This window comes from Phyllobates terribilis, unplaced genomic scaffold (genome assembly GCF_046119375.1).
Source record: "Phyllobates terribilis strain yellow unplaced genomic scaffold, ASM4611937v1 Scaffold_5__5_contigs__length_657084704, whole genome shotgun sequence".
NCBI lineage: Eukaryota > Metazoa > Chordata > Amphibia > Anura > Dendrobatidae > Phyllobates > Phyllobates terribilis.
This window is the reverse complement of record NW_027362765.1, coordinates 227,335,338-227,912,053: the sequence shown is the minus strand read 5'-3', so window position 1 is coordinate 227,912,053 and position 576,716 is coordinate 227,335,338. Positions and strand designations below refer to the sequence as shown.

The 576,716-nt window shown below is 45.7% G+C and overlaps 3 protein-coding genes across 4 annotated transcripts; 2 read left to right on the top strand and 1 right to left on the bottom strand.

The window, feature by feature from the left end:
* Nucleotides 1-102,537: 102,537 nt before the first annotated feature.
* LOC141271071 (bactericidal permeability-increasing protein-like) lies at nt 102,538-307,952 on the bottom strand. Of its 2 annotated transcripts, XM_073681172.1 has the most exons (16): nt 307,795-307,952; nt 286,898-287,002; nt 286,710-286,818; nt 286,498-286,626; nt 283,289-283,444; nt 282,937-283,000; nt 280,475-280,535; nt 199,428-199,519; nt 180,269-180,445; nt 166,865-166,918; nt 143,529-143,696; nt 139,326-139,396; nt 124,203-124,245; nt 113,113-113,176; nt 112,938-113,014; nt 102,538-102,645 (listed from the first exon to the last, which is right to left on the bottom strand). In XM_073681172.1, exons 2-16 carry the CDS (start codon nt 286,995-286,997, stop codon nt 102,550-102,552), a joined length of 1,461 nt encoding a protein of 486 aa, XP_073537273.1. In that variant the 5' UTR covers nt 286,998-287,002; nt 307,795-307,952; the 3' UTR covers nt 102,538-102,549. The 2 variants fall into 2 exon arrangements, with proteins under 2 accessions (XP_073537273.1, XP_073537274.1); XM_073681173.1 differs by lacking the exon at nt 180,269-180,445.
* Nucleotides 307,953-335,382: 27,430 nt separating this feature from the next.
* LOC141272792 (BPI fold-containing family C protein-like) lies at nt 335,383-376,924 on the top strand. The gene is made up of 16 exons (XM_073683859.1): nt 335,383-335,522; nt 339,516-339,637; nt 342,400-342,511; nt 343,802-343,930; nt 344,015-344,170; nt 350,250-350,313; nt 351,679-351,739; nt 352,503-352,594; nt 357,783-357,962; nt 358,056-358,103; nt 362,226-362,396; nt 362,485-362,570; nt 363,475-363,517; nt 374,066-374,129; nt 374,226-374,293; nt 375,484-376,924. Exons 2-16 carry the CDS (start codon nt 339,529-339,531, stop codon nt 375,514-375,516), a joined length of 1,416 nt encoding a protein of 471 aa, XP_073539960.1. The 5' UTR covers nt 335,383-335,522; nt 339,516-339,528; the 3' UTR covers nt 375,517-376,924.
* Nucleotides 376,925-383,053: 6,129 nt separating this feature from the next.
* On the top strand, nt 383,054-410,268 carry CDK5RAP1 (CDK5RAP1 mitochondrial tRNA methylthiotransferase). Its single transcript, XM_073683858.1, has 14 exons — nt 383,054-383,174; nt 387,371-387,644; nt 388,623-388,726; nt 390,286-390,320; nt 392,778-392,878; nt 392,982-393,192; nt 394,779-394,899; nt 396,366-396,596; nt 399,346-399,443; nt 399,839-399,894; nt 408,277-408,407; nt 408,489-408,638; nt 409,683-409,823; nt 410,081-410,268. Exons 2-14 carry the CDS (start codon nt 387,389-387,391, stop codon nt 410,165-410,167), a joined length of 1,722 nt encoding a protein of 573 aa, XP_073539959.1. The 5' UTR covers nt 383,054-383,174; nt 387,371-387,388; the 3' UTR covers nt 410,168-410,268.
* Nucleotides 410,269-576,716: the final 166,448 nt, after the last annotated feature.

The window sequence follows — 576,716 nt, the reverse complement described above, 5'->3', positions numbered from 1 at the left end:
GATGGACTTCAGGGCGATTGACATCTTTGCCCTGATCCATCCTTTTGGTACCTCTATCTTTGACATCAGTTTTGTTCGGCCAGAGGGCTTAGAGCTTTTCTGGTCAAATTTTGAGCTGGTGAAGGGGGAGCCCGGCTGGCGAGACATAGCCATGCATGCGGTGTCTCGCCAAAATGGCGTAAAGAAGGTGACCGTTCTGACAAGTAACGGGTCACTCTCTGGGATCAATATCATGACGTGGCTTTCTCGCTATGGGGAAGTCACGGAGGTCCCAAAAAAGAACAGGGATGAGTTCGGCATTTGGTCAGGGGGCTGGACCTTCATGATGAAATTGAAGGTTTCAGGTGGTACTGTCACCCACATCCCCTCCTCGGCATTCCTGGGGAGGGACAGGATCCTGATCTTTTACCAGGGGCAACGAAAGGTCTGCCACAGGTGCGGTGACCCACGCCACTTCAGCGCGGGCTGCAAGTTGCAGAAATATGCCTTGTGTGGCGGGTTAAGTCATCTGGCAGCGGCCTGTGGTGACATTAGGTGTCACCTGTGTGATGATCTAGGTCACCCCTATAGCCGCTGCCCACGTTCCTTTTCCAACACTATCTCTGGTCAGGCGGAGGACAGGGGGCAGGATAAGCCTCAGGCGACTGGGGTGATGACTGTGTGGTGCCCCTGAGGGTTCGACCGCCACAGGGATGCTGCACTTCTCTAATGGAGTGTAGTGTTCCTCCTCTGAGGTAAGAACAGTGTGATGGTCAGGACCCCACCTCCACATCCAACACCACACTTCTCCCACCAGAGGGGGCTAGAATGCACTAGGTGCTGCCCCTCCTGGTACTCGGGAGACTGGGGAACCAAGAGATAGGAGAACCATTTAGAGGGTGAGGGTGGAGGACTCACATTTTAGTGACACTTTAAATTTCATATTTAATACACAGCCATCTTGGTTCATGGTCCTTCGGTCTTTCTGTCTGTCTTTTGATGGCTCATTGACTGTTCTTCGATCGTGACCTCCCTCCCTGAGCGTGGATCCTGTGTGGACCTGCAGAGGAGGGAGACACGACCCTCGTACCCCGGCCTTGGGTCGAGGGGCAGGCTGCAGATCAGGAGAGTCTCAGCCCGGTCAAGGACCATGACCAAGAAGGCCCGGAGCTTAGGAGTGTAGCTCCATCGCAAATAGATCCCAGGGAGGATGCAGACGGAGAGGTGTACGCCACCTGTCCTCGCCAACCTGATATATTCAGAGGGATTCTGGCTGCAAGAGGGGTACTGGCCCCCGACACCTGACCTTGCTACTCCACGTCCTGGTCAGGAAAGCCCGGTAGGCCCTGAGGATCCCACCGGGTATCGGAAGGAGCGGAGCTGCCACCCGTACCCTTTTTCTGAGTGAAGTTCAGAGGGAGACCCGGCCTATATACACACACACAGACAGGAAAGGACCCGGTCTGAAGTCTAGGAACACTCTGGTACGGGGTCCTGATTGAACGCTGGACTTACTTGCTGGTTGTCGGACCCCCCCATCTCTGGTGACGGCAGAACTCCGCGAGGAGCAGGGAGAAGCCTTGCAGCTGTACTCTACAACGTGAGTAAAAACCCTGGAAGTTAACCCCTATAGCCTCCGGACTCTTTATTCTGCACTACACCGTGCTACGCAGCACCAGATCCTCCTAGACTACTACCCCCTCCATCCTGTCCCTCTGCCCTGAGGCCCTGCTCCGCCTGTGGGGAGTAGTAACAACGACGGCTGCCATAACACCATGCCTCAGCGGACTGCAGCAGCGCTGGTGGCCTTCACCAGGTGCCACAGGTGGCGAAGTCGAGATCAGCCACTCAACCCTGGATAAGCCCGTACCATCTCTTTTGTTTTAGTGTGATGACCCCGGGCACAGGTCGGGTCCGGGCCACGGCTGCACCCCATCTCTACATCACAGGACCCGACTCCGAGTCTCCCATCTCCTAGGGTAGGGCTTACAGAGGACGCGCGTGAGTAACACAAACTTGGCGTAGTCGGCAGGATCGCGTGCCCACAGCAAAGGAAGGAATTACCCATTGCTCCCGGGTACTGTGTGCCTTACACCTTGGACTGTCGTTTTCACTTAAAATGGCGCCCGCCCAAGAAGAACAGGCGCCATAGTGCTGTGGAAAGATGGCCTTCCCGCATGGCGCCAAAAGTGCAGACCGCCCCTTCCATCAGAGACTGTCCGCGGGGTAATGCCCGTCAAACCGGATGGGCTGAAAGAAGGCAGGCCTGTCAGCATACCGCCCAGGAACCGCCCCGAAAGAGGAGGAAGAAGAAAAACAACAAGGTGCGGCCATTGCAGTTGGAGTTTGGCGACCTTCGGGAGCGGACATGGACGCTGCTGGAGCGCAACAAACGGAGCCTTCCGAACCCGGTCCAGGTCCTTCCCCCGGCAGGGAGCGAAGCTGCACCAGACTTACAGCGGGAGATATAGCATTTCTCCACCAGGAAGCCCCGGGTCTTGCACGGAGACTGGATGAGGCCCATAAGGCGGCGACTGCTGAATGGTGGGAAGACATGCTGCTGCGCATCCGGACCCACCGCCAAGGAGCTAGAGCTCAAGGAGAAGCGGTGACAGAGGTCGTGAGCGGCACTGAGGCGGGTGAGTGTACTACCCCTGCCCCGGCTGCTGAACCTACCGTACCAATACTGGACTTCATGGCCGAATATCTCCTGCCCGACGCGGTCACCTGGGAGCAGGTCTTTGCCCCGGAGCTGCATGCTTCAGCTATAGGCGGAGACCTGCACTGCCGCCCAACTCCCGAATCGGAAGTGCCTGAGGCTGCTGGGGTGTCCACCGACCCCAACCCGGACTGGTCCGCACTTGCAGAGGACCCGCAGCAACCCCTTATGACACCGCTACCCGCACCGACAGTCACCTGGCCGGAGGCTGAAAAGTGGGCCTGGGACAACCAGGGGGGGACCTGATGGGCTTCCCCCAGGAGACTCAGGCTGAAGCGCAGAGGAAGAGCGAGCGGTGCCGTGAGCAGATTCTCAAACTCACAAGGGAGCAACGCCAGAGGGAGATCCGCTGCGAGCGCCTCGAGGTGCAGGCCAAGGCTGCAAAGTCCCGGGCCCGACAGGGAGAGGCAACCCGTCCAAGTCCCCGTGTGGAAGGGCAAGTTGTCCGCTTCCACCATGAGGCGGGGTCTGGGTTCATAAGGAGTCCCCATTATCAGGACGATGTCTTCGTCAGCAGGCGGGACGTCGAGCCGCGTCTGAAAAAGGGACACCCTGGCCGGAACCTCTTCCCAGGTGGCGTAGTTACATACATCCGCCACCATGGGATGGGGGGTGGTACGCCCTGGATGTCCACAAGGTGTCCGGGAGCGATGCCCCCTCGTGCTCAGCCTCAGAGGACCGGTCAGCCTCCGTCAGGAGGAACGAGCCTTTTCCCAGGAGGGAACCCGAGATTTAAGCAGCCACGGCGGCTGTAACCTGTTCAAAGTTATTATGTTGACGTTTATGTTTTGATTTGCTTACCCCGGTTTCTAGAGACATTGGTCCCTGCGGACTTGCAGCAGACAGACTCTTACCCTGTAAATAGTTTGCATCTCTTTAGGTGCTCCTTATTGGATTTATGCAAAACCGCGGATATTTCTACCTCAGACCTCAGAAGAAAAACCTGTCAGGGTGGCTCTCCTGGAGGTCCAACTCGGGATCTTCATGCCCTGCAGCCACCCCAGGGCCCACGTTGGGGGTTTGGGACAGGTCCCTCGCGCTTCTGAACTGACTCTTCGTCCTTGCACTTTAACCTGTCTGTCTGTGCATAAATGTCTCTGGATAATGCTAGCACTTTTATAATTTTATACTTTTATACCTTTGTACTTTAGTACTATATATTCTGTTTGAAACGTTTAAGAAGAAGTGCCTCCCAAAAAGGGAAGATGGTTTATTGTTATAGAAATAGAAACTTTCCTAGGTATTACTCTTTTGCAGCCGGCGGACATGCTGTGTTTCACCAGGGGTGAATGTGGCGCCCCTGAGGGTTTGACCGCCACAGGGATGCTGCACTTCCCTAATAGAGTGTAGTGTTCCTACTCTGAGGTAAGAACAGTGTGATGGTCAGGACCCCACCTCCACATCCAACACCACACTTCTCCCACCAGAGGGGGCTAGAATGCACTAGGTGCTGCCCCTCCTGGTACTCGGGAGACTGGGGAACCAAGAGATAGGGGAACCATTTAGAGGGTGAGGGTGGAGGACTCACATTTTAGTGACACTTTAAATTTCATATTTAATACACAGCCATCTTGGTTCAGGGTCCTTCGGTCTTTCTGTCTGTCTTTTGATGGCTCATTGACTGTTCTTCGATCGTGACTTCCCTCCCTGAGCGTGGATCCTGTGTGGACCTGCAGAGGATGGAGACACAACCCTCGTATCCCGGCCTTGGGTCGAGGGGCAGGCTGCAGATCAGGAGAGTCTCAGCCCGGTCAAGGACCATGACCAAGAAGGCCCGGAGCTTAGGAGTGTAGCTCCATCGCAAATGGATCCCAGGGAGGATGCAGACGGAGAGGTGTACGCCACCTGTCCTCGCCAACCGGATATATTCAGAGGGATTCCGGCTGCAAGAGGGTTACCGGCCCCCGACACCTGACCTTGCTACTCCACGTCCTGGTCAGGAAAGCCCGATAGGCCCTGAGGATCCCACCGGGTATCGGAAGGAGCGGAGCTGCCACCCGTACCCTTTTTCTGAGAGAAGTTCAGAGGGAGACCCAACCTATCTACACACACACAGACAGGAAAGGACCCGGTCTGAAGTCTAGGAACACTCTGGTGCGGGGTCCTGATTGAACGCTGGACTTACTCGGAGGTTGTCGGATCCCCCCGTCTCTGGTGACCGCAGAACTCCGCGAGGAGCAGGGTGAACCCTGGAAGTTAACCCCTATGGCCTCCGGACTCTTTATTCTGCACTACACCGCGCTATGCAGCACCAGATCCTCCTAGACTACTACCCCCTCCACCCTGTCACTCTGCCCTGAGGCCCTGCTCCGCCTGTGGGGAGTAGTAACAATGACGGCTGCCATAACACCATGCCTCAGCGGACTGCAGCAGCGCTGGTGGCCTTCACCAGGTGCCACAGGTGGCGTAGTCGAGTTCAGCCACTCAACCCTGGATAAGCCCGTACCATCTCTTTTGTTTTAGTGTGACGACCCTGGGCCCGGGTCGGGTCCAGGCCACGGCTGCACCCCATCTCTACATCACAGGACCCAACTCCGAGTCCCCCATCTCCCAGAGTAGGGCTTACAGAGGACACGCGTGAGTCACACAACTGTCCCCTCCCCGGAGGCTGCAGTGAAGCCTCTGAGGCCTTGGGGGAGAAAGCGGTGAGCGAGGAGATCAGGAGGATGGAGAGGGAGGAGGCGGCTGCTTCCAATAACTCCTCCCAGTATGAAAGTCTGGATGAGGAGGTGGTGGAGCAGCCAAAAAAAATGGGTGACAAGAGTACCAGTAGTCGGAGGAAAAAGAACAGGAAGAGGGTAAAAAAATCTAGAGCCCCCCCCTGACTGCTATGGTGCCTACGGAAGGGCTTACCGGCTCCCCTCTGATCCACCTCTCCAACCGGTTCCAAGCCCTCGATGACTCTGCTGTGTCGGAGGTCGGGGGTGAGGAGCCGGTGGTAACATCTGGGGTGCCTTCGGGGAGCGGCGGGGTCCGTCCTCAGGGGGACTCAGATTCTCCTGGGGGGGACTGCCCCGGGGTCCAGAGGTGAGAAATCTTGTCCTAGGAAGGAGGTGTCCGATGCAGGAGGGGGGAGCATGGACACCTCAGTGTCGCTGAAGAGGAGGGGTGACTCGGGCTCCTCCTCAGTTGGCGAGAGGAAAAAGGGGGTACGGTGAAGAAGAAGGCCATCTAACTCAATCACCCATGATGGCGGAGCCTACCCCGTTGACTCTGGCATCGATTATTGTGGCCAGCATAAAGTGAGATGCGGCCAGACTTACGGCCTTTGATTTTTTCACCCGAGTTGAGGCTGACATTTTATTTTTGCAGGAGACCAGACTAACGGACATGGGGGCCATTTATAAAGCAAAAAGGGAGTGGAGGAGTTGGCCCTCATACTGGTCTCTTTCGGCCCAGCCATATAGCGGGGTAGCAGTCCTTTTTAAGGCCACTTCGGTGGAATTCAGATGGGTGATTGAGGTAGAAATGGGGAGGTGCTTTGTTCTTGACATCTTCATGAGGGGACAAGAGCTCCGGCTCATTAATATCTATGGCCCGCAGTCTAAGTGGGACTGTAAATGTCTCTTCCTGAAGGTCAAGCCCTATCTTTATACAAGCCGGCAGGTGGTCTTCGGTGGGGATTTTAATACTATAACTAGATCCCGTGATAGGGGAGGCCTCGCAGACTGGCTGGCTTATGATAGTAATACTCTTAATAGCATAGCAAGCAAAGCTCGCCTGGTGGATGTCCACATCCGCTTCACCTTTCATAGGGGTAGCAGTAGGTCTAGGATAGATAGATTTTTTTTAAAGGAGGAAGCAGTCTCTTCTGCAGTGTCCGCTGTTGAGGTGGAATTCTCCGACCACTGTTTTGTTTTATTTTCCTTGAATGTTACAGAGACCCCCCGGATGGGGAGAGGCCTATGGAAGCTGAATTCATCCCTGTTGGAAGAAGCGGATGTAAGACAATCCTTTGAGGAATTTCTTCAGAGCCAGGTACCTCTCTTGGGTCTCTGTAGCACTAAGTCTGAGTGGTGGGAGATCTTCAAAAGAAGGGTTGCAAGGTTCTTCCGTCAGCTCTCGAGCCTCAGGGGCCTGAACAGGTACCACCTGTATCGGGATCTGGGGAGGAAACTCGAGCAGCTCGTCTCGACTGGAGGGGACCGTGAGGAAATCTCCAGTGAGAAGACCTTGCTCAAGGGGTGTCAGTATGATAGGCACACATCCTTGGCTTTTGAGAGGGATTTCGGGAGGTACCGCTCGCCCGACCCTTACAGGAACTGCAGGATGTCAGTGAGTTGTGAGGTGGTAACAGGACTGATCGACAGTACGGGGTCCCTGAACAGATCCAAATCAGGGATCCTGGAGGTGGTCAGATCCTTCTACTCACACCTCTTGGGGAGGAGGGGACCTGATCGGGAAGAGATGTCGGCTTTCCTGGCTGAAACCATCCCTGAGCCAGGGGATGACGCCTCTCTTCATGTTTTGGCAGAAGCAATCAGGGAAGAGGAAGTGAGATGGGCGATTGATGGGCTTGGGCCCAAAAAAATCGCCTGGTCCGGATGGCTTAACATCTGAGTTTTACAAGACTTTTAGGGACTCCTTGGTCCCCCTCTTGACTGAGGTGTTTAATGAGTGTCTCTCCTCGGACGCTCTCCCTAGCTCAATGAGGAAGTCAGCCTTGATTATTCTGTCAAAGGGTAAAGACTCATCCGGTATTGAGAATTGGTGTCCCATAGCGCTTCTCAATACGGACCGAAAGGTTCTGGCAAAGGTGCTTTTTAATCGGTTGGTGAAATTTGCACCCCGGCTCCTTTCGGGGGGCCAGCACTGCTCTGTTCCTGGCCGCAGTAAATTTAGTGCTGTGCTCGGTGTCCAAGAGGCAGTGGAGAAGAGCAGGGCAGGTCACTGGAAGGGGTACTTGCTGTCCTTAGACCAGGCGAAAGCCTTTGACCGGGTTAACCATGAGTACCTCTGGTCTGTCTTTCTGAGGTACGGTCTGCCCGGGAGGTTTGTTGATTGGTTGAGAGTGTTATACAATGGAGCAGAGACTTTTCCGCTCGTGAACGGTTGGGTCGGACACCCTTTTGAGGTGAAGTCTGGCGTCCGCCAGGGCTGTACTTTGAGCCCACTGTTATACGTGTTCGCGATCGACCCCCTTCTAAGAAGGGTGGAGCGTGGACCGTTGGTGGGAGTCGGGATGGACCGGGTGGAGGTGGAGCCAGAGGCCACCTTGAGGGTAGTGGCGTACGCCGATGACGTTTCCCTTTTTGTATCCTCGAGAGGGGAGGCAGATTGGGTCATGTCTGAGGTGGAGCGCTACTCGGTGGCATCCGGGTCCATGATCAACCGGGATAAGTGTGAGAGTCTCTGGCTGGGAGGGGGAGATCCAAGTTTTGATCTCCCAGACACCCTTCCAGGGCCTCAGGCCACAGCAAAAATTTTAGGCATCAGTGTCGGCCCGGGGGACTATCCCCAGCAAAATTGGGAGGGCAGACTTAAGATCGCCGCCCAGAAGGTGGACCAGTGGAAGGGTTGGTCCTTGACCCTGAGGGAAAGGGTTAGCCTGGCCAAAGGTTATTTGCTCCCTTTGTTAATATACCTGGGCAGCGTCTGCATCTTGCCAGGGCCTCTTGGGACACGGGTCTACAGCCTGTTCTTCCAACTATTATGGGGGAATAGGCTGAACCTAATCAAGAGGGAGGTCATGTACCGCACGAGGAGACTAGGAGGGTTGGGTATGGTCAACCCAGTGGTGTTCCTTATAAACACCTTTCTTAAGGCAAACATCTCCAACCTCTGGTTAGAGAGGGCTCCTCCATGGCTATTCTCCTGTAGGGGGTGGTTTCAGCCTTTCTTCCAGGAATGGGAGACAGGAGGGCAGGTGAAGGACCTTCGAAGGCCGCATGGGCATCTTCCGGCTTATGCTACCCCCGTTCTGAAGGTGATCCGCCAGTGGGGTCTGGGAGTGTGGGAGATCAGGACCTTGTCAAGGAGGTTACTTGACAATAGGGTCCTGTTGACCCACTTTCAGAAGCCCCTGGCGCTCAAGGATTGCCCAAGCCGGGATCTGGAGGTAGGGCTTGGGTTATTGAACTCTAAACGGATCCCCTTGAAATTTTGGGGCTTGGCTTGGCGCTGCTTCCATGGGAGACTGTATGTGAGGGACAACCTGAAGTACAGGAACTCTGATGACCGGGATTGTCCCTGCGAGGAGTCTTGAAAGCATGGAGCACTTCCTGCTTCGGTGTCTCTTTAATACAGAGGTCTAAAGTATGGTGGGTGCTTCCATTGGCTAGCCCAGGCTGGCAGGCCTTTCCTATGCGGAGTGGGCCTATGGGGCATTCAGGTCCCTTGGTGGCCGAGATCGGGGCACTGTTTTCTTAGTTAACTTAGTAACTAGGTTCTACACGTGGAACGCACGGTGTTTAGTGTCCACCCAGCAGAAAGCCTTCCCACGGGAAGAGGTGATTAGGAACATCCTGGGTGACCTGGAAAAAGTGCGCTTGCTGGAGTATGAGAGGCTGGGTGCAGGGAGGGATTCCCTTCTATGGAGGGGGTTCTCATTTAATGTGCCCTAGGGAGAGTTAGGTTACGTGTGTCTGTGATAGGGTGAGTTTTGTCTCTATATTTTATATTTGTTTGTAGGGTCAGATAGTTGTGTAGGGTCAGGGAGGGACAGGCAGGGACAGTCTTCAGGGATAGGTAGTTAGTATTAGGTTGGTAGTGAGGATCAGTGAGGGACAGGTAGGGGTAGGTAGGGAAAGATTGGTAGGGCGGTAGGGACAGGTTTTTTCTTTAATAGGGAGGGACAGGGTGTTGTGTGTTAGATTAGGGTGAGAGCCTCGGTAGTCTCCAGTTTCCTGGTGGTGGGCTGCTCCCCTCACATTGTAGTTTTTTGTTTTACGGTATCGGAAACCTGAATATAGGGCTTGCAAGCACTGAACTTGGGTCTGATTTTCGGTTCATGGTTGATTCTTTATGGTTAGTTGTTATGTTGTTGTTATGGTTAGTTGTTATATTGTCGTAATATTGTTATATTGTTACAATACACAACATAACAATGTATGTATATGTGTATTTTATGTATATGTATGTGTATTGCGCATGGGGGGGATTTAGTTTTAGGTTGGGTGGGGGTTTTCAGGGGGGGGTGTTTGGTAAAATGGACGTCCTGCGGGATGCGGGAAAAAGGACCTTTTTTTTTTTGCGTGAAATATATGGCCACAAACTTTCGTGGGACCTTGTTGTGTTAAGGCCACAGACTCTCGTGGGACCTTGAGTGTTTAAAAATGGTTGTGGGAAAAAAAAAAAAAGGTTTTCGTGTGCATAAGTATTAAGTTTTGGCCAGGTGGCCTATGTCTTATTTTGGGCGATGGGCCAGGTTTTTAGTTTTCCTTTTATTAGGGGGTTAGGTGTGAATGTGCAGGTATGAATGTGGCATATGGTTGGGGTCTTTGTGGAGTAAGAGGCATGTTAAGGTCTTCCCTTGCTGGGGGGTCTCCTGGAGAGCGAGGACTTTTCTGTGCCACGTGCTATTTTAATTGAACTCTGGAAATTTCAGATTTGGGCTATGTCTTGCTGGGGTTTTTTGTTTTCTTGTATAATGTTTGTATTCGTGGTTGTATTTGTGTTTTGTATGTGTTTTGTACCTTTTCTAATAAAAAAGAGTTCCAGTTCTGCTGGTGCTTTTACAGATATTTCTAGAAATAGCCCCAGGTATCAGGGGCCAGGAATAATAATTTTTGGATCTTAATCCTGATTATTTGCTTAAAAAGCAATCCAGAGAACCCAGTTTTTCTGCTCCATTTGCATGTTAGCACTGCAGAATACAGCCAGATCCTTTCCATATTACAGCGCTAAAAATCCATCTATTTCAACCTGTGGTTTGTCCATCACACTGATCACATATAAGTGCACTGAAAATTCTGCCATTTCTAGCCTCCATTGAAATTTTGTTGCAGTGTGTCAGCGAAGTTATTAATACGAGGTCGCTGTTAAAAATAGTTACCTACAGGCCAGCTATTTAAAACTGTGGTTTGTTCGTCACACGGATCACATATAAGTGCGCTGAAAATTCTGCCATTTCTGGCCTCCATGTAAATTTTGTTGCAGTGTGTCAGCGAAGTTATTGATATGAGGTCGCTGTTAAAAATAGATAAATACAGGCCAGCTATTTAAAACTGTGGTTTGTCCGTCACACGGATCACATATAAGTGTGCTGAAAATTCTGCCATTTCTGGCCTCCATTGAAATTTTGTTGCAGTGTGTCAGCGAAGTTATTGACACCAGTTCGCTGTTAAAAATAGTTACCAACAGGCCAGCTATTTAAAACTTTGGTTTGTCCGTCACACGGATCACATATAAGTGTGTTGAAAATTCTGCCATTTCTAGCCTCCATTGAAATTTTGTTGCAGTATGTCAGCGAAGTTATTGACATGAGGTCGCTTGTTAAAGATATTTACCCACAGGCCAACTATTTAAAACTGTGGTTTTCCGTCACACGTATCACATATCACTGCGGTTCAAATCCAGCCATTTGTACTGAACGTGGAAAATATTGTCCTCCATTTAAAATGGGCAAGGGACAGGGAAGTGGACGTGATGGTGATGATGGTGCATGCAGAGGACGAGGCGGAGGCCGTGGGCTAGCTGAAATTGTGCCACAATAAACATGCACATCTTCTCGCTCGACCTTCCTGTCCCAATTAATAGGGGACCGCAGCACACCACTATTGAACACAGAGCAGTGTGAAAAGATTATTGGTTATATAGCAGATAATGCTTCCAGTCACTTAGCCACCACCAACAGCTCCCTGTCTCCCACACGGCCAAGTCTCAGTAGCCGTGAGTCTGGACCGCATATTCCTCACTCTGATCCTCCTTCCCCCCAGCATGTCGAGTGCCCGGAGACAACTGATCGCACACTTGGACACTCCGAAGAGCTGTTTACTTTTCCATTTACAGATTCGGGCCTCTTGCCCAGTCCACTTGAAGCGGGGGAACAGGAGATCGCATGTAATGATGCCCAAATATTTGAGCAGCCACGGTCACACGAAGGTGACGGTGGGAAACTGTCACAAGAGGTGGACGATGATGAGACACAATTGCCAGAAAGTCAAGAGGAGGACCAAAGTGGGGAAGTGGAAGGCGAGGTGGTGGATGATATAGTAACTGACCAAACCTGGCAGAGGACATACAGAGCGAGGACAGCAGCACACAGGGCGTAGCACCACAATAGGCAGGAAGAAGCAGTGTGGTGGCTGCAGACACAAGGCGGGCAACCGTTCCCCGTAACATCAACATGACGGAAGTTGCCAGTACAACTGTTAGGTCTTCCCAAGTCTGGTTGTTTTTTAAAGACTCTGCCGATAACCCCAAAAAGGCTATTTGCACCACCTGCCAGGCCAGCATCAACAGGGGTAGCAAAACTACCAGCCTGACCACCACCAGCATGATCAGGCACATGGCAGCAAAGCACCCGACTAAGTGGGCCAAACCCCAGGGTCCAGCAACAGTGTCTGCGGGTGTCACTACGGCTTCTTCCTCTGTTGTACGTGTAAGCCAATCCTCTGTCCATAGCACATGCGAAGATGCCTCCTGCCCTGCACCTGTCATTGCACACTCTCAACTAGCACCATCAGCAAGCATGTCCACGTCCTTGTCTCAGCGCAGCGTTCAGTTGTCCCTACCCCAGTCCTTGGTACGCAAACGCAAATATGCAGCCAACGCCCCACAGGCCTCACTACTAAATTTACACATTTCGCGAATGCTTGCGCTCGAAATGTTGCCTTTTAGGCTCGTGGAGACGGAAACTTTCATCAACCTGATGGCAGAGGCCGTCCCTCGGTACTCGGTCCACAGCCGCCACTATTTCTCCCGGTGTGCCATTCCGGCATTACACGAGCACGTGTCCCACAACATTAGCCGTGCCCACAACATTAGCCGTGCCCTCAACAACGCAGTTACTGTGAAAGTCCACCTAACGACGGACATGTGGACAAGTGCTTGTGGGCAGGGACGGTACATCTCGCTGATGGGGCGGCACACTGGGTTAATATAGTGGAAGTCGGGACCCAGACGGACCTTGGGACGGAACACGTCCTCCGAACGCCGAGGATTGCGGGCCCTGGATCAATCAGGGTTGTCCCCATATTCTACAGCTCCTTCACCTCCTCCTCCTTCTCTTCAGCATCCATCTCCAAAATGACCACATCAGTCGCAAGCTGGAAGCACTGCAGCACTGCCTCGGCCAAGTGGCAACAGGCCGCTTGGCGGGCTCACACACGTACCATGCCTGGCCCATTTACTTAACCTCGTGGTTCAGCGGTTTCTCAAAACTTACCCGGAACTGCCGGATCTGCTTTTCAAAGTACACCGCCTGTGTGCCCATTTGAGAAAGTCACCTACAGCTTCCACCGCTCTTGCCGTGTTTCAGCAGCGTTTGCAGCTTCCGGCTCACAGACTGGTGTGTGATCTCCCCACCCATTGGAACTCTACATTGAAGATGTTGTTAAGGATTTGTGAGCAGAAGAGGGCAGTTGAATACTGATGGCATCAACAAGGCCATCGGTATTCAGTTCGGACTCCACACATAAGACGTCAGGAGTGGACATGGATGTCAAACATAATTAGCATCACCATCCCGCTTCTCTGTCTTCTGAAACGCTCTCTGCTCACAATCAAAGAGGATGCATTGCAGGCGGAGCATTATGAGATGGAGCAAGGAACCATACAAGGTGACAGGGCCGGCGTCAGCACCCGGCGCACCCGGGCAAGTGCCGGGGCCCTGAGCAGGCAGGGGGGCCCACTGGCCGTCGCGCACCCCGCTGGGCTATGGGCGGAGGAGAGCGGTGTCAGAGCCCGCCCTTCTCCGCCGCTTGCTCAGGGCCCCTGCAGCCGGATACTTACCTCTCCCCGTGCCTCCGCAGATCCGCTGTCTTCCTGCTCTGCGCTCCCTGTGACGTCTCAGGTCAGAGGGCGCGGTGACGTCTTTCCACCGCGCGCAGAGCGGGACGACGCCGGCAACGCTGGAGTCCGGACCCGAGCAGCGGGCAGCAGGTAGCAGGTGAGAAGGAGGGAGTTGAGTATTTGATTTTTTTTTTGTTTTAATGTATGGAGGCATGCGGCATAATATGGGGGGGGTGACATCCTGCATGGGGCATAATATGGGGGGGTGACATCTTGCATGGGGCATTATAAAGAGAGAGGGGGGTGACATCCTGCATGGGGCATTATAAAGAGAGGGGGGGTGACATCCTGCATGGGGCATTATAAAGAGAGGGGGGGTGACATCCTGCATGGGGCATTATAAAGAGAGGGGGGGGGTGACATCCTGCATGGGGCATTATAGAGAGAGGGGGTGACATCCTGCATGAGGCCTTATAAAGAGGGGGGGTACATCCTGCATGGGGCATTATAAAGAGGGGGGGTGACATCCTGCATGGGGCATTATAAAGAGAGGGGGGGTGACATCCTGCATGGGGCATTATAGAGAGAGGGGGTGACATCCTGCATGGGGCCTTATAAAGAGGGGGGGTACATCCTGCATGGGGCATTATAAAGAGGGGGGTACATCCTGCATGGGGCATTATAAATAGAGGAGGGTGTGACATCCTGCATGGGGCATTATAAAGAGAGGGGTGGTGACATCCTGCATTGAGCATTATAAAGAGAGGGGGTAACATCCTGCATGGGGCATTATAAAGAGGGGTAGTGACATCTCGCATGGGGCCTTATAAAGAGGGGGGGTACATCCTGCATGGTGCATTATAAAGAGGAGGGGTGACAGCCTGCATGGGGCATTATAAGGTGGGGAACAGCCTGCATGGGGCATTATAAGGGGGGGACAGCCTGTATGGGACATTATGTGGGGGGTAACAGCCTGCATGCAGCATTATATGGGGTCCAATATCATGTATGGAGCATTATAAGGGGACCAGTATCCTGTATGGAGCGTTATATGGGGGCCAGTATCCTGTATGGAGCTTTATAAGGGGACCAGTATCCTGTATGGAGCGTTATATGGGGGGCCAGTATTCTGTATGGAGCCTTATATGGGGGCCAGTATTCCGTATGGAGCCTTATATGGAGGCCAGTATTCTGTATGGAGCCTTATATGGGGGCCAAGTATTCTGTATGGAGCCTTATATAGGGGCCAAGTATTCCGTATGGAGCCTTATATGGGGGCCAAGTATTCCGTATGGAGCCTTATATGGGGGCCAGTATTCCGTATGGGGCCTTATATGGGGGCCAGTATTCCATATGAGGCCTTATATGGGGGCCAGTATTCCATATGGGGCCTTATATGGGGGCCAGTATTCCGTATGGGGCCTTATATGGGGGCCAGTATTCTGTGTGGAGCGATTCGCTGGTTTCTGAGCTATTGGGGAATTTACAATAGATATCGCTCATGTAATGTAAGAAGTGAAATCTTTGCATTGTACTATATATATACAGTACAGACCAAAAGTTTGGACACACCTCATTTAAAGATTTTTCTGTATTTTCATGACTTTGAAAATTGTACATTCACACTGAAGGCATCAAAACTATGAATTAACACATGTGGAATTATATACTTAACAAAAAAAGTGTGAAACAACTGAAAATATGTCTTATATTCTAGGTTCTTCAAAGTAGCCACCTTTAGCTTTGATGACTGCTTTGCACACTCTTGGCATTCTCTTGATGAGCTTCAAGAGGTAGTCACCGGAAATGGTTTTCACTTCACAGGTGATCCCTGTCAGGTTTAATAAGTGGGATTTCTTGCCTTATAAATGGGGTTGGGACCATCAGTTGTGTTGTGCAGAAGTCTGGTGGATACACAGCTGATAGTCCGACTGAATAGACTGTTAGAATTTGTATTATGGCAAGAAAAAAGCAGCTAAGTAAAGAAAAACGAGTGGCCATCATTGGACATGACCTCGGCTCATCTGGATGCCGTCACAGCCAGACACTGAGGAGTGGAAGTATGCCTGCGCTTCTCAGTGTCTGCGGGATGACAGGATGGATGGCAGCGTTCTGCTGCGGTCCAGCCTGTCATCTCGATGTAGCAGAGCTGAAGCTGTCGTGGGAGCCATGGAAAGGTAAGGATGATGTTGCTTTATTATTTTACTTTTATTGCAGGAGATCGTTGGCTTCAGCTGGAATGGGCGTGATGGTAAGTATGGTTTAATTTAGAACAATAAAGAATTGTGTGTTTATTTCAATTAAAGGACTTTTTTCTGGGTGTTGTGTTTTTTTAAATACTTTACTAGAAATTCATGGTGGTCATGTCTAATATTGGCGTGACCCCATGAATTTCGGGCTTAGGGCCAGCTGATAATGCCAAGCTGGCCTTAACCCCTTTATTACCCAGTGAGCCAACGCACCAGGGCCCTGGATGAGTTGGGTACAGCGCCAGAAGATGGCGCTTCTATGAACGCGCCATTTTCTGGGGCGGCTGCGGACTGCAATTTGCAGCGGGGGTGGCCCAGAAAGCTTGGGCCTCCCTGCGCTGCGGATTCCAGCCCCCAGCTGCCTAGTTGTATCTGGCTGGGCACAAAAATAGGGCGAAGCCCCATGCATTTTTTTTTTAAATTATTTCATGAAATTCATGGAATAATTAAGAAAAAAAGGGCTTCCCTATATTGTTGTGTCCAACCAGGTACAAATAGGCAGCTGGTGGTTGGGGGCAGCCCATTCCTGCCTGCTGTACCTGGCTGGACACAAATATAGTGCGAAGCCCCACGTCAATTTTTTTTAAATTATTTCATGAAATAATTTTTTTAAAAAAGGGCTTCCCTATATTGTTGTGTCCGGCCAGGTACAAATAGGCAGCTGGTGGTTGGGGGCAGCCTGTTCCTGCCTGCTGTACCTGGCTGGACACAAATATAGGGCGAAGCCCCACGTCAATTTTTTTTAAAATAAATCCTTTATTTTAACACTAAATGACATTTGAGGAGTTAATAAAGATGCAGTCCCTAAATTATTATTTATTTTTTAATTAATTTTTCCCAAAACTTTTGACGTGGGCTTCGCCATATTTTTGTATGCCAGCCAGGTACAGCATCCAGCTTCTATGAACGCGCCATTTTCCGGGGTGGCTGCGGACTGCAATTTTCAGCGGGGGGGGGAGGGGCAGAAAGCTTGGGCCTCCCTGCGCTGCAGATTCCATCCCCCTGCTGCCTAGTTGTACCTGGCTGGACACAAAAATAGGGAGAAGCTTCAAGTATTTTTTTTTTTTAATTATTTCATGAAATTCATGAAATAATTAAGAAAAAAAGGGCTTCCCTATATTGTTGTGTCCAACCAGGTACAAATAGGCAGCTGGTGGTTGGGGGCAGCCCGTTCCTGCCTGCTGTACCTGACTGGACACAAATATAGTGCGAAGCCCCACGTCAATTTTTTTTAAATCATTTCAGGAAATTCATGAAATAATTAAAAAAAATTGATGTGGGGCTTCGCCCTATATTTGTGTCCAGTCAGGTACAGCAGGCAGGAACGGGCTGCCCCCAACCACCAGCTGCCTATTTGTACCTAGCCGGACACAACAATATAGGGAAGCCCTTTTTTTCTTAATTATTCCATGAATTTCATGAATTTAAAAAAAAAAACGTGGAGCTTCGCCCTATTTTTGTGTCCAGCCAGGTACAACTAGGCAGCTGGGGGCTGGAATCTGCAGCGCAGGGAGGCCCAAGCTTTCTGGGCCCCACCCGCTGCAAATTGCAGTCCGCAGCCGCCCCGGAAAATGGCGCGTTCATAGAAGCGCCATCTTCTGGCGCTGTACCCAACTCATCCAGGGCCCTGGTGCGGTGGCTCACTGGGTAATAAAGGGGTTAAGGCCAGCTTGGCATTATCAGCTGGCCCTAAGCCCGAAATTCATGGGGTCACGCCAATATTAGACATGACCACCATGAATTTCTAGTAAAGTATTTAAAAAAAACACAAACACCCAGAAAAAAGTCCTTTAATTGAAATAAACACACAATTCTTTATTGTTCTAAATTAAACCATACTTACCATCACGCCCATTCCAGCTGAAGCCAACGATCTCCTGCAATAAAAGAAAAATAATAAACCAACCTCATCCTTACCTTTCCATGGCTCCCACGACGGCTCCAGCTCTGCTACATCGAGATGACAGGCTGGACCGCAGCAGAACGCTGCCATCCAGCCTGTCATCCCGCAGACACTGAGAAGCGCAGGCATACTTCCACTCCTCAGTGTCTGGCTGTGACGGCATCCAGATGAGCCGACAATGAACTCGGCTCACCTCATGTACGTCACTGACAGCGTGGGAGAATTCTCCTGCACTCAGCGCTTCAGCGTGAGAATTTTCCCACGCTGTCAGTGACGTGCATGAGGTGAGGTCATGTCCAATGAACTCGGCGCACCTCATGCACGTCACTGACAGCGTGGGAAAATTCTCACGCTGAAGCGCTGAGTGCAGGAGAATTTTCCTACGCTGTCAGTGACGTGCATGAGGTGAGCTGAGTTCATTGGACATGACCTCCGCTCATCTGGATGCCGTCACAGCGAGACACTGAGGAGCGCAAGCATGCCTGCGCTTCTCAGTGTCTGCGGGATGACAGGCTGGATGGCAGCGTTCTGCTGCGGTCCAGCCTGTCATCTCGATGTAGCAGAGCTGAAGCTGTCCTGGGAACCATGGAAAGGTAAGGATGAGGTTGCTTTATTATTTTACTTTTATTGCAGGAGATCGTTGGCTTCAGCTGGAATGGGCGTGACTGTAAGTATGGTTTAATTTAGAACAATAAAGAATTGTGTCTTTATTTCAATTAAAGGACTTTTTTCTGGGTGTTTGTGTTTTTTCTAAATACTTTACTAGAAATTCATGGTGGTTATGTCTAATATTGGCGTGACCCCATGAATTTCGGGCTTAGGGCCAGCTGATAATGCCAAGCTGGCCTTAACCCCTTTATTACCCAGTGAGCCACCGCACCAGGGCCCTGGATGAGTTGGGTACAGCGCCAGAAGATGGCGCTTCTATGAACGCGCCATTTTCCGGGGCGGCTGCGGACTGCAATTTGCAGCGGGTGGGGCCCAGAAAGCTTGGGCCTCCCTGCGCTGCGGATTCCAGCCCCCAGCTGCCTTGTTGTACCTGGCTGGACACAAAAATAGGGCGAAGCCCCACGTATTTTTTTTTTTAATTATTTCATGAAATTCATGGAATAATTAAGAAAAAAAGGGCTTCCCTATATTGTTGTGTCCGGCTAGGTACAAATAGGCAGCTGGTGGTTGGGGGCAGCCCGTTCCTGCCTGCTGTACCTGACTGGACACAAATATAGGGCGAAGCCCCACATCAATTTTTTTTTAATTATTTCATGAATTTCCTGAAATAATTAAAAAAAAATTGACGTGGGGCTTTGCACTATATTTGTGTCCAGCCAGGTACAGCAGGCAGGAACGGGCTGCCCCCAACCACCAGCTGCCTATTTGTACCTGGTTGGACACAACAATATAGGGAAGCCCTTTTTTTCTTAATTATTCCATGAATTTCATGAAATAATTAAAAAAAAAAAAACGTGGAGCTTCTCCCTATTTTTGTGTCCAGCCAGGTACAACTAGGCAGCTGGGGGATGGAATCTGCAGCGCAGGGAGGCCCAAGCTTTCTGCCCCCCGCTGAAAATTGCAGTCCGCAGCCGCCCCGGAAAATGGCGCGTTCATAGAAGCTGGATGCTGTACCTGGCTGGCATACAAAAATATGGCGAAGCCCACGTCAAAAGTTTGGGGAAAAATTAATTAAAAAATAAATAATAATTTAGGGACTGCATCTTTATTAACTCCTCAAATGTCATTTAGTGTTAAAATAATGGATTTATTTTAAAAAAAAATGGCGTGGGATCCCCCATAATTTTAGTCTCTAGTGGAGGTTAAGCAGACGGCTGGGGCAGATGTTTGAAGCCTGGGAAGGGGGTAAAACCCACGGAGCTTCCCAGGCTACTAATATCAGCCCCCAGCTGAATACCTAGCCTTTACTAGCTATTAAAATGGGGGACCCCCCCAAAAAAAATGACGTGGGGTCCCCCCTATTTTAATAGCTAGCAAAGGCTAGGCAGACAGCTGGGGGCTGATATTAATAGCCCAGGAAGGGTGCCATGAATATTGGCCCCCTCCCAGGCTAGAAACACCAGTCGTCAGCCGCCCCAGAAATGGCGCATCCATAGGATGCGCCAACTTGGCACTTAGCCTCGCTCTTCCACGCTGCCCTGGTGCGGTGGCAGGGGGTAATAGTGGTGGGGTTCATGTCAGCGCCAGCTGCCATGAAGCCCAGGTTAGTAATGATGGGCGTCTATAAGACACCCCCATTACTAACCTACAAAGTGTTAAAAAGAAAAAACACACACTACACCCAGAAAAAAATAATTTATTTGAAATAAAACACACAATTTTATTTAATTCTTAGTTTACTAAAAATAATAGTTACCTGTCCACGTTCCTGCGCTGATCTCCCATGCACAGCTGTCACATCTGGAGATGGTGACAGCTGTGCATGGCTGCTGTAAGCTCACGCTGCCGGGAACACGTCCGCTCCCGGCAGCGGGAGCCACTGACTGAGGTCACCGGAGTGCATTCAGTCAGCGCAGCTCCGGAGACCTCCTTTACGGCACTGCTGTACCGTGGGAATTTCTCACTATACAGCAGGGCCGTAAAGCAGCTAACCGGAGCAGCGCTGCCTGAACTCCGGTGAACCCGCTTATGCTGTCATTCTAGCGGCGGCAGCGGTTCAGAGCGGTCACATTCTATGTGGCTGCTCTGAACTGGAGATCTTCGTGGGACACTCGTGGACTACTACGGAGGGGTAAGGATAAGGTTGTGGTTTATTATTTTATATTTTATTACAGGAGATCGATGGCTTCGGGGAATTAGGTGTCTTGGTGAGTATAGGTGTAGTTTTTTATTTTTTACTTTATTTTAGGTGGCGATCGGCGGGGACAGGTAATGTATGAACTAATTTCTTTTAGGTAACCACTGGCCACCAATGACATGTATTTAACATTTATTGGGGACACAGTAGGGCAATTTAAATAGCAGGATCAGTCTGATGGGAACTACTGCTCCCATCGAGCTGATCCTGCTGGCAGGAGTGGACGGGGGACAGACATAGGCCGATGGGAGTAGTAGTGTCACATCGGCCTATGTCTGCCTGCACGCACACACCCCGCACACACACCCCGCACACATCGCACAGACACCGCGCACACCCGCACAAACATCGCGCACACACCCCGCACACACACCCCGCACACACACTAATCATGACGGGTCTGGGAGGTGAGGCTGACCTGTGCGGCCGTGGGAAAGTTCATGTGAGTTCATGCAGTCAAGCATGAACTCACATGAACCCTCTGAGGGCAACGCGGCGACTTCAAATGAACAGCTGATCGGCATCACCTGATACCTCAGCTGTTCATTTGAAATAACCGGCGGGAAAGCGCAGCACAGAATGGGAAAGCCGGCGGTGGTCTTTTCACTGCCGGCTTCCCCGCCCGGGTCCTTCACTCCCCGCTCCTTGGAGCTGCGCTCCCCGCCCGGTCCTAACTTACGATCGGGATGGGAGGTGGCGAGGGGAGCGGAGGATCGGGGTGGGAGGCTGCGGGGAAGCAGTATGGGGCTGTGTGATTGTTTAAAAGCCGGCGGCTTTATACCGCCCGCCGGCTTTTAAACAATCAGGAGAATTCTCCCCGCTGGGATGGCATTCTGATGACAGGCTGGATCGCGCTGCCATCCAACTTGTCATCCTTCACAGACACTACAGAGCGCAGGCATTATGGGAACTTCCGATTCCGGTATCCGATATTGTAAAAGTATCGGAATTAAGTATCGGAATTCCGATACCGCGAATATCGGCCGATACCCGATATTACAGTATCGGAATGCTCAACACTACTGTTCATGTCTTTGTCAGTGGGCAAACTTTACAAAAACAGCAAGGGATCAAATACTTATTTCTCCCCACTGTATATTTGCCTGCGGTCAGTGAAAATACCCCTGCTCAGCAACTCACTGTTCTGTAAAATACAATCACTGCCTCTCTATGTCGCTGGTACTGAACCCTCCCGGGCAATGACAGCTTTTGCCCTTCCTGTCACTCATATCCAATGATCCTCCCCCTACTTGGCAGCTCTTGCTCTGCCCGGAAGTGCGACAGTCTTTTCCATGTCCAGTTAGAGCAGATGTCGCCCTGCTCAGTAATCACAGCATCTCTTCCAAGCTTACAGGACCCGCAGCTCCTCCATTAATGCTGGTCACTCTTGGACAGCTCTTACACGGGCCTTCTCTGCTAGATCACTCTCCAGAAGCTCTCCCTTTTATACATGAATGTGTTATGCTCCTACTCAGAGGCATATCTGGGGGGGATGGAGCAGCTGGGGCATGTGCCCTGGGCTCAGCCGGCAGGTGGGCGCAGTCGGGCCGTATAATGTGGCTGCGTTCTGCCGCCCCCCCGGACTGAGAGTTGGCAGTTCTCTGAGCAGGGTGTCAAGCTGACACCCAGCATTGAAGCACCTCAGGGTCAGAGCGACACCAGCTGTGTGATCAGGTCATGTGATCACGCTGCTCACGTCACTCATCGGCGCTGCAGTTCCAGAGTTGCATATTGGTGGAAAGTGCTTTGTGCTTCAGAGCTGAAGACACCGAAGATGAAATGGAGGTGAAGATTCATTGTGGGGGTTGATTTACTATGGGGGGGTGTGATTTACTATGGGGGGGGTGATTTATTGTATGGCTGGGGGTGATTTATTGTATGGCTGGGGGGTGATTTATGATGGTGGGTGATTTATAGTATTACTGGGGGTGATTTTGATTTATGGTATGGCTGGGGGGTGATTTACTATGGGGATGATTTATGGTATGGCTGGGGGGTGATTTACTATGGGGATGATTTATGGTATGGCTGGGGGGTGATTTACGATGGGGGGTGATTTATAGTATGGCTGGAGGGTGATTTACTATGGGGGGTGATTATGGTATGGCTGGGGGGAGATTTACTATGGAGGGTAATTTACGATAGGGGGAGATTTATTGTATTTATGGGGGGAGATTTATTGTATGGCTGGGAGTGATTTACTATGGGGGAGATTTATTGTGTGGCAGGAAAGATTTACTATGGGGGGAGATTTATGGTATGGCTGGGGAAGATGTATTATATTCCTGGGGGGAGATTTATTGTATGGCTGAGGGAAGATTCGATGTGGGGGGGAGATTTATTGTATGGGTGGGGGAGATTTTATGTGTGGGTGATTGGTGAGAACACAGAATGTGGAGAAGGGATATGTACGCAATATGGGGAGCGAAGGAGGGGAATATATGTGGACACAGTATGGGGAGCGAGGGTGATGGGATGTGATGTGTGCAGACACAGTATGGGGAATTGGGAGGGATGTGTCAGGGTAAATATATGAGGAGACAGTATGGTTAGCAGGGGGATGTGGGAGAAAACAGTATGAGGAGCATGGGGGGAGGGGGAAAATGGGGGAAGAAAAGTGTGAGTGGGCACAGAATAGAGATTGAGTAGTGTTGGGGGTGTAGTATGGGGGGACAGTGCAAGGGCACAGCCAGGAGGGGACAGTTGGCCAATGAGGCGGAGTCTGATGAGGGAGCACAGTATAGAGAATGGGTTCTATAAGTGGGACACAGTGTGAGAGGACAGTATGAAGAGGGGGCCCAGTATGATAAGGAGAGGGCAGTGTGGACAGAATGTACCATAAGAGGGACAGTGTGGGAGTCATATTTTGTGCAGGGAATATAGCGAGGGGCAATTATATATTCATGGGCTCAACGTAGGGCAGATATTTTATTCAGGAGCATAATAATGACACCGCTATCTTTAACCCCTTTAAAGCCCATGACGTACTAATACGCGTCTGTGCCCTGGGACTTAAGAGCCTGACCTGTATTAGTACGTCATATCTTTAATGCGGCACCGCGACTTAAGTCGCGGTGATCGCATTAAAGTTCCGGGGCCATCTTACCTCTAGGTAGATGGCGCCATCATCCCGGGGGGTGTCAACGCCCCCCTGCACCAGCGATCACTGTGATTGGCTGTTCAAATCAGAACAGCCAATCACAGCATTTCTCACTGTTTCCGGCAATGTGATTGCTGGAAACAGTGGTCTGCAGCCTAGGATCGGTGCTCCAAAGAGCACCGATCCTAGGCTGTTGCTAGGACACCCCAGCGCTGGCCCCAGACTGCCATGATCGGTGCGATCGCCGATCGCACCGATGGTAGCGCGACCGCGCGGTGACAGGGCGGTCATGGGGCGGTGACCGTCTTGTGATCTGCCTGTCACCGCCCCATGACCCCCTGTAATGTAATCAAAGCCCCCAGACTGCTGTGATTGGAGCGATCGATGATGACATCGATCGCTCCAATCAGAGTTCCTGAATACAGGTGACTAGGCGGTCACAGGGAGGTGTCACATCTATGTGACCCCCTGTGGTGCATGTGTGGCGCCCCTGAGGGTTCGACCGCCACAGGGATGCTGCACTTCTCTAATGGAGTGTAGTGTTCCTCCTCTGAGGTAAGACCAGTGTGATAGTCGTGACCCAAACCTTGCATCCAACACCACACTTCTCCACCAGAGGGAGCTAGTATGCACTAGGTGCTGCTCCCCTGGTTACAGGGAGACTGGGGACCCAAGAGTTATGGGAACCAGTTAGTGGGTGAGGGTGGAGGACCTACAAGTTAGTTACACTTTAAATTTCATATTTAATAGAAAGCCATCTTGGCTCTTGACTGTATCCTGACTAGTGTTGAGCTACCCCCGTAGTGTTCGAGTTCGGTTCGGTTCGTCGAACACCCGTGTGTTCGCTGAACTGTTCGTCGAACTGTTCATCGAACACCTTCGAACACCGTTAAAACCAATGGCAGGCAAACAAAAACACATAGAAACACATAGAAAACACCTTCAAAGGTGTCCAAAAGCTGACAAACTGCTCAGAAGACACAGCTAGCACATGGAAAAGTGACAAGTACATATACTCATGCGAAAAGAAAAGAGGTGGAGGAGTAAAAGGAGGGGGAGACACAGATATAGGCATGTCATGCCCTTCTAAAATCCAAAAAGTGAGAAGCCGACACGTTCATTCCGCTCCTGCCCGTGCCACCTCCGTGTCGCCGGGTTTGTGCCAGAGCCGCGGTGAACCCTGACGGCCAGCCCCTCTCCCAATACTGGTGCCTGTCCGCTGGTGGGTCGAGCGAGCCCCCCTGTGGTGGAGGCAGCTCTAAGCTTTTTAATTTAAATTGTTTCTCTAATTTGAATGAATACACTTTAAATCCATTTACAAGGATCTATTGGAGGGCAAGTCTCATGCCAGCAGCCGCGTAATTCCAGCTCCAGTAGCGTCCACTAAAGCTGCTGCAGTTAAAAAGCTTTTATAAGGATCGAGCTCGGCTGTCCACCGCAAGGCATCCTACTGCCAGTCCCAGCCCCTATGCCTTGGGGTGCCTCCTGATGCTCTTCACTGAGTATCCCGTGGTCCCGAAGCATTTCCTTTGAAAAATTAAGTGTCCAAACTACAGGTGGTGTAGCTTGCTTAACAGCCGGGATAATCCGCTGACTAGCAGACACTGCTACTAGGCATAAAGTATTTCCTGGGCTAGATGCAGTTGAAAATTTGTAATTAGATACTCTCGTTGGATGCTGAGAAAGCATTCCATAGAGTCTCCTGGCACGCCATATATGATTCTCTTAAAAAGCTTGGGGTAGGGGTCTAGGGGACCCTTTTATAGCCAAAATCACGGCCCTGTATCACAATACGTCACCTAGGCTGAAGATAAATGGAACTGTAGCACCCTGAGGGCTCGGTTGCTACAGAGGTATTGCACCTCACCCAGAGGTGTGATATCTCATTCTCAGGTAAGGATGGAGTGTGGATCAGGACCCGACACCTGCATGCATTACACCACATTGCCGTGGGGCAGGGCGACCAATATGCCTCTGAGATGGGCACGACAGTCCCTGTCCCTGGCTGGAGTGGGGGGAGGGAACACTGAGGAAGGGGAACCCTGTAGTGCAGGAGCAGGGAGGAAGCAGTTCCTGGGTGCATTGAGAAGGGAGTATAAAAGGTGGGCACCATCTTAGTTCAGTGCAGAGAAGTCTGAGCAGAAGTGGCAGGGAGCAGAGGCTCTGCATGAGCTCTGCTCCGGAGGCGGGCCTAGTAACAGAGGCCCAGGCCTGGAAGAGGGAGAAGGAAGGAAGAGGAGCGGAGAAGGCTCCAGGAACGAGGAATGAAGGGATCCCAGGGGTGCGGATGGGCGAGTCGCCACCGCACGCCCGAATCCACCTGCGTGGAGGGGTCAGGCCAAAGGGGGAGACCGGTCCCCGAAACTAGTGGAGGCAGGAAACGACCCTCAGCTAGAAACCGGAGGCTGTGACATTTTATGTGGCGCAGCCCCTCGCTACACCCGCTAGGAAGGCACCACATAGGGTCAGGGAAACTGGCGCCAAGTTTACCAAGAGGAGGCCGGAGGCAGCCAGACAGAAGGGTTGGTAAGAAAGGCCAGACAAAGGACACACAAAGGGGGTCCTGTGAAGCGCTCCAAAGTTATCTGGGAGTTGTCTGAGCCCCTCACCTGGTGAGCACAGTACGACGTGGGCAGCCGTTACCTGCAGACGTGGTCTGGATAATAAGAACTGTGAGTAAAGGCCCTGGACTGCATCACTGACTCCGTGTCGTTACTGCTGCTGCCCTGCACCATCACCCCCATCCTCCGCATACACTGCCCTGAGGCTATACTCCTCCCGTGGGGAGTTATGCTACGCTCTGCTGCACCCACAACACCAGCCTCAGCGGTCTGCCCTGCAGCGGCGGTTCACTCTGACCGCAATCCACGGGTGGCGTAGTCGGACATTTAAACATCAAAACCACATAAATAGTTCCGCCACTGGTTTGACCACCCTGAGCCACGGAACCGGGTCGCCGCCACGAAGACTACAACCACCAGCATCCACCAAAAAGGGTCCGGCTCCGGGTGTCCCAAGGCCCAGGGGGTGCATCAGAACATTTTCATCACCTTTCACAATCACCAATGGGACAAGGCAGGGATGTCCTCTGTCCCCTCTCTTATACATCCTAGTGACGGAGCACCTGCTCTCATCAATTCGCCATAACCCCAATATTAGGTGGATTGAGGTGGGAGGCACCGAGTACAAGTGCTCTCTATTTGCTGATGATGTCCTAGTATATATCACTCAATCACATATATCCATCCATGCTGTTATGGCTGAAATAGATCACTTTGTTACATGGTCAAATTTTAAAATCAATTCAGCGAAGTCTGAGGCCCTCGATGTCTCCCTCCCCAAATCCATATAGGATTCCATCCAGTCCAACTTTCCCTTTGCCTGGCCCTCACAGGGTATCAAATACTTAGGAATTCCTATTCATAGAGACCTCTCCCATCTATGTTATCTTAATTTTGGGCCCTTTATTGAACAACTCCATACAGACCACGGTTGGCAAGTTAGAACTGTAAGATTCACTACGTGAACCACTGGTGTTTTGTGGAAAAGCACATGTACACTGTGTTCCAAATTATTATGCAAAAAGTGTTTAGGAGTGATAAGGGAAGAATTTGTTTGTTTGTCAGTTAAACTCATTGATGGTGGTGTGTGTCAGGGTTCTTTATATCACTGTAAGCAATTGCAGACACCTGTGCTAATTAGTTTGGCAGGTGTGTCCAATGAAAGGCAAGACTACTTAAGAAGGCTGTCTCACATTATTAAGCAGCCTACATTTTCTGCCAAAATGGGAAAGAAAAAGGATGTGTCGGCTGCTGAGAAGCAACAAATTGTGGAGTGTTTAGGTCAAGGCATGACTACAATCAACATTGTGCGATGATCAGGATGAAGTGTCTTGGCAATCAAGAAGTATGTAGCTGATTCACAGTACACACGTGTGCGTGCTGATAAGGGCAAATTGAGGACTCTTTCCTACAGGCAATTACGTCAGGATAAAAGAGCAGCGGCAAAAAAGCCTTGTCATAGCAGCAGACAAGTTTTTGAAGCTGCTGGTGCCTCCAACGTCCCCCGAACAACAAGATGCAGGGTCCTTCAGAGGTTTGCAGCTGTGCATACGCCATCCTGTCGACCTCCTCTATCCACTTCACACAAGCAGAACCGGCTCCAGTGGGCCAAACATTACATGAAGACTGATTTCAAAACTGTTTTGTTCACGGATGAGTGCCGTGCAGCGCTCGATGGTCCAGATGGATGGAGTGGAGGATGGCTGGTTGATGGACACCCCACGCAAACACGGCTACAGCGCCAACAAGGAGGAGGTGGAGTAATGTTTTGGGCTGGAATCATGGGGAGAGAGATTGTCGGCCCCTTTAGGATCCCTGAAGGCGCTAAAGATGAACTCCATAATGTATGTGGATTTTCTCAAACAGCACTTCCTGCCATGGTTCAAGAAGAAGAACCGTGTATTTCACAGCAAGATCATTTTTTTGCATGATAATGCACCATCTCATGCTGCACATAAAACATCTGCATCTCTGGCTGATATGGGCATAAAAGGGGACAAACTTATGGTGTGACCCCCATGCTCCCCTGACCTCTACCCCATTCAGAACCTCTGGAGCATCATCAAAAGGAGTGTATATGATGGCGGGAGGCAGTTCACATCTAAGCAACAGCTCTGGGAGGGTATTCTGTCCTCATGCAAAACAATTGAAGCAGAAACCATCCAAAACCTGACAAATTCAATGGACGAGAGAGTTCAGAAGCTCCTTTCGAACAAGGGGTCCTATGTGAAAATGTAACATCACCTAGAATAAAGTTTTGAGTTGAAAACTGTTTGATTTCAGTTTCTAATAACCTGCTAATGCTTATCATTTCAAAAATGACCATTTTTTTGGTCTTTATTAAAATGAAAAGGTTGATCGAAAAGTTTGGGGGATCTAAGAGTGTGGCAACCCAGTAGTCATGATTACTTCGAATTCTGACAATATGAGGGTCATGTTGCAGGTAGTGCAGCAAGAAGGCACTTATGTGTCTTGCACATCTCGGAGCCCCAAAATTATTTTCCGGGCTAGATGCAGCTAAAAATTATTATTAATTTGAAATCTGGTGGAGCTTAGTATAGATGGCCTAATAGGATCAGTGCTGCACACTGCTACAAAGCCCAAATTATTTTCCAGTCAAGATACAGATAAACATGATTAGTCATTTTAAATCTGGTGGAGCTTATTATAGATGGCCTAATAGAATCAGTGCTGCACACTGCTACAAAGCCCAAATTATTTTCCAGCCAAGATACAGATAAACATGATTAGTAATTTGAAAGCTTAAAACGGTTGGTAGGGTGATTTTAACCAATCATCAAGCTTTTACTCTCCCCAGGATGACACAGGGGTAGAAAAGTCATTTCAGATCCATGATTTGTTCATCTTTATGAACGTGAGTCTGTCTACATTATCAGTGGAGAGCCGCGTGCGCTTATCTGTCAGCACACCACCAGCAGCGCTGAACACACGTTCAGACAGAACGCTGGCTGCGGGGCATGACAAGATCTCCAAGGCGTAAGTGGCTAGCTCCGGCCATTTATCCAGATTGGAAGCCCAAAAAGAGCAAGGGTCCAGTGACACAGTCATGGCTTCAATGTTTACTTGGAGATACTCCTGTACCATCGTCTCTAGGCGTTGACTATGTGTCAGACTTCTTGTCTCCTGTGGCCTTGCAAAGGATGGGCTAAAAAAGTGGTGAAATGATTCCTCAAAATTGATGTTACCAGCAGATACTGTGGTTCTGTTACGGTTTGAGTGCTGAACACTTGACGGTCCCACGGTTGGCAAGTTGGAACTGTGAGATTCACTACGTGCACCACTGGTGTTTTGTGGAAAAGCACATGTAAGATTCTGCAACAGTCTCTGCTGATACTCCTGCATGCGTGCATCCCTTTCTATGGCAGGAATAATTTCTGCAAATTTACTTTTGTACCGGGGATCTAACAGTGTGGCAGCCCAGTAGTCAGGATTATTTCTAATACTCACAATTCGAGGGTCATGTTGCAGGTAGTGCAGCAAGAAGGCACTCATGTGTGTTGCGCATCCAGGCGCACCAAGTCCCTGTTGTGTTGGTGGCGAGGTAACAATCATGCTTCCTTCCTCTGTCCTCTCCCCCCAACCTCGCACAACAGAAATGTGATCAAGGTCTCCCTCATCTGATGAGTCTTCCATCAGTTCGTCCTCCACTTCTTCCTGGGCTCCTGCACCTTCCTCACTAGTTTGGCTGCTACCATGCGCCCTGGTAAAACCATCTCCCCCACCCTCACATGCCTGCCGCCTTGGTGCTGCCGACCGTCTGGACCTTGCAGATGTTAGCCCTTCCGCATACAACTCCTCCTCCTCTACTTCCTCCATCTCCTCTTGTGCCACCACCTGACTCCGAATTCTGTTTAACATGTGCTCCAGCATGTAAATCACCGGAATAGTCATGCTGATAATGGCATCGTCAGCACTAAACATCTTCGTCGCCATTTCAAAACTGTGCAGAAGGGTGCATAGATCCCTGATCTGAGACCACTCCTCCAGCGTGATTTGCCCCACCTCTGGATCTCGTTGGCCCAGGCTATATGTCAGAACGTATTGCACCAGGGCTTGTCGGTGCTGCCACAGTCGCTGCAACATGTGCAGAGTTGAATTCCACCGGGTAGGCACATCGCATTTTAGCCGGTGAAGTGGCAGGCCCAACGACTTCTGTAGAGATGTAAGTCGCTGAGCTGCGGGATGCGAACGGCGGAAGTGAGCACACAGCGACCGTGCCCTCTGCAGAAGGCCATCTAGTCTGGGATAGTGGGCTAAAAATTGCTGGACAACCAGGTTCAACACGTGAGCCATACAAGGCACGTGTGTGACATTGCCCCGGCGAAGGGCCGCACCCAGGTTTGCAGCATTGTCGCACACGGCTTTCCCTGCTTTCAGGTCCAGTGGAGACAACCATTCATGAAATTGGTTCTCCAGAGCTGGCCACAACTCCTCAGCTGTGTGACTCACATTTCCCAGACATTTCAAAGTAAAAACCGCCTGATAACGTTGAGCCCTACTGCCAGCATAGTAAGGAGGTGTGCAGGATCCCTTCTGTGCAGTTAGAAAGCTTGTGGCATGACCAGACAGGCTTTGGGTGCAGGTGGAAGACCGAGAGGAGGTTGAGGAGGCAGAAGCAGTGGAGGAACTTTGACATAAAGAGGATTGACGCACAACTCGTGGGGACGGCAAGACTTGGACAGCAGCCCCTTGTCCTGCTGTCACCATAGTTACCCAGTGCCCAGTCAGCGACATGTAACGCCCCTGTCCATGCCTACTCGTCCAAGTGTCTGTGGTGAAATGCACCCTGTCACACACAGAGTTTCTCAAAGAAGCGGTGATGTTGTGTGCGACATGCTGGTGGAGCGCAGGCACACCTTTCTTTGAGAAGTAGTGCCGACTGGGCATCTGGTACTGGGGCACTGCGACGGACATAAGGTCTCGAAAATCCTCTGTGTCCACCAGGCAGAAAGGCAGCATTTCTGTAGCCAAGAGCTTGCAGATGGTGAAATTCAACCTCTTAGCTTTCTCATGGCTAGGAGGAAATGGTCTTTTACTTGTCCACATCTGAGGGACCGAGGGCTGGCTATTGTGCTTAGACGGGGTTGATAAGGGTGTCCCCGGCAAACTGCCGGTCTGTGAGGAAGATGCAGGCGGACATGTTAGGTTGCCTTGATCCAAAGGTGGTGCTATCGATGTCGGACAGCGCTCAACACCAGCTGGTGTTACCACCTCCAAAGAAAATGATGACCTGCCAATCACGCTGGCTGTTGCGGGTAAAGAGGTGGCAGGTCTGCGCCCCAAAACAGGTGTGACTGCTGTCCCCCCAGTCACAGAGGATGAAGAGGCCGCGGATGCACAAGATATGGCAGACGGTGGTTGGCCCGGCCGGCTAGACCGCATTGTAGCACACTGAGCTTCCCACTGCAACTTATGCTTCATGTCCATCTGCCGGTTCATGCATGAAGTACTCAAACTATGTATTTTTTGGCCTCTACTTAGCTTTTGCTGACAAATGTTACAGATAACACGAGTTGGGTCATCTTTAAAAATGCCCAGGCTATGCAAGGCTTAGCACCCATGCGACCTGAAGAGCCACCACGACTTGTGGTGAGAGGCAGAGTTGTGTTTGAGGATGCAGTTGTTGACGTGCTTCCAGTACTACGTCTCTGTCCAGGAAGGCGCAACCTGACCTCGTCGTCACTAGCATCTTCCTCCACCTCCTCTGCTGACCTCATCTCTTGGCTGACTGTGGGTTGACAGTAAGTGGGATCTCCAACCTCATCATCATCACCCTGTGCGTTATCACACCCGTCGTCCTCAGAGCCAACCTGTTCCTGCCCTGACAAAAAACTAAAGTTGTCGCTCCAATCAGGTATTTGAGTCTCATCATCGTCTTCCTCATTGTCTCCACCAACAGGAGTTACAGTTTGGGAATGAGGGTCTACATTATGGTCAGAACCTTCTGCGTCTGGTCCTGGATCCGACTCATAAAGATTCTGGGCATCAGTGCAGATCATTTCCTCGTCTGGATTCACAGAAGCGCTGGAGTCGACCTCTGATTCCCAGGCTATAGTATGAGTAAACAGCTCTGCAGACTCAACCATCTGTTCTACCTCATACTCAGACGGGCAGCTGGAGATTTGGGAGCTGTGAGGAAGCAAGTGCGATTGGGGTGACACCTTTGAGGACTGGAGTATTTGTGATGTTGAAGTTGATGTGGAGGAGAGCCCACTTAAAGGAGCACTTGATATCCGTTGAAGCACCTGCTGTTTTTGTGCCTCATCTGGAATTTGTAGCGATTGGCGTGGCCGTAAGAAAGGGATCTTATCACATTGTCCGCTAAAAGAAGTAGATATTTTAGTTTGGCTGGAAGATGGTCTTTCTTCTGCAGATGTTACTGTTGCTTTAACACCTACCCCACGGACACAACCTTTTTTCCCCTTCCCAACACGCCTATTCCCCTTTCCACCAGCAGCAGGCCTTTTTCCACTCATTTTGGTGGTTAACTAATTCACAACTCTGGAGTTGTTTGCACAAAAAAACAATGGATGGGAACCGAGCAGAGCTGAGTGGCCAAACTGTGGTATTAGGCCAAAACTATTGGCTGGGTTAGATGCAGAAAAAAATTATATTCAATTTGCAACCTGATGGAGGTCAGTATAGATGGACTAATAGAACAAGTCCCACACACAGCTAGAAGCCCAAATATTTTTTCAGAGGTAGATGCAGAAAAAAATTGTATTCAGTTTGCAACCTGATGGAGGTCAGTATAGATGGACTAATAGAACAAGTCCTACACACAGCTAGAAGCCCAAACATTTTTTCAGAGGTAGATGCAGAAAAAAAATATATTCAGTTTGCAACCTGATGGAGGTCAGTATAGATGGACTAATAGAGAAAGTCCCACACACTGCTAGAAGGCCAAATATTTTTTCAGAGCTAGATACAGACAAAAAATTATTTTTAATTTGCAACCTGATGGAGGTCAGTATAGATGGACTAATAGAGAAAGTCCCACACACTGCTAGAAAGCCAAATATTTTTTCAGAGCTAGATGCAGATATAAATTATTTTTAATTTGCAACCTGATGGAGGTCAGTATAGATAGACTAATAGAGAAAGTCCCACACACTGCTAGAAGGCCAAATATTTTTTCAGAGGTAGATGCAGAAAAAAATTATATTCAGTTTGCAACCTGATGGAGGTCAGTATAGATGGACTAATAGAACAAGTCCCACACACAGCTAGAAGGCCAAATATTTTTTCAGATGTAGATGCAGATAAAAATTATTTTTAATTTGCAGCCTGATGGAGGTCAGTATAGATGGACTAATAGAGAAAGTCCCACACACTGCTAGAAGGCCAAATATTTTTTCAGAGCTAGATGCAGACAAAAAATTATTTTGAATTTGCAACCTGATGGAGGTCAGTATACATGGACTAATAGAGAAAGTCCCACACAATGCTAGAAGGCCAAATATTTTTTCAGAGCTAGATGCAGACAAAAAATTATTTTTAATTTGCAACCTGATGGAGGTCAGTATAGATGGACTAATAGAGAAAGTCCCACACACTGCTAGAAGGCCAAATATTATTTCAGAGCTAGATGCAGATAAAAATTATTTTTAATTTGCAACCTGATGGAGGTCAGTATAGATGGACTAATAGAGAAAGTCCCACACACTGCTAGAAGGCCAAATATTTTTTCAGAGCTAGATGCAGAAAAAAATTATATTCAGTTTGCAACCTGATGGAGGTCAGTATAGATGGACTAATAGAACAAGTCCCACACACAGCTAGAAGCCCAAATATTTTTTCAGAGGTAGATGCAGAAAAAAATTATATTCAGTTTGCAACCTGATGGAGGTCAGTATAGATGGACTAATAGAGAAAGTCCCACACACTGCTAGAAGGCCAAATATTTTTTCAGAGCTAGATGCAGAAAAAAATTATATTCAGTTTGCAACCTGATGGAGGTCAGTATAGATGGACTAATAGAACAAGTCCCACACACAGCTAGAAGCCCGAATATTTTTTCAGAGGTAGATGCAGAAAAAAATTATATTCAGTTTGCAACCTGATGGAGGTCTGTATAGATGGATTAATAGAACAAGTCCCACACACAGCTAGAAGCCCAAATATTTTTTCAGAGGTAGATGCAGAAAAAAAATATATTCAGTTTGCAACCTGATGGAGGTCTGTATAGATGGATTAATAGAACAAGTCCCACACACAGCTAGAAGCCCAATATTTTTTCAGAGGTAGATGCAGAAAAAAAATATATTCAGTTTGCAACCTGATGGAGGTCAGTATAGATGGACTAATAGAGAAAGTCCCACACACTGCTAGAAGGCCAAATATTTTTTCAGAGCTAGATGCAGACAAAAAATTATTTTTAATTTGCAACCTGATGGAGGTCAGTATAGATGAACTAATAAAGTCCCACACACTGCTAGAAGGCCAAATATTTTTTCAGAGCTAGATGCAGACAAAAAATTATTTTTAATTTGCAACCTGATGGAGGTCAGTATAGATGGACTAATAGAGAAAGTCCCACACACTGCTAGAAGGCCAAATATTTTTTCAGAGCTAGATGCAGATAAAAATTATTTTTAATTTGCAACCTGATGTTGGTCAGTATAGATGGACTAATAGAGAAAGTCCCACACACTGCTAGAAGGCCAAATATTTTTTCAGAGCTAGATGCAGAAAAAAATTATATTCAGTTTGCAACCTGATGGAGGTCAGTATAGATGGACTAATAGAACAAGTCCCACACACAGCTAGAAGCCCAAATATTTTTTCAGAGGTAGATGCAGATAAAAATTATTTTTAATTTGCAACCTGATGGAGGTCAGTATAGATGGACTAATAGAGAAAGTCCCACACACTGCTAGAAGGCCAAATATTTTTTCAGAGCTAGATGCAGACAAAAAATTATTTTGAATTTGCAGCGTGATGGAGGTCAGTATAGATGGACTAATAGAACAAGTCCCACACACTGCTAGAAGGCCAAATATTTTTTCAGAGCTAGATGCAGAAAAAAATTATATTCAGTTTGCAACCTGATGGAGGTCTGTATAGATGGATTAATAGAACAAGTCCCACACACAGCTAGAAGCCCAAATATTTTTTCAGAGGTAGATGCAGAAAAAAAATATATTCAGTTTGCAACCTGATGGAGGTCAGTATAGATGGACTAATAGAGAAAGTCCCACACACTGCTAGAAGGCCAAATATTTTTTCAGAGCTAGATACAGACAAAAAATTATTTTTAATTTGCAACCTGATGGAGGTCAGTATAGATGGACTAATAGAGAAAGTCCCACACACTGCTAGAAAGCCAAATATTTTTTCAGAGCTAGATGCAGATATAAATTATTTTTAATTTGCAACCTGATGGAGGTCAGTATAGATAGACTAATAGAGAAAGTCCCACACACTGCTAGAAGGCCAAATATTTTTTCAGAGGTAGATGCAGAAAAAAATTATATTCAGTTTGCAACCTGATGGAGGTCAGTATAGATGGACTAATAGAACAAGTCCCACACACAGCTAGAAGGCCAAATATTTTTTCAGATGTAGATGCAGATAAAAATTATTTTTAATTTGCAGCCTGATGGAGGTCAGTATAGATGGACTAATAGAGAAAGTCCCACACACTGCTAGAAGGCCAAATATTTTTTCAGAGCTAGATGCAGACAAAAAATTATTTTGAATTTGCAACCTGATGGAGGTCAGTATACATGGACTAATAGAGAAAGTCCCACACAATGCTAGAAGGCCAAATATTTTTTCAGAGCTAGATGCAGACAAAAAATTATTTTTAATTTGCAACCTGATGGAGGTCAGTATAGATGGACTAATAGAGAAAGTCCCACACACTGCTAGAAGGCCAAATATTATTTCAGAGCTAGATGCAGATAAAAATTATTTTTAATTTGCAACCTGATGGAGGTCAGTATAGATGGACTAATAGAGAAAGTCCCACACACTGCTAGAAGGCCAAATATTTTTTCAGAGCTAGATGCAGAAAAAAATTATATTCAGTTTGCAACCTGATGGAGGTCAGTATAGATGGACTAATAGAACAAGTCCCACACACAGCTAGAAGCCCAAATATTTTTTCAGAGGTAGATGCAGAAAAAAATTATATTCAGTTTGCAACCTGATGGAGGTCAGTATAGATGGACTAATAGAGAAAGTCCCACACACTGCTAGAAGGCCAAATATTTTTTCAGAGCTAGATGCAGAAAAAAATTATATTCAGTTTGCAACCTGATGGAGGTCAGTATAGATGGACTAATAGAACAAGTCCCACACACAGCTAGAAGCCCGAATATTTTTTCAGAGGTAGATGCAGAAAAAAATTATATTCAGTTTGCAACCTGATGGAGGTCTGTATAGATGGATTAATAGAACAAGTCCCACACACAGCTAGAAGCCCAAATATTTTTTCAGAGGTAGATGCAGAAAAAAAATATATTCAGTTTGCAACCTGATGGAGGTCTGTATAGATGGATTAATAGAACAAGTCCCACACACAGCTAGAAGCCCAATATTTTTTCAGAGGTAGATGCAGAAAAAAAATATATTCAGTTTGCAACCTGATGGAGGTCAGTATAGATGGACTAATAGAGAAAGTCCCACACACTGCTAGAAGGCCAAATATTTTTTCAGAGCTAGATGCAGACAAAAAATTATTTTTAATTTGCAACCTGATGGAGGTCAGTATAGATGAACTAATAAAGTCCCACACACTGCTAGAAGGCCAAATATTTTTTCAGAGCTAGATGCAGACAAAAAATTATTTTTAATTTGCAACCTGATGGAGGTCAGTATAGATGGACTAATAGAGAAAGTCCCACACACTGCTAGAAGGCCAAATATTTTTTCAGAGCTAGATGCAGATAAAAATTATTTTTAATTTGCAACCTGATGTTGGTCAGTATAGATGGACTAATAGAGAAAGTCCCACACACTGCTAGAAGGCCAAATATTTTTTCAGAGCTAGATGCAGAAAAAAATTATATTCAGTTTGCAACCTGATGGAGGTCAGTATAGATGGACTAATAGAACAAGTCCCACACACAGCTAGAAGCCCAAATATTTTTTCAGAGGTAGATGCAGATAAAAATTATTTTTAATTTGCAACCTGATGGAGGTCAGTATAGATGGACTAATAGAGAAAGTCCCACACACTGCTAGAAGGCCAAATATTTTTTCAGAGCTAGATGCAGACAAAAAATTATTTTGAATTTGCAGCGTGATGGAGGTCAGTATAGATGGACTAATAGAACAAGTCCCACACACTGCTAGAAGGCCAAATATTTTTTCAGAGCTAGATGCAGAAAAAAATTATATTCAGTTTGCAACCTGATGGAGGTCTGTATAGATGGATTAATAGAACAAGTCCCACACACAGCTAGAAGCCCAAATATTTTTTCAGAGGTAGATGCAGAAAAAAAATATATTCAGTTTGCAACCTGATGGAGGTCTGTATAGATGGATTAATAGAACAAGTCCCACACACAGCTAGAAGCCCAATATTTTTTCAGAGGTAGATGCAGAAAAAAAATATATTCAGTTTGCAACCTGATGGAGGTCAGTATAGATGGACTAATAGAGAAAGTCCCACACACTGCTAGAAGGCCAAATATTTTTTCAGAGCTAGATGCAGACAAAAAATTATTTTTAATTTGCAACCTGATGGAGGTCAGTATAGATGAACTAATAAAGTCCCACACACTGCTAGAAGGCCAAATATTTTTTCAGAGCTAGATGCAGACAAAAAATTATTTTTAATTTGCAACCTGATGGAGGTCAGTATAGATGGACTAATAGAGAAAGTCCCACACACTGCTAGAAGGCCAAATATTTTTTCAGAGCTAGATGCAGATAAAAATTATTTTTAATTTGCAACCTGATGTTGGTCAGTATAGATGGACTAATAGAGAAAGTCCCACACACTGCTAGAAGGCCAAATATTTTTTCAGAGCTAGATGCAGAAAAAAATTATATTCAGTTTGCAACCTGATGGAGGTCAGTATAGATGGACTAATAGAACAAGTCCCACACACAGCTAGAAGCCCAAATATTTTTTCAGAGGTAGATGCAGATAAAAATTATTTTTAATTTGCAACCAGATGGAGGTCAGTATAGATGGACTAATAGAGAAAGTCCCACACACTGCTAGAAGGCCAAATATTTTTTCAGAGCTAGATGCAGACAAAAAATTATTTTGAATTTGCAGCGTGATGGAGGTCAGTATAGATGGACTAATAGAACAAGTCCCACACACTGCTAGAAGGCCAAATATTTTTTCAGAGCTAGATGCAGAAAAAAATTATATTCAGTTTGCAACCTGATGGAGGTCAGTATAGATGGACTAATAGAACAAGTCCCACACACTGCTAGAAGCCCAAATATTTTTTCAGAGCTAGATGCAGAAAAAAATTATATTCAGTTTGCAACCTGATGGAGGTCAGTATAGATGGACTAATAGAATGATGCTATGCCCAAAAGATTTTACTTCACTAGGTGCAGTAAAAAAATTGGTATTCTATACACAGTTGGTATATCTTGCAACACAGATAGGCTACTCCACTGACTAACACACTCTGCAATAGGCCAAAAAGGATTAGCTTTGCTAGATTCAGCCAAATGCTGTGAAAAATACTTGCACAGCACTGGCACAGACCTGCCTGGCAAAAACTGATAGGAACTGATGTAACCTAGTCCTGAAAAGGACTGCAATTACAATTAGTCTTTACTCCCACAATCTATCTATTTAAGAGCACAGACCCAGACCTGCCTGATAAAAGTCGTAGGAAATGCTGTAACCTAGTCCTTAAAAGGACTGCAATCACAACTATTCCCTACTCCCAAGCTATCTGTAGATTTGTGCGAAAATTGGCTTGAAATTAACAAGGTATAGCGCACACAGCAACAGCGGTGCCGTCTAACACGTAGCTGCAGCAGTGAGAAAATGGTGGCGACGGGGAAAATGGCTTGGTCTTATAGGGCAAGGACATGTGACATACACTGCCAATGACACATGCCCTTGCTTGTGTGAAAAAAAGCACTTCGCTCCGTGTGTGCGCTGCCGATAGGCTGACAGATTGCACCTCCCCACTGTAAATGCGGGAAAGAGAAAAAAAAATGGAGATCTTCATTATTCCTGCAGAGATCCATCCCCTGCCCCTCCCCCCACCCCGCTGTACACTCAAACTGCGTATTAACATTAATTTTCATCATTACTGAGAAAAAATCCAGTTATGATTTTGGTGCACGAACAGTTATCGAACATAACCTCGAACAGCCGAATTTTTCTCAAATCGTTCGTGTTCGCCGAACGGCTCGAACACCGCCCAAAACAGCTCGAATTTGAGATTGGCGAACAGTTCGAGTCGAACAACGCTCATCTCTAATCCTGACAGTACTCGGCTGTACTATGGCTGTACCCTGACTGGTGTCAGAACGTGATCTCCTACCCTGAAAGTGGATCCTGTGTGGGCCTGTAGGGGATAGAGACACGGCCCTAGTCCCTAGACCTTGGGATGATGGGCAGGCAGGAGATAAGGAATATCTCAGCCCGGTCGAGGACCATGAGCAAGAAGGCCCGGAGCTCTAGAGTGTGGCTCCACAGCAAATGGATCCCGAGGAGGATGCAGACAGAGCTGTGTACGCCACCTGTCCTCGCCTACCTGATCTATCCAGAGGGATTCCGGCTGTAAGAGGGGTACCGGCCCCCGACACCCGACTTTGCCACTCTATGTCCTGGTTGGGAAAGCCCGGTAGGCCCAGAGGATCCCACCGGGTATCGGACGGAGCGGAGCTGCCACCCGTGCCCTTGTTCTGAGAGGAGTTCAGAGGGAGACCAAGCCTATTTGCACACACACGGACAGGAAAGGATTCGGTCTGTAGTTCAGGAACACTCTGCTGTAGGGTCCCGACTGAATGCTGGAATTACTCGGAGGTTGTCGGACCCCCGTCTCTGGTGAGCGCAGGACTCCGCGGGGAGCAGGGAGTCGCCTTCCTTTGCCAGCTATATGAGTAAAGCTTTGGAAGTTCACCCCTATGGCCTCCGGACAGTTATTTCTGCGCCGCACCGCGGGACGCGGCGCCCATCTCCCTCTACTACTACCCCCATCCTCCTTTCCCTCTGCCCTGAGGCCTTGCTCTTCCTGTAGGGAGTAGTAAGAACTTTGCCCGCCATAACACCATGCCTCAGCGGACTGCAGCGGCGCTTCTGGCCCCTCACCAGGCACCGCAGGTGGCGTAGTCGTTAATTAGCCACTCAACCCGGATAAGCCCTCACCATCTCCTTTTATCGTGACGGCCCTGAGCACGGGTCGGGTCCGGGCCACGGCTGCATCCCATCTCTCCATCAAAGGGCCCGACACCGAGTCCCCCAACACCCAGGGTAAACTAAAAGGGCTTACACCGGAGAGGACGTCACACATGCTCTGCTCCAGCCATGTCTGATTGGTGCAATCAATGTCACCAATCAGATGGCTGGGGCACAGCATGTATTCAGGTACTCTGATTGGAGCAATCAATGTCATCAATGATTGCTCCAATCAGATTACCTGACCGGGAGGTGACCTCCACTTGTCACCACCCTATCATCACCCTGTGACCGCCCTGCAGACCCTCACACTTGGTGAGGATTTCTACAGAGCGGACACAGCTGATGCGTCTGTGCTGGGCCTTGTAGTGCCACAGAATATTCTGTGACACCACAAGACCATCTTCTCACCTGTTCAAGTCACTGCTGCTGCTGCTCCTGGATCTTCTGCTCCAGCGTCCTGGATCTTCTGCTCCAGCATCCTGGATCTTCTGCTCCTGACCTGCTGTGGTTCCTGCTCCAGAGCCTTCTGCTGATCCTACTGCTGATTCCGCAGAGAAGACTTTGGTAAGTCTCTTCTCCCCTCATCCACCCCAATCCCCCCTCCCCCCTCTTTTTACCCCCCTTTACCACCATTTTTTTTTTCTGCGTCCTGCAGCGGTCTCCAGCTCCGGTCCCGGTCTCCAGCTCCGGTCCGAGTCTCCAGCGCCGGGCTCCTGCTCCGGGCTCCCGGTCACCCGCAACGAGCTCTCGCTCCGGGCTCCCAGTCACCAGTGCCGGGCTCTCGCTCCGGGTTCCCGGTCACCAGCGCCGGGCTCTCACTCCGGGCTCCCGGTCACCAGCGCCGGGCTCCCAGTCACCAGCACCAGGCTCCCGGTCCCCAGCGCTGTGCTCTCGCTCCGGGTCTCCTGCTCCGGGCTCCCGGTTACCAGCGCCGGTCTCCTGCTCCGGGCTCCATCTCCTGTTCCGGTCCTGCTGCTGATCCCTTGGTAAGTCCATCTCTGATCTCCCCTGATCCACCCCAATCCCCCTCTCCCCACTCCCCCATCTTTTTACCCCCCTTCCCACCCCAATCCCCCTCACTTCAGGGTCCCTGTTAATTCTCTCAGTTCTGGTCTCCAGCTCCAGTACCGGTCTCTGGCTCAGGGCTCCCGGTCTCCTGCTCTGGGCTCCCAGTCTCCAGCGTCGCTCCCGGTCTCCTGCTCTGGGTCTTCTGTTCCAGTCCTGCTGACCCTTTAGTAAGTCCATCTCTGATCTCCCCTCATCCACCCCAATCCCCCTCTCCTGACTCCCCTGTCTTTTTACCCCCCTTCCGACCCCAATCCGCCTCACCCCAGTGTCCCTATTAATTCTTTCGGTTCTGATCTCCAGCTCCAGTACCGGTCTCCTGCTCCGGGCTCCTGGTCTCCTGCTCCGGGCTCCCGGTCACCAGCGCCGGGCTCCTGCTCCAGGCTCTCGGTCACCAGCACCGGGCTCCTGCTCCGGGTTCCCGGTCACCAGCGCCAGGCTCCAGGTCCTGAAAGAAGAGCAGAGAGGACTTTGGTAAGTCATCTCTGATCTCCCCTCATCCATCCCAAATCCCCTCTTCCCACTCCCCACACATCCGTACGCACATCCAGCAGCCGCCGAGTATTGATCGGTGACACAGTTCACCAATCCACACTCGTGCTCGCTGTTTGCACCACATACAGTATTTCCTTTTTCCACACGCTCTAAATAAAGTACTGACACACACACACTCTAAATAAAGAATTGACACACACGCACCACATACATAACAAACAATATCCCGCTCATCCCAAACTCGCTATTCAGCGGAGGAGGCATACGCTATTCTTGCCTCCGACACTGACAGCGAAGGCGAGGAGCCCACATTTCTTTGTTTTTCCGACTCCTCGTCATCTTCCTCCTCCTCTTCTTCCTCAGGTTCTGCTGGACCGCCCCGCCGTCGTCGCACGGGAGATGATGATCCAGCGCTCCCCACTACTGATCCCATATGGACCTCGCCCCCCGGAGGCCAGTTAGAAAATGATGAAGTTTTGGGGCCTGGTCCTTCTTATGAGGATCCTGAAGAAGCCCGAGCTTCGGCAATACTGGAGTGTTGACGTTTTGTATAACACTCCAGTGTTCCGAATGGTCATGATCCGGAGACACTTCCAGGCCATCCACAAGTTCTTGCATTACCAAGATAATGCAAGGTGTCCTGCACGCGATGACCCGAACTTTGATCGTCTTTTCAAAGTTCGGCCGGTCATCAAACACTTCAACAACAAGTTTGCTGAAGTGTACGTGCCCCAAAGGGACATCTGTGTGGATGAGTCTTTAATCGCTTTTAAGGGGTGGCTTGGATTCCGGCAGTACCTGCCCAGTAAGAGGGCAAGGTACGGGATCAAGCTGTATAAACTTTGTGAGAGTACCTCAGGGTACACTCACAAGTTTAGAGTTTATGAAGGGAAGGACTCCCGGATTGAACCCCCTGAATGCCCCCCTGTTCTGGGAGTGAGTGGGAAAATTGTGTGGGACTCTGTGCACCCACTACAGGATAAAGGTTATCATCTCTACGTGGATAACTTTTAAACAAGTATCCCGCTCTTCAAGTCCCTCTCAGCGCGACGTACCGCAGCCTGCGGTACTGTCCGCAAAAATCAGAAAGGCCTCCCAAAGACGCTATTGGGCAGCTGCTCAGAAGGGGTGAGAGCAGAGCCCAATGTAGCGACCACTTGCTGATGGTCAAGTACAAGGACAAAAGGGATGTCCTTTTCTTGACCACCATACATGGTGATGGCAGCACCCTCAGCACTGTACGAGGTTCCACTACACAGGTCGCCAAACCAGACTGTGTAGTGGGGTACAACAAGTACATGGGGGGAGTTGATCTCTCTGATCAAGTCCTCCAGCCGTATAGTGCTTTGAGAAAGGCCAAGGTATGGTATAAGAAGCTGGCCGTGCACATTGTACAGATGGCAATGCACAACGCTTTCCTTCTGTCACAATGTGCAGGCCAGACTTCTACGTCATATCTTCACTTCCAGGAGACAGTTATCAAGGCCCTGATATTTGGCAGCGGTGACGGAGCAGGCCCCAGTACTTCCGGAATTGAAGGACCGAGAATTGTACAAGGCCAGCATTTCCCAGGGCAGATCCCTCACAGCGGAAAAAAAGGAAAGTCACAAAAGAGGTGCCGAGTGTGTTATAAAAGTGGAATACGCAAGGACACCATTTATCAATGTGACACCTGCCCTGACAAACCTGGCCTGTGTATGAAAGACTGCTTCAAAAGGTACCATACTTCCATGGACTATTAAATTAATTTCTGACGTATGACAACCTGACGAACACTACACAGCTGACGTAGTGTTTGTCAGGTTGTCATACGTCAGTTGTGTAGTGTTCGTCAGGTTGTCCTACACAACTGATGTATAACACTACATTAAACAATTCCAAAATCAACTACCACTACCAAAAAGGGGGCACTTGTTGGGCATTTCCATTGTTTAGGCACATCAGGGGCTCTGAGAACATGACATGACGCCCGCAGACCATTCCATCAAAGTCTGCATTCAAAAGCATCACTCCTTTCCTTCCGAGCCCTGACATGCGCCCAAATAGTAGTTTTCTCCAACACATGGGGTATCTGCGTACTCAGGAGAAATCGCACAACAACTTATGGGGTGCAATTTCTCCTGGTACCCTTGTGAAAATATTTTTTTTTGCATTTTTGTGGAAAAAATGTTTGTTTTTCTATTTTCACAAGTCAACATTATAATTTTCTGTGAAGCACCTGGGGGTTCAATGGGCTCACCACACATCTAGATAAATTCATTGGTGGTCTAATTTCAAAAAAGGGGACACTTGTTGGGCATTTCCACTGTTTAGGCACATCAGGGGTTCTGAGAACGTGACATGACGCCCGCAGACCATTCCATCAAAGTCTGCGTTCAAAAGCGTCACTCCTTCCCTTCCGAGCCCTGACATGCACCCAAACAGTAGTTTTCTCCAACACATGGGGTATCTGCGTACTCAGGAGAAATTGCACAACAACTTTTGATGTCCAATTTCTCATAGTACCCTCATGAAAATGAAAATATTGCGGCTAAAAATCATTTTTGTGGAAAAAAAAATGTTTTGTTTTTTTTCACGGCTCTACGTCATAAACCTTTACAAAACACTTGGGGGTTCAAAGTGCTGACCACACATCTACATAAGTTCCCTGAGGGGTCTAGTTTCCAAAATGGGGTCACTTGTGGGGGGTTTCCACTGTTTAGGCACATCAGGGGCTTTCCAAACCCAACATGGGGTCCGCTGTCAATTCCAGCGAGTTTTGCATTGAAAACGTCAAATGGCGCTCCTTCCCTTCCGAGCCCTGCCGTGCACCCAAACAATGGCTTTCACCCACAAATGAGGTATCAGCATACTCAGGAGAAATTGGAGAATAACTTTTGGTGTCCAATTTCTCCTAGTGCCCTTGTGAAAATAAAAATATTGTGGCTAAAAGATCGTTTTTGTGGGAAAAAAATGATTTTGGCTCTACGTCATAAACTTTTGCAAAACACTTGGGGGTTTCAAAGTGCTCACCACTCATCTAAATAAGTTCCTTAAGGGGTCTAGTTTCCAAAATCGGGTCACTTGTGGGGGGTTTCCACTGTTTAGGCACATCAGGGGCTCTCCAAACGCGACATGAGGTCCGCTGTCAATTTCAGCAAGTTTTACATTGAAAAAGTCAATTGGCGCTCCTTCCCTTCCGAGCCCTGCCGTGCGCCCAAACAATGGTTTACCCCTACATATGAGGTATCGGCATACTCAGTGGAAATTGCACAACAACTTTTGTAGTCCAATTTCTCCTAGTACCCTCGTGAAAATAAAAATTTGCTTTTTTTTCATGGCTCTACGTCATAACCCTTTACAAAACACTTGGGGGTTCAAAGTGCTCACCACACATCTAAATAAGTTCCCTGGAAAATTTTCAACATTTTCGCCTAATTTCCATTTTTTTCACAAACAAACACAAGTGATATCGAAGAAATTTTACCACAGTCATGAAGTACAATATGTCATGAAAAAATAATCTCAGAATCAGGGGGATCCATTGAAGCGTTCCAGAGTAATTACCTCATAAAGTGACAGTGGTCAGAATTGTCAAAATTGGCCTGGTCATTAACGTGCAAACCACCTTGGGTTATAAGGGGTTAAGGGCATCGTGTGGGGATGTGTTGCAGAAGACTGGAGAAGATGGAAGTCTGCAGAGATGAACTGTGGATGAGAAAACTCATTATGGCATCTGGACAAGATGAAGAAGAAAGAGAACGACTCCAGAGACACCGTCATCTATCAGGTACGTGGATGTAAATGTTTTTTGTGATACTAATTCTCATATTTTTATTCATGTTAGGAGCATTAAAGGGGTTGTCCAAGTTTGTGATGAGTCTGTAGTCATTCTATGTGACTGCAGACTTCTGACTTCTCACAGTGCGCACTGCACGCTGTCAGGATTCTCTGATGCCGACGATTTGTATACTTGCGGTCACATGCTGACTAGACATGTGTGGCCTCACTCAATGACAATGAATTGAGTGAGGCCAGACGCGTCTAGTCGGAATGTGGCCAGAAGTATACAAATTGCATACTTGTGAAAGGGAGAATCTTAAAAGTGTGCAGTGCATGTGCTGTGAAAATTCAGGAGCCTGTAGTCACAGAGTGACTGCAGACTTTCATTTCAAACCTGGCCGAACCCTTTAATTATAAAATGAAGCCCTGTAGCCAATCCTAACAGCGTGTAATATACTCACTGTCAGGATTTAGCTCTGCTTGCAGGTTCAAGCAGTCATTACATATACAGGATAGTTCACTCATATGCGATTTTCATACTTACGTTCACGTGACAACGAGCTTCTCTTTCTGCTTCTCTCAATTTTTCACTGAACATTGATAGAACTAGGCAGAGCACCTTATCGGCACGTGACTAAGTGTGCAAATCGCATATGTGCTGAGGGGGCGCCAAACTGAACTCTTGTCCCAGTTGCCAGAAAGTCTAGATACACCTCTGCTCCTACTATCCAGGAACCTCACTCCAGACACTACGATGCACAGTGTGTCACTTAAAGTGATACTGCTAAAATATATTAAATTTGATACATAAATTAAATCATTTACTTCATGCAATGAAAGGTGCTATAAATAACAGCCAATGTGTTATGACTTACATAGTGTGAACAGATATGTGTGTAAATCAGTTAAAGGGAATCTGTCACCAGGTTATCGCTACCTCATCTGAAAGCGGCATGATGTAGGAAAAGAGACCCTGATTCCAAGGATGTATCACTTAGTTTACTGGGTGTGGCAGTTGTAACACAATCAGATTTTTTAGAAGTAACATGTAGCAGAGCTCAGAAAGTTAACCCCATCCACACCACAGCTATCTACAGTGCTGGCCAAAAGTATTGGCACCCCTGCAATTCTGTCAGATAATACTCAGTTTCTTCTTGAAAATGATTGCAATCACAAATTCTTTGGTATTATTCTCTTCATTTAATTTGCTTGCAAGGAAAAAACACAAAAGAGAATGAAGCAAAAATCAAATCATTGATCATTTCACACAAAACTCCAAAAAAGGGCCAGACAAAAGTATTGGCACCCTCAGCCTAATACTTGGTTGCACAACCTTTAGCCAAAATAACTGCGAACAACCGCTTCCGGTAACCATCAATGAGTTTCTTACAATGCTCTGCTGCAATTGTAGACCATTCTTCTTTGGCAAACTGCTCCAGGTCCCTGATATTTGAAGGGTGCCTTCTCCAAACTGCCATTTTGAGATCTCTCCACAGGTGTTCTATGGAATTCAGGTCTGGACTCATTGCTGGCCACCTTAGAAGTCTCCAGTGCTTTCTCTAAAACCCTTTTATAGTGCTTTTGGAAGTGTGTTTTGGGGCATTGTCCTGCTGGAAGACCCAGGACCTCTGAGGGAGACCCAGCTTTCTCACACTGGGCCCTACATTATGCTGCAAAATTTGTTGGTAGTCTTCAGACTTCATAATGCCATGCACACGGTCAAGCAGTCCAGTGCCAGAGGCAGCAAAGCAACCCCAAAACATCAGGGAACCTCCGCCATGTTTGACTGTAGGGACCGTGTTCTTTTCTTTGAATGCCTCTTTTTTTTTCCTGTACACTCTATGTTGATGCTTTTTCCCAAAAAGCTCTACTTTTGTCTCATCTGACCAGAGAACATTCTTCCAAAACGTTTTAGGCTTTCTCAGGTAAGTTTTGGCAAACTCCAGCCTGGCTTTTTTATGTCTCGGGGTAAGAAGTGGGGTCTTCCTGGGTATCCTACCATACAGTCCCTTTTCATTCAGACGCCGACGGATAGTACGGGTTGACACTGTTGTACCCTCGGACTGCAGGGCAGCTTTAACTTGTTTGGATGTTAGTCGAGGTTCTTTATCCACCATCCGCACAATCTTGTGTTGAAATCTCTTGTCAATTTTTATTTTCCGTCCACATCTAGGGAGGTTAGCCACAGTGCCATGGGCTTTAAACTTCTTGATGACACTGCGCACGGAAGACACAGGAACATTCAGGTCTTTGGAGATGGACTTGTAGCCTTGAGATTGCTCATGCTTCCTCACAATTTGGTTTCTCAAGTCCTCAGACAGTTCTTTGGTCTTCTTTCTTTTCTCCATGCTCAATGTGGTACACACAAGGACACAGGACTGAGGTTGAGTCAACTTTAATCCAAGTTAACTGACTGCAAGTGTGATTTAGTTATTGCCAACACCTGTTAGGTGCCACAGGTAAGTTACAGGTGCTGTTAATTACACGAATTAGAGAAGCATCACACGATTTTTTAAAGGGTGCCAATACTTTTATCCACCCCCTTTTTTAGGTTTGCTGTGGAATTATATCCAATTTGACTTTAGGATAATTCTTTTTGTGTTTTTTTCATTGAAGACAAATTAAATGAAGAGAATAATACCAAAGAATTTGTGATTGCAATCATTTTCAGGAAGAAACTGAGTATTATCCGACAGAATTGCAGGGGTGCCAATACTTTTGGCCAGCACTGTATGTACATTGTCTATTGACAGTGAGCTGCTTATCAGAAGGGGAGGCATGGTTGGACTAGGGCTCCTGTGCACTGTGGTCTGGTCAGTGATAAACTCCTGGTGATAAAACCTTCATTGTGTGGAAACAACAGCACACAGCCTAATAAATGAAATATCGCTTAAATCTTTGTCAGCTGATACATTATGCTGTCCTCATATTTCCATAGCAAAACTCTGCTGACAGATTCCCTTTAACTCTTTGATTAAGGAACTTTAATAGTTGTGAATACTTAGTGCAGACCATGTAACAATTCTAATGCTAAATGTTCTGTAATAGTGTTCTTTGTAGTGTATAATATTATAAGCACACCAATGTACTCAGAAAAATGGACCTTTGGAACGGTTTGTTAACTCCTGTGCAATAATACCTGCACTCAATCTAATCTAGCTCTACTAAAATGACTAAAATGTTGTTTTGCCCTGGGGTCATTTCACAGTGACCTGTAGTTTATAGCTCTACAATTGTTAAAAAAAGGTATGCAAGACATTTAAGAAGAGATGGTTCTACAACAGGCTCAAATCATTAGAAATTGTGTAAATGCAAGTAATACATTGTGCCTATCTGAAGCTGCTGTAAGGCGGCGGTGTTCACACCGTGCAGTAACTGAGGCAGTGACCCAAGACAGTACAACATAAGCAGCTTTTATTCAGCAGAACTTACAGGTAAACAGAAAGTCCTCCGGTTCGCAGCCGGATTAACACAAGTCCATAACAACGGTTGCTGGGGGCAATGGCCGCGCCCGGCCGCTCAGAGCCTGACACGTGCAGAGCCTTCCCAGGCGTGGGTTCAGCTACTCACAGGCCCGCCAAGCTTTCCTGCAGTGCTCCTAGCAGGTCCCAACACTGAACAGCACTAATCCTTAATGCAGGGTTTTTAAAGGACCTGTGGCAAGAGCCACTGGAAAACCCGGGATGGAGGGAGGAGGCCGCCCCACTGCCTTCCTGTAGCTTCCCCCAAGAAATGAAGGCCCTGCCGGGTTTTACTAATCTGCCTTAGCCAGATAGCCTGACCAGGTGATTGCTCACCTTCATTCCTGCATTGCAGGCGCAGGTGAGTTTGTGACTGCAATGCACTCCAATGGGTTTAATAGGTCTCTGTAGACATTCTGGGGGATATATACCGTTTCTCATATACGATCCCAGTCACAACCTCACACTGCCCATAACAAGTAGCCATTACTAAAGATTTATACTATTGAACTTATGAAATAATTAAATTTACCTGTTAATATATCAGTAATTACTATTAATTTGTCATTTTAGTAATAAAAAGAAAAGTTATTAGGAACCTCAGACTAAAGAAAAAAAAAACACCCATCTGATTCAGCATCCGATTTTCTGTCTGCGAACTTAATGAGGTAATAATGCCATTGTTCAAGCTGTCTGATTTGGGTGTGACGCATTGATACATTCCTCCACTGCTTCTGCTATGATCAAACTGCTTGTTAAATAATGCAGTCAGAATTCCATGCGTGTAAAAGGTGCTGGCTACTGAACCTGAAAACAGGAGTGCTAACTTTATTATTACGTGTATGCCATAATGAGTAAATGCCTCACTACCACGCTTGACACATCTTTAACAAGCCAATGCCAATGTCATAGATGTTAGGGAACCCAGCCTTGCAAAGTCTCTGGGGTGGGGGTGTGAATCATATTTAATTCACAAGTTTGACGTACGGTCAGTACAGCCTGAGATATGATATAATTGTCTGAACACAAATCTGTCTATTAAGAGGTAACAATATATAGAAAAGATTATTTATCCAGGAAAACTTTAAAGAGCTTTTCTCATAGATTAGTTTCCATTGTTAAACCGATGCGCCTTTACAACGTTGAAAGGGGTTGTCATTATCACCCAGCGCAATATTGGTGTAAAAAGAGAGGCTGCTGTGACTAATGTGTGTTGGTTGTTATGACCACTGTGGAAATATGTGGGTTGGCTGCTCCTTCTATTGGGTAAGTGTCAGGTGGAGCTGCTGTAATTATTGGAAAAGTCAGAGGGTAGTGCTACAATGATTATCAAGAAAGTTATGGGGCATGCTCTGACTACGGGAGCAGTAAATTAGGAGGTCTGCCATGCTAACTGAGGACATGAGGGACTGCTTTAATTGCTCTAGAATTGTAGGGGAGAGAGAATATTTTACTAGTAGAGACTGGTGGAGACACAACTTTTATTGCTAGTGGTAACGAGGGGAAGGAAGCACTACTGTAAGCATGTACTTGCCAACATTCCTGATTTTGCCAGGATAACTCTTCAAACCTAAAAAGGGCAAGGTTTAGAAAAACTGTGCCTAAATTTGGGGCATTTACAGGGATTTCTAGGGGTTAGATTTAATGTCCTGAATTTGGTGTTTAAAATGTTGGTAGGTATGTAACTACCAAGGAGACCTCTATTTTAACAAGCACCTCAATAACAGCCAGGGTTACACAATCATGATTAAAGTTTAGACTTGTCTCTACAGAATGTTCTTTCTGACCAGTAACTTTTGGAGCTGGCTTCTAGACCTGGCTAAGATTTACCTAGGCTTTGGTCAAGTGAGCTTGGCGGCATTCTGAGGGAGATTTACATTCACTCTTATAACTTGATGTTATAGTGTGTAATGTAGTATAATGAGTATTGCAGAAATTATTTTATAACCTTGGCCAGATCTGTGCCTTGCCACAATTCTGTCTCTGAGCTCCTTGGGCAGTTCCTTTAAGCTCATGATTCTCATTTGGTCTGACATGCACTGTGAGCTGTGAGGTCTTATATAGACAGGTGTGTGCCTTTCCAAATCAAGTCCTATCAGTTTAATTAAACACTTTGTAGCTGGACTCCAATGAAGGAGTAGAACTATCTCAAGGAGGATCACAAGGAAATGGACAGCATGTGACTTAAATAGGAGTGTCTGAGCAAAGGGTCTGAATACTTATGACCATGTGATATTTCAGCTTTTCTTTTTTAATAAATTTGCAAACATTTCTACATTTCTGTTTCTTTTCAGTCAAGATGGGGTGCAGAGTGTACTTTAATGAAAAAAAAAATGAACGTTTTAGAATTTACCAAATGGCTGCAATGAAACAAAGAGTGAAAAATTTAAAGGAGTCTGAATACTTTCCGTACCCACTGTATATTCTTTATAGTGCACCTATCTTCTGTTTCTTTTTAGGAAGTAGGTGATATATTTTCTTACAGCACATTTATTTTGTATTTCATGGTTTGTTTTATTCATTATTCAATATTTTACTATTTCAGCACACATTCCCTTCTGTAGGTAATTAAAACTCTGCTCTGCCCTCCAGTTCTTTAAGAGGAACGAGTTGCGCTCAACAGTCTTTCAGGCAGCATAAGTCAGAGTTGCTATATTCTAGTCTGTGGTAAGGGCTATCTCAGCTCACGCATAAACCACTAGGGACTGTGGGGTCAGGATCGCTAGTCTGTACAGGAACTGGCAGGGTCAGTTGCAGTTTTTAGTGTATTACCTATTTTGCCGAGTGAGTTGCTACACTTTCATAACAGGATGGCTGAGCTGTTTAATCACAATACTGACAACTCAGCATGCCCCTGCCCCAGATTGGACAGCTGAGCTGCCACTCACCACACTGAGAGGAGAAACCGTGACAGTATCCCCTCTTCTAGGAGGGGCCACCGGATCCCCAGGTTTCCCAGGAAACCTAGAATGCAAAGCCCTAACAAGGCTATCGGCCTTCACATCTCGGGCTAGAACCCAGGATCTCTCCTCTGGTCCATATCCCTTCCAGCGATTGAGATACTGAAGAGAATTACGGATCTTCCAAGAATTCACAATTTTTTGTAGCTCATATTCTAAACTGTCATTGACAAAAATGGGAGGAGGTGGGTATGAGGGAGACAAAATCGAAGGGAAAATCTCCTTTAACAGGTATTTATGGAAGACATTAGGGATGAGAAGGGATAGCGGAAGTTTCAACCTAAAAGCCACTGGATTGACCACTTCCAGAAACTCATAGAAACTGATGAACTACAGACCCAACTTTGCCGACTGTACTTTAAGTTTGATATTTTTGGATGACTACCTACTTTAAATAAAGAACCTACCAAAAGTTTTCTATCAGCCTTTCGTTTTTGGCAAATGTGAGTGGCCCCCATATTATTTTGAACCTCCCTCTAGGCATCCCCAAGTTTCTGCATGGTGACCTCCATCTCCTGACATTCAGAGCTTATCCTAGAAAACTCATAAAAATGGGGTTGAAAGCCATAATTACAAAAAAAATGGCGATGTCCCAGTCGACTGTTAAAGGCAAACTCAGTGAGAGGTAAGAATGAGGACCAATCCTCCTGCTAAGCCGCAACAAAATACCTTAAAATTTGTTCCAAAAATTGATTTGTCCTTTCTGTCTGACTGTTGGTTTCAGGGTGGTAGGCAGAGGAAAATGACAAGTTAATCTCCAGTTTCTTACAAAAACCTCTTCAAAATTTGGAGACAAATTGCACTTCCTATCAGACACAATATTAAGAGGAATCCCATGCAATCTCACAACATGGCAAATAAACAACCTGGAGAGTGTCTCAGCATTAGGTAACCCAAATAAAGGCACAAAATTATCATGTTTACTGAATCGGTCAACCACCACTCAAATAACAGTTTTTCCACTAGACAGAGGAAAATCTGTGATGAAAACCATGGACATATGAGTCCACAGTCTTTTTGGAATTGACAATGGAACCAATTGCCAGGCGGGTTATGAAAAGCTTTTGGTCGTGCGCAAACTTCACAAGCGGATACAAAATCTTTAATATCATTATTTATAGATGGCCACCAAAAAAGCCTAGTAATAGCTTTCTGCGTAGCTGTGACCCCAGGCTGACCACTCAAGACTGAATCATGAAACTCCTGCAAAAGATGCAATCTTAGGTACACAGGTACAAATAATTTGGACCCTGGAGTGGCGGAAAGGGCCAACAACTTTAATGATCTCAGCCTCCAACTCCGAGGATACTACAGAAACCACCATTCCCTTAGGGAGAATGGAGGATGGTGGTTCTGGAGGAGAAACTGAACTAAGAATGCGTGACAATGGGTCAGCCTTCACATTTTTGTACCCCAGCCTGAACATGATACAGAAATAAACCTAAAGGAAAAATAAGGACCACCTGACCTGTCTTGGAGTTACTGTTTAGCTCATTCAATTTACGCTAAAATCTCATGGTCAGTGACCACAGTGACTTGATGAGCTGCCCCCTTCAAAAAAGGTCTCCACTCCTCAAAGACTAATTTAACAGTGAGTAACGAACGATTCCCAGCATCATAATTTCATTCAGCAGAAGAAAATTTTCTTGAGAAAAACGCACATGGCCACAAAACATAGAAAACGTTGCAACGCTTTCTGGTAACTAGGTAAGACCCAATCTATTATGGCTTGCACCTTCCCAGGATCCATCTTAAACCCATCAGCCAATAAAATGAACCCCAGGAATTATATTTCTTGAACAGAAAAAATACATTTCCCAATTTTAGCAAACAATTCTCCCTCATTCTTTGTAATACTACACGGACATGTTAGAATCCTAATCAGGTGAAAAAATTAAAATATCATCAAGGTAAATCTCAATAAATCTCCCAATGCAATCAGAAAAAAAATCCATAAGTAATGATGGGCGAGCGTGCTTGGCACTTGTCGGTACTTGACTGAGCATCTTGGTGCTCGAAACACTCGGTACTCGATCAAGTATCCGGGTACCAAGCTCGATTCCTCACCCCGCATGTTTCACAGCTGATTTTCAGCCACTAAATATGCCAAGATTGCCTGCCAATCACAGTAATGCCGTAGCCATTTTGGCTACTGGCATTACTGTAATTGGATTGCCACAAAGAGTCATTAGGTCTATATAAGACCCGTTCACACCTTGTTGGGTTCATTGTACCCAGAAATAGTGTAGGGAGAATTTCAGCTGCAGAAGGGACAGTGTGTTATATAGTGTTACAGTACCTGCTGGTGCAACATTAAACCGACTGTCCTTTTCAGGGCTAATTCAGATGGATTCTATTCTCCAATAATACCGCTCTTAGCTACAATTAGTGTAAGATTAGCTACTGGAGTAGAGATAGTGTATTAGAGGCATTTAGGCAGGGTTCATTGCGTTACAGCCTTTGGTGCTGCTACATTAAGCCAACAGTCCTTTTCGGGGCTAATTCAAATAGATTCTCTTCTCCAATAATATCTCTCTCAGCTACAATTCATGTAGGGTTAGCTGGCGGAGTAGAGATTGTGTACTAGAGGCATTTAAGCAGGGTTCATTGTGACGCGCCCCCTGGGCCTGTGCTGCTGCTGCTGTGCAGGGGGAATACCCGGAGCCGGATCGCTGGGGGTTGTAGTTCTCCGTGGCGGTGACCCGGTCCGTGCCCAGGGCGGTCAAACCAGTGGCAGTCTAAATGTTGTAATAAGTGTCCGACTACGCCACCCATGGATTGCGGTCAGTGGGGACCGCCGCTGCGCTGCCGACCGCTGAGGCTGATGTTGGTTGCGCAGCCGAGTATGGGATAACTCCCCACGGGAGGAGTATTGCCTCAGGGCAGCTAATGTGGATGATGGGAGTGATGGTGTGAGGGTCCCAGTGCTGACGGTGCTGGCGCGACAAGGAATCACAGAGACGTGTGGTGCAGTTCAGGGTCTTTACTGATGGTACAAGGCAGACCCTCCCGGGAGTACTGGCTAGTATAAGGGGCCTGGTCAGTCTGCGAGCAAGCAGGAGTTCCCCTGGCCAGGTGGAGTTGTAGGCCTCCCCGTTAATCTGCACTCTTCCTGGCTACCTTGCTGTCAGCGGTTACAAGTAGCCCACGTCCCTGAGTATACCGTGTGGTGCTCACCCGTATGGCTGGTGACTTGGGGCCTTCTGTTAGCCTCCGCTCCTGGATGGCGGCGCTGGTCCCTTCTCTGTGACTGAGCCTCCGGGCTTCTATGGCCAGAGGACCTGGAATCCCCTGCCGGCTGGTTTCTGCTGCTGGGTGTAGATCAGTCCCCACAGCCTCGGACTCCTGTGTCCGGTCTTAGTGTCCTCGTCCAGGGCGAGCTTTGCTCAGCTCCAGCCCCTGGACTTCTGCTACTGCTCCTACAGAGCTCCTAGTTCTTCCTTTCCCTGTTCAGACTCTGACTGCTCTAATCCCGCCCCAGACCCAGTTTTATAAGGGCAGATTCCTCCCCTCCCAGGTCTGGGTGGGCCGTGTTGCATGTTTAGGGATCCTGACCAAAGAAACCTCCCACTTGTTCTCTGACATAATATCTCTATTACTGCGGCAACCAGACCCCTGGGGTGTCGCATTCCCCCCTAGTAAATTTTAGTACTCCGGGACTAAACACATTTTTTAAAGAAACATAACAACAGGGTATAAACAATAATAAGACAATATATTTACAAGAAGCTTTAGTTTGTAGAGGTCACGGCGTTTCCGTGACCGGGTGTCCATATCACCCAAGATGAGGTTTATGAAACAAAGGGGGGTGTCCATGTCACCCAAGGTGGAACTTTAAGCGAAGTAGGGGACCTGTCCAAAGCAAACCCCTTGCATTGTCCTTGGGCGTGGCTGCAAGGCTGGAGCTAACTACTTTGGGCCGCAAGTAGGCCACGCCAGACAGGTTTTCTCTTCCGCGGCCGTCTTCGCAAGAGGCACCGAGGTGCAACTATCTACAAAACTGTTCCGGTTATCCAGTGTCCATAACCTGTTAGTCCAAATAAATCTGCAGGGTAACTGAGAAACATAATTAGTAACAGGCAACAAACATAAACCATAAACATTTTTCAATAAACAGTCAACTTTACAGTGCATTAGCTTAGATTCTCCAGCGAGCGGGCATCTGACCTCTAGTGACTCTAGTGGATCTACGGAGCTCACTAACTGGGTCTGCACTACAGGGTGTAGGAGGTGTTATGGGCAAGCTGGGCAGCTGTCTGCGCACTCTTTGGCTCACTAGGGGCACGGCAGGCTCACTACTAGCAGAGGGTTGATCCTCCTGGACTGCTGGTGGGGACTCTTCTGCCTCTTGGGCCGGCTGCTCTTCCAGCTCTACCGCTTCCTCTGTAGGAACTTGCGGGGCTGGCTGGAGAAAGGTGAGGACGGGTACTACGACAGCGCCGTTTACTTGTGTCCAAGACCGGGGGAAGTCTCCGAGTACGGTACTGATCATTTCTTCCCTTTCCTCTGCGGGTTGAGGGTTTTCTTGATCTTCTTCAGGGCTTTGCAGCTGCTCGGGACACTTCTTCAGGTGGTCTCTGGAGACAATGGCTGTGGTTTCTCCTCCATCCTTACTGATTATGCAGATTTTTGGGTTCTCATGGCTTGATGGCAGTACGGTGTACGGGTCCTTCTCCCACTGGTCGTCCAACTTGTGGAGCCACCTCTTCCTCTTCAAGACCTGCTCTCCAGGTACCAGGGGAACATCGGGAGCATACTGGTTATAAGCCTTCTCTTGCCTTTCTCTAGCTTGAGACAGACTTTGCTCGACGCTCTCCTGCACTTTCCGACACTGCTGCTGCCGTTCTGTATCCCAGTCTGCCTCTGGCGAGGTGTCCTCAGGCGTCAGGACTCCCATATCCAGGTCGATAGGCAGCTTACCAGGTCTTGCTCTCATTAGGTAAGCCGGGGTACAGTTGGTGGAACCTACAGGGATGTGGTTATACAGGTCCACCAGATCGGGCAGTTTCTCAGGCCACAGACTGCGTTCTTCCAGGGGCAATGTTTTTAGCAGATCTATCACCACCGGGTTCATCTTCTCGCAGAGTCCATTGGTTTGAGGGTGATAGGGCGTTGTTCTTATCTTCTTGCAGCCATACAGGTTGCAGAACTCCTGGAAGACCTCCGCTTCAAAGGCTGGTCCTTGGTCTGTCAGCACTTGGTCCGGGTACCCGTGTGGACGGCAGAAGTGCTGCTGGAAGGCTCTAGCTGCTGTTTGAGCCGTTAAGTCCTTGACCGGGACCACCACTAGGAACCGGGAGTAATGATCTACGATTGTGAGGGCGTAGACATACCCAGATCTGCTTGGAGCCAGTTTCACATGGTCCAGGGCTACCAGTTCCATTGGCTGTCTGGTGATGATGGGCTGCAAGGGAGTCTTCTGGCTGGCACGGTCCTTTCTTCTCAGGTGGCACGGGCCACAGTCTCTGCACCACCTCTTGATGGCTCCTCTCATGCCTACCCAGTAGAACCGTTCACGCAACAAGAACTCCAGCTTCTTCCATCCGAAATGCCCTGCACCGTTGTGGTATGCCTCCAGAATCATAGCCGCGTCTCGTCTTGGGACCACTACCTGCCAGGTCAACTCATGTGTTCGAGAGTTAACCGTTCTCTGGCACAGCTTCTCCCTGTAGAGGAACAGCTTACTTTTCTCCTTCCACAGTTGCTTGGTCTCCTCCGGAGCGTCTGGGTCAAGACTGACATCGGCTTGAGTCAGCATTTCCTTCACTAGACGGACTGCGGGATCACTGTCTTGCATTTCCGCCCAGTTGTAGTGGGGCAAGGGATTGAACGTCACGGAGCGTTTGTCCTTCACACGGTGGGAATACAGGGTAATCCCATGACGGTGGGACGCAGGGAGCTCAACTTCTTCCAGATCTTCTGGATCTTCCCCTACATTCGGTAAGTTCGGCATTCTAGACAGGGCATCCGCGTTGGCATTTGAGCGTCCTGCCCGGTATTTGATGGTGAATTCAAAGTTGGACAGGCGGCCCATCCACCTCTGTTCCAGGGCACCGAGCCTTGCAGTGTCCAGGTGTGTCAACGGGTTGTTATCCGTGTACACGGTGAATTTGGAGGAGGCAAGGTAATGCTTGAAACGTTCGGTCACTGCCCACACTACTGCCAGGAACTCCAGCTTGAATGAGCTATAATTCTCAGGGTTCCTCTCCGTGGGCCGTAGCTTTCAGCTGGCGTAAGCGATTACCCGTTCTTTCCCCTGCTGGATCTGAGACAGTACGGCTCCTAGCCCGATGTTGCTTGTGTCCGTGTGGAGGATAAAGGGCTGGCTGTAGTCTGGATATGCCAGGATTTCATCCCCCGTGAGGGCCATCTTCAGCTGGCAGAAGGACTCCTCTTCCAGCTTTTCCCACCTGAAGGGCGGCTTCTGGTTTCTGGCTTTCCGAGATTGACCTATCAGGAGGTCCTGCATAGGGGCTGCCATTTTGGTGAAACCGGGAATGAATCTTCGGTAGTAGCCTACCAACCCGAGGAACTGCCGCACTTCCTTTATGCTGGAGGGTCTTGGCCAGTCCTTAATCACGGTGATCTTATCAGGGTCGGGAGCCACTCCGTCAGCACCCACCACGTGTCCCAGGTACTGCACCTTTGGTTTCAGGAGGTGACACTTGGAGGGTTTCACCTTTAGGCCGTAGTTTGCCAGAGCTTCAAACACTTCTGCCAGGTGTTTCAGGTGGTCCTCGTAGGTCTTGGAATAGAGGATGACATCGTCCAGGTACAACAGGACCGTCTCGAAGTTCCGGTGTCCCAGACAGCATTCCATCAACCGTTGGAAGGTTCCTGGTGCGTTGCAGAGCCAGAACGGCATACAGTTAAATTCACTGAGACCCATCGGGGTGGTGAATGCGGTCTTCTCCCGGTCCGCCTCTGCTACAGGAACCTGCCAGTACCCGCTAATGAGATGCAAAGTAGAGAAGAAGTTAGCAGATTTTAATGCACCTAAGGACTCTTCTATCCTTGGTAACGGGTACGCATCTTTGTGTGTGATACGGTTGACCTTCCTGTAGTCTACACACATCCTCATAGTGTTGTCTTTCTTTTTCACTAAGACTAGTGGAGCTGCCCAGGGGCTACAGCTGTCCCTGATTACCCCAGCCTCCTTCATGTCTCTAAGCATCCCCTTGGCGTGTTGGTAGTGTGCAGGGGGTACGGGTCGGTATCTCTCCTTTATGGGAGGATGGTCTCCCGTGGGGATGTGGTGTTCTACCCCCTTTACTCGCCCGAAGTCTAACGGGTGTTTACTAAACACTCTCTCGTACTCTTGAACCACCCGATAGACTCCCTGTTTCTGGTGTGAGGGAGTGGAGTCAGTACCCAAATGTAGTTGCTGACACCAGTCCTCCATTGGTTTCTTAGAGCCGTTACCTTCCTCTGGTTGAGATGGAGGCAAGGGTTCCACGGCCTGTACAGAATTCTGGTTTATGGTGAACAATTTGGCTAGCGTGGCATACCGGGGCAGGTGTACTTCTCTCTCCCCGATATTTATGATGCGAACGGGCACCCTCCCATGGCGTACATCGACCACCCCCCGTGCTGTCAAAATGGTGGGCCTACTGTCTGAGTAGACGGGTTCTACCATTGCTTGGTAGTCTCTACCTCTTAGACCAATAGCTGCCCGACACCAAATCATCATCTCACTTTTTGGGGGCATGGCAATAGGGAACGGGTCACACATTCTCACGCTACCTATCTCACCACCAGATAGTTCCACCTGTTGCCGCTTCATCAGTGCCCGGATCTCTTTTTGGAGCACACGCTGCTGGCCGGAACTGGCGTTCTTGGCAACCTGCTGTAAAATGAGAATCACCTCTGCAAGACAATTTTCAATCACATTAGTTCCCAAGGTTATTCTAGGGTGACTCTCATGACGGTCTATGTCCACTATAATCAGTCCCTGTGCCGCCAGTTCGACTTTACTGATCTTAATGGTCACCTCCTTGAATCCCACCTGCGGCACGGGCTGACCATTGCTGGCGATGATACTCAGGTCGTCATCTGGGTAGCGGGTTATGTCCGAGTCATTCCAGTACTGCTTGAAGTGCACGTTCGGGATGGTGGTGACCTGTGACCCGGTGTCTAGTAGGGCACTCATAGGAATGCCATCCAGTACCACAGGCAAGATTGGACGTCCCCCTACGTATTTATCACGCCAGTTTGATGGGCCTGTTGGTCTTGTGCCTGGGGGTTGGCCCTCTACCCCAGGTTGTGCCCGTTTAGATGACAGTACCTTGCCACATGTCCGGGTTGATTGCAGCGGCGGCAGATGGGTCGTCCATCCTCGTTGTATCTGTCGCTGGGTCTTCCTCTGGCCGGTGGGGTCCTCCTCAGTCGGCGCCACGGGACGTCCTCCGGTCCGGATGCCAGCTGGATCTTTCCTGGAGAAGAGACCTGTAAAGACTGCACAGTTCTGGTTAGCGCGGCAACACTCTTAGTCAGCTCTTGGACCTGATGGTGCAGGTCTGTTGCCGGGTCATTGTTCAAAGCCTGAGCATCAGCCCCCACAGGCCCTGCAGACAAGGGCGCCGTCTCCTGGTGATAAGTGATAGCAGGGCGCCTGTGGGTCACAGCGCCACCTGGTGCTGGTTCTCGGAGCACCCGGATGGCTCTGTCCTTGAACTGTGCAAAGTCCAGGTCAGGGTCCTGTAAGGCCATTGCCCGCAACTGGGTTCGGTGGGCATTGCATAGTAGAACCTCAATAAATTGTTCAGTCAACAGCTTATCTATTTCCCACGCTGTCAGGGTCTGCTTGCTTAATGGCTCTCAGGGCCTCTTGTAAGTTTAAAGCATAGTCTCTTATACTCTCATGTGCTCGCTGTTTGCACCCGTAAAATCTGAGCTTTATTTCGGCTGAGGTGCGGGTGTCAAATGTGTCTTTCAGCCGGGCTAGTATCTCTCTGACAGTCCCCTTCCTCCCAAGTGGCCAGGACTTTACCTCCCTTTGGGCTGCCCCGATTAATTGGGCCACCAGGATGCTAACTTTTTGCTCTTCTGTGAGGGGGTACACCTGGAAGAGGCTATCCAGTCTTTCTCTAAAGTCATTTAGGGTATGTGACTCCCCTGAGTACTGGGGTAGCCAGGCTGCCCCCGGGATATAGGGCATGGTGAAGGGCATGACCGCAGCAGCGGTTGCGCTGGCGGTGGCTGTGGCAGTGGAGCTCCCCTCGGTGTCCGACATCCTCCTCCCCCCTAGTGGACCGTGGCCTACCTTGCGATGCTCTTCTTCCGTAGGCCGCGGCTCCGCAGTCGATCGTCGGGGTTGAGGACCTGGCGTCGCACTCCGATGACGTCAGCGTCGCTCTTCCTTCCTTCCAGGACCTTGCGCAGCGTCAGCGTGGGGCGGAGCTTCGGATCTCGCGCGCTTTCGGCGTCCACGCCCCTCTTCTTCCTGTGCGGCGTCCCGAAGATGGCGTCCGAAGGCGGGAAGCGGCTGCGGATGGCGGGAAGAAGGCAGAAGACAGCGGGAAACGGTCCAAGATGGCGTCTGATGGCGGGAATTGGCTCCGGACGGCGGGAAACGACTCCGGACGGCGGGAAACTTCACCACAGTCTTTTTCAGGCACGCAGTACCCGGTGGTTGCGGGCACGAAATCCTGCCGACTACGCCAAAGTTGACGCGCCCCCTGGGCCTGTGCTGCTGCTGCTGTGCAGGGGGAATACCCGGAGCCGGATCGCTGGGGGTTGTAGTTCTCCGTGGCGGTGACCCGGTCCGTGCCCAGGGCGGTCAAACCAGTGGCAGTCTAAATGTTGTAATAAGTGTCCGACTACGCCACCCGTGGATTGCGGTCAGTGGGGACCGCCGCTGCGCTGCCGACCGCTGAGGCTGATGTTGGTTGCGCAGCCGAGTATGGGATAACTCCCCACGGGAGGAGTATTGCCTCAGGGCAGCTAATGTGGATGATGGGAGTGATGGTGTGAGGGTCCCAGTGCTGACGGTGCTGGCGCGACAAGGAATTACAGAGACGTGTGGTGCAGTTCAGGGTCTTTACTGATGGTACAAGGCAGACCCTCCCGGGAGTACTGGCTAGTATAAGGGGCCTGGTCAGTCTGCGAGCAAGCAGGAGTTCCCCTGGCCAGGTGGAGTTGTAGGCCTCCCCGTTAATCTGCACTCTTCCTGGCTACCTTGCTGTCAGCGGTTACAAGTAGCCCACGTCCCTGAGTATACCGTGTGGTGCTCACCCGTATGGCTGGTGACTTGGGGCCTTCTGTTAGCCTCCACTCCTGGATGGTGGCGCTGGTCCCTTCTCTGTGACTGAGCCTCCGGGCTTCTATGGCCAGAGGACCTGGAATCCCCTGCCGGCTGGTTTCTGCTGCTGGGTGTAGATCAGTCCCCACAGCCTCGGACTCCTGTGTCCGGTCTTAGTGTCCTCGTCCAGGGCGAGCTTTGCTCAGCTCCAGCCCCTGGACTTCTGCTACTGCTCCTACAGAGCTCCTAGTTCTTCCTTTCCCTGTCCAGACTCTGACTGCTCTAATCCCGCCCCAGACCCAGTTTTATAAGGGCAGATTCCTCCCCTCCCAGGTCTGGGTGGGCCGTGTTGCATGTTTAGGGATCCTGACCAGAGAAACCTCCCACTTGCTCTCAGACATAATATCTCTATTACTGCGGCAACCAGACCCCTGGGGTGTCGCAAATGCGCTATAGTCCTTGGTGCTACCACGTACAACCAAAAGTCCTTTCAGGGACAATTTAAATGGATTCTATTCTCTAATAATAACGCTCTTAGCTGCAATTAGTGTAGGGTTTGCTGCTGGAGTAGGCATAGCGTATTAGAGTCATCTAGTAAGGGATTAGTGCCTCACAGTCCTTCCTGATGCAACCTAAAACCAATAGTCCTTATCAGTCTTACATCTATTCTATTCCCTATTGATACCGCTGTTAGCTGCATTTAGCGTAGGTATAGGTGCTGGAGGAGGAATACTTTTGGATTAGAGGAGGAGGACAAGAAAAATAAGAAACCATGAACCATATACCCTTTTTTGGGTGGGAAGGGGCGCATGGAAATACACCAGAAAAAAAGGAACATTTGAATTGTTTCGCCGGTAGGGTTGAAAAGTCTGGACCAATCCAGGCTTTATTAATTTTTATAACAGTCAGCCTGTAAGCATTTTCAGTTGACAGGCAGATGTGAATATCAGTTATTATGCTCATGGCGTCACTGAAAACCCGCTCTGACAAAACACTAGAGGCAAAACAGGTCAGCAACTCCAAGGCGTAGAGAGACAGTTCATGCAACATGTCCAGCTTGGATATCCAATACTTGTATGACACAAAGGAAACACGGAGGACGCTGGTAAGGTCAGCTAGGTACTTATTCACTATCTTCAAAAACTTGTCCCTCCTTGTCAGACTACCCAGGGCATTAAGGTATGGCTCCTGGGAAGGTCTAATGAAAGTGTCCCAGACCTTTGATAGTGCTCCCCTGCCTCTGTTGGACTTGGTATGTGTCTCTTTCATCTCTCCTCCTTGGTTGCCCAAGGATCTATGACCTCTGCCGCCAGCGTTGTCAAATGGGAATTTTTGCATTAATTGTTCGACTAGGGCCTTCTGGTATTGTACTATTTTACTAGCCCTCTCCACTGCAGGAAAGAGAGATGGAAAGTTCTCCTTGCAGGGTAGGTTGAGATGGGTTAGCAACCAGTAATCCTTGTTTGCCAAAATGCGTATAACGCGAGGGTCACAGGAAAGGCAGCGGGACATAAAGTCAGCCATGTGTGCCAGACTGCCAATAGGCAAGACTTCCCTGTCCCCACCAGGGGGATGAAACTCCATCTCCTCCTCCCTCTCCTCCTCCTTCTACTATTCTTCAGTCCATCCACACTGAATATACAGGATGAAGCTGGTGTGGGTAGTACCCTCTATAGCGGAGGCAACCACCTCCTGTTCCTCCTCCTCTTCAGCCTCCTTCTCCTCCTCATTATCACCCAATCTACACTGAGAAGATGAGATAAGGTTGGGCTAGGTAGTGTACTTTCTTCCTCCATCTCCACCTAGTTCACATGCAATGCTTACTCTTTAATTGTGAACAGCAAGCATTTCAGTACACAGAGGCGGGGTAGTTATGCCCAGGTGTTATCGCCGCTCACCATCTTGGTTGATTCCACAAAGTTTTAGAGAACTTCACAGATGTCAGACATCCATGACCACTCATCAGTTGTGTGTGGAGGCTGACCGGAGCATGTTGTATCTGGTAGTGATGAGCGAGCACTAAATTGCTCGGGTACTCGTTGCTCGGGTTGAGCACCCGAGTATTCCAATGTGCTCGACCCGAGCAATGAGTACCCGAGCAATTTAGTGCTTGCTCATCTCTACCAAATACAACATGCTCGTTGGTATTCTGGTATACCCGAGCAATGAGCCCAATGTAAGTCTATGGGAAACTCGAGCATTTTTCAGGCAGCTCCCCCTGGCGGTCAGCAGAAGGCCTAAAAATTGCCCAAATCGATGGGAACAGTGCTCAAATGACATGGGGAAGACCCCTGGAAGAATTTCTGACCCCCAGGTCACTGCTGTCAACAACGTTGTCAGAGTATAACGCCAATTTTACGGACTCACAATAAAACATACAAAAACAAAACCAAAATGGATTTTCTAGGGTAATGACTTGTATATAAGGCAAAATAAATAACCAAAACCAAAAATACTCCTCCACACCTTGGGCTATGTTCACACGTAGCGTTTTTGATGCGTTTTTGCACTTTTGCATTGCTTTCAACAAAGACAAATGTATTCACAGAGAAATGTCATTTTAACATTTTACAATATTATCTGGCCACGTGGTGTGTGATGCATCATCAGACACATGCATACTGTAGCATCGGCGTCTCTTCCCCCTGACAGACAGAGACGCCGTCCCCCTTACCGTCGCGCTCCTGGCCCGGCGTCTTTCGGCGCTGCTGCTGCCGGCGCGTGCAGCTTCCCGAGCACTGTGCTTAGAGAGAGCGCTCCCCTCCCTCTTAAAGGGGCCACGCACGCCGTCCTAAGGAGTCCCCCCAAAAATATTCCTCCACACCTTGGGCTATGTTCATACGTAGCGTTTTTGATGCGTTTTTGCACTTTTGCATTGCTTTCAACAAAGACAAATGCATTCACTGGGAAATGTCATTTTAACATTTTACAATATTATCTGGCCATGTGGTGTGTGATGCATCATCAGACAAATGCATACTGTAGCATCGGCGTCTCTTCCCCCTGACAGGCAGAGACGCCGTCCCCCTTACCGTCGCGCTCCTGGCCCGGCGTCTTCCGGCCCTCCTCCTGCTGCTGCCAGCGCGCGAAGCTTCCCGAGCACTGTGCTTAGGCCGCGCTCATGCTCCCTCCCTCTTAAAGGGGCTGCGCGCGCCATCCTAAGGAGTCCCCGTCCAATGGCCGGAGGACCTCTCATATAAATGGTGCCTCCTCCAAAATGGAGGTGCCCGTGCAAGGTTGCAGCTCTGTGTTCTAAACTCTGCTTCAGCTCTGACTACCAGTCCAGTCCGCCACCCTGACTACCTGTCTTGTCTGCCAGCCAAGTACACTCTCCAGCCCGACGGTCTGCCTATGGTCCAAACCCGCCAGTCTGTCTATGGGCCAGGCTTGCCTGCCTACCCGGAGAACGTACCAGTTACCTGCCGTGCCTACCAGCCAGCCTACCTGGAGGCTCCTGCCTGTTACCCGTGGTGTCTGCCAGTCCGTCTTCCCGGATCACCTGTCAGCCTGCCTGCCGTGCTCATCTGCTGTACTGATCAGTCCCTGCCTTCTGACCGGTGGGGTCACCTGCTCTCATACAAGGACTGGTCCAGAGTAGCACCTGGTCACTCGGCTCAGTCCTTCCCTGGTTCACGGAGCCGATTGAGTTGCCGTGGGACCTTGGTCAGTCCGAGTTGATACCTAGTTATGCCCCTCTGGTCCCTCCTTGCACCGCAGCACAGAGGTTCCACCACCCAGCTCCGCAACACATACAGTGCTGAAAAGACATGGGAACAGCATGGGGAAGACCTCTAGAAGCATTTCTGACTCCCAGGTCACTGACTAAAAGTGTGCCCATCATAAGTGATCTTTGGCGCATGCGAAGATGCCTCCCGCCATGCACCTGTCATTGCAGACTTGCAACAATCACTGTCCACGTCCTTGTCCCAGTGCAGCGTTCACTTGTCCCTACCCAATTCCTTGGAATGCAAGCGCAAGTATGCAACCAGCCAGCCACCCACCCACAGGCTGCAATACTATACTGCCAATTTTTTGACAGCTGCTTGCACTTGAAATGTGGCCTTTTAGGCTTGTGGAGGCAGAAGCTTTTCATAACCTCATGTTTGCGGCGGCCGGGTGTCCATACTCGGTCCCCAGCTGCCACTGTTTCTCCCGGTGTCGTCTCCGCCTTCCACAAGCACGGGTCCCACAACATTACCCGTGCCCTCCCCAGTGCACTTACTGGGAAGGACCGCCTAGCCACAAACACTTGGACAGGTGAATGTGGCAAGTGACGGTACGGAGCCAGTCCACAGCTTTTCTTGCGGAGTTGTATTTCACCACAACCATATTCTTTAGCTTGGTGAAAGGACTTGGGAAACCATATCTACCCAGCTGTCATTTCTCCCAGGTAGTCCTCTAAAGCTGCTTTCACTTGAAATGTGGCCTTTTAGGCTCGTGGACAGGTGAATGTGGCCAGGGACGGTACGGAGCCAGTCCACAGCTTTTTTTGATGAGAGTTGTATTTAGCTTCGTGAAAGGACTGGAATAGAGAGAAACCGTATCTACTCTGGGTGTCATTCCTCCGTCACCAGGTTCCGCCCATTGTCACACACGACCATGCCTGGCTGTATGTTCAGCGGTGAGAGCCACAGATCAGGCTGCTGTGTTACAGCTTTCAACAACTCTGCAGCGCTAGGCGGTTTGTCAATTAAGCATGTTATCTTCAGCACAGCCTGTTGCCGCTTGGCCAAGGCAGTGCTGCAGTGCTGTCAGGTTGTGACTGATGTGGTCATTTCGGAGATGGAGGAGGAGGTACAGGAGCTGAGCAATGAGATTACATTGAGGTTATATTTGTGACGCTGTTTTTTATACTAAAGAAAGATCCTATTGTTTTGGTTTTTTTACGTTATTTTTTAAGACAAATGTATTCACCGGGAAATGTCATTTTAACATTTTACAACCTTATCTGGTAATGTGGTGTGTGACACATCATCAGACACATCCTGTTTTATTTATGATGGAGGGACTCTGAAAGCCATAAAGCCTATTTTTATATGGCCATCAGACGGCCCTTACTATTCTTAAAAGGCCAGCAGTTGGCCCTCGCTATTGTTAGAGAGCCATCAGCCGGCAATGCTTTGTTGTTCCATTAACAAGTGGGTCTCCTATACGGTTATTGCGTATCCAGTAACTGCAAGAGCGGCCAAAAATTTGGATGCAACCCAATACCCCTTTGAAGAGACAGGGGGTCTCAGTAAAAAAAAATGTTCCCATTATAAAGGAGTGGGTCTCCGATAGTGGTAATGCCCATGCTGTGACTGTAATGCCCATGCTATGACTGCAAGGGCCGCCAAAATTTGGAGAAAAAAACACTAAGAATTTAAAGACACATAGAGCAGGGCCACAGTAACGACATGTTCCCATTAGAAAGGAGAGAGTCTACTATACAGTTATAGGGTATGCAGTGAGTCCAACGGCTGACCAATTTTAGGAAAAACCCCACTAATAATTTAAAGACACATAGAGCAGGGCCACAGTAACAAGGTACGACATGTTCCCATTAGAAAGGAGAGAGTCTGCTATACAGTTATAGGGTGTGCAGTGAGTCCAACGGCTGACCAAATTTAGGAAAAACCCTACTAAAAATTTAAAGACACACAGAGCAGTGCCAAAGTAACGACAAATTCCCATTAGAAAGGAGAGAGTCTGCTATACAGTTATAGGGTATACAGTGAGTCCAACGGTTGACCAATTTTAGGAAAAACCCCACTAAGAATTTAAAGACACATAGCGCAGGACCACAGTAACGACAAATTCCCATTAGAAAGGAGAGAGTCTCCCCTAGTGTTGGCCTATGCAGTGAATGAAAGGGCTGCCAAAAATTTGGAGGCTTGGAAGAGCCTTGGAAGAGTCGTGGAGGAGGGCCTCATAAAAAATGTTTCCATTAGAAAGGAGCGGGCCTCCTATACTTGTAATGCCCATGCACAAGTGGTGGAGGATGAGGAGAAGGAGGAGGACAAGAGCAAATAGCCAAAATCAGGAATCGTATACCCATGTGTGGGTGTGAAAAGGTGCATGGGAATAAACCTCCCAAGAAAAGTCACTGGATTTGAGTTTATGTTACGCTGATCTCATTCGGTGGAGTTGAGAAGTCTGGCCCAATCCAGCCCTTGTTCAGCCTGTCAGCATTTTCAGTTGACAGGCGGATGCGCTTATCAGTTATAATTCCACCAGTGGCACTAAAAGCCCGCTCTGATAAAACGCTGGCGGCAGGGCAGGCCAGGACCTTCAAGGCATAGAGAGCCAGTTCATTCCACGTATCCAGCTTGGATACCCAATAATTAGACTGTGTTCCAAATTATTATGCAAATAATATTTTCTCAGATTTTCCCAAATTACCTATATGAATTGCAGTCATTGTAATTTTCCAGTCAAATAATTATTAGAGTACAATTGAAAGTTTTTTGTACAAACTGCCTATGATAACAGTATATTTTTAAAAAAATAAAATACTCAAACTGCACTCAAAATGCATGTTCCAAATTATTATGCACAGCAGAGTTTTCAACCTTTTCATTTTAATAAAGAACAAAAAAATGGTCATTTTTGCAATTATAAGCATTAGCAGGTTATTACAAACTGAAATCAAACAGTTTTCACCTCAAAACTTTATTGTAGGTGATGTTACATTTGCACATAGGACCCCTTGTTCGAAAGGAGCTTCTGAACTCTCTCGTCCATTGAATTTGTCAGGTTTTGGATGGTTTCTGCTTCAGTTGTTTTGCATGAGGACAGAATACCTTCCCAGAGCAGCTGTTTAGATGTGAACTGCCTCCCGCCATCATAGACACTCCTTTTGATGATGCTCTAGAGGTTCTGAATGGAGTAGAGGTCAGGGGAGCATGGGGGTCACACCATAAGTTTGTCCCCTTTTATGCCCATATCAGCCAGAGATGCAGATGTGTTATGTGCAGCATGAGACGGTGCATTATCATGCATAAAAATGATCTTGCTGCGGAATACATGGTTCTTCTTCTTGAACCATGGCAGGAAGTGCTGTTTGAGAAACTCCACATACATTATGGAGTTCATCTTTACCACTTCAGGGATCCTAAAGGGGCCGACAATCTCTCTCCCCATGATTCCAGCCCAGAACATTACTCTACCTCCTCCTTGTTGGCGCTGTAGCCGTGTTTGCGTGGGGTGTCCATCAACCAGCCATCCTCCACTCCATCCATCCGGACCATCGAGCGTTGCACGGCACTCATCCGTGAACAAAACAGTTTTGAAATCAGTCTTCATGTAATGTTTCGCCCACTGGAGCCGTTTCTGCTTGTGTGAAGTGGATAGAGGAGGTCAACAGGATGGCGTACGCACAACTGCAAACCTCTGAAGGACCCTGCATCTTGTTGTTCGGGGGTCGTTTGGAGGCACCAGCAGCTTCAAAAACTTGTCTGCTGCTATAACAAGGCTTTTTTGCCGCAGCTCTTTTAACCTGACTTAATTGCCTGTAGGAAAGAGTCCTCAATTTGCCCTTATCAGCACGCACACGTGTGTACTGTGAATCAGCTACATACTTCATGATTGCCAAGACACTTCATCCTGATCATCGCACAATGTTGATTGTAGTCATGCCTTGACCTAAACACTCCACAATTTGTTGCTTCTCAGCAGCCGACACATCCTTTTTCTTTCCCATTTTGGCAGAAAATGTAGGCTGCTTAATAATGTGAGACAGCCTTCTTAAGTAGTCTTGCCTTTCATTGGACACACCTGCCAAACTAATTAGCACAGGTGTCTGCAATTGCTTACAGTGATATAAAGAGCCCTGACACACATCACCATCAATGAGTTTAACTGACAAACAATCAAATTCTTCCCTTATCACTCCTAAACACTTTTTGCATAATAATTTGAAACACAGTGTACATGTGCTTTTCCACAAAACACCAGTGGTTCACGTAGTGAATCTTACAGTTCTAACTTGCCAACCGTGGTCTGTATGGAGTTGTTCAATAAAGGGCCCAAAATTAAGATAACATAGATGGGAGAGGTCTCTATGAATAGGAATTCCTAAGTATTTGATACCCTGTGAGGGCCAGGCAAAGGGAATGTTGGACTGGATGGAATCCTGTATGGATTTGGGGAGGGAGACATCGAGGGCCTCAGACTTCGCTGCATTGATTTTAAAATTTGACCATGTAACAAAGTGATCTATTTCAGCCATAACAGCAGGGATGGATATATGTGATTGAGTGATATATACTAGGACATCATCAGCAAATAGAGAGCACTTGTACTCGGTGCCTCCCACCTCAATCCACCTAATATTGGGGTTATGGCGAATTGATGAGAGCAGGTGCTCCGTCCCTAGGATGTATAAGAGAGGGGACAGAGGACATCCCTGCCTTGTCCCATTGGTGATTATGAAAGGTGATGAAAATGTTCTGACGCGCCCCCTGGGCCTTGGGACACCCGGAGCCGGACCCTTTTTGGTGGAAGCTGGTGGTTGTAGTCTCCGTGGCGGCGACATGGTTCCGTGACTCAGGGCAGTCAAACCAGTGGCGGAACTATTTATGTGGTTTTGATGTTTAAATGTCCGACTACGCCACCCATGGATTGCGGTCAGAGTGAACCACCGCTGCAGAGCAGACCGCTGAGGCTGGTGTTGTGGGTGCAGCAGAGCGTAGCATAACTCCCCACGGGAGGAGTATAGCCTCAGGGCAGTGTATGCGGAGGATGGGGGTGATGGTGCAGGGCAGCAGCAGTAACGACACGGAATCAGTAATGCAGTCCAGGGCCTTTACTCACAGTTCTTATTATCCAGACCACTTCTGCAGGTAACGGCTGCCCACGTCATACTGTGCTCACCAGGTGAGGGGCTCAGACAACTCCCAGATAACTTTGGAGCGCTTCACAGGAGCCCCTTTGTGTGTCCTTTGTCTGGCCTTTCTTACCAACCCTTCTGTCCGGCTGCCTCGGGCCTCCTCTTGGTAAACTTGGCGCCAGTTTCCCTGACCCTATGTGGTGCCTTCCTAGCGGGTGTAGCGAGGGGCTGCGCCACATAAAATGTCACAGCCTCCGGTTTCTAGCTGAGGGTCGTTTCCCGCCTCCACTAGTTTTGGGGACCGGTCTCCCCCTTTGCCCTGACCCCTCCACGCAGGTGGATTCGGGCGTGCGGTGGCGACTCGCCCGTCCGCACCCCTGGGATCTCTCCGTTCCTCGTTCCTGGAGCCTTCTCCACTCCTCTTCCTTCCTTCTCCCTCTTCCAGGCCTGGGCCTCTGTTACTAGGCCCGCCTCCGGAGCAGAGCTCATGCAGAGCCCCTGCTCCCTGTCACTTCTGCTCAGACTTCTCTGCACTGAACTAAGATGGTGCCCACCTTTTATACTCCCTTCTCAATGCACCCAGGAAATGCTTCCTCCCTGCTCCTGCACTACAGGGTTCCCCTTCCTCAGTGTTCCCTCCCCCCACTCCAGCCAGGGACATGGACTTTCGTGCCCATCTCAGGGGCATATTGGTCGCCCTGCCCCACGGCAATGTGGTGTAATGCATGCAGGTGTCGGGTCCTGATCCACACTCCATCCTTACCTGAGAGTGAGATATCACACCTCTGGGTGAGGTGCAATACCTCTGTAGCAACCGAGCCCTCAGGGTGCTACAGTTCCATTTATCTTCAGCCTAGGTGACGTATTGCGATACAGGCCCTGATTTTGGCTATAAAAGGGTCCCCTAGACCCCTACCCCAAGCTTTTTAAGAGAATAATATATGGCGTGCCAGGAGACTCTATGGAATGCTTTCCCAGCATCCAACGAGAGTATCTAATTACAAATTTTTAACTGCATCTAGCCCAGGAAATACTTTGTGCCTTGTAGCAGTGTCTGCTAGTCAGCGGATTATCCTGGCTGTTAAGCAAGTTACACCACCTGTAGTTTGGACACTTAATTTTTTCACAGGAAATGCTTCGGGACCACGGGATACTCAGTGAAGAGCATCAGGAGGCACCCCAAAGCATAGGGGCTGGGACTGGTGGTAGGACGTCTAGCGGTGGACAGCCGAGCTCGATCCTTATAAAAGCTTTTTAACTGCAGCAGCTTTAGTGGACGCTACTGGAGCTGGAATTACGCGGCTGCTCGCATGAGACTTGCCCTCCAATAGATCCTTGTAAAAGGATTTAAAGTGTATTCATTCAAATTAGAGAGACAATTTAAATTAAAAGCTTAGAGCTGCCTCCACCACAGGGGGGCTCGCTCGACCCACCAGCCGACAGGCACCAGTATTGGGAGAGGGGGGCTGGCCGTCAGGGTCCACCGCGGCTCTGGCACAAACCCGGCGACACGGAGGTGGCACGGGCAGGAACGGACTGGCCGTCTCGGCTTCTCACTTTTTGGATTTTAGAAGGGCATGACATGCCTATATCTGTGTCTCCCCCTCCTTTTACTCCTCCACCTCTTTTCTTTTCGCATGACTATATGTACTTGTCACTTTTCCATGTGTTAGTTATGTCTTCTGAGCAGTTTGTCAGCTTTTGGACACCTTTGAAGGTGTTTTCTATGTGTTTCTATGTGTATTTGTTTGCCTGCCATTGGTTTTAACGGTGTTCGAAGGTGTTCGACGAACCGAACCGAACTCGAACACTACGGGGGTGGCTCAACACTAGTCCTAAGTTTGTGGGTCCATTTAAAGTGCTTCAGGTTGTTAACCCATCTGCTGTTAGGTTGGATGTCCCTACTTCCTGGAAGATTAATCCTGTGTTTGATGTTTCCTTGTTGAAAAGGCTGATGTATCTAATAGGGACGCCACTGTCACAGCTCCCCCTGTGGTGGAAGAGGGCGAATTTGAAATTTCGCGTATCTTGAATTCTAGATGGCATAGAGGGAGATTACAGTATTTTGTCTCCTGGAAGGGTTTCGGTCCCGAAGACAACTCCTGGGTAAGGACGGATGATGTCTCTGCTCCTAGGCTTGTTAAAGCTTTCCACAGGAGGTTTCCGGATAGGCCTGGACCTGGAGGATCCTCAAAAGAGGGGGTACTGTTAGAACCCTCCTGTTAGTTTTTTCTATCTTGTGTTTTGCGGTCACATGACCATCTGACTATATATTCCAGCTCCACCCTTCTGGCTTTGCTGGACTTCGGTGTTGTTTGACTGTCTCTCTAGCCAGGTGCTTCGGTGCCTATCTCTCTCTAGTTCGTTTGGTCCTCTGGGACCTCTAGTACTTTTTGTCAGTTTGTCTTTTGTGTTCTGCAGCAACTTCTGTTAGGAGGTGTCCCTTTTTTGTCCCAGTCCTTAGTACTTTTAGGGACCCCTCCCTTATTTCTATAGGTCTCCGTTCAGACTAGCCGAGGACAAAGGCAGGTCTGTTCACAAGGAAAAGGCAGCCCCCTACATCTTAGGGATTCAGCTTAGTCTTATTTTTGTTAGAACCCTCCTGTTAGTTTTTTTTCTATTTTGTTGGTCACATGACTTTCTGCCTATTTAATCCAGCTCTGCCCTTCTGGCTTTGCTGGATTTCAGTGTTACATTTACTCTTAAGCTAGCCAGGTGCCTTGTACCTAACTCTGTAGTTTGCTTGGTCCTTGGACCACTAGTACTTTTTGTTTGTTTGTCTTTGCTCTGCTACAATTTCTGCTAGGAGGTGTCCAACTTTATCCCAGTCCTTAGTTCTTGTAGGGACCCCTCCCTTATATCTATAGGTCTGCGTTCAGACTAGCCGAGGACTTAGGCGGGTCTGTTCACAAGGAACAGGTCCCCCGCTGCATCATAGGGAATCAGCTTAGTCCTATTGTAGGGACAGTCTTCCTATCTTTCCTTAGTGCTTGTAGCAGTTCATAACAGTAAGTCCAGGCAAAATAAAACACTCTAAGGAAAGAAATCCAGATATCAGCATGGTGTCGGTTCAGGAGTTGGCTCAACGCCTGCAGGGACTGTCTTTGGAGGTGGCCGAGCTCCAGCAACATCTGAGTAGCTGCCCTGGAGCGCATTTTGTGGAGCCGAAGGTAGGACTGCCAGATTTTTTTTATGGTAAACAGCAAGATTTTTTTTCCTTTAAAAACGCTTGTTTATTATATTTTCGTTTAAGACCCAGATCCTCTGGGAATGAATCACAGCGCATTGGGTTTATAATGTCACTTTTGCGCAAAGAACCACAGGGATGGGCCTTTTCTCTCCAACCTAATGATCCGTGTTTTAGATCAATGGAAGATTTTTTTTCTGCTATGGGGTTGTTGTATGATGATGCTGATCGAGTCTCATCTGCTGAAACTGAATTAAGACGTTTGAAGCAGGGATCAGGTGATGTGGAAAATTATTGCACATACTTCAGAAGATGGTTGGCTGAAGTGGAATGGTATGACTCAGCATTAAAATGTCTATTTCTTGCTGGTCTAGGTGAAAGGGTTAAGGATCTGCTGATTGCCTTCCCAACACCTGGAACCTTGCAGGAGGCAATGCAATTAGCTATACGTGTGGACAGGAGACTGTGTGCTAGGATTAAGGAAGAGAAATCTACTGCAATGGCAGCTCCTAGTTTTCAGAAGGTCTGCTCGGAAGGTGGAGAACCGATGGAGATTGGGGCGATGTCACCCCACTCTCAGGAAAAAGACCGCAGGTTTGCTAAGGGATTATGTTTTTATTGCGGTAAATCTGACCACTTTATTAAGAACTGTGTGCTTCGTTTGAACAAAGAAAAATAAAAAGGTCAGTTACGCCCGTATAGCTTGTTTAACCTCAAAGGGAGTATTTCTTTCTGGGAGGACCTCATTCCAGGAGGAATTGATTGAATTTCGGGTATTTGTGGATTGTGGTTCTACACTCAATGTGATTGATAAGGGATTTTTGGAAAAATTTAAATTAGAATCCAAACTTTTGTCATCTCCTATTTCTGTGGTTGCTGTTGATGGCTCTCCCTTGAAATGTATTACTCACAAGGTTTTTGAATTTCCGCTCACCATTAATGGTATTCACCAAGAGAATTTGGATTTGGCGGTTTTAAATAATTTGCCTTCTCCAGTGGTTTTGGGGTTACCTTGATTAAAATTGCACAATCCTGTACTGGACTGGTCTACAAATGAAATTAAGTCTTGGAGTCATAAGTGTTATGATAAATGTTGTAACGGTCGCATTGCTGCTGTGGAAAAAGGGGAATTACCTGTACCTATTCAGGATTTTTGGAAGTTTTTTTCTGAGGAGTCGCAAGTTTTGCCCCCTCATAGGGACTATGATTGCACCATTGAGTTTGCCCCTGGAGCTACTCTTCCCAAGAGTCACTTATTTAATCTGACCATCCCTGAGAGAAAGGCCTTGGAGGAATACATACAGACAAGCTTGGCCGCCGGTCACATTAGACCTTCTAAGTCACCTGTGGCTGTTGGGTTTTTTTTTTGTAAAAAAAAAAGGACGGCGGTTTACGTCCATGTCTGGACTTTCGTGAAATTAATAAAATTACCGTACGCAATTCCTACCCACTGCCATTAATTTCTGACTTGTTCAACCAGTTAGTGGGGGCCAAGTAGTTCTCTAAAATTGATCTCCGGGGGGCATACAATTTGTTACGAATGAAGATAGGTGATGAATGGAAAACTGCTTTTAACACTCCGGTGGGTCATTTTGAGAATCTGGTTATGCCTTTTGGTCTTACCAATGCACCAGCGTTTTTTCAGAACCTTATTAATGACATCCTAAGACCATTGATCGGTAAGAATGTGGTGGTGTATTTGGATGACATTTTGATTTATTCGCCGGATCTGGAGTCTCATTGGCAGAGCGTACGTGAGGTATTGCAGTTGTTAAGGGACAATTCACTTTTTGCTAAGCTGGAGAAATGTGAGTTCGCTATACAGAGAATTAGTTTTTTGGGCTACATTATCTCCAGCGAGGGCTTTAAGATGGACCCCTTGAAGGTTCAGGCGGTGCAGGAATGGCCTATTGGTTTGAAATCGATACAGATATTTTTGGGTTTCGCCAATTATTACAGAAAATTCATTAAGAATTTTTCTATAATTGTTAAGCCGCTGACCGATCTCACCAGGAAAGGTGCGAATACGGTTCAGTGGACTACTGAGGCCATTGAAGCTTTTGTGTATCTCAAGGAGAGGTTCAGTTCTGCCCCCATCCTTATGCAGCCTGATGAGACCAAGCCTTTTTTGGTCGAGGTTGATGCTTCTTCGGTGGGGGTCGGTGCTGTTTTGTCTCAGGAAAACAAGGATGGAGTACATCCCTGTGCTTTTTTTTCAAAAAAATTTTCTGAGACCGAACTTAATTACGATGTTGGTAATCGGGAATTGCTGGCTATTAAACTCGCATTTGAACATTGGCGTCATCTCTTGTAAGGTGATAAATTTCCCATTCAGGTTTTCACTGATCATAAGAATCTGATCTATCTTGATGCTGCCAAGCGCTTGAATGCCTGTCAGGCTAGGTGGGCACTTTATTTTTCGCGGTTTAATTTTTCTGTTACTTACATCCGGGGTACCAAGAATGTAAAAGCTGATGCTTTATCTCGCAGCTTTTCTCCCATGGCTGGTACCGAGGAGGAGGAGAGTATTTTACAGGAAGGTGTTGTGATAGCAGCATTGGACTCCGTTTTGGAAGATGGGATTCTGAAAGCCCAGGAGGATGCCCCATCTAACACTCCCCATGGGAGGTTGTTTGTGCCTAGGAACTTTAGGAGAGATTTGTTTGTGGAGTGTCATGAGTCTCGGTTGGCAGGTCATCCAGGAATTTCTGAGACTAAAAGACTTGTAGGTCGCAGTTTTTGGTGGCCTGGATGGCAGAAGGAAGTCATTAAGTGGGTGCGTCAATGTACTGTGTGTGCTAGATCTAAGTCTTCACATGCTCCTGCTGCGGGGTTGCTTTGCCCTCTGGAGGTTCCTAGTGCACCTTGGACGCATCTTGCTATGGATTTTATTACTGACCTTCCTGCCTCTGAGGGTTTCACTGTCATCTGGGTGGTCGTGGACCATTTTAGCAAGATGTGTCACTTGGTTCCTTTCATCAAACTGCCCTGCGCTAAGACACTCACTAAGGCTTTTGTTAAGGAAATTGTCAGACTCCATGGCGTTCCTACCGACATGGTTTCCGATAGGGGACCTCAGTTCGTGGCTCATTTTTGGCGTGCCTTTTGTGACAGGTTGGGAGTTCATTTGTCATTTTCATCTGGATATCATCCTGAGTCTAATGGACAGACAGAAAGAAAGAACCAGGATGTTGAACAGTTCTTGCGTTGTTTTGTGGCAGACAATCAAGAGGTGTGGTCTGAGTTTCTGCCTCTCGCAGAATTTGCTTTTAACAACCATACATCCTCTTCTTCTGGGTGTTCTCCTTTTTTTGTTGTACTGGGAGACATCCGTCATTTGGGTCATTCTCCAAATTGGTATCGGCTGTGCCGGAGGAGGAGAATTTTTCCGATGATTTGGAGAGAGTTTGGACTGATGTACGTTGTAACCTTCAAGAGGCTAACAAAAAATCCAAGAGGTACTTTGACAGGAAACGTCAAGAGGTTTTGTTTACGATTGGTGACATGGTTTGGTTGTCCTCGAAGAATCTGCGGTTGAGGATTCCTTTTAAGAAATTGGGCCCGAAGTTTGTAGGGCCGTTTAAGGTGCTTCAGGTAGTTAACCAATCGGCTGTTAGGTTGGAAGTTCCTACCTCCTAGAAGATTAATCCAGTGTTTCATGATTCCTTATTGAAAAAAGCTGAGGTTTCTGATAGGGACGCCACTGTCTCTGTTCCTCCGGTGGTGGTAGACGGTGAATATGAAATTTCTCGCATTCTTAATTCTAGATGGCGTAGAGGGAGATTGCAGTATCTCGTCGCTTGGAAAGGTTTCGGTCCCGAGGATAACTCCTGGGTAAGGGCGGATGATGTCTCTGCTCCTAGACTTGTCGGAGCATTTTACAGGAGGTTTCCTGATAGACCTGGGCCTGGAGGATCTGGAGGATCCTCATAGAAGAGGGGGTACTGTTAGAACCCTCCTGTTAGTCTTTTTTCTATTTTGTTGGTCACATGACTTTCTGCCTATTTAATCCAGCTCCGCCCTTCTGGCTTTGCTGGACTTCAGTGTTACATTTACTCTTTAGCTAGCCAGGTGCCTTGTACCTAACTCGGTAGTTTGCTTGGTCCTTGGACCACTAGTACTTTTTGTTTGTTTGTCTTTGCTCTGCTACAATTTCTGCTAGGAGGTGTCCAACTTTATCCCAGTCCTTAGTTCTTGTAGGGACCCCTCCCTTATATCTATAGGTCTGCGTTCAGACTAGCCGAGGACTTAGGCGGGTCTGTTCACAAGGAACAGGTCCCCCGCTGCATCGTAGGGAATCAGCTTAGTCCTATTGTAGGGACAGTCTTCCTATCTTTCCTTAGTGCTCGTAGCAGTTCATAACAATTTTAGGGACTGCTTTCCCCTATCTTTCTTTAGTTCTTGTTGCAGATCATAAGAATAGTCCTACTGAATAGACTGTTAGAATTTGTATTATGGCAAGAAAAAAGCAGCTAAGTAAAGAAAAATGAGTGGCCATCATTACTTTTTAGAAATGAAGGTCAGTCAGTCCAAAAAATTGGGCAAACTTTGAAAGTGTCCCCAAGTGCAGTTGCAAAAACCATCAAGCGCTACAAAGAAACTGGCTCACATGAGGACCGCCCCAGGAAAGGAAGACCAAGAGTCACCTCTGTTTCTGAGGATAAGTTTATCCGAGTCACCAGCCTCAGAAATCGCAGGTTAAAAGCAGCTCAGATTAGAGACCAGGTCAATGCCACACAGAGTTCTAGCAGCAGACACTTCTCTACAACAACTGTTAAGAGGAGACTTTGTGCAGCAGGCCTTCATGGTAAAATAGTTGCTAAGGACAGGCAACAAGCAGAAGAGACATGTTTGGGCTAAAGAACACAAGGCATGGACATTAGACCAGTGGAAATCTGTGCTTTGGTCTGAGGAGTCCAAATTTGAGATCTTTGGTTCCACCCACCATGTCTTTGTGCGACGCAGAAAAGGTGAACGGATGGACTCTACATGCCTGGTTCCCACCGTGAAGCATGGAGGAGGAGGTGTGATGGTGTGGGGGTGCTTTGCTGGTGACACTGTTGGGGATTTATTCAAAATTGAAGGCATACTGAACCAGCATGGCTACCACAGCATCTTGCAGCGGCATGCTATTCCATCGGGTTTGCGTTTAGTTGGACCATCATTTATTTTTCAACTGGACAATGACCCCAAACACACCTCTAAGCTGTGTAAGGGCTATTTGACCAAGAAGGAGAGTGAATGGGTGCCATGCCAGATGACCTGGCCTCCACAGTCACCAGACCTGAACCCAATCGAGATGGTTTGGGGTGAGCTGGACCGCAGAGTGAAGGCAAAAGGGCCAACAAGTGCTAAGCATCTCTGGGATCTCCTTCAAGATTGTTGGAAGACCATTTCCGGTGACTACCTCTTGAAGCTCATCAAGAGAATGCCAAGAGTGTGCAAAGCAGTCATCAAAGCAAAAGGTGGCTACTTTGAAGAACCTAGAAAATAAGATATTTTCAGTTGTTTCACACTTGTTTGTTAAGTATATAATTCCACATGTGTTAATTCATAGTTTTCATGCCTTCAGTGTGAATGTACAATTTTCATAGTCATGAAAATACAGAAAAATCTTTAAATGAGATGTGTCCAAACTTTTGGTCTGTACTGTAACATATATATATATATACGAATACTTATACTAACTATGAAGAAGCAAATCTCTCCCTGACGCAGCAGCAGCTCTCCCTACTCAGGCTGGTTCCGGAGTAGACTGTGATGAGCATTGCGGCACCCGGTATTATATACACCTGATGATGCTGTGCTGCCAGCCAATCACTGTAATGCCCACAACCAACATGGATACGGCATTACAGTGCATGGCAGGCAATCCCTGCATGTTCATTGGCTCTCTAAAGAGCACCAAACATGCAGGGAGGGGACCCGAGTTCCCGCCCAAGCAACCCGGAAATACTCGCCGAGCGCCGAACTCGTTGCGCACAGCGATGGTCGGGCGAGTACCAAACAGTGGCGAGCATGTTCACTCATCACTAGTGTCCATCCCTAATTTGATGTGTTTTGGCAGCTTTTGGGCCCGTTTGAAGGTGTTGTATATGTGTTTTTCTTTGCCCCACATTGAATTCTATGGCATAATGTTCGGCAAATGTACAATGAATAAATCGCCGAATATTGCAGATTCCATGATCATAATCTGAACAGAATATTGAAACATTCGCTCATCCCTAGTATTCATGTTCTGTAGGTGGTTCTGGTGCTATATTCCTTTACTGATGGTGGTACTGGAGCCACACTCCGTGGTTCTGATCTTCTACACATGTAGCAATCTATAACATGCTTCATGGCTATGCTAAAACTTGATCTGAAATCTCTAAGTTTTGATTATTTTTTTGAAGAGGATTTGGTGAGAACATTTACATTCACTCTTGTAATTGAGCGACTAGTATTTATCAGCCACTTAGCTATGGAAGGTTTAGAGGTATTCTGCATTTTGTTTAAACCACATGTTAGCACATATAGATGATTTATATTCTGGAAACTCTCAATTCAGGATATGTAGATGTTCAGATACCTCCACTCATTCAGTTTCACTAATCCATTTCCTTCTCTCTCGGGCAGAAGGCTGGCAGGATCTTCTCCCAATTGATATTGAAAAAGCATGGACTACTGTATTATACCTCAATAAAGGCAAAGTTTCCAAGATTCATTAATCTGATTGGCTGTGGTGTTTGCTGTCAAGAAAGCAACAGTCTCTTATAAGAAAAGCAAGTTTGCCTTTTGTAGAGGTTCAAAGTGATGTTCTCATAACATTCTTAAGATCAGAGGCAAATCTTACTTTGGAAACAGGCATGACTCTAGTTAATTCAACTTTTTGATTGGCCAGCAGGTGCCACTTTATGAAAGCAAACCTGTCAGTAGGATTTTGCTAAGTAAACTACAGGTATTGTCATGTTGGGGCTGCTGCACTGATTAATATGATAATCTGAGGTGAAGAAATCCATCTTGTGGTTCTTGTGTAATCAGTGTTTGCAGTTTTGAGTTAATGATATGCCCGTGCTCTGGGGAGGGACTGTAGGCAGGGTCTTTCCTTGGTGCTCTAGGCTAGATCAGCAAGAAAAGACATGCCCACTGGCCTGCCCCTATCTGTCTCTCTGTGTCTGGCTGTCTCTATTATGAGGAACATAATTGTGCTTCGGGGCGGCCTGTGGGCAGATTTTATCTTGCTGATCTGGCCTATAGCACCAAGGAAAGACCCTGCCTACAGTCCTGCCCCGGAGCACGGACATATCATTAATAGTGATGAGCGAGCACTAAAATGCTCGGGTGCTCGTTGCTCAGGTCAAGGAATTTGGAATGCTTGGGTGCTCGACCCGATCAATGAGCCAAATGTTAGTCTATGAAGGACTCAAGCATTTTTATTGAAGAACTGTGTTCAGCGGCCGGTTCAGCAAAAGATGAGAGGGAGCCGAGCACCGCACTGAAGCCAGGTATATACAGCTATGCCAATCTATTAGAGAAGCATAGCTGTATATACCTTGGTTCAGTGCTGTGATCTCTGGGTTTGGGTGCTTCCTGCACTGTCATCTGTGTGACAGCGCAGGAAACACAGACTCTGATTGGCGGTAATAGCGTTACCACTATCAGAGCACTGTGGGATCATGCTGACAAATGTCGGCGTGATCCCACAGATGTGACAGTGACCCGCGGTGAAAAGCTTACAGTGGGTCATAGGCGCCGACTGATGGTACTACTACCACCATCAGCCGGCGCCTGCTGCCATAGGAAATAGCTATCACAGGCGCCGCTGGATGGGAGCAGTAGTCTCTCATCCGCCGGTGCATGTGCTGAAAGTGAAAAAAAAATGTTAAAATTAATTAAAAAATATTCAAATAAAAAAAACACATTATACTCACCTACACCTTGTCCCCGATGTTCTCCTCCCCTGAAAAAATAAAAAACACCATATACTCACCTTACACCTAGTCCCTGAAGCCATCGTCCCCTGTAATAAAGGTAAAATAAACCAACCTCATCCTCACCTGTCCGCTGTAGTCCAAATAGCGAGGGTCTCATGTCGATCTCATGAATAGATCTCAGAAAATGTGACCGCTCTATTCAGCAGCCGCGGTACACTGACAGGAGCACGATCGCTCCAGTCAGTGTACAGGCTATGCTGCGGGGAGTGAGGTCAGATGAGCTCCTCATGAACTCGTGTGACCTCACTTACAGTGCGTGGGAATTTTGGCAGTAGTGCTGTAAGTGAGGTCACATCAGTTCATCAGCTGATGAACCCATGTGAACTCTCTGCCAGTAGCTCAGCCTGTACACTGACACAGGAGTGATTACACTCCTGTATCAGTGTATAACATGCTGTCCTCTAGAACAGTCACAATCTGGAGTGTCATTGCGTCGGACAGGTGAGGGATATGTTTTTTTTATTTTATTTTTGTTAATCAAGAATCAAATAAAATTGTGTGTGCTTTTTATTTCAAATAAAGGACTTTTTTCTGGCCGTGTATTTATTTCTCCAATTTTACTATAAAATTTGTAATGCGGGCATCTTATAAACGCTGTTCCATTACTAAAAATACAGAAAAATCTTTAAATGAGAAGGTGTGTCTAAACTTTTGGTCTGTACTGTATATGGATAGATGGATAAACACAAACATAGATAATAGATATATAGATAAATAGACTAATAGATAATGAGATAGGTAGATAAATAATAGATAAATAGATATATGGATGGATAGATAAAAGATAGATGTTGGATAGATACTGTATATTGATAGATACAGTGGGTACGGAAAGTATTCAGACCCCTTTAAATTTTTCACTCTGTTTCATTGCAGCCATTTGGTAAATTCTAAACAGTTCATTTTTTTTCTCATTAATGTATACTCTGCACCCCATCTTGACTGAAAAAAAACAGAAATGTAGAAATTTTTGCAAATTTATTAAAAAAGAAAAACTGAAATATCACATGGTCATAAGTATTGAGACCCTTTGCTCAGACACTCATATTTAAGTCACATGCTGTTCATTTCCTTGTGATCCTCCTTGAGATGGTTCTACTCCTTCATTGGAGTTGAGCTGTGTTTAATTAAACTGATAGGACTTGATTTGGAAAGGCACACACCTGTCTATATAAGACCTCACAGCTCACAGTACATGTCAGACCAAATGAGAATCATGAGCTCAAAGGAACTGCCCAAGGAGCTCAGAGACAGAACTGTGGCAAGGCACAGATCTAGCCAAGGTTACAAAAGAATTTATGCAGTACTCAAGGTTCCTAAGAGCACAGTGGCCTCCATAATCCTTAAATGGAAGAAGTTTGAGACCACCAGAAGTCTTCCTAGACCTGGCTGTCCAGCCAAACTGAGCAATACTAGAAGAAGAGCCTTTGGTGAGAGAGGTAAAGAACAACCCCAAGATCACTGTGGCTGAGCTCCAGAGATGCTGTAGGGAGATGGGAGAAAGTTCAACAAAGTCAACTATCACTGCAGCCCTCCACCAGTCAGACCTTTATGGCAGAGTGGCCCAACGGTAGTCTCTCCTCAGTGCAAGACATATGAAAGCCCGCATTGAATTTGCTCAAAACCACATGAAGGACTCCCAGACTATGAGAAATAACATTCTCTGGTCTGATGAGATGAAGATAGGACTTTTTGGTGATAATTCTAAGCGTTATGTGTGGAGAAAACCAGGCACTGCTCATCACCTGCCCAATAAAAGCCCTACAGTGAAACATGGTGGTGGCATCATCATGCTATGGGGGTGTTTTTCAGCTGCAGGGACAGGACGACTGGTTGCAATTGAAGGAAACATGAATGCGACCAAGTACAGAGATATCCTGGATGAAAACCGCTTCCAGTTTGTTCTAGAACTCAGACTTGGCTCACCTTCCAACAAGACAATGACCCTAAGCACACAGCTAAAATAACAAATGAGTGGCTTCAGAACAACTCTGTGACCATTCTTGACTGGCTTAGCCAGAGCCCTGACCTAAACCCAATTGAGCATCTCTGGAGAGACCTGAAAATGGCTGTCCACCAACGTTCACCATCCAATTTGACGGAACTGGAGAGGATCTGCAAGGAAGAATGGCAGAGGATCCCCAAATCCAGGTGTGAAAAACTTGTTGCATCATTCCCAAGAAGACTCATGGCTGTACTAGCTCAAAAGGATGCTTCTACTCAATACTGAGAAAAGGGTCTGAATATTTATGACCATGTGATATTTCAGTTTTTCTTTTTTAATAAAGTTGCAAAAATGTCTACATTTCTGTTTTTTTTTCAGTCAAGATGGGGTGCAGAGATAAAAATGAGAAAAACAATGAAATTTTTAGAATTTACCAAATGGCTACAATGAAACAAAGAGTGAAAAATTTAAAGGGGTCTGAATACTTTCCGTACCAACTGTAGATAATAGATATGTGGATAGACAGATAATAGATAATAAACAGATAGATAGATATATGGAGAGATAAATAGATATACAGATATGCAAAAAGAGGGTTTAAAGAACAGCACTATTTGATTACTCACAATGGGTGCCAGGCCTCCTTACAAGAGTCCAAATTTTTCATAATATAGATAAAGTGAGGAAAGGCCGCACTCAAACAAGAAGGTTTCTATTGAAAAAAATGGACCTTTATTTAGCTCATACTATAACAGCAATGTTTCGGTTCAGAGAACCTTTTTCAAGCACTAGATAAACAGATAGATAGATACTGTAGATATACAGATAGATCTAAATATGTGAGATATATAATCAGTGCTTTTCACGTGTACCTTACTGGTCATGTAATTTATTAATAAATGACTAAATTTCTGAAAAAAAATGGCGTGGGGTCCCCCGTAATTTTATTAACCAGCAGAGGGAAAGCCGACAGCTGGGGCTAATGTTTTTAGGCTGGGAAGGGGGTAATACCCATGGAGCTTCCCAGGATACTAATATCAGCCCCCAGCTGTATACTTAGCCTTTACTGGTTATTAAAATGGGGGACCCCCCCAAAAAATTTACATGGGGTCCCCCTATTTTATCAGCTAGCAAAGGCTAGGCAGACAGCTGGGGGGCTGATATTAATAGCCTAGTAAGGGGCCATAAATATTGGCCCTCTCCCAGACTACAAACACCAGCCCTCAGCTGCCGCGTAGCGGTTGCGAGTGGGGTTACAGGACTGGGGTTGATGTCCGCTTAAACGTGGAAACTTCTGTCGCAAGTAACAAAATGCTTCCACTTGCTTGTTCAGTCCCTAACAAACTTCTTCATTAGCCTGAGATTTATGTGTAAAGAAAGAAATATCTTTGACGCATCTACAAAGTTTCATATTTTTTTGCCCAGGAACCAGTTTTGCATGTAGTGGCAAGTTCTTTCTGACAAAGTGTTGATCTCTCGTGCGACTGTCCAATTCACAGAGAAAGCAGCAGTACTTGGTATAGCCAAGCAGCATTCCAAGGAGAATTGACACTACCTTCAAATCTCCGCATATATTCCAGTTATAATTGCAGTAATGAATGTGGTTCAACAGTAACTGCATGTTTTCATAAGTCTCATTCATATGCACAGCATATCCGACTTGTATAGAAGGATATATATTGCCGTTGTGTAATAAAACTGCCTTCAGACTTCTGATGGGCGAGTCAATAAACAGTCGCCATTCTGTTGGGTCATGTTCACATCCTAGCTCACTAAACAAACTCGTGATGTCATGGCAAAAAGCTAAATCATCAATCTGACTGAAGAATTTTCTTAGATCTTCTTCATGACTAAAAAATACAGAAATTTTCATTCCTTGTGACAACAGATTCCATCCTTGATTGATCCCAGTAATTCTGCGTAGCTCTTTGATAAGTTCAAATCCCTCATCAGGTCATTCAGATCAGCTTGACATAGAAGATGTGGCTCATTGGATATTGATGGCTCGAAGTCCGGATCAGCAGAAGTCTCCTTTTCTGTTGACACCTCTATTGTTGCTTTGTCGTCATCTTCCTCAAGCGACCTCTCTTCGGGTGGCTTTGGGACTGGGAGACTATCATCTTGAGGTACTGGTCGCATGGCATATGGAATGTTGGGATAGTCTATGAATGTCTTAGTCTTTGCTGAAAACCCAGACACATTTGTAATACAGAAGTAACAATCACTAACGTGATCCCTCTGCTCCCTCCATATCATTGGGACAACAAACAGCATTGAAGATCGCAATCCCGTTATCCAGAGTCTTAGATTGGCAGAGCAAGAAGTGCAACATATATGAGGTGCTCAAGTCTTATCTTGGTCCCCATTTGCACAACCAAAATATAGTTCATATACTTTCTTGATGAATGAACTTCTGTTTCTTCTCTGACTTTTCAAAGTGTGCTCACCGCAAATGTAACAGAAAGTGTCACGGCTATTACGACACTGACGAGACATTTTAGAGTCAATTTATTACAAAATACTAGAGATATATATTGAGTAATTGCAATGAGGATTGATCACGGAAACAGTATATCATATATAATGATCTCGTATCTATGGCAACATGCCACGATTATAGACAGGTCTGGGCATGTCTGTTACATGTCCAGACAAGATTTCTTTTTCTTTATTGAATTTGTACTATATACACATGTATATTACATATTCCATTTGGAATTATACCCTTTTACATTGCATGAACAAAAGAAACAGTCGTCACTATGGTTCTTTTGCTCTCACCATACCATAGGAATCCCATAACAGAAAGCTTTTTACTTACCCTTGAACCAATTTCGGAGGTCCTCAACACACCATTTGCATACTGAGGCGCCCAAACTTTATCTTGATCTCCAAGTTTTAGTCTGAAGTATGCGAAGTATACTTTTTTCACAAAGTCTGTAACATTCAGCCATTGATTCAACGCTGTATATTCACCACAAATGAAACAGAAACGGTCAGGCGAATTAATAAACTTCCCCCAAGCCATAACGCTAATTTAGGAAACACTGTTGATGAATGAAATTCCAATGCAAGTTTCTTGAAAGCATAATGACCTTTCATTATATCACTAACCACCTCACTGCCACCAGCCAATCAGGCAGTTCCTATTCATGTTAATGGGGAAAGAAAATAAGCTGCCTGCCGATGATTCACACCAGAGTTTGCAGAAGAACCTATAGGTTTGTGGCAAGTCTTGATGTTTAGGATTTTTTTCAATATTTTTTTCGTTATCAAAAACACCTAAATACATGGAAATTATATGAAAATAATCAAACAGCCTTTTAGTCGCAGACCTGTGTTACACAAGAACCACAAGACGGATTACTTCACCTCAGGTATCATATTAATCAGTGTAGCAACCCCAATATGACACTGTCTGTAGTTTACTTAGCTCTTTTGACAAAGACAGCGAAAGGCCATAAGAAAGAAAACCTCTATTCTCATTGTTCTGGGGCTTAGGCCCCTTTCAAATCCTTCAGAAAATAGAGGACATCTTTGAAAGATGGTTCCTTTGTTAGTAGCCTTCTTTGATCACACCATCTCCTAAAGGTGGACGACATATGAACAAGCTTTATTCATTACCATTCCTCACAAAATCTACAGGATGAAGTCTACAGGGATCGCAGTCAAACAGCTGAAGAGTTGTGGACAGCTCTCCAGGCCGAGTTTGAGCAATGGCTGTCTCCACTGAACCTGAAGCAAGGGAAGGCCGTGTGCAATAATGATGCAAGCCCGGTGGCGGCCCTATGCTGGGGCAACCTCAGACAAGTGCCTTGCATGGCTCGCATCCTCAACCAGATAGTACAGTAATTTCTTCACCACTATCCCGGCCTGGAAGTGCTGCTGCAGAAACCACGGTCTCTGCATGCTCACTTAAAACTATAAAAATGAGCAGGATCTTTAGTATAAAAGCCAGACTACTTGACAAAGAGAAAACTCCTTCATGATGATAGAGGCCACCATCTCCTTAGCTTGCTGGTACTTTTCTGTGGGAATGAGCTTGTCTCTAACCATCCAAGAATATTCAGTAAATGGCACGCCACGTATAGAAACTATACATTTATATGGAGTTATACATTATCGGAGAACTTGGCAAAGACCTGTTTCCGCTGTGCAGCAGTTAAATATTCACAAGCCTCCAGTATATTAGCTACAAGTCTGTTGGATGGTTTTGGCCTTAATACATATTCTTCTATTCATGCCAGTGACCAACTCCATTCCAGAAGCAAAGCCATCCACAATTTCCGTACCTTCGGTACCTCAGGAAATTTATTTGGTAGACTGGCTGAGTAATCATTAGTTTCTCACAAAGGAGCTGAAGACACTGAGTGGCAGAAAGTGCAAGTCTCTCCAGCATGACCTGTTTGTTATTGTTAGATATCAGAGGGAAGACATAAATGAGCTTTGCCAAGGTGCCATACTGCATCGTAAGTCTTATAGACCCTGCACTTGAGGCCTTAAATTCTACAGGATGGTGGGGAAGGAGACAGTAGGTTGTGGAGTTGCATTAGCTCCAGTGGTGTTGAGGTGGCAGCGAGGCAATGGCAGGCTGTAGGCTGTCTTGAAGAGATGGGTTTTCAGGTTGTGTCTGAAGGATCCGAATGTGGTGGCTAATCGGACGTGTTGAGGCACAGAATTCCACAGGATGGGGGATATTTGGTAGAAGTATTGGAGGCAATTGGGTGAGGAACAAATAAGAGTGTAGAGAAGGATGTCTTGGGAGGACCGGAGATTATGTAAGGGAATATATCGGGAGATTATTTCAGTGATGTATGGAGAAGAAAGGTTATAGATGGCTTTGTAAGTCAGTGTTAGTAGTTTGAACTGGATATGCTACGCAATTGGGAGCCAGTGAAGGGATCTTACAGATTGCAATCTTATGGATTGCTGGACCCAGTCCACAGTAAAAAAGCAGCCACAGAGTGTCTGGGAACCTGCACACAGATTTTTCTTAGCCAGGGCTGCCTCTCAGCAGGGTTGGACGGGCCTACCAGAGAAGCGGAGAATTCTCCGGTGGGCCCTGGCTTCTCCATCAGAAGAGTTCATAGTGCAAACCTTGCAGGTTGTGATGATGATGAGGTCATCCATCTCCTTAGTTTTCTGTTACTTGGAATGCAAGTGCAAGTATACAGCCAGCCAACAGGCCGCATGTTCTCCTCCTCATCCTCCTCCTCATTATCACCCAATCCGCATTGAGATGAGATGAAGCTGGGCTGCATAGTTCCTTGCTCTAACTGCAATGCCTCCTCTTTAACTGTGAGCACTGAGCATTTCAGTAGACAGAGAAGCGGGATGGTGATGCTCTTTATGGCGTCATCGCCGCTCATCATTTTGGTGGAGTCCTCAAAGTTTTGGAGGAGAGCACAGATGTCAGACATCCATGCCCACTCATCAGCTCTTATGTGCGGAGGCTGACCTGAATGCCGATGGGTGTGTTGAAGCTGGTACTCAACAACTGCCCTCACTGCTCACAAATCCTTCCCAACATCTGCAATGTTGATTTCCAAAATGTGGTGACATCGTACAACAGTCGGTAAGCTGGAAGCTGCAAACGCTGCTGAAGCACTGCTAGGGTGGCAAAAGCTATAGCTGACTTTCTGAAATGGGCACACACACATTGTATATTCACAAGCAGCTCTGGCAGATCTTGGTAGGTTTTGAGAAACCACATTTACAAAAATTAGCGGCAGACACCAGCGAAGTGGCATCAATTTCACTACAGTAGAAATAGTGTAATTAGGACTGACAACTCTTCCAGTACAGCCAACCCAGTAGATGGAGACTCAATCAGAAGTGTTTACATTTCCCTAAATTAGGGCCTAACACAAACAAAGGAGCATCAATTTCACCAGAGTAGAAGTAGTTTAATGGAGACAGAAACCTCTTCCACTACAGCCAAACCCAATAAATGGAGACCCAATCAGGATTCTCCACATTTCCAAAAATTTGTGACAGACACCAGCAAAGTGGCATCAATTTCACTACAGTAGAAATTGTAGAATTAGGAACCAAAACCTCTTCCACTACAGCCAACCCAGCAGATGGAGACTCAATCAGGAGTGCACCATCCTCTCCAGTCGTTCACCACGTGTCAGAGTTGTATTATGTTATGCAGGTGCACAAGCAGGTCTAAAAAATGTGTGAAAGGATTCACAGAAATTGCTTCTGCCACTTACACTACTGCTGCTAATATTTTGGAGTTGACGAGTTGACGTGCCGGAGGTTGGAAGTGTAGAGCTGCAATGAACTCTGTGTGCTTCACTGCTGGCTTGGGGAAAACCTATGTTAAGGTTGTGTAAAAGCGTGTTTTGATACTCCATCATTCGCCGGTCCCTTTCCAGGGCGGGAAGCATCTGGCAAAATTGACTCTTATAACATGGATCTAACAGAGTGGCAACCCAGTAGTCAGCACTATTTCGAATCATAACTATACAGTGATCATGTTGCAGATAGTGCAGCAAGAATGCACATCTATGTAGGTCTCTTTCCTGAGGTTCAAGCCCATGCTGTGCTGATGGCTGGGTAATTCTGATGCTTATTTCCTCTGTCCCCTTCCACCAAACACGAACAGAGAGGGGATGCTTATCCTCTTCATGTTCTGACTGCTGCTTGCCCATCACCTCTTCCTCTTCTATTTGTTCCTCACCTTCACTAACAACTTCACTGACAGTTTTTATGGAATCGTCAACCCCCCTCGATCGCAGTGAACCACCCTCCCATGGCACACTGAGATGTCCCCTAGCGTATGACGTTAGTAACAAAAGAAAGTATTTTTTTAGTGTGGATGAGGCCTGTATAACATAGGAGATATGCTACGAACAATTTCAAACTGAGATGTCCCCTACTGTATCACATTAGTAACAGAAGAAAATATTTTTTTTATTATGGATGAGGCCTGTATAACGCATAGAATATATGCTCAAAGATATTTCAAACTCAGATCTAGCCTGCGGTATCACGTTAGTCACAGTAAAAAATAGATTTTTTTTACTCTGCATGAGTTCTGCATACAGCTGAATTTCACCGCCACTAAGATAGTAAATGGCTTTTAGCAAAGTATCACGTTTGCGACACAAAAAAATCTTTTGTGGACTTTTCAAAGTAAAAAAATTTAATTGATTTTTTTTGTCTTGCTAGGCAAACAGCTGGAGTTCACAGTCACTAAAATAGTAGGTGGCTTTTAGCAGACTGTATCACGTTTGCGACACAAAAAATCTTTTGAGAACTCTGCCGAGCAAGAGAAAAAAAATATTTTTTTACTCTGAAAACAGCTGAGGTTCACCACCACTAAAATAGTAAGTGGCTTTTAGCAGAGTGTATTACGGCACAAAATAAACTTTTGTGGACTTTGCTGGCCAACAGAAAAAATATATTTGTTTTACTATACATAGAGCTGAAGTTCACAAACTGGGCTAACACAGCTTGCACTATCGCAAATAAAAAAAATAATTTTTTTGTGCTCTGCACTGACAATCTCTGCTGAATTTCAACCCCACAAAATCAAAAAGTGGCCTACAAGGGCTTGCTTGCTTTATCACATTAGCAAGTGCAAAAATTGATTGAAGGTATACTCCGGCATGGAGCACAATACAACTGGTGCACAACACTGTTCTATGCCATAGGCCCTGCTCTTTCTGTCAGAATCTCAGTAATTGCACAAGAAAAAAAATGTGCTGCAAGGTAGATTGAACAGGTACAAGGCACAGGACTTATCTACACTATCTGACTTCCAAACAAGCGCCCATATATCTAGCTAATATCTCTCAGTACACGGGCGCACCCTGAGCAGCGTCTGTCTCCAGCAGTGACATGGATAAAATGGCGCTGAAGGAACATGGCTGCTTTTTATATAGAGAGGACATGTAATTTCAGCAGCCAATTGCAGAAGCCCATGTGTCTGGACAGTGTGGATGCTCCCTGTGCTCTGATTGGCTAGCCATGCTTTCCTGACTTAAAGTTACCGCCTACAGGAAGAAAAAAAATTACAAGCGCGCCGCTGATCTGACCTGTTCTGAGCTATCACTAGCCCCCCCACTCATCTACTACGTCCCCCCGCTCATCATACACAAGCACTATGCTAGCCAAACTGTTCAAAATGCTGTAGTTGCCCCGCAATCACGTTCTCGCATTTATTCACCGAACGTTGCCTATTTTTCCCGCATTTAAGATCACGAATCCGAATATGCCATATTCGTGTCGAATTTAAGTTGTAAGTTCGGATTTCGAACAAATTCGCTCATCCCTACCAGTGACACAGGAGAATCACTCACTTCTTTCTTACCTCAGGCAGGGAAATATGTTACCTCAGGCCAGAAAAAGTGTTGCCTCAGAAAGCAGCAGCTGTGAGCTTCTGCTGTTTTGTCTGAATACACATATCCTAATTCACTTATGCTCCCACCTGGCCAAGAGATGTGGTTTGTGCTGACCATGAACTTTAAATAGCAGGGGCACATTTAAAGAATATCTCAGCACAGGAACGTTATTTTAAACACATCCAATTCTGGAACTTATTATTCCAAGATTAATTTATTAAAATGAACTTTGTTTGTGAAACAACCTCTTTAAAGTGGTTTTCCCATGAACAAAGTACATTGTAATTAATAGATCTTGGAATAAAAATAAGTTCTACAATTGAATGTGTGAAAAAAATGTTCCTGTGCTGAGATAATCTTATAAATGTGTCCCTGCTGTGTACTGAGTAATGACTGTGTCAAACCAAGCAGGAAAATGGTCTGAACATACCACAGACAGAACAGCAGGGGATCAAAGCTGATTCTTTTTGAGAGGCAAAACATTTCACTACCTGTTTTTAAGCAATGTTTACCTCAAAGAAAGAATCAGTTGTAATCCCATGCTGTCCTGTCTGTATATTCTTTTGCTTCCTCCCCTGCCCAAGAGATGTGGTATGATCAGACCATGTTCATGCATGGTGAGACACATCCAATATAAAGTACATGTACATGTGGTGTGATCAGACCATGTTTCAGAAAGGTCAGACGCAGCCATTACACAGCACATGGCAGGGGCACATTTCTAAGATTATCTCAGCACAGGAACTTTTTTTTTTTTAATTACATTGTGTAACTTATTATTATTCAAAGAATTATTGATTAAAATGTTGATTAAAATTAACTTTGTTCATGGGAAGACTCCTTTAAGTACACTTACCAAATTTCAGGTAATGGTTACATTTTTTCATACAACTAATATCAATTAAAAGTTTTTATAAAGTAGGTAAAGGAGTGGCAGAAAGAACCTAAGGCTATGTGCACACATTCAGGATTTGAATGAAGAAAATTCCTTAAGGTTTCTGCCTTTCTTGGCAGGAAAAATGCTGCAGAAAAACACACGTTTTGCCACGATATTGATGCGTTTATGATTAGTTTTATGATGCGTTTTGGTACATCAATGAATGCTTTTTGAAACTAAATAAAGATATTTGAAAAAAGAAACGTGGGACATCACTTTAACCCTTGGATTACCGTCAAACCTGGGGTGACTATATTGGTTAATTTAAATGATTAAAGAATGTGTCTGTTGAATTTCAAATAAACAAAGTTTATTTGAAATACAGTTTACTGTATGTGTGTGTGTGTGTGTGTGTGTGTGTGTGTGTCTATTTAACCTAGGAAGATGCATTAGGCAAACATGTTCCCTGGCAATTAATAACAGAGCACAGCTTCTTCCTTAGCCGCTATGTCTCCACGATCAGCAACCAGAAGTGTTTTGGACGCAGCGTATTTTCGCTGCATCCAAAACACTGTGTTCTAATGCTGCACATTTGTTGTCAATACATGCGGATCCACCGCATATTATGACATTATAGAGTAGAGTGTCCGCTACAGAAATTGACATGCTGCGGGTGACTTTGGGTACATGCCCATGATCAGGAGCTGCTACGAGTTTGACGCTGCGTGTTTATGCAGTGTCAAACCCGCAGTGGTCAGATGTTACAACATAGTGGATGGGATTTCTAGCAATGCCATGTCCACTATGCGTGTATCTGTGGCTGCGGATCACCCGTGGACACAGACATACGGCACGTCTTTCAGGACCGCAGCATGTCAAATTCTCTTGCAGAGTCGCTAGTCGCTGCTGAAATTTGACCACTAGAATGTATTGAATGCGGTAAATTAACATGGTTCAGTGAACACATGTGGATCCACCTGCATTCAATAGAACACGTTTTAGACGCAGCAAAAATATGCTGTGTCCAAAGCGCGGCTACATCCAGATCGTGGGCACATAACCTAAAATTTAAAAAAAAATTGTGGGCTCTCGCAACATTTTCATAACCAGTAGAAGGAAAGCCGACCGCTGGGAGCTGATATTAGTAGCCGGGGAAGGGGCCAAAAATGTTCCCTGGCTATTAATAACAGCCCACAGCGGTTTTCTTAGCCTTTATTGGCTAGATTACAGGGGGACTCCAGAAAAAAATTGACGTAGGGTCCCCCTATAAAATCTTATCAGAAAAGGCTAAACAGATAGCTGCAGACTGATATTAGTAGGGAGGGACGGGGCTATGGATACGTACCCCCTCTGTAGCTAATAATATCAGCTCTCAACCACCCCAGAAATGGCGCATCATAAGATGCGCCAAATCTGGCGCTTAGCCTCCGCTCTTCCCACTGCGGTGTAGTGGTGGTAAGTGGGTTAATAAGGTTGGGGTTCATGTCAGCCTTGTATTGGTGGCTGACATGAAGCCCAGGTTAGTAATGGAGGGCATCTATAAGGCGCACCAATTACTAACCCCATAGTAAGGTTTTTGACAGTTGTTCAAATAAATACACGGCCAAAATAAAGTCTTTTATTTAAATAAAATTCCACATGGTTTTAATAATTTATTTAAAAAATAAAAAACACTGTATACTCACCTAACGCACAATCCCCGAAGCACTCGTCTCCTGTAAAAAAAATTAAAAAACAACCATATCCCTCGTCTGTCGTCATGACGTAATCCCAGTGTCCCACAACAATCCGGGTCACTTCTACAGCAGCCACATCAATCACTGATGTGACTGATGTAGAAGACAGCAATGTATATTCTGACAGGAGTGTAATCACTCCTGTCAGTGTACATTGCTGCGCTGCTGGGGCCGAGTTCACCTGAGTTCATCAGCTGAACATCAGTTGATAAGCCCCAGAGCCCTCATTTACTGCATCAGTGTTGCGTGGGAAAATTTCCACGCAACACTGGTGCCGTAAATGAGGTCAGGAAGCTCTCAGCTGATCTTCAGCTGATGAACTCAGATGAGCTCTGTCCCAGCAGCGCAGTGATGTAAACTGCCGGGAGCGATCGCGCTTCCGTCAGTGTATTGCCAGCTGCCAAGTGATAGGGTCGCCATGGGACATTGGGAGGACAGCGGACAGGTGAGAATGAAAGGTGTTATTTTAATATAGATTTTTACTTGTTTTTTTTTTTTTTTTTAAAACAACGCGCACAGACGCATGCTGAGGAGACTACTTCTCCCCTCAGCTGCGCCTGCTCCCACTATTGTCAACAGAAGAGGTCTTCTTCTCTGGCCCAGGTACCATTCTTTGTGCATTTTTGCAGCGTTTTCGACTCATTGAGCATCTTTGGTGCATTTCCGTGCAGAAAAAAAGCTGCAAAAATGCATAACAAATGCACATAGCTTAACTTTGTTTTCACAAATCAGGATTCTTAAGAAGATTCACTTAAAGAGGACCTTTCACTAAATGTTTCATGTTGATTTGGACACATTGGGCAGCACAGTGGCACAGTGGTTAGCACTGCATCCTTGCAGCGCTGGGGTCCTGGGTTCAAATCCCACCGAAGGGCAATATCTGCAAGGCGTTTGTATGTTCTCCCCGTGTTTGTGTGGGTTTCTTCCAGGTTCTCGGTTTCCTCCCACACTCCAAATATATATTGGTAGGGAATTTAGATTGTGAGCCCCGATGGGGACAGTGATGATAATGTATGTAAAGTGCTGCGGAATATGTTAGCGCTATATAAAAAAATAAAGATAATGTAATAATGGCAAATGAAAAAAAGAACAACCAATCTTTGCAGGAAATATTACATCATGTGTCTAGCTCAATGTGAAATATGCTTTTTAACAAAGTCTGTCTCATCAAGATCAAGGTGATACACACAATGCACTTCTTACTTGACTAGAAGCTTGGAGTGCATTGTTTTATTTCTTTTATTTCCTTTTCCTCTACAAAAACAAGATATAAAATGTTTGTTAAAATATTAAAATATGGATACATGGAATATCTTACAATGCACACTGCTTAAAGAACATATTCATGGTTCAAGACTGGTAAATCTAATTTTCGTTCATCTGCCTAGATGTATTAAAATTAGTGTTGAGCGAGCACTAAAATGCTCGGGTGCTCGAAGCTCGGGCCGAGCTCACAGTGATACTCGGGGGCTCGACCCGAGCAACGAGCCCAATGTTAGTCTATGGGAGACCCGAGCATTTTTGCGGCGGCACCCCCGGCAGTCTGTAGAAAGCCTAAAAAGTGCCCAAAACAATAGTGACAGTGCTCAAATGACATGGGGACAGCATGGGGATCGCCCCAGGAAGCATTTCTGATCCCCAGGACACTGCTGTCAACAACGTGGTCAGAGGTATTTATTAAGCCACTTTTACGGGCTCACAATAAAGCGTTCAAAAACTAAACTGAAACTGTTTTCCTGTGAAAACAGACTTGTGTATAAGGTAAAATAAATAACCAAAAACAAAAATACTCCTCCACACCTTGGGCTATGTTCACAAGTAGCATTTTTTATGAGTTTTTGCACTTTTGTATTGCTTTCAACCGTGACAAATGCATTCACCGGGAAATGTCATTTTAGCATTTTACAACCTTATCTGGCCATGTGCTGTGTGACACATGCATACAGTGCTGAAAAGACATGGGAACAGCATGGGGAAGACCCCTGGAAACATCTCTGACACCCAGGTCACTGCCTAAAAGCAGTTATTCCACTGTAACCTCCACCACCAATGCCCCGTGGAAGAGTGGTGGAGGTTACAGTGGAATAAAAAGACAATATCAATGCCCCGTGGAAGAAACGTGGAGGTCACAGTAGCTTAACAAGACGGTTTTAATGCCTCTTGGAAGAGTGGTGGAGTTCGCAGTGGAATAAAAAGACAATATCAATGACCCTTGGAAGAGACATGGAGGTCACAGTAGCTTAACAAGAAGATTTTAATGCCCCTTACAAGAGCCATGCAGTACAGAATATTAAAAACATTATTCCCATTATTGGGGAGTGGTCTCCCATAGACTTTGCCTATGCCTTCCAAGCAAAAGCTGCCAAATATTAGGACGGAGGAACTTGCAAAGCCCCTTACAAGAGCCATGCAGTACAGCATATTAAAAACATTATTCCCATTATTGGGGAGTGGGTCTCCCATAGTCTTTGTCTATGCCTTCCAAGCAAAAGCTTCCAAAAATTAGGACGGAGGAACTTGCAATTCTGGCAACACGGACCACGAACTAGTGGTGGTGGAGGCTGAGGATAAGAAGAAGAGCAAAAAACAGCCAAAATGAGGAAGCGTATACCCATGTGTGGGTGTGAAGCGGTGCATGGGAATACACCTCCCGAAATAACACAGTGGATTTGACTTTATGTTACTCTGCTGTCATTTCGTGGTGATGAGAAGTCTGACCCAATCCAGCTCTTGTTCAATTTGATAAGGGTCAGCTTGTCAGCATTGTCAGTTGACAGACGAGTGCGCTTATCAGTTATAATTCCCCCAGCGGCACTAAAAATGCGCTCCGATAACACGCTAGCGGCAGGGCAGGCCAGGACCTCCAAGGTGTACAGAGTGAGTTCATTCCAAGTGTCCATCTTAGATACCCAATAATTAAAAGGCACAGAGGAATCACGGAGGACGCTGGTACGGTCGGAAAGGTACTCCTCACCATTTTTTGAACCTTTCCACTCCTTGTGAGAGTACCCCGCGCCTCAGGGCCTGTAAGCTGGGTGGGTCTCAGAAAACTGTCCCAGAACATTGACAGTGTTCCCCTGCCTCTGCTGGATTGGAGTTGTGTCTCTTGGTATGTCTTGGTTGAGCAACAAACTGTGACCTCTGCCGCTAGCTTGTTCAGATGGGAATTTTTTTTATATTTTATTTATTTTTTTTTAACAGTTCTGCAGCAAGTGCCTTCTGGTACCGCCCCACTTTTGTAGACCTCTTCACCTCAGGAATAAGAGAGTGAAAGTTCTCCTTGCAGCGGGGGGTCTAAAAGGGTCACCAACCAGTAATGATTGTCACCCAACATTTTGACAATGCGAGGGTCACGGTTAAGGCAGCGTAACAAAGTCAGCCATGCGTGCCAGACTGGTAACGGGCAAGACTTCTGTGTCCTCACCAAGATAACGACTGACCATGCTCTCCTCCTCCTCCTCCTCCCCCTGTCCTCAGGCCACCCACGCTGAACCGACGGTATGACAGTTGTACAGGTACTACCATCTACAGCGCATGATACCAGCTCCTGTTCTTCCTCCTTCTCCTCTCCCTCATTGTCCCCCAATGTACATTGGGATGAGATGAGGCTGGGCTGTGTGTAATCGCCCGCTACGGCTTCTTGATCCATCTCATCATACTCTGGATGCAATGCCTCCTCTTTAATTCTCTGCAGAGAGCATTGCAAAAGACAGACAAGTGGGATGCTGACGCTAATGATGGCATAATCGCCACTCACATTCTTGGTGGACTCCTCAAAGTTTGTCAGGATGGTACATATGTCAGACATCCAGGTCCACTCCAGAGGTCTTATGTGTGGAGTCTGACCTTCAAATCGACAGCCTAGTTGCAGCTGGTACTCCACAACTGCTCTCTTCTGCTCACAAATCCTTTGCAAAATGTGGAGGGTAGAGTTCCAATGTATGGGGACATCACACACCAGTCGGTGTGCTGGAAGCTGCAAACACTGCTGCAACACAGCAAGGGCGGCGGAAGCTGTAGCCGACTTCCGAAAATGAGCTGACAGGCAGCATACTTTGACGAGCAGATCTGGCAACTCAGGGTACGATTTAAGAAACTGCTGAACCACAAGGGTAGCACATGAGCCAGGCATGGTACATGTGTGATCTCACCTCGCCTCAGAGCCGCCACCAGGTTCCGGCCATTGTCACACACAACCATGCCTGGATGTAGGTTCAGCGGTCTCAGCCACAGATCTGCCTGCTCTTTCACAGCTGCCGATAACTCACAAGCAGTGTGAGGTTTATCACCTAAGCTTATGAGTTTCAGCACAGCCTGTTGCTGCTTGGCTGAGGCAGTACTGCAGTGCTTCCAGCTTGTAACTGATGTGGTGATATCTGAGATGGAGGCTGAACATGAAGAGGAGGAGGAGGATGATGCGCAGGAGCTGTACACTGTGGGGGCAACTCTGACTGACATAGGGCCCGCAATCCTTGGTGTGGGGAGGATGTGCTCCGTCCCAAGGTCAAACTGGGTCCGGGCTTCCACTATGTTTACCCAGTGTGCCGTCAGGGAGATGTACCGTCCCTGGCCACAAGCACTTGTCCACGTGGCCATTGTCAGGTGGACTCTCCCAGTAACTGCGTTGTTGAGGGCACGGCAGATGTTTTGGGACACATGCTTGTGTAGTGCGGGGATGGCACACCGGGCAAAATAGTGTCGGCTGGGGACCGAGTACCGAGGGATGGCCACCGCCATAAGGTTGCGGAAGGATTCCGTCTCCACCAGCCTAAAAGGCAGCATTTCCAACGCAAGCAGCCATGAAATGTGCGAATTTAGGACTGTGGCCTGTGGGGCGTTGGCTGCGAATTTGCGCTTTCATTCAAAGCTCTGTGATATGGACAATTGAACGCTGCGGTGGGACGTGGACGTTGATGCTGTTTCTTGAGAAACTGCCATAACAAGTGAAGACTGAGAGGATGGGGCATCTTTGCATGCAGTATGGACAATTGCCTTGCACGCACAACAGGGGGTTCTCTTACATGCACAACAGTGGAAGAAGTAGTGGTGACACCCGCTGACACTGGTCGTGGACCCTGGGGTTCGCCCCACAAAGTCGGGTGCTTTGCTGACATGTGACTGATCATGCTGGTGGTGGTCAGGCTGGTAGTTGTGTTGCCCCTGCTGATGCTGGCCTGGCAGGTGGTACAAATGGCCTTTTTGGGGTTATCAGCAGAGTCTTTAAAAAAATTCCAGACTCTGGAAGACCTACCGGTTGTACTGGCAAGGTCCCTCGTGTTGGTGATACAGGGAACGGTTGCCCGCCTTCTGCCTGCGGCCACCACACTGCTTCTTCCTGCCTGTTGGAGTACTCTGCCTCCCTCCACCTGTGTGCTGCTGGCCTCGCTCTGCCACAGTGTCCTCCTGCCACGTTGAGTCAGTTACTAGATCATCCACCATCTCCTCCTCCTCTTCCACTTCTGCACCACGGTCCTCCTCCTCACTTCCTGGCAAATGTGTCTCGTCATCGTCCACCTCTTGTGACAAATTGCCAGCGTCACCTTCCTGTGGCCGTGGCTGTTCAAATATTTGGCCATCGCTACATGGGATCTCCTCTTCCACCACTTCAAGCAAAGCAGGTGAGGGGCCCAAATATGGAAATGGACCAGTGAACAGCTCTTCAGAGTGTCCAACTGTGGGATCAGTTGCTGTCTGACGACACGCGGCATGGTGGGAGGAAGGAGCATCAGGGTGAGGAGGAGTATGCGGTCGAGACTCACGGATACTAAGACTTGACCGTGTGGAAGACAGATCGGAGGTGGTGGTGCCCAGGTGACTGGAAGTATTATCTGCTATCCAATTAATAACCTGTTCACACTGATCAGTTTGCAATAGTGGTGTTGTTGTGTGCTTCCCTAGTAATTCGGTCAAGAACTGGGAGCGAGAAGATGTGGCTGTTGGTTGTGGCACATTTTCACCTTGGCCACGGTCCCGTCCTCTGCACGCACCATCACCAGAATGTCCAGTTCCACGTCCCTTGCCACGCGCCTTGCCCATTGTAAATGAAGTAAAATAGCTTACACTCGCACTATCAATAGCAAAAGGGTGATAAAAAGGAGATTAGAACCGTGGAAGAGGAAAACCACAGTTCTAGTTCTCTGGCCTACACCAGAATCACCAAATATATTTGTCTCTTAACAGTCAGCGAGACACTCAAACTGTTTTTTTTATGGAAAAAAGGCAAATAAGTGGATAATACAGAAATGTTAACTGTGGAACTGCAAAACCACTGTTCTAGTTATCTGGCCGAAACCAGACTCTTTCAAACAGATATATTTGTGTCTGAACACTCGCAGACACACTCAATTTTTTTATTTATTTTTTTTGGGGGGGGGGGGGGGGGAGATACCAAAAGGTTAATAAGATGGGTATTTGTACAGTCTGACTGAGCGGAAAAAAAAGAGGATTTAGATGGAAAAAAGAAAGGATTTTTCCCTGATGCCTAGAGCTAAGTCTAGCAATTTGAGCAGCAGCAGCACACAGTACTGTAATGCAGTGTTTGTTGGTATAACCGCTGCGTCTCCTATACAGCGTGCCTGATATCTGGGATGGATATTAGTCCTCAGAAGGACTGTTTGTTTGATTTTGCAGGCTTTGGATAACCTATACTACCTATTTTGCAGTATAAATCTCTCCCTAGCTCAGCAGCACTCTCCCTACAGTGTCTGATCTGAAGCGACTGTGTCCAAGATGGCAGCGCCCAGTTTTAAATACTCGAGGTGACGCTGTGCGGCCAGCCAATCACTGTAATGCCCACAACCAACATGGCTGCGGCATTACTAGGACTGGCTGGTAATCCCTGCATGTTCATTGGCTCTGTAAAGAGCGCCAAACATGCAGGGCCAAGACCCGAGCTCACGCCGGAGTAACCCGAAAATGCTCGGTGCTCGCCGAAGATACCGAGTAGTGAGATGCTCGGTTGAATACCGAGCAGTGTCGAGCATGCTCGCTCAACACTAATTAAAATATGTTTCTCCAATAAAGTCACATGTTGCGCTATAAAAGAAATGAATTTGCTTTCATTGAGAAGTTTTTAATAAAATGACAAACAATATTATATAAAGAAAGAGTTATGTGTTAGTGTGGAACATATGATGACCCATGCTCAGGCAGAATAACCACCAGTTCTTTCCAAGGAATGTAGTACACATCCACTGACATCAATAGGCAGCCCTGAAATGAAAGAACAGTGACAATGCATTTGTACCCTTGAAAAACTTGAGACTGCCTTCTAACCAATATGTATAATGTAGCCATATATTTTTTTACTTCTTTCACTCTTTGCTGTTATGGTTAGGCTTAGGTTTTTTCAAAACTTACAATATATATATATATATATATATATATATATATATATATATATATATATATATATATATATATATATATATATATATATATATATATATATATATATATATATATATATATATGACTCGCCCCCTGGGCCGTGGGGCACGCGGATCTGGGCAATAGGGAGACGTTGGGGGTAGTAGTGGCGGCCCGGTCCCGCGGCTCAGGGTGGTCAGACCAATGGTAGTCTGCTACGCGCTTCAGTTAATGTCCGACTACGCCACCCGTGGATTGCGGTTATTAGGAACCGCCGCTGCCAGGCAGTCCGCTGGGGCTGATGATGGGTGCAGCTGAGGTGATGAGACTCCCCACGGGAAGAGTGCGGCCCCAGGGCAGTGCAGTGGATGGTCGGAGTGATGGTAGTGCGAGTCCCGGTGCTAATAGTGCTGGAGGCGCGAAGGAGCACACAGACAACAAATTACAGTCCAGGGTCTTTACTCACAGTTAGTTTCCAAGTCACTTCAGCTGGCAATGACTGCCCGAGCCGTGCTGCGTCCACCAGGTGTGGGGCTCGGTCAACTCCCAGGCAGTTCAGGAATATGGCACAGGACCCCCTTCTTTCCTTTCTCTGGCCTGCCTCACCAGTGACCCACTTTTATCCAGCTGCCGCGAACCTGTGCGGTTAAACGTGGGCCCCGTTCTCCGCTGTCCTATATGGTGCCTTCCTAGCAGGTTTGATGAGGTGTCGCACCAATATATGATCACGACGACCGGTCTTTGGCTGAGGGTAGTTTCTCCTCCACCAACTTGGGATCCGGTACCCTTAATCTGCCTGACCCTTCACCCTGTATTCTCGTGGGTTCTTAGGGTCCCTTCTGCCTTCTTGTTCCTGAGCCCCTCTGTTTCTCTGTCTCTCCTCCGTCTTTCATGTTCTTTCTTCTCCTCCCTTTCTCGTGGAGCTGGGCTCAGGTGGCACCACAGCTCCCCTTCACCTCCTCCTCAGCCTCTCACTAGGCCCTCCTGGAGTAGAGCTCCTACAGAGCCTCTACTCCCTGTCTTCTCCCCTCTGGACTCGACCTAGATCTAAAATGGTACCCACCTTTTATTCCTCCCTCTAGCCATGAGCCCAGGTGACCAGCAACCAATAGGCTCCTACCTACGCTCAGGAACCGCCCCCTACCTGCCCCTACTGCACTGGGTGTTCCATCCCCCTCCCCACTCCAGGCAGGGACATAGTCGGTCGTGCCTGCACTTCTGTCTAGTGGGAGCACCGTTGAGCTGTCCCTCGGAAATGGGGTGTGTGTGCTGCATGCAGCTAACTGAGCCCTGATCCATACTCCATCCTTACCTGGGAGTGGAATATCACACCTCTGGTCTGAGGTGCAATACCCCCTGTAGCGGCCGAACCCTCGGGGCGCTACATATACACACACACACATATATATATATATATATATATATATATATATATATATATATATATATATATATATATATATATATATATATAATAAAAATAATGAAATTAAAAAAAATAGTGTTACATTAGGTTCAGGTTTTTTTAGTTAAGTAGGCATAAAATAAAACAATGGGCCTCAGAACATTTACCGCAGAGCAAGCGTACACCCTGCTTTGCTCCAGTATTTCCAGGGGTGAAACAGAATCTGCCTCTGAAGCAGAACAGTTTTCAGACAGTGACGACTCCTCCTCCTCCACAGGATTCCACAGATCAATGGTAGTGGAGTCAGTCATCACTGCTGAAGCTTCAGAGGCAGGGCCAAGTTCCGCATTCCCCTCTTCACTGTGGTATCCTAACAATTCCTTTTCCCTGCAAATTCCCTCTGTTTTAGCAACCCCTGGTATAAAAGTTGATGCAACTAATTTTAACATTGGATATATTATGGATTTGGCCACTGCTGCAGGATAGAGACCCCAAAAATTAGATAGAAACCAGTGCATGCACAGAACAAAATTGATTCTTCTGCCCACAAAAAGAAAAAGACACTGTGCATGTGCTGGTTCCCTATGAATGGCATAGGGGGCATAATCTACATCAATCAACACAATAGGGGTCGACTTGCTGAGATTTAGCTGGACACCTCGAAGGTCCGGATGTGCCCGATAGACACTTTAGTGCTAATTAGTATATGATGCAGGAATTTTAAACATATCTTTTAACCCCTTTACCCCCGAGGGTGGTTTGCACCAGGGGCGGACACAGACTGTAGTGGGCCCCTGTGCAAGAAATTTTTGGGGGCCCCCCCCTGCCCTTCATAAGGCAACAAAGTTATGTAAACATAACCCCCCCATGTGCAGCCCTCATCCCCCCCATATGCAGCTCTCATCCCATGTGCAGCTCACCCCCCCGTGCATCTCTCATCCCCCCCCCCGTGCATCTCTCATCCCCCCCTGCATCTCTCATCGCCCCCCGTGCATCTCTCATCGCCCCCCGTGCATCTCTCATCCCCCCCGTGCATCTCTCATCCCCCCCCGTGCATCTCTCACCCCCCCGTGCATCTCTCACCCCCCCGTGCATCTCTCACCCCCCCGTGCATCTCTCACCCCCCCGTGCATCTCTCACCCCCCCGTGCATCTCTCACCCCCCCGTGCATCTCTCATCCCCCCCGTGCATCTCTCATCCCCCCCGTGCATCTCTCATCCCCCCCCGTGCATCTCTCATCCCCCCCGTGCATCTCTCATCCCCCCCGTGCATCTCTCATCCCCCCCGTGCATCTCTCATCCCCCCCGTGCATCTCTCATCCCCCCCGTGCATCTCTCATCCCCCCCGTGCATCTCTCATCCCCCCCCGTGCATCTCTCATCCCCCCCCGTGCATCTCTTGCCCCCCCCCGTGCATCTCTTGCCCCCCCCGTGTGCATCTCTCATCCCCCCCGTGTGCATCTCTCATCCCCCCCGTGTGCATCTCTCACCCCCCCCGTGTGCATCTCTCACCCCCCCATGTGCATCTCTCATCCCCCCCCCATGTGCATCTCTCATCCCCCCCCATGTGCATCTCTCATCTCCCCCCTATGTGCATCTCTCATCCCCCCCCATGTGCATCTCTCACCCCCCCCCATGTGCATCTCTGATTCCCCCCACTCCTGATTAATTAATTGTATTTAAAAAAAATAAAACTTGTTATACTTACCCCCATGCGATCCCTGCAGAATCCTGGCGCTCGTCCACGTCGCTGCCACCAGGTTCTCCTGACGTTCGGCCATGTGACGGCGCCACATACATAGCCATCCGCTTTTGTTTTGGCCAAAAGATTTTTAAAGCCGCCACCACGATAAGGTAGACTCTTCTGGCCGGGCCCTACTCTAAGCTATTAAAATTTTCTTAAAATATCCAATACTCTTTTTAGATATATGTTTATTTAGTTTTCTTTAAGGGAATGTGTCATATACATTTTTTTTTTAAATGACCAATAATACCACATACAGGGAATACCGCCACACCATGACCAGACCACATATTACCACAACATAGTGGCCGAATAATACCACACAGAAGGGAGAAAAACTGCCACACCATGACCAGACCACATATTACCACCACATTACTAATATTACCACCACATTACTAATATTACCATAAGTGTCATTATACACGGGAGCTCTATACATGGTATGTATAATGTAAGTGTCCAGGTAATCTAGTGATCACCAGTGACATTATACACAGGAGCTCTGTATATAGTGTCAGTGTACAGGTAATACAGTGATCACCAGTGACATTATACACAGGAGCTCTGTATATAGTGTATACTATACAGAATACAGTGATCACCAGTGACATTATACACAGGAGCTCTGTATATAGTGTCAGTGTACAGGTAATACAGTGATCACCAGTGACATTATACACAGGAGCTCTGTATATAGTGTACAGGTAATACAGTGATCACCAGTGACATTATACACAGGAGCCCGGTACATAGTATATAGTGTAAGTGTACATGTAATACACTGACTCACTGGTGACGTCTCTAGGTGAAGTCCTTCAGCTACGCTTTTCTTCTTCATTCAGCACAGACCGCCATCACGTCTTCCAGCCAGGACTTGTCTCTGCATAAAATAACAGTTATCTAGAGCACATTCCCCAACTTCTACATTACGCAGCTGAATACAGACGTGCATCCACCATCAATATATGGTTAGTTATTATGCCACCTACCATTCCAAATATAAATTGTAATCCACCACGGTGCCCCCATTAACTGTAAATAGGCACTTAATATATAATTTAATTAGAACCTCTACTCTTTCCGCCAATTTGTTACCAGTTACACTCCTGCATCCGCAACGCCCCCTACTCTATGCTTCCTGCTCCCCGCATTCATTATTTACATGCACCCCCTGCCCCAATTCATTATATCATGTCCGTGCTCTCCCCACCCCATCATCATTTACTCTCCCCCACCCCACATTCATTATGTGCAGCTCATTATCCCCCTACTCCCAATTCCCCCATGTGCAGCTTTCAACCCCCCCCCCCATGTGCAGCTTTCAAACCCCCCCATGTGCAGCTCTCTCACCACCCCCCCATGTGCACATCTCTCACCCCCGCCCATGTGCACATCTCTCACCCCCCCCATGTGCACATCTCTCACCACCCCCCCATGTGCACATCTCTCATCCCCCTCCCCCACATGTGCATCTCTCATCCCCCCACATGTGCATCTCTCACCACCCCCCCATGTGCACCTCTCACCCCCCCATGTGCACATCTCTCACCCCCACATGTGCACCTCTCTCATCCCCCTCCCCCACATGTGCATCTCTCATCTCCCCCCCCCCACATGTGCATCTCCCATTCCCCCCCCCACATGTGCATCTCCCATTCCCCCCCCACATGTGCATCTCCCATTCCCCCCCCACATGTGCATCTCCCATTCCCCCCCCCACCCCCCACATGTGCATCTCCCATTCCCCCCCCCACCCCCCACATGTGCATCTCCCATTCCCCCCCCCACCCCCCCACATGTGCATCTCCCATTCCCCCCCCCACCCCCCCACATGTGCATCTCCCATTCCCCCCCCACCCCCCCACATGTGCATCTCCCACCCCCCCCCCACCCCCCCACATGTGCATCTCCCATCCCCCCCCCCACATGTGCATCTCCCATCCCCCCCCCACCCCCCCACATGTGCATCTCCCATCCCCCCCCCACCCCCCCACATGTGCATCTCCCATTCCCCCCACTCCTAGTTAATTGTATTTTAAAAAAAATAAAACTTGTTATACTTACCCCCATGCAATCCCTGCAGAATCCTGGCACTCGTCCAAATCGCTGACACCAGGTTCTCCTGACTTCCGGCCATGTGACGGCGCCGTCACATGACCGGAAGTCAGGGGAATCATGAAGGCGCTGCCACGGCAGCGCAGCGCAGCGCTGAGATGTCCCGGACCCGGCTCTTAGCATGGGGCCGGAGGCCCCATGAGGCGAGAGATGCACAAGAGGGGGGCCCCCAACGGGGCTCCGAGGGGGCCCCTACCGGCCGGGCACCATACTGGAGTCAGAGCAGTCATGCCCTGATGGCGGCCGTGCTGGAGGCTGGAGGGGCCCCCTCTCCCTCGGGGCCCCCGTTCAATGAACCGGCTGCACGGGCGGTAGTTCCGCCCCTGGTTTGCACGTTAATGACCAGGTCAATTTTTACAATTCTGACCACTGTCACTTTATGAGGTAATTACTCAGGAACGCTTCAACAGATCCCCCTGATTCTGAGACTGTTTTTTCGAGACATATTGTACTTCATGACTATGGTAAAATTTTTTCGATATCACTTGCGTTTATTTGCAAAAAAAACGGAAATTTGGTGAAAATTTTGAAAATTTTGCGATTTTCAAAATTTGAATTTTTATGCCCTTAAATCAGAGAGATAGGTTACACAATAGTTAATAAATAACATTTCCCACATATCTACTTTACATCAGCACAATTTTGGAACCAAAGTTTTTTTTGTTAGGGAGCTATAAGGGTTAAAAGTTGACCAGCGATTTCTAATTTTTCCAACAAAATTTACAAAGCCATTTTTTTAGGGACCACATCACATTTGAAGTCACTTTGAGGGGTCTTTATGACAGAAAATACCCAAAAGTGACACCATTCTAAAAACTGCACCCCTCAAGGTGCTGAAAACCACATTCAAGAACTTTATTAACCCTTCAGGTGCTTCACAGGAATTTTTGGAATGTGGAAGAAAAAAATGAACATTTAACTTTTTTCACAAAAATGTTACTTTAGACCCAATTTTTTTTTATTTTCACAGTGGTAACAGTAAAAAATGGACCCCAAAATTTGTTGTGCAATTTCCCCTGGGCACGCATATACCCCATGTGTGGGGAAAAACCACTGTTTGGGCGCACGGCAGGGCTCGGAAGGGAAGGAGCGCCATTTGACTTTTTGATTGTAAAATTTGCTTGAAAAATTAGCGGACACCATGTTGAGTTTGGAGAGCCCCTGTGTGCCTAAACATTGGAGCTCCCCCATAAGTGACCCCATTTTGGAAACTAGACCACCCAAGGCACCTATCTAGATGCATAGTGAGCATTTGAAACCCCTAGGTGCTTCACAAATTGATTCGTAAAAATGAAAAAGTATTTTTTTTCCCACTTTTTCATTTTTACGAATCAATTTGTGAAGCACCTGGGGGTTCCAAGTGTTCATTACGCATCTAGATAGGTGCCTTGGGGGGTCTAGTTTCCAAAATGGGGTCACTTATGGGGGAGCTCCAATGTTTAGGCACACAGGGGCTCTCCAAATGCAACATGGTGTCCGCTAACAATTTGCGCCGATTTTCCATTCAATTTTCTTAGCGGACACCATGTTGCGTTTGAAGAGCCCCTGTGTGCCTAAACATTGGAGCTCCCCCACAAGTGACCCCATTTTGGAAATTAGACCACCCAAGGCACCTATCTAGATGCATAGTGAGCACTTGGAACCCCCAGGTGCTTCACAAATTGATTCGTAAAAATGAAAATAAAAAACACTTTTTCATTTTTACGAATCAATTTGTGAAGCACCTGGGGGTTCCAAGTGCTCATTATACATCTAGATAGGTGCCTTGGGTGGTCTAGTTTCCAAACTGGGGTCACTTGTGAGGAAGCTCCAATGTTTAGGCACACAGGGGCTCTCCAAATGCAACATGGCGTCCGCTAACAATTTGAGCCGATTTTCCATTCAATTTGTTAGCGGACACCATGTCGCGTTTGGAGAGCCCCTGATGTGCCTAAACAGTGGAGCTCTCGCACAAGTGACCCCATTTTGGAAACTATACCCCTCAAGGATTTTATTAAGGGGTATAGTGAACATTTTGAACCCAGAGGTACGACACACAATTTGATAACATTAGGTCATCATATTGAATAAGTTGTCATTAGTCTTGAGCGCAAGTGCTCGCTACTTGAGTTTGCATCGGGTACTCAGGTATGTACCATGTACTGCATGTGCTCGAGTGACATGCTCGAGTCCCTGACCCGCATGTTTCACGGTTATTAGACACCCAAAAAAAAACATGCGGGGATCGCTCGTGCATGGCAGGCAATCCCCGCAAAGTTTTTTTGGCCGCGAAGCATATGGGGCGGAGACTAGAGCATGTCACTCAAGTACCCACGATACTCAATGCATACCAGAGCACCCGATGCAAACTCAAGTAGCGAGCACTTGCGCTCAACACTAGTCGCCATATCATCATCTTTTTTTCTTACTTTTGAAAAAAATCACAACCCCATCACAACCCTAACCCCAAACCTAACCCCATCCCCAGCCATAACCCTAGCTCAACCCTATCCCTAGAACAAACCTAACCCGAGAGTTTATTTTTTACGCCGTTCCTCGTGCGGTATAAGTGATTAGACGGCCTTATTCTTCGGGTCGGTGCGACTACAGCGATACCAGAATCATATGGGGTTTTTATGATTGACAGCTGTCACACACTAAAAGACGCATTTTTTGTAAAATCTACTTTTTGCATCGCCATATTTTGAGAGCTATAATTTTTCCAGATTTTGGCAGACAGTCATGTGATGGCTTGTTTTTTGCGGGATGAGTTGATATTTTTATTGGTGCCATTTTCAGGCACGTGACGTTTTTTGATCGCTTTCTATTCCGATTTTTGGGAGGCAGAATAAACAAAAAACAACAATTCAGGAATTGTTTTTTTTGTGTTTTTTTTTATGCCGTTCCGCGTGTGGTAAAATTGATAAGGCAGCTTTATTCTTTGGGTCAGTACGTTTACAGCGGTACCACATTTATATCGTTTTTCTATGTTTGGCACTTTTACATAATAAAAGCAATTTTATAGAAAAAAATATTTTTTAGCATCGCTTTACTCTGAGAGCTATAACTTTTATTTTTCGGCTGATGGAGCTGTATGGCAGCTTCTTTATTGCGGGACAAGATGGCATTTTCAGCAGTACCATTTTAATTTATATTAGTCTTTTTGATCGCGTGTTATTCCATTTTTTGTTTGGCGGTATGTTGATAAAGCATTGTTTTTTGCTTCGTTTTTTATATTTTATTTTTACCGTGTTCACTGAAGGGGTTAACTAGTGGGACAGTTTTATAGGTCAGGTCGTTCCGGACGTGGTGATACCAAATATGTGTACTTTTATTGGTTTTTTTTTTTTTTTATAATAATAATATTTATTGATGGGTACATTATATTTTTATTTTTGGTGGATTATTTTTTTTTAATATTTTTACAATTTTTTTTTATTTTTTTTTTCACTTTATGACACTTTTTACACTTTTTTACTTTGTCCCACTATGGGACTTTCACTTTTTTTTCTCTGATCGCCTGCATGGCACAGGAGTGCAGCACCATCCCTGTGCCATGCAGGCTGTCAGCGCTGGACAGGGAGAAGATAGTTTGGAGATGCACTGCGCATGTCCAAAAAATCTTCCTGCTGTCTGGTGACCCGGATGTTGTCATGACGACATCGGGTCGTCATGGCAACATCCTGGAAGCCGCGGCAGACATCGCTGGAGGCCAGAAGAGGAGGTGAGTATCAGCAATCACCTCCCCTTGCTACCGCAATGCTGCGATCGACTTTGATTGCAGCATTGCGGGGGTTAATGTGCTGGGAGCGGTGCGGGACCGCTCCCTGCACATAACCCTGGGTGTCAGCTGTGACAATCAGCTGACACCCGGCGGCGATCGCCAGGGCATACTAATACGTATCAGGTCCATAAGGCCCAGGGCACAGATACGTACTAATACGCCCTAGGTCGTAAAGGGGTTAACGTATGTAGCACTAGTCAATAGCTTTATGTTTAGATAAGTATTTGCAAGAGATGAGCAAAAATATTTGCACTATTATAGGTCCAGCTTTTACTTTGGTACTCCATGGTAGCTGAACCAGGGCAATGAATTGGCATTCTAATGCTGCCATTCTGAGAACCTTTTAAGACTAAATCTCATGTGTCTTGATGTTGCAAGAGCCTTGTAATTGCAAGAGGTGCCCAGAAAGTTGACTTTCAAGTGCCGACTGAGGAAGTTTGTACTGCCCTGGTCCAGATGCGATGGAGTACTAAAATGGAAATGCAAATTGCCACGGTTCCACCTCTCACTGTGTCTGGTATGCAGTTACTGACAGCTCAGACATCCAATCTCTACAGGGGCGTGCGGGAGCTGTCAGTACCTTGATTGACAGGTCGGTCATCCAATCTGGTACAGGGGCGTGCTGAAGCTGTCAGCATGTTGATTGACAGCTCGGCTGTCCAATCTGAGACTGGGAGGCACTGGCTATCTCCAGGTGTTCAGTATCCCAGGTGACTGCCAGGCTACTTAACTGAGCTGTTTCTCCCAGACCTCTGTACATTCAGCTAGTGTGAGGTTTGTTTCTCTGTGCCTAAGTGTTCTGTGTTTTGATCTTCTGTTGCCTGACTTTGGACCTAGTTCTGACCCTCCGTCTGTTTAACACCTTCTGCTCTGATCCGCTATCCTCCTGGTATTCTGACCACGGGAACGTTACGTGACTACGCCTTTGCCTCTTCCCTCGGTTTATGACGTACCCTCCTGGCTTTTGACTTCGGACTCCTTGACTATTCCGTCTTATGGCTTGGCCGTGAAAAGTGACTCAGCGTCACACAAATATTTTTATCTCTAGTATTTGCACGTCATGTAGCATGCCGTTTCTATACATTGACAATAGCAAATGTTATTTTACCGGAGTAACTGATATCACTGATTCCTGTACAGTTATATTAGCAAATGAAGGCATTGGGATACCGCCGCTCAATCCACCTGGAAGGGAAAATTAGCATATAAGGTTATTACCATCTGACCGAAGGCCCCCCAAAGTGTAAAGTGTAAAGAAACTGGGACAGGTAAGTATGACTTACTATTGATAGCTTGAACTACAGATTCTTGTAGCATGTGTCCCAGTGACTGCTCTAATTCTGCAACCTGGAACAAAGTAATAGCATAGTAAGGATAGGTCTACACATATTGGTAGAGTGCCACACTGTCAATATTAGATGGTAAAACATCCTCCTTTTTACTGTGGATTGCCACAGTTTTGCAATGTGGTTATAAATGGACACATCTTTCAAAGCTAAAACACGTTAAAGAAACACACTTTCCACTTAAAACTGAGGCTAAGAGCGGCAATGCACATCTGTGACAATTTGTGGTAAAATGTGTGTGGTATTCTACTGCTACATCTGGATGCATTGGTCATTAACACATCTAATATGCATTATTGGGTATAACAAAACCTCCGCACAGCATACATAGGCTGTTAAGAATTATTCAAACAAGGCAAAAAGCAAATATGTATGTTGCACAATATATTGCAATTGTGAATTAATGGCCGGTTTAAAATGGGGTTGTGTAGTGTAAAGCTTACCTTTCGCCACATTTTACATGTTAATCTAGGCACCTAGTCATAAAGTTGAAGATTTGAATAAAACATATTTTTTCATTTTTTAATTCTCTTCTCAGTTGTGGAAATATTAGCTTGTAAAGTTTATATATTACTTTACCCTTCAATCAAGGGATCATTGTCAGAGATTCTTTTCTGGGGTCGGTCACTTTTTCCCCTGTATGATGTTCCTCAATCATAAGTAGAAGTCGTTATGCAGGAAAAAAAAATAAAATGTCAGAACTGCCTATCTCTGTGTGATCTTGGGAGACTCCTGTCTAACCAGATCACACAGATCTCACATAGTGATTGCTGTGCATGGAGAGGAGGGCAGAGCTGTGTGTAATTACAAACACCGCTCTAATGCTTTGGTCCCTGTAATTATTTGTCACAAGTGCTGATTGAAAACTACACTTTTCATTTTACAACATGACAGCGCCGGCAGATGAAAGCTGTAGTGTGCGATAGCTCCGATCATATACAGCGCTCTTCATCTATCCCAGAAAACAGCGCTCTGCTTGCAAGTTTACAATTTTTGTGGAAATAAAGGAGACACAAAAGGTAAATGGTAAAATAGTGCTTGTCATGTATATTGCAGCCACCAATAAATATTGTATTCAAATAATTCTATATGAACTGGTCACCAGCCAGTATGTGTACAAGTCAAGGTAAAGAGTGACATTAAGTGCATGCTGGGTGTGTGAACAGATGATACAAGGGACCAGATTCAGAGCAGAATGTTGGAAGGGCAAAAAGGGAAAAGTTAGATAAGTGAGACAAAGTGATAGGCCAGTCTAAAGAAATGCATTTTAGGGCATGTTTAAAACTGTAGGTATTGGGAATTAATCGAATTGTCCTGGGAAGTGAATTGGTGCAGCACGCAAGAAGTCTTGGAGATGGAAGTGAGCAGTTTGGATTATGGAGTATGTTATAGTAGAAGATATTCACTACACACTCAATTGATGCAAAAAGCCTTAGTTACTTACCGGTAACGGGATTTTTCGGAGCCCATGACAGCACCACGTGAGAGAGAGGATCCGCCCATCAAGGACAGGAAACCTACAGGTTAAAAAGGGCGGCCCTCTCTTCCCGCCTCAGCTTAGTTAACAGAGCATGAGAGTACCGCCAAGGTTAGTTATAACAAAACATAATCACATTAAGTACATTACTTTTCATCAATTTCCCACAAGGGTGCACAAAAAGAAATCAAATCTACAGGAGTGCACAACACCAGTGAAGGGAGGGAATATAAAGGTGCTGTCATGGGCTCCGAAAAATCCCATTACCGGTAAGTAACTAAGGCTTTATTCGGTCGTCCATGACAGCACCACGTGAGAGAATTACAGAGACGACGGAAAGTAGGGAGGGACCACAGCTTGAAGCACCCTTCTCCCGAAAGTGAGATCTGCAGAGCCACCCAGATCCAATCTATAGTGCCTATAGAAAGTAGAGGGAGAAGACCAAGTGGCAGCCTTACAAATCTCCTCAATGGAAAGCCCTGTCTTCTCCGCCCAGGAGGTTGACACCGCTCTGGTAGAATGCGCCCTCAATCCCTCCGGTATCTCTTTATCCCCTGAGGAGTATGCGAGGGAAATTGCCTCCTTGATCCATCTAGCGATTGTAGCCTTTGAGGCCTTACAACCCTTCCTAGCCCCCTGATAGCAAATAAATATGGACTTATCCTTTCTAAAGCCATGTGATACTTCTAAGTACCTTAGTACGCACCTCCTAACGTCTAAAGTGTGAAGTCTCTCCTCTTTTTGATTTTTGGGCGGAAAGCAAAAAGTTGGGAGAACTATTTCCTGGGTTCTATGGAATCGAGTGGCCACTTTAGGAAGAAAGGATTATATTAAAACCTGATCCAGCCTATCGTCCAGAATTTGCGTGAATGGAGGGCATATTGAAAGGGCCTGTAGGTCACTGACTCTCCTGGCTGAAGTTAGGGCTACTAACAGGACCGTCTTTAGGAAAATAATTTTGGGGGAGACTAAATCTAGTGGCTCAAAAGGAGGACTGGTCAAGGCATCTAAGACAAAATTCAAATCCCAGGGAGACATCTTTGCTTTGGTAATGGGTCTACACCTAAAGGAAGATTTTATAAAAAGGCCTATCCAATAGTTATCTGCAATATTGGAAGAAAATAAAGCTCCCAACGCCGACACCTGTACTTTCAAGGTACTGGTAGTGAGACCTAATTCTAAGCCTCGCTGCAGAAATTCCAGAATTTTCCCAATAGGGAGCCCCTCCTCCACCTTAACTTCTGCAAAGGACAGAAACTTCCTCCAGGTCCTGGCATAAATACGGGTGGTAACAGGTTTTCTGCTAGCCAGGAGAGTATTCACTACATTTGCGGGGAATCCTTTGTTGGTCAATAACACCCTCTCAAATTCCACGCCGTCAAATGTAAACTCGGGGTTGGAGGATGGGAAAGTGGCCCTTGAGTGAGGAGGTCCGGAATCTCCGGAAGAACCCAGGGATATGGACATCTTCCGGAGACAAGGGAACCATGGTCTTTTGGGCCAAAAGGGACATACGAGTATCACTCTGGCCCGGTCTGCCCTGATCTTTCTTATCACCGCTGGGAGCAGGATCATGGGAGGGAAGGCATATGCCAGAGGAAATCTCCAGGGAACCATAAAGTCGTCCATTGCCAGGGGTCCTTCTCTGGGGTCTAAGGAACAAAAATTTTCCACTTTCCGATTGGCTCTTGTTGCGAATAAGTCCACAGTCGGAAGGCCCCACATTTCTACGATTCTGGAGAATATTTGTGTATTTAGGGACCACTCTCCTTCTTTTACAGAAGTACGGCTGAGGAAATCCGCTGTGATGTTTTCCTTGCCTTTTAGATGAGTAGCCAAAAGAGAGAGACAGTGATCTTCGGCTTTCAGCAGAAGTGCGTTCGCTACCCTCATCAAGTTTCTTGAGCGGGTTCCCCCTTGGTGGTTTATGTAAGCTAAAGTGACTTGATTGTCCGAGAGTACACGGACATGCTGGTCCTGAAAATATATAAGGAACTCGTTGAACGCATGCTGCACCGCCAGAAGCTCCTTAACATTTGATGACAACTGTTGCTCACTGCTTGACCAGGTTCCCTGCACTAATTTCCCGTCAAAGTGAGCTCCCCAACCTGTAGCACTTGCATCAGTGGACAAGACTGCAGTTGGACTACATTCCCAGGGAACCCCTTTAGCAAGATTGTCTTGACGTAACCACCAACGAAGGGACCATATGGCACAAGGACCTAGCGTAAACTTACGGTCTAGATGCCCCTCTAAAGCTGCGTTATTGTACAACACATCCCACTGAAAGGCTCTTGAATGCAATTGTGACCAACGAACCGCAGGAAAAGTGGAGGTGAAGGTTCCCAATAGTGACATGGCCTTACGGAGTGACATAGAAGGTTTACGTATACATTGTTCTACCAACTCCTGGATTCTATCAATTTTATCATCTGGAAGACAACATAGCTGTTTCCTGGAATCTAATATGACCCCCAGATATTGTTGTACCTTGAGTGGAGATAGTCTAGACTTTTCTAAATTTAGAAACCACCCCAAACTCTTTAAGACCGACATGGTCTCCTGCAGGTGGGTCTCGCATTGAACCAACGAATTCCCCACTATCAGGAGATCATCCAGGTAAGGGATAATTAGAATGTCCCTTTCTCTTAAATGGGCCATAACTTCCGCCATTACTTTAGTAAAAACCCATGGGGCTATAGCTAAACCAAAGGGGAGTGCAGTGTATTGGAAGTGTTTAACCACCCCGTCTATTTCAATGGCCAGCCTCAAGTATTTCTGGTAATCACTATGAATTGGGATATGGTAATACACATCTTTGAGATCGAACGCTACCATGTAGCAGTGGGGAAAAAGTAACTTTATTACGGATTTTAAAGACTCCATTTTAAAGGTGTGTATTTTAAGGAAATTATTCAGGGATTTCAGATTTATAATTGTCCTGAAACTTCCATCTGGTTTCGGAATCAAGAAGAGTGGGGAGTAGAAACCAAGACCCTTTTCAGCTTCCGGAACCTCAATCAGGACGTGCTTTCTTATTAGGGTTTGTACTTCCGAAACGAGGGCAGCCTGGCGTTCTGGGGAAGAACTGGAGGGAACAACCAACCATGAACCTTTTGTGAGGCAATGCTTTAAATTGAAACTTAAGACCATACTTAATCAGGCTCAAAATCCAATTACTATGAGAAATCTGTTCCCAAGCTGGGACAAAAAATGACAATCTCCCTCCCACCTGGGCTGATTGTGTATCCCCTGGCTTCTGCTCAATTTTTGGAGACGGACCAAAGAGTAGACCTCTACCTTTTCGACCTCTTTCATCAGACTTGTCTTGCTTTCTGAAATATCTCTTCCGGAAAAATTTCCTCTTCCGGAACGATCTCTTAAAGGAGGGTAGAGGTACTGATGGAAACCCCTTCTTAGGGTCCCCCGCTTTCTCCAATAAGTTGTCCATGGTCTGACCAAAGAGGTATTCCCCTTCACACGGGATTGTACACAGTCTGGACTTAGTCTGTAAATCCCCTGGCCAGCTTTTAATCCACAAGGTTCGCCGAGCCGCATTTGACAGTGCTGCTGACTTTGCTGCCAACCTCACCGAGTCCACAGATGCATCAGCAAGAAAAGCTGCCGCCCCCTGAACCATTGGAAGGGAAGAAATGTCTTTCCTAGAAGTCCCATCCTTCAACTGACTGTCTAGCTGTTCAAGCCACACCATCAGGGCTCTGGACGTACAGGTAGCTGCTACTGTTGGTCTCAGTGCTCCCGCAGCTGTCTCCCATGCCCCTTTCAGGAAAGTATCAGCCCGTCTGTCTAGGGGATCTCTCAATGCACCCATATCATCGAACGGGAGGGAAGTTCTTTTCGCTGCTTTAGTAACAGCAACATCCAGCTTGGGTGCTTTTAACCAGGAGGAACACATAGCATCCTCAAACGGATATTTCCTTTTAAAGGATGGAGGAACACTACCCTTCTTGTCAGGCTTTCACCACTCCTTATCAATGAGGTCTTTCACCCTTGAATTTACTGGAAAGACCCTTCTCTTCTTTAGCCCCAGACCACCAAACATAACATCCTCAGCTGACTTCTCTAACATCGAGTCCACTATCCCCATTGTAGATCGGACGGCTTTTACTAGGGCATCGACCTCCTTCAGGGGGAAGCACTGTCTATCTGGCTCACTATCAGAGGAAGAGAAGGCGGAGGAGGAAGCGACCGATAGCTCAGAGTCTGAACCCGGCAGGGTTTCTTGAGGAACATGCCCAGACTCTGAACCTTGCAATGCTTTGCCTATTTCTTCCCTTATTAAAGTTCTTAGGCCTAGGGAAAAATCTGGGGTCTCCTCCGATATCATTTTGCTGATACAAAGCTGACATAACCTTTTGCTATATGAATCAGGGAGTGGACAGCTGCATAAGGCACACTCTCTGTGCTTGGACTTCGAGGAACATTTCTTGCTCTAAAAGAAAGTCATAGATAGAAAGAAGGAGGAAACATTAGTAGAACTTTCACGAAGATTCCACTCACCCCACAGAACCTTCGGTACCGTAGAAGCAGAAGAATCCAGCATGCATGGCGAGGAATCACGCCGCACCGGACCGTCCTTCCTGCTCTTAGTGGTAGCTCTTCTAGTTGTACGACCAGACCCTAGCCGGGAATGACGCTGCGCCACTAGTTGTGAGGGCTCCCCAGAGGGCTGCTCCTGCAGCAGATGTTGTTGCCTAGGTGACAGCTCCTGTGAATCTTCCATAGCTTACAATGTAAGAATGGGCTGGGAAGCACCTCTGTATGTTACCAGACCCTTTATATACTGGCCATACCGGTACCATGTGTGGGTGTGTTTTTCCTTTTTTTTTTTTTTTTTTTTTTTTTTTTTTTTACACCCAGGAGGGCGTTACCTGCTCCTTGGTCTTCCTCCCCAGGTCCAGGTGGGATCCAGGTGGGCTACTCGCCACCAGGTCCTCAATCCCCCGGTGTTCAGCTGCTCGCGCAAAAAAATTCAAACGAGCCCCGCCCCTTCCGGTGACGTCACAGGGCTTCCTGCCCGGCGCACCGGAAGTCGCGTCAGAAGGTCGCGCCCGTCACGTGCGCCGCCGGCGCGACCTGGATCTCCTGCAAGCGGTAGCGGGGGGGGGGAGGAAGCCCGCTAGCGGCCCCACACCTGGCAGACATCTACCTCCCGTGAGGCGATGTCACGCCTGCCGCAACGCTCACGGAGGCGCCCCCATGAGCCCTGCCGTGGCGTCTCCAGAGGCCCGGGACGGACCGGCTCCAACCACCTGCTGTGGCCCTCTCTGGGACAGGAGTCCATCTTCTGCAGGTAAGCCGGCAAGGTCCCCCATCATGGACAGGAAACCTAAACTGAGGCGGGAAGAGAGGGCCGCCCTTTTTAACCTGTAGGTTTCCTGTCCTTGATGGGCGGATCCTCTCTCTCACGTGGTGCTGTCATGGACGACCGAATAAATATGAAGTTTATTCAAGTCATACAGGCAAATAAAGAATTTTATATAGTGCTACTTGATTGCGAACGTTCTTCGATTTAGGAAAAATATTTTTCAAATTGTCTCTATGGAGAGACACAGTGGTCATGGATTACCTTTTAGGGCTCTATACAGCGCCATGTGTATGATTAAAGATTTTGCTAAATCAAAACGTCACAACCAAGGTGTACTATAAAATTCTTTATCTTACCCCTAGTATTTGAATAAACTTCATACTTCTGCATCATTTGAATGTGTGGTGAATATCTTCTACTGTACCCTGGGATCCTGTTCCACTAGCACCTCCTATACACTCAAGGTGTGCGCTTTGAATTTCTCTACATCTATTAAGGATGTTAGTCTAGGTCATTAGCGGAATGGAGGGTGCGAGTAGGGTGGTAGACAGAGATGAGAGGAGGTGTATGCTATTGCAAAAAACTGTGGAGAGCTTTGTGGGTGCGAGAGATAAGTATTGTATTCTATAGCAGATGGGCAAAAAGTGCAATAACTGGCACAGGGTGGAGGCATCGGTGTAGCAGTTAGACAGGAACATGATCGTGGCTGCTGCATTCAGGATGGATTGAAGAGGGGAGGGTTTAGTAAGAGGGAGACTGTTTAGTAGAGAGTTAGAATTATCTAGACGAGAATGAATGAGAACAACAGTAAGAGTTTTTGCAGAGTAAAAGGTAAGAAAAGGTCGAATTCTAGAGGTGCAGCTGACATGAGCGAGTGATCGGATGTAGAGAGTGAAGGAAAGATCTGCGTCAAATATAACCCCAAGACAGCGGGCATATGGGCATCCTTCTTGGGAGTTAAGGTAGAACCACACACGCAAGTTTAATATTGGGTTTAGGAAGCTTAGTAAAGGGAGGAAACACAATGAGATCAGTTTTTAGACATGAGTCTTACAATATCACACAGATGATCTTCTCTGGGGGTGTTTTTCTTTTTTCCCCTGTGCGATGCCTTCTGCTTATGATTGAGGTAGTTTACTCTTTTTCCTGTATGGCATTGACCACAGAAGAATCTTTGGTAATACCTCCTTGCTTGAAGGGGAAATTAGCATATAAACTTTACAAGCTAATATACAGTATCTGCAAAAGATATGGAAAATGAAAAAAAAATGTTTCAATGAGACCTACAGCTACTTTATCACTATGTGGCATTTAGCACATATAATGTGTGAAACATCCTCTTTAATTGTATATTACAAAGTTTTCCAATTTTGTTTGCATTCATTGAATGGAAACATTGGTTCAGGCTATGTGCCCACGATGCAGAAATGCTCCGGATTTTTTCCTGAGTGTTTCTGCATCTCCCTGGCAGAAAAAAACGCATGCGGATTGTACATGTGAATTGTACATGCGTTTTTCCTGCCAGGGACATGCGGATGTGAAGCGTTCTTCACATGCATTTCTGCATGCGGGTTATCAAGCGCTTTCCAAGAGATTTTAGCATCATTTGGAAAGTGCTTGACAACTTGGTCACACTATATAAATCCATGCAACCGGCATGGATTTATATAGTGTGACCGTAAGAATGGTAAAAAATAAATATATACTTACCTTCTGATGTCCCCCGGAGTCTTTATTCGATGCGTCTCAGCTCGCCGGCAGCTCGCGGTACACTGAAAGGACCTGCCGACGTCAGCGGTCGCATGACCTGTCACATGACTAAATGACGTCATTGCAGGTCCTTGAGTCCACCGCGATCTGCCAGCAAGACAAAGACACCGGGGGCCATCAGAAGATAAGTATAATGTTTTTTTATTTTATTTTTTTTACAGGTTCTATGGTACCTGGGTCTGGAGGAGAGTGTTCTCTTCTCCAGACCTGGGTACCATCCGCACATTGAAATGCATGGAATCTGCATGTACAGATGCAGTGATGTGGATTCCATGCGTTCCAATGCAAGTCAATGGCGGCAAAAACACCGCGCTTCCGCAAAATAATTTCTAGTGCTGCGGATTTTTCTGCAATGATAATCTGCAGCGGAAATTTCCGCAGCATTGTGCACAGCACATGCGGATTATCATTGGGGAACATGGCAGACCATCTACCAAGCGTTTAAGCGTTTCTGCAGCGGAATTGCCGCTGTGGAAACGCTTAAAAAATGTACCGTGGGCACACAGCCTAAACCAAGAACGTTGAAGAATGCTTCCTTGTACAATGTGTAAGCCAGTGCTTCTCAAACTGTCAGGGAGCCTCACCAGTGAAGCACCACCTAATTAAAGAGAATGTGTCATTTTTTCAACAACTGAATAAAATGTAAAGTATAACTGCTTACTGTATCACACTCAGGGGTTAGATATGCAGGCTGCATCACAAACTAGTGTTACATGCATAGCATGTATCAAGCGCTGAGGTTAGCTATGCGGAGTGTATCATGCGCTGGGATTAGATATGTGGAGTGTATCAGGTGCTGGGATATGCGGGCTGATTCACACGATGGGATTAGAATGCGGGCTGTATCATGTGCTGAGATTAGATACATGGGCTGTTTTATGTGCTGGGATTAGATACACGGAGTGCATCACGTGCAGGAATTAGATACACAGAGTGTATAAGGCGCTGTGATTACACATTCAACGTGTATCTTGCGCACGGATAAAATACAGGAGCTGTATCACACGCTGGGATTAGATACGCGGACGCGGGGATTGGGATTGTGACACATGGTGTGGTGTGATTAGATATGTGCCTCTGTAGGCTCTATCACATATGATGAGATTAGATACATTTCTCTGTGGTTTGTATCACACATGATTGTATCAGATAAGCAGCTTTATGGGTTGTATCAAAAATGATGGCTTTAGATGAACGTCTCTGCAGGCTGTATCACACATGATGGGATTAGATACACGTCTCTGTGGGCTGTATCACACATGATAGGATTAGATACACGTCTCTGTGGGCTGTATCACACATGATAGGATTAGATACATGTCTCTGTGGGCTGTATCACACATGATAGGATTAGATACATGTCTCTGTGGGCTGTATCACACATGATGGGATTAGATACTAGTCTCTGCGGACTATCTCACATGATGGGATTAGATACACGTCTCTCCGAGCTGTATCACACATGGGATTAGATACACATCTCTGCGGACTGTATCACACATGATGGGACTACAGATATGTCTCTGCGGCCTGTACTACATATGATAGGATTAGATTTGTGGCTCTGCTGGCTGTATCTCACATAATGGGATTAGATACGCTCTGCTATGTCATCGTAAAGCTTCCTTCAGATGTCTGTAATGCGTGTACATCTGAATGAGGCTTAACCTGACATAGCAGAGCTCAATCAACTTCAGAGAAAAGCAGAGTGATGATTACATTGCAGTGTTCTGAGCACTGCAGCACTAACAGCGGTGAGCACGGGTTGGCTACTGAGCTGTTTTCATAGCTGGAGGATGTCTCTGCCATACCCAGTGTTCTCACCGCTCAAAGCAGGCTCGCAGCGGTGATTCTTCCAACAAAGATAACAGCACTGTAGCCTGACAGTTGCACAATGTCAGTCTGCTGACCATCACTCACCTCCCTGATGCTCTGCTCATCGCTCGAGGTATCCCGGTCCTAGTGCTGTCACCACTCAATGCTGAACACTGAGCGGTGGCATGGGGAAAATTGTAGTTCACAGCACACATGTGGACTACAAAAAATGGCGCTTGGCTCCCACTCAGCTGTGAACTGAACAGCCCAGGCCCTGGTGACGTGCCCAGTTCACAGCTGGAAGCAGCCACAATGTAGGAGATAGGATCAGACACCAATCGCAGTCTTCTATGCTCAGGGGCTGCCACATTTGTGGTGTGTAAATGTCGTGCTCAGATACTTACATGTAAGTAATAATAGCAGCCCCCAGTGGCTGCAGAAAAAAATTAATAAATAAAAAAAGTTAAAACAAGACATTTCACTGTGTATTAAAAATAACTGATTATCTACTTGAGAAGCTCTGGTCTAACCTATCCTCTATGAGTTAAGCACAACACAACTCTCTTTACTAGATAGATGATATAATAGTTTGTTTTTTTTTGTTTGTTTTTTGAAATACTTATTCTGTACACTTACATCAACTTGGCCGACATAACTTCTGAAATCCTGGAACTTAAAACTGAATTAAAAATAAAAAGACATTAATTTAAAAGCAATAATACAGCATGACGCCAAGAGTACGCAGAGGCTTTCTAGCGCAACTAAAAGATTGTAACTTTCATATTTATAGCGTTCCAAATGAATAATATGTCTAATAAAAAATATTTAAATCTTTATATATAGTTATATGCAAAATAATAGCAGTTTAACATCACTAAAGTGTTTAATTACTGTTTTTGGTATTAAAGATAATACAACATGGGAAAAAATTCATGAGTAAGTGTAGTAATGAGTAGTGTTGAGCCACCCCCGTAGTGTTCGAGTTCGGTTCGGTTCGTCGAACACCCGTGTGTTCGCCGAACTGTTCGTCGAACACCTTCGAACACCGTTAAAACCAATGGCAGGCAAACAAAAATACATAGAAACACATAGAAAACACCTTCAAAGGTGTCCAAAAGCTGACAAACTGCTCAGAAGACACAACTAACACATGGAAAAGTGACAAGTACATATAGTCATGCGAAAAGAAAAGAGGTGGAGGAGTAAAAGGAGGGGGAGACACAGATATAGGCATGTCATGCCCTTCTAAAATCCAAAAAGTGAGAAGCCGAGACGGCCAGTCCGCTCCTGCCCGTGCCACCTCCGTGTCGCCGGGTTTGTGCCAGAGCCGCGGTGAACCCTGACGGCCAGCCCCCCTCTCCCAATACTGGTGCCTGTCCGCTGGTGGGTCGAGAGAGCCCCCCTGTGGTGGAGGCAGCTCTAAGCTTTTTAATTTAAATTGTCCCTCTAATTTGAATGAATACACTTTAAATCCATTTACAAGGATCTATTGGAGGGCAAGTCTCATGCCAGCAGCCGCGTAATTCCAGCTCCAGTAGCGTCCACTAAAGCTGCTGCAGTTAAAAAGCTTTTATAAGGATCGAGCTCGGCTGTCCACCGCAAGGCATCCTAGTGCCAGTCCCAGCCCCTATGCCTTGGGGTGCCTCCTGATGCTCTTCACTGAGTATCCCGTGGTCCCGAAGCATTTCCTTTGAAAAAATTAAGTGTCCAAACTACAGGTGGTGTAGCTTGCTTAACAGCCGGGATAATCCGCTGACTAGCAGACACTGCTACTAGGCACAAAGTATTTCCTGGGCTAGATGCAGTTAAAAATTTGTAAGTAGATACTCTCGTTGGATGCTGAGAAAGCATTCCATAGAGTCTCCTGGCACACCATATATGATTCTCTTAAAAAGCTTGGGGTAGGGGTCTAGGGGACCCTTTTATAGCCAAAATCACGGCCCTGTATCACAATACGTCACCTAGGCTGAAGATAAATGGAACTGTAGCACCGAGGGCTCGGTTGCTACAGACGTATTGCACCTCACCCAGAGGTGTGATATCTCACTCTCAGATAAGGATGGAGTGTGGATCAGGACCCGACACCTGCATGCATTACACCACATTGCCGTGGGGCAGGGCGACCAATATGCCCCTGAGATGGGCACGACAGTCCCTGTCCCTGGCTGGAGTGGGGGGAGGGAACACTGAGGAAGGGGAACCCTGCAGTGCAGGAGCAGGGAGGAAGCAGTTCCTGGGTGCATTGAGAAGGGAGTATAAAAGGTGGGCACCATCTTAGTTCAGTGCAGAGAAGTCTGAGCAGAAGTGGCAGGGAGCAGGGGCTCTGCATGAGCTCTGCTCCGGAGGCGGGCCTAGTAACAGAGGCCCAGGCCTGCAAGAGGGAGAAGGAAGGAAGAGGAGCGGAGAAGGCTCCAGGAACGAGGAATGAAGGGATCCCAGGGGTGCGGACGGGCGAGTCGCCACCGCACGCCCGAATCCACCTGCGTGGAGGGGTCAGGCCAAAGGGGGAGACCGGTCCCCGAACTAGTGGAGGCAGGAAACGACCCTCAGATAGAAACCGGAGGCTCTGACATTTTATGTGGCGCAGCCCCTTGCTCCACCCGCTAGGAAGGCACCACATAGGGTCAGGGAAACTGGCGCCAAGTTTACCAAGAGGAGGCCCAAGGCAGCCGGACAGAAGTGTTGGTAAGAAAGGCCAGACAAAGGACACACAAAGGGGGTCCTGTGAAGCGCTCCAAAGTTATCTGGGAGTTGTCTGAGCCCCTCACCTGGTGAGCACAGTACGACGTGGGCAGCCGTTACCTGCAGACGTGGTCTGGATAATAAGAACTGTGAGTAAAGGCCCTGAACTGCATCACTGACTCCGTGTCGTTACTGCTGCTGCCCTGCACCATCACCCCCATCCTCCGCATACACTGCCCTGAGGCTATACTCCTCCCGTGGGGAGTTATGCTACGCTCTGCTGCACCCACAACACCAGCCTTAGCGGTCTGCCCTGTAGCGGCGGTTCACTCTGACCGCAATCCACGGGTGGCATAGTCGGACATTTAAACATCAAAACCACATAAATAGTTCCGCCACTGGTTTGACCGCCCTGAGCCACGGAACCGGATCGCCGCCACGAAGACTACAACCACCAGCATCCACCAAAAAGGGTCCGGCTCCGGGTGTCCCAAGGCCCAGGGGGTGCGTCAGAACATTTTCATCACCTTTCACAATCACCAATGGGACAAGGCAGGGATGTCCTCTGTCCCCTCTCTTATACATCCTAGTGACGGAGCACCTGCTCTCATCAATTCGCCATAACCCCAATATTAGGTGGATTGAGGTGGGAGGCACCGAGTACAAGTGCTCTCTATTTGCTGATGATGTCCTAGTATATATCACTCAATCACATATATCCATCCCTGCTGTTATGGCTGAAATAGATCACTTTGTTACATGGTCAAATTTTAAAATCAATGCAGCGAAGTCTGAGGCCCTCGATGTCTCCCTCCCTAAATCCATATAGGATTCCATCCAGTCCAACTTTCCCTTTGCCTGGCCCTCACAGGGTATCAAATACTTAGGAATTCCTATTCATAGAGACCTCTCCCATCTATGTTATCTTAATTTTGGGCCCTTTATTGAACAATTCCATACAGACCACGGTTGGCAAGTTAGAACTGTAAGATTCACTACGTGAACCACTGGTGTTTTGTGGAAAAGCACATGTACACCGCGTTCCAAATTATTATGCAAAAAGTGTTTAGGAGTGATAAGGGAAGAATTTGTTTGTTTGTCAGTTAAACTCATTGATGGTGATGTGTGTCAGGGCTCTTTATATCACTGTAAGCAATTGCAGACACCTGTGCTAATTAGTTTGGCAGGTGTGTCCAATGAAAGGCAAGACTACTTAAGAAGGCTCTCTCACATTATTAAGCAGCCTACATTTTCTGCCAAAATGGGAAAGAAAAAGGATGTGTCGGCTGCTGAGAAGCAACAAATTGTGGAGTGTTTAGGTCAAGGCATGACTACAATCAACATTGTGCGATGATCAGGATGAAGTGTCTTGGCAATCAAGAAGTATGTAGCTGATTCACAGTACACACGTGTGCGTGCTGATAAGGGCAAATTGAGGACTCTTTCCTACAGGCAATTACGTCAGGTTGAAAGAGCAGCGGCAAAAAAGCCTTGTCATAGCAGCAGACAAGTTTTTGAAGCTGCTTGTGCCTCCAACGTCCCCCGAACAACAAGATGCAGGGTCCTTCAGAGGTTTGCAGCTGTGCATACGCCATCCTGTCGACCTCCTCTATCCACTTCACACAAGCAGAAACGGCTCCAGTGGGCCAAACATTACATGAAGACTGATTTCAAAACTGTTTTGTTCACGGATGAGTGCCGTGCAGCGCTCGATGGTCCAGATGAATGGAGTGGAGGATGGCTGGTTGATGGACACCCCACGCAAACACGGCTACAGCGCCAACAAGGAGGAGGTGGAGTAATGTTTTGGGCTGGAATCATGGGGAGAGAGATTGTCGGCCCCTTTAGGATCCCTGAAGGCGCTAAAGATGAACTCCATAATGTATGTGGATTTTCTCAAACAGCACTTCCTGCCATGGTTCAAGAAGAAGAACCGTGTATTTCACAGCAAGATCATTTTTCTGCATGATAATGCACCATCTCATGCTGCACATAAAACATCTGCATCTCTGGCTGATATGGGCATAAAAGGGGACAAACTTATGGTGTGACCCCCATGCTCCCCTGACCTCTACCCCATTCAGAACCTTTGGAGCATCATTAAAAGGAGTGTCTATGATGGCGGGAGGCAGTTCACATCTAAGCAACAGCTCTGGGAGGGTATTCTGTCCTCATGCAAAACAATTGAAGCAGAAACCATCCAAAACCTGACAAATTCAATGGACGAGAGAGTTCAGAAGCTCCTTTCGAACAAGGGGTCCTATGTGAAAATGTAACATCACCTAGAATAAAGTTTTGAGTTGAAAACTGTTTGATTTCAGTTTCTAACAACCTGCTAATGCTTATAATTTCAAAAATGACCATTTTTTTGGTCTTTATTAAAATGAAAAGGTTGATCGAACAGTTTGGGGGATCTAAGAGTGTGGCAACCCAGTAGTCATGATTACTTCGAATTCTGACAATATGAGGGTCATGCTGCAGGTAGTGCAGCAAGAAGGCACTTATGTGTCTTGCGCATCTCGGAGCCCCAAAATTATTTTCCGGGCTAGATGCAGCTAAAAATTATTATTAATTTTAAATCTGGTGAAGCTTTAGTATAGATGGCCTAATAGGATCGGTGCTGCACACTGCTACAAAGCCCAAATTATTTTCCAGTCAAGATACAGATAAACATGATTAGTAATTTGAAAGCTTAAAACGGTTGGTAGGGTGATTTTAACCAATCATCAAGCTTTTACTCTCCCCAGGATGACACAGGGGTAGAAAAGTCGTTTCGGATCCATGATTTGTTCATCTTTATGAACGTGAGTCTGTCTACATTATCAGTGGAGAGCCGCGTGCGCTTATCTGTCAGCACACCACCAGCAGCGCTGAACACACGTTCAGACAGAACGCTGGCTGCGGGGCATGACAAGATCTCCAAGGCGTAAGTGGCTAGCTCCGGCCATTTATCCAGATTGGAAGCCCAAAAAGAGCAAGGGTCCAGTGACACAGTTGTGGCTTCAATGTTTACTTGGAGATACTCCTGTACCATCGTCTCTAGGCGTTGACTATGTGTCAGACTTCTTGTCTCCTGTGGCCTTGCAAAGGATGGGCTAAAAAAGTGGTGAAATGATTCCGCAAAATTGATGTTACCAGCAGATACTGTGGTTCTGTTACGGTTTGAGTGCTGAACACTTGACGGTCCCACGGTTGGCAAGTTGGAACTGTGAGATTCACTACGTGCACCACTGGTATTTTGTGGAAAAGCACATGTAAGATTCTGCAACAGTCTCTGCTGATACTCCTGCATGCGTGCATCCCTTTCTATGGCAGGAATAATTTCTGCAAATTTACTTTTGTACCGGGGATCTAACAGTGTGGCAACCCAGTAGTCAGGATTATTTCTAATTCTCACAATTCGAGGGTCATGTTGCAGGTAGTGCAGCAAGAAGGCACTCATGTGTGTTGCGCATCCAGGAGCACCAAGTCCCTGTTGTGTTGGTGGCGAGGTAACAATCATGCTTCCTTCCTCTGTCCTCTCCCCCCAACCTCGCACAACAGAAATGTGATCAAGGTCTCCCTCATCTGATGAGTCTTCCATCAGTTCGTCCTCCACTTCTTCCTGGGCTCCTGCACCTTCCTCACTAGTTTGGCTGCTACCATGCGCCCTGGTAAAATCATCTCCCCCACCCTCACATGCCTGCCGCCCTGGTGCTGCCGACCGTCTGGACCTTGCAGATGTTAGCCCTTCCGCATACAACTCCTCCTCCTCTACTTCCTCCACCTCCTCTTGTGCCACCACCTGACTCCGAATTCTGTTTAACATGTGCTCCAGCATGTAAATCACCGGAATAGTCATGCTGATAATGGCATCGTCAGCACTAAACATCTTCGTCGCCATTTCAAAACTGTGCAGAAGGGTGCATAGGTCCCTGATCTGAGACCACTCCTCCAGCGTGATTTGCCCCACCTCTGAATCTCGTTGGCCCAGGCTATACGTCAGAACGTATTGCACCAGGGCTTGTCGGTGCTGCCACAGTCGCTGCAACATGTGCAGAGTTGAATTCCACCGGGTAGGCACATCGCATTTTAGCCGGTGAAGTGGCAGGCCCAACGACTTCTGTAGAGATGTAAGTCGCTGAGCTGCGGGATGCGAACTGCGGAAGTGAGCACACAGCGACCGTGCCCTCTGCAGAAGGCCATCTAGTCTGGGATAGTGGGCTAAAAATTGCTGGACAACCAGGTTCAACACGTGAGCCATACAAGGCACGTGTGTGACATTGCCCCGGCGAAGGGCCGCACCCAGGTTTGCAGCATTGTCGCACACGGCCTTCCCTGGTTTCAGGTCCAGTGGAGACAACCATTCATGAAATTGGTTCTCCAGAGCTGACCACAACTCCTCAGCTGTGTGACTCACATTTCCCAGACATTTCAATGTAAAAACCGCCTGATGACGTTGAGCCCTACTGCCAGCATAGTAAGGAGGTGTGCAGGATCCCTTCTGCGCAGTTAGAAAGCTTGTGGCATGACCAGACAGGCTTTGGGTGCAGGTGGAAGACCGAGAGGAGGTTGAGGAGGCAGAAGCAGTGGAGGAAAAATGACATAAAGAGGATTGACGCACAACTCGTGGGGACGGCAAGACTTGGACAGCAGCCCCTTGTCCTGCTGTCACCATAGTTACCCAGTGCCCAGTCAGCGACATGTAACGCCCCTGTCCATGCCTACTCGTCCAAGTGTCTGTGGTGAAATGCACCCTGTCACACACAGAGTTTCTCAAAGAAGCGGTGATGTTGTGTGCGACATGCTGGTGGAGCGCAGGCACACCTTTCTTTGAGAAGTAGTGCCGACTGGGCATCTGGTACTGGGGCACTGCGACGGACATAAGGTCTCGAAAATCCTCTGTGTCCACCAGGCGGAAAGGCAGCATTTCTGTAGCCAAGAGCTTGCAGATGGTGAAATTCAACCTCTTAGCTTTCTCATGGCTAGGAGGAAATGGTCTTTTACTTGTCCACATCTGAGGGACCGAGGGCTGGCTATTGTGCTTAGACGGGGTTGATAAGGGTGTCCCCGGCAAACTGCCGGTCTGTGAGGAAGATGCAGGCGGACATGTTAGGTTGCCTTGATCCAAAGGTGGTGCTATCGATGTCGGACAGCGCTCAACACCAGCTGGTGTTACCACCTCCAAAGAAAATGATGACCTGCCAATCACGCTGGCTGTTGCGGGTAAAGAGGTGGCAGGTCTGCGCCCCAAAACAGGTGTGACTGCTGTCCCCCCAGTCACAGAGGATGAAGAGGCCGCGGATGCACAAGATATGGCAGACGGTGGTTGGCCCGGCCGGCTAGACCGCATTGTAGCACACTGAGCTTCCCACTGCAACTTATGCTTCATGTCCATGTGCCGGTTCATGCATGAAGTACTCAAACTATGTATTTTTTGGCCTCTACTTAGCTTTTGCTGACAAATGTTACAGATAACACGAGTTGGGTCATCTTTATCGATCTGAAAAAATGCCCAGGCTATGCAAGGCTTAGCACCCATGCGACCTGAAGAGCCACCACGACTTGTGGTGAGAGGCAGAGTTGTGTTTGAGGATGCAGTTGTTGACGTGCTTCCAGTACTACGTCTCTGTCCAGGAAGGCGCAACCTGACCTCGTCGTCACTAGCATCTTCCTCCACCTCCTCTGCTGACCTCATCTCTTGGCTGACTGTGGGTTGACAGTAAGTGGGATCTCCGACCTCATCATCATCACCCTGTGCGTTATCACACCCGTCGTCCTCAGAGCCAACCTGTTCCTGCCCTGACAAAAAACTAAAGTTGTCGCTCCAATCAGGTATTTGAGTCTTATCATCGTCTTCCTCATTGTCTCCACCAACAGGAGTTACAGTTTGGGAATGAGGGTCTACATTATGGTCAGAACCTTCTGCGTCTGGTCCTGGATCCGACTCATAAAGATTCTGGGCATCAGTGCAGATCATTTCCTCGTCTGGATTCACAGAAGCGCTGGAGTCGACCTCTGATTCCCAGGCTATAGTATGAGTAAACAGCTCTGCAGACTCAACCATCTGTTCTACCTCATACTCAGACGGGCAGCTGGAGATTTGGGAGCTGTGAGGAAGCAAGTGCGATTTGGGTGACACCTTTGAGGACTGGAGTATTTGTGATGTTGAAGTTGATGTGGAGGAGAGCCCACTTAAAGGAGCACTTGATATCCGTTGAAGCACCTGCTGTTTTTGTGCCTCATCTGGAATTTGTAGCGATTGGCGTGGCCGTAAGAAAGGGATCTTATCACATTGTCCGCTAAAAGAAGTAGACATTTTAGTTTGGCTGGAAGATGGTCTTTCTTCTGCACCTACCCCACGGACACAACCTTTTTTCCCCTTCCCAACACGCCTATTCCCCTTTCCACCAGCAGCAGGCCTTTTTCCACTCATTTTGGTGGTTAACTAATTCACAACTCTGGAGTTGTTTGCACAAAAAAACAATGGATGGTAACCGAGCAGAGCTGAGTGGCCAAACTGTGGTATTAGGCCAAAACTATTGGCTGGGTTAGATGCAGAAAAAAATTATTTTTAATTTGCAACCTGATGGAGGTCAGTATAGATGGACTAATAGACCAAGTCCCACACACCGCTAGAAGCCCAAATATTTTTTCAGAGCTAGATGCAGAAATTTTTTTTATTCAATTTGCAACCTGATGGAGGTCAGTATAGATGGACTAATAGACCAAGTCCCACACACTGCTAGAAGCCCAAATATTTTTTCAGAGCTAGATGCAGAAAAAAATTATTTTTAATTTGCAACCTGATGGAGGTCAGTATAGATGGACTAATAGACCAAGTCCCACACACCGCTAGAAGCCCAAATATTTTTTCAGAGCTAGATGCAGAAAAAAAATATTTTTAATTTGCAACCTGATGGAGGTCAGTATAGATGGACTAATAGAACAAGTCCCACACACTGCTAGAAGCCCAAATATTTTTTCAGAGCTAAATGAAGAAAAAAATTATTTTTAATTTGCAACCTGATGGAGGTCAGTATAGATGGACTAATAGACCAAGTCCCACACACTGCTAGAAGCCCAAATATTTTTTCAGAGCTAGATGCAGAAAAAAATTATTTTTAATTTGCAACCTGATGGAGGTCAGTATAGATGGACTAATAGACCAAGTCCCACACACCGCTAGAAGCCCAAATATTTTTTCAGAGCTAGATGCAGAAAAAAATTATATTCAATTTGCAACCTGCTGGGCGTCAGTATAGAAGGACTAATAGAACAAGTCCCACACACTGCTAGAAGCCCAAATATTTTTTCAGAGCTAAATGAAGAAAAAAATTATTTTTAATTTGCAACCTGATGGAGGTCAGTATAGATGGACTAATAGACCAAGTCCCACACACTGCTAGAAGCCCAAATATTTTTTCAGAGCTAGATGCAGAAAAAAATTATTTTTAATTTGCAACCTGATGGAGGTCAGTATAGATGGACTAATAGACCAAGTCCCACACACTGCTAGAAGCCCAAATATTTTTTCAGAGCTAGATGCAGAAAAAAATTATTTTTAATTTGCAACCTGATGGAGGTCAGTATAGATGGACTAATAGACCAAGTCCCACACACTGCTAGAAGCCCAAATATTTTTTCAGAGCTAGATGCAGAAAAAAATTATTTTTAATTTGCAACCTGATGGAGGTCAGTATAGATGGACTAATAGAACAAGTCCCACACGCTGCTAGAAGCCCAAATATTTTTTCAGAGCTAAATGAAGAAAAAAATTATTTTTAATTTGCAACCTGATGGAGGTCAGTATAGATGGACTAATAGACCAAGTCCCACACACTGCTAGAAGCCCAAATATTTTTTCAGAGCTAGATGCAGAAAAAAAATATTTTTAATTTGCAACCTGATGGAGGTCAGTATAGATGGACTAATAGACCAAGTCCCACACACCGCTAGAAGCCCAAATATTTTTTCAGAGCTAGATGCAGAAAAAAATTATATTCAATTTGCAACCTGCTGGAGGTCAGTATAGAAGGACTAATAGAACAAGTCCCACACACTGCTAGAAGCCCAAATATTTTTTCAGAGCTAAATGAAGAAAAAAATTATTTTTAATTTGCAACCTGATGGAGGTCAGTATAGATGGACTAATAGACCAAGTCCCACACACTGCTAGAAGCCCAAATATTTTTTCAGAGCTAGATGCAGAAAAAAATTATTTTTAATTTGCAACCTGATGGAGGTCAGTATAGATGGACTAATAGACCAAGTCCCACACACCGCTAGAAGCCCAAATATTTTTTCAGAGCTAGATGCAGAAAAAAATTATATTCAATTTGCAACCTGCTGGAGGTCAGTATAGAAGGACTAATAGAACAAGTCCCACACACTGCTAGAAGCCCAAATATTTTTTCAGAGCTAAATGAAGAAAAAAATTATTTTTAATTTGCAACCTGATGGAGGTCAGTATAGATGGACTAATAGACCAAGTCCCACACACTGCTAGAAGCCCAAATATTTTTTCAGAGCTAGATGCAGAAAAAAATTATATTCAGTTTGCAACCTGATGGAGGTCAGTATAGATGGACTAATAGAATGATGCTATGCCCAAAAGATTTTACTTCACTAGGTGCAGTAAAAAAATTGGTATTCTATACACAGGTGGTATATCTTGCAACACAGATAGGCTACTCCACTGACTAACACACTCTGCAATAGGCCAAAAAGGATTAGCTTTGCTAGATTCAGCCAAATGCTGTGAAAAAAACTTGCACAGCACTGGCACAGACCTGCCTGGCAAAAACTGATAGGAACTGATGTAACCTAGTCCTGAAAAGGACTCCAATTACAATTAGTCTTTACTCCCACAATCTATCTATTTAAGAGCACAGACCTGCCTGATAAAAGTCGTAGGAAATGCTGTAACCTAGTCCTTAAAAGGACTGCAATCACAACTATTCCCTACTCCCAAGCTATCTGTATATTTGTGCGAAAATTGGCTTGAAATTAACAAGGTATAGCGCACACAGCAACAGCGGTGCCGTCTAACACGCAGCTGCAGCAGTGAGAAAATGGTGGCGACGGGGAAAATGGCTTGGTCTTATAGGGCAAGGACATGTGACATACACTGCCAATCACACATGCCCTTGCTTGTGTGAAAAAAAGCACTTCGCTCCGTGTGTGCGCTGCTGATAGGCTGACAGATTGCACCTCCCCACTGCAAATGCGGGAAAGAGAAAAAAAAATGGAGATCTTCATTGTTCCTGCAGAGATCCATCCCCTGCCCCTCCCCCCGCCCCGCTGTACACTCAAACTGCGTATTAACATTAATTTTCATCATTACTGAGAAAAAATCCAGTTATGATTTTGGTGCACGAACAGTTATCGAACATAACCTCGAACAGCCGAATTTTTCTCAAATTGTTCGTGTTCGCCGACCGGCTCGAACACCGCCCAAAACAGCTCGAATTTGAGATTGGCGAACAGTTCGAGTAGAACAACGCTCATCTCTAGTAATGAGCAACCAACAGAATCAACAGTCATGCATGCTGCTAGTTGAGTGTAATTGACTCTTTTAATGAAAGAGGAGTATTTTAATTAATAGCAGTGCAGAGTTCAATTAGTGAAGTCATTCATTCTGTAAATTAGGGCCCTTACTTAAAGGAGTGAAGCAAATGTTGTATATGCTGGTTTTAGCCCTTGCTCAGTAGAATTATTTTTTAGGAACACTACTCGTATAGGCAGAGCGACAGAGTAGAATTATTTTTTAGGCACACTGCTCATATAGACACAGCAGTAGAGTAAAGTTATTTTTTAGGCATACAAATGGCAAAGAGACGGCAGCAGAGTAGAATTACTTTTTAGGCACACTACTTGTACAGACAGAGTGGCAGAGTAGAACTGCTCTTTAGGCAACCTACACGTATAGATGCAGAGGTAAAGTAAAATTATATTTTAGGCATACAAATGATAAAGACGGCAGCAGTGTAGAATTACTTTTTAGGCACACTACTCATGGCTTTATGGCACAGTACTCCCACATATAGCGGGGCAGAGTACACACAGTTGCTTTTTAGTACAGTAGTCCCACAGATATGGGTGCAGAGTACACACAGCGGCTTTTTGGCACAGTACTCCAACTGAGAAACGTGCAGAGTACACAAAGGCTTTTATGCAGTGTGTAGTCTAATTCTGTCCTTCACTCCAGCTGCGTTCTGTCCCTACACTAATCAGAGCAGAATGGCAGCTGCACTCAAGATCTGGCATTTATACAGGCTGTGTCACGTGGTGCGTGGGTCAATCACAGCCATGCCAATACTTGCCATGGCTGTGATGGCTCCGGAAGTACCCACAGCATAAAAGCTTGTTGATTAGCTGTGCTGTAGCCTTCAACAAACTTTATTAGGCATCTGAATCCGAACAGTAAACTGGAGATCTTGTTAAAAGCCATATTCGGGGTTTGTGCGGTACCAACCCCAAACTTTACAGTTCAGGTTTGCTCATCCCTTTTCTTGACCCTCTGCTGAAACTGCCCTCGCTAAGGTCTCTGTTCTACTAACAGCGGAATCTAATGGTCACTACTCCTTGCTGATTCTCCTGTATCTCTCTGCAGCATTCTACACTGTGGATCACCAGCTCCTCCTCACAGTGCCCTGCTCTATCAGACTCAAGGATACTGCTCTCTCTTGGTTCTCCTCCTACTTATCTAACCGGTTCTTCACTGTATCTCTTGCCGGCCCTTACTTCCCCTTGCTAACAGGGTTCCTAAAAATTCAGTCCCAGGAAACCTCCTCTTCTCTCTATAAACTGCCCCTATAGGACAAACTACCAGCAGATTTGGTTTCCAGTATCCTATCTATGCTGACGATACCAAATTATACACCTCTTATCCTGACACTACCCCAACCTTAATACAAAATACCAGGGATTCTCTGTCCGCTGTCACCAGCATCATGTCTTCACTATCTGAAACGGAGTGTCTCCAAAACCGAACTTCTCGTGTTTTCTCCGTCCAGTAGCCAATTTATACCCGATATTGCAATTGCCTTGGGTGGTTCAACCATAACTCACAAGCAGCACGTGCACGGTCTCAGGTTTATATTTGACACATAACTTTCTTTTATTCCATATGTCCAATCACTGACTTGCTCATGTTACCTGCATCTTAAAAACATCTCCAGAATCCAACCTTTTCTCACCTTTGAAACTGCAAAAACACTGTCAATCTTATTCATTCTCGTTTGGACTACTGCAACTCTCTACTGATCGGTGTCCTTCTAACCAAACTTTCTCATCTCAAAACATTTCTGAATGCGGCAGCCAGGGTCTTATTTCTGTCCAGCCCCTTCACCGATGCCTCCACCTTGTTCATTGCACTGGTTGCCCATTCGCTACAGAATACAATACAAACTTATCTCTCTCACAAAGCTCTCCACAATTATGCTCCACCCTATATCTCCTCTCTCATCCGTCTATCACCCTACTCATGCTCTCAGCTCCACAACTGATCTAAGAATAAGGGTGCAAAACGGGATCCGGACATATGCGCCAATAGGGCCATAGACTGTAATTGTGACGGCATAGCAAACATGCGCTCTGACGTGCATCTTTTTCGGGAGTGTAGACTGCGTCTGACTGTCCACCTTCTGTAGGCGTACACTCCCGAAAATGATGCACGGTAGAGGTCGCGTTCGCTCTGCCGTCACCATTAAAGTCTATGGCCCTGTCAGATACGTCCGAACCACAATTTGCGTGGGGTTCAGATGTAAAGTCCGACGGGGCCACTGAACGAGTGCAGAGACGCAATGTGAAAGCACCCCAACATCCACCATAATCTGAACCTCCTATTTCCGTCTCCAAGACACCTCTTATGCTGTATCAGTTTTCTGTAATGCACTATTCCAGGACGTTCCAACTAATATCTAGCCCCCATATTTTTAAGCATGCTTTAAAAATGCATCTCTTTAAACAGATCCGTCACCTTAGTTCAATAAACTTCACTAACCTAACTCTCCCTTGTTCCAGATTTCTAAATTTTACTCAGAATCTGGTCCCTGCTATTCATCTATCTTCACATCCTCAATGCACCCAATAGCCCTTGGTAACCATACTTAGACAGATACTGGCTGATGACCGGTTCTTGTAACATTACTGTAAGGCCGGCTCTCCCTCTGGACTATACACAGAACAAGGGTATGTGTGGCGACTCCGCTCCGTCCGTTACCCGGTGGGATCCTCTAAGCCTCCGGGCTTTTCTGACTAAGACATGAAGTGACAGAGTCAGATATCGGGGGCCGGTACCCCTTTTGCAGCAGGAATCCCTCGGACTAGGCCAGAATAGTGAGAACAGGTGGCGTATGCCGCTCCGTCTGCATCCCCCTGGGATCCTTTTGCCTGTGGAGCTCGTCTCCTCTGCTCCCCTCCAGGCCTTCTTAGGTAGGGACCTTGACCGGGTAGAGACAGCAGTTAACTCTAGCCTGCTCCTCGCCTCAAGGACAGAGGACGAGGACCGTGTATCTTCTATCAGCGGCAGGTAAACACAGAAAGTCACGTTCAGTGATGAAGATCACAATCAAAGACCATAAGCCCAAGATGGCCGTTTATTAAATATGAAGTTTGTGGTGTAACCTCTAAGTGCGTCCTCCTACCTCTCCCACTACATGGTTCCCCCTATCTTTTGGTTCCCCCCCATCTCCTCTTATCCCGGCTGGGGCAGCACCCTGGTGCTTATAAGCCCCCCTCAGGTGGGAGAGGTGTAGTGTTGGGTGATGTGGTGGGGTCCTGAGAGGTGCTCCTTCCTTACCTCGGAGAGGAGATACCACACCTTGGTCTGAGGTGCAGTACCCCAGTGGCGACTGAACCCTCAGGGGCGCCACACATTGGCACTATATAAATAAAATTTGTATTAGTAGTAGCCCGTCAGTCACTGTAGAGAGGGGTGATAGGGGAATGTCACACACCCTCATGAATACACGGGACTCAAACTTGGGTCTAATGCATTCTTTCAATACTCCTGAAGCTTTAATTTGCTACAATTTTATAGGGCAGTATTTTGAACTGACATGTCAGTCTTAAGAACACATACATATCAATTACCTTTCAGTAGAAAATGAGACCTTCATGTTGAGATTTGACAAACGCAGCATGCCAGCTGTGAAGGTTGATTGCTGTAATAAGAGCATCTATTAGCATACAAAATACTTACGAACACATAACCAATGTATGGGCTATTAACACTCAGGCAGGATTTGCTTTTGTCTTTTCAGACTCAGGAATGCTAAAATTACCCAGTGATAAGTCTTGGACGCCTTATTAGTAAAATAACTAAGTAAAGAGAGAACTGGAAAGACACAAAGCACAAAAATAGGGTCTTATCTGGGTAACATATTGAGAAAATAACTTATTAGTGCTCACCTGGTCGGGTTGTGTGCAAACAACCACTAATAACGCTTAGACTGCTGCAGACCCACAAAGGGATGCAAATGCAGGTAATGGAGAAACAAATTGGTTAATTCTGAGATGTCATGTAGAAAGGATGAGGGATGCCAATCCGGTGTAAGTGGTTTATTTAGACTAAATGAGCCACTTACACCGGATTGGCATCCTTCATCCTTTCTACATGGCAGTGCAGAATTAGCCCATTTGTATCTCCATTACCTACTAAAATAACTAGACACATTTGCCACTTTTAAGGGGCTTGGAAAAGTGGGGAGAACATGATGAATTCTCTGAAAGTTGATATGGTGACCATACTTTTAGTCACAAAGCTGTTGAAATCTAAATGTCATTTTTACAACCTGACCAACTAAAACATTATATGGGCTTATGATTACTGGGGTGGTCTTAATTTTGATGGGAAATCCATATTTAAATGAGTGTCTGAGGAAATAGCGCTTATTGCCAATATAATTGTTCCAGCAGACCAGCAATGAGTAAAGCACCACTCCAGTGTTTTTTTTGTATTGCACCACTGGAGTGGTGCTTTAAATGTAATTCTCCAGTCTCATACTCCCCTGCCGCTGCCTTCATCCTTTTCCAGCGTCACTCCCGACTGTCTCCAGTGAAAATTGACCTGCCGGCAGCTCCAGTGTTTCACTGAGCATGCAGGGGGTCACTTTTCAATACAAGTCTAAGAGCTTTGTTTGGGCTCTTACAGACTTGCATTGAGCTCTTGTGACGTAGCTTCTGACTTCCGGACACTCAGAAGTTACGGGCACAAGATGGCACCGCTTGACTGGAGTAGCGTTGGTAAAAGGTGAAGCCGCCAGAAGGTGATTATAAGAATGGAGGCAGGGGGGTTACATTTAAAGCGCCACTCCAGGACTGAAAAAAAAAACGCTGGAGTGGTGCTTAAAACAGAGGGCCGAATCATCATTCATTTGCATTCTTTTTTTGTCTTCGTTTTTTAACCAAATTCTTCAAAATTGCTCATGAATTTTGTGCAAAATAAACAATGCTCTTTATTTTTTTTTCTTTATATTGTATTTTTTTAGCCTTTTTTAGTGCGAATAGTTGTTTGTCCAACTAAAATGTTGCAAAAATGTTTATGCTAAAATTCCAGATGGATATAAAATCACACTTCGGTCAAACTAATGTACAATTGCACAAATAGTCACAAATGATGAATCAGCTGAGGACATCTGAAAACCCCAAAAACCACCCACAATTACAAACATTCAAATAAATAAACAAACAAGCAAACACATAAAATAGACTTTAAAATGGGTGCAAACACGAGAAAAACTAAACAAAAAGAGGTGCAGATGCAATAATAAATCGGGTCCTATGTTTTTAAAATAGATTTTATTTTTTTTTTTACTTCTAAGAAAAGAATATACAGAATTGTTATTTTATGGAGAGTACAAATATCTATTAAGTCAAGCCTGTCAGGCCTGCTTTATGGGGAGAGGAGGTTATTCCTAACTCATATATTAATGGCATATCCATGGGATATAGCAGCAAGGTGGATAGCACTGCAGCCTTGCAGCACTGGCGTCTTGGGTTCCAATCCCACCAAGGACAACATCTGCAAAGAGTTTGTATGCTTTCCCCTGATACTTTGTTTTCCTCATGCTCCAAAGACATAACAAAAGAGAATTTAGATTGGGAGTCCCAATGGGGACAATGATGATGAAGTCTTTAAAGCACTGTGGAAGTTAATGGTGCTATACACCGTAAGTGAGTAAAATAAATAGTTTCAGGTCCCTGCATCTATGTAGTAAGGCCGGATAAGGGCTGCAAGCCAGGAAGAGGGCCATGACAGGGTTTGTGCCGGAATGTAAGGGGTTAAAATGAGTGTAGGACCTGAGGAAAAGGTGGGGGTGGAGTTTAGGGTCAGCCTTAAGTCGAATGAGGTGGGTGCCAGGAGGGGGTTATAAAAGCAGGGGACCATTAAGGATGAAGCAGCCATAATTGGCCACCACAGAAGCTCCCACCCTATCTTCTCCTTTATTAGCTATTTTGCGTGTTTGTGGGAAATAAGTAGGTAACTTTGAGAGTGTTTTTCAGCTGACATGGGGTGCTTTTGTGATTATGGAATTGTTCTTAACTTTGTCATGGCAATGGGGGCAGGTGTGAAGTCCTCGAAGTTGGAGATATGGTTCATATGGGATGGTTGGGGAGGCGAGCCAGCAATAACTATAGAATCCCCCTCTGATGGACTCAACTCTGTAATGACGGGTAGTAGAACATTTGCATAAAGGGGCATTGGTGGGTCGTTACAATTAGGCCCCATTATGTGTTTTAATAAAAGACTGCTGTGGCCAATTCATTCCATCTACCTGTGTCTACTCTTTATTTCAGGTCGGAATCAGGGGTTCGAGGTAGGGATGAGTGACCTCCGAACTGCAAAGTTTGGGGTTCGTACTGGACACCTAGTGTCCTGTGCTGTACTCCAAACACGGACTAATCCCGGAAGTCCGGGAGAAGTCTGTGTTACTGTTCGGAGTTCGGATGCTTAATTAAGCTTGTTGAAAGGCTGCAGCACAGCCAATCAACAAGTTTTTAGGATGTGGGCAATTATGGAGCCATCACAGTCATGCCAAGTATTGTATAACTGCCAGATCACGGGTGGCGCCGCCATTGTGCTGTGACTAGCGCAGGACCAGCTCGAGTGAGGGACAGTGTAAAAGAAATAAATAATTTAAAGAAAACGACGAGGGGACCCCATATTTATTAATCAGCCAAGGGAGCTCCCACAATTTTTTTTTTTTGAGTCTCCCCAGCTGGGGGCTGATACTGATAGGCTGGGAAGGTCCATGGATATTGGCTCCTTCCCAGCATAAGACCAGCTCACAGCTGTCTGCTTTCCCTTGGATATTTATTAAAAATAGGTGAGACCCCACAGCGTCTTTTTTTCATTTTTTATTTTTATTTATTAAAAGGGAAAAGTAAAATACACACACGACAGTCCACCACTTGGACCTCCGCCTCCTAGTTCAAGATTAATATTTTTTATATATTTTTTATTCTATATTTTAAGTAATTTCCCTATCCACATTTGTTTGCAGGGTAGTTTTCCTGCTCTTACCCCAATTTTGCTTCCTTTTTCAGCCCCCCTAGCCCTTACTACAACCATTTTACAGCAAAGCTCAGATCAACATTGACTTATATGGGGTTTGGGTCCAGGGCCAAGTTTGGGTAAAGTTCTGGTTTCCGAACCAAACTTTTGACAAAAGTTCGGCTGAACCCGAACTTCCACGGGTCTGCTCATCCCTAGTTTGAGGTCATGTAGGAAATTATGACTGGCCTGGGGGTGGTGCTGGGGGAGGAGGTAGGAAAGGGAATATGCTGGAGTGACTTGCCAATACCCTTTGTCATGAGTTCAGGCCCTGTTAAGCAATACTCTCAGCGGAGACTGAGTCAGAATTCCTATTCAAATGAACATAAAATTTTCCACTTCAGAGTACTAGAACTCTAGCGCCACCTATTGGAAGTAGCAATCCTAAAAGTTGATGCTTTAATGAGCCTTGTCATATGACTTAGGATAAAAGCCAAACCAGAATCTCAGTTTACAGACACTGTGTTTCAGGGTGTTGCCCCTCGTCAGTGCAAAGTATGAGATCTAAATGTACTGACAACAGCTCTCAATGGGGCCCTGTTCTTATTAGAAATAAAAGGTCCTATTATTGGGACTTGCATTTAGTATAAATTTGTGGCATATCTTATGATACGTATGAGACAAGAATACCCCTTTAATCTTATTGGTGACTTTGCATATAAAGGTATTGTGAGAAACAAGGAGTGGGTATTTTCATATGTTTGTCAGCTTTGAAGATGGCATTTTCTTTCAATACTTACCACACTGGTTGCAAAAAATTGTTTTGTTAACATGTTTGGTAGGACAACTAGGGCTTCCAGAATTCCTTCTAATTTCAATGTAAGTTGGGATGTCAAGAGAATCTCAGGAGACTTGGTGGTCTTCATAGTGAACATTATAGCCTCGGATTTTGGATAATATTTCTTCACCTATAGCAGACAAATTACACATATTCCAGTCCACCAATTAAATTTGTCTTCACTATGTATTATCCTGTACTAAAATATACAATAGAGTAATAAACAATACAAAATGAGATCATAATAAAACAGATTATTTAGATAAAATCTGCTGTATTATATGGTAAGTTATAAAGGCTTATTGTAATGATCTAATATTGATATTTTTTGTACAAACAATATTATATGCAATCAGTGGAATAACTAGAGTCCGATAGGCCCCGGTACAAAATTTGGACCTTGGCCCCCCTCTTCACCCTTGCATGTAGGTCAGACACATGGGCCCTTGCAGGGTTCTAAAACCTATGTGTTGCCCCACCCTCCCCCCTTTATGTATTAATGTTCTCCATCCGGACCCATCCTGCTATATATGTCCCCCATCCTGATATACGTATACACTGGCGAGCAAAAGGGTAACAATGTTTTGACTTTCAGGCTCCACATCTCACCATCCACTACTGCTTTGAACGCGAGACTACCATTTTATAGACCATCATCTTGGCTCTCTCATACAGAAATTTGACTTGCAAGTATTTTGCATATGATTAGTTATGCAGATACTTGTCAGGTCACTGCATTGTTACAGTTTTTCTCCTAAAAATCTAAATTAAAATTTTTTATTATTTTGTAAGTATGTTGTAAATTCACCTTTTGCTTTCAACACTGCCGGGATCCTTCTGGGCATGCTCTTTATCAGATTCAAGCATGTCTCAACCAAAATCTGATCCCAGGTCTCTTCTACACATTCCCAAAGTTGGTGCATAATGGTCAACTTAGCTTTTTCTACAACTCTACCCACAAGTGTTCGATTGGGTTGAGGTCTGGGAACTGTGGGGGCTAATCCAGCACCTCCACTTCATTGCCATTTCTTCCCCAATCTCGACATATGCTTCGGGTCGATGTCCTGCTGGAACACTATGTTGTCCTTTTCAAACCCATAGTACTCGAGTGTATGAAGTAACCCTTTTTTTGGGATACTCATATATACATTGAAACCACAATCATTCCTGGTCAAGTATTTAATAACTTTGCCTCTGAAACAACTTCATATCATCAGGCTTCCTCTAACGATCTTGACAGTTTCTTCAATTTCTACATCGGTTAGCCACTTTTTCCCTTATTTCTTCCAGACCCATTTGCACCCATCAGAGCCTAGTCTATTGACTTTCGTCACATCGCTCCAAATCACTCATTTCCAATCTTTCACTGTCCACTTTTCGTATTTTTTTTGCAAACTCGAGCCAACACTTATGTTGAAGTCGAGGCTTCTTCACCTTTTTTCTGCCCATCATTCCAGACTTCTGTAATGCATAGGCGTCTGTGATCTCATTATTATGAAACATACGAGCCACCTCCACTGCAGTGTTTATCGCACCATAACTGATAGACCTTATGATGAGCTGACTTGGTGACTCCGATGTTGCCTGGACGTTCACCTCTTGGCTTTTGAATGGATGAACGGACTGTCATTTCGAATTCTTCCAATAGTCATGGCACTAACATGATGTAGTTTGGCAATTCTTTTGGCCGAGACATCTCGACATATCAATGAGCTGGATGATACTGTTTCTCTTTTCTTGGGAAATCTTATTCATAGATGCTCCTTGATTCGAACCAGTGACCTTTCGCTTGGGAATAAACCTAATAACACACTGAGCTATTAGGGAATGCGAGAACAGATTGTAAGTTGTAGTATACAAAAAAGATTTTTCCACCACCAGGAGCAAAACAGTAACAATGCAGTGACATGACAAGAATCTGCATAACTAATCATATGCTAAATAGTTGCAAGTCAAATTTATGTATCAGATACCCAAGAGGATTGTCTGTAAAATGATGGAAGTCGAAGCAGTAGTGGATGGAGAGATATAGAGCCTGAAAGTCAACAGTTCAAAACATTGTTACTCTTTTGCTCATCAGTGTATGTCACACATCCTGGTATATAGAGTATGTCCCCCATACTGGGCACATCCTGGTGTATATGTCCCACATCCTGGTATATAATCTTCCAAATCCTGGTATATATTTCTACCATCATGGTATGGTATACATCCTAATATATATGTCCCCGATCCTGGGCACCTTCCTGGTATATATGTCCATCATCTTGGTATATATGTTCTACAACCTATTATATATGTCTCCTATCCTGGTATATATGTTGCCCATCCTGGTATATATGTCTCCTATTCTGGGCCCTTCCTGGAATAGATGTTCAACATCCTGGGCCCGTCCTGATATGTATGTCCCCCATCCGGAGTCCATCCTGATATACATGTCTCCCATCCTGGGTCCATCCTGGTATATATGTCTCCCATCCTGGTATATATGTCTCCCATCCTGGGTCCATCCTGGTATATATGTCTCCCATCCTGGGTCCATCCTGGTATATATGTCTCCCATCCTGATATATATGTCCCCTGTTCTAATGCTGTTCTTTAACGCATGAAAAAATAAACAATTCTACTTACCTTGCATCGCTTCCACGCCATGCGGTGTCCTCTTCTGTAGCTGGCAGCTGACTTCAGTGTGCAAGTCACTGCCGATGTCAGCTGCTGGCCTCTGATTGGATGGCGGCGTGTATTGCAGTGCAGGGACCCAGAGTTCTCTGCGTCGCAATGCATTTCAGCTGAATGCCTGTCCTCGGACTCCGATCGTTGTGGCCTGTATGCAACATATAGTCTAGAATAAATTAATATAGTTTTTGATCTGAGGCTATATTTCCTATTGTATTTTCCTTTTGTCTTAGACTGATTCTAAAATGTTGCTATCCTCCTTTATATTACACGGTTTACTTTTAGTTGGATTTAGCTATATAGACTCTCGTCTTGTTTCCTCTTGATTTTACTCACATTTTATTTTCTATAGATCCCTTGTAGTGATGAGAGAGCACTAAAATGCTCGGGTACTCGTTGCTCGGGTTGAGCAAATTGGAATACTCGGTGCTCGACCCGAGCAACGAGCCAATGTAAGTCTATGGGAAACTCAAGCATTTTTCAGGCGGCTCCCCCCGGCGGTCTGCGGAGGGCCTAAAAATTGCCCAAATCGATGGGAACAGTGCTCAAATGACATGGGAACAGCATGGGGAAGACCCCTGGAAGCATTTCTGACCCCCAGGTCACTGCTGTCAACAACGTTGTCAGAGGTATTACGCCACTTATACGGACTCACAATAAAACATACAAAAACAAAACCAAAATGGATTTTACTGGGAAATATGTTAAGGAACATCCTTTCCATGACATGTACAATGTATATAAAGCAAAATAAATAACCAAAAACAAAAATACTCCTTGGACTATGTTCACATGCAGCGTTTTTTATGCGTTTTTGCACTGCTTTCAACCAAGACAAATGCATTCACCAGGAAATGTCATTTTAACATTTTACAACCTTATCTGGCAATGTGGTGTGTGACACATCAGACACATGCATACAGTACTGAAAAGACATGGGAACAGCATGGGGAAGACCTCTGGAAGCATCTCTGACTCCCAGGTCACTGCCTAAAAGTGTGCCCATCATAAGTGATCCTTGGCGCATGCGAAGATGCCTCCCGCCATGAACCTGTCGTTGTAGACTTGCAACAATCACCGTCCACGTCTTTGTCCCAGTGCAACGTTCAGTTGTCCCTACCCCATTCCTTGGAATGCAAGTGCAAGTATGCAGGCAGCCAGCCACCCACCCACAGGCTGCAATACTAAACTGCCAAATTTTTGACAGCTGCTTACACTTGAAATGTGACCTTTTAGGCTCGTGGAGGCGAAAGCTTTTCATAACCTCATGCCAGCGGCAACCGGGTGTCCATACTCGGTCCCCAGCCGCCACTATATTTCCCGGTATCACCTCCGCCTTCCACAAGCACGAGTCCCACAACATTACCCGTGCCCTCCCCAGTGCACTTACTGGGAAGGACTGCCTAACCACAAACACGTGGACAGGTGAATGTGGCCAGGGACAGTACGGAGCCAGTCCACAACTTTTTTTGCTGACAGTTGTATTTAGCTCGGTGAAAGGACTGGCATAGAGGGAAACCCTATCTACCCTGCATGTCATTTCTCACAGGAAGTCCTGTAATGCAGCTTGTAGCAGAAGCAATGGCAGCCCGTCCAACATCAACTCGCCCTTGTCGGTGGTGCTTTGACACACACACCTATCTTTGCGCATTTAATTTTTTGAATACAGAGTTGGATAATGGCCTGATGTGTAATGCGGTTTGGGAAATAACATGCATAAGCATGGCCAATCCACGTTAAAAAAGCAGCCATAGAATGTCCGGGAACCTTCCCCCACACTTTTCTTAGCCAGGGCTGCTTCTCGGCAGGGTTGGACGGGCCCACCAGAGAGCCGGAGACTTCTCCGGTGGGCCCTGGCTTCTCCTTCAGGAGAGTTCATAGTGCCGAGATGAGGCCATGATGATGATAGAGGCTACCATCTGCTTAGTTTTCTGTTACTTGGAATGCAAGTGCAAGTATGCAGCCAGCCAGACAGGCCGCAACACTAAACTGCCAGATTTCTGGCAGCTTTTGGCACTTGAAATATGGCCTTTTAAGCTCGTGGAGGCGGAAGCTTTTCACAACCTCATGCCGGCGGCAGCCGGGTGTCCATACTCTGTCCCCAGCTGCCACTATATTTCCTGGTATCGCCTCCGCCTTCCACAAGCAGGGGTCCCACAACATTACCCGTGCCCTCCTCAGTGCACTTACTGGGAAGGACTGCCTAACCACAAACACGTGGACAGGTGAATGTGGCCAGGGACAGTACGGAGCCAGTCCACAACTTTTTTTGCCAACAGTTGTATTTAGCTCGGTGAAAGGACTGGCATAGAGGGAAACCCTATCTACCCTGTATGTCATTTCTCACAGGAAGTCCTGTAAAGCTGCTTTCACTTGAAATGTGGCCTTTTAGGCTCATGGAGGCGGAAGCTTTTCACAACCACATGCCTCATGCCTCGTGTCCATACTCGGTCCCAGCCATCACTATTTCTCCCGGTGTTGTCTCCGTCTTCTACAAGCGCGGGTCCCTGAACATTACTGCTGGTACTTTTCTGTGGGAATTTGCTTGCCTCCTACCAGCCTGGAATATTTCCAGCAAACTATGGTACAACGCCCTGGTATTAGCACTGCCCGCAGTACCAGTAGCAAAGCCATCCCCAATTTCCTTCTCAGGAATTTTATTTGGTAGACTGAGCGGCTGCCCAAATACATTTTCTCACAAAGGAGCTGAAGATATTGTGGCAGTAGGTGCAAGTTTCTCCAGCCAGTTAGATATTAGAGGGTGAACGGCAGCACATTGGATCAGTGGTTAGCACTGAAGACTTGCAGCGCTGGGATCCTGGGTTCAAATCCCAGCAAGGATAACATCTGCAAGGACTTTGTATGTTCTCCCCGTGTTTGCGTGGGTTTCCACCTCAGTAAAAAAAGCAGCCATAGAGTGTCCGGGAACCTTCCCAGACACTTTTCTTAGCCAGGACTGCTTCTCGGCAGGGTTGGACGGTCCCACCAGAGAATCCTCTGGTGTGCCTAGGTTTCTACGTCAGGAGAGTTCATGACAGCGCTAACTTTGCAGCTGCTATGGGGCTCTTGAGTGGGTGAGAAAGATTAGCCCTCAGAATCAAATCCTCTGGTGGGCACAATGTTTTTCAATCTAAAACCGCTTCTCAGTGGGAGTTGTATTTCACCACAGCCATATTCTTTAGCTCGGTGAAAGGACTGGCATAGAGGGAAACCGTATCTACCCCGGATGTCATTTCTCAGTCACCAGGTTCCGCCCATTGTCACACACTACCATGCCTGGCTGTATGTTCAGCGGTGAGAGCCACAGATCAGTCTGCTGTGTTACAGCTTTCAACAACTCGGCAGCGCTGGGCGGTTTGTCAATTAAGCAGGTTACCTTAAGCACAGCCTGTTGCCACTTGCCCAAGGCAGTGCTGCAGTGCTGTCAGCTTGTGACTGATGTGGTCATTTCGGAAATGGAGGAGGAGGTGCATGAGCTGAACAATGTAATTACATAGTTGTTAAATTGGTGACGCTGTTTTTTTATACTAAAGAAAGATCCTATTGTTTTAGGTTTTTTTACGTTATTTTTTAAGACCAATGCATTCACCGGGAAATGTCATTTTAACGTTTTACAACCTTATCTGGCAATGTAATGTGTGACACATCATTAGACACATCCTGTTTTATTCATGATGGAGGGACTCTGAAAGTCATAAAGCCTATTTTTATAAGGACATCAGACAGCCCTTACTATTCTTAAAAGGCCAGCAGTCGGCCCTAGAACCATCAGCCGGCTATGTTTTGTTGTTCCCATTATTAACAAGTGGGTCTCCTATACTGTTATTGCGTATCCAGTAACTTCAAGGGCTGCCAAAAATTTGGACGCAACCCAATACCCCTTTAAAGAGACATAGAGGAGGGTCTCAGTAAAAAAAAATGTTCCCATTATAAAGGAGTGGGTCTCTTATAGTGGTAATGCCCATGCTGTGACTGCAAGGGCTGCCAAAATTTGGGAAAAACCCCACTAAGAATTTAAAGACACAGAGCAGGGCCACAGTAACAAGGTACAACATGTTCCCATTAGAAAGGAGAGGGTCTGCTATACAGTTATAGAGTATGCAGTGAGTCCAACAGCTGACCAGTTTTAGTAAAAACACCACTAAGAATTTAAAGACACACAGAGCAGGGCCACAGTAACGACAAATTCCCATAAGAAAGGAGAGAGTCTCCGATAGTATTGGCCTATGCAGTGCAAGGGCTGCCAAAAATTTGGAGGCACTTCAATGCCCCTTGGAAGAGACGTGGAGGAGGGCCTCATAAAAAAATGTTCCCATTAGAAAGGAGCGGTCCTCCTATACTTGTAATGCCCATCCACTAAGTGTATGGGCTGACAAACATTTACCCCTGGGGGGTATACATGAACATACTGTATAAAAAAAAATTTTTACGGGCATAAAAACACCCTTTAAAAAAATTAGGTGGGTGTTGCATCACGGACCACGGTCACCCTGGTGATATGGTGGTAGAGGATGAGGAGAAGGAGGAGGACAAGAGCAAATAGACAAAATCAGGAAGCGTAGATGACATGCCCCCTGGGCTGTGGGGTACTGGGCCGGTCGGTGCAGGGGATGTCACAGTGGCGGTGACCCGGTCCGTGAAAAGATATATAGTTTTATATAATGTTCGTGACGCCACCTGTGGTATGGGGCTATATGGAGCCACTGCTGCGGTGCAGAACCTCTGGAGCTGATGACGCAGCAGAGTTGGTTCAGCTCTCCACAGGCAGAGCTTAGCTCCAGGGCAGGAAGTGGTGATATGATAGATGTTGCTGTGCAGTGTAGTGCAGGGGATGGCGCAGTTAATAATCTGTAAGGAAACTTAATCTCAGTTTCCTCTTATCTTTACTAGAGATGAACGGTGTTCGAATCGAACAGTTCGCCAATCTCAAATTCGAGCTGTTTTGGGTGGTGTTCGAGCCGTTCGGCGAACACGAACGATTTGAAAAAAAATCGGCTGTTCGAGGCTATGTTCGATAACTGTTCGTGCACCAAAATCATAACTGGATTTTTTCTCAGTAATGCTGAAAATTAATGTTAATATGCAGTTTGAGTGTACAGAGGGGCGGGAGGTGGGGCAGGGGATGGATCTCTGCATAAATAATGAAGATCTCCATTTTTTTTCCTCTTTACCACATTTACAGTGGGGAGGTGCAATCTGTCAGCCTATCAGCAGCGCACACACGGAGCGAAGTGCTTTTTTTCACACAAGCAAGGGCATGTGTCAATGTCAGTGTATGTCACATGTCCTTGCCCTATAAGACCCAGCCATTTTCCCCGTCGCCACCATTTTCTCACTGCTGCAGCTGCGTGTTAGACGGCACCGCTGTTACTGTGTGTGCTATATTTTGTTAATTTCAAGCCAATTTTCGCACAAATCTACAGATAGCTTGGGAGTAGGGAATAGTTGTGATTGCAGTCCTTTTAAGGACTAGGTTACATCATTTCCTACGACTTATCAGGCAGGTCTGTGCTCTTAAATAGATAGGTTGGGAGTAAAGACTAATTGTAACTGCAGTCCTTTGCAGGGCTAGGTTACATCAGTTCCTATCACTTTTCTGTTTTAGTGCTGTGCAAGTTTTTTTCACAGCATTTAGCTAAATCTAGCAAAGCAAATACTTTTTGGCCTCTTGCAGTGTGTGTTAGTCAGTGGAGTAGCCTATCTGTGTTGCAAGCTACACCACCTGTGTATAGAATACCAATTTTTTTACTGTACCTAGTGAAGTAAAACCTTTTTGGCATAGCATCATTCTATTAGTCCATCTATACTAACCTCCACCAGGTTGCAAATTCAATATAATTTTTATCTGCATGTAGCTCTGAAAAAATATTTTGGCTTGTAGCAGTGTGTGGAACTTGTTCTATTAGTCCATCTATACAAACCTCCACCAGGTTGCAAATTCAATATAATTTGTATCTGCATCTAGCTCTGAAAAAATATTTGGGCTTCGGCTTGTAGCAGTGTGTGGGACTTGGTCTATTAGTCCATCTATACTAACCTCCACCAGGTTGCAAATTCAATATAATTTTTAGCTGCATCTAGCTCTGAAAAAATATTTTGGCTTGTAGCAGTGTGTGGTACTCATTGTATTAGGCCATCTATACCAAGCTCCACCAGCTTTGAAATTAATAATTTTTAGCGGCATCTAGCCCTGAAAATAATTTTTCTTCCCAATAGTGGTAGCAATAGAAATATGGGGCGCGCGCCTGGCTAACAAAAATATACGCTTCATAACAAAAAACACCAGCCTAGCGCACAGCATTAATAAGATGGCATCATCGTCTCTCCCAGTGCTAGGCCTACTACGCCGGCTAGCATTCCTGTGCCTAAAACACAATGTATGGCTCCGCACTAGTCACGATGCTGAGGGGTCTAAAGCTGCTGCTAACGCTTTATCACAATTCAATTGGCAGAATTTCAAAGAGCTCTTCCCCAACGCCCACCCATCGGGCAACAGTTGCCCACCCTCCCTATGGGATCTAGTGGCGAATAGTTGATGCCATTAATCAGAGCGTCAGTTGCCCCGTCGACGTGGCAAGCATACGGTAAGGCATGGTAAGAGTGGACATGACTAGTAGCAGGCAGACGGGTTGACCAATGTGAACAAGCCAGATTACAAGTCACCATAGAATTTCTCCACCAGCTAATGATGAGGGGCATATCAGGGGCGTCAGCGCAGCGGTGTCTGACCGGAGTAGCATTTCACTTCCAACTACTGAATTGGGGAGATGTGACAAAGATTCATCATCAGACAATCCATAAAAGGGTGGAAAAGGGGTCAGCCAAGTCAGGAGTGTAGACGTCCCGTCCCATGTCACTAAAACTGATTTCTCACATCATATCCCTAACACCATTAACATGACACTCACAATTTGAAGCAACACTACTGTCTACTGCATTTGCGATCGCCTTCTTCGGGGCGCTATGCATAAGCGAATTAGTCCCTCAATCCAAAATTACCACCAGTGGAGGCTTATTACACCAGGACGTAATCATAGCCAATAATGCAATACGTCTACGCATACGCAAATCGAAAACGGTTCCAGCGGACAGGGGCACTTGGGTACTTCTACAACCCACAAACGGTACACTGAGTCGGGTAACAATAGTAAAAACATATATAACCATCAGATCACAAAGTAATTTCTTCCTATCACACATTGATTAAACGCCATTATCAAGATACCAGTTCCAAGCTATATTTAATAAATGCATAACATCGGCAGGGAACCACCCCAAAGATTACGGGACACACTCATTCCACATAGGCGCGGCCACGGAAGCAGCAAGAGCAGGACTGTCAGAAACGGAAGTTCAGAGGATAGGGAGATGGCGATCCACGTGTTTGGTGAGATACATAAGACCGGACTTGTTATCCTAACGTGGTTTGTTTCTTTTACAGGTGACGCTAAGCCAACAGTGTGGGTGATAGGCCAATCGTATATATATTGGGCAGAAAAAAGGGCGAAAGTCCGCCCAGGCGGGAGGAAATTAGAGTTTCATAACACATATTTCAACTGGAGAGGTAATTAGAGGCCTGCTATAGCCACAGGTACTAATGGAGGTAATCAAGGTAGGGAGAGAGGCAAGAGGTCCGGTCATCTTAGTTATACAGGCCGGGGGAAACAACCTAGGTCATCACAAGAGTGCATAACTAATGGCAATAATGAAACTAGACACTGAGCGCTTCAGAGAATTTTTCACAAAACTAGCTATAGTATGGTCAGAGATTGTGCCGATAGCGGTATGGCAAGGTGCGTGAGACATCACGGCCATCGAACGGACAAGGCGGGTAATAAATATTCGGATGGCAAAATTTATAAGAGACAGAGGCGGTGTAGTGGTACGACACCGACAACTGGAAGGAGATAAAGCAGGCCTCATACGGCCCGACGGTGTTCACTTAATGGATATTGGACTGGACATATTCCTGTCAGGACTCCAGGATGGAGTGGAACAAGCGTTAAGAGTGATGGGTGGGGGTCAGAGTCCTGCATACGAGTACGCAGGATCCTCCGTGGCCTGGAAATAGAAAGGACATGTTGGAGAGTTACACTTGTTGGCCAACTTGCCAGAGTGGAGACCCAGGGCATGCTGCAACAAGCTGAATTATTTTAGAAATAAAATGCCTTTCTAATGGAATGAGTATAAAGAGTTAATAAAGCTGTGACCGATCCTCACCCATCCAGTTGTAAGAGTTACATTATTGTATTGTCAAGGAAAGGGGGGCGGTAGGGGGGCTGAGCGTCTGGGTTTGGTTGGGGGTCCCCACAGTCTGCCTAGGCTAGATGCATTTAAAAATTCTTATTAGATACACAGGTGGTGCAGCTTGCTTCGCAGCTGGGCTACTACCCCCAAAGTATTGCCTAGGCTAGATGCAGTTAAAAATTGTACGCTGACTAGCAGACACTAAAGCTTTGGAGCAGACCTCTGAGTAAACAGCTCTTCAGACTCAACCATCTGTGTTACCCCAAGCCATAGTGTATGTAGTTTCTTACAGTTAAAAGGGGGGGGGAGCAACCCAACCTACTTGGAATTGACGAGGCCAAAGTCACGCATGACACAGCAAGGGGACTCCAAAAAGAGTCTCCATTTTTTCCCAAAATTGTGGCACAGACACCACTTAACCCTAGAAGGCATACCTGGGGCCTCGCAGGCCCGCCCTGTTAATTGTTTTCTATTTTCTGCAAGATTACTTTAGTTAGAATTTTGAAACTCTAGGTATTCCTCAGGTATATAGTTGTTTGTCATTTGAGTTTGAGTTATTCCACGGGCCTAAAAGGCTTCAGGTATGTGAAAGTGTAGATTTTTATGGTCATGCGTTCTAGGGTTAAGTGGCATCAATTGCCCCACAGTTGCTTAAAACGGTTGGTGAGGTGATTTTACCAAATCCTCAAGCTTTTAGTCTCCCCAGGATGACACAGGGGTAGAAAAGTCCTTGCGAATCCATGATTTGTTCATCTTTATGAACGTGAGTCTGTCTATATTCTCAGTGGACAGCCACGTGCTCTTATCTGTCAGCACACCACCAGCAGGGCTGAACACACGTTCAGACAGAACGCTGGCTGCAGGGCATGACAAGATCTCCAAGGCGTGAGTGGCGAGCTCCGGCCATTTTTCCAGATTGGAAGCCCAAAATGAGAAAGGGTCCAGTGACACAGTCATGGCTTCGATGTTCACTTGGAGATACTCCTGTACCATCCTCTCTAGGCGTTGACTATGTGTCAGACTTCTTGTCTCCTGTGGCCTTGCAAAGGATGGTCTAAAAATGTGGTGAAACGATTCCACAAAATTGCTGTTACCAGCAGATACTGTGTTACTGTTACGGTTTGAGTGATGAAGACTCGACAGTCCCACGGTTGGCAAGTTAGAACTGTGAGATTCACTATGTGCACTACTGGTGTTTTGTGGAAAAGCACATGTAAGATTCTGCAACAGCCTCTGCTGATACTCCTGCATGCGTGAATCCCTTTCTATGGCAGGAATTATTTCCGCAAATTTACTTTTGTATCGGGGATCTAAGAGTGTGGCAACCCAGTAGTCGGGATTACTTCGAATTCTGACAATCCGAGGGTCATGTTGCAGGTAGTGCAGCAAGAAGGCACTCATGTGTCCTGCGCATCCAGGAGGACCAAGTCCTTGTGTTGGTAGCGAGGTAAGAATCATGCTTCCTTCCTCTGCCCTCTCCCCCAACCTCGCACAACAGAAATGTGATCAAGGTCTCCCTCATCTGATGAGTCTTACATGCCCATCACCAGTTCGTCCTCCACTTCTTCCTCGGCTCCTGCACCTTCCTCAACAGTTTGGCTGCTACCATGCGCCCTGGTTAATCCCTCTCCCCCACCCTCCCATGCCTGCCGCCTTGGTGCTGCCGACCGTCTGGACCTTGGAGATGTTATCCCTTCCGCATACGACTCCTCCTCTACTTCCTCCACCTCCTCTTGTCCCACCACCTGACTCTGAATTCTGTTTAATGTGTGCTCCAGCATGTAAATCACCGGAATAGTCATGCTGATAATGGCATCGTCGTCGGCACTAAACATCTTCATCGCCATTTCAAAACTGTGCAGAAGGGTGTGTGACGCCCCTGAGGGTGCAGTCGCCACAGAGTTACTGCATCTCACCCAGAGGTGTGGTATCTCACCCTCAGGTAAAGAAGGAGTATGGCTCGGGACCCTAACACCTGCATCCAACACATACCCGCAGTGAAGGTAGGGCGAGATTGCTCCTAAGGGAGAGCACAGTCACAGGTCCCTAGCTGGCGGGAGTGTCCTATGTAGTGGGTGCTTAGGGGAGCAGCTTAGGGGAGCACATGACAGGGAGAGTATAAATAGGAAACCATCTTAGAAAGAGCAAGCCAGTCAGAGGATGAGAAGTGACAGGAGCAGAGGCTCTGCATGAGCTCTGCTCTGGAGGCGGGCCTAGCCTGGGAGGCCCAGGACTGAAGGAGAGAAGAGAGGAGTTGGAGCAGGAAGGCTCCAGGAACCCAAAGGACCCTAGGGGTACGGGCCGTGCAGAAGGCCACCTGTATGCCCGCTGCTACCAGGAGGTAGAGGGGTCAGGCCAGATCAGGGGAACTGGTCCCTCAACTAGCGGAGAAACAGCAAGGCTCAACTAGAAACCGGAGGCTGCAGCATTTCATGTACTGCAGGCCAAAGTCCACACCAGTCTCACTAAGAAGGTAGCCACATAGGACCCAGGGGATGGAACACACGTCGCCCGCCAAGGCCCGAGGATACCGGATAGAAGTGTCACTGGGTGTGAGGTGCAGGGAGAAGGCCAGAGAAAGGACACACAGAAGGGGGTCCTGCTAAGTACTCCGGAACTATCTGGGGGTGGTCTGAGCCCCTCACTGAGTACACACAGCACGACGGGGGAGATTGCTCTGGTACCTGTAATCTGGACTGCAACAACTGTGAGTAAAGATCTTGGGACTGCATCACACGGACTCTGTGTTCATTACTGACTCCCTGCACTACAACCACCATCATCCACCCACACTGCCCTGAAGCTACACTCTTCCTGTGGGGAGTAATAATACCATTGCTGCAAAACCACCAGCTTCAGAGGACTGTTCCGCAGCGGTGGCCCCTTTGGCCGCACTCCACAGGTGGCGTAGTCGGACATTATAAAACCCATATATACAAATTACCCTTGGATTGACCGCCCTGGGTCACGGACCGGGTCACCGCCACAGTGACTACAACCCCCAGCGTCTACCGGCCCGGCTCAGGGTACACCACGGCCCAGGGGGTGCGTCAACTTCATAGGTCCCTGATCTGAGACCACTCCTGCAGCGTGATTTGCCCCCATCTCTGGATCTCGTTGACCCAGGCTATACGTCAGAACTTATTGCACCAGGGACTTGTCGGTGCTGCCACAGTCGCTGCAACATGTGCAGAGTTGAATTCCACCGTGTCGGCACATCACATTTCAGCCGGTGAACTGGCAGGCCCAACGACTTCTGTAGAGATGTATGTCATTGAGCTGCGGGATGCGAACGGCGGAAGTGAGCACACAGTGACCGTGCCCTCTGCAGAAGGCCATCTAGTCCGGGATAGTGGGCTAAAAGTTGATGGACAACCAGGTTCAACACGTGAGCCATACAAGGCACATGTGTGACATTGCCCTGGCGAAGGGCCGCACCCAGGTTTGCAGCATTGTCGCACACGGCCTTCCCTGGTTGCAGGTCCAGTGGAGACAACCATTCATGAAACTGGGTCTCCAGAGCTGACCACAACTCCTCAGCTGTGTGACTCACATTTCCCAGATATTTCAAAGTAAACACTGATACAGTTGAGCCCTGCTGCCAGCAAAGTAAGGAGGTGTGCAGGATTCCTTCTGCGCAGTTAGAAAGCAGGTGGCATTACCAGACAGGCTTTGGGTGCAGGTGGAGGACCGAGAGGAGGTTGAGGAGGCAGAAGAAGTGGAGGAACTTCGAGATAAAGAGGACTGACGCACAACTCGTGGGGACTGCAAGACTTGGACAGCAGCCCCTTGTCCTGCTGTCACCATAGTTACCCAGTGCCCAGTCAGCGACATGTAAAGCCCCTGTCCATGCCTACTCGTCCAAGTGTCTGTGGTGAAATGCACCCTGTCACACACAGAGTTTCTCAAAGAAGAGGTGATGTTGTGTGCGACATGCTGGTGGAGCGCAGGCACACCTTTCTTTGAGAAGTAGTGCCAACTGGGCATCTGGTACTGGGCACTGCGACGGACATAAGGTCTCGAAAATCCTCTGTGTCCATCAGGCGGAAAGTCAGAATTTCTGTAGCCAACAGCTTGCAGATGGTGAAATTCAACCTCTTAGCTTTGTCATGGCTAGGAGGAAATTGTCTTTTACTTTTCCACATCTGAGGGACCGAGGGCTGGCTGTTTTAGACGGGGTTGAGGAGGGAGTCCTCGGCAAACTGCCGGTCTGTGAGGAAGATGCAGGCGGACATGTTAGGTTGCCTTGATCCAAAGGTGGTGCTCTCGATGTCGGAGACCGCTCAACACCAGCTGGTGTTACCACCTCCAAAGAAAATGATGACCTGCCAATCACGCTGGCTGTTGTGGGTAAAGAGGTGGCAGGTCTGCGTCCAAAAAAATGTGTGACTGCTGTCACCCCAGTCACAGAGGATGAAGAGGCCACGGATGCACAAGATGGGGCAGACGGTGGTTGGCCCGGCCCGCTAGGTCTCATTGTAGCACAGTGAGCTTCCCACTGCAACTTATGCTTCATATCCATGTGACGGTTCATGCATGAAGTACTCAAACTATGGATTTTTTGGCCTCTACTTAGCTTTTGGTGACAAACATTACAGATAACACAAGTTGGGTCATCCTTATCGATCTGAAAAAATGCCAAGGCTATGCAAGGCTTAGAGCCCATGCGACCTGAAGAGCCACTACGACTTGTGGTCAGAGGCAGAGTTGTGGTTAAGGATGCAGTTGTTGACGTGCTTCCAGTACGCCGTCTCTGTCCAGGAAGGCGCAACCTAACCTCATTGTCAATAGCATCTGTGACGCCCCGCTGCGCTTGGTATCACAGATCCTAGAAGAGTGCATTGATGGAATCCTCCACAAAAGGCCCCCATAAACATTCACACATCTCCACCTTCCACCTCAGACCAGCAGAGGGAGCCCGTTCTGGATATAAATACGGAAGGTGGAGCTAGGCAGTTCAGTTCCTCTGAAGAGTTCCTGCAGTAGAGAAGCCTAAGAGAGGTCAGTCTGCAGTGGAGCTCAGTCTAGTCTAGAGAACTCAGTTAATAGTTCAGCAGTGGAGCACGAGGCTCCTGCTAGCTAGATTCTGGGAGCCCAGTTAGAGCTTAAGGTGTGCCGTCGCCATAAGATCGGTGAAGCGCGGCAAGCTGCCGTTAGTGCGTATAGCCTAGTGAGGGCCCGAGTAGGCCGAAGGCGAGTGGAGAGTTAGTACATAGGGGGCAGAGGAGCTTAACCAGCTCACCCCGAAGCATTTACCGGACACTGGATCCGAGCTTACCGGGATCTCTATGACCCAGTAAGGCATAACCGGAATCCCTGGAGAACTACAAGTCCCAGGATCGCTAAGGTGCTGATACATAACAGAGCCAGGAGAAGCTTAGGCCCCGCATACTGGGAGCGTGAACTCCAAGACAAGGCCTTACCACAAGGTCAGCCAGCGAAGGACAGAGACAAAGTTAGGCCTAGCTCCAGGCAAGTCAGAAATTTACTACGCAGAGGCAAGAAACAGGAGGCCCTACACCCGCTCATTGGAGAGGATCCTGATATGCACCCTTCACTCGACAGTGCTCCGGGATGTGCCTGAATTTCCACTAGTAAAAGGTACTGAAGTGACTACCGTGTCCATTCCCGTTCTTGCTCTGACCCAGCTGGGTCTCGCCTGTCCTGCATTCCCCCTGCATACGCTGCCCTGAGGCCTAGCTCCATCTGTGGGGAGCTATACCATCGAGCTGCCTTATCACCGGTCTCAGTGGACTGCTGCAGCGCTGGTGCTTCTCACCAGATACCACAGGTGGCGTCACGAACTCTTATAAAATTAACAATTATCCACCCTTTTAAAGAGTAACCCCAGGGTACGGGCCAGGGAGCCGACCACCGTGACATCCCCAAGGCCAGGCAAAGGCCCGGGTACCGAGTCATCCCCATCCCCTGGGCTAGTCACATCCTCCTCCACTGACCTCATCGACTGGCTGACTGTGGGTTGACAGTAAGTGGGATCTCCAACCTCGTCATCATCACCCTGTGTGTTATCACACCCGTCGTCCTCAGAGCCAACCTCTTCCTGCCCTGACTGAAAAGTCAAGTTGTCGCTCCAATCAGGTATTGGAGTCTCATCATCGTCTTCATCATTGTCTCCACCAACAGGAGTTACAGTTTGGGAACGAGGGTCTACATTATGCTCAGAACCTTCTTCATCTGGTCCTGGATCCGACTCAAAGATTCTGGGCATCAATGCAGATCATTTCCTCGTCTGGATTAACAGAAGCTCTGGAGCAGACCTCCGTTTCCCAGGCTATAGCATGATTAAACAGCTGTGCAGACTCAGCCATCTGTGTTACCCCATACTCAGACGGGCTGTGGCTGCACCTTTGCTGGTTTGGTGTCAGTCTTGCTGGGTCCCTCTGCACAGCGCATAACACTGTGCACCGAAACAATGGATAAGATGGAAAAATTGTGTTCTCCATCTTCTCCTCACAGTGTGCTGATCGGGTCGATTATGCTAATGACACTCTGATCAAACTCTAATCGGAGTGTGATTACAATAATAGAACTGATTCTTTCGGATGAGAGAATCTATAGTCCTGTGATTCTGCCCTTATGCTGCAGCAGGTCACACTCTTTGTTAGCATAAAGGAAAGTAGTATCATGTTGAATTTTACTAACACCAAGTATCCGGTACGAATCTCGAACTTTATCAACCAGGGATCGCTCATCTCTAGTTGTAATGCATCAACCCCAGGAATAAAAATATTATACCGAATGATGAAAAGTGCTTAAAAACTGTATACGGTATACAGTGGGGAAAAAAATTATTTAGTCAGCCACCAATTGTGCAAGTTCTCCCACTTAAAAAGATGAGAGAGGCCTCTAATTGACATCATTGTCTGATTTGGAAAGAATTTTTTTTCAAATTTTAGTGGAAAATAAGTATTTGGTCAATTACAAAAGTTCATCTCAATACTTTGTTATATATGTTTTGTTGGCAATGCAGAGGTCAAACGTTTTCTGTAAGTCTTCACAAGGTTGGCACACACTGTTGCTTGTATGTTGGCCCATTCCTCCATGCAGATCTCCTCTAGAGCAGTGATGTTTTGGGGCTGTTGCTGGCAACACGGACTTTCAACTCCCTCCAAAGGTTTTCTATAGGGTTTAGATCTGGAGACTGCCTAGGCCACTCCAGATTTTTGAAATGCTTCTTAAGAAGCCACTCCTTTATTGCCCAGGCTGTGTGCTTGGGATCATTGTCATGCTGAAAGACGCAGCCACGTTTAATCTTCAATGCCCTTGCTGATGGAAGGAGGTTTGCACTCAAAATCTCATGATACATGGCCCCATTCATTCTTTCATATACACGGATCAGACGTCGTGGTCCCTTGGCAGAGAAACAGCCCCAAAGCATGATGTTGCCACCCCCATGCTTCACAGTAGGTATGGTGTTCTTTGGATGCAACTCAGCATTCTGTCTCCTCCAAACACGACGAGTTGTCTTTCTACCAAACAGTTCTACTTTGGTTTCATCTGACCATATGACATTTTCCTAGTACTCTTCCGGATCATCCAAATGCTCTCTAGCAAACTTCGGATGGGCCCGGACATGTAATGGTTTAAACAGGGGGACACGTCTGGCACTGCAGGAACTGAGTCCCTGGCAGCGTAGTGTGTTACTGATGGTAGCCAGTGTAACGTTGGTCCCAGCTCTTTGCAGTTCATTCACTAGGCCCCCCCCCCCCCCCCCGTGTGGTTCTGGGATTTTTGCTCACCACTCTTGAGATCATTTTGACCCCACAGGGTGAGAACTTGTGTGGAGCCCCAGATCAAGGGAGATTATCAGTGGTCTTCTATATCTTCCATTTTCTAACTACTGCTCCCACAGTTGATTTCTTCACACCAAATTGCTTGCCTATTGCCGATTCAGTCTTCCCAACCTGGTGCAGGGCTACAATTTTGTTTCTGGTGTCCTTTGACAGCTCTTCGGTCTTCACCATAGTGCAGTTTGGAGTGTGACTGTTTGAGAATGCGGACAGGTGTCTTTTATACTGATAAGTTCAAACAGGTGCCAGTACTACAGGTAATGAGTGGACGACAGAAGAGCCTCTTAAAGAAGAAGTTACAGGTCTGTGAGAACCAGAAATCTTGCTGGTTTGTAGATGACCAAATATTTATTTTCTACCAAAACTTAAAAAAAATTTCTTTCCAAATCAGACAATGTGATTTTCAGGATTCGTTTTCTCATTTTGTTTCTCATAGTTGAGTTCTACCTATGATGTCAATTACAGGCCTCTCTCATCTTTTTAAGTGGGAGAACTTGCACAATTGGGGGCTGACTAAATACTTTTTTTCCCCACTGTATAGCCCAAAATTGCTAATTGCTTGTTCCTTCCATTTTTCTGAACAGCTGCTGTACATGTATGATGCAGTGGGCAGTGCTATACATGTATGGCAAAATGATGAAGACAGCTCACAAATAGAGCTGTATCTAGATGGTTATTTGAGGAGGGAGCTCGCATCAGCACCTCGAGAGGTGGGGATGGTTGACATGGAAATCCCATGCCAAGTAATGGCTTTGTGGTCAGCCAGCTTCGGTAGACTGTTAGTGTGAAACTGACAGGTCTAATACTCAGCAGTACACAAGTACAGCACACAAAAATGAAAAAAAAAAAAAAAAAGACAAAATGAATTACAAAAAACAATGGAAAAATAATTTGCCACAAATATGCTGTTTTAGTGCAAAAAAAAAAAAGTAAACAAAAAAAGGTACACATAATTGGTATCGTCAAGTAAAGAATGACCAACGTTCAAAAACTGTGCTATTATTTAACTCATATTGGGAACATAGTTACATAGGTTGAAAAAAGGCCTAGGTCCATCAAGTTCAACCTTCCTCCGCTGTTAAAGAAATAAATATAAGAACTATGCCAAAAGGTATAGACATCAGCCTATGGCAAGGTTTTAAAAAATAGGTTTTAGGCTTTGTCCTCACGATTAGCTCTTGGTGAGTTTTTGATGTTGCAAATTTTCTGCACCATTTCAGCACAGATTATGTAAATTAGGTTACTTGTATTTTTTAATTGCGTTTTTTTTACATGCGCTTTTATTTGAGTTTTTGACTGCGTTTTTTTACTCTTGTTGGTGTGTCATGCTTTAAATAAAGCTGCTTTGCTTTTTATACTTCATGGTATTTTGCTTTGACAAAACTTTATCAATATACTTCGGTGCAGATTACGTGCATTTTTTATGCGTTTCTGCAGCGTAAACACGCTAAAAACATATGTGCATTTTTTTTCCTGTGGATTTTTCACATCTATTGCAAGTCTATGGGGAAAATGCGCACAGAAATCTCAGAGTTCCCGCAAGAGAAATTTACATGTTACGGATTTCGCACACGTATCGCAGGTCAGTTTACGCTGAGTAAGAAGAAGCACAGTGGGCATGTGATTTCTATAAATCCCATCCACTTTGCTGGAACTGCAAGACGGAACGTTTTTAACTCAGCAAAAATATGCAGCATCAGAAATGCACCAAAAGCTCAAGGGAATGTAGCTTAAGTCTTCAAAAGTAACAAAAAATAACTAAAAACTACTTAAGGTCATGTGCAAACGTCTTTTTCAGGTGAATTCATCCCGGAACACACAAAAAGAGGGCCACAAAAATGCCCCATAAAATGAACATAATGCACAGCAATGTGAAAACGAAACATTGTTTCGTCTTATGTCACTTCTTTAAGTGATGCGGCTTGCCTGAGAAAACTTGGCGGCTGCATCAGCATCTAAAAGATGTTGTGTGCACATAACCTTAGACTATGTAGACACAACGCCATTTTCAGGCAGTTTTGGGGCATTTTCTCTCGCTTTAAAAGATGAAAACTTTGAAGCTAAAGAAACATTTTAGTTGAAAGACTAATTTTTCATTCTTTTTAATTCCATTTTGCATTAATTGCTGTGAAGCATCTGAAGGAAGAAGTAAACTTCTTAACTTGTTTTTTGAGAGTTCCAGTTTTTAAAACGATATCACCTTTGGGGGTATTCTGACATATGGGCTCTCAAAGTCACTTTAAACCTGAATAAGTCTGTAAAAAAAAATTTATTTAGTAAATTTTGCTGAGAAAATTAAAAATTGTTCCTAACCTTTTAACCCTTCTAACGTCCTAAAAAATCAAAAGCACATTTGAAAAAATTTGAAAATGTAAAGTTAATATATGGGAAATGCTATTTATTAATTATTTTGTATGGTTTATCAGTTATAAGGGCATATTTTGCATGCACACCACTAGGTATACAGAGGCAATACAAGTTAACAGGAATTCTTTGAAATCCTGGGGGAATGTTACTCATGGCGACCATTAAGCAGAGCTTCCACGGTCATGAGATATATCAGCCTCCAGCCACACACAGCAATGACAGGGTCCCAAACTGCAGTTATTCACAGTAGTTTTATTCAAGTTCCAGTCCATTAAACTGAATCAAGTCTTCCAGCACAATTCTGTTAATCTTCTCAATCAGTTCTCTTCACAGAAGCACAGTGTTTTCATAGGATATCTCTGTACCTTTATCCTGCAGTGAGGTGGAGGGAGGGGGTGAGGGGAATGAGTCCTGTGCAGGGATCCTCTCACTCTCTTATCTTCATGCACAGATCTGACTCCCAGCTGTCAGACTCAGTATTTCCAGCAACAACTTTTCTCTACAATCTGCTCTTGATAGCTTCATTTGCCTTATTTTCCCTGAGACTCTCCAAACACACAACAGCTTCTTCCTGCTGCTTCCAGACAATAAAAACTTCCCCAGCATCCCCCCTGGAGCTGTGCTAACCACTCCCTGTCTCCTGTGGCTGTACTTTTGAAAACACCAGCACAACTTCTGCCTGTCACATATACAAATTAAGAGTTTGAAAATGTCACGGGTGTGTCAGAGGTGACAGACAGTCGCCAGGAGATCTCCACATTTGGCAATGCAGACAGCTACTTAGGTAGGAGGCTGTGTTTAGGATCCAGCGACTACCTCCCTTTAGTCTGGGTGTATATATACCTGGTGTGTCTAGGTGGGCGTCGCCGGTTATATTCATTCCTACATGGCACTTGGCTGAAGCAGCATCACGTCCTCTTTGGAGTCTTGAGGCCGTGTGCCCTTGTTGGAGTTCTTCTAAAGCTAAGTTATTATTTCCCTGTGTTGTCTTCCCCTTTTGTCTTTAGAGTGCTAGCTGAGGTTGACTAGTGCTGATCTCCTTCCACCCACAGCTTTAGACTTACGCCAGGGATAGCAGGGCAAGGCACGTGATCGGCGACAGCTGCGGAGGCTGTATAGGGACGTTAGGGGGAGACAGGGTGATGCCAGATTAGGAGGTCACCTCTTCCCCCTTTCCTTAGTGTCTGGGCTTCCTTTCCCTTTCCTCTCTGCGTTTCACTCACACCTGGCGTGACAGAAAATTGCTAATTTTCCAAAATTTCTTTCATTTGCATAAATAAACAAATATTGGTGACTTAAATTCACTGAGTGGTCCGAGGCAAAGAATCTCAGCATGCACAATTTCCCTGAGATAATTGGATGGCACTCGCCCACTCATGTCTATGGGTCCGTGGAAAACATCGGATCGCACTCAAGATGACATCCGATGTCCGATTTTCACGGACAGACTGAATGGAGAAGATGGAGAAAGTCAGAGTGTGATTACCATAATTGGACAACTCCTCCTGCAGAGTTCATACATATCATCTATGCAAACTAGGTTCTTTTACTGTATCTGTTTAGTAAACTTGGTTTGATTATTGTATCTGTGTAATAAGCTTGAATCTATTACTGCATTTATGTAGTAATCTTGGTTCTGTTACTGTATCAATGTAGTAAGAATGAGTGTGTTAATTGATCTATATAGTAAACTTGTTTCTGTTACTGCATGTATGTAGTAAACTTGAATTATTGCTTTATCCATGTAGTAAGCCTGGTTCTATTATTTGATCTATGTAGTAAGTTTGGCTGTATTAATGTATCTATGTAGGAAGCTTGATGTAGTTATTGTACATATTTAGTAAACTGGGTTTTGTTAGTTTTTATGTAGTAAGTTTGGTTTGTTAATGTACCGGTGTAGTAACCTTACAGGTGTTCACGGCCTTAGGCTACAATTCTGCAGTCACTCTATGTTTAAGTTATTTTATCTTCTTAGTAGCTTACTTACGTTACCTATGTACGAAGCTTGGTTGTGTTACTGTATCTATTCATTCAGAGGTAAACTGGATAAGGATGGGTAGCAACACATGGGCCATTGCTATGTGCTTGCCACCCAGGCTAAAAATTGTTGGCTAGCTCCAGTGTATAGTCTGTTAAATGTAAACTACAGTCAGATTATTGCTCATCAGAAATGAGATATAACTAGGAATTTACTTACATTGGGAATGAAGGCGCGATAGTCATCTGTTCTTAGCCATAATGCACGTGGATGCTGAAAAATGAAAAACAATTATTAGAAGTACTGGACAAGCTTAATAAAAGGTCTCTTTTACTACATTCTGGTAGCAATGGCAGCTGGAGAATAAATTATTATGGAATTTCTCATCTCCGTTATTCCCAAACATCTCACCTTTGAAGAGCCATCCAGCTCAAATGAAAAAACCTTAGGGTGCAGTCAGACTGCCGTTTTACTTGTGCGAGTATGACATCGCAATATTCGGACTGGTCTTTGGCTCTTCTGATCTGAGCATGACAGCTACATAGAAATACGAAAATATGCTGTCACTCTCAGGTCAGGAGAGCCGACAGTCAGTTCGAGGATTGCGATGCGATCCTCATGTAAGTAATAGCATCGTCTGACTGCACCCATAGACTAGGCATTTTTGAGCAAAATCCATTTGCAGTCCCTACTGTACAAGTGGCAGCTCCCAATGCTGCTTTCTTAAGGGGAAACTTTGATTGATCAGGTTTTAAGAATCACTAATATAGTAGACATTTTACTTTGCCATAAGTCATTTTATCCTATAAGAAAATCCTCTTATACCCCTCAAGGCTTAAAGGCAGACAGAGAAGCGTTGGCTGCAGATCTAGCCAATCAGTGTCTTTCAGCCATTTTTTATATTGATTCCTGGCACTTGTCTGGTGTGACTAACTAAATTTCAATTTTTAACATTTATAAACTTAAAAGGAGAAATCACTAAGGGCACCGTAGGCTATTCCTCTCCCCCAGATTACCGAGGATGGTGGAGATGCCAGAGCCTCGTACCTTGCTATGCTCGTATCTTAACCCTTATTTGTTCCCTCCCCCACCCAGGAAGGTGTGAGGCTGAAATGCATTGGAAAACACTAAACCAGACAGACACAGTTAAACAAATGGGGATAAAAGAATACTAAAATCATACAAATACACTCACAAAACAACAGAGTGGGAAACAGGGGAGTAATAGGAGGCACAAACCAAAATAGTAGAGGATAAGGATAAACATGCAAACCAACTCCAAGAAAAAATCTCCTGCAAAACTCTCCAACCGGATACTCCAAACACTGTATTTATCCTCCAACAACTAACCAGCAAGTAAGTGTGACGCTGGTCACTAACTCATGGAGCGACCGTGAGGCGGACAGTCAGACGTTCCGAGGTCAATACCAAGAGAGCCAGTAGATACCAAGGGAAAAGACAGATGCGCGAGTCAGGTCACAGTCCAGGGTCAATATCAAGAGAGAGCAGAACAAAGCCAACGGACAATACAAGGAGGTAGTCAATACACGGTCCAAAGGGTCAGGCAGCAGAAGATTAGAACACAGAACAACAGAATGAGGCAAACACTCACCAGGAAGCACAAACTACGTCTGGCAGGGAAAAGGGGCAGTCAGCTCAGTTAAATAGCTTGGGCATTTTCCAGAACACTGAATACCTGGAGATTGCCCTGAAATTCCCAGTCAAATATTGGACAGCCGAGCTGTCAATCAAAGCACTGAGAGCCCGACTTGCCACTCACAGGATTGGAGAGTCAAGCAGTCCATCAAAACACAGCAAGAATCAGTTCAATAGGACAGATTAGCAATTCCACACAGAATGCTGGAATCGTGACAGTACCCCCTCTTTAATGGGGGGGGGCCACTGGACCACCAGGTTTCCCAGGAAACCGCTGATGGAAGGCCCTGACTAGAAAATCAGCGTTTACGTCTAGGGCAGGGACCCAGGATCTCTCCTCTGGTCCGTAACCTCTCCAATGAATGAGGTATTGGAGGGAATTACGGACTTTCCAAGAATCAACAACCTTTTGTACTTCAAACTCCAAACTGTCATTGACGGAAACTGGCAGAAGTGGAGATGAAGGAGACAAAACGGAAGGGATAAACTCTTTTTAGCAGAGATTTCTGGAATACATTTTGAATGCAGAAAGACGGAGGGAGTTTTACTCTGAAGGCCACTGGGTTAACTACCTCCAAAATCTCATATGGACCAATAAACTTAGGACCTAACTTTGCTGATGGCACTTTCAATTTAATATTTTTGGAAGAAAGCCTTACCTTTTCACCAACTTTGAATATGGGGCCCTCTGAACATTTCCTATCAGCCTTCCATTTCTGGGGGTTCTGGGCTACCCCAATATTCTTCTCAACCTCCCTCCAGACATCCCCAAGTTTCTGTATGACAACCTCTACTCCTGGACAACCAAAACTCATTCTTGAGAATTCACCAAAATGAGGATGAAAATCATAATTGCAAAAAAAGGTGAGGTTCCAGTAGACTGGTTAACCCGACTGTTAAAGGCAAACTCAGCAAGAGGTAAGAATGAGGACCAGTCCTCCAGCTGAGCCACAATGAAGCATCTAAGAATTTGCTCCAATGACTGATTGGTCCTCTCTGTCTGACAGTTAGCTTCAGGATGATAAGCAGAGGAAAATGATAGGTCAATCCCTAATCTTTTACAAAACGCTCTCCAGAATTTGGAGACAAATTGCACCCCGCTATCGGATACAGTGCTCAAGGGAATGCCAAGCAATCTTCACCACATGATTGATAAATAACCGGGAAAGCATCTCAGCATTAGGTAACCCTGATAACAGAACAAAATGAGCTTGTCAACCACCACCCAAATAACGGTTTTCCCACAAGACAAAGGCAAATCAGTTATGAAATCCATGGACAAGCGAGTCCATGGTCTTTCTGGAATAGGCAAAGGAGCCAATTCCCCGGCCGGCCGGTTATGACAAACTTTAGTGTGTGCGCAAACCTCACAGGCGGATACAAAACCTTTAATGTCATTAAGCATGGATGGTCACCAAACGTTTCTACATACAGCCTTCTGAGTAGCGACCCTGGGGTGACCACTCAAGATAGAGTCATGAAACTCTTGCAACAAATGTAATCTTTGATACACGGGCAAAAATAATTTAAATCCAGGAGTAGCGGAAGGAGCAGACAACTGGACTTTGCGAATCTCAGCCTCCAATTCTGAGGATACCATTGAAATGACTATGCCCTTAGGAAGAATGGAGGAAGGAGGTTCTGGAGGAGAAACAGACTCAAGGCTGCATGACAGAGCGTCAGCTCTAACATTCTTAGACCCTGGTCTGAACGTGATGGAAACATTGAATCTAGAAAAAAATAAGGACCACCTGGCCTGTCTAGGGGTTAAACGTTTAGCAGATTCAATATAAAAGCCAGATTCTTATGATCAGTCACAACCGTGACCTGATGAATAGCTCCCTCCAAAAAATGCCTCCATTCTTCAAAAGCTAACTTTACAGCAAGCAGCTCACGATTTCCAACATCATAGTTTCGCTCAGCAGACGAAAATTTCCTAGAAAAAAATGCACATGGCTGTAAATTAGTCAGGGTTTTGGGACCTTGGGATAAAACAGCCCCCACCCCAACCTCTGAGGCATCCACCTCTACAATAAACTGTTTCTGAAGATCAGGCTGAATCAGAACTGGAGCAGACACGAAGCACTCTTAGTTTATTAAAGGCCCCAATAGCATCTAACAGCCAAACCTTAAGATCCGCCTCTTTCATGTGATATCAGTAAGAGGTTTAACAATCTGCGAAAAAACCCTTATAAATTTTCTATAGTAGTTGGTGAATCCTAAAAAACACTGTAGTGCTTTAAGGTCATGAGGTTGAACCCAATCAATTATAGCCTGCACCTTCCCAAGATCCATTTTAAAGCCCTAAGCAAATACAATGAACCCCAGAAATGATATTTCCTGAACAAAAAAAGTACACTTTTCTAATTTAGCAATCAAAGAATTCTCCTTGAATCTTCGTAAAACGAACATGCTCATAGTGTGAACTTAGCTCAGACGAAAAAATTAGAATGTCATCAAGGTACAGTATATCACAATAAACCTTCCAATAATATCAGAAAAAATGTCATTCATAAAGTTGTGAAAAACAGCAGGTGCATTGGTTAAACCAAAAGGCATGACCAGCTTCTCAAATAGACCTTCGGACGTTAAAAACGCTGGTTTTCCACTCATCACCCTCCCGGATTTGTAGCAGATTATACGCCCCTCTGAGATTAGGTTTAGAAAACCATTTAGCCCCAGTAAGATGATTATATAGGTCAGGGATGAGTGGAAGGTGGTAATTATTTTTAACAGTAATTTTGTTTAGTTCACGGAAATTAAGGCAGGGACAGAGGCCACCATCTTTCTTTTTCACAAAGAAAAAAACAGCAGCTACAGGTGAAGAGGAAGGACAGATATGACCCTTCTGTAAACTTACTTTGATATATTCTTTCATAGCGGTCCGTTCAGGTCCCAACAAATTGTACAAGCAAGTCTTAAGCAATTTGGCATTAGGAATTAAATCAATAGTACAATCATAAGGATGATGGGGAGGTAGTATCTCCGCCTCTTTTTGCGAGAACACATCTCCGAAGTCTTTTAGGTATTCCGGCAGACCCTCCAGAAAGGAGCAAATTTGCACAGAATGTATACATCTTTAAAGGCAGTTGGAGCTTCATTTCACAATATCCTTTTGCCACATATCGATAACAGGATTATGAAAATGCAGCTAAGGAAACACCAACACCAACCCAGCAAGTAAATTATCCAACACATAACAGGAGATGGACTCAGTGCAGTGTTCCCACTCTTAGTGTGAATTCCACTGTTACCAGATGGGCAAAGTTCTGGAGTAACAGTGTCTTGTCAATGGCAACAGTCTGAATAGGTCTTTCCAATCTAACTGTCCCTAAGCCTAATTTAAGAACCAGTCCAGAATCAATAAAGTTTGCAGCAGGCCCACAGTCAATGAAAGCAAGTGCAGATAACCATAGGTTCTGAAAACATAGTTCCACGTTCAACAGTACTTTATCTGAGGAGTAAAAGCCTGGGTGACCTCCTCGACAATCACCCAGGCTTAGGCGTTTCCCGATGACTTATTTGCTTGAGGGTGAGTGGAGAAGTCCTTGAGATAATGTCAAGCGCGACCACAGAAGAAGCAGAGTGCGAGATCGCGCCAATGTTTCCTCTCCGCAGTCCGAGAGCTGTCTGCTCCAACCTCCATTGATTCAGTCTCGGGTAAGGAAAAAGGCTCCGGAGGAATGACCGAAACCCCTTTTCTCTCACGAATCCTGCGGTCCATACAAGTGGCCTGAGTCATAGCCTCCCCCAAAGACAGGGGTGGAGGATGCAAGGCCAGAACGTCCTTAAGAGTATCCGTAAGGCCACAGTGATGAGCAGCATCGTTCCTAAAAACCTTAGAGGACACTTGCCGGAACTCTGAACTTTAATCCTCAGCGGTGCAGCACCCCTGCGACCTGGACCCTGTCAGGTTCGTCATAAATCATCGCTAATATGTCAAAAAAGGCATCGACAGAAGACTGTTCTGGGACTTGTGGGGACAAAGAAAATTCCCAAGTCTGAGGACCCCCACGCAATAGGGACATGATTATACCAACCTGCTGGGACTCATACCCAGAAGACCGGGGTCGCAGAATAAAAAATAAATTTACAGGTCTCCTTGAACACCCTAAATTGACCCCCCCCCCACCCCCAAGAATTTGTCAGGAAGTGCCACAACTGTTTCAGGGGAGGTCAACTGTAAATCAGTAGGTCCAGAAGACATAACTACTATCGCTGGCGGAGAGCTTTGGGACACACCCAGCGTACTAAACTAACCCTGCAGCTGGGACTGTGAGGAATCTAGCCTCTGGAGATTCCTGGCCAGATCCTGAACCATATGTCAGATTCATCACCTGATCACACTGTGCACGAACTCGATCCATTGGAGAGAGGAAAAAAAATGTATGGCCAGACCTAATATGACACTAGTCACTAACTCACGGAGCGACCATGAGGTGGATAGTCAGACGTTCCGAGGTCAATACAAAGAGAGCCTGTAGATACCAAGGGAAAAGACAGACACGCAAGTCAGGTCACAGTCCATCAATATCAAGAGAGAGCAGAACAAAGCCAAGGACAAGACAAGGAGATAATCAGAACACGGTCCAAAGGGTCAGGCAGCAGAAGTTCAAAACACAAAACAGAATGAGGCAAACACTCACCAGGAAGCACAAACTACGTCTGGCAGGGAACAGGGGCAGTCAGCTTGGTTAAATAGCTTGGGCAATCTCCAGAACACTGAACACCTGGAGACTGCCCTGAAATTCTCAGTCAAAGATTGGACATCCAAGCAGTCCATCAAAACACCGCAAGAACCAATTCAATAGGACAGCATAGCAATTCCACACAGAATGCTGGAATCGTGATAGTAAGAACTATCACTGGCAATTCCTAAGTGCCAGTGGCCAGCATAAATACCAGAGGGAAGTGGCCAACACAGAACAGCTGAGACAATTCAGAATGGTGAGCTCCAGAAGATCAACTGAACTGATTAACCCTTGCAATGACAGAGCAGGGAAAACATGCACTGTTTAATAGGATGGTAAAGCAGTTCTAATCAGTGCAGGAGTTCATGTAACCAGGCACCGTGATCTTCTGGCCCCTCTGTGTCGCGGTATCCCTGTGACACCCTGTTCCTCTACTTGGGGTAAGGGTCTTAGCTGGGGGACACACAGATCAGAAATTTATGATATATACTCTGAATTTTCTTTAGATTTTTAACCCCTTCCCGACATGCACCGTATATATATATGGCTCTGTGGGAGCTGCGTTCCCGCAAACCGCAGTATATTGCAGCGGCTCATGCAGAGAGCCGCCGCGATTGTTTGTGGGTGTCAGCTCTATATGAGAGCTGACACCCCGCAGCAATGCCCACGATCGGTGCTAGCACCGATTGTGGACGTTTAACCCCTCTGATGCCGACAGAGTGATAGAGGAGGGAGTGGGCTCCCTGTCTGCTCCCATAAGCACAACGGGATGCGGTCGCGTTGTGCTGATGGTCTCCATGGTGACCCCTGGTCCCAAGATGGCTGTGGGGTCCTTCAGGGTCCTGCAGGAAGGTGGCTGCTCAGAGAGCAGGAACGGAGAGGCCCCCTTCCTGCATGTCAGACACTGATCTGAGTATTGAATAAGCAATCAGGGCAGAGAAAGTTGATGTCCCATAGTGGGACAATGTAAAAAAAGTTGAAAAAGTTAATAAAAATTATAAAAAGATTAAAAAAAAATCACAAAATAAAGAATAAAAAAAAACAGAAAAAATATTAATCCAATAAATACATTTTGTCTGTGTAAAAAAATAAAGAAAGAAAAAATAAAAAAGTACACATATTTGGTATCGATGCATCTTTAACGACCTGACCTATAAAACGGTCCTATTAGTTAACCCCTTCAGTGAACACTGTAAAAAAAAAAAAAAGGCAAAAAACGATGGTTTACCATCGCACCGCTGAACAAAAAGTGGAATAAAATGCGATCAAAAACACGCATGTAAATAAGAATTGTACTACTGAAAATGTCATCTTGTCCCGCAGAAAACAAACCACCATACAGCTCAGTCAACAGAAAAAGAAAAATGTTACAGCTCTGAATAAAGCGATGCAAAAATATATTTTTTTTTTATAAAATAGGTTTTGTGTAAAAACAACAAAACGTAAAAAAACAATATAAATGTGGTATCGCTATAATCGTACTGACCCAAGGAATAAAGCTACCTAATCAATTTTAACATAAGCGGAATGCCATAAAAAAAAAATCCCCAAAAAACTATTCCTGAATTGCGGTTTTTTGTTCATTCTGTCTCGCAAAAAACGGAATAGAAAGCGATCAAAAGATGCAATTTGCCCGAAAATGGTACCAATAGAAACATCAACTCGTCCCGCAAAAAAAGTCATCACATGACACTGTCAGCAGAAATATAGAAACATTAGATCTATCAAAATATTGCGATGCAAAAACTTGTTTTTACAATAAAAAGCATCTTTTAGTGTGTGACAGCTGCCAATCGTAAAAACCCGATATCAATCTGGTATTACTGTAATAGCACCGACCCGAAGAATAAAGTCGCCTAATCACTTATATCACACGAGGAACAGCATAAAAAATAAATAAAACTAATTTGTCATCTTCTGTTGATTTGTTCATTCTGCCTCCCAAAGATGGCAGTAAGGCTCAGCTCACATTTATACTGTGCTCTGCACTGAGCGCTTATACCGGGGTTTGCATGTAAATCTCTGAAATACGTGATTCAGACGGAAACCCCAGGGGAAGATTCCGTATAATGAGGCAGATGGAGACACTGTGGACAACATCTGGCCTGTGATCTGGCGGTGTCCGTCTTTTTATTAGGCGTGCGTAAAAGTGCCATCGGCCAAAGTTTTGTGCACTTCTAAAAAGAAGGATGATGCTGAACAGAGGACAGATAGAGTCCAGAGTAATTGCTGCCTCATTATAGGATCTCTCGGGGGTTTCATCTGAAGCACGTCACTCAGAGTTAGATTGAAACCCCGATATAATTGCTCAGCATAGAGTGCAGGATAAATGTGATCCGAAATGTTATGTAAAATGTTCCCAATAAAAGCTTCAACTCCAGTCACAAAAAAAACAAGTCCCCACTAAGGTCCATCATATGTCAACAGAAATATAGGAGGCTTCCACGTTACTGGTAGCACAAAGGCTCTGGAAAAACGCCTCACCCTCCAAAAGAAATCCAATGAATTCTGCGCTCACAAATCCAAATGTCCCCCTCCCTTCTGAGCTCCAGTGTGCCTAAACTGCAGTTAGCGTCTACATGTTTGGCATTCCTGTAGCGATGAGAGCTGCCTAATTTACGGGCGCATGTCTCCAGAAGCACGAGCTGGGCATAAAGTACAGGTCACTATAATATACTGGTCACTACAACGGCAGTTTGCAATCTTCACTTACCAACATCCACTGCAGCTTGTTTCTGGAAAACACCCATGGTGTCGAAATCGTCACTACACCAGTAGATAAATTCACAAAGGGGTACAATTTCCAAAATAGGGTCACTTGATGTGGATTCTGCTCTTCTAGCACATAGGGGCTCTCTATATGAAGTTTGCAAACTATTCTAGGAAAATCTGCACTCCAGGAGGCAAAAAGCGCTCCGTTCCTCCCGAGTCTTGCAGTGTGGCTAAGGAGTACTGTACAGCCACATATAGAGTATTTCTACATTTAGAAGAAATTGTGGCACACATTTTGGTGCCATTTTTACCCATTTCCCAGGGTGAAAATGTAAAATCTGGGGCTAAAACAAAATGTTGGTAGTAAAAATGTAATTACTTTTTCTTCAGTGCCCAATGATATAAAATTCTGTGATACACCTGTGGTGTCAATATGATCCCCTAGACGAATTCATTGAGAGGTGTAGTTTCCAAAATGGGGGGTTTCGGCTGTTCTAGCACCTCAGGGGCTCTACCAATGTGACATGGCACCCTCAAACCAATCCAGCAAAATCTGAACTCCAATATGGCACTTCTTCCCTTCTGAGCTCTACACGATGCCTCAAAAGTGTTTTTTGACCACATATGGGGTATCTGCGAACTCAGGAGAAGTTGCAAAACAAATTTTGGGGTCCATTTTCTCGCTTTACCCTTGTGAAAATGCAAAATTTGGGGCTAAAAAATATTCTTGCTGGAAAAATGTGATTTTTTTTATTTTCATGGCTCAACATTGGATATTTCTGTGAAGCAGCTGGGGTTTCAAAGTGCTCACCACACATCTAGATAAGTTTCCTGAGGGGTCTAGTTTCAAAAAGGTTTCCACTGTTTAGGCACATCAGGGGCTCTCCAAACGCAACATGGCGTCTGCTAATTATTTCAGCAAATTTTTCAATTAAAAAGTCAAATGGCGCTCCTTTCCTACAAAGCTCTGCCTTGCGCCGAAACAGTAATTTTCCTCCACATATTGGGTATCAGCGTACTCCGGGGAATTTGCACAACAAATTGTATAGTGCAATTTTTCCTGTTACATTAGTGAAAATGCTAAATATGGCGCTAAAAAACATTTAAGTGGGAAAAATTTGATTTTTTTTTATTTTCATGGCTCAACATTATAAACTTCTGTAAAGCACCTGGGGGTTCAAGGTGTTTACTACACATCTTTACAAGTTCCCTGAGGGGTTGAGTTTCCATATGGTGTCACTTGTGGGGGGGTTTCCACTGTTTAGGCACATCAGTGGCTCTTCAAACATGACATGGCATCCGCTAATTATACCAGCCGATTTTATATTCAAACAGTCAAATGGCACTCTTATCGGTGTGCTCAATTTGAACAACAAATTTTGGGGTCCATTTTCTCCTGTTACCCTTGTGAATGTAAAAAAATTGGGTCTAAAGTAACATTTTTGTGAAAAAAAGTTAAATGTTTATTTTTTCCTTCCACATTCCATTAATTCCTGTGAAGCACCTGAAGGGTTAATAAACTTCTTGAATCTGGTTTTGAGCATCTTGAGGGGTGTAGTTTTTAGAAAGTTGTCACTTTTAGGCATTTTCTGTCATATAGACCTCTCAAAGTCACTTCAAATGTGATGTCATCCCTAAAAAAATGGTTTTGTAAATTTTATTGGAAAAATGAGAATTCGCTGGTCAACTTTTAACCCTTATAACTTCTTAACAAAAAAAAATGTTTCCAAAATTGTGCTGATATAAATTAGACATGTGGGAAATGTTATTTATTAACTCTGATTTAAGGCCATAAAAATGAAAAAGTTTGAAAATTGCAAACTTTTAAAAATTTTGTCCAAATTTCCAATATTTTCCACACAAACATAAAAGTCATATCAAATAAATTTACCACTCATGAAGTACAATATGTCACACAAAAAAACAATCTCAGAATCAGTGGGATCCATTGAAGCGTTCCAGAGGTATTACCTCATAAAGTGACAGTGGTCAGAATTCAAAAAATTGGCCTGGTCAGGAAGGTGAAAACAGGCTTGGGGGTGAAAGGGTTAAAAGTACCTATTCGGTCCTCATAATTCCCTGCTTCTCAGTTCCTGTGCTTGCATCAAAGACAGGATATATGACATAATAGTTTTTATGGTAAATTTATTTTTTATTTTTGATGTTTTCTATTTAAATTTTCTATATTAAATGAAATCTTGCAATTTTCACACTGCCACTTGGACTAATAATAGACTCATGGGCCCCAATTATTGTGACCTTTGTGCTTGTTTTTTGTCTAGTTTTGTGTTCTTTTTCTGTTTCAATTTATTATTCTATTTCCACTTTTTATTAAGTTTATTTTATATGTGCTTGCCTGTTTTAATGGTTTAATGGTGTTTTCATCTGATTCAGCAATTTCAACTTTTTAAAAAGTCACAAACTTTGGAGCAAATCTACTAAAGTCCTCCTCAGTCTAGATTTATGTATTAAAAAAATAGACATAGGCCCTGATTCCTCATTGCATTTGCGCTTGTTTTTTGTCTAGTTTTATGTGTTTTGCACCTTTTTCTTTTATTTGCACCCAATTTTTTTTAGGTCTATTTTATATGAGCTTGCATGTTTTTTTTTGTTTTATGATTTGTGGATGGAGTTTAGCAATTTCAGATGTTTTCCCCTGATCCATTATTTGTGACTTTTTAAAAAGCCTCAACTTAACTTCAGTTTTCTCTTGATTTATTTTTAAGTACGACAAAATTTTCGTGCAATTTTTATGACTTTTGGCACCAAAAGTCGCAAACCAGTTCAGGACTGGAATAAAGCCCATATTTACATTGCTTGAATATCGAATTGCTAGCGCCATTTTGATGAATTTGGCACCAAAACCAGCAGCTAATACCAAAAGGACAAAAAAGGAAAGCGACTTATTTGCATTTTTTTTTAAAATCGGGGGCCTCATATCCTACTAAATTGTATTGAAGTATTTAATTTAATGAGCACAATCTCACCCCCTCTAAGTGGCATTTAAACATACCACTTGTTAGATAAGAATTTAGCCTAATTCCCTGTTTGCATGTTATATTTCTAATGTAAAGATGTGGCGTCCCTGAGGGTTCAGTCGCCACAGAGGTACTGCACCTCACCCAGAGGTGTGGTGTCTCCCTTCTCTCAGGTAAGGTGGGAGTGCTGCACGGAACCCCAAAACACCTGCATCCAACACTACACTGCCCCAGGCCGGCTGGAGGGGCAACATGCAGAGCGCAGCTGCTGAGCTCTGTCCCTGGCTGGAGTGGGGGGAACCCAAAGGTAGGGGGAACCAATAGTGGGTGTGGGTGGAGGAAGTAGTTAGAGGAAGCACCATCATAGTGAGGTATAAATAGGGAAGCCATCTTAGGGTGGCAGATGAGTAGAGTGGAGTTCTAGGGAGCAGTTCAGAAGAACAGCTCGGGACAGTTCAGAAGAACAGTCCGAGGGCAGAGTCTCATTAGGAGATCTGCTCCACAAGCAGGGCCAAGTTAGGAGGCCCAGGAGGGGAGCAGGGAGTAGGCTCCGTTCTAAGTAAGGATCCTAGGGGGTACGGCGCGTGCAGGACGGCACCTGTACGCTCCGCATCTGTCAGAAGACAGAGGGATCGCAGCCGCATTCTAGTCCGAGGGTCAAGCAAGTCTGTGTAACTCCGACGGACAGGAGGGACTTCAGATAACCCGAACAGGACTGAGAGTGGGCAGCGCAGAGCAAGAGGGAGAAGGACCTGTGTGAAGACAGTCAAAATAGGTACACGAGAAAGTGGGGTTCTGCCAGGTATTCCCAAGCAGCCTGAGGAAGGATTGAACCCCTGCCCGGTGAACGCAGCGCGACGCGGGAGGCCTTTACTTGTACAGTGCACCTGTGAAGTGTCTTAAGAACTGTGAGTAAAAATCTTGGATGACTGCACTGCACTGCACTGCCTCGGTCCATTCCTTCATCGGTGCCATTGTTCCCCCTGCACTACAACACCCAGCGCAACCCACTCTACCACTACACTGCCCTGAGGCCTGCTCCACCTGTGGGGATCCGTCCCATCACAAACTGCCCTAACATCTGCCTCAGAGGACTGTTGCAGTGCTGGTGATCCTCACCAGGCACCACAGGTGGCGTCACGAACTTTCCAAATCCCCTATAGCTTCCCCTCTTTACTGACCGCCCTGGGTCACGGACCGGGCCAGCCACCGTGATATCCCCCAGCAGCCAGAGGCCCGGCTGCCGAGTACCCGATGGCCCTGGGGGCGCGTCAAAGACAAATAGACAGATTTTGGGCAGCATGGTGGCTCAGTGGTTAGCACTGCAGCGCTGGGGTCGTGGGTTCAAATCCCACCAAGGACAACATGTGCAAGGAGATTGTATGTTCTCCCTGAATTTGCGTTGGTTTCCTCCGGCTTCCTCCCACACTCCAAAGACATACTGATAGGGAATCTAGATTGTGAGCCGCAATGGAGACAGTGATGATGATGTCTGTAAAGCGCTGTGGAATTAATGACACTATATAAAAGTGAGTAAAATAAAATAGACATTTGTTATATATGGTCTATATAAATTCTGTTCTTACCTGCTCCTGTGTAAGTGTCAGTTTTAGAATATCTGACATGAAATACGCGTTGCCTAAAGAATTTAAAAAATATTCAGATAATCCCACCAAAAGCATGAATTGCCTTGTTTCAGGTAGAATAATAGACGTTATTTCAGCTTCTTGAGCCTCATGGGCTCCAGAATGGAGTATAGTTCCCTGTGGGTAATTGAATAAATAATATTAATGGCATTAAGTCAGAGCATAATGGCCGCAAACACATTTTACAGTTAAAGGAAATCTGTTATGAGGAAAAATGATATTTACATGCATATATATGGATAATCTGCAGGTAAATAGCATTACAATGCTGTCCGCCCACCTAACCGAAAGAATTGCCCCTGGAAGAAAATGAGCTAATATCCTCTAGGGAACCACATAGGGGCATGCAAGGAGCGTTTACAGTCACAGTTCTCTCTACAGAAAGCAGTGGTTGTAATCTCTCCAGCACTTTGATTGACAGATTACGCTGCAGCATGTGTGTGCAGAGCGTGTGTGTATGTAGAGAGAGCTGTCAATCAAAGTGCTGGGGAGTGATTACAGCGCACTCCCAGTATAGCAAGCGATGACTTAAAATCACACCCTGCACTGCCCCTATTACTAAAATTAATTTCCTCCTGGTAGCCGCACTTTTGTGTCACCCTACCTGGATGCCACTAGTGTAATAAAGCTGTGTCTGAGAGCAAGGGGGAGGTTCTCTGGTCAGGGGAACATTAGCATGCAATGCCTCCTGTCTCAGGCCAGTAGGGGGAGCAGGCTGCCCCTATAAAAGCTGGTACTGGGGACAGGGTTAGAGAGAACTGGATTGCCTGTCTCAGCTTTGAGACGTGTCCCAGAGTGGAGCAGGGACAGAAAGTTGCATTGTAACCTAAGAGGAAGTGTGGCAGTAGGAGAGAGCCACAAGCCAGAGACAAGAGGCGAAGAGAGCCTGTCTTGGCAGAGAAAAGACTTAACTTTACCAGACTTTGGTGTCTGAGGCTGGAAGGATTCCACATCCCCCAGCAGAGAACCAGTCCGCAAGGGACTGTACATTCCTTGGCCTAAGAAGCCTGGAGGCCCTGCCACAACCGAAGGGACCAGTAAAGTCGTACAAGGCTGGGAGCAGAAAGGAACCCACGTCGCAGGCCATACAGGCGAGAAAGCACGGAAAGCTCGGAAACGTGGGCTGTTATCCTATCAGGAGGAGATAGTAAGAAGGAGCGCAGAAAGCACGGTAGGCCTACACCCTCACCCTGACCAGGACGAATTTCCCCGTTGCTCTCAGACATCCAGGTCCCCTCCTAGCTGGGACTGTTTGTGGGTCAGTTTACCTGTTTAGTAAAGACCCTGGACTGCAACCTGTTGTCTGTGTGCTCCTTGCTCCTCCAGCACTACCATCTCTCCCACCATCCACTATACTGCCCTGGGGCCGTACTCTTCCCGTGGGGAGTCACACTACTCCCATCGTTTTCCCCTATTGCCCGGATCCGAGTGCCCCACGGCCCAGGGGGCGAGTCAGCTTTGGCGTAGTCGGCAGGATTTCATGCCCGCAACCACCGGGTACTGCGTGCCTGAAAAAGACTTTTGTAAACTTACCTGTGGAGAAGTTTCCCGCCATCAGACGCCATCTTGGACCGTTTCCCGCCGTCTTCTGCCGTCTTCCCGCCATCGGACGCCATCTTCAGGACGCCGCGCGGGAAGAAGAGGGGCGTGGACGTCAAAACCGCGTGAGATCCGAAGCTCCGCCCCACGCTCCGACGCTGCGCAAGGTCCTGGAAGGGAGAGAGAGCGACGCTGACGTCATCAGGACGCGACGCCAGGTCCTCGTCCATAGCAGCAGCAGCGGAGCCGCGGCCTACAGACGAGGATCGTCGGAAGGTAGGCCACGCTTAACTAGGGGGGAGGAAGATATCGGACACAGAGGAGCCCACTACCACCAACGCAGCTGCAGCAGCGGTGGTGCCCTTTTCCCTGCCCTACATCCCTGGAGCGGCCTGGCTGCCCAAATACTCAGGGGAGCCCCATGCCCTAACTGACTTCAAGGAAAGGCTATACAGTTTGTTCCACGTTTACCCCTTGACAGAGGAACAGAAGGTCAGCATATTAACAGGGCAGTTAACTGGCGCAGCCCAAAGGGAGGTAAAATCATGGCCCACTGAGGAGAAAAGGACTGTGAAGGGTATTCTGGCCCGGCTGCGGGGTACCTTTGACACAAGTACCTCCGCTGAGATTAAAATGAGGTTCTATGGATGTAAGCAGCGGGCACAGGACAGCATCAGAGACTATGCCCTAAATCTGCAGGAAGCCTTGAGGGCTATTCAACAAACTGACCCTGGCAGTGTGCAGGAAACGGATAAACTGCTAACAGAACAATTCATAGAGGGTCTGCTGTCTAGCGCCCACAGGGCCCAACTGCGCCTCATGTTCTTTCAGAACCCCGACCTGACCTTTGCCCAATTTAAGGACAGGGCCATAAGGGTGCTCCGTGAATCTGCAACCAGTGGCGCAATAAACCCCCGGCGCCCTGCTATCACCTACCACCAGGAGGCGGCGCCCTCCTCTATGGACTCCGTGGAGGCTGATGCACAGGCCCTGAACCAAGCCCCGTCGAAAGGCCTGCACCACCAAGTCCAGGAGCTGACCAGGAGCATTGCGGCGTTGACCAGGACCGTCCAGGCGTTGCAAGTGGACCCGTCAAGACCCATCAAGCTGGGTTCAAGTCCGGAGGATGTCCCGTGGCGTCGACAGAGGAGGATCCAGTCGTTCCGAGGAAGGCCCACAGACCGCTACGCAGAGGATGGACAGCCCATTTGCCGTCGATGCAACCAGCCCGGACACATTTCCAGGTACTGTAATTTAAACGGGTCCAACCTGGGGCAGAGGGCCGACCCCCAGGCATAAGATCACCAGGCCCTTATAATTGGCGTGATAAGTACGTTGGGGGGAGCCCGGTTTTACCCGTGGTGCTGGACGGTATCCCCATGAGCGCCTTGCTGGATACTGGGTCGCAAGTAACCACAATCCCTTATGTACTTTTTAAGCAGTATTGGACTGATGCTGATATCACACGGTATCCGGACAGTAACTTGAGCATCATCGCCAGTAATGGCTTACCCGTGCCGCAGATGGGGTTCAAGGAGATGACCATTAAAATTGGTAAAGTTGAACTGCCGGCACAGGGAGTGATTATTGTGGACATTGACCGTCATGAAAGTCACCCTAAAATAACTGTGGGTACTAACGTGATTGAAAATTGTCTTTCAGAAGTAATTGTAATTCTACAACAGGTGGCGGTGAATGCTAGTTCCAGCCAACAGAGAGTCCTCAACAAGGAGATAAAAGCCCTGATGAGACGGCAGCAGGTAGAACTGTCTGGTGGTGAGATCGGTAGCGTAAGACTCAGTGATCCATTCCCCATTTCCATGCCTCCCAAAAGTGAAATGATGATCTGGTGTCGGACTGCAATCGGGTTGAGAGGTAGAGACTACCAAGCCATGGTAGAACCCGTGTACTCAGACAGCAGGCCCACCATTTTGACAGCCCGGGGGGTGGTTGATGTCCGTCATGGGAGGGTGCCCGTCCGCATCCTCAACATTGGGGAGAGGGAAGTACACTTACCCAGGTACGCTACACTCGCCAAACTGTTTGTTGTCGAACACCAAGCTATCAGGGCCGTGGAACCCTTGCCTCCATCTCCTCAGGCGGAGGGTAATGGCTCCCAGAAACAAAAGGAGGACTGGTGCCAGAAACTCCACGTGGGTGCTGACTCCACTCCCCTGCACCAAAAACAAGGAGTCTACCGGGTGGTACGGGAGTACGCGAGAGTCTTTAGTAAGCACCCGCTAGACTTCAGCAGAGTAAAAGGGATAGAACACCACATCCCCACAGGGAGCCACCCACCAATAAAAGAGAGGCACAGACCTGTACCCCCTGCACATTATCAGAACGCCAAGGGTATGCTAAGGGAGATGAAAGAAGCTGGGGTCATTAGAGACAGCTGTAGCCCCTGGGCAGCCCCCTTGGTTCTGGTCAAAAAGAAAGACGGCACCATGAGAATGTGCGTGGACTATAGACAAATCAACCTTATCACCCACAAAGACGCATATCCGCTGCCTAGAATAGAAGAGTCTTTAGCCGCACTAAAATCTGCTAACTTCTTTTCTACTTTGGACCTTACTAGCGGGTACTGGCAGGTTCCTGTGGCAGAGGCTGACAAGGAGAAGACCGCCTTCACCACCCCGATGGGACTGAGCGAAATCAACTGTATGCCTTTCGGGCTCTGCAACGCACCAGTGACCTTCCAGCGGCTGATGGAATGCTGTCTAGGGCACCGAAACTTCGAGACGGTCCTCCTTTACCTGGACGACGTGATCGTCTATTCGAAGACCTACGAGGACCATCTCAAGCACCTGGCTGAGGTGTTCGAAGCCCTGGCAGGCTATGGCCTGAAGGTGAAACCATCGAAGTGCCACCTGCTGAAACCAAAGGTCCAGTACCTAGGGCACGTGGTAAGCGCGGAAGGAGTGGCCCCCGACCCTGACAAGGTCACGGCAATCAAGAGCTGGCCTAGCCCCTCGAACATCAAAGAGGTGAGACAGTTTCTCGGGTTGGTAGGCTACTACCGAAGGTTCATCCCCGGGTTCACTAAGATGGCAGCTCCTATGCAGGACCTCCTGATCGGACAGTCCAAGTCCAGAAGTCAAAAGCCACCCTTCAAGTGGGATAAACCGGAAGAGGAATCCTTCCACCAGCTGAAGTTGGCCCTCACTGGGGATGAGATCCTGGCCTACCCTGATTATGGCCAGCCTTTCATTCTCCACACAGATGCCAGTAATGTGGGACTGGGAGCCGTACTGTCCCAAAACCAACAGGGCAGAGAACGGGTGATCGCATACGCCAGCCGGAAGCTGAGGCCCACCGAAAGGAACCCGGAGAATTACAGCTCCTTCAAGCTAGAATTCTTGGCGGTGGTGTGGGCCGTGACGGAACGCTTCAAGCATTACCTGGCCTCCGCAAAGTTCACCGTGTACACGGACAAAAACCCGTTGACACACCTGGACAATGCAAGACTGGGTGCCCTGGAACAGCGGTGGATGGCCCGTCTCTCCAACTATGACTTCGTGATCAAGTACCGGGCAGGCAAAACCAACGCCAACGCGGACGCCCTATCAAGAATGCCTCACTTACCTGAAGGTGACGAAGACCCAGAAGAGCTGGAAGAGGTAGAACTCCCCGCGTTTCACCGGTATGGAGCCGCTCAACACTCTCACCGCGTGAAGGAGGAGGATCTAACAACTGTGATGATGAATCCCCTACCTCACCACAGCTGGGCCGAGACCCAAGATAGTGACCCTGCAGTCCGCCTGGTGAAAGATCTGCTGACCCGGGAAGACGCCCGCCTAGATCCAGATGCCCCAGAGGAAGCCAAGCAGCTATGGAAGGAGAAGAGCAAGCTGTTCCTCTACAAAGGCAAGTTGTGCAGAAGGATTGTTAACCACCAGACGCACGAGCTGACCTGGCAAGTCATGGTCCCAAGGCGAGATGCAGCTATGGTCCTGGGGGCTTACCATGACAGAGCGGGACACTTCGGTTGGAAGAAACTGGAGTTCCTACTAAGAGGAAGGTTCTTTTGGGTCGGCATGAGAGGGGCAGTAGAAAAGTGGTGCAGAGACTGTGGCCCTTGTTACCTGAGGAGGAAGGACCGCACCAGCCAGAAGACACCCTTGAGGCCCATCGTCACCATGCAGCCTCTTGAGCTGGTAGCTCTGGACCACGTCAAATTGGCTCCAAGCCGGTTCGGATACATCTACGCCCTGACAATCGTGGACCATTATTCCCGTTTTCTAGTGGTGGTCCCGGTAAAGGACTTGACAGCCCAAACAGCGGCCCAAGCCTTCCAGCAATACTTCTGCCGTCCACACGGGTATCCGGAACAGGTCCTGACAGACCAGGGTCCAGCGTTTGAAGCTGAAATCTTCCAGGAGTTCTGCAACCTCTATGGCTGTAAGAAGATTCGTACAACGCCTTACCACCCCCAAACCAACGGGATGTGTGAGAAGATGAACAATATAGTCATTGATCTCCTGAAGACGTTGCCCCTGGAGGAACGCAGCCTGTGGCCAGAAAAACTGCCGGACCTGGTAGACATGTACAACAATATCCCGGTGAACGCTACAAACTGCACCCCGGCTTACCTGATGCGAGCCAGACCGGGTAAGCTGCCCGTAGACCTGGAGATGGGAGTCCTAATACCTGAGGACACCTCCCCGGATGCGGACTGGGATACGGAAAGGCAACTGCAGTACAAGAAGGTACAGGAGAGTGTGGAGAAGAGCCTGGCCCAGGTGAGAGAGAAGCAAGAAAGACTCTTCAATCAACACGCCCCTGCTAGTCCCCTAGAACCTGGTGAGCAAGTCCTAAAGCGAAAAAGAAGGCTACATAAGTTTGACGACCAGTGGGAAAGGGAACCCTACACCGTACTGCAGTCTGACCACGACAACCCAAAGGTGTGCGTAATCACCAAGGACGGAGGAGAAACCACTAGTGTCGTCTCCAGAGACCACCTCAAAAGGTGCCCCGAGCAACTCCGCAGTGCAGAAGAGGATCAGAGTGACCTTGAACCCGCAGAGGACAAGGAAGAAATGATCAGCACCGTTCTCGGAGAGTTCCCTCAGTCCTGGACTCGCATAAATGATGCCATAGTGGTACCCGTCCTGCATTTCCTGCAACCGGCACAGCAACAACCAACACCAGAGCCGGAAGGTGAAGAGGAGCAAGCGGTTCCAGAGGCAGAAGAGCCTGTTCCAGCAGCCCAGGAGAGTCAACCCTCTGCTGACAGTGAGCCTGCCATGCCTGCGGTAAGCCAAAGGACCCGCAGACAGCTGCCTGCCCTACCTGTACACCCAGCTGGTAGCTGTACCCCTAACGCTAGTGGGGAAAGCCAGGTTGGTCCACCACCAGACAGTGGGTTAAGGAGGTCAACCAGGAGCACAAAGGGGCAGATACCCGCTCGCTGGAGAATATAGAGGGTACTAAAATTGTAAATAACCTTGTTGCCAAATGTTGAATTGTTTGCCAAAGTTACCTGCATGTTTATTTATAGTGTGTTTCAGTCTCTTGCAGCAACCGTAAGGATTCACAGGTTATGGACTTATTATAACCGGGACCTTGTGTGGACTGCATTCTGAGCCTAACCAGGAATGAACTAAGACTGTGAAGGACTTGGGGTAGGACAGACCCCCACCTGGTTAAGGCTCCCGTTGTTTTTGGTGATATGGACACCCGGTCACAGACCACACTGTGACCTAAAGAACTCAATTTGTGCGTCGTTTGTCTATTAATGTTTTATTGTTGTGCATATTGTCTTTGTTTATTGTTTAGTCCCGGAGTACTAATTTTCACTAGGGGGGAATGTGTCACCCTACCTGGATGCCACTAGTGTAATAAAGCTGTGTCTGAGAGCAAGGGGGAGGTTCTCTGGTCAGGGGAACATTAGCATGCAATGCCTCCTGTCTCAGGCCAGTAGGGGGAGCAGGCTGCCCCTATAAAAGCTGGTACTGGGGACAGGGTTAGAGAGAACTGGATTGCCTGTCTCAGCTTTGAGACGTGTCCCAGAGTGGAGCAGGGACAGAAAGTTGCATTGTAACCTAAGAGGAAGTGTGGCAGTAGGAGAGAGCCACAAGCCAGAGACAAGAGGCGAAGAGAGCCTGTCTTGGCAGAGAAAAGACTTAACTTTACCAGACTTTGGTGTCTGAGGCTGGAAGGATTCCACATCCCCCAGCAGAGAACCAGAACGCAAGGGACTGTACATTCCTTGGCCTAAGAAGCCTGGAGGCCCTGCCACAACCGAAGGGACCAGTAAAGCCGTACAAGGCTGGGAGCAGAAAGGAACCCACGTCGCAGGCCATACAGGCGAGAAAGCACGGAAAGCTCGGAAACGTGGGCTGTTATCCTATCAGGAGGAGAAAGTCAGAAGGAGCGCAGAAAGCATGGTAGGCCTACACCCTCACCCTGACCAGGACGAATTTCCCCGTTGCTCTCAGACATCCAGGTCCCCTCCTAGCTGGGACTGTTTGTGGGTCAGTTTACCTGTTTAGTAAAGACCCTGGACTGCAACCTGTTGTCTGTGTGCTCCTTGCTCCCCCAGCACTACCATCTCTCCCACCATCCACTATACTGCCCTGGGGCCGCACTCTTCCCGTGGGGAGTCACACTACCATAGCTGCACACCTCATCAGCCCCAGCGGTCTGCATGCAGCGGCGGTTCCTATTAACCACAATCCACGGGTGGCGTAGTCGGACATAATCAATATAACGGACTACCACTGGCCTGACCACCCTGAGCCACGGAACCGGGTTGCCACTACTACTCCCATCGTTTTCCCCTATTGCCCGGATCCGAGTGCCCCACGGCCCAGGGGGCGAGTCACTTTCAGTAAACTGTCCAGACAGCATTTTAATCTTTGGTGTAACCCTGTATCTGCATATTATTTTGGCAGATGACAGGTTCCCTTTAAAGGGTTACTGTCACCATGAAAATACATTCTAAACCACAGGTACCATAAAATTGAGCAAGAGGAGCTGAGTGGATAGATATATAGTTTTGTGAAAAAAGATTCAGTATAACTTGTGTTTTCATTATTTAGCCCTCGGCTCTTTCTGGGTCTTTTTGTCCAGTGGACGGTCCTATCAGTCACTGACCGCTTTCTCTGTGTGCACACTTCTAAAAAGAAAGCTGTCAGTCACTGATAGGACCCTCCACTGGACAGAAAAGCCCAGAGGTTTAAATGATAAAATCACAAGATATATTGAATCTTTTCTCTCAAAAACAACATATCAGTCTACTCAGCTCCTCCTCCTCTATCACCTGATGCCTGCAGAAAAGACTGCATTTTCATGGTGACAGCTTCCCTTTAAGTTGATTTTACTGACATAATGTCCATGGTGTTTGGCACACTATGTGCATACTTTTGCACATATACCACATGGCATTCATTCAGGATTAGAAGAGTAGAGGCAGGCTACTTAATAGTACTCTGTCAGCACAGAATGACAAACCAAGTACAGGCGTTTGGTGCTTCACGGTGTGGCCAATCTGACTCGCCCAGGGGGGATATATGGGGGAAACTCGGTACCCGGGCCTTTACCTCCTTGGGATGTCGCAGCAGTCGGCTCCCGGGCCCGTCCTCTGGGTCACTCTTTAAAAAGGGTTTTAGTGTTTTTGTTAACAGTTTGTCTCGTGACGCCACCTGTGGTTTCTGGTAATAGTTACCAGCGCTGCTGCAGACCTCCGGGGGTGATGGGATGGCAGCTAGGATGTTTCTGCTCCCCACAGGCGGATCGAGCCCCCGGGGCAGAGTTGATAGATGGGATGCAGGTGAGAGATGGCCCGGTCGGGTCAGGGGGAATGACGAACACGCACACAGGGGATTCGCTTCAGAACATTTACTGGTGTAACGGCAGGTATGGTCCAGGGTACTTGCTAGGAAGGATGCACTTCAGGACTCTCCCCAGTGAGGGGGTATAAGGCCTCCTGATCCGTTTCTTCCCCTTTCTAAGCTTCTGGCCCGCCTGGAACTTGGCCTAGCTTCTATGTTGTGTTGCTCTCTCACCTGACCCCTTGGTAGTAGGACTTTTCCTTGGTAACCACTATCCCTGGACGCCGTGGCCTTCGTGGTTCCTAGTCCTGTTACTGATGGTAGCTTCAGAATGACCAGGGGTCTGGAAGCCTCCTGGTATGCCGGTTGTCACTACTGGATGTAGAGAACCCTGTAGGCGCGGACCCGGTGTCCGGATTGTGTCTTGGGGTGAGCAGGTGATGTTCCTCTGCCCCCTCAACTCCTCTCTCCTCACCTCTTGCCTCGGCCACACTCGGGGCCCTCAACACTCACAGCAGCTCACATACTGCTCTCAGACTACTCTCTGACTAAAAACTCACTGCCTAACTCCACCCGCCATATATATATCCCTAACAGGGCTCCCTCTGGTGGTTTGAGGTGGAAGGGTGGAGGTGTCTGTTTGTAGTGAGGGCCTCTTGTGGAGAAGTCCATCCATGCACCCTTTTGGGTCCTGTGGTACCTATAGTAGCAGGGTGCCACAAATCCTTTATATACACCTTCCCACCTGTTTGTTTTCCATCTATCTCCATCCTTCTCAGCCTCTATGAAGCCAGAGATGTCAAAGAAGAGGGGGGTGGAGATAGAGGGAAAACAAGCAGGTGGGAAGGTGTATATAAATGATTGGCCACACAGTGAAACACCGAGCGGCGGGACTTAGTTTGAACAGTCATTCTGTGCCGACAAAGTCTCTTTAAAGGCATTGTCAGGAATTAGGCTATAGGCAAGAGTTTTTTGAGGAATTTTTGGAATGAAACTGAGAGGAATCCTACTCCCAATCTCAAAATTCCTCAAAAAGTTAGAGTTTATGCTCAGTGACTTTGTGAATATGATGACTTTCTGCAAATGCAGACTGAGGGAAGTTCGCTGCACCAGAGGTAATCCTCCGAAAGCATTCCTGCTACAAAGTATTGTGCCTATGCACAACTATAGAAGGTGAAGACCTAAACTAACTTAAACCAATTTTTTAAGTTTTTATTATTAAAAAGTAGTGATGAGCAAGCACTAAATTGCCCAATGTAAGTCAATGGGAAACGCGAGTATTTTTCATGCGGCTCCCCCCGGCGGTCAGCAGAGGGCCTAAAAATTGCTCAAATCGATGGCAACAGTGCTCAAATGACATGGGAACAGCATGGGTAAGACCCCTGGAAACATTTCTGACTCCCAGGTCACTGTTGTCAACAACGTTGTCAGAGTATTACGCCACTTTTACGGACTCACAATAAAGCATACAAAAACAAAAACAAAATGGATTTTCCTGGGAAATATATTAAGGAACATCCTTTCCAGGGTAATGACTTGTATATAAGGCAAAATAAATAACCAAAATCAAAAATCCTCCTCCACACCTTGGGCTATGTTGACACGTAGCGTTTTTGATGCGTTTTTGCACTTTTGCATTGCTTTCAACAAAGACAAATGCATTCACAGGGAAATGTCATTTTAACATTTTACAACCTTATCTGGCCATGTAGTGTGTGACACATCACCAGACACATGCATCCAGTACTGAAAAGACATGGGAACAGCATGGGGAAGACCTCTGGAAGAATTTCTGACTCTCAGGTCACTGCCTAAAAGTGTGCCCAACATAAGTGATCCTTGGCACATGTGAAGATGCCTTCTGCCATGCAACTGTCGTTGCAGACTTGCAACAATCACCGTCCACGTCCTTGTCCCAGTGCAACGTTCAGTTGTCCCTACCCCATTCCTTGGAATGCAAGCGCAAGTATGCAGCCAGCCACCCACCCACCAGCTGCAATACTATTCTGCCAATTTTTAGACAGCTGCTTGCACTTGAAATGTGGCCTTTTAGGCTCGTGGAGGTGGAAGCTTTTCATAACCTCATGCCGGTGGCGGTCCGGGTGTCCATACTCGGTCACCAGCCACCACTGTTTCTCCCGGTGTCATCTCCGCCTTCCACAAGCACGGGTCCCACAACATTACCCGTGACCTCCCCAGTGCACTTACTGGGAAGGACCGCCTAACCACAAACACGTGGACAGGTGAATGTGGCCAGGGACGGTAAGGAGCCAGTCCACAGCTTTTTTTGCTGAGTTGTATTTCACCATAGCCATATTCTTGAGCTTAGTGAAAGGACTTGGGAAACCATATCTACCCAGCTGTCATTTCTCCCAGGAAGTCCTCTAATGCAGCTTGTTGCAGAAGCAATGGCAGCCCATCCAACATCAAGTCGCACTTCTCGGTGGTGCTTTGACACACAAAAATCTTTCTTTGCACATTTAATTTCATGAATACAGAGTTGGACAATGGCCTGATCTGTAATGCGGTTTAAGAAATAACATGCATAAGCATAGCTGATCCACATTAAAAAAGCAGCCATAGAGTGTCCGGGAACCTTCCCCCACACTTTTCTTAGGCAGGGCAGCTTCTCGGCAGGGTTGGACGGGCCCACCAGAGAACCGGAGACTCCTCCGTTGGGCCCTGGCTTCTCCTTCAGGAGAGTTCATAGTGCTGAGTTGATGCCATGATGATGATAGAGGCTACCATCTGCTTAGTTTTCTGTTACTTAGAATGCAAGCGCAAGTATGCAGACAGCCACCCAAGCACCCACAGGCCGCAACACTAAACTGCCAGATTTCTGGGCAGCTGCTTGCACTTGAAATATGGCCTTTAAAGGCTCGTGGAGTCGGAAGCTTTCAAAACCTCATGCCGGCAGTGGCCGGGTGTCCATACTCGGTCCCCAGCCGCCACTGTTTCTCCCGGTGTCGTCTCCACCTTACACAAGCAGGGGGCCCACAACATTACCCATGACCTCCCCAGTGCACTTACTGAGAAGGACCGCCTAACCACAAACAGGTGAATGTGGCCAGGGACAGTACAGAGCCAGTCCACAGGTTTTTTTGCTGACAGTTGTATTTAGCTCGGGGAAAGGACTGGCATAGAGGGAAACTGTATCTACTCTGGATGTCATTTCTCCATCACCAGGTTCCGCCCATTGTCACACACGACCATGCCTGGCTGTATGTTCAGCAGTGAGAGCCACAGATCAGGCGGCTGTGTTACAGCTTTCAACAACTCTGTAGCGCTGGGCGGTTTGTCAATTAAGCATTAAGCATGTTATTTTCAGCACAGCCTGTAGCTGAACAATGTGATTAAATTGAGGTTAAATTGGTGACGCTGTTTTTTATACTAAAGAAAGATCCTATTGTTATGTTTTTTTTACGCTAGTTTTTAAGACAAATTCATTCACCGGGAAATGTCATTTTAACATTTTACAACCTTATTTGACAATGTGGTGTGTGACACATCATCAGACACATCCTGTTTTATTTATGATGGAGGGACTCTGAAAGTCATAAAGCCTATTTTTATAGGGCCATCAGATGGCCCTTACTATTCTTAAAAGGCCAGCAGTCGGCCCTCGCTATTGTTAGAGAGCCATCAGCCGACTATGCTTTGTTGTTCCCTTTATTAACAAGTGGGTCTCCTATACTGTTATTGCGTATCCAGTGACTGCAAGGGCTGCCAAAAAATTGGACGCAACCCAATACCCCTTTGAAGAGACATAGAAGAGGGTGTCAGTAAAAAAAATGTTCCCATTATAAAAAAAGCGGGTCTCCTATAAATGGTAATGCCCATGCTGTGACTGCAAGGGCTGCAAAAATTTTGGAAAAACCCCTCTAAGAATTTAAAGACAAATAGAGCAGGGCCACAGTAACAAGGTATAACATGTTCCCATTAGAAAGGAGGGTCGGCTATACAGTTATAGGGTATGCAGTGAGTCCAACAGCTGACAAATTTTAGGAAAAACCCCACTAAGAATTTAGAGACACAGAGCAGGGCCACAGTAACGACAAATTCCCATTAGAAAGGAGAGAGTCTCCCATAGTATTGGCCTATGCAGTGAATGCAAGGGCTGCCAAAAATTTGGAGGTACTTCAATGCCCCTTGGAAGAGACATGGAGGAGGGCTTCATAAAAAAATGTTACCATTAGAATGGAGCGGGCCTCCTATGCTAGTAATGCCCATGCACTAAGTGTATAGGCTGACAAACAGTTACCCCTGGGGGGTATACATGAACATACTGCATAAAAAAATTTTTTTTACGGCCATCATAAACACCCTTTAAAAAAATTATGTGGATGTTGCATCATGGACCACGGCCACCCTAGTGCTATGGTGGTGGAGGACAAGAGCAAATAGCGAAAATCAGGAAGCGTATAACAATGTGTGGGTGTGAAAAGGTACATGGGAATATACCTCCCAAGAAAAGACACTGGATTTGAGTTTATGCTACGCTGCTATCATTCGATGGTGTTGAGAAGTCTGGCCCAATCCAGACCTTGTTCATTTTTATAAGAGTCAGCCTGTCAGCATTTTCAGTTGACAGGCAGATGCGCTTATCAGTTATAATTCCACCAGCGGCACTAAAAACCCGCTCTGATAAAACGCTGGCGGCAGGGCAGGCCAGGACCTCAGGACCTCCAAGGCAAAAAGAGCCAGTTCATTTCACGTATCCAGCTTGGATACCCAATGATTATAAGGCACAGAGGAATCACGGAGGACGTTGGTACCGCCGGCAAGGTGCTCCCTCTCGCCTGTACTCCTTGGTTGTCCAACGAAGTGTGCCATCTGCCGCCAGCGTTTTCAGATGGGAATTTTTTTAATAGTTCCGCAACATGGGCCTTTTGGTACAGCCCAATTTTTGTAGACCTGTCCGCCTCAGGAATAAGAGATATAGAGTTCTCCTTGTAGCGTTCGTCTAGAACTGTCACCAACCAGTAATGGCTGTCACCCAAAATTTTGAGAACGCGAGGGTCATGGGAAAGGCAGCGTAACAAAAACTCAGCCATGCGTGCCAGACTACTAACAGGCAAGACTTCCGGGTCCTCACCAAGAGGATGACTGACCATGCTCTCCTCCTCCTCTCTGTCCTCTGGCCATCCACGCTGAACAGACGGTATGACAGCTGTGCAGATAGTTTCATGCACTATAGACGGTACTAACTCCTGTCCTTCCTTCTCCTCCTGATGCTCATTGTCACCCAATCCACATTGGGATGAGATGAGGCTTGGCTGTGAGTAATCACCCTGTATGGTTCCTTACTCCATCTCATCGTGCTCCGCCTGCAATGCATCCTCTTTGATTGTGAGCAGAGAGAATTTCAGAAGACAGAGAAGCAGGATGGTGACGCTAATTATGGAGTCATCGCCACTCACCATCTTGGTGAAGTTTGAGAATGGTACATATGTCTGACATCCATGTCCACTCCTGAGGTCTTATGTGTGGAGTCTGAACTGAACACTGACGGCCTTGTTGATGCTGGTACTCAATAACTGCCCTCTTCTGCTCACAAATCCTTCCCAACATCTGCAGTGTAGAGTTCCAATGCGTGGGGACATCACACACCAGTCAGTGAACAGGAAGCTGCAAATGCTGCTGAAACACGGCAAGGGCGGCGGAAGCTGTAGCTGACTTTCTAAAATGGGCACAGAGGCGGCATACTTTAACAAGCAGATTCGGCAGCTCCGGGTAGGATTTGAGAAACCGCTGAATCAAGAGGTTAAGCACATAGGCCAGGCATGGTACCTGTGTGAGCTCGCCTCGCCTCAGAACACCACCAGGTTCCGGCCATTGTCACACACGACCATGCCTGGCTGTAGGTTCAGCGGTGTGAGCCACAGATCTGCCTGCTCTTTCAGAGCTGTCCACAACTCTTCAGCATTGTGCGGTTTGTCACCTAAGCATATTAGCTTCAGCACAGCCTGTTGCCGCTTGGCCGAGGCAGTGCTTCCAGCTTGTGACTGATGTGGTCATTTCGGAGATGGAAGCTGAAAAGGAGGAGGAGGCTGAGGAGGATGAGGTGCAGGAGCGGTAGACCGTGGGGGCAACTCTGATTGACCTAGCTCGCGCAATTCTTGAAGTTGGGAGGACGTGTTCCGTCCCAAGGTCCGACAGGGTCCTGGCTTTCACTATGTTAACCCAGTGTGCCGTCAGCGAGATGTACCATCCCTGCCCACAAGCACTTGTCCACGTGTCCGTGGTTAGGTGGACTTTACCGGTAACTGTGTTGTTGAGGGCACGGCTAAGGTTTTGAGACACGTGCTTGTGTAATGCAGGGACGTCACACCGGGAGAAATAGCGGCTGGGGACAGAGTACCGAGGGACGGCCGCCGCCATCAGGTTGCGGAAATGCTTCTGTCTCCACAAGCCAAAAAGGCAACATTTCGAGCACAAGCAGTCGTGAAATGTGAGAATTTAGTAGTGTGGCCTGTGGGGCGTTGGCTGAATATTTGCGCTTGCGTTCCAAGGACTGGGGTATGGACAACTGAACACTGCGCTGGGACAAGAACATGGACGTGCTTCCTGATGCTGCTACTTGACAGTGTGCAACGACAGGTGCAGGGCAGGAGGCATCTTCGCATGCACCATGGACAGGGGATTGGCTTGCATGCACAACAGCGGAATAAGCAATGCAGACACTGTTCCTGGACCCTGGGGTTCGGCCCACAAAGTCGGGTGCTATGCTGCCATGTGCCTGATAATGCTGGTGGTGGTCAGGCTGGTCGTTTTGCCACTCCTGCTGATGCTGGCCTGGCAAGTGGTGCAAATGGCCTTTTTGGGGTTATTGGCAGAGTCTTTAAAAAACAACCAGACTCGGGAAGACCTAACAGTTGTACTGGTAACTTCCTTTGTGTTGGTGTTACGGGGAACGGTTGCCTGCCTTCTGTGTGCGGCCACCACACTGCTTCTTCCTGCCTGTTGGGGTGCTCTGTCTCCCTCCCCCTGTGTGCTGCTGTCCTCGCTCTGCATGTCATCCTGCCAGGTTGGGTCAGTTACTATATCATCCACCACCTCGTTTTCCACTTCTGCACCCTGGTCCTCCTCCTGACTTTCTAGCAATTATGTCTCATCATCGTCCACCTCTTGTGACACTTTCCCACCGTCGCCTTCGTGTGACCATGGCTGCTCAAATATTTGGGCATCACTACACGTGATCTGGTGGTGGCTATGTGACTGGAAGCATTATCCGCTATCCAACCAACAACCTTTTGACACTGCTCTGGGTTCAATAGTGGTGTGCTGAGGTCCCCTAGAAATTGGGACAGGAAGGTCAGGCGAGAAGATGTGGGTGTTTGTTGTGGCACAATTTCAGCTTGCCCACGGCCTTGTCCTCGGCCTCTACATGCACCATTACCATCACGTCCAGTTCCCTGTCCCTTGCCACGTGCCTTGCCCATTTTAAATGGAGGACAGTATCTTCCACGCTCACTACAAATGACTGAGTTTGGAGTGAACTTATAGGTGATTCGTGTGACGGAGAAAACAGAGTTTTAAATACCAGGCCTGTAGGTAAGTAGTTTGAACAGCAAACTGCTGTGAATTGCTTCACTGACACACTAAAGGAAATTTTTAATGGAGGCCAGAAATGGCAGTATTTTCTGACAACGTATATGTGATCCATGTGACGGTGAAAACACAGTTTTAAATAGCTGGATTTCTAGCGCTGTAATACGGAAAGGTCCTGGCTGTATTCTGCAGTGCCAACAAGCAAATGGCGCAGAAAAAAAGTATTCCTGGCCCCTGAGACCTGGGCCTTTGTATAGAAATATCTAACAGCAGCAGAAGGCAGAATTGGAATGGAGCCTCTTGTGCTATATGCACTGCAGTCTGCTATATACCCTGCCTGCCTGCCTGATAGCTCTGCAGATGGATTAGTTAGTCTTCAAAAGGACTGTTTGTTAAGATGGATATGACGCGCCCCCTGGGCCATGTTCAGGGGATACCCGGAGCCGGATCTGGATAGGGGTAGTAGTCCTTGTGGCGGTGACCCGGTCCGTGCCCAGGGTGTCAAACTAAGTGGCAGTCTATGGCAGTAGATGTTAACTTGATCGACTACGCCACCCGTTGAGTGCGGCTTTGAAGCCGCCGCTGCAGAACAGTCCACTGAGGCCAGGTGTATAAGGATGTGCAGCGTGGTGGTATAACCCCCAACGGGAGGGGTATGGCCTCAGGGCAGCAGGTGTGGATGATGGGGGTTGTGATGATGCAGAAAGGAGAGGCAGAGACGTGAGATGCAGTTTCAGGGTTTTTACTCACTGATGTTGCTTTGGTCACTCTGGCCTTGAGTGACCACCCGAGCCGTGCTGCGTCCACCAGGTGCGGGACTCGGCTAACCCCCAGGCAGTTCCGGAGCGTGGTCCTGAGCTTCCCTCTCACTCTCTTTCTCCTGGCCGTCCCCACCAGGGATCCACCTTTGTCCGGTTCCCTTGGGCCTTCTGATGGTAAAACCTTCTCCGGCTTTCCTGACCCTACTCTTGGTGGATGTGGTGAGGGTCGTGGCAAAACTCCGGTTCCTGGTTAAGGGTTACTTCTGCCTCTGCCAGCTTGGGATCCGGTGCCCTCTTCTGCCAACCCTTCACCCTTTTTGGTTTAAGTCTGGGTTCTTAGGGTTCCTTCTGACTCTGCTTCTCTGGGCCTTTCTTCTCTTCCTCTCTCTTCACTGCAGGCTTGGCCCTGGAGCTGGGCCCAGCCGGAGCCACAGCTCCCTGTCAGCCCTCCTGGCTGAACTCTTCCTAAAGACTCCCTTGTCCTAAGATGGTGCCCACCTTATATACTCCCTCTATGTGTGAGCCCAGGTGACCAGCACCCAATGGGCTCCTAGCTTTACCCAGAGTACTCCCCCTATCTGCCCCTACACTACTGGGATGTTCCACCCCCCTCCCACTCCAGCCAGGGACAGACGCTGTCGTACCTGCACATATACTTGGTGGGAGTACCGTAGTTCTGTCCCCCGGAAATGGGATGTATGTAGTGCATGCAGCCTACTGAGCTCAGTCCCACACTCCATCCTTACCCGGGAGTGGAATACCACACCTCTGGGTCGAGGTGCAATACCCCTGTAGCAGCCGAGTCCTCAGGGTGCTACAGATATGTGTAATGTATGGTTTTTCTCCCTACACTACCTAATACACAAGCAAATCTCTCCCTGACGCAGCAGCAGCTCTCCCTACACTGTCTGATTCCGGAGTGACTGTGACGACCATGGTGGCTCCAGGTCTGATATAGACCTGATGACGCTCTGCGGCCAGTCAAGCACTGTAATGCCACAACCAACATGGCTACGGCATTACAGTGAGTGGCAGTCAATCCCTGCATGTTCATTGGCTCTGTAAAGAGCGCCAAACATGCAGGGAGGAGACCCGAGCTCCTGCCGAGCAACCCCGGAAATACTCGGCGAGCGCCGAGCAGTGGCGAGCACGCTCGCTCATCACTATTAAAAAGCAGTAGAACAGAAAAAAAGTTATATAAATTTAGTGTTTTTTTACCAGTTACACCCAAGATATTTTTTTCCATTTCCAATACACTAAACAGCAAGTTAAATGGTGACATTAAAAAAAAGCTACTATATGAAGGTACTGTAGGAAAAACAAGAGCGAAAAAAAAGAAATTGCTTTATCCTCAAATGTTTATGGAAAAAAAAAGCTTGTCATTTACACTTTATTTTTATCAATATAGTTTTGTTTGGTTTTTAGCCTACAGTATTAATATGAAGTTACTTTCTTTAAAAGGTGACTCATTACCTTTAGATCCAGATCAATATGCGTTTTCTGCACTCGTGGAGGATTTATCACAGAATAGTCAATTTTATTATGGACATCAAGATCTGCAGTAACTGAAAAAAAATAATTAGGAAGAAACTAAAGATGAAAAAGTATGTATCTTTGTAGATGACCGTTGTAATTGGATATGTCACACTGAATGGTTTCTGGCTTTTGATCAGAAAATTGGCATAACTGAAAAAGGATATTTTGTCTAAACATTTTTTTTGCTGTTGTATCTTGCTGTAAGGCCACGGCCCCGACATCAGTATTTGGTCAGTATTTTTCTTAGGAGTGGGAGCCAAAACCAGGTGAGGAAAAATCAGAGAAAAGGTATAATAGAAACAAGTCACCAATTCTGCATTTATCACCCACTCCTGGTTTTGGCTCTCACTCCTTCAAAAAAAAAATACTGACCGAATACTGATAGTGAGGCCGTGGCCTAACTGACTTGTCAGCTTTGTTGTCTAGACTGAGTTTGAATGAGCAGAGTCATCATATTATCATTAAAGAGGCAAGTTTAACCCGTTACCCCCGAGGGTGGTTTGCACATTAATGACCAGGCCAATTTTTACAATTCTGATCACTGTCACTTTATGAGGTAATAACTCTGAAAAGCTTCAACGAATCCCGCTTATTCTGAGATTGTTTTTTCGTGACATATTGTACTTCATGATAGTGGTAAAATTTCTTTGATATCACTTGCGTTTGTCAAAAAATCAAAAATAGTTAATAAATAAAATTTCCCATATGTCTACTTTACATCAGCACAATTTTGGAACCAAAATTTTTTTGGGCTAGGAAGTTATAAGGGTTAAAAGTTGACCAGCGATTTCACATTTTTCCAACAAAATTTACAAAACCATTTTTTTTTAGGGACCACATCACATTTGAAGTGACTTTAAGGAGCCTTTATGACAGAAAATAACAAAAAGTGACACCATTCTAAAAACTGCACCCCTCAAGGTGCTCAAAACCACATTCAAGAACTTTATTAACCCTTCAGGTGCTTCACAGGAATTTTTTGGAAAGTGGAAGAAAAAAAATGAACATTTAACTTTTTTCACAAAAACGTTACTTTAGAACCCCAATTTTTTTATTTTTGCAAGGGTAACTGGAAAAAATGGACCCCAAAATTTATTGTGCAATTTTTCCTGAGCATGCGGCATGGTTCGGAAGGGAAGTAGCGCCATTTGTCTTTTTGAATGTAAATTTTTCTTGAATAATTAGCGGACGCCATGTGGCGTTCGGACAGCCCCTGATATGCCTAAACAGTGGAAACCCCCCACAAGTGACACCATTTTGGAAACTAGAGCCCTCAAGGAACTTATCTAGATGTGTGGTGAGCACCCTGAACCCCCAGGTGCTTCACAGAAGTTTATAACATGGAGCCGTGAAGATAAAAAAATCAAACTTTTTCCACAAAAAATGATTTTTCAGCCCCAAATTTGTTATTTTCACAAAGGTAAAGAGGAGAAAATGGACCCCAAAAACTGTTGTGCAATTTATCCTGAGTACACCAATACCCCATATGTGGGGAAAACACACTGTTTGGGCTCACTGCAGAGTTCAGAACAGAAGGAGCACTGTGTGACTTTTTGAACGCAAAATTGGCTGGAATTGAGAGCGAACATCCTGTCCCGTTTGGATAGCCACTGATGCGCCTAAATAGTGGAAACCCCCCACAAGTAACCCCATTTTGGAAACTAGACCCCTCAAGGATTTTATCAGGGGGAGCAGTGAACATTTTGAACTCCGAGGTACGACACAGAAATTGATAACATTAGGTCATCACATTGAATAAGTTGCCATTAGTCTTGAGCGCAACTGCTCACTACTTGAGTTTGCATTGGGTACACACGTATGCACTATGTATCGCGGGTGCTCAAGTGACATGCTCGAGTCCCCATCTCGCATGTTTCACGGTTGTTACACCCAAAAAATAACATGTGGGGATCGCTCGTGTATGGCAAGCAATCCCCGCCAGGTTTTTTTGGCCGAGAAGCCTATGGAGCAGAGACTCGAGCAAACTCAAGTAGAAAGCACTTGCGCTCAACACTAGTCGCCATATCGTCATTTTTTTTCTTTACTTTTGAAAAAATCCCAACCCCAACACAACCCTCACCCTAGCACAACCCTCACCCTGGAGTTTATTTTTTACGCCTTTCCTCATGCCGTATATGTGATTAGATGACTTTATTCTTCTGCTCAGTGCGATTACAGCGATACCAGATTTATAGCTGTTTATTATTGACAACTGTCACATTGACAGCTGTTTTTTTTGCAAAGACTAGTTTTTTCATCGCCATATTTTGAGAGCTATAGTTTTTCCATATTTCGGCCGACAGAGTCATGTGACGGCTTGTTTTTTGCGGGACAAGTTGGCGTTTTAATGGTACCATTTTCAGGCACATGACATTTTTTGATTGCTTTCTATTCCGATTTTTGGGAGGCAGAATAACAAAAACCAACAATTCAGGAATAGTTTTTTGGGTTTTTTTTATGCCGTTCCGCTTATGTTAAAATTGATCAGGTAGCTTTATTCTTTGGGTCAGTACGTTTACAGTGGTACCACATTTATATCTTTTTTTATGTTTTGGCGCTTACACAATAAAAACTATTTTATAAAAAAAATTATATTTTTTGCATCGCTTTATTCTGAAAGTTATATCTTTTTTATTTTTTGGCTGATGGAGCTGTGTGGCGGCTTGTTTTTTGCGGTTTAAGATTACGTTTTCAGTGGTACTATTTTTAATTACATTCATCTTTATCGCGTTTTATTCCATTTTTTGTTTGGCGGTATGATAAAGAATCGTTTTTTGCTTTGTTTTTTATTTTTTACTGTGTTCACTAAAGGGGTTAACTAATGAGACAGTTTTATAGGTCAGGTCGTTCCGGATGCGGCGATACCAAATATGTGTACTTTTATTGTTTTTGTTTTTTTTCATAATACTATTTATTTATGGGGATTATTTTTTTCATTTTTTTTTATATTTTTTTTCTTTTTTTTTTCTTCACTTTCTGATTCTTTTTTAACTTTCACACGATGTCCCACTATGGGACTTTCAGTTTTTGCAGGCTGATCGCCTGTATAGCATAGGGATGCAGCACCATCCCTGTGCTATACAGCCTGTCAATGCTGCACAGGCAGAAGATACTGTGATCGTGCACTGCGCATGATCAAAGTATCTTCCTGCTGTCGTCATGACGACATCCAGGTCACCATGACAACCACGGAACCCGGCCTTAGACAGCGCAGCACGCCGGTGAGGAGGTAATCAACGGCGCTTACCTCCTCTTGCCACCAGAATTCCGGCAATCGACTTCTTTCACAGCATTTTGGGGGTTAATGTGCTGGGAGTTGTGTGGGACCGCTCCCAGCACATAGCAAAGGGTGTCAGCTGTGACAATCATCTGACACTCGGCGGCGATTGTGCCAGCACAGCCTGTGTGTGGGCGGAATCCCCGATGCATACTAATACGTATCTGGTTCATAAGGCCCAGGATGCAGATACGTATTAGTACATATCATGCTAGAAAGCTGTACTATGGGAGGCCTACAACAGGCAGAATAGTAGTCACTATGCATTTTTAAGGTGTGTGCTCTAGAAGTTCTAGCATTAAAAATTTCTAAATCCTGCAGACAACTAGAGCGGTTATTAGATTTATCATCATTAATATGTTGTTATCTTAATGCTTTCCATAGTACATAGCTTAAAAAGGTACAGTAGTAACATTATACCATACACACTGAAAAGACTCAGTATGTCTTTGCCCTGTCTGTTCTCTATGGAAGGGACAGCTACATCATAGTTTCTTGGAGATATTAGTCATCTGACAACTGACTTCCACTTATTTCAGCTGCCATTTAAGCACATGCAAATAGCGGCACTGTATACAGATACAGTAAGTACCCTAGACATTACTGTAGGATCAAAACAAAAAGGGGATGTCAAACTATATACACACCCTGGATCAACCTAGTTTAAAAATTAAAAAAACACAAAAACATTATACTATAGCATATTCAAGAAGGTATTGATAAATAGTTGGCCTTGAATATTCCTAAAAGACTAAAATAAATCACGCTGCTATGGCTCCAAGGATTATCTTTTACAAGTGCGCGTGCTAAATTTTGGTAGAAAAGGTTACTACGTCATGTTTAAATTGTGATCAAGAAAAGTGAACACTGTCGGCTGAAGATTGGAACTTCTGAAAAAAGTTTACAATGGCGTCTTGTTCTTGCAGGATTATGCTCTCACCTACAACTCTTGTATCGTCCTGCAAAAATTCAATGCAATCACACTTGCTGTAGACTTCAGTGTAAGTCGCACCGGACCATCGATTTGTCTGCCACTTGGCTGTATTAATTACAGAAAAATGACACCTCTAAAATACTTGAAAAAACAGCAAGACGAAGACAAGTTGCAGTTATTTTTGTTGCATGACTTTTATGAGAATTGCCATCAGGCGACAAATGTCAGTACCTAGCCCTGAGCCTTAGAATGACTTCTTGATTAATGATATAAATGTATATGAGTTGAAAGATGATTAATTACGTCAAAACATGTTTTTTTCTAGGCAAGAGCAACTATATATCAATACCCCTTTAAATAGTATTATTAGAGATGAGCGGTGTTCGAATCGAACTGTTCGCCAATCTCAAATTCGAGCTGTTTTGGGCGGTGTTCGAGCCGTTCGACGAACCCGAACGATTTGAAACAAATCCGCCTGTTCGAGGTTATGTTCGATAACTGTTCGTGCACCAAAATCATAACTGGATTTTTTCACAGTAATGCTGAAAATCAATGTTAATACGCAGTTTGAGTGTACAGCGGGGTGGGGGGAGGGGCAGGGGATGGATCTCTGCAGAAATAATGAAGATCTCCATTTTTTTTTCTCTTTCCCGCATTTACAGTGGGGAGGTGCAGTCTGTCAGCCAAAATTATTTTACAGGCAAGATGCAGCTAAAAATTCTTAGTAATTTGAAAGCTGGTGGAGCTTAGTATAGATGGCCTAATAGAATGAGTACCACACACTGCTAAACTCCACCAGCTTTCAAATTACTAATAATTTTTAGCTGCATCTTGCCTGGAAAATAATTTTGGGCATATTAGCAGTGTGTGGTACTCATTCTATTAGGCCATCTATACTAAGCTCCACCAGCTTTCAAATTACTACCAATTATTAGCAGCATCTTGCCTGTAAAATAATTTTGGGCATATTAGCAGTGTGTGGTACTCATTGTATTAGGCCATCTATACCAAGCTCCACCAGCTTTGAAATTAATAATTTTTAGCTGCATCTAGCCCAGAAAATAATTTTTCTTCCCAATAGTGGTAGCAATAGAAATATGGGGCGCGCGCCTGGCTAACAAAAATATACGCTTCATAGCAAAAAACACCAGCCTAGCACACTGCATTAATAAGATGGCATCATAGTCTCTCCCAGTGCTAGGCCTACTACGCCGGCTAGCATTCCTGTGCCTAAAACACAATGTATGGGTCCACGCTAGCCACGATGCTGAGGGGTCTAACGCTGCTGCTAACGCTTTATCACAATTCAATTGGCAGATTTACACAGAGCTCCTCCCCAACGCCCACCCATCGGGCAACAGTTGCCCACCCTCCCTATTGGATCTAGTGGCGAATAGTTGATGCCATTAATCAGAGCGTCAGTTACCCCGTCGACGTGGCAAGCATACGGTAAGGCATGGGAAGAGTGGACACAACTAGTAGCAGGCAGACGGGTTGACCAATGTGAACAAGCCAGATCACAAGTCACCATAGAATTTCTCCACCAGCTAATGATGAGGGGCATATCAGGGGCGTCAGCGCAGCGGCGTCTGACCGAAGTAACATTTCACTTCCAACTACTGAATTGGGGAGATGTGACAAAGAGATTCATCATCAGACAATCCATAAAAGGGTGGAAAAAGGGTCAGCCAAGTCAGGAGTGTAGACGTCCCGTCCCGTGTCACTAAAACTGATTTCTTACATCATATCCCTAACACCATTAACATGACACTCACAATTTGAAGCAACACTACTGTCTACTGCATTTGCGATCGCCTTCTTCGGGGCGCTATGCATAAGAGAATTAGTCCCTCAATCCAAAATTACCACCAGTGGAGGCTTATTACACCAGGATTTAGTTATAGCCAAAAATGCAATACGTCTAAGCATATGCAAATCGAAAACGGTTCCAGCGGGCAGGGGCACTTGGGTACTTCTACAACCCACAAACGGTACACTGAGTCGGGTAACAATAGTAAAAACATATATAACCATCAGATCACAAAGTAATTTCTTCCTATCACACATTGATGGAATGCCATTATCAAGATATCAGTTCCAAGCTATATTTAATAAATGCCTAACATCGGCAGGGAACCACCCCAAAGATTACGCGACACACTCATTCCGCATAGGCGCGGCCACAGAAGCAGCAAGAGCAGGACTGTCAGAAACGGAAGTTCAGAGTATAGGGAGATGGCGATCCACGTGTTTGGCGAGATGCATAATACCGGACTTGTTATCCTAATGTGGTTTGTTTCTTTTACAGGTGACGCTAAACCAACAGTGTGGGTGATAGGCCACTTGTATATATATTGGGCAGAAAAAAGGGCGAAAATCCACCCAGGTGGGAGGAAATTAGAGTTTCATAACACATATTTCAACTGGAGAGGTATTAGAGGCCTGCAATGGCCACAGGTACTAATGGAGGTAATCAAGGTAGCGAGAGAGGCAAGAGGTCCAGTCATCTTAGTTATACAGGACGGGGGAAACGACCTAGGTCATCACAAGAGCGCATAACTAATGGCAATAATGAAACTAGACACTGAGCGCTTCAGAGAATTTTTCACAAAACTAAACTATACTATGGTCAGAGACTGTGCCGATAGCGGTATGGCAAGGTGCGCGAGACATCACGGCCATCAAACGGACAAGACGGTTAATAAATATTCGGACGGCAAAATTTAGAAGAGACAGAGGCGGTGTAGTGATACGACACAGACAACTGGAAGGAGATAAAGCAGGCCTCATACAACCCGACGGTGTTCACTTAATGGATATTGGACTGGATATATTCCTGTCAGGACTCCAGGACGGAGTGGAACAAGCGTTAAGAGTGATGGGTGGGGGTCAGAGTCCTGCATACGAGTACGCAGGATCCTCCGTGGCCTGGAAATAGAAAGGACATGTTGGAGAGTTACACTTGTTGGCCAACTTGCCGGAGTGGAGACCCAGGGCATGCTGCAACAAGCTGAATTTTAGAAATAAAAGGCCTTTCTAATGGAATGAGTATAAAGAGTTAATAAAGCTGTGACCGATCCTCACCCATCCAGTTGTGAGAGTTACATTATTGTATTGTCAAGGAAAGGCGGGCGGTAGGGGGGCTGAGCGTCTGGGTTTGGTTGGGGGTCCCCACAGTCTGCCTAGGCTAGATGCAGTTAAAAATTCTTATTAGATAGACAGGCAGTGTAGCTTGCTTCAGAGCTGGGCTACTACGCTGACTAGCAGACACTGAAGCTTTGGAGAAGACCTCTGAGTAAACAGCTCTTCAGACTCAACCATCTGTGTTACCCCAAGCCATAGTGTATGTAGTTTCTTACGGTTAAAAGGGGGGGGGGGGAGCGACCCAACCCACCTGGAATTGACGATGCCAACATCACGCAAAACACAGCAAGGGGACTCCAAAAAGAGTCTCCATTTTTTCCAAACTTTGTGGCACAGACACCACTTAAGTGGCATCAATTGCACCAGAGTTGCTTAAAACGGTTGGTGAGGTGATTTTACCAAATCCTCAAGCTTTTAGTGTCCCCAGGATGACACAGGGGTAGAAAAGTCCTTGCGGATGCATGATTTGTTCATCTTTATGAACGTGAGTCTGTCTACATCCTCAGTGGACAGCCGTGTGCGCTTATCTGTCAGCACACCACAAGCAGCACTGAACACACGTTCAGAGAGAACGCTGGCTGCAGGGCATGACAAGATCTCCAAGGCGTGAGTGGCGAACTCCGGCCATTTTTCCAGTTTAGAAGCCCAAAATGAGCAAGGGTCCAGTGACACAGTCATGGCTTCAATGTTTACTTGGAGATACTCCTGTACCATCCTCTCTAGGCGTTGACTATGTGTCAGACTTCTTGCCTCCTGTGGCCTTGCAAAGGATGGTCTAAAAAAGTGGTGAAACGATTCCACAAAATTTCTGTTATCAGAAGTTTCTGTGTTACTGTTACGGTTTGAGTGATGAAGACTCGACAGTCCCACGGTTGGCAAGTTAGAACTGTGAGATTCACTATGTGCACCACTGGTGTTTTGTGGAAAAGCACATATAAGATTCTGCAACAGCCTCTGCTGATACTCCTGCATGCGTGAATCCCTTTCTATAGCAGGAATTATTTCCGCAAATTTACTTTTGTATCGGGGATATAAGAGTGTGGCAACCCAGTAGTCGGGATTACTTCGAATTCTGACAATCCGAGGGTCATGTTGCAGGCAGTGCACCAAGAAGGCACTCAGGTGTCTTGCGCATCCAGGATGACCAAGTCCTTGTTGTGCTTTTAGCGAGGTAAGAATCATGCTTCCTTCCTCTGCCATCTCCCCCCAACCTCGCACAACAGAAATGTGATCAAGGTCTCCCTCATCTGATGAGTCTTCCATGCCCATTGCCAGTTCGTCCTCCACTTCTTCCTCTGCTCCTGCACCTTCCTCAACAGTTTGGCTGCTACCATTCGCCCTGGTTAATCCCTCTCCCCCACCCTCCCATGCCTGCCGCTGTAGCGCTGGCGTCCCTGCCTAGCTGTTCCCCTCACCTCTGCTCCGAGCCCGGCGTCCTCCTCCCGCTCTGCTGGCAGCGCGCGCTCCTTCCCGGCCACTGTGCTTAGGGCGCGCGCGCGCTCCCTCCTTCTTAAAGGGGCCGCACGCGCCGTCCTAAGGAGTCCCCGGCCAATGGCCGGAGGACTTCACCATATATAAGGCACCTCCTCCAAAATGGAGGTGCCCGAGCAATGTTGTTGCACTGTTCACTACTCTGCTTCAGCCCTCAGGTCCCGTTGCCAGTTACCTGCCAGTTACCTGCCAGATTCCTGCCAGCTTGCTGTCTTATTCCTGCCTGATATTCTGCTACCTGCCTGCTAGCCTGAGGTCCGACGGTCTGCCTTCCAACTCCTGTCAGTCTGTCTATGGACCAGCTTGCCCGCTCACCTGGGAGCGCACATCTGCTACCTGCCTGCTAGCCTACCTGGAGGCTCCGCCGTCACGTGCTGTGACCACCCGCCTGTCCAGGAACTTCTGCCCGCTCACCTGGGAGCGCTCATCTGCTACCTGTCTGTTGGTCTTCCTGGAGGCTCCGCCGTCACATGCTGTGACCACCCGTTTATCCAGAGACTCTCGCCTGCTCACCTGGGAGCTCACGTCTACCATCAGCCGCCACAGGTCGTACCAATCCTATACCCAGAGACTGCCCCGGTCACTTGCCGTGACCTCCTGCCCGTTCATCCAGAGACTGCCCCGGTCACTTGCCGTGACCTCCTGCCCTTTCATCCAGAGACTGTCCCGGTCATCTGCTGTGACTTCCTGCCTGGTCGCCACCCGCTCCCTTACAAGGACCGCCCCCTTGTATAGTAGCTCAGAGGTTCCGCCTCCCAGACCCGTTACAGCCGCCTTGGTGCTGCCGACCGTCTGGACCTTGGAGATGTTATCCCTTCCGCATACGACTCCTCCTCTACTTCCTCCACCTCCTCTTGTCCCACCACCTGACTCCGAATTCTGTTTAACGTGTGCTCCAGCATGTAAATCAGTGGAATAGTCACGCTGATAATGGCATCGTCAGCACTAAACATCTTCGTCGCCATTTCAAAACTGTGCAGAAGGGTGCATAGGTCCCTGATCTGAGACCACTCCTGCAGCGTGATTTGCCCCACCTCTGGATCTCGTTGGCCCAGGCTATACATCAGAACGTATTGCACCTGGGCTTGTCGGTGCTGCCACAGTCGCTGCAACATGTGCAGAGTTGAAATCCACCGGGTAGGCACATCGCATTTCAGCCGGTGAACTGGCAAGCCCAACGACTTCTGTAGAGATGTAAGTTGTTGAGCTGCGGGATGCGAACGGCGGAAGAGAGCACACAGCGACAGTGCCCTCTGCAGAAAGCCATCTAGTCCGGGATAGTGGGCTAAAAATTGCTGGACAACCAGGTTCAACACGTGAGCCATACAAGGCACGTGTGTGACATTGCCCCGGTGAAGGGCCGCACCCAGGTTTGCAGCATTGTCGCACATGGCCTTCCCTGGTTGCAGGTCCAGTGGAGACAACCATTCATGAAACTGGGTCTCCAGAGCTGACCACTACTCCGCAGCTGTGTGACTCACATTTCCCAGACATTTCAAAGTAAACACAGCCTGATGCCGTTGAGTCCTGCTGCCAGCATAGTAAGGAGGTGTGCAGGATTCCTTCTGCGCACACCTCCTAGAAAGCGGGTGGCATTACCAGACAGGCTTTGCGTGCAGGTGGAGAACCAAGAGGAGGTTGAGGAGGCAGAAGCAGTGGAGGAACTTCGAGATAAAGAGGATTGACGCACAACTCGTGGGGACGGCAAGACTTGTACAGCAGCCCCTAGTCCTGCTGTCACCATAGTTACCCAGTGCCCAGTCAGCGACATGTAACGCCCCTGTCCATGCCTACTCGTCCAAGTGTCTGTGGTGAAATGCACCCTGTCACACACAGAGTTTCTCAAAGAAGAGGTGATGTTGTGTGCGACATGCTGGTGGAGCTCAGGCACACCTTTCTTTGAGAAGTAGTGCTGACTGGGCATCTGCTACTGGGGCACTGCGACGGACATAAGGTCTTGAAAATCCTATGTGTCCACCAGGCGGAAAGGCAGCATTTCTATAGCCAACAGCTTGCAGATGGTGAAATTCAACCTCTTAGCTTTGTGTCACGCTGTCTCTGTGTACTGGATGTAGGGGGCCTAAGCTGACCCTAAGCTGGGGCCCTGACTAATCCCTCTACCTGGAGGTACTGTTAAAGGTACAGAGGTCCAGGCCGCCAGCGTAACCCCTACCTCCTGAGGATCCCTGCACCTAAGTAATCTAGTCCTGAGAAGGACCCCGATCACAACAAAAGGGGACAGATAATAATATGCCAACACTCAGTACTTAGACGAACGAGACAGTACAAGGGTAAAACCAAAACCACCTTGCATACAAAAACTACACAACTACAACAGAGGGAACACCAACGGGAAAGGAGATAAATGATAAAGCGAGGAAGGGAAAAACCACTCCAAATACACTTAGCTCTGAAACGCCAAATACCACGATCCGCTCTGTTAGTCTGCATGAAATGCTTTCACCGACAACTTCCCTAACAGAGCAGCAGACATATGAAGGAATCTCACTACTGCATTGCAGCTGGGCGAGGCTGGACCTTGTCTAGCACAGAGAGAGAGTGTTAACTCCCTCACTGCCAAAAAGCACAAAACACCAAAAACTCAGCTGCGAGAAGTCAGGCTGTGCAATCGTGACGATCTTCGTGGCGACACAACCATGACACTTTGTCATGGCTAGGAGGAAATGGTCTTTTACTTGTCCACATCTGAGGGACCGAGGGCTGGCTGTTGTGCTTAGACGGGGTTGATAAGGGTGTCCCCGGCAAACTGCCGGTCTGTGAGGAAGATGCAGGCGGAAAAGTTAGGTTGCCTTGATCCAAAAGGTGGTGCTCTCGATGTCGGAGAGCGCTCAACACCAGCTGGTGTTTCCACTTCCAAATGAAATGATGACCTGCCAATCACACTGGCTGTTGCGGGTAAAGAGGTGGCAGGTCTGCGTCCAAAAACATGTGACTGCTGTCCCCCCAGTCACAGAGGATGAAGAGGCCGCGGATGCACAAGATGGGGCAGACGGTGGTTGGCCCTGCCCGCTAGGACGCATTGTAGCACAGTGAGCTTCCCACTGCAACTTACGCTTCATATCCATGTGACGGTTCATGCATGAAGTACTCAAACTATGGATTTTTTGGCCTCTACTTAGCTTTTGGTGACAAATATTACAGATAACACAAGTTGGGTCATCCTTATCGATCTGAAAAAATGCCAAGGCTATGTGTAACGGGTCTGGGAGGCGGAACCTCTGAGCAACTATACAAGGGGGCGGTCCTTGTAAGGAAGCGGGTGGCTCCCAGGGAAGACGGGCAGGTAGTCACGGCAAGTGACAGGGACAGTCTCTGGGTGGAAGGGCAGGTAGTCACGGCAAGTGACAGGGACAGTCTCTGGGTAGAAGGGCAGGTACTCACGGCAAGTGACAGGGACAGTCTCTGGGTAGAAGGACAGCAGGCAGGTGGCTGGTGAGCGCTCCCAGGTGAGCGGGCAAGAGTCTCTGGATGGGCAGGTGGTCACGGCACGTGACGGCAGAGCCTCCGGGTAGGCTAGCAGGCAGGTAGCAGGTGAGCGCTCCCAGGTGAGCGGGCAAGAGTCTCTGGACAGGCAGGTGGTCACGGCAAGTGACGGCAGAGCCTCCAGGTAGGCTAGCAGGCAGGTAGCAGGTGAGCGCTCCCAGGTGTGCGGGCAGGCTGGTCCATAGACAGACTGACAGGCGTAGGAAGGTAGACCGTCGGACCGCAGGCTTGCAAGCAGGTAAGCGGATATCAAGCAGGTATCAGGCAGGATTCTGGCAGGTGACTGGCAGGTAACAAGCAGGAATCTGGCAGGTGACTGGCAAGTAACTGGTAACGGGACCTGAGGGCTGAAGCAGAGTGAAGGCTTTGCAACAACATTGCTCGGGCACCTCCATTTTGGAGGAGGTGCCTTATATATGGTGAAGTCCTCCGGCCATTGGCCGGGGACTCCTTAGGACGGCACGCGCGACCCCTTTAAGAGAGGGGGAGCGCGCGCGCACCCTAAGCACCGTGGCCGGGAAGCAGCGCGCGCTGCCAGCAGAGCGGGAAATAGACGCCGGGCACGGAGCGGAGAGGTGAGGGGAACAGCGTCCCTGCCTAGCAGGAGGCAGGGATGCCGACGCTACAGTACCCCCCCCTTTAGGCCCCCCCTTTTTTAGGCCAGAGAGAAATCTATCAAGGATGAGAGGGGCATGGATGTTCTCCCGGGGCTCCCACGTTCTCTCCTCAGGACCAAACCCCTTCCAATCTACCAGAAAAAAGGTTTTTCCTCTTACCCTTTTGGTGGCCAGAATGTTCTCTAACTCAAATTCGTTCTCAGCGGAAACCAGAGCAGGGGGCGTACCTGTAGACTTGGAAAAAGAGTTAAGTACTATGGGTTTGAGGAGAGATACATGGAAGGAGTTAGGGATCCGTAAGTTGGCCGGGAGTTTCAATTTATAGGCCACCGGATTGATTTGTTTGATAACTTCCAGTGGGCCGATGAACCGAGGCTAGTGTTGAGCGATACCTTCCGATATCGGGAAATATCGGATCGGATTGGATCGGACCGATACCGAAAAAGTATCGGATATCGCTGATTCCGATACCGGAAACCAATGCAAGTCAATGGGACAGAAATATCGGAATGAAAATAAACCCTTTCTTTCCTTGTAGGTTAATTCTACATGAAGGAAAACAACTAAGAATAATGTAGAATGTATTGGGGGAGACAATAAAGGCATAGAGGTTTAGCCCAATCAAATGGAATAGCAGGAATTAATATTTTTTTTTAAGACGTTCTGAGTTACGGAAATATTGACTATGTTAAGTATTTTTATATTTTGTCAGATATTTATGTTTCACTACTTCCATGCTCTTCACCTTCTTTTTTACTTCTCCCACACTTTCTCCTTCATCATCTTCAGCATCTTTTTCATCCACTTTTTCTTCACCTTCTTCGTATTATTCTTTTTTTTTACATTCTTCATATTCTACTTCTTCATCTTCTTCATATTCTTCTTCTTCATCATATTCTTATTTGTGGCAGGCATTCCTGTAGTTGTTATCTATAAAAGGTTGGACATTACACCTTTCGTTCTGCCCGTCACAAAAGATTTACAACAGGATTTGTCCGCGTTCAGTTTGGCCTGCAGCAGCAGGTCTTTTCCAGGGGCACCACGAGGAGGATAGGAACTCACCCCCATACACTGCTTAGTCATCTTCTGCTTATATTTAGATATTATCTTTTGCTCTGATTTTTAGTCTTATGCTTAATGTTCTTCCGCTTTTTGTTCTGCAGCTTCTTGTATTTCTGCTTCTTGGCTTTCTGTCTCTTGTTCTTCTGTATCTTGGTGCTTGTCTTCTCTTCTTTGTCCTCTTGGTCAACTTCTTCAGGGTCATCTTCTTGGTCTTCTTCGGGGTGGTATTCAGGGTCGTCGTCTTCGGGGATCCTAGTCTTCGGGGTCCTCGTCTTCTTCGGGTTGGTCTTCTGGGTCCTCGTCTTCGGGGTCCTCATCTTCTTCGGGGTGGTCTTCAGGGTCCTCGACTTCTTCGGGGTGGTCTTCAGGGTCCTCGACTTCTTCGGGGTGGTCTTCAGGGTCCTCGACTTCTTCGGGGTGGTCTTCAGGGTCCTCGTCTTCTTCGGGGTGGTCTTCAGGGTCCTCGTCTTCTTCGGGGTGGTCTTCAGGGTCCTCGTCTTCTTCGGGGTGGTCTTCAGGGTCCTCGTCTTCTTCGGGGTGGTCTTCAGGGTCCTCGTCTTCTTCGGGGTGGTCTTCAGGGTCCTCGTCTTCTTCGGGGTGGTCTTCAGGGTCCTCGTCTTCTTCGGGGTAGTCTTCAGGGTCCTCGTCTTCTTCGGGGTGGTCTTCAGGGTCCTCGTATTCAGGGTCGTCGTCTTCGGGGTCATCGTCTTCTTAGGGTTGGTCTTCGGGGTCCTCGTCTTCAGGGTCCTCGTCAGGGAGATCTAGAGTGATTACCAAGAACCATTTCAAAAAGCTTGAACTTGGAAATGTAGCAGAAGGTACAAGAAAGCTGAGGAACTACCGAGGACCAGCTGACGGTACTGGAACCCGGATGGGTAGCAGAAGGTACCCATGTAAAAAAAAGTTCAAGGCCGCGAGCCGGCCGCAGTTACCAAACCCCACAGTCCTACAGGGGGTGCTTGTCCTATTGGCACTATGGAACCAGCCTTCATTGCCAGATCCGGCAGCCCACATAGGAGTCACCTAAACTGCAGGCACCATAGAGTCGGCTAACCCGACCGCAACACGACAGGACAACGCATTGCAGGCAAAGTGACGTTGACACTACCCGGAAACAGCTGGCGTGCTGGAACCAGGCTGGGCAGGAGGGAGTACCCGTGCCAAAGTCACTGCCGAGAACCAGCTGACGGTACTGGAACCCGGATGGGTAGTAGAAGGTACAAGAGCAAATGGAACTACCGAGGACCAGCTGACGGTACTGGAACTCGGTTACTAAGCAGGAGGTACCTGTGCCAGAAAGCACTACCAAGGACCAGCAGACGTTGGTGGAACTTGGATACCGAGAAGGAGGCACCTAATCCAAAGGCACTGCCGAGAACCAGCTGACGGTACTGGAACCCGGATGGGTAGCAGAAGGTACCCATGTAAAAAAAAGTTCAAGGCCGCGAGCCGACCGCAGTTACCAAAACCCACAGTCCTACAGGGGGTGCTTGTCCTATTGGCACTATGGAACCAGCCTTCATTGCCAGATCCCGCAGCCCACATAGGAGTCACCTAAACTGCAGGCACCATAGAGTCGGCTAACCCGACCGCAACACGACAGGACAACGCATTGGAGGCAAAGTGATGTTGACACTACCCGGAAACAGCTGGCGTGCTGGAACCAGGCTGGGCAGGAGGGAGTACCCGTGCCAAAGTCACTGCCGAGGACCAGCTGACGGTACTGAAACCCGGATGGGTAGTAGAAGGTACAAGAGCAAATGGAACTACCGAGAACCAGCTGGCGGTGCTGGAACCCAGGGTAAATACTAAAAACAGAATGGAGCCAGAGGTGTAATTGGAGCAAGTTTTAAATCCGTAGTACAGTGGATGTGGACAAAGCTGGAGAATTTGCCGGACACACAGCTGGGGATCAGCTGACGTTACTGAACCCCAATAACACGGCAGCAAGTGTTGACTGTGCAGACGGCACTTCTGAGCGCCAACTGGCGGTGTTGGAGCTCAGGGATAATACTGAAAACAGAGGAGCCAGAGGTGTAATTGGAGCAACTTTAATATCTGTAGTAGTGAGAATGTGGACAGAGAAGGAGAAAGTGCCGTCCGCACAGCAGGGGAACAGCTGACGTTACTGAACCCCAATAACACGGCAGCAAGTGTTGACTGTGCAGACGGCACTTCTGAGCGCCAACTGGCGGTGTTGGAGCTCAGGGATAATACTGAAAACAGAGGAGCCAGAGGTGTAATTGGAGCAACTTTAATATCTGTAGTAGTGAGATTGTGGACAGAGCAGGAGAAATTGCCGTCCGCACAGCAGGGGAACAGCTGACGTTACTGAACCCCAATAACACGGCAGCAAGTGTTGACTGTGCAGACGGCACTTCTGAGCGCCAACTGGCGGTGTTGGAGCTCAGGGATAATACTGAAAACAGAGGAGCCAGAGGTGTAATTGGAGCAACTTTAAAATCTGTAGTAGTGAGAATGTGGACAGAGCAGGAGAAATTGCCGTCCGCACAGCAGGGGAACAGCTGACGTTACTGAACCCCAATAACACGGCAGCAAGTGTTGACTGTGCAGACGGCACTTCCGAGCGCCAACTGGCGGTGTTGGAGCTCAGGGATAATACTGAAAACAGAGGAGCCAGAGGTGTAATTGGAGCAACTTTAAAATCTGTAGTAGTGAGAATGTGGACAGAGCAGGAGAAATTGCCGTCCGCACAGCAGGGGAACAGCTGACGTTACTGAACCCCAATAACACGGCAGCAAGTGTTGACTGTGCAGACGGCACTTCCGAGCGCCAACTGGCGGTGTTGGAGCTCAGGGATTACAGTTCAGGTGGTAGAAACATGAACAGAACAGGAGACCTGGATACTGTTGCCAACCAATTATTTATTCTGGAAGAGGACTGGCAAATTCATGAGAGATCCAGGCCTTGTTCATTTTGAGAAAAGTAAGCCGGTCAACGTTATCGGAGGATAGTCGCATGCGACGGTCTGTTAGTACACCACCTGCGGCACTAAAGACGCGTTCCGATAATACACTAGCAGCAGGGCAAGCTAGCACCTCCAATGCATACTGACTAAGCTCTGGCCATGTATCCAGCTTACAGACCCAAAACTTGAAGGGAGAAGAGCCGTCTGGGAGTACACTAAGAGGGCAAGACATGTAGTCTTTCACCATCTGACGGAAACGTTGCCTCCTGCTGACTGGAGCCGTCTGTGATGGTGTAGACATTTGTGGCGGCGGGGACACAAAACTTTGCCACATTTCGGCCATACTGGTCTTGCCTTGTGCTGAGGCGCTGCTTCTGCTCCCTCTTTGTGCAGAGCTTCCTCCACTGCCTCGACGCACTGAGCTGCTTTGTAAAGCACTAGCAGCACTGCTCTCAGTTGGAATGGAGAACATGATGGAATGCACCAGTGCGTCTTGGTACTCCTGCATTTTACGCTCCCGGTTCAACGGTGTTATGAGGCTTAGTAAGTTGTCCCGGTAGTGAGGATCTAGGAGGGTGGACACCCAATAATCAGCCGTGTTGAGAATGTGGGCGATGCGGCGGTCGTTTCTCAGGCACTGCAGCATGAAATCAACCATGTGCTGCAGACTGCCAACTGGCCAAGAAACGCTGTCCCCTGCTTGAGGCGTGATCTCTGCCTGCTCTGCATCACCCCACCCTCGCTCTAGATACTGACTACTAGAGCATTGTGTACCTCCCTCCTCTGGACAGATGTCTTCCTCATCCATTGGACTCCTCCTCATCCTCCTCACAAAGTGTCCCCTGCCTAGGCCTTTGTGAGGAACCACGTTGCGCAGACTGTAGAGAAGCAGATGGCATTTGTGACTCCTCATCCTCCACCTCTTCCAAAACCTCGTCCCTTAGTGCTTGCAGTGTTTTTTCAAGCAGGCAGATAAGGGGGATAGTCATGCTGACTAGTGCATCATCTGCACTCGCCATCCGCGTGGAATAATCGAAGGCACGCAAAACGTGGCAAATGCCCTTCATAGAGGCCCACTCAGTGGTGGTGAAGTGTGAACGGCGCGCACTGCAGCTGGTACTCCATTACTGCTGCCTGCTGCTCACACAACCTCTCTAACATATGTAACGTTGAATTCCACCTGGTGGGTAGGTCACATATGATGCAATGTTCCGGAAGACGTAATCAGCGCTGCAGAGCTGCAATGCGTGATCTTGCATTGCTGGAACGCCGCAAGTGAGCGCACTATATGCGGACCTTGTGAAGCAGTGCATCAAGATCCGGATAGTCCCTCAAAAGACTCTGCACGACCAAGTTGAGCACATGTGCCAGACATGGGATGTGAGTGAGGTTGCCTAGGCCCAGAGCTGCCACCAGATTTTGGCCATTGTCACACACTACCATGCCTGGCTGGAGATTTGCTGGCACAAACCACACGTCGCTCTGCTGCTTGATGGCATTCCAGAGCTCCTGCGCTGTGTGGCTTCGATTCCCCAAAGAAATAAATTTTAATACGGCCTGTTGACGTTTGGCCACGGCTGTGCTCATATCGGTCATCATAACAGGTAACCGTTCACGGGTCGATGTGGAGGTAGACCGTGACGGCTCCTGCAGCGCTGATTCAGAGGAACTGGAGTATGAGGAGGAGTCAATGTGTACAGACTGGATTCCTGCAATCGTTGGAGTTGGCAGAACACGTACAGCGCCACTCTCAAGATCTGTACCCGGCTCCACAACATTTACCCAATGGGCAGTGAGGGAAAGGTATCGTTCCTGTCCATGCTTACTGGTCCACGCATCGGTGGTCAGGTGGACCTTGCTACTGACGGCGTTTTGTAGCGCATCTTTAATTTTTCCCTCCACATGATGTTGCAGGGCAGGGACGGCTTGCCTGCTGAAATAAAAGCGGCTGGGCACGTTGTATTGTGGGACTGCCAATGCCATAAAGTTACGGAATGTGTCAGTCTCCACCAGCCTGAATGATAGCATTTCAAGGGCCAGTAGTTTAGCAATGCCAGCATTCAGAGCCTGTGCTCGGGGGTGGTTTGCCGAGTATGGGCGCCTTTTCTCCCATGCCTGTGCTAACGATGGCTGTAGACTGGCCTGGGAGTGTGAGGATGACTGGGAAAGTGGTGCTGTGGGTGTAATTACACTGTGTCTCTGTACAACAGTGCCAGAGATTCTTCCATGGTGATCCTGTGAGGAATCCGAACCAGCTGTGTGTGAGCTGGAGGAAGCGGCTACAACACGAGCTGAAGAGGTGGTAGGTGGCGCTGTAGGTTGGCCTAGGTCTTCAGTGTGTTTTTGTAACTCCACCACGTGCTTGGTCCGCACATGTTTCCACATATTTGTGGTATTGAGGTTGCTGACACTTTTCCCTCTTTTCACCTTCTGATTACACAGCTTGCATTTGACAAAGCAAATGTCATCTGCAACTGTGTCAAAAAAGGACCAGGCACTGCAAGTCTTGGGAGCGCCCGCTTTGGATTTTGGAAGAGCCATGCTCCTAATGGGTGCCGAAGTGGAGGCTACAGGCAACCAAGTCTGCCCCCTCCCTCTCCCTCCTTTTAGGGCCGTTCGGGGAATCTCTTCCTCAGAGCTGCTCCCACCACCTTCCTGTCCCTCACGCCATGATGGGTCAAGGACCTCATCATCTACACCACCCTCTTCAAACAACTGCTTCTCCTGGGTAGTCTCGACAGCACAGTACGCACCAGAAAGTGGCACCTGAGTCTCATCATCAGATGCGTACTAAGGTGTGCTGCTGACCATAGGCACTGGCCCACCCGCCTCTTCAGATTCAGAGAGACAAAATGGTTGCGCATCACTGCATACTACCTCTTCTTCAAATTCTCGAATTCTGCTTGGCTGGCCCCCTCTTTCCAAGCCAAGAGATTCAGAGAATAGAAGTAGAGATGGCTCCTGTCCAGGGCTCTCTGACTGCCTGGGCAATTTGGCAGGTGGTGAAGAGACAGATGGGTGCTCTTCAGTGCTCAGGACCTGAGAGGATCTGGAACTAATTGAAGTCGATGCGTTAGCTGCCATCCATCCGACAATGGCTTCAATTTGGTCCTCGCGCAGCAGTGGGGTACGGCTAGCTCCTACAAAGCTGCACATAAAGGACTGTTCCCTGGTAAAACTGGGGAAAGCTGAGTCACTGGTGCCCGCAGCAGGCACAGAATCCCCACGTCCTCTCCCTGCAGGCACAGAATCCTCACGTCCTCTCCCTGCAGAAACTCCACGCCCACGCCCACGACCACATGCCTTACTCCCTGCCTTCTTCATCTTGGTAGACTGATAAAGATAGGCAGAAAAGTACTAAGGGCTTAGTGTGCTTATTCCTGAACAGCTGCTAACAGGTATAAGAAACACTAATTTTATCAAGTGTGGACTAGACTTTAATATGAGCTAATGTGGCCTACACAACTGTAAAGTGGAGTGTTTGGTGAACTTTATTTAGTTTTTTTTTGTCACAAAAAGACACTGGATGTGCCTAAAGATGTAATAATGATAGTATCACAAACTTTTTGTAGCTATTACAATGTAGGAAGGTAACCTACAATGCAATAGATGAGGCTGCAAAAAATAGGCTAATACTAATCTGGCTGGGGCTGCAGGGCCCAATGCTGCCAAAAGGCTCCTCTAACTACTCCTATATAGTGTATTTGGAACCAATTTAGCTGAATACGGATGGAACCACCACACTAATAGGAGAAATCAGGAAAAATTATGAATTGGCAAAAAAGGACAATGTATGAGGCAGTGACACACACTGAGTGCACTACAACCAGACGTGGTTGAAGCACACACTACAGGGTGAGCTGCACTCACACACCAGACCTTGCAGACAGCGGTGAACAGTACAGATGCAGAGCACTGTGCACTAGCGCTGCAAGACCAAAAAAATTTCTCTATCTACTCCTATATAGTGTGTTTGGAACCAATTTAGCTGAATACGGATGGAACCACCACACTAATAGGAGATATCAGGAAAAATTATGAATTGGCAAAAAAGGACAATGTATGAGGCAGTGACACACACTGAGTGCACTACAACCAGACGTGGTTGAAGCACACACTACAGGGTGAGCTGCACTCACACACAGAGACCTTGCAGAAAGCGGTGAACAGCACAGAGAACTGTGCACTAGCACTGCAAGGCACAGCGATTTATAAAGTAGCTTGGGTAAAGCAGAATAGACCAAATAGGTAGCTAAAACTGTCCCTCAGAACAACAGCGTCCTATCCCTAACTGAATTCACAGCAGAGTGAGCTCAAAATGGCGGTGGCGGCTTTTATAGTGCATCATGACATCATTTCAGCAGCCAATCACAGCCATGCCATTACTTAAGATGCCTACATGCCTAACAGGATGTGCCCACACTTCTTAGGATCCTCATTGGCTGAATAAAATGAAAATGGCTCATTGCATTATGGGAACTTCCGATTCCGGTATACGATATTGCAAAAGTATCGGAATTAAGTATCGGAATTCCGATACCGCGAATATCGGCCGATACCCGATATTTCAGTATCGGAATGCTCAACACTAACCGAGGCCCTAACTTGTTGGAGGGAATCTTGAGCCGGACATACTTGGACGAGAGCCAGACTTTATCTCCAGGACGGAATTGTGGAGGATCCAGGCGGTTTTTGTCAGCGTGTTTTTTCATCCGCTCGGACGACTGAAGGAGTGCGGATCGGGTACTCTCCCAAATGGAGGAGAATTCGCTAACGAGAGATTCCGCAGCTGGATTGTCCACCGAGGTGGAGACGGGAAACGGGATCCGAGGATGCTGACCGAAGACTACAAAAAACGGGGATTTGGAGGAGGATTCGCTCTCGTGATTGTTGTAAGAGAACTCGGCCCATGGTAGGAGATCCACCCAGTCCGAATGGTGGGCATTAACGAAGTGCCGGAGGTAACTGGTCAGGTTCTGATTGATCCGCTCCACTTGACCATTGGACTGTGGGTGGTAAACGGAGGAGAAGTCCAGAGTGACGTCAAGCAACTTACATGTGGCTCTCCAGAAGCGTGAGGTGAACTGAACCCCACGATCTGACACGATGTGGAGGGGCAGGCCATGGAGACGGAAGATGTGGCGGATAAAGTCTTTAGCCAGTTCGGGTGCAGACGGGAGGCCCGGCAGGGCAATGATGTGCGCCATCTTGGAAAAGCGATCAGCGACCACCCAAATGACCGTACAAACGGCAGAGACAGGGAGATCCGTTATAAAATCCATAGCTATATGCTGCCACGGGGCAGCAGGTGCTGGAAGAGGAAGGAGGCGACCGGCTGGCAGGTGTCTCAGAACTTTGTTGCGGGCGCAGGACACACAGGCTGAAACAAAGTCTATTACATCCTTGTGCAGGGTAGGCCACCAGTAATGCCGGGTAATGAGCTGGAGGGTCTTTTTCTGACCGGCGTGGCCAGCTAGCTTAGACGAGTGACCCCAGTGTAGGACCTTCTTCCGATCAGGTACTGTTACGAACGTCTTACCGGGAGGGAGACGATTTAGTTTCACGGGAGCCACTTGCATTACTCTGGCGGGATCAATGATGTGCTTAGGTTCCTCCTCTAGATCAGATACCAGGAAGGATCGGGACAAGGCGTCAGCTTTGATGTTTTTGTCTGCTGGGCGAAAATGAAGAACAAAATCAAAGCGGGCAAAAAACAAGGACCACCGGGCTTGGCGCGGGTTAAGTCTCCGGGCGCTCTGAAGGTAAGCTAAGTTCTTGTGGTCCGTGTAAATTATTACCGGGTGAAGAGCCCCCTCGAGCAGGTAACGCCACTCCTCCAGTGCCAGCTTAATGGCTAACAATTCTCGGTCTCCAATAGAATAATTGCGCTCAGAAGAGGAGAAGAGTTTGGAGAAAAAACCGCAGGTTACCATTCTTCCGGAAGATGACTTTTGGGTAAGTACCGCCCCGGCTCCGGAGGAGGAAGCGTCAACTTCTAGGAAGAATTGTTTATTGCCGTCTGGACGATGCAGCACCGGGGCGGAGGAGAAAGCCTGTTTTAAGGAAAGAAAGGCCTCCTCAGCTTCGGGTGGCCATCTTCTGGGATTAGTGCCCTTACGGGTGAGCGCAGAGATAGGGGCAGTCCGGGAAGAGAAGTGCGGTATGAAGAGGCGGTAATAGTTGGCGAAACCCAGGAACCGCTGAATAGCCTTCAACCCCTCTGGTCGGGGCCACTTCTAGATGGCAGACAGTTTCTCAGGATCCATTTGTAGGCCGGTCTGAGAAATTATGTAGCCCAGAAATGGAAGAGAGGTCTGCTCAAAGATGCACTTCTCATATTTAGCGTAGAGGTGGTTCTGCCTGAGCAGGACCTGACGAACATCCCTCCGGTGAGTAGGAAGATCCGGAGAGAAGACCAAGATGTCGTCCAGGTACACCACCACGCAGGAGTAGAGAAGGTCACGGAAGAGGTCATTGACCAACTCTTGAAAGATGGCAGGAGCGTTACAGAGACCGAAGGGCATTACAAGGTACTCATAGTGGCCGTCCCGGGTGTTGAATGCCGTCTTCCACTCATCCCCCTGACGGATACGGACCAGGTTATACGCCCCATGGAGATCCAGTTTGGTGAAGATTCTAGCCCCCCTCAGACGGTCAAATAATTCAGGAATGAGCGGGAGGGGGTATTTATTCTTCACTGTAATCTGGTTAAGGCCTCTATAATCTATACATGGACGGAGTGAGCCGTCCATCTTTTTGACGAAGAAGAAGACTGCTCCCGCTGGGGAGGTAGATTTCCGGATAACTCCCCGGGCCAGATTCTCCTCAATATATTCCGACATGGACCGGGTCTCTGCAGCGGACAAAGGGTAGATACGCCCACGGGGAGGAGTAGAGCCGGGTATCAGATCGATTGGGCAGTAGTATGGTCTATGAGGGGGTAATGTCTCTGCTTCATTTTTATTGAAGACATCCGCATAAGACCAATAGGGAACCGGTAGACCGGGTAGATTGACTGGGGTAGGAGAAGGACGAGCGGGATGAACGGGAACTAGACAAGTCTTATGGCAGTCCTGTCCCCAGCGAAGGACTTCTCCGGTCTGCCAGTCAAGCACGGGTGCATGTTTCTGGAGCCAAGGTAGACCTAGCAAGAGTGCGTGAGAGAGTCCAGGCAGAACATGAAAGGAAATGCTCTCAGAATGCAGCATTCCCACCTGTAGAGTTAGAGATTCGGTGATGAGTTGGATGAGATGTGGTAAGAGGCCCCCATCCACGGTACGGCCAGAGGTTTGGTGGGAATGCGGTATTTCTCTACCAGGGATTGAGAGATGAGATTTCCAGCAGCTCCTGAGTCAAGTTGAGCCAGTTCGAAATAGCGGTTCTCTCCGCAGATGATAGAGACTGACAGCATCAGGGATGGAGAGGGTTTACTTTTGTCTAGGGCGACCTCTCTGAGCGATCCTAGACACAGGTGTTTCCCGACCTCTCTGGGCAGGAACGGATCCGGTGCTCCTTACTGCCACAGTAGAAGCAGCTCCCCTCGGCACGGCTTAAGTCTTGACGGGTTTTGACCATCTTGGTCTGGTCGACCTGCATAGGCTCAGGTGAGTGTGCCTGGGGAGTAACGGAGGGAGTGACGGGTTTCTGGAAAGTAGGGGCTAGACGTGGAAACCTCCTCTCACGGGTGACCTCTTTGGCGCGCTCCTGGAACCGGATGTTAATCCGGGTGGCAAGTGTTATTAATTCGTCGAGAGTGGTAGGAATGTCCCGACCGGCGAGTTCATCTTTAATAAGGCCGGACAGACCCTCCCAGAAGACAGACACCAGAGCGTAGTTATCCCAGGCCAGCTCCGAAGCAAGGGTACGGAACCGTATGGCATATTGGCCCACGGTGAGATTCCCTTGATGGAGGCGTAGCAGAGACGATGCGGATGAGGTCTTCCGTCCGGGTTCGTCGAAGACTTTCCGGAAAGCCGTGAGAAAGGCTGGCAGGTCGGACACCAGGGGGTCTCCTCTCTCACATAGAGGATTTAGCCAAGCCAGAGCCTCCCCCGTGAGGTGGGACATGATAAAGGCTACTTTGGACCGGTCGGAGATAAACTGGTGGGACAAGAGTTCAAAGTGCAGGGTGCACTGGTTTATGAAGCCCCAAGCTTGAGCGGAGTCACCTCCGAAGCGAGGAGGTGCAGAAAGCCGGGGTCCGGGGCAGGATACCATGGTATTGGTGGGCAGCGGCGCTCCCGGGTTGCGAGTCATGACACTAGCGGTGGTTGCTGGTGGAGCAGTCAGAGTGTCCAGACGAGAGTTGACACTCCGCAGGTGACTCAGGATGGACTCCTGTTGGGACCTCTGACGGGACAGTTCATGACATAGGTCCGAGAGCGAGGGAGCTTGGGTGCCACCGGGTTCCATGGCCCGAGCAAACTGTAACGGGTCAGGGAGGCGGAACCTCTGAGCAACTATACAAGGGGGCGGTCTTTGTAAGGAAGTGGGTGGCTCCCAGGGAAGACGGGCAGGTACTCACGGCAAGCGACAGGGACAGTCTCTGGGCGGAAGGGCAGGTAGTCATGGCAAGTGACAGGGACAGTCTCTGGGTAGAAGGGCAGGTACTCACGGCAAGTGACAGGGACAGTCTCTGGGTAGAAGGACAGCAGGCAGGTGGCTGGTGAGCGCTCCCAGGTGAGCGGGCAAGAGTCTCTGGATGGGCAGGTGGTCACGGCAAGTGACGGCAGAGCCTCCGGGTAGGCTAGCAGGCAGGTAGCAGGTGAGCGCTCCCAGGTGAGCGGGCAAGAGTCTCTGGACAGGCAGGTGGTAACGGCAAGTGACGGCAGAGCCTCCAGGTAGGCTAGCAGGCAAGTAGCAGGTGAGCGCTCCCAGGTGAGCGGGCAAGAGTCTCTGGACAGGCAGGTGGTCATGGCAAGTGACGGCAGAGCCTCCAGGTAGGCTAGCAGGCAGGTAGCAGGTGATCGCTCCCAGGTGAGCGGGCAAGAGTCTCTGGACAGGCGGGTGGTCACGGCAAGTGACGGCAGAGCCTCCAGGTAGGCTAGCAGGCAGGTAGCAGGTGAGCGCTCCCAGGTGAGCAGGCAAGCTGGTCCATAGACAGACTGACAGGCGTAGGAAGGCAGACCGTCGGACCGCAGGCTTGCAAGCAGGTAAGCGGATATCAAGCAGGTATCAGGCAGGAATCTGGCAGGAGACTAGCAGGTAACAGGCAGGATTCTGGCAGGTGACTGGCAGGTAACAAGCAGGAATCTGGCAGGTGACTGGCAGGTAACTGGTAACGGGACCTGAGCGCTGAAGCAGAGTGAAGGCTTTGCAACAACATTGCTCGGGCACCTCCATTTTGGAGGAGGTGCCTTATATATGGTGAAGTCCTCCGGCCATTGGCCGGGGACTCCTTAGGACGGCGCGCGTGGCCCCTTTAAGAGAGGGGGAGCGCGTGCGCCCTAAGCACCGTGGCCGGGAAGCAGCGCGCGCTGCCAGCAGAGCGGGAGGAAGACGCCGGGCACGGAGCGGAGAGGTGAGGGGAACAGCGTCCCTGCCTAGCAGGAGGCAGGGACGCCGACGCTACACTATGCAAGGCTTAGAGCCCATGCGACCTGAAGAGCCACCACGACTTGCGGTCAGAGGCAGAGTTGTGGTTAAGGATGCAGTTGTTGACGTGCTTCCAGTACTCAGTCTCTGTCCAGGAAGGCGCAACCTAACTTCGTCGTCAATAGCATCTGTGACGCCCAGCTGCGCTTGGCATCACAGATCCTAGAATAGTGCATTGATGGAATTCTCCACAAGATGCCCCCATAAACATGCACAAATCTCCACCTTCCACCTCACACCAGCAGAGGGAACCCGTAAGGGATATAAATAGGGAAGGTGGAGCTAGGCAGTTCAGTTCCTCTGAAGAGTTCCTGCAGTAGAGAAGCCTAAGAGAGGTCAGTCTGCAGTGGAGCTCAGTTTAGTCTAGAGAACTCAGTTAATAGTTCAGCAGTGGAGCACGAGGCTCCTGCTAGCTAGATTCAGGGAGCCCAGGTAGAGCTTAAGGTGTGCCGGCGCCATAAGATCAGTGAAGCGCGGCAAGCTGCCATTAGTGTGTATAGCCTAGTGAGGGCCAGAGTAGGCCGAAGGCGAGTGGAGAGTTAGTACATAGGGGGCAGAAGAGCTTAACCAGCTCACCCCGAAGCATTTACCGGACACCGGATCCGAGCTTACCGGGATCTATATGACCCAGTAAGGCATAACCGGAATCCCTGGAGAACTACAAGTCCCAGGATTGCTAAGGTGTTGATACGTAACAGAGCAAGGAGATGCTTAGGCCCCGCATACTGGAAGCGTGAACTCCAAGACAAGGCCCTACCACAAGGTCAGCCAGCGCAGGACAGAGACAAAGTTAGGCCTAGCTCCAGGCAGGTCAGAAACTTACTACGCAGAGGCAAGAAACAGGAGGCCCTACACCCGCTCATTGGGGAGGATCCTAATATGCACCCTTCACCCTACAGTGCTCCGGGATGTGCCTGAATTTCCACCAGTAAAAGGTACTGAAGTGACTACCGTGTCCGTTCCCGTTCATGCTCTGACCCAGCTGGGTCTCGCCTGTCCTGCATTCCCCCTGCATACGCTGCCCTGAGGCCTAGCTCCACCTGTGGGGAGCTATACCATCGAGCTGTCTTATCACCGGCCTCAGTGGACTGCTGCAGCGCTGGTGCTTCTCACCAGATACCACAGGTGGCGTCACGAACTCTTATAAAATTAACAATTATCCACCCTTTTAAAGAGTGACCCCAGGGTACGGGCCCGGGAGCCAACCACCGCGACATCCCCAAGCGCAGGCAAGGGCCCGGGTACCGAGTCATCCCCATCCCCTGGGCTAGTCACATCCTCCTCCACCTCCTCTGCTGACCTCATCGACTGGCTGACTGTGGGTTGACAGTAAGTGGGATGTCCAACCTCGTCATCATCACCCTGTGTGTTATCACACCCGTCGTCCTCAGAGCCAACCTCTTCCTGCCCTGACCGAAAAGTCAAGTTGTCGCTCCAATCAGGTATTTGAGTCTCATCATCGTCTTCATCATTGTCTCCACCAACAGGAGTTACAGTTTCGGAACGAGGGTCTACATTATGCTCAGAACCTTCTTCATCTGGTCCTGGATCCGACTCAAAGATTCTGGGCATCAGTGCAGATCATTTCCTCGTCTGCATTAACAGAAGCTCTGGAGCAGACCTCCGTTTCCCAGGCTATAGTATGAGTAAACAGCTGTGCAGACTCAACCATCTGTTCTACCCCATACTCAGACGGGCAGCTGGAGACTTGGGAGCTGTGAGGAAGCAAGTGCGATTGGGGTGACACCTCTGAAGACTGGAGTATTTGTGATGTTGAAGTTGAGGTGGAGGAAAGCCCACTTGAAGGATCCCTTGATATCCGTTGAAGCACCTGCTGTTTTTGTGCCTCATCTGGAATTTGTAGCGATGGGCGTGTCCGTAAGAAAGGGATCGTATCACATTGTCCACGAAAAGAAGTAGACATCTTAGTTTGGCTGGAAGATGGTCTTTCTTCTGCAGATATTACTCCCCCCCACCGCGGGGGGGCTCGACCCACCAGCGGACAGGCACCAGTATTGGGAGAGGGGGGCTGGCCGTCAGGGTCCACCGCAGCTCTGGCACAAACCCGGCGACACGGCCGTGTCGGCTTCGCACTCCAGCGTAGTCCCTCTGCCCGCTCGCGCCCGTAACCTCGAATGGATGCGCAAGCGGCTTTTCTTCCCAGGGCTGTTCCCCGCCAAGCAGGAACGTGGGGAGCTCAGGTCGGCCTTCCACTGTACTCCCTTACCTCACTCGCCCTCTTTCCTTCTTCCGTTCTCCATCTAACCCCTCGGCTCTGTGGTGTCCGCTCTCCCTCCAGCTCTCTCCTTCTCACAGGTGGACTACCGCGTGTATTCACACTGTGGCGAATCTTTTGGGACCAGGCATAAGAAGTTGTCGAGGTAATGGATAATATGTGCCCCCTTAGAAACGTCCATTACAACCCATTCGAGGAAGCAACTAAACGCCTCAAATAGTGAGCAGGATCTGGACCACCCCATGAGCAAACAGCGATCTGTATAGTATGCTTCTTCCCAGAAGCAGCCCAATAAGTGGACACTATTCGGAGGCACAGGTAGTAAGTAACCGGAACGCCGCATCAATGTCTGTTTTGGCCATTAGGGTGACCCTTCCCAACTTCTTGATCCGCCTGATTGCCTTGTCAAAGGATGTACAGTATATACTACTGTACTTGGTTCCGCGTCGATGTTGTCGTTTACTGACCTGCCCCTTGGATATGACAAATGGTGGATTAGTCCGAATGTATTGGGTTCCGTTTTTGGCACAACTCACAACGGGGATACCACTGCGTCTTGTAAGGAAAGTGTTCTGAATGTCACGACGTCTGGGTGTTGGTAGGCTGATTTTAGATTTTTACTCCAGCCTTTCTTGATTTTAGAAGGGCATGACATGCCTATATCTGTGTCTCCCCCTCCTTTTACTCCTCCACCTCTTTTCTTTTCGCATGACTATATGTACTTGTCACTTTTCCATGTGTTAGTTGAGTCTTCTGAGCAGTTTGTCAGCTTTTGGACACCTTTGAAGGTGTTTTCTATGTGTTTCTGTTTGCCTGCCATTGGTGTTAACGGCGTTCGACGAACCGAACACTACGGGGGGTGGCTCAATATATATATATATATACACACACATATACACACACACATACATACACCCGTTCAAAAGTTTAGGGTCATTTAGAAATTTCATTATTTTTGAAAGAAAAGCACATTTTTTTCAATGAAGCTAACATTAAATGAATCAGAAATACACTCTATTCATTGTTAATGTGGGAAATGACTATTCTAGCTGCAAACGTCTTGTTTTTATTGCAATATCTACATAGCTGTATAGAGGCCCAATTCCAACAACCACCACTCCAGTGTTTTAATGGTACATTGTGTTTGCTAACTGTGTAAGGAGGCTAATGGATGTTTAGAAAACCCTTGCACAAGTGTGTTAGCCCAGCTGAAAACAGTTTGGCTGATTTGAGAAGATATAAAATTGACCTTCCTTTGAGCTAATTGAGAATCTGGAGCATTACATTTGTTTGTTCTATGAAACGCTCAAAATGGCCAGAAAAAGAGAACTTTCATGTGAAACTCGACAGTCTTTTCTTGTTCTTGGAAATGAAGGCTATTTCATGCGAGAAATTGCCAAGAAACTGAAGATTTCCTACAACAGTGTGTACTACTCCCTTCAGAGGAGAGCACAAACAGGCTCTAACCACAGTAGAAAGAGAAGTGGGAGGCCCCGCTGCACAACTGAGCAACAAGACAAGTACATTAGTGTCTCTAGTTTGAGAAATCGACGCCTCACAGTTCCTCAACTGGCAGCTTCATTAAATAGTACACGCAAAACGCCAGTGTCAACGTCTACAGTGAAGAGGCAACTCCGGGATGCTGGCCTTCAGGGCAAAGTGGCAAAGAAAAAGCCATATCTGAGACTGGCTAATAAAAGGAAAAGATTAATATGGGCAAAAGAACACAGACATTGGACAGAGGAAGATTGGAAAAAAGTTTTATGGACTGACAAATCAAAGTTTGAAGTGTTTGGATCACACAAAAGAACATTTGTGAGACACAGAACAACTGAAAAGATGCTGGAAGAGTGCCTGACGCCATCTCTCAAGCATGGTGGAGGTAATGTGATGGTCTGGGGTTGCATTGGTGCTGGTAAAGTGGGAGATTTGTACAAGGTAAATGGGATTTTGAATAAGAAAGGCTATCACTCCATTTTGCAACGCCATGCCATACCCTGTAGACAGCGCTTGATTGGAGCCAATTTCATCCTACAACAGGACAATGACCCAAAGTACACCTCCAAATTATGCATGAACTATTTAGGGAAGAAGCAGGCAGCTGTAATTCTATATAGAATGGAGTGGCCAGCGTAGTCACCAGATCTCAACCCCATTGAGCTGTTGTGGGAGCAGCTTGACCGTATAGTACGCAAAACGTGTCCATCAAGCCAATCCAACTTGTAGAGGGGCTTCAGGAAGCATGGGGGGAAATTTCTCAAAATTACCTCAGCAAATTAACAGCTAGAATGCCAAAGGTCTGCAATGCTGTAATTGCTGCAAAGGGAGTATTCATTGACGAAAGCAAAGTTTGAAGGAGAAAATTATTCTTTGAAATAAAAATCATGATTTCTAACCTTGTCAATGTCTGGACTATATTTTCTATTCATTTTGCAACTCAGTTGATAAATAAAAGTATGAGTTTTCATGGACAACACAAAATTGTCTGGGTGACCCCAAACTTTTGAACGGTAGTGTATATAGTACAGACCAAAAGTTTGGACACACCTTCTCATTTAAAGATTTTTCTGTATTTTCATGACTATGAAAATTGTACATTCACACTGAAGGCATCAAAACTATGAATTAACACATGTGGAATTATATACTTAACAAAAAAGTGTGAAACAACAGAAAATATGTCTTATATTGTAGGTTCTTCAAAGTAGCCACCTTTTGCTTTGATAACTGCTTTGCACACTCTTGGCATTCTCTTGATGAGCTTCAAGAAGTAGTCACCGGAAATGGTCTTCCAACAATCTTGAAGGAGTTCCCAGAGATGCTTAGCACTTGTTGGCCCTTTTGCCTTCACTCTGCGCTCCAGCTCACCCCAAACCATCTCGATTGGGTTCAGGTCTGGTGACTGTGGAGGCCAGGTCATCTGGCGTAGCACCCCATCACTCACCTTCTTGGTCAAATAGCCCTTACACAGCCTGGAGGTGTGTTTGGGGTCATTGTCCTGTTGAAAAATAAATGGTCCAACTAAACACAAACCGGATGGAATAGCATGCAGCTGCAAGATGCTGTGGTAGCCATGCTGGTTCAGTATGCCTTCAATTTTGAATAAATCCCCAACAGTGTCACCAGCAAAGCACCCCCACACCATCACACCTCCTCCTCCATGCTTCATGGTGGGAACCAGGCATGTAGAGTCCATCCGTTCACCTTTTCTGCGCAGCACAAAGACACAGTGGTTGGAACCAAAGATCTCAAATTTGGACTCATCAGACCAAAGCACAGATTTCCACTGATCTAATGTCCATTCCTTGGGTTCTTTAGCCCAAACAATTCTCTTCTGCTTGTTGCCTGTCCTTAGCAATGGTTTCCTAGCAGCTATTTTACCATGAAGGGCTGCTGCACAAAGTCTCCTCTTAACAGTTGTTGTAGAGATGTGTCTGCTGCTAGAACTCTGTGTGGCATTGACCTGGTCTCTAATCTGAGCTGCTGTTAACCTGTGATTTCTGAGGCTGGTAACTCGGATAAACTTATCCTCAGAAGCAGAGGTGACTCTTGGTCTTCCTTTCCTTGATGGTTTTTGCAACTGCACTTGGGGACACTTTCAAAGTTTGCCCAATTTTTAGGACTGACTGACCTTCATTTCTTAATGAATGGCCACTCGTTTTTCTTTACTTAGAATTTGTATTATGGCAAGAAAAAAGCAGCTAACAGTCTATTCAGTAGGACTATCAGCTGTGTATCCACCTGACTTCTGCACAACACAACTGATGGTCCCAACTCCATTTATAAGGCAAGAAATCCCACTTATTAAACCTGACAGGGCACACCTGTGAAGTGAAAACCATTTCCGGTGACTACCTCTTGAAGCTCATCAAGAGAATGCCAAGAGTGTGCAAAGCAGTCATCAAAGCAAAAGGTGGCTACTTTGAAGAACCTAGAATATAAGACATATTTTCAGTTGTTTCACACCTTTTTGTTAAGTATATAATTCCACATGTGTTAATTCATAGTGTTGATGCCTTCAGTGTGAATGTACAATTTTCAAAGTCATGAAAATACAGAAAAATCTATAAATGAGAAGGTGTGTCCAAACTTTTGGTCTGTACTGTATATATATACTATTGTAAAGTGGCAGCTGGACAGGTCGTGGACAGGAGGTATGTGTCCCCAAGGTGCCAAGCCTCAGTGATGTAGGACCAGGAAAAGCAGGCTGCAGCGTAAGGAGACAAGAAACTATGCAACAAGAACAGCATGGAAGCATGGCAGAGGTTTGATCAGGCCTCTGGGGGCAGCCAAGTCAGGGAAACGAGCTGAGGAGAAAAACAGCGCTTGTGCAAGCTCTGTGGTGATTCTGACGCCAAAGAGAAACGAGAGGAGCAACAGCAGCGTCCGGAGCTCCTGTCAGGAAGAAAGGTGCCGCGTATCTGCCCAGCCCAGATGTCGACGGTCAAGCCCCGAAGACCCGAGCAACACCTGTCAAGGTTCCAGCCTGGGGCGTACATAGAAATTATGGGGCCCCATAGCAGAAGCTCTAATTGGGCACCCCCCCAAAAAAAATATATATATATATATCTGTCTTTGTCACAGAAGAGCAGATCTCACAACTTTACACCCTTTACATAGTAATTTTCCTCCTGCTGGAGTCATAGAGTCCTCTTTCATTGCCCCATAAAGTATGATGCCAATAAAAGTTCCCTCCAAACACAGTATGATACCCCCATAGTGCATTCCTCCACATTAGCCTCCACATGCACAGTATAATGTGTATAATTGTACCCCACTTGAACTCCCAAGGCAAAGTATGGTGACCCTAACACAGTATAATCCCCCAACTGTGACTCCCAAACAGCCCTCCATGCAGTATAATGTCCTCACACAGCCCTCCAAACAGTATGATAGCCCCCACACAAACCTCCATACTGTATAATTGCTTTCATACAGTATAATGGCCCCCAACATAGCCCTCAAAATATTATAATGGCCCCACATAGCCTTCCATATAGTATAATACGCCCCCTATAATCCTCCATACAGTATAATGCGCCCCCATAATCCTCCATATAGTACAATAAACTTCCCATGGTCCTCCACAGAATATAATGCACTCCCCATAGTCCTTCATATTATGGGCACCACATACTCAGTGATTTAAAAATACCATATATTTTAAATAAGCCTACCCAAGTATAAGCCAAGGTGCCTAAATTTACCACAAAAAACTAGGAAAATGTATTAACTCAAGTATAAGCCTAGGGTGGGAAATGCAGAAGCTACTGGTAAGTTTCCCCATCCTGGTATGCATGGCACCCCTCATCCACCAATTCTGGTACGTATGGCCCCCTCATCCCCCAATCCTGGTACATATAGCACCCCTCATCCCCCAATCCTGGTACGTATGGCAAACCTCATCCCCCAATCCTGGTATGTACGGCGCCCCCTCATCCCCCAATCCTGGTATGCATGGCCCCCTCATCCCCCAATCCTGGTATGCATGGCCTCCTCATCGCCCAATCCTGGTAGGCATGGCCCCCTCATCCCCTCCAATCCTGGCAGGCATGGCCCCCTCATCCCCTCCAATCCTGGCAGGCATGGCCCCCTCATCCCCCCAAATCCTGGTATGCATGTGTAGCACCCTGAGGATTCGGCTGCTACAGGGGTATTGCACCTCAACCCAGAGGTGTGATATTCCACTCCCGGGTAAGGATGGAGTGTGGAACTGAGCTCGGTAGGCTGCATGCACTACACACATCCCATTTCCGAGGAGCAGACCGACGGTACTCCCACTTAGAAATGTGCAGGTACGACCGAGTCTGTTCCTGGCTGGAGTGGGAGGGGGGTGGTACATCCCAAGTAGTGTAGGGGCAGATAGGGGGAGCAGCCTGGGTAAAGATAGGAGCTCATTGGGTGCTGGTCACCTTAGCTCACACATAGAGGGTGTATATAAGGTGGGCACCAACTAAGAACAGGGTCAGATGCAGAGAACAAGTCAGCGAGCAGAGGAGAAGAAAGACCCAGAGTGAGAGAGGAGAAGAGAGAGAGAGACCCAGAGAGGGGGAAACAGCAGAAAAGGACTCCAAGATCCCAACTTAAATCCCCGGGTGAAGAGTCGGCACAGGGTACCGGATCCCAAGCTGGTGGGGGCAGAAAACACACCCTAGCCAGAGACCGGAGACCGTGGGCAGCGTTTGCCACGGTCACCCATCACATCCACCCCGAAGGCACACCACATGAAGGGTCAGGGAACCCAGGGCCAAGGGTGTCCCAACAGAAGGCCCGAGGGAGCTGGACCTAGGTGGATCACTGGTGGGGACGGCCAGAGAACGGGACAGAAGGAGAGCTCAGGGCCACGCTCCGGACTTGTTTGGGGGTTGGCTGGATCCAGGACCTGGTGGACGCAGCACGGCTCGGGTGGTCACTCGAAGCTGGAGTGACCAGTACAACATCTGCAGTAAGTAAACACCCTTAACTGCACAACCCGACTCTGTCTTCATTGCCGTTTGCACTGCACCACCACAACCCCCATCCTCTGCACCTGTCCCCCCTGAGGCTATACCCCTCCCGTTGGGGGTTATCTCACCAAGCTGCGCACCCACCATCAGCCTCAGCGGACCCTGCTGCAGCGGCGGCCACAGTGACCGCATCACAACGGGTGGCGTAGTCGACACAAAAGAACTCTTAATAACATCTGTAGGACTGCCACATAACACTGAGTTTGACGCCCTGGGCACGGGCCGGGTCACAGCCGCTCGGAGACTACAACCCCCCATCTGATCCGGTGCCGGGTATTCCCCTCAAAAAGGAATATGTCCCAGGGGGCGCGTCAACTTTGGCGTAGTCGGCAGGATTACGTGCCCGCAACACCCGGGTACTGCGTGCCTGAAGAAAAGTGCAAGTTTACCTCAGAAAGAAGTCTCCCGCCGGTTCCGGAGGGTCCACGCCATCGGACCCCATCACAGGTCGTTTCCCGCCGATTGTCCGCCATTTCCAGCTTGTTCCCGCCATCTGCAGAGTTTCCCGCCACTGGGCGACGCTTCCCGCCAAATCCGAAGATTTCCCGCCTTGGAAGAGCAGCGGACGCCATTATGGGCGTGCCAAAGGAGGGCAGGAGGCCGCCTCCCATCGTGGGCCAGGACAGAAAATGGCGCCAAAAGTGGAAACCGCCCCCACCAACAGAGACTGTGATGCTGGAGGTGTCTGTCAGCGTGAAAGAACTGCCCCTGGAGCTGACAGTCACCGAGTTGCCCCGGGACCGCCCTCTAAGTGGGAGGAGACGAAAGAAAAGAACGAAGATGGGTGCCGCCTGGAGCAGTCTGGAGCGAGCGCACCCGGAGGCAAGAAGTCTAACAAGGAGTAGCGGAGGAGCTTACCCGGATATGGAGAGAAAGCAGAACAGCACCGGCCCGCTGGCCAGGAGTCTGCTAGAGACCGAGGAAGGAGAGCAGAGCAGCACCGGCCCGCTGGCCAGGAGCCTGCTGGAAGAAGAGCAGAGCAGCACCGACCCGTTGGTCAGGAGCCTGCTAGACACCACGACCCCACTAGGCCTAGTGGAGGTCCTAGCACAGCTCTCCCGAGACCGGGAGTGTGCACAGACTGCCCTGGAGGGCCTCGCACGGAGGATGGCCCGGGTACAGCGCGAGATATTGGCGGAATGGAGCCGGGAGATGGCCCAGCAAGCTGAGACCAGTCAACGGAGCACGCTACCCTGGAAGAGGAAACAGACCGCCTCTGAGGATGGCGCGGGAGGACCAAAGGCTGAAGACGGCGCCGAGAAGGGAGCCGAACGCATGGAGGCAGGTAAAGGGGACGCCTATACCCCAAGCCGGGAAACCGCCCACTTGCCCCAGCTCCCCATCGCAGAGCCCGAAAGTCCCCCTGCTGTGCCCGTAGCCGCCATGTCACCGCTATGGACTAAGCCCCGACCGGAAGCCGCCGCAGCGACCCCTGTGACGTCACGCGCCTCGACCCGGAGCGTGACAAAGCAGGAAATACCACCAGCCTGGTCGCAAGGCCTAGTACCCCCGGGCGCCGCATCACCAACAGCGCCCCCTACCTCCGCGGAGCCTCCGGCCTGGCCGCAAGGCCAGGTAGCCCAGGGCGCCGCCGTCCTAACGGTGCCCTTCACCTTCCAGGTGCCCCAGGCCTGGCCGCAAGGCCTGGGCAACCCGGGCGCCACCACCACCGCGCCCGCGCCCGTAAAACCAAGGGTGCCACACCTGGGGGAGGACTTGTTCAGCCAGCTCACATGGCCGGACGGGCGGCCCTTCATCTGGCCCGAAGAATTCCATGAGCTGGAACGGCAGCAGAGACTAGGGCCCTTGTGTGAGCCCCTGATTCCGGCTCCGAAGCCCGTGGCACGGATCTCGCCCCCGCTTGAAGAGGCCCAATTTGAGTGGGACCCCACCGGAGAAGACCTAATGGGGTTCACTCAGGAAACTAGGGCAGCTGCAGCGGAGCGTGCTGAGTGTTGCCGACAGCAGCTCGAAGAGTTTGCGAGGGAGCGGAGAGAGAGGCGGGTCCGGGAACAGCAGGCCCAAGTACGGAGTGCCGAGCAGAAGAGCCGGACCAGGAGGGACCCCCGTGCAGCGCATTGTCCCCGCACCATCGGGACAGTGATCAAGTTCAACCAGCAGCATGGGTGGGGCTTCATCCGAGACAACAACACCCCCGGCGACGTCTTTGTCACGCGCAGAGACGTGGAGTCCCATCTGCCGGAGGGGCACAGAGGTCGTGACCTCTACATCGGAGACGAGGTCACCGTCACCCGGCACAAGTGTGCCAAAGGACCTTACGCCCTCCACGTACACCGCCTGACGGAGGAGGAGTTGCGGTGCGAGGAGGAGGAGCAAGAGGACCCGGACGGGTCTGAAGTTACAACCAGCTACAAGCAAAGAGCAGGAGGAAGACGCCGTTGAGTGCGGCAGAGCAGTGGATGTAAATAGTTACCCGACCGGGTACTAAAGAAACTGTTGCTACATATATATAGTCCCCGTTGGGACCAGCATGAGTGAACTTTTTACCCGTTATTCCGTAATCCATACCAGGCTGAGGACTGTGAGCAGCCATTCCCTTCCCTTTACCTGGCCGAGGACTGAGAGCGGCCAACTTCCCCTGTATATAGTTGCGCTTCCTAAAGCGCCCCCTACTGGTTTTATAGGAGAACCAGTTTTCCAGAGAGACTGTCGCACTTTACCCGGTCACACGTTGCACAGTGACCGGAGGAGGAGCCAGAGGCGACGAGAATGTTTTATTTGCTAATATATGTTGTTTTATATGTTCATGAAAAAAAAAAAAATGTATGTTTTGGTGTTATTTATGTCTTACAGCCCGAGGACGTGCTGTGATTTACCAGGGGGGAATGTAGCACCCTGAGGATTCGGCTGCTACAGGGGTATTGCACCTCAACCCAGAGGTGTGATATTCCACTCCCGGGTAAGGATGGAGTGTGGAACTGAGCTCGGTAGGCTGCATGCACTACACACATCCCATTTCCGAGGAGCAGACCGACGGTACTCCCACTTAGAAATGTGCAGGTACGACCGAGTCTGTTCCTGGCTGGAGTGGGAGGGGGGTGGTACATCCCAAGTAGTGTAGGGGCAGATAGGGGGAGCAGCCTGGGTAAAGATAGGAGCTCATTGGGTGCTGGTCACCTGAGCTCACACATAGAGGGTGTATATAAGGTGGGCACCAACTAAGAACAGGGTCAGATGCAGAGAACAAGTCAGCGAGCAGAGGAGAAGAAAGACCCAGAGTGAGAGCGGAGAAGAGAGAGAGAGACCCAGAGAGGGGGAAACAGCAGAAAAGGACTCCAAGATCCCAACTTAAATCCCCGGGTGAAGAGTCGGCACAGGGTATCGGATCCCAAGCTGGTGGGGGCAGAAAACACACCCTAGCCAGAGACCGGAGACCGTGGGCAGCGTTTGCCACGGTCACCCATCACATCCACCCCGAAGGCACACCACATGAAGGGTCAGGGAACCCAGGGCCAAGGGTGTCCCAACAGAAGGCCCGAGGGAGCTGGACCTAGGTGGATCACTGGTGGGGACGGCCAGAGAACGGGACAGAAGGAGAGCTCAGGGCCACGCTCCGGACTTGTTTGGGGGTTGGCTGGATCCAGGACCTGGTGGACGCAGCACGGCTCGGGTGGTCACTCGAAGCTGGAGTGACCAGTACAACATCTGCAGTAAGTAAACACCCTTAACTGCACAACCCGACTCTGTCTTCATTGCCGTTTGCACTGCACCACCACAACCCCCATCCTCTGCACCTGTCCCCCCTGAGGCTATACCCCTCCCGTTGGGGGTTATCTCACCAAGCTGCGCACCCACCATCAGCCTCAGCGGACCCTGCTGCAGCGGCGGCCACAGTGACCGCATCACAACGGGTGGCGTAGTCGACACAAAAGAACTCTTAATAACATCTGTAGGACTGCCACATAACACTGAGCTTGACGCCCTGGGCACGGGCCGGGTCACAGCCGCTCGGAGACTACAACCCCCCATCTGATCCGGTGCCGGGTATTCCCCTCAAAAAGGAATATGTCCCAGGGGGCGCGTCACATGGGCCTCCTCATCCCCCAATGCTGGTATGTGTGGCACCCCTAATCCCTCAATTCTGTTATGTGCGTCCCAATCACTTTACACATAAAAAAATAACCACTTATACTCACCTTCCTTCCTCACCTCAGCTCGAGCGCTGCTGTGTCCTGTCTGCCAGCAGTTCATGTTGGTATCTGAGCAGCGTGCGCTCTCAGACGCCGAGGTGAGCTGCTGCCGCTGCCGGCACATTTACTCTTCTCCACGCCGGGACTATGTGCGTGGAGAAGCGTTAATATGCATTCTCTTTAGTAGCGGGCACTGTCAGCAGGAGCCGCGGCTCAGCGCTCCTCTGTGCCCGCTACTAAAGAGAATGAATATTACCTCTTATCCACGCCCCTGGGATTGTAGAAGAGGGAATATTCATGTCCCTTTAGCAGCGGGCTCACGTGGTAGCTGCAGCAGCGGCTACTGCCTGTGTCCTCCGCCGCCGCAACCTCCCTCCCCCACAATACTCACCTATACTCCACATTCCCACGCTGCCTCGGGGCCCACGGCTCACGAGCCCCATAGCAGTGGCGTGGCCTGCCGCCATTGGTGGTATGCCACTGTTCCCAGCCCAGACGTCGACCGTCAAGCCCCGAAGATCCGAGCAACGCCAATCAAGGTTCCTCACCTGGGTGACGTCGGTCGACAGAATGAGAACAGGTTGCGGCAGCACAGTTTTCAGACGTGTGCGTCAGTGACAGGACGTCGCAGAAGCTCCCGAGGTGTCAGATCAGAGATTCACGGTCAAGTTAGCGACTAGGAAGGAAGCGCGAGACAGGCCATTACCTCTGACAGGGATATATGGTACCAGGCACGGATAAAGGGAAAGACAGTAGTCAGACAGGGACAGCCGACGCCAGAGCGGCATCGCAAAAGTGGATAGAGAGTGAAGGGGGAAATGGGCAGCGAGTTGTGATAGGAACAGAGTATTGCCAAGGCTTTAAGAGGCTGCCCCTTGCCTGGTATAGTTAATGACAATCTAGTTCCCCTTCCCTCCAGTAGATCATTTTAAACTACCAGTTACAGAATTCTAGTGTGTTCTGATAATTTATTCTGTTATGTGATTTACTGCTTATTTTACTGTCAAACGTTGTAAAGAAATTGTTACCATATAATACATGTTTTACAATTAATATTAGTTATTAAATAAAAGAAATATACTGTTGATCTGCCTGAGTCTCTGCTGTTGCGTACTGTTTACCTGCATTATACACGCACACATAGTGCTGAGAGGTGTTCAATGAGCCTGGATTATGGGTCCGGGTTTTTAGCAGCTGAAATAGCTGGGTGGGATCGGCTGCTCACTTGCCTCCAGTCCAGGTCTTAAAAGGTCTGATTTAAGGCAGCCGGCGCTGTCTCACTTTGTGTGTTTGCAATGCGAGGAGGCCTTGCATGTGCGGCTCAGTCTCTGCTGAAGTCTGAGAGGAAAAGGCCTGACATTTAAACGGCTGAGCCCGTGCGTTATATGGACTGGTTATTTTCCATTTTAACTGTTACATTGAAGGAAATAATTATTTGATCCCTTGCTGTTTTTATAAGTTTTCCCACTGACAAAGACATGAACAGTCTATAATTTTAAGGGTAGGTTAATTTTAACACAGAGATAGAATATTCCAAAAAAAAAAAAAAACAAGAAAATCACATTGTATAAATTAGATAAATTTATTTGCATTTTGCAGTGAGAAATAAGTATTTGATCCCCCTACAAACCATTATGAGTTCTGGCTCCTACAAACCAGTTAGATGCTTCTAATCAACTAGTTACCTGCATTAAAAGGCAGCTGTCTTACATAGTCACCTGTATAAAAGACTCCTGTCCACAGACTCAATTAATCAGCCAGACTCTAACCTCTACAACATGGGCAAGACCTAAGAGCTTTCTAAGGATGTCAGGGACAATATCATAGACCTGCACAAAGCTGGAATGGGCTACAAAACCATAAGTAAGACCCTGGGTGAGAAGGAGACAACTGTTGGTGCAATAGTAAGAAAATGGAAGAAATACAAAATGACTGTCAATCGACATTGATCTGGGGCACCATGCAAAATCTCACCCCGTGGGGTATCCTTGATCATGAGGAAGGCTAGAGATCAGCCTAAAACTACACGGGGGGGACTTGTTAATGATCTCAAGGCAGCTGGGACCACAGTCGTCATCAAGAAAACCATTTGTAACACATTACGCCTTAAAGGTTTAAGGTTATCTGCAGTGCCCTGAAGTTTGCTAATGAACACCTGGATGATTCTGTGAGTTATAGGGAGAAGGTGCTGTGGTCAGATGAGACAAAATTGAGCTCTTTGGCATTAACTCAACTCGCTGTGTTTGGAGGAAGAAGGATGAGTATAACCCTAAGAATATCGTCCCAACCATGAAGCATGGTGGGAGAAACATAATACTTTGGGGGTGCTTTTCTGCAAAGGGGACATGACGACTGCACCGTACTGAAGGGAAGATGGATGGGATCATGTATCGCGAGATTTTGGCCAACAACCTTCAAGAGCATTGAAGATGGGTCGTGGCTGGGTCTTCCAGCAAGACTATGATCAAAAACATACAGCCAAGGCAACAAAGGAGTGGCTCAAAAAGAAGCACAGTGAGGTCATGGAGTGGCCTAGCCAGTCTCCAGACCTTAATCCCATACAAAACTTATGAAGGGAGTTGAAACTCTGAGTTGCCAAGCAACAGCCTCAAAATCTTAAATGATTTAGAGATGATCTGCAAAGAGGAGTGGACCTGACATGTGCGCAACCCTCATCATCATCTACAAAAAACTGCCCATGGGCGTGGAGAGGGGGTGAATATTCATGCCCTTTAATATGATCGCCCGACAGCAGCAGGAGCCGCGCTGCTGACACACTGTGTGCCGCTATTAAGGAGCATGAATATTCAGTGCTCCCCAGGACTATGGGCGTGGGGAGCAGTGAATATTCATTTTCTTTAGCAGCGGGGACAGTGTAGGCTGCAGCAGGCGGCTGCTGCCTCCTGTGCCCCGATCCTCCGCCGCTACCGCTCCCCCCCAGCACAGTGATATAGAATATATCTATCTATCTATCCATATCCCCCAGCAACATTCGGACTATAAGACGCACGTCCCATTTTCCTCCAAAATTTTGGAGGAAAAAAGTGAGTTTTATAGTCCGAAAAATAAGGTATTTCCCCCACTGTATACCTTTTTACACCTGGAAGAGGCTGTTTTACTTTGTTCACCCTGATGGTTTATGAACTCTTAATAAACCACCTGTTTGTTTCAAAACAATGAACTGAATCCTGTGTGTGTGAACCAGCATCTACCACAAAGCAAAACCCTACAATATATATTTACCCACCGATTTCTCACTGCCAAGGTGTCCTGATAATCTTCTTGCTTTCTCTTCCAATACATTACCACTGCAGGCAATCAGTAGTCTAATAGCAGATCAAATGCTCAGCTATAGCAGTCAGGCACCATCCCAGCCAGAAGAGTTAAAAAGGAGACAGGCAGGGGACTCAAGCAGAGGTATGACGCAGCGGTGGGATAACAGCAAAGTAAAGATTTTTTAGTATTTTGTGACAATGCTGGGCCTTGTTGTATAGGAAAAAAAAGTCCTGGACCACCCCTTAACGACTTTAGTTTATATTAATATACTAAGGGGCAATATCTCGAAACACCATATCTTCAAATTGAGATTCTTATTTGTTTTTTTTATCCTAAGTCATGCTGCAAGACTCGTTAAAGGGTCGCTAGTGACTTGTAGGATTGCTGCTTCCAACAAGTGGTGCTATAGAGTTCAAGAGTTAAATTCCCCAGAGGAGTATTGCACAGCAAATAAGCCTCTTTACATTGGCATTCCAGAGCTGGCGTGTCACTCTCTACAGAGCTGGTGTGTCACTCTCTACAGAGCTGGTGTGTCACTCTCAAACATTACCCCTTAGATCTCAGTCCAGGGCCTCTCACCTAGCCAAATAAGTTCTCAATACCACAAAACACCGTGTCTGCAAATTGAGATTCTGATTTGGCCTAGTTTATGCCACGCACAATTATTGTCAGTATCATGATGGAACCCCAGCTGATACACACTAATTAAGGTTTTAGGGTGCTTCCAGCTGTCATAAACCTTTTGTAATAAAATTAGTAATTTTTAATGAGTCTTTGTGCCAATTACAAGCTGCTGCCAGCAGAGGGCAACATAACTCTCCTGTTCAGTGTGGGGAAGCTTATAAGCAGCAAGAGAATGTGTAGTGATTGTGTTCAGTGTTTCCCAAACTCCAGTCCTCATTGCCCCCAACACGTCAGGTTTTCAGGATTTCTTTAGTATTACACATGTGATAGAATTATCATCAAGGCAGCAGAAGTCGCAACAGATTCTCTCACCTGTGCAATACTAAGGAAATCCTAAAAATATGATCTGTTGGGGGGCCTTGAGGACTGGAGTTTGGGAAACACTGTAGGTGAAGTAGCAGTGTCTTGTAGTAGGAAGGAAGGGAGGAAGATGCCCAACCTAAAAGAGGATCCAGCTGTGGGCACGGCCGCAGCAACTGTAATGCCTTTATCTATGCCGTATATCCCGGGGGCAGCGTGGTTGCTTCAGTACTCAGGGGAGTCACACACCCTCAGCGAATTTGAGGAGAGACTGCATAGTTTGTTCAAAGTGTACCCCCTGTCTGAGGAGCAAAAAGTCAGCATCCTTATAGGCCAGCTAATCGGTGCAGCCAAGAGGGAGGTGAAGTTCTGGACGGGCAGAGACAAAAGAACTGTTAAGCAAATTCTGGCCAGGTTGAAGGATACCTTTGACACCCGCACAGCAGCGGAGATTAAAATGAAGTTCTACGGGGGCAAACAAAGGGTGGGACAGCGTACGGGACTATGCTCTAAACCTGCAGGAGGCGCTGCGGGCCATTAAACAGGTAGATACCGACAGTGTGCGAGATGAGGACAGATTGCTAACCGAACAGTTTATTGAGGGGCTCCTGTCTAAAGCTCACCGGACACAGCTGGGCATTATGGCTCTGCGAAACACTAATCTAGACTTTGCGCAATTTAAAGACCGGGCCATCCAGGTGCTGCGAGAATCAATCCCAAGTGGCACTGCACTCCTCCGGCGCACAGCTATCACATACCACCAGGAGGCGGCGTACTTCTCCCAGTCACCTGTGGAGGCTGACGCGCAGACCCTAGATAATGACCCCTGTGCAGACCTACGCCTTCAAGTCTAGGAGCTGACCAAAAGTGTGGCTACATTAACTAAAACCGTGCAGGCCATGCAAGTGTCTCCAAAGGAAAGGATCCAGCTGGCTTCCAGTCCAGATGACGTCCCGTGGCGACGGCAGAGAATTCCACAGACCAGAGGGGAGAGACCGTGATCGCTACGAACAGAAAGGACAACCCATCTGCCGCCGCTGTCAAAAGGCGGGGCACATCGCATGATTCTGCAATTTAAACGAGCAACCTCTGGGGCAGAGGGTCAACCCCCAGGAGTAAGACCACCAGGCCCACAAAGCTGGCGAGACAAGTATGTGAGAGGACGACCAGTCCTACCTGTCGTGCTTGATGGTATCCTGATGAACGCGTTACTGGACACTGGTTCCCAGGTGACAACGATGCCATATATCCTTTTTAAACAATACTGGGCTGATTCACACATTACCCGCCGTCCAGATGAACACTAACATCTTTGCCAGCAATGGTCAGCCCTTGCCTCAGGTGGGGTATAAAGGAGGTGGCCATAAAGGTTGGCAGAGTAGAACTGCCATCACAAGGGTTGATTATTGTAGATATTGATCGCCAAGAAAGCCATCCTATGATAATCTTAGGCACCAATGTGATTGCGAAAGGTTGCAACAAAACAATAATTTCCCCAAGACAATTCTCTGAGACTGCCAGTTCTAGTCAGCAGCGAGTTCTCCAGAAGGAGATCAAAGCCCTGATGCAGAGACAACAGGTAGAGCTGTCTGGTGGAGAAGTCGGCAGTGTCAGAGTGAGTGATCCATTCCCCATTGCAATACACCCTAGGAGTGAAATGTTAATATGGTGTCGGGCAGCAATAGGTCTCAGGGGTCAAGATTATCAGGCCCTGGTAGAACCCTTGTACTCTGATAGTAGGCCCACCATCTTGACAGCCAGGGGGGTAGTCGATGTCCGAAAGGGGAGAGTACTGATACGCATCCTGAATTGTGGGGAGAAAGAGGTCCATTTATCCCGGTATGCCACCCTTGCTAAGCTGTTCACTGTCAGAAACAATGCAATAAAGGCAGTGGAACCCTTACCTCCGTCCGAACAGGTGGAGGACAAGGGGTCCAAGGGGCAGATGGAGGATTGGTGTCAGAAGCTACAAGTAGGCACTGACTCCACCCCTTCGCACCAAAAGCATGGGGTGTACCGGGTGGTCCAAGAATATGAGTGAGTCTTTAGCAAACACCCACTAGACTTTGGGCAGGTAAAAGGGGTCCAACATCATATCCCCACAGGAGATCATCCGCCCATTAAACAGAGGTACCGGCCTGTACCCCCAGCGCACTATCAATGTGCCAAGGGAATGTTACGGGAGATGAAGGAGGCTGGGGTGGTCAGAGATAGTTGTAGCCCCTGGGCAGCTCCATTAGTCTTCATTAGAAAGAAAGATGGTACAATGAGGATGTGTGTTGATTATAGGCAGATTAACCGCATTACACATAAAGACGCCTACCCATTACCCAGAATTGAGGAATCATTAGCTGCACTGAGATGAGCTAACTATTTCTCCACTTTAGATCTCACCAGTGGGTATTGGCAGGTTCCCATGGCAGAGGCGGACAGAGAGAAGACCGCGTTTGCGACACCAATGGGCCTCTGCGAGTTCAACTGCATGCCATTCGGGCTCTGCAATGCCCCGGGAACATTCCAGCGGTTAATGGAGTGTTGCCTAGGACACAAAACCTTCGAAACCATTCTGCTGTACCTGGACGATGTAATTGTCTACTCAAAGACTTACGAAGACCACCTGGAGCACCTGGCCGAGGTGTTTGAGGCCTTATCCAGTTTTGGCCTGAAAGTAAAGCCGTTCAAGTGCCACCTGTTGAAGCCCAAGGTGCAGTACCTAGGCCATGTGGTAAGCGGCGAAGGTGTAGCACCAGACCCTGAAAAAGTCACCGTGATCAAGGACTGGCCAAGACCCTCCACTATCAAGGAAGTGTGTCAGTTCCTCGGGCTGGTAGGCTACTACAGGAGATTCATCAAGGGTTTCACCAAGATAGCTGCACGCATGCAGGACCTCTTAGTGGGCCAGTTCAAGAAGGCCAAGAACCCGAATCCTCCGTTCAAGTGGAGTAAAAAAGAAGAAGAATCCTTTACTCGACTGAAGGTGGCTCTTACGCGAGATGAAGTCCTGGCCTACCCAGACTATGGCCAACCCTTTATACTCTATATGGATGCCAGTAACGTGGGATTGGGAGCGGTGATGTCCCAGGTACAGCAGGGCAGCGAGAGTGATTGCCTATGCCAGCAGGAAGATCCGTCCCACGAAAAGGAACCCCAACAACTATAGTTCCTTCAAGTTGGAGTTTTTTAGCCATAATCTGGGCTGTAACAGAGCGCTTCAAACACTACCTGGCTTCAGTGAAGTTTACCATTTTCACAGACAATAATCCGCACCCGCTGGCGAAGCTAGGTGCGCTGGAGCAGCGATGGATGGCCCGGCTGTCCAACTTCGAGTTTACCATCAAGTATCAGGCGGGGCATAAAAACACTAATGCTGATGCGTTGTCCAGGATGCCCAACTTGCCAGATGGGGGAGAAGAGCTGGAGGAGATAGAGCTACCGGCTTTCCATCGTCACGGGGTGACCCAGTGCTCCCACTGTGTGAGGAACAAGCGCTCCGCCAACAGAGAGGCCACGTTTAACCCACTGCCCCACCATGGATGGGCAGAGATGCAAAATAGCGACCCGGCTGCCCACCTAGTAAAAGAAATTGCTGACACAAGCTGACTCGCACCCTGGTCCAGATGCTCCACAGGAGACCCAACAGTTGTGGAAGGAGAAGGGCAAGATGTTCATCTCCGAGGGAAAGCTGTGTCGGAGAAGCATCAACTCCCAGACACACGAACTGGTCTGGCAGGTGGTAGTCCCGAAGCGGGATGCGCCAATTGTCTTAGAGGCATACCACGATGGAGCAGGACACTTCGGGTGGAAGAAGTTGGAAGTCCTGCTACGTGAGCAATTGTACTGGGCTGGAATGAGGAAAGCAATCGAGAGATAGTGTCGAGAATGTGGTCCATGCAACCTGAGATGGAAAGACCGTAATAGCCAGAGGGCTCCCCTGCAGCCCATTAGTCACCAAACAAACACTTGAACTGGTAGCCTTGGACCACGGGAAGCTAGCCCCAAGCCGGTCAGGCTATGTCTACGCTCTCACCATAGTGGACCACTACTCCCGGTTCCTGGTAGTAGTGCCAGAGAAGGATCAGACGGTTAAGACAGCAGCCAAAGCGTTTCAACAACACTTCTGTCGCCCGCACGGTTACCCTGAATGAGTGCTTACTGACCAAGGCACAGCCTTTGAAGCAGAAATGTTTCAGGAATTCTGTAACTTGTATGGCTGCAAGACCAATGGGTTATGCGAGAAAATGAACCAGGTAGTAATAGACCTGTTGAAGACACTGCCCCTTAAAGAGCATAGCCTGTGGCCAGAGAAGTTACCGGATTTGGTAGACCTATATAACCACATCCCGGTGAACTCCACCAACTGTACACCCACCTACCTGATGAGGGCAAGACCTGGAAAGTTACCCATTGACTTAGACATGGGAGTTTTAACACCTGAGACGACATCACCAGATGCAGACTGGGATACGGAGCTGCAGCAACAATACCGCAAGGTGCAAGAATGTGTAGAGAGAAGTTTGTCCCAGGCGAGACAGAGGCAGGAAAGAACTTATAATCAGCATGCACCTGCAGTTCCCTTGTCACCTTGAGAACAGGTACTCAAAAGGAAGAGACGAGTTCACAAATTAGAAGATCAGTGGGAGGTTGAGCCATACACCGTCTTACTTTCAAACTTCGACAACACCAAGGTATACCTCATCAGTAAAGATGGAGGAGAGACCCCAGTCTCAAGAGACCACCTAAAGATATGCCCTGATCAATTGAGACACCAAAAAGAAGACCAAAACAGCCCCCAGCACACAGAAAAGGTGGAAGAGACGGTCCAAACCATCCTTGGAGAATTTCCCCAGTCTTGGACACAGTTGAAAAAAGCAATCGTGGTACCTGTTCTGACCTTTCCCAAAGTAGCCTTACCAGAAGACTCTAGAACACCTGGGACACCAGACGGCCCCAGCAACAGATGCCACAACCGCAGTGGAATGAGTGAATCTACCCCCTGCTAGCGTTGAATCTGTCAATCCCATGGTGAGTATAAGAGTTCGCAGAAGTCAATCTGGTATACCAGTACTACGTAGGTCTACAACTAGCGTAGTGAATAGTGCACCCACCACACCAGCGGAAGACACTAGAGACCCGGGTAGGTCATTAGCAATAACTGTACTGAGTAGATCAACCCGTAGTACCAGAGGTCAGTTCCCTGCCCGTTATAAGGTGTAATAAGATAATATAGTATAGTATATAATAGCAACTGTTAAGCATGAGAGCCTACAGAGACTTCCTGTAAGTACTTTTAAGAAATCGTGAGTGTATATAGTTATTATATTTATGGACAAATGGACCACAGGACTAGATGTGGTCAGAACAATATTGAGTAAAGTTAATTGTTAGCCTTGAAAATAAACCACAGGTGTGGCCGAAAACCAGGCCCACCAACAGAGTGCCCTGAAGCCACGCCCAGGGACGATACACGAACTGGGTTAAGGCGGTTCCCACCAACCAACCGTCAGGTGCCCGGAAAAAGACAATTCCCGAATAGTGATGTAAAGAATAAGAGCCGCAATGACTGCTCTCAATTTTTGTTTGTTTTTCTATAATTTTTGCCTTTTTGAGACCTCGTAAATTTTTGGTAAAATAAATCGTTATTGTTAATTGTTTAATTCTAAAGGTGTCCTCAGTCCAGGAGTACTGAATTTAACTAGAGGGGAATGTGGCACTCCAGGAGTCCGGTTGCCACATTGGCATTGCCTCCCTCACAGAGGGTGATGCCATGCCTAGAAGCAAGGAGGGGTCCCCTTATCAGGTAACACCAGCATCCAACACATTTCCTGGCTCCAGAACAGAAGGGGAAGCTCTAACCCGGATTCAGGGGAGCTTCCCCATTAAATTGGAGCCTGGAGGCGGAGTTTAGAAAAGTCGATTGGAGTGAGAAAAGTCAGTTGGAGACAAGAGAGACGAGGGAGAACCTGGGGAGGGGAGCTGTGACCTAGCTCGCCCCAGAGAAAAGTGCAAGAAACCGGATACCAGAGACACAGGAGTCAGTGGTTGTTCGGGTACTGAAGTCACGGCAGCTAAATCCGGAGGGCAGGAGACTGTAGGTCTCTTGGCCCCACAAAACACCCGGAGGCTCAGCAGCATACTAGAGCCCGAAGCCGCCACAAAGGAGCGACGCCTGAAAAAGGCTCGAGCTGCCTGACATACGGGCAAGGATTAAACGATTGCTCACAAAAGAGGGCCGCAGCATAGCTTTAGGTAACAGGGCCAAAGAGGACAGCACAGAAGGAAGGCCTACAACTCCACCTGGCTCCCCAAATTGCTTCTAGGCCGCTCCATTAGCTTCTGTTACCAGAGCCCCGGTCTGTACCATCAAACCTGAAGTAAAGGTAGAGGAAACTGCCATTCTTGTGTCACCTGTCATTATCTGCACCCTCAGTCCTGCACCCCAACATCCACAACCCCCTACATAAACCGTACCGGTAGCCCTGGGGCCCCGCTCTGCTAGTGGGGAGCAAATCCATCCCAGCTGCGTCACCAACGGCCCCAGCGGTCTCTTTCAGCAGCAGCGGCCACCTATAGGTGCATATCACTGGTGGAGTCATAAAACATTTCCCCTAAACAAACTGTCCCTTTTTTATTGACCGCCTAGTGGCCCGGACCGGGTCACGCCCCCATGACAATCCCAAGGAACCGACCAACCCGGTGGCAAGTACCCCATGGTCCTAGGGGGCGCGTCACTGGCCTTCGGTCCGGTCATCTCATCATTACTCGAGTGTCAACTACTAAGTGTAATGGAACTGTACTTAGAAACATGCCAGCGCTTAAGAGGTCTTCCATAGACAGAGTTTGCCCTAGTTACTCCACTTTCCAGTTCTCAGAGGAACCCTGGTCTTCGCCCTTTAACCATTACACAGGGCCCTGGACATACAACAGGGTCCACTGGGGTTGCATCCACAGAGTAGCTGCTGGTCAGTTGCTGAGCAGAGGACAGTCAAAACCAGATACAAAGCAAAATCAGTATTCAAAAACGAAGTCAAGAGATAACCCAGGTTAGAACAAGGAGGACAGAGTCAGAGGCAGAACGGTCAGCCAAAGGGAGGGTTAAGTCGGTGCAGGAGCAGCAATGGTTATCAAATGAGATGGGTCAGATAACTGGGAAAAGCAGGGGACAAAGGCCATGGTAAGTATACATTTTCTTGCTGGGCGCTTAAGGAAGGCATGGTGCTGCCCCAATAGCCATAGCAGGGATGCTCCTGCACAACAGCACACGCATACATTCTGCCCATATTTGTTGAAACCACTGTTCCCAGTCACACCAGTACCACTGGCTGAACAGTGCCTGTGCTTGCCAGATCTATTGGCCATAACATCTCCTCCATCACCACCAACGCCTACAGAAGGAACAAATTGGCAGCTGGTGACAAAAGCAGATATCGCTGTAGAAGCTTCAAGTAAGGCCACGGCCCCACTATCAGTGTTTGGTCAGTATTTTTTCTCAGGAGTGGGAGCCAAAACCAGGTGAGGAACAATCAGAAAAAGTATAATTAAAACAAGTCACCAATTCTGCATTTATCACCCACTCCTGGTTTTGTCTCCCATTCCGGAAAAAAAAAAATACTGACCAAATACTGATAGTGGGGCTATGGCCTAAGGATGAGACACTATGTACGAGTTGGAACTGTAGTTTCTTAACATCTGTCTGGTTATACAGTACAGATCAAAAGTTTGGACACGCCTTCTCATGTATAGATTTTTCTGTATTTTCATGACTTTGAAAATTGTACATTCACACTGAAGGCATCAAAACTATGAATTAACACATGTGGAATTATATACTTAACAAAAAAGTGTGAAACAACTGAAAATATGTCTTGTATTCTAGGTTCTTCAAAGTAGCCACCTTTTGCTTTGATGACTGCTTTGCACACTCTTGGCATTCTCTTGATGAGCTTCAAGAGGTAGTCACCGGAAATGGTTTTCACTTCACAGGTGTGCCCTGTCAGGTTTAATAAGTGGGATTTCTTGCCTTATAAATGGGGTTGGGACCATCAGTTGTGTTGTGCAGCAGTCAGGTGGATACACAGCTGATAGTCCTACTGAATAGACTGTTAGAATTTGTATTATGGCAAGAAAAAAAGCAACTAAGTAAAGAAAAACGAGTGTCCATCATTACTTTAAGAAATGAAGGTCAGTCAGTGCGAAAAATTGGGAAACCTTTGAAAGTGTCCCCAAGTGCAGTTGCAAAAACCATCAAGTGCTACAAAGAAACTGGCTCACATGAGGACCTCCCAGGAAAGGAAGACCAAGAGTCACCTCTGCTTCTGAGGATAAGTTTATCCGAGTCACCAGCCTCAGAAATCACAGGTTAACAGCAGCTCAGATTAGAGACCAGGTCAATGCCACACAGAGTTCTAGCAGCAGACACATCTCTTCAACAACCGTTAAGAGGAGACTTTGTGCAGAAGCCCTTCATGGTAAAATAGCTGCTAGGAAACCACTGCTAAGGACAGGCAACAAGCAGAAGAGACTTGTTTGGGCTAAAGAACACAAGGAATGGACAATAGACCAGTGGAAATCTGTGATTTGGTCTGATGAGTCCAAATTTGAGATCTTTGGTTCCAACCACCGTGTCTTTGTGCAACGCAGAAAAGGTGAGCGGATGGACTCTACATGCCTGGTTTCCACCGTGAAGCATGGAGGAGGAGGTGTGATGGTGTGGGGGTGCTTTGTTGGTGACACTGTTGAGGATTTATTCAAAATTGAAGGCATACTGAACCAGCATGGCTACCACAGCATCTTGCAGCGGCATGCTATTCCATCCGATTTGCGTTTAGTTGGACCATCATTTATTTTTCAACAGGACAATGACCCCAAACACACCTCCAGGCTGTGTAAGGGCTATTTGACCAAGAAGGAGAATGATGGGGTGCTACGCCAGATGACCTGGCCTCCAGTCACCAGACCTGAACCCAATTGAGATGGTTTGGGGTGAGCTGGAGCGCAGAGTGAAGCCAAAAGGGCCAACAAGTGCTAAGCAGCTCTGGGAACTCCTTCAAGATTGTTGGAAGACCATTTCCGGTGACTACCTCTTGAAGCTCATCAAGAGAATGCCAAGAGTGTGCAAAGCAGTCATCAAAGCAAAAGGTGGCTACTTTGAAGAACCCAGAATATAAGACATATTTTCAGTTGTTTCACACTTTTTTTGTTAAGTATATAATTCCACATGTGTTAATTCATAGTTTTGATGCCTTCAGTGTGAATGTACTATTTTCAGAGTCATGAAAATACAGAAAAATCTTTAAATGAAAAGGTGTGTCCAAACTTTTGGTCTGTACTGTATATATATATATATATATATATATATATATATATATATATATATATATATATATATCTATATCCATCTATCCATCTCAGGATGGATGGGGCCACCAGGAAGGGGAACATATATACCAGTATGGAGGACATATACAATATATACTAGGGTGGGGCCAGAATGAGAGACATATATACAATAATGGGGCGCATTTATATATACCAAGACATATACATATACATATATCAGGATGGAGGGGCCCAGTCCAAATCTTGCAATGGGGCCCATCGGACTCTTGTTACGTCAGTGTTGGGAAGGGTGTGGGGAAGACTACCCCATCAGTATTGTCATGTCAAGATGATGCCTTCCTCGCTGGTAATTAGTTTGTTTGTCTGTAATATCCGATTCTGTTATAATTTATTATTTTATTGCTACATATGCAAGAAAAGGTTTCCTAATTAGTGTTGAGCGACTATGTTCTATTAACCCTTTCGCTGAGTATTCTCGGGCCGAGCTCCGAGTATTTTATAGCTGCTCGGTGATATGGTTGAATGGATCCCGTGTGCATGATTTGCGACTGTTAGACATTCCTAAAACTGTCAATTTCTTACACATTCCTCACATGTAATAAAGCTGTCAAACAGTCGCAAATCATGCACAAGGGAGGGATTCAAGCATATCACCGAGCAGCTGTAACTACTCGGAGCTCGGCCCGAGCATACTGGGACAGAACATACTCGCTCAACACTATTCCTAATAGAAAATTGGTCCCCAACAAAACAAACTTGTTTTCACAGATTCACTCATGGACAATGTGTGAAAATCTCTGGACAAAGTATATCACAGAATGTGCACTATATCCAGTGGCTTGAAAAAGAATTCACACCCTGTGAACTTTTCCACATTTTTTCACATTACACACACAAACATAAATGTATTTTATTGGGATGTTACAGAAATGCCAATACTAAGTAGCAAGTATTTGTGAAGTGTAAAGGAAATTATACTTGGTTTTCTAAATATTTAAAATACAATATATAAATCTGAAATTTGTGACGTGCATTTGTATTCAGTCACCAGAGTCACTACTTTGGAGGACCACCTTTCTCTACAATTACTGCTGCAAGTCTTTTGGGGTATGTCTGTACCAGCTTTGCACATTTGGATGATAAAATTTTTGTCCATTTTTCTTTGCAAACTAGCTCTAGCTCAGTGAGATTGGATGGAGGCATCTGTGAACAGCAATTTTCAAGTATTACCACTAATTCTCAATGGGATTTGACTGGGCCATTCACACACACACGAATATGCTTTCATCTAAACCCTTCCATTGTAGCTCTGGCTGCATGTTTAGGGTCCTGCTGGAAGGTGAACCTATGACCAGTCTTAGGTCTTTTGCAGCCTCTAACAGGTTTTCTTCCAGGATTGCCCTGTATTTAGCGCCATTTATCTTCCCATCAATTGTGACCAGCTTCCATGTCCCTGATGAATAAAAGCATCCCCATAGCATGATGCTGCCATCACCTTGCTTTCAGAGAGATGTGCAACATAAATTTTCCTCCACACATAGAATTTTGCATTTAGCCCAAAAAGTTCTACTTTGGTCTCTTCTGACTAGACCACCTTCTTCCATATGCCATGTATGAGTCACAGCTAGCACGTGGAAGAAGGTGCTCTGGTCAAACTAGAACTTTTTGGGCTAAATGCAAAATGGTGCAAGCATCACAGGAGACGTTGCGACTGGTGCATGCATCACAGGAGACGTTGCGACTGGTGCATGCATCACAGGAGACGTTGAGACTGGTGCATGCATCACAGGAGACGTTGCGACTGGTGCATGCATCACAGGAGACGTTGCAACTGGTGCATGAATCACAGGAGACGTTGCGACTGGTGCATGCATCACAGGAGACGTTGCGACTGGTGCATGCATCACAGGAGATAATTGGGGCTGATGCACACATGGTCTTCGTCTGTGGGACGGCAGCATTTTGCACGCTAGTTCCGCCAAAGAGTAATTTGAGATGCTGGCACTGCATCAGTAATCCTTCATTGTAGTGAATACTGCATGCTTACAGTGCAAGAAGAAATTAAAGGCCTGGAGAAAAGGTCATAGTGCTGGGGCTATGGCGCGCAAGCCCACAGAGAGGGCTCCGAGTGCCACTTCTGACATGCGTGCCATAACTTTGCTACCACTGTCCTAGGTTGAGCACAATAAACAATGCAGTCCTTTTGAGACAAGATTATTACATTGATAACATTATAATATAATTATAGTCTAATGTGACAACAGAGTTTAGCCTAAAACTGCAAACACACAAATAAATATATTATGAAGTCATGTAGATCCCCATCATTATAATACTTGTTGCACAGTCAGGTAGGTTAAATCCTACAGGTTCTGATTAGGTGCACCTGGATAGCTATGACCATAACCAGGCCATGTGTTCACTGGTCAGTCAGCTGTGGAAGCTGAGCAGAGTGGGTTGTGTTGGACAAGAGACTGCACAGGCCATGTGCACAAAACTGCAAGTATCAACGGTTGCTATGGATGATAACCGTTTTGTGTGACCGAACTGAGACTAGCTCAGCCGTGTTTAAGCAGCCAGAATCTGGATTGTTTAGTTAGTGCCTGGACAAGGCTGGGGATTTTAGGTTTATAGATTTGTTTTGGTAATGCACAACCAGTGGAAATAAACACTATTCAGTTTGTGATATATAACAAACCCTGTGGCTTCGTGTTCCAAGCGGCTACTAAAGAGAGTGAACCCCTACACAATATAAAGAACAACCCATAGCTACATACACTGACATATCATTGCAATATGTGGCTTATAAACACATGGTCACACTATACATTCACGTCATCACAAAAAAATGCACAACATAAGCACGCACAGCCTCGAAATTATAATGTTATAGGCATATATTATCATTCTATTATCATTGCAAAGTACAGTCTATAGGAACCATATATCACAATAAAGTAGAACTTATAGGCACATGTACACACTACTCTGACATCATGACAATAAAGCGCATCCAATAAAACACACTCGCATTATTATCATAACATGAGTACAGCACATAAGTTAATATTTTTATTATTAGTTAAAGAGAATCTCGTAAACCCAAAACTGAAATTATTATTTTTAGACCTTCATATAGGGGACATAGCCCCTAAAAAAGTCATACTTGTACTGTAGATTTTACCATCTGTACTTTTATAGAAACAGTATTATTAGATAAGTAAATGAGGGGGCATAAATGCAAGCATGACGTGGCCAAGTTCTAGGTGTATCCCTCTGCCCCCTCAATTACAATACTCCACCCCTCCCCACATGGTGATTGGCAGCACTCACTTTGGAACACTGTCTAATCTAATGCCCCAGACTTAAACATATGGACACTGGAGCAGCCGTTCCCCTGCATACACAGTGTTATTGTTGGCAGGGACAGAATTCGCATTCCCTCTCCTGTGCATAGTGGCCGCTCACTCCACACAGGATCAGACAGCAGCATGTGGCTGCTATACAGAGGAGAGGGGTATGAGAAGGTGCACAATGTGAAAGTATGCACAGTCTCATCACACTCTCCAGTGTGTAGCTGCCGCAATCTGGTCCTGTGTGAAGTGAGCATCCACTAGACACTCAGGAAAGAGGGATGAAAACTCTGTGCCTGCCAAGTGTTCAGGCACTTAGCCGCTTCAGGGTGGGGCGGAGGATGGTAATTGATGGGGCGGAAAAGTGTATGGAGCTCTTGGCCATGCCAAGAGTGAAACGAAGTCCCCTCATTTACTTATACAATAATTTTTTTTCCTACAAACACATTTACTAAAATTTACAGTACCAGCATGATTATTATAATTCCTAAGTCCCCCATACAAAGGTCTAAATAGTTCAATTTCAGTTTTGGAGTTGACAGACTCACTTTAAAGTGGTTATCCACTACTTTGATACTGAAAACCTATCCTTTTGATAGTCACCCACCAATCTGATGTTGATGACCTAACACGTTGCATCCTCATTGATCAGTAGTTATCAATTCCCATGGTGGCCAGATGTATACCGTGTACAGAGTGGAACTCCTGTTCAATTGATCGCCGATGGCAATCTCTCCTGAACTCTCCTTTTCACCTTGAACGAAAATTCAAGTGTTTTTGACTGGGATAATACAGAAAGGCAACAAAAGATTGGGTGTTGGAATATAAGGGAGTCAAGAGGCTGTCATTCATATTTGATGTTCATCCGATTCTGTCAATATCTATGGGTTAGCCCAACTTAGATCTTAGGCTGTGTGCCCACTATGCGTTTTTCAAGCATTTTCGATGCGGAATTTCCACAAAGTAAACGCTTGAAAAACGCTTGGTAATCCGTGCCCCCCCAATGAAAATCTGCATGTTCTGTGCACATGCTGTGGAATTTTCCGCAGTGGATTTTCCCTGCGGAAAAATACACAGCATGTCCATTATTTGTGCCTTTCCGCATGCGGATTTGAGGTCACAATGCATCTGAAAAACGCAAGTCAAATCCACATGTAAAAATGCTGCAAAAACGCTTAAATAATGCGCGTAAAATCCGCAAGCGTTTTTACTGCCAAGAACAAGCAGAAACGCAGCGGAAATTTTCTGTTTCAATTCTGCATCTTGGGCTCCCCTTCATTTTTTTTTCACAGACTGTACAATATCTTCAGAAATAAATGGAAATGTACCAAAGTTATATCCTCAGGATTGTGTAATTAGTGGTCCAAAGTAATATAACAATAACACATTGCAACATGGAAGTTGAAAAACAATTTTAAAGAAGAAACAGAATAAACAGCATGTGCAGCAATAAAGACACCCTTAATTAATACTTGGTTCCACACCCTTTGGCATTGCTGACAGCCTCCAAACTGTTCCAGGTTGGCATTCAGGTCTTTGGATGTTTGACGTGGTGTTTTTTCCACTATTCGCACAAACTTCCAAAGACATCTCTTGTCAATTTTCCTATTTCCCCCATATCCAGGGAGGTTCTTGATGGTTTCATGGTTGGCAAACTTCTTAATAACATTGTGCACTGTTGAAACTGGTATACCAAGGTCTTTGGAGATGGCCTTATATCCTTTGGAAGTCTTGTGCTTGCTAATAGCAGTTCTGATGTCCTCACACATCTCCTTAGTAGTGTTGAGCATTCCGATACTGAAATATCGGGTATCGGCCGATATTCACTGTATCGGAATTCCGATACTTAATTCCGATACTTTTATAATATCGAATACCGGAATCGGAAGTTCCCATAATGCCTGCGCTCTGCAGTGTCTGTGAAGGATGACAAGCTGGGTGGCAGCGCTCAGCTGAGATCCAGCCTGTCATCAGAATGCCATCCCAGCGTGGGAGAATTCTCCTGATTGTTTAAAAGCCGGCGGGCGGTAAAAAGCCGCCGGCTTTTAAACAATCACACAGCCCCATACTGCTTCCCCGCAGCCTCCCACCCCGATCCTCCGCTCCCCTCACCACCTCCAATCCCAATCGTAAATTAGGACCGGGCGGGGAGCGCAGCACCAAGGAGTGAAGGACCCGGGCAGGGAAGCCGGCAGTGAAAAGACTTCACCGCCGGCTTTCCCGTTCTGTGCTGCGCTTTCCCGCCGGTTATTTCAAATGAACAGCTGAGGTATCAGGTGATGCCGATCAGCTGTTCATTTGAAGTCGCCGCGGTGCCCTCAGAGGGTTCATGTGAGTTCATGCTTGACTGCATTGCATGAACTCACATGAACTTTCCCACGGCCGCACAGGTCAGCCTCACCTCCCGGACCCGTCATGATTAGTGTGTGCGCGGGGTGTGTGTGCGCGGGGTGTGTGTGCGCGGGGTGTGTGTGCGCGGGGTGTGTGTGCGCGGGGTGTGTGTGCGCGGGGGGTGTGTGCGCGGGGGGTGTGTGCGCGGGGGGTGTGTGCGCGGGGGGTGTGTGCGCGGGGGGTGTGTGCGCGGGGGGTGTGTGCGCGGGGGGTGTGTGCGCGGGGGGTGTGTGCGCGGGGGGTGTGTGTGCGGGGGGTGTGTGTGCGGGGGGTGTGTGTGCGGGGTGTCTGTGCGATGTGTCTGTGCGTGCAGGCAGACATAGGCCGATGTGACACTACTACTCCCATCTGCCTATGTCTGTCCCCCGTCCACTCGTGCCAGCAGGATCAGCTCGATGGGAGCAGTAGTTCCCATCAGCCTGATCCTGCTATTTAAATTGCCCTACTGTGTCCCCAATAAATGTTAGATACATGTCATTGGTGGCCAGTGGTTACCTAAAAGAAATTAGTTCATACATTACCTGTCCCCGCCGATCGCCACCTAAAATAAAGTAAAAAATAAAAAACTACACCTATACTCACCTAGACACCTAATTCCCCGAAGCCATCGATCTCCTGAAATAAAATATAAAATAATAAACCACAACCTTATCCTTACCCCTCCGTAGTAGTCCACGAGTGTCCCACGAAGATCTCCAGTTTAGAGCAGCCACATAGAATGTGACCACTCTGAACCGCTGCCGCTGCTAGAATGACGGGGCCGTAAGGGTTCACCGGAGTTAAGGCAGCGCTGCTCCGGTTAGCTCCTTTACGGCACTGCTGTATCGTGAGAAATTCCCACGGTACAGCAGTGCCGTAAAGGAGGTCTACGGAGCTGCGCTGCCTGAATGCACTCCGGTGACCTCAGTCAGTGGCTCCTGCTGCCGGGAGCGGACGTGTTCCCGGCAGCGTGAGCTTACAGCAGCCATGCACAGCTGTCACCTTCTCCAGATGTGACAGCTGTGCATGGGAGATCAGCGCAGGAACGTGGACAGGTAACTATTTTTTTTTAGTAAACTAAGAATTAAATAAAATGGTGTGTTTTATTTCAAATAAATTATTTTTTTCTGGGTGTAGTGTGTTTTTTCTTTTTAACACTTTGTAGGTTAGTAATGGGGGTGTCATATAGACGGCCATCATTACTAACCTGGGCTTCATGGCAGCTGGCGCTGACATGAACCCCACCACTATTACCCCCTGCCACCGCACCAGGGCAGCGTGGAAGAGCGAGGCTAAGTGCCAGAATTGGCGCATCCTATGGATGCACCATTTCTGGGGCGGCTGACGGCTGGTGTTTCTAGCCTGGGAGGGGGCCAATATTCATGGCACCCTTCCTGAGCTATTAATATCAGCCCCCAGCTGTCTGCCTAGCCTTTGCTAGCTATTAAAATAGGGGGGACCCCACGTCATTTTTTTGGGGGGGGTCCCCCATTTTAATAGCTAGTAAAGGCTAGGTATTCAGCTGGGGGCTGATATTAGTAGCCTGGGAAGCTCCGTGGGTTTTACCCCCTTCCCAGGCTTCAAACATCTGCCCCAGCCGTCTGCTTAACCTCCGCTAGAGACTAAAATTATGGGGGATCCCACGCCATTTTTTTTTTAAATAAATCCTTTATTTTAACACTAAATGACATTTGAGGAGTTAATAAAGATGCAGTCCCTAAATTATTATTTATTTTTTAATTAATTTTTCCCAAAACTTTTGACGTGGGCTTCGCCATATTTTTGTATGCCAGCCAGGTACAGCATCCAGCTTCTATGAACGCGCCATTTTCCGGGGCGGCCGCGGACTGCAATTTTCAGCGGGGGGGGGGGGGGGGGCAGAAAGCTTGGGCCTCCCTGCGCTGCAGATTCCAGCCCCCAGCTGCCTAGTTGTACCTGGCTGGACACAAAAATAGGGAGAAGCTCCACGTTTTTTTTTTTTTAATTATTTCATGAAATTCATGGAATAATTAAGAAAAAAAGGGCTTCCCTATATTGTTGTGTCTGGCCAGGTACAAATAGGCAGCTGGTGGTTGGGGGCAGCCCGTTCCTGCCTGCTGTACCTGGCTGGACACAAATATAGTGTGAAGCCCCACGTCAATTTTTTTTTAATTATTTCAGGAAATTCATGAAATAATTAAAAAAAAATTATGTGGGGCTTCGCCCTATATTTGTGTCCAGCCAGGTACAGCAGGCAGGAACAGGCTGCCCCCAACCACCAGCTGCCTATTTTTACCTGGCCGGACACAACAATATAGGGAAGCCCTTTTTTTCTTAATTATTCCATGAATTTCATGAAATAATTAAAAAAAAAAATGTGTGGCGCTTCGCCCTATTTTTGTGTCCAGCCAGGTACAACTAGGCAGCTGGGGGCTGGAATCTGCAGCGCAGGGAGGCCCAAGCTTTCTGGGCCCCACCCGCTGCAAATTGCTGTCCGCAGCCGCCCCGGAAAATGGCGCGTTCATAGAAGCGCCATCTTCTGGCGCTGTACCTAACTCATCCAGGGCCCTGGTGCGGTGGCTCACTGGGTAATAAAGGGGTTAAGGCCAGCTTGGCATTATCAGCTGGCCCTAAGCCCGAAATTCATGGGGTCACGCCAATATTAGACATGACCGCCATGAATTTCTAGTAAAGTATTTAAAAAAAACACAAACACCCAGAAAAAAGTCCTTTAATTGAAATAAACACACAATTCTTTATTGTTCTAAATTAAACCATACTTACCGTCACGCCCATTCCAGCTGAAGCCAACGATCTCCTGCAATAAAAGTAAAATAATAAAGCAACCTCATCCTTACCTTTCCATGGCTCCCACGACAGCTTCAGCTCTGCTACATCGAGATGACAGGCTGGACCGTAGCAGAACGCCGCCATCCAGCCTGTCATCCCGCAGACACTGAGAAGCGCAGGCATGTTTGCGCTCCTCAGTGTCTGGCTGTGACGGCATCCAGATGAGCCGAGGTCATGTCCAATGAACTCAGCTCACCTCATGCACGTCACTGACAGCGTGGGAAAATTCTCCTGCACTCAGCGCTTCAGCGTGAGACTTCTCCCACGCTGTCAGTGACATACATGGGGTGAGGTCATGTCCAATGAACTCAGCTCACCTCATGCACGTCACTGACAGCGTGGGAAAATTCTCCTGCACTCAGCGCTTCAGCGTGAGAATTTTCCCACGCTGTCAGTGACGTGCATGAGGTGCGCCGAGTTCATTGGACATGACCTCGGCTCATCTGGATGCCGTCACAGCCAGACACTGAGGAGCGCAAGCATGCCTGCGCTTATCAGTGTCTGCGGGATGATAGGCTGGATGGCAGCGTTCTGCTGCGGTCCAGCCAGTCATCTCGATGTAGCAGAGCTGGAGCCGTCGTGGGAGCCATGGAAAGGTAAGGATGAGGTTGCTTTATTATTTTACTTTTATTGCAGGAGATCGTTGGCTTCAGCTGGAATGGGCGTGACTGTAAGTATGGTTTAATTTAGAACAATAAAGAATTGTGTGTTTATTTCAATTAAAGGACTTTTTTCTGGGTGTTGTGTTTTTTTTAAATACTTTACTAGAAATTCATGGTGGTCATGTCTAATATTGGCGTGACCCCATGAATTTCGGGCTTAGGGCCAGCTGATAATGCCAAGCTGGCCTTAACCCCTTTATTACCCAGTGAGCCACCGCACCAGGGCCCTGGATGAGTTGGGTACAGCGCCAGAAGATGGCGCTTCTATGAACGCGCCATTTTCCGGGGCGGCTGCGGACTGCAATTTGCAGCGGGTGGGGCCCAGAAAGCTTGGGCCTCCCTGCGCTGCAGATTCCAGCCCCCAGCTGCCTAGTTGTACCTGGCTGGACACAAAAACAGAGCGAAGCCCCACGTCAATTTTTTTTTAATTATTTCATGAAATAATTTTTTTAAAAAGGGGCTTCCCTATATTGTTGTGTCCGGCCAGGTACAAATAGGCAGCTGGTGGTTGGGGGCAGCCTGTTCCTGCCTGCTGTACCTGGCTGGACACAAAAATAGGGCGAAGCTCCACGTATTTTTTTTTTAAATTCATGAAATTCATGGAATAATTAAGAAAAAAAGGGCTTCCCTATATTGTTGTGTCCGGCTAGGTACAAATAGGCAGCTGGTGGTTGGGGGCAGCCCGTTCCTGCCTGCTGTACCTGACTGGACACAAATATAGGGCGAAGCCCCACATCAATTTTTTTTAATTATTTCATGAATTTCCTGAAATGATTTAAAAAAAATTGACGTGGGGCTTCGCCCTATATTTGTGTCCAGCCAGGTACAGCAGGCAGGAACGGGCTGCCCCCAACCACCAGCTGCCTATTTGTACCTGGTTGGACACAACAATATAGGGAAGCCCTTTTTCCTTAATTATTTCATGAATTTCATGAAATAATTAAAAAAAAAAAATACGTGAAGCTTCTCCCTATTTTTGTGTCCAGCCAGGTACAACTAGGCAGCTGGGGGATGGAATCTGCAGCGCAGGGAGGCCCAAGCTTTCTGCCCCCCCCCCCCCCCGCTGAAAATTGCAGTCCACAGCCACCCCGGAAAATGACGCATTCATAGAAGCTGGATGCTGTACCTGGCTGGCATACAAAAATATGGCGAAGCCCACGTCAAAAGTTTTGGGAAAAATTAATTAAAAAATAAATAATTTAGGGACTGCATCTTTATTAACTCCTCAAATGTCATTTAGTGTTAAAATAAAGGATTTATTTTAAAAAAAATTGATGTGGGGCTTCGCCCTATATTTGTGTCCAGCCAGGTACAGCAGGCAGGAACAGGCTGCCCCCAACCACCAGCTGCCTATTTGTACCTGGCCGGACACAACAATATAGGGAAGCCCTTTTTTAAAAAAATTATTTCATGAAATAATTAAAAAAAAATTGACGTGGGGCTTCGCACTATATTTGTGTCCAGCCAGGTACAGCAGGCAGGAATGGGCTGCCCCCAACCACCAGCTGCCTCTTTGTACCTGGTTGGACACAACAATATAGGGAAGCCCTTTTTTTCTTAATTATTCCATGAATTTCATGAAATAATTAAAAAAAAAAAATGCGGGGGGCTTCGCCCTATTTTTGTGTCCAGCCAGGTACAACTAGGCAGCTGGGGGCTGGAATCCGCAGCGCAGGGAGACCCAAGCTTTCTGGGCCACCCCCGCTGCAAATTGCAGTCTGCAGCCGCCCCAGAAAATGGCGCGTTCATAGAAGCGCCATCTTCTGGCGCTGTACCCAACTCATCCAGGGCCCTGGTGCGGTGGCTCACTGGGTAATAAAGGGGTTAAGGCCAGCTTGGCATTATCAGCTGGCCCTAAGCCCGAAATTCATGGGGTCACGCCAATATTAGACATGACCACCATGAATTTCTATTGAAGTATTTAAAAAAACACAAACACCCAGAATAAAGTCCTTTAATTGAAATAAACACACAATTCTTTATTGTTCTAAATTAAACCATACTTACCATCACGCCCATTCCAGCTGAAGCCAACGATCTCCTGCAATAAAAGTAAAATAATAAAGCAACCTCATCCTTACCTTTCCATGGCTCCCACGACAGCTTCAGCTCTGCTACATCGAGATGACAGGCTGGACCGCAGGAGAACGCTGCCATCCAGCCTGTCATCCCGCAGACACTGAGAAGCGCAGGCATGCTTGTGCTCCTCAGTGTCTCGCTGTGACGGCATCCAGATGAGCCGAGGTCATGTCCAATGAACTCGGCTCACCTCATGCACGTCACTGACAGCGTGGGAAAATTCTCCTGCACTCAGCAGTTCAGCGTGAGAATTTTCCCACGCTGTCAGTGACGTGCATGAGGTGAGCTGAGTTCATTGGACATGAACTCGGCTCATCTGGATGACGTCACAGAGAGACACTGAGGAGCGCAAGCATGCCTGCGCTTCTCAGTGTCTGCGGGATGACAGGCTGGATGGCAGCGTTCTGCTGCGGTCCAGCCTGTCATCTCGATGTAGCAGAGCTGAAGCTGTCGTGGGAACCATGGAAAGGTAAGGATGAGGTTGCTTTATTATTTTTCTTTTATTGCAGGAGATCGTTGGCTTCAGCTGGAATGGGCGTGATGGTAAGTATGGTTTAATTTAGAACAATAAAGAATTGTGTCTTTATTTCAATTAAAGGACTTTATTCTGGGTGTTTGTGGTTTTTTTTTTTAACTTTGACTATGGGGTTAGTAATGGGGGTGTCTTATAGATGCCTCTCCATTACTAACCTGGGCTTGATGTCAGCTGGCATTATAAGCTGACATCAACCCCAACCCTATTACCCCACTGCCACCGCTACAGGGCAGTGGGAAGAGCGAGGCTAAGTGCCAGAATTGGCGCATCCTATGGATGCGCCATTTCTGGGGCGGCTGACGGCTGGTGTTTCTAGCCTGGGAGGGGGCCAATATTCATGGCACCCTTCCTGGGCTATTAAAATCAGCCCCCAGCTGTCTGCCTAGCCTTTGCTAGCTATTAAATTAGGGGCGACCCCACGTTATTTTTTGGGGGGGGTTCCCCCATTTTAATAGCTAGTAAAGGCTAGGTATTCAGCTGGGGGCTGATATTAGTAGCCTGGGAAGCTCCGTGGGTATTACCCCCTTCCCAGGCTTCAAACATTTGCCCCAGCTGTCTGCTTAACCTCCGCTAGAGCCTAAAATTAAGGGGAACCCCACGCCAATTTTTTTTTAAATAAATCCTTTATTTTAACACTAAATGACAAGTACAGTAATCAACACTGTCACTGTACTTCATATATATGTGACTGACATGTTTCTATCTATCTAATCTATGTATGATTCTCTATTCTTTCTATTCTAAATTGTCGGGTACAGATGCTGAATTGCCGGCCGGCTTTTTTAAAGAGACGGTGCACGAAAACATTAATATTTTTTTAAATAAATCCTTTACCCTAAATGACAAGTACAGTAAGCAACACTGTCACTGTACTTCATATATATGTGACTGACATGTTTCTATCTATCTAATCTATGTATGATTCTCTATTCTTTCTATTCTAAATTGTCGGGTACAGATGCTGAATTGCCGGCCGGCTTTTTTAAAGAGACGGTGCACGAAAACACTAATATTTTTTTAAATAAATCCTTTACACTAAATGACAAGTACAGTAAGCAACACTGTCACTGTACTTCATATATATGTGACTGACATGTTTCTATCTATCTAATCTATGTGTGAAGCTCTATTCTTTCTGTTGTAAATTGTCGGGTACCGGTGTATGCGCTGATGAATTGCCGGCTTTTCATGTCATTCTACATTATTCTTAGTTGTTTTACTTCATGTAGAATTAACCTACAAGGAAAGAAAGGGTTTATTTTCATTCCGATATTTGTGTCCCATTGACTTGCATTGGTTTCCGGTATCGGAATCGGCGATATCCGATACTTTTTGGGTATCGGCCCGATCCAATCCGATACGATATTTCCTGATATCGGAAGGTATCGCTCAACACTACTCCTTAGTCTTCACCATTGTGACAAAGGAACAGGGCCTACCATGTGGCTTTTTAAAACACTGAAGTCATCATTCATTGGCAAATTCATGACACATGGGCACTGACAATCACAGGTGAAACTCTTTTGTGATTTACCATAGGCGAGTCAAAATATGTTTTCATACTAAATTAATGCAAAAGGTGCCAATACCAGTGTCACAGCAAACTTTAGGTTTTTCTATTTTTCTCTCCCATTATTTTTTGTTTTAAATAATTGGTTATCATTTGCTCTTTTGTATTCAACACGAGTGCTCTACACAAAAAAAACTGTTTCACTTGATTCAATTTTTTTTTCAGGAGATATTCCACATTATATATTTAAACTTCATAGGTGCCAATAATGATGAGCAGGGCTTTATGTCTATGGAGGCCTTAAACAGAGCACTGTGAGTGACCAATAGCGGTCAAATACACAAGTCAGGAACCGGCACCACATATGCTAAGAGTACCTTTGCTGCGGGAACATCAGGGACAGGAGCAGCTGCAGCAATCACCCTCATCGGCAGGGGCAGCACCATCCACGATAAGAGACCATGAGAGTACATACGAGGAGAAATGCACGGGGTGGCACTCCGCTGGAGGTAAAATCTTCTTTTATTCATATACAAATAAAACCATGGATGATGGCCGTTTTGCGTGATATACACGCTTCTACGGGTCCAGGTGTAACCTGGACCTGGACCCGTAGAAGTATGTATTTCACACGAATTTGGCCATCATCATGTGAAGGGCATTATTCCCAAGATCCATGGTTTTAGTTGTATATGAATAAAAGAAGATTTTACCTCTAGCGGAGTGCCACCCCATGCATTTCTCCTCGTATGTATTCCAATAGCCACCAAACCCCTCCACTTTGGTTGGACTGACTTGACCCTGTGATGTAATCTGAAGCAACAACAGAGGTGACATCACCCCTCCACCTATGTTAAGCAATGAAAAAGTGGATACGGGTAGGTACATAACAATAAGTTAGTATCTCATCTTAGTGTACTATGTTGTTTTTTTCATAGGCCATACATTTTCATCATACAGTAAATTCAGCTTTGGAACATTGAAATCCAAAGAAAAACAAAACTCACCTGTTCTGTGGGTGGGAAATAATTTCCCCATATAGTAATGCTTAAACTCATTATTATTGTCTTCTGCAAAGTGAATCATCAAGTATATTCACAATAGAATAGGTTCTGTACTAAACATTGTTTCTCCTTGCTCATGGCTTGATTTCAGTCACGCCACATGACATGTTGCTGCTTGTTTCAGAAATGAAAAGACTGTAATAGATTCACATTGTAACATGCCACCCAACCCTCTACAACAGCTGTGACCCATCTAAATTCAGGGGAATACGCAATACTTATCGGAAAATGAATGTATATTAGTGATGGGCGAGCACTAAAATGCTCGGGTGCTCGTTGCTCAGGTCGAGCACATAGGAATACTCGGGTGCTCGACCCGAGCAATGAGCCCAATGTAAGTATATGGGAAACTCAAGCATTTTTCAGGCGGCTCCCCCCGGCGGCATGGGGAAGACCCTGGAAGCATGTCTGACTCCCAGGTCACGGCTGTTAACAATGTTGTCAGAGGTATTACGCCACTTTAACGGACTCGCAATAAAACATACAAAAACGAAACCAAACTGGATTTTCCAGGGAAATATGTTAAGGAACATCCTTTCCAGGGTAATGACTTGTATGGTCTATAAGGCCAAATAGATAACCAAACACAAAAATACTCCTCCACACCTTGGGCTATGTTCACACGTAGCGTTTTTGATGCATTTTTGCACTGCTTTCAACCGTAACAACTTCATTCACCGGAAAATGCCATTTTAACATTTTACAACCTTATTTGGCCATGTGGTGTGTGAGACATGATCAGACACATCCTGTTTCATTTATGAAGGAGGGACGCTCAAAGTCACAAAGCCTATTTACTATCAGCCGGCTATGCTTTGTTGTTCCCATTACTAAAGAGTAGGTCTCCTATACTGTTATTGCGTATGCAGTGAGTGGCAGGGCTGCCCAAAATTTGGACACACCCAATACCCCTTTGAAGAGACTTAGAGGAGGGACACCTAAAAACAATGTTCCCATTATTAGGAAGTGGGTCTCCCATAGTGTTGGCCTATGCAGTGAATGCAATGGTTGCCAAAAATTGGGAGGCACTCCAATGCCCCTTGGAAGAGACGTGGAGGAGGGCCTCATAAAAAAATGTTCCCATTAGAAAGGCACGGGTCTCCTATACTTGTAATGCTCATGCACTAAGTGTATGGGCTGAAAAACATTTACCCCTGGGGGGTATACATGAACATCCTGTATAAAAAAATTTTTTTACTGGCATCGTAAGCACCCTTTAAAAAAATTATGTGGGTGTTGCATCACGGACCATGGTCACCCTGGTGATATGGTGGTAGAGGATGAGGAGAAGGAGGAGGACAAGAGCAAATAGCCAAAATCAGGATGCGTGTACCCATGTGTGGGTGTAAAAAGGTGCATGGGAATACAGCTCCCAAAAAAAGACACTGGATTTGAGTTTGTTACGCTGCTATCATTCGGTGGTGTTGAGAAGTCTAGCCCACTCCAGCCCTTGTTCATTTTATAAGAGTCAGTCTGTCAGCATTTTCAGTTGATAGGCAGATGCGCTTATCAGTTATAATTCCACCAGCGGCACTAAAAACCCGCTTTGATAAAACGCTGGCGGAAGGCAGCCGAGGACCTCCAAGGCGTAGAGAGCCCGTTCATTCCACGTATCCAGCTTGGATACCCAATAATTATAATGCACAGAGGAATCAAGGAGGACGTTGGTACGGTTGGCAAGGTACTCCCTCAGCATCTTCCCAAACTTTCCACTCCTTGTGAGAGTACTCCATGCCTCAGGGCCTGTGCGATGGGAGGGGCTGTGAAAATTCTCCCAGAACTTTGACAGTGTTCCCCTGCCTCTGCTGGATTGGAGTGGAGTCTCTCTCGCCTGTAGTCCATGGTTGTCCAACAAATTGTGACCTCACATGGGAATTTTTTTTATTTATTTATTTTTATTTTTATTTTTTAATAGTTCCGCAACAAGGGCCTTCTGGTACTGCCCCATTTTTGTAGACCTGTCCGCCTCAGGAATAAGAGATAAAGTTCTCCTTGTAGCGTGGGTCTAGAAGTGTCACCAACCAGTAATGACTGTCACCCAAAATTTTGAGAACGCGAGGTTCATGGAAAAGGTAGCGTAACAAACTCAGCCATGTGTGCCTGACTACTAACAGGCAAGACTTCCGTGTCCTCACCAAAAGGATGACTGACCATGCTCTCCTCCTCTCTGTCCTCAGGCCATCCATGCTGAATAGACGGTATGACAGTTGTGCAGGTAGTACCGTCTATAGCGCATGTAACTAGCTCCTGTTCTTCCTCCTCTTCCTCATTGTCACCCAATATACATTGGGATGAGATGAGCCTGGGCTATGTGTATTCACCCTGTATGGTTCCTTGCTCCATCTCATCGTGCTCCGCCTGCAATGCATCCTCTTTAATTGTGAGCAGAGAGTTTCAGAAGACAGAGAAGCGGGATGGGGACGCTAATTATGGCGTCATCGCCGCTCACCATCTTGGTGGAGTCCTCAAAGTTTTGGAGGATGGTATATATGTCTGACATCCATTTCCACTCCTGAGGTCTTATACGTGGAGTCTGAACTGAATACCGACGGCCTTGTTGATGCTGGTACTCAACAACTGCCCTCTTCTGCTCACAAATCCTTCCAAACATCTGCAGTGTAGAGTTCCAATGCGTGGGGACATCACACACCAGTCTATGAGCTGGAAGCTGCAAACGCTGCTGAAACACTGCAATGGCGGTGGAAGCTGTAGGTGACTTTCTAAAATGGGCACACATGCAGCGTACTTTAACAAGCAGATCCGGCAGCTATGGGTAGGATTTGAGAAACCGCTGAACCACGACCTTAAGCACATGGGCCAGGCATGGTACGTGTGTGAGCTCGCCTCGCCTCAGAACCGCCACCAGGCTCCGGCCATTGTCACACACGACCATGCCTGGCTGTAGGTTCAGCGGTGTGAGCCACAGATCTGCCTGCTCTTTCAGAGCTTTCCACAACTCTTCAGCATTGTGCGGTTTGTCACCTAAGCATATTAGCTTCAGCACAGCCTGTTGCCGCTTGGCCGAGGCAGTGCTGCAGTGTTTCCAGCTTGTGACTGATGTGGTCATTTCGGAGATGGAGGCTGAAGAGGAGGAGGAGGTTGAGGAGGATGATGTACAGGAGCTGTAGACCATGGGGGCAACCCTGATTGACCTAGGGCCTGCAATCCTTGGCATCGGGAGGACATGTTCTGTCCCAAGGTCTGACTGGGTCCCGGCTTCCACTATGTTAACCCAGTGTGCCGTCAGCGAGAAGTACCATCCCTGCCCACAATCACTTGTCCACGTGTCCGTGGTTCGGTGGACTTTCCCAGTAACTGCATTGTTGAGGGCATGGCTAATGTTTTGGGACACGTGCTTGTGTAATGCTGGGGCGACACACTGGGAGAAATAGTGGCGGCTGGAGACCGAGTACTGAGGGACGGCCACCGCCAACAGGTTGCGTTATCCTTACCTCTCCATGAGCCGAAAATGCAACATTTCGAGCACAAGCAGTCACGAAATGTGGGAATTTAGTAGTGTGGCCTGTGCGGCGTTGGCTGTGTATTTGCGCTTGCGTTTCAAGGACTGGGGTATGGACAACTGAACGCTGCGCTGGGACAAGGATGTGGACGGACTTCCTGATGCTGCTACTTGAGAGTGTGCAACGACAATTGCAGGGCAGGAGGCATCTTCATATGCACCATGGACAGGGGATGGGCTTGCATGCACAATAGCGGAAGAAGCAGTGGTGCCACCCGCAGACACTGTTCCTGGACCCTGGGGTTCGGCCCACAAAGTCGAGTGCTTTGTGCCATGAGCCTGATCATGATGGTGGTTGTCAGGCTGGTAGTTTTGCCACCCCTGCTGATGCTGGCCTGGTAGGTGGTGCAAATGGCCTTTTTGGGGTTATCGGCAGAGTCTTTAAAAAACAACCAGACTCAGGAAGACCTAACAGTTGTACTGGCAACTTCCTTCGTGTTGGTGTTAAGGGGAACGGTTGCCTGACTTCAGTCTGCGGCCACCACACTGCTTCTTCCTGCCTGTTGGGGTGCTCTGCCTCGCTCCCCCTGTGTGCTGCTGTCCTTGCTCTGCATGTCCTCCTGCCAGGTTGGGTCAGTTACTATATCATCCACCACCTCGCCTTCTACTTCCGCACCCTGGTCCTCCTCCTGACTTTCTGGTAATTGTGTCTCATCATCGTCCACCTCTTGTGACACTTTCCCACCGTCGCCTTCATGTGACCGTGGCTGCTCAAATATTTGGGCATCGCTGCATGCAATCTCCTCTTGCCCCGCTTCAAGTGGACAGGGCGAGAGGCCCGAATATATAAATGAAAAAGTGAACAGCTCTTCAGAGTGTCCAAGTGTGGGATCAGTCATCTCTGGGCACTCAGCATGGTGGGAGGAAGGAGGTTCAGGGTGAGGAATATGCGGTCCAGACTCACGGCTACTGAGACCTGACCGTGTGGAAGACAGGGTGGTGGTGGTGGCTAAGTGACTGGAAGCATTATCTGCTATCCAACCAATAACCTTTTCACACTGCTCTGTGCTCAATAGTGGTGTTCTGTGGTCCCCTATTAATTGGGACAGGAAGGTCGAGCTAGAAGATGTGGGTGTTTGTTGTGGCACAATTTCAGCTTGCCCACGGCCTCGGCCTCTGCATGCACCATCACCATAGCGTTCAGTTCCCCGTTCCTTTCCACGTGCTTTGCCCATTTTAAAAAGGAGGATACGCTCACTACAAATGGCTGAATTTGGAGCGAACTTATATGTGATCCGTGTGACGGAGAAAACAGTTTTAAATACCTGGCCTGTAGGTAACTAGTTTGAACAGCAAACTGGTGTCAATAGCTTCACTGACACACTGAAGCAAAATTTCAATGGAGGCCAGAAATGGCAATATTTTCAGCGCAATTAAATACGATCCGTGTGATGGACAAACCACAGTTTTAAATAGCTAGATTTTTAACGCTGTAATATGGAAAGGACCTGACTGTATTCTGCAGTGCCAACAAGCAAATGGCGCAGAAAAACGGTGATGTCTGGATTGCTTTTTAAGCAAATAATGAGGATTATGATCCAAAAAAAAAAATATTCCTGACCCCTGAGACCTGGGCCTATGTCTAGAAATGCCTAACAGCCGCAGCAGACAGAACTGGAATGGAGCCTCTTGTGCTATATGGACTGTAGTCTGCTATATACACTGCCTGCCTGATATCTCTGCAAATGGATTAGTCCTCAGAAGGACTGTTTGTGGAGATGGATATGTGTAATATACTTCTCTTCTACCTATACTACCTTATAAACAAGTGAATCTCTCCCTAGCTCAGCAGCACCTCTCCCTACACTGTCTGATTACGGAGTGACTGTGACAAGAACGGCTGCGCCAGGTCTGATATAGACCTGATGATGCTGTGCGACCAGCCAATCACTGTAAAGCCACAACCAACATGGCTGTAGCATTACAGTGAGTGGCAGGCAATCCCTGCATGTTCATTGGCTCTGTAAAGAGCGCCAAACATGCAGGGAGGGGACCCAAGCTCCCGCAGAGCAACCCCGGAAATACTCGCCGAGCATCTCGAGCAGTGAGATGTTCGGTCGATCACCGAGCAGTAGCGAGCATGCTCGCTCATCACTAATGTATACTCCTCAACATTGAAATTGCAACACCAAAAATGAAAAGTCGTGAAGTTAAGCAAATCACGGGATCAGACATGTTAACAAAACATAAATGATGAAAAAATGGAAAGAAGTTTTCCAAACATCTCGATTTATTTAGTATTGTGTATTATTTAATTTCTCAGAGGAGCATGCATGGCGTATAAGTCTCCTCACTCTGACATGCCAGGTCTGGCTTGTCACTCTCCACATGGAAAAAACACCCCTTACACAACTTGGCATGCTATCAATGAGGTTAATAATGGAAGTCTAAGGAATGTTCTGCCATGCTGAATGAAAAATGGAGAGGTTTGGCTAACAAACATTATGCAAGCTTACAGCATAATCCCAGGCACATGTGACATTCCTTCTGACAGGCTTCTTCATGGCATTGCCCACATGGTCTCCAAACCAAGCTCTGGGCTATCATTGTGTCCAAGAAAAACAACAGAACTCATTGCTGAAGAGGATATATGTCACGCTGTCTCTGTATACTGGAGGTAGGGGGCCTAAGCTGACCCTAAGCTGGGGCCCTGACTAATCCCTCAACCTGGAGGTACTGTTAAAGGTACAGAGGTCCAGGCCGCCAGCGTAACCCCTACCTCCTGAGGATCCCTGCACCTAAGTAATCTAGTCCTGAGAAGGACCCCGATCACAACAAAAGGGGACAAGTAATAATATGCCCACACACAGTACTTAGACGAACGAGACAGTACAAGGGAAAAACCAAAACCACCTTGCATACAAAAACTACACAACTACAACAGAGGGAACACCAACGGGAAAGGAGATAAATGATAAAGCGAGGAAGGGAAAAAACACTCCAAATACACTTAGCTCTGAAACGCCAAATACCACGATCCGCTCTGTTAGTCTGCATGAAATGCTTTCACCGACACTTCCCTAACAGACCAGCAGGCATTTGAAGGAGTCTCACTACAGCAGCATTGATTGCAGCTGGGCGAGGCTGGACCTCGTCTAGCACAGAGAGAGAGAGAATTAACTCCCTCACTGCCAAAAAACACAAAGCACCAAAAAGTCAGCTGCGAGAAGTCAGGCTGTGTAATCGTGACGATCTTCGTGGCGACACACCCGTGACAGTACCCCCCCTTCTACGAGGGGCCTCCGGACCCTCAGGGCCAGGTTTATCCGGGTGAGTTGTGTGGAAGGCCCGAACTAATCGGTCTGCGTTAATATCCGACGCAGGAACCCACATCCTCTCCTCAGGACCATACCCTTTCCAATGAACCAGGTACTGAAGGGACCGGCGATTAAAGCGTGAATCGATGACCCTCGATACCTGGAACTCCAAGTTACCCTTGACCACCACTGGAGGGGGAGGTAAAGGTGACGGTACCACCGGCGCCACATACCTCTTAAGCAACGATCTGTGGAACACGTTGTGAATTTTAAACGTAGGGGGGAGGTCAAGACAGAATGCCACCGGATTAATAATAGAACGGATTCTGTACGGCCCGATGAACCTGGGACCCAGTTTCCAGGAGGGAACCTTAAGTTTTATATTCCTGGTAGACAACCATACCCGATCGTTCACACTTAGGTCCGGACCAGACACTCTCCTCCTATCAGCCATACGTTTGTATCGGTTCCCCATAGTATTCAGATTCTTCAGCACCCCTCTCCATACTGAAGCGAGTGATGAGGAAAATCGTTCCTCCTCAGGAACCCCCGAAGAGCCCCCCCTACTGAAAGTACAAAACTGGGGGTGAAAACCATATGCCCCAAAAAACGGGGACTTACCAGTGGACTCGCTCCGCCTATTATTAAGAGCAAACTCTGCCAGAGGTAAGAAAGAAGCCCAGTCCTCCTGGTTCTCTGACACAAAACACCGGAGATATGTCTCCAAGCTCTGGTTCATACGTTCCGTCTGACCATTGGTCTGAGGATGAAAAGCCGATGAGAACGACAAATGCATCCCCCAGCCGTGCACAAAACGCCTTCCAGAACTTGGACACAAACTGAGACCCCCGATCAGACACCACTTCGGAGGGTACCCCGTGAAGCCTCACAATCTCCCCAATGAACACCTGCGCAAGAGTTTTAGCATTAGGGAGAGCCGGAAGAGCGATAAAATGTGCCATCTTGCTGAACCTGTCCACTACAACGAGTATGACCGTTTTACCCGAAGACGGAGGGAGGTCCATAATAAAGTCCATAGACAGATGAGTCCAAGGACGCTCCGGGATCTTCAAAGGTAAGAGGGCCCCAGACGGACGGGTATGTGAGGTCTTAGAGCGCGCACAAACCCCACAGGACGCGACAAAAGTTACCACCTCCTTATGTAAGTTAGGCCACCAAAACCGACACGAGAGGAGATCCACAGTTGCTCTACTCCCCGGGTGTCCTACAAAAACTGAGTTATGGTGTGCCTCGATCACCTTTTGTCGCAACTGATCTGGAACAAACAGTCTCCCCGGAGGTCCAACAGGGGCGTCCCCCTGAGCCTCCAATACCTCCTCCTCCAGCTCAGAGCATACTGCCGAAACCACCATCCCCTCCTGAAGGATAGGAATCGGGTCGTCCGTATTCCCGGCCCCAGGGAAACTACGAGATAAGGCATCCGCCTTTACATTTTTTGACCCAGGACGATATGTAACGACAAAATTAAACCTGGTAAAAAACAATGACCACCTAGCTTGTCTGGGATTCAGACGTTTCGCGGACTCCAGATATAGCAGGTTCTTGTGATCGGTGATGACGGTGACCGGATGGACTGCCCCCTCCAAAAAATGGCGCCACTCCTCAAAAGCTAACTTAATGGCCAAGAGTTCCCTATTGCCAACATCGTAATTCCTCTCAGCGGACGACAATTTTTTAGAGAAAAAGGCGCACGGATGCCACTTACCAGGGGACGAACCTTGTGACAATACTGCTCCCACCCCTACCTCGGAAGCGTCTACCTCTACAATGAATGGCTGTGACGCATCAGGTTGAATGAGTATGGGTGCCGAGGCAAAACATTTTTTCAAGGAGGAGAATGCTTGACAAGCCTTGTCAGACCACCTAGAAAAATCCGTCCCCTTTTTAGTCATGTCTGTGAGAGGCTTAACCATGGACGAGAAATTACGAATGAACTTCCGGTAATAATTAGCAAACCCCAGGAAACGTTGTAGTGCCTTAAGATTCTCAGGCCGATCCCACTCAAGAACTGCCCGCACTTTCCCAGGGTCCATACGAAAACCGGACGCTGAAACCAGGAAGCCTAAAAACTGGAGTTCCTGTACGGCGAACACACACTTTTCCCATCTGGCATACAGTTTATTATCCCGCAAGATCTGTAACACCTGTCTAACGTGCTCCTGATGAGACACCAGATCCGGCGAGTAAATTAAGATATCATCCAGATATATGACAACAAACTGTCCCACCAGGCGGCGAAAAATGTCATTAACAAAGTGTTGGAACACCGCCGGGGCATTAGTCAGACCGAATGGCATGACAAGGTTCTCATAATGCCCCTCCGGAGTGTTAAACGCCGTCTTCCACTCATCCCCCTCCTTCATCCTAATCAGATTGTACGCCCCCCTGAGATCCAACTTAGAGAACCATTTGGCGCCCACGATCTGATTAAAAAGATCGGGAATAAGTGGGAGCGGATACGGATCTCGGACCGTAATCCGATTAAGTTCACGGAAATCCAGGCAAGGGCGTAGGCCTCCATCTTTCTTCTTAACAAAGAAGAACCCCGCAGCCACCGGTGAAGATGAAGGTCTAATATGCCCCTTAGCCAGACTTTCTGAAATATAATCCTTCATGGCCTGCCTCTCAGGACCAGAAAGGTTATACAACCTAGCTTTAGGTAACTTGGCCTCAGGGAGCAGTTTTACAGAACAGTCATACTCGCGATGAGGAGGTAGTTCCTGGCACCCTTTCTCCGAGAATACATCCTCAAAGTCCGCCAGAAATGGAGGTAAGACCCAAGGAGTAACCGCACCGATGACCGTGTTCATGCAGTTTTTATTACAGAATTTACTCCATTGGCTTATCTCTCTGGTTTGCCAATTAATAACCGGGTTATGCTTAGTTAACCAAGGAAGGCCCAACACTATAGGAGTGGGAAGACCCTCCAACACGTAGCAAGACAACAGTTCTTTATGTATCGCCCCCACTTGAAGTTTTACGTCATGCACAGCTTGCAAAAAACTTCCCTGACCGAGAAGCCTGGCATCGATCGAGAATATGGGGATGGGTTTAGCCAACTCACTCAATCGCATACCTTGAACCCGGGCAAACCGAGCATCAACCAGATTAGCCCCGGCCCCACTATCCAGAAGAACAGATATCCTCTCAGTTCTCGTACCCACCACCACCTCCGCCGGTACGAGAAACTGAGATGAACCTAGGGACGAAATACCTACTCCCAGATTGCCGTCCACCACACAACCTGGGATCAACAGTTTTCCGACGACTCTTCACTCTGCAAGGGACGGGATGGACACCCCCCAATAAAATGTCCCTTTCTCCCGCAGAAGAAACACCTTCCTGTCTTATGGCGCACCACCGGTCCCTTCCCCCGAAATGATGTCCCTCCTAATTGCATAGGCTCCTCTGGACTGACCAGGGGAACCACCATATGAGGGGACCTTGTAGGAGGTGGAGTCATCACAGGGGGTAGAGTTATCCCGCACCTCTCCCGAAGCCGTCTGTCAACGCGAATAGCAAGGGCCATAGCGGCTTCCAGTGATGCGGGAGAGTCATACTGTGCCAACACATCCTGTAATTTGTCGGATAAACCTTGACAAAACTGGCTCCTAAGAGCCGGGTCATTCCACTGGGTGTCCGTGGCCCACCTACGGAACTCCGAACAGAATTCCTCCGCCGGACGATCTCCCTGCTGGATCCTACGTAACTTAGATTCAGCAAGGGAGATCCGATCTGGGTCATCATATACGAGTCCCAGAGCAGCGAAAAACCTATCCACTGACTGGAGAGCCGGGGAGCCCGGGGGAAGAGAGAACGCCCAAGATTGTGGGTCCCCTTGTAGGAGCGAGATGACAATTCCCACCCTTTGTTCTTCACTCCCCGATGACCGAGGCCGCAGCCGAAAGTACAACTTGCATGCCTCCCGGAAAACAAAAAACTTGTCCCGCCCCCCAGTGAACCTGTCAGGGAGAGCTACTTTAGGTTCTGGTCCGGCTTGCTCCTGAGGATACAAAACCTTGGACCTAACGTCCGCCAGCTCCATGGACAAACTCTGCAACTGCCGAGCTAGACCGGCTACTGGATCCATGGTAGCTGGAGAAAAACTAAGTGGTCGGTGAAAATGTCACGCTGTCTCTGTATACTGGAGGTAGGGGGCCTAAGCTGACCCTAAGCTGGGGCCCTGACTAATCCCTCAACCTGGAGGTACTGTTAAAGGTACAGAGGTCCAGGCCGCCAGCGTAACCCCTACCTCCTGAGGATCCCTGCACCTAAGTAATCTAGTCCTGAGAAGGACCCCGATCACAACAAAAGGGGACAAGTAATAATATGCCCACACACAGTACTTAGACGAACGAGACAGTACAAGGGAAAAACCAAAACCACCTTGCATACAAAAACTACACAACTACAACAGAGGGAACACCAACGGGAAAGGAGATAAATGATAAAGCGAGGAAGGGAAAAAACACTCCAAATACACTTATCTCTGAAACTCCAAATACCACGATCCGCTCTGTTAGTCTGCATGAAATGCTTTCACCGACACTTCCCTAACAGACCAGCAGGCATTTGAAGGAGTCTCACTACAGCAGCATTGATTGCAGCTGGGCGAGGCTGGACCTCGTCTAGCACAGAGAGAGAGAGAATTAACTCCCTCACTGCCGAAAAACACAAAGCACCAAAAAGTCAGCTGCGAGAAGTCAGGCTGTGTAATCGTGACGATCTTCGTGGCGACACACCCGTGACAATATATCTCCATTCCAGCCTCAATTGCCATCAATGGAACACCTGCAGCTGGACATCTGATTAGTAACCCAATGTCGTGTAAAGCCTTCTGATGTTTGAGTAGACGCTGTTGATGCCTAGGGCTTAGAATGTAATGTACAATTTCACTTGAAGTACATAATGAATTAATCATGGAACCAGTGGTCCTGCCAATTCTCCAAAGCATCCCAGGACCATTTTTCAACACAATAACGTCAGGCCACGAATTGCTTGTGTAGCCTAAATGTGCCACCATGGCCTGTGGCATCTGTGGACTTGTCTCCCATCAAGCACATCTGGGACATCATTGGTCTTCAAATGTTGAGGAGTGTCTATGGTATACTAGAAATGAATAAAGTCCATAGAAGGAAAACTGTGGTTCATGCTCATTAAACCACGGTCCCTATAAGCCTAGAGAATAATGGCTAAGTAACCTTGTTGAAGTGAAAAACACTAAAAATATGATGAACTGTAGCTTTTAGGGTGGAAGGCAAAGTTGTCATTTAATGTTTCAGTAAAATAAGCTAAATCCATTGGTTTTGGCTGGAACAGTTAAATGTTTTATGTTTATGGTGGCCGTCCAACTCTTCCCTAACAGATAATAAAATTGCAGGGAAGATTACCCACTGCCAAAAGATGTCTCGCCATTGAAAACAAGGATAATCAGCTATATCAAGTGTGCATGCATATAAAGGGTCAAGAAGAATAGCTGTCTGGCAAATGTGAGTTCATTTAATAGCTACTGAAGGGATTTGTGCACATTAGTAGGGCTTATCCTAGAGCAACTATTGTAGAAAGTGGAAGGAGCATTGAATACATAAGATTTCATCTGTTAGCAGCTACTACTGAAGACACTAGCCCCGATTCATCAGTACTGGCAAATTTTTCTTGCAAGTCTTTATGAGGGGGCATGATGAAGTTAGACACTCCTGATTCTTTAAGAGGTGGGAGTAAGTTTTCAGGCATAAGGTACGCCACAGCTTGCTATGAATTAGGCAAGCTGTGATATCACGTATCTTGTATGTAGCAAGCTCAGAAGCTGCGTAAACTCCATAAATGATAGGCTTCAGCTTTATAATACAGCTGGCACCTGAGAGTAACTGTTGCAATCAGAGCTAGATAATCTCAAGAGTTTCAGCTCATGAGATGGGAGGGTTGCTTTGGGCACTCTACACCCCCTAGTTACTTGGATACAGTCAGGTTCTGATTCATGCTCCCTGTGGTTTAGGCAGTATGAATATAGTGACAAGTTCCAATTAATCTCCCTTTAAGTACCTCTATGTTTATTGTCTAATCTGTCTCCAGATAACTACAAGATCTTGATCTTACAGGTGAGAAAGTTGGAACAGGTCTTATGAGGTAAGCACAAGAGCAGATGAGCATTACAAAATAATAATATTTTTTTATTATTATTTATGGAGGGGGGATATTCAACAACAACTTTCCTTTGGATGAATATGCCCAGTTGTAACAACAGCATTTAGTACACAATACACCTTCACTGGTTATATGCCTGTTCTCAGATATTACACACAAACATATGACAAATATCTTGTTGCCATCATAAAGGGGAATACATACCAATAGAATTGTCAACAGGGTCCATGAATACAAGCCATACTATGCAGGTAGGAAAAGGAGACAACCGATTTCTAACAATTTTAGACTGGGTCCCGAAATAACTCAGCCATAAACAGTTCTACTGTCTGTGCACCCAACATTATGACTATCACATGTTTTTATACCGCAGCATTCTTTTACTGCATTATGTCTTGTCTCTAGTATACTTTTCTCATGATAATAGCACTGATGCGGTATCTACTTGATCTACTGTATCTAATAGATCAATGCGCTATTTGAAGTAATGAAGACTAATGAAAAAAAATTGTTACTTATTTATAACAGAATCACAAACCAATTAAAAAATAAATAAACAAGCAGATAACATTTACAAGAGCAAATATTTTAAAACCCACCTTGAAATGTTTCCAGCTCATTCTGAAGAATTTTAATGGCTTCGTTCACTTTTAGACACAGCTGAGAAACACACCGACAAGGTTAATGGTTATGATTTAGCACAGATCATTGTATAAAGAATATTTAGTAAAGTGCAACTTCACTTTTCAAAAATTTTCAATATGTGATAGAAGTTTTGATGCTGGGATCCCGCCAATCGCTAAACCAAGAAGTAAAAGTGCTCAGCCGAGTGCTGCTCTCTGCCAAGACTAAACTATCTTATATTTTGTAGGAGAGCAGAGCTAATCTGAGAGTTCTGTCCCTTAATTTTTTTGCATCTGTGAGGGTCTCACCCAGATCCACACCTATCAAAACTTCTGAAAGTACAGTTACACTTTATATTTTATGTTATAATTAATTTTCTCTCTTTAAGTGATAAAAGAGAAGAAACCTGTCAGTTCTTGAGCTGTTCTAGCATGTTAATTTATCAAAAAATGTATTCATCCAGGAGAGTACATGGTGTTGGAGGGACTACACAGCAACCCCAACTGCTTTACACCGAGGACATGAAGACTTGCTGTTTTTTAGCTTCAAATCTTCTTTCTAGAATTTTTGAGTTCATAATTTGCATTTTAGTTTTGTTTTCTAAAACTGTGAGAAGAGAATAAATCCAACCTGGACTGGGCCCACTGTTTTCTAGGGGACCCATTACAGCCACATTAACTATTTTAGAGTTCTAGTCCTCTTCAGACAACCCTTTTTAAAGTCTTTCAAAAGGGACTGGCAATGCGATCTTGGGTGCTTGTTAGAACCCTCCTGTTTGTTTTTTCCATCTTGTGTTTTGCGGTCACGTGACCATCTTCCTTTATATTCCAGCTCCGCCCTTGTGGCTGTGCTGGACTTCAGTGTTTGACTGTTTCTCTAGCCTGGTGCTTCGCGGCCTTTCTCTGTCAAGTTCGCTTGGTCCTCTGGGACCTCTAGTACTTTGTCAGTTTGTCTTTTTGTGTTCTGCAACAACTTCTCTGTTTAGGAGGTGTCCCATTTTTGTCCCAGTCCTTATTTCTTTTAGGGACCCCTCCCTTAATTCTATAGGTCTTCGTTCAGACTAGCCGAGGACTAAGGCGGGTCTGTTCACTAGGAACAGGTAGCCTGCTACATCGTAGGGATTCAGCTTAGTCTTACTGTAGGGACAGCTTTCCCCTATCTTTCCTTAATACATGTTGCAGATCATAACAGTGCTGTGCAGTGCTTCAATTTTCATTGAGGAGATATCACACCAACCCAATTGACTTTGGTGCCATAAGACCTTAGCTAGTCCTAGTAGGACCTGGTCAATTTTAAAAGAAACCTGTCAGAAGCTATATGTTCTTCAAACTAATCACATTGACTGGTATGATTGTAAAAGGCAAGTTCAAACATACCTTTTTTATTCATGTAAAAGTCTGCTCAAGGGACAAGCCAATTCCTGGCTAGTGCATTAATCCTCTATATTTACCACCTAACACCAACTTCATGGGCTTCATGACAGTTCAGCACCACCATAACAGGTTTTTTTAGCATCACTGAATAGACTTCAATGAATCCCATGTGAGTGGCGCTAGAACGGGAATAAGGGGGCAGACAGGCGGCCATATTTCTCGTACAAGGATTACATCGCAGTGCACGAACTGGCCCAGCACCTCTCCTGATCTGAACTTGACAGCGTAATGTATTTCTATGCAGCTGTCACATACAGGTCAGGAGAGCCGACGGTCAGACTTGGAACGAGAAATACGGCGGTCTATCTGCTCCCTAATGCAGAGGATCGGTGCACTGATGGGAACAGACGTACATTCTCATTTACATAAATATGCATAATAGATTTTCAAGGAAGGTTTCTAATTTAACTATAATTTAACCTATTTGCCAATAAAAGATAACTGAAATTTGCTGAACTGGACAGTATTAGAGCCACCACAACACATTAGCAGTTACATATATCTAAATAAAAAATACTGAATTGAGAAGCAGTTTTAGTCATGGTTGGACTGGTCTACCAAGGTAACATAGGAACTGTGGGTACAGGTTCTGACAGAATAATCAATGGCAAGGTGCAACACTGGGGGTCTGGCATTAAAGAGAATCACTTGTTACTAGGGTAATTTTTTCTTGATTGATTCACAAATTAAGTTTAACACCTTATTTAGACAGGCTGACCATATTATCTATGTGTACAGAAAGGTCAGTAATTGTCCTCCACAGCACATGTCCTTTTACCTTGCACGATGTGCTGCCTAGAACGATAATTTTTAAGCCTGCTTAAAAAGAATTTCACCCAACAAATGATCATTATGATTGGAAATTCATAGGAATGCTCATTATCGATAATTGGACAGTGGAAAGCCATTGTAAGCCTATAGAATGAAAAACATATGTTCATTTTGTTATGCATGGTTTGTGAAGCCTCTAAGCATTTAATTGTTATTTAATATTCTCATATTACCTTTTCATTTAGATTATCTCTGATGGGGCTTTCCAGAAATCCAGTAAAGAGATTGTACAACCAGCTGTAAGAAGTAAGATCAGGTTAAGCAACATCAAGATTAAATCAGATAATTATATAAAACTGTCAACTAATCATAAGAGATTTGGGAAGAGGACAACTCATTCTTGTTAAACAGGTTTCTTTGTGAACACATTGCTGTAATCTGGTGATAGATTATGCTTTTAGGAACACGTCTAGGTATGGTACTTGGTAAATCTGCTTGTGTGGAATATAAGACTCACATATACTTGGAACAGCAATGATAAGGATAAATAGATAAATCCAAATGATATTTAATCTGTTTATCTACCTGGCTCCTCCGGAAAGGTGGACTTTCGCATTTTTCACCTTTGAAAGGCACGAAGAAATAGATACAGATGGTCGAGCAGCTGAGTCTTTCAAGGTAGTAAACTGTGCTTTTAATGTTACACCAGAAATTGAGAGCGAAAAATCACCATTGTCTTTTCTGTTATAACAGAATACAAACGTTCAGACATGCAGATCCTAAAACCACAACAAAAAAACTTAAAGGGGTTGTCTCACAACAGTCATGTTTGGCAGATCACTGATTCCCCATTCTGACTGGTCTCCAAACTTCAATTATAGAAGAGGTGCAATTCATGCACAGTTCTCGCCTTTCACTGATAAGAGAACTGAATACAACCAAGTGCTCTTGCTCCGGGACCCCTGCTCTGGAGATAGCTGTGAGACCCTGATGTGGTATTCCCACTTATTAGAAATTAATGGCATATTCTGTGAAGACAAAACACTTTAAGGTGACTATATACTACATTAAAACAAATCAGCCAAATCCACAAATTTCAGAGCAAGTGGTTGACTATATTATATCTATAGTGACCTCATAATATGCCACGGTTCCCCAGTATTCCCAGTACGAGCAGACAGTCATGTGACTGCATATATTCCATGAGAACATTTTCGATCCCTTGCTGATAAGACTCATCTGGCTTCTCTCAATTCACTTCAATTGAGAGAAGTCAAAAATGTCTGACGGGTATGTATGCAAATCACATAAATGCAGTCACGTGACTGCCCACTCGCTTCGGGAATAATGGGGATTCATGACAGCATGTACACCGCTCATAGTCACGATTCAGCAGTCTGCAGGGACTTGACTGCCTGGACAACCCCTTTAGCAACTAGAATTATCATTCAGTCGTTGGGATACGTTCCCATACAATTTGGCATTGTTCAATGGTGCCAACAGTGTCATACCATGCAGAGACACAACCCATTGACAAGGGACATTATACCAAACAGTTGTCAATTTATTCATACATTTCTGGGAGGAATAATAGAGCTTTGTCATAATAGATCTCTAAGAAATATTGTTGCAGAATGGTTATTTCATGTTAAATATAAGTATTTACTAAAACAAATATAAAGAGAGCTGTTCCTTTTAATACAAATGGGGCAGAGATTTAGGATTGTAGCGTGGAAAGGGCTTAAAGGGAACCTGTCATGTAAAAATCAAACTGCAGATATGGGGTTAATCTGCATGTTAATAGCATTCTGAAGCTGCATGGCGCCAGCACAAAGAGCACTGCTACCAGGAGGAAATTAACTTTTTCGTTCCCGGCAGTCTCGGGCTTTCAGTCATATGGGTGTGCTGGTGCAGCTTCAGTCACCACTCAGTCCATAGTGAGTGGCGGCTGTAACCGTACCCCTGGCACTGACTGACAGCCAACTGAGCATTAGAGCCAGTTGTCAGTCAGGGCCAGGGGCGCAGTTAGAGCAGCCACTCATGGATACTAAGCCTCAAAGGCTGCAACTCTATGACGAAAAGCCCAAGGCCACTGGGAGGAATAAAGTTAATTTTCTCCTTGCAGCAGGACTTTCAGTGTGGGCACCGGGCAGGTTCAGAACGCTATTAACCTGGAAATTAACCTCATATCTGCAGGTTAATACCGCTTCAGCATTAAAAGGAGTCTGTCATTACAAAGTGACCTTTCAAACCAAGCACAGGAGCTCATTGCACCCTTGCCTTGGCCAAACAGTTCAGCGCACCTTTCCACCAAATTGTTTTCCATATATTTCTGACTTCCTGTGGCTCCTGTAAAGCCAGAGCTGTCAATTAAGGAACAATGAGGCGAAGATCGTGTGCTGTACTGTTTGATCACACCAAGTCAACAAAGCATCTGTGCTAGGTTTGCACCATTATTTTGTATTGGCAGAATCACTTTAAGAAAGCTGGAGTGCCTTTTTCTGTAAAAATCAAGACATTTTGCAAATGTATTAATGAAAATAGTGTCCTAATGGTGAAAAGTTTAATGAAGTTTAAAGGGAATCTGTCACACCTGGGACGTACTGTATATAACCTATTAATATAGGTACACAGTTGATAGAAATGTAAGTCTAGTCCTACCTGTATGCTTCTTATTAATGGTTTTCATGTTGTGAAATCTTATATTTTAACTTTATGGTAATGATTGCTCCAGGCCCTGTGACATGAAGTTGCAGCACTGTAATCTCGCGCCTGCACGCTAAACTCCCTGACCCACCCGCCATCTTCCCGGAGACCCGGACCTGTTTTATCCTATGGCCTGCAGAGAATCAGAGCGTCACTGCCGGTGCCTGCACAGAAGATCACGGAATACAATAGTCTGATCTTCTGTGCAGGCGCCAGCAATGACGTGCTGACTGTTAGAACTCTCCTGTTGGTTTTTTTCTAGTTTGCTGGTCACATGACCTTTTTTTGCCTATTTAATCCGGCTCCGCCCTCCTGGCCTTGCTGGACTTCATTGTAATTACTACTCTTGAGCTAGCTTGGTGCTCTGTTACCTTTCTCTGTTAGTTTTGCTAGGTCTTCAGACCTCTATGTTCTATGTTGTGTGTTTGTCTTTAACTGTTACTATTTCTGCTAGGAGGTGTCCAACTTTATCCCAGTCCCTAGTTCTTGTAGGGATCCCTCCCTTGAATCTATAGGTCTTCGTACAGACTAGCTGAGGACTTTAGCAGGTCTGATCGCAGGATCAGGTTCCCCGTTGCATCGTAGGGATCCAGTTTAGTTCTATTGTAGGGACAGATCTCCTGTCTTTCCTTAGTGCTTGTAGCAGATCATAACACTGATAGTAGTGACGGGGCCATCCAGTAGGCATGGCCAACTAAAGGGCATGGTCTCGCTCCATACAAATGTATGGAGCGAGGCCATGCTCACTGGCCGGGAGTTTGCATATTGCATACATACCCTCCAGTCCCGGCTCAGAAATTGGTGAATCTCCCAGTGTAGTGTGTGTTGGGAGGATTCATAAGTCTGCAGTAACACACAAAATAACTGCAGACTTATCAATTAGGACCAGACAACCCCTTTCCGTTTAGTTAAGTTTAATTAAAACTTAACTACGGTAAATGCCCACTTGCCTATGTGTATTCGTTTTGTTAACATGCCAATTGTGCAGCACATCAAAGCACAAGGTAACAATATGATAAAGCCTGATTTTTATTCATTAATATTAGCCCTGCATCAACAGTCCTCAAGCAGTTACTTTGTATACTTACATTAACCAATGTTTTACCCTCCACTGGCCAAACACCTTGGCCATTGCACCTTCAACATTTAACTGAATATCTGCTGGAGGTACTAGAACAGCCATAGCATGAGAAGTTTCAAATTCCTCGATTGATATTCTGTGAGATAAAATAATAAAACCATCATATTGTAGAACACCACAAAATTGTTTGTGGCTGCGATAAATTTTCAACATTCTTACCCTGTAATTGCATAGTCAACATTGCCAAAAACACGCGTGGACCCAATAATATTTGGTAGATGATCACGTTTAAGCATGTGGCGAAAAACTTCTGTTCCTTCTGATAAAACTAGATACACAAAATGTCAATATTAAACTATGGCCTGGAATTGTTCCTACAAACAGGTTTCATATATCAGGTTACTTACTGTAGTCCATCCATTTTTGAGTGACCCGCAATACAACACCAGGATTACAGTGTCCACACAATGACAGGCAACTCCACCAGAGCAGCCATATTGGCTTCATTCTCACTGAAAATAAAGTCACATGCAGTAGATAATGTAGTAAGTATATACAGAACTTTACCTAAACTCCTTCTCAGTCCATGGATGAATATTGTGGTTTGATGAAGCTAATGGATCCATTCTTTTTTTAAAATTTTACTTTAAAGTAACGTTCATCATTTGAAAATATCTGAAATAGCTGTAGAGCGCTAATGTTTATCCAGAAACCATTTGAGATTTCATGGATCCTAGTTTAAGCCTCCCTGACAAATACAGTAGGTTTTCTGAAGAGATATACAAGGATGAAATGATGACTATACGAACCTTATACTTGTCAGTGTTAGCTCACTAGACTTTACATGGGACTTATTATTCACGGCAATTTAATATATCCATAGACAGATTGGGGTTTCATTTTAGGAAGCATACAAGATGAACCTTCTTGCAGACACAATTCTTTCTTATTGGCACGGACATATACGGTATCTTTGCCTATTTCCTAAAGGGTCTTGGCACATGAATGTGTTTGGAAATTGTAATGAATTTTTGCAGACAGAAAAGCAGAATCGGTGAGAAGTGAACTGTTGTGTTTAGTTTCTTCTGTGTTAATAGACACCCACATCATTATTACTCTTTGATTTGATACTTGACAGTTAAGGAAGGCCCAGAAGGTCAGAGGTTGGCATTGTCATCTAGCAACACTGAGGTGATGGGTTTGAATCTGACCAGGGGCGACATCTGCATGGGAGTTTGAATGTTTTCTCTGTATTTGTGTGGGTTTCCTCCAAATTCCCCCAAAAATACTAAGAGGCCTGTAGGCTTCCTTTGACCCTAAAGTTATTATAAGCCCTATTATGCTTGATATGAATGGCAAAACAGACCTATTTATTCGCTTCCCGACATCCACAGAACATGTACATTGCATGCGGGGTAGAGATGTATGAAGTGGACTCTGGAGCTGAACCTGCTAAAAGTACAGCAGGTGCCCACTGTGATATACAGCCAGCACCCGCCACTATCAGCAACAAGCAGAGATTGCTCTAAGAACTACTTTTTAACCTCTCAAATGCCACTGTCAATCTCTAACAGGGGTATTTAAGTGGCGCGATCAGGGTGGCATGACAATTAAGTTCCCGGCAAAGCCCCTCCAATGGGATTGGGGGGGTGACATGGCAGTAGGGAGCCTGCTGAAGGTAACTATGGCTGGTGATGGGGTATTTTTGTGCTCCACATGTTGGGCTTTTATGAAGCCAATCCTGTAGAGATGGCAAATAGTCATATTGTTTATATATAGGGGGGAGAACTAAATGTAAAAAAAAGTTTTAATAAAAAATAACAGATGTTTGAATGTCCCCCCCTTTCCCCAAGTTAAAACTAAATAAAAGATAAACATATTTAGTATTGCCTAAGCTACAAAAATCCAGTCTGTCAAAACATAAGATTAAACCCATACAGTAAATAATGTGAAAAAAATTTACATTTTTTTATTGCCACACTTCCCAATAAATGCAATAAAAAAAAAGATGAAAACATTGTATGTTAGCTCGCCATTTAAAAAAACATGGCCTGATGTGGAAAAATATAAGTTAAAGTTGAGTGTCTCAGAAAATGGAGACTCAAACCAATATTTTTACAAATTTCTGATTTTTAATCATGGCATTACACTGCATACAAATAACTTAGCTATACTTTACCCTTGCATTAACCAATGAATGTACAAACACGTTGTTTTAGGTTGGAAAATGTTAAAAATTAAATTATTCTTTCGTACATCAATAACCAACAATGTAATAAACTAGTTCAACCAAGACCGCAGCTTAGCCAAAAGTTCAAGACCGTTTAGCTTATAATACCCGCTGTTCATTCAGTTCCCTGAATGACTAACCCACCTGGCCATCATGTCTAATTCATTTGACACCCCTGGCCCCGCCCCACCAAGGGCCATTTCTACCATTGCTTGTAAATTCAGATTCAATATACAGCCCTGCTCATAGTTATTGGCACCCATGAAGTTTAAGTACATAATGTGGAATATCTCCTGAAAAAAATGAATCAAGTGAAAGTTTTTTTTTTTATAGAGCACTCATGTTAAATATAAAAGAGCAAATGATAAATAATAATTAAAAAAAAAAAAAACAATGGTAGGGAAAAATAGAAAAACCAAAGGCTTGCTGTGTTACTGGTATTGACACACTTTACATTAATTTAGTATGGAAAAATCACAAAAGAGATTCACATGTGATTAATTGTCAGTGCCCATGTGATATGAATTAGCCAATGAATGATGACTTCAGTGTTTTAAAAAGCCACATGGTAGGCCCTGTTCCTTTGTCACAATGGTGAAGACAAAGGAGCTGTCTGAGGATATCAGAACTGGTATTATTAGCAAACACAAGACTTCCAAAGGGTATAAGGTCTAAAGACCTTGGTATTCCAGTTTCAACAGAGCGCAGTGTTAATAGTTTGCCAACCATGGAACCATCAAGAACCTCCCTGGATGTGGTGAAAAAGAGAAAAATTGACAAGAGATATCTTCAAAGGTTGGTGCGAGTAGTGGAAAAAACGTCAAACATCCAAAGACCTGAAGGTCAACCTGGAACAGCAGAGCTTTATGGGTGAAGGCCAAGGAAGAAACCATTGCTAAAGAAAAGACATAAAAAGGAACGACTGATCTTTGCCAAAGAGTACCTTGACAAACCACAATCCTTCTGGGAAAATGTTCTGTGGACAGATGAAACAAAAATGGAGCTTTTTGGCAATGCAAAGCCAAACAGTTTGTTTACAGACGGCGCACTTAAGCTTATAAGAAAAAGAACACCTTACCAACAGTTAAGTATGGAGGAGGATGCTTTGCTGCACCTGGTACTGGAGGCCTTGACCGTATCACAGGAATCATGAAATAAGAGAATCATCAAGAGATTTTAGAGCGAAATGTCCTACCCAGTGTAAGAAAACTTGGTTTGAGTCAAAGATCATGGGTCCTCCAGCAAGACAATGGCCCAAAGCACACATCCAAAAGTACACAGGAATGGTTGAAAAAGAAAAAATGGAAAGCAATGAGTCCTGACATTAATCCCATTGAAAATGTTTGGGGGGGGGGGGGGGAGCTGAAATCTGCCATTAGGAGAATGAACCTGCAAACATTCAAGAGCTTAAACAAACTGCAAAGAAAGTGGGAGAAAATTCCAACTGAGCAGTACAAGAAGCTTATAGATGGCTACAAGAAACATTTGGAGGCTGTCAGCAATGCCAAAGGGTTTGCAAGCAAGTATTAATTAGGGGTGCCTTTATTGTTGCACATGCTGTTTATTCTGTTTCTTCTTTGTACTTCAACTACCATGTTGCAATTTCAATGTTTTATTGTTGTATTACTTTGGACCACTAATTAAAAAATCCTGAGGATATAACTTTGTATAACTTTGGTACCTTTCCATTTACTTCTAAACATATTGTACTTTCTGTGAAAAACCCAAGTAACAAGCCCAATGTAAGTCGATGGGAAACTTGAGCATTTTTCAGACGCCCCCTCCCCCGGATGTTTGGAGGGGGCCTAAAAATTGGCCAAATTGATGGAAACAGTGCTCAAATGACATTGGAACAGCATGGGGAAGACCCCTGCAAGCATCTCTGACTCCCAGCTCACTGCTGTGGACAATGTTGTCAGAGTATTATGCGACTTTTACGGACTGACAATAAAACATACAAAAATGAAGCAAAAATGGATTTTCCTGGAAAAAATGTTAAGAAACATTCTTTCCAGGATAACGACTTATATTGAATAGAATATATATATATATATATTTTTTTTTTTTTCAGCAGTACGCAGTATAAGGCAATAATACCTGGCTGGATTGGTGTAATATGCTATCCATAAGAGATAGCTCACCCGTAAATAATTTCAGATAACAGAGGTTATATTGTAGTAATATAGAATTGATTTGAATTGGCCTTCCCATTATTAAGGTGTGGGTCCCCTATACTGTTATTGTGTATATGTTAGAATATCCCCAGTGGCTTTAAAAATCATCACCAGCAGCCAGGACCTCCAAGGCATAGAGAGACAGTTCATGCCACGTGTCCAGCTTGGACATTACTTGTAAGGCACAGAGGAATCACGGAGGATGCTGGTACGGTCACCAAGGTAGTCCTTCAGAATCTTCCAAAAAGTTTCCCTACTTGTCAGAGTAACCCGCGCATCAGGACCTGCGCGCTGGGAGGGTCTGAGAAAACTGTCCCAGACCTTTGACAGCATTCCCCTGCCTCAGCTGCATCTGGTTTGTGTCTCCCTCGCCTGTACTCCTTGGTTGTCCAAAGAACTGTGATCTCTGCAGCCAGAATTGTCAGTTGTGATTTTTTTTTAATAATTCTTCATCAAGGGCCTTCTGGTAGTGCAACATTTTATTAGACCTCCATGGGAAGGAGAGATAGAAAGTTCTCCTTGTAGCGTGGGTCTAGAAGTGTGACCAACCAGTAATTACTGTGGTCGAAAATGTGTACAACATGAGGGTCATGGGAAAGGCAGCGGAACATAAAGTCAGCCATGTGTGCCAGACTGACCACAGCCAAGACTTCCCTGCCCCCATCAAGAGGACAACTGTCCATGTTCTCCTCCACCTCATTCTCCCTTTCCTCAGGCCATCCACACTGAACAGATGGTATGAATGGTGTGTGGGTAGTACCGTCTGTATCGCTGGAAACCAGCTCCTGTTCCTCCTCCTCTTCCTCCTTATTATCACCCAATCCGCGTTGAAATGAGATGAGGCTGGGCTGTGCAGCATCACCCTGTATAGTTCCTTGCTTCATCTCATCATTAGAGATGAGCGGTGTTCGACAATCTCAAATTCGAGCTGTTTTGTGCGGTGTTCGAGCCGTTCGGCGAACACGAACAATTTGAAAAAAATTCGGCTGTTCGAGGTTATGTTCGATAACTGTTCGTGCACCAAAATCATAACTGGATTTTTTCTCAGTAATTCTGAAAATTAATGTTAATACGCAGTTTGAGTGTACAGCGGGGCGGGGGGAGTTGCGGGGGATGGATCTCTGCAGGAATAATGAAGATCTCCATTTTTTTTTCTCTTTCCCGCATTTACAGTGGGGAGGTGCAATCTATCAGCAGCGCACACACGGAGCGAAGTGCTTTTTTTCACACAAGCAAGGGCATGTGTCATTGGCAGTGTATGTCACATGTCCTTGCCCTATAAGACCCAGCCATTTTCCCCGTCGTCACCATTTTCTCACTGCTGCAGCTGCGTGTTAGACGGCACCGCTGTTGCTGTGTGCGCTATACCTTGTTAATTTCAAGCCAATTTTCGCACAAATCTACAGATAGATTGGGAGTAGGGAAGAGTTGTGATTGCAGTCCATTTAAGGACTAGGTTACATCATTTCCTACGACTTTTATCAGGCAGGTCTGTGCTCTTAAATAGATAGATTGTGGGAGTAAAGACTAATTGTAATTGCAGTCCTTTTCAGGACTAAGTTACATCAGTTCCTATCAGTTTTTGCCAGGCAGGTCTGTGCCAGTGCTGAGTAAGTTTTTTTCACAGCATTTGGCTAAATCTAGCAAAGCAAATCCTTTTTGGCCTATTGCAGAGTGTGTTAGTCAGTGGAGTAGCCTATCTGTGCTGCAAGCTACACCACCTGTGTATAGAATACCAATTTTTTTACTGCACCTAGTGAAGTAAAACCTTTTGAGCACAGCATCATTCTATTAGTCCATCTATACTAACCTCCACCAGGTTGCAAATTCAATATAATATTTTTCTGCATCTAGCTCTGAAAAAATATTTCAGCTTGTAGCAGTGTGAGGGACTTGTTCTATTAGTCCATCTATACTGACCTCCATCAGGTTGCAAATTCAATATCATTTTTATCTGCATCTAACCCAGCCAATACTTTTGGCCTAATACCACAGTTTGGCCACTCAGCTCTGCTCGGTTCCCATCCATTGTTTTTTTGTGCAAACAACTCCAGAGTTGTGAATTAGTTAACCACCAAAATGAGTGGAAAAAGGCCTGCTGCTGGTGGAAAGGGGAATAGGCATGTTGGGAAGGGAAAAAAAGGTTGTGTCCGTGGGGTAGGTGTTAAAGCAACAGTAACATCTGCAGAACAAAGACCATCTTTCAGCCAAACGAAAATGTCTACTTCTTTTAGCGGACAATGTGATAAGATCCCTTTCTTACGGCCACGCCAATCGCTACAAATTCCAGATGAGGCACAAAAACAGCAGGTGCTTCAACGGATATCAAGTGGTCCTTTAAGTGGGCTCTCCTCCACATCAACATCACAAATACTCCAGACCTCACTTCCTTTCTCACAGCTCCAAAATCTCCAGCTGCCCGTCTGAGTATGGGGTAGAACAGATGGTTGAGTCTGCAGAGCTGTTTACTCATACTATAGCCTGGGAATCAGAGGTCAGCTCCAGAGCTTCTGTGAATCCAGACGAGGAAATGATCTGCACTGATGCCCAGAATCTTTACGAGTCGGATCCAGGACCAGACACAGAAGGTTCTGACCATAATGTAGACCCTCATTCCCAAACTGTAACTCCTGTTGGTGGAGACAATGAGGAAGACGATGATGAGACTCAAATACCTGATTGGAGCGACAACTTTAGTTTTTTGTCAGGGCAGGAACAGGTTGGCTCTGAGGACGACGGGTGTGATAACGCACAGGGTGATAATGAGGTTGGAGATCCCACTTACTGTCAACCCACAGTCAGCCAAGAGATGAGGTCAGCAGAGGAGGTGGAGGAGAATGCTAGTGACGACGAGGTCAGGTTGCGCCTTCCTGGACAGAAACGTAGTACTGGAAGCACGTCAACAACTGCATCCTCAAACACAACTCTGCCTCTCACCACAAGTCGTGGTGGCTCTTCAAGTCGCATGGGTGCTAAGCCTTGCATAGCCTGGGCATTTTTTCAGATCGATAAAGATGACCCAACTCGTGTTATCTGTAACATTTGTCAGCAAAAGCTAAGTAGAGGCCAAAAAAATACATAGTTTGAGTACTTCATGCATGAACCGGCACATGGACATGAAGCATAAGTTGCAGTGGGAAGCTCACTGTGCTACAATGCGGCCTAGCCAGCCGGGCCAACCACCGTCTGCCACCTCTTGTGGATCCGCGGCCTCTTCATCCTCTGACTGGGGGGACAGCAGTCACACCTGTTTTGGGACGAAGACCTGCCACCTCTTTACCCGCAACAGCCAGCGTGATTGGCAGGTCATCATTTTCTTTGGAGGTGGTAACACCAGCTGGTGTTGAGCGCTGTCCGACATCGATAGCACCACTTTTGGATCAAGGCAACCTAACATGTCTGCCTGCATCTTCCTCACAGACCGGCAGTTTGCCGGGGACAACCTTATCAACCCCGTCTATGCACAGCAGCCAGCCCTCGGTCCCTCAGATGTGGACAAGTAAAAGACCATTTCCTCCTAGCCATGAGAAAGCTAAGAGGTTGAATTTCACCATCTGCAAGCTCTTGGCTACAGAAATGCTGCCTTTCCGCCTGGTGGACACAGAGGATTTTCGAGACCTTATGTCCGTCGCAGTGCCCCAGTACCAGATGCCCAGTCGGCACTACTTCTCAAAGAAAGGTGTGCCTGCGCTCCACCAGCATCACCGCTTCTTTGAGAAACTCTGTGTGTGACAGGGTGCATTTCACCACAGACACTTGGACGAGTAGGCATGGACAGGGGCATTACATGTCGCTGACTGGGTACTGGGTAACTATGGTGACAGCAGGACAAGGGGCTGCTGTCCAAGTCTTGCCGCCCCCACGAGTTGTGCGTCAATCCTCTTTATCTCAAAGTTCCTCCACTGCTTCTGCCTCCTCAACCTCCTCTCGGTCCACCACCTGCACCCAAAGCCTGTCTGGTCATGCCACAAGCTTTCTAACTGCGCAGAAGGGATCCTGCACACCTCCTTACTATGCTGGCAGTAGGACTCAACGTCATCAGGCGGTTTTTACTTTAAAATGTCTGGGAAATGTGAGTCACACAGCTGAGGAGTTGTGGTCAGCTCTGGAGAACCAATTTCATGAATGGGTGTCTCCACTGGACCTGAAACCAGGGAAGGCCATGTGCGACAATGCTGCAAACCTGGGTGCGGCCCTTCGCCGGGGCAATGTCACACACGTGCCTTGTATGGCTCACGTGTTGAACCTGGTTGTCCAGAAATTTTTAGCCCACTATCCCGGACTAGATGGCCTTCTGCAGAGGGCACGGTCGCTGTGTGCTCATTTCTGCCGTTCGCATCCCGCAACTCAGCGACTTACATCTCTACAGAAGTCGTTGGGCCTGCCACTTCACCGGCTAAAATGCGATGTGCCTACCCGGTGGAATTAGTCGCTGCAACATGTGCAGAGTTGGTGGCAGCACCGACAAGCCCTGGTGCAATACGTTCTGACGTATAGCCTGGGCCAACGAGATGCAGAGGTGGGGCAAATCACGCTGGAGGAGTGGTCTCAGATTAGGGACCTATGCACCCTTCTGCACAGTTTTGAAATGGCGACGAAGATGTTTAGTGCCGACGATGCCATTATCAGCATGACTATTCCGGTGATTTACATGCTGGAGCACATGTTAAACAGAATTCGGAGTCAGGTGGTGGCACAAGAGGAGGTGGAGGAAGTAAAGGAGGAGGAGTTGTATGCGGAAGGGCTAACATCTGCAAGGTCCAGACGGTTGGCAGCACCAAGGCGGCAGGCATGTGAGGGTGGGGGAGATGGTTTTCCCAGGGTGCATGGTAGCAGCCAAACTAGTGAGGAAGGTGCAGGAGCCCAGGAAGAAGTGGAGGACAAACTCATGGAAGACTCATCAGATGAGGGAGACCTTGATCACATTTCTGTTGTGCGAGGTTGGGGGGAGAGGACAGAGGAAGGAAGCATGATTGTTACCTCGCCACCAACACAACAGGGACTTGGTGCTCCTGGATGCGCAACACACATGAGTGCCTTCTTGCTGTACTACCTGCAACATGACCCTCGAATTGTGAGAATTAGAAATAATCCTGACTACTGGGTTGCCACACTGTTAGATCCCCGGTACAAAAGTAAATTTGCAGAAATTATTCCTGCCATAGAAAGGGATGCACGCATGCAGGAGTATCAGCAGAGACTGTTGCAGAATCTTACATGTGCTTTTCCACAAAACACCAGTGGTTCACGTAGTGAATCTTACAGTTCTAACTTGCCAACCGTGGTCAGTATGGAGTTGTTCAATAAAGGGCCCCAAATTAAGATAACATAGACGGGAGAGGTCTCTATGAATAGGAATTCCTAAGTATTTGATACCCTGTGAGGGCCAGGCAAAGGGAAAGTTGGACTGGATGGAATCCTGTATGGATTTGGGGAGGGAGACATCGAGGGCCTCAGACTTCGCTGCATTGATTTTAAAATTTGACCATGTAACAAAGTGATCTATTTCAGCCTTAACAGCAGGGATGGATATATGTGATTGAGTGATATATACTAGGACATCATCAGCAAATAGAGAGCACTTGTACTCGGTGCCTCCCACTTCAATCCACCTAATATTGGGGTTATGGCAAATTGATGAGAGCAGGTGCTCCGTCATTAGGATGTATAAGAGAGGGGACAGAGGACATCCCTGCCTTGTCCCATTGGTGATTATGAAAGGTGATGAAAATGTTCTGACGCGCCCCCTGGGCCTTGGGACACCCGGAGCCGGACCCTTTTTGGTGGATGCTAGTGGTTGTAGTCTCCGTGGCGGCGACCCGGTTCCGTGGCTCAGGGCGGTCAAACCAGTGGCGGAACTATTTATGTGGTTTTGATGTTTAAATGTCCGACTACGCCACCCGTGGATTGCGGTCAGAGTGAACCGTCGCTGCAGGGCAGACCGCTGAGGCTGGTGTTGTGAGTGCAGCAGAGTGTAGTATAACTCCCCACGGGAGGAGTATAGCCTCAGGGCAGTGTATGCGGAGGATGGGGGTGATGGTGCAGGGCAGCAGCAGTAACGACACGGAGTCAGTGATGCAGTCCAGGGCCTTTACTAACAGTTCTTATTATCCAGACCACTTCTGCAGGTAACGGCTGCCCACGTCGTACTGTGCTCACCAGGTGAGGGGCTCAGACAACTCCCAGATACCTTTGGAGCGCTTCACAGGACCCCCTTTGTGTGTCCTTTGTCTGGCCTTTCTTACCAACGCTTCTGTCCGGCTGCCTCGGGCCTCCTCTTGGTAAACTTGGCGCCAGTTTCCCTGACCCTATGTGGTGCCTTCCTAGTGGGTGTAGCGAGGGGCTGCGCCACAAAATGTCACAGCCTCCAGTTTCTAGCTGAGGGTCGTTTCCCACTTCCACTAGTTTCGGGGACCAGTCTCCCCCTTTGGCCTGACCCCTCGACTTAGGTAGATTCGGTGCGTGCGGTGGCGACTTGCCCGTCCGCACCCCTCGGATCCCTTCGTTCCTGGAGCCTTCTCCGCTCCTCTTTCTTCCTTCTCCCTCTTCCAGGCCAGGGCCTCTGTTACTAGGCCCGCCTCCGGAGCAGAGCTCATGCAGAGCCCCTGCTCCCTGTCACTTCTGCTGAGACTTCTCTGCACTGAACTAAGATGGTGCCCACCTTTTATACTCCCTTCTCAATGCACCCAGGAACTGCTTCCTCCCTGCTCCTGCACTACAGAGTTCCCCTTCCTCAGTGTTCCCTCCCCCCACTCCAGCCAGGGACAGGGACTGTCGTGCCCATCTCAGGGGCATATTGGTCGCCCTGCCCCACGGCAATGTGGTGTAATGCATGCAGGTGTCGGGGTCCTGATCCACACTCCATCCTTACCTGAGAGTGAGATATCACACCTCTGGGTGAGGTGCAATACCTCTGTAGCAACCGAGCCCTCGGAGTGCTACAGTTCCATTTATCTTCAGCCTAGGTGACGTATTGCGATACAGGGCTGTGATTTTGGCTATAAAAGGGTCCCCTAGACCCCTACCCCAAGGTTTTTAAGAGAATAATATATGGCGTGCCAGGAGACTATGGAATGCTTTCTCAGCATCCAACGAGAGTATCTAATTACAAATTTTTAACTGCATCTAGCCCGGGAAATATTTTGTGCCTAGTAGCAGTGTCTGCTAGTCAGCGGATTATCCCAGCTGTTAAGCAAGCTACACCACCTGTAGTTTGGACACTTAATTTTTTTCAAAGGAAATGGTCCGGGCCCCCGGGATACTCAGTGAAGAGCATCAGGAGGCACCCCAAGGCGTAGGTGCTGGGACTGGTGGTAGGACGCCTTGCGGTGGACCGCCGAGCTCGATCCTTATAAAAGGTTTTTAACTGCAGCAGCTTTAGTGGACGCTACTGGAGCTGTAATTACGTGGCTGCTGGCATGAGACTTGCCCTCCAATAGATCCTTGTAAAAGGATTTAAAGTGTATTCATTCAAATTAGAGAGACAATTTAAATTAAAAAGCTTAGACCTGCCTCCACCACAGGGGAACTCGCTCGACCCACCAGCGGACAGGCACCAGAATTGGGAGAGGGGGGCTGGCCGTCAGGGTCCACCACGGCTCTGGCACAAACCCGGCGACACGGAGGTGGCACGGGCAGGAACGGACTGGCCGTGTCGGCTTCTCACTTTTTGGATTTTAGAAGGGCATGACATGCCTATATCTGTGTCTCCCCCTCCTTTTACTCCTCCACCTCTTTTCTTTTTGCATGACTATATGTACTTGTCACTTTTCCATGTGTTAGTTATGTCTTCTGAGCAGTTTGTCAACTTTTGGACACCTCAGAAGGTGTTTTCTATGTGTTTCTATGTGTTTTTGTTTGCCTGCCATTGGTTTTAACGGTGTTCGGCGAACCGAACTCGAACACTACGGGGGTGGCTCAACACTACTCATCATGCTCCGCCTGCAATGCTTCCTCTTTAAATTGTGAGCAGCGAGTGTTTCAGTAGACAGAAGCAGGGTGGTGACGCTAATTATGGAGTCAGCGCCGCTCACCATCTTGGGGGGGTCCTCAAAGTTTTGGAGGACAGCACTGATGTCAGAAAGCCATGCCCACTCATTAGCTCTTATGTGCGAAGGCTGACCTGAATACCAACGGGCGTGTTGAAGCTGGTAGTCAACAACTGCCCTCAGCTGCTCACAAATCCTTCCCAATATATACAACGTTGAGTTCCAACACGTGGTGACATCGCACACCAGTTGGTGAGCTGGAAGCTGCAAGCATTGCTGAAGTACGGCGAGGGCGGCGGAAGCTGTAGCTGACTTTCTGAAATGGGCACACACGCAGCGTACTTTGATAAGCAGCTCAGACAGATCTGGGTAGGTTTTGAGAAAGCGCTGGACCACTAGATTGAGCACATGGGCCAGGCAAGGTACGTGTGCCAGGTTGCCAAGCTTCAGAGCCACCACCAGATTCCGGCCATTGTCACACACGACCGTACCTGGCTGTAGGTTCAGCGGTGACAGACACAGATCTGCCTGCTCTGTTACAACTCTGCAACGATGTGCAGTTTGTCACCTAAGCATATTAGCTTCAGCACAACCTGTTGCCGCTTGGAAGAGGCAGTGCTTCAAGCTTCCAACTGATGTGGTCATTTCGGAGATGGTGGCTGAAAAAGAGGAGAAGGAGGTGCAGGAGCTGTAGAATGTGGGGGCAACCCTGATTGACAATGGGTCCGCAATCCTTGGCATCGGGAGGACGTGTTTCATCCCAGGTTTCAACTGGGTCCCGGCTTCCACAATATTAACCCAGTGTGCTGTCAGTGAGATGCACTGTTCCTGGCCACAAGCACTTGTCCACGTTTCTGTGGTTAGGTGGACCTTTCCAGTAACTGCATTGTTGAGGGCATGGGTAATGTTCTCGGACATGTGCTTGTCTAAGGCGGGAACTGCACACAGAGAAATAGTAGTGGCTGGGGACCGAGTACCGAGGGACAGCCACTGCCATGAGGTTGCGGAAAGCTTGCGTCACCACGAGCCTAAAAGGCAACATTTCCAGTGCAAGCAGTTGAGAAATGTGGCAGTTTAGTATTGTGGACTATGGGTGGTTGGCTGCATATTTGCCCTTGCGTTCAAAGGACTTGGGTAGGGACAACTGAACGTGGCACTGGGACAAAGAAGTGGACGTGTTTGCTGACGGTGATGGTATCAAGTGTGCAACAACAGGTGCAGGGTGGGAGGCATCTTTGCCTGCATCATGGACAGAGGCTTGGCGTGCACGTACAAGGGAAGAGGTAGTGGTGTCAACTGCAGACACTGTTTCTAGACCCTGGTGTTCGGCCCAACTAGTCGGGTGCTTTGCTGTCATGTGCCTGAGCATGCTGGTGGTGGTCAGGCTGGTAGTTTTGCTGCCCCTGCTGATGATGGCATAGCAGATGTTGCAAATACTCTTTTTTGGGTTAATTGGACAGTCTTTAAAAAAGAGCCAGATTCGGGAAGACCTAGCAGTTGGATTGGCTACTTCCCTTGTATTGGTGTTTCAGAGAACAGTTTCCCACCTTGTGTCTGTGGCCACCACACTGCTTTTTCCTCCTGTTGTGGTGCTACGCCTCCCTCTCTCCCTCTGCGCTGCTGTCCTCGCTATGCATGTCATCTTGCCAGGTTGGGTCAGTGACTTTATCGCCCACCACCTCATCTTCCACGTATGGACCCTCGGCCTCCTCCTGACTTGCTGGCAATTGTGTCTCATCATAATCATCATCCTCTTGCAACTGTAATTGCACTTTCCCACTGTCACCTTCGTGTGACCGTGGCTCCTTAAATATTTGGGCATCGCTACATGCGGTCTTTTGCCCCGCTTGAAGCAGACCGAGGGAGAGGCCAGAATCTATAAATGGAAAAGTGAACAGCTCTTCGGAGTGTCCAAGTGTGGGATCAGTTGTCTCCGGGCACTCGGCATTGTGGAAGGAAGGAGGATCAGGGTGAGGAATATGCAGTCCAGACTCACAGCTACTGAGAGTTGACAGTGTGGAAGACAGGGTGGTGGTGGTGGTGGTGGCGGCGGCTATCACCTATCCAACCAACAACCTTTTGACACTGCTCTTGGTTCAATAGTGGTGTGCTGCTTTCTCCTAGGAATTGGGACAGGAAGGTCAGGCAGGAAGATGTGGGTGTTTGTTGTGGCACAATTTCAGCTTGCCCATGGTCTCGGCCTCTGCATGCACCATCACCATCACGTCCAGTTCCCCGTCCCTTGCTCATTTTAAATGGAGGACATTATCTTCCATGCTCACTACAAATGGCTGAATTTGGAGCGAAGTTATATGTAATTCGTGTGATAGAGAAACCACAGTTTTAAATACCTGGCCTGTAGGTAACTATTTTGAACAGCAAACCGGTGCCAAAAACTTTGCTAACACACTGAAAAAAAATCTGAATGGAGGCCAAAAATGGCAGTATTTTCAGTTCAATTATATGTGATCCGTGTGACAGAGAAACCAGTTTTAAATAGCTGGATTTTTAGCACTGTAATATGGAAAGCACCTGGCTGTATTCTGCAGTACCAACAAGCAAATGGCGCAGAAAAACGGTGCACTCTGGATTGCTTTTTAAGCTAATAATGAGGATTAAGATTAAAAAAAAAAATTATTCCTGGCCCCCAAGACCTGGGCCTTTGTATAGAAATATCTAACAGCAGCAGAAGGCAGAACTGGATTGGAGCCTCTTGTGCTATATGCACTGCAGTCTTCTATATACACTGCCTGCCTGATATCTCTGCAGATGGATTAGTCCTCAGAAGGACTGTTTGTTGAGATGGATATGTGTAATGTACTTGTTGTTTTCTCTCTTCACTACCTAATACACAACCAAATCTGTCCCTAGCTCAGCAGCACCTCTACCTACAATGCCTGATTGCGGAGTAGACTGACGAGCACAGTGGCGCCAGGTCTGATATAGACCTGATGACGCTGTGCGGCCAGCAAATCACTGTAATGCCACAACCAACAAGGCTGCGGCATTACAGTGAGTGGCTGGCAATCCCTGCATGTTGATTGGCGCTCTAAAGAGCAGGGAGGGTACCCGAGCATCCGCCTGAGCATCTCGCAAGTACTCGGCGATCTCAGAGTATCTAGAATACTGAGATGCTCGGGCGGGTACCGAGTACTTGCGAGTATGCTTGCTCATCACTAATGACTACCCTTTCCAGCTTGATCCATTTTAGATTTAGCTATATAAATTATTAGCACCTTTCTCTCCAACCAGACCTGATAAGATTCTAAAGCTTCTGTACCATTCCTACCGCTTGGCAACAATTCACCTAAACACAGGGACCCGAAAAACATTAGGACTGCTGCTGTAGAAATAAAATTGCTTCAAAATTATCATAACAGCATTCAAATGAAACAGCGTATAGATTGTTTAACATCTCTGGGGAAATAAGGTATCTTCCATCACAAACAAAGTGCTTCTTTTTGTATCCCTTCAAAACCTGTTTAATTAAAAAAAATAATTAAAAAAATAATTAATTGGACGTTGTCCAAGAATTTTCATAAAAAAGGATACACGGCTAAATTTTTTGATACAGTTGAGTATGCAAGCCCTCTATCAATAATTGATAATACAAACATTAAAGTGGTCGGCTCAGAACTCTTGCCTGCTTCTAAGTTCCTGGTACTACAAAATTTGGACCATAAATCCCAAGCCACCAGGTAAACATTCCAGGTTGAACCTGCTATTGACTGCTATGACAGATCCATTATTACAACCAAATTATTCCCCATAGACAATCTGGACAATCGTCTCGGTGGCGCCCCTGAGGGTTCAGTCGCCACAGGGGTACTGCACCTCAGATGAAGTGTGGTATCTCCTCTCCCAGGTAAGGATGGAGCATCTCTCAGGACCCCACTTCACCATTCAACACTACACCACTCCTCTCCTGTAGGGGGCCTAAATGCACCAGGGTGCTGCCCCGGCCCGGGATAGAGGAGATGGGGGGAACCATGTAGTGGGTGAGGGTGGAGGACACACTTTTAAGCAACACATAATTCATATATAATCAATGGCCATCTTAAGTTCAAGGTCTTTGATTGTGATCTTCAGCGCTTGTGACCTTTGTCTTTGATGGTGGTCTACGTCTCTGATTGAAAATACACGGTCCTCGTTCTCTGGCCTTGAGACGAAGAGCGGGTCAGAGTTAACCACTGTCTCTACCCGGTCAAGGTCCCTACCCAAGAAGGCTTGGAGGGGAGAAGAGGAGATTGGGATCCTTTTGCCCTGTGGAGCCTGGGGGATATGGACGGAGCGGCCTACGCCACCTGTATTCTTTATTCTGGCATAGTCAGAGGGACTCCTGCTGCAAGAGGGGTGACCGGCCCCCGATATCTGACTTTGTTACTTCACGTCTCAGTTGGAAAAGCCCGGAGGCTTAGTGGATCCCGGGGGGGGGGGGGGGGATACGGACGGAGCGGCCTACGCCACCTGTATCGCTCTACCTGCGTTTATCCAGTGAGACCCAGCCTTACTCTACGTTCACACCACACATACAGTCAAGAGAAGGCTTAGTGGGAGAACTTACCAAGGAGAGGAACACACACCAGAGGGGTTTCAACAGGTGCTCCTGATCTACCTGGGAAGTGCTGAACCCCCTTCCCGGTGGCCGCAGTACGCCGTGAGGAGCAGAGGGAAGCTTTGCGGCTAAAGTTCATCTGAATGTGAGTAAAAGCCCTGGATGACTTCACACCCCGCTTCAGCCTGTTATTTCCTGCGCGGCACTGCACCCACCGTTCCTCCTCACACTGCCCTGAGGCCTGCTCCGCCTGCGGGGAGCCGTTCCATCTTAGCTGCCTGTAACACCAGCCTCAGTGGACTGAAGCAGCGCTGGTGCTCATCACCGGAAACCGTAGGTGGCGTAGTCGAAAAATACCACTCTTACTTGAATGCCCATTAAAATCCCCTTTCATGTGACCGCCCTGGGCATGGACCGGGTCCGGGCCACGACTGCATCCCCCCTGACACCTACACTGACCCGGCTCCGAGTAACCCCATTCACTCTGGGAGGGCGTCACATCTCCATTTCGCCGAGCGCAGGGAACGAGATTGAAGAAATTCCTGAACTGAAAATGAGAGTGTGATTCAGCAACTGAACTGCATTTCTCATTAACCAGTACCGCTTTCAACGAAATGTTCCATTTTAAACATAACACCAAATGCCTAAGCAACTTAATCACCAACTTACATTTACTTGACAAACAATTTAAAACTAAAACAGCACCATTCTTGCTAGATTTAAGAAGAATATTCCTAGTTGCTAACTGCTTACCCCAAATGACTACCACAACTACAATGGGAAAAAGTTCCAGCAAAACTCCATTATTTAACACACCGTTTTTTAACCTAGACAGATGCCACCTGTCCGCACACCATTTCCCATTCCAAAAAATGCCGAAACCTATGGAAGGAGTTACATCCATAGATATATTCAACTCCTCTTCTGTGATAATAGGAGCATGCCATAGTGCTTGTCCATTAAACAACCGCAAAAATTCTAGCCAGACTTCTAGGTCCTCTTTTATATCCTTGGTTATGCATACATGAAAGCATGGATTTTTGATCCCCGCATTGGGCGCAGCCAAGCATCTACAAAAAACCCTGCCCATTGGCATTATTCTAGACACAAAAGCCAACAAACCCAGCAATGACATCTTTTACAGTTGCTTTTCTCCTACTTTTCAAAGCTAACAAAGCCTTTTTATATTTATCTATCTTAGCTACCAGTAGGAGAAACACACCCTTACCTGTATCTATGACTATACCTAAATATTCTATACAACTATCAGGATAAACAGTTTTTCTTTAGCTAACGGGATACCAAACTCTCTACAAATCAACTGAAAAGTAGACAGCAGCTCATTACAGACATCAGAATCACACAGACCTACAAAAAGAAAGTCATCCAAGTAATGCACTATTCCGCCTACCCATTCAAACAAATGCCTCAAAATAAAAACAAGATACCGAACAGCCCATAGGCAGGCATTTGTCAACATAAAAAAAAATCAAACTGAAAAACCCAGCAAATTAAACCCATTCGGATGAATTAGCAACTGTCTAAATGCTGATTCTATATCGGCTTTAGCCATGAAGGCCCCAGGCTCGAACCCTTTAACTATTTCTGCTGCTGTATCAAAACAAGTATAAGTAACAGATATTATGCTATTGTCAATACTATCGTTTCAAGATAAACCATATAAATAAGATAGATGATGAATTAAACAAAATTAATTTGGCTCCTTCTTTGGAACAACCCCCAGTGGTGAAAGGCAAAAATTTACAAAAGGTTACTCCTTAAAAGGGGCCTGCCTTCTAATATTTATTTTTTTAATTTTCGCTCTACTCCCTCTCGGTGTACGTCCACAGACTTCAAATTATTTACCCATATGCATCCTTCCCAAGAAAATTGGGGGATAGAAAATCCATCTGAAAAACCATCAGTTATTAATTTGGCTGTCCTGCGGTCTGGGCACCGCTCTAACCATGGGCGCATTTTCTCCAGTTTTACCAGAGTCAATGTCCTTGTTAAAGTATTCCTTTGTATAAGGTTGGCTTGTCAGACTCGCTTTTTTGAGGGATGGGTACACAGACAACTTCTGCCTAAAATTTTCATCATAAAAATACCAGTTCAAACTACTAAGGTTTTTATATGCTTCTAAGACTATCTCAACTTGCTGAAAAAGACCAGAACATTTACTAGGAAATATCTCACCCATAACACTGGGGTATATACAAAAGGCTTGCACCCAGCTGTTAAAAGACATAGCTATAGACCTACGTCTGTCTTCATCTTTCTCCAGCCTTGCTAAAAATTCCTCAGAGGCTGGTAGCAAAGACAAGATAGCAATATACTCATTACGCCAAATTTTTTCCTTAATTGTTATGGGCAAGTGATATCCCAGTGGTGAGACATACTAGAGCTTCCTTATAACAATCATCACCCGCACCTTTAACCCCTGACCCCATCGGGGTTACTATGGATTCTTGCTCCCCCCTCTCGGCCCCCAGGCCATTATCTAGGTTTCTCCATACTTCGGCTACACCTGGGGCTCTGGAGGACTGACTAGCTGACATAGAACGTTCGAGTATATAATGTACATCAGGAGGGCTATACTCACCGCCCTCAGGTGATTGGTCCTGAGTCTCATCCCGCGAGTTCTCAAGATTGAGGAATGGCAGCCTCAGAACCAACAATGGCTCCCTCCAGCCGGTGGTGAACTGAGGCCAGCCTGGTCCTTACAAGTGGAGTGATAGCCACGGCACCCCTGCATCCTCGCCATCTTCCAGAGGTCCCGGATGCATGTACAGTGGATGGAGAATACAGGACTCTTCTCCTCTTGTTCCTGGAGCCAGTGCACATGCCCTTGCCACCGGATGATGTCATCGCGACTTCCGGCTCAGTTGCTGTGACACGCTCCTCCTGCACTCTGGTCACTTGGCACTTGGCCTGGGCACATCATCTGGTGCTCCATTCAGGCAACATTGGAGACATGCGATGGCACCTTTTTCCCCCCATTCTTTCACAGAGCTCATCCAGCGGGGAATCCATATCTTCACAGCACTTTCCGATCATCTTCGTCAAGGAATGACAGAATCCCTCAGCACTGCCATCTTTAATATCCCCCCACTTCTCCATATTTACTAATAACATGCCCTTTCAGCAGGCATCGCAGGGGGAGAAACACAATCTTCCCCTGCGACGCATCGCCAAATGCCTGGAGGCTCCAGCCAGTCCCAAACCTCCTCCTCACTGAGCAAATAGCGGGAACACTTTGGCGGGAAGCTATTCCCGTCATTTAACCCCTTCAAGAGAGAAACACAATGCAAAATAATGCCATGTATTCCCCTCCTAAAGGTCCAAATCTACCATTAAAGTACATATAAAAATAAACAAGTTTGTTATTGCAGTATTTTTTCTGACTGGAGAAACATATAGCCAGGTCAGTTTTACCACACAATCAACACTTAAAAGAGAGCCCAAAAAAGAATGGCAGAATTGCTTTTTTTCTCTCACAATTTTACTGTTCTTGGAATATTTCTTACCATTTTTCAGTACAACATATGGTAAAAATGTCAAAACTACAACTCATGTAGCAAAAAAAGCAAATCTCATGGATACGACAATGGAAAAATTAAAACGTTATGGGTCTTGGAAGAAGGGGAGGAAAAAAACGAAATTTAGCAGCAGAGGGAAAGGGTTTATAATATTCCACAAGAGAAGTTTGGATATGTCACTTGTTAGTCAAACTTTGTGTTACAACTTTTTAATGTAAACATGGAATATCTTCAGTATGAATTTGACAGGGAAGTTTTCAGGGCCTTTAGACTACGTTCACACGTTGAGTATTTGGTGAGTTTTTTACCTCAGTATATGTAAACCAAAATCAGGAGTGGAACAATCAGAGGAAAAGTATAATAGAAACACGTCACCACTGGGTGATAAATCCAGAAGTGGTGACGTGCTTCTATTATACTTTCCCTCTGATTGTTCCACTCCTGGTTTTGGCTTATAAATACTGATGTAAAAAGCTCACCAAATAATCAACTTGTGAACATGGCTTTAATGTTTGGATAGGTCATCGGTATCTAAGGCCATGTGCACACGTAATTCTGAGTTATTAAACACATAAGACATAGCATAAAGTGACTACAAATAGTGTTTCTTGCTTTGGAGGACACAGTAAGTCCACGTATTATAACCCAGCTAATCCTGACAATTATGATATAAATCAAACAGTCCATTGTAACAATAATTGTCAACTGATCACGATCACACCTAACGCACACTCGACAGACAATACATGCTAAAAATACTCAGCGATCTGTCTATATTAATGCCCCAGCAATGTAGTAGATTGAGTACTACAACTCACCTCTACTCAGCACTCGTAATGAAGATCAGTGACAGGTGCATGATTCAGTCCTTTTATACTTTTTTTTTTTTTTTTTTACGGAAATAGTGTTCTTCTCATCCAGAGATTAAACTCACAGGATTATAAAATGTGTTTTCATCAGCAAGCAAGATACAATGAGATCTGTGAATAAGAAGTGTACAAAGGAAAGTGTCACCTAAAACTGATATACAGTAGTACAAGGATTACTGCCAGTTTGGTGAATGTGGTTAAGGGGACACTAAATGTACAAACATAAATAAACAAAAACATTAACCACAATGTATTGTATTGCATTGCCCCATTTCACATTCTTAAAGGGAATCTGTCAGCAGGTTTTGGCCACCTAATCTGAGAGCAGCATGGTGTAGTAGTAGTAGAAACCCTGATTCCAGCTTTGTGTCACTTACTGGGCAGCTTAGTGTAGTTTTAATAAAATCATTGTTTTAGCAGCAGAAGACTATCCTTAGAGGATTAGTAAACATGTTGCCATGTAGTCCTCTATATTCATGAGCAGTATATAACCCTCCCCCCACCACAGCAAGCATCCCAGTAAATGTCCCTTCACTGGAATCAGGGTCTCTGTCCTTACAATATGCTGCTCTCAGATTGGGTAGCAAAAACCTGGTGACAGATTCCCTTTAAGGATAAAGTTCTTCTATACATGACCCAAGAGGGATGTATTTTTTCCACCTCCATATGATACCTTCAGATCAGTCTTGAAGGTAGCCTAATACAGCAAGGACATGTTATTTCTGCCCCATTAGCTCTCCCTCTCCACACTCATTTGGCCCCCAGCTAAACTTCATGGAATAAAGACTCATTCAAAGGTCAATTATTTTCACATCTGAGAAAAATAGTCAGTATTTTTGATCAGAGTTTCATCAGATTTACATAAAACTGTCAGTTTCAGCAGCAGAAAATAATTACCCCATTAAAATGTAACTTTTAATAGATATAACTAAAATGATGCCCATACGGGCACACAGTGGGTGCTGTATGTAGCAAGATAGAACACGATATTTAAAGGTGACAGTGCTTAATCAAAAGGATCCTACAATTATTCATTCAAATATAGATGAAAAGTAGCTACTACAGGACAAAGGGTCAGGTCCTAAGATACCAACATGGCTAGTCCTGTTAAACAATTGTAGTGCATATAATATGGTTACTTGTCACCACAAAAAAAACAAATAACAAAATGGATCTGGAGTGTACATAAACAAATATATAATGTAGTATTAATAGACTCAAAATGCAGACACAATAACAGCAGGGGTATCATCATAGATCTCAATATTTCTAATGCTTGAATACCTTGGTTGGGCAAGTGAATAGAACCCACCCTGTTTGATAATTCAGGGGTGGTAGGCCAATGGCACCAATTTATATGAGTATAGTAGAAGGGGACATCTCCATCCCATATAACTTTCAAGTCCCCCAGCTGGGGTATGCGAGATAGTAACACAAAATGATCATAAAAGACCAAAACTTGATATCAGATATACTCCATTCCAGTAGTCAGAAAAATCAGGAAATGAGTCCGTTACTTATCTCACTGTTAAGGAATATCGCCTCTCCAGTATATATCCGGTTTTCTTGATGCGTTTCCCCCTAAGATTAGGGTTCATCAGGAGAAGATGGGACCCATGTGTGGTGCATCATGCTGATAATCTTGACTTCATCCGAGTTTGGTTATAGTTTCATCAATTCTTCTATCCGTTTTTCTTCTCAGTTCATGAAAAATAGACAGCACATGGTTGGCATCTGAGTGCTATCTGATTTTTTCATTGACCCAATTACTTGCATTGATGATGTTGATCCAAGACTCGGATTCAATATTGGACATTTTTCCACAATTTTGTACAGACCACTCGATCCAAGGATAAAATTGGACATGTGAACGGCCCCATAGATTATCATAGGTACGAGTGCTGTACACGAAAAACACCAATAGCACTCGTAAAGGAAAATATCTCACATTTAAACGAACCCTAAAGCCCCAGTCTCACATAGCGAGATCGCTAGCAAGATCGCTGCTGAGTCACGGTTTTGGTGACGCAACAGCGACCTCACCAGCGACGTCGCTATGTGTGACACTTTGCAACGATCAGGCCCCGGCTGTGAGGTCACTGATCGCTGCAGAATGTCCTGGACCATTTTTTGGTCGTTGCCCTCCCGCTGGTCAGCACACATCGCTGTGTGTGACCAGCGGTCAGGCTGGTAACCATGATAAACATCGGGTTACTAGGGGCACACGCGCACCTAGTAACCCGTTGTTTATCATGGTTACGAGCCTGCTAAAGTGAGCGGTAACCTCCCACTCACCGTAGCAGAGTGGTAACCATGATAAACAGTGGGTTACTAGAAGCGCGTGTGCCCCTAGTAACCCGATGTTTATCATGGTTACCAGCCTGCTCCTGCTTCAGCAGGCTGGTAACCAGAAGCAGGACATCGTGGAAAGATTCTTTCCACGATGTCGCTGCTCCCCTGATCGTTGGTGAGCCTGCCTGTTTGACAGCTCACCAGCGACCACATAGCGACGCAGCAACGATCCCTGACAGGTCGTATCGTTGTCGGGATCGCTGCATCGTCGCTAAGTGTGACGGGGCCTTTAGAGAGGAGAGTGTCTAGTTTTTATGAAATGCTCTGTTTCAAGAATTTGTAAAAAAAACTTCCAAATTAACCACATCAAAGCAGAGAGAAGCAATGTCAGTGACAACGTCAGGTTATATGGGCTGTTGTTGCAGCCAGAATAAAATATATGAGAAGTTTCCTTGAAGAAATGAGTTTTCAAGGCAGGCTTAGAACCATAAATGTTTATCTAACATTATGATGGAATAAGGCCTACAGGATGGCTCCAGGAGTTGGCAATTAAATGATGTATGGAAGCAAGATGAGAATAGCATATGCTCTGTGATGTGATAATATAATAAATCTAAAAACAAACTGTCAACCTCCCCATGTAATAGCAAGAGAACTTTAAAAAAAAAAAATTTACCACTTCCCGACAGCACGATTTTCCGTTTCCTCCACTTTTTCTAAAAGTCATAACTTTTTTATTTTTCTGTTGACATACCTGTATGAGGGATTGTTTTTTGAGGGACAAGTTGTACTTTTAATTGATACCATCCACTTTACAATGAGATGTACTGGAAAGCTGAAAGATATTTCTAAGGGTGGCAAAATTGCGATTAAAGCGCAATAGTTTTTTGAGGGTTTTTTTTTTTTTTTTTTTACAGTGGTCTTTATAAGGTTAAAATGACTAGACAGTATGAGTCTCCAGGTCAGTACGATTATGGCAATACCAAACAGACATTGTTTTATTTTATTTAAGTGGTGAAAAAAATAGCAAAATTCCTTAAATTTTTTTTGTTTGTGTCGGCATTTTTTGAGACTCGTAAGATTTTAATTTTTTGGTCAACCGAGCTAGGGGATTGTTTCTTCTGTCCTGAGTGGACTATTTTATTCATACCATCTTGGGGTAGTAACAACTGCCTTGCAGCTGCTGAAAGAAACTCAATCTTGGCATTTTGATTTATTTTCTCATTACAGCATTTATAGATTTATATATAAAATGTTTATTTTGATAGGTTGGACTTTTACAGTCACAGCAATACCACATATATGTAATATTTCTTTACTTTTAGTGATGTTATCATATTTTTAACAACATTGACAAAGGCAATTAACAGGTAAATAGTCGTGGGCAGAGCACCACTTAAGAGTTAGATAATGGCTGAATAACACAGTCATCATCTGCAGTCATCAGATGCGGGCACAGGAGCAGAGCCTGCATAAAAGAAATAGACTTGATATATAACATACCAGTCCGTCATATGTCGCTAAGGTGTTAAAGAGAAGAATTTGCTTTTTCAAGTGTTTTCAGGAAAGGTCCATAATAATGCATACAAATTGAATTATGCACTCACGAATACACTGGACTTATTAACTACTAGATGGTAGCCCGATTCTAAGGCATCGGGTATTCTAGAATATGTATGCGGCCGACCAGGCGCAATCAGCAGACGTTGTTTAAATTTGGCGCCAAGATCACTGAATGGTCGCGGCCTCCTACCGCGACCAATCAGCGTCGTATTAGTGATGACTGGGGAGCGGCGCTGCTTGTGCGGCTACTTCCGCTGCGAGAAGCCGGGAGATGAGCGGCTACTCGCAGCAGAAGTATCCCGACCGGCGACGCCGCTCCCCCGTTCACACTTGCTGTTGGGAGATCAGCGGACCAAGCCGCTGATCTCCCGACGTTAGCCGCATGGAGGTCCGTCCGGCAGATGAGCCGCTAACAGCCGCCATCTGTTTCTGAAATCCCGCGTCGCTGATTGACCAATCAGCGACTCGGGATTTCCTGGACAGACAGACAGACGAATATATATATATATATATATATATATATATATATATATATATATATATATATATATATATATATATATAATGTCCAATATATGGCTTCCGTGATTCTAGTAGACAAATACTACAATTTTTCCACATTTTTTGTGTGTTGCTTTAGCGAACCTTTAGCTGTATTATGGTACCTTTAGCATATTAAGCTGACAGATCTACTTTAAGGGGTCGCTCACAATGGCGAATATTCTCCGTTGCAAGAGAATCCAGTCCATTATGCTAATGACATTCAGTGTCACCTTAGTGTGATCTGATTCTTTTGCATGAGAGAATCACAGCACAGGTGTGAAGAAGACAGAGAACTTAATTTCTCCATCTGCTCCATTGTGTGAATCTGAGAATGTAGAACTGCACTCGGATGACAATCGAGTGCAGGCTGATGTTTCGCCCGCACCCATAGACTTGAATGGGTGCGCGGGATCTGATTATCGGATGCACTTGCAGCATGCTGAGATTGTTTTCTCATGCCGAATAATCGCAGATCTGCACTCCCCCATAATATAACATTGGGCCAAGTGCTATCCGATAAAACATCAGAGAGCTCTTGTGTGAGCGATCCCTAAGATTGCTTTCCAGCCTGCTCACCAGAACAGTAGCTTAGTACACCTGTAAATCATTACCAGAAAAAATCCTATAATAGTAGGTTAAATTATATTTGGAGGAAAGTATTCTTGAAGGCAGATGAAGGTGAAGTGCTTCTGGATCAACATATTTAGGCATAGGGATTTTAGTAATACCATTATTAGAATCACAACAGTAATACAAAATATAAAACTAATTTAAAAAATAAATTATAAACGGGTACATTCTTAATTATAATGGTGCATCAATAATAAAAGTGGTAATAATAATTAAAATATATTTGTGAGGCCTAGTCCCAGTTAGTAAGTTAGTGTAGTGTTAGTGTAGGGAGTACAATTGGGGGAGGAAAGTTGAACTTGATGGACCTAGGTCTATATTCAACCTACGTTACTATTGTTATAGCAGAAGATGGAGTCCCTCAAGTTTAAAGGCCCCATCTATGCTATATAAGTCTGACAGTTATTTTAGGTGAAAACAACAGCTATGTGTTATGTTCTGCTACCAAAGCTAAGGAAAGAGAGGAGATCTGTCCCTACTATAGGACTCAGCTGAATCCCTACGATGTAACAGGGAACCTGATCCTGCGATCAGACCTGCTAAAGTCCTAATCTAGTCTGTACGGAGACCTATAGATGTGGGGAGGGAATCCCTACAAGTACTAAGGACTGGGAGGAATATGGGACACCTCCTAACAGAAATAGTAGCAGACAGACGAACAAACAAAATAGATAGAACATAGAGGTCCGTAGACCAAACAAACTAACAGAGTTAGATACAGAGCACAGGCTAGCTAGAAAGTAGATATACAATGAAGTCCAGCAAAGCCAGAAGGGCGGAGCAGGATTAAATAGGCCAACAAGGTCATGTGACCAGCAAAGGAAAAAAAAACCTAACAGCAAGGTTCTAACACTATGAATGTTCCTTCTTGTATCAATAGCGTGTCCTTGGGAGAAGATAAAGTATACTCCCTGGCCAGATGTTTCTTCTTGTAGCAATAATGTGTTCTTGCAGAAAGATGAAATGACCTTGCTAACTAGATAAGTCTAATTAAATATTTTAAAGCATACAGAAACTAGCTTTTTTCGCTTGTTCAGCTAAACTGTATAATCGAACCATATATGGCAAATCCGTTTCCTGCCTTTTAGGGTGTATATTAGCCCTGTGTTTTGTAATAAAGTTTTTAGAGTATGTTTAGACACAAACATCCTGTCCTGTGTCTTCATTCTCTCCGAGCTCGTAATCCAAAGGATAGAAGACCCAAAATTCAGTGACGACAGCTGGCGCCCGAACAGGGACCTTGAGTTAATCTACCCAATGGTGCTCGACCGGTCCGAGACGTGGGACGAGTGAAGCTCTCTGTTGGTGATATATACAGCGCTGAGGTAAGAATAACTGTTATATTCTACCTAATTATATCACTGCATAGAAGAGACTCCCTCACCCCCGAGCGGTCGGCTCCCCAGGTAATTCAACAGATTGTTGTCTGGCTCAGGTCCCTTTGAACCAGTAGAATCCCTCAGATAAATTGACAGTCCTGCCTTCTATCCTTTGGAGAATTTAAGAATGAAAGTATGGATCCGATGATTGTGTTGTGGGTGTGTCTCGGGATTGATGTTTTTGGTCTGTTTTTCTGGTTGGCGTATAAGTCCTAGAGAGGCTAGTAGTGGAATGGTTCAGAAATCTTTGTGGCCCATTGTCTAAGTGACCATTGTCTAAGTGACTGAGGAGTCTCTTCTAGGTGAGGAGAACCGAAAAAAATGGGGAACCAAAATGCCAAGGAAGGCATTATAGCCAAAGACTTAGTGGTACGCAGAGAAGGGAAACAGGCACTGATTGGAATTGACAAAATAATGTGTAAAGCGGGAATGAATGAGAATGGAGAGATGAATGGAGAGAAATGGAAATTCTTCTTTAACTCCTATCATGGATGGTTGAAAGATAAGGGTCTGTTGAAGACAGTGGATGTATGGATGAATGCATGCGCTTATTTTGAAGGAAAGATTGAAGAATTAGGAGACGGACGTTACAGACTGACAAAAACTGGAATGACAGATTTTCCTCTTTGTCCGCTCCCGACGTCACCCCCACCCCAGTACCAGAATTCCCAGGAACCTAAATGTTGGGTTTGCCCCAGATGTGGACAGCAGAACCCCTTGACAGTAGACATCTGTGTGGCATGTGGAGGACCGAGACCCCACCCAGCTAGTCTATTCCCAATGAGGATGGTAGTTGTGCCAGGAGCACCGGGAGCAGCAGCAGCAGCAGCAGCAGGGGGGGATGCAGTGGTTCCAGGTCAGGAAGCTCGTACAATGTTAATGTATAGACCATGGAGTCCTTCAGAGCAGTTGGCACTGATCTCCCAGCTGCCAGACCCATCCCAGTCCCCTATGGGTTTCGCTAGAATGATCACCACCATACAGGATACGTACCATGCCACTAGAATAGATCTGCAGGGGGTAATTAAGGGAAAATTGGCAGATGAAGCCCGCTATGATAGGTTGATAGATGAGACAAAAAAAACAGTATGCCAATAGGACCGGACCCGTAGATGCAGAATCCAATGATGCAGCAGCTGGAGTCCTATTCGCAGCAGCGTTGGTAAAAGCATGTCAAGACAGGCAAGCAGAAAAGCAAGTTACACTAGAAGATAGAGTGCAGGGAAAGGAGGAAGATACTAAGGATTATTTCTATGCATTAAAGAAAACCTGGTCAGAAATGGGGTTCAACCCCGGGAATAAGACTAGTGAGAGGGTATTAGCAAGTGCTTTCATGAATGGACTAAAGAAAGAGATTGCAGAGAAGGTAAAAGCAAGTAGACCGGACTGGAGATCAGTGAAGGCTAGTGTTGAGCGATACCTTCCGATATCAGGAAATATCGTATCGGATTGGATCGGGCCGATACCCAAAAAGTATCGGATATCGCCGATTCCGATACCGGAAACCAATGCAAGTCAATGGGACACAAATATCGGAATGAAAATAAACCCTTTCTTTCCTTGTAGGTTAATTCTACATGAAGTAAAACAACTAAGAATAATGTAGAATGACATGAAAAGCCGGCAATTCATCAGCGGCATTCACCGGTACCCGACAATTTACAACAGAAAGAATAGAGCTTCACACATAGATTAGATAGATAGAAACATGTCAGTCACACATATAAGAAGCACAGTGACAGTGTTGCTTACAGAATTTCTCATTTAGTGTAAAGGATTTATTTAAAAAAATATTAGTGTTTTCATGCACTGTCTCTTTAAAAAAGCCGGCCGGCAATTCAGCATCTGTACCCGACAATTTAGAATAGAAAGAATAGAGAATCACACATAGATTAGATAGATAGAAACATGTCAGTCACATATATATGAAGTACAGTGACAGTGTTGATTACTGTACTTGTCATTTAGTGTTAAAATAAAGGATTTATTTAAAAAAAAATTGGCGTGGGGTTCCCCTTAATTTTAGGCTCTAGCGGAGGTTAAGCAGACAGCTGGGGCAGATGTTTGAAGCCTGGGAAGGGGGTAATACCCATGGAGCTTCCCAGGCTACTAATATCAGCCCCCAGCTGAATACCTAGCCTTTACTAGCTATTAAAATGGGGGAACCCACCCAAAAAAATAACGTGGGCCCCCCCCTAATTTAATAGATAGCAAAGGCTAGGCAGACAGCTGGGGGCTGATTTTAATAGGCCAGGAAGGGTGCCATGAATATTGGCCCCCTCCCAGGCTAGAAACACCAGCCGTCAGCCGCCCCAGAAATGGCGCATCCATAGGATGTGCCAATTCTGGCACTTAGCCTCGCTCTTCCCACTGCCCTGTAGCGGTGGCAGTGGGGTAATAGGGCTGGGGTTGATGTCAGCTTATAATGCCAGCTGACATCAAGCCCAGGTTAGTAATGGAGAGGCGTCTATAAGACGCCCCCATTACTAACCCCATAGTCAAAGTTAAAAAAAAAACACAAACACCCAGAATAAAGTCCTTTAATTGAAATAAACACACAATTCTTTATTGTTCCAAATTAAACCATACTTACAGTCACGCCCATTCCAGCTGAAGCCAAATATCTCCTGCAATAAAAGAAAAATAATAAAGCAACCTCATCCTTACCTTTCCATGGTTCCCACGACGGCTCCAGCTCTGCTACATTCACATGACAGGCTGGACCGCAGCAGAACGCTGCCATCCAGCCTGTCATCCCGCGGACACTGAGAAGCGCAGGCATGCTTGCGCTCCTCAGTGTCTGGCTGTGACGGCATCCAGATGAGCCGACAATGAACTCAGCTCACCTCATGCACGTCACTGACAGCGTGGGAAAATTCTCCTGCACTCAGCGCTTCAGCGTGAGAATTCTCCCACGCTGTCAGTGACATACATGAGGTGAGGTCATGTCCAATGAACTCAACTCACCTCATGCACGTCACTGACAGCGTGGGAAAATTCTCACGCTGAAGCGCTGAGTGCAGGAGAATTTTCCCACGCTGTCAGTGACGTGCATGAGGTGAGCTGAGTTCATTGGACATGACCTTTTCTCATCTTTATGCCGTCACAGCCAGACACTGAAGAGTGAAAGTATGCCTGTGCTTCTCAGTGTCTGTGGGATGACAGGCTGGATGGCAGCGTTCTGAAGCGGTCCAGCCTGTCATCTCGATGTAGCAGAGCTGATGCTGTCGTGGGAACCATGGAAAGGTAAGGATGAGGTTGCTTTATTATTTTACTTTTATTGCAGGAGATCGTTGGCTTCAGCTGGAATGGGCGTGACGGTAAGTATGGTTTAATTTAGAACAATAAAGAATTGTGTGTTTATTTCAATTAAAGGACTTTTTTCTGGGTGTTTGTGTTTTTTTAAATACTTTACTAGAAATTCATGGCGGTCATGTCTAATATTGGCGTGACCCCATGAATTTCGGGCTTAGGGCCAGCTGATAATGCCAAGCTGGCCTTAGCCCCTTTATTACCCAGTGAGCCACCGCACCACGGCCCTGGATGAGTTGGGTACAGCGCCAGAAGATGGCGCTTCTATGAACGCGCCATTTTCTGGGGCGGCTGCGGACTGCAATTTGCAGCGGGTGGGGCCCAGAAAGCTTGGGCCTCCCTGCGCTGCAGATTCCAGCCCCCAGCTGCCTAGTTGTACCTGGCTGGGCACAAAAATAGGGCGAAGCCCCACGCATTTTTTTTTTAAATTATTTCATGAAATTCATGGAATAATTAAGAAAAAAAGGGCTTCCCTATATTGTTGTGTCCAACCAGGAACAAATAGGCAGCTGGTGGTTGGGGGCAGCCCGTTCCTGCCTGCTGTACCTGGCTGGACACAAATATAGTGCGAAGCCCAACGTCAATTTTTTTTTAATTATTTCATGAAATAATTTTTTTAAAAAAGGGCTTCCCTATATTGCTGTGTCCGGCCAGGTACAAATAGGCAGCTGGTGGTTGGGGGCAGCCCGTTCCTGCCTGCTGTACCTGGCTGGACACAAATATAGGGCGAAGCCCCACATCAATTTTTTTTTAAATAAATCCATTATTTTAACACTAAATGACATTTGAGGAGTTAATTTAGGGACTGCATCTTTATTATTATTTATTTTTTAATTAATTTTTCCCAAAAGTTTTGACGTGGGCTTCGCCATATTTTTGTATGCCAGCCAGGTACAGCATCCAGCTTCTATGAACGCGCCATTTTCCAGGGTGGCTGCGGACTGCAATTTTCAGCGGGGGGGGGGCAGAAAGCTTGGGCCTCCCTGCGCTGCAGATTCCATCCCCCAGCTGCCTAGTTGTACCTGGCTGGACACAAAAATAGGGAGAAGCTCCACGTATTTTTTTTTTAAATGATTTCATGAAATTCATGGAATAATTAAGAAAAAAAGGGCTTCCCTATATTGTTGTGTCCGGCTAGGTACAAATAGGCAGCTGGTGGTTGGGGGCAGACCGTTCCTGCCTGCTGTACCTGGCTGGACACAAATATAGTGCGAAGCCCCACGTAAATTTTTTTTAAATTGCAAGCTTTGTGCCCCCACCCCCCGCTGAAAATTGCAGTCCGCAGCCGCCCCGGAAAATGGCGCGTTCATAGAAGCTGGATGCTGTACCTGGCTGGCATACAAAAATATGGCGAAGCCCACGTCAAAAGTTTTGGGGAAAATTAATTAAAAAATAAATAATAATTTAGGGACTGCATCTTTATTAACTCCTCAAATGTCATTTAGTGTTAAAAAAAGGAGCTAACCGGAGCAGCGCTGCCTGAACTCCGGTGAACCCTTACGGCCCCGTCATTCTAGCGGCGGCAGCGGTTCAGAGCGTTCACATTCTATGTGGCTGCTCTGAACTGGTGATCTTCGTGGGACACTCGTGGACTACTACGGAGGGGTAAGGATAAGGTTGTGGTTTATTATTTTATATTTTATTACAGGAGATCGATGGCTTCGGGGAATTAGGTGTCTAGGTGAGTATAGGTGTAGTTTTTTATTTTTTACTTTATTTTAGGTGGCGATCGGCGGGGACAGGTAATGTATGAACTAATTTATTGTAGGTAACCACTGGCCACCAATGACATGTATTTAAAATTTATTGGGGACACAGTAGGGCAATTTAAATAGCAGGATCAGGCTGATGGGAACTACTGCTCCCATCGAGCTGATCCTGCTGGCACGAGTGGACGGGGGACAGACATAGGCCGATGGGAGTAGTAGTGTCACATCGGCCTATGTCTGCCTGCACGCACAGACACCGCGCACACCTGCACACACCCACAAACATCGCACAGACACTGCACACACCCGCAGACATCGCACACACCCGCAGACATCGCACACACACGCAGACATCGCACACACACCCCGCACACACTCGCATACACATGCACAGACACCCGCACACACACTAATCATGACCGGTCTGATGGTCTTGGAGGTGAGGCTGACCTGTGCCGCCGTGGGAAAGTTCATGTGAGTTCATGCAGTCAAGCATGAACTCACATGAACCCTCTGAGGGCACCGCAGCGACTTCAAATGAACAGCTGATCGGCATCACCTGATACCTCAGCTGTTCATTTGAAATAACCGGCGGGAAAGCGCAGCACAGAACGGGAAAGCCGGCGGTGAAGTCTTTTCACTGCCGGCTTCCCCGCCCGGGTCCTTCGCTCCCCGCTCCTTGGTGCAGCGCTCCTCGCCCGGTCCTAACTTACGATCGGGATGGGAGGTGGCGAGGGGAGCGAAGGATCGGGGTGGGAGGCTGCGGGGAAGCAGTATGGGGCTGTGTGATTGTTTAAAAGCCGGCGGCTTTTTACCGCGCGCCGGCTTTTAAACAATCAGGAGAATTCTCCCCCTCTGGGATGGCATTCTGATGACAGGCTGGATCACGCTGCCATCCAGCTTGTCATCCTTCACAGACACTGCAGAGCGCAGGCATTATGGGAACTTCCGATTCCGTTATTCGATATTGTAAAAGTATCGGAATTAAGTATCGGAATTCCGATACCGCGAATATCGGCCGATACCCGATATTTCAGTATCGGAATGCTCAACACTAGTGAAGGCAGAAGATTTAGCTAGAATAGCTCAGGGGGCACAGCATGACATAGCGCAGGCAAAAAGAGCTGCCAGAATACATATAGTAGAGACGACCCCCAGAAACAACAGAGGCAGAGGACGGACTGAAGGAGAAGGACAGAAACTGTGTTACGGATGTAAAAAGCCAGGACATTTTAAAAAGAACTGTAGGACCAACCCGTATCCAAATGCTCAGAGTACGGGTCCTCCAGCCGACCAAACAACGCCCTCATAGGATGAGGGTAGCTTGCACATGAACCCCCTTATCTCCTTACCCCCAACTCCCAGTCGTATAGTGCAGGTGAACCTACCAGGGGGACATGAAATCGATTTCCAAATAGATACGGGGGCCGACAATTCAGTAATTACGCAAGGTGATTGGCCATATACTGACACAGATTTTTCACATCATGTCATTGCCACCCCCTTCAATTCCCCGTCTGTCCTGCTTCCTGTCACTAAAAGAATTCCCCTGCAAATTTAAGGAGCTACTGTACATAGCCAGCTCATGGTATCGCCCTGAGGCCAATGTAACCTTTTGGGAAATGATGTGTTGTCCCAATTACAAGCACATATTGAGTATCATCCCGATGGCACTGTCACCATGACCCCAGGTTTAAAACCAAGTACCCTTTGCAAAATTATGTCACTAGATATTGCCAGCATAGAAGAGATAAATGAGTTTCCCCCAATATTGGAGCAGGCTGTACCACATGATTTTTGGGCCTCAGACAAAAACAGATGTTGGTAGGTTAAGAGTTCAACCAGTAATGGTGAAATTAAAACCAGGAGCCATCTTGCCTCAACAGAGGCAGTATCCCCTTAGCTCGGCTCAGGAGAATGCCATAGCCCAGCAAGTCCAAAAATTACTACAGATGAGTCCTAGTCAAAACCCAGTCCCCTTGCAACACTCCCCTGTTCCCAGTAAAGAAAAAGAGCGTGCCAGGACAACCAGCCGCATATAGAATGGTCCATGACCTCCGGTTGGTTAACAAAGCCACAGAACTTCTAACACCAGTTGTGCCCAACCCGCATACTCTTCTGTCACAGATACCTTCTAACTCTCTTTGCTTTTCAGTGGTTGATTTGGCAAATGCATTCTTCAGTGTACCATTACATCCTGACTGCCAGTACCTGTTTGCTTTCACATTCCAGGGCAGTCAATATACATGGACAGTGTTGCCACAGGGTGCCCAGAATTCACCCACAATGTACACTGCAAGTCTGCAGGAAATACTGGAGGGATGGTCTGAACCACATATCGTTGTTTTGCAATATGTCGATGACCTGCTCATTTGTGCCCCCTCCAGGAAACAATGCCATAGTGCAACTATATCGCTTATGTTGTTTCTCTATCACGCTGCCTGCAAGGCATCGAAAGATAAGCTTCAGTTTTGTAAATCTTCAGTCACCTTTTTGGGACATTGCATTACACCAGGTGCTCGTCATTTAACAAATGCACGTAAACAAGCAGTACAGGCATTCACCGTCCCCATTAATGTTGCAGCCCTCAGAACTTTTCTTGGACTTGTTTCCTATTGCAGACAGTGGATTCATGCCATCTCTATTTTGATGCAGCCCCTCTATGACTGTCTTACTCCAACACCTTTTGTACTAACACCAGAGGCAATAGACTGTTTTTATTCTCTCAAGAACCGTATTTTGGCCGCTCCAGCTTTGGGTACCCCTAATTATGAGCTCCCATTTACTCTGTACCTTCATGAACAAGCTGGACATGCAGCAGGAGTTTTAACTCAAACACACGGTGATAATCAGAGACCTGTTGCCTACTTTAGTGGCAGATTGGATGCGGTAGCTAGAGGTGCACCATCCTGCGTACGTGCTCTGCATGCTGTTGGACTATTACTCCATAAATCCGCAGACATTGTTCTTGACCACCCGCTCACCATGCTAACACCTCATGATGTCTACACTATATTGAATCAAGTGCAACCCGCTCACCTCTCAGCAGCACGTCATCTTAGGTTACAATGTGCACTGTTAATGCCTCCCAATGTTTCTTTACAGAGGTGTACTACCCTGAATCCAGCAACTTTGTTACCTCTCTCGGATCTAAAGGAGGAGTCAGGTACTGTACTTTTTAAGGAAGATCCAAGAGAGGAAGTTCCTCATGACTGTGTACAAATGATGGCACAAGAAACGGCAGGTTTACCTACTGTATTTGAACATGAATTACAAAATGCAGATTTTGAATTTTTTGTAGATGGATCCCGTCATCAGGACGATTCAGGTACCTTCCATACTGGATATGCAGTTGTCTCCCTCAATGCAGTAATCAAGGCAGAACCAATGCTCCCACACCAGTCGGCTCAAGAAGCTGAACTTAGGGCCCTAACCGAGGCCTGTAAACTAGCGGAAGGTAGTATTGTTAACATTTACACAGATTCTAGGTATGCATTCGGTATATCGCATGATTTTGGTCCAATATGGAAGTCAAGAGGTTTCCTGACGGCAGCAGCACACCCCATTAAGAATGCTGATGTGGTCCAGCAGTTAATTGATGCGCTACAACTACCTAAACAAGTAGCTGTCATAAAGGTAAGAGCACATACCAGACGGACCGACCAGGTAAGCAGAGGAAACGCGATGGCAGATGCAGCGGCAAAAACAGCAGCCTGTAAGCCGCAACAAGGGTCAACAGTACGTCAGTTAAGTGCCCCTAAAAACCCCTTTGTGTCGGAGGACATCTTATCCCAAATGCAGGCTCAGGCTCAAAAGGAGGAGGTTGATAAGTGGTTAAAGGAAGGTGCATGCCTGAATGAAGCAAATGGGGTATGGGGGAAAGGGACACGACGATGTCTTCCAAGGGCACTGTACCCAGCAGCAGCCCATATATTACATGGGCCGACACACCAATCTAAAACGGGAGTGATGCAGAAACATTGGGTGGCACCAGGATTCTCCACCTGTATTGAAATCCTGGTACAAGGGTGCATGATATGTGCTACACATAATCAGGGTAGAGTAGTTAAAACACCACCCAAACACACCCCCCGGCCCCTCTATCCATTCCAGAGACTGCAAATTGATTATATTCAGCTGCCAAAGTCAGGATCATGGGAATATGTGTTGGTCTGTATTGATTTGTTCTCGGGATGGCCAGAGGCTTTCTCGATTGCCAAAGTCACGGCTGCGGCAGCCGCAAAGAAACTGCTTGCAGAGGTGGTCTGCAGGTATGGGGTACCAGAGGTAATTGAGAGTGATAGAGGTACACATTTCACAGGTGAAATAATGAATGAAATCATGTCTGCTCTAGGAATTCAACAAGCATTCCACACCCCATATCACCCACAAAGTAGTGGTAAAGTGGAAAGACTGAATGGGACATTGAAATTAAAAATTCAGAAAGCCATGGCTGAGACAGGAAAACCATGGCCGGACTGTTTACCACTTGCTCTGTTTTCAGTAAGATACAAGCCTAATAGAAAGACTGGACTCTCTCCATATGAGATATTGTTTGGCAACGTACCCAGCCTAGGGTGTTTCTATCCGCAAGCATTAGAAATGAACAACCATGTGCTAAGTTCCTATGTGAGGGCTTTACACAAAAAGATTAAGCAAGTACATGATAATGTCTTCAGTTCTCTTCCAGATCAAGACTCTAGCAGCCATACGCTGCAACCTGGAGACTGGGTGGTTATTAAAAGACACGTGAGGAAAAGCCTAAATCCACGGTTTGACGGACCCTTTCAAGTTCTGCTGACCACAAGTACAGCCGTTAAGCTAGAGGGAAAAGAGACCTGGATCCACGCGTCTCATTGCAAAAAGATACTAGGAGAACCAGCGGACAAAGAATGATGACATTGTTTATACTTACCTGCATACTTGCGACCACAGGTGCATGGACTAGGTTAGGCACCATGGATGGAGACGACAATAGATTCATTAGACACCATCTTGCTCTAATCGATGGGCTAAAGGAGCAAAACCAGACTATTGCTAACTGTTGGATATGTACACATGCCCCTGTGACATCCACTAGCATACCCTTTCTCGCTGTCCCGGTCTCATGGGAAGAGATAAACTTTTGAGTGAACTGTTCAGATACTTTGGCCAATAATTCCACACAGAGATTTTCCTTTCTAAATCCCGCAAATTGGTTTAAAGGTATCGGTGGGTGGTTGGCTGGTATAGTACAAGCTATTTTACAGGTTTTGCTAATGTGTCTTGCGGTTTATTTGGTTTTTAAGCTTTTTCTAATGTGTATTCAGTGTTGTACTAAAAGAAAACATAGAGATTCGTATTGATAAATGAAGGAACAAAAGGATGGAATGTTATAGCAGAAGATGGAGTCCCTCAAGTTTAAAGGCCCCATCTATGCTATATAAGTCTGACAGTTATTTTAGGTGAAAACAACAGCTATGAATGTTCCTTCTTGTATCAATAGCGTGTCCTTGGGAGAAGATAAAGTATACTCCCTGGCCAGATGTTTCTTCTTGTAGCAATAATGTGTTCTTGCAGAAAGATGAAATGACCTTGCTAACTAGATAAGTCTAATTAAATATTTTAAAGCATACAGAAACTAGCTTTTTCCACTTGTTCAGCTAAACTGTATAATCGAACCATATATGGCAAATCCGTTTCCTGCCTTTTAGGGTGTATATTAGCCCTGTGTTTTGTAATAAAGTTTTTAGAGTATGTTTAGACACAAACATCTTGTCCTGTGTCTTCATTCTCTCCGAGCTCATAATCCAAAGGATAGAAGACCCAAAATTCAGTGATGACACTATTGATGCTACATTTTCAGATACCAGACCAGCAAGGGCCTCCACTTACAGTATATTTGGATTCATGAATATTTTCCGCCAGCTCTGATATAACCTACTATTTCTTGTTTTTGGACTGTAACATTGTAATTCAGGTGCAGCTTTTTCTTTTATCTTCTTTGCCTAGAACTACTGTTTGTACCGGATTTCTATTGTTTACATTGCAGAAAGTGTTGGTACAGTCAGCAGATATAACACCATTATTTTATATGAAGCCTTGGAATTCTTTATACATTCCTGGTGACTCATAGGAAAAGTAGGATACTTAGAAAAGGCGTTGTCTTCTGTCAGAGGAACAGTTCCATTGAATTGAATTGATGATGCCCTCAAGTATCTTCCCAATACACGTGAGAGTGTTTGTAGCCAACATAACTTGACTTAATGATGTCAGACTTATAGCTCATTATTTTTTATTTAATGACTTCAATTGCTGAATTTTTGGTTGGTTTATTGTCCTTGACTAATAAACTGTAAGGGATGTAGGATATCAGCATGTGATCCATGTGACTTAACCACTTTAAAGCACAAGACGTACTAATACGTACCTGCGCCCTGGGACTTAAGAGCCAGGTACGGAACAGTACGTCATGGCGATCGCACCCACACACAAGCCGTGCGGGCACGATCGCCGCCGGGTGTCAGCTGATTGTCACAGCTGACACCCTGTGCTATGTGCTGGGAGCGGCACATTAACCCCCGCAATGCTGCTATCAAAGTCGATCGCAGTATTGCGGTGGCAAGGGGAGGTGACCGCTATACTCACCTCTCCTGCCGGCGTCCAACGCTGTCTGCTGGCAGGAGAGGTCATGACAACATCCGGGTCACCAGACAGCAGAAAGATACTTTGGTCATGCGCAGTGCATGACCAAATTATTTTCAGCATCTGCAGTGCTGACAGCCTGTATAGCACAGGGATGGTGATCCATCCTTATGCTATACAGGCGATCAGAATAAAAAAAAAGTGAAAGTCCCATAGTGAGACAAAGAATAAAAGTAAAAAAAATTATATATATATATATATATATATTATATATATATATATATATATATATATATGTAAAATTATTAAAAAAGAAGAATCCATCAAAGTAAAAATATAATGTACCCATCAGTAAATATTATGAAAACAAACAAAACAATAAAAGTACACATATTTGATATCGCCACTTCTGGAACTACCTGACCTATAAAACTGTCCCACTAGTTAACCCCTTTAGTGAACATGGTAAAAAAAAAAAAAATGAAAAACGAAGCAAAAAACAATGCTTTATCATCATACTACCAAACAAAAAAATGGAATAACACGCAATAAAAAGACTAATATAAATAAAAATTGTACCACTGAAAACTTCATCTTGTCCCGAAAATAACAAGCCACCATACAGCTCCAACAGCCGAAAAATAAAAAAAAGTTATAGCTCTCAGAATAAAGCGATGCAAAAAAAATATTTTTTTTCTATAAAATAGCTTTTATTGTGTAAGAGCGCCAAAATATAGAAAAACGATATAAATGTGGTACCGCTGTAAACGTACTGACCCGAAGAATAATGCTACCTTATCAATTTTAACACACGTGAAGCGGAAAAAAAAAAAAATTCCTGAATTGTTGGTTTTGGTTTATTCTGCTTCACAAAAATCGCAATAGAAAGCGATCAAAAAAAGTCACGTGCCTGAAAATGGCACCAATAAAAATGTCAACTTGTCCCGCAAAAAACAAGCCATCACATGACTGTCGGCCAAAATATGGAAAAATTATAGCTCTCAAAATATGGCGAAGCAAAAACTAGATTTTACAAAAAAAAATGTGTAACAGCTGTCAATCATAAAAACCCCATATGAATCTGGTATTGCTGTAATCGCACCGACCCGAAGAATAAAGTCGTCTAATCACCTATATCGCACGAGGAACGGCATAAAAAATAAACTCTATGACTAGGGTTAGGGTTGGGATTTTTTTCAAAAGTTTTTTTTTTTTTTTTTTTAAAAAGACGACGATATGGCGACTAGTGTTGAGCGCAAGTGCTCGCTACCTGAGTTTGCATCGGGTGCTCGGGTATGCACTGAGTATCGCGGGTGTTCAAGTGACATGCTCGAGTCTCCGCCCCATATGCTTTGCGGCCAAAAAAACTCACGGGGATTGCCTGACATGCATGAGCGATCCCCGCATGTTTTTTTGTGTGTCTAATAACTGTGAAACATGTGGGTGGGGACTCGAGCATGTCACTCAAGCATGCGCGATACTTGGTGCATACCTGAGTACCCGATGCAAACTCAAGTAGCGAGCACTTGCGCTCAAGACTAATGACAACTTATTCAATATGATGACCTAATGTTATCAAATTCTGTGTCGTACCTCTGGGTTCAAAATGCTCACTATACCCCTTGATAAAATCCTTGAGGGGTGTAGTTTCCAAAATGTGGTCACTTGTGGGGGGTTTCCACTATTTAGGCACATCAGGGGCTCTCTAAACGCGACATGGCGTCCGCTCTCGATTCCAGACAATTTTGCGTTCAAAAAGTCACACAGTGCTCCTTCCCTTCTGAACTCTGCCGTGCGCCCAAACACTGTATTTTCCCCACATATGGGGTATTGGTGTACTCAGGAGAAATTGCACAAAAGTATTTGGGGTCCATTTTCTCCTCTTACCCTTGTGAAAATAAAAATATTGGGACTAAAACATCATTTTTGTGGAAAAAGTTTGATTTCTTTTATTTTCACGGCTCCATGTTATAAACTTCTGTAAAGCACTTGGGGGTTCACAGTGCTCACCACACATCTAGATAAGTTCCCTGAGGGGTCTAGTTTCCAAAATGGTGTCACTTGTGGGGGGTTTCCGCTGTTTAGGCACATTAGGGGCTCTCCAAACGCAACGTGGCGTCCGCTAATTATTCAAGCAAATTTTACAATCAAAAAGTCAAATGCAGCTCCTTCCCTTCCGAACCCTGCCGTGCACCCAAACAGTGGTTTTCCCCCATATATGGGGTATCTGCTTACTCAGGAGAAATTGCACAACAAATTTTTGGGTCCATTTTTTCCTGTTACCCCTGTGAAAATAAAAAAAATTGGGTCTAAAGTAACATTTTTGTGAAAAAAGTTAAATGTTCATTTTTTTCTTCCACATTCTAAAAATTCCTGTGAAGCACCTGAAGGGTTAATAAAGTTCTTGAATGTGGTTTTGAGCACCTTGAGGGGTGCACTTTTAAGAATGGTGTCACTTTGGGGTATTTTCTGTCATGAAGACCCCTCAAAGTGACTTCAAATGTGATGTTGTCCCTAAAAAAATGATTTTGTAAATTTTGTTGGAAAAATTAGAAAAATCGCTGGTCCCTTATAGCTCCCTAATAAAAAAAAAAATTGATTCCAAATTTGTGCTGATGTAAAGTATACATGTGGGAAATGTTATTTATTAACAATTTTGTGTGACATATCTCTCTGATTTAAGGGCATAAAAATTTTAAAAATTGCAAAATTTTCTAAATTTTTGCCAAATTTCTGTTTTTTTCACAAATAAACACAAGTGATATCGAAGAAATTTTACCACAATCATGAAGTATAATATGTCACGAAAAAAACAATCTCAGAATCAGGGGGGATCTATTGAAGCGTTCCAGAGTAATTACCTCATAAAGTGACAGTGGTCAGAATTGTAAAAATTGGCCTGGTCATTAACGTGCAAACTACCTTGGGGGGGGGGTAAAGGGGTTAAAGATGCTATGCAAACAGTATAGTGTCATTTGTGACCTTTTATATCTTAAACACTTGCCTGCTATGGTCCTGGATTCAAATCCAACCAAAGAAAAGATCCGTGTGGAGTGTGAATGTTTTCCCCATGCTTGAGTGGCTTTCCTCCTAGTACTCTAGATTTCATTCTGTAATCCCAAAACGTAGTGATAGGTTAAAGGTGTCTGCTAATTGAACAGCCCCTTATTAAATGAAACAGGGCTCCATTGAAAAAAAAAATAGCTTATACTGGTGTCGTTCCAGCAATGTCGGCGCTGTATCTGCTGGCACTTGCGTGACATTGTTATGTAACATGAGTGCTGCAGCCAATCAGAGGTCGCTAATGGAATGCAGTGCTGGCACATTCCCCCATCTTCTGAGTTTCGTCCAGGTAAAGTGTGATCGAAGCAGCCCATTAGCGGCCATTGATTGGCTGCAGCACTCACATGACATAACAATGTCACGCGTCAGGCAGACAAAGCGCCAGCATTGCTGGAATGGTAATGGTTTTGGAGGTGAGTGAAAGCCGTTTCAATGGGGCTCTGTTTCTTTAAAGGGGTTATCAAAGATATGGACGACTCCTCTAAAGGAGTTGTCTAGGCATTCTCTCGCATAGGAGCTGATGTACAGTTGTTGGCAGAGGCCGCTACACATTATACTGAACTAAGCTGTAATATATATATATATATACACAGTATAGATCATTGTAATTACGGCCACTGCCAGAGCTAATGTCAGCCAATAGGAGGGCGTGCTGGGTATCTGTCCCCCACCTATCAGATATTGATAACCTATCTTCAGGAGAAGTCATCAAATTTTATGTGCCCAGACAACCCATTTAATGGGCTCCCCATGAAGTTTGCCCCATTTTCTGGAAAATTATATTGTGAGCCTACTTTGGATAGGAACTTGTGTGAATGATAGTTTCTCTGCAGTGCTGTTAAATATGTTTGGTCCTGACAAATATCAATATTTTTAGTGTCTCATGCATATAGACCATTGGTTTTGCCATTTTTAATACATTAAAATTACACAGAGTTAGCAGGGAAAGGGCTTCAAGGGAAGTTAAATGCAGTCTGCTAGGTTCCAATCAATGTTTAAACCAAGCATAGCATCTTATAGGTGACTGTGCCTTGAGAAAAAACATAGATTTACGGTTAAAATCCATTAAGTTGTGTTCACTAAATCATATTACATTTAAATATGCTAATTAGGTGACTGTAGTCTAGTGGTCGGTACACATTATCATGTTAGTTTCTGTCTCCACTGAATCCTTGCACCATTTGTAAAAGTAAATCAGATGCACAGAACAGGAAGCAGGAAAACTCCAGAAAAAAGGTTGTTCTAAGTATGCAAAAATAGTCTTAGGAAAAGCGCAAGATTTCAGCATGTAATGTGTAGTCCGGCGGTGTTCACACTGTGCAGAAAGGAGGCAGTGACCCAAGGAAAGTCCAACTTAAACGGCTCTATTCAGCAAAACTCACAGATCAAAACAAAAGCTGTCCTCCAGATCGCAGCCGGGATGTCCACACAGCCGTGGGAGACGGCCGCGCCGTGTCACTCAGGCTGCTTCACATGCGGAGCCTTCACAGGCCTGTGTTCAGCCTCACACAAACCTGTACAGAACAGAGCCTCTTCCTCTGCTGCTTGCAAACCAAAAACTGACACACCCAAACATTCACTGAAGGTTTTTTTCAAAGGGAATCTGTGGCCGTGAGCCACTTGTAAAACCTGGGCTGGAGGGAGTGGACCACCCCACTGCCATTCCTGTAGTCCACTCCAAGCATAAAAGCCCATGCCGGGTTTCCTTAAATTCAACTTAGCCAAATAGCTTGACTAAGTTCAAACTTTAGCTTTACTCTGCACTGCAATCACAGCTGTGTGTTTGTAATAGCAATGCACTCCAGCGGGTTCAATATGTTTCAGTGCGCATTCTGGGGGATATATATCATCCCTCGCATATGATTCCCGTCACTGCCTCGCAAATGCTATATGGAAACATTCAGCCAAATATTTTGTGCAGAGTGTCAATTAGTACAGTATATTTCTATTTCAATAACTCACCATTTTTTGCCAAGTTTGCACAAGGATTTTTGTAATATGCAGTGATTAACAATTCCTATAGTCTATAACCAAAGAGAGAACTATGAAGATAGCAATTCTACCAACACAGTGAAGAAATGTGCATCTGTCCAAAACTATTTTTCATTATACCAGGCTGAAGCTAAAGCTTGATTCTACCCACTCTGAATTATGCTAACTAAATACCCTTTATTATTTATCATTATTTTTATGCACTGGCGATTTATCCATTTACTTTCAGTTATTTGGGTGTTTTGCTTGTCTTTTGTTTTTCTCTGTCTAGTGGCCTTGTGTGAACATGCATTTACATTTTGCATGCACATCAATTTATGTTTCAGTTCAGACTCCCAGGTTTTTTCTTTGTAGTTTAGTGTGCTTCAGTGCATATAAGGGTGTGGCCGCCCTTTGTCTGAGCTGAAAGGTTTATTCTGCCTCTCAGGTCCATGCTTCTACTAGGGGTTCAGTCTCTCTGCCCTTGTCCATATGTATGTCACTTGATAAATGGTAAGGTTTTAATATTAGAGTTAGGACTGTCCCATAAGGGTTGCCGTGATGTGGTGGGATGGCTTTAACATTATTTTGATCAAAATTATGTTAACTAAATACCCTTTATTATTTATCATTATTTTTATGCACTGGCGATTTATCCACTTACTTTCAGTTATTTGGGTATTTTGCTTGTCTTTTGTTTTTCCCACTCTGAATTTTGTAGATTCAAGAGACAGAAGTCTTTAGTGTAGGGTCTAGAGCGAGTGTGTATTGTTAACCCTTTCGACGAGCAGGTGCTCGCCGAGCATTTGGGGCTTGCTATGCATTTAGGTTACTGTCGCCGCGGCTGATTGCGTCACGGCTGTTAACAAGCAGGGAATCCCTGCATGTGTCACCGATGTCTAACAGCCGTGACACAAGCTGCCGCGGCGACACTAACATGAATGCCGAAAATACTCGGCGAGCGCCTGAGCATGCTCGCTGAAAGGGTTACCAATACACGCTCGCTCGTCGCTAGTAGGGTCCCATCTGCGTGCAGTTGCCTTTTTATGTCAGGTAGGCTCACACAAATTGATCAGAATGTGATCTACAAATCGGACACTTTAGGTATAGTAAATAAAGTGGTAATGCATTTTAGAAAAAATCTTATACATCATATTTGCATGTTTCCTGATGTATCCAGTGTGCTTGCAGTCCACACTGAGGTCACAGAAATTTTTTTAGCATGTACTGACTAACCCTTGCTTTTATCAATCATCTGATCTAGTGGCTCACTCCAATATGAGAAATTCTGATTGCCTGGTGACTTTTACTTGTAGTAGTAGTGCGTCATTAGCAGATTAGCATATACGTATGTAAGACAGCTATTATAGCAATTAGATGTAGTGTTTTTTTTCAATGCAGCTCTGAAATAAATCAATCAGGTTGGAAATCACATGTTTGTACCTGTATTTATATTGATGCAATGAAATTTATCTAAAAGTAGAGTTTCATTCTAGAAAGAATATACAAGTCCATTGAATTCAGACTGTAACCTAAAGTGTTGATTCAGAAACAGAAAACCTAATGAGGAAGATGCTTCGTGGCCCCATATTAAAGAAAAATAGGAAAAAAAATGTTCCTGACTCCACATATAGAAATCAGGCTAGTTATCTGGAACAACATCACATTTCAAAATTTAGTACACAGAACCTGTAATTATTTTTTACAAGAAAGGCAATCAGGCCCTCCATGAACTTTTTATACTACATCAACCATTACAACATCATGTGGCAGAGAGTTCCATAGTCTCACTGCTCCTATAATAAAGAATCGCTATCTGTGATTATGATTATGATTAAACCTTCTTTCCTCTAGACGTAGAGGATGCCCCCTTATCATCATTGCAGGCCTAAGTGTAAAAAGATCTACAGTCCCTTCATGTATTTGAACATTATAAATTGTTCACCCCTGAAACTTTGTTTTTCCAAATTGAATAACCCCAAGTTTGATGACCTGTCTTGGTATTGCAGTCCACCCATTCCCTTGATAACCTTGGTCGCTCTTCTCGGCACCCACTCTAGTTCAGCTCGTTTATGCCCCACAAGACATAAAGTCTCCCATCCAAGATCTACAGTCTGCTCTGTCTCTATATACACCAGATAAGGCTGTTAAGACACCATGACAGTCTACGGCTAGACTACACAACAAGTTTGTAATGTTTACATCACAGATTAGAACATTTATGATTTGTCCACAATGTTTTTCAAAAGGAAACAAAAAAATACCTAACTGGTTACTCCCCCCCCATACACAGAGAATAACATATAGTAATTTCCAGTAACGGACCTGACATCAGACCCATTCTAGTATTTTGCCAGCAGCAATCGTATTCAAATAATTTTTTCACATAAATTTTCACTGTGTGGCATGTTGATGTAACGTAGTGCGGGGCGGTAGCCATGAGTAAGGTACTTGTCTTTTCACGCTACATGAAGATGGGAGTCCAGGCTGGGTGTGTGGGCTTCGTCTATGGGGGCGCTACACCATTGCAGGCTGCATGATGCCGGTGACTTCGGCTGGCCAATACCAGGTGGTTCAGTGACGAGACCACCAGCCAACAATAAACAGCTTTTTACTGAACAATAACTAGGCGGGAACTATGTACAATAGTGGGTGCATAACTTCACAAACATTTCTTTTACAGCATGGAGGATCTTCATACACAGTCTCTCTACCTCTTCCAGGCTTCATTGCTTCTGCCCCCGAGTTCCTCTGTTTTCACCACAACCCAGCACAGTACTACAGTCCAGGAAGTGAGTCCTATCCTCAACCTGCGGTTCCCTGCCCTCTTTCTCCTGAGTGGAGCTAGGCTGCCACTATAGACGTTACTTAGCTTCTCTGTTTGCTGACGTCTTGGAACTCCCGCCCGGGGCACTCTCTTCATCTCACACTCCCTGTTCCGTCTTGGCCCATTACTTCTCTGGCTTGTGTACTCGGGTACGTACTGATAGGTTATGCTTTCGGTCCCAGGACCCACCTCCAATGTATCACACTGTCTTTCTGTCGCTTTTCCTCATCCCTACTCTGGATCTCGCTATGTACTGCCTCAGTCTCCACTCACTTCAGGGCCACCCATATCACGCAACTCTGATCACTGTTCAGACCGTGGATCTGCTTTTACTGCAGGCGAAGCTCTTTCTGACAGGAAACTGTCTCTGTTATTCACTTTCACCCCTCCCACTCTGGACTAGTCCAAAACATTAACCCTAACTCTCCCTACTGTCGGTCAAACTACAATGCTGCCACTAATGACACGTCACAGTACACATGAAAATACATTTGCAACAATACATGTTTCTTCAAGGGGAAACATGAGCAACATGTCCATATCCTTACATTAATACCTTACATTAAATTTCCACCTTTTAATCTTAAGGGTTATTCTCAACTAAGCCATTCATGTCCGAGAAGGGAATATCAGTGTTCAAGTGCTGGCCTCAAGAGGTGAGGTCCTGGAAACTCATTTCTATGAGAGTTAGAGAAAGCATAGTGCAGACCCTGTTTCCAGAGCCATATCTCCAATGGCAGACCCTTGGACTCTGATATTCACATCTCAGTCATTTCAACTAAAATGGGTATAAATAACCCATTTATGCTAATCTGTGCTCATTTTTATTCTTCAGGATCTCACCGGTGCCTATCAGTATGTCTTTTGAATATGGAAGGAAACCCACGCAAACATGGGGAGAACATACAAACTCCTTGCAGGTGTTGTCATTGGGGGGAATTTGAACCCAGGACTACAGCACTGCAAAGTTATAGTGCTAACCCAGAGGCATCATACCTCAAGCAGCTTACACCCCCTAAATCAGCTTATACCAAACAGTCATTAGTGGTTTTTGACCATTAAAAGCTATATACTGCCACTTTGTTGCTCCTCTGGTCTTTGGTCTGCAGTAGTAATGTTACATCTACAGTACATGTAACCACTGCAGTCAATCACTGGGCTTAGCAGATGTTGATGTAGCTGGCCTGCGCTGCTAAACCCACTTGAATGGTTATGAGTGGTGTAAACATGATGTCACCGTTGCAGCTGATCAATAAAGAACAGAGCAATGGAAAAATGGGAAATTTGGATTTAGGGGGAGTGTTTTTAGATCTCTGCAACCTATAACCTAACCTAACTTAAAAATACTCAGGTCATGAAGGGGTTATATACAAAATAGCCTATATGAAAATGACAATTTTATGGCACTCATGATGACAAAGTGATTGTGCCATGATCATTTTTTTAAACAATCAGAATCCTTTTGAAGAAACGAATTACAAAAGTCAAGTAATTAAGAAGTGTGGCCTGAAATGAAGAATGTCAAACTAAAAGCAAGTATTTGATATATATTACCGTCTACAAATGTATAACACTGTTAGAAATATGAAAGTAATGTCTCATGCAGTTAACTCCTCCCTATTCACACACCCAAAATAAAAGAAGAAGAACCAGATCCGTCATTGCAATGATCATTTATTAGCTTTCTGTCCGTGATCTTCACAAATGAGAAGCAGATGACACTGCAGTGAGGAACATCGGAGTTGGCTTGTGGATCGCACAGAGGTATGTATCCAGATGTAGACATTTACATTTGATTGACACTGTCTTATGGAGGAACGTAGTCAAAGGTGGTAATATCATAGATTTGAGTAATAAATATGCAATTACTAATCAGATAAGACATGGAATAGCAACAAGGGAAGAAAACAGAGGCAGGAAACAAAGATAGAGAATGGGTAAATTACATTAGTTTTCTTCATAAAACTAGTCTTCAAGATCAGCAAGGTTCCTGTGAATTTCAAATCTGAAATCCATTTAACCCTGTGGCCAATTTCCATTTTTTGTTTTTTCCTCCCACATATTTTTCTGTCCACATAGCGGTCTGAAGGTTTGTTTATTGTGGGAAAAGTTATGCTTTTGAATGACACCATTCATTGTGTCATATGATGCAGGAAAAAAAAATTCCAAGTGCATTGCAATTGCAAAAAAAAATGCAATTCCACAATTGTTTTGTGTGTTTTTTTTTATTTACCATGTTAAATATATGGTAAAACTGACCTGGCAATATGATTTCTCCTCCAGTTCAGTACGAGTGCGCAGAAACCAAACATGTATATATTTTTTTATTTAAATGGTAAAAAAAATTCGGAAGTTTGTAAAAAAAAAAATAATTTTGCTTGTGCTGCTATTTTGGGAGACTCATAATACTTTTAATCTTTGGGATATGGGGCTGTATGAGGGATTATTTTTTGTGCTCTGGCCTGAAATTTTTACTGATACCATTTTTGGGATGGATACAATGTTCTGATTGCTTTTTATTGCAATGTTGCAGGAGCCAAAAAAAACATAATTTTGGCGGTTTTATTTTTTTTCTCGTTGCGCCATTTACCAATCAGAATAGACTTTTACGAATGCAGGAATACCAAACATGTATTTTTTATTATTGTTTTATTTTTAATGGGGCAAAAGTGGGGTGATTCGAACATTTGTATCTTTATTTTATTTTTTTCATATTTTTAAAAACATTTTTACAGTATTTAATAGCCCATATGACATACAACACATATAACATATATATTAGAAATATAGAAACCAGGTTCTTTTTCAATATATAACATATATATGCATACAATACATATAACAAATATCTATTTATTTATTTATTACATTAAATAAATAAAATGATTTAGGGGAAGGGATTGTACAAAGGATTAAAATGCATGATGTAGGAGTTATATACTGTATATATATATATATATATATATATATATATATGCTAAATTATATAGTATTCAAAATTCCTAAAAAATCATGATGAAGTACTGACATAGTTGTATCTGGCCATTTAATTACCTAGTATGTCCCAATCTGTAAACATGTTGATAATGTGACTAGAGCTGAAAAGATTATAATAATAATAACAATAATAATAAAATATGACTAATGAAAAAAAATCAAGTAGCCATGATAATCAGTGATCAAATAAAGCCCAGTGATTATGAAGCAAAGTGACATGTGCTACAGCAGGGGTGCCCAACCTGTAGTCGGGAGCCACATGTGGCTCGTGGTCCCATGAATTGTGGCTTGCGGCTGTCTGCCAGCTTGGTGCATTATCTTCAGGCCTAGCAAACAGATATGAAGAGCAAATCTCAAAATGGTGAAATTTGTGAGTAGCGTTGTGTGACGCTCGAAAGCCCTACCCTGGGAGATGGGGACTCGGAGCCGGGTCCCGTGTGGTAGATGGGGTGCAGCCGTGGCCCGGACCCGCTCCGTGCCCAGGGCCGTCACACTAAAAAAAGGATGGTATGGGCTTATCCGGGTTGAGTGGCTGAACTCGACTACACCACCTGTGGCACCTGGTGAAGACCACCAGCGCTGCTGCAGTCTGCCGAGGCATGGTGTTATCGCAGCCATGGTTGATACTACTCCCCACAGGTGGAGCAGGGCCTAAGGGCAGAGGGACAGGAGAAAGGGGGTTGTAGTCCAGGAGGTCTGGTGCTGCGTAGTGCAGTGTAGTGCAGAATAAAGAGTCCGGAGGCCATAGGGGTTAACTTCCAGGGTTTTTACGCACGATGGAGATGGCAGTAGGAAGGCGTCTCCCTGCTCCTCGCGGAGTTCTGCGGTCACCAGAGACGGGGGGGTCTGACAACCTCCGAGTAAGTCCAGTGTTCAATCAGGACCCCGCACCAGAGTGTTCCTAGACTTCAGACCAGATCCTTTCCTGTCTGTGTGTGTGTAGATAGGCCGGGTCTCCCTCTGAACTTCTCTCAGAAAAAGGGTGCGGGTGCCAGCTCCGCTCCTTCCGATACCCGGTGGGATCCTCAGAGCCTACCGGACTTCCCTGACCAGGAAGTAGAGTAGCAAGGTCAGGTGTGGGGGCCGGTACCCCTCTTGCAGCCGGAATCTGTCTGAATAAATCAGGTTGGCGAGGACAGGTGGCGTACACAGCTCCGTCTGCATCCTCCCTGGGATCCATTTGCAGTGGAGTTAAACTCCTAAGCTCCGGGCCTTCTTGGTCATGGTCCTTGACCAGGCTGAGACATACATTGTCTGCATCCTGCCCCTCGACCCAAGGCCGGGGTACAAGGGCCGTGTCTCCGTCCTCTGCAGGTCCACACAGGATCCACGCTCAGGGAGGAAGGCCACGTTCCAAGAACAGTCAGAGACACAGTCGAAGAACCAAGAACCAAAATGGCTGAGGATTAAATATGAAATTTAAAGTGTCACTAAAATGTGAATCCTCCACTCTCACCCACTAATTGGTTCCCCTATCTCTTGGTTCCCCAGTCTCCCGAGTGCCAGTAGGGGCAGCACCTAGTGCCTACTAGCCCCCTCTGGTGGGAGAAGTGTGGTGTTGGATGTGGAGGTAGGGTCCTGACCATCGCACTGTTCTTACCTCAGAGGAGGAACAGCACACTCCATTAGAGAAGTGCAGCATCCCTGTGGCGGTTGAAACCCTCAGGGGCGCCACACCTGCACAGAAGAGCAGATCTGGATGCTCATATTCTGGTCTTAGGGGTTTAGAGATATTTTAAGTGTGGTACGCTGAAGGATGATACTACCTGTCAGAGGAGGTGCTTGGTGCGACAGTGTGTTGGGAGTGCTTGATGAGAGAATACTGAATGGGAGTATTGTGGGGACACATGGATATTTGTATTCTGCTTCGTGGTGATTTCTGTGGAAAAGCTTTGGCTATCATTACACCCATAAAAAGGACTTTGGTTACCACTACTGGGAAAGGGGCAGGAGCTGGATGTGGTTGACAACCCTCTTTCAGAGCTGAATGTGGCTCACGACCCTCTTTCAGAGTTGAGTGCGGCTTGTGACCATCTGTCTGAATGTGGCTCCCAAGGTCAGAAAGGTTGAAGACCACTGTGCTACAGGCTCATGAATGTAATAAAATTCACAGTAGTACACATGATAAACCCACAAATCAGGGAAAGACATACATTGTATGAATAGGCATAAGATAAAAGTCAGTACATCAAGATGGGTACAAACCTCACAGTGCCCAATGCACGTTTCGCCTCCTGGTATTAGAGGTACTTGGCATTATTTCTGCTTCTATTTATTCCTTGAACAAAATTGGAGCTTTATTCCAAGAAGAATGCCTTAAGAATTTACATACTGCATTTTTTCCATGCAGAAATGTGGACTCCAAGCATGTTTTCTGTTAAGATCAACAGGGAGGGGAGCTTATTCACAGGATCTTTTTCTATACAGATTTTGTAGCAGAATCTGCACCGACATTCTCATCCAAAAACTGTGTGAACATATCTTAATAGGTCAAACTTCAAAAATTGATGCACAGTAATTATTAATGTCACAGAATATAAAAGAAAGCCAATGGAACTTGCTCTGTATTCATGCCACATAGTTTGTGACACTTAGCAATACAGCATTTAAAAAATATATATATTTGGGTTTGCTCTGGAACCATAGAAGTCAGTGGAAGGTGGACACCATCAATCTTGTTTATCATGGAGGAAAAATAAAAGCTAATTTAATCATGTGTATTATGTGATCTATCATTTTGTGTTATATTTCATTTATCAGACATTGAAGAACAATGATGTGGATTCCAAGTATCACGTTCTTTCTTTTTACCCTGTCCACCAATTGTTATGGAGACAATCCTGGGGCTAAGATTCAAATTACAGAGCAAGGTCTGCAAAAAGGTAAGTGAAATTTATGTACTTAGTTAATATTAAGTAACCAATTACTAACTCTAATAACTTGAGCTATATATACAGAATATAGGTTAGCACTGCTGCCTTGCAGCGCTGGGGTCCTGGGTTCAAATCCCACCAAGGACAACATCTGCAAGGAGTTTGTATGTTCTCCCCGTGCTTGCGTGGGTTTCCTCCGGGTTCTCCGGTTTCCTCCCACACGACATATTGATAGGGAATCTAGATTGTGAGCCCCAATGGGGACAGTGATGATAATGTCTGTAAAGCGCTGTGGAATTAATGGCGCCATATAAGTGAGTAAAGTAAATAAAAATAAAATAGTATATATATATATATATATATAATATATATACAGTACAGACCAAAAGTTTGGACACACCTTCTCATTTGAAGATTTTTCTGTATTTTCATGACTATGAAAATTGTACATTCACACTGAAGGCATCAAAACTATGAATTAACACATGTGGAATTATATACTTGACAAAATAGCATGAAACAACTGAAAATATGTCTCATATTCTAGGTTCTTCAAAGTAGCCACCTTTTGCTTTGATGGCTGCTTTGCACACTCTTGGCATTCTCTTGATGAGCTTCAAGAGGTAGTCACCGGAAATGGTCTTCCAACAATCTTGAAAGAGTTCCCAGAGTTGCTTAGCACTTGTTGGCCCTTTTGCCTTCACTCTGCGGTCCAGCTCACCCCAAACCATCTCGATTGGGTTCAGGTCTGGTGACTGTGGAAGCCAAGTCATCTGGCGTAGCACCCCATCACTCTCCTTCTTGGTCAAATAGGCCTTACACAGCCTGGAGGTGTGTTTGGGATCATTGTACTGTTGAAAAATAAATGATGGACCAACTAAATGCAAACTGGATGGAATAGCATGCTGCTGCAAGATGCTGTGGTAGCCATGCTGGTTCAGTATGCCTTCAATTTTGAATAAATCCCCAACAGTGTCACCAGCAAAGCACCCCCACACCATCACACCTCCTCCTCCATACTTCAAGGTGGGAACCAGGCATGTAGAGTCCGTCCGTTCACCTTTTCTGCGTCGCACAAAGACACGGTGGTTGGAACCAAAGATCTCAAATTTGGACTCATCAGACCATAGCACAGATTTCCACTGGTCTAATGTCCATTCCTTGTGTTCTTTAGCCCAAACAAGTCTCTTCTGCTTGTTGCCTGTCCTTAGCAGTGGTTTCCTAGCAGCTATTTTACCATGAAGGCCTGCTGCACAAAGTCTCCTCTTAACAGTTGTTGCAGAGATGTGTGTGCTGCTAGAACTCTGTGTGGCATTGACCTGGTCTCTAATCTGAGCTGCTGTTAACCTGCAATTTCTGAGGCAGGTGACTTGGATAAACTTATCCTCAGAAGCAGAGGTGACTCTTGGTCTTCCTTTCTTGGGGCGGTCCTCATGTGAGCCAGTTTCTTTCTAGCGCTTGATGGTTTTTGCAACTGCACTTGGGGACACAGTCAAAGTTTGCCCAATTTTTTGGACTGACTGACCTTCATTTCATAAAGTAATGATGGTCACTCGTTTTTCTTTACTTAGAATTTGTATCATGGCAAGAAAAAAGCAGCTAACAGTCTATTCAGTAGGCCTATCAGCTGTCTATCCACCTGACTTCTGCACAACACAACTGATGGTCCCAACCCCATTTTTAAGGCAAGAAATCCCACTTATTAAACCTGACAGGGCACACCTGTGAAGTGAAAACCATTTCCGGTGACTATCTCTTGAAGCTCATCAAGAGAATGCCAAGAGTGTGCAAAGCAGTCATCAAAGCAAAAGGTGGCTACTTTGAAGAACCTAGAATATAAGACATATTTTCAGTTGTTTCACACTTTTTTGTTAAGTATATAATTCCACATGTGTTAATTCATAGTTTTGATGCCTTCAGTGTGAATGTACAATTTTCAAAGTCATGAAAATACATAAAAATCTTTAAATGAGAAGTTGTGTCCAAACTATATGTATATATATATATATATATATATATATATATATATATATATATATATATATATACACATACACACATATACAATATGTCACTTGACAAATGGTAAGGTTTTAATATTTGAGTTAGGACTGTCCCATAAGGGTTGCCATGACGTTGCGGGATGGCTTTTACATTATTTTGATCAAAATTTATGTTAACTAAATACCCTTTATTATTTATCATTATTTTTATGCACTGTGCGATTTATCCATTTACTTCCAGGTATTTGGGCATTTTGCTTGTCTTTGTTTTTTCTATAAAAATGAATAGTATTTATGTAATTCCTATATCATGAAAAAAAATCTGTAGCCACCCTTCTCTGGTCATCTTTATGCATAATTTATAATCTTCTAAATATTAATTATTTAATCAAATCTTCACACTTCACAATGTGGTCTTTCGAGTTGAATGGCTTTATAACAATTCTGTAGTCTCAGCAGAGACCAGCATCTGGTAAGGAACAATCATACCCATTAGGTACCTGACTTTTGGTAGTCAGTACAATTTACATTAAATTGCAATTAAAAAAATTGGTAATATTTTTACCTAACATAGCATTTTTCATTTATGAGGGCCACATGATGCCGCTAATCCAAAAATCAGAATGTAAATGTTCTACAGTCCAATAACTTCAATGATAAACTTTTATTTTCTTTCTGTGTCCAGTGTCTACAGTTTTTTCCAAAGGAATTCAAGTATCAGATTAAAGTTTTCTTTAAAATAAAGTAACATTTCTCTATTTTACTTAGGAGTGGAATATCTAGTGAGTGAAATGATGTCAAATAACACTGTATACCAGCTACCAGATATGGTCGGGAGGGAAAACATAGCATCTGAAGATATGAGCTATGAGTTCACACAGTGAGTAAAGTTTGGATATACTAATATATGTATAATGAATAGCATTACTGTGGATGCATTATACAGATACTCCTCATGGAAGGCTTGTAAGCCGAGGAGCAGGTTAGTTCAGTCACCAGGACATTACAGCACACAATTTCTTATGTTTCACGATACGGCCAGTGCCTTGGTGTCTTAGCAATAGTTACTGTACATGTACAGCAGCCTTGTGCTATCACTGTGTAGAGTAGGCTTAGTTCCTGAGCTCGCTCCATGCAGCATGGGTTCCGGCTATGTTACATAGCCAACACCTGACAATAAATGATGCATCCAGCAGCTTTTAACAGGTTTCAAAGTGGCATCTGTCACTTTTGGCAAGCATCGGAACTCCTCTGCTAGACGTGATCGCTGGGTGCTGATCAGTTGTCATGGCGGTCAAGGGCCTTCTGATGACCCCCATCTCAATGTCTGCTATTTGAGATCTCCAACAAAAGACATCTCCTATGAGATCCATCATCAGTTTCATAATACAATGCAATACTATAGTATTGCAGTATACTACATAGATGATCAAGCGCTCATAGGTTCAAGTCCCCTTTATAATTTAACATAATAAGGAAAAAATGAACATATATGCTATTGCTGATTGTGTTTTAGCCTGAACTATTAAAGAATAAAATATTGATCCCATGCTGCAAACTAGCACAGAAAATTGCAAAGCGAATAACTAAGGGGTCCATACCTTTCAAGCTTACTAGGATTATGACCTATTGCTCACAATAATATATAAATGAAGAGGAAGGAGTAATAGACAGCTTGCCCTTGCTGCACAGACCACCCATAAAACATGTAATACCATCTGAGATAAACAGAATAATAGTTACACATTAACTATTCATTGAAAAGATGAAGGTATTCTCATCGCTACTTGCAATACAGTAGTTCTTTTCCAGAGAGCTATTCCTTCCAACTCCCGCCATAAACATGCATGATTAGCTCGGCAAAGCATGAATGTACTGTGTATTCAGTGAAGAGAAAAAAATAAGTCACTGCCAGACTAATTTAGCAGCGGCTTATCTTCTGCAAGAATAAAGGATCGGCCATGTTGAAACCCACCATGTCCGATCCTGTTTTCTCCCAATATCTACTCAGGTTTGGTTTGTTACACCCACATTTAATGTATATGGGCACCTTAACTTGGTCAACTGATGAAGAAGAAGATATACTAATAATAATTTAACAAAGCTGCGGTAAATAATAACATCAACCAGTACAGTTAATCCTCTTGCTTCTTTTTGATCATCTGTCTAGGATACGAATGGTAAAGTTTCATCATGGAACTATTTCTTCACAGTGGGTGCCTGAGACTGGAATGCATGTATTAATGGAAAATGGCAAAGCTATAATCAACTCTAACTGGAAACTAGACAGCTGGCTAATGTAAGCATTCAATGGCTGGAAACTGAACCCTACATTTTAAAAATGAAACAGTGAAAATTAATGAATTTTTTATTTTCATTTCAGCAATGATAGTGGATCATGTGTGCTGACCTTAATTGGGTTATCGGTCAACATCATGATGGGGATTCGACGAATCGATCCAGGTGTGCCATCCATATACCTGCTTGACTGCCAGTCTAGTGTTCAAGATGTTGATATCCAGATGTTGGGTGGAGTAAGGTAATAAACTAGTATGGACATTCAAATTTTTTCGTTATTTATATGATTTCTGTTTTGAAAAAAAGAGAAATATGCTACAGCACTACATAATACTTAATGTAATCAATCATTTTGTTTAAGCATACCTGCCAACTTGGAAAGGACATAAGGAGATTCTGAAAGGAGGAGTAGGTCTCATGCCCCACTCATTTGTTTAGGACATGCCCTCAATCCACAATTGCAATAAAAAATATTCAACCACTGCAAATTAGGCTTACAAGCAAAGTTTACAAACTTTCTACAGTTAGCAATAAACCAACAGTAACAATGTATATACAGTCATGGCCAAAAGTATTGAGAATGACATCAAAATTATATTTTCACATGATCTTCTGGCCTCTGGTTTTTATTAGTGTTTGTCTGATGTTTATATCACATACAGAAATATAATTGCAATCATATTATGAGTACCAATAGGTTATATTGACAGTTAGAATGAGTTAATGCAGCAAGTCAATATTTGCAGTGTTGCCCCTTCTTCTTCAAGACCTCTCTAATTCTCCCTGGCATGCTCTCAATCAACTTTTGGACCAAATCCTGACTGATAGCAGTCCATTCTTGCATAATCAATGCTTGCATTTTGCCAGAATTTGTTGGTTTTTGTTTGTCCACCCGTTTCTTGATGATTGACCACAAGTTCTCAATGGGATTATGATCTGGGGAGTTTCCAGGCCATGGACCCAAAATCTCTATGTTTTGTTCCATGAGCCATTTAGTTATCACCTTTGCTTTATGGCAAGGTGCTCCATCATGCTGGAAAAGGCATTGTTGGGCGCCAAACTGCTCTTGGACGGTTGGGAGAAGTTGCTCTTGGAGGACATTCTGGTACCATTCTTTATTCATGGCTGTGTTTTTAGGCAAGACTGTGAGTGAGCCGATTCCCTTGGCTGAGAAGCAACCCCACACATGAATGGTTTCAGGATGCTTTACAGTTGGCATGAGACAAGACTGGTGGTAGCGCTCACCTCTTCTTCTCCGAATAAGCTGTTTTCCAGATGTCCCAAACAATCGAAAAGGGGATTCATCAGAGAAAATGACTTTGCCCCAGTCCTCAGTAGTCCACTCCCTGTACCTTTTGCAGAATATCAGTCGGTCCCTGATGTTTTTTTCTGGAGAGAAGTGGCTTCTTTGCTGCCCTCCTTGAATCCAGCCCTTGCTCAAAGAGTCTCCGCCTCACAGTGCGTGCAGAAGCACTCACACCAGCCTGCTGCCATTCCTGAGCAAGCTCGGCACTGCTGGTAGTCCGATCCCGCAGCTGAAACAGTTTTAAGATACGGTCCTGGCGCTTGCTGGTCTTTCTTGGGCGCCATGGAGCCTTTTTGACAACAATGGAAGCTCTCTCCTTGAAGTTCTTGATGATGCGATAGATTGTTGACTGAGGTGCAATCTTTGTAGCTGCGATACTCTTCCCTGTTAGGCCATTTTTGTGCAGTGCAATGATGGCTGCACGTGTTTCTTTAGAGATAACCATGGTTAACTGAAGAGAAACAATGATACCAAGAACCAGCCTACTTTTAAAGTGTCCAGTGATGTCATTCTTACTTAATCATGACTGATTGATCGCCAGCCCTGTCCTCATCAACACCCACACCAGTGTTAATGGATCAATCACTAAAACGATGTTAGCTGCTCCTTTTAAGGCAGGACTGCAATGATGTTGAAATGTGTTTTGGGGGTTAAAGTTCATTTTCTGGGCAAATATTGACTTTGCAAGTACAGTAATTGCTGTTAAGCTGATCACTCTTTGACATTCAGGAGTATATGCAAATTGCCATTACAAAAAATGAAGCAGTAAACTTTGGAAAAATTACTATTTGTCTCATTCTCAATACTTTTGGCCATGACTGTACAGTGGGGAAAATAAGTGTTTGATATACTGCCGATTTTGCAAGTTTTCCCACCTACAAAGAATGGAGAGATCTGTAATTTTTATCATAGGCACACTTCAACTGTGAGAGACAGAAACTAAAGAAAAATCAAGAAAATCACATTGTATGATTTTTTAAATAATTAAATTACATTTTATTGCATGAAATAAGTATTTGATCACCTACCAACCAGCAAGAATTCTGGCTCTCACACCTGTTCATTTTTCTTTAAGGAGCCCTCCTACTCTGCACTCATTACCTGTATTAACTGCACCGGTTTGAACTCGCTACTTGTATAAAAGACACCTGTCCACACACTCAATCACACTCTAACCTCTCCACCATGGCCAAGACCAAAGAGCTGTCTAAGGACACCAGGGACAAAATTGTAGACCTGTACAGGGTGGGGATGGGCTACAGGACAATAGGCAAGCAGCTTGTTGAGAAGGCAACAACTGTTGGCGTAATTATTAGACAATGGGAGAAACACAAGATGACTGTCAATCTTCCTCAGTCTGGGGCTCCATGCAAGAACTCACCTCGTGGGGTAAGGCTGTGTGCCCACGATGCATTTTTTAAGCATTTCCGCAGCAGCAAAAACGCTGCAGAAACGCTTAAAAAACGCATGGTAGAAGGCCTGTCATGTTCCCCAATGATAATCCGCATGTGCTGTGCACATGCTGCGGAAATTTCCGTTGCGGATTATCATTGCGGAAAAAAACGCAGCACTACCAATTATTTTGCGGAATTGCTGCGTTTTCGCCGCCATTGACTTGCATTAGACCGCATGGATTACGCATCACTGTATATGTAGATGCGCATTCCATGCGTTCTAATGTGCGGATGGTACCCAGGTCTAGAGAAGAGGAGACTCTCCTCCGGACCTGGGTACCATAGAAACTGTAAAAAAAAAAAAGAATAAAATAAAAAATAAATATATACTTACCTTCTGGCGGCCCCTGCTCTCCTTCTCTTCACTTGCCGGCAGTTCACGATGGACTGAAGGACCTGCGCTGACGTCAGAGTCATGTGACGGGTCACGCGACGCTGGCATCGGCAGGTCCTTCAGTGTAACGCGATCTGCCGGCAGCCGGGACAGTGAAGCAAGACAGTGCGGGCCATTGGTAAGTATATATTTATTTTTTTATTTTTTGACATTCTATCGGGTCACAGTATATAAATCTATGCTGTTTGCATGGATTTATATAGTGTGACCAAGTTGACAAGCACTTTCCAAGTGATGCTAAAATCGCTTGGAAAGCGCTTGTCAACCCGCATGCGGAAATGCTAGTGAAGAACGCTTCACTTCCGCTTGTCTCTGGCAGGAAAACGCATGTACAATCTGCATGCGTTTTTTTCTGCCAGGGAGATGCAGAAACGCTCAGGAAAAAATCCTGAGCATTTCTGCATCGTGGGCACATAGCCTAAGGATGATTCTGAGAAAGGTCAGGAATCAGCCCAGAACTACTCGATAGGACCTGGTCAATGACCTGAAGAAAGCTGGGACCACGGTCTCAAATATTACCGTTAGTAACACACTACACCGTCATGGATTAAAATCCTGCAGGACACGCAAGGTCCCACTGCTCACGCCAGCACATGTTCAGGTATGTTTGAAGTTTGCCAATGATCATCTGGATGATCCAGAGGAGGCATGGGAGAAGGTCATGTGGTCAGATGAGACCAAAATAGAACTTTTTGGAATCAACTCCACTCGTCGTGTTTGGGGAAAAAAGGATGAGTACAACCCCAAGAACTCCGTCCCAACCATGAAACATGGTGAGGGTAACATCATACTTTGGTGGTGCTTTTCTGCAAAGGGGACAGGACAACAGCACCAAATTGAAGGGAGGATGGACGGTGTTATGTAAAATCATCATAGCCACCATTCACTGAATTGAATTTTTCCCTTTTCTGATCCTTCCTTCTAATGTCTTTCTGGAACACCTAAACCTTCTCTGGGGCATCCTTCTCTCTGTGCTACAAATAGGCCCCTGCTTCCCCTGAAGCAGGATTTAAATGCATTTCTCAATGTATCAGCATTTAAACACTCTTTACTATGAAAATACAAATAGTAAAAGGCTTTATTTGCATGAGCTCAACATCCACTTCACTTTCTTATGTCCAGATGAATGCAAAAAGAAAAAAAAAAGTTATCAGCTTACAACTCCATGGAAAACAAATCAATATTATTCAATTACTTGGTGCACAGAGGAAAAAGGAGGGCTTGCTTTCCAGAGACAGAACATGTAGATAAAGTGGATATGGTCCAGCACTCAGGATAAAAGTAATTTCTTCTTTGTTTCATGACAAATACACACAATAGAAAAATTAAAAACAAAGTGAAAATAACACTTTGAGTGGAAAAAATCCAACTCTTCTCATGGTCTATAACAAACACAGTGTGAATGTCCTCTTTAAAAACACAGCACATGGGGAATAAATCCCATAATGCACTACAGTACTTAAAACCTAAATGCCTTCTGACACCACTTCAACTCGCGTTTCTCCCTGACAAAGCGATAGCGAAACGCTCGTTGAAGTGGTGTGAAGGAGCTGTTCTGTGCCATACCTGGTCAGTATGATGTCTTCAACCCTTTAGAAGTTATAAGAATCATTTTTGATACCTTACTTCAGATCTTGGATACTGCGGCATTGTGCATTATTTATTTATTTTACTTGAAATTATCATTTTGCTTTTTTTTGGTCTCGACACATATTTAATAATATCCACCAATTATGTATTTAAATTAGTGTTAATGCACAGTGCACTTTCTATAATCAGTATTATTGAAGTATTGTACAATTTACCTCTAATTATGGCACATCCATCCCTCTCCTTTTTATAACATTTTGTATCTTGTCCCTTGTGTGTTATGTGTTTTAATGAGTCATTCTTATTTATGAAAGTAATAAAGTGATTCATACGATAATATAGCCTACCTTTTTAATACATTTTGTTGGACTAACCAACTTTATGCCCCGCGGGTATTAGAAATAAACATGTAAGGTCAAAAGTATATTTCCTAGAGTGGTACCTCTTTTAAATATACGAATCCTTCATCCAGGATTATTTTAGATTTATTGTCTTGAAATAAAATGGTTAAATATTTCTTGATAATATTGGGTCACAAAATATACTGGATTACGGTACTGATTATCCCGCTTGTTACTATTACGAATGAGATGAGAATGATTTTTCTTGGATGTTATATTTCTGTCTCTTTTAAGCATCTACTGTAAGGATTATATATTCTTGCTGTCAACCTATTATCAACAATATTTAATTTCTTTTTGTAATCCAGATAATGTGAACAGGATCTGAATGCTCTGGCATACGCTGTCACTGTAATGCTTTTCACTGTAGGTTTCGAAAGATTGCTAGTAGCCTCTAAAATGGTAATTATGGCAGTAGGTTTCCTATAAATTCCTCAGAGAGGAAGAGAACTAGAACTCTAGTGCCACCTATTGGAAATGGCAATCCTAAAAGTCAATATTGACCCTTTAAACAAGCCTGTAATGATTTTACATCCTTGATTTTCAGATTAAAACAAGTAATAGCACTTACTATATATATATATATATATATATATATATATATATATATATATATATATATATATATATATTTATTGTTTAAATAAGAGATGAAAGCTGGCACAAATGATTCATGAGTCTCTCAGATGATGAAGATATCATCTATGAATCGTACGTGCCAACCAATACAGTAGATCTCAATAAAGGATTGTATTTAGAATACAAGTAAAAAACCTCTCACCATGCTATATATTAAGGGTTAAGTCTCTCTATCATACCATGTAGTATTTCCTCATCATTTAGGTTTTAATTACCTCAGTGCATTATGGGATCTACTTCTTATGTCCTCTGTTTTATAAAGAGGGCATTCACATAGTGTGGTTTGTTATACACCATGAGTAGAGAGGCTTTTTTTTTCCCACTCGAAACGCGTTGGTTAAACTTTATATTTAATTTTTCTATCATGTATAATTTTATGAAATAAAGAAGAAATTACTTTTTATCCTAAGTGCTGGACTACCTCCACTTTAACTTTACATGTTCTGTCCAAATAATTTAACATAGAAAATCTGACAATGACTGTTTCTACAGTATTTCACCATGTAGCTCATAATTAATTATTCTCTGTTTTCCAGCTATGTCTTTGACAGCCTAAAAGAACCCATTCAAGATGTGGTAAAACGAAGTGTTACTCAGCAGGTGAGCGGCACCAGAGTGTTTTGGTGCAGTACTCCTAATAGATACAAGATTGTAATCTTTTTATTAAAGGGGATGTCTCATCAGGACAACACCTGTCCATGGACTCTATTAGGAAAAAAGCAGATTATGTTCTGCCGGACATATATCTATGCATTACCTGGATTGGCATTCATCATAAAATACTCTGTTTCTTCTGCTGCAGCAAATGCAAGGAAAATATTTCGCTTGTTGCAGCAATAAGCAATGAAATAATGTCTTTATGAAAAGTTAGTACTTATTCTGGTTATAGCTAATCATATCATCCTTATTATTTTATCAAGAATTTAAAAAAAAAAAACATTAATTACCTTTATAGGCAGTAAAGCCCTGTGTGTTTTTGTATAGTATGAGCATACATTTGGAGGAGAACCTATATTGCAAAATTAATGAAATGCATAATTGGCAATTTCTTAAACTGATGCTGAATGTGGACTCCCGGCTGGTATGAATCTGTATTAGTGCAGGTGCAGATGACTGTATTTTCGGTCTGAGTGCAATCCGACAAAACATCGGAACACACTTGGATCATTGTTAATCTACTGGGCCTTGCACATGTCCAATTTTTTTCCTCAGACAGAGCCCGTCTGAGGAAAAATATCACAATATGCACAATTTACATCCAATATTACTCCCTAAAGAATGCTTCCTCTACATACTGAAATACTAGAATATTGCAGTATATAAAAAAATACATTCTCCATTGAAGACCAGCTAAAGGATGGACTTCTTGGAAGGACTTAAATGGCAGCCATGGGGGCCTTCAGCAGGCCCCTGGCTGCTATGACAATCCACTGGCGCCTTGTGATTGCATCAATAAACAAACATAACATAACATATCTATAAGCCCCATGCACCCAGTATATGCCAAAAGAGTGCTCTTTAAGCATTAGCTGGCCAGTGGCGGACACAAACAAGAGAAGACCCCTGTGCAAGAACAATATATGGGGCCTTTATAGTCCAATAGCTCATCATAATGCACAATTTCACCTGCTTTGGGGGGGGAAGAAGTGGGCACCTTATCTCTTGGGTCCCTGTACGTTGTACAGGTTGCACTAATGATGCCAGCCCCTGAGCTGGCCCACTATGCAGCAGCAGAATTTTTTTCATTTTTATACTGTATAGGAAGGTGTGTAGTCTGTTGCATTTTCCTATACAGTACTGAGGGATAGATTAAACTAATAAGTATATGCCCAGGAATACTGCAGACTCATACCTCCAACGTAAGAAAGAAGAGAGATGTGTACGGAGTGTAAACAATATACACATGTTTCACTATGTGGATTATAATAGATTATAACATGTAATAATCTACGGTCTCTATTATAGCTGTGTTCATCTATGAGAAAAGAAGTAAAGAAATGGGATCAGTCATTTAATCAGTTAAACTGTAAGTACCAGAAATGCACTGCCAAAATGGTTATGAAATGGGTGGTAACACATCAGTTATTGTTCAAATATTGTTCTAATATCAATTGTCATGTATGTGTTTTTAGTACTAATATCATTTAGTAACCATAGGGGAAATATAATCCAATGTCTTAGGCCTCATTCACACGTTCGTGTTTAAACACATACATGAAAAAATGGTACCAATGTCATTAGTGTTTTGGATCAGTGTGGTATTGGTGTACGGCCCATGTGTCCATTTTTACCATCATTGTGTCATCAGTGTTTTTCACGGATGGTTAAATAAATTAATTAAAAGCTTCTCCTATACTTTGCAATGTTAAATAGGTACAGCACACGGCAGGCACATTTATGCCATCTGTGTTCAATACGTATTTTTCAAAGACCCATATACTTGTACTGGCATTTTTCATCCATGATACCTGAAAAAAAATAACATGTCTCTGTGAGTTTTGCACGGACACAGTCTGTGAAAAAACAGACATGTGAATAGCCACAAAGAGTATAATGGGTACATATTTAAAAACATGGATAGAATATGTACTATATGTGTAACACGGACGTCTGAATGAAGCTTTAGCCCATCGATACTCTCCAAAATTGTGATGATATAATAATATTTTAGGATGGAGCTGTAGGCTGACATTTTTCTTCTACAACCAAATTGTCTATTCCTGAGCTATAACTTAAAAAATGTTATAATCATTGCTAGACTTATATTATTTTATGACATTTTGTTTCAGTAAATTTGACCCTAAATCATTTAATCAAGTTTGACCTCTCGCTTGTGGGTAATCCAGAAATTTCTAATCTCTATGCCAACATGGGATTAAAGGTAAGAGATTCCCATCTGCCATACCAAGGTTTGGTAAACTATGATTCCAAGGCTCATTTCTATCACCAAAAACAGTACAAACAACTGATTGCTATCTTCTAGATTCATTTATTGTAAAATGATACAATTCTGCTAAATTTGCTGTCACTTCATAGGAGTTTTCACTGTTTACTCTTCAGCAGTGATGCACAAACGTGCTTGGTTAAGGGGTTAACCAAGCATGCTCGGGTGCTTCCTGAGTAGCTTCGGCGTGCTCGAAAACTATTTTCGAGTAGCCGTGGCTGCATGTCTTGCGTTTGTTAGACAGCGGCGACACATGCAGGGATTACCTAACAAATAGGCAATCCCTGTATGTGTCGCTGAAAGCTGAAAGACATATGTGGCGCCCCTGCGGGTTCAGTCACTACAGAGGTACTGCATCTCACCCAGAGGTGTGGTATCCCACTCTCAGGTAAGGATGGAGTACTGCCCGGGACCCACACACTTGCATCCATTACACTCCACTTCAGAGGGAAGGGCGAGATTGCTCCTAAGGGACAGCACAGTCCCTGGTCCCTGGCTGGAGGGTGGAACCATGTAGTGGGTGTGGGTGGAGGAGATAGTTTAGGGGAGCACTTCAGCAGGAGTATAAGAAAGCAAGGGACCATCTAGAAGCAGCCAGTCCTGCTCAGGAGAGCAGTGGAGGAGGTCCAGGCTCCTGTGCTTGGAGCAGGAGTTGAGAGGAGTGGGGCCTAGTAAGAGAGGCCCATGAGAGAGAGAGATAGAGAGAACGGGAGCAGAGGGAAGGCTCCAGAGACAGAGGGAATCCCAGGGGCACGGTGAGTGCAGGAAACCACCCATGTGCCCGAATCTGCAGGAACGTGGAGGGATCAGGCCGCAGAGGGGACCGGCCCCTAAACTAGTGGAGAACTACAAGGCTCAGCTAGATAACCAGAGGCTGCTGTACTTGCAAGGTGCAGCTGCCAACCACCACAATTATATCGCCGAAAAGGTGGCCACAGAGGGTCCAGGGGACTGCAGGTCGCCTGACAAGATCCGAGGCTACCGGCTTGGGACACGGATTGTGAGGCGCAGGGCAGGAGGGTGAGAGCCAGCACAGGAAGACGACCGAGGAAGGCACATAAAACGAGGTCCCGTTTAAGTACTCCTGAGTTACTTGAGAGATTGCTGAACCCCTTCCTTGGTGAACGCAGGACGACGTGGGAGGTTACTCTAGTACTGGTAACCTGGAGTTCAACAACTGAGAGTAAACCTTGAAGACTGCACCCCACTGTGTCCTGGAATTATTATCTGCGCCATCCCCTGCACTACACTGCACAGCAACATCTATAACATCACCATCTACACTGCCCTGGAGCTAAGCTCTGCCTGTGGAAAGCTGAACCAACTCTACTGCGTCACCATCAGCTCCAGAGGATCTGCAGTGCAGCAGCGGCTCCATATAGCCGCATACCACAGGTGGCATCACGGAAATTAAACTATAAAAACTATAAATCCCCTTTTATTGACTGCCCTGGGTCACGGACCGGGTCACTGCCACTGTGACATTCCCCCAGCACCGACCGGCCCGGCTACCGAGTACCCCATGGCCCAGGGGGCACGTCACAAGCAGCCGCGGTGACTCGAAAACAAGAATCACTACTCTCCAGGGAAAAAAATCTTTTCTGATTCTTTAACCCTTTAGTAGTCAAACCTAAATGGGTCTTTAAGTAGTTGTCCGTTGAAAATAAGTTATCATCTATACACAGCATAGGTGATAACTTATCAATCGGTGAGAATCAGACCGCTGAGACCTGCAGCAATTGGCAGATCTGGTAACTTCTATCCCCATTATAATTTAATGACAGTGCACATGCTCAACTGCCACTCTGCCTATGGCTTTTGTCAGCAGCCAATACCATAGACAATGAATTGAATGAGAGGTGAACATCCAGCCTGCTGCTCTATTTTGTAACAGGCATAAAAGTTCTTTATCAGGGAGCACAGTAACAAAATTTTTACTATGTACAAGAATATTTACTATGTTCAAATAGTAAATATTTAACACAAATCTGTCAATACAAACTGCATACATTATTAAATACTTTTTATATACAGGGTGGGCCATTTATATGGATACACCTAAATGGGAATGGTTGGTGATATCAACTTTCTGTTTGTGGCACATTAGCATATGGGAGGGGGAAAACTTTTTTCGTATCTTGATGGTATGGTGTGGTATCTGGGATACAAAGATAGTGTGGCCATTCTTCATCAATGGAAACGTCAATGCCACTGGATATCTGAAATTGCTACATGATGATGTGTTGCCCTCTTTATGCACTGAAGATGGCACATTCCCTGAGTTTTTCCAACAAGATGGTGCACCACCACATTATGGGTGTCAGGTCCGAGCATTCCTACATGAACAGTTTCCTGGAAAGTGGATCGGTCATCGTGGGCCACTTGAATGGCCACTAAGGTCTCCCGATCTGACCCCCTTAGACTTTTATCTTTGGGGTCATCTGAAGGGAATTGTCTATGCTGTGAAGATACGAGATGTGCAGCATCTGAAACAACGGATACTGGAAGCCTGTGCTAGCATTTCTTCTGCGGTGTTGCTATCAGTGTGTCAAGAGTGGGAGAAGAGTGCTGCATTGACAATCCAACACAATGGGCAGCACTTTGAACATATTTTATAAGTGGTCATAAACTTGTAAAAAACTCATGAAAGAATAAAGTTACGTTAAAACCAAGCACACCATTGTTTTTCTTATGAAATTCTCAATAAGTTTGATGTGTCACATGACCCTCTTCCCATTGAAAAAAATAAAGTTGGATCCAATATGGCCAACTTCAAAATGGCCACCATGGTCACCACTAGTGATGAGAGAGTATGTTTTTCCAGCATTCCTTACGTGTACTAAATCTGTCAAACAGTTGCAAATCATGTTCACGGAGCGATGAAAACTTAAAGCCCGAGCACTCTATAAATACTCGGTGCTCGGCCGAGTATACTCGGCAAAAGGGTTAACCGAACATACTCGCTCATCACTAGTCACCACCCATCTGGAAAAGTTTTCCCCTTCCCATAAACTAATGTGCCACAAACTGGAAGTTGATATCACCAACCATTCCCATTTAATTTAGGTGTATCGTATAAATGGCCCACCCTGTATATATATAATGCAGTGTTTTATATTATTCCATAACAGATCCTCTTTAATATGATGCTGTTTTTACACAGCAAGAATATTCTCATTTTGTTTATCTTCATCTGTCCGTATCACTATTTTATTATAGAAAATGAAAGATAACTAAAAGCTTGTCTACCTTTTCAAGCCATATACAGTCATGGCCAAAAGTGTTGGCACCCTTGAAATTATTCCAGAAAGTGAAGTATTTCTCCCAGAAAATTGTTGGAATTACACATGTTTTGTTACATACATATTTATTTCCTTTTGTGTGTATTGGAAAAACACAAAAAACAGAAAAAAAGACAAGTTGAACATAATTTCACAAAAAAACAAACAAAAATGGGCCAGAAAAAAATTGTTGGCACCCTTAACTTAATATTTGGTTGCACATCCTTTGGAATAAATAACTGCAATCAATTGCTTTCTATAACCATCAACAAGCTTCTTAAAATTCTCAACTGGAATTCTGGGCGACTCTTCTTTTGCAAACTAGTCCAGGTCTCTCATATTTGAAGGGTTCTTTCTCCCAACAGCAATTTTATGATCTCTCCACAGGTGTTCAATGGGATTTAGATCCAGACTCATTGCTGGCCACTTCAGAACTCTCCAGTGCCTTGTTTGCATCCATTTCTCGGTACTTCTTGAAGTATGTTAGGGGTCATTGTCCTGCTGAAAGGTTGATGACCTAGGATGCAAACCCAGCTTTCTGACACTGGGCACTACATTGCTACCCAAAATCCTTTGGTGTCGTTCAGATTTCATGATGTCTTGCACAAAATCAAGGCACCCAGTGTCAGAGGCAGCAAAACAACTCTCACACATTTTTGAACCTCCACCATATTTGACTGTAGGTACTGTGTTCTTTCTTTGTAGGCTTCATTCCATTTTCACATAACAGTAGAATGATGTGCTTTACCACAAGACGCTTTCCCAGAAAGATTTTGGCTTACGTACATTTAGGCAAACTGCAGCCTATCATTTTTATGTCCCTGTGTCAGCAGTGGCGTCCTCCTGGGTCTCCTGCATAGTGTTTAATTTCATTCAAATGTCGACAGATCGTTTGCAATGACACTGATGCACTCTGAACCTCCAGAACAGATTGAATTTCTTTGAAACTTGATTGGGGCTGCTTATCCTCCAACTGGACTATGCGGTATTGCAACCTTTCATCAATTTTTCTCTGCAGTCCACGTCCGGGAAGATTAGCTACAGTGCCATGGGTTGTAAACTTTTTGATTATGCTGTGCACCATGGGCAAAGGAACATCAAGATCTCTGGAGATGGATTTGTAACCTTGAGATTGATGATATTGTTTAACAATTTTGGTTCTCAAGTCCTTAGACAATTCTTTTTTCCTCTTTCTGTTCTCCATGCTTAGTGTGGCACACACAGACACACAATGCAAAGATTGAATCAACTTTTCCACTTTTTACCTAGCTTCAGGTGTGATTTTCATATTGCCCACACCTGTTACTTGCCACAAGTGAGTTTGAATGAGCATCACATGCTTAAAACAAAGTTGTTTATCCCCAATTTTTGGAAAGGTTCCAACAATTTTAACCCACCCTTTTTGGGGTTTTGTGTGAAAATATGTCCAATTTGACTTGTTTTTTCTTGCGTTGTTCCACTGCACACAAAGGAAATGTGTATAACAAAACAAGTGTAATTGCCATAATTTTCTTGGTAGAAATCCTTCATTTTCTGGAACAATTTCAAGGATGCCAACACTTTCGGCCATGACTGTATATAGTCCATGATAGCAGGGGCGGACGCCAACTGAAGAGGACCCATGTGCAAGAACAATATATGGGCCCTTTGCAGTCCAACAGCTCATCAAAATTAGACCGAATGTAAAGCGTAGCACATTGTAATTATCACAATTAAATATAATTACATTACAGGTAAAATTATTCTGTAGTATTGTCTTTTGTATGCACCGATTATGTAAGAATACTGCCAAACTGGGAGTTAAAAATGAATTTCACTTAAAATGAAAAATCTACTCCATACAGGGTTATTTCCATTCACCTAATGCATCACATAGTGGAAAAGATTTCTCTCCTGCACCCATAACAATTCCGGTCCAGAATGGCGCCATGATTTATATTGGAATCTCCCAGTCTTCATTGGAATCCCTCTGTTTTGCTTACTACTCTGCTGGTTTTTTGACTTTTCAGGTTTCTCATATGGTGGTAAGTATGAATAATCAGGATAGTAGTTAACAAGATAGTAAGTATATTGTCTTCTTACCTGTTATTGACAATTGCAATAATTATATTGTACAGGGCTCCAAAGAGTTAACAACTTCAGAGTTGGCTAACTACATTCCAGAGGTGAGTGTATTACATTAATGGATGTGAGTGTATTACATTAATGGATGTATTAGTATATAATAAGCTTTTTAGTATTTCCTGGGGAATCATCGGGCAGGCAGAGTTATGATCAGATTCCCCTTGCTTGATGGACTGAATTTCTGAGATGTTCTAGCACCAACTGATTTTACTCTCGCAGCTGATTTGATGCAACCAGTCAGTTGAAATGGGTATAATGTCTAGCACACAGTGTCTGCTCCAGAAAGAGATATGAGATCATAAATTGGGTGCAATTGTTTTATATAGTAAAAATTCTCTCCTACATCCACACAGTCACCACTGGTACTAAAGCAGATCTGTAGCCAGATTTTTACAATGCGTTTCTGCTAAGGCTGTTGTGCCTAATGTCAGAATGGATGTTTGTCCTTTCTGAAGCTCAATCTCCTTGCCTGAATGATGGCTTCCTCAGTATCCCTCTGCTGCTGCTACTGAGATCATACTGCCTTGTAGAAGCCATTAGCCAGTGTGAGTGGACAGAAACTGAATACACCTCAGCTGGACTCATAAAGTGCTCAATTTAATATCAGGATTATTCAGAAGTGCACCAATGTCATTAGGTCTAAAAGATCATTTTCTTAATATATGCAGTTTGAATTGTGAAACCTAATAACAGATCCTCTTTAATACTGTAAAAAAATAATTAATGGTAAAGATATTTGCAACAGTGTTGCGACCGCTGCAAAAATTTCACGTTTATCTCGATTTTACGTTGGTTGGAAAAATAAACCTTGTAAGCCAGGGGTTGAAAAAAATCTAACCTTGAAAGGTGTGTTGGGTCCCTTTAAATAAGGATGCACTGCCCCTGATTGGTCAGGGTGGCTTCCCTTCTCATGGATGGCAAAAGTAATGAAGGCAGCAATGAACAACAGTTCAAGGGGACTTTACTCACTGGAAGGCAATGAGTTTGATGGTTGCAAAGTCTCTTTAAAAAAGGTATTGAGATTAATCTTCACCTTGTTTACAGATACACTCTTCACTCACATGATTAAGCTGCTCTGCTTCATAGTGTCAATCCGCACCTGATCTGTGTAATAGACTAATCTCTTCCTCCTGGGTCAAATTATCTGCAGTGCATGATGGGCCTTCTTACATGCTCCTTTTCCCAAACTAGTCCCTAGAGTGGAACACCAATTGGCATGTGTTACTCACCCCTACCAGCTATCTATCTATCTTGTAGATATCACTCTTGCTTTCTGCCTGCAGATTGACTGCAACTCCTTAGGCGTTATAACACAATAAAAAACATGAGGTAAATTAAGCTGTCCATACACACAGGAGACCTGAGCAAGTCTGCTAATATTAACGTAATATTCCCCATCCCTCATTATTTCACACAGCTCTGTGTATTAACTCTTTATGCTCTGAATCCATCACTTCAGATATCACTCCTGCTACTCAACAATACCCTGACTTGATATATTAGATCTGGAGAATTTCTCCTGCAAAGTATATTGATGTTTTCTCACATTAAACATATATTATCTTCATGCATTAAACTGCACTTAATCTATTGCAGCACACATGGCATAATACACTGCTTTATACAGTACAGACCAAAAGTTTGGACACACCTTCTCATTTAAAGATTTTTGTGTATTTTCTAGACTATGGAAATTGTACATTCACACTGAAGGCATCAAAACTATGAATTAACACATGTGGAATTATATACTTAACAAAAAAGTGTGAAACAACTGAAAATATGTCTTATATTCTAGGTTCTTCAAAGTAGCCACCTTTTGCTTTGATGACTGCTTTGCACACTCTTGGCATTCTCTTGATGAGCTTCAAGAGGTAGTCACCGGAAATGGTCTTCCAACAATCTTGAAGGAGTTCCCAGAGATGCTTAGCACTTGTTGGCCCTTTTGCCTTCACTCTGCGGTCCAGCTCACCCCAAACCATCTCGATTGGGTTCAGATCTGGTGACTGTGGAGGCCAGGTCATCTGGCGTAGCACCCCATCACTCTCCTTCTTGGTCAAATAGTCCTTACACAGCCTGGAAGTGTGTTTGGGGTCATTGTCCTGTTGAAAAATAAATTATGGTCCAACTAAACGCAAACCGGACAGAATAGCATGCCGCTGCAAGATGCTGTGGTAGCCATGCTGGTTCAGTATGCCTTCAATTTTGAATAAATCCCCAACAGTGTCACCAGCAAAGCACCCCCACACCATCACACCTCCTCCTCCATGCTTCACGGTGGGAACCAGGCATGTAGAGTCCATCCGTTCACCTTTTCTGGGTTGCTCAAAGACATGGTGGTTGGAACCAAAGATCTCAAATTTGGACTCATCAGACCAAAGCACAGATTTCCACTGGTCTAATGTCCATTCCTTGTGTTCTTTAGCCCAAACAAGTCTCTTCTGCTTGTTGCCTGTGCTTAGCAGTGGTTTCCTAGCAGCTATTTTACCATGAAGGCCTGCTGCACAAAGTCTCCTCTTAACAGTTGCTGAAGAGATGAGTCTGCTGCTAGAACTCTGTGTGCCATTGACCTGGTCTCTAATCTGAGCTGCTGTTAACCTGCGATTTCTGAGGCTGGTGACTCAGATAAACTTATCCTCAGAAGCAGAGGTGACTCTTCGTCTTCCTTTCCTGGGGCGGTCCTCATGTGAGCCAGTTTCTTTGTAGCGCTTGATGGTTTTTGCAACTGCACTTGGGGACACTTTCAAAGTTTTCCCAATTTTTCGCACTGACTGACCTTCATTCTTTAAAGTAATGATGGCCACTCGTTTTTCTTTACTTAGCTGCTTTTTTCTTGCCATAATACAAATTCTAACAGTCTATTCAGTATGACTATCAGCTGTGTATCCACCAGACTTCTGCACAACACAACTGATGGTCCCAACCCCATTTATAAGGCAAGAAATCCCACTTATTAAACCTGACAGGGAACAACTGTGAAGGGAAAACCATTTCCGGCGACTACCACTTGAAGCTCATCAAGAGAATGCCAAGAGTGTGCAAAGCAGTCATCAAGCCAAAAGGTAGCTACTTTGAAGAACCTAGAATATAAGACATATTTTAAGTTGTTTCACACTTTTTTGTTAAATATATAATTCCACATGTGTTAATTCATAGTTTTGATACCTTCAGTGTGAATGCACAATTTTCATAGTCATGATAATACAGCAAAATCTTTAAATGAGGTGTGTCCAAACTTTTGGTCTGTACTGTATATAACACATTTTAATATTAGTATGGAAGTGACCTAATTTGAGACAGTTCACCAAGTATCAATATGGGCTAACATATCAACCGCCTGTGATAGCTGAAGATGGTATAGCTACAGTATTTTAAATCCTCTTCCAAGCATTCTTTTTAAAGTAACGTTATAAAATAAAGACTGTAGATAAACAACTGTGTTATTTATAGTGCCCATTATATACCTTTAAAGGTTATTGCTATACATTAGACTTTCTGTAAACTTTTTATCATCATACTACATTTTCCTCTAAAACTTGCAGGTGAATGCAGTAGAAAAGCGTTCAGGCTATCATATAGATCAAGCAAAATAGGTAATGTGTGACTATTGTGATATGTCACTATTAATTGTACAAAGAATAGAGGAGCAGCATCCATGCCATGGTGCATAATCACTACTAATGTCACTAAAAACATATGATTGGTATGAGTGACAATTTAAATTATTGCAAACTCATAAGGCTGGGTGTTATTACAAATCTGTCATCCATGTCCTCACTAGCAATAATCATAATGGAACAGAAGACCTATTTTAGACGCAATATTGATATAGGCACACAGTGTAGAAATTACGTGGTGAAATAGTCCTAACCATGTGTTATTTTCAGATTTTTTTTGTCGATTTTGGCGTACTGCAAAAAAAATGAAATCCACAGTGAAAATCAGTGGCATTTGTGCAAAAGATAGGGTGTTGTGCGAATTTAAAATCTGCAGCAGGCCTAAAAATCACAATAGATTTTTAATCCAATAAACTTATTTACTTACACTGTACTGCAACTTGCAGAATTCTGAGGCTGACTCCACAACCAGAATTCCAATAAGTACACTATGTCTAAATCTGCACTTTGAGCTACATTTGAGTTACATGAACTACTGTTTTTTAGATTTCTCAACATTTTCCAGAACCTACACCAGTGAAAATCGAATTGCATTCTACACGGCCTCCACTAGTATTCCTTCGACTAAATAATATGACTATCCAGTTTAGTGGGTCTTTACAAACACATGTCTATCCTTCAAAGGACAAAACCAAGAATATCTTCAGTGTTAACATAGTAAGTAACATAGTAAGGATTTCTACTAGATAATTTAGCATATGATGTAACCATGTCAATCTGAAACATGTGTATATTTCTTGTATAGGTGGCCACCTTCCAAGCCAGTATTTCATTGGCAGAAGCCATAGGAGCGCAAGGTTTGAATTTCACAGGTTCTATGACTTTCAACGGGTAAATTCATTGTTTATCTGTCTTCCTTTTGTATGCCATATTTATTTATACTCCTTTGTATTTAATGATTATAGAAAACTAAAAGTCATTCACATATGGGCAGCTCAGTGGTTAGCACTGGAGCCTTGCAGCGCTGGGCTCCTGAGTTCAAATCCCACCAAGGACAATATCTATAAGGAGTTTGTATGTTCTCCTCATGTTTGCGTTGATTTGCTCTGGGTTCTCTGGTTTCCTTCTATAGTCAAAAGACATACTGACAGGGAATTTAGATTGTGAGCCCCAATGATGTGTGTTAAGTGCTGTGGAATTAATGAGGCTATATAAGTGATTAAAATAAATAAATAGATATTGTTAGAAGGGATCCAGTCATACACCGGCACCTATCTCGTCCAACACGCCCATACATAAGAGCACTCACTCTGCCTGTTTTCTCTAAGAGGGCCGGCATCAAAAAACTCTGGTAGAAGCTCATCTCAAGGAGAAGAAAAAGATTGGCAGTCCAAAATCGGACAAATTAGACTGTTGGCAGAACCCATCAATATCGGTTATTTAACAGGAGACAGTCACACTGAATATGTAGTCCAACTCACATGCTCAATATTATAGAGGAGAGCAGACTGATAAATAGTTTTGTGGGAAGTATTAATGGGCAGCATTTGATAAGAAATTACCATTGTAAGGGATACCTATCGTCATACGATACCTGAAAGAGCAACACACTGAGTCTGTGAGGCTCTCTAGTACACCCTCCTGCATATGACTCTGCACAGAAATTTTGCACTTCCCTAAGGAGGGTAATGCTATAACGAATTTGTCATCTGAATGCGGATAAAAATAAACACACAAACTACTGCTTTCAATGAATGGGACCTATTACTAAAGAAATAAAATTATCTTTCTACAGGTTACAAATAGAAGGGAGTCATCCTGCCAATAAAAGACAAAAGGTAGGATAAAAACCCATTGATCTTTCATCAATTGTGGACTAATATGAGCTTCTGTGTTCCAGCTGTTCCACCTGAGAGATGCCCCCTAAAAAAACCCATTCGATTTGACTTTATGTTCCGCCGCTATAATCCAGTGGTGTTGAGAAGTCTGGCCTAATCCAGCCCTAGTTCATTTTGATGAGTCAGCCTGTCAGCATTTTCAGTTGACAGGCGGATGCGCCTATCAGTTATAATACCCCCTGGGCGGCACTAAAAACCCACTCTGACAAAACACTAGCAGCAAAGCAGGCCAGGACCTCCAAGGCGTAGAGTGCTACGTGTCCAGTTAGGATACCCAATAGTTATAAGGCACAGAGGAATCATGGAGGACGTTGGTACGGTCAGCAAGGTAATCCTTCTGCATCTTCCAAAATGTTTCCCTATTTGTCAAAGTACCCCACGCATCAGGGCCTGGGCACTGGGAGGGCCAGAGAAAACTGTCCCAGACTTTGACAGTGTTCCCCTGCCTCTGCTACATCGTATTTGTGTCTCCCTCGCCTGTACTTCTTGGTTGTCCAACAAACTGTGACCTCTGACGCAAGAGTTTTCAAATGGAAATTTTTTAAATAATTCTTCAACAAGGGCCATCAGGTACTGCAACATTTTATTAGACCTCTCCGCCACAGAAAGGAGAAATAGAAAGTTCTCCTTGTAGTGTGGGTCTAGAAGTGTAACCAACCAGTAATTACTGTCACCCAAAATGTGTACAATGCAAGGGTCACAGGAAAGGCAGTAGAACATAAAGTCAGCCATGTGTGCCAGACTGCCAACAGCCAAGATATCCCTGTCTTGACCAAGAGGACAACTGTCCATGCTCTCCTCCTCGTGGTCCTCCTCCTCATTCTCCCTCTCCTCAGGCCATCCACGCTAAACAGACGGTATGACTGTTGTGTGGGTAGTAGCATCTGTAGCACAGGAAAACAGCTCCTGTTCCTCCTCCTCATTATCACCCAATCCGCACTGAGATGAGATGAGGCTGGGCTGTGTGGCATCACCCTATATGGTTCCTTGCTCCATCTCATCGTGCTCTGCCTGCAATGCCTCCTCTTTAATTGTGAGCTGCAAGTGTTTCAGTAGACAGAGAAGTGGGATGGTGATGCTAATTATGGCGTCATCACCGCTCACCATCTTGGTGGAGTCCTCAAAGTTTTGGAGGACAGCACAGATGTCAGACATCCATGGTCACTCATCAGGTCTTATGTGCGGAAGTTGACCTGAATACCGATGGGTGTGTTGAAGCTGGTACTCAACAACTGCCCTCTGCTGCTCACAAACCTTCCCAACATATGCAACATTGAGTTCCAACGCGTGGTGACATCGCACACCAGTCGGTGAGCTGGAAGATGCAAACTCTGCTGAAGCATGGCGAGGGCAGCGGAAGCTGTAGCTGACTTTCTGAAATGGGCACACATGCGGTGTACTTTCACAAGCAGCTCAGGCAGATCCGGGTAGGTTTTGAGAAATAGCTGGACCACTAGGTTGAGCACATGGGCCAGGCATGGCATGTGTGCGAAGTTGCCAAGCTTCAGAGCCGTCACCAGGTTCCGCCAATTGTCACACACGACCATGCCTGGATGTAGGTTCAGCGGTGACAGCCACAGATCTGTCTGCTCTCTTACAGCTGTCAACAACCCTGTGGCGGTGTGTGGTTTGTCATCTATGTGCTCATTTCCGAGACGGAGGCTGTGTTATGTTCTGCTACCAGAGCTAAGGAAAGAGAGGAGATCTGTCCCTACGATAGAACTCAGCTGAATCCCTACGATGTAACAGGGGACCTGATCCTGCGATCAGACCTGCTCAAGTCCTAAGCTAGTCTGTACGGAGACCTATAGATGTGGGGAAGGAATCCCTACAAGTACTAAGGACTGGGAGGAATATGGGACACCTCCTAACAGAAATAGTAGCAGACAGACGAACAAACAAAATATATAGAACATAGAGGTCAGTAGACCAAGCAAACTAACAGAGCAAGACACAGAGCACAGGCTAGCTAGAAAGTAGATATACAATGAAGTCCAGCAAAGCCAGAAGGGCGGAGCAGGATTAAATAGGCCAACAAGGTCATGTGACCAGCAAAGGAAAAAAAACCTAAGAGCAAGGATCTAACAGTACCTTCTAAGAGGATCCTCCGGATCCCCTAGGACCAGGCTTATCAGGAAATTTCCTGTGAAACGCTCTGATAAGTCTGGACGCGGAAACATCATCCGACCTCACCCAAGAGTTATCCTCGGGACCGAAACCTTTCCAGGCCACAAGATACTGCAAACTACCTCTATACCGTCTAGAGTTAAGGATGCGAGAAATTTCATATTCTCCGTCCTCCACCACCGGAGGAACAGAGGCAGAGGCGTCACAATCCGATACAACAGCTTTTTTCAACAGAGAGACATGAAATACCGGATTAATTCTCCAGGAGGTAGGAACCTCCAACCTAACAGCAGATTGGTTGACAACCTGAAGCACCTTAAAGGGCCCTACAAACTTGGGACCCAATTTCTTTGAAGGAATCCTCAACCGCAGATTCCTAGAGGACAACCAAACCATGTCACCAACAGCGAACAAAACCTCCTGTCGTTTCCTATCAAAGTAGTCTTTAGATTTTCTATTGGCCTCCTGAAGATTACCACGCACATCCGTCCAAACTCTCTCCAAATCACCGGAAAAATTCTCCTCCTCAGGCACGGCAGATCCCAACTTGGAGAATGACCCAAACGACGGATGTCTCCCAGAACAACAAAAAAAGGCGAACAACCAGCAGAAGAAGATGTATGATTGTTCAGAGCAAATTCAGCAAGTGGCAGAAACTCAGACCACCCCTCTTGATTGTCTGCCACAAAACAACGCAAGAACTGCTCAACATCCTGGTTTTTCCTTTCTGTCTGGCCATTAGATTCAGGATGATATCCGGACGAGAACGACAAATGAACTCCCAACCTATCACAAAAGGCACGCCAAAAACGAGCCACGAACTGAGGACCCCTATCAGAAACAATGTCAGTAGGAACGCCATGAAGTCTGACAATTTCCTTGACAAAGGCCTTAGCGAGAGTTTTAGCGCAGGGCAGTTTGACGAAAGGAACCAAGTGACACATCTTGCTAAAACGGTCCACGACCACCCAGATGACAGTAAAACCCTCAGAGGGGGGGAAGGTCAGTTATAAAGTCCATAGCCAAATGTGTCCAAGGAGCACTGGGAACCTCCAAAGGACAAAGCAACCCCGCAGCAGGAGTATGTGAGGACTTAGATCTAGCACATATAGTACATTGATGCACCCACTTAATGACTTCCTTCTGCCATCCAGGCCACCAAAAACTGCGACCCACCAGTCTCTTGGTCTCAGAGATTCCGGGATGACCTGCCAACCGAGATTCATGACACTCAACAAACAAATCTCTCCTAAAGGTCCCAGGCACAAACAACCTCCCATGAGGAGTGTTAGAAGGGGCATTCTCCTGTGCTTTAAGAATCTCATTTTCCAAAACGGAGTCCAAAGCAGCTATCACAACACCTTCTTGTAAAATGTTCTCCTCTTTCTCAGCACCGACTATGGGAAAAAAACTGCGAGACAAGGCATCCGCCTTAACATTCTTAGTACCAGGGATGTAAGTAACGGAGAAATTAAACCGCGAGAAAAACAGTGCCCACCTAGCCTGACGGGCATTCAGGCGCTTGGCAGCATCAAGATATATCAGATTTTTATGATCCGTAAGAACCTGAACGGGAAATTCCGCACCTTCCAAGAAGTGGCGCCAGTGTTCAAATGCGAGTTTAATAGCCAATAATTCCCGATTACCAATATCGTAATTCAGTTCAGTCTCCGAAAATTTTTTTGAAGAAAAGGCACAGGGATGTAATCCATCCCCGTTATCCTGAGACAATACTGCGCCAACCCCCACAGAGGAAGCATCAACCTCAACCAAAAACGGCCTAGTAACATCAGGCTGCATAAGGATGGGAGCAGAGGTGAACCTCTCCTTGAGATACACAAAAGCTTCAATGGCCTCAGAAGACCACTGAACCGCATCAGCACCTTTCCTGGTGAGATCAGTCAGAGGTTTGACAATACTAGAAAAATTTTTTATGAATTTTCTGTAGTAATTGGCGAAACCCAAAAACCTCTGTATCGATTTCAAACCAATAGGCCTAGGCCATTCCTGCACAGCCTGAACCTTAACCGGATCCATCTCAAAACCTTTGCTGGAGATAATGTAGCCCAAAAAACTAATTCTCTGTACAGCGAACTCACATTTCTCCAGCTTAGCAAAAAGCGAATTGTCCATTAATAACTGTAATACCTCACGCACGCTCCGCCAATGAGACTCCAGATCTGGCGAATAAATCAAAATGTCATCCAAATACACAACCACATTTTTACCGATCAAAGGTCTAAGGATGTCATTAATCAGATTCTGAAAAAATGCAGGAGCATTAGTAAGACCAAAAGGCATAACCAGATTCTCAAAATGACCCACAGGAGTGTTAAAAGCAGTCTTCCATTCGTCACCCTCCTTCATGCGCAACAGATTGTATGCCCCCTTAAGGTCAATTTTAGAGAACCACTTGGCCCCCATTAACTGGTTAAACAGATCAGGAATCAATGGCAGTGGGTAAGGATTGCGTACAGTAATTTTGTTAATCTCACGAAAATCCAGACAAGGACGTAAACCGCCGTCCTTTTTTTTTTACAAAAAAAAATCCAACCGCCACAGGAGACTTAGAGGGCCTAATGTGACCGGCGGCCAAACTTGTCTGTATGTATTCCTCCAAAGCCTTCCTCTCAGGAATAGTAAGGTTAAATAAACGACTTTTAGGAAGAGTCGCTCCAGGGACAAATTCAATAGAACAATCATAGTCTCTATGGGGAGGCAAAACCTGCGATTCCTTCTCAGAAAAAACTCTCCAAAAATCCTGAATAGGAACAGGCAATTCTCCCCTATCCAAAGCTGCAATACGCCCGTTACAACACTTGTCATAACATTTATGGCTCCAGGATTTAATTTCACTGGTAGACCAATCCAGTACAGGATTGTGAAATTTTAACCAGGGCAATCCCAATATTACTGGAGAAGGCAAGTTATTCAACACTACCAAATCCAATTTCTCATGGTGAACACCATTAATAGTGAGAGGAAATTCACAGACCTTGAGAGTAATATTCTTCAAAGGGGAACCATCCACAGAAACCACAGCAATGGGGGATGATAAAGGTTCAGGTTTTAAATTGAGTCTTTCCACGAATCCCCCATCAATTACATTCAGAGTAGACCCACAATCAACAAACACCCGAAATTCCATTAATTTTTTCTGAGCAATCGTGGAAGCAGCTAAAAATATACCCTTGGAATTTAAACAGGCAATACGGGCGTGACTGACCTTTTTTTTTTCTTTCATACGAAGCTCGCAGCCTTTAATCAAATGACCAGATTTTCCGCAATAGAAACACAAGCCTTCAGAAAATCGACGGTCTTTTTCTTGAGAGCGAGGTGCCACCGATCCAATCTCCATCGGTTCACCACTGTTAGTACACACATTCTCATAACCAGAAACTGACATAGCAGAGGATTTGCTCTCATTAACCCTTGCACGCAGTCTTCTATCCACCCGTATAGCTAATTGCATAGCCTGTTGCAAATCTTCAGGTGTAGGATAAGCAATTAGCAGGTCTTTAACCCTTTCACTGAGCCCAGCAAGAAATAGACTTTTCAGAGCAGAATCGTTCCACCCTGTTTGAGTAGACCAACGACGGAAATGAGTACAATATTTTTCCACATTACCTGATCCCTGTTTTAAACGTCTCAACTCAGTCTCAGCTGATGCGACACGGTCAGGATCATCATATAATAGCCCCAAAGCAGAAAAAAAACTATCCACTGATCTGAAGCATGTATCACTAGGTTGCAAAGAAAAGGTCCACTCCTGAGGCTCTTTGCGCAAAAGTGACATTATGAACCCTACGCGCTGGGATTCATCCCCAGAGGACTTAGGTCTCAAACGAAAATACAATAAGCAAGCATTTTTAAATGAAAAAAATTCTCGGTGTTCACCAAAAAATAAATCCGGCAAACATACCTTAGGCTCCAAGAAATGTGCTCCAGGACAGCTACTCACGTGCTGACGGAGCTCGGCCACCTCCAGAGAGAGTCCCTGCAGGCGATGAGCCAAATCCTGAACCGACACCATGATGGAACAGAAAAATCTTTCCTTAGAGAATTTGCTGGCTGGACTTACTGTTATGTTCTGCTACCAGAGCTAAGGAAAGAGAGGAGATCTGTCCCTACGATAGAACTCAGCTGAATCCCTACGATGTAACAGGGGACCTGATCCTGCGATCAGACCTGCTCAAGTCCTAAGCTAGTCTGTACGGAGACCTATAGATGTGGGGAAGGAATCCCTACAAGTACTAAGGACTGGGAGGAATATGGGACACCTCCTAACAGAAATAGTAGCAGACAGACGAACAAACAAAATATATAGAACATAGAGGTCAGTAGACCAAGCAAACTAACAGAGCAAGACACAGAGCACAGGCTAGCTAGAAAGTAGATATACAATGAAGTCCAGCAAAGCCAGAAGGGCGGAGCAGGATTAAATAGGCCAACAAGGTCATGTGACCAGCAAAGGAAAAAAAACCTAAGAGCAAGGTTCTAACAGGCTGAAGAGGAGGTGCAGGAGCTGTAGAATGTGGGGACAACCCTGACTGACCCAGGGCCCACAATCCTCTGCGTCGGGAGGACGTGTTCCGCCCCGGGGTCCGACTGGGTCCTGGCTTCCACTATATTAACCCAGTGTGCTGTCAGTGAGATGTACCGTCCCTGGCCACAAGTAGTTATCCATGTATCTGTGGTTAGGTGGACCTTCCCAGTAACTGCATTGTTGAGGGCATGGGTAATGTTCTGGGACATATGCTTGTTTAAGGCGGGGGGGACAGCACACCTGGAGAAATAGTGGCGGCTCCGGACCGAGTACCGAGGGATGGCCGTTGCCATGAGGTTGTGGAAAGATTCCGTCTCCACGAACCTAAAAGGCAACATTTCAAGTGCAAGCATTCAAGAAATGTGGCAGTTTAGTGCTGTGGACTGTGGGTGGTTGGCTGCGTATTTGCGCTTGCGTTTCAAGGACTGGGGTAGGGACAACTGAACGCTGCGCTGGAACAAGGACGTGGTTGCTGATGATGGTGGTTGCAAGTTTGCAACGACAGGTGGAGCGGGAGGCATCTTCACCTGCGCCATGGACAGGGGATTGGCGTGCACACACAACAGCGGAGCAGGCATGGTATCACCCGCAGACACTGTTTCTGGACCCTGGCGTTCGGTCCAATTAGTCGGGTGCTTTGCTGTCATGTGCCTGAGCATGGTGGTGGTGGTCAAGCTGGTAGCTTTGCTGCCCCTGCTGATGATGGCATGGCAGATGTTGCAAATGGCCCTTTTGGGGTTAACTGGACAGCCTTTAAAAAAAGCCAGACTTGGGAAGACATAGGGACTGGCAACTTCCCTCGTGTTGGTGTTCCTTGTGTCTGTTGCCACCCCACTGCTTGTTCCTGCCTGTTGTGGTGCTACGCTTCCCTCCCACTCTGTGCTGCTGTCCTCGCTATGCATGTCACCTTGCCAGATTGGGTCAGTGACTTCAACGTCCACCACCTTGTCTTCCACGTACGCACACTGGGCCGCCTCCTGATTTGCTGGCAATTGTGTCTCATCATCCACCTATTGCGACAGTAATTGCACTTTCCCACCATCATCTTCGTGTGACCGTGGCTGCTCAAATATTTGGGCATCGCTACATGCGATCTACTCTTGACCTGCTTGAAGCGGGCAGGGCGAGAGGCCCGAATCTATAAATGGAGAAGTGAACAGCTCTTCGGAGTGTCCAAGTGTGGGATCACTTGTCTCCAGGCACTCGGCATGGTGGGAGGAAGGAGGATCAGGGTGAGGAATATGTGTTCCAGACTCACGGCTACTGAGGCTGGACCGTGTGGAAGACAGAGTGATAGTGGTGGTGGCAAGCTAACTGGAAGCATTATATGCTATCCAACCAACAACCTTTTCACACTGCTCTGGCTTAAAGAGTGGTGTTACGTGGCCTCCTAGAAATTGGGATAGGAAGGTAGTTAGACATGATGTGGGTGTTTTTTTGTACTCCCTCAGCAGGCACAGTTTCATCTTGCCCATGGCCTTGGCCTCTGCGTGCACCATCACCATCACATCCACTTCCCCGTCCCTTGCCCATTTTAAATGGAATGTAATATTTGGCAAGCTCCCAAAAATGGCACGATTATTACCGCAGTAATATCGGATCACATCTGATCACAACAGTTTTAGGCATTGACCTTGTAGTATGGTATTGGTCAGCGACCAAGTGTGAATAGCTTGAACAACACACAACTCGCAGACTTTAAATGGAGTATAATATTTGGCACGCTCCAAAAAACGTCACGAGTGATATTGGATCACGTCTGATGATGGACAAGTTTCTCTGCTTCTACAATACAGCAATGCGAATAAAATTAAACAAATCTGGCTGTATGCTGCTAAGAAGCAAATGGAGCAGTAAAAATTTAGTATTATATTGTTTTTCAAGCAAATAATCGGGATTAATAGCAAAAAGAATTTTAGCCCTGATAACTAGGGCTATGGATATCAGTAACAGCAGCAGATAAAACGTGCAATGGACCCTCTATTCTGCTCTATATACTCTACACAAACTCTGTCTGCCTTACTCCTGCTATCACCAGGATTGATATGCATGTGGATTAGTCCTTAGAAGAGCTGTTAGTTGAGATGTATATTGCTCTGGAATACCTAATACCTCACTAAATAAACTACCAATTCTCTCCCTAGCTCAGCAGCACCTCTCCCTACTCTGCCTGTCTGAAGGGTGGACTGTGACGAGCATAGAGTCACTGGATCTTATATAGACAAGATGATGCTATGCGGCCAGCCAATCACTGTAATGCCACAACCCTCATGGCTGCGGCATTTCAGTGAGTGGCAGGCAATCCATGCATGTTTATTCACTGTCTAAACAGAGCCAGGCAAGCGGGGCGGGGACTCGAGCTCCCGCCCAAGCATCCAAGAAGTACTTGCTGAGCGCCGAGCATCTCGGACAGTGAGATGTTCGGGCGAGTATCGAGCAGTAGCGAGCATGCTCGTTCATCACTAGTGTCCAACCTCTTGTTCAATGCAGGATTCACTAAACCATCTCAGACAGATGTCTGTCCAGTCTCTTTTTGAAGGCTTCCACTGAAGGTGAGCTCACCACCTCTCGTGGCAGCCTGTTCCATTCATTGATCACCCTCACTGTCAAAAAGTATTTTTTAATATCTAATCTGTATATTCTCCCTTTCAGTCTATTCCATTGCTTCTTGTGTTTCCATGTGCAAATGAGAATAAGGATGATCCCTCTACACTGTGACAACCCTTCAGCTATTCGTAGACAGCTCCTCTAAGGGTATGTGCCCACTTAGCGTTTTACAAGCGTATATGCTGCGGAATTTCCGCAGCGTAAACTCTTGGGAAACGCTTGGTAATCCGCCCCCCATGGTCCCCAATGACAAGCCGCAATGTCAATGCCCATGCTGCGGATTTTTCCGTAGTGTTTATGCTGCGCTCAAAAATCCGCAGCATGTCCATTAATTTTGCGGACATGCAGCGTAATCGCCGCCATTGATTTGCATTGAAACGTATAATATCCGTGTCAGTACATTTGTACACACGGATATTATGCGTTTCTATGTGCGGATGGTACCCAAGTCTGAAGGAGAGGAGACTCTCATCCAGACCCGGGTACCATAGAAACTGTAAAAAAAAGAATTTAAAATAAAAAATAAAGTTTATACTCACCTTCCAATGTCCTCCCGGTGTTTTGTCTGCTCCATCCGGTCTATTGCAATGCTCCCGTTGTTGTGAAGTACCTGCCATGACGTCACTGAGTCATGTGACCGATCACATGGCTCAATGACGTCACCGCAGGTCCCTCAAACCACCGCGAGACACCCAACACACCGGATGTGGCAGAGAGAACACCGGGAGGACACTGGAAGGTGAGTATAAACTTTATTTTTTTATTTTTTACCATTTTATTCTTTTTTTTAACTAACTTGGTCACACTACTATAAGTCCATGCCGGTTGCATGGATTTATATAGTGTGAACAAGTTGTCAAGCACTTTCCAAGTGATGCTAAAATCGCTTGGAAAAGCGCTTGACAAACGCTACTACCTGGCGGGAAAAACACATGTAAAAAACGCATGCATTTTTCCTGCCAGGGAGAAGCGTAAAAAATATGCAGCATTTCTGCATCATGGGCACATAGCCGTAGCCTTATTTTTTTGCAAGCTAAACATTCCCAGATCCCTTAACTGTTCCTCGTAGGACATACTTTGCAGTTCACTCACCATTCAGAGCAGTGTGCATATCCAACCTACAATGAATACAGACAATGTAAAGACTAATACATCTTCTCTAAAATGTTCAAAAATTTGTAATTGTAACCACATTCTCATTGTCCCAGGGGGATGTGTCAGAAAAAAGAGTACAGCAGCTCTTTCATGACGTGGTAATGCCAGTTGTTAATGGTGAGGAATACAATCCCACTTTAATTTCAGAACTTCTCCTTTTTATCTATCAAGTCCTTTCATGTGTTATTATTTAATATATATTTTACTTTGCAGAAAAACTAGCAGGAGGAATTTTGATTCCCAGCAATTTCCTGACAAATGCTTCTGTCAGTATTCACCAGGTGAGAGGATTCTTCCTGTATAATGCAATTCATTCACATGTCTGCCCATTAGTTACTTAGTAATTTATGGTGTATGGTGACTTAGGCAAGTGCAATGGCATGCATATATGCATATACCCCAAACAGAGCCATCTGCTGCAAACAGGAGACAAAGTGCCATAGTACTTTTGTATGTACACCACATACTATAAAAATGTAAAAGTAAGGCAGTATGTCGCTGGGACCACTTATAGTGCCAAAGAAGGCGTTGATGATGATAGTCGATTCAGGAAGAGCCTGGCGACTTGCGAGTGTGTGATGCAGCAGAGGAAAGCTACAGAGAAGGCAGTGAGGGAGAGTATGCTGGGGTAGCATTACAACAGTCAACAAGCTCAGGCGCAGAGTCTCAAGCAAGCAGGAGTGATAGTGACAGAGGGGTGACCCCAGAGATACAGGTATATGCAAAATTGCGGTAATGGAGCACTACTCGTATCCATATATCTTGGCCATCAGTTTGTTTGAGCCACAACTGATGTCAAAACAGAATCAGCTGTCATCTAGCTTTCTACTGCTAAACTGGTGGGCCGGATCAAAAAAAACGCAATATGTAGCATTTTCTGATCCCAGTCTATGAAGGGTCTAGGGCAGTGTTTCCCAAACCCCATCCTCACAGCCCTCCACAGGTCATGTTTTCAGGATCTCCTTAGTATTGCACAGGTGAGAGAATTCCTAATGCCTTGATACTTCACTCACCTGTGTAATACTAAGGAGATCCTGAAAACATGACCTGTGGGGGGCCGTGAGGATGGGGTTTGGCAAACACTGGTCTAGGGCAACAACTGGTTGAATGTGAATGATCCTATAGTAAACTGTTATCAGATAGAGGGTTCCTGTATATCCAGATGACCAGATACTTGTACATGGAAACCTGGCACAAGTGCAGGGACAGAGTCATTCAAGTGGTAGAAAGCCCCCACCATTGCCAGCAACATTTTAAATGGTGCAAACATGGAATAAATCTTAATGTCTTAGATTACAATCGGGGTTTGGCCCTGTTCATGTGTCCATATCCTTTCTCTTTGTCTACTCTTTTAAGAACAGAGAAACGGATTTAGTATCCTGTGCAATATTGTGGCTCCAAAGGGCAGCTACCCAGCATTTTATGGATAGTGGCTTTGGATATAATTACAATTATATATTTTTTATTTCAGGGATTTATTATACTGGCAGCTGATATGAAGTAGAACTTCAGTAGCATGTGGCTTTTGATGACGTACAAGTGGAAGTATTCTATATATGACAAGCGAGGATTGTGAATTTTCTTTGAGGCCTCCGAGACAAAATAATGGAACATCTAACTACTGGGATATCATCCTAAGGCTTCATTCAGATGTCCAAGAGTCACGTACGTGTCCTATCCGTGGTTCATATGGATAGAACATGCCCATTCAAGTGTCCGTGTTTTTTCGAGGACCGAGTAGTCCGGTTTTTACTTGAGTTGCGGATCAAAATTAAACATACAAATCTATGGATCCGTGAACATAACAGACAGCATGCGGATGTCACCTGTGTACAATCCATGTATTATTCATGATTTATATACAAGAATCTGTGCAATAATTTTTTTTCATCAGTGAAAAATTAGTAACAAAGCACTGATGGTAAAATCTAACACACTGGCCAAACACTGGTGAAACTCTGATACAAAACACTGATGAACAATGGTCCATAAAAAGAAAATCATGTACATCTGAATGAGGTCTGAATGTATCTGTTTAGTGACAGCAAAGCTGATCAAAATGTAATAAAGTCAACTGTATATACATATAAATAGAGCAATTTTTACATTTAGATGCCTCAAATTCACTTTTGGGGTTATTTCTTTCTACAGTTGATAGAGCTGATTCCTGAACCCTTTGACCTGAAAAAAGGAGCCCCTTTTTCAATGATTTATTCAGAAGTAAAATTTCTGGTCAAACTGTTTTCCTGTTGCACATATTTTCATATAATGAATGCATATATTTGCACAGAAATAAATGTGTTTAACATGTGTGATGTTTTAATGAGGTCTAACTGAAATCATGTGGACCCACTGGCTTGCTACAGATAGCATTGGGTTAAACTGATGAGAGGAGTCTAATGGATTACATGTTTTCTCTCCTTAAGGCCACGTTCACACATTGAGTTTTTGGTGAGGTTTTTACCTCAGTATTTGTAAGCCAAAACCAGGAGTGGGTGATAAATACAGAAGTGGTGACGTGTTTCTATTATTTCCTCTGATTGTTCCACTCCTGATTTTGGCTTACACATACTGAGGTAAAAAACTGACCAAATACTCAACTTGTGAACATGGCCTTAATCTACATAAGGCCTCTTTCACACGTCATTGTCCACAGTAAGTGGGGTGACAGTTATCACATGTACTGAAGAAATTCACACAAGGAGACCCATTCAAAAAAATGGGTCTGCACACGTCAGTGTGTTTCCATGGACCATGTGGGCAAAAAACGCTGACATGTCTGTATTTTGTAAGTCGCATGTGCCGCAAAACATCCACACATCCGTGTGTCATCAGTGTGTCACACACCGGCGTCGGGGAATCAGCTGTACAGTTATCACTGTTCCCAAGCGCCGGGTGCTGAAGGAATCTAATCATTGTGCCCTGCTGGCGCTAAGATCAGCACGAGCCAAGGGACAATGTTGAGAGTAGTATTCTGCTGCCGCTGTCTCCAACAAGTGTAAATATAAGAGTAAAATAAAAAAAATCATTATAATTACCTGTCCGAAGTTGAAATAATCCAATATCCTACATTGTAATTTGTCTGACCGGCATTTCTGCATCAGCTTGTGCAGTGGCTTGAGGCGACCGCACACGCTGAGGTCCAGGGGAGAATGACTCTCTGCAGCAAGCCGTACCCAGCTCACTGAGCTCAGCGCAGTTCAGGGGACTGTTCACTGCAGCGAGTCATTCCCCTCTGCTCCTCAGCGTGTGTGGTTGCCTCAAGCCAGGTGAGTATAATGATTTTTTTATTTTATTCTTTTTTTACACAAGGAGACAGCGGGAGCAGAATACTACTCTCAACATTGTACCCTGCTGGCGCTGATTGGAGCACAAGCAGGGAACAATGATGAGAGATGCCTTCAGCACCCAGCACCTGGGAACAGCGCTAACTGTATCACTGATGCCCAGGCGGTGGTACGTGTAATTCTGATGCGGCACACAGTTGCCACACAGGTACACATGGACATGGATATCTCCAGTACTCTTTTTTCCAGTACCGGAAATATCAGGATGTGTGGAACAGGCCTAAGTCTTATTTAGAAGTCTCCAATGCACCATCCCAAAGCGAAAGACAGAATACATAGTCAGACAGGCTGAGGTCAGAATAGGCGGAGTTCTTTAAATGGTGGACAGACAGAACATCAGGCCTCTCAGCAGATTAGTAAATGTGGTCAGGAAACAAGTCAGGTCAAAGTCAAAAAAAGAAAATAATAAACACCTTTGCACAGTAAAAGAACATTATTGTTCAGACATTGGGCTATTGGGTAACAACACTTAGGCAACGTTCCCACGATGAGCTTTTGGTGAGTTTTTCATGTTAATATAGATTCCCGCTCACCACTGACGTTAACCCCATTCACTCAGCGCTCTGATAAAGGCTCTGCAGCAGCCCAAATAAGCGATAACAAAAGAAATAGTCCAGCTTCACGAATAGATTCACCTGTTATCATGAGTTTCCATGTCATGTGTATGGATTTCATTTAAATAAAAATCTACTCATGAAGCAGGACTGTTTCTTCTCTCATCAGTTCTTCATGTTGCAGAATTTCTGAGACCCATTATTTAAAGTAAACCTATCAAGTTCCCCATGCTCTCCAACTCGGCAGCATTCACCTATGTATGAGTAAATTCCCTGCCTAACTAGCACTGTATAACGTTATTCAGTCAAAAAAAAAAATGTTTTAAAAAAAGTATTTATAACCTCAGCTTTCCCTATGCTAATGAGGGCTTTGACTAGTCGAGGGTGTTAGTTGCCCCAGCCTAGCCAGCCCTTTTTCCATGTAATCACTCCCCTGTGGGTGTGATAACAGAATTTGCACCAGCCGACGTCATCGCAGCTCATGCAATTTTCAAGAATACGCATCGCTCAATCCGGCAGCGTCACTGTGTCTCTGAAGCCATATGTACGTTCCCTGGCTTCAGAGGCACACTGTGCATGTCCAGGAGTTCAGAAGATGGCTTCCGCTCATGCGCAGTGCACCTCTGAAGCCAGGGAACGTACATCTGGCTTCAGAGACACAGTGACGCTGCCGGAATGAGCGGTGCGTATGCGCGACATTTGCATGAACTGCGATGACGTCGGTTGGTGCAAATTATGTTATCACACCCACAGGGGCGTGATAACATGGAAAGAGGGCTGACTAGTCTTGGGCAACTAACGCCCCATCAACTAGTCAAAGCCCTCATTAGCATAAGAAGCGGGGACATTACAAATGCTTTTTTTATATCTTGTTTTCACTGAATAATGTTATGCAGGGCTGGTTAGGCAGGAAATTTGCTGATACATAGGTGAATGCTGCTGAGTTGGAGGGCACTGGGGGCCCTGACAGGTTCCCTTTAAATTAGGTTTTTTGCAGTTTTTCATTGTGTTTTTGTGTACCTTGATTATACATATATGTTTTTATTGCGTTTTTGATGCTGTGGTTTTTGTCTTTTTGGTGTGTCATGCTTTAAATAAAGCTGCTTTGTTTTTGATATTTCTTGGTATTTGGCTTTGACAAAACTTTATTGGCATACATAGATGCGGAGTACAGGAATTTTTGATATGTTTCTGCTGCAGAAACGCCCTTAAAATATCATGAGCGTTCTTTTTCCTGCGGAATTTCACACCTAATACAAGTCTATGGGGAAAAAAAAACACTGCAGGTAAATTTACGCTGTGTTAAAAAGAAACTCAGTGGGCAGGAGATTTCTATAAAGCCCATCCATTTTGCTGGAACTGTAAGAAGCTGCGTTTTTGACGCAGCATCAAAAACTCACCGTGGGAACATAGCCTTAGCCCCTTTACGACCTTGGATGTATCCATACATCCAGGTCGCCTGGTACTTAACGCCCTTGGTCTGCACCACACTACGCAATAACAATCTTCTCTGACTATTGCGTGTTTGCTGATTTTCTTTTATGTGTGTTCCCCCATATTTAATGTGTTTTTGGTACAGATGTGAATCCTCATTTTAATGCTTTTTTAAAGCATCATTCCAGTGGTTTTTTTATTTCATCGCTGTAGTGGTGCTTTAAGGCTACGTTCACATGGCAGTATTTTGGTCAGTATTTCACATCAGTATTTGTAAGCCAAAGGCAGGAGTGGGTAATAAATGCAGAAGTGGTGACGTGTTTCTATTATACTTTCCCTCTGTTCCACTCCTGGTTTAGTGAGGTGAAATACTGACCAAAATAATGCCATGTGAATGTAGCGGAAATGTAAGTCCCCTGCCTCCTCTCTCATACTCACCACCTTCATCCTTTTCCAGCGTCGCTCCATCGGTCTCTGGCAAAAAGTGACCTACCGGCAGGTCCAGTGTTTCATGGAGTGCTCCAGAAGTCACTTTTTAATACATCTCTATGAGAGCCTTGTTCTGGCTCTCATAGACTTACATTGAGCTCCTGTAACGTAACTGACTTCCGGCCAGTCAGAAATTACGGGCACAAGATGGCACCGCGGTACCAGAGCGGTGTGAGTAAAAGGAGAAGCTGCCAGAAGGTGAGTTTAAGAACGGGGCAGGGGGCTAACATTTAAAGCGCCACTCCAGAGCTAAATAAAAAAAAAAAAAGACACTAGACTGGAGCTTTAGTACTACAGAAAAACTTTGATTCTGTTCTTAAAAACGCAACAGCGTTTTTATTATGTGTTTTTTTTCAGGCTCCACATAGAAGCCTATAGAGGAAAAAAGCACCAACTGCACAGTTCAGCAGTGTCTTTAGTTGCACGGACAGTGGAGTTTTCATGAAACCACATCTACTTTCCTTGGACATGTAGACCATGTTCACATGTAGCATTAATGCTGTGTATTTTCTGTTGCTTCTTTTGCACAGAAATTCTGCTGTATTTAACTGTCCAAACAAAGAGGATGTGATTTCATGAGAACCGCGCCCCCTGTGGTCTAAAGGCACCACTGAACTGTGCGGTTTGGGTGCTTTTTTTTTTGGTCTGGAGGCTTCTATGTGGAGGCTAAAAGAAAAGAATGTAAAAAAAACTGCAGATACTTTTTTAAGTGCAGAATCAAAACTTTTCCATACTATAAGGCTATGTGCCCACGATGCAGAAATGAAGCAGAAAATTTCTGCAGCATTTCTGCATCTCCCTGGCAGAAAAAAACGCATGCAGATTGTGCATGCGTTTTTCCTGCAGAATACATGCGGATCCACATGCGGGTTCACATGCGTTTCCGCATACAGATTGACAAGCGCTTTCCAGGCGATAGCATCACTTGGAAAGTGCTTGACAACTAGGTCACACTGTATAAATCCATGCAAACAGCATGGATTTATACAGTGTGAACCGTAAAAATTAAAACAAATAAAGCTATACTCACCCCCGAGGCCTCGGCGTGGCTGCAGCGCTCGTTCCTCTTTGGTTCCTGGATGCCGGCATCTCGCGAGACAGAGCGGTGAAGGGCCTGCGGTCACATGACTGTGACGTCACCGAAGGTCCTTCAGCGCTGCTGGCATTCAGAGAGAAGACGCCGGTCAGGTGAGTATAAACTTTATTTGTTATTTTATTCTTTTTTTACAGGTACAATGGTACCCAGGTCTGGATGAGAGTCTCCTCTCCTCAAGAACTGGGTACCATCTGCACATAGAGACGCATAGAAGCCGCTTGTAAAAATGTACAGTCGCGGTTTCTGTGCGTCTCAATGCAAGTCAATGGCGGGAGTTCCGCTGCGCTTCCGCAAAATTAAATGACATGCTGCGGATTTTTGTACGCAGCATGTGCATAGAACATGCGGAATCCCATTGGGGACCATGGGGTGCGGATTACCTAGCGTTTCACAAGCGTTTCCGCTGCGGAAATTCCGCAGCATAAACGCTTGAAAAACGCTACGTGGGCACACAGCCTAAGGGTACGTGCCCACGGTCAGGAGCCGCTGCGGGTTTAACACTGCGTTCTTCTGTAGCGTCAAACCCGCAGCATCCAGATGGTAAGCATAGTGGATGGGATTTCTAGAAATGCCATGTCCATTATGTGTCTCTGTACACCTGCGGATCACCCGTGGAAACAGACATGCGGCGCGTCTTTCAGACCGGCAGCATGTCAATTTCTCTTGCGGGTCCGCATGTGGACTTCCCCCATAGATTAACATCAATGAGGAAAGTCCGCATGTGAAAAAAAAATAAATCACTGCTCATTTGCATAATGAGGGTGGATGACGTGCAGCTGTACAGCAGTGTCGGGGCCGCAGCGGCTCCTTATCGTGGGCACATACTCTTAAAAACACGACTTTACATCTGTACTAAAAATGCATCAAATAAAGGGAAAAGTGCCTAAAAAATGCAGCACAAATGCAATAACCAGGGAATATGGTTATTATGTAGTTTGGTGCGGATCCTGCAGAAATAAAAGAACACATTATTTCTGCAATGTGTGAACAAAGAAATACTGATACAAAAAAAGCCAAATGTCACATATGAAGCTACATAAAGATGAGAAAGTTCTGGCGGCTCCGACTGTGAATGAAGGACCAAAAAATAATCCACAGGTCCCAGCAGCATGCACAGATGACGTCGCGCTGCCCTGGGTGATCAAATGCAGGGCCGAGGACGGCGGAAGGTAAGAGATTCACGGCCTCCTGTCCAGCCACCATGTACCACTGACCTGCACGCAGGACCAGAGACCCCTGGATACAGCAGATAGTCTCCAAATACAGCGGACAGATCCAGATTTGGGTCTACGCCCTGCAGTCTCAGGCATCTACTGAATGTCCCGCACTACCACCGACCCTCTGACAACTCCTCCTGCCAGGAGAGAAAGAAATGGTAGATGGGTGTGACCAAATATGAATCCCATGATGTATCCATCTTTCTGTTCTTGAAAAGGTGGTAGGTATGCAGGACCCCACTGCAGAGTATGACAGCCACACAGCCAGCCCCCCATTACGTGCACATGATGCCTTTTTCCCAGGAGCACCGAGGTTTTCTAGGCGAAGCGGCTGCAGGAAACCTCAGGCGGTCTTCTCCTGAAGCGTGCTCGCTGGCAGTCGCCATAGCTTTACACTATGTAGAGTGGGCGACGCCACATAAAAGACTGACTGCGCGGCTATGGGAGTCCTACACTGCTGTGCACCATGCCCTTATTGCAGCGGCTTGGCTGCGTGTTCTTGGGGGGATTCTGCCTGATAAAGTATCATGTGCACATTCCCTAAGAGTCATTTACACACTAGTGAATTGATGCACTTTTACTCTATCTTTTTATATGCCAGGTGAAAAACATTCACATTTCACCTGTAAAAACATGCACGCAAAAACCGCAGTGTAAAACTGGCACAATCCATAATGTCACCAAAAACATATATATATATATATATATATCTATCTGTTTTCTGCTTTATTTTATCGCTTCTTTCCCCTCAGAGAGCAGATGATAACTGATTATAGAGCGTCACGTTTCCCGCTCACTGCGGGATTCTCCGGGTAACTGCTAGGCAATGTTAGCTCACACTGCCATCGTGTGTCCGGAGGTCGTAATAACACACCGCATGCACTTCGCTCTAGCCCCTCCACTTCTGTTTGCAATCGGTCATGTGACTCTACGTCATGCTTCCGCTACACGCTGTGTGCAGAAGCAGCATGTCCTCTGTCAGTCCGGCAGTTTGTCATTGACTGCAGTGCTCGCCGCTCTGCAAGGTACAGTGCAATGGAGGCAGCGCCCCCGTGTAGTGTCCGTGGGTGTCGCCGCCACAGCTGTGGTGTGTGGTAATAAAGGTTGCTACTGTAATATTGGGCTTAAAGGGGAGTCTCATTTGGAGCCACTTTATTAGGAGGTTGTGCTTCCAGCAGTTCTAGTGTTCTTATAGTTGCTGTAACTGCACTGCAGCCTGTATTCTGTGAATGGTCTGCTCGGGTAGTTATAATAGACCTGGGGGTGTACAAACATCTTAGTGTGAGGTCCACATTAAATCAGTCAAAAGAGTCGCACTGTAGGGGTCTGTGCACATGTTGCAGATTTGTCACACAACCTGAAGGGTTTCCTGATGACAGCTGAAGTCTCATGCACACGTTGCTTATGTTTTCCTTGCAGATATAAATCTCCAGCATGTCAATTCTTTCAATGTTTTTGCTGCAAATTTCACTCATTCTGATGAGTGGGGAAAATCTGCACCTAAAATACATGTACAAAACATGACAAAAACACCTATTTAATGCAGCGGTTTATCTGTTAAGAGATGCAGAATTGGTAGAGAAATTTCTCCACCAAATACTTATCATGTGCACATACCCTAATAATGGAGTATTCCCATTTGAGACTTGGGGTCCCCGTCTCCCCCCATTTATGTTCACAACTCTCGCCATTGTAGTTTGTGAATTGCTGAATCATCTGAGTGTTAAAGGGAATCTGTCAGTAGGATCAAGCCTCCTAAACCGTCTATATAGGCATGTAGGTCATGGGAAGATGAATAAGGTGATAGCTCGATATCTGTGATCCGATGTCTTATTCTAGAGAAATCCACATTCTTATAGGTAAATGAGCTGCTCAGGACTATGGGCCGGACACTGTTCTGCAGGAGAATCTGTCTCCAGAGATTATTATAAATGAAAGGGGGCATTACCAGTATGAGACATGTAATGACTGACAGTCTGCTCTCCTCATATGCACATTGTACGCTGCCAATACCCAATTTAATTTGAAATAGAAATCCCAGGATCCATAGACATGTTAATGATTTACAAGTCATGAAAAATGGAAACAAAATGTTCAGAACTTTGACTTATTCAGTGTCAAGTGTGAGCGCCGTGCACATAAATACCCGCACTTACACACCGGCTGCTATCAGTGAATGTTCTGCCATGCAGAGTGCTGTTGGGCACATTATCAAGATCTGCGCTGGAGGCTCCCATTGGAATTGCTGACCAGTGTCCCAGGTTTGTTCAATGGGACACAAGTGGGGAGACTTCGCAGGTCATGGTAACACGTTTATGCCACGCAGGCTGCTCATAGTAGCACAAGCAACACGTGGCCTGGTGCTATCTTATTGAAAAACGGTTCCTGGGACACCGGAGAAATGGCAGTACCACTGGTTCCACAATCAAATCGCTGTAACATCCAAGTGTTAGTGTACGTGGAATAAAGAATACACGAGTCCAGCTGCACTATAATCCCAGGATTAAAACCAGTGTGAAGATCCCTCATAAAGGCCTTGCATGGCACTGACTGTGTTCTTCAGACCAATCTCTGGCTATGGTTGCATTCCAGCCTCCATTGCCACCTTGCTGTGCACCATGATGGCCTTTTAGAAGGGTTCTATGTGGTCAGTGAAGAGTCCTTTCTAAAGGAACATCACACCAGTCCTACTCCCGGGAGTATTTCTGCACTTCGCGTTCACACTCGGTACTGAATAAATCGAGATTACAATTTTGTTTCCATTTCTATCCTGAGATTTTCACAATTCAACCACTTTTCCTTCTCGGTGTGATCTCAATGGTGAAGAGTGTACAAACAGTGAATGCTACAAATGGCTCTAGCAGATGCTGGCCACCTCATTGTCGCCTCTCCATTTTCACTTAAGGGGCTGCCATCGACTAATTAAACTTGCAGAAAGGGTGTTGGGGCACTTCCATTTTCCTCACATAGAGACTCCTGTATATTACTTGTCATCAATGCGTAAAGTTGGAAAGCTTCATAAATAGTGATGAGCGAGTATGTTTTGTTAACCCTTTCACCGAGTATGCTCAGATGAGCACCGAGTAGTTACAGCTGCTCGGTGATATGGTTGAATCGCTCCCTTGTGCATGATTTGAGACTGTTTGACAGTTTTAATACACATGAGGAATTAAACATATCACCGAGCAGCTATAAATACTCTGTGCTCATCCGAGCATACTCGGCGAAAGAGTTATTGAGATGGCAAATTTGCAGTATTTGGAAAGAGAGGTTTCTAGTAGAGTTGAGTGAATGTATTCTCAGCACCCTGATCTTGTGGCCCCATCAGTAGTTTAGCAGCCTCCTACGAATCTCTGGCTGGCATCTTTAGTGCCTCTTATGATTAGTAGGCCCAGCGCATCATCCATGAGTCATGTAACAGTGATGACATTTTACCAGGCCTACTTCTCAGAAGAGGCATCAGAGATGCAGGAAGGAGTGTATTTTAGGACTCTGGTCAAGGACTACTGATGTGGCTACTTGACCGGGGTCTTGAGAATCTTTTTACCCCCACCTGTTTTCTACTATAGAAATTAATGATATAATGCTTGGATAAGAAATGTCCTTATCTATGGAGATTACACCACCAAGAACCCTACTGATCCATAGAGCACCTTCACAGTATTTCTCTGGCCAATCTCCATGGAGGAAGCTACAAGCCGCTCCATTGATATTCATTGATCTTGGTATTCCTGTAAGTGACTGCAGATAATAGGATGTGTTACAGATCACAACAAAAAATAGTCTATGGCGGTAAGTAGCCGCTAGACAAGAAGAGATTCTGACAAGTCAAATAGATTTAAAATGACAACATTTTATTGATATAAATATAAAATAAGAAAACTTAAAAAATGAGGCAAGGGAAGCCTCCAAAGACAGGGAATGGACACACACAAGGTACACCGCGTATGCAATAGATTTAAATGAAGTGTATACATCAAAAATAGCGCTCTTAAAGGATTTGTAATATAAATGACCAATGTAATGGTCTGAGACTTCTATAACTCAAAATATAGCGCCAGTGCGCCCTAAAGAGCTAATTAATGGTGCATATAAGATTAAATGATGAAAGTTGTATATACCAGGGTAACGCTTTAAAGAAAGTGTAAAGGGCCAGTGTACTGGTCTAGAAATTCTATAGCTCAATTATAACACCCATGCAATCTAAAGAACAAATTCATACATAATTAAACAGTGAATCGTAGGTCTCACTCCACTGACAGCTGATAGAGGCTCCGGATCCTATTGTATAAATGCAATAGCAGGTGTAGCCACATGCTAGACACATGTGTAAAGATTGGCAACCTGTATAATTAGACTAGGGGAGTCAAGAGTAAAGCAGACATATGGGCAATGGAGAGAGAGAGCATAGGTGTATGGTAGCCTGCGGGGGGTATGGAGCAAGAAACGTTACTACCTGGAAGTAAGAGTGCTGCAACGCTGATGACCGAGGAGGGGGTCCTCCCCACACCCGACGGACACCGTTTCGCACCGTAGCTTCTTCCGGGGTGTGTCATACCAAAGGGGAGGGCTGATGGGGTATAAATATAAGGTAGGGCCAATCAGGGACCAAGAGGAGGTGCTACAATTACCATAATGTGACGTGACGGGAGGCGGGGACCTAATCCCATTGGCCGGCGTCACTGGTGACGTCATGCGGCAGCACTCTTACTTCCACTACTATATATATTACAAATCCTTTAAGAGCGCTATTTTTGATGTATACACTTCATTTAAATCTATTGCATATGCGGTGTACCTTGTGTGTGTCCATTCCCTGTCTTTGGAGCCTTCCCTTGACTCATTTTTTACGTTTTCTTATTTTATATTTATATCAATAAAATGTTGTCATTTTAACTCTATTTGACTTGTCAGAATCTCTTCTTGTCTAGCGGCTACTTACCGCCATAGACTATTTTTTGTTGTGTTCAGTTTTGAAGCTGTCTGACTTTATGTTTTTTGGACTCCTTTTGGATTATTTAGATGTGTTACAGATGTCTGATCAGTGGGGTCAGATCTCTGAGACCCCAGATAATGGGGAGAAATTGTGGTCCCTGATTTTTAGCATGTTGGCTTGTTCTAATGATTGTGAACTACAGTAACCGCAGCACTGTGAATATCTCTTACCTTTTTGCTGTACAGTAGATGTACATTTTTTTGTAATATTTTTTATCTATTAAAGGTTAACGCTTCACTCTCCATGGAGCCTGTAAAATTAACTCGCCTCCTGTATCGGGCCAACGCTTGGTTTTGCTGTCGCAGTTTAAGTTCCAGCATCTCACGCATTCAGCGATCCACAGCGAGGAAGGACGAGTTCAGAACCAGGGTGGCCGCAGGACCGCAGCTTAAAGACTTTGTTAACCCCAACCCAGCAAGTTCTCTTACTTCACCTGTAGAAGATTATGATGATGTTCCTCATTATATCACAGAGAGCCCCTCACCGACTTATAATAAAGGTTTGAATTGTGATTTCACTCATCTTTCCCTATTTGTTGCTAAATTCTGCATTGTAGTCATGCGATAGCAAATCTAGGGTAAATTGCATGACTTGTCCGAGACTAGATGTCGCACAAAGGCTATGTTCATACCAGGGCTGTGGAGTCGGTAAGCCAAACCTCCGACTCCTCAATTTCCATGCCACCAACTCCCTCATACATGGCTCATGTTTAAGTGATAAATTTACAGTAGCACAGATTGATCTCAGCTAAAAGTCTAGACCCTTAGATCAGGAATAGGTCAGACATTTATAGGACATTTCATACCTTTCCCAAATTCTTATGAAAAAATATTCCCCACAAACTGCATTGAATTACTGTACCCAATTTGTTATACATTTTAGGAGTCGGAGTCGGTCCATTTTATACCGACTCAAACTTCGACTCCACAAAATGGATACCGACTCCGATTTCACGGCCCTGGTTCACACTTTGCATTTTTGCGAGTTTGTTTTATGCAAATTAAAAGCTGCGGTTTACAGTACCAGCAAAGGCTGAGATTTTCCTGACTGAATTGGAAAACTGCTGCGTTTTTGAAAACTGCAGCATGTCATTTCTTTCAGCGTTTTTGTAGCGTTTTTTCACCCATAGGAAGCAATGAGTAATTGCAAAAACACAGGTATCAGGTTTTGGTGCAGAAAACTCAGAAACAACAGTCACTAAACTGTATGAAATGCGCTGCAAAACCTGTTTTTTTTAAGCAGTTTTTTTTATTGTGGAGAGCAGGTTGTGCCTGCAGAAAACACAGCCAAAACGCAACGTGGAAACGTTGCCAAAGTCACCATGTATCCCTAGTCTTGTGTGAAATATCCCCTACAATTTAAATGTCTTCAGCAGTTAACAATAGCACTAATTTCATGTCACCTAAAACATTGCAAATCATGATTAATGTAATATATGTATTATGAGTAATTCCCTTCAAACTTTGTTACATTGTAGTTTACTTTGAGACCTATGGATGTCAGATGAATGTAAACGACACAGAAATTGCCTGGTCTATATTGCAGAAGAATGGATATGTCAGAATGAATTCAGCTGCAGAGGTAACACAACCATGACAGGATGAGCTAATGAATGAATCCTTTTTTGTTCCTTTTTGCAGTATTCACAGGTTGTGCTCATGGGGCAGTAGTATTTTGCTATTAAAAATCGCAACAATGAGGCTGGAGAAAAACATATGATCACATCCTTAACCCCTTCACCTCCAGACCATTTTCTTTTTCTTTTTTTCCTTTTCATTTTTTGCTCCTCTTCTTCCCAGAGCCATTACTTTTTTATTTTTGCATCAATATGGCCGTATGAGGGTTTGTTTTTTGCGGGACAAGTTATATTTTTGAACGACAACTGGAAAAAAATTCCAAGCGTGGTGAAATTGCAAAAAAAAAGTGTAATTCCACAATTGTCTTTTTTTTTTTTTAGCATGTTCACTAAATGCTAAACCTGGCCTGCCATTATGATTCTCCGGGTCTTTACAAGTTCGCAGATACCAAACATGTATAGGTACTTTTATATTTAAGTGGTGAAAAAAATATTCAAAGTTTGTAAAAAAAAAAAAAAAAAAACCGCCTTTTTCCAAGACCCGTAGCGTTTCATTTTTCACGATCTTGCACGTCAGTCTGACATTTTTATTGACAATATTTTGGTGTAGATACGATGTTTTGATCGCCTGTTATTGTATTTTATTGCAATATTGTAGCGACCAAAAATCGTTTATCAATCGGATTCATTATTTTTATATTTTGATAGATCGGGTGTTTCTGAATACAGCAATACCAAATATGTGTAATTTTTATTGTTTTGTTTTGAATGGGGCAAAACGGGGTGATTTGTACCTTTTTTTTTTTTTTTATCCGTTTTAAATATTTTTAAAAATATTTTTTTTACTTGCTTCAATAGTCCATTTAGGAGACTTTGAAAGTGCGATCATCTGTTCGCTTGTGCTACACATAGCAGGGCTTCAACCCTGCTATGTGTAGCAGAAATGCTCCTCTGCAATGAATGCCAGCCACTGGGCTCATAGCAGGATTGGTTATGACAAGCACAGGGGTCTTCTGCAGACCCCTGGTTGTCATGCCAACCTATCGGCGCCCTGGAATCATGTGACAGGGGTGCTGATGGTCGGTGTTAGTGACGCGATTCTGGCGCGAGCATGTTAAATACTGTGGTCAGAGATTGACAGCGGCATTTAACATGTTAACAACCGCGGGTGTATCGCGATTCCATCCGCGACTGTTAGGGGCACATGACAGCTGATCAAATCAGTATAGCAATTAAGGGTGCACAGCACTCACAGGAGCTCTGCAATGCCTTCAAATAGCTGATTAACTGGTGGTGCCAGGAGTTGGTCTCCCAATAACCTGATATTCATATTCATTTTAAAAATGTGAAACTGGTATTTCTGAAATGCATCAACCTTTTGGATTAAGACATAGTCTGATAGGAATTCTGATAGGAATTGTGGAACCAATCATGAGGTCACGCTGTTGGAAATTTACCGGTAGGTCAGCATCTTGCTGACGGGTTCCTTTTAATATGGATAATACAGTTGACATTTCTGTTTTCTTTTCAGCTTTATGTGTTAATTACATTTTTCTTTTTTTAGGCAGATGTCTTACTTTTGGTCACTTGTTCTATCAGGTAATTTTAATATCTATGTGTACACTGAGAAGCCAGATTAGTTGGCATTACCCTTAGGCTGTGTGCCCACGATGCATTTTTTTAAGCGTATCCACAGCGGCAAAAACGCTGCAGAAACGCTTAAAAAACGCATGGTAGAAGGCCTGCCATGGTCCCCAATGATAATCCGCATGTGCTGTGCACATGTTGCGGAAATTTCCGCTGCAGATTATCATTGCGGAAAAAAACGCAGCACTACCAATTATTTTGCGGAAGCGCTGCGTTTTCGCCGCCATTGACTTGCATTAGAACACATGGATTCCGCATCACTGTATATGTAGATGCGCTTTGCACGCGTTTCAATGTGCGGATGGTACCCGGGTCTAGAGGAGAGGAGACTCCTCCGGACCCGGGTACCATAGAACCTGTGAAAAAAAGAATAAAATAAAAAATAAATGTTATATTTACCTTCTGACGGCCTCCGCTGCACTCGTCCTCCCATGCCGGCAGATCACGATGGACTGAAGGACCTGCGCTGACGTCATAGTCATGTGACGGCAGGTCCTTCAGTGCAGTGTACCTCGATCTGCCGGCAGCCAGGACAGAGTGAAGCTAGACTCCGGGGGCCATTAGAAGGTAAGTATAGATTTATTTTTTTATTTTTAACCATTCTTTACGGTCACACTATATAAATCCATGCCGTTTGCATGGATTTATATAGTGTGACCAAGTTGACAAGCACTTTCCAAGTGATGCTAAAATCCGCATGCGGAAATGCATGTGAAGAACGCTTCACATCCGCATGTCCCTGGCAGGAAAAACGCATGTACAATTCACATGTACAATCCGCATGCGTTTTTTTCTGCCAGGGAGATGCAGAAACGCTCAGGAAAAATCCGGAGCATTTCTGCATCGTGGGCACATAGCCTTACCAGGCAGCAGTTTGGCTGATGAAATGAGGAAGAGTAATGTTGATGCTAATCGCTGAATTTCAACTACTGGCCCACTAGAGCACCATGGGGTGATTTTCTCTCCAATGCAGAATTTGGTTATTAGCCAACTTTGATTATAGAGAGTTATTTAGATGGGTCATCTAGAACTGTAAATTCTTGGAGATTATTTCTGGCATTTAGGCTATGATATTGCCATAGCACACATCAATCTATTAATTGCTAATACAGGAAATGGTGGCTATATTGACTGTGTTTTGTATACTAGTCCAGTTCCTTTAGTCGGACAACAGTGGAAACTGACAGATGTATATTTTGCATTATAATTTAGCCCTAATTTTGGTCTTATAACATAAAATTTTTTATTGCAGTTTTATAAGAGAAACAAGTGCTTGATTATCTTACTCTGGCATGTCTGATTCTGAATTAAAGGAACTTTCTGCATTTAGTTATGGAATAGTAATGTACTGTATTATTGTTTTTGTTCTAGTTAAAGTGGATCTGTCACCAGACTTCAAAATACATACATTATTAAATAGATGTCCTGGAACTGATGAGGCTTGTATATTTACTGTGAAAATCAATGTCATAATGGCTTTATAATCCCTTTTTTCAAGTTTTTCCTCCTTGATATAAAAACCAGCAATGTATCAGTCCAGCTTGACTTGTAAAATCCTCATTTTATTGTAGTATTACACAGCTGTTTCAACATGGATTTTCAATGTAAGTATATCAGCCCCATCAGGTTTATGATCTATGTATTAAGGTTTGCCTTGTGTATGTGAAATCTGGTGTCAGATCTGCTTTCAATGCAAAATTCCCCGCTTAATTGTAAAGTGCTGCAGAATATGTTGGCTATATAAATAAAAATTATTATTATTTTTAGAATATTGAGGGAAATGGGCCGTTGGACAGAAGCGTTGAGAACTGCCTCGTCCTTCCCAGCATCCCCGGCACTTCTTTTGAATTGCCAACCTGGCGTGATGTCATTGTTGCTGTTTTATATCACTAACAAATTAAAGCTGCACTCTGAAATGCTATAATATGTAAGCATTGAATATATTAAATGGGAGCTGCATTACTGCTGTAGAAAATATGTTAAAAAAATGAGGGTACTTAGCGCACAAATTGGCCAATTCATGTAAGCCTAACAGCCAGCGACAAGGTGTACCCCTTTGCTGGGACCCTAAACTTTACATGCCCCTACTGGGCTGAAACCCTACAATTATATGCCAGTTGTCAATTGGCATATGCCAGTTTGTTCTCTTAAGTACCTTAATTTTTAACATGTTGTCTATAGCAGTAATGCAATTCCAATAATTCAATGTGTACATATATGTGTACTATAGTGTTTGAGTGTAGATTTAAATTGTTAGTTTTATTTTGTTGCTGTTTGACATATATGTGATAATACACCAGACCAGCTAATTAAAAGAAGAGCCGCGGATGCTGGAAGGTAGGAGGCTCTTATCCAGGAGCCAACTGTAATATTGAAATAAATAAGGGAGCTAATAATATTAATTTTCAGAGAGAAGGCAGAACAGACTATTTGGAACCGACTAAAACAACTTGGATTCATGAAGCGAAAGCGGTGCAAATCCAAAGGTCCCTTGAGGATTGGTCTATTGGGTAGGTCACACAGTGCCATTGCTTAGTAGATAGAAATTACAAGAAAGAGATTTATAATAATAAGAATATGTTTAGTCATTTTTGATACTTTGGTTTTACATAGGTTGTATGGCAGAGAGATTAAAAGAGGAGATCCTACAGAGGGAGAAGCTGGTGGATGTATTGGCCGGACCTGATGCATATCGAGATCTACCAAGACTTCTTTCTGTAGCAGAGACTGGTCAGCAAGCTGCTAACGTGCTTCTATCCCTAGACGAAACCTACGCTGATGTCATGCCTGTTCAGACATCCTCCAACAATATTTCATCCTTTGTGTAAGTTTGTACTGGGCGGTTGAATCTGAGAAGAAATATGCAGGAGTCAGCTACACGTTTGTTAACAATTACAGTATGTTGGGGACATGAATTTACGGCACTTATTAATGTATAAGTATTACAGGTTCAGCATCCGTCACCTGCTTGTTAGTGGAGCTTTCCTCACAGACTGTCCAGCTTTACTGTTCTCAGAATGACCACTGGTGGAAGAGCATTTTATCAGACCTGCCCATCAGCCGCTTCCAGTTGAAGAACACTGTATATGGGGAAAGCTGTTCTTTATTTAGATGAGGGTGGTGGACAGGTTTGGTCATATGCTTCTCCATTCTAAGAACAATATCTTGAGAAGAAGAGGAAAAAACACGAGGCACATTATAGTGCAGGAACTTTGATTAAGGTTTAGAGAGCTGTCACGCATAAATAGGTTCATAAAGTAGTATGCTCAGCTTTATGAGATGTGCAACTACTACACAGAGCTCTGTTTAGGGGCTTTGAATGTCCGCTACTGCTGTGTCCATACACATGGATTAAGCAGGGCACCACTGATTTCTGACACTGATCCTTTGTACACTATTATCAACATGAATTGTATTCTCCATACACAGAAACAAAGAAGATTCATATCTATTGATCTCGTCAAAGTGCCTATTCCATATGCAAAGGGTTTTTTCCATCTTACACATTTATCCCATATCCACAATATGCCATAAAAGCACAATAGGTATGGGTCCTACCTCTGGTACCGTCACATTTCTGAAGAACAGTGGTCTCCATTTGGCAATTTTTGTGGACCTTCTCACCCCATTGCATTCAGTGAAGAGGTAGCTATGTACAAGCATCACTCAGGTTTTTCTGTTAATCCCTTAGACCTAAATGGAAAGGGCAATGGGGCAACCTCTCCATAGCTTACAATGTGGAAAGTTGCATCACTTAATAGCTATCTACAAATATTTGAAGGGATGTCACAGTATAGAGGGGTCAGCTTATTCTCATTTGCACATGGAAACACGAGAAGCAATGGAATGAAACTGAAAAGGAGAACACACAGATTAGATATTAGAAGACACTTTTTGACAGTGAGGGTGATCAATGAGTGGAACAGGCTGCCACGAGAGGTGGTGAGTTCTTCTTCAATGGACGTCTTCAAACAGGCTGGACAGACATCTGTCTGAGATGCTTTAGTGAATCCTGCTTTGAGTAGTGATTTGGACACGACGATCCTGGAGGTCTCTTCCAACTCTAACATTCTATGATTCTGTGATAGTTTAACAGGGGTTTCAGCATCTTTATTCTCCCAATACATAAAGAGCCTACCTATTACTTATTTGTGGCATATAGTCCGGCTTTGTCATAAATGTGTAAGAAGGCAACCAATCTCTACAAATCAAATGTGTTATATTATTTAGGATTATCTTTAAACTATGTAAAAAAAAGAAATCAAATCAAATGCTAATTTATGTTCTCCTAAAAAAAAGGTCGGCTGCTGAAGGGGTTAAGCAAGTTATTTTCAACCTTTTTCCTAGCGTGGAACTAATGACGCAGGTGAAATCACCTGTGACTATTGTTCAGTATGTTTCTTTTCCTAGCTCCATCATGCGTGGTTGTAATAATATGTGCACCTACTGCATCGTTCCCTTCACACGTGGGAGAGAGAGGAGTCGTCCAGTCCACTCCATTTTAGAGGAAGTTCGCATGCTCTCCAGCCAGGTATGAACAGTTCAATAAGATAAAGCTACCAGCCAGAATATCTTTCATCCTAATACCACCAACCCTCATATCTTACAAAGCCATGAAAATAAAAATAAGCTATAGCTAACAATTAACAGCCTTCTTTTCCTTAGTACATTCCGTTTCCTTGCATGATGGTTGATACTGTGGGTTTAAGAACCTGTTTTACACAGTGCCAACTCAGAGTGGTCACGGACCACTCCTTCTGGTGATTCCACTTCTCCATGTCAACAGAGCAGCTCTTGCTCTTCCAAGCTGCTCTGATGGGGCATGATTGCCGACATCATGCAGATTGACAGCCGGTAGGCAGTGGGGTGCCTGCTGTCAATCAGCAGGACATCAGCAGTAGCACCACGTCAACAGCGCAGAAGAGAAGCTGCTACTCTGTCGATGTGACTTACTTGGAAACCGCAGGATCGCCAGCTGGAGCTGTCAGTAACCACTCTTTGCTGGCAGAGATCTGTGCTTGGAAACTACCTGCCTGTTATTTCTTAGGCCCATTGTAAAAAAATCAAATAGTCCCGAATAACTCCTTTTAATACTACCTATAATAAAAATATTCTTTAGGGTGTCTGAAGGATTCACATTGCACAATTCACTGATGTTACTTCTTTTCACCATGAATTCCACATCTGCCATTTTTCTGAGCAACAAAATTGAATGATCAAAAATTGATCTCTGATGTGTCAGAAAATGGCATGAATATAGCCCATAAACTCAGCCTACCACTCATGCAAAGTTTGCCTTAGAGCCCTCTAACCCAGTGCTTCTTGAACTGAGACAATTCTTAATAAATGATGTACTTAGTATTTGCAGAGGTTCAGATAGGAAAACCGCTTTGCCAAAACATGTCACGTGTTTCATTGGCTTTTCTCTAGTTGCATCAGTCTCTATTTTATCAGAACATGGCAGATGTTAGGATTTATCAAGACTGACCTTTTATGTGGCAATCCTAATAAGAGTGCTGGAGTATGATGTGCCGTGCCTCGTAATAAATTTGGTGCATCTTTGGACTGCTCTAGCACCTAAGAGGTGAAATCTGCTGTAGCTATGAGCTGATGTTGACTTTCTCTATAGTTTACACCACACCACAAAAAAATGATAGTAAATTTGTCCCGCAGTGATAAAAGGGCGCTGTTGAGGTTCATACTGCATTTGATAAATTTTCCCCATTGAAGTCCGGTAGGTGGGCATCACATGTCATTCCACCTCATCACAGCCCCGGGACCGCGAGTGCTGGTACCGCTGGAACAGAGCTGGCACGGGAGGTGAGTATAGGTTTTTTTATTTTATTGGTGCCGAACATTTAGTTTAAGAAGGGTTTGTCCTAGTAGTGGACAACCCTTTTAATTTCGAATAATAGGTCTTTTATAATGCTGAATGTCTATATCTCAAAAACATAATTCATAAACTGTGCTTTTAATCCATGTTCTGATTTTTCATAGGGCGTTAAGGAGGTGACTTTACTTGGTCAGAATGTCAATAGTTATTGTGACACATCTTCGGTTCAGTTTCCTACTTCTGGTACCTTTCACCTTAGTCGCAGCTTCAGTACAATCTACAAACCTAAACAAGGGGGACTCCGATTTGTGGACCTTCTGGATCAGGTTTCCAGAATAGACCCAGAAATGAGAATACGCTTTACATCCCCACATCCCAAGGATTTCCCTGATGAGGTTGGTTATTGGTGAGCTTAAAGAAGTTGTCCACTACTTTTACATTAATGTATGATCGGCCGGGGTCTCGCACGCGGCAACCCCGCCGATCAGCTGTTATCGTGGCTGCTGGTCTGAAGTGCTCACCTGCGGGGCTCCGCCGTCAAGTGGTAGTGGCTGCCGCGGTGTACTGCACATCCGCCTCCTATTCAATTGAGTGCGGGACCCCGGTCGATCATACATTGATGACCTATCCTATGGATAGGGCATCAATGTAAAAGTAGTGGACAACCCCTTTAAAATAAATGCAGTCACTTTTACGTGTGCTAAATACAGCTAAATAATAAAATGGTCTGTTAGCCACAGCATTTTGACAGTTTCCAGGTGACAAAATTAGATTTTTTTTTTGAACTGTGTAAAAATGTCCTGAATAAATAAAAAAGAATACCAGTTTTGCTAACCCATTAATGACCGTGCCTAATAAAAAAAAAATCCCCATCAAAATTAAAGAAAGAAAAAAAATGAACATCTGGTATCAGCATGTCTGTAAAAGTTTGGTCTGTCAAAATATAAAATTAATTAACCTATGTAGTAAATGTCGTAAAAAGGGAAAAAAAAATCAAAACTCCATAATACCATTTTTTCAGTTTTCACATCTCTCTAAAAATACAGTAAAAATCTATCAAAAAGTCTTATGTACCTCGAAATGCTATCAATGAGAATTCATCTCACAGTGCAATACAATAAGTAAGCCCATCAACTAAGAAATAAAATTGGTATGTGTCTTGGAAAATGGAGTGGCAAATCAACATTTTTTATTTCCTCTGAATTATTTTTTGCCATTTGAATAAAAAAAACACAAACATATTTTTCGGACTATAAGACGCACCGGACCATAAGACGCACCTAGTGTTTAGCAGGGGAAAATAGAAAAAAAATGTAAGCAAAAAATGTGGTCACGATGCCCTGTTAAGGGGGAGAGGTCTGCTCCTGACACTATTATAGGGGTAATGTCCCCTAATTCTGTTAATATCCCCCATCTTGGTATATATGGCCCCATCCTTCCTGTTATACGTGGCCCTCATCCCCATCCTGGTATGCATGGCCCCCTCATCCCTCTTCCTGGTATGTATGGCACCCTTCATCCTGTTATGTGTGGCCCCCCTCACACCCATCCTGGTATGGCAGGCACCTTTATCCCTCTTCCTGGTATGTATGGCACTCCTCATCCCTGCATGTATGGTCCCTTTCATCCCTGTATGTATGGCCCCCTTCATCCCTGTATGTATGGCCCCCTTCATCCCTGTATGTATAGCAACCTTCATCCCTGTATGTATGGCCCCCTTCATCCCTGTATGTATAGCCCCCTTCATCCCTGTATGTATGGCCCCCTTCATCCCTGTATGTATGGCCCCCTTCATCCCTGTATGTATGGCCCCCTTCATCCCTCATCCCTGTATGTATGGCCCCCCTCATGCCTCATCCCTGTATGTATGGCCCCCCTCATCCCTGTATGTACGGCCCCCTCATCCAGGTATGCTTGACACTGCCTGATCCCCGTCACGCTGCACAGAAAAAAATAAACACTCATACTCACCTCCTCTCTTCTCCAGCGCTGTGTCATGCTCTGTGCTGGAATAGTCACTTTCATTCTCCCTAATAGCGCGCACAATTTAGCCGCAGCGTGGCTTCTGCTGCGCTTAGCTGTCAGCGTGCCCGCTATTAAAGGCCATGAATATTCACCACACCCATGGGAGTAGTGAATATTCATGGCCTTTAATAGCGGGCACGCTGACAGCTTGAGCGGAGCAGGAGCCACACTGCAGGCACAGTGTGCCGGTTATTAAGGAAAATTAATATTCACTGCTCCCCACGAACACGGACGTGGGGAGCAGTGAATATTCATTTTCTTTAGTAGCGGGCACAGTGTAGGCTCCAGCAGGCAGCTGCTCCCTTCCTGTGCACTGCTACTCCGCCACTGGCGCTTCCCCCACATCCTCCACCACCCACAGCCACAGTATTTTATGTATATCAGATTATAAGACGCACCCCCCCATTTTCCTCCAAAATTTTGGAGGAAAAAAGTACGTCTTATAGTTCGAAAAATACGGTAAATAAGTTTTCAAGTTTGGTAAACCAAAGTACGGGTAAGGTGTCCTGGAAGGCATTGAGAGACATAGAAAACTCAGAACAAAAATACGTCCCACGTTTTTTGTTTTGGGTTTTCCAAGTTTGGTATTTCTAGTCTGTAATTGTACTGAAGTGGAGAATCCTACTGCCAGATCATTTTTTCTATACAATGAACAACATGAAAACAAAAAAACAACAATGGCTGAATTGTGTTTGTCACCATTTTATCCCACTTGGAATTTTTTTTTCGCTATATTTTTCACTACACTGTATGGTAAAATGAATGGTGTCAATGAAAACTACAACCTGCCTTGCAAGACACACACCTATATCGACAGAAAAATAAAAAAGTTATGGCTCCTGGATGAAGAGGAGTAAAAAAACAAAACCATTAAAATGAAAAACTGCTGCGGCAGGAATGAAGATGGAGTTCCTCGTTTAGTAACGTTTCAGTTCAGGGAGAGACTCTTGTCGTAGGTTCATGTGAACAGACATCCAGAAGTTTGAATTAACTTTCATGGCCCACATACACTGCCTCATCATTAGTAAGCTCCAGTACAAGAGTCCAACAGAAAAAGGAAGGATACTCTAGCATACATTACATTGATTAGTATGATATTTTTGTGTTTGCTCTTTTAAGGTTCTGTATTTAATACGAGAGCGACATAACATCTGCAAACAAATTCACATTCCAGCTCAGAGTGGAAGTAACCGAGTTCTAGAAGCCATGCGACGTGGGTAAGTGTTTTCTTGTGTTTTCCATTACTAAATGATGGAGCTATGCCTTGCTTCTGTGGCTTCAGCTCACCCTCCCTCCCTGTACACATCCCCAGTCACTCACAACTTGCGGAGGATCACTAACATCACCCTTTAGAGCACACTGTTCTGAGAGCTGCAGGCTGAGCCCTGCCTCCTGCATTTGGGGCTGTGCTGGCCTGGCAAGTTGTGTTCTGTTATAAGCACAGACTGAAAATCTTTGTACTCTGTGCTTTGAATGAACTTTAGCAGGAAGTAAGGTGCTGAGTAATTTTAACAGCAAGTACATTTCTGACCCAATGACCACCATAATTCTTGATGAGATATGAAAACACATTAAAATATAATCTTTCTTATTTTTCCTCGTTTTTCCACAGTTACACAAGAGAAGCTTACCTAGATCTTGTACAAAATATTCGAGAGCACATCCCAGGTGTGTTATCCTTTCCTCTTGTAATTTCATGTTTTGATGTAATCCATTTACACCAACCCCATTGATTCCAGTATGCTGGAATATTTGCCTGAATTTCAGAAGTTCCTTTATATATGAACACTACCAAGTGCCCTCTTTTAAAGGTAACCTGTTATGTCAAAAACGTTGTCAATTTGCAGGTTCATAGCATTGTAAACCTGTGCGGCCGCGCTGAAAGTCTGGCTACCAGGAGGAAATTAACTTTATTCCTCCTGGCAGACACGAGCTTTCAATCATAAAGGCACAGCTTTAGTCACCGCTCAGTACATTGTGAGCGGCGGTTGTAACCACACCCGTCTTAGCACTGATGCACTGCGGAGCTTGCTGTCAATCAGTGCCGGGGGGGCATGGTTTAGCCGCTGCTCACTATGTACTGAGAGGTGACTGAAGCTGCTCCAGCTGCGCCTCTATAACTAAAAGCTCGAGGCTGCAAGGAGGAATAAAATTAATTTCCTCCCGGTAGCCGAGCTTTCAGTGTGGCGGCATGGCTTTAGAACGCTGTTAACCTGCCGATTAACCCTTTATCTCCAGGTTAATAGCATTTTGAGAAATGACAGGTTCCCTTTAAATATGGTCATGTATGTGGATTTTTGTCATAAATTTTAAGATATACCATATGCGTTAAAAGTTTAAGTAGTTGTCAATGACTTAAAGGGGTACTCCTGGGAGGTAAAAAAAAAAATGTACTGTCCCTGCCCTCTTAAACTATAAAGACGAGATGCCCAGTGTACTTCTGTTATCTTTATAACACTAGTAATTCAATGTGATAAGAGCTGCTCCTCACTGCTCCCCCATTCCTGTCTGATACATTACGTCACACAGCAGTGTTCAGCTCCCCACTTTGAGTAGCAGCCAATCCGAAAAGAGGGGGCATAGCCACGCCCCCTGTTCTCTACAGAGAAACTGCTATTATTATGAGACTGGCTGATACCAGCAAGGAGCAGCACACTGCTGTAATATCCCAGATGGAGAGGTGAGCAGTGCAGTGAAAACTGCTCCTGTCACACCAACTCCCTGATAATATCTCCCTGTTTGCAGTCCGAGGTGAGGGGGCGTGGCCTGCTGAGTCCCCTGATCATGTCTCCTTCACTGCAGGGCTACTAGCAGGAAGCAGGCCATGCCCCCGTCACTCCACCTCACCTCGTACTGCAGACAGGGAAACATTATAAGGGGGCTGGCGTGACAGGAGCTGCTTTTCACTGCACTGCTCACCTTTCCTTCTGGGACATTACAGATGTGTGCAGCTCCATGCTGTTATCAGCCAGTCTCCAGGTAATCGCTGGTTCTCTGCATAGAACAGGGGATATGGCCTGCCCCCTCTTCTCATTTTTGCTGTTACAGGGGGGAGCTGCACACTGGGGTGTGACGTAATGTCCCAGAAAGGAGGGGGAGCAGTGAGGAGCAGCTCCTGTCACACAGAATTACAAGTGTTATAAAGAAAAAGTGCACTGGACATCTCATCTTTATAGTTTGAGAGCAGAGACAGTATAAAATTTGTTTATCTCCCCAGAGTACCCCTTTAACAATTGATGATCTTTCCATAGAATAGATCATTAATATGAGGTCGGAGGGGTCCAGTCGCTTGACCGATCAACTGAAACGTGCTCCATATATTGTTTGGTGGGTGCTTTTAAGTACTGCACTTTATCACACATTCACTTGAATTCATGGTGCCGGAGCATATTTCAGCTTATCAGTGTGGGTGTTGAACCCACACCAATGTTACATTGATGACCTATTACAGATGTTTAATCAATTGTTAAGTCCCAAACAAGATTTTTAATCTATAGCAAAAAACAAAGCTCTTCTCTATTGGGTAAAAAACTACAAAACACAAGGCGCTCTATGGATTTTTGCCCTTATGTTTCCATGTAATCTCAGAGCAGCATGATGTAAAGGCAGAGATTCAGATTCCAGAGATGTGTACTCACCCTTCCTGGGCCCAGCGCCAGCTTCCCAAGACTGCAGCAGTGACTTAAAAAATTAAATTGTGACGCTTAAAAGAAGGGGGAAAAATGAAAATGCAAAAATGATTGCTTTATTAACAGAATTATCCACTTTCAGGAAAGTGTGCCCCAAACTGTATATAATAACAAATTCAGCAGGTCCTTGCCCTTCTTGCTTCCAGCACCGGCTCCCTGCCATTGCTCCGGTTCTGTTTGTTTTGTCTGCAGTGGTGACTTCACGTCAAGGGCTCAGGTCACCGCTAAGGCCAGGCGTTGAGCATGCTGTCCGCTTTGGCGCAGCCGCTAAGTTCAGTGACTAGCTAGAGCGGTACAGCATACTGTTGACTTGAAGTAGACCACTGCAGCCAAAACACACTTGAGTGGAGCAGCGGAAGGGAGATAGTGCTGGACCCAGGAAGGGCGAGAACCTGATGAATTTATTATTTTAAGTGTTTTACATAGTTTGGGGTCTTCTTTCCTGAAAATGGATAACTCTTGAAAGAAGTCAGCCTTTCTCTTTCGCTTCATTGGGGGACGCAGGTAACGAGGGGTGCGTGCTGCTGCCACTAGGGGGCTGACACTATGCAAAATAAGATTGGCTCCTCCTCAACAGTGCACATTCACCAACTGGCACAAAGCTGATCAGTTTTAGCTTAGTGTCAGTAGGAGACAGAAATGGATCTTTCCCAGACCCATTTCTACCTTTTTAGGTTCTGTTGTTTTCTTTTAATGCTGTTCGCTATTTCTTTCAGATTTTACTGGAGGGGAAACTGAGTGGAATATGTCACTCTGTCACCCCACACAGAGATGGAGAGCACAGCATGGACTATGTCACACTGTATCCTCTCCAGTCTCTCCATCAGGAACCTAACCCCTAATGCATGAAGAGCGTTCAGGTGACCAAGAGGACGGTCCCTGCTCCCCCGGCCCGCTCGTCTTCCAGAGCTAGACTGTGCCTGGAGAGAAGACTGTCCACTACCCTAGGAGTCCCCACTTGAGGTTCTTGATGGATGTCTGCAATCTTCTTCATCCTCAGGAGTAGCCAGAGTCATCTTCAGGGATGTCGAGGTACCCCCATTCCTACCACAGGTATCCCAGGCAGTGGTAGCGCTGGGCTCCTTCTTTTCATCTCCGCCGGCGCCAGTCGCGTCGCTCCAAGCCAATTCCGCCCCTTCCCCCACTGCAGCCTGGATTTCTACTTTAGGTAGTGGCTGGTTTGCGGCTTACTCGCTCTGGACGGTCACACATCCTTTTTCTTCTCTAATCAGCGGAGCGTGGGCTTTCCTCGTACACCTTTCTTTGCTTCTCCTTTTTTTTCCCTATTCTCTGCCCTCTCCTCAACGGTTTTGTGCAGGAAATAGCGCACCCTTTTCCTCAGCTCCGCCTCCTTCCCCCTTTGCACAACGTTTTTACCTCCACGGATCCCTCAGGAAGGTGGTTTCCTGAAGGGTTCTCCACAACTCTTCACTCAGGATTCCTCCGGCACACAGGGACCCTACTGTGCCTGGCCGGGCTCCCGCAGACCACCACCCTCACCCTCCAGAATAGGTAAGCTCTGCCATAGCTGGCTTATCACTCTCTCTCAGCAGTATCGTTTCCTGGCCTCTCGCTCTCCTCATGTCTTACTCCAGCTTACTTACTTCAGCTCCACTTGTCATGCATTTTTCCTGCTGCTCCTGTAAGTGCAAATTTCCTTTGGGTCAGCCCGCTCACCTCTGTTAAGAATGCAGCCATTTCTCCACTCATACCTCCCTGGAGTCCTCCACCACCCATGAGGAGAACGTGCTCCCCCAACGGTTTGGGCCATATCTCTTTCCCAGTCTGTCGCAGACCTAACCAAGGTCTCACAGACTCTGGTGTCCATCCTGGATCGACTCCTTGACCTCCCCTCCATGGTGACCACTCCAAATACCCCCCAGGGGGAGTCAGACCTCTCTCCCAATCCACCCTGGGTCAGTAGGGTGCACAAAATATCCCAGAAGCGGATGTGTTCCAGCTCCTCTAGATCCCCTTCTCCACCAGGTCCTTCCAGACTGGCCTCTACCTCTTACTCTCTCCCTGGAACCACAAGCAGATATGGAATCTGATCCTGGCTTTGAGTCCGATTCGGACCTAGATTCTGACCAAGCTTCTAAATTGAGAGACATAGTTGACATGAATCCTGGTCCTCAACCAAACCCTGAATGTCAAGTACACTGATTCTGCACCATCGGAACAATCAGTCTCCTTTAGGCGAGTGTATTCCTAGAGTCCTTGCCAACCATAAGAAATGTGAGGGTGTCCTAGCAAGGACGTGGGAACATCCGGACAAGCAGTACCAGAGAAGGAAACGCTTAGGCATTCTTTATCCTTTCCCCTCCACTCTCACCAAAAGTTGGAGTGAATCCCCAGCTGTGGATCCACCGATCTCAAGAGTATCCACAAAAACTGTCCTCCCTCTGTCCGATGGGGCTTCTTTCAAAGACTCCAATGATAGACACTTCGATTTCCTGGCAAAGTCAATGTTTGAGTCAGCAGGCTCAGCCTTGTGCTCTTCCTTTGCCAACACATTAGTGTCAAAGTCGTCCTAGCGGCGACTCCTCCAGACTATCTGACAGACCAAATCGCCCAGGCCAGTGAAATACTTTCTTTCAGCATCCCTGAACAGCGCTTCCTGTTCTGCTCAGGCTTCCAGCAACCTGGTTGCCATTCGCATCGTCATTTGGCTCAAGGCTTGGCATGTGGATATAGCATCTAAGAAGTCCTTCACCAATTTACCCTTTCAGGGTTCCCGCTTGTTTGGATCCAAATTGGATCAAATCATAATGGAGGTCACAGGGGCGAAAGACCTCAGACGACCTCCCATCAGATGAAGAACAGTACCTTTTCACAATTTTCGTCGAGAGAAGGCTCGACCCATTAAGACAAGCCAGTTACACCCCAGGAAAGGAAGACAAACTCCTTCAAACTTTCTCCCTCCTGTTGACCGTGCAGTACCCAGAGGAGGTCCTCCAGGACCAGGTCCAACCGATTCTCCTCTTCATGATGGGTCGCTCCCACCTGGGAATCCTCTCGGGTGGGCGGACTTCTCCTCCTTTTTCAGGACGAATGGCTCGCCGCATTAGGGTACGCCTTGGTCAGAGAGGTAGTATCTTTCAGATACGAAATAGAATTCTCTTCTCTGCCCCACAACCACTTCTTCGAGTCCCACACCACAAGAGACCCCTCCCTTGTCCCAGGTTTCTTCAAGGCCATCTCGTCTCTCCTTCAAAGTGGCGTCATTATTCCTGTTCCTCCATGAGAGTGCTTCACAGGTTTCTATTCCAATCTTTTCGTGGTTCCCAAGAAAGATGGATTCTTCTGATTCATCTTGGACCTCAAGCTACTGAACAAGTGGGTCAGTCTATGCCACTTCCGAATGGAGTCCACCCATTCAGGTATATCGTCCATGGGACCCCAGGAATTCCTTTGTTCGGTGGACGTTCTGGAAGCCTCTCTCCATGTCTTCATCTTTCTGGCACATCAGAAGGAAGGACATCCTCCCCTCCTAAGGTAGTCTAATCCTTCCATCTAAACAAGGAAATTGTCTTCCCCTCTTTCTTTCCCACACCCCCCATCTTCTGGAACAGTCCCTATACAAGCTTGACCTCATCAGAGCGATTTGCTTCTACCTCTCCAGGACATCCCTATTCCGACGTGCCGATTTTCTTTTCATCATCCCCGAGACACTTGTAAGGTCCTCCCAGCCTCAAAAGCTACTATTGTTCGTTGGATCCTGTCCGCTATTCTGGTAACTTATCGGACAAAGAACAGAACATCTCCCGCCGGGGTCACAGCCCATCTACCCGGGCAGTGGAAGCCTCCTGGGCCGTTCGTCACCATGCCTCCACTTTGCAGGTCTGCGAGGCTGCTACCTGGTAGGATGATCTTGCAAGCGACAGTTGTTTGCCTTTGACCTGAAGGAAATAAGTTCAGTTGTTTTTTCCTGTCTGGTCTCTTAACCCTCTTTTTCCCACCCTTGAGACTGCTTTTGGACATCTGATGGTTATGTGTGTCCCCCATTGAGGCGATAGAGGAGAGCGGATTTTGGGTACTCACCATAAAATCTCTTTCTCGCAGCCTTGATTGGGGGACATTTGAGCTTGTGAGTTTTATGATTTACATGTTGCTTCTCCTACTACTGCTCTCTCACTAACTGATTAGCTTCATTCCAGTTGGTGGATGTATACTGCTGAGCAGGAGCCAATCTTTCTTTGCATAGCGTCAGCATCCTAATGGCAGCAGCACACACCCATGGTTACCTGTGTCCCCCAATAAAGGCTCTGAAAGCTATTACGGTGAGTACCCAAAATCCTCTTTTCTCATTTTTTTTCATTTTTGTTTTTTCCTACCCTTCCAAGAGCCACAACTTTTTTCCTTCAACACAGCGAGAATTTTTGAAGTTTTGAATGATATTCATTTTACCACATAATTTACTAAAAAGTGTGAAAAAATTCCAAGTGCGTTCAAATGGCGAAAAAATGCAGTTCTTGTTTCAGTTTCATTTTTTACAGCATATATTGTGATGTTATCATGACCTGACAACATAATTCCATAGTTCAGTCCAGTTACTGAGATACCAAGCGTGTTTTTAGCATGATGTGGTTTTTAATGGTACAATTTTAGGGTACATACAACACTTTTTCTTTTTTTATAACATTTTTGAGGTGAGTTGAAGTGACCAAAAAAAAATACTATTTTGACATGTAAATTTTTTTTTTCTTTATAATGTTTACCATACTGGTTGAATAAATTTATTTGTTGATATATCGGTCTTTTACAGATGTAGCAATACTTTACATGCTTGTTTTTTTCATTCTTTATTTTCAAATGGGAAAAGAGGGATTAAAACTCTTGTGCTGTTATATTTTTAATTTTCACAGAAATTAAAAAAAAAAATGCATTTAGCATAACCTGATTTAAACAATAGGACCGCGCATTCCTTTTATGAGTTGCACAATTAGAGCTGTGGGTGCTTTCTGTTATACATACCTTCTCTTCCCCCCTTTTTCAAGCTTTTAACCCAGAAGTTTCTAACTTAAGACAGATGGTTTATAGCTATACAGAATTAGATAATACTGTTTTAGCCAGCACTCACATATGATCAAATGAACTGTATAGCTGATATGATCAATGTCTGAAGTGATCTGGCTGCAATTATTTTTTGCTTAATTACTCTATAGCTACTAACAGTGGCATAACTTGAGTCCGATGGGCCTCAGTGCAAAATTTGGACCTGGGTCCCTGCATGTTGGTCAGATGTATGGGTCTTTGTGGCATTTCAAATCCTATAAGGACATATGAGTTCTCCACCCCCCCCCATTCTCCATTATGTTGTAATGACCCCCATCCTGGGCCTATCCTAATCTAATATATACTGTATGTCCCCTATTCTGGTATATATGACCTTCATCCTGGTATAGATGTTCCTTATCCACGTATACATGACCTCCATCCTGGTATACATGTTCCCCATCCTGTAATATATGTTGCCCATCCTGGCAGGTATGTTCCCCATCCTGGTATACATATGACCTCCATCCTGGTATATATATTCTCCATCCTGGGCCCATCCGAGTATATACCGTATTTTGTGGATTATAAGAGGCACTGGATTATAAAATGCACCCCAAATTTTACAGAAGGAAAATAGGAAAAAAATATTTTAATAAAATAATGGTGTGTCAGTCCGCTTTGGGGGGTGGCAGTGGTGGAGCGGGGTCCCAGGAGGCAGGGTTGCTGCAGGAATCTGGTGGAGGCAGGAGAGGGGCTGTGCTACGAGCCCCAGGCTGGGAGGAGGGGTTGTTCGGAGGTGCGACGCTGCGGGGCGATGCCGCGGGTCCCAGGCCGGTAGGATGGAATACTCAGCGGTGCAGGGGCTTTGCCGATCTTTTGTGAACGCCCAAAGCCCCCGCACTTCCATGATTTTCAATGCTGTGGACTTGGGGAAAATGGCCGCCGATGCCAGCGCATTCGGAGATTGAGATATTGGCTCCCAAGATCTCGATCTTAGGGTTTACTGCTCATTGCCTAGGTTACCGACCACCTCTGTAGTCTTTCTGGTAACTGTTTTCCTAGGCAAGGAGCACAGCAGTTACAAGCTCTTACAGTCTAAACGACAGCTGGCACTCATATCTTCATAAATCCTTTATTGTGTCAAAGATTAAAAGCTGCAGCAATGCTTCACACAACGGCACTAAAAACTAAAGGGCAGGAGAAGAACACGTGTCGCGTCTTCAGGCAATTTCCTTGATAAAGGACCACGGAGGTCAGAAACGCATTGCCTGAACGCGCGGTTTGGTCCAGGAGATTGAAGATTAGACAATCCCTATAATACTTCAAGTATAATTATAATAATTGCAGGTTTTGCCATTCATAGGAGTCAGTCTGAGCAGTGATTTTATTACCGGCTTTTGTCAAGAAACCGAGGAAGACCACCTCCAAACGTTGTCACTGTTACGTAAAGTATCCTACAATACAGCTTTCCTGTTTGCCTACAGCATGCGGAAGGTGACTTGGTGCATTTTTATAGCTTTTTATGTATTATTTTTTAACATTGAAAAACGTAACACCCCCTTCCTTCTGGATCAGAAAACGCGAGCATTTCATCGGCTGATTGATGATGTTCCACCTGAAGTAAAGAAAAGGCGATTGGAGGAACTAATAGCAGTCTTCAGAGAAGAGGCAGAAAAAGTCAGTCAAAAAGCCTTGAGAAGTACCCAGCTAGTCCTTGTGGAAGGAGTGAGTATCTGCCATGTTGCCTTGGATTTGATGGATAATGGTAAAATGGATTATTGCAGCCAGTATTGTAAAATGTGTATACTGGTAATTCATAAATAAGGTTCAATAACCATGTAAATCAGTGATCCCAAAACATTTTTTTTCAGTAGGCATAAAAGAGTTGGCACCAGGTTTATAGCCCCTATCAATTGGATAGGGGGCAACTTATTGATCACCCCTAGGACTCCAACCGCTGGGACTCCCATTGATTCTGAGAACAAGGCTCTACAGACCCATCTGAATTGAGTGGAGGTTGAGCATGCACATATCCCCTCCATTCATAGTCTATGGGACGGCCAGTGATAGCCGAGTACAGCAGTTAGCGGGATGAAGTGATATAGACATTAAATGGATCAGAGGTATGCATAATCAATTGAAGGAGAGAGGAAACTCACTGACGCATGCAAATGAATAAATGGATTATGCTTTTCCTATCCAATAGAAATCCAACAGCAAAATCGCTAGCTCATGTGATTAAATGGTAATGTGAAGGGAAAAAAAGAAAATTGGTTTTAAATTAGTGTTTCTTTGCATACCACATGTTACGATTAAGACCAGTTTTGGTCAAAACGCATAAATATGATTCTTACTAGTCACTCTGTTTTATGCCCTTTTTAGTAAGGACGAAATAAAGATTGGAATTTTTTAGGATATCAACAGTGGTGTGCATACTCGATCTTCAGTACATTCAGATCATTGTCTGGATTGCTGGGGGTCTCAGTGGTCGGAACCCATTGAATAGTTATATCTTATCCTACCTATATAAACTTGGTACAATCCTTTGAAGCTCCTTAAGTCCATACAAGAACAGGTTTTTAGCTTGAAGAGTAAAGGGCACTTTCTTTTGTAGTAGTATATTAATTATATGAGCCATTACATTAGAGACATAAAGTGTATTAGCCAGTCCTCCCAGTTGGTAGCTAAACATTCAGCACCAGAAAGCAGTACATGTACACAAATAGAGGAAAGTTAGTATTATTTATCTTTTACTTGTCTCTTCTTCAGATTAGTAAACGTTCGTCATCAGAGTTGTGTGGCAGGAATGATGGAAACACTAAGGTGGTCTTCCCTGATATTCCCATTGCAAGTAGTTCATTACTAGAGAACAATGTCCGTGCCAGACCCGGGGACTATGTGTTAGTAGAGGTAAAGTATTTGTACTTGATACCTGTGATGATGAAAATGTGTCTTCAGCTTTGGCGCTAAAGCAGATTTGTGAGTTAATATTTTGCCCTCTGGTACAGGTCTGTGCTCTTAGTTGTCATAACGGTATAAAAAATTGCACTTTGCGTAAGTGTCCTGAAAAATACACTGAATACATAGTCTTGTGTTTTCAATAGGAGAATACTCCCTCTGCTTCTTTGCATTTTATAAGATGTAACGCTTGCATTTTTATGTTTCAGATAATTTCATCTAGTTCACAAAGCTTAAGGGGAAGACTACTTGGCTTAGCTGATCTCCAGTCATCGCCAGCCTATTCTCGACTTTAAAGCTCTTAATCCATAGAAAAGTTCATCAGTTTGTAATTTTCTCAAATTTTCCACAGTATTCTTGTCCAACACATATTAAAATTCTTATACATCCTTTGTAAGATTGAATATTTTCTTAAAGGCAATCTGTCACTAGGTTTTTGCAACTCCATCTGAGAGTAGCATGATTGCTGCAGTTTTGATAAAATCACCATTTTATCTGCTGTATACACAATAGATAGTGGCTGAACCATCGTTCAGCCTACAGGAACGCTTATTCTGCTGAGCGTTCCTGTGTTTTCTACAAGCGCACCACTGCCAGACATCTCTGGTGGCGGCTTATCTCGCCAAGAACAAAAACATTTGGTATGCCATATCCTTATCCCTACATCTGTCGGAGGAGAGTGGGGAGGCTCCCATATACATTTCACTGTTAACTGAGCCCGCCATTATCATCCTACATTAGTGTACTTTATATGGAGGCCTTAAGTCTTGTTGTTGTGCCTGTATTTTTAAGGAATTATGGGGAGGTTTGGTATCAGGGAATATCATTCCGTTCCTCATATTAATTTCCCTATAGCTTTTCAGTCAGTCCAGGTGTGGGCAAAGCTCAAGCCAGGCTTATAATGATCTGCACTTTAGAAGCGGAGGGCATCTAGAGACCAAATGGTTTTTGTCTAAGGCCAAATTCATATGTCTGTGTATCACAGTCTTGAGCATGGACCGTGAAGCACGGACTGGCCGCTGGCCTCCTGACCTTAATTTGATAGCCTCATAGGCATATATGAGGCTATGAAGTTAGTCAGGAGACCCCTGGCCAGTCTGCATTGTGGTCCTTACTCAGTCCAGGAAACATGGATGTATGAATTTGGCCTAAGGCTATATTCAAACAGTCGGAAGACTGGCCAGTCACGTTCACAAATTGTGGACATGTTACCATACGTATAAGACAGTTATAGGAACTGCCTATTTACATGCACTAGTCTGGTCCATGAATTAGACCAGACAAGCACATGCAGCATTTTTTTTATCACAGGGGCCTGAGGTCCTTGTTAAATATATCCCATACGAACGAGCACATAGCCCCAATGTCAGACTATCTGTTGGAGCGCAGACCAAATACACTCATCTGAACATACCTTTAGAGACTGCTATTAAGATCTGCTAGCTTGCAGTTTGACCTTTACTGTTGGTATGAGGTAACAAAAGTCATTTTGTTTTGAATGGTTGGTAATATGCCATATTTATAGCCAAGAAAGTTGACTTTGTGCTTGAATGTAAAGGCTCCAAAACTGAAGAACAGGAGAAGCACCTTATCGTCACTACAGTGTCTGCCTCTAACTGAATTGGAATGATTTTGCCTACTGCTGTGGAGCTACTAAATAAATAGATTGTCCACTACCCTGCCTCAATTTCTGGTTTTGCCATAAATGCTTAAGGATAATTCCTCTAAAGATCGCCACATACTTTTTCTAGAAAGTTTCATGTTGTTTTATGCCTTTGTTTCACTTCCTGAGTCCTGGCAACAGTTCTATTATAGCGATCACTTTCTCTTCAAATTTTCTGCTCCCTTCTTCCTACATTTCCCATGATCCCTTGTGTTGGGCTGCAAGCCAGCACTGAGAACACGTTCTGTCTACTCTCCTCCCACAGTGATCTCCTGTGCAGGACAGGAATAGAAGTAATGCCCAAAGCACCATTGCATCAGCCCTGACAATATACATTATCACCTGCTTCCCATTACTGACATGGATGATGGGATGGATGTGGATGAGGCGAGAGATTTGAATGTAAAGAATCTCTGCACTATTAGTATAATGAACACAACTGCTTAAAAGGTAATGCCATACACCAAAGACAACTTCTTAAAAGCAGCAACCTGATTAAATTGCTACCAATTACTGAATTTGTAAATGTACCTCGTAGGAAAATGCTGGATATATCACTGATTAAATAATACAAATAAGGTTTCTAAATAGAACGAAATTAAAATGGCATATCAAGGTGAGAGATGGTAAGCAAATTGTCCTCATCAGACGTGTTCTACAGGTTCAGCGTTAGATAGATATGCGAACCCGAACTGTAGAGTTTGGGGTTCGTACACTACGTGTCCTGTGCTGAAATCCAAAACTGACCTCTCATGGAAGTCCGTTTTCGTGTTCGGAGTTTGGATGCTGAGTAAAGTTTGTTGAAAGGCTGCAGCATATTCAGTCAACAAGCTTTTTGTCTGTGGGCTCTTCCTCAGCCATCACAACCATGCCGAGTTTTGGCATGGCTGTGATTGCCTGGCGCACCACGTGACCAGGCCTGTGTAACCGCCGGATCACGGGTGGCGCCACCATTGTGCTCTGACAAGCGTAAGGACAGGACACTGCTTGAGTGAGGGACAGTGTCAGCCTCTGCAGGGGGGCACTTTGAAAACAGCCTCTGCGTGGGGCACTCTGCATACAGACTGTGTGTTAATATGCTGGCCACTCTCTCTCTGTATACAGGCCGTGTAATACTCTGCACTGTTTTGGGGTGCAAAAAATGAGAGCATCAAATAGTGGATGTGGGCGATCTGTGTCTGCTACGCGCCCAAATGAATACTGAAGTTTTTTTATTAGAACAATACAAAACGACATGATTAAAAACAATTAAAAAGCCCACGTAGGTAAGGCATAATCATCCAAGAAGTCCATGTAAGAGCTTCTACTTCCCCTCCACTGTGTCACTTTGTAATATCACAAGTAGGTTATTAGTGGCAAGTAGGTCTAAGCATGACAGGTATCACCCCTGTTAAGCTTGCAGTCCTGTGACATGAGGTAACAACCATACAGTTAATTATGCTAAGGTAACAGCAAGAGATATATAATACTAATGAATCATATAAAGATGATACAGATATGCAAGTATAAGGCACATAATAGGGGTGGCAGATAATAATCACTCACTAACTACCTGTATACATATAAGTGTTAAAAAACATGCTAGAGGCACACAGTGTGAATAACGCGTACTGACCATACCATCTGGCTCACTAACAACTCAATAGTGATGGGAGCTGTCAGATGATGCCTATCAATATATGAAAAAAGATAAGTGAAGGTAAAACCTGTCCATGGTGAATGGTTGGAAGAGACGACCCCACGCGTATCGCCACCTAGTTACGTGGCTTCATCAGGGGAAGGAGATTGATGCGAGTAGTAGAGATATTGTTCAATATATATATACACGCTAATTAAATGATTACCAGCTGAGGTCAGCGTGCAGAACGGTAAGTGTTGGTGCCCGGAAGTGTGGTTGTGCGCTTGTGCAACCGGACACACGTAATATGAAGCCTCGCTTAGAGGCAGTGGTCATGGCGCATGCACATGCAATCCAGGCCTCGATATGAGATGGATTTTTCTCTATCGCTTCATTGGGGGACGCAGGACCATAGGGTGTATGCTGCTGTCGCTAGGAGGTTGACACGAGGCAAAAAAAGGAAAATAGCTCCTGCTCCGCAGTATGCACCCACCTACAGGCACCAAGCTCACCAGTTTAAGCTTAGTGTCTGTAGGAGGTAGACCTGGATCTTCACAGATCCAACCTTGTTGCTAGACCCGCTCCAGCCTCACCTTCGGAGCCTTTCAGGGGGACACGGGACCGCTTCTCTGCAGGATCGGGTAGGCTCTGTCCTGACACCGACCCCCACCCTTCCCTGTTCACCGCACACCCCTCTGCAGTATCCCTGGTCAGGCACATATGCCCAAACCCAGGGAGCCCTCAGTCCGTCCGTCTCACATTGTCACATACTACGCCTGTGCTCTTTGCGGTACTAAGTGGCCCGCGGGTCTCACTACGGCCTTCTGCTCGACCTGCAAACCTCCCGCCATGCTGGCACCCCAAGATCCCCCCACCGCTCAGGACGTGGTAACCCCCTCCCCTGTTGCTATGTAACAGTCTGTCTCTGACCTCACCAAGGTTTCTCAATCTCTGGTGCAGGTCTTAGAACGCTTGCCAGAACGTTTGCCTATGTTATCCACGGCCACCAGCGCTCCGAACGTCCCCACAGATGATTCGCAGGCACCCCTGCCTCCTCCTCATAGGGGCAGACTGATGGCACTTTCTCAGAAACGGACTCATGCAAGCTCATCCTCCTCCGCTGCATGCTCAGCCCGGGTTTCCAGTAATCTCGTTGCCTTACGTAGAATTCTTTGGCTTAAAGCCTGGAACGCCGACCCGGCTTCCAAAAGATCTCTAACTAATCTTCCCTTTCAAGGTTCCAGGCTGTTTGGATCCAAGCTAGACCAGATCATCTCTGATGCTACTGGGGGTAAGAGCACCTCTCTCCCCCAGCCCAGACCCAAACGCCCTTTTCCTAGGAGAATCCCCCTTCAGTTCCGGTCCTTTCGTCAGTTCGCTCAACCGAACCCCTCCTCTCAACAGGACCGTACTCCAGCACAGTGGGACAGTTGTAAACCCTTCTTTAGGCCCACGCCTAACTGGCGCCCAAAGAGTCGCTTCTCCAAGTCCTCTGGATCACGATCAATATCCAACAGGTTTTCCTCAACATGACGGGTCACTCCCACCTGGGACTTCACCCAGGGTGGACGGCCGTCTCCTTCTGTTCACAGATTCTTGGCTCCTGGCAATAGAGGATGCCTGGGTCAAAGAAATTGTGACTTCCGGCTACAAAATCGAGTTCGACTCCAGCCCACGATCACGTTTTCTCAGGTCCCGCCCCCCACAACCATCTCTGCTTCCTGGTTTCCTCCAAGCCATCACTTCCCTTCTGCGCTAACGAGTCATAGTCCCGTTCAGGAAAGGTTTTCCGGTTTTTACTCAAATCTCTAGTCGTCCCAAAAAAGGACGGCTCACTGCGCCCGATTCTGGACCTCAAACCGCTAAACCGACATGTACGCATCCGACAGTTCAGGAAGGAGTACCTCAGGTCGGTAATCGCCTCGATGGAGGCCGGGGAATATCTATGTTTAGTGGACATTCAGGATGCATACCTTCACATCCCAATCTGCGCGTCACATCAGAGGTTCCTTCGCTTTTCCTTCAAGAACGCGCATTACCAGTTCACTGCCCTCCCCTTCGGCCTCGCCAGCCCCGAGGGTTTTCACGAAGCTGATGGCGACAGTTATGGCCATTCTTCGAACAAGGGGAATTGTAATCATCCCCTACCTCGACGACCTGTTAAAGGCCCCACGTTCATGGACTGTCTCCACAGTCTCCAGATCACCTTGAACACTCTCTCCCGGTTAGGCTGGCTGATCAACACGGACAAATCCTCCCTGGTCCCATCCCAACGCTTAACCTTCCTAGGGATGCAGTTCGACACGACCCGTGCCCGGGTCCTCCTTCTGAGGGAAAAGATAAACTCCCTACGACAAGGAATCCACATCCTCTCTGACCCAAGTCCACACTCCCTTCGCCTATGCATGAGTGTCCTGGGAAAGATGGTAGCAGCCATGCAGGCAGTTCCATTTGCCTAGTTCCATACCCGGTCTCTTCAACTAGCCTTTCTCTCACCTTGGGACAAGAATCCGTCATCTCTAGATCGACGCATCAAGTTACCTCGTCAAGTAAGACGGTCGCTAACCTGGTGGTCCCGCCCTTCTTCCTTCAGACCCGGGAGATCATTCCTTCCGCTTCGCTGGCAGGTGGTCACGACCAATGCCAGTCTCATCGGTTGGGGGGCAGTTTTTCTACAACACACGGTCCAGGGCCGGTGGAGTCCCCACAAAGTCTCCCTCCCCATCAACATTCTGGAGATAAGGGCGATTTACCTGGCGTTGCGTCACTGGCAGAGGATCCTGGCAGGGTTCCCAGTCCGTGTACAATCGGACAATGCCATGGCCGTGGCATACATAAACCATCAGGGAGGAACGCACAGCAAGCCCATTTTAAAAGAGGTGGCAAGAGTGCTACTTTGGGCCGAGAAGACGGTCCCGGCAATCTCAGCAGTCCACATTCCAGGGGTCGACAACTGGGCGGCCGACTTTCTCAGTTGGCAGGGCCTCGCCTCAGGAGAATGGTCTCTCCATCCCGAGGTGATTCACCAAATCTGCTTACGGTGGGCCACGCCGGACGTTGACCTCATGGCTTCCCGGTTAAACCACAAGGTTCCGTCCTTTGTAGCTCGGTCCCGCAATCCGCTAGCAATAGCCCAGGACACGCTAGTCATATCATGGTCACAGTTCCAACTGCCCTATCTCTTTCCACCTCTACCTTTGATCCCTCGAGTCATCAAAAAGGTCAAGACAGAGGGAGTACCAGTTCTCCTAGTAGCCCCAGATTGGCCCAGACGCATCTGGTACGCAGATCTGGTAAATCTGCTTGTCGACTCCCCCTGGACACTACCAGACCGTCCGGACCTCCTCTCTCAGGGTCCTATTCTTCATCAGAGTTCTTGTTCTCTGAATTTAATGGTATGGCCATTGAGGCCATGGTGTTGAAGACGGTGGGCTTTACTGACAATGTCATTCTGACCCTAATTAATGCCAGAAAACCCACTACCTCGCGCATATACCACAGAACTTGGAGAACCTTTTTTCGTCACTGTGAACAGGATCAGCTGACTCCTATGTCCTTTTCTTTGCCAGTCATTTTGGCTTTTCTGCAGTCTGGCCTAGAGGCAGGACTATCTCTCAGCACTCTCAAGGGCCAAGTTTCGGCCTTGTCCATTCTATTCCAACGTAACTTAGCTAGTCGTCCTCAGGTCAGGACGTTTCTACAAGGGGTGGCCCCCCTATCGCCCTCCAGTGGAACCATGGGACCTTAATATGGTCCTAAGCATCCTACAACAGCCTCCATTTGAACCCATTCAGGACATTCCAGCCTCTCTCCTTTCCTGGAAGGTGGCTTTTCTGGTGGCTGTTACCTCTATTAGAAGGGTCGCAGAACTCGCAGCCCTCTCTTGTCGATCGCCTTTTCTGGTATTCCATCAAGACAAAGTAGTGCTCAGGCCAGTGCCTTCCTTTTTGCCAAAGGTGGTTTCCGCTTTTCACATTAATGAGGACATCGTTTTGCCTTCCTTTTGCCCTGCTCCAGTGCATCCACAAGAGAAGTCCCTGCACAAACTGGACCTGGTCAGAGCTCTACGTGTGTACCTTTCCAGAACGGCCTCCCTTCGGCGCTCGGATGCCCTTTTTGTCATCCCTGAGGGGCATCGCAAGGGTCTCCCTGCTTCCAAGTCAACCATCGCCCGTTGGATACGTTCGACCATCTTGGAGGCACATCGCATCTCGGGCAAACCTCCCCCTCCCGGAGTAAGGGCTCACACCACCAGGGCGGTGGGGGCCTCTTGGGCAGTCCGCTATCAGGCTTCGGCCTCTCAAATCTGCAAGACCGCAACGTGGTCTTCTCTTCACACCTTTTCAAGGTTTTACAAGGTTCACACTTATTCTTTGGCTGATGCCAGTCTTGGATGGAAGGTCCTGCAGGCGGCAGTTGCCGAAGTCTCACCTAGTCTGTGACTATCTTCTGTTCTCCCACCCAAGGGACTGCTTTGGGACGTCCCATGGTCCTGTGTCCCCCAATGAAGCGATAGAGAAAGAGGGATTTTTGGTACTCACCGTAAAATCTCTTTCTTGGAGCCTTCATTGCGGGACACAGCACCCTCCCTATTTTTGGACATATGTCCAGTTGGCTCTGTTGGGCATCTCATTTAGTTTTCACGGTTGTGCCCCGTTGGGCATTGCATAGTTGATTATTTTTTATGCTTCTCCTACTGCTCTAGCCACTAACTGGTGTGCTTGGTGCCTGTAGGTGGGTGCATACTGTGGAGGAGGAGCTATTTTCCTTTTTTTGCCTAGTGTCAACCTCCTAGCGACAGCAGCATACACCCTATGGTCCTGTGTCCCCCACTGAAGGCTCCAAGAAAGATTTTACGGTCAAGAAAGAGATTTTACGGTGAGTACCAAAAACTCCTTTTTAGCTCGTGCGCAGCGCGGCGATTCAGTACAGCGCTTGCACGGATGGTATACAGATTTAGCTGTAGCGGTGATTATTGCTTGCTGCGCTTGCATGTTCCCACAGAACATTCAATTGATTATTGCTCACTGTGTCTGCAGGTGCCCACATAGTGCTGGATGTCAGTGAGCTACTGTGGCACGTGCATGAGTGTCCATCTGATTGCAAGTCTAACATACAAGAGAATGTTAAACATATTCTACTAGGTTTAAAAAAATGTACCCCTATCTTATTGGAAAATGCTCCCTACGTATTAAACAGATCGATTGATAGGTATTTACCCTACAGGAGACTTGGATGGTACCATATTCTATTCTAGGTACATATATATATGAGCACAAGAAGGTTTTATATACTTGGGGGATGGTAGGGGAGGGGGAGTTAGGTGCCCCAAAAAAAACATTTGTAAGACTGCTATGCACCCTATATGTTACCAGTATATATCAATGATTGATAGGCATCATCTGACATAGCTCCCATCACTATTGAGTTGTTGGTGAGCCAGATGGTATGGTCAGTACGCATTATTCACACCTCTAGCATGTTTTTCCACACTTATATGTATACAGGTAGTTAGCGAGAGTGATTACTACATGCAACCCATATTATGTGCCTTGTACTTGCATATCTGTATCATCTTTATATGATTCATTAGTATTATATATCTCTTGCTGTTACCTTAGCATAATTAACTGTATGGTTGTTACCTCATGTCACAGGACTGCAAGCTTAACAACAGGGGTGATACCTGTCATGCTCAGACCTACTTGCCACTAGTAACCTACTTGTGATATTACAAAGTGACACAGTGGAGGGGAAGTAGAAGCTCTTACATGGACTTCTTGGAGGATTATGCCTTACCTGCGTGGGCTTTTTAATTGTTTTTAATCATGTCGTTTTGTATTGTTCTAATAAATAAACTTCAGTATTTGTTATATGGTTTTGGTGATCCTGAATTTTTATATGCACACTTCTTTTTCTTTGGTCACAATCATGTTGCTATTATAAGTGTGTTTTCAGTGATCCCGTCATAGTATCGGAAGTTCCTTCAGTTCTCTCTCATCAGCTACGCGCCCAAATGAAACACCTTCCTCTGATGCATGCAGGTGACAGGACGTTCTGCATTATTTTGTAGGCCTGACTACCGCTGGTCGAATGGTGAGGCCAGAGCAAGTAGAGGCGGTTTTAGATTGGGTGGCTGAGAGTGCCTCCAGTTCCTTTGTGCAGAGTTTGCACCTGCAGCCCATGGGCATCTGTATTCCTCCTCACATCCTTGCAAATCAGCCATGTAGCAGTCACTTCTGCTTTTTGATGACTGGCTGTGTTTTCATGGGTTATCCACCTGACCCTGACCCAGAAGTAGAAGAGATTGAGTACACTGATGCCCAACCACTTTTTCAGTTTGAGAATGAGTACATGGTAGGGCTAGTGTACGCGGTCAGCGGTCCACCACAGGACATCTCTGATGATGATGACGAAACACAGGTGCCAACTGCTACGGGTTTCTGCAGAGTGCACACTGGCAAAGAGGGCAGGGGTGAAGACTGGGTGGAAGATGATGCGGGAGATGATGAAGTACAGACCCCACATAGAGCGAAAACCATCCTAGTGACGTGCGCAGTTCGGAGGAAGAGGTGTGGTCATGCTGCCCCAGCTCCACAGCAAAAGAGAGAAAAGGGTGAAAAGCACTACGGCCACCCCCTAGCCAGTACGTCAGCTGCTACTGCCCATTGCGCCATTGAACTGAGCACACCAAAGCCAGCTCAATGGAGCTCCCAGGTGTGGCATTTCTTAGTTTATGTGCTGACGACAAGAGATGGGTGGTTTGCACTCTATGCCATCAGAGCCTGAAGCGAGGCATAAATGTTCTTAACCTGAACACCACCGGCATGACGAGGCATCTGAATGCAAAGCACGAGCTGCCGTGGAGTACACACCTGGAAAACCAGGAAAGATCTGAGGCTCCTTCTACTCCCTCTTCTGCTGTGGTCTCTGCCTCTTCCTCCCGCTCCCAAGCAACAGGGCCACCTTGCTCTCTTTCAAGAGAGGATGTGACAGCACCACCACCAGCTGTGTCACCAAGCATCTCCACACCGTTCCATGGAAGCTTTCAGCTGTGCATCCCCCAAACACTGGGGAGAAAGAAAGTACCCACCCATGAGCTATGGTCCTGAATGACAGCATTTCAAAATTCCTGGCCTTTGAAATGTTGCAATTCTGGCTGGTGGAGACAGACAATTTTTAAACCATTTGACAGTGGCTGTCCCACAATATGTGGTTCCCTGCTGCCACTACTTTTCCAGGCGGGCCATACCTGCTCTGCACTAACATGTTGCGGACAAAATCAGGTGTGCACTGTGCACCGCCATCAGTGGCTAGGTCCACATAACCACCAATATATAGACCAGTATGCACGGGCAGGGACGTTATATCTCCCTAACTGCCCACTGGGTAAATGTAGTAGCGGCTGGGCCTGAGGCGGAAAGCGTTTTGGCGCATGTTCTACCATCACATGGGATTGCTGGATATTTCTCTGTCCATGTTGCCTCCTCCTCCTCTGCTTCCTCCACCGCCTCTTCATCCGGTCAGCGTAATACCTGTACGACCAACTTCAGCACAGCCAGGGGGAAACGACAGCAGACTATTCTGAAACTCATCTGTTTGGGGGAAAAATCCCACACCGCGGAGAAGCTGTGGACAGGGATCAAACAGACCGATGAGTTGTTTGTGCCGCTGAACCTCAAGCCCAGCCTGGTGGTGTGCGATAACGGGCGAAATCTCATAGCAGCTCTGGGTCTAACAGGTTTGACTCATGTCCCTTGCCTGGCACATGTGCTGAATTTAGTGGTGCAGAGCTTCCTGAAAAAGTGCGGGCTTTTGGCATTTTCACCCTGCTGCTGCTCGCCTGTCTGAGCTACAGCGTCACTTCTGCCTTCCTGCTCACGACTCATGTGCGACGTACCCACAAGGTAAAAATCCACCTTGCATATACTGGAGAGACTGTGCGAGCAGCAGCAAGTGATAGTGGACTTTCATCAGTAGCACGCACGGGTGGTTCGCTCTGCTGTACAACACTTCATAATCAACGAGTGGGCCTCCCTGAGGATGTGGGCTGTGTTGCTTCTTCAAGTACTCCACGAACATCGCCAGTGCTGATGACTCCATCATCAGTGTAACTGTCCCACTTCTATGCCTCCTTGAAAAAACACTTCAGGAGATGATGGGAGGTGGTGGCACAGGAGAAAGAGGAGGAGGAACAAGGACCATTCACACCATTATCAGGCCAGTCATCCACACATGGCCCGGAGGGTGGGTTCCTGTACTAACAGCGGCCAGTTACACACCTGTCCATCCAGGGGACAGTTTTGGAGGAGGAGGTGGAGGAACCATATTCACAACAGGGTGGCACTCAGAGCAGCTCACTGGCATCACTGGAGCATGGCTGGGGGGAAACAGAGGACACTGCCGATACATCTCCCACCGAGGACAGCTTGTCGTGTCCTCTGGGCAGCTTGGCACATATGAGCAAATACATGCTGCTGTGCCTGCGCAATGTCTGCCGAATCGCCCAGATTGTTACCAGTGCTGATTACTCCCTACTACAAGGACAACGTGACATCCTTCCGTCACTGCAGTGTAATCAGAAAATGTGGGAATACAAGCGCACGCTGGTAGATGCACTACTGACGGTGTCCCCACCTGACAGCAGCGGCACGGTGGATGCACAAGGCAGAGGAGGAGGAAGTCGCTAAAGCAGCTGGGGCACCGACACCACCTCGGAAGAGAGGGTTAGCCTGGTCGAAATGTGGAAAACCTTCCTCAGCACTCCACAACATCCAGCACCACCACCTGATACGGTCTGTATTAGCAACAGACAGCTTTTCAACAACATGGTAGAAGAGTATGTGTTCACAAGTCTCCACGTACTGAGTGATGAGTCTGCCCCATTTAACTTCTAGGTCTCCAAATTGGACACATGGCCTGAGCTTGCCCTTCATGCCTTGGAGGTGCTGGCCTGCTCTGCGGCAAGTATACTGTCGGAACTTGTTTAGCACGGCAGGGGATGTGATCACAGACCAGCGCATCCACCCTTCCACAGCCAACATGGGCAAGCTCATATTCATTAAAATAAACCAGACATGGATCCCACAGGACTTGTCCATACCTTTGGCTGAATAGAGAAGTATACCAGCTGCACCCAGCTATTGTTATGCTCCATGGCAGTTTGTTCATTCTATTTGCCATTCCAGATTTTTTTTGTGGTCTCCCCAAATTGAAAAACAAAACACATAAACAGCGTTGGGTGCCTCCATCTCTTCCACCTTCAAGTCCACCTCCTCCTCAACCTCCTCCTCCACCTAGTTCAAGATTATTATTATTTTTTTTATTCTATGTTATTTTAAGTAATTTCCCTATCCACATTTGTTTGCAGGGCAATTGTCCTGCTCTTACCCCCATTTTGCTTCCTTTTGTAGCCAACTAACCCTTGCTACAACCATTTTACAGCACCAAAGTTCGAGTCCCCATTGACTTCCATGAGGTTCGAGTTCAAGTTCGGGTAAAGATCTGGTACCCGAACTGAACTTTGGACTACACATGACTTCCCCCGCTCAGTGGTACCATACTATATACAGGGTGGGCCATTTATAAGGATACACCTAAATAAAATGGGAATGTTTGGTGATATCAACTTCATGTTTGTGGCACATTAGTATATGGGAGGGGGAAAACTTTTCCAGATTGGTGGTGACCATGGTGGCCATTTTGAAGTCGGCCATTTTGTATCCAACTTTATTTTTTTCAATGGGAAGGGGGTCATGTGACACATCAAACTTATTGAGAATTTCATAAGAAAAACAATGGTGTGCTTGGTTTTAATGTAACTTTATTAGCCATCCATATAGTATATTACACTCTCCATAGTCCTCCATATAGTATAATGCATAGCATCATATTCTTCCTAAAGTATAATGCACCCCCATAGTCCTCCATATAGTACAATGCACTCCCCATAGTATAATGCACCCGATAGTCCTTCACATAGTATAATGCATTTCCCAATATTCCTCCATACAGTATAATGCAGGTCCCATATAGTAAAATAGTATAATGCACTCCCCATAGTCCTTGTTAGAGGATAATGCAGCCCCCATATAGTATAATGCACCCCATGATCCTCGATAGAGTATAATACAATCCCCACATAGAGCATAATGCAGCCCCCTCATAAAGTAAAATGCAGCCCCCCTCATAAAGTATAATGCAGTCCCCACAGTTCCGCAGTGTTATGGCCAACATGTACTCACTGATATATACAAAAATAAATAAATACAATACTTACCTCTCCTCGTTCCCCCACTTCTCCGGTCTCTGCAGCGTGTCTCAGAAGCTCCACTGCTAGCACAGCGTGGCGACGTCATCACACCCGCTGTGTCAGAGGCAGAGAGGGAATGATGGGAGAGGCGCTCCCACCTCCATCATTCCTTTCAACTGTGTCGGCATTTATGATGAATGCGCGATGTGGGAAAGGGGGGGTAGTGCTTGCATACCTAATGCACACCTACATTGAAAACAGTGACCGTAAGTGTTTGCAAATGGAGTTTCTGGTTTGTATTCTTATCCAAAGTCATGTTGCAAGACCCTTTTAATGGACATTTCAGATTGCTACTTCCAATAGGTGGCACTAGATTTCCCCTCCTCTCCCTCTCTCAAGAGGCAATTTATGTAATAAAGATTGAAACTCTTATTAATGGTGGACAGCCAGGGGCGTCGCTAGCATCAAAGATCTGGGGCTCCAGCCCCAAACGTTTTGCCTAGAGCCCCGAATCTCATGATCATTGAACTATGTCAGCGTCACCTGGACACCAACACAGTTCAAAGGGGGCGTGCTGAGCAGGAGAAGAACACTGGCCAATGAGCAGCCGACTGATAGAAGAGCTGATTGGCCAGTGCTCCTGTCCTCCTGCATGCTTGTCTATGAAGGAGAGAGCTAGCAACCAAGCTGCAAGGTCAGCCTTAACTACCTGTGTGTGCTCCCAGGGAGAGATAGGGAAGCAGCTCCAGTCCAGATGTTGACAGCTTCTCCTGCTCTGGTCTGCAGCCCCGGCATAGAAGGAGAGAGCAGAGGAGGTGCTGGGACAGTGCTGCTGTGAGCAGGAGAAGCTGAGGAGCTGTACATGTATATCATCCTCCACACACATGTATCAGTATGCGTGACACTTGTGTGTATGTGATACTTGTATATGTGTGTGTGATACTGGTATATGCTGTTCCCATGTCATTTGAGCACTGTTCCCATCAATTAGGGCAATTTTTAGGCCCTCTGCAGACCTCCGGGAGGGGGCAGAAAAATGCTTGAGTTTTCCGTAGACTTACATTGGTCTCGTTACTCGGGTCGAGCATTCCAATTTGCTCGATCCGAGCAACGACCACCCGAGCATTTTAGTTCTTGCTCATCACTAGTGTTTAGTAGTTTAGTTTTCCTACCCCTGTTGTCTAGTAGTTTAGTTCGCCATAGGGAAGACCCCTGGAAACATCTCTGACTCCTACTGCTGTGGACAATGTTGTCAGACTATTACGCCACTTTTACGGACTTACAATAAAGCATACAAAAACAAAATGGATTTTCCTGGAAAAAAATTTTAAGGAACAATCATTCAGGGTAATGACTTGTATATAAGGCAAAATAAATAACCAAAAACAAAAATGCTCCTCCACACATTGGGCTATGTTCACACATAGTGTTTTTGATGTGTTTTTGCACTTTTGCATTGCTTTCAGCAGAGAAAAATACATTCACCAGTAAATGTAATTTTAATATTTTACTACCCTATCTGGCCATGTGATGTGTGTCATGATCAGACACATTCATTCAATGCTGAAAAGACATGGGAACAGCATGGAGAAGACCCCTGGAAGCATCTCTGACTCCAGGTCACTGCCTAAAACCGTGGTCATCACACGTGATCCTATATTACTGCGGTAATAATACAGACATTTTTGGCAATGTGACAAATATTAAACTCCATTTAAAATGGGCAAGGCGCGTGGCAAGGGATGGGGAAGTGGACGTAATGGTGATGGTGATGGTGCACGCAGAGGCTGAGGCCATGGGCAAGATTACTAACCATAATCACACAATGTGTGTCCGCTATTTCATCTTTCTTCTCTGCTATATTTGTAAAACTTAACATGTAAAACTGAATTCATCATCTTTCTACCATCTCATTTATCTCCCCAACTGACCTATCCATCAAAGTCAATCGCTGCTCACTCTCACCAGTCCCGCAAGCTTGACTTTGATCTGTCCTTCAAACATCAGATCCAAGCCCTTTCCACTTGCTGCCCACTCCAACTCCAAAATATTTCCGTTATCCGCACATTCCTCAACCATGAATCTACAAAAACACCAGTGCACGCCCTCATCATCTCCCACCTCGACTACTGCAAGCTCCTGCAATCTATCATAAACTGTGCTGGCTGACTAATCTGTCATCCCACTATTCCCTGGTTTCTCCCCTCTGTCAATCTCTGCGCTGGCTCCCCGTTGCACAGAGACTCCAGTTGAAAAGCCTAACTTTGGCATACCAAGCCATCCAAAACCTGTCTCCTCCACACATCTGTGACCCAGTCTCCCTGTACTTACCTGCGCGCTACCTCTCATCCTTCCAAGATGTCGTTCTCTACTTCCCTCTTATCTCTTCTTGCCACAATTGCATACAAGATTTGTCCCGTGTATCTCCCCTACTGTGGAACTCTGTACCCCAACACATCAGACTCTCGCTTACCATGGAAACCTTCAAAAGGAAGCTGAAGACCCACTTCTTCTGACAAGCGTACAATCTGCAGTAACCCTCGCTCCACCATACCGCTGCATGACCAGCTGTACACTCACCTACTGTATCCTCACCCATCCCTTGTAGATTGTTTGTGCGCCCTCACAGGCAGGGTCCTCTCTCCTCTTGTACCAGTCGGTGACCCCTTTTTACATGTGCGTCATGGAATAAATGGCGCTATAATAATAAATAATAATTAAACTACTTGAACTTTGGGTCAATTGATGGCACTTTCTTGGTGTCTGCCCCTAATTTGATGTGTTTTGCAGCTTTTGGGCTCATTTGAAGGTGTGTATGCGTTTGGTTTCACCCCCCCCCCCCATTGAATCCAATGGCGTTTGGCTATGTTCGGCGAATAGTCGACTAATAAATCGGCGAATATTGCAAAATCGGCGATCGTAATCCGAACCAAATGTCAAAATATTTGCTCATCTCTAATGACGGACCTGAGTGGGGACTTGCTTTTTTGTGGATTGAGGAGTTGAAGCTTTTATTGGGAACATTTTATACAAAGTTTGGGATCACATTTATCCGGTGCTCTATGCTGAGCACTTATTTTGGCGTTTCCATCTAAATCTCCAAATGTTTGATTCAAATGAAACCCCTTGAGGGATCCATTCACTAGAGTGAGGCAGCAGTTTTACTCTGTACACCGTCTGGTCTCTGTTTAACAGTATCCTTTTATTCAGAGGTGCACAAAACTGTGGCCGATGGCACTTTTGTGCACGCCTTAAAAGACGGACACTGCCGGATTATAGGCCAGACAGCATCCACAGTGCCTCCCTCTGCCTCATTATGCGAAATCTTCCATCAGGGGGTTCCATCTGAATCACATATTTTAAAGATTTACACGGAAACCCCGTGTAAGCGCTCAGCGCAGAGAGCAGGATAAATGTGAGCCGAGCACTACTGCGATCTTTGGGAGGCAGAATGAACAAATCAACAGCAGGTGAAGAATTGGTTTTATTTATTTTTTCCACCATTCCTTGTGCGGTATAAGTGATTAGACAGCTTTATTCTTCGGGTCGGCAAGATTACAGAGATACCAGATTTATATTGTTTTTTTTCTTTTTGGCTGATGTCACACTAAAATACTTTTTTTTTGCTGCAAAAACGAGTTTTTGCATCTCCATATTTTGAGAGCTATTATTTTCCTATATTTCTACCAACAGAGTCTTGGGCGGAGTTGTTTTTTCCGAAATGCGCTGACGTTTTTACTGGTATCATTTTCAGGCACATGCCATTTTTTGATCGCTTTCTATTCCGATTTTTAGGTGGAGAATGAACAAAAAACAGCAATTCAGGAATTTTTTGTTTTTTTTTATGCCGTTCTGCATGTGGTAAAATTGAAAAAGCAGCTTTATTCTTCTGGTCAGTACGATTACAGCGATACCATATATATATACCGTAGGTTTTTTTTAAGTTTTAAAGCTTTTACACAATAAAAACTATTTTATAGAAAAAATAATTATCTTTGCCTTGCTTTAATCTGAGAGCTATAACTTTTTTATTTTTGCCCTGATGGAGCTGCAAGGTAGCTTCTTTTTCGCGGGACAAGATGATGTTTTCAGCTATGCCATTTTTATTTACATTCATCTTTTTCAGCATAGTTTTTTGCTTATTTTTTATGGTGTTCACTGATGGGGTTAACTAGTGGGATAGCTTTATCAGTTGGTTCATTCCGGACGCAGCGATACCAAATATGTGTACTTTTTTTATTTTTTTATTTTTTTCATAAAAATATTTATTTATAGATACAATATACATATATTTTTTAATATTTTTTTCAGATTTTTTTGTATATTTTTACAATTAAATTTTATCTTTTTTTTTACTTTTTTACTTAGTCCCACTATGAGACTTTCACTTTCAGCACTCTGATCACAGTTATAAGGAATAGCAATGCAGGAGCATTGCTATGCTTTATAACTGTCAGTGCTGCACTGACAGAAGTTAGCTAGATCATTCACTGCGCATGATCTAACTAACTTGTGAAAACCTGGTGACCCAGATGCCATCATGAGGACATCGGGTCACCATGGCAACGATTGGCCCCTCACAAAGATATTGCAGGGGCGCCGATCGGAGGGCAGAGGGAGCCCCCTCCCTCTGCCTGCCTCCTAAATTCAGCGATCGACATCGATTGCAGCATTTAGAGGGTTAAACTGCCGGAAGCGGTGCGGACACTGCTCCTGGCAGTGAGTGCCAGGTGTCAGCTGTCATGTCAGCTGAACACCTAGCGGCGATCGCGTGCACAGCTCCTGTGTGCACAGAATCATCTGGTGGTGTCCATATGTCCAATGTCAGTAAGTACCTTCCAACCTGGACTTATGGATACATCCAAGGTCATGAAGGGTTAAGCATGATGGTGCATGAATCATGCTTTGGGGTTGTGTTGCAGCCAATGGCACGGGGATCATTTACGGGTAGAGGGAACAATGGATTCAGTGAAATTTCAACAAATTATTGGTGCAAACATAGCACCATCTGTAAAAAAAGCTGAAGTTGAAAAGAGAATGGCTTCTACAAATGGATAATGATCCTAAACACATGTCAAAATCCACAATAGACTACCTCAAAAGGCACAAGCTGAAGGTTTTACAATGGCCCTCACAGTGCCCTGATCTGAACATTATTGAAAATCTGTGGCTATACCTCAAAATAACAGTGCATGCAAGAAGACCCAGGAATCTCACAGAACTGTAAGAATTTTCCAAGGAAGAATGGGTGAAAACCCTGAAACAAGAACTGAAAGACTCTTGTCTGGCTACAAAAATGCATTTGCAAGCTGTGATACTTTCAAAAGGGGGTGCTACTAGGTACTAACCATGCAAGGTGCCCAAACTTTGACATTGGACCATTTTCCTTTTTGTCATTTTTAAAATGTAAAAGATGTGTATATATATATATATATATATATATATATATGTATGTATATATATATATATATATATATATATATATATATATATATACATACACTGTGTGCAGAATTATTAGGCAAGTTGTATTTTAGAGGATTATTTTTATTATTGATCAACAACTATGTTCTCAATCAACCCAAAGGACTCATAAATATCCAAGCTTAATATTTTTGGAAGTTGAAGTGTTTTTTTTTTAGATTTGGCTATCTTAGGAGGATATCTGTTTGTGCAGGTAACTATTACTGTGCAGAATTATTAGGCAACTTAATAAAAACCAAATATAATCCCATCTCACTTGTTTATTTTCATCAGGTAAACCAATTTCAGTGCACAAAATTTAGAAATAAACATTTCTGACATGCAAAAACAAAAACCCCAAAAATTAGTGATCAATATAGCCACCTTTCTTTATGATAACACTCAACAGCCTTCCATCCATAGATTCTGTCAGTTGCTTGATCTGTTTTCGATCAACATTGTGTACAGCAGCCACCACAGCCTCCCAGACACTGTTCCCAGAGGTGTACTGTTTTTCCTCCCTGTAGATCTCACATTTTATGATGGACCACAGGTTCTCTATGGGGTTCAGATCAGGTGAACAAGGGGGCCATGTCATTATTTTTTCTTCTTTTAGACCTTTACTGGCCAGCCACGCTGTGGAGTTGTTGGATGCATGTGATGGAGCATTGTCCTGCATGAAAATCATGTTTTTCTTGAACGATACCGACTTCTTCCTGTACCACTGCTTGAAGAAGTTGTCTTTCAGAAACTGGCAGTAGGTTTGATGATACCAGCCCATACCAGTACCCCACCTCCACCTTGCTAGCGTTTGAGTCGGAGTGGAGCTCTCTGCCCTTTACTGATCCAGCCTCTAGCCCATCCATCTGGCCCATCAAGAGTCACTCTCATTTCATCAGTCCATTAAACCTTTGAAAAATCAGTCTTAAGATATTTCTTGGCCCATTTTTGACGTTTTATCTTATGTCTCTTGTTCAAAGGTGGTCGTTTTTCAGCATTTCTTACCTTGGCTATGTTCCTGAGTATCGCACACCTTGTACTTTTTGATACTCCAGTAACGTTGCAGCTATGAAATATGGTAAAACTGGTGGCGAATGGCATCTTGGCAGCTTCACGCTTGATTTTCCTCAATTCATGGGCAGTTATTTTGCGCCTTTTTTGGCCAACACGCTTCTTGCGACCCTGTTGGCTATTTGCCATGAAACGCTTGATTGTTCGGTGATCACGCTTCAAAAGTTTGGAAATTTCAAGACTGCTTCATCCCTCTGCAAGACATCTCACAATTTTGGACTTTTCAGAGCCCGTCAAATCTCTCTTCTGACCCATTTTGCCAAAGGAAAGGAAGTTGCCTAATAATTAAGCACACCTTATATAGGGTGTTGATGTCATTAGTCAACACCCCTCCTCATTCCAGAGATGCACATCACCAGATTTACTTAATTGGTAGTTGGCTTTCAAGCCTATGCAGCTTGGAGTAGGACGACATGTATATAAAGTATCATGTGATCAAAATACCATTTGCCTAATAATTCTGCACGTGGTGTATATATATATATATATATATATATATATATATATATTGTGCCTAAAATATTAAGGAAATATGTCATCTTTAACTTTAGGCCTTTTAGAGATCATTTCATCTTCAACTTGTTTAACTGCTCACAATAACAGTAATTTTGACCAGGGGTGCCCAAACTTTTACATATCACTGTATGCTAGATCTATTTACATCTGAAATGCTCTAATTGACATCATACAATCACTACCCTGGTAACCAACATAGAGGGAAGGTGCAGTAAATTGTAGGAACAAGGAATCAACTACTATTTTCAGACATACTGTACTTGTGTATGATTAAGTACATTGTTTCATTGTATTTATGATTGTTGGTCCATCCATTTCATTTTAGCGCAAATACACTCCTTTTATATTTGTTTCCACTCATTGGCAATTAGTGGATTGTTTCCATTTATTTTGCAGCTTGTGACAGTAAATAGCGCCACTGGGGTTAATGTAATTTCATTTGTATTTAATAGAGAATATAGATGTCTGTAGCTGCAGCTGCTGGAGAACACAGAACTGCAGTATGTTGATCCCTTGATTGCCTAAAGGTGTTATGTGCTACAGTTGACATTACAAAGATTTCTGTAATTTCCTTTTCATCTTGGTATATTTTCCTTGGATTATTTACTACCCTCTCTTATGTTTGCTGTTCTCTTCATTAATACAATTAGCTGCAAATTCAATAAAACAAAGATGCACTAAATCAGCTTTATAGAGTGCAGAATGTAACAAATTACCAGACATTTAAAGAGAAAACTTAATTTGCAAATTTGTAAAAACAGCTGGTGGTGGCAACGAATAAACTATAAACTGTTTTTATAAGCCTCATATAACATTCCCTGTGGCTTTGTCGCATTTTAACTGCCGAGACTGATGCAGCAATAGTGGGTTTGGAGAGTAGAGAGTAAAGCCCCCGTCTCACATAGCGAGATCGCTGCTGTGTCACGGTTTTGGTGACTCACCAGCGACCTCACCAGCGATGTCGCTATGTGTGACACTTTGCAATGATCAGGCCCCTGCTGTGAGGTCGCTGATCGCTGCAAAGTGTCCTGGACCATTTTTTGGCCGTTGGCCTCCCGCTGGCCAGCTCACATCGCTGTGTGTGACCAGCGGGACCAATGAGAAGGCTGGTATCCATGGTAAACATTGGGTTACTAGGGGCACGCGCGCACTTAGTAACCCGCTGTTTACCATGGATACCACTCTGCTACGGTGCACGGGAGGTTACCGCTCACGGTAGCAGAGTTGTATCCATGATAAACATCGGGTTACTAAGTGCGCGTGTGCCCCTAGTAACCCGATGTTTATCATGGATACGGCTCTGCTAAGGTGAACGGTAACCTCCCGCGCACCGTAGCAGAGTGGTATCCATGGTAAACATCGGGTTACTAGGGGCACACGCGCACTTAGTAACCCGATGTTTATCATGGTTACGAGCCTGCTCCTGCTTCAGCAGCAGGCTGGTAACCGGGAGCAGGACATCGTGGAAAGATTCTTTCCACGATGTCGCTGCTCCCCTGATCGTTGGTGAGCCTGCCTGTTTGACAGCTCACCAGCGATGTATTAGCGACGCAGCAACGATCCCTGACAGGTCGTATCGTTGTCGGGATCGCTGCTGCATCGCTTAGTGTGACGGGGGCTTTACTGTCATTTTTGCTTTTTATTGTGCCATTATGTTCAGTGCCAGTATGGTGTCGAAATGAGGATCTGTGACAGACTGTACACTGTGACTGACCACCTTATATAAAAGGCTTTAGTTGATGCCACATTAGATGTAATCTTCCTGAAAAGGGTCAGTTGTTCCAGACAACTTACACAGATATAGTGGCATGTTTTAAGCTCCTTTACAAACACCTTTGATCTGCTGCTCAGCAAGATCCATACGTTGCATTCAATCCATGTTGGGAATTTTGATTGTCTGAGACTCTTTAGGCCTTTCCCATATACTGAGAGAGGGAAAGTCCTCTACACAGTGTATGGACTTTGCTGAGCAGCCGTTGAAAGGTGCTTGAACTGGGCTTTAAAACAGAATTCCAGCATGGCGTTTGTGATAGATGGAGGCAAATTAAGTTAATAATGTATATAACAAAAAATGAATAACTTTGCAAAAGTTGATCAATATTCATATCTACAAAAAAGTTTAGTTACTCTTAGCCCCTTTCTGATATATGACGTACATTTACACCATATGTCGGATCACCTCCTTCGAAACATGCTCAGAATCTGAATCTGCTTTATTGCCATCAGATGATAATTGTTCAGTCTTCATCTGCCTTTTACAGCCAGTATTGCAGCTGAGCTCAGCCCACTGTTAACTTTTAAATGCCACTGTGACTCTCTGACTGCGGTGTTTGGCTTGGAAAACATGCTGTTCTATGTGCCCCTGTGTACCACCATGACATGATCTCAGGGTGCCGAAGGATTGCTATGACAGCTGGTGGTCAATTGAAGACCCCCCGTGTCAATGATGATGGTGCATCCATAAAGACCTGCCTATGACTGGCGTTCATAGGAGACTGTGATTTTTACGGTATACCTTAAATTTTAAGGTGTTGCATTATATAGTTTAAACGAACAAACAATCACAAATTCAAGTCCCATAAAAGTAAAGGTGTAGTAAAAAGTAAAACAAAAAGTTTTTAAAAATATATGAAAGTTTGAATTACCCACCCTTTTCCCCAATTAAAATTAAAAAAGAAATTAAAAAAATATAAATGTGGCATTATCATATTCATAAAAGTCTATCTATCAAAATATATAAAACAAATTAACCCAATTGATAAATGGTGTAATGTGAAAAACATCAAAACACCAGAATTGAGTTTTTTCGGTCATTACAGCTAAGCAAAAGAATGCAATAAGAAGCAATTAAAAAGTCATATTTACAACAAAAAATTATATAAAAAGTCAGCCCACTATGCAAAAAACAACCCCCCCCTACTGCTCCATTGATAGAAAAATTAAAATATTACAGGTATCAGGGGTAGGTGGGGGTGTCGGCGGTGGAGCAGGGCCACAGGTGGCAGGGTCGCTGCTGCAGGAAGCCGGCAGCGGCAGGAGTGGGGCAATGTTGCGGGCCCTGGGCTGAGAGGAGGGGTGTCCCAGCAGTGTGAGGCAGGAGCCATTGATCTCCTGATGGTGGGCCACAGGAAAACGGCATCGGTGTTGGCTCATGCGCAATTTAGATTTCGGCTCAATGACGAGCCGAGATCTCAATCTGTGCATGCACTGCGTTTGACACCATTTTCCTGTAGCCCATCGCCGGAAGATCAATGTGCACAGCAGAGACTGCGCTCCTGCCTCGTAACGCCAACATTTTCCTGAAGCCCACAGCTGGGAGATAAATAGCTCCTGCCTTACACTGCCGGGACACCACCTCCTCCCAGCCCAAGGTCCGCAGAATCGCCCCACTCCTGCCGCTGCCAGCTTCCTGCAGTGGCAACCCTGCTCCTGCTTCCTGTGACTCCGACCCACCACCGCCACCCCCGGTATTCGAAATTCGGACTATAAGGGTTCGCTCAGATCTGCGTATATAAAGTAGTTGAGATTCTAAGCCAGAAAAATTGGAGAGTGTCAGGCAATTGTCATGTTTTTTTTTCTCACGTGGCATCCTTATGACATGCGTATGCAATCAATATGCAATGCGCAATATATTAAAGTCATTTAATTATGTCATTTCATTCTAGTTTTCTAACTAATAAAACAATCTTATATACAGATATATATATATACATATATATATATATATATATATATATATATATATAGATGATAGATAGATGATAGGAATACAGTGGGTACAGAAAGTATTCTGACCCTTTTAAATTTTTCACTCTTTGTTTCATTGCAGCCATTTGGTAAATTCTAAAAAGTTCATTTTTTTTTCTCTAAAGTACACGCTGCACCCCATCTTGACTGAAAAAAACAGAAATGTAGAAATTTTAGCAAATTTATTAAAAAAGAAAAACTGAAATATCACATGGTCATAAGTATTCAGACCATTTGCTCAGACACTCATATTTAAGTCACATGTTGTCCATTTCATTGTGATCCTCCTTGAGATGGTTCTCCTCCTTCATGGGAGTCCAGCTATGTTTAATTAAACTGATAGGACATGATTTGGAAAGGCAGACACCTGTCTATATAAGACCTCACAGCGTATGTCAGACCAAATGAGAATCATGAGCTCAAAGGAACTGCCTAAGGAGCTCAGAGACAGAATTGTGGCAAGGCACAGATCTGGTCAAGGTTACAAACGAATTTCTGCATTACTCAAGGTTCCTAAGAGCACAGTGGCCTCCATAATCCTTAAATGGAAGAAGTTTGGGACTACCAGAAGTCTTCCGAGACCTGGCTCTCCAGCCAAACTGAGCAATCGCGGTAGAAGAGCCTTGGTGAGAGAGGTAAAGAAGAACCCCAAGATCACTGTGGCTGAGCTCCAGAGATGCATTAGGGAGATGGGAAAAAGTTCCACAAAGTCAACTATCACTTCAGCCCTCCAACAGTTGGGCCTTTATGGCAGAGTGGCCCGACAGAAGCCTCTCCTCAGTGCAAGACATATGAAAGCCCGCATAGAGTTTGCTCAAAAACACATGAAGGACTCCCAGACTATGAGAAATAAGATTCTCTGGTTTGATAAGACGAAGATAGAACTTTTTGGTGATAATTCTTTTCTTTTCTTTTCAAAATTCTTTTTATTACCTTATACAAAGTCGAACAAGATGAATATAATATCAAGACATGCTGTTTAAATACAGTAAATCTGTTCATCTTTGAAATGAATGCAAAAACCTTTTTTTTTTTTTATAAAACAGTATGGAAAGGAGGGAGTAAAGAAAATCAGAAGTAGAGAAGGAAAAAAAAAAAAAAGCGGGGGAATAGTGATCTTAGATTAGAGACTAGAAGGGGAAAGGTAGAGGGAAGGGACGGAAGAGGAAGGGGGAATGGAAGGCACCTTTAGTCTGGAGAATCCTCCGGGTTAAATTAATGCTTCTTATGGATACTCTGTCGGTCTAGTGGACTGGTAATCCAGCCAGGGTCGCCAAGTATTTATGAGGGTAGTCTTGGAATGATTCACTAAAGCTGCTAGTTCGGCTACATGATATAGTGAGTGAATTTTCTCTATCAGTTGTGTTTGTGTAGGAAGAGTGGAGGACTTCCAATACAACGGAACAAGCAACTTCTCTGCGCTTAAGATATGTTGAGCTAGTAGCGACTCCTTCTTGTGGCCAGGCCAGGTCGGAAAGTGCAATAGCGCCATTTCTGGGCTTAAAGTAAGGTCTCTACGTAAAACTTTCTGGATGAGGGTTCCTACCTGTTTCCAGTACGGAACTAAAAGTGGGCATAGCCACCATAGATGGAAGTAATCGGCTGAGGTTGCTCCACACCTCCAGCAGACTGACGGGTGACTAGTATCCCAAGTCTGAGTCTGGGTAGGCGTGATGTACCATCTCGTTACGATCTTAAATGAGTTTTCTTGTGCTCTCACGCACTGGGACGGGCCGTGCGAGTAATTATAAATATGTTGGATTTGTGCAGGTGTGAAGTGATATCCCAAGTCTTTTTCCCATCGCATGATGTATGCTCTCTTGAGGCTAGTTAGTGCCTGTGGTTAATATGGACCGGTAAATTGTAGCGACAATTTTTTTTGGTCTCGTAGATGCTGCACAGAGAGACTCAAATGTAGTCAAATCTCTGGAGAGGCCTGAAGTTTTTAGGAGTAGACGGAGAATATCCCTGATGGAATTGTATTGTACAAAATGTAATGCTGAGAGGTCGGGTAATTTCCGGAGTTCCACTAGAGGAAGTAGTGCTCCATCACGTAAAAGTTGGTCTATAGAGTAGGAAGAGAATTTATTAGTCGCCTGTAGGCTTGTGCCAGGTATATTTACTAGATGCGTCAGGAGGTCAGAGAGGGCTACCAGCGGGGAAAGAGTTGGTGCCAGTGATTGTAACGCTCCCTGCCAGATTTTCAAAGTGGTTTTAGTGTAGGGATTCGTTAAGGGTAATTTCTGCGTCAATTGGGAATGTATTAGGAAAATTGATCTGAGGCTGTGGGGTGCAAGGGACTCCTCCACCTTTAACCATTGCTTGTCTTCTGACCGCCTAAAAACATCCACTATCCTAGAGAGCTGCGCCGCTCTATAGTATAACTTGATATCTGGTGCTCCCATTCCTCCATGCGACTTAGGAAGAGACAGAGTGCTGTGCGATATACGCGTTTTTTTAGAGTTCCACATATATTTTGAGAATAAAGAGTTTACTTTGGAAAGAAAAGAAGAAGGAATCGATATAGGTAGCATCTGAAATAAATAGTTGAACTTGGGCAGGATCAGGCTTTTCAGAATATTCTTTCTCCCCATCCACGAAAGATATTTGTCCCTCCAAGTCTTTATAATAGCTGAGGTGGACGCTAGTAAGGGGTGAATGTTTAGTTTAAATAAGTCGGCGTAATTCCTGCCCAATTTCACTCCTAGGTAAGTTATGTAAAGTTTGGGCCAGGTAAGAGGGTATAGATTTTTTAATTTTTGGAGGGTGAGCGGAGGGATCTGTATCCCCAGGGCTTCTGATTTTGATATATTAATTTTAAAATTGGATAGAGTGCAGTATTTATCCATGAGGGCAGGTAGTCCTCTCAAAGGGTTTGTCAAAAGAACCAAGAGGTCATCTGCAAAGGCCGCTGTCTTAAAGTGGCATTCGTTTATTTTGATGCCCTCTATACTTTGATCATGTTGAATTGCCACTAGGAGAGGCTCCATTGCCAACACGAACAGCAATGGGGACAATGGGCAGCCCTGCCTAGTTCCATTTTTAATGGTGAACGCGTCAGTTATAGAATCATTTATTTTAATACGCGCCGTGGGTTCAAGGTACATTGCCATGATAGATGAAATTATTGCAGGGGGTATCTGAAATCTAAAGAGCGTTTCTTCTAAGTAGGTCCAGTCCACCCTGTCGAATGCTTTTTCGGCGTCCGTACCCAAGAGTACCAAAGGTAGTTTGCGGGATTTGGCGTATTGGATGAGGTGTAATACTTTATATGCATTGTCTCTACCCTCTCTGCCACTCACAAAGCCCGTTTGGTTCTTTGAAATCAAGCTTGGCAAAAACTCTGCTAGTCTGCGAGCAATCATACCGGCTAGTAATTTCAGGTCTACATTCAATAAGGAGATAGGTCGGTAGTTGCTACATAGACTTGAGTCCTTACCTTCCTTGTGAATCAACGAGATTCTAGCTTCAAGCATTTGACGTGGCAATGGTTGACCAGCAAGTGTAGCATTGCACAGAGTCAGAAGGTGTGGTAGTAGCAGAGGGGAGAAAGTCTTATAGTAGAGGGCTGAAAAACCATCGGGACCGGGGGCCTTCCCCTTAGGGCATCGAGACAAGGTGGACTGGAGCTCCTGAAGTGTGAAGGGTTTAAGTAACTTCTGTTGGTTATCTTCCGATAGGGTTGGGAGCTGAAGTTTTTGTAGAAAGCCTTTTGCTTCCAGACGTCGTTGAAGCATATCTCTCTCTGTGTCATCTGGGCGTAAATTGTAGAGTTGGGAGTAATATTCAAGGAAGGCCATTTCAATATGTGCCTGATTTTGTGAAGCCACCCCACTTTTGTTTTTAATCGAGTGAATTTGGGTGCGGGTTTGCCGTTTGCGTAAATATGAAAGTAAAAATTTTGACGCCTTATCTCCGTGCGCATACATTTTAGTTTTCCATATTGCATAATGCTTCGCAGAATTAGAGTTAAGTAGATCCTTAAGTTGGAGTCTTTTAGTTGTAAGGTCGGTAAGTGTTGTAGGGTCTAGATTTTTTTTGTGTTGAAGCTCCAAGCCTGCTATCTCATCATATAATTGCTGGGTTTCTGTGTGTCTCTTCATATAGAAAAAAGACGCAACAGAAATTAATTCCCCTCTGATTACAGACTTGTGAGCTTCCCACAGAGATTGTATGGGCATTCCATCTGTTTGGTTATGATGGAAATAGTGCTGTAACTTCTCAGAGAGACGCTTTTTGATGTCAGGGAAATCTAGAAGTGAATCATTTATTTGCCAGGATCTACGAAGTGGGCGCTGTTTAGAAGTGGAAAGCGTCATTAGGACTGTTGAGTGATCTGAATAGATACTAGGAACAATGGTAGATGTTTTTAGATCAGGGAGCACTCTCCTCGACACCAGTATGTAGTCCAATCTATGATATGACTTATGTGGATTGGAGTAATAGGTATAGTCTCTTACTGAAGGGTTCATGTATCTCCAGGAATCCACCAGTTGCATGGACCGCAAACACGTGTGAACCCTAGCCAGGTCTCTATACGAAACAGCACTTTTTTGTTTGGTGGTGTCGAGGAGAGGCTCCAATGCCAGATTCAGATCGCGCCTATTATGATCACTCCTTCGCTGAACCTCTCTAGCTTTTTCATAGTAGCGGTTATCCACTTCAATAGTTTTTTGTTTGGGGCATAAAGACTGCCCAATGTCGTCAAGGTGCCATTCAGCATACCTTTGACCAATATATATCTACCAAGTGGGTCTATAAGGGTCTCTCGGTGCTGAAACTGGACGCTTTTCTTGAAAGCTATGGATACACCTCTTGACCCTGATTGAGTAGTAGTGGAATGGAACCATTTATCATAAATAGATCTATCAAAGTTAGGGATTTTGTTTAGTTTAAAGTGGGTTTCTTGTATTAGGAGAATATCTGTCCCTCGTTTTTTAAAGGCATGTAGAGTCAGATGCCTAGTGCGTGGTGAATTAAAACCGTGTGCATTTAATGATGCTATATTAAGTACCTTGTTGTTATCCATAGTTGGTTAAAGTGCAGGGAGGCTGGAAGCTGCGGACGTAGAGCATTCGGTAGTGCCTGTTGAGGAGGGGGGTGGATGGGGAGAGGATAGGTGGAGGAGAAGGAAGGGCAGACAGGAGGGTAGTGAAATAGGAAATATAAAAAGTTAGTAAAACTATCAAAATAATATAGAAAACATTTCCAGTATTAGAAAATTGCATCAACAAAAGCAATTTAACATTAATTGTCAGCTCAGGAAGCAATAGTTTTATAACACATGTGTAGAAGATCGCCATGGCACCTGTGCTCAAGAGAAAAAAAACCAAAGTGGAAGTTTAAGGGGTTGTGAAAAAGAGGGAGATTACTGGGAGAACCTGGAGCAAGGGTTGGAAGTTAGGTAAGGAGGGGAGGAATGGAGGGGGGGGGGTAGCAAAGGCTTAGGAATAGAGGGGGGGGGAGGGGAGCGGTGGAAAGGGTTCAGGGTTCTCCACCTAATCACACCCTCATAGAAATAATATGATTAGAGTGCTCGATCCTACAGGAGCCATGCATAGGTGGTCAAGAATCTGTCAAGAGGTTTGAACAATATAGGGAATGAAGCATAAACATATTTAACGCATAGGTTTCGGATTCATCCCCTTCTCCTGTTTGAGGGGTTAATGAGTAGATAATAATAATTCAATATAGGCTGAGTCAGGTGGCGTCCTCAGGGCCTTTGGGAGAAGTAGATTTCGTTGTTTTCCGCCTGGAACGTTGTGATTTGGGGGTCAGTGCCTGTTGCCACGGTGGTGGATTCGGGATTGAGTGGATCAGGGTTGCTGAGTGAAAAGATTCCAAATCCGGGTATGAGTCCAAGACGATATCCATTGAGGAGCATGCTGCTTCGATATCTGCGGAGTTCCTGGCTATAATCGATCTGTCACCGGCAGTAATATGTATTCCAAATGGGAAAAGCCAGCGAAATTTGTGTCCATTTTTGAGGATTAACTCTGTGAGAGGCTTTAGTAGTCGCCTTTTCCTCAGGGTTACAGCCGAGAGATCTTGAAAGAGGAGTATTTTCGTGCCCTCATATACGATGTCCCGTTGCTCTCTGGCTCTGCGTAAAATTAAGTCTTTTGTCCGGTAGTCGAGGAAACGACATAGAACATCACGGGGAGTTTCCCCCTGCGCCGGTCTGGGACGAAGTGTCCTGTGAACCCGGATTAGTTCAATATTATGTGGATCGTCATCTCCCAGTAAAGCAGTAAAGACCTCTAACACCACCCTGCCCAGGGCTTCAAATGCAACCGTCTCAGGGAGGCATTTGATTCGGATGTTATTGCGGCGTTCCCTGTTCTCGTGATCTTCGAGTGTGGTATGAATCCGGTGAAGCTGTTGCTCATGAGAATTTAGGCAATCTAATAGAGAGTTGGATTGTTGTACTATTGACATTTGAGTATTTTCTAAAGATTCTATCCTATGCCCCTGGGAGGAAAGATCCTGCTTAATTTCAGCCAAGTCTCTCCCTATGGGTTCCAATGCTTTGGCCAGGATACGTTTTAGGAAGGACCTGGTAACGGTAGAGTCTTTTGTCGTGGTGCCAGTGGTGGTAGCGTCAGAATCACTTTCCATGTCTGAATCCGAATCTTCTATGAATGGAAGGTTAGATTGCTTAGTAGGTTTAGGGGTCATTAGTGTGTCACTTTGTTTCCTTAGAAATTGATCTACATCAGCTTGAGTGACTAATTTAGAAGTTTTGGGGACATTTTTGGGGATTTTTGTAGTTTTACCCATGATATATTCAGGGTCTTGACCAGTGGATCTTGAAGAAATGCCTTAATTGCTCCCTCTGCTGGCAACAAGGCAAGCTAGCATGTCATGATAAAAGAAAGAGATGAGAAGAGTTAAACTGGGAATTATGCTATGGAGATTCTACTGGAGCTGTAGATGTCGCGCTCCAGAGTAGAAGGAGTTAACTGTAGCCAGTCTGAGTTTCAGGGACTTTAGTGAAGAATGATACAGCAGTCTGATGACCCTGCAGGAGCAGGGGAGAAAGTTCCCTGTAGGTTACAGCACACTCAAAATCTGCTGCCTCTCACTTGAAGATGGTGCTTTATCCAGCGCTCTGTGGGACCTCGCACTGAACTCCAGTGTGACCCGCTTTTGTAACTGGTGCCACTCCACTATCCCCCGGCGTCTCTCAGGCCAGACCTGCTGCCGTGAAATGCAGCCCTCAGCAAAGGGGTCGCCGGCCGCGGCCGCTCTCAATGGCGGCGGGGGTCAGAGGTAAGCGCTTCCTCTCAATTATCCCGTGCTCCCGAGGTCTCTTCCCACCGCCGACTGCAATCCAAGCTGCCCCCACTCAGCCGAGCAGAGCACACGGGCACAGCGAGGTAACGGTTATGTCGGGGGGAAGGGGTGCACGGAACTAGCGCGACGGGTCTCACGTGGCAACGTGTTCGCCTCCACTGCGTCACAGCCCCAGTACAGTCTCGGCCCAAATCTCCCAGGTCAATGAAGAGTCTTAGCATGCGGCGAACGCACGGCAGCCGCGGCTCAGATGCAGGCGGTGATCTTGTCTAGGGGGCGACTACAACAGCGGAGGGAGCTGGAGATGGAGCTATGCTGGGCCCAGAGTGGCAGAGGCAGGGGGCACGTGCGGATCCCACCTGTATGGAGGTTGTAGATGCTTGATGTGCAGCCTTATTCCAGATCTCTGGGTCCTTGAAGATGTGTGCAAGTGATGATGGTGCTTTGGGAGCAGTTTGATGAGTCTCCTTCAGTGGATAGTTCGGATGCTGCTGGATTTAGCAGGAGCTGTGGAGCATGCATCCTCCTTGAACGGCGGCCATCTTGGAATCTCTTGGTGATAATTCTAAGCGGTATGTGACTGAGCTCCAGAGATGCATTAGGGAGATGGGAAAAAGTTCCACTAAGTCAACTATCACTTCAGCCCTCCAACAGTTAGGCCTTTATGGCAGAGTGGCCCGACAGAAGCCTCTCCTCAGTGCAAGACATACGAAAGCCGGCATAGAGTTTGCTCAAAAACACATGAAGGACTCCCAGACTATGAGAAATAAGATTCTCTGGTTTGATGAGACGAAGATAGAACTTTTTGGTGATAATTCTAAGCGGTATGTGTGGAGAAAACCAGGCACCGCTCATCACCTGACCATTACAATCCCAACAGCGAAACATGGTGGCGGCAGCATCATGCTATGGGGGTGTTTTTCAGCTGCAGGGACAGGATGACTGGTTGCAATTGAAGGAAACATGAATGCGGCCAAGTACAGAGATATTCTGGATGAAAACCTCTTCCAGAGTGCTCTGGACCTCAGACTTGGCCGAAGATTCACTTTCCAACAAGACATTGACCCTAAGCACACAGCTAAAATAACAAAGAAGTGGCTTCAGAACAACTCTGTGACCATTCTTGACTGGCCCAGCCAGAGCCCTGACCTAAACCCAATTGAGCATCTCTGGAAAGACCTGAAAATAGCTGTCCACCAACGTTCACCATCCAATTTGACGGAACTGGACGAAACTTGTTGCATCATTCCCAAGAAGACTCATGGCTGTACTTGTTATGTTCTGCTACCAGAGCTAAGGAAAGAGAGGAGATCTGTCCCTACGATAGAACTCAGCTTAATCCCTACGATGTATCCTGCGATCAGACCTGCTAAAGTCCTAAGCTAGTCTGTACGGAGACCTATAGATGTGGGGAAGGAATCCCTACAAGTACTAAGGACTGGGAGGAATATGGGACACCTCCTAACAGAAATAGTAGCAGACAGACGAACAAACAAAATATATAGAACATAGAGGTCCGTAGACCAAGCAAACTAACAGAGCAAGACACAGAGCACAGGCTAGCTAGAAAGTAGATATACAATGAAGTCCAGCAAAGCCAGAAGGGCGGAGCAGGATTAAATAGGCCAACAAGGTCATGTGACCAGCAAAGGAAAAAAAACCTAAGAGCAAGGTTCTAACAGTACCCCCCCTTCTAAGAGGATCCTCCGGATCCCCTAAGACCAGGCTTATCAGGAAATCTCCTGTGAAACGCTCTGATAAGTCTGGACGCGGAAACATCATCCGACCTCACCCAAGAGTTATCCTCGGGACCGAAACCTTTCCAGGCCACAAGATACTGCAAACTACCTCTATACCGTCTAGAGTTAAGGATGCGAGAAATTTCATATTCCCCGTCCTCCACCACCGGAGGAACAGAGGCAGAGGCGTCACAATCCGATACAACAGCTTTTTTCAACAGAGAGACATGAAATACCGGATTAATTCTCCAGGAGGTAGGAACCTCCAACCTAACAGCAGATTGGTTGACAACCTGAAGCACCTTAAAGGGCCCTACAAACTTGGGACCCAATTTCTTAGAAGGAATCCTCAACCGCAGATTCCTAGAGGACAACCAAACCATGTCACCAACAGCGAACAAAACCTCCTGTCGTTTCCTATCAAAGTAGTCTTTAGATTTTCTGTTGGCCTCCTGAAGATTACCACGCACATCCGTCCAAACTCTCTCCAAATCACCGGAAAAATTCTCCTCCTCAGGCACGGCAGATCCCAACTTGGAGAATGACCCAAACGATGGATGTCTCCCAGAACAACAAAAAAAAGGCGAACAACCAGCAGAAGAAGATGTATGATTGTTCAGAGCAAATTCAGCAAGTGGCAGAAACTCAGACCACCCCTCTTGATTGTCTGCCACAAAACAACGCAAGAACTGCTCAACATCCTGGTTTTTCCTTTCTGTCTGGCCATTAGATTCAGGATGATATCCGGACGAGAACGACAAATGAACTCCCAACCTATCACAAAAGGCACGCCAAAAACGAGCCACGAACTGAGGACCCCTATCAGAAACAATGTCAGTAGGAACGCCATGAAGTCTGACAATTTCCTTGACAAAGGCCTTAGCGAGAGTTTTAGCGCAGGGCAGTTTGACGAAAGGAACCAAGTGACACATCTTGCTAAAACGGTCCACGACCACCCAGATGACAGTAAAACCCTCAGAGGGGGGAAGGTCAGTTATAAAGTCCATAGCCAAATGTGTCCAAGGAGCACTGGGAACCTCCAAAGGACAAAGCAACCCCGCAGCAGGAGTATGTGAGGACTTAGATCTAGCACATATAGTACATTGACGCACCCACTTAATGACTTCCTTCTGCCATCCAGGCCACCAAAAACTGCGACCCACCAGTCTCTTGGTCTCAGAGATTCCGGGATGACCTGCCAACCGAGATTCGTGACACTCAACAAACAAATCTCTCCTAAAGGTCCCAGGCACAAACAACTTCCCATGAGGAGTGTTAGAAGGGGCATTCTCCTGTGCTTTAAGAATCTCATTTTCCAAAACGGAGTCCAAAGCAGCTATCACAACACCTTCTTGTAAAATGTTCTCCTCTTTCTCAGCACCGACTATGGGAGAAAAACTGCGAGACAAGGCATCCGCCTTAACATTCTTAGTACCAGGGATGTAAGTAACGGAGAAATTAAACCGCGAGAAAAACAGTGCCCACCTAGCCTGACGGGCATTCAGGCGCTTGGCAGCATCAAGATATATCAGATTTTTATGATCCGTAAGAACCTGAACGGGAAATTCCGCACCTTCCAAGAAGTGGCGCCAGTGTTCAAATGCGAGTTTAATAGCCAATAATTCCCGATTACCAATATCGTAATTCAGTTCAGTCTCCGAAAATTTTTTTGAAAAAAAGGCACAGGGATGTAATCCATCCCCGTTATCCTGAGACAATACTGCGCCAACCCCCACAGAGGAAGCATCAACCTCAACCAAAAACGGCCTAGTAACATCAGGCTGTATAAGGATGGGAGCAGAGGTGAACCTCTCCTTGAGATACACAAAAGCTTCAATGGCCTCAGAAGACCACTGAACCGCATCAGCACCTTTCCTGGTGAGATCAGTCAGAGGTTTGACAATACTAGAAAATTTTTTTATGAATTTTCTGTAGTAATTGGCGAAACCCAAAAACCTCTGTATCGATTTCAAACCAATAGGCCTAGGCCATTCCTGCACAGCCTGAACCTTAACCGGATCCATCTCAAAACCTTTGCTGGAGATAATGTAGCCCAAAAAACTAATTCTCTGTACAGCGAACTCACATTTCTCCAGCTTAGCAAAAAAGCGAATTGTCCATTAATAACTGTAATACCTCACGCACGCTCCGCCAATGAGACTCCAGATCCGGCGAATAAATCAAAATGTCATCCAAATACACAACCACATTTTTGCCAATCAAAGGTCTAAGGATGTCATTAATCAGATTCTGAAAAAATGCAGGAGCATTAGTAAGACCAAAAGGCATAACCAGATTCTCAAAATGACCCACAGGAGTGTTAAAAGCAGTCTTCCATTCGTCACCCTCCTTCATGCGCAACAGATTGTATGCCCCCTTAAGGTCAATTTTAGAGAACCACTTGGCCCCCATTAACTGGTTAAACAGATCAGGAATCAATGGCAGTGGGTAAGGATTGCGTACAGTAATTTTGTTAATCTCACGAAAATCCAGACAAGGACGTAAACCGCCGTCCTTTTTTTTTACAAAAAAAAATCCAACCGCCACAGGAGACTTAGAGGGCCTAATGTGACCGGCGGCCAAACTTGTCTGTATGTATTCCTCCAAAGCCTTCCTCTCAGGAATAGTAAGGTTAAATAAACGACTTTTAGGAAGAGTCGCTCCAGGGACAAATTCAATAGAACAATCATAGTCTCTATGGGGAGGCAAAACCTGCGATTCCTTCTCAGAAAAAACTCTCCAAAAATCCTGAATAGGAACAGGCAATTCTCCCCTATCCAAAGCTGCAATACGCCCGTTACAACACTTGTCATAACATTTATGGCTCCAGGATTTAATTTCACTGGTAGACCAATCCAGTACAGGATTGTGAAATTTTAACCAGGGCAATCCCAATATTACTGGAGAAGGCAAGTTATTCAACACTACCAAATCCAATTTCTCATGGTGAACACCATTAATAGTGAGAGGAAATTCACAGACCTTGAGAGTAATATTCTTCAAAGGGGAACCATCCACAGAAACCACAGCAATGGGGGATGATAAAGGTTCAGGTTTTAAATTGAGTCTTTCCACGAATCCCCCATCAATTACATTCAGAGTAGACCCGCAATCAACAAACACCCGAAATTCCATTAATTTTTTCTGAGCAATCGTGGAAGCAGCTAAAAATATACCCTTGGAATTTAAACAGGCAATACGGGCATGACTGACCATTTTTTTTTCTTTCTTCATACGAAGCTCACAGCCTTTAATCAAATGACCAGATTTTCCGCAATAGAAACACAAGCCTTCAGAAAATCGACGGTCTTTTTCTTGAGAGCGAGGTGCCACCGATCCAATCTCCATCGGTTCACCACTGTTAGTACACACATTCTCATAACCAGAAACTGACATAGCAGAGGATTTGCTCTCATTAACCCTTGCACACAGTCTTCTATCCACCCGTATAGCTAATTGAATAGCCTGTTGCAAATCTTCAGGTGTAGGATAAGCAATTAGCAGGTCTTTAACCCTTTCACTGAGCCCAGCAAGAAATAGACTTTTCAGAGCAGAATCGTTCCACCCTGTTTGAGTAGACCAACGACGGAAATGAGTACAATATTTTTCCACATTACCTGATCCCTGTTTTAAACGTCTCAACTCAGTCTCAGCTGATGCGACACGGTCAGGATCATCATATAATAGCCCCAAAGCAGAAAAAAAACTATCCACTGATCTGAAGCATGTATCACTAGGTTGCAAAGAAAAGGCCCACTCCTGAGGCTCTTTGCGCAAAAGTGACATTATGAACCCTACGCGCTGGGATTCATCCCCAGAGGACTTAGGTCTCAAACGAAAATACAATAAGCAAGCATTTTTAAATGAAAAAAATTCTCGGTGTTCACCAAAAAAAAATCCGGCAAACATACCTTAGGCTCCAAGAAATGTGCTCCAGGACAGTTACTCACGTGCTGACGGAGCTCGGCCACCTCCAGAGAGAGTCCCTGCAGGCGATGAACCAAATCCTGAACCGACACCATGATGGAACAGAAAATTCTTTCCTTAGAGAATTTGCTGGCTGGACTTACTGTTATGTTCTGCTACCAGAGCTAAGGAAAGAGAGGAGATCTGTCCCTACGATAGAACTCAGCTTAATCCCTACGATGTAACAGGGGACCTGATCCTGCGATCAGACCTGCTAAAGTCCTAAGCTAGTCTGTACGGAGACCTATAGATGTGGGGAAGGAATCCCTACAAGTACTAAGGACTGGGAGGAATATGGGACACCTCCTAACAGAAATAGTAGCAGACAGACGAACAAACAAAATATATAGAACATAGAGGTCCGTAGACCAAGCAAACTAACAGAGCAAGACACAGAGCACAGGCTAGCTAGAAAGTAGATATACAATGAAGTCCAGCAAAGCCAGAAGGGCGGAGCAGGATTAAATAGGCCAACAAGGTCATGTGACCAGCAAAGGAAAAAAAACCTAAGAGCAAGGTTCTAACAGTACTAGCTCAAAAGGGTGCTTCTACTCAATACTGAGCAAAGGGTCTGAATACTTATGACCATGTGATATTTCAGTTTTTCTGTTTTAATAAATTTGCAAACATTTCTACATTTCTGTTTTTTTCAGTCAAGATGGGGTGCAGAGTGTACTTTAATGAGAAAAAAAATGAACTTTTTAGAATTTACCAAATGGCTGCAATGAAACAAAGTGGGGTCTGAATACTTTCCTTACCCACTGTAAATATGTCAGTGAGACATATAATCAGTGCTTTGCATGTGTCATTTTCTGTACTGGTATTTAGCTAATAACTAAATAAATGAAAAAAAAAAGGCGTGTGGTCCCCCTTTTTTTATTAACCAGCTGAAGGAAAACAGACTGCTGAGAGCTGGTCTTAATAGTCTAGGAAGGGGGCAATAAACATGAAGGTTTCCAGACTATTAATATCAGCTGTTAATATCAGCTCACAGCTGTCTACTTATCCTTTACTGGTTATTAAAAAGGGGGTATTCACAAAAATGATGTAGGGTCCCCTTTATTTTAATAACCAGCAACGTCTAAGCTGACAGCTGCGGGCTGATATTAATAGGCTTGGAAGGGGCCATGGATATTGGCCCTCTCCCAGACTAATAATACCATCCCTCACCCACCCCAGAATTAATTATTTATCTCACTGACATCTATCTATTCTATCTATATATCTATTCTATATATTCTATACTGTGCGGGCTGTGAATTTACTGTACTTGTCTGATGAAATGTCGGGTTTCCCTTTAGATGGGTATGTAAAAATCAGACGGCACAAGCATGGTCTGTGTGCCGTGGGTTTTTTTTTTTCTCGCATCTATTGACTTGAATTAGTGAGTTTCGGCCATTTTATGCGGCCATACACAGCATGCTGCGATTTTTTTTCCTCACCCCAATTCCAGATGGGGAAAAACTCGCAGATGAACACTGCCTTATTGAAAAACATTGTTGCGAGTGCAATGCAATTTTTTTCTTACAGTGCGCTCTCTGATTTTACACGCAGATGTCAGCGTAGCCTAAGACAGATGCCCATTTTCACATTAAAAATTTTTCTTTCCTATTCTGCTCCCCTAAATTTGGGGTGCGTCTTTTGGTCAGGAGCGTTTTATAGTCCGAAAAATATGGTATATATTTTTTGTCACTAAATTATCTATAACCCACAATGTTATGTGAACTGAGTAAATTATCCAGACCTTTTTTAAAAGCTGTTGTAGTGTCGGCCATTATTACCTCTTGTGGTAGGACATTCAACAGTCTGACTGCCTTAAATGTAAAGAACCCCTTCCTATTTAGCTGCCGGAATTGCCTTTCCTCCACCATAATAAGTGCCCCCTGATCACTAGTATGGTCTTTGGAAGGAATAAGTCATGTGCTAGTTGTTTGTACTGACCACACATATATTTATACATATAAATAAGATCTCATCTGAGACGTCTACTCTTTTCTCTAAGCTAAACTAGCCCAACTTTTCCAACCTCTCCTCATATGAGAGGTCTTCCATCCATTGCAATAATCTAGTTTCTCGCCTTTGAATTGACTCTAACTTCTGAATATAATTTTTTAAAATATGGAGCTGAAAACCAGAACCCATATTCTAGATGCGGCTTTACAAGTGATTTATAGAGGGTGTAGCAATGCTTCTCACCTAGGAGCGATCTGAGGTATCACAGGAACCATTTCTATTTATGTCTGGCTGGTTTATTTCAGTTTTCATAAACCACATAACAGGAAACTCAAATACAGCCCTTGTCCAGCACAAAGTAAAGCATAAAGCGAAAAGTCCATGCAATAGTGCTGGTTATAATGCCTGGCTTAGAGTCAAGATCCTTAGCCCTTTAGCAAAGGCACACAATCCAGTAGATCTGCACACCTCCATGCACACAGCCATGTGTGAGACAAACAGGTTTCATTTTACAAAGTGAACCATACCCAGGGGTGGAGATATGGTGAGCAGCAACTATTCAGCTACTCAAAATTGATTAGAAACAGGGTGACATTTCAAGGCATGTTTTCTCTTAGAGCTCACAGTGTTTCATAATAAAACATGCACAAACTATATATATATATATATATATATATATATATATTGTGAAAGGGTCACTGGTAATGTGCTAGAGGGGAGATATGATTCATTGAGGTTATTAGCTTCAGTGATATGAACCTGGAAGTTTGCTCCAGCATGTTATGTGCTGAGAGGGGTTAATCGGCCATGACAGTTCCAGGTTTATTGGGAACAGCTAAAGAGTTAGACAGGAGAGCTGTTCACCATATCTCCACCCCAGGGTGTGGTCCAGGAGTTAAAAGGGAAGCCTCTGGACTTAATGATTGTTCTATGTGCTCTGAAGGAGAGCTGACCTTAAGAGCTGAGGTCTTGCTTAAAGGAGCTGTACCCTGATTTCTGAGTGAACGGATCCCATAGTTATATGGATTGTAATGAATATTGTTTGTTTATGCCAACAAGACAGAATATATCTATTTTTTTTTTTTTACTGGTTTATGAGGCATGTTTTAATAAACCAGCTGAAGATTAAAAAAAATAATTCCTTTGACTACCTCGGTAAGCCAGTCTACCATAAGTGGTGGCTAGAAGTGTGGGCAAGACCCTCAGGAAGCAAGTGTGACAGCTGTGGACAAACTGCATGTCCTGGGTGAAGGCGGCGATAATGATGGAACAGCGGTCGGACAAAATGGATGGTCCAAATCCCTGGTCCAAATCCAACAACAGCTAGCACAATAGGAAAGAAATAAACAGTTGTTGCAGCAGGTCCAGCAACAGCAGCAGCAGCGGCAGCAACAGGAGAGGCTTACACAGCAGACAAAACTTCTCGCAGATCTAGTACGTGGCAGGATGACAACCCAACCCCCAAGTTCAGATGATGACTCACACGTCGGAAGGCAGTAAAATGTGCCTTGCAAAAGATGACCCCTGTTTATGACTTTGAGGCAATACTGGTGGTTTTTGAAAGGATGGCAGAGCGGGAAAAGCTGCCACCGGAGCAATGGGCAAATGGCGCCCTATTTAAAGAGCTGGGCTCTTGCTTAAAGGAGCTGAACCCTGATTTCTTAGAGGGCCGATCCCGCAGTTATACAAACTGTAGTGAGTAGTGTGGTGGACTGGTTTATGAGGCATGTTTTAATAAACCAGCTGAAGATTTAAACGAAAAGCATTCCTTTGACTACCTCATTAAGCAGCCGATTGAGCTAATCTACCACAATAAGTATATATATATATATATATATATATATATATATATATGTATATATATATATATATATATATATATATATACAGTTAGGTCCATATGTATTTGGACAGAGACAACATTTTTCTAATTTTGGTTCTAGACATTGCCACAATGAATTTTAGACAAAACAATTAAGATGCAGTTGAAGTTCAGACTTTCAGCTTTCATTTGAGGGTATCTACATTAAAATTGGATGAAGGCTTGTTGCCTGTCCTTAGCAGTGGTTTTCTAGCAGCTATTTTACCATGAAGGCCTGCTGCACAAAGTCTTCTCTTAACAGTTGTTGTAGAGATGTATCTGCTGCTAGAATTCTGTGTTGCATTGACCTGGTCTCTAATCTGAGCTGCTGTTAACCTGCGATTTCTGAGGCTGGTGACTCGGATAAACTTATCCTCAGAAGCAGAAGTGACTCTTGGTCTTCCTTTCCTGGGGCGGTCCTCATGTGAGCCAGTTTCTTTGTAACGCTTGATGGTTTTTGCAACTGCACTTGGGGACACTTTCAAAGTTTGCCCAATTTTTCGCACTGACTGACCTTCATTTCTTAAAGTAATGATGGCCACTCCTTTTTCTTTACTTAGCTGCTTTTTTCTTGCCATAATACAAACTCTAACAGTCTATTCAGTAGGACTATCAGCTGTGTATCCACTAGACTTCTGCACAACACAACTGATGGTCCCAACACCATTTATAAGGCAAGAAATCCCACTTGTTAAACCTGACAGGGCACACCTGTGAAGTGAAAACCATTTTCGGTGACTACCTCTTGAAGCTCATCAAGAGAATGCCAAGAGTGTGCAAAGCAGTCATCAAAGCAAAAGGTGGCTACTTTGAAGAACCTAGAATATAAGACATATTTTCAGTTGTTTCACACTTTTTTGTTAAGTATATAATTCCACATGTGTTAATTCATAGTTTTGATGCCTTCAGTGTGAATGTACAATTTTCAAAGTCATGAAAATACACAAAAATCTTTAAATGAGAAGGTGTGTCCAAACTTTTGGTCTGTACTGTATATATATATATAGGTTCTTTTTATATTTTTTTGATTTGGAACATTCTTTCCTAGGATCATTCCCTACTATTGACACCTATTGACACAATTATAACTTTTTAGACAGCTTATTCTATTGTTGTATGTATCTTTTGCTTGATTTTCTCTTCTTACAGTTCATTAAAGGGAATCCACAACATGCTATTTAATCTGAGCGCAGCATAATGTGGTAGCAGAGAGCCTGATTCCAGGGATATGTCACGTATAAGGATGTGTGCTGGAGTTTCAATAAAATCTGTGTTTTATCATCAGGAGATCACTAGAGGACTAGGTCTCAGTGCAAGCTAGTCTAGCTAATCTGTGTAACCCCACCCCCACCACTGGTTGTCAGCTTGCTGACAATGTACAGTGTACAAAGGAAGCTTCCAATTTGTGGTGTGGGTGGGGTTATACAGAGCTCGGCATTCTATCCATTGCTACATCTACAACAGAGAAAACAGGGATTTTATCAAAACTACCCCAAGCAGTCCAGTAAATGACACATCGCTGGAATTAGGGTTTACTGTATGTTCCTACATCATTTAGCTCTCAGAATACATAGCAAAAACCTGCTGTCAGATTACCTTCAACATTTTCTTCAAAGAAGCACTCCCATCAAAGTTTTTACCCTCTTAATATGTTTTTATCCTCTTACTATATCCTCTTAATATATTGCAATCATCATATTATATGACTTTCACGATCCTACCTCTCAATGTGTCTGGGAGGCAGTTACTGACATCTCAGTCATCCAATCTGGTTTAGGGGCATGCTGAAGCTGTCAGTGCTTTGACAGTTCAGTCCTTCAGTCTGGTGTAGGGGTGTGCTAAGTTGTCAGTGTTTTGATTGACAGCTCGGCCGGCCAATCTGAGACTGGGAGGTTCTGGACAGCCTTCAGGTGTTCCCTGTACCAGGTGATTGCCCAGCTACTAAGTTGGGCTGTCAGTCCCAGATCTCTGACAGATGTACAGTACATTCAGCTCTATATCGATTGTCTCTCTGTGCCTTATGTTCTGCTTGTGGATCTTTTTGATGCCTGACCCTGGACCTCATTCTGACCATCAGTTTTGCCTGCTACCTTTGCTCTGATCCATTTTTGTCCTGGTGTTGACGCCCCCCCTGGGCCGTGAGGTACTCGGTAGCTGGGCCGGTTGATGCTGGGGTATGTCACAGTGGCAGTGGCCCGCTCCGAGACCCAGGGCGGTCAATAAAAGGGGATTTATAGTTTTTATAGTTTAATGTTCGTGACGCCACCTGTGGTACGTGGCTATATGAAGCCGCCGCTGCGGTGCCGATCCCCTGGAGCTGATGGTGACGCAGCAGAGTTGGTTCAGCTCTCCACAGGTAGAGCTAAGCTCCAGGGCAGTGTAGATGGTGATGTTATAGATGTTGCTGTGCAGTGTAGTGCAGGGGGTGGCACAGATAATTATTCCAGGACACAGTGGGGTGCAGTCTTCAAGGTTTACTCACAGTTGTTGAACTCCAGGTTTCCAGTACCAGAGTAACCTCCCACGTCGTCCTGCGTTCACCAAGGAAGGGGTTCACCCTCCGTGGCCACCTTTTCGGCGATGTAATTGTGGTGGTTTTTGCTGCACCTTGCAAGTACAATAGCCTCCGGTTTCTAGCTGAGCCTTGTACTTCTCCACTAGTTTAGGGGCCGGTCCCCTCTGCGGCCTGATCCCTCCAGGTTCCTGCAAATTCAGGCGCACTGGTGGCATCCGCACTTCCCGTGCCCCTAGGATCCTCTCTTTTCCTCTTGGAGCCTTCCCTGCTCCCTTCCTCTTCAGCCTTTCCTCCTGGGCCTCTCTCACTCAGGCCTGCTCCTCCTGAGCAGAGCTCCTGCAGAGTTCATGCTCCTCTCACTGTCCTCTTCTGACTGAACTGCACTGAACTGAACTCCCAAGATGGCTTCCCTTTTTATACTACTCCTGAAGTGCTCCCCTAAACTTCTTCCTCCACCCACACCCACTACATGGTTCCCCCTCTCTTGGTTCCCCCCATTCCAGCCAAGGGCAGGGCTCAGCAGCGGAGCAGTGCATATTGCCCCTCCTGCTGATCTGGAGTAGTGTAGTGTTGGATGCAGGTGTTTGGGTCCCGGGCAGTACTTCATCCATACCTGAGAGTGAGATACCACACCTCTGGGTGAGATGCAGTACCTCTGTGATGACTGAACCCGCTGGGGTGCCACAGTATTCTGACCACAGATCGTAACCTGACTATGCCTTTGTCTCTTCCCTCAGTTTATGATGTACCCTCTTGGCTTTTGACCTCACCTTGACTACCCTGACTCTCGGCTTGTCCGTAAGAAGTGATTCAGCGTCACAATGGCACTGTGTACTTACAATTGCTTATTTTGCCTTTCTACCCAGCTAATTCTGCTGTTTTCTCTGCTCTATGTAGCTCTATATAGAAACAGGAAGTATCTTTTCTCTGCAGAATTAATTCCTCTCTTCAACTCCTGACTCAGTTGCTCCACCCTCCCCCCTGCCATTGACTTTTGCAGTGAATGATGAGCAGGGGCGGGCTGGGCTGAGGGGCAGGAGGGCAGATGCCCCCCATGCCGGTCCCCCAGCAGCTGTTTCTGGCCGCTGGCCGTCTGACGCTGTAAAGGCCGGTGCCGGCTCTGTACATTTGAATGTTTATAAGTCCCGGCAGCCGCATCCCAGCATTGCAGACACGCCCACAGTCACACTGTGAGCAGTGTCTGCTGAACTCACCTCACCAGCGACGGGCTGCTTCCACTGGCTGGGTAGGAGCTGGGGAGCAAGATAGAGGTCAGCATAGGGCCGAGGAGAGGCAGGAGTGAAGAATGAGTAGGTGACAGGATGATGTTTATGGCACTGCAATAGAAGGAGAAAAGTCTTTCAGAGAATCAATGCGAGATGTATGTAATAAGGAGAAAGAGCGCCATCTGGTGAGCATTTCAAGTTTGCACGCTGGACCTGGTCAGGTGACCTCCAGCAGAGGATTTCAAAATTTAACGGTTGAGCGCGCAGTGCCTGAGGTGATTTCGACGCCTGACACAGAGAGAGATGTGACCCCGGCCGGACGCGCTGAAGAAACCAGCGAGAGAGACCGGGGTGAGAGACACATAAGGCAAGATGGGTGGCTGCCGGTGAATGAGCGCGGGATTCAGTGCAGCTGTCCCTTGGGTGTCACGGCTACGGAAGAGGACCGGGACTTGGATACGACATTAAGGAAATGTACAGGACCCTCCTACCCACGACGTGGTAAACCGCCCCGATTGACAGGACAAAGAGAGGATATAAACGAGTCGTGCCAGAGAGATCTCGTCAGCAGAAGCCAACAAGTGTTATCACTGAACTGGGCTGTCACTTCAACCGCTCCCTCACGGTACTGGGAACAATCGGGTTTAGGGTATCAGGTTGGGAGGGGGACGAAGAGGTGGAAAAAGCCAAACGGGATCTAATTGACTTTGTCAGAAAAAGACTTAAAGGCCTAGCTGGAATAACCTGAGCCCCTGCTAGGGCCATTTGCAGAACCAATGGATTTCAGTGCTAATCCCATATTTGGGCTAGATACAGTATTTTAGAGAAGGATTTTATTGCTATTGTTATTGCTATTGTGATGTATTATGAGTTATTGCTGTTGTTATTGCTATTGTGATAGTGTTCTCATTACTAATCCCTGTTGCAATCCCTGTCAGCTTGTTTAATATATATATATATAAATTGTTAGTTATAGCTATTTGACTGCCCTCATTTTGTGACTCTGCGCGTTGCATTCTGACACCTGCATTACATTTGTAGTCAGCAGGATGTAACATTCAGACGCAGAGATGAGGGATCAGTCTGTGACCGGGTCTGTCAGTGGACATATACCCTTTGGGCTATGCTCAGTCACCTTCCCAAATTTACGGGGGATGGTACGTCACTGTGGGACTGGGTAGAGAGACTGAAAAGTATGCTACGCATGTATCCCCTTAATCCCCTAGCCCAGACTGAGTTGCCCTTTTAACCCTTGATGGGGAAGCCCAACATACTGTAATGTACCGCCCACCCGGGGACCGTGACACTGTAGACAAAGTGATCAAAATTCTGGAAGACATGCACGGTGATACTACAGATCTGGGGTATTTACGGTTGCGTTTTTTTTCTGAGAGTTCAAAAGGAAAATGAGACTATTAATCAATATATTAATGCATTGCAGGAAGTGACAGCCCATATCATTAAGAAGGCTCGAGATGGAAATCGAGGACTGGGATCATTAGATGAAATATTGCGCGACCAATTGATTGCTGGCTTAAAAGACCCCTCCCTGAGACAGATCTTGAAGGAGCGGCTACGCCTGAATCCAGGCTTAGGTTTCTTAGAGATTGGGGTGGAAGCTAGAGTCTTGGAGGAAGAATTTCCTGTTCACAAGACCAATGTCAGAAGTCATGAGGCAATAACCCCTCTTCCACCCAATTCTCAGCACGCTGCTTTCAGTCAGTTGCCCGATTGGGCACAAAAGATACGTCAAGATTCGAGACCTTCAAAATGAACTGAGCACTACTAGAGAGACCCCTGCAGCCCCCTTGTTAATGGACCGCTCTGCCTCACGTGGACGGAGATAAGAGCGAGGAAGACATTCCTATCAGGTTCCAACGAGTCGTGCACTCAGTCCACCGGTAGAGTAGGGACCAGAGTGTTGAACTTGTGGCGGTAGAGGTCACATCTCCAGAGACTGTCCGAATAAAGAAAAGAGGAGACAAAGGCAGCCATTAAACTAAGACACCCCACGGTCGTGGAGCATACCATGGGGTTTCCAATTTCAGGGCGTGTAAGGAGAACCTCTGAAGACATTGTCTCCGAGAGGCCTATTATTTCGGCTGAATTCAATGGGCAGCGGATTCATTGCTTAATGGACACTGGGTCTCAGGTGACCACTATGCCTGAAGCGTATTTTCAAAGTAATTTTCCAGAGGTTGCTCCTTCCTGGAAGGAACCTACCGTCAAATTGGTAGCGGCTAACCAATTACCTATCTCGGTGGCAGGGGTAGTATGGATGTCGGTTCGGGCATGTGGAAAGAATCTCAGCTGAAAGCGGATCATACTGACCACAGGATCTGGAGGTGACGGGCCCATTGTAACCCTGTGCATGAATGTGCTTAAGGAGGCCAGACAGTTTTTGGCTGAGGATTCTGACAGAAATAACTGGACCCGCACAACTCGTGACCCAGCCAGCAAGAGGGCCTTTCAACAACTCGTACGAGTCAGTCAAATTCAAAAATTGCCTGCTGCTTCTCAGTATCTTGGTAGAGTGTCTATACCATCTGAAGCTACAGTGACATTGCCAGTAGGACAGACTGTGGTCACTCTGCCGGTGCTGGCACATGTATCATTAGAAGGTATGGACATTCAGATAGAACCAATAGAAGGGGAACAAGCGCCTGCTGGACTTCTGGTTGCTCGCACACTGGCTACCGTGCGTCAGGGTCGAGTACCCGTACGGTTTATTAACCTAAGTGGCACAAGCCTACAGTTGTTGCCCCTCCAAGGCATATCGCGGGTTTGCATAATGCCAGAGGACCTAACCAGAGCGGATGCTATAGAGTTGGAGCCCGTGGACGGAGAACCATGGACCCCAGAGGTGTCCCTTCACAGGCAAGAAGTCAAAAGGGAACCTTTGGCTGGGCGTTGCCGCTTAGAGCAAATGGAGGCTAATCTCACAGAGTTCTCGGTTGGACAAGTTAAGCAGATCCATCAACTTTTACAGCGTTACCAGGGGGTGTTTGCACAACATGAAGATGATTTCGGGTGTACTCAAGATATTCAACACGAAATACCCACAGGAAATATGGCTCCCATTTGGGAAAAATATCGGCAGATCCCACCTCAAATGTACCAGGAGGTGAAAGAACTTTTAGCCCATATGCTGCAGAATGGTGTAATTCGCGAAAGTCAGAGTCCTTGGGCAGCTCCTATTGAGCTAGTTTGGAAAAAAGACGGTACTCTGAGATTTTGCTTAGATTATTGGAAATTGAATGCACGTACTGTGCAAGACTCTTGCCCATTACCCCAAATAGAAGAATCTCTATCCGCATTAGGAAGTGCTAAATTCTTCTCTTCTCTTGACCTGGCCAGTGGCTATTGGCAGGTCCCAGTATCTGAGAAAGATCGTCCAAAAACTGCCTTTGTTCTTCCTATGGGTTTGTTTGAGTTTAACCGGATGCCGTTCGGGCTGACAAATGCACCAGGAACATTCCAAAGATTGATGGAGAGATGCTTGGGGGACCTCAGCTTCGAAGCTACTTTAATTTATCTGGATGATATAATTATTTATTCAGCCACGTTTGAAGATCATCTCCGCCGACTGGAACAAGTGCTAGAACGACTTCAGAGGCATGGATTGAAAATCAAGCCTCGTAAGTGTCATCTCTTCACACGAGAAATTGAATATTTGGGACACACTGTGTCCAGTGTGGGAATGTATCCCACTGCTGAGAAAGTAGCTGCAGTGCAGAAGTGGCCCACACCAGTCAACTTAAGGGAATTGAGAGCATTTTTAGGACTCGCTGGATATTACCGCAGATTCATAAAAGACTTCGCTAAGATTGTGGTTCCGCTCAATGAATTACTGAGGGGAACAGCTGGAGGAGCAAAGCGGCAACCTATTCAGTGGGGTCCAAGACAAGAAGACGCGTTTTGAGCATTGAAAATGACGCTAACGAATGCCTCTATACTGGCCTATGCATACTGATGGAAGTCTACATGGACTGGGAGCAGTGTTGGCTCAAGTGCAAGGTGGAAAAGAGCGGGTGATCGTGTATGCCAGTCGGTCACTTCGAGACACTGAGAAGAATCCAGATAAATACAGTTCGTTCAAACTGGAGCTACTGGCACTGGTATGGGCCATGACTGAGAAATTTGCAGCGTACTTGACAGGTTCAGAAGTACCATTGCGGACGGACAATAATCCTTTGGCTCATTTGGAAAACGCAAAGTTGGTGTACATTGGAATAACGGTGGGTTGCAAGGATGTCTAAATATCAGTACAAAATTGCTTATCAGTCTAAGGCCCTGAACACCCATGCAGATGCTCTGTCCCGGGTCACTCAGATGAGGCCGAAGAGATATATAGATGAAGAGCTGGAAGGTAATGAGACTCTGGATTTTCGTCAATTCGCTGCAGCTGTAATCAATGCTCAGAACGCCAAAGAAAAGGCAAGGCCCACTCAAATCCTGGGTCGCTCAAGAGAAGAGTGGATACAGTTGCAACAGTTCAACCCAGAGTTGGCAGAACTTAGGGAATAGGTCGCTCTAGGTCAGAGAGACCAGGAGGCTAGAGCTGCTTCACTCCCAACTACCCTACAAATCTTAGGTCAGTGGGAAAGACTCTTCTTGAAGGATGGCTTGCTATGCCGGAAAATCCAGCTACCTCGAGAGTTTGACATGACTTGGCAGATATTAGTCCCAGGAACACTAGTAACACAATTAGCCCAGGAGGCTTATAGAAAAGGTGCCCATTTTAGCGTGGAGAAGACCTTCCGGTGGTTACAACAACTGGTATATTGGCCCCAACTGCGGCAAGAAATCGAAGAAGTTTGCCGAAAGTGTCGGCAATGTGAGTTGAGCAAGCCTCCTGAACAAAGAGCTCCCATTCTGACCATGAGAACTTCTGCCCAATTAGAGGTTCTGTTGATCGATTATCTGACAATCGGAGCTTCATACAAAGGCTACGGGCATTGTTTGGTAATGACTGATCACTTCACCAAGTTTGCAGTGGTGACACCTACTCGGGATCAGACGACAGCCAAGGCCATTTGTCAAAATTTCATTCGGGTGTCTGTGAGTGTCCAAAGCGGTTACATTCTGACCAATGGGCCTGCTTCCAAGGGCGAGTCATGAGCTGTGATTGTGGCCTCAGGCGAAGGCCACTATCACTGCCCTCTGTGAGCTGGGACAGATTGACCCCATGGGCAAAACCAAGGCTCAAATGATTGCTGAACTGTTGCAAGGTGCTGCAGAGCCCGTCCGACAGCAGAGCCCTGATGATGGGGCGGCCAGCCAAGGCCCAGATGGCGCTGCTGCAGGGGTCCCACCTGTGATTGCCAGCCATACCCGCAGCCAGGGTAGTGTGGACCCCCACCTGCAGATGGCCCTGGAGCAGCTCACCGCAGACGATCGTAATGGACGACTGCAGCTGATCCTGAAACTCCAGGAGCGAGCGGCTGAGAGAGCTGAGCGCCAGGCCCAAGCTAACTGACAACACCAGCTGGAGATAGCCCGGATTCAGAAGGAGTCATCCTCCACACAGACCCGTGAGTCCAACAGTGCCAACTGTTCTAAACCCCTTCCTGAGCATTTCCCTGTGATGGAAAAGGATGGGGACTTGGACACATTTCTGCAAGGCTTTGAAAAGGCCTGCAGGCAGTATCAGCTGCCCATGGACCAGTGGGCCAGGTACTTAACTCCAGGGCTAAGAGGAAAAGGTCTGGAGGTGTTTGCCTCTTTCCCTCGAGAACATGATGGAGACTATGAGGCCGTCAAGCAGGCCCTAATAAGAAAGTACCAGCTGACTCTGGAGGTTTACCGGAAGAAGTTCAGAACCCTCCAACAATGACCACTTGATAGCTACAGTGATTTGGTGGGTGGGCTCAGAACCAATTTTGAGCAGTGGATCCGAGGACTGTCCATTACCACCTTCAAGGACCGTAAAGATCTGATGGTGAAGGACCAGTTTCTTCATCTTTGCACGGTGGAAGTGAGACAGTTTGTGCTGGACTGGGAGCTGAAAGAAGCCGCCAAAGCTGCCCACATTGCGGATACCTATGAGGCCAGCCACACACCAGAGGTACGGAAGTCAGCCGCCGCCAGCTGGAAAGGGGGTAAGTCTACAACCACCCCCAGTGTTCCAGCCAGCCGGCCCCATCTTCCTGCACCTGGACTGCATTTGACTCCTGTACGTGCAATATTTGTGACCAAACGGGCCATGTCACTCTTGTCTGCCCGGAGAGGCAGAAGATGGACCCCACACCTGAGGACTCAGGATCTACTGCCACCATTCTTTTTGTGGGTGGGGCGGTTGTCCGGGCCCTGGAGAACTTACAACCCGTTACCGTGGGAAACAGCGTCAGTGTCGGCCTTAAGCACACTGGCGCAGAATGCACCCTCATCCGCCCTGAGTTTGTGTTGCCAGAGAAACTCATTCCTGGGAAGACCCTGACTGTCACCGGGTTTGGGGGTGTTCGCCGACCCATACCGATGGCCCGAGTTTTTCTGGACTGGGGTGTGGGGAGGGGGTTAAGGGAAGTGGGGGTGTCGGAGAATCTCACCACTAATGTGCTATTGGGAATTGATCTGGAACGGTTGGTTGCCCAATACATCCCTGACAACCCTCCCAGATCTGGTATGTCATGTACTGCCGCTGTCAAAAATGTCAAGGTGATGTCTTATAAAAGTGTGTGTTGTGGTAAAGGGGAACTCAGCCACCTCACCCCGCAGGGTGATGCTGCTGAGGATCCCCTAAAGTGAGCCAGCATAAGTGCTATGGGCAAGGGGAGCAGACGCGGACACCAGGAAGCAAGTCGTCTCGTGCAGGTGACCAGTGTCACGCCAGATAGGTGATGTGGAAGGATGCAGGAGAAACTCGGGGATCATAAGGAAAGTGGTCCCATGCCGAAGACTAGTGTCACGACGGACTGTGACATGGCTGGTAAAAATGATGACTGGTAAAAAAGTAGGCCCACAACCAGGCAAGGTAACAGGAAAGTGTGTCCCCATTTCTGTCAGGAGTATAGGAGGAAGGTACCCATAGCCTGTCAGAGGTGTGGGAAAAAATTTATCCCAAGCAGGTAAGGGTGATCGGAAAGCTGGACCCTCAGGTTGGTGGGCAAGTGGATCTGCGGCTTGTCGGATCAGCAGGAAGGGTGAGACAGGAGGTGGGCTTAAAGGGGCGATCTGTAAATCACCCCTTACACCACCTCAAAGAGGGGGAGATGTCAGGGAAATATTAATGTCAGGAAAATGTTCTTCCATATCTGCCTGACATAGATGTTCACCCCCCCACACTTATTCCCCTTCTGCTCAGCACAAGAGCCCAAATTAACACACGCCTGAGAAAGAGCTTACACAAACAAAGGCCAGCCAAGGAGTGATATAACTTTATTTAGAAGCAAGCATCTTGTCTCTGGCACACGCGGGGGGTAATTACTGGCATGGTTGCACTAATTCACGTGTAACTGGGAAAGTTGCTTTCCCCAGCTTCAAAGAGAGTTTAACAGAAATTTCCAGCCATGCCGACTCCGAATTGTGAGTTCCATATGTCCGTCAGTAATGGGATCCATATGTTTAGTGACCAAATCAGCCCAGGAATGTATATGTAGTTTTCCAGGGCTGTAAGCAAAATCAGGGAGCTGTAGCGCAAAAACACCAGAATAGCAGACTGCAGCTATGCGATGTATGGTCTCTAACTGAAGATACAATCATAAGGGAAAAAATGGCATCGTTTGCACGCTTCTGTGATCAACGAGCGATGAGTTATCGCAGAAGTTAGCGTTTTTAATAAAAATGTACAGGCTGGAGACCGGCCCACATGATGTCACCACAGGGGGCGTGGGCCAGATCTCCCCTTAGGTATAAGAGAACTCATGGACAGTACAGACTCACTCATTGCCAGGGAGAATAAGGATTATAAGCAACAGGTCCTGTTCGATAACAGCATAATCCAACTGGAGAGCCCCTCCTCCACCTGTTATGATCTGCTACAGAGACTAAGGAAAGGCAGGAGATCTGTCCCTACAATAGAACTAAACTAGATCCCTACGATGTAACGGGGAACCTGATCCTGCGATCAGACCCGCTAAAGTCCTCGGCTAGTCTGAACGCAGACCTATAGATGTGGGGGAGGGATCCCTACAAGAGCTAGGGACTGGAATAAGTTGGACACCTCCTAGCAGAAATAGTAGCAGTCAAAGACAAAAACACAACAAAAAGCAAAGAGGTCATAAGACCTAGCAAAACTAACAGAGTACGGCAATAGAGCAACAAGCTAGCTCAACAGTAGTAAATACAAATGAAGTCCAGCAAAGCCAGGAGTGCGGAGCCGGATTAAATAGGCAAAATGGTCATGTGACCAGCAAACTAAAAAAAAACTAACAGGAGAGTTGTAACAGTACCCCCTCTTCTAAGAGGATCCTCCGGATCCCCTAGGCCTAGGCTTACCAGGAAACCTCCTGTGAAACGCTCGGACAAGTCTGGGGGCAGAAACATCATCCGCCCTCACCCATGAGTTATCCTCAGGTCCGAAACCCTTCCAAGCGACGAGATACTGCAAACTCCCTCTATACCGTCTAGAATTTAGGATGCGGGAAATTTCATATTCCCCGTCCTCCACCACCGGAGGAACAGTGGCAGAGGCGTCACCATCCGACACATCAGCTTTTTTCAACAGAGAAACATGAAACACCGGATTAATCCTCCAGGACGTAGGAACCTCCAGCCTAACAGCAGATTGGTTAACTATCTGAAGTACCTTAAAGGGCCCTACGAACTTGGGACCCAATTTTTTAGAAGGAATCCTCAATCGCAGATTCTTAGAGGACAACCAAACCATGTCACCAACAGCAAACAAAACCTCTTGCCGTTTCCTATCAAAGTACCTCTTAGATTTTTTGTTAGCCTCCTGAAGATTACCACGCACATCCGTCCAAACTCTCTCCAAATCACCGGAAAAACTCTCCTCCTCAGGCACAGCCGAAACCAATTTGGAAAATGACCCAAAAGACGGATGTCTCCCAGAACAACAAAAAAAAGGCGAACACCCAGCAGAAGAGGATGTATGGTTGTTAAGAGCAAATTCAGCAAGTGGCAGAAACTCAGACCACCCCTCTTGATTGTCTGCCACAAAACAACGCAAGAACTGCTCAACATCCTGGTTCTTCCTTTCTGTCTGGCCATTAGACTCAGGATGATATCCGGATGAAAACGACAAATGAACTCCCAACCTGTCACAAAAGGCACGCCAAAAACGAGCCACGAACTGAGGTCCCCTATCAGAAACAATGTCAGTAGGAACACCATGTAGTCTGACAATCTCCTTGACAAAGGCCTTAGCGAGTGTCTTAGCGCAAGGCAGTTTGATGAAGGAAACCAAGTGACACATCTTGCTAAAACGGTCCACGACCACCCAGATGACCGTGAACCCTTCAGAGGGAGGAAGGTCAGTAATAAAGTCCATAGCCAGATGTGTCCAAGGTGCACTAGGAACCTCCAGAGGGCAAAGCAACCCCGCAGCAGGAGCATGCGAAGACTTGGATCTTGCACACACAGTACATTGGCGCACCCACTTAATGACTTCCTTCTGCCATCCAGGCCACCAAAAACTGCGACCCACAAGTCTCTTGGTCTCAGAAATTCCTGGATGACCTGCCAACCGAGACTCATGACACTCAACAAACAAATCTCTCCTAAAGGTCCTAGGCACAAACAACCTCCCATGGGGAGTGTTAGATGGGGCATTCTCCTGTGCTTTAAGAATCTCATCCTCCAAAACGGAGTCCAAAGCAGCAATCACAACACCTTCTTGTAAAATGGTCTCCTCCTCCTCCTCAACACCGGCCATGGGAGAAAAGCTGCGAGACAAAGCATCCGCTTTAACATTCTTGGTACCCAGGATGTAAGTAACGGAAAAATTAAACCGCGAGAAAAAAAGTGCCCACCTAGCCTGACGGGCATTCAAGCGCTTGGCAGCATCAAGATAGATCAGATTTTTATGATCAGTGAAAACCTGAACGGGAAATTCAGCACCTTCCAAGAGGTGACGCCAGTGTTCAAATGCGAGTTTAATCGCCAGCAATTCCCAATTACCAATATCGTAATTAAGTTCAGTCTCGGAAAATTTTTTTGAAAAAAAGGCACAGGGATGTACTCCATCCTTGTTTTCCTGAGACAACACCGCACCAACCCCCACCGAAGAAGCATCAACCTCAACCAAAAACGGCTTAGTCACATCAGGCTACATAAGGATGGGAGCAGAGGTGAACCTCTCCTTTAAAAACACCAAAGCTTCAATGGCCTCAGAAGTCCACTGAACCGCATTAGCACCTTTCCTGGTGAGATCGGTCAGTGGTTTGACAATAAGAGAGAAATTTTTTATGAATTTTCTGTAATAATTGGCGAAACCCAAAAACCTCTGTATCGATTTCAAACCAATAGGCCTAGGCCATTCCTGCACAGCTTGAACTTTAACCGGGTCCATCTCAAAACCTTCACTGGAGATAATGTAGCCCAAAAAACTAATTCTCTGTACAGCGAACTCACATTTCTCCAGCTTAGCAAAAAGTGAATTGTCCATTAATAACTGTAATACCTCACGTACGCTCCGCCAATGAGACTCCAGATCCGGCGAATAAATCAAAATGTCATCCAAATACACAACCACATTTTTGCCGATTAAAGGTCTAAGGATATCATTAATAAGATTCTGAAAAAATGCTGGAGCATTGGTGAGACCAAAAGGCATAACCAGATTCTCAAAATGACCCACAGGAGTGTTAAAAGCAGTTTTCCATTCATCACCCTCCTTCATGCGCAACAAATTGTATGCCCCCCGGAGATCAATTTTAGAGAACCACTTGGCCCCCACTAACTGGTTAAATAAATCGGGAATCAATGGCAGTGGGTAAGGATTGCGTACAGTAATTTTATTAATCTCACGAAAGTCCAGACAAGGACGTAAACCGCCATCTTTTTTTTTTGCAAAAAAAAAACCAACAGTCACAGGAGACTTGGAAGGCCTAATGTGACCAGCGGCCAAGCTTGTCTGTATGTATTCCTCCAAAGCCTTTCTCTCAGGAATAGTAAGATTAAATAAACGACTCTTAGGAAGAGTCGCTCCAGGGACAAATTCAATGGTACAATCATAGTCTCTATGGGGAGGCAAAACCTGCGACTCCTTCTCAGAAAAAACTCTCCAAAAATCCTGAATAGGTACAGGCAACTCCCCTCTATCCACAGCAGCAATGCGCCCGTTACAGATGGCATACACCCCCGGGTACTAAAAGAATTAAGTAATGTGATAGACAGACCACTTTATCTTATATTCAAGCACTCTTTATGGACAGGGACTGTCCCACTAGACTGGCGCCAAGCAAATGTGGTACCAATATTCAAAAAGGGGTCTAAAAGTGACCCTGGGAACTATAGACCAGTCAGCTTAACGTCTGTTGTGGGTAAATTGTTTGAAGGATTTCTTAGAGATGCTATTGTAGAATATCTTAATGATAATAACTGTCTAACTCCATATCAACATGGATTCATGAGGGATCGCTCCTGCCAAACAAACCTGATCGCCTTCTACGAGGAGGCGAGCTCACAGCTGGACCGGGGAGAGTCAGTGGATGTTGTATACCTTGACTTCTCCAAAGCGTTTGATACTGTGCCACACAAAAGGTTGGTTTATAAAATGAGAATGCTTGGTCTGGGGGATAATGTGTGCAAGTGGGTAAATAGCTGGCTGAGTAATAGAAAGCAGAGGGTGGTTATCAATGGAGTAAGCTCAGGGTGTGTCAGGGTTACTAGCGGGGTGCCTCAAGGGTCTGTCTTGGGCCCTATATTATTTAATATATTTATTAATGATCTAGTGGAAGGGTTGCATAGTAAAATAGCAATATTTGTAGATGATACTAAACTTTGTAAAGTAGTTAATACAGATGAGGATAGGGCACAGCTACAGGAGGATTTAGATAAATTGGGGAGTTGGGCCAAAAAATGGCAAATGGGGTTCAATGCCGATAAATGTAAGGTCATGCACATGGGAAAGAAAAACAGCAGTCACCCATACATATTAAATGGGAAACCGTTGGGGAAATCTGACATGGAGAAGGACCTGGGCGTCTTGGTTAATAGCAAATTAAATTGGAGTGCCCAGTGTCAGGCAGCTGCAGCGAAGGCAAATAGAGTCATGGCATGCATCAGAAGAGGAATAGGGGCATATGATGAGAACATTGTTCTTCCTCTGTATAAAGCGCACTTAGAATATTGTGCACAGTTCTGGGCTCCGGTGCTCAGGAAAGACATATTGGAGCTAGAGGGGGTACAAAGGAGGGCGACTAAGGTAATAAAGGGAATGGAGGGCCTAGAATACCCAGAGAGGTTGTCAAAATTAGGCCTATTTACGTTGGAAAAGAGAAGGCTTAGGGGAGACCTCATAAACATGTATAAATACATCAGGGGGCAGTACAGAGATCTCTCCCATGACCTGTTTATACCAAGGATGGTGACAAAGACGAGGGGGCACACTATGCGTCTGGAGGAAAGGAGGTTCCTGCACCAGCATAGAAGGGGATTTTTTACGGTCAGAGCCGTGAGACTCTGGAACTCTCTGGGAGAGGAAGTGGTGATGTCCAACTCACTTAATGAGTTCAAGAGAGGCCTGGACGCCTTTCTTGAGAACAATAAAATTACATCTTATGCTTAGTTAATTAATCCAGGGATTTAATCTGACTGCCAGATTGGTGTCGGGAAGTGAATTTTTCCTCAATGATGTAAATTGGCCTATACCGCATGGTTTTTTGTTGCCTTCCCCTGGATCAACGCTGCGGAATAGCTGCAGTGCACAAGAAATAGGCTGAACTGGATGGACGCTTGTCTTTTTTCGGCCTTATAAACTATGTAACTATGTAACAACACTTGTCATAACACTTAGGGCTCCAGGACTTAATTTCATTGGTAGACCAATCCAGCACAGGATTGTGCAATTTCAACCAGGGTAACCCCAATATTACTGGAGAAGGCAAATTATCCAATACCACCAAATCCAAATTCTCTTGATGAATACCATTAATAGTGAGGGGAAATTCACAGACCTTGTGAGTAACACTCTTCAAGGGAGAGCCATCGACAGAAACCACAGCAATAGGGGATGACAAAGTTTTAGGTTCTAATTTAAGTTTTTCCAAAAATCCCCCATCAATCACATTCAGAGTAGATCCACAATCCACAAATACCCGAAATTCAATTAATTCATCCTGAGCAGCAGTAGTGGCAGATAGGAATACTCCCTTAGAATTTAGACAGGCAATACGGGCATGACTGACCATTTTTTTTTCTTTCTTCATACGAAGCACACAGCTTTTAATAAAATGACCAGAATTTCCGCAATAGAAACACAAGCCTTCAGAAAGTCGGCGGTCTTTTTCCTGAGAGCGAGGTGCCATCGCCCCAATTTCCATCGGCTCTTCATTGTCAGCACAGAACCTCTCAGAACTCGAAGCTGACATAGCAGAGGATTTGCTCACATTAACCCTTTCACACAGTCTCCTGTCCACCCGTATAGCTAATTGCATTGCCTCCTGCAAGTTTCCAGGTGTGGGATAAGCAATCAGTAAATCCTTTACCCTTTCACATAGCCCTGCAAGAAACAAGCTTTTCAAAGCAGAATCCTTCCACCCCACCTGGGCAGACCACCGACGGAAGTGAGAACAATATTTTTCCACATTACCTGATCCCTGCCTCAAACGTCTTAATTCAGACTCAGCAGATGAGACACGATCAGGATCATCGTACAACAAACCCAAAGCAGAAAAAAAACTATCCACTGATCTAAAGCACGGATCACTAGGTTGGAGAGAGAAGGCCCATCCCTGAGGATCTTTGCGCAAAAGTGACATTATGAACCCTATGCGCTGTGATTCATCACCAGAGGATCCGGGTCTCAAACGAAAATATAATAGACAAGCATTTTTAAAAGAAAAAAAATCTTGTTGTTCACCAAAAAATAGATCAGGCAGACGTACCTTAGGTTCAACAAAATGCGCTCCAGAACAGCTACTCACGTGTTGTTGGAGCTTGGTCACCTCCAGAAAGAGTCCCTGCAAGCGTTGAGCCAAATCTTGCACCGAGACCATGATGGAAAACTGGAGGTCTTTCCTTAGAGAAATTTTTTTTTTTTTTTTTTTTTACTGGCCGGACTTACTGTTATGATCTGCTACAGAGACTAAGGAAAGGCAGGAGATCTGTCCCTACAATAGAACTAAACTAGATCCCTACGATGTAACGGGGAACCTGATCCTGCGATCAGACCCGCTAAAGTCCTCGGCTAGTATGAACGCAGACCTATAGATGTGGGGGAGGGATCCCTACAAGAGCTAGGGACTAGAATAAGTTGGACACCTCCTAGCAGAAATAGTAGCAGTCAAAGACAAAAACACAACAAAAAGCAAAGAGGTTATAAGACCTAGCAAAACTAACAGAGTACGGCAATAGAGCAACAAGCTAGCTCAACAGTAGTAAATACAAATGAAGTCCAGCAAAGCCAGGAGTGCGGAGCCGGATTAAATAGGCAAAATGGTCATGTGACCAGCAAACTAAAAAAAACCTAACAGGAGAGTTGTAACACCACCTATATTGAATCGTCTCCGTGATCGTATAGTGTAATTTATCTTCTTTTATCCTGTTTATTTTATGTAACTTCTTATGTATTTTAATGTCTCCTTTGTAACATCCTTGCATATATTTTTCCTAAACATTGCCTCCCTTTTGGATTAAATATAAAATGTAATAGTCCTGGCCTGGCATTCGGCCAGGCCTCTACTATAATTCAAACTCGGCCAGTGGTGGCAGAGAATAAAGGAGGGTGTTAAACATGGATTCTAGGCTTTGGAACCCAGAGGTGTGACGCCATACACTCACTGGTCGCTTACCGATACCTACGCAGCAAGTAGTCTGGATCGCGTGCTCGTGACTCCGGACGAAATACTGACAGCGTGACGGCACTGTGAGATATCGCTTGATCTCCCTGGTGTCGTCCCTGTGTTGGAATCCCTGACACTGTGCATTATGTTAATTTCTTTGTGGCTTTTTTGCAACTCTTATTCAGGCAGAATCCACCTGATAAAGATGTGCATCTACTCTGAGCTTGGTTTTCATACAATATCTGTGTAGTAGAAAATGGAAGGAATGATCCAGCGTTTGAGGCTATAAACTTGAATCAAACATACCTTTTATTGAGCCATTAAAAAATGCTGCTACCACCATAATAAGTCTTAGTTGTTAGAATCTGTGTCTTTTTGACCATCCACCATTTTGTTGTGGTTTCTGGCTGCTGGTCTTTTTACCCTAGTGTTCGGTTTGTTTTGGTCAGGTGGTTGTATCACCCTTTAGTACCCAGCACCTGCCTCCTAGTCCTTGCCAGACAACAGTGTTTATCCTTTAGTGTTCTGGCCAGGAGGTTTGATAGTAGTGTTTCTGTGTTTAGTCTTGTGCAGTTCTGGGATCTACTAGTTCTGCTTGCTGAGATTCCTTTTAGTCCTTTTCATTTCTGCAGCTCCCTCTTTCCTGCTAGGAGGTCACCTGTTTGTTATCCCAGCCCTTAGGTCTTTCAGGGTTTCCTCCCCCTTCCTTCAGGTCTTCTATTGAGTTTAGTCTAGGAAATGTCGGTGGGTCTATTCGCCAGGAATAGGTTGCCCACTCCATCATAGGGCTACAGACTAAACCTAGTGCAGGGTCAGCTTTCCCTCTCTTGTCCTAGTTCTGAGTTGCAGTATTGTAACATTAGTACACACAAGAGACCATGATTAAGACTGCACGTTGAAACGCATAGGTTGAGATAGCTGTGATACTTGTGTGCCCTAGGACTTATTATGGTGGTAGCAGCATTTTTTCAGGGCTCAATAAATGCTATGTTTTGTTCAAGTGTATAGCCTGATACGTTGGATCATTCATTCTATTTTCTGATTCATGAACCAGGCTGCTCTGACTAGATCCGAGCGAAGCGGAGACTGCACAACACTCCAGTGGTGAGTGGACTTTACTTACTTTTTTTTTTCATGCATATCTGTGTAGTAGGTTTGGGCCTGTCACTGCTTCTATGTAGCCAACTCAATGGAGAATTTCATACTGTAAACACAATAAGAATGGGCCGCTGTTCATGGGCCACTGCTGTCTGCTTGCCCCCCAGGCCATAATTTGCTAGCCAGCCCCTGCTGATGAGTCATTCAGGGAAAATTGATCAATATTTCTACATAAAGCTTAGAAGGATTCAGCTAATCTTTAATCATGCTAGTTTTTAATCATGTGATGTCATAGACTTAATGGAAAACAGAAAAATTAACTTGGTAGAAAGGCAAAATGAGCAATTGTAAGTACACAGGGCTATATAATATGATGATTGCAATATATTAAGAGGATAAAAATCTTGATGGAGTGCTTCTTTGTGGTGTATAGTGTTAGAATTGAGTTATAAGGTGTTCTTGTCACAATTACTTAGTTGCAAATATCTAGATGGTACATGACCATAATTAAGGATTTAGATACGTAGGGATAGGAAATATAAGATTTTATACCAATTTATTAGGACAGGTGTTTTGCAGGCCAGTCCTAATGATGGAAGTGCTGGAGTAAGACAATTGTTGTGCTCCTCTACCAAAAATGTTTTTCCTTCCAGGTGTTGATATATATTTCTGGCATAATTTAGGCAATTTATGTGGTGTAAATTATGATGAATTTGTCAAGCAGGCTTGGTCATGCCCAATTCTTCCACAACTCGACCCACTTTTCCAAAATTATCAGAGACTGTATACAAATGCAAAAAGTTGCAACATTTTTATGTAATTTCGAGTTGCATAAAACTTTAAATACATTTCAAGCAATTTTACGCCAGAATTCTCGCAAAAAAAATTACGATTTTTAAAGTGTTTTACAACAGTTTTCTGGCTTGATTAATCAGACCCCTTGCATTCATTTTTATCTGAAATCATAAAACCCAAGACATTCAGCACATAAAAATTACTCATTTAGTTAAAGGGGTTGTCCAAATACCTATAATGCTCTTTAAGCGCTAACCACTTTTGTAATTTGTCTTATTATAAAAACCCCTATCAATCTCCCTATAAACTATTCCCTATTTCAGTTTTTTTCCCTTACTTCTTGTAACATTTCATTTGTGGGGAGTCTCAAATGGGACATCACAGGAGAATAGCCCTGCAGTCAGTTCCCCGCAGCTTCTATCATCCCCCTGGAACAGGAACAAAATGTCATAAGGGGGCAGATGTTATTAGAGGATGGTAATAGAAGCAGAGTGAGTGAAAGGAACAATGCCTCACGGCTTCTGTCACCGCACTCAAACAAAGCTGTCACTCATCCTGCTTCTATCACCATCCCCTAATGAAGTCTCATTTCAGGGAAAGAGACAGCGAGGACAGAAGCAGGGGCTAAAGTGGCAGTGACCATAGAAAAAAAACACATGTGTATTAGCTTTGTAGGGAGAATTGTAGAGAGTTTTATAATAATATTAATTAAAAAGTGGTTAGTGCTTAAATATAGATATTTATAAAGGGCTTTAAAGGTATCAAACAACCTCTTTAAAAGCACCACTCCAGCGTTTTTTTTATTTCACCGCTGGAGTGGTGCTTTAACCCCTTAAGCCCCGAGGGTGGTTTGCACGTTAATGACCAGGCCAATTTTTACAATTCTGACCACTGTCACTTTATGAGGTAATTACTCTGGAACGCTTCAACGGATCCCCTTGATTCTGAGACTGTTTTTTCGTGACATATTGTATTTCATGATTGTGATTGTGGTTTTTTTTTTCACTTTTTCATTTTTACGAATCAATTTGTGAAGCACCTGGGGGTTCCAAGTGCTCACTATGCATCTAGATAGGTGCCTTGGGGGTCTAGTTTCCAAAATGGGGTCACTTGTGGGGGAGCTCCAATGTTTGTGCATGCAGTAGCTCTCCAAACGCAACATGGCGTCCGCTAACAATTTGAGCCGATTTTCTATTCAATTTGTTAGCGGACACCATGTCGCGTTTGGAGAGCCTGTGATGTGCCTAAACAGTGGAGCTCCCCCACAAGTGACCCCATTTTGGAAACTATACCCCTCAAGGATTTTATTAAGGTGTATAGTGAACATTTTGAACCCAGAGGTACGACACAGAATTTGTTTACATTAGGTCATCATATTGAATAAGTTGTCATTAGTCTTGAGCGCAAGTGCTCGCTACTTGAGTTTGCATCGGGTACTCAGGTATGCACCATGTACAGCGTGTGCTCGAGTGACATGCTCGAGTCCCTGCTCCGCATGTTTCACGGTTATTAGACACCCAAAAAAAAACATGCGGGGATCGTACGTGCATGGCAGGCAATCCCCGTAAAGTTTTTTTGGCCGCGAAGCATATGGGGCAGAGACTCGAGCATGTCACTCAAATACCCACGATACTCAATGCATACCAGAGCACCCGATGCAAACTTAAGTAGCGAGCACTTGCGCTCAACACTAGTCGCCATATCGTCATCTTTTTTCTTACTTTTGAAAAAAATCCCAACCCCATCACAACCCTAACCCCAACACCAGCCCTAAAAGTAGCACAACCCTAACCGTAGCACAACCCTAACCGTAGCACAACCCTAACCCTAGCACAACCCTAACCCTAGCACAACCCTAACCCCAAACCCAGCCCTAACCCTAGCCCAATCCTAACCCAAGAGTTTATTTTTGACGCCGTTCCTCGTGCGGTATAAGTGATTAGACGACTTTATTCTTCGGGTCGGTGTGATTACAGCAATACCAGAATCATATGGGTTTTTATGACTGACAGCTGTCACACACAAAAAGATGCATTTTTTGTAAAATCTAGTTTTTGCATCGCCATATTTTGAGAGCTATAATTTTTCCAGATTTTGGCAGACAGTCATGTGATGGCTCGTTTTTTTCGGGATGAGTTGACGTTGTTATTGGTGCCATTTTCAGGCACGTGACATTTTGTGATCGCTTTCTATTCCGATTTTTGGGAGGCAGAATAAACAAAAACCAACAATTCAGGAATTGTTTTTTTTTTTTTTATTCTGTTCTGCGTGTGGTAAAAGTGATAAGGCAGCTTTATTCTTCAGGTCAGTACGTTTACAGCGGTACCACATTTATATAGTTTTTCTATGTTTTGCACTTTTACATAATAAAAGCAATTTTATAGAAAAAAATATTTTTTAGCATAGCTTTATTCTGAGAGCTATAACTTTTTTATTTTTCAGCTGATGGAGCTGTATGTCAGCTTGTTTTTTGCGGGACGAGATGACGTTTTCAGCGGTACCATTTTTATTTATATTCGTCTTTTTGATCGCGTGTTATTCCATTTTTTATTTGGCGATATGGTGATAAAGCATTGTTTTTTGCTTCATTTTTTTTTTTTTTACCGTGTTCACTGAAGGGGTTAACTAGTGGGACAGTTTTATAGGTCAGGTTGTTCCGGACGCGGCGATACCAAATATGTGTACTTTTATTGTTTTTTTTTTTTGTTTTTTTTTATAATAATATTTATTGATGGGTACATTATATTTTTATTTTTGGTGGATTATTTTATTTATTTATTTTTTATATTTTTGCAATTTTTTTTTTTTCACTTACTGACAGTTTTTATACTTTATTACTTTGTCCCACTATGGGACTTTCACTTTTTTTTCTCTGATCGCCTGCATGGCACAGGAATGCAGCACCATCCCTGTGTCATACAGGCTATCAGCGCTGCACAGTGAGAAGAGTGTTTGGAGATGCACTGCGCATGTCCAAACAATCTTCCTGCTGTCTCGTGACCCGGATGTTGTCATGACGACATCGGGTCGTCATGGCAACACCCGGGAAGCCTTTGCAGACAGCGCTGGAAGCCGGAAGAGGAGGTGAGTATCGGCGATCACCTCCCCTTGCCCCCGCAATGCTGCGATCGACTTCGATCGCAGCATCGCAGGGGTTAATGTGCTGGGAGCGGTGCAGGACCGCTCCCTGCACATAGTATCGGGTGTCCGCTGTGACAATCAGCTGACACCCGGCGGCGATCGCGCCCGCACAGCCTGTGTGCGCGCGCGATCGCGATGGCGTACTAATACGGGTCTGGGTCTTAAGTCCCAGGGCACAGACACGTATTAGTACGTCAGATGTTGTTAAGGGGTTAAATATCCCCTGCTCCCTATCTGATTCTCACCTTCTGGCATTTTCATCTGCTTTTGCCGCCACTCCAGTCGGTCTAAAGCAAAAAGTGACCTGCCTGCAGCTCCAGTATTTCATGGAGCTGCGAGGAGATCACTTTTCAATACAAGTCTATGAGAACCCCGTTCTCGTCTCGTTGTGGCTCTCATAGATTTGTACTGAAAGCTTGTAACGTAACTTCTAACTTCTGGCCAGTCACAAGCTACTGTCTCAAGATGGCATTGCTTGACTGGAGCGGTGCTGACAAAGATGCTGGAGGGTGAGTATATGACCGGGGGGCAGGGGGCTTACATTTAAAGCACCACTCCAGCGCTGAAAAAAACCCACACTGGAGTGGTGCTTAAAGTATTGCATTCAAGTTAATTAAAAGGTGTACATAACAAGTGAAACCAATGTGTTATTATGATTCTGCTTAAATTGAAAGACAGCAAAGCAATGTACTAAAATCTCTACCTATAATATTTCCCTTATTCAATAAACACCATAGTCAGATATCGCAATGTTACTGACCCAGAGCTAGAGCGAAATTGAGATTCCTCCACACCAAATCACACAACTGACCAATTCATTTTTAAGGAAAAAGTATCATTCAGCGCACTAGTAAATGTGCTATAGACATCTTTTATGTGTCCATTAATAACATACTCAAAAACTTGTTACAGTGTTGTATTTTAAGTAAAACCAACAATACATAATGAATGCATTAATCCATAATTTCACTTGTAATTTTTCAGTAGTTCTGTTATTTTGAAGTCTGAAAGACAGCCATTTGCTTGTTTTCTTTCTTATAGAAGAACCTCAATAGTTTTCTGCAAAAGAATGAAAGAAAACCATAATGTAATAAAAAAGGAGGTGAAAAACTTGATTGGTCCATGGAACAATGTAACATCTTTTAGTTGTTGTGTTATATAGCCATCCAGCATATGTATAGTTATTGCAATAATTTATGCATTTTTTCTCCTTGTTAACTGACAATCAGATGAAGTGAGAGCTGCGATTGCTTCCCCCAAATGTCTGATTTGACTGAAGGAGGGAAGAGTGATGTGGCCGCTGATTGGTAGCAGAAATTGCGTGACATAAATAATGTCACGCAAGCACCAGAAGCGTCAGTGCTGACATAGATATTTTTATTATGTTATTATTTTACAAGGGGGCGAACCTAGTGATTGAGAAAAGATTGTCAGAGTAGAGGACAACCCTTTAATGCCTTTTCCCACACCCTATTGTGATACAAGAACCTAGGATGGGCTATAGTGGCAGAGCATTACAGAAGCACAGGAGACAACAACACCCACTTATCTTCCATTAACAATCAACATAATTCTGTATTTTGTTACCCATAGATCAGGATTTTATGTAATAATTGAAGTTTATAAAACACAAAGTAACAATATATTAAACAGTTTTAATCAACAATGAATAAAAGTTACATCTTAATTTATACTCATAATCTTTTGTTTTCTTTCCCCTTTTCCTATAATATGTTACAGTATATATACAATTGAAACCAGAAGTTTACATACACTACATATAAAAAGACACATATGCATGTTTTTCTCAATATCTGACATGAAATCAGAATAAACCTTTCCCGTTTTAGGTCAATTAGGATTACCATAATTTTTAATTATTGCCAAATGCCAGAATAATGAGCGAGAGAAAGAATGTTTTAAGGCATTTTTATTACTTACTGCAAAGTCAAAAGTTTACATACATTTCATTAGTATTTAGTACCATTGCCCTTAAACTGAATGTCTTGGGTCAGACGTTTGGGATATCCTTCCACAAGCATCTCACAATAGTTGGTCGAAATTTGGGCCCATTCCTCCTGACAAAACTGGTGTAACTGATCCTGGTTTGTAGGTCGCCTTGCTCGCACCTGCCTTTTCAGCTTTGCCCATAAATTTTCAATAGGATTGAGATCAGGGCTTTGTGATGGCCACTCCAAAACATTGACTCTGTTATCCTTAAGCCACTTTGTTACCATTTTGGCAGTATGCTTTGGGTCATTGTCCATTTGGAAGATCCATTTCGGCCCAAGCTTTAATTTCTTTTCTGATGTCTTGAGAAGTTGCTTCAGTATTTCCACATAATCATCTTTTCTCATGATGCCATCTATTTTGTGAAGTGCTCCTGTCCCTCCTGCAGCAAAACAACCTCACAACATGATGCTGCCACCCCTGTGTTTCACAGTTGGGATGGTGTTCTTAGGCTTCCAAGCTTATTCCTTTTTCCTCCAAACGTAACGATGGTCATTATGGCCAAAATGTTCAATTTTAGTTTGATTAGATCACAAGACATGTGTCCAAAAATTAATGTCTTTGTTCCTGTGTGCATTTGCCAACATAAATCTGGCTTTTTATGTGTTTTTTTTTAGAGTAATGGCTTCTTCCTGACAGAATGGACTTTCAGCCCATGTTGATACAGTACTTGTTTCACTGTGGTTATTGACACAATCTTACCAGCTTCCGCCATCATCTTCACAAGGTCTTTTGCTTTTGTCCTTGGGTTGATATGCACATGTTGGACCAACCCACGTTCATCTCTGGGACACAGAACCTGTCTCCTTCCTGAGCGGTATGATGGCTGGACATTCCCATCTTATTTGTACTTGCGTATAATTGTTTGTACAGATGAACGAGGCACCTTCAGGTATCTTGATATTGTACCCAAGGATGAGCCAGACTTGTGCAAGTCCACAATTCCATTCCTGATATCTTGGCTTTTTTTTTTAGACTTTCCCATGATGCTACGCAAAGAAGCAGTGTGTTTCAACTGTGCATTAAAATAGATCCACAGGTGTGTTTCTAATTAACCCAGATGTTGCCAAAAAATCAGAAGCTTCCAAACGCATGAAATCATCATATGGGCAGTCCAGAATAGTTTAAAGGCATAGTAATCTTAGTATAAACAACGACCAACATATCTTAAAGAAACAGTGGCTGGAGCCCCGGTAAAACAAAGGTCAACCAGAATAGCCTACTCATATAACATTCAAAACAAGAAGAACCATAAGTACAAAATGGCATAAAGAATCAGAATTTTATTTAATCAATCTGTAAATAACTTACATGAATACATCCATAATATAGGTAAAATATGTAACAAAAAAGTGCAATGTGCTGGAAGAAAACTCAGTCCCACGTGCAATGGCATATCATACCCAAGCTGAAATGATAAGATCCATACAAATAATGTGGTGACTTTCCAGAGGTACACTTGATAGAATCAGGCTGTTTATTCCAAGTGGAGCATATATATAATATAAATCAAACCCAGATTCAAAAAATGCTTACCACAATTGTACACAAGTGTAGCGTCGGCGTCCCTGCCTCCCGCTTCCTTACAAGGACTGCCCCTTTTTATAGTTGCTCTGTGGTTCCACCTCCCAGACCCATTACAGTTTGCTCGGGCCATGGAACCCGGTGGCACCCAAGCTCCCTCGCTCTCGGACCTATATCATGAACTGTCCCGGCAGAGGTCCCAACAGGAGTCCATCCTGAGTCACCTGCGGAATGTCAACTCTCGCCTGGACACTCTGACTGCTCCACCAGCAACCACCGCTAGTGTCATGACTCGCAACCCGGCAGCGCCGTTGCCCACCAATACCATGGTATCCTGCCCCGGACCCCGGCTTTCTGCACCTCCTCGCTTCGGAGGCGATCCCGCTCAAGCTCGGGGCTTCATAAACCAGTGCACTCTGCACTTTGAACTCCTGTCCCACCAGTTTATCTCCGACCGGGCCAAAGTAGCCTTCATTATGTCCCATCTCACGGGGGAGGCACTGGCTTGGCTAAATCCTTTATGGGAGAGAGGAGACCCCCTGGTGTCCGACCTGCCAGCCTTTCTCACGGCTTTCCGGAAAGTCTTCGACGAACCCGGACGGAAGACCTCATCCGCATCATTTCTGCTACGCCTCCATCAAGGAAATCTCACCGTGGGCCAATATGCCATACGGTTCCGTACCCTTGCTTTGGAGCTGGCCTGGGATAACGACGCCCTGGTGTCTGTCTTTTGGGAGGGTCTGTCCGGCTGTATTAAAGATGAACTCGCCAGTTGGGACATTCCTACCACTCTCGACGACTTAATAACTCTTGCCACCCGGATTGACATCCGGTTCCAGGAGCGCGCCAAAGAGGTCACCCGTGAGAGGAGGTTTCCACGTCTAGCCCCTACCTTTCAGAAACCCGTCTCTTCTCCCGCTACTCCCCAGGCGCACTCACCCGAACCTATGCAGGTCGACCAGGCCAAGATGGTCAAAACCCGTCAAGAGTTACGCCGAGCTGAGGGGAGCTGCTTCTACTGTGGCAGTAAGGAGCACCGGATCCGTACCTGCCCGGAGAGGTCGGGAAACGCCTGTGTCTAGGATCGCTCAGAGAGGTCATCCTAGACAAGAATAAACCCTCTACATCTCTGCTGCTGTCGGTCTCTAACATCTGCGGGGAGAACCGTTATTTTGAACTAGCCCAACTTGACTCTGGAGCTGCCGGGAATCTCATTTCTCAGTCCCTGGTAGAAAAATACCGCATTCCCACCAAACCTCTGGCTGTACCCTTATCTGTCGAAGCCGTGGATGGGGGCCTCTTACCACGTCCCATCCAACTCATCACCGAATCCATTACTCTGCAGGTGGGAATGCTGCACTCTGAGAGCATCTTCTTTCATGTTCTGCCTGGACTCTCTCACGCCCTCTTGCTAGGCCTACCTTGGCTTCAGAGACATGCACCCGTGCTTGATTGGCAGACTGGAGAAGTCCTTCGCTGGGGACAGGACTGCCATAAGACTTGTTTAGTTCCCGTCCATCCTGTCCGCCCTTCTCCTACCCCAGCTAATCTACCTGGACTTCCGATTCCTTATTGGTCTTATGCGGACGTCTTTAATAAAAAGGAGGCAGAGACATTACCCTCTCATAGACCATACGACTGCCCAATCGACCTGTTACCCGGTACTACTCCTCCCCGTGGGCGTATTTACCCGTTGTCCGCTGCTGAGACCCGGTCTATGTCTGAATATATTGAGGAGAATCTGGCCCGGGGATTTATCCGGAAATCTACCTCCCCGGCTGGAGCAGGCTTCTTCTTCGTTAAAAATAAGGACGGCTCTCTCCGTCCCTGTATAGACTATAGAGGCCTTAACCAGATCACGGTGAAGAATAAATACCCCCTTCCGCTCATTCCGGAATTATTTGACCGTCTGAGGGAGGCTAGAATCTTCACCAAGCTGGACCTCCGTGGGGCCTATAACCTGGTCCGTATCCGTCAGGGGGATGAATGGAAGACGGCATTCAACACCCGGGACGGCCACTATGAATATCTGGTAATGCCCTTTGGTCTCTGTAACGCTCCCGCCGTCTTTCAAGAGTTGGTCAATGACATCTTCCGGGACCTTCTCTACTCCTGCGTAGTGGTGTACCTGGACGATATCTTGGTCTTCTCTCCGGATCTCCAGACTCACCGGAGGGACGTTCGTCAGGTCCTGCTCAGGCTCAGGCAGAACCACCTCTACGCTAAATATGAGAAGTGCCTCTTTGAGCAGACCTCGCTTCCGTTTTTGGGCTACATAATTTCTCAGACCGGCCTACGAATGGATCCTGAGAAACTGTCTGCCATCGAGAAGTGGCCTCGACCAGAGGGGTTGAAGGCTATTCAACGGTTCCTGGGCTTCGCCAACTACTACCGCCTCTTCATACCGCACTTCTCTTCCCGGACTGCCCCAATCTCTGCGCTCACCCGTAAGGGCACTAATCCCAGAGAATGGCCGCCCGAAGCAGAGGAAGCCTTTCTTTCCTTAAAATAGGCTTTCAAAAGCAATAAAAAAGGATTTTGGGGGTATGTCAAAAGTAAAAGAAAAGTCAAAGATGCTATAGGATTTTTACAGGATGAAAATGGAGAAATGGTAAGAGAGGATGTTGAGAAGGCCGAACTTTTTAATTCCTATTTTGCATCTGTTTTCTCTCAGAAAAAAAATGTAACATCAACTGATCTTCACTGTCCTTTTAAAGGAATAGAGGAATCCAAGTTATCTGTAAACAGAAAGATTGTGAGGGAATATTTAGCTAACATAAATGAGTTCAAGTCTCCAGGTCCAGATGAATTACACCCCAGAGTACTGAAGGAGATCGTAGAAGAAATTTTAGAACCACTCTCCATAATCTTTGAAAATTCTTGGAGAACAGGAGAAGTCCCAGAAGACTGGAGAAGAGCAAATGTTGTTCCTATCTTCAAAAAGGGGAAGAAGGTGGACCCAGGGAACTATAGGCCGGTGAGTCTGACTTCTATACCAGGAAAGATCTTTGAACAAATTATTAAACAACATGTATGTAAGTACATGGATAAGAATGAAGTGATTAACCAGAGTCAGCATGGGTTTGTAACTAACAAGTCATGTCAGACTAACTTAATTTCCTTCTATGACAGAATCACTGACTGGGTGGATCAGGGAAATGCTGTAGATATAGTATATCTTGACTTGAGCAAAGCATTTGACAAAGTATCTCACACCATCCTTATTGAAAAAATGACCAAGTATGCAATGGACCAGGCAACTGTTAGGTGGATTCATAACTGGCTTAGTGATCGGACTCAAAGGGTGGTTGTAAATGGCTTCACATCCAGCTGGATGAATGTCTCAAGTGGGGTACCACAGGGCTCCGTCCTGGGACCTGTATTGTTCAACATCTTTATCAATGATTTAGATGAAGGAATTGAGGGTAAACTGATTAAATTTGCTGATGACACAAAGCTAGGAGGGATAGCTAATACTAGAGAAGAGAGAGAGAGGATTCAAAAAGACCTAAATAAACTGGAGCAGTGGGCAGCAACCAACAGAATGGTTTTTAACAGGGAAAAATGCAAAGTACTACATCTGGGCAATAAAAATGAAAAAAGCATATACAGAATGGGAGGAATAGAGCTAAGCAACAGTACATGTGAAAAAGACTTAGGTATACTAATAGATCATAGACTGAACATGAGTCAACAGTGTGATGCAGCAGCAAAAAAGGCAAATACAATTCTGGGATGTATTAACAGAAGCATACAGTCTAGATCACGTGAAGTCATTATCGGTCTTTACTCCTCTTTGGTCAGACCTCATCTGGAATACTGTGTACAGTTTTGGGCACCACATTTTAAAAAAGACAGACAAACTGGAGCAAGTTCAGAGAAGAGCGACCAGAATAGTGACTGGTCTGCAAACCATGTCCTATGAGGAACGGTTGCAGGATTTGGGAATGTTTAGCTTGCAAAAAAGAAGACTGAGAGGAGACTTAATAGCTGTCTACAAATATGTCAAGGGCTGTCACATTGTAGAAGGATCATCTTTATTCTCATTTGCACAAGGAAAGACTAGAAGCAATGGGATGAAACTAAATGGGAGGAGACACAGATTAGATATTAGAAAAAACTTTTTGACAGTTAGGGTGATTAATGAGTGGAACAGGCTGCCACGAGAGGTGGTGAGTTCCCCTTCAATGGACGTCTTCAAACAGAGGCTGGACAGACATCTGTCTGAGATGATCTAGTGAATCCTGCTTTGAGCAGGGGGTTGGACCAGATGACCCAGGAGGTCCCTTCCAACTCTACCATTCTATGATTCTATGATTCTTCCGCCCCGGTGCTGCATCGCCCGGACGGCAACAAGCAATTCTTCCTGGAAGTTGACGCCTCCTCCTCTGGAGCCGGAGCGGTACTTACCCAAAAATCGTCTTCCGGGAGAATGGTAACTTGCGGCTTCTTCTCCAAACTCTTCTCCTCTTCTGAGCGCAACTATTCTATAGGAGACCGAGAGTTATTTGCCATTAAGCTGGCATTGGAGGAGTGGCATTACCTGCTCGAGGGGGCTCTTCACCCGGTAATAATTTACACGGACCACAAGAACTTGGCTTACCTCCAGAGTGCCCAGAGACTTAACCCGCGCCAATCCCGGTGGTCCTTGTTTTTTGCTCACTTTGATTTCGTTCTTCATTTTCGCCCGGCTGACAAAAATATCAAAGCTGACTCCTTGTCCCGATCCCTCCTGGTGTCTGATCTTGAGGAGGAACCTAAACACATCATCGATCCCACCAGAGTAATGCAGGTGGCCCCCGTGAGTCTAAATCGTCTCCCTCCCGGTAAGACGTTCGTAATGGTACCTGATCGGGAGAAGATCCTACACTGGGGTCACTCGTCCAAGCTAGCTGGCCACGCCGGTCAGAAAAAGACCCTCCAGCTTATCACCCAGCACTACTGGTGGCCTACCCTGCACAAGGACGTAATAGACTTTGTTTCTGCCTGTGTGTCCTGCGCCCGCAACAAGGTTCCGAGACACCTGCCAGCCGGTCGCCTCCTTCCTCTTCCAGTACCTGCTGCCCCCTGGCAGCATATAGCTATGGACTTCATAACAGATCTCCCTGTCTCTGCCGGTTGTACGGTCATTTGGGTGGTCGCTGACCGCTTTTCCAAAATGGCTCATTTCATTCCCCTGCCAGGCCTCCCGTCTGCACCCGAGCTGGCTAAAGACTTTATCCGCCACATCTTCAGTCTTCATGGCCTGCCCCTCCACATCATGTCGGATCGTGGGGTTCAGTTCACCTCACGCTTCTGGAGAGCCACATGTAAGCTGCTAGACGTCACCCTGGACTTCTCCTCTGCTTACCACCCACAGTCCAATGGTCAAGTGGAGCGGATCAATCAGATCCTGACCAGTTACCTCCGGCACTTCGTTAATGCCCACCATTCAGACTGGGTGGATCTCCTGCCATTGGCCGAATTCTCTTACAATAATCACGAGAGCGAATCTTCCTCCAAATCCCCGTTTTTTGTAGTCTTCGGTCAGCATCCTCGGATCCCATTTCCCGTTTCCACCTCGGTGGACAATCCGGCTGCGGAATCTCTCGTTAGCAAATTTCCCTCCATCTGGGAGAGTACCCGATCCGCACTCCTTCAGTCGTCCGAGCGGATGAAAAAACACGCTGACAAAAAACGCCTGGATCCTCCACAATTCCGTCCTGGAGATAAAGTCTGGCTGTCGTCCAAGTATGTCCGGCTCAAGGTTCCTTCCTACAAGTTAGGGCCTCGGTTCATCTGCCCACTGGAGGTTATCAAACAGATCAACCCGGTGGCCTATAAATTGAAACTCCCGGCCAACTTGCGGATCCCTAACTCCTTCCATGTATCTCTCCTCAAACCCGTGGTACTTAACTCTTTTTCCAAGTCTACAGGTACGCCTCCTGCTCCAGTTTCCGCTGAAAACGAGTTTGAGGTAGAGAACATTCTGGCCACCAAAAGGGTAAGAGGAAAGACCTTTTTTCTAGTAGATTGGAAGGGGTTTGGTCCTGAGGAGAGAACGTGGGAGCCCTGGGAGAACATCCATGCCCCTCTCATCCTTGGTAAATTTCTGTCTGGCCTAAAAAAGGGGGGGCTAAAGGTGGGGGGTGCTGTAGTGTCGGCGTCCCAGCCTCCTGCTAGGCAGGGACGCTGTTCCCCTCACCTCTCCGCTCCGTGCCCGGCGTCTTCCTCCCGCTCTGCTGGCAGCGCGCGCTCCTCCCCGGTCACTGTGCTCAGGGCGCACGCGCGCGCGCTCCCCCTCTCTTAAAGGGGTCGCGCGCGCCGTCCTAAGGAGTCCCCGGCCAATGGCCAGAGGACCTCTCCATATATAAGGCACCTCCTCCAAAATGGAGGTGCCCGAGCAATGTTGTAGCATAGTTCATCACTCTGCTTCAGCCCTCAGGTTCTGTTTCCTGTTACCAGCCAGTTACCTGCCAGTTACCTGCCAGTTTCCTGTCTGATACCTGCCTGACTCGTGTCCATCTGCTGTTATTCCTGCGGTCCGACAGTCTGCCTACCAGTCCTGCCAGTCTGTCTATGGATCCGTCTGCCCGCTCACCTGGGAGCGCTCACCTGCTACCTGCCTGCTAGCCTACCTGGAGGCTCTGCCGTCACGTGCTGTGACCACCTGCCCGTCCAGTCTCTCTTGCCCGCTCACCTGGGAGCGCTCACCTGCTACCTGCCTGCTAGCCTACCTGGAGGCTCTGCCGTCACGTGCTGTGACCACCTGCCCGTCCAGAGAATCTTGCCTGCTCACCTGGGAGCGTCCACCTGCTACCTGCCTGCTAGCCTACCTGGAGGCTCTGCCGTCACGTGCTGTGACCACCTGCCCGTCCAGAGACTCTTACCCGCTCACCTGGGAGCGTCCACCTGTTACCTGCCTGTTAGCCTACCTGGAGGCTCTGCCGTCACTTGCTGTGACCACCCGCTTGTCCAGAGACTCTCGTCCGCTCACCTGGCAGCGTCCACCTGCTACCTGCCTGCTTGCTAACCTGGAGGCTCAGCCGTCACTTGCTGTGACCACCCGCTTGTCCAGAGACTCTCGCCCGCTCACCTGGGAGCGTCCACCCGCTACCTGCCTGCTGGCCTACCTGGAGGCTTAGCCGTCACTTGCCGTGACCTCCTGCCCTCTTACCCAGAGACTGTCCCCGTCACTTGCCGTGACCTCCTGCCCTCTTACCCAGAGACTGTCCCCGTCACTAGCCGTGACTGCCTGCCTGCCTTTCCTGGGTGTCAACCGCTTCCTTACAAGGACTGCCCCTTTGTATAGTTGCTCTGTGGTTCCACCTCCCAGACCCGTTACAACAAGGTCAGGGGGGACACGGAGGACAGGTGGCTGACGTGCCTCGACACACGTTTCGCTTGCAGAAGCTTTATCAAGAGGCGGGTGAGACTACGTTTTCTTCCAGCACATATGGATGTATTCATGTAAGTTATTTACAGATTGATTAAATAAAATTCTGATACTTTATGCCATTTTGTACTCATTGTTCTTCTTGTTTTGGATAGTAATCTTAGTGTATGTAAACTTTTGACTTTGCATTAAGTAATAAAAATGCTTTAAAACATTCTCTCTCATATTATTCTGGCATTTGGCAAATATAAAAAATGTTGGTAATCCTAATTGACCTAAAATGGGAAAGGTTTATTCTGATTTCATGTCAGATATTGAGAAAAACATGCATATGTCTCTTTTTATATAGTGTACTTCTATTTAACGTGTTGCATGAACACGCAGAAAACAGTTCACATCACATGTAAGCATTTATAATTTATCTTGTAAGCTTGACAGACTCACTATCTAATAGAGACTATTTACAGTATATTCCCTTTCTTTACTGTGCTACTCACTGCCTTGCTATCCATACTACTGTGTGTGCATTTGCATGTACTGGGTTTTTCATATAGTTATATATTTACAAAGATTGATAAAAGACTTAAGTCCATCAAGTTTTACCTTTCATGAAGTGTATGTACATAGTGCAACATCTTGCTTTTATTCATCATTAGTTATGATTTTATATTTGTGAAATATGGAGTAAAATATTTATGGACACAATATACTCCTTGTTTGGGCACTTCTTATGCCCCATTAATCTTTAATGTTACTTATGCTGTTAAAGTTCTAGCCCTGCTAACCTTTATAGTGTATCTGCATTGGTAGATTTTTGTGTTTCATATATCTATTGAGTCTGATGGACTAGTCTTGGTCTGGCAAATGCCAGGAGGATGTTGCCTGCTTGATGGCATTTTGCCAGCAGTAAAATTTGGTGGAGGAAGGATAATGCTATGGGATTGATTCTCTGGGGTTTCCATAGGTCCCTTAGTCCCAGTGAAATGAAATCCCAATTCTTCTGCATAACATGATATTTTGGACAATTTGTATGCTTCCAAATTTATAGTCAAATCTTGGGGAAGTCCTTTTTTTGTTCCAGCATGACTGTGCCTTAATGCACAAAGCAAGGTCCATATAGCCATGGTTGGGCCAGTTTGGTGGTAAAACTTGACTGGCCCAAGCAGAACCCTGACCCCAACTTCATCAAATACCTTTTGGATGAACTAGAAGGGAGCCAGGCCCTCTCTTTCAACATAAGTCTATGACCACTCTTCTGGTTGAATAAGCAAACATTCCCTCAGACACCTCCATAATTTTGTAGAAAGCCTTCTTAGAAGAGAGAAAGCTGTTTTCACTGGGGGAACTGGAATGGCGGTGGGACTATGGTTCTACTCCATATTAATGCCTATCACTTTAGAATGGAATGTCATAAAAGTGTAATGTAAAAAATAATACTTGTCTCCATAGTGTATGTCCCTATCATATACCATATTCTACCTATGGGTGATATGGATCTTGAATAAGATTTAATACATAAGCCCTTAGATATAGTATAGATAGATAGATATATATCATATATTAAGATGTCTGTAATTACCATAATCTAATTTTTATTTTTTTCTATACGTCACGTCACATACTTTCTATGAATGTTATTTTTATTAGCATTGCATCCATATTTTATTGATAATGCATGTTCATTTAGATTCTATAGTCATAGGAAACAAACATAGTTCTTACCAACTTCTCCAATACTTGTGAGGCAAGAGTCCCAAACGGTATTCTGACATGGTTTGCCAAACCTAGGGAAGCATCTGAGATAACCATACTATATTAGAAACACTTGAAAATATTTGATTTTTAAAGCAAAAATTGTCTTGGATGTTCCTGTAAACTTACCACTCATGGCAGGAGAAATTGTTTGATGGTTAATTCTTGTTATAAGCGATTTAAGAATTTTATACTGTAAACACAAAGAGTTTGAAAATGTAATATGAAAAACTTGACTAAAACGAAAGAAAGCATGGGGAAAAATATTAAAATAGTGGTTGTCATAAAAAAACTCCATCTTGGGAAACTTTATAGAAGTTTTTTGAACTGGGGAGTGGGGTAATCCTAACCTGGACACATATTGAGTGTTTGACCAGCCCAGGGGAATGGGGATAACTCGGTACCCGGGCCTTTAGCCTGGCCTTTAGGGATGTCGCGGTGGTCGGCTCTTTAAAAAGGGGGTTGATATTTGTAAAGTTTATAAAAGAAAGAGTTCGTGACGCCACCTGTGGCTTCTGGTGAGGATCACCAGCGCTGCTCAGTCCACTGAGGCTGATGATAAGGCAGCTGGATGGTATAGCTCCCCACAGGTGGAGCTGGGCCTCAGGGCAGTATAAGAACGGGGATGCAGGACAAAGAGACTCAGCCGGGCCAGAGCAAGAACAGGGACGGACACAATAGTCACTTCAATACCTTTTACTGGTGGAATTTCAGGCACTCCCCGGAGCACTGTAGGGTGAAGGGTGTATGTCCGGATCCTCCCCAATGAGCAGGTTTTGGGCCTCCTGGTTCTGGCTTCTGTGTAGTAAGTTTCTGACCTGCCTGGAGCTAGGCCTAACTTTGTCTCTGTCCTGCGCTGGCTGACTTTGTGGTAGGGCCTTCTCTTGGAGTGCACGCTCCCGACCAACGGGGCCTATGTGTCTCCTGGCTCTGGTATGTATCAGCACTTTAGCGATCCTGGGACCTGTAGTTCTCCATGGATTCCAGTTTATCTTACTGGGTCGTGGAGATCCCGGCAAGCTTCGGACCCGGTGTCCGGTAACTACTTCTTCTTCGGGATGAGCTAGTTAAGCTCCTCTGCCCCCTATGAACTAACTCTCTACTCTTTTGCCTTCGGCCTACTTGGATCCTCAATAGGCTACTCACACTAACGGCAGCGTGCCGCTCTTCACCGATCTTATGGTGCCGGCACACCTAACGCTCACCTCTCTGAGCAACAACCGAGTCTTGATCTGGATAAGCTCCACTGCAAGATAGCAATAGCAGGAGCTGGAACAGACTTTTGTCCTCTGAGGTAACTCTTCTCAGACTGCACTGGACTCACTGCTAAACCAGAATAGACTAGACTAACTGCTGCCTGGCTCCACCTTCCCTTTTATATCTCCCTAAGGAGCTCCCTCTGGTGGTCTGAGGTGCAATGAGGAGATGTGTGAATGGTTATGGGGGCCTCTTGTGGAGGAATCCTTCAATACACCCTTCTAGGATCTGTGATACCAAGCACAGCTGGGCTTCACATGTTCTCTTTGAATTTTGTCAAGAAGTCATCCTACTTTTGTCACTTACATCAAGCTCACCAGAATTTCCAATTTCACTGTTCCAGTTATGTATAACTTCGTGTCTAAAATACATAATATCATATACTGTATCACAGATTGACTTGTAGTAATAGGCTCTTCCTAGATCTGTTTCTAATGTGCATTATGTGGCACAGTAAAAGCAGGCACCGTCACTCACTTCCTTTACAAGTCCCTAAAGGCATGCTGCAAATCAAGAAACTTGCCACAATGCTAAAAAGCCATGAAACTTCTCAATATGCAATGCAGAAATGGACTTTGGAGTCTTGTTACAGAGAAGACAGTGTCTTTACGGCAATAATGTTTCCTCTTATAAGATGCTCAATCTGTAAGAGTAACTAAACAGCACAAAATACTTAAAAATAAAAAATGGGATTGACTAGGCTAGAATGCTCATCCATGAATAGCTTTACAGAAGACATTGATGATCATGGTCTGTATGAGCTAATATGTTGTAAGATTCACACCTACCCAGATGGCAGAAAATGTAAGTTCAGTTCTCCATTGGTTAAGAGATATTTTACTTCCATCATTGCTCCCTGGAAAACAACAGTGGGAGAAAATCAAGGCAATGATACATATGACATACAGTATATTTGTATTATCCCATGAAAAGACCTGGCATCTTTACTAGAAGGAAGTTGACTAAAATGTACTGATGATGTGTAAGAGGGTCCTGTTCCCCCAGAAGACGTCAAGGCAAAGATGCTAATGGTTATTGTTGTGTGAAATATGTTTTCTTGTAGTAACAAGTGTTAATTTCCCTGTGGGCTGCAGCACTAACAAATGGCCACAAGATGTCACTGCCATCCTGTTTTCTCTTGTGCAGACCTGGGTGAAAGGTTTAAGTTGGCCCAGCAACAGTGGAACAGAGACAGTTATGTCAGGGTTAACTTTAGGGGGGCCCATTCTGGGGATTGTGGGTTAGTGACAGAAAGAGGAAGCCCAAAGAGTTTATGTGGAGAAGTGAAGTGAGTGTGGAGAGGTCTGGAGAGGAACAGAGATAGTGTGGAGCTGAGTGGCACAAGGCAACAAGAACTATTACAGAACAATATATATAGCCAAGTCGGTGAAACCCATTAGTGGGAGAGTAAAGGGTGAATTGAGTCCAGCGTTGGCCAGACGTGGGGGGTCCTGTGAAGGAAGGGTGCTGCCCAGCTCAAGACACAGAATAGGGAAGCAGATTTAGGAGCGGCCCTACTAAGGGATTACAGTCTGCTGTTTGGGTGCAGGGTTCACAGCGTAACATATCGACCTGTGTGGTTCTGCACCGGGATGATGGAGATTTATCTGATTTGCTCTGCTTGTTTACCATCCACATGTAAAGTGCAGTCGCCCGAAACTGATAAAAACATACCTCTGTATGAGACAGAAGACGTTGTAAAGTATACTGCCTATGGCCTTGTGTGCTTTAGTGTGTTGCCAAGTATAGTGCCTTGTTTTTAAGAATGTTCCTGGTGTCCTTGTCTTGCAGGGTAATGGACCTAGTGAGGAGTGGAATGGGACCGGCCTAAAGGTATCAATAGCAACACTGCCAGCACACACACACAAATCCAGAACTCTCGTCTTTTCCGCAAGAACGTGCCGGGGTTTCGGATTCATGACACTCTCCTACGGCTACCAACCTGGGCACTGTTACAATGCATTATGTGCTTTCTCCTATGATCTGGACTTTGTCACAACTATAAAGTTCCAGGACTAAGTCTGAGACAATTTATTTGAGCGAAATAGAATTTTACTAGAATCTTACAAAAATCTGTATTCTTCAGAATGCAAACTTTTTGTCATTCGCTCTATGTGAATTCAGGAAAATGACTGGCTGCCATCTTGCTGATTAATAGTGGCTGGCAAAAAGTTAAGTAACAAAAAAAGACATATTTTACGGCTTTCCTCTCCAGCCACCACCATTGTTTGCTTTCACCTATATGGAACTTTGCGCCTTTTCTTACCACTACCACGCGCTAAGTGGACTCAACTAAGCCTGTGGATGTTTCTTCGCATGCCTGAGACTAGTTGTAGCCAGAAGTACCTCTTAAAGTCATGGAAATGTTGAATGTCACAACGTTTGCCACAACCTTAGGATGCGTACTCTGGGATGGATTTCTGGCACGACTATACCCGGGCATGCACAAACATCCCAGGCCCAGTCATTGCTGGAAGTCCTGGCCTATCAATAAGAAACCTGGGATTTTATTTTACAACTGTGGTAAGAAGTGAGCAGTGGTTGTGGCGGAAGAGGTGAGTGGTGAGATGAGAATTAAGTTTTTTTAAAGCTTATAACGAGGTGGGGGTCACTCCAGACATTGAATCCATGGAGAATAAATTTGCTGCAATTCGAATTTCCCAGTAAAACCCTTGCAATTTGGCAAATTTTAATCTTGTCAAATCCGATAATCTCTATATAGGACCATTGAATTTTTTTGTGTTTAATTCTGAGGAATACCAGTCCTGCCCTGCTCTCTACCACTCTTTTCCTCTTATCTATGCGGGCTGTATAAATTATTTATATAGATGTTCAAAGTACAGTTTATCTGGATGCTGTAAGCAATGTATATCCTGACACTGGGGAGGTTAGTTACTGTACTTCAGAGCTGTATTTTGTAGATTTATGTGGTTCTTGAAACTACATAAATGTGATACTTGTAATAAATGCTAATCTGAAACTGCAATGATGCCCAAAACAAAAGAAAATCCCTATTTGGAAATGCAACTATAAGAGCAAATTTTTATGCCAAGGCCGGTTTCACACATCCGTATATCTCCGGTTCCGGAAAAAACGGGAACAGAGATATTCGTGTCCCGTGTGTCACACGTGTGGCAACCGTGTGCCACATCAGGATCACACTTACCGGTGCCTGAGAATCAGCACTACAGTTAGAGCTGTTCCCAAGCACCGGGTGCTGAATGCTGTCCTCATCATTGTTCCCTGCCGGCACTGCGATCAGCACCAGCAGGGACAATGATGAGGGTAGTAGTGCCTGCTCCCGCAGTGTCACTGTGCAAAAATAAGAATAAAATTAAAAATCCTTATACTCACCTGTCCTAAGTGTGCCCCACAGTAATCCATGAGACCGACCAGCAGAGGAGCCGGGGACAATGAGGCACCGCAGCGAGCGGCTCCGCAGCTACGCTGCGCTCAGTGAGTGACAGGACATCAATTTTACTGCGATTATGATATTCCACTAAATGTTTTGAGATATTAGAGATGTTCTTATCTGTGGGCTGTTCAATGTCATAAAGGTGCTCCCTGATTCTAAATTTGAGCTTACGGATAGTTGAACCAACATATTTGAGGTTACAGATTGTGCATTCCGCAACATAAACTACCTGATCACTATTGCAGTTTAAGAAGCTTTTTATACTGAATTTTTCACTCTGATACACAATCTGGATGCGTTTTTTCTGCCAGGGAGATGCAGAAATGCTGCAGAAATTTTCTGCTTCATTTCTGCATCATGGGCACATAGCCTTAAGAAGAACTGAGATGTTGAGCCATGTATAACCCACCCACACCACTGATTAGCAGCTTTCTGTGTACATTGTTTGGTGACAGAGCTGCTAATCAGTGCTGCGGGTGTGATTGGACTAGGAGGCACAGGGCAGTTGTCCTCTACTGATAATCTCCTGCTGATATAAGGCTATGTGCCCATGTTGCAGAAATGAAGCTGAAAATTTCTGCTTCATTTCTGCATGTCCTTTCCCGGAAAAACCCTTGCGGAATTTGGCAAACGTTTTTCGCGCGTTTTAGAAGCGTTTGGGACATGCAGAATTGCCTTGCATTTTTTATTGCATTGACAAGTCAATTCCGCATGCGTAAACGCAAAATTAATGGACATGCTGCGGATTTTTGAGCGCATCAAAAACGCTGTGGAAAAATCCGCAGCATGGGCATTGAAATTGCGGATTCTCATTGGGGACCATGGGGGATTGATTACCAAGCGTTTCAAAAACGTTTACGCTGCGAAAATTCCGCAACATATACGCTTGTAAAACGCTACATGGGCACATAGCCTAACACAGATTGTATTGAAGCAGCAAAACACAGCCCTGTAAGTGACAATGCTAGAATCAGGCTCTATTCCCCTACATCATGTAGCTCTCAGATTACCGTACATAAATTTACCTGTAACACCTACATCATATCGTACCTGGAGAGTTACATGTCTACGGGTATTTTCTTTGCACTGTGCTCATGCTATCCTTTTTATAAATAGCAAATTGCATGACAATAGCCTTTAATTCACTTGAATAGGCTGTACTTGACATAGAGACCCTACCGTAAAATAACACAATTAAACTAGGTTTTAAAACAGTCATCACTTACAAATATAACTTCAAAGACACATTTGTTGGATTTTGAAGAAAAACCTTGCAATTTCATCATAGCTGTCACAGTGTCATTTTCCGAGTTGAAAATCAGCTCTTGATTCGTGATTTTCAGAGGAGTTTGATCTATTTCATGCATCTGTAATGACAGAAGATTTGACATAAATGGGTATGTTTGCACAGAGTTCTTTCATGCAGTTATGGAACGGATTCCACACCAAAAAATGCTTCAATAAGCTTCCCATTAATTTGATTTAGTCACATTTTTATCCTCTTGTTTTCTACTGTGTGTTAAAAAGCGTTGTTATTTAACATGTTTAAGGCTGTGTGCCCACGATGCGTTTTTTAAGCGTTTCCGCAGCAGCAAAAACGCTGCAGAAATGCTTAAAAAACGCATGGTAGAAGGCCTGCCATGTCCCCAATGATAATCCGCATGTGCTGTGCACATGCTGCGGAAATTTCCACAGCGGATTATCATTGCGGAAAAAAACGCAGCACTACCAATTATTTTGTGGAAGTGCTGCGTTTTCGCCGCCATTGACTTGCATTAGAACGCGCCAATTCCGCCAGACTGCATCTGTACTTGCGTAATTGACGCGTTCTAATGAGCAGATGGTACCCGGGTGTGGAGGACAGGAGAGTCTCATCCACACCCAGGTACCATTAAAAAAATCTGTAAAAAAAGAATAAAATAAAAAAAAATATATACACTGTGTTCCAAATTATTATGCAAATAATATTTTCTCAGATTTTCCCAAATTACCTACATGAATTGCAGTCATTGTAATTTTCCAGTCAAATAACTATTAGAGTACAATTGAAAGGTTTTTGTACAAACTGCCTATGACAACAGTATATTTTTTTTTAAATAAAAAACTCAAACTGCACTCAAAATGCATGTTCCAAATTATTATGCACAGCAGAGTTTTCAACCTTTTCATTTTAATAAGGAACAAAAAAATGGTCATTTTTGAAATTATAAGCATTAGCAGGTTATTACAAACTGAAATCAAACAGTTTTCAACTCAAAACTTTATTCTAGGTGATGTCACATTTGCACAAAGGACCCCGTTTTCGAAAGGAGCGTCTGAACTCTCTTGTCCATTGAATTTGTCAGGTTTTGGATGGTTTCTGCTTCAATTGTTTTTCATGAGGACAGAATACCCTCCCAGAGATGTTGCTTAGATGTGAACTGCCTCCCGCCATCATAGACACTCCTTTTGATGATGCTCCAGAGGTTCTCAATGGGGTTGAGGTCAGGGGAGCATGGGTGCCACACCATAAGTTTGTCCCCTTTTATGCCCATATCAGCCAGAGATGCAGATGTGTTATGTGCAGCATGAGACGGGGCATTATCATGCATGAAATGATCTCGATGGTCCAGATGGATGGAGTGGAGGATGGCTGGTTGATGGACACCCCATGCAAACATGGCTACGGAGCTAACAAGGAGGAGGTGGAGTAATGTTTTGAGCTGGAATCATGGGGAGAGAGATTGTCGGCCCTTTTAGGATCCCTGAAGGGGTAAAGATGAACTCCATAATGTATGTTGAGTTTCTTAAACAGCACTTCCTTCCATGGTTCAAGAAGAAGAACCGTGCATTCCGCAGCAAGATCATTTTCATGCATGATAATGCCCCGTCTCATGCTGCATATAACACATCTGCATCTCTTGCTGCTATGGGCATAAAAGGGGACAAACTTATGGTGTGGCACCCATGCTCCCCTGACCTCAACCCCATTGAGAACCTCTGGAGCATCATCAAAAGAAGTGTCTATGATGGCGCGAGGCAGTTCACATCTAAGCAACAGCTCTGGGAGGGTATTCTGTCCTCATGCAAAACAATTGAAGCAGAAACCATCCAAAACCTGACAAATTCAATGGATGAGAGAGTTCAGAAGCTCCTTTCGAACAAGCGGTCCTATGTGCAAATGTAACATCACCTAGAATAAAGTTTTGAGTTGAAAACTGTTTGATTTCAGTGTGTAATAACCTGCTAATGCTTATAATTTCAAAAATGACCATTTTTTTGTTCTTTATTAAAATGAAAAGGTTGAAAACTCTGCTGTGCATAATAATTTGGAACATGCATTTTGAGTGCAGTTTGAGTTTTTTATTTTTTTAAAAATATACTGTTATTATAGGCAGTTTGTACAAAAACCTTTCAATTGTACTCTAATAGTTATTTGACTGGAAAATTACAATGACTGCAATTCATATAGGTAATTTGGGAAAATCTGAGAAAATATTATTTGCATAATAATTTGGAACACAGTGTACTTACCTTCTGGCGGCCCGCGCTGCGCTCCTCCTTGCTTCACGGCACTTCGCGATGGAATGAGGGACCTGCGCTGACGTCAGAGTCATGTGACGGATCACGCGATGCTGACGTCGGCAGGTCCTTCAGTTACTGCTGCCGGCAAGGGAGAACGGAGTGAAGCAGGACACCGGGGGCCATCAGAGGGTAAGTATACATTTATTTTTTTATTTTTTGACATTCTCTCGGGTCACACTATATAAATTCATGCTGTTTGCATGGATTTACAGTGCCTACAAGTAGTATTCAACCCCCTGCAGATTTAGCTGGTTTGATAAGATGCAAATAAGTTAGAGCCTTCAAACTGCAAACGAGAGTAGGTTTTATGAACAGAAGCATAAATCTTACAAACCAAAAAGTTATGTTGCTCAGTTGAATTTTATTAACTTTTAAACATAAAAGTGTGGGTCAATTATTATACAACCCCTATGTTTAATATTTTGTGGAATAACCCTTGTTTGCAATTACAGCTAATAATCGTCTTTTATAAGACCTGATCAGGCCGGCACAGGTCTGTGGAGTTATCTTGGCCCACTCCTCCATGCAGATCTTCTCCAAGTTATCTAGGTTCTTTGGGTGTCTCATGTGGACTTTATTCTTGAGCTCCTTCCACAAGTTTTCAATTGGGTTAAGGTCAGGAGACTGACTAGGCCACTCCAACACCTTGACTTTTTCCCTCTTGAACCAGGCCTTGGTTTTCTTGGCTGTGTGCTTTGGGTCGTTGTCTTGTTGGAAGATGAAATTACGACCCATCTTAAGATCCTTGATGGAGGAGCGGAGGTTCTTGGCCAAAATCTCCAGGTAGGCCGTGCTATCCATCTTCCCATGGATGCGGACCAGATGGCCAGGCCCCTTGGCTGAGAAACAGCCCCACAGCATGATGCTGCCACCACCATGTTTGACTGTAGGGATGGTATTCTTGGGGTCGTATGCAGTGCCATCCAGTCTCCAAACGTCACGTGTGTGGTTGGCACCAAAGATCTCGATCTTGGTCTCATCAGACCATAGAACCTTGAACCAGTCTGTCTCAGAGTCCTCCAAGTGATCATGAGCAAACTGAAGATGAGCCTTGACATGACGCTTTGAAAGTAAAGGTACCATACAGGCTCGTCTGGAACGGAGACCATTGCGGTGGAGTACGTTACTTATGGTATTGACTGAAACCAATGTCCCCACTGCCATGAGATCTTCCCGGAGCTCCTTCCTTGTTGTCCTTGGGTTAGCCTTGACTCTTCGGACAAGCCTGGCCTCGGCACGGGAGGACACTTTCAAAGGCTGTCCAGGCCGTGGAAGGCTAACAGTAGTTCCATAAGCCTTCCACTTACGGATGATGCTCCCAACAGTGGAGACAGGTTGGCCCAACTCCTTGGAAAGGGTTTTGTACCCCTTGCCAGCCTTGTGACCCTCCACGATCTTGTCTCTGATGGCCTTGGAATGCTCCTTTGTCTTTCCCATGTTGACCATGTCTGAGTGCTGTTCACAAGTTTGGGGAGGGTCTTAAATAGTCAGAAAAGGCTGGCAAAAGAGATCTTTAATCCACACATGTGAAGCTCTTTATTCTTGGTGCCTGAACTACTTCTTAATACTTTAGGGGGACCAAACAGAATTCTTGTGGTTTGAGGGGTTGAATAATAAATGACACTCTGAATTAACTTTTAACGTTTTTAAAAAAAAACAAAAAAAAAAACAAAAACAAAATTTGCTGCAGTGCATTTCCCACTTCCAGGCTGATCTACAGTACAAATGTCACAATGCCAAGTTAATTCCGCATGTGTCAACCAGCTAAATCTGCAGGGGGTTGAATACTACTTGTAGGCACTGTATATAGTGTGACCAAGTTGACAAGCACAATGCTTAAATCGCTTGGAAAGTGCTTGTCAATCCGCATGCGGAAATGCAAGTGAAGAACGCTTCTCATCCGCATGTCCATGGCAGGAAAACACATGTACAATCCGCATGTACAATCCGCATGCGTTTTTTTTGCCAGGGAGATGGAGAAACGCTCAGAAAAAAATCCTGAGCATTTCTGCATCGTGGGCACATAGCCTTATTTTACTTTTTGACTAGGTTTTTGAGGCGGAAACAAAACAAAAATCACATCCAATTCCTACACCTTATATTATACTTGAAAACTTATGAAAAACTACACTGAAAATAAAGTGCCAAAACTTGCATGAAACAGACAAAAAACGCACGTTTGTACAAAGGCACAGTAAAAAAAAAAAACATTTTAGAAGTGTTTTTTAGATGACTGTTCTCTAAATATATGTTAACAGAGTTTCTTGATGTGGATTTTGGAGCAGATTCTGCTCCAAAAATCCACATGAGCAACAACTCCAAATACTCTCTAAATAAGCTTCCTAATAATTTTAATGAGAAAATAAACCTATAATGCACATGGTGCTGTTTTTTTTTCACGTTATTCCACGTGGAAAATTATGCTTCATGTCAATTCTTGAGGCATTTCTGCTTGAAAAACAATGCTCCAAATTTGGCTTCAGAATTTATTGAAGCACATCAAAATTCCCCATGCAAAAAAAACACACACAAAAAAAAAATACAACAAAAAGGTTGGATTTTTTAATGTGGATTTTTCAGCCAGACAAATCCATGTACAAATCTCAGTACAAATACTCTTATTTTAAATATGTGACCATGAATACAGAGTTCTTTGATGGTAAGAATGAGTCCACTGCCCCACTATCAGTATTTGGTCAGTATTCGGTCAGTATTTTTTCTCAGGAGTGGGAGCCAAAACCAGGAGTGGGTGATAAATGCAGAATTGGTGTCTTGTCTCTATTATACCTTTTCTCTGATTGTTCCTTACCTGGTTTTGTCTCCCACTCCTGAGAAAAAATACTGACCAAATACTGATAGTGGGGTCGTGGCTTGAACTGTACACTTACATCAGCAATTAAACGATTTAGATCTTCAGATGAAAGCTCCAAATTTTCTTCCTCCTGAGGAGATGATATGAAAACAACATGTTATATATATATTTGGTTGCAGGTTAATTTTACTTTGTACAAAGGAATATTTGTTAAAATGTTAGCATAAGGCCATGTCACACGTTCAGTATTTGGTCAGTATTTTCCATCAGTATTTGTAAGCCAAAACCAGGAGTGGGTGATAAATACAGAAGTGGTGACGTGTTTCTATTATACTTTTCCTCTGATTGTTCCACTCCTGGCTTTGGCTTACAAATACTGAGGTAAAAAACTCACCAAATACTGATAGTGTGAATATGGCCTAAAACATAGTAATAATATGCTCAAACGTGGAAGTAAACTTTATGCCACATTCACACGCTCAGTATTTGGTCAGTTTTTTACCTCAGTATGTGTAAGGCAAAACCAGGAGTGGAACAATCAGAGGAAAAGTATAATAGAAACACGTCACCACTTCTGTGTTTATCACCCACTCCTGGTTTTGGCTTACACATACTGAATTTGTGAAGTTGGCCTTAGACTGGGTTCAGATGAGTGTATGCAAAATCGTCCATTTTTCGTCTAGAAAAAAACTGACATTTTTCCATCTGCACTGTGTTCCTTATGTCTGTTTTCCCATCCATATTGCATCAGTATAGCTGTTTTTTTACAGTATGTACCATGTATAGTTGTTTTGTACATGCTGACAGGATACAGTTTTTACGTGAACAATTTATTAAATAATAAAGGTCGTATACAGGATCTTGTCTTAATAATTGTAATGGATCCATGAAAAAAACACATGACATATGGATGGTAACCTTTATGTTCTGTTTTACTTATAATGGATACATTTAATCTGGAATATGGATCAAAATAGCCGATATGATTTTTTTACATGCAGATCATCCGTCCGTTTGCAAAAACATTCACGTGAACTACAACATTGACTTGCATTGGTCAGTGAGCTACCCATTTTCCATATGGACAGCATGGATATTTAAGGCTTTGCTCCCATGATAAGTTTTTGGTGAGTTTTTATGCATGTTTTTTCAATATCTCTGCACCTATTAGCTAAATTAGGTTACGTAAGTTTTTTTCACTGCATTTTATGTGTATTTTTTACATGTGTTTTGACTGCGGTTTTTGCCTTTTTGGTATGTCACATTTTAAAATAAGCTCCTTTGGTATTTATCTTTGATAAAACTTTATTGATACAGTCAAGTGTGGATTACATGCGTTTTTAGGGTGTTTTCACAGCAGAAACATACTGAAAGGCTGCGTGCCCACGTTGCAGATTACAAGCGTTTTTGATGCGGAATTTCCGCAGCGGAAACGCTTGTAAAACGCTTGGTAACCCGCACCCCATGGTCCCCAATGGGATTCCACAAGTTCTATGCACATGCTGCAGATTTTTCCGCAGCGTTTATGCTGCGTACAAAAATCCGCAGCATGTCATTTAATTTTGCGGAAGCGCAGCGGAACTCCCGCCATTGACTTGCATTGAGACGCATAGAAACCGCGACTGTACATTTTTACAAGCGGCTTCTATGCGTCTCTATGTGCGGATGGTACCCAGTTCTGGAGGAGAGGAGACTCTCATCCAGACCTGGGTACCATTGTACCTGTAAAAAAAGAATAAAATAACAAATAAAGTTTATACTCACCTTTCCGAAGGTTTTTCTCTGAATGCCGGCATCGCTTGAGGACCTGCGGTGACGTCACAGTCATGTGACCGCAGGCCCTTCACCGCTCTGTCTCGCGAGATGCCGGCATCCAGGAACCAAACAGGAAGCAGCGCTGCAGCCACGCCGGGGCCTCGGGGGTGAGTATAGCTTTATTTGTTTTAATTTTTACGGTCACACTATATAAATCCATGCTGTTTGCATGGATTTATACAGTGTGACCTAGTTGTCAAGCACTTTCCAAGTGATGCTATCGCCTGGAAAGCGCTTGTCAAACTGCATGCGGAAACGCATGTGGATCCGCATGTATTCTGCAGGAAAAACGCATGTACAATCTGCATGCGTTTTTTCTGCCAGGGAGATGCAGAAATGCTGCAGAAATTTTCTGCTTCATTTCTGCATCGTGGGCACATAGCCAAAGAGCATATGATTTTTTTATCTGCTGATTTTCCACATCCAATGCAATTCTATGTGGAAAAGTTGCACATAAATATCAGCATACCTGCAAGAGAAATTGACGTGTTGTGAATCTCAAACACGCACCGCAGGTCAGTTTACACAGTGTAAAAAATTTCTATAAATCCACTTTGCTGGAAATTATAAAATTATAAGACGCTGTGTTTTTTTGCACAGTGAATGTACGCATAATCAAAAACTCACCCAAAACTCATCGTAGGGAACTTAACCTTATACAGCTACAGCCCACATGTATTACAGAAAGAGCACCATTATTTACTACTGCTCTACTTCTCTACTTTATCAAAATAACATCATTTTCCATGAACCCTTAATAAAGGGTCTATCCTATAAAAAACCCATGACCTACTGACAAGTTTGGTTAGAAATGTATGATCGTTGCTGGACTGATACCTATGCTCATTGTGTTAGAAATATCAAAGTGGGAAGTCGTAGCGCTTTCCAAGAGCCTTTGTGCTACCAATAACACAGAAGCTCCCTATATTTCTGTTGACAGAATAAAATGATCAAAAAGTTTTATATAAGAAATGGCATCACTGAAAACGTCAAAAGAAAAAAAAAACAAGCCCTCATATGAATGTGTTGGTGAAAAAATAAAAAACTTATAGATTTCTAAATATGGCTATGTAAAATCAAATTATTCTTTGTATAAAATAGTTTGTAGCCTGCAAAGTTGTAAAGAATATAAAAACCTGCATAAATTTGGTATCTCTGTAATTGTACTGAACTGAGGAACAATCCTTTTTTATCACTTACACTGCACGGTCAACAGCATAAAAAAAAATATAAAAACAATTTATAACTTGCTGTTTTTTGTTCATCTTGCATGCAAATCTGAATAAAAAGCTATTAAAAATATTATGTACCCCAAAAAAGTACCATTAAAAATATAAACTCAACCAAACATGCCCTCAAAGAGCTTTGTTGGACAAAAAAATATAAAATTATAGCCTTTGGCAACAATATTTTTTTTTTATACAAAATAGTCTGAGGTGTTTGTATTGTACTAACCAGAAGAAAAAAAGCTGTCTAATCACTTGCATCACAGCATAAAAAAATAAATAAAGCCAATTCTTGAACTGCTATTTGCTTGTTCTGCCTCCCCAAATCCAGTACAAGTCTTGCTTTACCTTGAGTATATTCCTCAAATTTTAGAGGGCAGAGACACACTGCTGTATTTCTCGTCCGAGGATCACATTGTAAACCTCGTACTGGCCGGCAACTCTCCTGACCTGACCTTGACAGCTGCATAGAAATCCATCATGCTGTCATGCTCAGGTCAGGAGAGGTGTCGGCCAGTCCCTGCAGTGTGATGCGATCATCCCATGAGTTATACGGCACTGTGTCCCTGCCATAAGGCTGGGGTCAGACAGCCGTAGATTCTCTCATTCAATAGAATTGGGCCAATTATGCAAATGACACTCTAATCAAACTCTGATAGAGTGTCAGCATACTGTGATCCGATTTTCTTGGTTGAGAGAATCGTAGCACACTGTGAGAGGATGGAGAACAAAATTTCTCCAACTTCCCCATTGTGTCAGTGCGCGGAAATCAAACTGCACTCAGATATCATTTTAGTGCAGTACGATGATTTCCACGTACTCATTGACTTACATGGTCGAGTGTGATCCGAATATCCGATCAAGAACAGACATGCTGCATGGCCCCATAGCATAACATTGGTACGAGTGCGATCTGATGTTCTTGTCGGATCACACTCAAAGCGATATGCTGGTGTGAGAGAGAGTCCCAAAAATGCTCAATTCAAACAACTCTCCCTACCCCCTTCCGACGGAACCATTCACTATAATAAGACAGATGCAATCACTTTGGACTCTGACCTTTGTTTCAGCACTATCCATCTTTTAGATGTCTTTTTAACAGACAAAAATGTGGTTGATCACAGTTGTGTGCATGTATAAAAAGAGAGGACAAAGCCGGAAATAAAGGCCAGACAGACTCCAAAGTCACTCCATCTGCCTCATTATAGTGACTGGTTCCATTGTCGGTTTCATCAGAATCTAATTTTTGAGGATTTAGGCTGAGGCACTACTTGACGTAGACCTCAGGATAAATGTGTAGCTAGTTTTAATCAGTATTAAAAAATGTTACATACCCCAAAACGCTACAAATATAAGTTTTCAATCATCTAACAAAAAACAAGCCTTCACTCAGATCCGCCATCTGTCTATGGAAGTATAGGAGGTTTCAACATCACATGTGGCTGAAGAGCTCTGGAAAAACGACAGGGCTTCCCCCGAAATAAAATCCATTGAAATTTATGTTCTTAAATCATATACACTGCTTCCCTTCTGAGCTCTACATTTTGCCTAACCTGCAGTTAGTGCCCACATGTATGACATTGCTGTAGCAGGGAGAGTACTCTTGAAGATCTCTTGTCATGTTGAAAATTGGATCTCATCTGCAGGAAGGAGGTTATAAAGGAGAAGGAGCTGATCACATTCATGCACATTATTGTGGGTAAAGTTTCAGTATAACTTGTTTGTATCTTTGAGTCCAGTGGGTGGTTCTATTCAGGATTGACCGTTTTCACTGTAAGGGTAGGTTCACACGAGCGGGTAAAAAATGTTTTAGCGTTTCATCCCAAAAAGTGGAATGATTGTTTTCTCATTAGTCATCTGTTTGCAGCCCGTATAAAATCCATTTTCTACAGCAGCTAATAATCATTTATGTGAGGAGCTGGTCTTGTTCTAAGACTATTGAACCAAAGCATGTCGTGGAGAGTCCATTTCTCTAAGGGATACCGACTTTTTTTTTTAGCGTGGAGCACCGGTTATATCGATCTTATTATTATGTTTTATTAGTGATTTTCTTGCTGTGTTTTTGTTAGTGATTTGTTTGCTTATCAGTTCAGCCTCAGGAATCAATGTTTCCATTTGTGACCATATCTCATGGGCCTTAAATCATTGTCTTCTCAGACACCAGGCCCATTGTGTGGATGAGGAGAGTAGGCCCAGCAGAGCTGTCACCAGAGGTGGTCTCACATGCAGTCACCAGTGATGGGCTTCTGAAAGATTTTCAGTCTTGCAGCTAAAAGCAAATGTCTAAGGGGGAGGGTGTGAACAATCCTGCCTACCCAAGAGGCACTTCCCAGGGAAGGAGGAAAAGAAGCCATATGTTTAGTCATGTTGTTGGGGGAATGACATCGAAGGGATAGGATCTAGGCTAAGATCCTGGAGCCATAACCTATGGAGTTTTGAAAATCAGTTACTAGCCTGGCTGGATAAACTGCTACAGTTTTGGGATTGGTCGTTTGGATTTAAACTTTTTTTAAGGACTGTCATCTGGAGGAGCGCGAACTGTGACTACAGACTATTCTGGCTGGAGATACGAAATCTGTGGGCCAACCAAAAGTTGGAAGACAGTGAGTATTGCCTGGCACAAAGGTAGTGGAACTACCATCCTGGGAAGAGGGGATCTTGTGGACTTAGACAGTTGTATTTTGGCCATTTACCTGGAGTTGTTGTAAAACTTTGATGTAAGGAATAAAATATTGTTGCATTGTTAACCTGTCTAGGTGATTATTTACAACCCACAACCTCAGATCTTCACAATTTACAAGACCATTTACAGTTTTCTATGTCACAGAATTGCAATGTATCCATAAAAATGAGTTGCTATACTGTGACTCCATATGGCATCCACTTTTATATATGCACCCATAGACTTGAATGGGAGAGTCTCTTCCGATTTAGATGCTAGTTACACTAGTATAGAGGGTATGGAAAGTATTCAGACTCCTTTACATTTTTTTCTCATTAAAGTACATTCTGCACCCATCTTGACTGAAAAAAACAGAAATGTAGAAATTTTTACAAATTTATTAAAAAAGAAAAAACTGAAATATCACATGGTCATAAGTATTCAGACCCTTTGCTCAGACACTCATATTTAAGTCACATGCTGTCCATTTCCTTGTGATCCTCCTTGAGATGGTTCTACTCCTTCATTGGAGTCCAGCTGTGTTTAATTAAACTGATAGGACTTGATTTGGAAAGGCACACACCTGTGTATATAAGACCTCACAGCTCATAGTGCATGTCAGAGCAAATGACAATCATGAGCTCAAAGGAACTGCCCAAGGAGCTCAGACACAGAATTGTGGCAAGACACAGATCTGGCGAATGTTACAAAAGAATTTCTGCATTACTCAAGGTTCCTAAGAGCAGAGTGGCCTCCATAATCCTTAAATGGAAGAAGTTTGGGACCACCAGAAGTCTTCCTAGACCTGTCCGTCCAGCCAAACTGAGCAATCATGGGAGAAGAGCCTTGGTGAGAGAGGTAAAGAAGAACCCCAAGATCGCTGTGGCTGAGCTCCAGAGATGCAGTAGAGAGATGGGAGAAAGTTCCACAAAGTCAACTATCACTGCAGCCCTCCACCAGTTGGGCCTTTATGACAGGGTGGCCCAACGGAAGCCTCTCCTCAGTGCAGGACATATGAAAGCCCGCATAGAATTTGCTCAAAAACTCATGAAGGACTCCCAGACTATGAGAAATAAGATTCGCTGGTCTGATGAGATGAAGATAGAACTTTTTGGTGATAATTTTAAGCGGTATATGTGGAGAAAACCAGGCACTGCTCATTACCTGCCCAATACAATCCCAACAGTGAAACATGGTGGTGGCAGCATCATGCTATGGGGGTGTTTTTCAACTGCAGGGACAGGACGACTGGTTGCAATTGAAGGAAACATGAATGTGGCCAAGTACAGAGATATCATGGATGAAAACCTCTTCCAGAGTGCTCTGGGCCTCATACTTGGCCGAAGGTTCACCTTCCAACAAGACAATGAGATGCGCCCCCTGGGGCTGTGGGGTACTCGGTAGCCGGGCCGATCATTTCTATTTGGGGGATGTCACAGTGGCACTGACCCGGTCTGTGGCCCCGGCCGGTCAAATAAAATTGAAAGTGGGAAAAAAGGGAAAATGTTCGTGACGCCACCTGTGGTATGCGGCTATATGGAGCCGCCGCTGCGGTGCAGATCCTCTGGAGCTGATGGTGCTGCAGCAGAGTTGGTTCAGCTCTCCACAGGCAGAGCTAAGCTCCAGGGCGGTATAGAGGGATTGATGAGGTAGATATTGTCTGTGCAGTGTCGTGCAGGCAGGTGATGGCGCAGCAATTATTCAAGGACACGGTGGGGTGCCATCTTCAGATTTTATTCATAGTTTGCCAAGACTCCAGATTACAGGTACCAGTGTGTAACCTCCCATATTGTCCTGTGTCCACCAGGGAAGGGGTTCAGCAACTCTCAAGTCTCTCAGGAGTACTTAAACAGGACTCCGTGTTATGAACTGCTACAAACACTAAGGAAAGATAGGAAAACTGTCCCTACAATAGGACTAAGCTGATTCCCTACGATGCAGCGGGGGACCTGTTCCTTGTGAACAGACCCGCCTAAGTCCTGAACTTAGTCTGAACGCAGACCTATAGATATAAGGGTGGGGTCCCTACAAGAACTAAGGACTGGGATATAGTAGGACACCTCCTAGCAGAAATTGTAGCAGAGCAAAGACAAACAAACAAAAGGTACTAGTGGTCCAAAGACCAAGCAAAATACAGAGTAAGGTACAAGGCACCTGGCTAACTTAAGAGTAAATGTAAAACTGAAGTCCAGCAAGGCCAGGAGGGCGGAGCTGGATTATATAGACAAAAAGTCATGTGACCAGCAAAATAGAAAAAACTAACACGAGGGTTCTAACACTCCGTTCTGTGTCCCTTTCTCGGTCGTCTTCCCTGCACTGGCTCTCTCCCTCCTGCCCTGCGCCTCACATCCAGTGTCCCAAGCCAGTGATCTTGGAACTTGTCGGGCGACCTGCAGTCCCCTGGACACTATGCAGCCACCTTTTCTGCTATATAGGTGTGGCTGTTGGCTGCAGCACCGTGAAAGTACTGCAACCTCCGGTTATCTAGCTGAGCCTGGTTCTTCTCCACTAGTTTAGGGGCCGGTCCCCACTCTGCGGCTTGATCCCTCCACGTCTGTGTAGATTCGGGCGCACAGGTGCCTTCCTGCACTCACCGTGCCCTTGGGATCCCCTCTGTCTCTCTGGAGCCTTCCCTCTGCTCCCATTCTCTCCTCTCAGTCTGTCTTGGGCCTTTCAGTCTAGGCCCTGCTTCTTCCTCCACTCATCCTGAGCAGAGTTCCTGCTGAGCTCCAGCTCTGAACTCTCTCTCCTCTGACTTTTCTTCTCAGACTGATCTGTCTCCTACAAGATGGTTCCCTTCTACTACTCCTATATGCAGTGCTCCCCTGATCTTCTTCCTCCACCCACACCCACTACATGGTTCCCCCTCTCTTGGTTCCCCCCATTCCAGCCAGGAACATGTCTAAGCAGTAATTAAGTGCATCTTGCCTCTGCCTACTGGTCTGTAGTGGTGTAGTGTTGGATGTGGATATGTGGGTCTCAGGTGGTACTCCCTCCTTACCTGAGAGTGGGGTACCACACCTCTTAGTGAGGCGCAGTCCCACTGCGGCGACTGAACCCGCAGGGGCTCCACAAATGACCCTAAGCACACAGCTAAAATAACAAAGGAGTGGCTTCAGAACAACTCTGTCACCATTCTTGACTGGCCCAGCCAGAGCCCTGACCTAAACCCAATTGAGCATCTCTGGAGAGACCTGAAAATGTCTGTACACCAACAATCACCATCCAACCTGACGGAACTGGAGAAGATCTGTGTAACATCCCTGGCGGCGTGCTGGCATGGCTTACCACCTCCCATCATGCAAGACCGCCATCTTACCTATTAATCCAGGCTGCACACTTTGCTCCAGTACCTGCTGTGTCTCTTGTCTGATTGCTTAGGGCGGCGGCGAGGTTACTGCCTGATTCTTATAGTTACTGTGTGCACACTGCTAATGCCTCCCCAGCCTATTGCTGTGAGTCACTGGATACTTAAACACCCTCCACCCAGTAGGGGGTGCCTGAGCAACACTTTCATTCACTGTGTTCTGTGCAACTGAGTTGCCAGGTCCTGTCCTGTATCTTGTCTGTTTCTGCCCCTGGGGGCTGTATACTCAGGCCTGTTTCCTGTATCTGTGACTTCTAGTCTGTCTCCGCCACACTGGGGGCTGAGTTCCCAAGCTCGTTCCTGTAGGTTATTCCTGGTTCAGTTCCTGTCTGAACTGTGTCCTAGCCCGTTACCTGAACACTTACAGTGCTGGCCAAAAGTATTGGCACCCCTGCAATTCTGTCAGATCATACTCAGTTTCTTCCTGAAAATGATTGCAATCACAAATTCTTTGGTATTATTCTCTTCATGTAATTTGTCTTCAATGAAAAAAACACAAAAAGAATTGTCCTAAAGCCAAATTGGATATAATTCCACACCAAACCTAAAAAAGGGGGTGGACAAAAGTATTGGCACCGTTTGAAAAATCATATGATGTGTAGCGCCGGCGTCCCTGCCCTCTGCTAGGCAGGGACGCTGTTCCCCTCACCTCTCTGCTCCGAGGCCGGCGTCCTCCTCCCGCTCTGTTGGCAGCGCGCGCTCCTTCCCGGCCACTGTGCTTAGGGCGCGCGCGCGCTCCCTCCCTCTTAAAGGGGCCGCGCGCGCCGTCCTAAGGAGTCCCCGGCCAATGGCCGGAGGACTTCACCATATATAAGGCACCTCCTCCAAAATGGAGGTGCCCGAGCAATGTTGTTGCACTGTTCACTACTCTGCTTCAGCCCTCAGGTCCCGTTGCCAGTTACCTGCCAGATTCCTGCCAGCTTGCTGTCTTATTCCTGCCTGATATTCTGCTACCTGCCTGCTAGCCTGAGGTCCGACGGTCTGCCTTCCAACTCCTGTCAGTCTGTCTAAGGACCAGCTTGCCCGCTCACCTGGGAGCGCACATCTGCTACCTGCCTGCTAGCCTGAGGTCTGACGGTCTGCCTTCCAACTCCTGTCAGTCTGTCTATGGACCAGCTTGCCCGCTCACCTGGGAGCGCACATCTGCTACCTGCCTGCTAGCCTACCTGGAGGCTCCGCCGTCACTTGCTGTGACCACCCGCCTGTCCAGAGACTCCTGCCCGCTCACCTGGGAGCGCTCATCTGCTGCTTGTCTGCTAGCCTACCTGGAGGCTCTGCCGTCACATGCTGTGATCACCCGCCTGTCCAGAGACTCCTGCCCGCTCACCTGGGAGCGCTCATCTGCTGCCTGTCTGTTGGACTTCCTGGAGGCTCCGCCGTCACATGCTGTGACCACCCGTTTATCCAGAGACTCTCGCCTGCTCACCTGGGAGCTCACGTCTACCATCAGCCGCCACAGGTCATACCAACCCTTTACCCAGAGACTGCCCCGGTCACTTGCCGTGACCTCCTGTCCGTTCATCCAGAGACTGCCCCGGTCACTTGCCGTGACCTCCTGCCCGTTCATCCAGAGACTGTCCCGGTCACCTGCTGTGACTGCCTGCCTGGTCGCCACCCGCTCGCCTTACAAGGACTGCCCCCTTGTATAGTAGCTCAGAGGTTCCGCCTCCCAGACCCGTTACAGTTTGCTCGGGCCATGGAACCCGGTGGTACCCAAGCTCCCTCGCTCTCGGACCTGTGTCATGAACTGTCCCGTCAGAGGTCCCAACAGGAGTCCATCCTGGGTCACCTGCGGAATGTCAATTCTCGCCTGGACACTCTGACTGCTCCACCAGCAACCACCGCCAGTGCCATGACTCGCAATCCGGCAGCTCCACTGCCCACTAATACCATGGTATCCTACCCCGGACCCCGGCTTTCTGCACCTCCTCGCTTCGGAGGCGACTCCGCCCAGGCTCGGGGCTTCATAAATCAGTGCACCCTGCACTTTGAACTCCTGCCCCACCAGTTTAACTCCGACCGGGCCAAAATTGCCTTCATTATGTCCCATCTCACCGGGGAGGCCCTGGCCTGGCTAAATCCTCTATGGGAGAGAGGAGACCCCCTGGTGTCCGACTTGCCTGCCTTTCTCATGGCTTTCTGGAAAGTCTTCGACGAACCCGGACGGAAGACCTCATCCGCATCATCTCTGTTACGCCTCCGTCAGGGAAGTCTCACCATGGGCCAATATGCCATACGGTTCCGTACCCTTGCCTCGGAGCTGGCCTGGGATAACGACGCTCTGGTATCTGTCTTCTGGGAGGGTCTGTCCGGCCGTATTAAAGATGAACTCGCCGGTCGGGACATTCCTACCACTCTCGATGATCTAATAACTCTTGCCACCCGGATTGACCTACGGTTCCAGGAGCGTGCTAAAGAGGTCACCCGTGAGAGGAGGTTTCCACGTCTAGCTCCTACTTTTCAGAAACCCGTCACTCCCTCCGTTTCTCCCCAGGTACACTCTCCTGAGCCTATGCAGGTCGACCAGACCAAGATGGTCAAAACCCGTCAGGACTTACGCCGTGCCGAGGGGAGCTGCTTCTGCTGTGGCAGTAAGGAGCACCGGATCCGTACCTGCCCGGAGAGGTCGGGAAACGCCTGTGTCTAGGTTCGCTCAGAGAGGTCGACCTAGACAAGAATAAATCCTCTCCATCTCTGCTGTTGTCAGTCTCAATCGTCTGCGGGGAGAACCGTTATTTCGAACTAGCCCAACTTGACTCTGGAGCAGCCGGGAATCTTATTTCACAGTCCCTGGTAGAGAAATACGGCATCCCCACCAAACCTCTGGCTGTACCCTTGTCTGTTGCCGCCGTGGATGGGGGCCTCTTACCACGTCCCATCCAACTCATCACCGAATCCATTACTCTGCAGGTGGGAATGCTGCATTCTGAGAGTATCTCCTTTCATGTTCTGCCTGGACTCTCTCACGCCCTCTTGCTAGGCCTACCTTGGCTCCAGAGACATGCACCCGTGCTTGACTGGCAGACCGGAGAAGTCCTTCGCTGGGGACAGGACTGCCATAAGACCTGTCTGGTTCCCGTCCATCCCGTCCGTCCTTCTCCTACCCCAGCTAATCTACCTGGACTTCCGATTCCTTATTGGTCATATGCTGATGTCTTTAATAAAAAGGAGGCAGAGACACTACCCCCTCATAGACCATATGACTGCCCTATCGACCTGTTACCCGGTACTACTCCTCCCCGTGGGCGTATTTATCCATTGTCCGCTGCTGAGACCCGGTCTATGTCCGAGTATATTGAGGAGAATCTGGCCCGGGGATTTATCCGGAAATCTACCTCCCCGGCTGGAGCAGGCTTCTTCTTCGTTAAAAAGAACGACGGCTCTCTCCGTCCCTGCATAGACTATAGAGGCCTAAACCAGATCACGGTGAAGAATAAGTACCCCCTTCCGCTCATTCCGGAATTATTTGATCGTCTGAGGGGGGCTAGAATCTTCACCAAACTGGACCTTCGTGGGGCATACAACTTGGTCCGTATCCGTCAGGGGGATGAATGGAAGACGGCATTCAACACCCGGGACGGCCACTACGAATATCTGGTAATGCCCTTCGGTCTCTGTAACGCTCCCGCCGTCTTTCAAGAGTTGGTCAATGACATCTTCCGGGACCTTCTCTACTCCTGCGTGGTGGTGTACCTGGACGACATCTTGGTCTTCTCTCCGGATCTCCAGACTCACCGGAGGGATGTTCGTCAGGTTCTGCTCAGGCTCAGGCAGAACCACCTCTTCGCTAAATATGAGAAGTGCCTCTTTGAGCAGACCTCGCTTCCGTTTTTGGGCTACATAATTTCTCAGACCGGCCTACGAATGGATCCTGAGAAACTGTCTGCCATCGAGAAGTGGCCTCGGCCGGAGGGGTTGAAGGCTATTCAGCGGTTCCTGGGCTTCGCCAACTACTACCGCCTCTTCATTCCGCATTTCTCTTCCCGGACTGCCCCAATTTCCGCGCTCACCCGTAAGGGCACTAATCCCAGAAAGTGGCCGCCCGAAGCAGAGGAGGCCTTTCTTTCCTTAAAACAGGCCTTCTCTTCCGCCCCGGTGCTGCATCGCCCAGATGGCAACAAGCAGTTCTTCCTGGAGGTTGACGCCTCCTCCTCTGGAGCCGGAGCGGTACTTACCCAAAAATCGTCTTCCGGGAGAATGGTAGCTTGTGGCTTCTTCTCCAAACTCTTCTCCCCTTCGGAACGCAACTATTCCATAGGAGATCGAGAGTTATTGGCCATCAAGCTGGCATTGGAGGGGTGGCGTTACCTGCTCGAAGGGGCTCTTCACCCGGTAATAATTTACACTGACCACAAGAACTTGGCTTACCTCCAGCATGCCCAGAGACTTAACCCGCGCCAAGCCCGGTGGTCCTTGTTTTTTGCTCGCTTTGATTTTGTTCTTCATTTTCGCCCGGCTGACAAAAACGTCAAGGCGGACGCCTTGTCTCGATCCTTTCTGGTGTCTGATCTCGAGGAAGATCCGAAACACATCATCGATCCCGCCAGAGTAATGCAGGTGGCTCCCGTGAGCCTAAATCGTCTCCCTCCCGAAAAGACGTTTGTATCAGTACCTGATCGGGAGAAGATCCTTCTCTGGGGTCACTCGTCTAAACTAGCTGGCCACACCGGTCAGAAAAAGACCCTCCAGCTTATTACCCGGCACTACTGGTGGCCTACCCTGCACAAGGACGTAATAGACTTTGTTTCTGCCTGTGTGTCCTGCGCCCGCAACAAGGTTCCGAGACATCTGCCAGCCGGTCGCCTCCTTCCGCTTCCTGTACCTGCTGCCCCCTGGCAGCATATAGCTATGGACTTTATAACTGACCTCCCAGTCTCTGCCGGTTGTACGGTCATTTGGGTGGTCGCTGACCGCTTCTCCAAGATGGCTCATTTCGTTCCCCTGCCAGGCCTCCCGTCTGCACCCGAGCTAGCTAAAGACTTTATTCGCCACATCTTTCGTCTTCATGGCCTGCCCCTCCACATCGTGTCGGATCGTGGGGTACAGTTCACCTCACGCTTCTGGAGAGCCACTTGTAAACTGCTAGACGTCACCCTGGACTTCTCTTCCGCTTACCACCCACAGTCTAAAGGTCAAGTGGAGCGGATCAATCAGAACCTGACCAGTTACCTCCGGCACTTCGTTAATGCCCATCATTCAGACTGGGTGGATCTCCTACCATGGGCCGAGTTCTCTTACAACAATCACGAGAGCGAATCCTCCTCCAAATCCCCGTTTTTTGTAGTCTTCGGTCAGCATCCTCGGATCCCTTTTCCTGTCTCCACCTCTGTGGACAACCCGGCTGCGGAGTCTCTCATTTGCAAATTTTCCTCCATTTGGGAGAGTACCCGATCCGCACTCCTTCAGTCGTCCGAACGGATGAAAAGACACGCTGACAAAAAACGCCTGGATCCTCCACAATTTCGTCCTGGAGATAAAGTCTGGCTCTCATCTAAATATGTCCGACTCAAGATACCTTCTTACAAGTTAGGGCCTCGGTTCATCGGTCCTCTGGAGGTCATCAGTCAGATCAACCCGGTGGCCTATAAATTGAAACTCCCGGCCAACTTACGGATCCCTAACTCCTTCCATGTATCTCTCCTCAAACCTGTGGTACTTAACTCTTTTTCCAAGTCTACAGGTACGACTCCTGCTCCGGTTTCTGCTGAAGACGAGTTTGAGGTAGAGAACATTCTTGCCACCAAAAGGGTAAGAGGAAAGACCTTTTTTCTAGTAGATTGGAAGGGGTTTGGTCCTGAGGAGAGAACGTGGGAGCCCCGGGAGAACATCCATGCCCCTCTCATCCTTGCTAAATTTCTGTCTGGCCTAAAAAAGGGGGGGCCTAAAGGGGGGGTACTGTAGCGCCGGCGTCCCTGCCCTCTGCTAGGCAGGGACGCTGTTCCCCTCACCTCTCTGCTCCGAGGCCGGCGTCCTCCTCCCGCTCTGCTGGCAGCGCGCGCTCTTTCCCGGCCACTGTGCTTAGGGCGCGCACGCGCGCGCGCGCTCCCTCCCTCTTAAAGGGGCCACGCGCGCCGTCCTAAGGAGTCCCCGGCCAATGGCCGGAGGACTTCACCATATATAAGGCACCTCCTCCAAAATGGAGGTGCCCGAGCAATGTTGTTGCACTGTTCACTACTCTGCTTCAGCCCTCAGGTCCCGTTGCCAGTTACCTGCCAGTTACCTGCCAGATTCCTGCCAGCTCGCTGTCTTATTCCTGCCTGATATTCTGCTACCTGCCTGCTAGCCTGAGGTCCGACGGTCTGCCTTCCAACTCCTGTCAGTCTGTCTAAGGACCAGCTTGCCCGCTCACCTGGGAGCGCACATCTGCTACCTGCCTGCTAGCCTGAGGTCCGACGGTCTGCCTTCCAACTCCTGTCAGTCTGTCTATGGACCAGCTTGCCCGCTCACCTGGGAGCGCACATCTGCTACCTTCCTGCTAGCCTACCTGGAGGCTCCGCCGTCACTTGCTGTGACCACCCGCCTGTCCAGAGACTCCTGCCCACTCACCTGGGAGCGCTCATCTGCTGCCTGTCTGCTAGCCTACCTGGAGGCTCTGCCGTCACGTGCTGTGATCACCCGCCTGTCCAGAGACTCCTGCCCGCTCACCTGGGAGCGCTCATCTGCTGCCTGTCTGTTGGACTTCCTGGAGGCTCCGCCGTCACATGCTGTGACCACCCGTTTATCCAGAGACTCTCGCCTGCTCACCTGGGAGCTCACGTCTACCATCAGCCGCCACAGGTCGTACCAACCCTTTACCCAGAGACTGCCCTGGTCACTTGCCGTGACCTCCTGCCCGTTCATCCAGAGACTGCCCCGGTCACTTGCCGTGACCTCCTGCCCGTTCATCCAGAGACTGTCCCGGTCACCTGCTGTGACTGCCTGCCTGGTCGCCACCCGCTCCCTTACAAGGACCGCCCCCTTGTATAGTAGCTCAGAGGTTCCGCCTCCCAGACCCGTTACATGATGCTTCTCTAATTCGTATAATTAACAGCACCTGTAACTTACCTGTGGCACCTAACAGGTGTTGGCAATAACTAAATCACACTTGCAGCCAGTTAACATGGATTAAAGTTGACTCAACCTCTGTCCTGTGTCCTTGTGTGTACCACATTGAGCATGGAGAAAAGAAAGAAGACCAAAGAACTGTCTGAGGACTTGAAAAAACAAATTGTGAAGAAGCATGAGCAATCTCAAGGCTTCAAGTCCATCTCTAAAGACCTGAATGTTCCTGTGTCTTCCGTGCGCAGTGTCATCAAGAAGTTTAAAGCCCATGGCACTGTGGCTAACCTCCCTAGATGTGGACGGAAAAGAAAAATTGACGAGAGATTTCAATGCAAGATTGTGCGGATGGTGGATAAAGAACCTCCACTAACATCCAAACAAGTTCAAGCTGCCCTGCAGTCCGAGGGTACAACAGTGTCAACCCGTACTATCCATCGTCGTCTGAATGAAAAGGGACTGTATGGTAGGATACCCAGGAAGAACCCATTTCTTACCCCGAGACATAAAAAAGCCAGGTTGGAGTTTGCCAAAACTTACCTAAGAAAGCCAAAAACGTTTTAGAAGAATGTTCTCTGGTCAGATGAGACAAAAGTAGAGCTTTTTGGGAAAAAGCATCAACATAGAGTGTACAGGAAAAAAAAAGAGGCATTCAAAGAAAAGAACACGGTTCCTACAGTCAAATATGGCGGAGGTTCCCTGATGTTTTGGGGTTGCTTTGCTGCCTCTGGCACTGGACTGCTTGACCGTGTGCATGGCATTATGAAGTCTGAAGACTACCAACAAATTTTGTAGCATAATGTAGGCCCCAGTGTGAGAAAGCTGGGTCTACCTCAGAGGTCATGGGTCTTCCAGCAGGACAATCGCCCAAAACACACTTCCAAAAGCACTATAAAATGGTTTTAGAGAAAGCACTGGAGACTTCTAAGGTGGCCAGCAATGAGTCCAGACCTAAAACCCATAGAACACCTGTGGAGAGATCTCAAAATAGCAGTTTGGAAAAGGCACCCTTCAAATATCTGGGACCTGGAGCAGTTTGCCAAAGAAGAATGGTCTACAATTCCAGCAGAGCATTGTAAGAAACTCATTGATGGTTACCGGAAGCGGTTGTTCGCAGTTATTTTGGCTAAAGGTTGTGCAACCAAGTATTAGGCTGAGGGTGCCAATACTTTTGTCCGGCCCTTTTTTGGAGTTTTGTGTGAAATGATCAATGATTTGATTTTTGCTTCATTCTCTTTTGTGTTTTTTCCTTGCAAGCAAATTAAATGAATAGAATAATACCAAAGAATTTGTGATTGCAATCATTTTCAGGAAGAAACTGAGTATTATCTGACAGAATTGCAGGGGTGCCAATACTTTTGGCCAGCACTGTATGACCATGTGATATTTCAGTTTATATTTTTTAATACATTTGCAAAAATTTCTACATTTCTGTTTTTTTTTCAGTCAAGATGGCGTGCAGAGTGTACATTAATGAGAAAAAAAATGAACTTTTTAGAATTTACCAAATGACTGCAATGAAAAAAAAGTAAAAAATTTAAAGGGGTCTGAATACTTTCCGTACCTACTGTACATGCTGAGATTTTTTTTCACATGCATATTCAGTCAGTGAAAATAAATAACTCATCTGCACTGCCCCATTGATTAACATTGATCCGAGTGCTGTCAGTTTTTTCCACGAACAGCACTCGGACCGAAAATACAGTCTTGTGAATGAACTATATGACCGCATGCAGAGATAGTTGTCAGTTACTAGTAGGACCATCCATTGAACTATATACAAACACCAGAGATTTAAATGAAAAAGATACAACTTATACTAAATCTTTTCTAACAAACTTACATATCATTGTGTTCAGCTTCTCATTCTCTATACCATGCTACATACAAATCATAATGTTCAGAAATTGCATAACAAATTCTGGAGTTCATTTGCTTTGTGAGAATTAACAATTTGAAGTTAAAGTAACATTTAGCAGAGAAAAAGATGTAAATTTTCATTTTCACCGCATAATGTTATTAAATTCTACAGTATAAAGACCTGTGGGTTAAAAATGTTCACTATACCCCTAGATAAATTCTTTGAGTGGGTTCGTTTCTCCAATAGGGTCCCTTGTGGGCATAATTTCTGATTTTTTGGCACCATAGGAGCTCTGTAAATGCAACATATCATCCAGATTCTATTCCATAACTTTCCTTTCAGAATCCTGCAGTGCATTTGTTTTCAACCATGTATGGGGTAACACTGTGTTTGCAAGAAATTGTCTGAGAAACACCTCGTTAAAATTACAAATTCAGGGTTAAAACAATATTTAACTGAACAAACAATATCTTTTTCTTTTCATGACAAAATGTTAAAGCATCATAAAGCATTAAAGACACTTTGCATTAATTCCTGTGAAACACCTGAAGGATTGATAAATTTCCTGACATTCGCTTTTAATATTATTTAAGGAGTTCAATTTTATAAATAGTATAACTTTTGGGTTTTCCAATATATAAGCCCCGCAAAGTCATTTCAAATATGAATAGGTCCATAAAAAAACCCTCAATGAAGAAAATAAAAATTGGTGCGAAATTTTAACTTTTCCTAGCAAAATAAAAGGACATTTGAAAAACGATGCTGAGTATAAGTATAAATATGCAAAATTATTATTTTTTAATTTATTTTATGTGGTATGACTATCTGTTTTGAGGATATAACCATCCAAAATATATGCATTAAAAGTTTGAAAATTGTTCTAATATTTTTAATTTTTCATCAAAGTACAATGTGTCATAAAAATACATTCTCAATCACTGGGATATGATGAAGCATTGGAGAGTTATTACCATATAAAGTGTAAGCAAAAAGCAAAGCGGTCTGTGGAGCGCTAAGAGAGTACTGAGAGGGACAAATTTAGGGCTAAAAAACAATTTAATGAGCCCTTTCCACAACGCGTTTCGATAGTGACCTATCTTCATCAGGTGGTACAAGGGTATGGACACAAGATAAAACATATATAGACAAAGCTTCACAATGATTGGTTAACATACTAATTAGTTTTGCAAAGATTGACTCAAACACTGAGCAGTTAAGCCACGGTTAAAAACAACCCTTCATGTGACGGTGTAGATGTGCTTCCATTAGATGCACATGGACAACCTTCACATGATTTTCAGAAATCAAGCAAAACATTAGATAAGGTATAGAGTATAGCAATACATGTTGATAGACAATATTAAAAAATACTTTGCTAGTTAAAAATTGCCCACAAGAATAAATGGACAATGTTGGAAAATACATTATCAATATGAACTATGCAACACCAATATAAAAATATGCACAAGAGTCGCTGTATTATGGCATATTGCAGATGCAAAATTGATGATAAAGAAGAGAAAAGGAAAAAAGGGAAAAAAATGGCAATTATGGATCAATTTAAAGGGAGGAGGGATGCAAACTCTAAGAGCTGGTTACATTTTCAAGAGCCAGATTCAGACCTTCAGGGGCTAATGTGCCCAATTTGAAAATCCAAAAACTCTCCTTATTAATCAAACTCACTAATCGGTCAAAAACAGTATCGGATACATGATCAATGATAGTAAGCCTCATATCTCCTGGATCTTTTTGCTGGACAATGCTGAAGTGTTTCGATACGCTATGTAATTGATAACCTATCCGGATGTTGTGTATATGTTTATTTAAACGTGCATGCATAGTTTGCATCGTTCGACCCACGTACTGGAGGTCACATGTGCATTCCAGTAGGTAGATCACATGTTTTGATTGACAATTCACATTATGTTTGATAAAAAATTTCTTTCCTGTGGTATTTGATGAAAAACTCTTTTGAGTGCCCTTTTGTATGGCTCTACAACATAAACACTTTGGCGTATTGCATGGAAAACACCCCGGACGGAGGCCATCCTGAGGTGACTGTATTTTAGACTTCAAAGATGTATTACTTGGTGCTATTAAGCTTCGTAGATTTTTATTCTACCTATAAATGATACTTGGCCTATTGGGTATGAAGGGTCCTAGAAATGGGTCACCATTAAAAATAAACCAAAATTTGTTCAGGATATTATGGATGGTGACACTAGATTGGCTGAATGTTGTAACCATACTCCATCTGGTCAAATCTGAGGCTATTTTGTTTTTCTTTGCATTATCACCAGTGGATGACTCAATCCTATCAATGCACATGTCCTGGGTAAGAGCTTTGGTTTTGGAGAAAGCATCCTTCAACAATTTTTTGGTGTAGCCTTTCTGTATAAACCGTTTTTTCAATATTTTGGATCCCACCAAAAATTCAGAATCTCTGGTGCCGTTTTTTTGGACCCTCCAATATTGCCCAAAGGAGACATTAGTGATCCATTTTGGGAGATGTCCACTATCAAACCTCAAATAACTGTTGACATCCACTGGTTTGAAAAAGGTTGATGTGAACAGTCTTCCCATCGTGTCAAAATGCACCATCAGATCCAGAAATTGTAGAGCAGTTTCAGAGAAAGTTGCTGTGAAGGATAAACCCAATGGATTAGAATTGAGTTCATCAACAAACTTCAAAGCACTCTCGCTAGTGCTCCTCCACAAAAAGAATAAATCGTCTATATAGCAACGATAAAATACCACATGGTTGGCTGCCATGGGGGACTGTGCGATGAAGACGGACTCGAAAACCCCCACAAACAAATTAGCGTAACTAGGGGCGAATCTCGTCCCCATCGCACAGCCCATCTTCTGACGGTAGACCACCCCTTCAAACATAAATACATTATTGTTCAATATGAACATAATGGATGTTTTAAGAAAATTCTTTTGCTCAGCTGGAATATTTGTATCCGTCGACAAGAATTGTTCGACTGCTTGCAACCCCAAATCATGGGATATATTACTATAAAGAGCACTAACATCAAGAGTCAAGATAAGACAATCCTTCATGGGGGGAGGTTTCTTAGGAGTTTGATCAGTTGAGAAGAGTATCTCAGTTATGAATCAATCTTAAGGACATATTTTTGAAGAAAAAGATCAACATAATGGGAAAGGTTACTGGTGATGGAACCAATTCCCGAAATGATTGGGCGGCCGGGGGGGGGGGGGGGGTTTGTAGAGCTTTCGTGTATCCTGGGGAGGAAGTAGAAGAAAGGGACACTAAATGTTACTATATCCAGGAATTTTTTCTCTTTTTTGTTTAAAAGACCATTAACATGTGCGGCTTTAATATGTTCCTTGTATTTCAGGAATATCGAAACCGACGGGTCATGAGGTAACATTTCATAATAGTCATGGTCATCCAAAATTCTTCTACCCTCCCCAAGATACCAACCTCTATTCATGAGTACTACGCCACCCCCTTTGTCTGCACTCTTAATAATAAGATTTTGATTGTCCCTAAGTCAAATGACAGCTCGTCTCTCACCGGAACTTAGATTATCCCTAACTTTTAGATGCTCGAAAGAACAAATATCCTTTAGAATAAGTTGTTGAAATGTTTCAATATGAGAACCTTTATGATGCAACGGATAAAATTTACTCGGATGTCCATGTACAGTACATCTACATGCACTGGTTCAACCTCAGAGTTAGTTATGAGGGGATAATTTTGTAGGGGGTAAAGTTATAGCTTTGTTTCTCCTCTCTTCTAATAAAAAATGTCGTTGTATGGTTAATTTTTTTAAAAAAAATTAACATCAAGGTATAAAGAAAACACATTAGTTGGAGAGTTAGGGCAGAAGGACAAACCCCGTTCAAGTAATCTGACCTCATCGTTAGTTAGGTTGTGGTCCGATAGATTGAAAATTCCTGAATTCTCACTCGTATTCTTATAATCTAATCAGCTTTTGTCCTTTTCTGAAATGTATCTATTAGAGATATCGGGTCTGCAGAGGGTTCGTCTGCTCCCTCTACAACCCCATTTTCTCTTTTACTCTTTCGGGTACGTCCAGGGGCAACCTGAAAAAACTGTGTGATTTTTGAGTCCCTAAGATTGGAGTTCTGATTAATTGTAACATTTCTCTCATTCAAAGGAATAGAGAATTGAGCCTTAGTTACTAATTACTGTACTGATGGAGTTAAATTCATTATCGATGAAACATTTTTAAGGGGTAATGAAGAAACTGGAGAATGAATAGTGTTGGTAGCTGTGGAATCCTTATTTAGAAAACTGTGATCACCATCCAAAACAGGCATAACCAATTCATTAGAATTAGTTGTTGTGAGTCTTGTTAAAGATTCAATGCATTCAGTCTGTGAAGGTGAATAATTATGTACTGTCAGCAAGGATAAATCCTTAGGGTCAGTATGGTCCTCCATTTGTGTAGATGTGGCTATAGATGGACAATTAAATCCAAAATCTAGTGGAAATTGAGCTGGGTCTTTATCGGTAGGTCGGATTATTGGGACCATATCAAAAGATGTGAGATTTGAGTCCAAGTTAGACTGTACTGTTTGTGTCAAATCTGAATTTTTAATATCAATTGAATCCTTCTTATTGTTCTCTGACCTGTTTTTATCTTTCACAGATGTTATAACATCCAGTTTTACAGGGGCAATTGACAAAGTTTTCCTATGCTGCTCATAAAATTTTTTTTGTTTAGTAGATTTAAGAAATTTCAAGGACAAGTTTTTTCTTTTGTCAGAGGAATCAACTATAGTAGGTGAAAGACTTGGAGTCCTGATGGAATTCAAATTAGATCCATCAGTCACATTAACTGGTTCCTGTCGGGATAGGACAGAAACACCAGCGGTTTCTTCAATCGTGCATGCATCCTTCCTATCGCGTAATAATTTTGCTGCTTTTTTCCTTATAATATCCTCCTCAAATTTAATAAGTTTAAATTTGAGATTTACATCATTTTCCCTGAATTCTACAAAGGGGACAAATGAGTCGAGATTCCTTCTAAGAGATTTGAGTTCTTCTGAGGCTTGTTGTGCTAAAAGATTCCTTTTGGCAATGAGCAAGTTCATCATACCAAAGGAATAATTAAGGGAATAATCATCCCATTCTTTGGTAAATGTCAAATCTTGTGGGAAGGAGGATTTTTGTGGTAATCTCAGACCTTTAGGTAAAAGTTTTTCAGCTATATAACGTCTTAAGAACATGATGTCTACATGATTTATAATCTCAATCTTGCTCTTATTTTCATAATCTAAGAAAAGTTTTAACATTTGTTGTTTATCTACTTCATTTAAAAGTTGAGAATTAATATTGGCATTCAATGGTAGACTATTATTTGGAAGACCCAAAATTTCTGATATAAGAATTTCCCTATGACATTCCCGATTTGTATTAAAAAAATCCATAATAAACTGGGCTACAGAAATTGCAATATAAATTTAAACCATAGAATTGCAATATCAGTAATTTTTGTTTACATTTTCCAGTTCCTCTTTTGAGGGTCAGCGGCAGGAGCAGCTTTGCATTTATTACCAAACCCTCCCTGCACAATTTCCTCCCCTCTTCCCTTAACAATTTGAGGACCTGCAACTGGGGGGCCGCTTTCATCAAAATCAACAGGATCTGCGGAGACACGCCTCTCTTCCCGAGTCACGTGGTCTGCGGCCGATCTCGTGGTCCGCGACCAGGAACCCAGAAGCGATGAGCGCAATCAGCGGTCCACAGCACATGGCACGTGGCGTGCCCATCGACTGGCACCATGCGGTGAGACCTGCTCCCTCCCTCCACCATTGACAGTCACCGGGGTTGTGCAGGGGTGCACAACTCCAGTAGGTGAGTGGCCTCTCGGCCGGTTCCATCCCTCTACTTGTCTAATTGGTCTTTCGCATAGCACGCTTCTTCTTCTCTTACATTTCTATTACCATATAAAGTGGCACACCAGATTTAAAAAATGGGGTTTGGTCATTGTCATTGTCATAAATGGAGTTATAGTTATACAGATCAAAGGCTGGGGGCACTTTATCACTGCTTTCACCCCCGCTGTGAACAGGTAATTAAAGCAGGATATTTGATGGAGAGCAGACATGGAGTGTGTACATTGAGTAATTATAAGTAGCTGACAAGAGGTGCTAATGAATGCAATATAAAGATACCTTCCCCAAAGGCAGACAGAATGGCTAAATATCAGAGGTCTCACATGGCAATGGAAGTACAATATTTTCCATGCCATATCTATAAAATCCGAGTTTAACAATCCATAGATTTATTCTTGATCACAGAACATATTAGAATCTATGAGTAAGATCGCAAAAGTTTTCGTAGCTGGCAACCCACAGAAATGCAATATCTCAATGAATTATGGATATATCATTCTCCTGTGTGGCATGTATAGAATGCTTGAAGGATATTTGGTAAGATGATGGCCATATTATTTCTATAGGAGGCTTCTGGGAAAAAATGTGGTCGACCGCAGAAATATTGCCTAAAACTGGATTAGAATCTAATCTAATCAGCTGCCCTCCTCTTACCTCAGAAGAGGGAGGAGCGAGTGGGTCTGGTGGGACCATTTATAACTTGCCATCCAAGGAATATCATCATCAGACCCCAGGAGAAGCAACGAGTATTTCAGATCTGTCCATATTTCCCACAGCATTCTCCTCCACCAGAAGCTCTCATGGATCCAATTAGTAAGACTTAGCTGCATTTTATATCTTTTATTTGGTACTGTATTTGCCTTTACATATTCCTTTTTATTCTTCGATCTTCAATTTTTTTAAGCACTGTACTTCTTCGCCTCCCCGGCCTATAAAACAATGCGTGGTAGCAGTGAAAAGTGTGGTGTGGATGTTAGAACTGCCTGGGTGCGCTTAGCTCATTGTCAGCCTTTTAAAATAGATGAGCGGATGAGTGCATGTAGGAAGCTCAGTCTTAGTGTACAGTAGCGTCTGAGAAATTTGTGTAGCAAGCGAGTGGTATTCATGTCAAATTGATGGCGGCGGTAGTGGTTGATCCTGACAGTCATGAAAGCCCAAAGTGGATGCTGCAAGGAGGGGTTAAAAATACCTTTAACATTAAAAGACAATGTTGAAGCAACTTACCAGAATGTTGTTGAGTTGTTTTATATATTCATCAGGAGAGCACATGGCAACTATATAATCCTTAACCAAGCTTATTCTGTTACCTTCCAAGACATCATGTGTTTGTGCTGACGTCAATTCAGAGTTAACAACAAGCTGGAGTGTAATACAGAAGATAGTATAACATTATGGGATATTTATATGGCATAAAGTATATGTCAATATGTATATCAGCGTAAAACTACTGTAATAATAAATTTAGTAATTGTTATATTTGTAAGTGTTGTCGCAGTTGTAAAATTGTGTTTATTTTCAAGTTACTACATATTTAGGTGCCACTGGTATGGGAAGTGGGGTGGGTTGGGTTCCTCCCGACACAATTGGATGTTACTTTGTAATTATGGGAAAATGGAGACATGTTTTGATTAGGTATTACCCCTCTTCAATATTAGGCTGTGTGCCCACTATGCGTTTTTTAAGCGTTTCCGCAGCGGCAATACCGCTGCAGAAACGCTTAAAAAACGCTTGGTGGAAGGTCTGCAATGTTCCCCAATGATAATTTCCGCTGCGGATTATCACTGCGGAAAAATCCGCAGCATACCAATTATTTTGTGTAAACACGGCATTTTCGCCGCCATTGACTTGCATTGAATCGCTTAATATCCGCATGACTACATGTGCACATGCAGATATTAAGCGATTCAATGGGTGGATGGTACCTGGGTTTGGAGAAGAGGAGACTCTCATCCAAACCCGGGTACCATGGTACCTGTGAAAAAAAAGAATTAAAATGAAAAAATACATTAGACTCACCTTCTGATGGCCCCCGGTCTTTTCTCCGCAGCGTCCGGTCTCTTCTACGGCTCGCGATGGTCTAAAAGGACCTGTCATGACGTCATTTAGTCATGTGACGGGTCACGAGACCGCTGACGTCGGCGGTCGCGTGTCCTGTCACATGACTAAATGACGTCATGGCAGGTCCTTTCAGACCACCGCGAGACACTGGGAGGACCGGATGCAGCGGAGAAAAGACCGGGGGCCATCAGATGGTGAGTATAATGTATTTTTTTTTATTTTTTACCATTTTTAGTCTTTTTTTCAACCATTAACTTGGTCACACTATATAATTCCATGCCGGTTGCATGTCCCTGGCAGGAAAAACGCTTGTAAAATCCACATGCGTTTTTTCTGACAGGGGGATGCAGAAACGCTCAGGAAAAATCCAGAGCATTTCTGCATCGTGGGCACTTAGCCTTATACATCTACTTCATCCAGTTTATATTTTAGTTTTACAACCTACACTTTGAGCTATATATAGAGCAAAGGGATCTCTTGCACCCAGGTCCAGACGCTTGATCCGGCCAAAATAAATTTCTGCCACACCAGTATTTTAGATGACAGATGGTAGATTTGGGCTCTATTACAGATTTTAAATTAGGGCAGAGAAGTTTAAAGTTACACCTTAAGGTTAAAGTTACACCTCTGAATAATCTGTAAAACAACAGGCACAAAGCCAGCACTGTGCCAACACTTTTTGCTTTATGAAAAGCTCAGTATCAATGTGTTTCTGACACCAGAAGGTACCAAGGCCTGCATAAATTAGGAAAACAGTAAGGCACACTATTAACTGCAGCCAATAAATGACAACTATCGTTGATATGCAAGCTGTTTCTTTGATACTGGTTGGGCTCACACCATGCCAAGGACCCCTACGCTGGCCTTTGACAGCTCCACCCACCCCAAAATTATTATTATTATTATTTATTATTGGAGTGCCATTTATTCCATGGCGCTTTACATGTGCAAAAAGTGGGTGTACATAGCAAAAACACTTAAAATAATCTTGAACAAAATGAGTCAGCGACTGGTACAGGAGGAGAAAAGATCCTGCCCACGATGGCTCACAATCTACAAGGGATGGGTGAGGATACAGTAGGTCGGGGTAAAGCTGGTCGTGCAGCGGTATGGTGGAGCGAAATATAATGTTTCGGTATATGCTGGTTTCTCCTCCTTTATCTTTTGGTTCCTGTCTGTTGATGTCATTTTAGGGTCAGCTATGCAGGTCAGCTTCCTGAGGGTTCTAGTTTATTCCAGTTGTTATTGCAAAAGTGAGCCTCAAGCCACCCCTAATTGGCTACTAAGGACTTTGCACAGGAAGTTTTCCCTTTAAAATACTGTTGTACCTGGGGTTTCGGTGCCTATAGATCACAGAAGAAGAAGACATCAGACCTAGTCATGGATGAGCGTGGCCTGTTTTACAGCAGAGCAGCAGGAGCCCCATCGAGTGGAGAGAATTGCATTGCAACTCAGAGCTGCGAATCATCAAACTGAGGTTGTGGAAGCCAGGCAGCCTATTTCCTTACAAGAAGCTGAAATGGGTCCATCGGTGCCGGAAGGTGAGGTTAATAATCCAAATGTATTGTCTGCAAGTGTATGTACTTGTTTAACCCCTTAACAACATTAGACGTACTAATACGCGTCTGTGCCCTGGGACTTAAGAGCCAGACCCGTATTAGTACGTCATATCTTTAATGCGGCACCACGACTTAAGTCGCGGTGACAGCATTAAAGTTACGGTTCCATCTTACCTCTGGGTAGATGGCGTCATCATCCCGGGGGGTGTCGCCGCCCCCCCCGCACCAGCGATCGCTGTGATTGGCTGTTCAAATCTGAACAGCCAATCACAGCATTTCTCACTGTTTCCGGCAATGTGATTGCCGGAAACAGTGATCTGCAGCCTAGGATCGGTGCTCCTAAGAGCACCGATCCTAGGCTGTTGCTAGGACACCCCAGCCCTGGCCCCAGACTGCTATGATCGGTGCGATCGCCGATCACATCGATCGCACCGATCGTAGCGCGACCGCGTGGTGACAGGGCGGTCATGGGGCGGTGACCGGCTTGTGACCTGCCTGTCACCGCCCCATGACCCCCTGTAATGTGATTCAAGCCCCCAGACTGCTGTGATTGGAGCGATCGATGATGACATCGATCGCTCCAATCAGAGTACCTGAATACAGGTGACCGGCGGTTACAGGGAAGTGTCACCTCTCTGTGACCCCCTGTGGTGCGTGCTCTGCTCCAGCTATGTCTGATTGGTGCAATCAGTGTCACTAATCAGATGGCTGGGGCACAGCATGCACCACAGGGGGTCACAGAGAGGTGACACCTCCCTGTGACCGCCTGGTCACCTGTATTCAGGTACTCTGATTGGAGCAATCAATGTCATCAATGATTGCTCCAATCAGATTACCTCCACCTGTCACCACCCCATCATCACCCTGTGACCGCCCTGCAGACCCTCACACTTGGTGAGGATTTCTACAGAGTGGTCACATCTGATGTGTCTGTGCTGGGCCTTGTAGTGCCACAGAATATTCTGTGACACCACAAGACCATCTTCTCACCCATTCCAGTCGCTGCTGCTGCTGCTCCTGGATCTTCTGCTCCAGCGTCCTGGATCTTCTGCTCCAGCTCCTGGACCTTCTGCTCCTGACCTGCTGTGGTTCCTGCTCCAGAGCCTGCTCCAGAGCCTGCTGCTGATCCTGCTGCTGATCCTGCAGAGAAGACTTTGGTAAGTCTGTTCTCCCCTCATCCACCCCAATCCCCCCTCCCCCCTCTTTTTACCCCCCCCCCTTACCTTTTTTTCTGCATCCTACAGCGGTCTCCAGCTCCGCTCCTGGTCACCAGCTTCGGGCTCCTAGTCACCAGCGCCGGGCTCCTGGTCACCAGCGCCGGGCTCCCGGTCTCCTGCTCCGGGCTCCTGCTCTGGGTCTTCTGTTCCTGTTCTGCTGACCCTTTGGTAAGTCCATCTCTGATCTCCCCTCATCCACCCCAATCCCCCTCTTCCCACTCCCCTGTCTTTTTACCTCTCTTCCCACTCCCCTGTCTTTTTACCCCCCTTCCCACTCCCCTGTCTTTTTACCCCCCTTCCCACCCCAATCTGCCTCACCCCAGTGTCCCTGTTAATTCTTTTGGTTCCAGTCTCCTGCTCCGGGCTCCTGGTCTCCTGCTCCGGGCTCCTGGTCTCCTGCTCCGGGCTCCTGGTCTCCTGCTCCGGGCTCCCGGTCTCCTGCTCCGGGCTCCTGCTCTGGGTCTTCTGTTCCAGTCCTGTTGATCCTTTGGTAAGTCCATCTCTGATCTCCCCTCATCCACCCCAATCCCCCTCTTCCCACTCCCCTGTCTTTTTACCCCTCTTCCCACTCCCCTGTCTTTTTACCCCCCTTCCCACCCCAATCTGCCTTACCCCAGTGTCCCTGTTAATTCTTTTGGTTCTGATCTCCAGCTCCAGTACCGGTCTCCTGCTCTGGGCTCCTGGTCTCCTGCTCCGGGCTCCTGCTCTGGGCTCCTGGTCTCCTGCTCCGGGCTCCTGGTCTCCTGCTCCAGGCTCCTGCTCTGGGCTCCTGGTCTCCTGCTCCGGGCTTCCGGTCTCCTGCTCCGGGCTTCCGGTCTCCTGCTCCGGGCTCCCGGTCTCCTGCGCCGGGCTCCCGGTCCTGAAAGAAGAACAGAGAGGACTTTGCTAAGTAATCTCTGATCTCCCCTCATCCAACCCAATTCCCCTCTTCCCACTCCCCACACATCTGTGCGCACATCCAGCAGCCGCCGAGTATTGATCGGTGACATAGTTCACCAATCCACACTCGTGCTCGCTGTTTGCACCACATACAGTATTTCCTTTTTCCACACACTCTAAATAAAGTACTGACACACACACACACTCTCAATAAAGTATTGACACACACGCACCACATACATAACAAACAATGTCCTGCTCATCCCAAACTCAGTATTCAGCGGAGGAGGCATACGCTATTCTTGCCTCCGACACTGACAGCGAGGGTGAGGATCCCACATTTCTTTGTTTTTCTGACTCCTCGTCGTCTTCCTCCTTCTCTTCTTCCTCCTCTTCCTCAGGTTCTGCTGGCCCGCCCCGCCGTCGTCGCAGGAGAGATGTTCCAGTGCCCCCCACTACTGAGCCTCTATGGACTTCGCCCCCAGAAAATTATGAGCCGCTGATTCCTGATTTTGTGGCGGAATCAGGAATCAAGTTTGACACCACCGGCCTCACAGAAATAGATTTTTTCAAAGTCTTTTTCTCTGAGGATTTTATAAACCTCATGGTGGGCCAAACTAATTTATACGCTCATCAATTTTTTAGAACAAAACCCCTCTTCATCATTTTCTAACTGGTCTCCTGTAGGCGCAGTAGAAATGATGAAGTTTTGGTCCTTCTTATGGGGATCTTGAAGAAGCCCGAGCTTCGGCAATACTGGAGTGTTGACGTTTCGTATAACACTCCAGTGTCCCGAATGGTCATGCCCCGGACACGCTTTCAGGCCATCTACAAGTTCTTGCATTACCAAGATAATGCAAGGTGTCCTGCATGCGATGACCCGAACTTTGATCGTCTTTTCAAAGTTCGGCCGGTCATCGAACACTTCAACAACAAGTTTGGTGAAGTGTACGTGCCCCAAAGGGACATCTGTGTGGATGAGTCCTTAATTTCTTTTAAGGGGCGGCTTGGATTCCGGCAGTACCTGCCCAGTAAGAGGGCAAGGTACGGGATCAAGCTGTATAAACTTTGTGAGAGTACCTCAGGATACACTCACAAGTTTAGAGTTTATGAAGGGAAGGACTCCTGGATTGAACCCCCTGAATGCCCCCCTGTTCTGGGAGTGAGTGGGAAAATTGTGTGGGACTTGGTGCACCCACTGCTTGATAAAGGTTATCACCTCTACGTGGATAACTTTTATACAAGTATCCCGCTCTTCAAGTCCCTCTCTGCGCGACGTACCGCAGCCTGCGGTACTGTCCGCAAAAATCAGAAAGGCCTCCCAAAGACGCTAATTAGGCAGCTGCTCAGAAGGGATGAGAGCAGAGCCCAATGTAGCGACCACCTGTTGATAGTCAAGTACAAGGACAAAAGGGATGTCCTTTTCTTGACCACCATACATGGTGATGGCAGCACACTCAGCACTGTACGAGGTTCCACTACACAGGTCATCAAACCAGACTGTGTAGTGGGGTACAACAAGTACATGGGGGGAGTTGATCTCTCTGATCAAGTCCTCCAGCCGTACAGTGCTTTGAGAAAGGCCAGAGTGTGGTACAAGAAGCTGGCCGTGCACATTGTACAGATGGCAATGCACAACGCTTTCCTTCTGTCACAATGTGCAGGCCAGACTTCTGCGTCGTATCTTCAGTTTCAGGAAACAGTTATCAAGGCCCTGATATTTGGCAGCAGTGACAGAGCGGGCCCCAGTACTTCTGGAATTGAAGGACCGAGAATTGTACCAGGTCAGCATTTCCCAGGGCAGATCCCTCACAGCGGAAAAAAAGGAAAGTCACAAAAGAGGTGCCGAGTGAGTTATAAAAGGGGAATACGCAAGGACACCATTTATCAATGTGACACCTGTCCCGACAAACCTGGCCTGTGTATGAAGGACTGCTTCAAAAGGAACCATACTTCGATGGACTAGTAAATTAATTTCTGATGTATGACAACCTGACAAACACTACTCAGCTGACGTAGTGTTCGTCAGGTTGTCATACATCAGTTGTGTAGTGTTCGTCAGGTTGTCCAACACAACTGATGTATAACACTACATTACAAAATTCAAAAATCAACTACCACTACCAAAAAGGGGGCACTTGTTGGGCATTTCACTGTTTAAGCACATCAGGGGCTCTGAGAACATGACATGACGCCCGCAGACCATTCCATCAAAGTCTGCGTTCAAAAGCGTCACTCCTTCCCTTCCGAGCCCTTACATGCGCCCAAACAGTAGTTTTTTCCAACACATAGGGTATATGCGTACTCAGGAGAAATGGCACAACAACTTATGGGGTGCAATTTCTCCTGGTACCCTTGTGAAAATTTTTTTTTTTGTATTTTTGTGGAAAAAATGTTTTTTTTTTATTTTTACAAGTCAACATTATGATTTTCTGTGAAGCACCTGGGGGTTCAATGGGCTCACCACACATCTATATAAGTTCCCTGGGGGGTCTAGTTTCCAAAATGGGGTCACTTGTGGGGGATCTCCAATGTTTAGACACACAGGGGCTCTCCAAACGCGACATGGTTCCAATTTGTTAGGGGACATCATGTTGCGTTTGGAGAGCCCCTGTGTGTCTAAACATTGGAGCTCCCCCACAAGTGACCCCATTTTGGAAACTAGACCCCCCAAGGCACCTATCTAGATGCATAGTGAGCACTTGGAACCCCCAGGTGCTTCACAAATTGATCCATAAAAATGAAAAAGGTTTTTTTTTCCACTTTTTCATTTTTACGAATCAATTTGTGAAGCACCTAGGGGTTTCAACTGCTCACTATGCATCTAGATAGGTGCCTTTGGGGGTCTAGTTTCCAAAATAGGGTCACTTGTGGGGGAGCTCCAATGTTTGGGCACACAGGGGCTCACAAAACGCAACATGGTGTCCGCTAACAATTTGAGCCGATTTTTCATTCAATTTGTTAGCGGACACCATGTTGCATTAGGAGAGTCCCTGTGTGCCCAAACATTAGAGCTCCCCCACAAGTGACCCCATTTTGGAAACTAGACCCCCCAAGGCACCTATCTATATGCATAGTGAGCACTTGGAACCCCTAGGTGCTTCACAAATTGATTCTTAAAAATGAAAAATAGTTTTGTTTTTTTTCACTTTTTCATTTTTACGAATCAATTTGTGAAGCACCTGGGGGTTCCAACTGCTCACTATGCATCTAGATAGGTGCTTGGGGGGTCTAGTTTCCAAAATGGGGTCACTTGTGGGGGAGCTCCAATGTTTGGGCACACAGGGACTCTCCAAACACAACATGGTGTCCGCTAACAAATTGAATGGAAAATCGGCTCAAATTGTTAGCGGACACCATGTTGTGTTTGGAGAGTCCCTGTTTGCCCAAACATTGGAGCTCCCCCACAAGTGACCCCATTTTGGAAACTAGACCCCCCAAGGCACCTATCTAGATGCATAGTGAACACTTGGAACCCCCAGGTGCTTCACAAATTGATTCGTAAAAATGAAAAAGTGTTTTTTTTTTCACTTTTTTTTCATTTTTACGAATCAATTTGTGAAGCACCTGGGAGTTCCAAGTGCTCACTATGTATCTAGATAGGTGCCTTTGGGGGTCTAGTTTCCAAAATGGGGTCACTTGTGGGGGTGCTCCAATGTTTGGGCACACAGGGACTCTCCAAACACAACATGGTGTCCGCTAACAATTTGAGCCGATTTTCCATTCAATTTGTTAGCGGACACCATGTTGCATTTGGAGAGTCCCTGTGTGCCCAAACATTGGAGCTCCCCCACAAGTGACCCCATTTTGGAAACTAGACCCCCCAAGGCACCTATCTAGATGCATAGTGAGCACTTGGAACCCCTAGGTGCTTCACAAATTGATTCGTGAAAATGAAAAAGTGTTTTTTTTTTCACTTTTTCATTTTTACGAATCAATTTGTGAAGCACCTGGGGGTTCCAAGTGCTCACTATGCATCTAGATAGGTGCCTTTTGGGGTCTAGTTTCCAAAATAGGGTCACTTGTGGGGGAGCTCCAATGTTTGGGCACACAGGGACTCTCCAAACACAACATGGTGTCCGCTAACAATTTGAGCCGATTTTCCATTCAATTTGTTAGCGGACACCATGTTGCATTTGGAGAGTCCCTGTGTGCCCAAACATTGGAGCTCCCCCACAAGTGACCCCATTTTGGAAACTAGACCCCAAAAGGCACCTATCTAGATGCATAGTGAGCACTTGGAACCCCCAGGTGCTTCACAAATTGATTCGTAAAAATGAAAAAGTGAAAAAAAAAAAACTTTTTCATTTTTACGAATCAATTTGTGAAGCACCTGGGGGTTCCAAGTGCTCACTATGCATCTAGATAGGTGCCTTGGGGGGCCTAGTTTCCAAAATGGGGTCACTTTTGGGGGAGCTCCAATGTTTAGGCACATCAGGGGTCTCCAAACGCAACATGGCATCCGCTAATTATTCAAGCATATTTTACAATCAAAAAGTCAAATGGTGCTCCTTCCCTTCCGAGCCCTGCCGTGCGCCCAAACAGTGTTTTTCCCCACATATGGGGTATCTGCATGCCCAGGGGAAATTGCACAACAAATTTTGGGGTCCATTTTTTCTTGTTACCCCTGTGAAAATAAAAAAAATTGGGTCTAAAGTAACATTTTTGTGAAAAAAGTTAAATGTTCATTTTTTTCTTCCACATTCCAAAAATTCCTGTGAAGCACCTGAAGGGTTAATAAAGTTCTTGAATGTGGTTTTGAGCTCCTTGAGGGGTGCAGTTTTTAGAATGGTGTCACTTTTGGGTATTTTCTGTCATAAACACCTCTCAAAGTGACTTCAAATGTGATGTGGTCCCTAAAAAAATGGTTTTGTAAATTTTGTTGGAAAAATGAGAACTTTTAACCCTTTTTGCTCCCTAACAAAAAAAAAATTTTGGTTCAAAAATTGTGCTGATGTAAAGTAGACATGTGGGAAATGTTATTTATTAACTATTTTGTGTGACATATCTCTCTGATTTAAGGGCATAAAAATTCAAAGTTTGAAAATTGCAAAATTTTCAAAATTTTCGCCAAATTTCTGTTTTTTTCACAAATAAACGCAAGTGTTATCAAAGAAATTTTACCACAATCATGAAGTACAATATATCCCGAAAAAAATATCTCAGAATCAGGGGGATCCGTTGAAGCGTTCCAGAGTAATTATCTCATAAAATGACAGTGATCAGAATTGTAAAAATTGGCCTGGTCATTAACGTGCAAACCACCCTCGGGGGTTAAGGGGTTAAAGCAATGTTTGATTGCTTTATGAAGTCCAACTGATTATCCTGCTGCCAATGTGTGGGCTGATATGGGTGACAGAGTAGTTAACCCCATAGTTCCCAGGAATGTGGTCAATTTCAATTTGCCTAGCACATTTAAGACAGTAGCAATGATTGATAAGGGATCTGAGATTTTAGAATCTAACATTAAAGAGTCATTGAGCTGTGAAATTTCTCCATTGGGATTCCATTTACAGCCTAATTTAAAGGAGAAAATTTGTCTCAATGAGTATATCAACTTAGTATCATTATTGCTCTTATCAAGAGAATTTGTAAAATTATATAAAAAAGAAGATAAAGTGGAAGATAATAGAAAATGGTCAGCTCCCAGATCCTTTGACAATTGGCTGCAGGCATTTTGTGTATATGCTGCAGTTTTAGGAGAAAAGCAACCAGAGAAATGTTGCCGCCTGTTTCAGCACAATGAGTTGCAATTTTTTTTCGAGATAATTGCTAGATTGTCTTGGCACGTTAAAAAGTTGACCTTTTTGGAAAAAAATAGGAAAAGAGTAAACAAACAGTAAGTTTTCTAGCGTTACAGAGATATTTCTCCTATTGGCATCGGGATTTGGAGGGATTTGTGGGAGGGCTTTACAGAGTTGATTTGGTCCAGCTTTCTGACATAAGCATTGATATTTTTAATGTTGGTATTCAAAATATGGTTGAGAAAGTGTTGCGGTGTTTGGGAGTACCATGTAGGTTAGTCACCCTATTTGATTTAGGGTGGACATAGTCAAGTTTTGATTTTTTGATTCAATGTAATTTAATTTATTTATTATTAATGTTGAAATGAAAACTAATTATTGTATTGATGTTAGCTTTAATAAACATTACAACCTTATTTATCCATATAAGATTGTTTGTGTTATTATTTATAGTTTATTCTGTTTAATTAGTTTATGGTTTGGAGGGACTTGTGCTACCATGGTAATGCCCACCTATATTTTCATGATATGCTTTATGAAGTGTCTATTTCATACTTACATTAAATTGTAATACCATACAGTCATAGCTGCTTTGGGTGATAGATTTAATAATTAGGTGTTTATCACCTATGCGATCAATTATCAAATAATCTGCAAAAAAAACAAAACAGATTTGGAATACTGCTTGTGCAAAGCTGCTTACACCATTTATATCTATATTTGTACTGGTTGCCATGAAACTGACTGAATGATGTCAATTTACCAGAAATTAAGTGGTTGAACATGTAAGTCATGTACGCAGTCACAGCTACTTGCCTCATCGTGAGCAAAAATTCTGTTTTCAGCCATAACCCTATATCTAAATCTACCTTTCAAGGCAGAATGGCTTGCTGGCACTCCTCTCTGGCACCTGGGGTTCAAGACCTGCATGCTTCATACTAGCTATGCCTCTACATATTGTAAATGGGAAGGGTCCATTGAAGGTTTCTAATTTAAGGATAGATGTTCTAATATTAGGACCTTGGGCAGAGGTGACATCCAGCAAATGCTATAAGGTTCACATACTATATGACAGTTGTCTCAGTGCTCTGTGAACTTGATTTTAGGGCTCATACCCATCACCGTCACTGATATCATTCCTGAAAAGTGGGATGACTGTCATGGTCTTTTTTTTTTAAACTCTTTTACAGGTGACATGGGCTTCAATGGATTGGGTGTTAATGTGAGTATTATGATTTTTGTTAAATGTAGATTTAATAAAGGAGTCTGTGTTATTATTTCAAATAAAGGACTTTATTCTAGGTGTTCTTGCTTTTTTTCAGTTTGTTCAATTTGACTATGGGGTTAGTAATGGAGTCATCTTATAGAAGCCTCTCCATTACTAACCCGTGGGCTTGATGTCAGCTGCTAATAGAAAGCCGACATCAACCTCAACCATATTACCCCACTTGCCACCTCACCAGGGCAAGTGGAAAAAGTGCGCCTTTTCTGGGACGGATGAGAGCTAATGTTTTTAGTCTGGAAGGGGGCCAATATCCATGGCTACTTCCTAGCCTATTAATATCAGCCCACTGCTGTCTGCTTAGCCTTTGCTGGTATTAATCCCTTCACGCCGCGGCTATTTTCCGTTTTTGCACTTTTGTTTTGTCTCCCCTTCTTCCCAGAGCCATACTTTTTTTATTTTTCTGTAAATATGGCCATGTAAGTGTGGCACCCCAGGGGTCTGGTTTCCCACAGTAATGTAATGTTATGTCTGAGAGCAGGTGGGAGGTCCTTTGGTCAGGGATCCTGTGCATGCCACACCTCCTGCCCAGTCTTGGGAGGGGAAGAACTTCCCCTATAAAAACCCGGGGCTGAGGCAGGGTGAGGAGTCAAGGAGAGTAGAGAAGAGAAACAGTCATAGGCAGAAACAGCAGAAGCTCAGTGGGAGCAATACTACTACGAGTCAGGGGCTGGCAGCTGCAGAGCTCGCCCTGACTGAGAAGCTTTCTTACCGGACCCGGCGTCCGAGGCTGTGGGGACTAACTCTTACCCAGCAGCAGAAGCCGACCGGCAGGGGATTTCAGGTCCTCAGGCCCAGAAACCCGAAGGCAAGGTCACACGCGTGGGACCAGCACCGCCATCGTGGAGCGGAAGCCATTAGAAGGCCCCGAGTCACCGGCCATACGGGTGAGCACCACACAGCACACTCAGGGACGTGGGCTACTTATACTCGCTTCTAGCAAGGTAGCCAGAAGAGTACAGTCAGTTTGGGAGGCCTACAACTCCGCCTGGCCAGGGGAGATCCCATCTGCTCAAGGACTGACCAGGCCCCGTTCGCTAGCAAGTACTCCGGGAGGGTCTATCGTAGTTACCAGTAAAGACCCTGAATTACACCGCACCGTCTCTGAGTGGTTCCTGCTACCCCCATCTTCCACGTCGGCTGCCCTGAGGCCATACCCCTCCCGTTGGGGGTTATACTATCACGCTGCACAATTCTACACCGGCCTCAGCGGTCTGCCCTGCAGCGGCAGCTGCATAGCTGCAAATCAACGGGTGGCGTAGTCGACACTCAAATAACACCTATCAAGACTGCCACACACTGAGTTTGACTCCCTGGGCACGGACCGGGTCCCCGCCACTCGGAGACTACAACCCTCATCTGATCCGGTTCCGGGTAAGCCCCCGTGCGCGACATAGCAGGCGCGTCAACTTTGGCATAGTCGGCAGGATTTCGTGCCCGCAACCACCGGGTACTGCGTGTCTGAAAAGCAAAGACTGTTCAAACTTACCAGTGGTGAGGTTTCCCGCCATCCGGCGCCATCTTCTGCCTTCTTCCCGCCATCCGTGAAGTTTTCCCGCCATCCGGCGCCATCTTCGGCCTTCTTCCCGCCATCCGTGGAGTTTTCCCGCCATTGGACGCCATCTTGAGGACGCCGCGCGGGAAGAAGAGGGGCGTGGACTCCGAAAGCGCGCGAGAACTGAAGCCCCGCCTCACGTCCGGACGTTGCGTAAAGTCCTGGAAGGAGCCCAGCAGACGCCGACGTCACCGGAGCGCGACGGAAGGTCCTCAACCCTGACGATCTACTGCGGAGCCGCGGCCTACGGAACAGGATCATCGCAAGGTAGGCCACGGTCCACTAGGGGGGAGGAAGATGTCGGATGCGGAGGAGAGCTACACTGCCTCAACCCCCGCCAGCGCCACCGCTGCTGCAGTTATGCCCTTCACCATGCCCTATATCCCGGGAGCAGCCTGGCTACCCCAGTACTCAGGGGAGTCACATACCCTGAATGACTTTAAAGAAAAGCTGGATAGCCTCTTCCAGGTGTACCCCCTCACAGAAGAGCAAAAAGTGAGCATCCTGGTGGCCCAACTAGCCGGGGCAGCCCAAAGGGAGGTAAAGTCCTGGCCACCTGGGGGGAGGACTGTCGCAGGGATACTAACCCGGCTGAGGGACACCTTTGATACCCGCACCTCAGCCGAGATTAAGCTTAGATTCTATGGGTGCAAGCAGCGAGCACATGAGAGTATAAGGGACTATGCACTAAACCTACAAGAGGCCCTGAGAGCCATTAAGCAGACCGACCCTGACGGCGTGGGAAACGAGGACAGGCTGTTGACCGAACAATTTATAGAGGGACTATATTGCAATGCCCACCGAACCCAGTTGCGGGCAATGGCCTTACAGGATCCTCATCTGGACTTTGCACAGTTCAAGGACAGAGCCATCCGGGTGCTCCGAGAACCGGCACCGGTTGGCGTTGTGACCCACAGGCACCCAGCTATCACTTACCACCAGGAGGCGGCGCCCTTGTCGGCAGGGCCTGTGGGGGCTGATGCGCAGGCTTTGAACAATGACCCGGCTCCAGACCTGCACCATCAGGTCCAAGAGCTAGCTAAAAGCGTTGCTGCACTAACCAGAACTGTGCAGTCTTTACAGGTTTCCACCCCAGGGAAGATCCAGCTGGCATCCGGACCGGAGGACATCCCGTGGCGTCGACCAAGGAGGACCCCACCGGCCAGAGGAAGACCCAGTGACCGATACAGCGAAGACGGACGACCCATCTGCCGCCGCTGCAATCAACCCGGACATATGGCAAGGTACTGTTCTTTAAACGGGCACAACCTGGGGTAGAGGGCCAACCCCCAGGAAAAAGATCACCAGGCCCATCGAACTGGCGCGACAGATATGTGGGAGGACGTCCAGTCTTGCCTGTGGTACTGGATGGCATTCCTATGAGTGCCCTACTGGACACCGGGTCACCACCATCCCGTACGTGCTCTTTAAGCAGTACTGGAATGACTCGGATATTACCCGCTACCCTGACGACGACTTGAGTATCATCGCCAGCAATGGCCAGCCCGTGCCACAGATCGGATTTAAAGAGGTGACCATCAAAATCGGTAGAGTCGAACTGGCAGCACAGGGACTGATCATTGTAGATATTGACAAACATGAGAGTCACCCAAAAATAACTCTAGGAACTAATGTAATTGAAAATTGTCTTGCAGAGGTGATTTTCCTTTTACAGCAGGTTGCCAAGAACGCCAGCTCCGGCGAGCAGCGGGTGCTCCAGAAAGAGATCCGGGCACTGATGCGACGGCAACAGGTGGAACTCTCCGGCGGTGAGATTGGTAGCGTAAGAATGTGTGACCCTTTCCCTATTGCCATGCCCCCAAAAAGTGAAATGATGATTTGGTGCCGGGCAGCTATTGGTCCGAGAGGTAGGGATTACCAGGCAATGGTAGAACCAGTTTACTCAGACAGTAGGCCCACCATTTTGACAGCACGGTGGGTGGTTAATGTACGCCATGGGAGGGTGCCCGTTCGCCTAATAAATATCGGGAAGAGGGAAGTATACCTACCCCGGTATGCCACGCTAGCCAAATTATATACCATCAACCAAAACTCTATACAGTCTGTGGAACCCTTGCCTCCATCTCACCCGGAGGAAGGTAACGGCTCTAAGAAAGTAATGGAGGATTGGTGTCAGCAACTACACTTGGGAACTGACTCCACTCCCTCCCACCAGAAACAGGGAGTCTACCGGGTGGTTCAAGAGTATGAGAGAGTGTTCAGCAAACACCCGTTAGACTTCGGGCGAGTTAAGGGGGTAGAACACCGCATCCCCACGGGAGATCATCCTCCCATAAAAGAGAGGTATCGACCCGTACCCCCTGCACATTACCAACACGCCAAGGGGATGCTTAGAGACATGAAGGAGGCTGGGGTAATCCGGGATAGCTGTAGCCCCTGGGCAGCCCCACTAGTTTTAGTCAAAAAGAAAGACAACACTATGAGGATGTGTGTAGATTACCGGAAAATCAATCGTATCACACACAAGGATGCGTACCCTTTACCAAGGATAGAGGAGTCTTTGGCTGCTTTAAGATCTGCTAACTTCTTCTCTACCTTGGATCTCACTAGCGGGTACTGGCAGGTTCCTGTAGCAGAGGCGGACCGGGAGAAGACCGCATTCACCACCCCGATGGGACTTAGCGAGTTTACCTGTATGCCGTTTGGACTTTGTAACGCACCCGGAACCTTCCAACGATTAATGGAGTGCTGTCTGGGACACAAAAACTTCGAGACGGTCCTGTTGTACCTGGACGATGTCATCGTATATTCCAAGACTTATGAGGACCACCTGAAACATCTGGCGGAAGTGTTCGAAGCCCTGGCAAGTTACGGCCTGAAGGTGAAACCCTCTAAGTGTCACCTCCTGAAGCCAAAGGTGCAGTACCTGGGACACGTGGTGAGCGCTGACAGAGTGGCTCCCGACCCTGATAAGATCACCGCAATTAAGGAATGGCCAAGTCCCTCCAGTATAAAGGAAGTGCGGCAGTTCCTTGGGTTGGTAGGCTATTACCGCAGATTCATCCCCGGTTTCACCAAAAAGGCAGCTCCTATGCAGGACCTCCTGATAGGCCAGTCCCGGAAGGCCAAGAACCAGAAGCCGCCCTTCAGATGGGAGAAGTTAGAAGAAGAGTCCTTCCGCCAGCTGAAGATGGCCCTCACGGGGGATGAAATCCTGGCGTACCCCGATTACAGCCAGCCCTTTATCCTCTACACTGACGCAAGTAACATCGGGCTAGGAGCTGTGCTGTCCCAGATCCAGCAGGGGAAAGAACGAGTAATCGCTTACGCCAGCCGAAAACTGCGACCCACCGAGAGAAACCCGGAGAATTACAGCTCCTTTAAGCTAGAGTTCCTGGCAGTGGTGTGGGCAGTCACCGAACGCTTTAAGCACTACCTCGCTTCTTCCCGGTTCATCGTGTACACGGATAACAACCCGTTGACACACCTGGACACAGCAAGACTCGGTGCCCTAGAGCAGAGATGGATGGCTCGTCTGTCCAACTACGAGTTCACAATCAAATACCGGGCAGGACGCTCCAATACCAACGCGGACGCCCTGTCCAGGATGCCAAATCTACCGGACGTAGGAGAAGATCCAGAGGAACTGGAAGAAGTCGAACTCCCTGCGTTCCACCGTCATGGGACTATCCAGTGTTCCCACCGGGTAGGGAGTAAGCAAGCCGCTACGTTTAACCCCTTGCCTCACTACAACTGGGCGGAAACGCAAGACAGCGACCCTGCCGTCCGGCTTGTAAAGGAGATGCTGACTCGGCCAGAGGCTCGCCTTGACCCAGACGCTCCGGAGGAAGCCAAGCAACTGTGGGCAGAAAAGAGTAGACTGTTCCTTTACAAGGGGAAGTTGTGCCGCAGAATGGTTTAGTTAACTGAACTAAAGATAAGGACGACACCCTATCATCCGCAAACTAATGGACTTTGTGAGAAAATGAACCAGGTGGTAATGGATCTTCTGAAAACGTTGCCCCTGGAAGAACGCAGTCTGTGGCCTGAGAAGCTGCCCGATCTGGTGGACCTATACAACCACATCCTGGTAGGTACCCCGGCTTACCTAATGAGGGCAAGACCTGGTAAGTTACCTGTTGACCTGGAGATGGGAGTCCTGACACCCGAGGACACTTCACCAGAAGCAGACTGGGACACAGAGAGGCAGCAGCAGTACCGGAGAGTACAGGAGAGCGTGGAGCGAAGTCTCTGTCAGGCTAGGGAAAGACAAGAGAAAACTTACAACCAGTATGCTCCCACTGTTCCCCTGGTACCCGGAGAGCAGGTCTTGAAGAGGAAGAGACGGCTCCACAAGTTGGACGACCAGTGGGAGAAGGACCCGTACACCGTACTGCCCTCAAGCCACGAGAACCCGAAGGTTTGTACCATCAGTAAAGACGGAGGGGAAACCACAGCCATTGTATCCCGGGACCACCTGAAGAAGTGTCCCGAACAACTGAGGAACCCTGAAGAGGAACAAGAAGACCATCGACCCGTAGAGGAAAGGGAAGATATGGTTAGTACTGTGCTCGGGGACTTCCCTCGGTCTTGGACTCAAGTCAATGGTGCAGTTGTGGTACCCGTACTCACCTTCCTCCAACCAGCATCCCAAGCACCTACGGAGCAACAGGTAGAGCTGGAAGAACAGCCGGTCCAGGAGGCAGAAGACCCCACACCCGCAGACCAGGAGGATCAACCCTCTGCTTGCAGTGAGCCTGCCATATCCCTAGTGAGCCAAAGAGCCGGTAGACAGCTGCCCAGTTTACCCTTGACAGCTCCTACACCCTGTAGTTCAGGGCTAGACAGTCAGCTCCGTAGGTCCACTAGGGCCACTAGAGGCCAGTTACCCGCACGTTGGAGGATTTGAAGTGTATAAATTGTTTTATTTATGTTTACCTGTGTATTGTTGCTTGTGTATAATTTTGTGTTTCTAGTTATTTGTAGGAGTCCTTGGTGGATTTACCGGGAATCCTTTGTACATAGTTGGAGCGTAACCCAGGACGGACTAAAGACTGTTAAGGACTCGGGGCAGGACAAACCCCTACCTGGTTACGTCTCCCTGTTTTGGTGAAATGGACACCTTGCTTTTCTTCAAAGACTACACCCGGTTACGGACATGCCGTGACCACCTTTATGTGTTTCTTCTTATTGTACTATTATTGTTGTTATATCTTGTTATGTTTTTCTAAGATATGTTTAGTCCCGGAGTACTAAATTTCACTAGGGGGGAATGTGGCACCCCAGGGGTCTGGTTTCCCACAGTAATGTAATGTTATGTCTGAGAGCAGGTGGGAGGTCCTTTGGTCAGGGATCCTGTGCATGCCACACCTCCTGCCCAGTCTTGGGAGGGGAAGAACTTCCCCTATAAAAACCCGGGGCTGAGGCAGGGTGAGGAGTCAAGGAGAGTAGAGAAGAGAAACAGTCATAGGCAGAAACAGCAGAAGCTCAGTGGGAGCAATACTACTACGAGTCAGGGGCTGGCAGCTGCAGAGCTCGCCCTGACTGAGAAGCTTTCTTACCGGACCCGGCGTCCGAGGCTGTGGGGACTAACTCTTACCCAGCAGCAGAAGCCGACCGGCAGGGGATTTCAGGTCCTCAGGCCCAGAAACCCGAAGGCAAGGTCACACGCGTGGGACCAGCACCGCCATCGTGGAGCGGAAGCCATTAGAAGGCCCCGAGTCACCGGCCATACGGGTGAGCACCACACGGCACACTCAGGGACGTGGGCTACTTATACTCGCTTCTAGCAAGGTAGCCAGAAGAGTACAGTCAGTTTGGGAGGCCTACAACTCCGCCTGGCCAGGGGAGATCCCATCTGCTCAAGGACTGACCAGGCCCCGTTCGCTAGCAAGTACTCCGGGAGGGTCTATCGTAGTTACCAGTAAAGACCCTGAATTACACCGCACCGTCTCTGAGTGGTTCCTGCTACCCCCATCTTCCACGTCGGCTGCCCTGAGGCCATACCCCTCCCGTTGGGGGTTATACTATCACGCTGCACAATTCTACACCGGCCTCAGCGGTCTGCCCTGCAGCGGCAGCTCCATAGCTGCAAATCAACGGGTGGCATAGTCGACACTCAAATAACACCTATCAAGACTGCCACACACTGAGTTTGACTCCCTGGGCACGGACCGGGTCCCCGCCACTCGGAGACTACAACCCTCATCTGATCCGGTTCCGGGTAAGCCCCCGTGCGCGAGACGCTGCGCGACATAGCAGGCCCAGGGGCGCGTCATAAGGGCTTGTTCTTTGTGGGACAAGTTGTACTTTTAAACAACACCTTTGGTGTTGTACTGAAAAACAGGCAAAAAAGTTCAAAATGTGGTGAAATTGCAAAAAACGGCAAATCCACAATTTTTTTTTTTTTTACCATATCAACTGAATGCTAAAACTGACCTGCCATTATGATTCTCCAAATCATTATGAGTTTGCAGATGCTAAACATGTATAGGTTCTTTTTTATTTAAGTGGTGAAAAAAAAATCCAAAGTTTGTTTAAAAAAAATGGTTCCATTTTTCGAGACCCATAGCATTTCCATTTTTTGGGATCTGGGGCTGGATAAAGGCTTATTTTTTGAATGTTGAGCTGACATTTTTATTGATATAATTTTGGAGTAGATACAGTGTTTTGATCACCTGTTATAGCATTTATTGAAACGTTGCGGTAACCAAAAAAAAATAACTCTGCCGCTTTTATACTCTTTTTCTCTTTACGCCATTTACCAACTGGATTAATTCTTTTTATATATTGATAGATCGAGCGATTTTGAACATGGCGATACCAAATATGTGTATTTTTGATTTTTGAACTTTTATATTTTTTTAATTTTTAATTTTTTTAAAAGCTTTTTTTAATACTTTTTACATGCTTCTATAGTCTCCATAGGAGACATATAGTCACACATAGCAGGTAGGGATGAGCGAATATGTAGTGTTAACCCTTAGCATTTGCGGCGTGCTCGACATTTATGTTAGGGTCACCGCGCCTGCATTAGTCACATCTGTTACACACCTGTGACACATGCAGGGATTGCCTGGGCGGATTGCCTGGGTGATCACTGGACGGCGCTCATAGCAGATCGGTTATGATCATAGCAGATCAGCTATGACAACCACAGGGGTCTCCTGCAGACCCTGGGTTGTCATGCCAACTCATCGATGGCTTGCGATCATGTGACGGGCGCGCTAATGGGTGGGTCTTATGACACTCTTCTGGCGCAGCCATGTTAAATGCCGCAGTCGGAGTTTGACACTGGCCTTTAACATGTTAACAGCTGCGGGTGGATCGTGATTCCACCCATGGCTGTTAGAGGCACATGACAGCTGATCAGATCAGCGGTCATGTGCCAGGAAAGATGCAGGTTCAACGCCGGAGCCCGCATCAAAGGGAGAGACACGACATGTGCAGTATGTATACAACAAATGTCGTGAAGGGGTTAATTATAGTGGGACCCCATGTCATTTGTTTTTGGGTTTCCCAATCTTAATAACCAGTAAAGGCTAGGTATACAGCTGTGAGCTGATATTAATAGCCTGGGAAGCAACATGGGTATTACCCCCTTCCCAGGCTATAAACATCAGCTTGAGCTGTCAGCTTTCCCTCTGATTAATTAAATATATGTACAGTAAGCTACACACGCACTGCATTAATTATATATGTCACTGACATCTTTATATCTATTATATGCATACTAGATGGAGGCCCGATGCTATCACATTGGGAGAGCAGTAATGTCACGATGGGGGCAGGCTTTGCAGCGTTGAGAATCCCTCCCTCCCATGTGCTCACCCACCTATCCACTCTCCTTTTCCCCCCATGTGCTGACTTCTCCCGTCTGTGCTCTCTTCTTTGACCTGTCTACCTCATGTGCTATCCCCCTTGTCTGCTGTCTCTCTCCTTCCTGTGCTGCGTTCTCCCTGCATGTGCTGTCCCATTTGAGCTGTCTCCTCCCTGTGCTATGTCTCTCTCCCCCCTGTGCGCTTTCTCTCTCCCCCATCTGCTGTCTTCTCTCATGTGATCTCTTCTTTGACCTGTGTACCCCATGTGCTCTCCCCCTTGTCTGCTCTCTCTCTTCACTCCTGTGCTGTCTTCTTCCCTCATGTGTTCTCTCGTTTGAGAACACTGTCGGGATCAGCCGAATGATTCACTGCGCCTGCGTGGAATTCGTGCAGGCGCAGTAAATCAGACTGCCGCCATCTTTGTGCAGGCAGATATCGGCGGTCACATTAAAACTGCGCATGCGCTCCTCCTGTACAAAGATGGCGGCGGTCAGTGAATCATTCGGCTGATTTCAGCGGCGGCGTGTGCGGCGTGTATGGCGTGTTCGCAATGGTGTTCCGCTGGTGGTACCGCACAAGAGGCTGGTACCACCAGCAGTTTCCATATTGAGACACCCATCACGTGGATGTCCCAATATGGTGGTCGACGAACTTCCGCCACTTGGAATTCTGGGATCCGGACACATCTGGACAGAACTGGATGTGAAGACAATACAAGGTAAGATATTCTATCTCTTCTATTCTAACTTGTCACGCTCTGATTTTACTGTACGCAGCTGATGAAATGTCAGGTTTTCTTTGAGATGGATGAGTGAAAATCAGACAGCATTCCCATGGTCGAAGTGCAGTGCGATTTTTTTTCTCGTACCCATTGACTTGCATTGGCGAGCCTCGTCTGATATATACATGCTGCAATTTTTTTCTCAGTCCGATCTGAGAAAAAAAATCATAGCTGAGCAGGGACTCATAGATTAACATTAGTCAGAGTGCAATCCTATGTTTTTATCGGATTGTACTCGTCCGATTTTCTTGCAGAAGGGTATGAGCCCTAAGTGGGGTCCTTGAAGGTTTTGCTATGGATTTCAATATTTTTTATTTATGTCCTGCTACGTTACCCCTGTGACTTTACTTACCCTTCCAATTTACATTCATTTTGTAAACCATTTGATGGGCAATACTGCAAAGCTAATAAAATATATATATTAGTGAAGCAAATATGGTTAAATACTAATCTAAAATCTAAAAAGCACAATGAAATGGAAAAAAATATTTCAGTACATAGTATATAAAACATTTGACGTGATTCTACTGTATGTTTGAAGGATAGTTGTCTATTTATAGCCATGGACAGCAGATATATGTAATTTTTGCCACTTTTGCTGTACCCTTTTTCTTCCTATTGTTTCAGACTTCATTTCCTCTGAACTCCGTTTGATACTCATCTAAAATTTTGATTATTTTAGAAAGGGGTCTTAGGTTTAAAAATTTCTTTGTAATACACCTTTCACACTTAGGACCTCATTGATGGCAGCTAAAGGAGAAGTAGTTTAATAGATAGTGTACATAGAGTACAGCTCTATGCTTTATGAAGTCATGTGTTATTTCATTAATATGCTGATTATTTGGAGAATACAGAGCTGTTCCTACAGGCACCGTCAATGAGATCACTCCTGACAAACCTAAAGTGCTCGACTTATTTCAGCCTAGTGTTTTAGCTGACACTAGAAATTGTTTGATTCTCCTGCGGCACCTCCATAGGAGAGGAAAAAACAACTTTTCATAGTTTTCATCAATGTCACTGGAATGCCCATGAAGTGCTCATTAAAGGGGTTGTCCGGTCAAAAGTGATAAGTCTGCAGTCACTTATGAATCCCCTCAGCGCAGGCAGTGTGCATTGCGGGAATTCGCCGGTATGATTCCCGGGACCGGAGGGTATGTATGTGTTATACATACCCAGGCCACTCAGTGCCGCCTCTCTCCATTCACTTGTATGGAGCGAGGCCATGCCCACTCTAGTGATGCAGACTGCCAGTGGGCGCGTCCGACTAGAAGGAGTGGCCTTGATCAATAGAAGTGTATGGAGAGCGAGACTTTGCCCACTTATAACACATACATACACTCCGTTGCCGGGTCTCATACCAGCGAAACCCCTCAGCGCACAGTGCCTGCGCTGGGGGGATTCCTAGGTCTTCAGTCACACAGTGTGACTACAGACTTATCACTCTTGACCGGACAGCCCCTTTAAGATTGGGTCTTTCAGATGGAGAAACCCTTTCCCTTAGCCAATTCCTTCTATGTCTAAAGATTGGGGCACTGAAATGGGGTAAATGAAATGGGGCCTCTTCTATTGAAATTGCAGTGTTTAACATAATGTACAGTATGCTCACCAAATGCACATAGGTATTGCACTAACATAGGTGTGTAAAGAGTCAAAAATAGTATTCTGGATGGGGACTAGACAAAATCATTAACTAAAGTAAAAATATGTGGACATTACAAATAAGTGAGTTTTTAAAGTCACTTTTAAATGTCATTTTAGGTCCAACCTTCTTTGTTGAGGACTTTAATAATACATCTATATAATGGCTGGATCTTAATTTGTCCAATATAAAGTTCCAAACTGCTGCATGCATATGGCTACCACTAGAGAAAGCAACTTTTTTTTGGCAGTAAGTACCTTACCTCCCCCAAAGTATGGCTGTAGACCTAGTGAATTTTATCATGGAATAATGTATATACAGCGCATTTCAAAAGAATAATTCTAAAGGGAGTGGACCAATTGTGTTCTGAGCAGGATATTTAGAAACATTTTGCTTACCTTTACTTTAAATAGTCTTCTAACTTTCACTGTATCCATAGCAAGGTCATCTAATCTTTAATAAAATGTATATATGAAAAGATAAAAATAACACAGTATAGCAACTGGAGAACATATTCAATATTCTTAGAAGTACAATTTACAAACTACAGTAGGATTTAAAACCTCAAACTATTTATATGTGCGTGTAGTTCTTTCATAGGCAAGTCCAGCAATAGCTTTACATGGCTGGTCCATTTATTCCTATTTTTCCTGCAGTGGAGGTACAGGGAAGTTTAACACTTTTTGCTAAATTCTCCCATAGCTAATCACTGGGGGTCTCAGCAGCGGTACATGCATTGATGATCTATACTCAAGACATTTTTAACAAAAATGACTGACCAAACCAGACAATGCTTTTCAGTGTTTTCTTTACCACTCCCTGCAGGAATAGTGTAGCTTAGAAAAAAATTGAATTCCTGAAAGCCACCATACTTTAATGGCACAGTGATAAAGCAAGATCATATGCCAATACTTGAGGGTACCAGCTGTACTATACAGCTGACTTCATGCCGTAGTGGCTAAGTCCTAAGGTAGTTCCGATGATGGCCATTTCACAAGTTAGATGCTCCAGTTAATCTGTCATCAGGTTTTGTTACCTAATTTGCCAGCAGCATAATGTGGGGGCAGAGACCCTGACTCCAGCTATGTATTACTTACTGGCTGCTTAGAGTAGTTTTTATTAAGTCATTGTAGAGTAGTAAACCCGCTTCCAGGCGGTCCAACCACACCCCCACCACTGATTGGCAGCTTTCTGACTATGCACAGGACACATAAAAACCTGCCAATCAGAGGTGTGGATTGGGCTATACAGAGCTCTGTATTCAAAGAATTGAAGCACCCAGTAAAATAAGTGATACATTGCTAGAATCAGGGTCCCTGCCCCTACATTACGCTTCTCTCAGACGGGGTAGCAAAGGCCTTGTGACAAATTCCCTTTTATGATGTAATGATGGCTGGTGAATCTTAGTGGTCAGACACAGGAAGGGGGCTAAATCTTTTAAACCATCCCCCTGTTCCCCAAGAATAAGACTGGGTGGTGCCAAATAAGTCTCCAACAATTTGCCATGGCAGCCTGGAGCCTACTTAACATTGGCCTTGTGCAAAAGTAGAAAACCATATCCTATTAAAAATATTGTATCTTTGTATACATTTTTTTTTGTCTTTTATGCCACACTGTAAACTCTGTAGAAGCATAACCCCAAACATTGGCAGAACTGCTGTATTTTTCACAGACCACCCAAAAATAATATAGATTACACAATACAAAGCATACATTGTATACTATATAATTGTTCCATTTTAAAATCTAACTTACCCTGGGAAAAAAATGCTGAAGTAAGAATATGAATGTTTAAAATGTAGCGATGCACTAGGCCATTCTAGTCTATGAGTTCGTGAAAAATATGGGACCACACTCGGATTACAACTGAGTGCGGGCGATTTTCACGGACTGACATAATGGAGAGGGTGCAGAAACTTTTTTCTTTCTCTCCACCGCTAAAAAAAACAGATTCTACTCTGATTCAAACTCTGATTAAGGGTATGTGCACACGATGCAGAAATGCTCAGGATTTTTTCCTGAGCGTTTCTGCATCTCTCTGGCAGGAAAAAACGCATGCGGATTGTACATGCGGTTTCCTGCCAGGGACATGCGGAAATGAAGCGGTCTTCACTTTCATTTCCGCATGCGGGTTGACAAGCGCTTCCCAAGCGATTTTAGCATCACTTGGAAAGTGCTTGTCAACTTTACACTATATAAATCCATGCATACGGCATGGATTTATATAGTGTGTGAATGTCAAAAAATAAAAAATAAATATATACTTTACCCTCTGATGGCCCCGGTGTCCGGCTTCATCGGTCCCGGCTGCCGGCAGTGAAGACTTTAGGACCTTGCGACGTCAGCGTCACGTGACCCGGTCACATGACTCTGATGTCAGCGAAGGTCCTTCATTCAACCGCGAAGTGCCCGGGAAGCCAGCAGGACGCAGCGCGGGCCGTCAGAAGGTGAGAATATATATATTTTTTATTTTATTCTTTTTTTTTTAATGGTACCTGGGTCTGGATGAGAGTCCTCTCATCCACACCCGGGTACCATCCGCACATTAGACCGCATGAAAAGCGCATCAACATATACAGTGATGCGGATTCCATGCAGTCTAATGCAAGTCAATGGCAGCAAAAGAGCAGCGTTTCCGCAAAATTAATTGACATGCCTTATACAAGTGAATTAAAAGAGAACACAAGAGGGCTACAAAACGCAGCAGGAGGAATGAGAATAAAGATATATGAAAGTATTGAATATATAAAAATATTAGGGTTAAATAGGAGCCAGGGCGGGGTCCCACTAGCGTATGGCATCCGATGCGATATGCTAATGACACTCGGCTCCTGCTCTGCTGCGAGCGGGAGCCAAGTGTCAGTGCTACGTGCTCCGATCCTCTCACACAGAGAGGATCCCAGAACAGCAGTGGAGGGGACGGAGAAATCAATTTCTCCATCTCCTCTTTTGCTGGCATCGGCAGGAATCGCACTGCACTCGAGTGTAATCCGAGTGCAGTGCGATGTTTAAGACGCACCCATATGGGTGCGTGCGATCCGAATGCAGCATGTTGCGATTTTTTTCCAGCTCGATCGCAATCCGATCATTGCTGGAGAAAAAGAACGCCACTGAGCACACCATCATAGGATTAAATTAGTCCGAATGCAATCCGATTTTTTATCGGATTGCATTCGCTCGATTTAATCGCAAGTGAGAGCGAGCCCTAATACATATGATAAGGTGAGAGTTAAACAACTGATGCATGCCCTCTTGTGTTCCCATATTTGAATTCATTTGTCATTTTATTAATTGTATGTTACAAGCTTAATAAAATTTATATTGATTTGTACTCATTTGGCTGCACCATTTCTTGTAGGTTTTTCAAACTATGATTAGCAAAATTTGACCATTATTCTCAGACGGAACGAAAACAGTCATGTGACCTTAGCCTTACACTGATTACATGCTGAAGTTTAACATCTAAGATAACTAGTGATAAGGTTATTATAATCTTATGTCACTGACCTTTGCAACACCTACAGGATGTCACTGTTAAGCCACGGCCCCACTATCAGTATTTGGTCAGTATTTTTTCTCAGGAGTGGGAGCCAAAACCAGGTGAGGAACAATCAGAGAAAAGGTATTAATAGAAACAAGTCACCAATTCTGCATTTATCACCCACTCCTGGTTTTGGCTTATGATGCGCCCAGGGGATGGGGACAACTCGGTACCCGGGCCTTTGCTGGTTTGGGGATGTCGCGGTCGTCGGCTCCCGGGCCCGTACCCTGGGGTCACTCTTGAAAAAGGGGATTGGAACTTGGATAGAAATAAAAATAAAGTAAATAGTTTGTGATGCCACCTGTAGTACCTGGTAAAGATTACCAGCGCTGCTGCAAATCTCCGGGGGTGATGGGATGGCAGCTGGGATGTTTCTGCTCCCCACAGGCAGAGCAGGCCCCCGGGGCAGTGTGGAGTTTGATGGTGGGTGGTGATGCTGGGGCTTGTAGTGCAGGCGGGATGGCGCAGCAGGAGTAACTGACAGAGACAGGGGATTCGCTTCAATACCTTTACTGGTGCGGATGTCTGGTACGGTCCAGGTTACTCAGTAGGATGGGTGCACTTCAGGACTTCTCCCCAGTGAGCGAGTATAAGGCCTCCTGGTCCGTGTCTGCCTCTCTGTATGTTCCTGGCCAGCCTGCAACTGGGCCTAGCTTATGTGTCGTGCTGTTCCTTCACCTGTCGGTAGTGGGACCTTCTGCTGGGAACCACTATCCCTGGTCGCCGTGGCCTTCGTGGTTCCTGGTCCTGTAATGGGTCTAGCTTCAGGTCTGCCAGGGACTTGTAGTCCTCCTGGAATGCCGGTGGTCCCTACTGGGTATAAAGGACCCTGTAGGCGCAGACCCGGTGTCTGGTTTGTATATTCAGGGTGAGCCTAGGATGCTACTCTGCTTCTTCAACTCCTCTCTCCTTTTTGCTGTCGGCCACACTCGGGGCCCTCAGAACTCAGCAGCAGACGTGCTGCGTCTTCGCTGCTTTCAGCGTCAGCACGCTCACAGACTCTCTGACTCTGACTGACTAACTCTGACTGAACTGCCTGGCTCCACCCTCCATATATATATCCCCAACGGGCTCCCTCTGGTGGTATGAGGTGGAAGGGTGGAGGTGTTTGTATGTAGTGAGAACCTCTTGTGGAGAAGTCCATCCATGCACCCTGGGTCCTGTGGTACCTGTGAACAGCAGGGTGCCACATTCCCCCCTAGTACAATTCAGTACTCCTGGACTGAAGCATTTTGCAAAACAGGTTAACAACAATAATAATTATAACAACAATTAAGTTACAGTATGTCCCGTAACCAGGTGTCATTTCACCGATGATGTAACAAGAGTAACATGAGGGACCCGCCTTAAAACCCTCAACGTAGGCCCTGGGCGTGGCTACAGGGCATAAGTGATCAAGGTACTGGACCACGTCTTCGGCCACGCCAAATGGGTTTTGTTCTGTGGTCAAATAAGGGGCACTTTGATAAGTGCAAACTATATACAAGAACAGTTTTTGGCTGCTCACAGTCCTCAGCCTACAAGTCTCTGTACCCTGACGGGTAGCTAAATGCACATATATTATTGACAGTTTATACAATAAATAATAGGCAATACCCAACTGGGTAACTATTTACAATTTAGGCACTTCATGCTTATTCCCTAAACCGGGCAGGGATTTGTCCTTCTGTGCTGCGTGTGGACCTTTGTAGCATTGGGGTGTCACTAGTGTCTGTGCGTACCCTTTCTGTTAATCTAGCAGGTGCACGTGCTGGTAGATTATAGAACTGCCTTAATCTCTCTATGGGACTGGCAAGTACACTGTCCACTGGGCCTTCAGGCTCTGTCTCAACGGGTGATCCTCCTCTTACTGGGGACTCTTCCTGTTCCTGAGCAGGTTCTTCTAGAGCGCTCACAGGTTCTTCTTGTGGCTGATAGAAGTGTATTACGGGTATAATCACTGCTCCATCAAGTTGAGGCCAGTCTGCAGGGAAATCTCCTAGAACTGTGTGAAGCACGTCTTCCTTGGGTTCTTCCGGTGCTATAGGAGGTACTTCTTCTTCCGTTGTCTTCAGTAGACTTGGGCACACTTTCAGGTGGTCTCTTGAGACAGTTGCAGTTGTTTTACCTCCATCTTTGCTGATCAGGCAGGTTTTACTGTTGTCAAATTTGGAGTTCAGCAATGTGTAGGGCTCTCTTTCCCACTGGCCATCGAGCTTGTTACTTCTCTTCCGCTTTAGCACTATCTCTCCAGATGCCAAGGGTTCTGCTGGTGCATGTTTATTGTACTGTTCTTCCTGTCTTTCCCTTACTCTGTTCAGACTGTCTTCGACACAGGCCTGTACTCTCCTGTACTGCTCTTGCCGATTTGTATCCCAGTCTTCAGTGGACATATCTGCTTCTGGTTCTACCACTCCTGGTTCCAGGTCCATGGGCAATTTCCCAGGTCTTGCTCTCATGAGGTACACTGGGGTACAATTTGTAGAACTCACAGGTATGTGATTGTACAGATCTACCAGGTCAGGTAGCTTGTCTGGCCACTGATTTCTTTCTTCCAAGAGTAAGGTTTTCAGCAGGTCTATGACGATGTTGTTCATTTTCTCACACAAACCATTGGTCTGAGGGTGATACGGCGTAGTCCGGATCTTTTTGCATCCGTACAGATGACAGAATTCTTTAAACACCTCGGCTTCAAAGGCAGGGCCTTGATCCGTCAGCACTTTGTCCGGGTATCCATGGGGCCTGCAGAAGTATGCTTGGAATGTTCTTGCTGCAGTCTCTGCTGTCAGGTTCTTGACAGGGGCTACCACCAGGAACCGGGAATAGTGATCCACCATGGTCAGGGCATAGGAGTAGCCTGACCTGCTGGGTGCTAGCTTGACGTGATTCAGAGCGACGATCTCCAGGGGTTGGGTTGTCTTGATGGACTGCAAGGGTGCTTTCTGGCTGCCGTAGTCTTTTCTTCTGAGGCTACAGGGCCCACAATTCCGGAACCACCTCTCTATGGAACTCCGCATTCCAACCCAATAGAACCGGTCCTTCAGCAGGGTTTCCAGCTTCTTCCAGCCAAAGTGACCTGCTTGATCGTGGTAGGCCTCCAACACCATCTGGATATCCGTCCTGGGTACAACAATCTGCCACACCATTTCATGGGTCTTGGGGTTGACATATCTTCTGCACAGCTTCTCTCTTTAGTTGAACAGCCGGCTTCTTTCATTCCACAGTTGATTGGCTTGTGGAGGAGCATACTTCTCCAGGTGAGAACCTTCCTGGGTGATCAGTCTTTTGATAAGGCTGACAACCGGGTCACTGTCCTGGGTCTCCTTCCAACTGTGGTGGGGTAGAGGATTCAGCGTCCTTCCCTGACGTTTTCTGGTGACGTGTTGCTCATGGACCACTCTGCTTTGGTGGAAAGCAGGTAATTCAACTTCCTCTAAATCATCCACTTCATCCTCGGTGTCTGACTGGTGAGGCATTCTTGACAGGGCATCAGCATTGTTGTTCTGCCCGGTACTTGATGGTGAACTGATAATTTGACAGTCTGGCCACCCAACGCTGTTCCATGGCTCCCAACCTGGCTGTCTCCAGGTGTGTCAAGGGATTGTTGTCAGTAAAAGCTTTAAACTTAGTTGAGGCTAGGTAATGCTTGAACCTTTCAGTGATAGCCCAGACCAAAGCCAGGAACTCCAGCTTGGAGGACTGTAGTTCTCCAGGTTCTTCTCGGTAGGGCGTAGCTTCCTGCTGGCATACGCAATTACCTTCTCTCTTCCATTTTGCTTCTGGGACAACACAGCTTCCAGTCCCTCGTTGCTGGCGACGGTGTACAGCAGGAAAGGCTGGCTGTAGTCAGGGTAAGCCAGGATTTCTTCACCAGTCAGGATTTCCTTCATTACTGCAAAGGATTCAGCCTGTTCTTTGCCTCACTGGAATGGGGGACTCTTTCCTCTTTTGGACTGTCCTACCAGGAGGTCTTGTAGGGGTGCTACCTTTTTGGTATAGTCCTTTATGAACCTCCTGTAGTACCCGACCAGTCCCAGGAATTGCCGTACTTCTTTGATGCTTCTCGGCTCAGGCCACTTCTCGATGGCAGTGACCTTCTCCGAGTCTGGTGCTACTCCCTCCGAGCTGACTACGTGCCCCAGGTACTGAACCTTCTGCTTGAGCAAGTGGCATTTAGAAGGCTTTAGTTTCATCCCATACTGGGACAATACTTCAAATACCTCCGCCAGGTGCTTCAGATGGTCCTCATACGTCCTCGAGTACACGATAACGTCATCCAGGTACAGCAGCACTGTCTCGAAGTTCCAAGCAACACTCCATCAGCCTCTGGAACATTCCGGGTGCATTGCAGAGTCCAAACGGCATACTGTTGAACTCGCACAGTCCCATCGGGGTGGTGAAGGCCGTCTTCTCCCGGTCTTCCTCAGCAACAGAGACTTGCCAGTACTCGCTAGTGAGATCCAGTGTAGAGAAGTAATTGGCAGATTTTAGTGCAGCCAGGGATTCCTCTATACGGGGCAAAGGGTATGCATCTTTATGTGTTATGCGATTAATCTGTCTATAATCTACACACATCCTCATGCTACCGTCTCTTTTCCTGACCAGGACCAGGGGAGCTGCCCAAGGGCTACAGCTATCCTTTACTACCCATGCCTTTTTCATGTCATGCAACATTTCCTTGGCTTTCTGATAATGTGCTGGTGGTATGGGTCGGTATGGGTGGATGGTTACCGGTGGGTATGTGGCGTTGTACCCCTTTAACCCTTCCAAAGTCAAGTGGGTGTTTACTAAACACTTGTTCATATTCCTGAACCACTCTGTAAACACAGTATTTTTGATGGACAGGAGTGGCGTCAGTCCCACCATGGAGCTGTTGACACCAATCCTCCAGCTGAGCTTCGGAGTCATTGTCCTCCACTGTATCTGGTGGGGTCAAGGATTCCACTGTGTGTATGGCATCATTGTCCACAGTATACAATCTGGCAACAGTGGCGTATCTTGGCAATTTAACTTCCTCCTCCCCACAATTTAGGAGACGTATGGGTACCCTCCCATTGCGTATATCAACTACCCCTCTAGCAGTTAAGAGTGTAGGTCTGTGCTCTGAGCTAAGGGGCTCCACTACCGCCTGGTAGTTATGTCCCTTCAGACCTATTGCTACCCTACACCAAATCAGCATTTCACTCATTGGGGGAATCACAATGGGTATCGGGTCTGTCACCCGTACATTACCAATTTCACCACCTGTTAGCTTTACCTGTTGCTGGTACAGGAGGGCTCGAATCTCTCTCTGTCAGCAATCTGTTGGAGTAAAAACAACACTTCTCCCAAACAGTTACCAACAATATTTGTACCAAGTATCATATATGGATTGGTATCACCAGGGTTAGATTCTATGACAATTAGTCCTTGGTCCTTTAGTTCCACTCTCCCCAACTTCACTGTCACGTCCTTAACCCCTACTAGGTTAAGAGCAAGGCCATTAGAGGCATACACAGAGGTTCGGGGTTGGCGGGTGGAGTTCATCTATGGACCAGTACCTTTTGTAGAGGACATCGGGTATGATGGTTACCTGTGAACCGGTGTCCAGTAACGCAGGTGTTGCTATGCCTTCCAGCACGATGGACAGGAAAGGCCTTGCTGCTATGAACCGGTGGTACCAGCTTGATGGGCCTGGTTGATTTACTCCTGGGTGTCGGCCCTCGGCCCCAGGGTTTGCCCGTTTAAAGGACAGTTCTGCGCGGTGTGGCCTGCCTTGTGGCAGCAGTAGCAGATGAAGTCTCCTGGAGGGCGACATTGTTCCTCCCACGGGGTGGCGTTGTCCTCCTCCGGGGTGGCGTTGTCCTCCTTTGGAGTGGCGTTGTCCTCCTTCTTCTCCTCATTCAGGGGACATCCTCAGGACTGTCGGCGAGTAGGATCCTTCCTTCCGGCTCGGGCTCCGCCTGTAGCTGCAGGGTGCTCAGGACAGTGGCCAGGGTTTTACTCAGCTGACGCACTTCAGAGCGCAGGTTGTCCAGCTCGCTAGGGGGCACTGTTTGCATCTTTGTTTCAGCCGTCAATGAAGGAGCAGTGGGTGCTGCGGCCACTCGGGTGGCCCCACCCTGGTAACGCTGGATAGCAGTCCTTGATGTTTCCAGGGACTGTAGACCCTTAATGGCCATGTCCTTCAGGATGTCAAAGGTGGCATCTGGATGATCTAAGGCCCACCACCGTACAGTTCTGCTCTCCTCCTGGGACCTCAACCCCCGGATGAATTGTTCTGTCAGCATTTTATTCTCATCGTGTATGCTGGCTGGACTAACCTGTTTCAGGGCCCACAGGGCTTCCTGTAAGCGCCAGGCATAGTCCCGGATACTGTCCTCAGGTTTCTGGGTACAGTGGTAGAACCTCATCCGGAGATCTGTCTCAGTGCGGTTTTCAAAGACAGTTTGCAGTCTCTTAAAGATAATGGATACTGATTCCTGGTCTGTGGCTGGCCAGGTTTCAACTTCCCGCTCTGCAGCACCAGTCAATTGGCCCAGCACAACAGCGGCTCTCTGTTTACCAGTCATTGATTACATATCCAGTACACTGCATATCTTCCTTTTGAATCCAGACAGGGTGTCTGGTTTGCCATCATACTGGGGAAGCCATTTTGCTCCAGGGATATACGGCAGGGCCATGGGTATCAACGGAGTCACGACCCCTGCTGGTGGGGCGGCTGCTCCGGCCTGAGCAGCGCCGGGCGCAAGTTGAGCATCAGGAGCGTTATCCGGTGCTCCGGCGTCTCGCTGGTCGTCGGCCATGGTTGCGCCCCCCTAGTGAACTCTAGCCTACCTCCTGTTTCTTTAATCGGGTAGGCCGCAGCTCCTCAGATGACGGTCTCCTTCCAGGACCTGACGCTTCCTGGTGCTGCGTCAGGGGCTTGAGCTTCGCACGCTTCCAGCAGTCATGCCTTTCCGATTCCTGCGGTTACGCCCCTCTTCTTCCCGCGCGGCGACTCGAAAATCGCGGACAATGGCGGGAAACAGCGGCAATTGGCAGGAAAACTTCACCACGGTATGCAACACAGTTCTTTAAGGCGCACAGTACCCGGTGGCAACAGGCACGCAATCCTGTTCGTGACGCCAGGAAGAGAATGACGCGCCCAGGGGATGGGGACGACACGGTACCCGGGCCTTTGCCTGGTTTGGGGATGTCGCGGTGGTCGGCTCCCATGCCCGTAGAATCATAGAATCATAGAATGGTAGAGTTGGAAGGGACCTCCTGGGTCATCTGGTCCAACCCCCTGCTCAAAGCAGGATTCACTAAATCATCTCAGACAGATGTCTGTCCAGCCTGTGTTTGAAGACGTCCATTGAAGGGGAACTCACCACCTCTCGTGGCAGACTGTTCCATTCATTAATCACCCTAACTGTCAAAAAGTTTTTTCTAATATCTAATCTGTGTCTCCTCTCATTTAGTTTCATCCCATTGCTTCTAGTCTTTCCTTGTGCAAATGAGAATAAAGATGATCCTTCTACAATGTGACAGCCCTTGACATATTTGTAGACAGCTATTAAGTCTCCTCTCAGTCTTCTTTTTTGCAAGCTAAACATTCCCAAATCCTGCAACCGTTCCTCATAGGACATGGTTTGCAGACCAGTCACCATTCTGGTCGCTCTTCTCTGAACTTGCTCCAGTTTGTCTATGTCTTTTTTAAAATGTAGTGCCCAAAACTGTACACAGTATTCCAGATGAGGTCTGACCAAAGAGGAGTAAAGACCGATAATGACTTCACGTGATCTAGACTGTATGCTTCTGTTAATACATCCCAGAATTGTATTTGCCTTTTTTGCTGCTGCATCACACTGTTGACTCATGTTCAGTCTATGATCTATTAGTATACCTAAGTCTTTTTCACATGTACTGTTGCTTAGCTGTATTCCTCCCATTCTGTATATGCTTTTTTCATTTTTATTGCCCAGATGTAGTACTTTGCATTTTTCCCTGTTAAAAACCATTCTGTTGGTTGCTGCCCACTGCTCCAGTTTATTTAGGTCTTTTTGAATCCTCTCTCTCTCTTCTCTAGTATTAGCTATCCCTCCTAGCTTTGTGTCATCAGCAAATTTAATCAGTTTACCCTCAATTCCTTAATCTAAATCATTGATAAAGATGTTGAACAATACAGGTCCCAGGACGGAGCCCTGTGGTACCCCACTTGAGACATTCATCCAGCTGGGGTCACTCTTGAAAAAGGGGATTGGAACTAGGATAGAAATAAAAATAAAGTAAATAGTTTGTGACGCCACCTGTGGTACCTGGTAAGGATTACCAGCGCTGCTGCAGACCTCAAGCGGGTGATGGGATGGCAGCTGGGATGTTTCTGCTCCCCACAGGTGGAGCGGGCCTCTGGGGCAGTGTGGAGTTTGATGGTGGGTGGTGATGCTGGGGCTTGTAGTGCAGGCGGGATAGCGCAGCAGGAGTAACTGACAGAGACAGGGGATTCGCTTCAATACCTTTACTGGTGCGGATGTCAGGTACGGTCCAGGTTACTCAGTAGGATGGGTGCACTTCAGGACTTCTCCCCAGTGCGCGGGTATAAGGCCTCCTGGTCCGTGTCTGCCTCTCTGTATGCTCCTGGCCAGCCTGCAACTGGGCCTAGCTTATGTGTCGTGCTGTTCCTTCACCTGTCGCTTGGTAGTGGGACCTTCTGCTGGCAACCACTATCCCTGGTCGCCGGGGTCTTCGTGGTTCCTGGTCCTGTAATGGGTCTAGCTTCAGATCTGCCAGGGACTTGTAGTCCTCCTGGAATGCCGGTGGTCCCTACTGGGTATAAAGGACCCTGTAGGCGCGGACCCGGTGTCCGGTTTGTATATTCGGGGTGAGCCTAGGATGCTCCTCTACCCCTTCAACTCCTCTCTCCTCTCCTCTTTGCCGTCGGCCACACTTGGGGCCCTCAGAACTCAGCAGCAGACGTGCTGCGTCTTCGCTGCTCTCAGCGTCAGCACGCTCACAGACTCTCTGACTCTGACTGACTAACTCTGACTGAACTGCCTGGCTCCACCCTCCATATATATATCCCCAACGGGCTCCCTCTGGTGGTATGAGGTGGAAGGGTGGAGGTGTTTGTATGTAGTGAGGGCCTCTTGAGGAGAAGTCCATCCATGCACTCTGAGTCCAGTGGTACCTGCGAACAGCAGGATGCCACACTTACAAATACTGAGGAAAAATACTGACTGAATACTGACCAAATACTGATAGTGGGGCCGTAGCCTTATAGACAGCAAAATTTATTTGTAATTGAATAGGCATGTGCGATCCCAAGAACACCACCAATTTTTGTCTTTTTAAAGTCTTGTTAGTGTTACCTTTAATTTATGAAGCAGTCAGAGGTAAATATGATACTGATGGGCTGCGACTCACGGGCCACTGATGCATGCTTGCCACCCCCACTAAAATTTGCCAGCCAGCCAGCCCCTGCATGGGATGGTAAAACTCTCTAAGAACCAAACTAGGCTGTCATTATGAAGTTAAAAATAGGTGCTGCAGGTCAATAAAATAAATGTTTATGGCTGAGTTCACACGATGCGTTTTTCATGCGTTTCCGCGGCGTTTTTGCAGTTGCGTAAACGCCGCGGAAACGCATGAAAAACGCATGGTAGAAGGGCAGCAATGTTCCCCAATGGAAATCCGCATGTGCTGTGCCCATGATGCGGATTTTTCCGCAGCGTAAATGCTGCGGTCAAAAATCCGCAGCATGTCAATTAATTTTGCGGAAACGCTGCTCTTTTGCCGCCATTGACTTGCATTAGACCGCATGGAATCCGCATCACTGTATATGTTGATGCGCTTTTCATGCGGTCTAATGTGCGGATGGTACCCGGGTGTGGATGAGAGGACTCTCATCCAGACCCAGGTACCAAAAGAATAAAATAAAAAAATATATATATTCTCACCTTCTGACGGCCCGCGCTGCGTCCTGCCGGCTTCCCGGGCACTTCGCGTTTGAATGAAGAAGGACCTTCGCTGACGTCAGAGCAGGGGCGGAACTACCGCCCGTGCAGCCGGTTCATTGAACGGGGGCCCCGAGGGAGAGGGGGCCCCTCCAGCCTCCAGCAGGGCCGCCATCAGGGCATGTCTGCCCTGACTCCAGTGTGGGGCCCAGCCGGTAGGGGCCCCCTTGGAGCCCTGTTGGGGGCCCCCTCTTGTGAGTCTCTCTCCTCATGGGGCCCCCGGCCCCATGCTAAGCGCCGGGTCCGGGACATCTCAGCGCTGCGCTGCGCTCCTGCGGCAGCGCCTTCATGATTCCCCTGATTTCCGGTCATGTGACGGCGCCGTCACATGGCCGGAAGGCAGGAGAACCTGGTGTCAGCGATTTGGACGAGCGCCAGGATTCTGCAGGGATCGCATGGGGGTAAGTATAACAAGTTTTGTTTTTTTCAAAATACAATTTACTAGGAGTGGGGGGAATGGGAGGTGTGTGTGTGTGTGTGTGTGTGTGTGTGTGAGATAAGAGATGCACATGGGGGGGGGAGATGATAAAAGATGCACATGGGGTGGGGGGAGATGATAAAAGATGCACATGGGGGGGGAGATGATAAAAGATGCACATGGGGTGGGGGGAGATGATAAAAGATGCACATGGGGTGGGGGGAGATGATAAAAGATGCACATGGGGTGGGGGGGATGAGAGAGGTGCACATGTGGGGGGAGGGGGATGAGAGAGGTGCACGTGGGGGGAGGGGGATGAGAGAGGTGCACGTGGGGGGAGGGGGATGAGAGAGGTGCACGTGGGGGGAGGGGGATGAGAGAGGTGCACGTGGGGGGGGATGATAAAAGATGCACATGGGGTGGGGGGGATGAGAGAGGTGCACATGGGGTGGGGGGGATGAGAGAGGTGCACATGGGGGAGATAAGAGATGCACATGGGGGGGAGATAAAAGATGCACATGGGGGGGAGATAAGAGATGCACATGGGGGAGGGGGATAAGAGATGCACATGGGGGAGGGGGATAAGAGATGCACATGGGGGGAGATAAGAGATGCACATGGGGGGGATGAGAGAGGTGCACATGTGGGGGAGGGGGATGAGAGATGCACATGGGGGGGATGAGAGAGGGGCACATGTGGGGGAGGGGGATGAGAGAGGGGCACATGTGGGGGAGGGGGATGAGAGAGGGGCACATGGGGGGGTGGTGAGAGCTGCACATGGGGGGGATGAGAGAGGGGCACATGTGGGGGAGGGGGGTGAGAGAGGGGCACATGTGGGGGAGGGGGATGAGAGAGGGGCACATGTGGGGGAGGGGGATGAGAGAGGGGCACATGTGGGGGAGGGGGATGAGGGATGTGCACATGGGGGGGTGGTGAGAGCTGCACATGGGGGGGATGAGAGAGGGGCACATGTGGGGGAGGGGGATGAGAGAGGGGCACATGTGGGGGAGGGGGATGAGAGAGGGGCACATGTGGGGGAGGGGGATGAGAGATGTGCACATGGGGGGGTGGTGAGAGCTGCACATGGGGGGGATGAGAGAGGGGCACATGTGGGGGAGGGGGATGAGAGAGGGACTCATGGGGGTGTGGTGAGAGCTGCTCATGGGGGGGTGAGAGCTGCACATGGGGGAATTGGGAGAAAATGAGCTGCACATGGGGGAATTAGGAGTAGGGGGATAATGAGCTGCACATAATGAATGTGGGGTGGGGGAGAGTAAATGATAAATGACGATGGGGTGGGGAGAGCACGGACATGATATAATGAATTGGGGCAGGGGGTGCATGTAAATAATGAATGCGGGGAGCAGGAAGTATAGAGTAGAGGTTCTAATTAAATTATATATTAAGTGCCTATTTACAGTTAATGGGGGCACCGTGGTGGATTACAATTTATATTTGGAATGGTAGGTTGCATAATAACTAACCATATATTGATGGTGGATGCACGTCTGTATTCAGCTGCGTAATGTAGAAGTTGGGGAATGTGCTCTAGATAACTGTGTTATTTTATGCAGAGACGAGTCCTGGCTGGAAGACGTGATGGCGGTCTGTGCTGGATGAAGGAGAAAAGCGTAGCTGAAGGACTTCACCTAGAGACGTCACCAGTGAGTCAGTGCATTACATGTACACTTACACTATATACTATGTACCGGGCTCCTGTGTATAATGTCACTGGTGATCACAGTATTACCTGTACACTATATACAGAGCTCCTGTGTATAATGTCACTGGTGATCACTGTATTACCTGTACACTGACACTATATACAGAGCTCCTGTGTATAATGTCACTGGTGATCACTGTATTACCTGTACACTGACAATATATACAGAGCTCCTGTGTATAATGTCACTGGTGATCCCTGTATTACCTGTACACTATATACAGAGCTCCTGTGTATAATGTCACTGGTGATCACTGTATTACCTGTACACTGACACTATATACAGAGCTCCTGTGTATAATGTCACTGGTGATCACTAGATTACCTGGACACTTACATTATACATACCATGTATAGAGCTCCCGTGTATTATGACACTTATGGTAATATTAGTAATGTGGTGGTAATATTAGTAATGTGGTGGTAATATGTGGTCTGGTCATGGTGTGGCAGTTTTTCTCCCTTCTGTGTGGTATTATTCGGTCACTATGTTGTGGTAATATGTGGTCTGGTCATGGTGTGGGGGTATTCCCTGTATGTGGTATTATTGGTCATTTAAAAAAAAATGTATATGACACATTCCCTTAAAGAAAACTAAATAAAAATATATCTAAAAAGAGTATTGGATATTTTAAGAAAATTTTAATAGGTTAGAGTAGGGCCCGGCCAGAAGAGTCTACCTTATCGTGGTGGCGGCTTTAAAAATCTTTTGGCCAAAACAAAAGCTGTTGGCTATGTATGTGGCACCGTCACATGGCCGAACGTCAGGAGAGCCTGGTGGCAGCGACGTGGACGAGCGCCAGGATTCTGCAGGGATCGCATGGGGGTAAGTATAACAAGTTTTATTTTTCTTAAATACAATTAATTAACTAGGAGTGGGGGGAATGGGAGATGCACATGGGGGGGATGAGAGATGCACGGGGGGGGGGATGAGAGATGCATCGGGGGGGTGAGCTGCACATGGGGGGGATGAGAGCTGCACATGGGGGGGTTATGTTTACATAACTTTGTTGCCTTATGAAGCGCAGGGGGGGGGCCCCCAAAAATTTCTTGCACAGGGGCCCACTACAGTCTGTGTCCGCCCCTGCGTCAGAGTCATGTGACGGGGGCCATCAGAGGGTAAAGTATAGATTTATTTTTTATTTTTTGACATCACACACTATATAAATCCATGCCGGTTGCATGGATTTATATAGTGTGAAGTTGACAAGCACTTTCCAAGTGATGCTAAAATCGCTTGGGAAGCGCTTGTCAACCCGCATGCGGAAATGAAAGTGAAGACCGCTTCATTTCCGCATGTCCCTGGCAGGAAACCGCATGTACAATCCGCATGCGTTTTTTCCTGCCAGAGAGATGCAGAAACGCTCAGGAAAAAATCCTGAGCATTTCTGCATCGTGTGCACATACCCTATCACAGTTTTCTTGTTTGAGCATGTTATATTTTGTTGCAGTATGTTGTATATAATACTTACATATCAGTTTCAAAATCTCTTAGATAGACTTCACAATCCTGCGTGACATAACCAATTTGATTTATATTCACAAGTAAACGCAGAACTGTGAATATGTCTATAACCAAAAAGAGATAACTGTTTTCTGTTTTTTTTATTCTGTTCTTCTGGATCCTGTTGAAACAAAACACAATTTCTGATCAACTATATAACCAACTATAACATGTAGAGGGGAGGGGAGGTTAGGAGCTCACCACGTTGGTTGAATCAGATGAAATTCACATATGGAGTTGTTCCTGAGGGTGCTATCATGCACCGGAAACGCGTCCACACTTTTTAATGACTTTTAATATTTCTCATTAAAGTATTGAATTTTATTTTCCTGATTGGATGTGACGTTCAATCCCTCTTTTCGTCTATATAACCAACTACTATATAATAAGTTTCTCTCTACCAGGTTATCTAGAAATTATTATAATACTATTTTTAGAAAAAAATCTGATTCAGTTTTTTTAGAGAAATTGTTATACAGAGGTATTCAACTGTGATTTTTCTACGGAAATTTTTGTTTGATCTTCTGTAGTTTTTGTTTGAAAAGTATTACACAGATTTACCTTCTATGCCTGCTGCCTCTGCTGTTGAGAGGTCACTAATAGAGATGAGCGGTGTTCGACTTGAACTGTTCGCCAATCTCAAATTCGAGCTGTTTTGGTCGGTGTTCGAGCCGTTCGGCGAACACGAACGATTTGAAAAAAATTCGGCTGTTCGAGATTATGTTCGATAACTGTTCGTGCACCAAAATCATAATTGGATTTTTTCTCAGTAATGCTGAAAATTAATGTTAATACGCAGTTTGAGTGTACAGCAGGGTGGGGGGAGGGGCAGGGGATGGATCTCTGCAGAAATAATGAAGATCTCCATTTTTTTTTCTCTTTCCCGCATTTACAGTGGGGAGGTGCAATCTGTCAGCCTATCAGCAGCGCACACACGGAGCGAACTGCTTTTTTTCACACAAGCAACGGCATGTGTCATTGGCAGTGTATGTCACATGTCCTTGCCTATAAGACCCAGTCATTTTCCCTGTCGCCACCATTTTCTCACTGCTGCAGCTGCGTATTAGACGGCACCGCTGTTGCTGTGTGCGCTATACTTTGTTAATTTGATGCCAATTTTCACACAAATCTACAGATAGCTTGGGAGTAGGGAATAGTTGTGATTGCAGTCCTTTTCAGGGCTAGGTTACATCATTTCCTACGACTTTTATCAGGCAGGTCTGTGCTCTTAAATAGATAGGTTGGGAGTAAAGACTAATTCTAATTGCAGTCCTTTTCAGGGCTAGGTTACATCAGTTCCTATCACTTTTATCAGGCAGGTCTGTGCTCTTAAATAGATAGGTTGGGAGTAAAGACTAATTGTAATTGCAGTCCTTTTCAGGGCTAGGTTACATCAGTTCCTATCACATTTTGCCAGGCAGGTCTGTGCCAGGGCTGTGCAAGTTTTTTTCACAGCATTTGGCTAAATCTAGCAAAGCAAATCCTTTTTGTCCTCTTGCAGTGTGTATTAGTCAGTGGAGAAGCCTATCTGTGTTGCAAGCTACACCACCTGTGTATAGAATACAATTTTTTTTACAGCACCTAGTGAAGTAAAACCTCTTGGGCATAGCATCATTGTATTAGTCCATCTAAACGAACCTCCATCAGGTTGCAAATTCAATATAATTTTTTTCTGCATCTAGCTCTGAAAAAATATTTTGGCTTGTAGCAGTGTGTGGGACTTGTTCTATTAGTCCATCTATACTAACCTCCAGCAGGTTTCAAATTCAAAATAATTTTAATCTACATCTAGCTCTGAAAAAATATTTTGGCTTGTAGCAGTGTGTGGGACTTGTTCTATTAGTCCATCTATACTAAACTCCATCAGGTTGCAAATTCAATATAATTTTTTTCTGCATCTAGCTCTGAAAAAATATTTTGGCTTGTAGCAGTGTGTGGGACTTGTTCTATTAGTCCATCTATACTAAACTCCATCAGGTTGCAAATTCAATATAATTTTTTTCTGCATCTAGCTCTGAAAAAATACTTCGGCTTGTAGCAGTGTGTGGGACTTGTTCTATTAGTCCATCTATACTAACCTCCATCAGGTTGCAAATTCAATATAATTTTTTTCTGCATCTAGCTCTGAAAAAATATTTTGGCTTGTAGCAGTGTGTGGGACTTGTTCTATTAGTCCATGTATACTAACCTCCAGCAGGTTGCAAATTCAAAATAATTTTTATCTGCATCTAGCTCTGAAAAAATATTTTGGCTTGTAGCAGTGCGTGGGACTTGTTCTATTAGTCCATCTATACTAAACTCCATCAGGTTGCAAATTCAATATAATTTTTTTCTGCATCTAGCTCTGAAAAAATATTTCGGCTTGTAGCAGTGTGTGGGACTTGTTCTATTAGTCCATCTATACTAACCTCCATCAGGTTGCAAATTCAATATAATTTTTTTCTGCATCTAGCTCTGAAAAAATATTTTGGCTTGTAGCAGTGTGTGGGACTTGTTCTATTAGTCCATCTATACTAACCTCTAGCAGGTTGCAAATTCAAAATAATTTTTATCTGCATCTAGCTCTGAAAAAATATTTTGGCTTGTAGCAGTGCGTGGGACTTGTTCTATTAGTCCATCTATACTAATCTCCATCAGGTTACAAATTCAATATAATTTTTTTCTGCATCTAGCTCTGAAAAAATATTTCGGCTTGTAGCAGTGTGTGGGACTTGTTCTATTAGTCCATCTAAACTAACCTCCATCAGGTTGCAAATTCAATATAATTTTTTTCTGCATCTAGCTCTGAAAAAATATTTCGGCTTGTAGCAGTGTGTGGGACTTGTTCTATTAGTCCATCTATGCTAACCTCCATCAGGTTGCAAATTCAATATAATTTTTTTCTGCATCTAGCTCTGAAAAAATATTTCGGCTTGTAGCAGTGTGTGGGACTTGTTCTATTAGTCCATCTATGCTAACCTCCATCAGGTTGCAAATTCAATATAATTTTTTTCTGCATCTAGCTCTGAAAAAATATTTCGGCTTGTAGCAGTGTGTGGGACTTGTTCTATTAGTCCATCTATACTAAACTCCATCAGGTTGCAAATTCAATATAATTTTTTTCTGCATCTAGCTCTGAAAAAATATTTCGGCTTGTAGCAGTGTGTGGGACTTGTTCTATTAGTCCATCTATACTAACCTCCAGCAGGTTGCAAATTCAAAATTATTTTTATCTGCATCTAGCTCTGAAAAAATATTTCGGCTTGTAGCAGTGTGTGGGACTTGTTCTATTAGTCCATCTATACTAACCTCCATCAGTTTGCAAATTCAATATAATTTTTTTCTGCATCTAGCTCTGAAAAAATATTTCGGCTTGTAGCAGTGTGTGGGACTTGTTCTATTAGTCCATCTATACTAACCTCCATCAGTTTGCAAATTCAATATAATTTTTTTCTGCATCTAGCTCTGAAAAAATATTTCGGCTTGTAGCAGTGTATGGGACTTGTTCTATTAGTCCATCTATACTAACCTCTAGCAGGTTGCAAATTCAAAATAATTTTTATCTGCATCTAGCTCTGAAAAAATATTTTGGCTTGTAGCAGTGCGTGGGACTTGTTCTATTAGTCCATCTATACTAAACTCCATCAGGTTGCAAATTCAATATAATTTTTTTCTGCATCTAGCTCTGAAAAAATATTTCGGCTTGTAGCAGTGTGTGGGACTTGTTCTATTAGTCCATCTAAACTAACCTCCATCAGGTTGCAAATTCAATATAATTTTTTTCTGCATCTAGCTCTGAAAAAATATTTCGGCTTGTAGCTGTGTGTGGGACTTGTTCTATTAGTCCATCTATGCTAACCTCCATCAGGTTGCAAATTCAATATAATTTTTTTCTGCATCTAGCTCTGAAAAAATATTTCGGCTTGTAGCAGTGTGTGGGACTTGTTCTATTAGTCCATCTATGCTAACCTCCATCAGGTTGCAAATTCAATATAATTTTTTTCTGCATCTAGCTCTGAAAAAATATTTCGGCTTGTAGCAGTGTGTGGGACTTGTTCTATTAGTCCATCTATACTAAACTCCATCAGGTTGCAAATTCAATATAATTTTTTTCTGCCTCTAGCTCTGAAAAAATATTTTGGCTTGTAGCAGTGTGTGGGACTTGTTCTATTAGTCCATCTAAACTAACCTCCATCAGGTTGAAAATTCAATATAATTTTTTTCTGCATCTAGCTCTGAAAAAATATTTTGGCTTGTAGCAGTGTGTGGGACTTGTTCTATTAGTCCATCTAAACTAACCTCCATCAGGTTGAAAATTCAATATAATTTTTTTCTGCATCTCGCTCTGAAAAAATATTTCGGCTTGTAGCAGTGTGTGGGACTTGTTCTATTAGTCCATCTAAACTAACCTCCATCAGGTTGCAAATTCAATATAATTTTTTTCTGCATCTAGCTCTGAAAAAATATTTCGGCTTGTAGCTGTGTGTGGGACTTGTTCTATTAGTCCATCTATGCTAACCTCCATCAGGTTGCAAATTCAATATAATTTTTTTCTGCATCTAGCTCTGAAAAAATATTTCGGCTTGTAGCAGTGTGTGGGACTTGTTCTATTAGTCCATCTATGCTAACCTCCATCAGGTTGCAAATTCAATATAATTTTTTTCTGCATCTAGCTCTGAAAAAATATTTCGGCTTGTAGCAGTGTGTGGGACTTGTTCTATTAGTCCATCTATACTAAACTCCATCAGGTTGCAAATTCAATATAATTTTTTTCTGCATCTAGCTCTGAAAAAATATTTTGGCTTGTAGCAGTGTGTGGGACTTGTTCTATTAGTCCATCTAAACTAACCTCCATCAGGTTGCAAATTCAATATAATTTTTTTCTGCATCTAGCTCTGAAAAAATATTTCGGCTTGTAGCTGTGTGTGGGACTTGTTCTATTAGTCCATCTATACTAACCTCCATCAGGTTGCAAATTCAATATAATTTTTTTCTGCATCTAGCTCTGAAAAAATATTTCGGCTTGTGGCAGTGTGTGGGACTTGTTCTATTAGTCCATCTATGCTAACCTCCATCAGGTTGCAAATTCAATATAATTTTTTTCTGCATCTAGCTCTGAAAAAATATTTCGGCTTGTAGCAGTGTGTGGGACTTGTTCTATTAGTCCATCTATGCTAACCTCCATCAGGTTGCAAATTCAATATAATTTTTTTCTGCATCTAGCTCTGAAAAAATATTTCGGCTTGTAGCAGTGTGTGGGACTTGTTCTATTAGTCCATCTATGCTAACCTCCATCAGGTTGCAAATTCAATATAATTTTTATCTGCATCTAGCTCTGAAAAAATATTTTGGCTTGTAGCAGTGCGTGGGACTTGTTCTATTAGTCCATCTATACTAAACTCCATCAGGTTACAAATTCAATATAATTTTTTTCTGCATCTAGCTCTGAAAAAATATTTCGGCTTGTAGCAGTGTGTGGGACTTGTTCTATTAGTCCATCTAAACTAACCTCCATCAGGTTGCAAATTCAATATAATTTTTTTCTGCATCTAGCTCTGAAAAAATATTTCGGCTTGTAGCAGTGTGTGGGACTTGTTCTATTAGTCCATCTATGCTAACCTCCATCAGGTTGCAAATTCAATATAATTTTTTTCTGCATCTAGCTCTGAAAAAATATTTCGGCTTGTAGCAGTGTGTGGGACTTGTTCTATTAGTCCATCTATGCTAACCTCCATCAGGTTGCAAATTCAATATAATTTTTTTCTGCATCTAGCTCTGAAAAAATATTTCGGCTTGTAGCAGTGTGTGGGACTTGTTCTATTAGTCCATCTATGCTAACCTCCATCAGGTTGCAAATTCAATATAATTTTTTTCTGCATCTAGCTCTGAAAAAATATTTCGGCTTGTAGCAGTGTGTGGGACTTGTTCTATTAGTCCATCTATACTAACCTCCAGCAGGTTGCAAATTCAAAATTATTTTTATCTGCATCTAGCTCTGAAAAAATATTTCGGCTTGTAGCAGTGTGTGGGACTTGTTCTATTAGTCCATCTATACTAACCTCCATCAGGTTGCAAATTCAATATAATTTTTTTCTGCATCTAGCTCTGAAAAAATATTTCAGCTTGTAGCAGTGTATGGGACTTGTTCTATTAGTCCATCTATACTAACCTCCATCAGGTTGAAAATTCAATATAATTTTTTTCTGCATCTAGCTCTGAAAAAATATTTTGGCTTGTAGCAGTGCGTGGGACTTGTTCTATTAGTCCATCTATACTAACCTCCACCAGGTTGCAAATTCAATATAATTTTTATCTGCATCTAACCCAGCCAATACTTTTAGGCTAATACCACAGTTTGGCCACTCAGCTCTGCTCGGTTCCCATCCATTGTTTTTTGTGCAAACAACTCCAGAGTTGTGAATTAGTTAACCACCAAAATGAGTGGAAAAAGGCCTGCTGCTGGTGGAAAGGGGAATAGGCATGTTGGGAAGGGAAAAAAAGGTTGTGTCCGTGAGGTAGGTGTTAAAGCAACAGCAACATCTGTAGAAGAAAGACCATCTTCCAGCCAAACTAAGATGTCTACTTCTTTTAGCGGACAATGTGATAAGATCCCTTTCTTATGGCCACGCCAATCGCTACAAATTCCAGATGAGGCACAAAAACAGCAGGTGCTTCAATGGATATCAAGTGCTCCTTTAAGTGGGCTCTCCTCCACCTCAACTTCAACATCACAAATACTCCAGTCCTCAGAGGTGTCACCCCAATCGCACTTGCTTCCTCACAGCTCCCAAGTCTCCAGCTGCCCCTCTGAGTATGGGTAGAACAGATGGTTGAGTCTGCAGAGCTGTTTACTCATACTATAGCCTGGGAATCAGAGGTCGGCTCCAGAGCTTCTGTGAATCCAGACAAGGAAATGATCTGCACTGAGGCCAGAATCTTTATGAGTCAGATCCAGGACCAGACGCAGAAGGTTCTGACTATAATGTAGACCCTAGTTCCCAAACTGTAACTCCTGTTGGTGGAGACAATGAGGAAGATGATGATGAGACTCAAATACCTGATTGGAGCGACAACTTTAGTTTTTTGTCAGGGCAGGAAGAGGTTGGCTCTGAGGACGATGGGTGTGATAACACACAGGGTGATGATGACGAGGTTGGAGATCCCACTTACTGTCAACCCACAGTCAGCCAGTCGATAAGGTCAGCAGAGGAGGTGGAGGAGGATGTTAGTGACGACGAGGTCAGGTTGCGCTTTCCTGGACAGAGACGTAGTACTGGAAGCAGGTCAACAACTGCATCCTCAAACACAACTCAGCCTTTGACCACAAGTCGTGGTGGCTCTTCAGGTCGCATGGGTGCTAAGCCTTGCATAGCCTGGGCATTTTTTCAGATCGATAAAGATGACCCAACTCGTGTCATCTGTAACATTTGTCAGCAAAAGCTAAGTAGAGGCCAAAAAATACATAGTTTGAGTACTTCATGCATGAACTGACACATGGATATGAAGCATAAGTTGCAGTGGGAAGCTCACTGTGCTACAATGCGGCCTAGCCGGCCGGGCCAACCACCGTCTTCATCCTGTGTGACTGGGGGGACAGCAGTCACACCTGTTTTGGGACGCAGACCTGCCACCTCTTTACCCGCAACAGCCAGCGTGATTGACAGGTCATCATTTTCTTTGGAGGTGGAAACACCAGCTGGTGTTCAGCGCTGTCCGACATCGATAGCACCACCTTTGGATCAAGACAACCTAACATGTCCGCCTGTATCTTCCTCACAGACCGGCAGTTTGCCGGGGACACCCTTCTCAACCCCGTCTAAGCACAACAGCCAGCCCTCGGTCCCTCAGATGTGGACAAGTAAAAGACCATTTCCTCCTAGCCATGAGAAAGCTAAGAGGTTGAATTTCACCATCTGCAAGCTCTTGGCTACAGAAATGCTGCCTTTCCGCATGGTGGACACAGAGGATTTTCGAGACCTTATGTCTGTCGCAGTGCCCCAGTACCAGATGCCCAGTCGGCACTACTTCTCAAAGAAAGGTGTGCCTGCGCTCCACCAGCATGTTGCACACAACATCACCGCTTCTTTGAGAAACTTTGTGTGTGACAGGGTGCATTTCACCACAGACACTTGGACGAGTAGGCATGGACAGGGGCGTTACATGTCGCTGACTGGGCACTGGGTAACTATGGTGACAGCAGGACAAGGGGCTGCTGTCCAAGTCTTGCCGTCCCCACGAGTTGTGCGTCAATCCTCTTTATCTCGAAGTTCCTCCACTGCTTCTGCCTCCTCAACCTCCTCTCGGTCCTCCACCTGCACCCGAAGCCTGTCTGGTCATGCCACAAGCTTTCTAACTGCGCAGAAGGAATCCTGCACACCTCCTTACTATGCTGGCAGCAGGGCTCAACGTCATCAGGCGGTTTTTACTTTGAAATGTCTGGGAAATGTGAGTCACACAGCTGAGGAGTTGTGGTCAGCTCTGGAGAACCAGTTTCATGAATGGTTGTCTCCACTGGACCTGAAACCAGGAAAGGCCGTGTGCGACAATGCTGCAAACCTCGGTGTGGCCCTTCGCCGGGGCAATGTCACACACATGCCTTGTATGGCTCACGTGTTGAACCTGGTTGTCCAGCAATTTTTAGCCCACTATCCCAGACTAGATGGCCTTCTGCAGAGGGCACAGTCGCTGTGTGCTCACTTCCGCCGTTCGCATCCCGCAGCTCAGCGACTGACTTGTCTACAGAAGTCGTTGGGCCTGCCACTTCACCAGCTAAAATGCGATGTGCCTACCCGGTGGAATTCAACTCTGCACATGTTGCAGCGACTGTGGCAGCACCGACAAGCCCTGGTGCAATACGTTTTGACGTATAGCCGGGCCAACGAGATCCAGAGGTGGGGCAAATCACGCTGGAGGAGTGGTCTCAGATCTGGGACCTATGCACCATTCTGCACAGTTTTTAAATGGCGACGAAGATGTTTAGTGCTGACGATGCCATTATCAGCATGACTATTCCGGTGATTTACATGCTGGAGCACATGTTAAACAGAATTCGGAGTCAGGTGGTGGCACAAGAGGAGGTGGAGGAAGTAGAGGAGGAGGAGTTGTATGCGGAAGGGCTAACATCTGCAAGGTCCAGACGGTCGGCAGCACCAAGGCGGCAGGCATGTGAGGGTGGGGGAGATGGTTTTACCAGGGCACATGGTAGCAGCCAAACTAGTGAGGAAGGTGCAGGAGCCCAGGAAGAAATGGAGAACGAACTGATGGAAGACTCATCAGATGAGGGAGACCTTGATCACATTTCTGTTGTGCGAGGTTGGGGGGAGAGGGCAGAGGAAGGAAGCATGATTGTTACCTCGCCACCAACACAACAGGGACTTGGTGCTCCTGGATGCTCAAGACACATGAGTGCTTTCTTGCTGCACTACCTGCAACATGACCCTCGAATTGTGAGAATTAGAAATAATTCTGACTACTGGGATGCCACACTGTTAGATCCCCGGTACAAAAGTAAATTTGCAGAAATTATTCCTGCCATAGAAAGAGATGCATGCATGCAGGAGTATCAGCAGAGACTGTTGCAGAATCTTACATGTGCTTTTCCCCAAAACACCAGTGGTGCACGTAGTGAATCTCACAGTTCCAACTTGCCAACCGTGGGACCGTCGAGTGTTCAGCTCTCAAAACATAACAGAAACACAGTATCTGCTGGTAACATCAATTTTGCGGAATCATTTCACCACTTTTTTAGCCCATCCTTTGCAAGGCCACAGGAGACAAGAAGTCTGACACATAGTCAACGCCTAGAGACGATGGTACAGGAGTATCTCCAAGTAAACATTGAAGCCATGACTGTGTCACTGGACCCTTGCTCTTTTTGGGCTTCCAATCTGGATAAATGGCAGGAGCTTGCCACTTATGCCTTGGAGATCTTGTCATGCCCCGCAGCTAGCGTTCTGTCTGAACGTGTGTTCAGCGCTGCTGGTGGTGTGCTGACAGATAAGCGCACGTGGCTCTCCACTGATAATGTAGACAGACTCACGTTCATAAAGTTGAACAAATCATGGATCCGAAACGACTTTTCTACCCCTGTGTCATCCTGGGGAGAGTAAAAGCTTGATGATTTGTTAAAATCACCTCACCAACCGTTTTAAGCTTTCAAATTACTAATCATGTTTATCTGTATCTTGGCTGGAAAATAATTTGGGCCTTGTAGCTGTGTGCAGTACTGATTCTATTAGGCCATCTATACTAAACTCCACCAGATTTAACATTACTAATCATGTTTATCTGTATCTTGGCTGGAAAATAATTTGGGCCTTGTAGCAGTGTGCAGTACTGATTCTATTTGGCCATCTATACTAAACTCCACCAGATTTAAAATTACTAATCATGTTTATCAGTATCTTGGCTGGAAAATAATTTGGGCTTTGTAGCAGTGTGCCGTACTGATTCTATTAGGCCATCTATACTAAGCTCCACCAGCTTTCAAATTAATAATAATTTTTAGCTGCATCTAGCTCGGAAAATAATTTTGGGGCTCCTAGATGCGCAAGACACATGAGTGCCTTCTTGCTGCACTGCCTGCAACATGACCCTCAGATGGTCAGAATTCGAAGTAATCCTGACTACTGGGTTGCCACACTCTTAGATCCCCCACACTCTTCGATCAACCTTTTCATTTTAATAAAGAACAAGAAAATGGTCATTTTTTAAATTATAAGCATTAGAAGGGTTATTAGAAACTGAAATCAAACAGTTTTCAACTCAAAACTTTATTCTAGGTGATGTTAAATTTGCACATAGGACCCCTTGTTCGAAAGGAGCTTCTGAACTCTCTCGTCCATTGAATTTGTCAGGTTTTGGATGGTTTCTGCTTCAATTGTTTTGCATGAGGACAGAATACCCTCCCAGAGCTGTTGCTTAGATGTGAACTGCCTCCCGCCATCATAGACACTCCTTTTGATGATGCTCCAGAGGTTCTGAATGGAGTTGAGGTCAGGGGAGCATGGGGGTCACACCATAAGTTTGTCCCCTTTTATGCCCATATCAGCCAGAGATGCAGATGTGTTATGTGCAGCATGAGACGGTGCATTATCATACATGAAAATGATCTTGCTTCGGAATACACGGTTCTTCTTCTTGAACCATAGCAGGAAGTGCTGTTTGAGAAACTCCACATACATTATGGAGTTCATCTTTACCCCTTCAGGGATCCTAAAGGGGCCGACAATCTCTCTCCCCATGATTCCAGCCCAAAACATTACTCCACCTCCTCCTTGTTGGCGCTGTAGCCGTGTTTGTGTGGGGTGTCCATCAACCAGCTATCCTCCACTCCATCCATCTGGACCATCGAGCGTTGCAGGGCACTCATCGGTGAACAAAACAGTTTTGAAGTCAGTCTTCATGTATTGTTTGGCCCACTGGAGCCGTTTCTGCTTGTGTGCAGTGGATAGAGGAGGTGGACAGGATGGCTTACGCACAGCTGCAAACCTCTGAAGGACTCTGCATCTTGTTGTTCGGGGGACGTTGGAGGCACCAGCAGCTTCAAAAACTTGTCTGCTGCTATGACAAGGCTTTTTTGCCGCTGCTCTTTTAACCTGACGTAATTGCCTGTAGGAAAGAGTCCTCAATTTTCCCTTATCAGCACGCACACGTGTGTACTGTGAATCAGCTACATACTTCTTGATTGTGCGATGATCAGGATGAAATGTCTTGGCAATGTTGATTGTAGTCATGCCTTGACCTAAACACTCCACAATTTGTTGCTTCTCAGCAGCCGACACATCCTTTTTCTTTCCCATTTTGGCAGAAAATGTAGGCTGCTTAATAATGTGGGACAGCCTTCTTAAGTAGTCTTGCCTTTCATTGGACACACCTGCCAAACTAATTAGCACAGGTGTCTGCAATTGATTACAGTGATATAAAGAGCCCTGACACACATCACCATCAATGAGTTTAACTGACAAACCAAAAAATTCTTACCTTATCACTCCTAAACACTTTTTGCATAATAATTTGGAACACAGTGTACATGTGCTTTTCCACAAAACACCAGTGGTTCACGTAGTGAATCTTACAGTTCTAACTTGCCAACCGTGGTCTGTATGGAGTTGTTCAATAAAGGGCCCAAAATTAAGATAACATAGACGGGAGAGGTCTCTATGAATACGAATTTCTAAGTATTTGATACCCTGTGAGGGCCAGGCAAAGGGAAAGTTGGACTGGATAGAATCCTGTATGGATTTGGGGAGGGAGATATCGAGGGCCTCAGACTTCGCTGCATTGATTTTAAAATTTGACCATGTAGCAAAGTGATCTATTTCCGCCATAACAGCAGGGATGGATATATGTAATTGAGTGACATATACTAGGACATCATCAGCAAATGCAGAGCACTTGTACTCGGTGCCTCCCACCTCAATCCACCTAATATTGGGGTTATGACGAATTGATGAGAGCAGGTGCTCCGTCACTAGGATGTATAAGAGAGGGGACAGAGGACATCCCTGCCTTGTCCCATTGGTGATTATGAAAGGTGATGAAAATGCTCCATTTATCTTCAGCCTAGGTGACGTATTGCGATACAGGGCCGTGATTTTGGCTATAAAAGGGTCCCCTAGACCCCTACCCCAAGCTTTTTAAGAGAATAATATATGGCGTGTCAGGAGACTCTATGGAATGCTTTCTCAGCATCCAACGAGAGTATCTAATTACAAATTTTTAACTGCATCTAGCCCAGGAAATACTTTGTGCCTAGTAGCAGTGTCTGCTAGTCAGCGGATTATCCCAGCTGTTAAGCTAGCTACACCACCTGTAGTTTGGACACTTAATTT

What these genes read in the sequence shown, in the direction of transcription:
- LOC141271071 (XM_073681172.1), bottom strand. Translation starts at nt 286,997, where the DNA reads ATGAAGCCAATATGGCTGCTCTGGTGGAGTTGCCTGTCATTGTGTGGA. An exon ending in TGAGCTGGAAACATTTCAAG is followed by an intron (nt 199,520 to 280,474) that starts GTGGGTTTTAAA and finishes ATTTTTTTTCAG; the next exon opens with TTACTGCAGATCTTGATGTC. An exon ending in CAGTGATATCAGTTACTCCG is followed by an intron (nt 102,646 to 112,937) that starts GTAAAATAACAT and finishes CTTTCATTTCAG; the next exon opens with GGCTGCCTATTGATGTCAGT.
- LOC141272792 (XM_073683859.1), top strand. Translation starts at nt 339,529, where the DNA reads ATGATGTGGATTCCAAGTATCACGTTCTTTCTTTTTACCCTGTCCACC. An exon ending in ATGAGCTATGAGTTCACACA is followed by an intron (nt 342,512 to 343,801) that starts GTGAGTAAAGTT and finishes TCATCTGTCTAG; the next exon opens with GATACGAATGGTAAAGTTTC. An exon ending in AAACTAGACAGCTGGCTAAT is followed by an intron (nt 343,931 to 344,014) that starts GTAAGCATTCAA and finishes TTTTCATTTCAG; the next exon opens with CAATGATAGTGGATCATGTG.
- CDK5RAP1 (XM_073683858.1), top strand. Translation starts at nt 387,389, where the DNA reads ATGGAGCCTGTAAAATTAACTCGCCTCCTGTATCGGGCCAACGCTTGG. An exon ending in CTCACCGACTTATAATAAAG is followed by an intron (nt 387,645 to 388,622) that starts GTTTGAATTGTG and finishes GTTACATTGTAG; the next exon opens with TTTACTTTGAGACCTATGGA. An exon ending in CTTGAGGATTGGTCTATTGG is followed by an intron (nt 392,879 to 392,981) that starts GTAGGTCACACA and finishes GGTTTTACATAG; the next exon opens with GTTGTATGGCAGAGAGATTA.